The sequence below is a fragment of the Rattus norvegicus genome, chromosome 6 (assembly GCF_021556685.1).
Source record: "Rattus norvegicus strain SHRSP/BbbUtx chromosome 6, alternate assembly SHRSP_T2T, whole genome shotgun sequence".
Classification (NCBI taxonomy): Eukaryota; Metazoa; Chordata; class Mammalia; order Rodentia; family Muridae; genus Rattus; species Rattus norvegicus.
Window position 1 is genome coordinate 42,208,107 of NC_141539.1, and position 576,716 is coordinate 42,784,822.

Below are 576,716 nucleotides of genomic sequence, written 5' to 3' on the forward strand. Positions count from 1 at the left end.
TCTGGGAACAGCAATGCTCCCGTCCTGGCTCACGGGGAGTTTTTAGACCGACCGTCATGTCTCAGTCCTGCCCCTGTTCTTTTCATAGGGCTCTTTAATTAGGTTCAGAAACATGTTTATGATCCTGAGAACCAGCCCGTGTTATATTAGGCAAGTTCAAAGCTTCGTTTCTCCCAATAACTCTTAGAACATTTCAGTAAACTCGGATGCCTGGGACACAGCCATCTCTGAACAAAATCAGACCGTGAGCAAATAGTATCCTGCCCTGGGCAGCTTTGGGATGAAGGGTGGGGTTGGGACTTGTGCAGACCAGGGTTCTATTTGGGCCCCACCCACTGCTGGCCCCATGACCTCCAGCACATTCGCTTCTCTCATCTTTAGAGCACAGGGTGAGAATGGTGGCTCTCATAGTTATAAAGACTCAATGATAGATAAATTTAGTTCCCTTCAAATTATGAGCACAGGCATGAGGAAAGGTTGGGAGAGAACTGAATTAGTTAAAGGCGTACTTAACACACAAGCAGAAGCACCTGAATTTTAATCCTTAGCACCCAGGAACAGTAGCACATAATCGCCATCCGAAGGCTGGGGAAACAAAGACAGGTGGATGATCGGAGCTCCCTGGTCATCTGTATTGCCCATTCCATTCAGTGAGAGACTCAGCCTCAAAACACAGGTGAACAACAAGAGGAAGGCATGCAGCATTAACATCTGGCCTCTTGCACCTGCACACATAAACCTGCATACAAAAGAAGACATCACACACACACACACACACACACACACACACACACACACACACACACAGTCCCCCCAAACACATGCAGACACACAGACACAGACAGAGCTACAGAGAACAAGACAAAGAGGAGGGGAGAGAAAGGACATTTAAAGAACAGTTCTAAGCACCACAAGATGCAGTGGCTTACATTTTGTAATCCTAATGTTTAGAAGATAGAAGTAGGAGGATCCAGAGTTCAAGACCAACCTCAGCTATGTTGTGAGTTGAGCAGCCTGTGATAAATGAGAATTTGTCTCAAAAAAAAAACCAAAACAAAACAAAGAAACAAAAAGATTTGCACATTAGTTTAATGTTCATCAATGAAGACATCTAACATTTGAACTCAGGAAAGTTGCCACTTAGCTAATGTGGGGTGAAAACTCTGTGATGGAAGCCTTTGCTTCTGGCCTCATGATAACCTGTGTGTCCATTGCTGACACACTGTTTTACACAAGTTACTTGCCATTGGTTTTACATCCTCTGCTGAGTGATTTTTTTGTTTGTGTGTATGTGCACTTAAAGTAATGAAGCTGGGTTTTAGTGCTGAAGTCAATGATGGAGTTGGGTCCTTAGGGCTGAGATCAGTCAAAGGATAACTTAGTATGGGTGTTGGTGTTAGTGGAATCTGTGTGATACAGGTGATTTATATGCAGTGCCTATATGCACGAGGTTTCAGCAAGTCACACCACATGTCCCTGGCCCCAAGTGGCAGCAAAAAGAAAGCAGATCACACTGCCTTCTGGGACTCTGTCTCTACTTTGCAATAAGTATATTGCACCAGGGGCAATTTCTTGGGGCTCCTTCTTCCAAGCTGCTCCTGCACAAAGGGTCTCTCTCTCTCTCTCTCTCTCTCTCTCTCTCTCTCTCTCTCTCTCTCTGTAAAAACTTAGAATATGATTCACTTGTCAATTATGTTCAGTAGGTTTTAGCATATCTATAAAGTCACACAAGCCACCCCAGCAAATTTATGAAGTTGTATCTGTCGAGACATGATTCACACATCATTTGTTGCATCCAGTGAGTTTTACTACAGCTGGAAATGCACACAGCCAGCCCTGTAGTGAAACTTCCCATCTTGTCAGCCCCAAGGCTAGAAGTCCTCCCTACCCCCTCCCCTGGACAAGCACCAATCTACTTCTTGCCCTGAATTCTCCTATTCTGGAATTTCCTATCAAGGGGATCCCTCACTCTGTGTTCTGGGAACCTGGCTTCTCTCACTTAGCATAATGGTTCAGGGCTCACCCACGCTGCAGCCTATATCTGTGCCTGTGCGCTTCCTGTCTGTCCTCTTCTGGCCTCACCCTGCCTGCTTGGTGGCCACTGGCTCACCTCTTTTTGAGGTTTCCCTAGCATCAGGCCCACCCCTCTGGAATGCTCCCTACACTGAGCAGTTGCCTGCACAGGCAATCCCAGAGGTGCACAACCCCCTCAGCCCACTGCCTCCTGCCCCAGGAAGCACATTTCTCAGCCCTTTCCACAATTTGAAAGGTTTTAAGACAAACTGACCTGCCGCTGACAGCACTAATTCCTTTCTTCCTCTCCAATGCTCCTGTCTCTTCTCTTTCTCTCTCTCTCTCTCTCTTTCTTTTTTTTTTCCTAAAGGAATTTTCTTAGATGTGTGTATGGGTTTTTTCCCTGCCTCTAGCTGTCACTTTGGGGATTGATGTTAAGTAGTACTTACTCTCTCCGGCTCTGTTCCACTGACTTTATATACACAAGAGCTCCTTCTCTCTCCTCAGGGTGGTCATTATTATGTTCCTTCTGTAATAATGACCCTGAGATTCAAGGAAGGCTGGGATTCACCTCAAGCCTCTCCCACGAGATAGAGAACTTGAACCCTTGTCTCTTTGGCTTGTACTACTGACCCAGAGACCAAAATCAGAGAACACCTGGTAGTCGTTCTAGCAATTTCTTCCAGAGCCTTAGACGTGACTGAGCCTGCTGCAGGCTACAGACTCCTGCAGTGCAGCTGCAGGTCAGAGAGGGCCAACCCAGTGTTCTCTCTGACCTTTGTAACTCAGAGACCCCCAAGAGCAAGCTTTACTTGTACAAATCAGCTCAGAGGGAGAAATTAAGGATCTGAGTTCTAGCACAACATGACATTCATGGGCTAAACTGTGAATATACCATGATTTATTTTCCTATACTTCCGGCTCTGATGCCTTTGATGGCTCTCTGCTCACCTAATCTTCCTCCATTTGGCACAGAAGGCCGTTCCCTGGCCCAAGATTTCTACACTGCCCTCTGTAGTGCATGTTTCCCACTGCTCAGAATCTTCCAGTAGCAAGATGATAGGGAAAACATTCTAGCAGAGATTAAGCACATGGATGTGCAAGAGGAGGCTGGGTGACAAGACTTTTCCAAAGGAAAAGAACTAATCCCCATCTCCCGGGACATATGAGAGCCACAGAGGGATTTTAGATCTCTCAGCATGGCTACCATACATCCTCGTCAGATCTGAAGGTCTATATTTGCTCAGAAACCAGTGAATGAGCCAGGCCCGCTGGTGGCCTCTGCTCTACCTGAGAAGCTGCAGGTAAAAATAGTTCTAGGAAAGGACAGCAAGGACAAAGCAACGAGAGAATGGGGGTAAGGGTGGAGAAGGCAGCTATAGTAGATGCTGGAGTAGATATGGTAGATGCCGCCTGTCTATGGGACTGTCCACCATGGTATCCATCTCCTGGGTGGTGAGAGGAGTAGTGGGACTTTCCCTAAATGTAGTTCTTGGCAGCCCTAGAAAGTCATCAGAAACAGGGAATGCTGGGAGGGGAGAAGGATGATTAAGAATTGGCATTGGCAGTAAAATGTCTAAAGGAGTGAGAGAGAGCCTAAGAAAGGTAAATTTCTAGTTCCAGGAAGATAGGATCCAAGGGTCCTAGTATCTACTAGGACACTTGTTACCTAACAGAGCATCTCAGAATTTGGCTGCTCAAAACAGCATAGATACCCATGTGTAGTCTCCTTCAGTTTCTGAAGATAGGGATTTGAAGGTAAGTCCTTTTCTCCTGAGGTGCATGGTTGGAATATGCTTGGCCCAAGAAGTGGCACCATTTGGAGGGGTGGCCTTGTTGGAGTAGGTGTGGCCTTGTTGAAGGAAGCATGCCACTGTGAGTGTGGGCTTTGAGAGCTTCCTCCAAGCTGCCTTTGGATGCCAGTCTTCTCCTAGCTGCCTTCGGAACAAGAGGTAGAACTCAGTCCCTCCAGTGCTGTGCCTGCCTGGATGCTGCCAGGCTTCCCACCACAATGATAATGGACTGAACCTCTGAACACGCAAGCCAGCCCCAATTAAATTTTGTCCTTATAAGAGTTGCTGTGGTCATAGTGTCCCTTCATGGCAATGAAACCCTGAGTAAGACATGGGTTACACTCAACTATTGCTTGAGTTCTCATTGCCCGAAGGTCCGAATAAAGCTGGAAGATGCTCTCCCAAGACTGTCAGTCACACGGAGCCCTGGGTTGCAGTTGTACTCAGTTACATGTGGGTCTACCTACTCATGAAAGCTTCCTTACAGCATGGAGTGTCTTTCCTCAAACTTAGTGATCAAATAGATTGTAATAAGCCCTGTGGTAATGTTATAACCTGGTGCAGACCACAGGCCATGGCTTTTATTCCATCAGTACTGATTCCCTCCAACAGGAAACCATCAGGATCATCAATGTCCAGGTAAGTGGATCACCAGGAGGCCACCTCTCAGGCTAAAGCACGATAGTAGCCCTTCTGGTTTAATTTCTTTTCCTGTTGCTGTGATAACATACAAGAATAACTTAAGGGGGAAGTTTGTTCTGGCCCATATTTCAAGGTGAGGAAGTTAATGAGTCAAGAGCTTGAAGCAACTGGTCACATCACATCCACAATGAGGAAGCACTGAGTACAAACTGCTGCTCAGCTCCCTTTCTCCAAATATAGCCCAGAACCCTCTGCCTAGGGAATAGCTGTGCACACAATCAGGGTGCATCTTCCTACTTTACTATTGTAACTAAGATGGTTCCTCACTGACATTCTCAGAGACTAAACTTAATGTAGATAATTCCCCTCTGTTTGGCCAGAGACTCATCTCTCAGATGACTCTAGATTCTTTCAAATTGGTATCGGTAAGTACCACACCCACTGCCCCTAGAACAGACCCTGAAAGCGTCATAGCACGGAATCTCTACTGTGCGGCAGAAAAGGAAAATGTGACTGGTTAAAAGGCCTGTTATCCATCATCTCGTGAACTCCTCAGACTCTGTAGCTCCATCAGCACTTACACAGAACACTGACTTAGCAAAAAAAAAAAATATTGACTAAGGCAAGCATCTTAGAAAACTATGCTGTAATCCATGCCTCTCTACATGCCAGGTTACTTTGGAATGAAGGAAGCAACTGAGGCCTAAGGTTGCTAAGCGGTCAAAGTCACGCACTGAGAAGGAGCTGGTGAAATTCAGGCATCAAGACCAGGTGTAGTAGGGGTCTTATAGGACCCCAGAATTCAATCAGTACTAAGTGTCCCTTGGTGGCTCTTTTTCAGAACTGAGGTCTGAGGTCTAGCATGGTGCATTACATCTTTAATCCCAGGCAGAGGCAGGTAGATCTCTTTGAGATTCCAGACAGCCTGGTCTACATACCAAGTTCCAGGACAGCGCCAGAACTACATAAAGAGAGGAGAGGGTGCGGGGGAGGGGATAGCTGGTATCTAAAGGCCAATAGTGTCATATATTTACATGATTGTTAGCCCTACCTCTGCCTTTTACTTCCTGTACACAGCTCTTGGCAGACAATTCCTGACTTTCCTCCCTTAGGAACTTCCGGTTGCAGAGCCAGAGGTTCCTTCGGGGTCAGGGAGGAAGTTTAGGACTCAGGGGACTGTCCCAGTCCACTCCTTTCCAGTGGAGACTGGAAATCCCCACTTCCTGCTGTGTCCCTTGGCAAACTCCCCCGCAGGGCCTTCCAGGCCACACTTCCTACTGCTCCTGAGAGGTCCAACCTTGTCTTCACCTGGGTCTTTCAGCTTTCCTCTTGGTTCAATATCCCTCCCTTCCTTATGAAAATCAGAGCTAGGGCAAGGGTCAGCTTGGTTGAGCTCCAGTCCCAATTCTGTCACTTGAGTTCTTACTTACAAAACACAATTGTCTAACATTTCCAAAGAAGACATAGGAAGAGCCAACAGGTACACGAAAAGAGTCTTAGTATCCCTGGGTGCCAGGGAAGAACATATCAACCCCCCAGTGAGAGATCAGCTCACACTTACTAGGTTGGCTATTACTTTAATAGATTAAAAACAAACAGGTGTCAGAGATGCGGTGGAACTGGAATTCTTGTGCACGCTTGCTGGGAATGCAAAATGTCATAGCAGCTGTGGAGAACAATGTAAATGCTACTTACAAATTAATCCCACTTCTTGGTCTCTATCCAAAATATTTGAGATCAGATTCCCAAATATATATATGCACTCCCGTGTTCATTGAGATACTATTCACAATAGCTCAAATGTGGAAACAACCTAAATTTCCACTCCCATTCCTGAGTGAATGATTAGAGAAAATGTAGTGTGGTACACATATATAGAGATTATTCGGCCATAAAAATAAAGGAAATCCTGAAATATGCGACAGTGTGGATGAACCAGGAAGACATTATATTAACCGAGATAAGCCATCCACCAAAGGGCAAACTGTGAATTTCCACATCTGGGAGGGATCGAAAACAGCTGTACAAGCTGGAGCAGTAGATAGAGGGCTTGCCCAGCATAGACAAAGCCCTGGGTTTGATCCACACCGATGCAATAAATTATTCATGGTGACATACACCTGTTATTCCAGCACCTGGGAAGTAGAGGCAGGATGATTAAAAGTTCAAGGTCATCCTTGGCCAACTATCCAGTTTGAGTCTAACTTGGACTTTAAAAAAAAAAGTGACATGCACAAGCACAAAGAGGACAGACAATCTGGCTTTCCTGGACAGAGGGTCCGAGAAGAAGGAAGTGGTTAATGATATGACCTTCCAAACATGCTACCTAAATAACATGTGTAGATCCACTGTATAGCATGTATTTATATTTAACAACACAGTATCAAATACTGAAATGAAAGTATTGGAGAGTTTTGCTTTTGGCTTTTTGAGACAGGGTCTCACTCTGAGGCTGACCTGACTGGATTCACTGTGTCCTTAACCTCAAAATCCCCCTGCCTTAGGTTTTTGAGTCTTGGGATTACAGGTGTTCATTAATATGTTTTGTGTCTGTGGTGAATTTGTGGTAAGTTTTCTTATGGCACAGGAACAGCCCAGAAGGTATGAAGGACCACGAGTAGAGTTCAGTGTGTTTTCAATGGCTCAATTGCAATGGCTGGTATCATAGGTACTTGCCCCATCCAAACTCATTTTGGATTAAATATCTATAGTGGTTTTTTTATTAATGATACCCCTCGAAGCTGGTTCTAAAGCTAGCCTATGGAAAGTATAAAAATGGGGCTAGAGAGATAGTTCAGCCAATAAACTGCTTGCCTTGAAAACATGAGGACCTGAGTTCAAGCCTCCAGTTTAATCCCCCAGTGCCCACCTTAAATGACAGGCATGCACCCACAGAGACAGGTGGACCCCTGAAGCTTGAGGGTCAGCCCGTCTATACTAATCAGTGACAATAAGAAGAGACTGTTCAAAAAGACATGTGGAGAGCTGTGAGGTGATACAGTGGGTAAAGGTGTTGGCCTCCAAATCCCATGGCGTGAGTTCAATTCCCAACCTACAAGTTGTCCCCACATACATGTATGCATATATACACACAGATAAATAATTATAATTTTCTTTGAACTTGATGAACAAAAGAAGTGGACAGTGTATCAGAGGAGTTTGGTTTGTGGTTGTCCTCTGGCCTCTACTGATTCTACAGGCATCCATGCAAGTATGAACACACACACACACACACACACACACACACACACACACACACACACACACTACATAAACACTGGTATGGGCAGTCCAGTCCCTTTACCTTCCCTGTAGAGCTCTGTCCACCTCTCATTCTCTGTCCCTCACAGTCTAGATGTACCACTCAGACTCCTAGATTATCACCTGGAAATCTATTATATATATATATATATATATATATATATATATATATATATATATATATATATATATATATATATAATAGCAACTGATATCCTTGAGAGACAGGACAAGTTCCAAGATTCACATTTTGCCAAGAGGTTTTGTGCCATTTGATGCCCGCTAAGGACCCTAGTGGATTTAGGACACCAGTGTTTACTGAGTGAATGGATAAGTGAACACAGACACCTTCAAGACCAAGGGATGCTGAAGGTGTGTGTGCTGACTGAGGAGAGTGGGCAACTTTATTTTGTCTCCTTTGTCCCTTTGTCCCCACTTTCCCCTCCCCCACACTACCCCCCCCCCCTTTCCATGTTCTCATTTATACTCCCAGTTGTTTCCTAGTGTGCAGGGCAGATCATGTGAACCACCCCCACCCCACCCCCACCCCCAGCACAGCAGACAGTGCAGTCCTCCTGTGCCCAGGTAGATCTGCAGCCCAGGGCTGCTCAGAAGACCTCCCACTCCCTTTACCTTGTTAAATGAAGCAACGTTTCCAAGTAATGCTCTAATGCTGCTTAAGACAGAATAAAACACACTCTCTCTCTCTCTCTCTCTCTCTCTCTCTCTCTCTCTCTCTCTCTCTCTCTCCCCCCCTTCTGGATTGGAATTTGCTCCCACCCTGATTAGATTCTCCCAGCAAAGCAAGCTAACCCAAGGACAGTCATTAACTTGTTATTCTAAGTAATCCTCTGCTGAAAGCTGTGAGTAGCCTGTCGTGGACAAGAGCAGGGCTTTCCAGCACACACACACACACACACACACACACACACACACACACACACACACACACACACACACACCAATATGCTGGACTTGCCAGCTCCAATGAAGACAGACGGTTTCTAAGGAGGAGGCAGGGCCTCTGAAGGGCCTCTGTGGCTGGCTGGCTGGCTCCGGACAGCACAGATGCAGCAGCGCAGAGCAAGCCTCATTCAGCCAGCTGTGTCGGCTTCTGTCACACGTGGGGATGATTGCATCTGCCCACCATTCACTAATGTTTCCCATCTTTGTGGTCAACAGAAGAGACTGCCCTACTTACCACATCAGTTTGACAATGGAAGTGGCCCTAGGGTTTCTGAAGCACACATCTTATTATATGCCCTGCACCAGATAAAATCCCCAACAGCAGACCAGCTCCTGTGGGGTCCCTCCTACTTATCTCTTTCCTCCCAGTTCTCCATCCACATCTTCTTATCATCCCTTAATCCTATTAGGCTCTCAACTGTCAAATTTGTGTTTGTATAGTCTATTCCTTATGCGCAGGGCAGCCTTCTCCATTTTTCCCTACAAGGAATTCACACCAGCTTTCAAGGCAGCTCACATTCACCAGCCAGGATACAGTGCTTCCAAACTGGCATCTGGCTGGCGTGTAGCTCAGTGGCAGAGCCCTGGCCTAGCATGACCCTGGCACCCCACTCCAGCACCGAAAAGGCAAACACCCACCTCCAACACTGCATTTAGCATACTGTTCAGTCTCTTGGTTGGCTTGTGAGACCTGACACAAGGCTACACCCTCCCCCAAGATCATCTAAAAACTGACCCCAAGACCCTCAGTGAGTCAAAAAAGTTTGTCTTCTCTTACTTCTAAAGTGGTGAGATCCTGGCAACAGCAAACTTCCTGGGGAAAGAATCTTTCTTAACGTTTGACTTTGGCAGTCTGTTTTTGTTTGTTTGTTTTGTTTTGTTTCTAAGAATATATTGTATGCCTTTTCTAGTCTGTCACGCCCACACATTCATCTCTTCTCTACAACTTCAAGGGTCCCAACGTGCAGCTCTTGACAGACAAATCCATACACAGCTACAGCCTCAGAGACCTGAAACGTGGAGGCCTCCACTGCTTGCCTGTTTCTCTTCTTAAAATGTCTGAAAAGGCTTCCAGAAGGAGGCAGGGGCTGTCCTAGCCTAATGAAGACTGGAGTTTTTTCGGGTAGTGGGAGAAAGTGCAGACCATGACCACCAAGCTTTTATACCCTGTCTATTAACCAGTAAACTAGGTCCTGGAAACTATGACGGCCCTGACTTTGGCAGACCTGTGGGTCTTTTGCAGGCAAAGACATGTTCCTTACAGGCTTGGAATCTGAGCCCTCCACCGCCCAAAAGTAACAAACATAAAATTAGGTACAACTTTTTTTTTCTTATTGCCTACCAAGTGCCCAGCACTGTTCACAGAGGTTGATAGGAACATTTTAACCAAATGATTACCCCAGCTCCTGAATCTACCCTGCCCCCCCCCCCCCCCCCCCCCCGTGTCTGGGTGAAGCAATTGGTACTTCCTTTAGCTATGCTGTAAATAAACAACACACAGTGGGTGCCTGGTCCGGGAAACAACAGTCACTGGGGAAATCATTCACCCAATAAGCACCTGCTGCTAGAAGCACTTAGCTCTGGTGTCTATTATCACTAGCTCAACCGTGAAACAACCAGCCAGCCCTGACCCAGGAAATGCAAGCCCAGGGGCTCATAGGAAACTTTCCCATGCTTACCTTGCCTTCTCCAAGGGCTGAAACTGCTCAGGGATGGACTTTGTCTTGTTCTTCTGCTCTCTAGGAAGAAGACACAGCATGACTTTCTCTCCAAAGCCTCCAGAGAATGGGCAGGCGGAAGTCAATCTACTGTTGAATGCTGCACTAAGCCATATGCTATCGTGAGCACCCAACACCCTAAGGATCCTTTGTGCGTCTTGCTCATTGCAGCATTCAGCCACCCAGTCAACATTTGCTGAACGGATGAATGAATGAGGTAAGAATCTTGACTACAAACAGCCAGCGGGCAGAGCTGGCTTATGTGCTGAGGTATGCCAAGAGCAGCTCCTAGCAGGACTGCATAGACACATGTGATGGGGCCAAGCCTGGAGAACAGAGCATGAATCTCTTAGCTTCGGGACAAGTGTCTGGAGTCTAGTGACAAAGCCATTAACCAACAAGTTCATGATAACCCCAGCCTTGGCTCTGTCTCTGCCGTGCCTGGCATTGGTAGTTGAATAGGACATTTCTGTAGGAGCTTCGTTTTACCCACTTGTGGTTCACAGCGCTTGCCCATTCGCACAATGAGAGGCAAGTGAGACAAAGTATGCCAACGTGCTTCAGATATAGCAAAGGTGAGCTGTATATAGTTATCCCATCTTCCCTGAGGCTTGCTTTTCCTGTGCCCACCATCACTGGACTGTATATACTTCAGCTCTCCAGTGAGTCAATGATTCCTTCACTTCCAGTCTATTCAAACTCTCCCACCTCCACCCAGGAATTGTCAGTGCCCAGCATGCACAACTATAAACATAGGGACCTCTAGAGAAGGCATACGTTTGGTACGAAAGATTGGGAGGGCAAAAAGACACGCAAAGCTTTGCCTGCACAGTTGAGGGCATATATGAGTTTACCGAGAACAGGACTGAGGAGATCTCTCTGGGTTCCCTCATGCTTCCCGGACAACCATCTAACGGAAGAGGGGTGTGAGGGAAGGGACATATTACTGAACCAGGAAACCAAGCTTGGGGGCTATAGAGAATACCTCCTTGTCTAAACTTGGAACTTGGCCTTTGGTCCCTTCCTGGGCAGGGTTGAAGAGAGGGGTCAAGGGAAGTTGCTTTCAGATCCCTGCTCATCCTTGGGGCTCCTCGTGCTAATGCCCAGGAAGCTAAACACAGAGTGCATGAGCACAGAGGACCACCAAACTAAGACAAGAACACTCCTAAGACCTTTCTTCAGTGTAAAACCTGAATGTCATCTGTTATGGACTGGCATGTGTCTACTGTCCCACAACATATTATCATAACCACTGGACTTCCAGAATGCCAGGGAAAGAAATTACAGCTTTTGCTAAAACATCAGCACATCACAGTTAGAGAGATGCTTCTATTGGCCCACAGGCAGGATGTTTGGGAGTTGGATAAAGACCTGGAAGCTCTATTTACTGTATCTCTGGTCATATCACAGTTCACTTTGGAGACCTCAGCTGTGGAAATCCAAGACCCCAACTATGGTTGATCTTACACCAAGAAGACACTTGGTGCTTGACATACATGTCTCTACATGACCTCTGTGACTATCTACCTACTTCTATATCATCCTGGGAGGTACCCTGCCAGCCTGGGCCAGGTCCCTTCTGTCAGGTGCAAACCTTAACGCTGAGTGGGGGTGGTTGTAACCTCCCTCTTGCCTTGCCCACACCCCCCAGGGCTGGCACAACATCAAGGTTAGTTAAAAGGGGCCTCCAAAGCTCTTGCATGTGGCCTAGGGTCCAAGCGACTCATTAGGCGGTGGCGGCTCTCACACACAGCCTTTAATGTGGAGCGATGGTATTTTTCAGGATTCTTTTCAGAAGGAAAAAGTTAATAATGTGAAGGCTTTATTAGCTCTCTCTTCCCCCCTCTGAGACGTGCCCTTTGGTAGTGCAATGCCGGGGCTAGTTAAGGCCGAGGCCCGGGGATTTCCTCCTCTCTGGGAAAGACTGTAATTATACACACACAAGGGCCAAGGCAGTGAAGTGGTAACACACCAAGGTCTTAACCTCAGAGGCGGAAGGGGAGCTAGGTGTGAGCCGTCGTGGCCGGGTCTAAAAAGCAGAACCATATGGGAAATGCATTACCTGCTCTACAAAGGCGGCCTTGCTAATAAACGTATTTACTGGGTTAAATAAATACGCGCAGGGTTGTTAAAAGCCTGGCCCTGTGACTTCAAGTCACCAACATTTTTCACTTGTCAGAAAGAGCCTTTTGGAAGCTTTCAAGCAGCCTGCCTTCCTGCCCATGTTTATGCATTCACTGTGCCCCTGCCCATAGAGAAAGAAAGGTTCTTTGTCTAGTACCGCGGAGACCCTACAGGTAGTCAAGGGCATACACAGGCTGTGTGTTCCAGGCCTCAGGAGTGAAGGTTGCTGCTCAGAGCTGGTGTGAGGAAACTCATCTCCACACAGCTGTGTCCAAGGGGAGGGAGGGCTCTGCTCAGACTGCATCGTAGAATCTTCTTGACTCTAATTCCTCGTGTATTTTTCGCTGTCAGATATGTGAAATATGAACTCACCATTTCAACCATTTTCAAGTGTACAGTTCAGTGTGTCTAGAATATTTGTTGCTGCTGAACTCTACTTCAGAACATTTTCATGATCCCCATGGAAACACCCTCCTCCATGAAGCCGAAAGGCTTGATTCCTCTCCCCTCTCAGCCCCTGGCCACCTTTCTCCAGCCTACTGTCCTATGAGTACAATTACTCCAGACATGGGGAGGGGGGGTCTTTGGTGTCCTCAAAATTCAGTAGGCAGTTTTCATTTCGTTCGTGTTACAGGTTATATCCATACTTCCTTTACTCTTTGTTATAGCTAAATAGTATTCCATTATATGATCAGATCATATATTTTTATATGTCTTCCAACTTGATGGGTATCTGGATTGTTTCCTCTTTTGGTTACTGCAAACAGTGCTATGGTAGACATTCTTACACGGTGTTTTTGAACACCTGTTTGGGGTTGGGGAATTTACTTAGGAGTGGAAATTCTGAGGAACTTTCTATTAAAAAAAATGGTGGCCAACCTATGTCCTTTTGCAGTTCATAGAAAAAAAATCAAGGAACAGAAATACATTTTTCCCCTTATAAAACTCTAATTCTCATAGCTCTGTCCCAGTGTTGGAAATACTCTCTTCATCTTGAAGACAAATATGAAAACCAAGGGAAGCTTGGTTTTCCAAATATGGAAGCCTGGGACTTGAAAGCTGGTCCTTCTGATCATGAGATGCACGGTCTACCTTCATGCCAGCACCCCACTAGGTGGAAGTTTCACAGGAAATAGTGTGCACTTCCAGAGCTTCAAGAAGCTCTGGAAACTTTCTCAGGAAAGTCTTAAGTGGCCTTCTCTAAATGACATCACGTGGCACATGAGCTCAGGGGCCCCCAAAACACAGGGCTTCTCACATCACACCCTCAAGACACCAACAGGCACTGGGGTAAGTGTGGAGAGGGGCAGCTCATTTGTTCCCAACCAGAAGGGCTTATCTCTCTCCAACATTACCATGGTGTTAGCTGGTTTGTGAAAACAGTGTGTGATGCCTTTTGCATGACTGTGTGTGTGTGTGTGTGTGTCTCCTATTCCATGAGCACAGTACCCCAAGAATTGATGATAAGAAAAAAAATCTGCCCCTTCACTTCCTACTCTGTCCTTTATTTCACTATCATGAGAATCTTATTGTTTATTACCTGGGTTATTCTGCTATATTGTCCAAGCTAAATTTTTGTTTCTCTTTAATCCTTCAAATTCTTGTATGTCAGACATCACACACACACACACACACACACACACACACACACACACACACACACACAGAGCCCTACCTGCCTGTACTGCTGGTTACTATATGTCATCTCAACCACTAGTCATTTCCTCTGCACTGTAAAATATAGTCCAGGCAGTATAAAAAGCCTCTGACACCAATAAAGGGGGGCTTAAGACTCAACTGCAAGTTCTCCATCACTGTGTTCAAGCAACACAGAAAGCCTCTCTGAGACTGCGTTCTTGCCTGTAATTACAACATAAGTCATACAAGACTGTAGTGTGTGTATGTGTCCGTGTGTTTGTGTGTCCATGTGTTTATGTGTGTTTCACATGTGTGAGTGTACAGGTAGGTGGGAAAGGTGCACAAGAATGTGTATGTACATGTGTGCACATGTGTGTGGAAGTCAGAGGTTGCCATCTGGTGTCCTCTTCAACTCTCTAAACCTTATATGGATTGAGACAGGGTCTCTCATTTTGTCTAGATTTGGCATTCCAGGTGCTAGGACTATAGGCAGGCTACTATGCCCATCTGGCATTTTATGTGGGTGATGGGGACTCTGGTCCTCATGTTTGTATAACAAACACTTAACATGGTGAACCACCTCTGCAACTTCCTGTGGTGATGCTCAATGAAATAATGCGTGTTTCAAGATCCCAATATCCACCCCAGGCTTTGGCTTGGGACACATCAACAATCTTGCTTTGTTCCCTTAGTGATAGTGGGAAGCTTTGGAGAGGGCAATGAAGAACAAATCAATATGCTTCAAATGAAGTCATTCTACGAAACATGCGACATGGTTCTTCTCTATGTATATCACTGAGACCACTTATTACAAATTATAATTCTGAAGCAATGGTACACACTTCTAATACCAGCACTCTGAAGGCAGAAGGCAGGCTGATCTCTGAGTTTAAGACCAGCCTGATTTAGGAAGTCCCAGGAGAGCTGGGGTTATACAGAGAAACCTTATCTTGAAAAAGCAAAATATACAAAGATATTACAATTCCATTTTGACAATTCTATTGCACTTCAGATTCTATTGGAAACAGTTGAGGGTTTAGTCAAGCTGCATAGAGTGAGGGTCACAGAATCGAGTGAGCCTCCTCCTAGTCACCCGGCCCATGGAGGTAGAAAAGAAACTTTTGAGATGGAAACGACCTTTTCCGGCTGTATCTGGCCCTTCTTCCATTCTTGGTGTGTAACTATCAAGTTTTCTGAAGTCAGTGGCTCCCTTTGGGAACAGGGAAGGGAGGGGGAACAGAAAAAGTGTCTTCAGATAATGAGCAGAAGTTTGCCATCAACTTGATGCATGTCAGATTCTCAAAAGATGAGTTATGTGTGGCAACCTCGCTTTCTTTCAAGTCTTGTTTATGGTTGGTTAAATAAGCAACTGGGTGATCTGTCACTTTGGCTCTCAGCTGGTGAGCACAGAGAGCAACAAGCTAATCTGATGTGAAATGATTTGGACAGTAAATAAATAAATCCCACCTTGATAAGCCGGACTCCTCGGGAGCTCTCCCACGGGTCCTAAACATTCTGATTAAGAGTTGATGAGGGCTTCCCAGGGAGAAGCCAGAGACATCTTCCCTGGAGGTCCTTGCGAGCAGAGCCACATTCCATCTGTTGGGGAGAGGGGGGCAGTTTAGGTAGAAGGAGGGCAAGTGGGTGAAGGGGTGAACCAGGTGACCTTTCATCCACCAAAAAGGCTCTGAAACTTATCTCGAGGCAACTGACAGATTTGGAACATGCACCCAGTATAAGATCCACACAGAATTTCAGCTCAGTCAGTAGGGACAACTGGAGGCACACATGAAAGGGGAAAGGGAGGGTGGAACGGGGAGGGGGTTGCTTAAGTAATCTTCATAAATCTTGTAAAGAAGCAACTACTCTCTGAAAGGCAGTTTAGCTGCACAGGACATCTAAACTCAAGGTCACCATACTGCTGGAAAAGGGCTGTTATTCCAACTTACATACTCGTGTGTTCTTGTGAAAGTTTTTTCCCCCCCGTTAGCATCTTTTTTTCAGTGTGAGGTGGAAATATTTATTTATGTGCACCATTTTCTGGTTATACCCATTCTACTTGCTAACCATTAAAAAAAAACAAACAAAAACATTGCTAAAAAATGCTTGCTTTAGGAGACTTTCAGGGCAAGAGCTTCTCTTGGTTAAGCTTCTCTGCCTCTTCAGTGTAGCCTTTGCTTCAAAACTGGGTGCTTCCCCCTTGGTGAGGTATTTACAGATGTAGGCTGTACTCTGCATTTGAGTCTTGGCTCTCCTACTTTCCTGTTGTTGGTTAGGTTAGTGACCTGTCTGTGCCTCAGTTTCCTTGTCTGTGCAGTAGATGTCAACGTTGTTCTAGAGCATCAAGGAGCCAAATGGCCAAGATTATTCACCATTGAAAATTTCAACAAAGCTTGTTTTAAAAAAAATGAGAATTACAGCTACCTCTCTCTCACAGGGTGGACCCTGCAGAGCTGACTCAGTGTTACTCGGTCTTGCTGTTCTTCCAAAAAACTAAGAAGCTGATGAGCCAGTGTTAGCCATTCTTGCTGCACTTCCTTTTCTGTTTGAATTTTCTTTCTCTCTCTGTCTCTCTCTCTGTCTCTGTCTCTCTGTCTTTCTCTGTCTCTGTCTCTTTCTTTGTCTCTCTGTTTCTTTCTCTGTCTCTCTCTGTCTTTCTCTGTCTCTCTCTGTCTCTCTGTCTCTCTCTGTCTCTCTCTGTCTCTCTCTCTCTCTGTGTGTGTGTGTGTGTGTGTGTGTGTGTATTGTTGTTGTTGTTTGGGTTTTTTTGAGACAAGGTTTCTCTTTGCAGTCCTGGCTGTTGTGAAACAAGCTTTGTAGACCAGGCTGGCCTCCAACAGAGAGATCAGCTTGCCTCTGCCTGTGCCTCTGCCTGTGCCTGTGCCTGTGCCTGTGCCTGTGCCTCTGCCTGTGCCTGTGCCTCTGCCTGTGCCTGTGCCTGTGCCTGTGCCTGTGCCTGTGCCTGTGCCTCTGCCTCTGCCTCTGCCTCTGCCTCTGCCTCTGCCTCTGCCTCTGCCTCTGCCTGTGCCTGTGCCTCTGCCTGTGCCTGTGCCTGTGCCTGTGCCTGTGCCTGTGCCTCTGCCTGTGCCTCTGCCTGTGCCTGTGCCTGTGCCTGTGCCTCTGCCTGTGCCTCTGCCTGTGCCTCTGCCTCTGCCTCTGCCTCTGCCTGTGCCTCTGCCTGTGCCTCTGCGTGTGCCTGTGCCTGTGCCTGTGCCTGTGCCTGTGCCTCTGCGTGTGCCTGTGCCTCTGCGTGTGCCTGTGCCTGTGCCTGTGCCTCTGCCTGTGCCTCTGCCTCTGCCTCTGCCTCTGCCTCTGCCTCTGCCTCTGCCTCTGCCTCTGCCTCTGCCTCTGCCTCTGCCTCCAAAGTGCTGGGATTAACGGTGTGTGCCACTACTGCCTGGCACTCTTCTTTTCTAATAATAAGATTTCTCTTGGTTTTTCTTTTAGAAAAATAGTGTTTACATTTTCCTATACTATAATAGTAACTCACTTGTGTGGAGTTGGAAATAGGTTTAAAAAAAAAGCACTAAAAGGAAAAGGAAGAGAAAGGAAGGATGGAAGGAAGGAAAAGAAAAAATATAAGTAATTAGAATTTCTATGAAGTGGTGACAATTGTTATTTTTGGAATGTTTCCAACATGTTTTTCTCTTGTGTGTATGGTAAAGGTCTGTATATTATTTTTTCTTATTAGTGATTTTGGTGGAGGTGGTTTATGCAACGTGCTCCACACATTTTGTTCATTATCTTTTAACCACTCTGGGAGCACATTATGGACATGACTCTCAAATAGGAGGGGCATTTTGGTAGTGGCAATAACTATTTCCTAATTGCCAATTATGTGCCAGATGCTGGCTGCTCGCGGCACTCTGAAAATCACTTCATTCGTTTTCATAAGTCCTGATGAGATGGCTGTTAGGTTCTTCTGCACATTAAAAACTGGGTCTCAGAGGGAATAAATGATATGCCTAAGTCGCACAAGTCAGAAAAAGATAAAACCAAAATTGAAAACCAGGTCTGAAGCCAGAGGTGGCTCAGCATGTAAAAGCATTAGCTGCCCAATGATGCTAGCCTGAAAACATGGATTTGGTCCCCAGAAGCCAAGTAAAGGTGGAAGGAGAGAACCAGATTTGCAGAGTTGCCCCGTGACCCCCACACACTGTGGTATATGTGTTCCCACACACATACCAATGGCAATAATAAACACAATTCAAAGAAAAATAAAAACCAGATCTGGCCTATCCCATAGTGTAGCTATTCCATTCATTCAGTGATTTGTATACAAGTGAGGCTAGAGAGCTTCAGCGAGCACAGAGGTGTAACCATTCTCAACATAAAGCCTACAAGTTTACTCGGCAAGGTGGATGCTTGCCCATTTATCATACAAACAGCTATGGCATTGCAGAGAGCTCGAAAGCAAAAAGACCCCGGAAATTCTGAGAAACTGAACCGAGGAGCAGTTGATACAGAGCTTGTGAAACACTCCTTTGAGGAAGTCACACTTTATTGAAGCACAAGAAGTGAGTGAGTTTAACTGGCCAGGGAGTAGGGAATGATTAAAGAAGAAGAAACAGCAGAGAGTTTATGGGAAACGGGAGCACAAGGTGTCGAGAAATTGACAGGTGCTAGAGAGGGAAAAAGACATGGAGAGAGAGAGAGAGAGAGAGAGAGAGAGAGAGAGAGAGAGAGAGAGCAGAGAGAGAGAGAGCAGAGAGAGAGAGAGAGAGAGAGAGCAGAGAGCAGAGACTGAGAGGGGTAGGAGATGGAAGGTTTAGAAGTTAATGAAAGAACCTTGATTTCCTCATAAGAGCAATGGAAGGTATTAAAGAACTGAAAGCTGTAAGAAGCAGCTAGATTTCACTTGAGGGACAACAATGACCTCCACAGTGGTGCTATATACTGGGAGAGGTAGAGGCAAACACCTTCTGTCAGCATCTGACACATCCATACAGCAGTAGCCAAGAGGAATAATAGCTGCAACTTGGGCCAAGGTATCAGTGGATATGGAGATAAGTGGATAACTGAGTAGAGTCTAGGAGCATCCTGGAAAGTAACCTCTACAGACCTTGGCGATGAATCACCAATGAGAAGAGAGGGCATGGAACAAACCCAGGACTTTGGGTTTTTCTATCTATAGTGGTACTCTTTCTGGATAGGTTAAATGTGAGGGACTTTGGGAGGTGGGGGGTGGTGGATCATCTATTCAGTTTTTTAATACATTAGGCTTGCAATGCTATAGAGGGCAAGGTTGTCATGTGGAGGTCTGACACCTGGTTCCTCTTTTACAATGAACCACAGTGACAAATAACTGCATTTGGAGAATAGCGCTCGAACCTAGCAAATGACAGGTGAAAGCCCATAGACTTGGGTTGTCAGTGGCATAGAGTGGAATAAAGTGTACTGGAAGCTGTGATCCTGGTTCCCCACATAAGGAAGCCACCCATGGAAGAAGAAATGCTGACTTTGACAATTCCAGAATTATGAGTATCTGACCATAGTCACTGACAAGTCTTGCAACAGGACAGACTGGAGGCCAGTTAGGGAAGTCTGCCCCTCAACTCCCAGATCTCAGGCTGTTGTAGCGGGGCTGTAATACTATCAGCCACCAGACACTTTGTGTACCTAGCCAGCTTAAGCCACACCTGAACTGCTAGAGTATTCCTTCCCTGTGTGGTCCCCTTGAGACCAAAGGTTTCTCTTCACTGCTCATAGACCCATAGATTCCAGCATGAGAAGCTGTGCGAAGACTAAGTTATGGTGTCCAGTTGGAACCAAAGCCAGCATAGCTTTGAGCTATTACTTTAGGCCATAGCTTTAGAGTTAAGCACGACAAGTGCCACCTTTGTAGTGGTGGGGGTGATTTGTTCAGCAGCTGTGCAACGCTCAGTGGAAGGTGACAAGAAACCCAGAAAAACAAGGTAACATGAGACCTGTGAACAACACAATAACTCTCCAGCAATAGACTCCCAGGATAACAAAATATCTGTCAAGGAATTCAGAAGAGTGCGTGTAAGGCAACAGTGAGATTCAAGAGAACACAAAAACAAAACTCAACAAAGCCAGGAAACCAAATCATGACACATGAGAAAGGCAGCACAGGGGGCTGAAAAAGGTTTGATGTCGCAACATGTCAAAACCAGAATGCAACATGACTAGCTCGAGAAGGAAAAAAAAATCAAACTCGAAAGCATCCATTTTAAAATATTGAAAAAGGAAAATGAAAGCACAAAGCAGCATTTGAGATACAGTAAATACACAAACAGAAGCACCTAATGGAAGGAACCAAGGCACACATAAAGAAAACCTTTCGATGAAGCCATAGCTAAAAGATTTCCCTAACCTTGGTAAAGACAAAAGACACCAATGCACAAGATGTGTATAAGGCTACAACTAGATTTGACCAGAAAACATCTTCATTGTGGCTTACCATAATCAAATTATCAAAAGTACAAGACAGTGAGAAAGTGATAAGAATCTGAAAAGAGATTGCCAAGTCACATTTAAATTTGCAATTAGAGTAAGATCAGATTTCTCATCAGAAAACATATCTGCCATGAAGAACTGGGACATATTCCAAGTCCTAGAAAGAAGTAACTGCCAATCATGACTACTATACCCAGCCAAGATATCCTTCAGAAATTATGGAGAAATAAAGATATTTCCAAGCAGGCAAAAAATGGAGGTAATCCATCACTGCTCTGACAACCTTTCAATCATGCTTATGGACGTCTACAATCAGATGTGAAGGGCAGGACTGATGAAAACCCATGAGAGCATAAAACCCACTAGAAAAAAATACACAAAAGAGAAATTAAAAATAATCGAAATGTATCAATACAGTAAATATACCTCCACTTGCTTAAGTTCATGTTTACAAACACACACACACACACACACACACACACACACACACACACATCTTTCAGATCAAGATTGTTTCTTCTAGGACTACTTCAATCCTGTACACATTTTTGGCTTGACACTGAACAGCCCCCCTCCCCTCCAATATAAAGATGAACAACAAGGTAGGGGGACAAAAATCAACAAAAATCAAGATTTTAGCAAACATTAGTAGATTAAGAAAATGACATGTGTAAATTGCTAGCCTTCTACTTCAGCCCAGCCCAATAGCCAGATGTTTACACTTCACTAGGGAATATGCAATTTTCAGACTAAAAGTCAGAGATGTCTTTAATAATATTTACTCAACAAAAGGTGAACTTACAATGAATGCTGGGACAGAATTATCTGTTTCCATCACCTATATATGAAAGCCAGTGGACATTTGTCATTCTTCTAGGCTACACCACAACTGAACCCCTTTCTCATGATTGGGGGAACACTTTGTCTGATGAAGCCGTGATGCATTGTATATGCTCAGCCCAGGGACTGGCACTATTAGAAGGTGTGGCCCTGTTGGAGTAGGTGTGTCACTGTGGGTGTGAGCTTTATGACTCATCCTAGCTGACTGGAAGTGAGTATTCTGCTAGCTGCCTTCAGATAAAGATGTCAGCTCCTCCTGCACTTTGCTTGCCTGCCTGGATGCTATCACGTTCCCGCCTTAGTGATAATGGACTGAACCTCCAGAGAAACCTGTAAACCAGTCCTAATTAAATGTTGTCCTTATAAGACTTGCCTTGGTCATGGTGTCTGTTCACAACAGTAAAACACTAAGAATGGGCCAAGGCCATTTCTGACTGTCAAAGCTAAAACATCAGCTTTCAAGGTAACCTGCAATACTTTAGAGCTAGTTGATAGTCACATGCATATCTCACACACACACACACACACACACACACACACACACACACACACACACACACACATTAAAGCAAGAATTGTGTCTTCTTGGACTTCTTCAATCCCACGCATTTTGCCTTGGCACTAAACAGCTCCCCTTCCTAAGTAAACAGAGGCTGGAGGGTTACCTGCTGAAAAGAGCAAGCTACACTGTTAGAAGTCAGCCATGTGGCTTGGCTCATCCCTTTCTGACCTCTAACTATTTGTCCAGGAGTGAAGAGAGGTCCAGACCTTACTCTACTGCCCCTTAAAAAACTTTGACACGTGCATGTCCTTCACAGCTGGAGCAATTACCTGGTTAATTCAGACAGAGCAATTACCTAACAGAATGAGAAAGCAGATTTTCTTTTCTGGTCTTAAATAATGAGGATTGTTCATCCTCAAAGCTGTAAATACATTGCCCAAAATAGCATAGAGCTGAGAGAAACCAAAGCCTATCAGCAGATTTAAAATTAAGTTTCCTTCTTTCCCATTGACAATAGGATTTCTTTTTGGTGTATATTTTTGCTGTGAACTTCACTTCATTTTGCTTAATTAGATGGATGAAATAACTCATACCCAAGGGAGGTACAGCTACTGATAATGAGGATGCAACAGAAACAATTTGGACCCTGAGAGGTTATGCCTGACTAAGAGACCTGCACTGTCCATGAACTTTGTGTGTGATGAAAATATTATGTCTTGCATATATAACTGAGTCATTCATATCTTTGTGCATACTCAGTCATTGTATGGCTTTAGAGCCCTTGAAATGAGGTTAAAGAACAAAATGTTGGAGACTGGAGAAATGGCTCAATGGTTACAGCACTGGCTGCTCTTCCTGAAGACCCTAATTCAATTCCCAGTACCCATATTGCAGCTCACAATTGTCCATAATTCCAGTTCTGGGGGCTCCAACACCCTCATGCAGACATACATGCACTCAAAACAGCAATGCACATAAAATAAAAATAATTGTTATTTTAAAAACTCCAAAATGTTAAGTTTAATTATAAACTTACAAGTAAGTTGACACATATGACTAGTAACTGTAGTATTAGATGGGACAGGGGATGTTTGTGACCAGATCTCTCTTAATATGACCTCAATGAGAAGTCTCAAAGTAAATCAAGATTTCCCAAAGTTAATCATTTGGATGGAGCTTGTTTGGAGACAAAAGTTCAGGAGCAGAAGTCCCCCTTTCCCAGTACTGTGTGTATATGTGGGTGGGGGTGGTTATTAATTGTCTACACAATTGCTTTTGTAAAGGATCTACTGCTCTGAGCCCAGAATGAGGAGCTCTGAATTTGAAGCCGTTTATTAGGCTTAAATTTATGTGGTGTGAAATCTGTTAGATCATTTGCTCATCAGTAGGTTGTCTAGAAGAAAGGCCCATCTACAAAGGGTTTGGGGGGTGAGGGTCACTGGTGTAATCAGAAACATACCAAGCCTGCCCTGCAGCTAAAGGGTCTGTGCTTTCAAGTAAATCTTGAGTTAGAGAAGTGGCCTTTTGAAGACCTTCCTATTGCTAACATTTCCTTTCTTATTGAAAAAAAGAAGAAGAAGAAACTAAAGTAATTATTTTTCACAATTGTCCAACTTAAAAACTGAAAGGTAGAAGCCCCTAGAGGTTCACATCTAAAACCATAGAGCACACAGGGCTGCCACAATGGAAGGAAACCTTCAAACCTAATAGGCAGGTGTTGGGATTTAAGAAGGCTTGAGTAGGATTTGGACAGAACGGTAATAGGACGAACCTACCAACCCCAATCATCAGAGGCACGCAAAAAAACTTCAGTATTCAAGAGGAAATTGTCACTGTTGGTTTAGAGGTCAGCTCATTCATCCAATATATGCCAGCCATGGGCCACACAGTCCCTGAGCTGCAGTCTGGGGAAATGATGAAAATATAGCTAATGCTTGGAGGTTCACAATTCTAGGATAACCCAATGGGAACCTGCAATATGTCATCACTGGGAACAGTGTGGCTCCAAGTCAGCTGATAGAATCATCTGTTTGCTCCATAGCACTGCACAAACTAGACATGTTGGCCCACACTTATAATCCCATGTTCAGAAAGTACAGGGAGGGAGTAATAGCATAAAGTGTTCTGAGAAGCCTGGACTAGAGATACTATCTCAAAAGAAATAGATAAAATTAACTTTAAAAAAATGAATGGATCATCTGAGTAGCAGTTTGAAAAGCTGATCTTTTTTGTTTCTCTCTGGAATATTCTCACTTCAAAGTTCTGAGGCAACCCATGAGAATGATTATGAGTCATTTGGCCTTTTTATTTTTGTTCGTTCGTTCGTTCATTTGTTTGTTTGTTTTGAAAGGACAGGTTTCAGCATTTAGCCAGGGTCGCTTCCAGAGTCATGATCCTTTGCTTGAGCCTCTCAAGTGCCAGCATTGCAGGTGTGTGTCACTGTGACCACCAATGAGAAGGATAGAGCGTTCAGGGATAAGAAGGTCTTAGGAGAGTCTTGGTATGAGACAACTTGGAAAGAGCAAAGGCATCATTTCTCAGTCCTCATCACTGCAGTTGCTTCAGCAAGACCTCTTGAACACCCACATTGCCAAGCCCAGAAATGTTATGCCCCTTGCCCCATTCCTTGAATCCTTCCTTCAGCACACTTCACATGAAGTCTACTGTTATACTCCTCTCTTGTCTCTATTTTGTTGTAGAGCCATCTTGGAGCTCTCATGACTTCCCCACACACGATATTAAATGAGCTTAGGTATTACTCATTCTACAGCCCTGATTCTTGAGGAGCAAGCTACTGTGTGCTGGCTCTGTGCTCTGGACAGACCCTTCTGTGGCCCCTTCTTTGTGTGTTTAACAAGAGAATGAGTCTCCCTCTTTCTGAACCCACCAAAGGCCATCACCAATGCATGATCCCTGTGAAGTCCCTCTGCATCCCTGAACACCCTCCTACCTCTGGTGGTACATCTGCCTATCAGGTTTGAATGTTTCATTGCATTGTGAGAATATCCCAGCAATTGGACCAGGTGGTCAGAACATAAGTCATAGGGACAGTCCCACCCGGACATGTCAGACACATAGAGCAAATTTGAGTCACAAAGAATGTTAAAAACAGGCTGCAGAGTTGGTCTCATTCTGTAGAAATTGGAAAGAAGTAGACAGAGAAGAACTCACTTGAAGAGGGGAGTAGACAGCCCCAGACAGTCCTCTGGCTATTGTCCAATGAGTCTTCCTACTATAGGTTTTGAGAAATGTCAGAAATATCCCAAAGTAGACCAAATATTATAGGAAACTTCACCATGAATGAAGGGTGAAGCATTCAACTTGTTCATGGGACATGGAGCCTCAAGTATGTGTGTATTGGAATCCTTGTTGATGCCCAGGCCCTTCCCTTCCCGCCAGGTCTATTTGTGACTTATACTCCCCCAACCCCTGCCAGACTCCCATTCTACCTAGCAAGGGCACCCCATGGAGAATGAAGTAGTACATCCAGTTTGGGGAGGGGTCATCATCTATGACATCTAGCCTCTCTGACACCCTCTCTTCCTTCCTCAATGGTCACTTAGTGTGGGAAGTTTAAGAAGAATTTTATACTGAGAACATTAAAATAGTGGCCATTTCTGTGAAGCTGGAGAAGGGAGGAAGAGGTGAAATCCAGATGCCAAGCAAGGTATCTTAGAGGCTATGGATAGACTGTCCAGAATGGGCTGAGATCAGCAAGATTTTCTGGGTACAGGTGACTTAAGAATCGAAGTCACATCAGTCCTATGAAGCAGGCAAATGGGGGCATGGTAGATCCACACCAAGAGCCCCAAGGCTCTGTTGGTGAATGGCTTAAGTTTGGCAGTCAGCTAGCAGTAGCACTTATAGTCAACCCTCCAGAGTCAAGCCCTTGCCCCCCACAGCCTTTCTATTAATGCTAACCACCTGGTACCTGCCATTTGGTGGCCTGATGTTGGCCAGACCTCCTCAGGCAACTTTCATGTGACATTCCTCTCTCCTCAGCTTTCACAGGACTCGGGGTTACTGCCTGAAGTGCTGGGAGATGAGAAGCAGGCCTCAGGGGTGAGGAGGCATCTATGGTGATGCCCCAGGCCTCCCTGAGGGCAATGTTAGTAACTCTGGTTCCCACAGAGCTGGGTTTCAGAACTGCTGGGACAGTGACAGGAGGTGTGAAGTCCAGAGAGGGCCCAGGGCTTATCTGCCATGAGACCTCAGTGCAGGGAGCCAAAGGAGGCTGCTGTTCCCCACAGCCCGAACTGTAACCCCTGACATGTCACCAATGAGACAGGAAAAGGGCTTCTCCCACCACATTGGCAGAGGAACCCAGGGCAGGCATTGAGTGGTCACTGGCTATCAAGACACTGTTCCTTTCCAAGGATGTGCTTTTATCTCTACATAGCATATAATGCAAAATTGTCTGCTCTCTAGAGTCTCCAGATAGCTTGGGGCTCTATGAGGTATAGTTGTTAATGATGTTCCTGGTGGGAAACAGACTCGGAGGTTATTAACAATCTTAAGCAAAGATCTCTTAGAGCCAATGCAACTCAGGAAGTAGGCGGAGAGGCCCCTCGTGGATCAGGCAGAGCTGGCCCAAAATCTCAGCTTAGCGTGGGATCTCTGTAATTCCTCTAAGGAGGGAGATAATACCTATTCTGCCAAAAGTTCTTCAGTTTAAATAGATAATGTGGAAAAAATTCAAAGTATCTTGTGATGAGCTGGAGCAGGGACAGAGCTAGTGTTTTCTGTCACGTGTTACATGAGTACTACTAAGCTAGGTCTTCATGGCCACCCCTTTATTACTGATGAACAAAATAGATAGTTTTCACCTATGTCCAATCTATCCCACCCAATCTTGTAAACGACGTGCACGTGTCGGTCCTATAGAGACAGATCCTGGTCTGAGATTTGGCTGAGAAAGACACTTCAATGGGACAAGTAGGCCTGTGAAACCTCTGGGCAGATGGGTTCCCAGGGTGTGCTCAGCCCCCACTTGTGGGATAACAGGGAGGCTCGGAGTGTGGTGTAGGGTGTCCATGGGAATCTATGTTTGTTGGTCATTTGGAACTGTTTGTCTCTGAGGGTGATTTACTCCTTGTCCTGCTGGCTGTTTGATCTCCAGCCCGAAGGCTGAACACATTAACGTGTCCATTCCACCCGGACCTCATGGGGCCCCTATCACCAGCCTTGGATGGTGTGGCTGGCATGGTCTGAGGGCAATGCATGTCTGCTCAGGCCTGACTTATAGCTGCTGTAGACAAGTCACAGAGCTTGCAGGAGGGATGCCTATCAGTGTTCTTCCAGTAAGGCAGGGTGGTGCATTGGAAAGCCAGAGCACTCTGGGTCAGGGACATCAAGGTGACAATCCTGTGCCCGGGCTGTTTTCCAGACTCTGAGCCATTGCGTAACTTGTCTGAGCCTTCATTTCCTTGTTTGTAAAGCGAAGGCAGTACAGACAGCCTCCTTGAGGACATCTGGGGAGGCAATAAAGATAGATAATGGGTCCAGAACCCTTGGTTTAGAAAAGGCACTCATAAAAATCCCTATAAATTCTGTTGTTATTTAGTTGGGGGAAAAACTGACCCCTGTCACAAAGACAGGGTCCCTCAACATCGGCCTATGTGTCAGGCTCCTACTAGTCACCAAAAAGGATGTGGCAGGGGGCGCTTTCTTCTTTCCAGATGGACCATAGGGGTCTCACTGCTGAGAACAACAGCAGGCTAAGGAGGATGAGAACTGAGGAGATGGGCAGGACATAGGGAAAGCAGGAGGTGGGGGAATGGAGGCTCCAAGTGTCACTTTTGTTCTGTGTCTTAACTGTCTGTACCCAGCCACAGTAGAGGCAGGGAGGTTGGACCAGGAAGATGAAGCTCTGCTGAACACAGGGTGCAGAGATGTTCCCTACCTGGAATCACTAGCAGACCCTGTGAGACCCTGCATTACTGCCGTTTATCCCTCACGGACACAGTGATTTCTAGGAGTATAGCTGGGCATGGTGGTGAGCCTGTAGTCCTGACACTTGGGAGCTGAGATAAGAGAATCTTATGAGTCCAGGAGTTCAAGAACAGACCAGCCAACTTAGAGAAATGTCAGAATGACCTAAGAAACGACAGGTGCAGAGAAATTTTGCAAGCAAGGCTGGGAGAACTGGCAGGGACACCAGCTGGGAAATTAGCCTTTGTTTTTAAAAGGAAGAAAAACAACGGCTTAATGGAGTAGGCAAAGCAGGTATTACAAAACCACAATCTACCTGACCAGAGCTATACCCCTAGGAGAGAGATGCCTCTTCTCAATCTGGTGAACATCAGACCCTGCACCCCCATCTCCCTCTTCCCATACACAGTAATAGAAGGCATTTGCTGTGATTTGTCACCTCCTCTCCCAAGTGAGGGTCCACCAGTCCTAAGGGTCCCTGTTCTATACTTCATGTCAAGACCTGAGCCTGCCCTTTGTTCTCTGAGGACCTCCTAAGAGGTGTCATGAAAGTCCTTGCAAATTGCTTCAGCTTTCCGTGATTTCAGATGAGATCCTCACACAGACATGAGTTATGGAAGAGAAAAACCACCCTGTCTTCGATAGTGGGTGAGTAAATACAAGGATAGTGTTTGGTCACTGAGCTAGGAGAAACAGAGATTAACTATGGAGGAGAAGGGAATAGGGAGGATGGAGGAGGGGAGGAGGGAGGAGGAGGAGGCAAGAGGGAGAACAGAGGAGGGGAGGAGGGAGAAAGAGAAAGTGCCAAGTATGAATGAGAGCAAAAAGAGTAGGTAAGAGAGAAAACAGATAATCCCTATCTTATAGAGGAATAAGGTAACCCAGGCTGTAAGACCTGTTGGTCATGTCACTAGAAATCCCACTTCGAGCCTCAGACCCTGATCTCATTCCAGCTGCTAGGGGAGGCTCTCAACATAGCATAGCCCCCCATTCTGGGGCTACGAACTACTGGTGATCTTCGGGACGATGAAGTGTTACACTGAAAGTCAGATGATCAGAAATTGGGAGATGACCATCACTTTTTATTCCAGCCTTTCACATGATTTTATTTTTCTCCCTCCAAACATCGTAATGTGATTTTTGTCTTATCTGGCAGGTCTGTAAACACAGGCTTATCTCTCCTACTTTCAGGCAAGACAAATGGTGCTTTGTGAAGTGGTCCCACCATGGACCCCTCTGGTCATCCAACCCTAGTCATCCTTTGCCTGGCTTTATCTTCATTGAATTCTGTAGCCACGTCAACAAGTCCTGTCTAAGACTTTTGGCGTTTCCATGGTTTCCATGATTTTGCCATATTTTTCTCATAGAATATGCCTGACATTTATACTGCCTCGCTTCCACCATTGGGACCCTGAGCTTCTTGGCAACACAGCTCTGAGATGCTACATCTTCTTTCCCCTGTTTCTATAACCACTTTCCCCCTTGGGTGAATCTTCTTATCTTGCTGTTGAACTCTCAGTCATAACTGTCATCCCTTGCGAGCTCGAAGCCAAACACTAGAAAGAACAAGAATTTAGTTTCTACTAGAGTTTTGCAGCTGTTAAGATCTCAGAATCCCCATCCTTCAAAGGTAATAGAAGTCAGATGTCCATGTCTGGGCAGATGAGGACCCCACTTTATTCCATATCTGCCAGGCCCAACTTGGGTTACTGACTTGAGTATGGTCCCTATCCTTGATTATTTTGACCCAAGAAAAGATCTTGAATGAAGTCACATTAATGAGGCAGAATTCAAAGGACTGCTCACTGATGGTTTGGGGTGGAAAAGAGGAAATCCAGAAAGTGGGGTTGTTGGAGGGTTTTGTGAAGTGCTGAGAAACTCTCTGGTCTGAAGGAACAGAGAGTGAGAAGCAGAGAGAACAGGAATTGTTAGTGTGAGCACTGACCTGCCCATGGAATCAGGCCTATACTAACCAGGCCTGTGGAAATGTAGCCCTACAAGCCTGCACAATGACTTTGCTTTTGGAACGGCTAGAGAGGTATGTTCTGTATAAGGTCGGAGGCCAAGCCCTTCTTTTCACCCCATGATGTTGACATTCTGTGTGCCCTGAGATCTTCGCTGGAAAGAATCTTCACATTTCTATCCTGGCTATGCTTGTCCAAGTGCAGAAGTGTGGTCCAAGTATCCCCAAGTCCAATGCAATCCGTGCAGCTGTTATGTGCAGGGTGTGGCTGCCACCAGAGGTGATGTCACTGTGAAAGCATGAACATCATGCCCCACACCTTTCCAGGTCACTGGGCTGTTCCTGTAGCAGGAAGACAAGTTTCCTGACTCTGGTCTCCTCTCAGGGGTCCCCAGTCCCAATATCCTGTCTCTGAGCTGTCAGGGCATCCTGTGCTGGTCCCAAGGCCTGCTGGATACTTGCAAGGGCTGCCTTGGCTGAGGCTTGGTGTCAGTCACATGAGAATATGGTGCTTAGGTTAGCTAGGTTGGGGGAATTGAAGCAGCCTCCCCATGAGGACCACCTAAGGTGTGGCACTTCCCGAGGAAGCAGGACCACAGCAGTGTCCACAAGGCAGAGCCAGCCAGATCTGCCAGGCCTGACACAGAGTGGGGTGATAGCAAAGGTGGTCCCTTTGCCCTTCAGTCACTGCCTCTGTTCCTCCTCAGCTGATTCTCTCAGAAAATCTCCTTTCCGATGTTCTCAACATCCCCAGGAAAACTGTTCCCATTACCTTCCATGGGCTGAACTACACATAACCGTTGTGAAGTCCCAACAGAGCGAGCTGGGATGCAGGCTCCAACAATGTCACTCTGAACTTTGTCTCAGGTAATACTCTGGCCCTCAGTCCTGGGGCCAGAGAAGGGGCAATCATCTCCTCAGAATGAGACTGGATGAAGGCTAGAGTGTCGCTCAGTGATAGAGCACTTGCCGAGGCCACGGACAAGGCCCTGGATTCCATCCCTAGCTCTGCCACAGGAAGTTGGAGAGGAGGAGGTACCGGGGCAGCAACAGAGAGTGGACTGAGCTGGGAGGCTCTGTTGTGTGCCAGGCCTGTCCCTAAGACACCTATGACCTGTGAGCTCTGAGATAAGAGCAGTCAGACCTTAGGATTGAAGATGTACCACGGGGTTTCCCAGACCGGGATGGTGGAGGTGTGGACAGACAGACAGGCGCGGATGTGCACGCACACATACACACAGACACACACACACACAGACAGACAGACACACAGACACACAGATGGACAAATGGACAGATCAAAAGAGAGAGAAAGAAACAGATGGAGAAACATGGACAGGTAGGAAATGTTTAGGTCATTTTGTTTCAGGGGAGAAGCTAAGGCCTTAGTCAAGCTAACTTCAGAATCTCCAGCCCCTGTGGGCTAAGGTTACCACCCTTCCACTCCCGCCCTAATCCCATCCTGCTTACACAGAGACCTAGAGTCACCCTTCCCTGAAGTATGGTTTTACTCATGCTGGGGGTCACAGTACTTGCTTTCCCACTTCCCTTCATCGCTGAGCCCTGGGATGTCCCAAGAAGAACAACCACTCCGTAGGAATGTGGTGAAAAGAAAAAGAAAAACAGTGCCAAAGCCCAGGGGATGCAGTGTGCTGGCCCAGCATCCTATGCACAAGGCTCATTTCCATAACCGCTTTGCTGAGTTGTAAAGCACATGCCCTGTGTTTCACCCTTACCGGGTGACAACTCAATGTCTTTTAATAAATTCACAGATACTTGTAACCATCCCTGCTGCAGTTAGAGAGTACCCATTCTGATGGATCTTTGGGAGTTTGTTTGAAACTGTCATTTCATTTTGAGTATTTTTTTAAAAAGGTCATTTTTCCCCCATTTTAAAAATGTATAAGCAGGGGGCTCTAGATCCATCTGCTACACCGGCCAGTGATCTCCATTCTCTGCCTCCAAGCTTTTTCTCTCCCAAGCAACTCTCCCACTCTTCTCTCTCCATGGCCCTAATAATCTCTATCCTAGTTTCTACCACTGGAAATTTGGCACCTGAAGGCACAGCATATATGTGGAACCCCATCCTATTTGACCTTTTGTGTCTGGCTTATTTCACTTAGCACAAGATCCTCTGAAAAGGTTGTTGCATGAATTTCCTGTCAATGAATAAATATCTGATTACACACACACACACACACACACACACACACACACACACACACACAGTGTTATTATGAATAGTGCTCTTTAGGTACACTGGTGTACGAATGTCCGAGTTCCTATTTTCAGTGTGCTTGGTTGGTTATAGGCATAGACGTGGAATTGCCGAACATGTAGCCTTTAGAAAGTACTCAAAAGACAAGCCTATCAGCAGTGACTGAGTGAATAGGTCAACAAGATTTTGACCACCCAGGACCTTGAGTATTACATGAAACTGGGACATGGATGGCCATTAGAGTAAGGGTGCCTCTTTTCTCACTGCATATTGTAATGAGGACAGCCACACCTCCTAAAGGCTGAAGCACAAGAGATAGAAATGCATGAACGTTTTGAGAGATATCTCCCCACCAGCACCCACCATGATCTGGCTGAGAAGTGCTGAGACTAGAGATGGCTTTAGCAGTTAAGAAAACTGGCTCATCTTCCAGAGGATCCAAGTGAAGTTCCCAGCACTCACGGGGAGACTCACAACAGCATGTAACTCCAGTTCCAGGAGATCTGATGCTCCCTTCTGACCTTTGCAAGAACTGCATGCATGCATATGGTACACAGGCAAACATGTGAATATTGTCTTAGTCAGGATTATTTTTATTGTGACGACACACATCATGACCTAAAGCAACTGGGGGTGGGGTGGGATATTTGGCTTACTATTCCACATCATAGTCCACCACTGAAGGAAGTCAGGGCAGGAACAAAAACAGGGCAGGAACCTGTAGACCTTAGCTGATGCAGTGGCCCTGGAGGAGTGGGGCTTCCTGGCTTGCTTTGCATGGCTAGCTCAGCCCGCTTTCTTATAAGCACCTGCCCAGGGATGGTCCCACCCACAACGGGCTGCCACCCCACCCCCATCAATCACTAAGAAAATGTCCTACAGTCTGATCTTATGGAAGCATTTTCTCAGTTGCTGGTCTTTCTTCTCCAGTGACTCTCTAGCTTGTGTCAAGTTGACATGAAACTAGCCAGCGCAACTGACCCCATTTCAAGTTGGCACACAAACACATTACTATTAAGCCACAACCCTTTCTTTCTTATTCATCCCGAAGATCTCACAATAAAGACGCAAATAATTTTTAAAGTCTCATAGTCTTCCTATACTCAAACAAATTAAAAAGTTCAGTTTCTTTAAAAATCCAAAATCTTTTAGAAGTTCAAAATCTCTCAATTGTGAGCTCTGTAAAAAAGAATAAATTAATTAATTAAATACTTTCTTACTTCAAGAGGGAAGAAAAAGGGCACAGTCACAATCTGAACAAAGCAAAACACAACTGTAATGTAAGTAATTGTTGTCCTGTGTCTGGAATTCACTCTTCATTTTCTGGGCATCTCCAAAGTGCTTGGGTCACCTCACCCTTGGCAGCACACACAGCTTGTCTCCTAGGCTCCAGCTGGCTTCATACCACTGCTGCTGCTGTTCTTGGTGATCATCCCATGGTACTTGAATCTTCAGAATACTGGGGTCTTCTGCTGGGGCTGGGCTGCACTTTCATCAATAGCTTCTCCTGAGATCTTTTCAGGTTCTCTGCCCCCCTGTCATACAGTGCCAAGCCTCAACTGTTCTCCATGACCCCTTCATGCCTTCAAAATCAATTCCACCTGGATGATTCTTACACTACCAAGTTCAGTCACCAGCAGGAGGTATAACCTTGGTCACTTCTAGAACACAGTTTCTTTGGGCTGATTCCTAGGAAACACCTCCTAGAAGGTTTCACCTCAATAATACAGGTCTCTTCTTAATCACAGCCAATTCTTTGGCCCCAGCTAACGAGCATCCACTGTCTCGGTAAGACAAAGGTTTCACTTTAGTGGTTTTGGCCCTTGTTAAGCACAGCTGATTCTTCAGCTCTGGCTAACCAGAATCACAGATTCTTCACATAAATAGTCTGGTAGAGTCTTACCTTTGAAACTTCACAATCCAGGCCCCCAGCACCTGTGCTGGTCTCAACATTATCTTCTGAGCTCCTACAGAACTTCCCACTGAACGCTCAACATTTAATAGCTTTTCTAGCCCCAAGTTCCAAAGTCCTTCCACAATCCTCCCCAAAACAATATGGTTAGATCTGTCACCATAACACACCACTATCCTGGTACCAATTTCTGCTCTAGTTAGGGTCACTGTGATGAAACACCATGACCAAAAGTAAGTTGTGGAGGAAAAGGTTTATTTGGCTTACACTTTCATTTCACTGTTCAGCACCAAAGAAAGTCAGGACAGGAACTCAAACAAGACAGGAACCCGGAGGCAGGAGCTGATGCAGAGGCCATGGAGGGGTGCTGCTCACTGGCTTCCTCCCATGCTTTTCTATAGAATCCAGGAGTGCCTGCCCAGGGATGGCCCTGCTCACAATGGGCTAGGTCCTCCCCACTAATCAAGAAAATGTCCTACAGCCTAATATTATGGAGGCATTTTCTCAACAGATACTCTCTTCTAGTGATTCTAGCTCATGTCGTTGAGTAAAACTAATCAGTCCACACACAAAATTTTAAGATAAGTAAGTCTTAAAGAAATAAAAGACAGACTACAGAGGATAACTTGGGAATGTTGAGCGTTAAGTAGAACCTCTCTCTCTCTCTCTCTCTCTCACAAACACACACACACACACACACACACACACACACACACACACACCCCTCAGGAAACATAAAAGAGGGGACACAAAGATTATAAGCGACAGATGTATTCTGGATATGTCATGGCCTTTGCACTGATGAACTCATTCTCATTGAACAAGATCAAACCATTCTAGCAGGGATAGGAAAAAAAGGCATGTTAATCCCCACCCCTACCTGTGGAGTTTTGGCAGTTAGAAGCTGCTAGTATCCCGAGACATGTTTTTTTTCAGGAAGTGGCCTGTGTGCCCGTCGATGGTCTTACACCTGTGCACATACAGTCAGCGCTGATTGGACTCGGTGGTTATGAAAAGAGAACATGAAATTGGTACAAGGGCGTGGTGAGAGGTTTGGGAGGACTTCCAGGGGAAGGATGGGTAGTATTTGATCAAAATACATTGTATCCATGTGTGAAATTGCCAGAGAATTAATAAAAAGAATGAACTCGGAAAGGTGAAATGTCATTACTGACAGTTTCGAGTGCTCAGCGACAACCATTGTTCTTAACAAGCTTTAGTCTCCCGTCTCTTTTGTAACCTCACAGAGGCTACAAAAACCATGATAAACTTGTGATTTTCAACTCTGCAGCCCACTGGGCAGCATCCAGCACAGATCAAGGCAAGAATCATTATTTATTCATTTTAAAGTGATGTGTTGAGTGTCTATATCATGCCAGGAGTTAGTTACCTGTGGTTGCCCTGGCAATAACTTCAGTTGAACCTAAGCAGGATCTGCAAGCACCAAGCCAAGAAGCTAAGTAGAACCCAGGGCAGGGTAATGCCAGCAGCCGTGGTTAAACAAAAGAACACAAGCTTTGCAGTTAGAGAAATCAGTGCTCAGAGCATAGCTTGTCAATCCCGGCTGTGCGTAGCTAGCTTATCCTATAACCTTATTGTTATCAGGGTCCTGACAGCAATCCCTTCCACCCCTGCTAAAACTTGCCTTATTCATCTGTTGTCTTCGCAACCCTCATCTTCTAATCACCACTCTTCAAGTCCTACTGTGAATGAGACTCAATTTCCAACAGGGACTCCATTTCAAGGGAGGTTGTAAGCACACGACCTAGTCTCACCAATCATTACCAAATCCCCTGTCTTAAGTGTCACCGCGGGATCTAAAATCTAACTGACTCGATTGAATTGTCATACTGTATCCTGGATCTTGTTCAAAAGCAGCTTTGTTTCTGCTGGACCCAAGGACCACAAGCCTGGGACTGACCAGCATAAAAGTGTAAATAAAGCCACCCAGAGACAAGGAATTCAGAAACCACATCCCATTGCCGTCTCATGCATCCCTTGGACAGGTTCTTTCTAAGGCCACTCTCGTTGGGGTTTCCCTCAGTTGTGAGCTCACCCATTCTCTTTTGTGGTTAAGTCAGTATTTCTACCTCTCACCCTTTCTCTGAACCCCTGGGGTGGGCTCTTCTGGGATACCAGCTTCCCTGAGTCTGTGTCACTCCTGCCACCCTCACACTTGTCATTCTCTCTTGTACCTTTTCTCTCCCTGTCCACCTCCTACAGCCTGGAAGGAAGGCACTGTCCATTGCTGTCATAGAGGTCAACATTAGCATCCTCCTCCATCGCTCACTCACTCTCCATTGTAATTTTTGAGATGGAGTCTCCACAGAGCCTGGAGCTCTCAGGTTCTGCTGCACTGTCGGGCCAGAGAATTATGGGGATTCTCCTGTTTCTGCCTCCCTCAGTGCTCGGCTTACAGCATTGTAATGTGTGCCTCTGAGTCCAGCTTTTTACCCGAAGGCTGGGGCTCTGACCCCAGGTCCTCACACTTGCATAGGCAGCATTTTGCCTGCCTGAGCCATCTCCCTCAGTCCTAAAGTAGCTTCTTTGAGGAAGGCATGAGCTTCGACATTAAGTACGACAGAACAGAAAGCCAGAATGAACCTGGAGAGTCAATGACAGAATGTCAACTTTATCAGCTTCAAACTAACGGATGCCTCTATACCTCTTTTCAAGAGGACGTACAATGAGTCCTTTGTGCCTGAGCTCCTGTTGAGAATCCTGTGGTATGTGATGGCACCGAACACTGATGAATTTACTAGTCACATCAGTATTCATGGGTTCCGTTGTCTTTCTTTTCATTCTCATCATAAAATGAACCAAATCCACGCTCAACATTTTGAGCAATGGGTGGGAGCCAGATACTGAGGTAGCACTCTAGAAGACAGCCATTTTATAATTGATCGAATACAAGTGCCTTTTTGTCACGTTCTCAGAGGCAAAAGGTGGAATTTTTTTCTAATTTATAGTATAGAAATTTGAGATTATTAATTTCAAAACAGAATTAAAGCTCCTATTAACAAAACATTAAAGACCTTCTCCCCATCCCACAATGGCAGGTGGGAAGGTTTCGGGGATCAGGGCCATTGCCCTGCACCTTCCTGTCCAGAGCCCCAGTGGATCAAAAGGCCGAGAGAATGGGAGGCTATGCTTCTGCAGAAAGGCCTCTGGCTCTTGAAATGAATGACCAACTTCTTTAACAGACTTCTCCCTCCCAGCTCACATTCCCCATGGTTGGTGAGGCAGAAAATTCACAAGAACAAAGCTCTTGCCCTAAAAAGATCTTTTCAACTTAGGGTCAATTCCACATCTGAAGCTTCCACAGGAGTCACCTTTAAATTGAGAAAAGGGGGGCGGGAGCAGCTGCTGCGTTTGTGCCCGGGAGAACCACACACGAACGTGCATTGGTGTCTGCCTGCCCCCCACACATATCCTTCCTGGGAAATTCACAAATGCAGAGGCCTGAGGAGGTGGGGGAGTGTCCAGAGGACATGGCTGTCCAAATCCCTGGATTCCTTGTCCTACCATGGGGAGTTCAGAGTAACTTCCTGAAGCCTTAGCTTGCACTAGGCTCCCCTCACAGCCCCTACTCAGCCAAGGAGATATTTGTGAAGACCATGCCATCTTCCGTGGACCTGGAACAGGTTGCGCTTCAGTCCAGTTTGAGCATGTGGCAACATCTACCCCACTGAATATTATCTGGGCTTCCTTCTCCTCCAGCCTCCCAGGACCCAGCAGTTCATTAAGATCAATCAATATTGCTCACATTTTAACTCATAGGAAATCGCAGAAGTCTAGGTTCTACATGGAGCTGGGACCTTGAACTCTGTTCCTAATCTATCACTCTGGGGGGAAAAGGTTGGATCTGGGGGCTCCCGTGGATCAGATCCACCTGAGGAGGGGCCATTGGTGGCTATAAGCAGTACTCATCTCCCTGGGAGTCCAGAATGGGGACAGGGCAGATGAATTCCCACCTGGTACCCAGGGCCAGGTCAAGGTGATCAAGTTTCTCTCCAGCCAGAAACATCATCCCTTTGGCTCCAGGGTAATAAAGTCGGTGTCAGGGCTTGAGCTGTAACCCGGTTCATTTCTGGGCCAAATCTCTGAAGCCGAAGGGTTTATTTTTAAGGACTAGCAGTTTGCTGTTTCCAGCTTCCCTCATCAGAAATTGTGCGATTCAGCTTGATCTGCATTGGAAGCATAATTTATCATTGTACACAGATGGTGGCTAAGGACGGGGAGGAGTGTGCTTTTCATTTTAGTTCAGCAAACATTTCCGGAGTCTTTCTTGTGTGCCAGGCGCAGAGTAAAAGCACTAGGGATGTGCAAATGAGTGACAGGAGTCCCTGGGCCTTGACACTTACAGGCTAAGCAGTGAGATAGAGCTGCAGTCTGAACCCTGACACTGACTGCCTTCCTTCAGAATCTTCATTCTGACTTTCCCTATTGGAGTCACCTTGGGAAAAAGACCTCATCTCTTTCTAAACAAAGCTCTGCCGGCTTTGTTAATCTTTCTGAAACAAGACTCTCTGGTTCCATTGATTTTCTTCTGTTGTTTCCATTTTTTATTAACATCTGCTCTAATCTTTACTGTTCCCTCCCGTCTGCATGCTTTGGGACTTGCTTCTCTCTTTCTTCCCCCTAGTACCTTAAGATGGGGATTTAACATGAGATTCTTTTTATATCATTTTTTAAAAAGTTATGCATGTATGTGTACCATGTGCATGACTAGTGTCCTCTGAAGCCCAAAGCGGGCATCAGATCCCCTAGGGTGGAGTCATGAGTGGCTTCTGGGAACCAAGCTCACACCCTCTGTAAGAACAGCAGGTGCATCTCCTACCTCCCCTCTTTCCCCCCTTTAATGCAATGATTCCCGGCTATAAATTTCCCTCTAAGCACCACTTCAGCTTTCACCTTTCTCAGAGCAGTTTCTAACTCCTCTCAGGAGGTCTTCTTTGACGCGTTGGCTCCATTTCTTCCCTGTGCTTGCTACTATGTCCATGCTTTCTGTTCTTGACTTCCAAGTTCATTTCAGTGTGTTTGGTGCCTGTGTGGCTCTAGTTCTTGTAAGCACACTGAGGCTTGTTTATGGACTACCGCATCCTGGGGGATGCTCTCTGCGCACTAGAGGGATGTGTATTCTGCTGTTGGGGCCTCTAAAGATTGAGTCTTCTCAGCTTATATTCCTTTACAATTAAGTCTTTCTGATTCCTGTTGAAAACCAGGTATTGGAGTATCTAAATAGTATTCTTGAGTGGTTACCTTTGTTACTTTAAACCACGGTTTCCTTAAAGGACAATAACTATTCCTGCTTCACAAAGGGGTAAAGAATTAAAAAATACTCTGGGTGGTAGTGCATGCCTTTAATTCTAGCACTGGGTAGGTAGTGGCGAACAGATCTGTGAGTTCAAGGCCAGTCTGGTCTACAGAACAAGTTCCAGGATAGCGATAGATAGATAGATAGATAGATAGATAGATAGATAGATAGATAGGTAGGTAGATAGATAGATAGACAGACAGATGAATGGGTTGGTGGATGGACAGACAGATAGGCAGGCAGGCAGAAAACCAAGACACAGCCTGCACAGTGAGCACTGCTGCAGTGCCTCTGGATGACTGGCAGTGCACAGTGGTGGGAAGAAAGATTTCCTCCCAGTAGCTGGTTCTGCAGGGTAGCTGGCTGGTTTTGAGTTCCATCAACACGGCTTTAGTCTGAGGGAAATAGTCGAGGCTCAGCCCTGTATTCGCTACAGACTAATTTCCAAGATATGCCTATCTCCCGTCTTAAAAAAACAAAACAAAACAAAACAAAACAAGCTAACAGATTCTAACTTCTCATCCTAACTGTGCTAGCTGGTTCTCATGGGAGGGTCTTGTCACTTACCTACTCCCCTCTCCTCCCTTTCTTTTCCCAGTTTAACAAATGCCTGCTAGTCAGACTGTGTCATGGGTCCAGAGGATCCTGAAAGCAGGCCTGCTTTAAACACCCTTCTCTCTGCAGCAAGAGGCACTATGTCTAAGCAGGTAAATAAAATGCAGGAAATGTACACTCTAGGAACAGAAGGAACAAAAGGTTTGGAGCACACATAAAGGCAGAGGTGACTTGCCTAGTAGGGAGGGGATTGAGGAGAAGCAGAAAGCGTAGTTCCCAACAAAGCATTAACAAAAGCTGACAAGAAGTGCGGTCCTCGATAGATAGCAGCTTGGGTTTCATAACCCTCCCTGCCCCTGCCAGCCCTCTTAGGTGGGAGGGGCCCAGGGGAGGAAAACAAGAGGATGTAACACTAAGTGAGTCATCCAGCCTCAAATAACCGAGAGCTGCTAAAGCAGAAAGTTCTCAACTTGGAAGTGTGCCAGCTTCAGCGCTGCAAAAATAGCCATGATGAATTCACATATTTCTTGCGAGTGTGTCGGTCCATCGTACCAGTGAAATCTCAGCCATAGCAAATTGGAATTTGGGGCCCATATGCTCAAAATCATGCTCAGATTTTGGTCAAAGGTTTTCTTGAGAAAGCTAAAAAAGCTGTATTTTTCTACTGAAAGTGGTCTATTCTCTCATTCTGTTGGGGTTATTAAGACTGTGGGATATTGTTTCCTGCTTGGAGTGAAAGGCCTCTTGGTGTTTTTCTGTTGGAGGTCTCCGTGTCTATCACCTCAGCAGAAGAGTCCCGTCAGTTGGAAAATGCCCCATAACGTGAGGATGTCTGCACACTGTAGAGAGGTAGTGTAGCTCAGAGGCCTTTCGCTCGAGCATGGGTCTCAGCTTCCCTGATGCTGCAACTTTTTAATACAGTTCCTGATGCTGTGGTGACCCCCCAACTATAAAATCATTTCGTTGCTACTTCAGAACTGTAGTGTTGCTTCTGTTACGAACTGTAATATAAATGTCTGATATGCGATCCCTTTAGTGACCCACAGGTTGAGAACCACTGCACTAGGAGCACCTTGATCCTCCTGGAATAGGTGTGTGCCAGTTTTAGGGAGTTTTGAGTTAACTTATAATGTGTAGGGGAGACAAAGAGATGAGCAGAGGTTTTCCTGGAGGGGCCCAGCAGGAAAACCTACCTTCCAGGGCTTGAGAAACTCAACATCCACGACTCTTGGGCCTCAGGCTCCTTACCTGACAAAAGGATAGCCTGGCTCTTACACGAGTCAGAATACAAAACATCTGGCTTCTAGGTGGCACTCCAGGGCTGACTTTGCACTCAAGGGGGTGGATAGGATGACTCAGGGCTCCGACACTGGGTAAGATCTTGACAGTCAAGAAGGTGGGAAGCTCTCCCAGCAGGCAGCCGAACAAGAATAAAGGCAGTCACAGTGCCATTACTAATAGCTACCCTCTCGGTGCTTAGGCTTCCTCGCCTTTAGGAGGGAAAGGTGTAGGTAACCTAGCTTCTGGGTTTTAGGACTGAACCAGAATGGGCACGTAGAATGCTGCTAAGTTCACAGTATAGACCAATAAGTGTTACCAGTTGCTTTTACATGGGGTGGGGGTGAGAAGACCAGGTGGCTGGTATGAACTGAGAGGATTTAAGGAGGAAGGTTTGGAAATAAATTGTAGAGGACTTTGAGTGCCCATCTTAGGTTGGATTTAATTAGTAGAGGCCTATCTCATTTTCTTGGGTGGGTTTGACACAGATTGATAAGCATACAACAGTAAGTGTAAGTTTAACCATGCATTCAATCGTAGAAACCAAATGGATTCCTGTCACAGATTTAAATGGCCCCAGCAGAGGATGCTCTTGAGTTGGTGACTCGGTTCTGCTTCCAGCACCTAAGCAGGTATTCACTGATAGCAGAAGCTATAACAGCTAGTGAGACGGCTCAGCACTTCAGAGCAGTTGTTGCTCTTGCAAAGGACCTGGGTTTGGTTCCAGCACTCATATGTTGGCTCATTTGTAAATCCAGTTCCAGGGGATACAACGTCATCCTGAGAGCTCCACAGGTACCAGGCTCGTAAAATATGTACATACATCAAGTAAAGTTAAAAAAAAAGGAAGGAAACTAGACGTCACTTGCTGAGAAGGGAGATTCTGAAAGATTCTCAATGTTTTGAGCGGTCAACTGAGTCCTCATGAGCTGCCATCTCAAGTGACTAAGCTCATTGTCTGTGCTGTGCAAGCCCACACATCCTGCCCTTGTCCTCACCCATACCCACCCAGAGGCAGGCAAGTCCACTAGGGCCATTCCACAAATTTCTAGCATGCTCTCAAGGGGCAGTGGCGTAGTTCCTAGGATCAGCTGTGAAGGAGGCAGGAGGCCGGTGGGTGTCAGCAATTAGTTATCGTGATGCCCACACCCTTCATTCAGAGCTGGCCTTTCAGAGACTAGCTGAATCAAAGGAAATGACTGAGAAAAAGCACTCCAAGTTCTGGAGATGTTAATGAGCGCAGCAATTAGCATAAGCAGGATCCTGACACGTATGGAAATTCTTTATACAGAGAAGTCTCCAATGGTGGGTGGGCCCAAGAGAAGGCTGGGGTGGTGGTCCACCCTACTGTGACAGGAGGAACCACCCAGGCACTAACCATGTGGGGCCAATTTGTTGAGGAAAAAAAAATCCCAATTCACACTTCTTGGCCTTCAAGATCTAGGTTTAAAAAAAAAAAAAAAAAAGACCACAGCCTCTGACAAATGTAATGAGGAAATAATTCCTTGGAATCTGTGAATTTGCTTAGATGGGAAAGAGGCAAGTCAGGTAATCCTTAAGTGACCCCAAGTGGTAAAAATACACCAGCACATGTGTTCAGGCCTCTGTGGGTATTCATGGCGTGACACTAGCACCACCTAGTGTACTCGGCTGGAAACGAGCCACAGACCCACAGACCTGACCCTGGTTGTCTCCACTATCATGTCTGTCTTACTCGGCAGGGCTTTCCCGGTGCTGAGTTGTGAGTCAATAGCAGTGGGGAAATGAGTAACAATTTATGGATGGACATACATTACAAGATTTGTTATTACAGCCTACAGCACTAATACCAATATTTTAAGTAAATAGTATGTAATGATACGGATATGATCCAATTTCTCCAAATTGCCTGGCTTTTAAGTGCCAAACAAAATATCTCAAACTGTAGTCTGAGACTGTAAGGCGGTTCTCGCTCAATCACATCTAAGAGTTCTTTAGCAAGCTCTTGTAAATCTGACTGTGGCTAAGCGTGCCATTTCATGAACTTTAAATGGCTTCTACAGAGCTTTGTTGCTTGCCCCCTTTGCAATAATTCCCTCCCAGTACAGGACTCGAGCTGGTTCCTTCCACTCCAGCACCACTTTGGCTAAACACAGAATTTTCCCTTTTATACCCAGTCATACTTTAAGTAGCTAACATTTGAGAGGATCCAGGAAGTCACAATATCCATGGAGTCCATCAGTCATGATGGATATCCTACTCCAATCACTTTCCTTTTCTAATCAGTTGTCTATCCCAGATTCTCTTCTACAAAACCCTGAAAACACACGCACGCACGCACGCACGCACGCACGCACGCACGCACAGGCACACGTACACACATGCATGCATAGAGGATAAATCAGGCTCCACTTTAAGCAGATTGCTAACATCACCTGGGACACCCAAGGCCTATTCCTCCCAGAGCAGTCAAAGCAGAGTTCCTGGATTCGGGGTACAGACCCTGCACTCATTTAAGGAATCTGGCTGTCATGGCCTTTGAGTCATCTTAGGGCAAAAATCTGCCATGAGAATGAATGCTGTGAGCTACTTCTGTGTTTCTCCAATGGTCCCTTGGCAATCTCAGTTGGCTAAAATGCAGATATTGTGGGTCCCCCCCTTGAGCTAACAGACAGACTCTGATGTGAGTGAGCTAAAGAGAAGTCTGTGTCTATTACTGGGTTGAGATGCCGATCTCCTAGATTCCAAAACCTTCGGATTTCTCTCAATAGTTTAACCAGAAGTGGAATATCAGAAGAAAAAAAAAAAGTAACTACAACTTTAAAGGATATTAAACGAATCTAAAACAACTGAACAGAAATTGACAGGAAAAATATTCCATCTTTTCCTCTCCTATAGGAACCAGCCCCTTATAGTGCCCTATCTCCCCCCAACCCCAAGAAGGACCCTATAAATCCCATCCTCTCCTCCCGCCTGAAGGAACCCCCTGTAGTTCCCTCATCTCTTCCTCCCTTGAAAGGCATCCTCCACAACAGCAAAATAGTATCCCTCCCTTTCCTTCCTGTACCATTACATTTCTGTTCGACTATTCCTTCCTCCCCTCCCACAAAAACAGACCATGTCGGGACTGCTACTAGTCCTCTGGAAAATGCCGTCATCTACAGTCAAATGATAAGACTGCTGTGAGGGATCTACCCTGGGTTTCCTTGTGTGTTTACCTACATTTTTTTTTCTTTTCATTTCATGTATCTTATTCAAATGGCAAGGAAGCACATATCCTCTCTGTAAGTCAAAACAAGGCAAGGAATGTGACTAAACGGTTTTGCCCATTTCCAATTGGCCAAGAACCAATTCTCTTCTTTCTTTTCAAAACTGGGGCAGGCTGAGTCATTGCCACATAGTTCTACCTTGAAAAGGAAAAAAAGAAAAAAGACCAACTTCAAGCTTAGATCTTAGTTTACATTTATCTTATAACCCATAATATGGCGGCAGGGGGTAGATGGTGCTGGTGGCAGCCACAGGGAGAGAGCAAAGTAAAGAGTCAAGTAGGAAGCACCTCCTGTCTGCTTCTCACTAGCACTGATCTACACTCAAGGTTTAGGTACAATTTCTACTTTAGTTCATAAAATACATTCCACGGGGCTCTTCCTGGGCTGTGAATGTGAATGTCGATCAGCCCAACCCTTTCAGAAAGTAATCTGGCACCGGCAGGCCTGAAAAATATCCACAATGTTCAGTCCTCGATTCAGTGTTTAGACACCATTCTAAGAATACACACACCACAGTACTGTAGGTAATGCAAAAACGATGAAAATAGTGTAAGTAACAAGAAATACTGTAAGAGGACATCTCACCTACTCAACTTTTGCTGAGCGCCCAATAGGCCGCAGACTGATGCAAATTATTCTTGTTTTCATGAAGAACTCTCAGCTTAGAGAAGCTAGCGAGCTTGCCCTCCGCTATACTGAAAGCATGGGTTCACACAGATCCCATCCGGGTCTACTGTGAAGCTCACGTGCTTTAACTTCCCAGTAGTACCCGCCCATCAGCAGTGGGAGCGTTCTCACATAAACCATCACTGGATCTCGATGGACTGCTACAAGCTTATTAAGAGTGGAAATACACCCCAACTCCCCAAGCACAAACCCACTCCAGTCACTATGCAGGGGTGGCCCAAAGATGGTGGCTAAGGCCACACCCATGGCGCACTGAAATGGAGTGAGCCATAGCGTTTGTTTAGAGAAGAATGACCCGGGCCTCTGAGCAGCACAGACAATAAGGAAGCTGAGTCAGAAACACTACCATTTACAAGTTAATATTTAACATGGTCTAGCCTCTCCAGGGTCTCTGGTGCTCTGAGGCAGATGCCAAAGTTCTGTGACCAAGATCTGACCATGCAGCAGCTCAGATAAGATCCAGTTACTCTACCCAACAATCCAGAGAGTGGCCAACTATTTCCTAGGGTCAGCCTGGCCTTCTCAGGTCTCCCTGCCATTTCCCAAGTTATCACACTGAACTAATGTATCTGCTAGCTCACTAAGTACTGCGTCGATGGCCAGGCCGAGTGAGGGGAAGGACAGAAGGAGGCACAGAAGTGCTACTCACACCCACTGATGGAAGGCTGGGAAGGACCTACAAAGACTCTGGAGCTCTTATATGTCTAATAGGGAAAAGCATGTGGCAGCATTTCTCAGGTCAGTCGTCTGTGGCAAGCAGGCTTAGTGCACGACTCACAGGCTTATCACGGGCACGAACACTAGGAGAGCATGAGTGGGGAGGCGAGAAAAGACAGCAGGTCAGGTCAGGTCTCCAAACAGCACACTACACACACGTACATCACCACCCCACCCCTCCCGTTTACATGAAGCTTTCTCCTGCAACAGCTCAAGATTAGACAGCAACCTGAACCAGTCCTCAGCTGTCACTCAGCTCGTCAGCATTGCTCTTAGCTGCCCAGGGAATGTCCCTCTCGTGTTCAAAGGTGCTTCAGAGAGCAAATAAAGAAACCAAGAAATTCCAGTTGTTTGCAGTCCTAGCAACCAGCGTCTCACTGAGTCGGTTCTTACTCCTATAAAACAAGTCTGTAACAAGAGGATCAGGTAGATTCTTTCTGGCTTTTAGTGTTTAACCAACACTAAGTTCAGTATTGAACTTCAGTGCTATGTTTGCTACTATGCATGCAAACATCCATTTCTACCTACAAAGAGCAGTTCTCACATGGCCATGAGATGTGACAGCAGTTCTAGGACACCTCTAAAGAAACTGGTCTAGAAATTAACAGCAGGCATTGTCAAATCACTTTGTACGAAGCCTGGAAGGGAAGCATCAGTGGTGGCGTTCCTACTAGTGCATGTCTGTTTCTACACCAAATTTCCCTTGAGGTTTTGCTGGACGATTTCATTGCTAAGCTGTTGAAAACCATCACGTGCTCTTGGGGACTCTCTAGGTAGAGAGCACCTCTACCCTTGAACTACTTGCTCACCTAAGAGTCCAAAGGCACGAAAGAGCAATTCAACTATGTATCTTGAAATTTCTCCTTGAGGTATTTTAATCAAAAGACAGAAATGAACTGATTTTAGAACACAGACACAGCAAAGTCATTTTGTCCTTCTGTGAATCAACTGCAAAGAAAGGTTCTTGGAAAAAAACTCAGAGACTCCTTCACTGTCACCAGCATTAGTCACCAATCCATATTGAATTTCCAAGCACCCTCCTAGTTTCTAAATTAGCCAAAAGCCCTTTTGCCTTAGGGTCTTTGGCTTTTCCTTTGTTTTATAGCTTTCCTTCAGCTTCATAATGTAGCTAGACAGCCTGAAATATCTGAAAATCACTTCAACCTAGCATCACTTCTGTGAAAATTTTCACTCAAAGGTTATTTGATCTCGGGTTCACATGGGTCCTGGGTCACATTCGTACATCTATAAACTGTATTTCACAAGCCCACAGTGTTCTTAAAAGAAAAAAAAATAACTTTAAAAGAAGACACAAGCCTTCATGAAAATATAGTTGTCCAATTTATTTTCATTAGGCGGCCATTTTATGAAGAACTCCTAAGATTTGTGTTTGCCGACATGCAGAGTTAGCAGTAATAGTTCAGCTACTGTAAACACTGTGCTCAGAAGCACCACCACGTTAAGTTAAGACTACAGACGCGATTACTCCAATCCTTCTCCATCTACATGAAATCAGAAGGTTCTGAACAGCTGGTTGGGAAGGTAGCCAAGGTGTAGGAAAGATGTCTGTGCTTCCTTTTCAAGGGCAGCCAACTCTTGAACGGTAGGTGCCAGGATGTCCACATGGCCTTTATAGTTCCCACCTGCACGAACATACAAACCATGAGCAATGTAAGCAACATGCTTGAAGCACTTGTCAGGAAGCTGTGAGCTCAATTCCACAATTCAAATGCTGTTTCTAGCAGTAGAAGTTTATGACCAGACAAACTCACTTTAAATTTCTAAATCACGATGCCCACATCTATCACTCCCTTAGTATATATACCTTGAGTCAAAAGCATTCAGTAACATTCTGGGCAAAGAGAACGGTAACGGAGGATGCCACTTACTGACTCTTTGTTCCAAATCATCTATAGTACTCATTTCCCAATAACTCACTAAAAGTTCAAGTACTCTTGATGTGAATACTTCAAGTCTAATCTGCTGTTCCTCATTCACATACAGATCACACAATAAAATGCTGGAAGTCAAATAATAATAAAACACTGGAGAGTAATTAGTAAAGAATAATCAATATGCTAATAATATATTGTTAGCACAATGGAACAAAATCATGGTCTTCACAAACAGACATGCAAAGAGGCAAATTTAGCTGTATTCTGGTGGATGCCTACAATTCTAGCACTCAGAAGGCTGAGGCAGGAGGATCTTCAGTTTGAGGCCAGTCTGGGACACGAAACACTGGGTGCAGTGTGAGGAGGAAGGGAGGGAGGGGGACAGAACAACACACATCTGAAAACTTACCGCCAGCAGCTCTTTTCTGACCATATGTAACTTTCCCATCAAACTCATCCACTGGAACCTTTATATCTGGCTCAACCTGGGAAATGGTACAGTTCAGGTGTTCTTCTATCTCAGAAAGTAGCTAAAGGAAGTGAGAAAATTAAAGTATTTTGGATGAAAATTTCACTTTGATAGTTTCAGTTAATAATAGCAGTTAAAAGAACTAGGCCAGCTGAATGCTTAATGTAGATGGACGCTAGAGCCCTGGAAGCGGCTCCCATGTCACAGCTTACAGACAAAGTTATTAGCCAATTATCCTTCTCTCATCACTGACAAATAGAGTGGAGCTGTAACTTTTCTAGATGAATGCAGTCTGTTTATCACTTTCAATAGTACTGGCAAAGTCTCACCTGCATTTCATTGTACCAGATAGTACAGCCGCCATCTTCCTTGAGTCTAGTGTTATAGCATCCCTTCCCACGGTTGCTGCATACGTGATACCAAACCTACATCACAGGGAGAGGAAACATGACCATGTATAGAGATGGAAATTAAATACTGTGCTCCACAGTTTTTTTCTAACATTTTATTTCCTTAAATCACAAGAAAAAAGATTATGTATTTTATTCAATGGCTATCACTTGATGGCTCATTGAATAGATCTGGGTTATTCTGGAAATAATACAAAAGGATGTTGAGTTAAAGAAAGAAACTCCCAAACCAAACAAGTCCATAAACCGACAGCACAGCCTGATGTTGGAAGAGGGGCATGGAGCCAGGTGTGGTGGTGCCTGTAAACCCGGCACTCAGCTACGGCAAGGAGGACCGAGCTGGCGGCCAGCCTGGTTTACAAAAAGGTGGGTGAGGAGAGAGGATACATTTTGGAGAATGTTGTATCAAAATTAATATTTAAAAAAGTCTGCTTATATTCAAAGAAAAATAAAGCACATAAAGAAAGTATGCACATAAATTTGAGAAAAAATGCATAGGAGACCTTATAAAAGTTTTTCTAAAAATCATAGTTGTATATATTTAAAAAACTATGTCACCCTCTAAGTATCCTACAGTATCATAGTACAGTATTTAAATAGTTTTTATTGACAAAACTATATTAAGGCTATTAGGAATATTGATATTTTGCTTCTTTTTTTGTAAACCACATGTTATTATTTGCCCACTCAATCCATACAGAAGGAAGAAATCCTATAAAATGTTCACTTCCATTTGTGACTGATGCCAATTTCAATAAGGAAATCAAACTGCTTTTACTTCCCACATCAAAATGTAACTCACAATGACTAACAGAGACCACAAAGATTACCTTTTCTTTCTCTGTTGCCACCAGGGAAATAGCCAGGCCCATCCTGAAAGATTTCAAAGCCAGTATTAGACCTTATTTCTGAAACATAGAAGCTAAAAGGGGAAGAACTTGAGCAGTACCTTTCAGCTCGCCCCACTCTGCCAATCCGGTGCACATAATTCTGCTTTTCATCAGGCAGGGTGACATTAATAACTGCAAATGAAGACAATGGTTAACAGTGTTACTTGTTGTAAGTAAGCTGTTGTGTTCAGTAGAAAGTTTCTTACCATAAGGAACACCGTGGATGTCAATTCCTCTGGCAGCTACGTCTGTGCAAATCAGGAATCTTACGTCTCCTTTCTAAGAGGACCAAGACAAGGAGGTGTCTGTCAGTAACGCATAAAACCCAAAACAAATACTCCACTAAGAAAGTTAAATGGTACTTTCAGATTACCTGTTTGAACATAATAAACTACTGGGGCAAATCCTGAAGTTTTACTCTATGATCTGCTGAGACATATTAATGGTTGTATTGTTTTTCTTATACCGGTGTATTAAGGCACCTAAACTTGGGCTTCATCTTTAGGAATTTCTTTGGAACACCAAAAATATATAGCAGAACAGAACACAGAAACATAGGTGTTGTCTTTATTCTTATAATAAATAAACCTAGGGAATGGGGAGATGGTTCATTTCCCATGGGAGTGGTTAAGAGTACTGACTGTTCTTCCAGAGGATCTGGGTTCCATTCCAAATACCTATATAACACTAACAATCTGTAATGTCAGTTCAGAGGATTCAACACCCTCTTCTGACTTTTGTGGGCACTGAACACACATGGTGCAGGCAACATACCTATAAGCATTAAATTAAAGAAGAGGGAGTGGGAAATAAGCCCCCAGTGCTTACAAAGGAAACACAACTTAGCCCTTTGGATGCTTTTGTGCAGAAGAAAGTTAAGATTTGGAGATGAGAGCTGCATCTTGACTCTGGGTAGTGAACTTGATGAAATAAAGCCAGAGAACATCAGAGAAACAGCATGGACGCATACACTAATATAAGTCCTGCATGTCCCACTTTTTTCCAAATGATGAAAAAACCCACCTAGCCTGTACACGGCAGTAAACACTCTGGAATATTGGTGGGAAGAAACTGCCGATATTCAGTTCTAACGGCTAAGACCTCCTCCACACACCAAGGACTCGGAAGGCCTTCAGAACGCAAGCACCTGGAATAGCGCATTCCAAACAACCATAAAACCAGGCATATTTGTGTCCACACCACCAAACTCCAATGATCATCTTCATTTCATAACCAAGTAAACTTTCTACAAGTATTTGCGCACTTTTCAGAAAGACTCATAGACATGCTTTACCTAATCTCATACTTCTACCCGACAAAATTATGTATGTATGTATGAATATATGTATATATGTCAGTCAAAGAATACTTTATTGAGCATACCACGAGGGAGTAGTGGACTACCTGATAGGGTACATGAAATGTGTTGTTATCTGACTGTCAAAGAAGACTAATCCCTGCCACAATGTATGGATAAGGGTAAAACGCCTTAAGTCTTTGGGACAAGAACTGTTTTAATGCTACTAAGTGGCATAAGGAACACTGTAATCAGCCCCTTTAAATAAAAAGGATATGCAGGTAACTAGGCACATTGTACCTTAAATCGTTCCAAGTTCTGCTTTCTCTCGTGAGGCTTTCTGTCACCATGAAGACATACACATGAGAATTGGTGTCCTTTTTTATCAGGTCCTAGAGAAAAGCATATTTAACATCTGACCTTGAAATGCATTATGCCAAAGACTATAAAAACACATGTCTATAAAAATCTATACTGCAACTTGGCAAAAACAAAGGCAACAAACTTTCTGAAACAGGCAAAATGGCATTAAAATAAATTCCATGAAAGGCTGGGGAGATTCTTCAGGTGGTAAAGTGTAAGGATGGAGATATGAACTCAGATTCTCAGCACCCACATAGCAGCTGGGCACATCGTCGCCAGCATCTGCTGTCACCTAAGGTTTTGATCTTAGCCATTCTGACTGGTGTGAGGTGAAATCTCAGGGCTGTTTTGATTTGCATTTCCCTGATGACTAAGAATGTTGAACATTTCTTTAGGTGCTTCTCAGCCATTTGATATTCCTCAGTTGAGAATTCTTTGTTTAGCTCTGCACCCCATGATTCTCTGGAGTCTAACTTCTTGAATTCTTTGTATACATTAGATATTAGCCCTCTATCAGATTTAGCATTGGTAAAGATCTTTTCCCAATCTGTTGGTTGCCATTTTGTCCTATTGACAGCATCCTTTGCCTTACAGAAGCTTTGCAGTTTTATGAGATCCCATTTTTTGATTCTTGATCTTAGAGCATAAGTCATTGGCGTTTCTGCTCAGGAAATTTTCCCTTGTGCCCAAGTGTTCAAGCTGAGGATGTGGAGAAAGAGGAACACTCCTCCATTGTTGGTGGATTGCAAGCTGTACAACCACTCTGGAAATCAGTCTGGTAGTTCCTCAGAAAATTGGACATAGTACTACCTGAGGACCCAACCTATACCACTCCTGGGCATATACCAACATATAACAAAGACACTATGTTCATAGCAGCTTTATTTATAATAGCCGGAAGCTAGAAAGAACCCATATGTCCTTCAATGAAGGAATGAACACAGGAAATGTGGAACATCTACACAATGGAGCAACCACTCAGCTATTAAAAACAATGACTTCATGAAATTCTTAGGTAAATGTAATGAACTAGAAAATATCATCCTGAGTGAGGTAACCTAGTCACTAAAGAACACACATGTATGCACTAGGTGATAAGTGGATATTAGCCCAAAGGGTCGGAATACCCAAGATACAATTTACAGACTACATGAAGCTCAAGAAGAAGGAAGACCAAAGTGTGGATGCTTCAGTCCTTCTTAGAAGGGGAAACAAAATACTCACAGGAGGAAATATGGACAAAATGTGAGTGAAGGAAAGGTCATTCAGAGTCCACCCCATCTGGGGATTCATCTCATATACAGCCACCAAACCCAGACACTACTGGGAGGCCAAGAAGGGCATGCTGACAGGAGCCTGATATAGCTGTCACCTGAGAGGCTCTGCCATTGCCTGACAAATACAGAGGTGGATGCTTCCAGCCAACTACTGGACTGAGAACAGGTTGCCCAATGGAGGAGTTAGAGAAAGGACTATAGGAGCTGAAGGGATTTGCAACCCCATATGAAGAACAATATCAACCAACCAGACACCCCAGAGCTCCCGGGACTAAACCACCATCCCAAGAGAACACAAGGATGGACCCATGGCTCCAGCTGCATATGCAGCAGAGGGTGGCCTTGTTGGGCATCAATGGGAGGAGAAGCCCTTGGTCCTGCCTAGGCTTGATGCCCCAGCGTAAAGGAATGCCAGGGTGGGGAGGTGGGAAGGGATGGGTAGTTAGGTTGGTGAACATCCCCATAGACACAGGGGGAGGGAGGACAGGATGGGGGTTGCCGGAGGGGAAACCGAGAAAGGGGATAACATTTAAAACGTAAATAAAATATTCAATAAAAGAAGGGGGGTCTGGGCACAGTGCTGGCATCTTTAACCCCAGCATTTGGTTCTGTCAATGTTGGGAGTGACAGGTGGACCCTAGACCTCACTGGCTAGCAAGACTAGCTGAATCTATTAGCTCCAGGTTCTGAGAGTGTCTCAGAAAGTAAAGTGGAAAGTAATCAAGGAAGACAGCTCTGATTGCCACAGGCATATGTACACATCCTCACAGACACACACACAAACTCCATAAAGCATTAACATTGATTTGTTTTGAAGAGAATTCTAAATTCTATCAAATTTCTGTATTAACTTTCCAAGGAGCTGGGATTAGAGGAACGCCCCACCATGCCCATCTTACTGTCCAACTTTATAGAAGACTGTATAGCCCATCAACTGAGATCATTTTCATGCTTAATATTCTCAACAACAAATTAGAGTACTTAGGTATAATCCACAGCCTTACCAAACTTGGCGTTTCATTTTTGAATACAAAGTAAGCATTTCTATACTGATTAAGTATATTTCCGTATTTGGTAAGAAACATAAAGTCACCTAAACATAAAAAACATCTAATGTGAAATTATATCATTTCTATTCTAATGTATATTCTACCTGTACAGACTTGTATAGACCTTGGGTCAAATTAATTTTAGAGTGGAATGTTTCATTTACTTGCAAAATTTGGGTCATTATATTTTCACCACAGTAGTGCCCCTTCATTTCTACTAATACTTTTGTTTAAGGTCTACTTCATCCATTATTAGAACTTTAAATTAGCATTTCAACATATGTGTTTATATGTGTGCTAATCTTAACATTAAAGTTCCAAGTATCATCACTAACATAATAGAATGTATATCTTGCAAACCAGCAAATGTTTTAAGATCGTAAATGGGGTTTTGGTATGTTGTTTTCAACAGCATATACCTAACACTCATCTAGATGAATACTCTAAGTGACCTTAGCAGAAGACTTCGGTCCACTGACACTCAAATATTCAGGTTTTTTTACAATAATGATCTTATTCTGTGATTCCTAAGATGTATTTTTCCTCTAGGACTAGAAATTGAAGCAGGAGTCTTACTTATAAGCAGGTAAGTTCTACCACTGAGCTAGATCCTCAGCTCCTAGGTTTTTGAGATCCTACCTCATTATGCAGCTTAGGCTGACTGAAACTTGTTATGTGACTTAGTGACCTCACCATGCTCCAACCTCTGCCTCCCAAGTGCTGAGACTACAGATGTCTACCACAATGCCTGGCTTCTTTCTTCCTTTATTTATTTAGGGTTTTCCCTTTATTCCCTTTCTTCTATTTTCCAGTTTTGAAAATACACATTCTAATATTTCAGTCATTACACTTTAGATTTTAGTATTAATCAGTAATCTAGATCTATGGCATTAGAGTCCTGTGATCCAGGTTCATGTTACTGACAATTATAGCCCTGTGGAAGAAGTTCTCATGTTTATCCCAGGGCTTATCCATAGAAAAGTACTGGACAGACACAGATAGGTTACAGTATGCCCTCTGTTTTAAACTCTGTGCACACACTCTAGCTTTATCAACATGAGGGTAATAATCTGTGAAATGAGAGATAAGTGGGACAAATTTACCTCCTCCTTGCTGCATAAAGTACTGCTCCAAGTTGTCACAGTCAATTTTCGTTCTACAGAAGATAATTGCTTGATCCATCTTGTGCTCCTTGATTGCTCGGACAGCATACTCCCCCTTCAGTATTTTAATAGCTTCAGACCACATCTCTTGATTACCATAGCAACAGAAAAAGCAACAGAATGTCAATTTGAAGCTGCATGAGTACACAGTATCAGTTAGACATATTGCTTAACTCTAAAAATCCCCACTATACTTCAGACAAGGCACAGTATGAGGTGAATTCATTGCTTCATTTATTTTGGCTTTAGCAATGTCTTATACTCTGTTTTTGGGTCTCGGTCTCTCCCCTTCTCTCTCATACACACACACGCGCACGCACGCATGCTGCACACAGGCACGCAGACCTACAACTGTAACCTTTTAAGAAGAAAAACAAATATATAAACATACTAACAAAAGAGCCATGTATACCAAGACTTGGTACTTTCCTCTCAAGCACTAGTTATAACCTGTCCTGCATCAACTTCCCTTTATGCTCTATGCTTTATATCTTAACCCTTCTTAAGGAAGTTAATGTAAGTCTAACCAACCTAACATCACTCCACAGAATGAAAACCTGGTTAGCTTTTCAATCCTGCTCCTCGAATCTCTTTCCTGGGAAGTAGTGTTATTGTTGTTACTCCTCTGTGCTGAGAAATGCTTTTAACCCAACCTATTTCTAAAGGTTCTCTGGCTGTCTCCAACTGGAGCGCACAGTAAGCAAAAGCTTTACAAAAACATAAAAGCTGGCATTTTATAAAGTGCACTCCCAAACCTAGCCGTTTGTGCTTAACTAGCAGTTTGTCTACTTTAACAGGAAAGATAGGTGAGTATGGATCGTGTCAATCTGGTGTTACACATAAAACTAATTTCTAAGGAACTCAAGACAGTATTTCAGTCAATCCACCTTTCAGACATGTCAAACTGCTCAGTGAATTCAACCAAAAAGTAAAAGCACTCTGACCTCTTCTAAGGACCCACTCAAGACATCTGACGTCAGACATGCAATCTAATCAGTTTAAGATCCACCCACTTAGGTTTTAGCACCTTGCAAACGTTTCTGAAATGTTATGGAGAAGAAAGAAGCTGTCTTAGGCTATCTTCAGTGCACTGAGACTAATGTTAGGCTTTTCCAGAACTGATCAATGAGCATACAGTTTCTGTTTGAGAACACGAAGTGCTGCGGACAGAACTAAGGTTGAACAATATAAATATGTTTAATGTCCTGAATCATACACTAAAAAAGTTAAAACAGCCATAAAAATAATTAAATCCACACACTGTCGTTTACCATTTAATAAAGGTGTCCTGCAATCCCCAGCATCCCTCATCTTTATTTTACTGGAATTTCAGGGTCAATATAAATTTGTCTCTAGCCAAATTTGCTGGTTTTCTATGATCTACAATCAATAATCCAGAAGACTTATGATCTTGAGGTGACACAACTTACATCTAAGTTGAGTGATCAACAAACACTGCTCCTCTAAGCTAAGTGGTATTGGCTTGCCCCATTTCGTGATTATTCTTATTACTTCTGTTTCTCCCATTCTAACTTTGTAGGTCATATCTCACATCTTTCAAGAGAACATTTGTCACAGAAACGACACACTCATTTCCGAGACCCACTGCACATTCTACTCATTCCTTCACCCTACCTGGACTGTTGGCACCAGGTCTTGTGTTATCCTTTGCATGGACATCATCGGTCTGTTGAAGGAAGAGATAACAAAGGGTGAGGGAGGCTAAGGAATGACTCAGCCTGAGGAGACTTGCTACCAGTGTTCACCTCACAGCACTTACTCGAATGTGGTTCTTCCCCAGCCTTTCCCAGAGCCTGTCAGTTTTTGGGTTCACAGGAACAACGACATGATGCACAGTATCAGGAACAGAATCTTCTCCTTTCAAATCCACCCACGTGGGAAAATGCATTATCTTCTCAGATAGTTTCTTTACATCAAAAGAATGCAGAGTAGCAGAGCAAACAATCACCTAGAAACAGGAGAACTCACATTCAGATCAACTGTTATAAAGTCAGCATTTTAGCACACTAGTTTTTAAAAATTATTTGTTCTGTTTTGAGAATCACACTAATAATGGATGATAAGAGAACACAGAATAGTAGTCAGGGAACTTAACACACATCTAATACCTGCTGCCTCCATGTAGTAACTAACATAACAGTGTGACACTGTCACACAGAAACCATGCTATCTCTTCCTCTAGGAAGTTCTTTGTTTGTTTGTTTTTGTTCTGAATCAAAGGCCACAAATTGTTATTCATCCCCTTCTCTCAAAAGTCTCTCCCTCTCAAATGCTTCCTATGGAAGGATGAGACAAGAGTAATGTTTTCAGAAATAATTACTATGAAGGTGACTGACTGTCAATAGCCGAAGCTACGTCCCCTTCGCACAAGAAGCAGCAATGACATCTAGACTAAGCACTCAGGGCTCTGCAGAAAGAGCTGCTGAGAATATCTCAGGGTTATCTGTAACACTCAGAAATTACCCTTATTTCTAAAGCAGCCCCCTTCCCTTTTTCCTGAAACAGAGCCCTGGCTGTCTTGAACTCACTTTGTAGACCAGGATGGCCTCAAACTCACAAAAAGAATCGCTTGCCTCAGTCTCCCAAGGGCTGGGATTAAAGGTGTGCTGTGCACTACCATGACCAGCCCTACAAACAGCTTTTAAGACTATCAGTGTGTGTGTGTGCTTGTGTGTGTTTGAGTAACAAGATGATAACAAAGAAAATATGGACAATGAATTTAATCATAATGCCTTAAAGCAAAAGTCTTTGATCCTTTAACCCTGAGTAACAACTGTCTACATGTATTTTTGAGCTGCTTGGTCATTTGATACCTGAAGTCTTTTCCCATCAGAAGTAATCTGAGGAATCTGGTTGTGCATCCTGTTAATAAAGTCAGAATAACCTTGAGAGAGAAGCCCATCCTGCAGAAAGAGTTCATAATTAGTATTAAAATCTTTTAATTTCAAATTTAAAATACAAGATTAAAAATGAACATATATACATATCCCTAAATCTACAAAATAATTATATTCTGCTGGATTCTTAAAGTCAAGTTGTAAATTCAACCTTAGATTCCTTGTGACTAAAATATGAAAAAGTATAATAAATAAACCTAAACCACACTCCAGTATTCTAGCATGAATACAACAGTTTATAACACATGTCCTTAAGGTAATGATTTTAATTTGAAAATTGAAAAAGATCCTGTGCTGGGAAATTAACCCAACCATCTTGAGAATAATTGGAAAGAGTAAACACATTTATGTCCTTCCAGATGGTCCACAATTTGCATCTCTAGCATAAAAAAATAATTTGTTATATAAAAAATAATGTATGCACAGTTATTTGGAATAAAAAGGCAAGATACCTATGTCACTAGGCAGAGAGTTAATTAAAGAAACCATGATATATCCATGTCCATGTAACAGATCATTAAACAGCCTTCAAAGAAAAAACACAAATAATGAGGTGCAATATTTAAAATATAATTTTTTTTATAAAGGTTTACCTAAATTCCTTAAAGTCTGAATTCAACTCCCTAAAATAATTCAGTGTCAGGACCTCTGCTAGATCCATCCCTAAATTCAGAAGCTCAAGTCCTTGGTGCAAAGCTATACATACTCTTCATCTACAAATCACGCTTAGAGCTGTCATACCTCTGTGCAATGTAAATGCTGTGTACATAGTTGTCAAACTGTACTATTTAGGACAAATAATAAAACTACATGTTCAATATAAATGAAATTTTTTCAAGTATTTTTTTATTCGGGATTGACTTAATATGCAGATAAAAGTGTATCAATATATAGCAAATGAAAATGTGCTTAACTGTGATATTTAGGTAGTGAGAGTAAGGCAGAATTGTGGTTTTTTTTTGTTTTGTTTTGTTTTTTTTGCTTTATAGGTCTTAACAAAAGCATCTTCTCTAAAGAAAATATGAAAGTTTTTCAACCTACTGCTTCATCCAGGACCAGGAATCTAACTTGAGACAAGTTGAGCTTTCCAGTTGACACCAAATCATCTAATCTTCCTGGAGTACCGACGACAATATCAACCTGAAGACATAAGCAACACCCGGGGCAAACTAAAACATTAATATAATTACTTTAAAACAGCAAAGTGCCATTTTCTACTTCAAACAAACATGTGAACACTGAAATAGTGCCAGTCAATGCAAAGGATATTTAAAGTCATTATGGAGAGATAACGCTAACCATCACATGCTGACTTTGGCAGCTGACTTGGGATATCCTTAACTTTTAAACATAATCTAATATACAAAATTTCTATTTCATAAGAAAAAAAATAACAGGTGAGTTTACATGAATTCTGGAATTAAACAGGAACTCCAATCTTAGCTCCACTATTATCCCACCGTGGGATATCATCCAGCATCAATTTTCTCATTTCGAACAGGGGAATATCTTTATTTTACAAGGTAGTTTTGATAATTCAGAGAAATCACACAGAGCTCTGAATGCCTGATATGCTGAGTGCTCACTGTATTTGATTATAGCTCATTAGTAATTGCTTGGACTGGCCAGGAAGTCATTATAGTATTTATGAGATACTCAGAGTGAATAGATACAATGCTAAATGTCTTCAAGGTTTCATTTCCTATGACTACTAAAGCAAACGCAACTATTATTACTATTTTTAAATCAGCAGATTAAAGTGTAGACTTACACTAAAATCATAGCATTTAGATACAGCACTAGTAAGTACCCACACTGAGATCCAACCTCTGAGTCTACACTAAGAAGAGGTCTATGGGGCTGGATAGTTAGCTCAAGTTAAGAGCACTTGTTGCATTTGGAGAGCACTTGACTTGGTTTCCAGCATCCATGTAGCAATCAACCTCTATTGTAACTCCTGTTCCAGAGGACAGAATGCCCTCTTCTGACTTCCACATATACTAGCCGTGTACATGGTACACATACATACATGGAATTAAAACACTTTATACAAATAAAATAAATCTAAAAATCAAAAATTTTAAGGGTCAATTAAAGTAATAAAAAACTTAACTTTGTATCGTAAAAAATTTCAAGTACAAAATGAATACACTTCTCATTCTCCTTCATATGTCTTGAAGCCAATTCTACAGGGCAAGTTGATCAGGAACAACTTTCAACCTTTACAGTCAAGTTCTACCTGTAACTTTTTCATCCTTTGGCCAGTTATGAAATATTTGATGCATGCCCAGTCCCTAATATGTAAAAATAGGGATGAATATCATGTACAGTTCCTGTAATATGACTTAGAAAATGTATGCATGGGCTATAGCGGTATAGCACCTGCAAGGATGGACACGAAGAACTCAAGCAAGAAAGCCACACAGACCCCTTCTTAAGTTTAAACTCAGGGAGGGAGATTGATAACTACAAACAGGCTTCAAGCTACAGAATACCTGTGAAATGTGAAAGGAAAACCTGTTCAATGAATTAGGACTCTATTATATATGTCAATCACAGGGACAAAATTCCACTCTGACCTGTGTGTAACATCTCTTTGGTTTACGATGCTATCTAGATATGTTTATTTCCTCCTGAGTGGCAGGAGGCAAAGGGGCATAAAAACAGATCAAGGTTATCACAGGCTTGAAAAGCTGCTAGACAAGTTTGTGAAGGTATTTATATGCCATGTACAGTAGCACATGGTACATAATGCAGCACCCTTGGAAGCTACAAGCTAAAATAACTCTACTCCCTACCTCCAAAGCTAACCTGGACTCTAGCATAAACAGCGTGATGGGTGACCTGAAGGATGTAGAAGTGACAGTGGAGAATGCAGGGCAGAAAGATGCACAAAGAGAGCACAGGTGCTCCATTCAGGACAGAACAGAATTCTGTCGAGAAAACGATGAAATAATATTGCCTTTCCTTTGCCATTGACCTCAGTGAGCATCGTGTGTGTGTGTGCACACATGCATGGGCGACCAGAGATTGACATCGGGTGTCTTCCTCAATTGTTTCCTACCTTAATTTTTAGACAAGGTCTCTTACTGAGTAAGCCTGGCTGGCTGGCCACAGGGCCTCACGGGTCTTCTTTTTCTAGTACAGGGATTATAAATTCAAGACCCCATGTCTGACTTTGTCCAAGATACTTTTCCCCATTTCCCAAGTGCTAGGACTACAGGTGTGTGCCTCCATGCAATGCTGAGTACTGGACCCAGGCTTCATGCGTACTACCCAAGCGCTCTACCAACAGAACCTCACTTCCAGCCTCACTCCTGGCTTTTATATTGAGGCTGGGGAATAGAGCTTAGATCTCATGCTTATATAGCAAACACTCCTGACCGAGCCACCACCCTACTCTACAAACTATGAGATGTGATTGACGAAAGTAGATCTAATTCTCTAACACTCCACAGCTAGAAAACATAAGCTGAAATACTGGTATACTACAGGAAAACTGATTTGAAGTCAAAAACTAAAGGTCTTGAATGAGCCTATCAAATTTACTAACCACTAAAAGAAAATAAAAAACCAGTAAGAGCCACAGTAAGAACATAAAGAGTAAAAGTATCCATTTTAAAATAGCATTAGCAAGTGCATTATTATGATTGCTTGCTCTTCACATACTAGGCCAAGTCAAAATTACAGTCAATTTAACATTAGATTTAGTTTGACAGAGATAGAGATGGAGGAAACCTGACTTAGTAAAAAACTGGTCTAGATTTCACAATTAAATATTACAGAGGGGGATCTGTAACAAGTTCATTTCAGATATATATATATATATATATATGTATATGTATGTATGTATATGTATGTATGTATGTATGTATGTATGTATGTATATATGTGTGTGTATGAACTTCATGAAGACCCAAATAGCAGTGCCCAGAGTGTCCAGGTTTGGTTCTGCACACTGCATATCTCAGCAGTGTGGAAGATTCCCCTCACATGTGTCCGAGCTCAGAGACTGTCTCAATATTGCTTTTCATTTCCAAGTGCTGCAGACACTTCTACTTTCACCAAAAGTTACTTTATCTCCATACTTATACTCAGCATTGGTTCATTTTTTAATCAAAAATAAATGTATGCATATATACAGTGACTTTAAATCAAAAAGCCTAGAAGAAAATTCTCTGGAAGCCAAAGGGTAAACAAACAACGCAGACTTTCAGATGAAGAATTTAAAAAGGACTACTGCTCTCTAGCCCTGGTTAGAGAGGAGGTATGCCCACGTGGCATCTCCCAGCAAATGTACTCTTCTGGTCTGTTGCTAATTTTACCCTCTTTTGACTTTTATTAGCAAAACAGAATTTATTCCCAAGTTAAAAATACAACTTACCCCATTATCCAGAACGGAGAGCTGATCCCGAGCTGCAACGCCACCAATTATGAGAAGCTCCCTGAAATCAATGGCAGCATGATAATGAGAAAGTTTAGTCTGTTCTACAGTTTGATGCACAGCATTCTTTTCATGTGGAAACGTCACTGAGAAGAGTCACAGGACAGTGAGTACACAGAAGGTGGGAAGTAAAGCTCTTTATCTCCATAGCCAGAGACGGCGCTGAGGTGAATGAGAGCTTAGAGTGAGGAAAAACGTCAGTCCTCATCTACTCAGCCCACTCCACAGTCCACCTTTTAAAATATATTGGTTTGTATATGAAGAATATTTCTAGATGAATGGGTGCAAATCAGGATCAAAAAGGGTTGTCTTCAAGAAGGATAACCAGAAAAATCAAGATAAAAGTATTTTATTTAGTGTTATTCACAGTTCACTAAAGAGAAAAAAATTATTTTGAAAAAAATATAACGTTTATTTTACATGCATGAGTGTTTTGCCTACACACATACTATATGTGCACTACCTACATGCCCGCGGCCTATGGATGGGGTGTTTCAGATCTGCTGGAACTGTGTTACAGATGGTTGTGAGGCACCACGTGGGTGCTGCACATTGAACCTAAGTCCTCTGGAAGAGCAGTCAATGCTTTTGACCGACCACTGAGGCATCTCTCCAGCTGCTCCCCCACTCCCTTTTTTTGAAACAGGATCTCATTATGTAGTCATTGCTGGCCTCAAACTCACTGTGTAGAATAGCTAAGTTTGTCTCAACGACAGACTAGGGCTTCTAAGTAAGGTAAGAACTTAGATGTATTAAATACTAAATTAGCAACCATGACTTTACCATCTTCACCAGTAAACCATTTTTATCATCCATCTCCCCTTGCAGCCTCTGTCTGCAGCACACTAGTTTTAATAGATAACGACAGCAATGAATCAAGCCACACAAGCATTTTGCCTGTTTCCAAAACCACTCCTCTGAAGATCTCAGACTCTTATACTAAGCAGGGACTCTGTCATCGCTCCTTTTTCTCAAGATCAAGTCACTTCTCACAGTAGTTTTCCTATCTCTCCCCCTTCCACACTATCCCACCATTCCATAATGAATTCCGTGAAAGGGAGGGTAACTGTCACTGCTGGAGCCCAGTCTCGATCCAGGCCTAGACTTTACAAGACAGGGTATTTAGTATCTGTCAAATGAGTAACACGCAACAATCCACTCAAAACAATTAAGGATTATTTTGCATACTGTAATTTATATCTAAATCAGTTTGCTAAACTTGTGAGGCCACTATTATCACCAGAACCTCAAACTTTCTAGCATTAAAGAAGGTGGGAACAGTCACATAATATTGTATACATACTAAATACAACCTAAATGTACATTTCTAAGAAGTGAATTTTATTGCCCAAATTGCTCCAATAAAAAAATTAATTAAAAGTAACAAAAAAAAAATCAAGCATGAAATCCACAAAATAGTCTACTTGCAGAATCTGGCTTTTCACAAATTAAAAGTGATTCCTAGCTAAACGTGGTGGCATACACTCATAATCTCAGTACTCAGGAGGCAGGAAGATGGTGAATCTGAGGTCAGTAAAATCCTATCTCACAAAAGAAATAAAGGAACAGAAAAAGTCTACTCAGAACTCATGATTTCCCTCCACGGAATGCTCAAGATGGAGAGGATGACCCCTGTGGGAGTCTTATAGTCAACTCTCAGGTTAGGTTAGCCAATACCCTACACAGAGCTGCACGTTTTCCATGCAGTGAAGAAATTAATTTTATGCTGAATTAAATCAAGCTCTGCCCAAAGAGAGAAAGTTAGAATGGAAACACTGTTACTACACAGTTCAAGTTTTATGTATTACACCAACTCCTCCTTTCTCCCTGTCGCATTCTTCCAGAACACTTTAAACTTACAGACAATACACATTTGCGCACAGAAGGCAGGCTTACCGCAATTTAGGATTATCGATGTACTTCTTAAACTGTTTCACATTGTTCAAGGTTTGCTCAGCTAACTCTCTGGAGGGTTCCACAATAAGAGCTTTTGGAGCATTAGGGAGAAATTTTGTTTGTGACACCTGTGCATTACCTTAAGTGAACAGAAAAGATTACAGGTCATGGAAAACACACTTGAAAATGCCATCAGTTGTAAACATAAGTGCTAATGTTCCAGAACCTAATAATTGTAAAATACAGAAGACAATCTAACAAAATAAAGATGAAATTCCTAAAATAACTTGTGATTCTTTAAGACTAGTTGGGATGAGTATATTACAGCTGTAATAATAATTGACTTCCTTTGTGACAAGCCAAAAGAATGTACTTCAGCTGGGTGAACTAACTATACCAGGCAAGAATATAGAAAACGGTGTAAGCCTTCAAGTCAGGCTTTGAACTGGATCTAAATTCAGTTCTACCTGGTATCTGTTTTGCCAAATTACTTCAGATCCTGATTTTAGTGAGAATTCCGGAATTTTAGTTTCTTTAAAAAACACAGAAATTTTATAATAATGTGCTTTCATTTTAATCCCAGGTGTAGGAATGTGGGGCTGCTTTGGACTGTTCTCAGTGGCTATGATTTGCTTTGTGCTCTAGCAGAGGCATGGTTTTACCAGCTGCAGATAATTCCTGTGATCATGTGACATTTGGAATTCTAGGAACTTTTCAGAGGGTACATAGAGTGCCCCAAGAGGTTGGGTGGGTACGTAGGTGGTTACTGATCCTCGAGGAAATTAGATTCAGTGATCTCTCTCTCCCCTCTATCCTTCTTTTATTCATATCTAGTGTTAAGGGGAAAACGGGTGGGGTGTATAAAGAATGGAAAAAAGAAGACCCTACAAGTAGCAAAGACCCGGCACGTCTTATTCCTTAGGTCTCAGAACGAAGAGTTCTCCCTGAGAGTGCTGTGTAAAGACTAAACCATCCAGGGAGCACTTAGCATGCAGCTATGGCATTTCACAAGCACAGATCTAAGCATATCACTGCCATCAAGACTGACGTAGCTTACGTGCCTTAACAGACACAAAAATAGTTCGTCAATTAAGTTTTCAAACTGAAGTTTATTAATCTGTTAAAACAATGAGGTTGAGTAAAGCAGAACGGGAGCAAACAGGACTCACTAAGAGAAGTTATATGCACTAGGTTACCTCCAGGCCCTATTCCAGTCACCCCTACCCTCTCTGCTGCAATAAGTACCTGTGTGCTGCGATTTGACGACGTAACTATCAGGGGCCTTGGAAAGAGCAACAAAACCATCTTTTGGTGGAAACTTAAATTCTTCTTCACCAAAGTTAAATTTCAATTCAGCATTCTAGCATTGAATAAAAGAAAAAAAAAAGTTTAACCTAATGGCAAAACTGCCCAGTAAAATGAAAATAATGAAAAGTCAAACAGTTTAGATTACAGCAAAACTTCTAATTACCTTCAAAACACAGGCAGGGAAGAGGGCTTGGTTTTTTATGTGTGCAGGTATTTCAAATGCCAGACCAAGGTCTTTTCCTTTAAAACAAATAAACAAAACCAAAGAAATTAAAATGAAGATTTTTCCATATATACAACAAAATCTCTCAACCTGCCTTGCTTTCTCACCCTCTTCCCTAAGAAACCCAAGGATAAAGTGGTCTGCCTAGAGCCAACCCAGTTACGGTCTGACTTCACTAAGGGCTCCCTCCTCCTGTCTACGTGTCTTATTCCTCTATCTACAAGACCTCTGCTTCTAGAGACCTCATGGATCACACACTCCCACATTACAGCCACACATAATCCTCCCTTGATTCAACAGCTCCATTCATTACCTTGCATTTTTCCTCTCCCTAATGAAGTACAATCCCCAGTTGTCATTTTTAGTTGTCCTTCTTTCTCCTCATCTGGTTGTCTACAGGTCTGACTCATGCTCACCCACCATCTTGGATTATCAAAACAGCCATAGGATACCAAATCCTATAGTGAAATGTCATTCCTGCTCTCTTGACAATCTCTGTAGTAGTACTGGGCACACACTGACTTCTCCCTCCTCTGGATAGCCAGAGTCCATGCACCCCTGTTCTCTCCTTCCCTTTTCTCTCTGCTGGATTCTCCTTAGCTAGCTAGATTTGAGCGAGAGGAAACCAGACCTTGGATCTTTACTATTATTTATGTACCCATACTCCATAGGTGATGTCAACTTCCTACCTCCTAGTGTTTTCAACACTGCTGGCCTGAGGCGGTTAGAGACATGCCACCACTCACCTCAGAGCCCCAGAGTGTTTCCATCTTACGCAGAATAAAAAGCAAAGCTCGCACTACAGCCTACCTTAGTAAGCTAACACTTCAGTCCCTCCCTCTAGCTCAGGAGGGCACACGTCAAATGTATCTCCTCCCATTACTAAGGCAGTGCAACATTTCCATCCCGAATTTCCACTTTGCTCCTCCCTCTGCCTGAAATGCCCTCCAGTTCTCAGCACAAGCTAACAATGACTCCACTGTAATGTCGTCTCTTCAGTAGAGCCCTCTCTGAGCACCGGTTGGAAAGCACATATCTGCACTGCAGTTCACTCCACGCCTTGCTTCCCTTTCCTTCACACTTACGACCTCCTCCTTTTTATTTGTAAATACTGTGCCTGCCTCTACTCACCAGCAGGAAAGCAGCAGAGCTAACCTTTGCCCACTCCATCTGCACGTGTGCTTTCATCACTTCCTAGTGCACACGGTACACAGCAAATCCACAACCAAACTACAGGAATGAAAGACGCTGGATAGGGGAGAGGACTGAAGAGAAGGAGAGAACTTAAGAACGAATCAGATTTTTTTTTTGATGATACGATCCAGAGGCTTACCATTCTTAGAGAACTTCACGTGCCCTTTATCGATGTCTAAGTAACATCCAATGGTGTCATGCATAGTGAATTCCTAAAAACCCAGAGAGTGAAATGTCATTTACAGAAAGTGAGATCAGAAATGAAGTTAACAACGCACAGACAGCACAATCAAAAGCAGACACTGGGATTTCCAAAGCACTTCTCTAAATGGCAGACAGGCATCAAAAATGACTATCACAGGCGGACATAGTGGCTGCCTCCTGGAATCCCAGCACGGGGGAGGCTGAGGCAGAAGGATCACCAGGCACCTAGTTTTCACGGTAAGATCTTGCCTTAAAAAATACACTATCGGGGTTGGGGATTTAGCTCAATGGTAGAGGCTTGCCTAGCAAGGGCAACACCCTGGGTTCGGTCCTCAGGAAAAAAAAAAAAATACACCACCAAAAATTTACGAGCATACATCATGCCTAACAGATATATCTGAAAGGCTTCTCAGAATCAACATGATAGTAAGGACTGTTGCTATGGAAGTGGGCTCAGAGTAACTCAAATAATCCAAATTAAAAAACAAGAACAACACAGATGTAAGATCCAAAATCAGAATGAGGTAAAGAGAATTTAATGTACTTTAGAAGGGTTAATAAAAATTTTAACTACTATCTATTTAGCCTTAAAATATGTTTTTCAAGTCCAAATCAGAACTATCTTTGGAAATACGTGTCTTTAAGAAGCGCACACATTTTCCGTCACATCGTAAGTAAGAATGCAAGAAGACGTACAAGTGCTGCTTAAACAAACAGCGCCACGCTTACCTCTCCATAATTATCAAATTGTTTATTATGAGATTTCTTTCCTGTTCCACCGAAGCCAAATCCAAACTTGTCAGTACCTAAATTTTAAAAGTACTTTACTAAAGGTCTGAACTTACTAAAATAATTGAAAGAATTGCAGTGTGGGAGGCCACAAGAGATAAGTCCCCTTGTGGTTCCTAGGTCTGCATTATCTGGGCATTTTCAACCTATGCCAAATATACAATAGCATGGACACAAGTGACACTGCCTCACTCTTGATCACTAACAACCTCAACGATTTGTATCATCTATGCAGTAGTGTATGTTTCAAACATGCTAATTTTAGTCTAATCTTCATTCATAATCTCATTCTCCCTATGTGGTGGTTTGATCAGGAATGGCCCCCATAGACTCACGTGTCTGAATGCTTGGTCCCTATAGAGTGGTACTATTAGGAGATGTGGTCTAGTTGAAGAGGTGTGACCTTGTTGGAGGAAGTGTGTCATGGTGGGGAAGGGCTTTAAGGTCTCCTATGCTTTAGCTACCCCAAAGGAGGCACACAGTCTCCTTCTGCTGTGTGCACATTGAGATCTACAACCTGCACCACGTTTGCCCGCATGCTGCTCTGTTTCTCTCAATAATGATAATGGACTCTGACACAGCAGCCAGTCCCAATCAAATGTTCTCATCATACGAACTGCCATAACTGGGAGGTGGTGGTCCACACCTTTAATCCCAGCACTGGGAAGCATAGGCAGGCATATGAGTTTGAGGCCAGCTTGATATTCCAGGACAGTACACAAAGAAACCCTGTCCCGGGGGTAAAAAAGAGCTGCCATGCTCACGGTATCTCTTCATAGAAATAAAATCCAAACATCCGGATTTCACATTGTCAGAACATTGGGTTATGATGCTAACAGGAAGCAATCAGTAACTCATTTCAAGTCTTTTCTGGAACCAGGTGAGGTACAGATAAATGCTTTTTGTGTTCATAAAATTACAGTGAAGCCTATTAGTTTGTCTCCAAAATAATATGCTAACATCCTGTAAACATAAAACCGCTCAGTTACTTTAGAAACACTTACCCAGGTCTAAGGAAGCCTGCATGGTGGACCACCCAACTCTGCACAGCCCTTGGTCATGACAGGATACTTCGTAGTAGTGCTTCCCTGTAAGGTACAATTCCATAACATTTACACAGACTGCATTAGATAACTCATGTCCCAACTTCCCACTGTTCCTGAGTTACATTTGTATGTGACAGAAGAATGTGGATCTTTCTGTGTCATTAAGACTGTCATTTAAAGCTCCTGTGGGAAACCCACAGTGACAGTTTCAACTTGTAAACAGACATGAACGCTGGCCAAGTACCTCTCAGCAGTCCTCTAGTCGCTCTGCACCCATGCCACTCCTTCACCTCTCTGCTCTGACAACACAGACCATCTGACCCAATTGCTGCATTGGAGAACAAGCACACGAAAACAGACATCAGTACAGGTTTGACCACCATCCACTGTGAAACAAAAGCCATTTAGTCTAATAATGTCATTACTCATTAGAATGTTCCAAAGTTTAAGACTTGCTGACTCCAAGATGACAACAGTTCTTCTTCTTCTTTTTTTTTCTTTTTTTTTCGGAGCTGGGGACCGAACCCAGGGCCTTGCGCTTGCTAGGCAAGCGCTCTACCACTGAGCTAAATCCCCAACCCAACAGTTCTTCTTCTTTATCCCTCTATCTCCTTGGCTATGCTGGCAACCAGGGTCTATACTATCACCATTAGGACAAGAATTCATACCAACAAATCCTGGAACCTACAGAGCAGAGACCCTACAGGGTTTTGCTTGAATACGAGCCTCATGGCCAACACTAGTGTAGAAGGCCATGCTCCAGTGCTGTGAACAAGGGAACTAAGGGATGACATGGGACCTAATCATCACCCCGTAAGTTGTCCTGACTAGGGAGAAGCAAACAAATAACCAGTGTGCGCTATGGCTAGTGTCAGGGCTCTAAGTCACGGAAGTTTTACATTACACAGCAGTCAGTAAGACACTTATGTAAATAAAAGTGTAGCTTTTGTCTATGTTGGGAGAAATCGTATACTCTGCTCCACTCATGCTTCCAAGTCATACTCAGTACTTGGTCAAGAAGAAATTTGTAAAATACCTCTTCATCCAACAGCTCCGTTCATTTTTCAAAAATTTTAAGTTCTTACTCATGTGATAATGAATAATATAAAACTTTGAAAAAGGTTCTCAAGGGAGCTACCTGCAAGCCCAGCACTTGGAAAATACTGACGCAGGAGAATCAAGAGTTCAAGAAGGGGATCACAAGAAGAAAGGGTGATGAATGCATATAATTAGAACACAATGTCTGCACACATGGAACTCCCACAGTGAATTGTACTAGTTTATACAATTAATGTGTTAATTAAAATAATAAAACAGTAACAAAAATAAACACTCTGTCTTTTCTTTTCTAATTTCTATATCTTCTATTTGGGTTAGAAAAGTTTTTCTTTTACTAAATTATGCTTGCTAATCATACATATACATCTACACTTAAATTTTTATATATTATATATGCACAGACACACATGGAAAACTTAAATCTCAAGTACATGTGAAACTTATTTCTAGTTATTATATATTGAAGCCAACTTTTTGTTGCTCCAGATGGATCTTCAATGGTGCCAGTCTTTTACTGAATAAATCTTCCTTTTCTCCACTGAAATAATTTACATGTGCACATTAACTTATCACATACTAGGAATTATTTCCATTATACTCTACTGTCTACTTCTAGTTCAGTACTGTTTATCTTCAGTAACTATATTCTAATTAAATCACGCATAATACTCAGTCATAAATTTCTTGGTATGTGCATGCATTTTTTTAAGTTTCTGAGTTATCAATGAATAGATCAAATTATTATCTACTTACCAAAAGCAGACCCTCTATCATATGGGTTCATCTGCCACTTGTTGAGCACTGAACAAATTAATATAAGAAAAGAGAGACATAACCATATGCAATATACAGCTTTATAGAAACAGAAAATTTTTATTTTATATCTTAATTCCTTTGCTTTGACAAGACTTTGTGAATTTTGTAATACACATATATATAGAGAGAGCTGGTTTAGTAAAGTCAAAACTAACCTGAAAATCAAAAGGTGTCAATGATAGCCACTAACCCATTTGGGAGTAAGACCTAGCCCCTTCCCTGCTTCAGAGCACTTTGTATATAGGACACTGATCTTTGTCACTGATAACACTTAGGGGAACTAATCATAAGGGAAATAAATGACCTCATCACCCAGTCCTCTATATGAAATTCTCAAGTCACATGTTTCTCTTCTTGTTTTTATGGGATTAGCATTTTTCCTTTTCTCAAATATCTTAATAGTCCATGAATAATAAAAATTTACAGTAACTGCGGGCATTTTATCCCATTTTCCTGTCCAAGGCAAAAGTCCTTTCTAGATCATGCATGATGAAGAGCTATCTACTCAGTTTAAATATGAAGAATGGAGAAATACGTTCCTTAGGATTCTCCCTTCTTAGCTCATACAAAACATTAGCAAATCCTGAAGTTACGAAACCCTGCAGATTATGTGTAAACTGTGTCCTGCTCCCCACATTTCTTTGGTCACCAGCTATCCCTATTCTTTAGGTTTATCAATCTAGCTTCTGTGTTCTCATCAGACATGACTTTTAGACCTATCCTCCTCCTCCTTAGCTATCATCTCAGAAGCATTCTTTTCTAGCATCATTTCTCATCAATGATGGCATATAGCTATCGAAAGTTCCTAAACTCTCTGAAACTAGGCCAACAACATTCTTTGTCCATCAACCACTTACTAAGTTAGTCTATCCTGTGTCACTATTACTTTCATATAGGAAAAAACATTGATACAGCAAATTCATGCAACTGAAACCTGCTATTTTATCTCAATTCTGCTTTGTAATAAAACAAGTTATTTCAAAACACATAATACATTTTATTAGAAGTGTGACAGAAACAAAGATGATGAATAAAATTCAGAAACCGAGTAAGGAAAAAAATCATAGCTTAAAGATAAGGAATGAATGAGAGCTTATTCATAATAATGGTTATTATGGATTATTAGGATCAGAGCCCAATAAAAAGAGACCTCCATGTAAGGAAGGCAAATCCCACTTTTGCACGATGTACCAATTCATCCTTAGTTATGTATGCTTAAGGCACAGAAACAACTATAGGTCAATTCCAATCATACTTTTTCTCATGAGAAGCATTATTTGTATTTTAGGGTGGACAGTTCATTAATTCCAATGTCACTTGTTTTCTGTGTTTCAGGACACAATGCTATACTGCTGTGCTGCATACCTGGGCAAGAAAATGCATACCCCAAACTCAAACTTGCAAACCAAGACAATGACTAATTTATAAAAAGAAAATATCAATATAAATATTACCAGAAGCACCAGTTTTAATAGTTGCTTTCCCTTTCTTTCCTTCCTGTTGGTCTTTCAGAGTCTCATACACTATCTGGATAACTGGAATACTAAATGCCTGTCAAAGGAACATTTCCTGTGTTAGTCATCAGAGAGTGATATTAGGCAGGATAAGGCTAACGCTATGCATGCACATTATAAATTATCCAGATAGTTGCTCCCATTTCATTTACCTAAACCTAAATAATAATCATATAGTCCAGAGTTGACAGAAGCCAGCTGGAATGTAAACAATGAGGACCTTCAAAATGAACACAAAGCAGGAAATACTACAAGTCAGACTACCTCAAGGCTAGGCCAAAAGTGGATGCATCTTCTAGGTGCAATCTTTTTATTTTAGGAGGATTCTGAAATGCCTGTAAACATTACAGAATGTGGCTCCTCTTGTAAGATCTCTTAAAACAATATTCCTAAAAGCATACTCTTTATAAACCTTCACAGTTTGCCAACAAGAGATCTATACTCTCAATGGTTGTGCTGGCTAGTTTTATGTCAACTTGAAATAAGCTGAAGTCACTGAGGGGAGGGAACAGATAGGGCATTTTTTAGTGTTATGAGAGGGCCCAGCCCATTGTACCACCCAAGCTGATGGTCCTGGGTGCTGTTAATAAAAAAAGAAAAGCAGTCTGTGAAAGCCACAGGGAGGAAGCCTGCATGCAATACTCTGTGACCTCTGTATCACCTCCTGCCTCCAGGATCCCACCAGTTTGAGTTCCTACACTGGCTTCCCTCAGTGGACAGCGATTTAGGACATGTCTTTCCTTTTCCTTCCCAAGTTGCTTTTGGTCATGATGTTTCATTACAATAGTAACCCTAACTAGATAATGGTAAACTACCATTTCTTACATAGTAGAGGAGAATGTTTTAATTATTTCAAAATAAAAGCTACTGTTCAAATATACTTTAAAATTCAGATTTTAATAAAATTTAAATATATTACTTACACCAGTTTTTCCACTTCCCGTTTCTGCAGCCTAAATAGGAGGGAAATTAATTATAGTTCAAATTGTGAATTAAAGAGATCAAAGTTAGCATAATGCTTGTAGAAATCTTTTAATACTTGACTAGCTAACTTTCAAGATAGCTCACAGGTCTATCTTGTCACGTCTCCCAATTCAGGAAGCACGTATCCTCCTTTTCTTTCCCATTACTACTGCCCAAGTGAAGCCCTCATCATTTTAATCTAATTATTAGTGTGTCTTAAAAGTATCTAACTCGGCTCTCATGATCTCCACGGCCATTTACTTATCACCCACAATTCCTCTTCTTTCTGTCTCCTCCAGCTGAGCAAGATGCACAAAGGAAAGAAAGCCAAGGGGAAGAAGGTGGCCCCAGCCCCTGCCATCAACAAGAAACAGGAGGCCAAAAAGATGGTCAATCCTTTGTTTGAAAAAAGGCCCAAGAACTTTGGCATTAGGCAGGACATCCAGCCCAGAAGAGAACTAACATGCTTTGTCAAATGGCCCCACTACATCAGGCTGCAGCGGCAAAGAGCCATCCTCTATAAGCGGCTCACAGTACCTCCTGCCATTAGCCAGTTCCCCCAGGCCGTGGACAGGCAGACAGCGACTCAGCTGCTTAAGCTTGCCCACAAGTACAGGCCAGAGACAAAGCAGGAGAAGAAGCAAAGGCTGCTGGCCTGTGCTGAATAGAAAGCTGCTGGCAAAGAGGACATCCCAACTAAGAGACCGCCTGTCCTCCGAGCAGGGATCAATGCAGTCACCACCTTGGTGGAGAACAAGAAAGCTCAACTGGTGGTGATTACCCATGATGTAGACCTCACTGAGCTGGTGGTTTTCTTGCCTACCCTTTGTCGAAAGATGGGGATGCCCTACTGCATCATCAAGGGAAAGGCTAGGCTGGGGTGCTGGTCCACAGGAAGACATGCACCACTGTTGCCTTCACACAGGTTAACTTGCAGAAGACAAAGGTGCTCTGGCTAAGCTGGTGGAAGCTATTAGGACAAATTATGACAGATATGATAAGATTTGGGGAGGCAACATCCTAGGTCCTAAGTCTGTGGCTCGCATTGCCAAGCTGGAAAAGGCAAAGGCTAAAGAACTCGCCACTAAACTGGGTTAAATATACACTAAGTTTTCTATATAATTACAAAATTAAAAAAAAAAGTATCTAACTCTACACGAACCATACTACAATTGGCTATACAATTGGTATTCGTAAAACCATAATTCTAACCTTTATCTACCTAATAACCTTCCATATCTACCACTGCCAGCAAATGCACAAACTATCTGAGAAAGAATCCAATCTGATTCAATGTATTTTTCCCATTGTACAGCAGGTTATCCCACCATCCCAGGTATATATACTTTATGCTATCACCCACCATTCTCCTGCAGTAAAAACTAAAAAGTCACTCCAAGTCTATCCCCACAGCTTCTACAGAATATACTGACCATAGTGCATGTGCTATCAAAGCTAATGAATGAATGAAATTAATTTGTTAAAACAATTCCATTCTTAAGCGTCACACACAGCTCCAGAACATGTTTTCCCCAACCACATATTAAATGTAAACGTACCATAAGTACATCACCTCCTCCTAGGATCAATGGGATAGATTCTGCCTGGATATCAGTGGGTAGACTAAAAGAATCACATGTGAAAAACTATAGTTAGTTAAAAATAGAAAATCATCTAGACTAATTATAAAACAAGCTAAAACAAAACAAACCGTATGCGGCAATACAACCTTTTTCTTCCAGCTAGAAATAAAAGTTCAAAGGAAACAATCTATGATCTAAAGAATCAGCATGAACCGAATTTCATTTCCTAAGCCAGACAGAAATATATTGGATAAAAATTACCATTCACGTTAGGAAAGATATTTTCACAATTGCACTTGAGTTCTCTATACTTACAGCCAATCCATCTCCTCCACGGCTTGTGCAATCTCGGGCATAACACCCATTTCTGGAAAAAAAAAGTCATTTTAATAATCAAACCTATTAATAAATCATATTCTCTGAAAGCTGCTTTCATAGAACTGGGGAAACGTTTTGAAGTTTTGCTCTTATATTGTACTAATGGAGTGCTGACTTTTGGAAACAGATTTAAGTTCACTCCAAGGTTTTGTTTATAGAAGACCTTGGGACAAAACTATCTGTTTTCTTTGCAGAAAATGGGACTTGTCACACCTACCTGTGGGGGTACAGGAAAAGGGGAGGTAATACAGTGGCACTCCTGGCACAGTGTTATAAGCACATGGTAGCCACTGCTGCTCGTTTAGCTCTTAAAGAACGGAGCAAAAATCTGACAGTTGGGTTCCTAGACCTGCATCCCCACTGTTTTCTGGGTGATAATGTAGCAGTTCTATATCCTGGCTAGTCTATAGCCTCTAGGATCTGAGGGAAACACACAGCCCACACAGTTATAGCAGCCATAAATAAACTTTTGCTAATAAGTCACTGTATGTCTCAGACTATTCGAGAGGTTTTTACATTTCCTCACTAGAGAGATAAGTTTAAGGCAATGACCATGATATTTACCCTAAATTGACTATCATGAAGCACACTTGAGGCCCAAAGATTCATACTGTACACCGTAACTATACACAAATACTATATTTCAATAAAAAACTAAAAAAGCTTAAATAAATCAGAAACTTCCAAATATAGGAAATAGATAACTTCCGGCCATGTGCTTCCGAATCGATTACTATACTCAACCTTGACATTGGGTTTTTCTTGCTAAGCTCATACAGCCGCTCGGCCTTCTCTGCTTTGCATAGCCCAAGGAGTGTGAAGTGTTTTCACAGTAACAGACATTGTTTTAAGGAAGAATTTGTTTCTCTAAGGTTGAGAAATAGTTTTTATTTTTAACATTAAAAACAAATTCTAGTTAACTGAATTGGGGGAGGGTGGTTTCGTGCCAGTATAGAAAACCTGAACAATAAAAATTGTCAGGTGAAGATTTGCTATGTCCTTTTGGTGTCTGTCTGTCTGTCTGTCTGTCTGTCTCTCTGTCTCTCTCTGTCTCTCTCTCTCTCTCTCTCTCTCTCTTTCTTTTTCAGACAGGGTTTCCCCTGGCTGGAAATTCGATCTGGAATTCGATCTGTAGGCCAGGCTGCCTCAAACTCAGAGATCTGAGTGCTGGGATTAAAGGCATGAGCCACACTATTTATTTAAACCATTTTGCATAAAGGCTAGTTATAAACGGACAGCATAGGAAGTGCCTGAGTGTTTTGTCATTTTATCATTCAAGTGAACTCAGTCATAAGTAGATACTAAACCTTCCCTTCCACAGATAAACTAATTAAGCCATAAAGATGAACAACAAGATTGACTGGCCTAAGTACTACACCTGTTAAGTAGTTATAGTCTGTCTCCTAGAATGAAAACTACTGGAAAAAGGGGGAGCAATGGGCCAGGCTCAGTGGCTCTGGGGCACTTGCCACCAAACCTGAAGACCCACCAAGTCCCTGGTCCCACGAGGTAGGAGAGGACTAACTCCATCAAGTTAACCTGATCTCTGCTTAGAAAGACCCCTGTCCCCCTGACACAGAAATATAGATAGAAATGTTTAAAAAAAAAAAGATGGTCTTAACTATGCAACACACAGAATATTGCAAGCTGCTTACAAGACTGTTACAAATAGCAACCAGGGATTGCTTGGCAAAGTTTAGGCTATGTCCTGGTCATGTGCTAGGTATATTTTCTACAGAAAACTTGTCTTTCAAAGTTTAACAGTTAACCTTTTTTTTTTTTTTTTTTCCTTGTCAACAGCCTTTATTGCAGGACACCTTCATTGCTGATACGGGGACCAACAGTTAACCTTTTTAAGGGGAAATAGATACATGTTCAAATTCTTTAACTCTACTTTTGTTCACATCAGAATATTGTCTTGTCCTGACATTTGGGCATTTCTCCCAAAAAAACATGTGCCTATAAAACAATGACCTACAATCTCCTGACAGATCCTGGGGCTAAAATTGTGTTAAGTGAGAGAATTCCTCTTAGAAGCAACTTTAACAGAAATGGTTTCTCCTTTAGCATGAGATTTGGAATTCCTGATATTCTTATAGGAGAAAAAGGAAACAGTCAACAATAATATAATATTGTTGTTTAAATAGATAACAAGATGAAAAGATAATATATCTAATCTGTTTATTTATACATATGTACACGTGTACATATGTATGTACATATACACATATATGCATATGTTTGTATATATTGAGAGGTAAGTCATATTTAGTATATTCAAGGCTGATTGGAACTTTCCAAATTGTGGATGCATAAAGAGGTTAATTGAGAAAACGAGAACTATCAACTGGTAGGTTCAGTACCCCATCCCAAATTCTATTTGGTATCACAAAGCCAGTAACTAATTCTCAAAAATGATTGTTCATGAGGAAAAAATTATTTAATTTTTTAGCTTTGACATTCAATATTAACTCTTGAAGTGTACAGCTTAACGAATGATGACCATTTTTATTAGTGGTGGCTTTATTGTTTGGAAAGGCCTGGGGGGATAAATCCAAACAGGACAATATCATCTTTGCCCCAAATGTCCCCTTCCCCCACGCTCAGCGGCTGCTCATCCTGGCCAGGATCAGAGGCAGAGAAGGGTTCTCAAATAGCCACTGCCACGTCAAAGAGGCAGAAGACCGGACTCCGCGAGTGCAGATGCCACGGGTGAGTCGTGCAGGTGAGTATGCACAGTGGAAAAGACGAAGGCAAAAAGGTGGAAGGAAAAGCTGCTTAGCGAAGATTCCCGGGCAAGCCCGCGGGAAAAAGCCCGGCCTAAACCGGCCGCCCCTGCCCCACAGCACAGATTCCCGGAGGGCGATAGCTCTTCGGTCGCCCGCCACCCCACCGAACCCACTGACACAACAGAACATTCCACCCGCTCCCCGTGGGTCGAGGCGAGTTGCTCGTAACCCTTCAGCTTCCCACCACGCACCGGAGAAGGCCGCCATCTTCCCGCACTCCTCCGCTGCCGGCCCGGTCGATCCCTCCTTCCAGACACGCCGGGGCCACGGAGACGCGCGCTTCCGGCCCGTGGCCTTCGGTTTTCCAATTCCGGGCGGGGATGCAGAACCAGTAGAAAGGTTCCGAGGACGAAAAGATCCTGCGGGTTGTTCACTCAGTGTCAGTGGACTTTGCTTTCTTTAATAGCCAGGCCTGGTCATTATTAGCCATCTTCAGAGTTAGGATGTACCCAGGAGGAAGTCGTGTGCTACTGAGATCATTTTTCCTCATGAGGAAGCCATGATTCTCAAACAATGGGCCAGGCTGTCCTGAGAATAAAACTGTGTCTTCTGACTTCAATCTTACAAGGATGAACAGAGCCAAGCAGTTTGGAAATGACTTAAGAATATACTGAATTTATTGCCAAGCCAACCTAGAGAGTGCCTGTAACCCATAGGACCTGTTAAATATTTTTATTGGAAAAGTTAGTGGTGTATGTTTCCTTTCCTTCAACCATGTTTAACGTAGCATGGAAATTTCAGGAGTGACGTGCAAGCTATTTTAAGTACCTCCTCCTTTTAGAGAGCTGGGTCAGTACAGAAATTATGGTTCTTCTCCATACCATGTAAGGGGTGTGTTGGAGTCATCAGATGTACATCTAAGATTTGGGTATGTTAATAAATCTAATGTAATGCCATAGATACTTAATGACAATCTGGGATCTATCTAACTCCGGGGACCATTCTGTGCTCTCTGAAGCCTGTCCCAGAAATTGGGGAGAAACAGGAAACCTTTAGGCAACTTAGGGATAGAAGCACAAATTTGAGAGTCAGATATCATGAGTTTGAATTCTAGCCCTGCCCCAGGCTAGTTATGGGATCTTAAAATCATAGAACTTCTCTGAGCCCGAGTTCATTCATCTTGGGAATACAGCCAGAAGCATCTGGAAAAGTCCAGAGCAGGGAGAGAAAAGGGGATCTAAAGAACCAAGAATACCAAGACAGCAAAAGAGACCAAGAGAACCATGAGAACTAAGAGAGGAAGAAGAACCAGGAGAGCATATAGCTAAAATGGCAGAAAATTGAAGCTGGAGGAAGGGAAGAAAAGTCCCTGGACTGGAAAGGTTTGGGGTAAGAGGTGGGAGGGTAGGGGGTTGAGAATATCAGAGAGGAGACGCAGGTGCTAAGTGAGCCTAGAGGTAATTTCGAGATTTGATAGGCTAGCAGGCACCACAATTAGCCATTTGTCCCAGGTTTTGTTGGGACCTGACACAAAGCTTTTAGAAGCTCTTATATTTACTGTTCTATTACACAGAGCAACAATGGATACGTTGTTCTAATTATCATTATTACATGTAACAGTGTTCACTTGAAGCTCCAAAGGAAAAGGATAATCCATATAGGCCTGCAGCTTCCCACTGTTGGGACTAAGCAAAAGAAACTTATTTTAAGTACTACCATTTCACCTTTAGACTCTATTTAATCATAGAGAGAAATTAAATTCAAGGTCCTAGGCCCAAGGCAAGCTGGGGACTTCCCAATAGCTGCACATCTTCTATTACAAGGAAATAGTTATCTGCCTCCAGACACCTCAAGGAACCTGTGAGAACCTGACATCTCAAGAACAACTTCTCTATCTTTCTAGCAGGGTCAGACTAAGTTCATGTTCCCAGACTTAGAAACCTACTTCTGATTGGCAGAAACTCTCTTGCTCAACCCCTTATGTCAAAATGTAATTGGACAATGCTATAGCCCACCCTGCCCTCCTTTGCTTCTTGTTTTCATCCTTTAAATATGCTATACAGGGGTTTTTCAGGGTCATAGTTCAGCTCCTGAGTCTGTTCTACAGCCCTGACCAATGATAATCTTGAGAGTTATATAGTACAGCAGTTGTGAGCATACACCATGATTCAAAGTACCTAATCACACATTGTGCCATTTGCCGAAGTAGAATCTCAACCTTGGCATTTGCGCTAGCTACCACTCACCGTATATCCACAAAAGTATTAAGAGGTGTGGTGGTATGGATGAGATATATGCCCACTGGTGAGGGTGTTTGGACATGTCGTTTCCAGTTGGTGGCACTGCCTGGGCGGCATTCAGGTGCTATACCTTCCTGAGCATATGGTATTGAGATTAAAAGCGTTGTACAGCTTGCCCTTCTTTCTGCTTTCTGCTTGCAGTTCAAGATGGGAGCTCTCCACTGCCTGTTCTTGCTGCCATGCCTGCCGCTTGCTGCTATGCCTCCACCCCTCTATCATGGACTCTTAGCCATCTGGACACAAGCCAAAAACAACTCTCTCTTCCTTAAGTTGTCTTAACAGAAAAGTACTGTCATAGGCACATGAAAATATTTTTCTAAAACCGAGTTGTTGATATCCTGTTGTGATGTCTCTCTCGAAGGAAAAGGCGATACCTAGGGGTCCATTCAGAGAAACATTGATCTCAGAGTCTTGCAGTAGGACCAAAGGGAAGAGAAGGCTGCTGGGACAAACTGCATTCCTGATGACTGTGGAAGAAACATGAATTTTCCCAACAGAGGCCAATTGAGCCCCTGGGAAGCAAACATCAAGGGAATGGTTTCAATGAATTCCCCACAGAGGCTGAGTGATTCATCAGATAAACCCTCAAAAAGCCAGAGGAGAGTTCACTAGTGAAGAGTCACACTTGTAGAACAGCAGTGGAAGATTTGCCGAGATTTGCTCTTTGAGGGAAAGAATCAGCCTTTGTTATCAAAGTTGTTAGAGGAGTTTGGCAGCCCTAACCAGCTAGTATTGGCCACTGGTCCTCAGTAAGGGCAATCAAACATACAAGTAATATGAAAGGTGAAAAGAAAGGCAAGGTTCAATATGGGCACATTGGGAAGAACAATAAAGTAGTCTTACGATGTTCTCTTCAAAGCCATCTTTGGTGTCCTCACATGAGATCCCTGTTCAAATAGAGGGCCATATAGAACTAAGCAGTTCTTACCAAGGTCTGGTCTTGCTCTCACCGTTGTTTCAGCTCCAGTTTCTCTAGCTAGATAGTCTGACAAGTCTTCAGAACTGGCTGACTGAAATCTGTTTCTGGGATATGCGTTCTTCCTCTGCAGGCACCAGGGCCTCAGGATTTTTCTCCTTTATCCATAAGACTCCAGGTGACATTGCGGTTTCTATGCATGCCTGTTTAATCAGTCTCATTCCAAAGACAGAGACACCCTCTGTCTCATCAGAGTGTTTCTATTCCAGGCACCTTAAGCAGGACTGAATAAGAACAGTCTAGCCAAGTCAGCGGTCTCTTAGTTCAAATGAAGACCTTATATTTCCTCCTCCTCCCCTCCTCCTCCTCCTCCTCCTCCTCTTCCTCTTCCTCCTCCTCCTCCTCCTCTTCCTCACCACCGCCACCACCACCACCACCATCATCATCTTGGAAGAGATAGAGGAAAACACCTGACATCCGCCTCTAGTCTCTACATGAATATTTGTGGACCAGTGAGGATGCAAAAGCAATCTATTGTGAATCCAAGGAGAAGCTGAAATGTAGCTTGAGCTGTGAAATGATCCTTAAATATTTGGTCCGTTCTTTATAACTAAAATAAAAAGCAAGACCAAAAACAAAAACAAACAAACAAAAAAACCAAAAAGGAAATGTGTCACATCTTATGGGAGCTGTGACTCCGAACCCAGCCTGGGAAGTATGAACCAAGACGGTGTTTCCTTTTAAAATTTATTAATTTTCTCACCAACTCCTATTCTCAGCTCTTTCTTGGAATTGAAAACAATCTGCCAAGATCCTGAAGATTTAGGCAAGAAGGAAACAGCAAGAGAAGATAGTGTTTTAACCTAAAACAAACCCAGCAGAAAATGTCTCCCGTACACACTCCCCTAGTCCCTATTCACAGTACCTGATACAAACCCACCTGTCATTTCACAAGAGTAATCTTCTCCTCCTTAAACTCTGCCCACGAAAATGGCCCTCAGACACATGTGTTAGTCCTTTCTCTTCATATTGAACCTTGACCTTCCCTCAGCCTTCTCCCCTTCATACAGGTCTTGATAGATGAGGCTCTTGAGTCTATGTGTGTGAGATTGGCATACAGCAGACCTTCCACTTCTAGCCTCTTCCTGACTTATGACCTGCCACTGACTTCCATAAATTTTACTTTTCGGCCCATCAGACTGTGCAGAATCCATTGCACACAACAGATTGTCTTGTAGCACTGTATATTTTCCTATGCACGCCATTCCCCACACCTAGAATAGCCTTTGTTTCTAGTTCTTGATGTCTAAACAGTGTTACAACCACCCAAAACTTAATGGCTTCATATAACAACCAGTTTCTTAGATAACAATTCTCTAGGTCAAAATGGGGGAGGGCTTTGGCTGTGTATTTCTTCTCTTCTATGCAACATTCCTCAGACCCTTCATGCAGTTGCCTTTCGATGGTTCCTTGGTATCCTGGGAGGTATAAGAGGACCATTCTTGTGGACCGTACCTCAACATGATATTTTGTAGCCTTTGTTCTGTGAATGTGGCTAGCTGGGACCCTCTTTCCACAGGATTAATACCATAGATGAAAGGCTTACTACTTCCTAACTGGGTTCCACCAACATTTGTTACTGCAACACAGGGTGCATATCTATTGAGCCTATATAATGTCACTTCTAACAAATTCTACTGGTCATACAACCAACCTTTATTCTTGGAGCAGGGACATAAATATATTTTTTACCTCTCTTTGTAATAGCAAAGAGTCTATAGCCACTTACAGTAAAATTATCTTCCATAACTCGCTGACATATTAATAAATATCTTCCCATTATAACACCCATTTGCTTGGCATTCTCTTAATTGTCCTTCAGATTCAACTAAGATATCTCCTTGCAAAGAATCTGTTGCTCCAATGTTTATTTCTTATTTCTCTATAATTTGGACTTTTATCTATAAGCAAGCCTACCCACAATAAAGACTGCTTTTTCAGCCCACTACTTCCAGTACCTAGACATGGCCATATTCATCTAGAATAGATGTATAACAGCAGTGATGTCTAAACAGTAGCGTCGTGTGAGAGTTCTGGAAAATACCATTAAGGAAGGTGACACATGATTCTTCCTTCTTGTTAGCTGGAAATAGGATACGATGGCTACATTGCACCATGTCAAGGGAGCCTTGCGTGAAGTATTCACTACAATAGGAGAGACATAGTCTGAGTTCCAGGTACCATGGAGCATCATGCTAGCCCAAAATTATGACTGTATAGTCTCTCATACAAGAGAATGAGCACCTCTTTTCATTTTGGTGTTTCTGTCCCACAGAATCCAAGCTACGTTTTACCTTATGGACCTCCACTAGTTATTTATTGCCTCAAAACAAATCGTCTCTGAATAGAGTCACTTAAAACAATATGTGTCTGTCATTGCTCAGTCTCTGTGGGACAGGGAATCAGGACCAGCTTCGTTGGACAGTTCTGCTTCGATCCTGCTCTCAGGGACTGTCACTGGTGAGGATCACAATCATCCATCCAATGGCCTGACTGGACCTGGAGATCAACTTTAAAGAGGCATTCAGTCACATGACTGTGCTGCTTGTTTGCAGAAGTCCTTGTGTGACGTCATTCTAGGAGTGTTGTCACCTTTCCCTGCCTCCGCACCAAAGCAGTCCTCCCTAGATAGCAAAGCTGAGTGGTATCTTTTGTGGCAAAGGTGCCACAGTTGCACGCGGTCAATCTTGCAATCTCTTATTTGGTCCACAGGCTTGTTTAGTGTGGAAGGAGACTATGCAAACAATTGGTATAATTGCCAAATAAAAACTCCTCCTGGGCCTTCACAAACACCTACTTCCCTGGCAGACTCCTTGCTGTGCTCCATTGCAAGCAGTAATCCTTCCATCTTGGAAAGAGTCCTATTCAGGACATCCTCTGGAGTAAATCTTGCTGCTTCTGCTGTCATTAAATCTGTTGGCTCACCTTTCCATGCTCTTCATACTTCTCCTGACTCAGCAAGGTGGATATGGAGTAGGCTGCATTTAAACCTTCTCTTTCTTTTTCCTTTCTTTAAAAAAAAAAAACCTTCCGTATTTTCTGCAGCTTCCGAGCTGAGCAACAATCATTGAATTTTATGCTTTTGTCAAAATAAGCTGTCAGAAACTGGCCCAGATCTATTAGAATGCAACATTATTCTCCCTGCCCCGGCATTCACCTCATGGTACAGGGACCAGAGGGGGCCTGGCAAACACTCATAAATCCAGAGATGTATAACTCTGTATCCCCTGAAGAAGTGGCCATAAAGTCCTTCACTCCAGATATATGGAGGGAGGGAGACAAAGGGCAGCCTGGAGCTGTTGCAGAGGGACTGTAAAGCAGAAAAAAAGAGATCTCACTAACTGTCCATCTCATAAGTGAGCCTGGCAGGACTATTATTTATGAGTCGGTGCTGACTGGCAGGCAGGGAGAACTTCGGCTCTCTCTCCTCTATGCCTGTGGCCTGCCTAGCTGGCCCGCCATCCTTCAGGCTCATCAGCCCCTATGGGTGGTGCTGATGACTCCAGGGGAAGTGTGCTCCACTTGGAGTCTGAGCAGGAGAACATGGCCTGGAGGCTCTGGGTACTTAAGAACAGAATGTGTACCTGACAAACATCTTAAGTCCTAGCACCCCCAGAATCTGCCCACATCTCCCTTTTCTTGTAGAGAAAAGCCATTTTATACCAGCCCACAGAAACTGCCTTGCTTTCTCCATCCTCAAAGCCTTGTCCCCTGCACCTTCTATGTACCCGTGACTGTGATCACATTACCTGTGTGTTGTTAGCTTGTGGTCACTTAGCAGACCGAAATAAGACAACTTGCTTATATTTAAAATGGGGGGAGGATATATAATAGATAGGACGGTCACCAATACTTCAAAATATCTAGCAGGAATAATTCTGAATATAGAAATCCACATTGCTGTATCCCTATGCTGCAACAGTAAGAATGGGATTTGCAAGGGCCGATGCAAGTGCAGCCCTAAGTAGCAATGTTCCAGTTACTACGGCTGCATCGTAAATGACCCAGCCTGGCTTAACACATTTATTTTTTTGTGCATGGACTCTGTGGGTGAAGAAGGCAGTCAGGAATAACATGGCTGTGTCACCTTTGTTCCACAATGTCTAGCAGCTCTACTGAAAGACTCCAAGCCTGGGCTAGACTCACGACAAGACTCAGCCAATACATCCCATAGCTGGTGTTCACGTTCATGTTCATGAACTCCTGCTGGGGCTGTGGTTCATTGTAGCATTGCACTCGGACCAGGCTTTTGTTCCCAAAGTAGATGATGCAAATGTATCCACCACGTGGCCTTTTGAACTGAACTTTAGAAGTTAAGTAGAGGCAATCCCCCATGATCGTGTTAATCATGACAATTATTACGGTCAACCCAGCCCAGTTTCAAGGGGATGATCTTAATTCCATCTCAGAACATTAGTCCTATTTCCGCTTGGTAGTCAGGAAAAATCACTAACCAGCGCACAGTAACTCCTTTCTTTGCCTATGGGTTCGAAAGCATAACTCTCCGGAAGTGGCCATATGGTTACATTAACGTCCTATTTGCTAGACTCAAGTTAGCCATAATTATACATGATTATACAATTTGTTCAAGGTATACTTTCAGGTTTAGCATATAGAGATTAAAAAGCTACTCTGGGCTAAAAGTAGTGCACTGCTTTAATCCCAGCACTTGGGAAGCAGAGGCATGCAGAGTTCCGTGAGTTACAGGCCAACCTGGTCTATGTAATGAGTTCCAGGCAAGCAAGGGCTACATCATAAGACCTTGCCTTAAACAGCAAAACAAACCATCCAACCCACAAAAAATGCTACTTGCTTTTATAATTGCCCTTTGAATTTCTGAGTTTCTGGTGTGTGTGTGTGTGTGTGTGTGTGTGTGTGTGTTGTTTTTTTTTGTTTTTGTCTCCCTAGGTATCCCCACATGTGTGGACGCAACTGACAGCCCTTGTAATGGGAAGCGCTGTCATTTCACTGACTCTGTACCCTGTTGGGGACATGGGACACTCTGTCATTCATAAAATCCCCTATCAAGTGCTTCCGGGGAGCTTTAGAGTGGCTGGTGCATACTGACAAGTTCATTCCTTTTGGATTCTGTCAACCATCTTCTTTTGGAGTCACTGTTAGTTTGTTTGGTCTGTGTCTGGGAGCTGTATAGATGTTTGTGGTAAAGCTTGAGAAGCCAGCTGTTTTTCTCTGCTAGGTTTAGTGAGTCTCCTTTCCTGCAAGCTGTCTGACAGTACATTTTAAAACATTGCCACAAATAGCTAGAGTAGAAACTAAAATACAGAAATGAAACTGGAACTTTAAAAATGAATGAATGAGCAGGTAGACTTGTTCTGCAACAGTGTAGAAGCCCTGCTTATCAAGAAATAAAGGAAGGAAGGAAGGAAGGAAGGAAGGAAGGAAGGAAGGAAGGGAGAAAGGAAGGAAGGAAGGAAGGAAGGAAGGAAGAAAAAAAGACCTCTTCCAAGAATCTGCTTACAGTCAGCACCAGATCTGTTGGCAAAAGGAAAGTCAGTTTACTCCAGTGGTGCCTCAGTGGTTATATGACCCACACACGCACTCCAAGAGAGCCTTGTAGGTGATTAAAAGAAAATGAACTCTGTTGGTTGTGGGCTTTTAGTTTTGCCATTGTGTGTGTTTGTGTTATTTTTTGCATATTTATTTTGAGTTTTGAAAGTTTTGTTTGTTTTTGAGAGATTGCAAGCTTAAAGATTTAATGCTCTCTGTCAAAATTCCAAAAGATGTTTTACTTTATCTCTCTTTATATTAGTGCCTTCTGTCACAGCCTGATAAAATCGATACACTTTCTTCTTTTTTTTTCTTTTATGGGATTTTAAAAAATTTACATTTTAAATGTTATTGCCTTTCCTGGGTTCCCTTCCAGAAACCCTCCATCCCATCCTCCACCCCCTGACTCCATGAGGGGTGCTCCCTCACCCACCCACGCACTCCCTCCCACCTCCCTGCCCTCACATTCCCCTACACTGGGGTGTCAAGCCTTGTGAGGGCCAAAGGCCTCTCCTCCTAGACAAGGCCATCCTCTGCTACAAAGGCAGCTGGAACCATAGGTCCATTACTGTGTCCTCTTGGGATGGTGGTTTAGTCTGTTGGGTGTTCTGGGGGTTCTGGTTGGTTGATATTGTTGTTCTTCTTGTGGGGTTGCAAACCCCTTCTGCTTCTTTAGTCCTTTCTCTAACTCCTGTATTGGGGACTCTTTTCTCAGTCCAATGATTGGCTGTGAGTATCCGTCTCTGTATTTGTCAGGCTCTGGCAGAGCCTCTCAGGGGACAGCTACATCAGGCTCCTGTTAGCAAGCACTTCTTGGCAATTCGCAGTAATGTCTAGGTTTGGTGACTGCGTGTGGGATGGATCCCCCAGGTGGGGCAGTGTCTGGATGTCCTTTCCTTCAGTCTCTGCTCCACATTTTGTCTCCATGTTTCCGTCTGTGAGTCTTTTTGTTATTTCCAATATTCCGGTTCATGTTTTGGGGGGCATGTATGCTTTATTTTTTTCTTTTGTAGCAAATAAATGATTGCCTTTTTGTTTTTTCTTTCTTTTCTTAATTTAAATTTATTTTCTTATTTATTTACTTTGTATCCCGCTCACTGCCTCTCACAATCCTTCCCCCTCACCCCAATTCCTTCTCCTCTGAGCCGGTGGACTTTTGTTTTGTTTTGTCTTGGCAATTCTGACCAGTGTAAGAATGAACCTCATAGTTGTTTTGATTTGCATTTCCCTCAGCCATTTGAGATTCCTCTGTTCAGGATCCTCTGTTTAGCTCTGTACCCCATTTTTAATTGCTTTTTTGGGGGGGTTGTTGGTGTCTAACTTCTTGAGTTCTTTGTAAAATTTGTATACTAGCCCTCGGTTATATGAATGGCTGGTGATGTTCCTTTCTCAATCTGTGAGCTGCCAATTTGTCCTATTGATAGTGTCCTTTGCCTTTCAAAAGGTTTGCTGTTACAGGAGGTCCCATTTATCAATTATTGTTCAAACAGCCCGAGCCACTGGTATTCTGTACAGGTATTGGTACACCAGTACCAATGCTTTCAAGGGTATTTCCCACTTTCTTTTCTATTAGATTCAGTGTATCTGGTTTTACAGTGAGGTCCTTGATTCAGTTGAACTTGAGTTTTGTTCAGGGTGATAAGCATGGATCTATTTTCATTCTTCTACAAGGTCCAGTTAGACCAGAGCTATTTGTTGAGGATGATTTCATTTTTCCATTGTATGTTTTTTTGGCTTTATCAAAAATCAAATGTCCACAGGTGTGTGGGATTATTTCTGGGTCTCCTATTCCACTCCATTGATCAACCTGCCTGTCTCTGTACCAATACCATGTAGTTTTTAATCAATATTGCTCTGTAGTGTAGCTTGAAGTCAGGGATGGTGATTCTTCCTGATGTTTTCTTATTGTTCAGGATTGTTTTGTCTTTCCTGTTTTTTTTTTTTTGGTCTTTCTATATAAAGTCAAAAATTGCTCTTTCAAGGCCTATAAAATTGTGTTAGAATTTCGATGGGGATTGTATTGAATTTGTAGATTGCTTTTGGTAAGATAGACATTTTTACTATGTTAATCCTACCTTTCCATGAGGTATTTTATATTATTTGAGGCTATTGTGAAGGGTGTTGTTTTCCTAATTTCTTTCTCAGCCCGTTTATTGTTTCTATAAAGGAGGACTACTTATTTCTTTGAGTTAATTTTGTATCCAGCCACTCTGATGATGTTTATCAGGTGTAGGAGTTCTCTGGTAGACTTTTTTGGGTTGCTTATGTATATTATCATATCATCCACAAACATCAATACTTTGACTTCTTCCTTTTCAATTAGTTTTCCCCTTGATCTCCTTTTATCATTCTGGCTAGAACTTCAAGTGCTATAGATAGACAGTGGGCAGCCTTGTCTTGTCCCTGATTTTAGTGGAAATGCTTTAAGTTTCTCTCCTTTTACGTTGAAGTTGTCTATTGTCTTACTGTATATTGCTTTGATTATATTTAGGTATGTGCCCTGTATCTCTGATTTCTCTTATCCCTTTAACATAAGGGGTGTTGGATTTTATCAAAGGTTTTTCAGCATCTAAGAAGATAATCATGTGATTTTTTTCTTTGAGTTTTTTTCCCTGACCCCCTCTTTGAGATTTTTCTTTATGGTGAATTGGATTTTTATATGCTGAACCAGCCCTGCATCCCTGGGATGAAGCCTACTTGCTCTTGATGGATGACGTCTTTAATGTGTTCCTGGATTCGTTTTTCAAGTATTTTATTGAATATTTTTGCATCAATGGTCAAAAGAGAAATAGGTCTGAAATTCTCTTCCTTTGTTGAGTCTTTATGTGGTTTAGGAATTAGGGTCACTGTGGCCTCATAGAATGAATTTTGCAGTATTCCTTCTGTTTCTATTTTGTGGAATAGTTTGAGGAGTATCAAAATTAGCTCTTCTTTGAAAATCTGGTAGAACCATCTGGGGTTTTTTTGTTTTGTTTTGTTCTGGAGACTTTTAATGACTGCTTTTTTGAATTAAGACCTAATGATTCTTTGAATTTTTTTCAGTGTCTGTCGTTATGTCTCCTTGTTCATTATTGGTTTTGTTTATTTTGGATATTATCTCTCTGTCTCATGGTTAATTTGGGTAAGGGGTTTTCTATCATGTTGATTTTCTCAAAAGATCTGCTTTTGGTTTCCTCAATTCTTTGTATTGTTTTCTTTGTTTCTATCTGTTTCTATCTGCCTCGATTTTGATTATTTCCTTCTACTCCTCTTTGGTGTGCTTTATTAGTCTTTTTTTAGAGCTTTCAGGTGTACTTTTAAATGGTTGATATGAGAACTTTCTAATTTTTTTATGAAGGCAGTTAGTGCTATGAATTTTCCTCTTGGTCCGCTTTCATTGTGTTGCATAAATTTGGGTATGATATGTCTTCCTTTTCATTGAATTCTAGAAAGTCCTTAATTTCTTTATTTCTTCTCTGACCCGGAGGTCATTGAGTAGAATTGAAATTGAGTTCAATTTCCATGAGGATTTAGGCTTTCCAGTGTTTCTGTTGTTGAAGTCCATCTTTAATCCATGGTGGTCTGGTAAGATACAAGGCGTTATTTCAGTTTCCTTGTATCTTTGAGGCTTGCTTTGTGACTGACTATATGGTCAATTTTGGAGAAGGTACCATGAGGTGTTAAGAAGAGGGTATATTCTTATCTGAAGTCAGACACAGTATCCATTGCATCACTGGCCCACCTAGAAGGTATAATCTTTTGTGTTTGGGTGAAATATTCTACAAATGTTTGTTAGGTTCATTTGATCCATAATGTCTGTTAATTTCGTTATTTTTCTGTTTCATTTTTGTCTGGATATCCTGTCAATTGGCGAGAGTTGGGTGATAAAGTCTCCTACTATTATTGTGTGGGTTTTGATATGTGATTTAAGGCTTAGCAATGTTTCTTTTATAAATGTGGGTGCCCTTGTGTTTGTGGCACACATGTTCAAACTTGAGATATCATCTCAGTAGATTTTTCCTTTGATGAGTAGGAAATGTCTTTCCTTATCTCTTTTGATTAATTCTGGTTGAAAGTCTAATTTTTATTAGATATTAGAATGGCTGTTCCATCTTATTTTTTGGGTCTGTTTGCTTGGAAAGCTTTTTTTCTAGCCCTTTACTCTGAGGTTATATCTATCTTTATGGCTGAGGTGTGTTTCTTGTATGCAGCAGGTTAATGAATCCTCTTTTCACATCCATTCTGTTAGCCTGTGTCTTTTCATTGGAGAATTGAGTCCATTGATTTTGAAAAATATTAATGGCCAGTGATTGTTTTTTCTTCTTATTTTGATGTTGCTGGTGTTAGTGTGTGTGTGTGTGTGTGTGTGTGTCTGCGCATGCATGTGTGCATGTGTTTGCTTTCCTTGTTTTGCTAGTATGGAGTTACTTATTGCCTGTGTTTTCTTGGGTTTAGTTATCCTCCCTGTGCTGGAGTTTTCCTTATAGTATTTTCTGTAGAGTTAGATTTATGGATAGATATTGTTTGAATTTGGATTTGTCTTGAAATATCTTGTTTACTTCATCTATGTGATTGATAGTTTTACTGGGTATAATAGTCTAAGTTGGCACCTGTTGTTTTTTTTTTTTAGAAGTTTTAGGATATCTGTCCAGGCCCTTCTAGCTTTTAGAGTCTCTGTTGAGAATTTAGGCATAATTCTGATAGGTCTGTCTTTTTATGTTACCTGGACTTTTTCTTTTGCTGCTTTTAGATTTTTCTTTCTTTGTTCTGTTGATTTTGTGTTTTGATTATTATGTGCCAGGAGGATTTTCTTCTCTAGTACAGTCTAATTGGCATTCTATAAGCTTCTTGTATGTTTATAGGCATCTCTTTATTTAGGTTAGGAAAAGTTTCTCCCATGGTTTTGCTGAGAATATTTTCTGGGCACTCTTCTTCTTCTATTCCTATTATTCTTAGGTTAGGTCTCTTCATGTTATCCCAGATTTCTTGCATGTTTTACGTCAGAAATTTTTTAGCTTTAACATTTTCTTTAACTAATTGTTGGGATCAGTGCCCTTGAAACCCTCCATTATTAATGTTATAATTGTGGTTAGAATTAAGTATGACTGGGTTCATGGAAAATCCCCAGCCAGCTGCAGAAGACTAATACAAATCTGGTGGTCAAAATGAATAATAATATGATACGTCAAGATACCCAATGTGATGACCTGTAACCTTTCTGAAAAGCCAACATCCTCCTGACTAATAGATATGACAAACCTGTGACCTTTCTGGCATACTGTCAACATCAGTCATTCCCTGACCACACCAATACTGTGTCCTTGGCCTGCGTAAATGTTTCATACTTCCCCCCTCCCTCTGTTACCCATGTTATGGTATAAATTCAGCCTTGGGGAAAAATAAAATTGTCGCCTTGATCAGACTCTTTTCTTGGCGTCCTTCTTCATGTCTCTTGTCCCCCATTCTCTTCCAGGTACACCCAACACCCTTCACTTACAACTAATGTGTCATTTTTTTTTCTATTATGTCTTTTTTGCCTGAGATTCCTTCTTCCAACTCTTGGGCTCTGTTGATGATGCTTGCATCGTTGTTCCTGTTCTCTTCCCTAGGTTTTCCATCTCCAGGATTTTCTCAGTTTGTGTTTTCTTTATTGCTTCTATTTACACGTTCAAGTTTTGCACAGTTTTATTTACTTCCTTTGCCTGTTTAATTGTGTTTTCCTGTATGTCTTTAAGGGATTTATTTGTTTCCTCTCTCATCTTTATAATAGTGGATTTAAGGCCATTTTCTTGTGTTTCTGTTGTGTTGGGATATCCAGTGCTTGCTGTGGTGGGGTAGCTGTGCCTTGGAGGTGTCATTTTGCCCTGCCTCTTGTTGATTGTGTTTTTTTCCAAGGGCCTTTAACCCTTGATTTTGGTCCCTGGATATTCTCATTGGAGTATGTATTGGGAGGGGGTGAACCTTGATAGTCCTGATATGGCAGGCCTCTGACAGGTATTTTTAGTCTGTATCATTCTGGATCTGCAGTTCTGTATGATTTAAGAGTCTTAGCTTCAGCGAAGGTGGGTAGAGAGGTGGCAGGAGAATGGAGGTCCTCCTGGGATGGCAGGTTGTTCAGGACAGCTTTGTTTGGTTCAGAGGGCTCAGAGAGCAAGGAAGATGGGTGAGGGAAAAGAAGCTTACTTGTATGATCAGGAGTCTGATGGAGGTGGAGGAGAGGCAGCAAGAGAGTGGAGGCCCCCCCTTGGGATGACTGTTAATTTTTTCATCAGATATGGTTACTTAATACCTGTAACATCCCTTTAGGCCCAAGAAGACCATTATACTAGCCATTCAGCAGACTCATCCTCCCTTCATTATATATATATATATATACTCATATATATCAAAGTTGAAAGAGTTTTATGATGGACACTCATATTCACACCAAGATCATATCTTTAATATTTCACACACTTTTGTATACATACATACACACACACACACACATCCTTCCATTCCTTTGTCCTTCATTGTAGCCACTAACACATTTTGAGACACTTCATTTGCCTTTGTTCTGAAACAGAATTGTAAAAAGCTGTTTCCATTTATACATCAACAGCTGTTATTTTACATATACATTTTATGTCTGCTTTTTTACACTTACATCTGGCAATCCATAATGGTACATTCCATCTCTCCACCATGTGAGCACAAGTTTAGTAAGTTTTACTGTGCATTCTCTGTGATGTGCCAGCCCACAATTAAAAAAAAAAAACACCAAAAACCGAAACAACCCCCCCCCACACACCTGGAGAACCATGTGTGGGTTTTGCTCTGTTGTGATCTTGGAATTCTATCTGCGTTGATTTCCACATCTGTGAGTGTACTACCAAGTGTCAGTCTGTCCATCCCAGCAGAGACTTCAAGAGTGAGATAATTCTTTAAAGCACGTCTAACTACCTATGTACGTATAGCCAATGACAGCCACCAGTCAGTGTGGAAGCATCATTGACCAGCCCAGGTTAATGGATGCCCCTGTCATTGCATGTAGCTCTGGGAGGGCCTATTCTCCAATGGTCATTCCATTTAATTTCTGAGTGACAGAAATGGAGGAAGAAATGACCTGTTTGACAGCATATTGGATTAGAGTAAACAAGCTTCTAGTAAGTGGTTGGGGATTTCTTCTTGGCTCAAATTATGCCTGAACTTTATGATATTATTTTGGCTGCCAAGAGATTTTATGGCACTCTTATAATATCTATGGAGGGATTGACTGCGATCTTTAGGCCTTTGGGAAAAAAAAGAATGTCTTGGATGACTCTCAGCATGCTTTTATTATGATGATTAAAATTTATATTCTTCATAAACCACTTGTGCACCACCCAACCAGGTAGAAATGCATGGCACCTATGATAGGCAAGATTTAAACACCTTAATTCAGTTTTATTACATGATTTCAAATTTAAAATGGAAGGCACTGCATGTGACAAACCAATCTCTTTGGTCTCTAACAATCAGAAGCATAAATGGGTTAAATGCTGACTCATTAATGCTTTTAACTTAATGGGCCTTTTAGCTGATAGGGACTAAAGGCTGAGTTCATACGAAACGAATCTATCACTTAATGATAGCTTGACGTGAAAGAATTAAGAGATGAAAATTATTCATTTCCTGAGACATTGTTAAGCAATTTCTGTCTGATTATAAGGTGTAAATGTGTATGGCCATTAGCAAAGTAAATTCTAATCACATTTCAGTTGATTTGAGATACTTGATATGTGGTTAGGATAGAAGGATGTGGGTAAACATTCCTATTCCTATCTCATTTTACCTCCTTTCCCCCATCAAAAGCTTATGTAAGGGTAAGATCACTGCTCTTCAAATGAGCATGCCACTGTGCCTTCTCGATAATTTGTGCCATTGCCAGTGTATGAGTTTGGTTGGATCACATGGATGCAGAGCTTCTCCCTGTGTATCTGTGTACCAGCATGGAGTGGAGCAGGGGCAGGGGCAGAAGCAGGGGCAGGAGCAGAAGGAGTAGGAGCAGGAGGAGGAGAAGGAGGATCAGGAGCAGGAGCAGGAACAGGAACAGGAGCAGGGGAGCAGGGGAGCAGGGGAGCAGGGGAGCAGGGGAGCAGGGGAGCAGGGGAGCAGGGGAGCAGGGGAGCAGGGGAGCAGGGGAGCAGGAGCAGGAGCAGCAGCAGGAGCAGGGGAGCAGGAGCAGGAGCAGCAGCAGGAGCAGGAGGAGCAGCAGGAGCAGGAGCAGGAGCAGGAGCAGGAGCTGGAGCAGGGGAGCAGGAGCAGGGGCAGGAGCAGGAGGAGGAGGAGGAGGAGGAGCAGGAGGAGGAGCAGGAGGAGGAGGAGCAGGAGCAGGGGCAGGGGCAGGGGCAGGGGCAGGGGCAGGAGCAGGAGCAGGAGCAGGAGCAGGAGGAGGAGCTGGAGCAGGAGCAGGGGCAGGAGCAGGAGGAGGAGGAACAGAAGGAGGAGCAGGAGCAGGAGGAGGAGCTGGAGCAGGAGCAGGAGCAGGAGCAGGGGCAGGAGGAGGAGCAGGAGCAGGAGCAGGAGCAGGGGCAGGGGCAGGAGCAGGAGCAGGGGCAGGGGCAGGAGCAGGAGGAGGAGCAGGAGGAGGAGGAGGAGCAGGAGCAGGAGCAGGGGCAGGAGGAGCAGGAGGAGGAAGAGGAAGAGGAGGAGGAAGGGCAGGGGCAGGGGCAGGGGCAGGAGAGCAGGAGGAGCAGACATACCCAACTGCAATTGTGACGATGATGCCTATTGTGTAACTGTCTTAGTTTCTCTTATTTCCTCAAGTTTTTCACAGTTACAATTCATGTTTAGTATCTGCAATAATCTTTCTTTTAAAATGATTTATTTATGACTTAAAGTGTCTCTGAGTTATAGGGATACCCTTTGGTCTCTTGGGCTGCTTCAATAAAAATTTCTAAAACTGACTATTTTCTAAACAAGAGAAATTAATTACTGACTGTTCTTGAAGCTAAGAAATTCAACATCCCAAGATCAAAGCACAAAATTTGGCATATAATGAGAAGTCTATTCCACATAAATTGCACTTTCTTCCTGTGTCCTTACATAGTAGAAAGGATGAAAAATTCTGTCAATTGTTTTGTATGTTTGTTCTGTGTGTGTGTGGGGTGTGTGTGTGTGTGTGTGTGTGTGTGTGTGTGTGTGTGTGTGTGATACATACACATGGAGGCAGAGGGCCACGCTTGATGTCTTACTATGTAACTCTCTGCCTTATTCTCTTAAGGCAGAATTTCTCTATGAAGCTAGACCTACGGTAGCAGGCAGTAAATCCCAGCCAGCTCCTCATCTCTGTCTTCTGTGCAACCATTTCCTGCTTTGTATTTTATGTTTGTTCTGAGACAGGTCCTTAAGCTTGTCCCACAAACACTTTCTCTATTGAGCCTCTCTCTACCTTAATCCTCTTTCCTGAACCTTACATCTTTATAACACTCCATTTCAGAATGTTTTAACGTATGAGTTTGGAGAGAAGACCTATTTGGACCATAGAAGGTGGACTTTCCGCTGCACAATGATATAGATTAGATGGCTGCAGAAGCACACAGCAATCAAACTCTTACATATCACATTTTTCTTCCTCCAACAGAGTAGGCTGATAGCAATACAATTCTACATGTCAGTACGGTACAGTACTCCTGGTCATTCCCAAGTGTTCATTTACTCCTTCAACCATGGGAATGCTTTACTTACAGCATTTAATTTTCCATCCAAATCTCTGCCCTATGAGGAGAAGAAGAGATGGATCTTAGGAACCATGTTCGTTTGTTGTTTAAAGACTCTCTATCTAGCTCAGGCTGGTTTTGAACTTAGGGGCATCCTCCTGTCTCAGTCTCCCAAGTGCTAGGATCACAGGTATGAGCCACTCTATCTGGATCAAACACTGGATACATTTTGGCTTGTTGTGATGGAATTTTGTAAGTTTAAGGTTTCCATCTGTGACTGGAGATTCACCTCTCAAGCTCAAGAAAACATTCTTCATTCTCTGTAGCAGTATGATCGGATGACAGGGAAAGCAATGGAAGGAGCGGAAGCAACCCCCATGTTTGTCGAAAGGAAAGACAGGGAAGAGATTGGACAAAGAAAGTTGGTTTCTAGTTGAAGGTGGGTGCTGTTCTGAGGCACTGTATAACCTCAGTGGGAACCCTACCATTTCCCCTACCCAGTATTCCTACCTCTTTGTAGCCTATGGTGTGCCAGGTGAGAGATGCTCTTTGCATCTCTGTGACTTGTTACACTGTGTGAAGTAGGAAGAGGAAATGCTGGGGTTTGCAGTTGGAAGCTTGATGAAAAGACATTGCTGCTGTGAAAGAAAGACTCCCAGGGTGTAGAAATAAATGATTTGAAAAATCTTTGTGTAGTGAGAACTACTCAAAAGACAGATGCAAGAGGTTTGCTTGTAACCAGGAGTTTTAAGCTTGCAGGAGCAACACACCAAGTTTGTTTGAAACACTGCTTTTGAAAATTCTTTATTTGTTCAACACACAATGCACATTATTTTTATGTGTATTGGTGTTTACCTGTACATATGTCTGTATGAGGGTGTCAGATCCAGGAGTTACAGACAGGCGTGAGCTGCCACGTGGGTGGTGGGAATTGAATCATGGTTGTGGTGGTTTGACAGCCACTCATCATGCTTGGATCAGGAAGTAGCACTATTAGAAGGCGTGGCCTTGTTGGAGTAGGTGTGGCCTTGTTGGAGTAGGTGTGGTCCTGTTGGAAGAAGTTTGTCACTGTGGGTGTAGTCTTTAAGACCATCCTCCTAGCTGTCTGGAAGCCGGTCTTCTAGCAGCCTTCAGATGAAGATGTAGCACTCTTATCTCTTCCTGCACCATGCCTGTCTGGATGCTGCCATGCTCCTGCCTTCATGATAATGGACTGAACCTCTGATACTGTAATCCAGCCCCAGTTAAATGTTATCCTTATAAGGGTTGTCTTGGTCCTGGTGTCTGTTCACAGCAGTAAAACCCTAACTAAGACAGTGGTTCTCAGGAAGGATAGTCAGTGCTCTTAAAGGCCAAGCCATCTCTCTAGCCTTTCAGAAGTATACATTTTGTCTCCTGCTCTGTTCTCGGTATTGTCATAAACACTGGGGACTCAGTGCAGCTGTGAAATGAATCTATTATACAAAACTCTTCTGAGCTAGAGTTTACATCTTGGAGGATGAGGACAGACTGTACATAAGTAAAGTAAATTATACATCACAAAGCATACCCAATGATGACAAATGTTGTGTTAAACAAACAAACAGACAACCCCGAGGGGGCATGGCAAGGGCTGGGAAGCTGGAGAGGAAAAAAGTGATTGCAAACTTAGATGTGAGCAAACAGGGTGGAGTTTGGCAGGAAGGTGGCATTTAAACAAAACCTTGAAGGAGGTGAGAGAGCACAGCAGAGCCACATCCACATTGGGTAGAGCCTGGGTACAAAGAACATACGTGTCACACTTCCCGATGTTTATGTGTGTCTGTTGTCTTAGAAACAGCAAGGTCGAATGGTGTGTGTGTGTGTGTGTGTGTGTGTGTGTGTGTGTGTGTGTACAAAGTTTACCTGTGAGAGTACAAGGTGAAGATACACATGGAGAGACATGGGAACCATTGGACACTCTCTAGTTGTGCCTTTTGATTATACCATTGCCTAATGCACTGAGATCGTTATTCTACAGGATAATTTATGAAAGGTGTCTTGTGAAATTGTGTTTCTTCTCAATCCAACAATGTGGTCATGCAGGCCATAATTGCCTCTGCTTACAGTAAAGGGCCTTCCAAAAACAGGCATATGTTGAATGAATGATTGAACGAGCAAGCAAATGAGGTAAGTTTCCCCTCTAGGGAATCCTCAAGCTGTCCTATCTTTATTGTCCTCCACACCTGTCCTCCTTTTGACCTCTCTCTAGTCACCCTGTCTGTTATTGCAACGTAATCTTTCTGTGTCTTCGTGCACCACATTCCTTTCTAACCGGAACATTCTCTCCTGACCTCCAGTGGACCCAGTTTGTACCTATAGTTGAAGGCCCACGTCTGGGCCCGATGGCACATACCTGTTCTCTGGGCATTGGGGAGGACTGGGTCCGAGGATAGTCCATGTTTTTAGGGATTTTTAGGCATCCTCTCTTACACAGCTGACAAGCTCTACCTTCTACAGGAAGTCTCCATCAGACACTGTGGCCCTCATTGTTTTTTCTAGGTGCTTAAAACACCCCTCCTATGATATTCAACCATTAGCTTAATCTGTTGAATTGGATAATCCCACACTGTCTGAACATTTTCAGATAGTTTAGGGGAAGGATATGTACATGGTCACCAGCACTCTAGGAGGTCTTGCACCTTAACTTTGTAGAAGCTGTCTGGGTAACAAAAGTTTAGTGGCCTGACTCATTTCAGGCACAAATGAGCAAAGAATGGACCAGGGTCCAAAACGAATATCAGACAGGACACGGTCATTCTTATAACCACAGAATTAACTGTCAAGTTTAGCATTCCCTTTCAGCAGTCAATTAATTTCACTCTCTGTTAGTCACCAGCGTCCGCGTTCAGCAAAGTTTGATCCGCGCGAGGTGCCGTAGTGCCCCTCCCTCCACCACTCTGTTTCAGGCCAACATGGCGGCCCCCGAGTCGGCGCCGGCTTTGAGTCCGGGCTCTGCAGACGAGGAGGAGACGATTCTCTATGACTTGCTAGTCAACACCGAGTGGCCACCCGAGACAGAAGTGCAGGTGAGCCTGGCTCTCTTTTAAGACTGTAGGCATGGCGCGGGCCCGGGCGCGGGCGCGAGGCGAGTAGAGCCACGTCGCGGTGCCACGCAGTGCCAGCGGAGCGGGGATGGCAGCTGTGCTGTCTCCTGGCAACGACCGGGGTGCTGGGTCTGGGGCTCGCTGAAGGGTGTCTGTGTAGTCAGCCTTGGCCCCGAATTCGGCTGTGTATCCCCACTCAGGCTGTCACACTCTCGGCAGGTCAGTGTCACTTTTCTTCGTTAAAGGGAAGAAGTCCTGGTCATATTCGGACTTTCCTTGTAATCTTGTTACCTGTGGCGGGAGGATTTCGCCTGACTCTACTGTCTCTTAAAAATCTCAGTAATAGGCATTTACTAGTGTGTGTGTATCTGTCTCTGTCTCTCTCTGTGTCTCTGTCTCTCAGTCTGTCTGTCTTTCTCTGTCTCTCTGTGTGTTTCTGTGTCTCTGAGTCTCTCTCTCTCTCTCTTTCTATCGTGTGTGTGTGTGTGTGTGTGTGTGTGTGTGTGTGTGTGTGTGTGTACACCCTGGCCCCAGAAATGGTACAGGCTGCTGGGCATTGAGAGACGAGTGTTTTTATGGAACTTACAGTGTAGAGGAGAGACAACCAGTCCAGTGAACGTTTCTCATTTCCAAGTTGGAAGTGCTGTCTGAATAAAATGCCAAGGGAATGAAGAGAAAGAAGCTGCTGTTCTCCTGTTCTGCTGGAAACAAAGTTAGGGTGTTTGCCAACTTACGGACCCTGGAGTTACTAGTTTCCTAGGGAGAGCTTTTGAGTCAGTCATAGGGTGAAAACCAGGAGTCTCAGGGCCGTTTGGTTGACATACTCTGAACCAAGTGCCTGGCCTGCCAGTGTATTATGGGAAGCAGCACGGTTAAAAAGGACCTTTATTAAAGATTCCTGAATCTGCCTCATTGAGCTCCTTTACTATCTTTTTTTCGGTATTCTGCTTGCCTTGAATTAGGTCTTGTAAAGGAAGAAATCTGTGTATGTTGTTATTGGTTTCGGTTTCTAGTGAGTGATAAGGACATTTTGTAGATTATGAAATTAAGAGGCTGTTGCTGCTGCCTTTAAGCTGGGTAAAGATATCTAACATTTCTGAAATGTCTGTAATAATGTCTCAGAATGTGGTAAAGATATCTAACATTTCTGAAATGTCTGTAATAATGTCTCAGAATGTGGTAAAGATATCTAACATTTCTGAAATGTCTGTAATAATGTCTCAGAATGTGGTAAAAATATCTAACATTTCTGAAATGTCTGTAATAATGTTTCAGAATGCTTAGCACTGTACAGTGGCTTAAAAACCATGAAAGCTCATTGTACTTTGCCTTTTCTCATCTCTCTTCATTATTGATCTCTGCATCCGTTTCCTACGCCTGTTGACCTATAAGCTCTGCCTCTGACTCACTTTTATATCCCTCTACTGTGCCAGATTGTTCCCTGACGATCCCTTCATGTTTGTTAAGTGAGCTTAGGGAATAACGCATCTGTTCTTACTGATGTCTTTATTCATTTTATTTTTGGTAGTACTTTAAAGCATCTTATATATGAAATATTTGTTATTCTTTATTCTACAGACAGTGGCATTCAGTTTATGTTTATGGAATCAAATTAATTAATGTAGTAGTTACATATCTGTGTTTCATTTGTAACACTGTCTCCCTGGATACACAATAGATACACTTCTGAGTGATATCTGTTTTAGGTTTCTGGGACCTATGGAAATAGATTGAATCGAGTGGGCATTTAGTAGTCTTTGTTCAAACCCAGGCTCCTGAACATCACAGGCAACTTCTCTACCATTTAGACACAGCTCAGCCCTGTCCCTGTGTTTCCTTGTCTTTTTATTATTAGTGTTTTGATTTGGAAACAGTTTCTAACCTCACCTTGGGGTTCTTTATGTATCTATAAACATAATTCTCACCCTTACTGCTTCTACACACAGTCCAGGTGATGTTATTTCAACCTGTAAGAAGTTTTTTTTTTTTTAATTGGATTTATTTCATTATTTACATTTCAAATGTTATTCCCTTTCCCGGTTTCCTGTCCATAAGCCCCCTATTCCCCTCCCCCATAAGGATGTTCCCCCCATCCATCGCCCCTTTACAACCCCCATGACATTCCCCTGCACTGGGTGTCCAACCTTGGCAGGACCAAGGGCTTCCCCTTCCACTGGTGCCCTTACTAGTCTATTCTCTGCTACATACGCAGTTGGAGCCCAGGGTCAGTCCATGTATAGACTTTGGGTAGTGGCTTAGTCCTGGAAGCTCTGGTTGGTTGGCATTGTTGTTTTTATGGGGTTGCAAGCCCCTTCATCTCTTTCAATCCTTTCTCTAATTCCTCCAACAGGGCTCCCGTTCTCAGTTCAGTGGTTTGCTGCTAGCGTTTTCCTGTGTATTTGACATGCTCTGGTTGTGTCTCTCAGGAGAGATCCAGCCCCTTTCAGCATGCACTTTTTAGCTTCATCAATCTTATCTAGTTTTGGTGGCTGTATATATATATATATGGGCCACATATGGGGCAGGCTCTGAATGGCCATTCCTTCAGTCTCTGCTCTAAACTTTGTCTCCATATCCCCTCCTATGGATATTTTTGTCCCCCCCCTTCTTTTCCCCCGGAGCTGAGGACCGAACCCAGGGCCTTGCGCTTTCTAGGCAAACGCTCTACCACTGAGCTAAATCCCCAAACCCCCCCCCCCCCTTTTTTTTGAGCATGGCAGCATTCAGACAGGCATTGTTCCCCCTTTTAAGGAATGGAAGCATCCACATTTTGGTCATCCTTCTTGAGCTTCATGTGGTCTGTGGATTGCATCTTGGGTAATTTGAGCTTTTGGGCTAATATCCACTTATCAATGAGTGCATACCATGTGTGTTTTTGTGTGACTAGGTTACTTCACTCAGGATAATTTTTTCTAGTTCATTCCATTTGCCTATGAATTTCATGAAGTCATTGTTTTTGATAGCTGAGTAATATTCCATTGTGTAGATATACCACATTTTCTGAATCCATTCGTCTGTTGAAGGGCATCTGGGTTCTCTCCAGCTTCTGGCTATTATAAATAAGGCTGCTATGAACATAATGGAGCATGTTTCTTTGTTGTATGTTGGAGCATCATTTGGGTATATGCCCAGAAGAGGTATAGCTGGGTCCTGAGGTATACTATGTTCAATTTTCTGAGGAACTGCCAGACAGATTTCCAGAGTGTTTGTACCAGCTTGCAATCCCACCAACAATGGAGGAATGTTCCTCTTTCTCCACATCCTTGCCAGCATCTGCTGTCACCTGAGGTTTTTTTTTTATCTTAGCCATTCTGACTGGTGTGAGGTGGAATCTCAGAGTTGTTTTGATTTGCATTTCCCTGATGAGTAAGGATGTTGAACATTTCTTTAGGTGCTTCTCAGCCATTTGGCATTCCTCAGCTGATAACTCTTTGTTTAGCTCTGTACCCCATTTTTTTAATAGGGTTCTGTAAGAAGTTTTAAAATACTGGTACTGGAATTCAATTCTCTGGATATAAGTAGAAAAGTGTAAATTTAAATGTTTCAAGTATTATAAAATTCTCAACTGTAAGGTTTTTCTTTTTTTGATTTTAGCCCAGAGGCAACCGAAAGCATGGTGCATCATTCATCATCACAAAAGCAATCAAAGGTAAAGATGCTTTGTGTTTTATGTATTATACTTAGTTAGTGGACAGGTTTTTCTCCTTTCACAACTATTCAGTTTTGGCCTAGAGACTTAAAAGTGTGCTCCTTAGTATTATGGTAAAGAACCTGATGAAGAGAGCTAGCATGCATGCTGTTTGAATTTAATTTCATATGTACTTATTTCTATAGATGTATGTATGTATATATGAATGTATATATATTCTCATTCTCACCTATCTTTAGTTCAGCCTGGAGCTAAACTCTAGCCTAGGCATAGCCATTAAAGATGTGTTGTTGTACATGGGATGGTGATGTGTAAGCCTGGTGTAAGCCTTTTTGAGCCATGAGTGCTTTATAATATTAATTAACAGATTAATATAGTTCTAGGCTGACAAGTCATGTTGTTTTATATTTATTTATTACATTTTCTATGTGTGTGCCTGAGTATATGCGTGTGTACCAAGTGTGTGTAGGAACCCATGGAGGTGTGAAAAGATGCAGAGCCCCCTGGAGCTGGAGTTAGCAGGTGGTGGTGACCACTGTGTGTGCTGGGAACTGAACCCAGGTCCTCTGCAAGAGCAGCGTAAGCACTGAGGCCTCTCTTCCGCCCTCACGTGTAATGTTTATATGTGGAGACTTGTTCACAGTATTCTTTGGATATGTGACTGCCTGCCTTTCTGGCCTGAAATTTCATCCTCATGTTGCATCTGAGTTCCTTATGAAGAGAAAAGAAAATTCAATTTAAAGAAGTAGAAAACTTGTGACTAGCTATTATTTTATGTAAGTTGTAATATATTAGTTTTCATAATCATAAATGAAATCTTGGATTATTTAGAAAAATATAATGAATCAAAATAATTGTAGAAAAAATCGGAAAGTAAAAATGTTCATGCACTATAATAGAATTTTCTTTGTTTTACAACCTAGAGGTGATGTTCTTCAGACTTTTCTCCCTTACTGTATGCCTAGCTGTGTGCACAGGAGTGTGAGGGTATGTGTGTGTGTGTGTGTGTGTGTGTGTGTGTGAGAGAGAGAGAGAGAGAGAGAGAGAGAAGAGGAGGAGGAGGAAGAGGAGGAGGAGGAAGAGGAGGAGGAGGAGGAGGAGAGTGTGTGAGAGAGTGATAGTATAAAACAGTTTTAAATCTGTTTTAAATTTTGCTTTTCACAGACTTCTCCCGTTATCGCTTATATAGTTGCTACAATGTTCAAATTAATATCTTGATTCATATATTTTTTTTTTTACAAATAGTATTGTTTTAAAAAGCATTTTACTATGACTTCTAGTTTCTAGTAATGGCTTGATTAAACATCTAAAACATTTTAAAATTTTGTAGTTGCGAAATTGAAAAATGTTTCAAAACAACATAAGCTTGGATTTTAATATAAATAATTATATGATCTTGTAAAAGTTATAGTCTATATTAAGTTGGTCTTATTTTACAAGTCGTTTACAAGTAACTGTTAAAGGACAAGTGTTTCTTTTTATTCCAGATCATCTGTTATTTTTGCGTCAGTACATCTGGTACAGGTGAGCCTTCTCAGTTCTTACAAAGATTACTATCTTCTGAGACTTAAGGCTTTGAATATCCAGTTCCTGTAGGGATGTTGACATTCAGGCAAACCTGGTTTTTAGATAAGCATTTCAAAGATTTCATGCAAGCTGGTCATAGATACCTCAGTAAGCTTGATAGTTCCTGTCCCCTTCGTACTGACCATCTCCTGATGACCCCTGATTCCTCTGATGTGTGTTTGCCTGCCTAGGAAATGCCCCTATATTGGATCCTTGTGTTGTATATGCTAAGGAGCATTTTCGTTTTCACTGTTACATCAGCACTGGTCAGTAGTTGCGTTACTGTGTTAGGTCTTCAGATTTGACTTGGTGCATGCTTTTTAATTCTTTGAGTGTCGTTATGTCAGCTATAGTGTTGATTTTCAGCTCTAAAAAGAGTGATGATATGAAACAGTTTTAAACCTGTTTTAAGCTTTGCTTTTCAGACTTCTCCAGTTATTGCTTATATGGTTTCTGCAATGTTCAAATTAATATCCTGATTTATATTTTGTACAAATAGTTTTATTTGTACAGGAACATAAGCAATTCAATAAAATGATAGAATTCTGCATTTAACAATGTTTGTAGTGGCTTCTCCTAACCTTAAATCTAATAAATCCAGAGATGAGATAATCCTAATGTAGGGACCTTTGCTCTCCTATAGAGCTACTTGCTCAGTGGTTTTTTTCCTTTTTTTTTTTTTTTTTTTTAGTTTTTAGTTTAGTTATTTTAGTCTGTGTGTGTGCACATATGTGTATGTATGTGTATGTGTGCACACGTGTGAGTATGTATGTGTGGGATGTTTGTTGTGATTTCTGAATATGTAGGGTTTAGTAGGGAAGGGACAAGTGAGGAAATTGGCTATGTTGGTATGTTGGTTATTGTATAGGCTGTTAGTACACCATGGGGTGTTGTCCAAATACCTTATTAAGATTTCAATTATCAAATTAGTGGTTTTTGGATTTAGGTTTACTAATATTCAAAATTTATATCCTAATATCAAACGCTTTATAGGTACAGTTATTACTTACTAATATATGATTTTCATAGCTCAGTTTTAAGCTAGATGATTTGTTGTGGTTTCAGCCCTGCCCCGTTTTTGCTTCCTGACGGACTGGTTCGCTTGGTCAATAAACAGATAAACTGGCATTTGGTACTCGCAAAGTAAGTATGTGTAAAATCCACTTAACACTCTTCTAACTGCATTTTTGTTTAAATCTCAACATAGACACGAATTTTGGGATTCCTTGTAGCTTTCATTCTTGATTTTTATTAAATTCCCTTTGTTAGATATGGCCTTTGTTTGAACATAGAAATTTAAGCTATATTAAGTCATTTCTATGATTTTATACCTGCATATTAATTTAATTGTCTAGTCAAAAGGTAGATAATAAAAGCAAAACTTTAAAGAACCGATTGGGAAGTATTTCCATCCAAGCTGACGACTCTTTCCCTTGTCTTCCATTCAGCAATGGTAAACTTCTGGCTGCTGTTCAAGATCAGTGTGTGGAGATCAGGTAATGGTTACTATGTCCATATGGAAGATGTCTTTTCACAAAAAAGACCATTACTTAAACATAAGAAAGAAGATTTAAAATAATTTTCCAAGGTGGTATATTTGAAGGAATTTTTATATTGAATTAATTTTGTGAAGTGTTGATCACTAACTTAGAAATGATATTCCCTTAGAGTAGTGTCTTAGTCAGGGTTCCTATTCCTGCACAAACACCATGACCAAGAAGCAAGTTGTGGAGGAAAGGGTTTATTCAGCTTGCACTTCCACACTGCTGTTCATCACCAAAGGAAGTCAGGACTGGAACTCAAGCAGGGCAGGAAGCAGGAGCTGATGCAGAGGCCATGGAGGGATGTTACTTACTGACTTGCTTCCCCTGGCTGGCTCGGCTTGCTTTCTTATAGAACCCAGGACTACCAGCCCAGGGATGGCACCACCACAATGGGCGGGGCCCTCCACCTTTGGTCACTAATTGAGAAAATGCCTTACAGTTGGTTCTCCTGGAGGCATTTTTTCAAGGGAAGCTCTTTTCTCTGTGATAACTCCAGCTCGTGTCAAGTTGACACACAAAACCAGCCAGTTCAAGTATTTTGCTTATCTTTGTGCTTTTCCTTTTACTCTGCTTATTCCTGAGTAATGGTTTTTTTTTAAGTAAATGAAGATAATATTCCAGAAGTCTGGAAGAAACTTGTTTGAGTAGTTACTGGTGGGCCAGCGTTTAGAGCATTGTAAGATGTCTCGAGATGTAAAGCAAAGCTGGACAGCTTTGCTATGATAGCACAGATGTGTTGACCGGATGTAGGTCTGTAAAGGACCAAGGTGGCATGAGTACTGGACGCCTGTCTGGTGTCTGTCAAGACATTCAGTGATGCTATGTTCTCATCTAAAATACACCTCTAAGGGCTGGACACATGAATCAGTGCTTACTACAGAGGACCTGGGTTCTTTTCCCAGGACCTGCTTGGTGGCTTACTGCTTCCTGTAACTTCAGTTCCAGGGACTCTGATTCCCCCTCTGACCTCTGTCTGTCTGTATGCACATTGTGCACATAAATTTACTCCAGCACACACGTAAATAAAAAACAAAACTCAGAAGTAGTTGCTATGTTGTGAAATTTGCATCAATACATTAAATATATACCATTTCTAATACTGAGAGCCTCCCTTTTCTTAGGCAAAGTCTTACTATTGGTTGTCAAAATGTAAGTGGAGGGGCTTGGGTGATGGCTGAGCAGATAAATAGCTTGCTGTGCAATCTAGAGGAGTGGAGTTTGGATTCCTGGAACCCATGTGAAAAAAATGAATAGTCATAGACTTCTGCCTGGAATCCCAGTTCCTGTAGTAGGCAGAAATGGCATCTCCACAGCAAACTGGTTAACCATATCATCTGAAAATGCAAGCTCTGGTTTGAACAAGAGCCCCTTGTGCAACATATAAGGTAGAGACTGATAAGGAAGATACTTGTCAGTTGTGGATCTCCACATGCACATGTATACACCTAAACATATGTGGATATGGATGCATACAGGCATGTATACCATATACAAACAAGAGGAAAGTTAAGGGCAAGAGATTTAAAGATTCTTAGATACTAATGGAAATGTTTTTCCGCTGCTCCATTGTTCTTGACTATAACAGTACCAGTGCCCACTCAGTTGCTATCATATTGGTCTTAGTTTTCTGGTGGTCATTGATTAGTTTTTCTTCCCATGTATTTAAGCAGGACTGGATTATCTCAGCCTTTGGAGGAATAGGAAGGTCTTTTCTCTGTCAGGCACTGGCTTCACGTGGGGAGGCTTTCTGAGTCCTTCCAAGCCACCAAGGAAATGATGGTAGTCTTTCCATGCTAAGTAATTTAACCTGATGTGGCATTATGGATCCTTCTGTGTTAGTGTTGTTTTTAACAGCATCTTGAAGCATCCTATTTTGGCAGTGTTTGTATTGTTCACAGGGATTGAGAGAACTCATTTGTTGCAGTTTTGTGAAGTGTGCTTTGAGAAACAACCTTACTTATACACAGCAGTCCGAAGATAACATTCATTTTTCCCAGGAAAAGAGAAGATGGGTGAAGTGATTTTTGGTATATCAGTCAGGGCATGATGTGTGATCAAGATATTGAGGTATGAGATGGAGAGCTTGACCAAAGATTCATGAAACTTTTTGCTGAAAGGATGATTTGCAAACTTTGTGTAGATAAACTTCGGTGTGAAAATAGTTCCACCAGGAAGCCTTTGAGAGTACACTGTGTGGAACTCCTCAAACCACAACACAGGTAACGAGCCCTCTTACTGTTACTCTTGGTAAGTTAATGTCACTGCTGGTGTTGTAAGTACTCTGTTAACTCACAGAGTCCTGGCACATCTAAGGGGTTGTGTAGATTTTCCTGGACTTTAAAAATGAGGAGCTGGCACAAGAATTCAGGATCTGTTCTTGTCCCCTCAGGTTTTGTGTTGTGTTTCAGCTGGGCTGTGGTTTGGTAGAGATGCAGCTTGCCCCCTCATTGTCTTTAGCTTCTCTGTTTTCTCCAACTCCATCATGTGCCATCATCTACCAGGAGTGCAGTGTGAATGAGACAGAGAGTCTGCAGCTTGGATTGTGTTGTGTTTTCTTTATAATTAACCATAGTCTGTAAATATTGGGCTGGTGATGTAGCTCAATCAGCTCCCCTCAAAGGACATCACTTCCCACTTGCCTGTTGCCATGAACTAAAGAATTAGTGTCTATATGTGATGGATAAATGTGGGCTTTCCCTGAGGAATATGAAGAACAGATGGTAAGAGGGAGTTATGGGGGTGCGCATTGCTCAGAGCTGGTGTTCAGTTGTGTTTGTTGAATGAATATAAGCACGTGTATTGACTTTGCAGTAACCAAAAAGGAAATGTTTTCCAGTAAGTGAGGAGTAGTCAGCAATAGTGAGTGTCCTGGAAGTTTTGTTTGACGTAGGCTCTCCAGCTGGTCTAGAACTTGTAATCCTTATGCTTGGGTTATAGATGCGTGCCACCATATTGGAGTTCTTGAATTTTAAAGACTGTGGCTCCTTTTGTTCCACTTCATTCTGTCTACAATAGTGAAGAGCGTTTGTGTCTTAATTACGTTAACCATCGCTGAGACAGATGACCTAATGGGACAAACTTAGGTTCACAGAGTTTATTCTGGCTTAGAGTTCCAAGGACTGCATCTCAGTCTATCATAGCGGGAAAGGCATGATGGAAGGAGCGTGGGGCTAGCTGGTCTTATGACATCAACAGTGAGGAATCAGGGAGAGAACAGGAAGTGGGGCTGGGCTGTATAGCGTCCAGACCTTCCTTCAGTGACTAACTTCCTTTAGCAAATGTCCACCTCCTAAAGGTTCCACAACTTTTTCAAACACAGGCACCAGCTGGGGACTAAATGGTAAAGCACATGGGCCTCTGGGGTACAGTGTGAGATTGTCTCGTGGTAATCGTAGTAACACTGAGTGGGTGTGTCAAGTGTGGGAGTTGTTTCTAGTATCATAGATCATTATTTGTTGTTAGGAAGCAGTTAAAATGGGGACGGGTTGCTGAGAAAAGAGACTTGAAAAGCTGAAGCAGTTGAGTTTTTAAGAGGTAGGCCTCCTTTTTTGCAATAATACTTGGGTGGTTATTTTCCAGTGTTGTGTTAAATGTTGTCAATCACTTAGGATGCTTGCTGTCCTTAACTTGCCTGTACTAGGGCAGACTTTGCATAAAATAACAATGTGTGAATTACTCTTTCATTTGTAATTTGCCAGCAGCTACAAATTATAATTGGTCAATATGTGCTCCTTATTTCTTAAATAGTGAAGTAATAATTCCATATGGCTATGAGTTGTTTATATGGGGACTAATTGGAAACTGTGAAAGAACCCAGCAAAGATGCGAAGAAACTCTTAGGAAGGCATGTGTAAATATTCCCACCCCAGAGTTTGCTTAACTAGAGGGAATGATCGATGATGTTTTAGCAAAACCATCATGTCCAGCTAGCTTTTCTCTTCCATAGCAAAACAGCAGCAGTCCTGTACCTCACCGTAAGGATGAAAGTAGTGCTCCTCCCTCCCTCCTCCCTCCTCCCTCCCTCCCCCCTCCTCCCCCCTCCCTCCTCCCTCCCCCTCCTCCCTCCCTCCCTCCCTCCCCCCTTCCTCCCTTCCTTCCTTCAGTGTTTTCTCTGACCTGTGTGAGGCGCTGTCATCCCGTTTTATTTAAAGAAGGGAAACACTAATCCTTTGTCTCAGTCACAGAGACTGAGCTGGAGTCAGGACACTTTCATTTTAGAGTGAGTTCTTTCTGCCTCATTCCATTTCGGGGCTGAGCAGTATGTTGTCTTAGATTTTTATTTCTGTATTTATGTTTGGAGCCATAACAACATTTGAAAAATAGTTAAAATATTAAAAGCTTTGTAAATTATTGTAAATGCAATGCTTAGTAGATCCTTTAGAAATAATAGAAAATACAGTTTAATAGAAAGAAAGAACTAGAAATTAATTTGTTTGACTCCTCAACTATTTTACTATTAATCTTTTGACATAACTTCTTTAGTACTTTGTGTGTGTGTGTGTGTGTGTGTGTGTGTGTGATTAGTGGGTAATATTGTTTATTCTATTTGATACCAATTTCTGAATCACTCTTGTGATTTATAAATTTAATTTACATTTTAAAATGTATGTTACTTTTTTCCTGAGTAACCTTTGAAATTAATCTAATATAAAATCATTCCATGTCAGGTATAGTAATTGCATAATATTTCATTGGATACGCACAGCAAACTTTAACTAATTTCTTTATACTTGATGTATTTTTCTTCTTTATAAATTAGATTGTATTGGTTTCCTTGATAACTATATAAATCTGTAATCATTTTCTGGGAATAACTTTGTAGAAGTGAAATTACTAGGTCAAATCCTATAGACATTACAGTTTTAGGTAATTGATATTAAATTATGTTCTAGAAAGTTCACCAGCTTTTATTTTGAATGCAGTCTGTACTAATTATAATTATACTACTAAGTTATGTATTTCAAGATTACAGATTGTAAACAGGTCTCTGGTTCATGTATTATAACCTATTTATGTTATGTGATTTTTAAAGTAGACATCATATACCTCTCTTTTTCTATGTGATAGACTTTGAAATATGGTATGGATTAGTGGTTCTTAACTGGTATCAATGTGTGGGGCTTTAACCAATAATCTTACTTGGGCCCATTCTCAATTGACTCAGAATCTTGAGCCTGTGGTACAAACATTCCTGCTGTATCATAAGACAGTGCTTAAGCACTCTTCTGTTGGAGCTCTGTGCTCCTGTTCTAGCACCATTTGTGTAACCAAAAGATTGTTATTAATGAGAGAATCCAGTTCAGACACTAACCACCACCTATGTGACAGAGGATGGCTTACTGTTATATATAGGCACGTGTAGACCACAGTATCTCAGTTGTTTTATAGGGTTACATATTGGTGTCCCTAGGGTAAAACTATTGTTTTTATTTCTCATATATTTGTAGGTCTGCAAAAGATGATTTTACATCAATTATTGGGAAATGTCAAGGTAAGAGTTTCCAAAATTTTGAAATATAAAAAAATTCAATTAGTAATGGTTTACAGCGTTCCTGTAAAGTGTGAATAGTATTCCAAAAGGGTTTACTAGAATTATTTTTATGGCTGTATTAAACTTATTTAAATTATTCAATTTTTAATCTTTAAATATTTTGCTTTCACACACACACACACACACACATATATGTTTTAGGACTTTGAAACAAACTGTGTTTTAAAATACTCAAGGCTATTTTTTGTTTTGAAAAAGTAATTTATAAGTGTAATCTTCTATTTTGGAATCAGTACAGGGATAAACATTTATTTATAAATTCAGAGTTTTTCAACAAAAACTAGTAAAAGTATGTGATTTGATCTTTCTTACTAATACTTATAAGCTTAAGATTAGATATTTTATTTCATTGCCAGAAAGCTAGCAGAGTCTCTGGCCTCATTTGTATTATTGCTAGTATGCAAATGTAAAATATTAAATTATAGAGAGATTATATGAATTGATTGTGTACACCTTTACACAGTGATGCATGATGGCTACTTAGAACATGTAAAACAGTGACTATTAGGAACTCAACTCTACCTAAAACTTCTCAGTTGATTATTCCTGATTCCACAACTGAGTTCTTATTTTGTAACTCAGGATTCAGGACCATCTTAGCCTACTCATCTGTCTTAGTCACGGTTCTTAAGTTATGCACCACCATGATGAGAGCAAGCTGGGAGGAAAGGTTTTACACACCATTGTTCATTATCAAAGGAAGTCAGTCAGGAACTCAGGTGGGGTAAGAACCTGGAGTCAGGAGCTGATGCAGAGGCCATGGAGGGGTGCTGCTTACTGGCTTGCTTCCCACTGCTTGCTCAGCCTGCTTTCTTATAGGGCCCAGGACCACCAGCCCAGGGATGGCTCCACATATGGGCTGGACCCTTCCCCATCAATCACTAATTAGAAAAACGCTGCAGGCTTACTCCAGCCTGATCTAATGGAAGCATTTCTTAATTAAGGTTGACTTTAAGTCATGCCTTCTTCCCTTGATATAGTTCCTTCTTTGTGAGGTCAAGTGAGCTCTTTCTGCAGACCGTTCCTCTGTGCTCTCTTCCCTACCATTTGTGAATGTCTACGATTCTCTGTTACTTGTCACTGCCTGTATCACAACACTTAACCCTGGTTTTCCTTTCTTAATAGTTGGCTTTTCTGATTCCCAATTTAGATTGTGTTAATTTCTAAATTGTATGACAAAATATTTGACCAAAAGTACTTAAGGAAGACAGGATTTATTCTGGCTGACATAGGTTTTACAGTCCGTCATGGAAGCAGGACTGTGTGATTGGCTAAATATTCAGTTGGGAAGCACAGAAGAGATGGGGAATGGGGTGGGGTCATAAAAACTCAAGGCCCACCCCTCACCAATCCACTTCTCTTAGCAAACTCCACTTTGAAAACATATTCAACTTCTCAAATAGTACTGCCACCTGGAGACCAAATGCTCAAAGATAAGAGTGTGTGGGGGGATACTTCACACTTAACCACAGAGATTGTAAATTCTTTGAAGGCAGGGCTCCTCTAGTGTAGTCACATACCTGTCTAGTGCCCAACATTCTTCCCACACATGGTTTTCACACAGGTTTTGACTCTGTTAGGTTGATAATGATGTGTGGGAGCTAATGAAATGATTTTTATGAACAAGTATGTATTTGTCTATTGGCTAATTTTGGAAACTTTTGAGAGTAAATGTTTATTTTATTTGTTTTGTTTGTTTGTTTTTTTTTCTTTTTTTTTTCTTTTTTTTTCAGAGCTGGGGACCGAACCCAGGGCCTTGCGCTTGCTAGGCAAGCGCTCTACCACTGAGCTAAATCCCCAACCCCATTTTATTTGTTTTGTATACTATAGTACATATATACATTTTGAATAATTGTCAGTCCTGCTTCGTATTCCTGTTGTGTACTGTGTATACAAACCACAGTAGGACCTTGTGCGTTGATAAGCCTTTTCTGTGGAGTCGCCTTTCCAAGATAATAAGGCAAAACAGTGTTTAAATGTGAACTATCAAGTTGAGTCTCAGGTATTCCCTGCATTTACTTCATGTAGTATTTTTAACATAGTTGCTGTGTTAGGTCAGATATTAGGTCAAGAAGCCTACAGAAGAGTCTTGTGGGCTTTTCACTTGCATGTTCTCCAGTGCAGCCTTCTTGCCTGCTGAAGGTGTAGGAAGTCTGAGATAGACTTCTGAGCATGCTCAGTGTTGGAGTGATCCTGACATAGGGAGAATCCTTTGGAGTAGTGGCCTTAGGTACCTATTCTTACCTCGTAAGCAAACTGAAAAGCCACAAGATAACATGAAAATGGGAAGTTTAACTATTCTGTATTTCATACAAATTCTATTTATTGAGTTTTTTAGTGTGTACTGTTAATGTGGCAGCCTAGATGAGCTAATGTGGTGAGAACTAATGCTGTATTTTGTTGGCTTCTGGATGTGGGAATTTATGACCTTAATGCTGCATTAATGGCTTCTCTCTATTTTGTATAATGTGAGGCAATGATCATTTGCTTATTATTTGATTCATCTTTATGGGAATTACTCCCATATGCCAAATGATATTTCATGTGTGTGCCTGGAGAGGAAGAGCCAGCTTGTTGTTAATGCATTTTTAAGACTATGTATTGCAGAGTCTGCAAACTGAAATAGGAGCTATTTGGTTCCACTTTGATATTTTTCAATTATTGTTTTATAAAAGATAGGCCATTTGAGAATGTCTGAAATGTGGGTTGGAAGTTGTTTGGCTCTGCTTGCTAGACCATTAATTCAGTCATTGTCTCTTCCTCCTCCCCCCTCTTCTTCTTCCTCCTTCTCCTCTTCCTCCTTTTCCTCTTCTTCCTTCTCCTCTTTTTCTCTTAAAAATAGAAGATGGATTAAACTTTTGAAGAGCTTTTGTGTTGAGTTTTTCATTTTTTTGCTAATTGTAAGAATGCTGAGAGAGAACCCATTGGCCTTCAAGTTCAGGATGTGCAGGCTGACAGCTGCTGGTTGCCTCTGACTTCCCAAATCCTTATCAGCTTACTGTTAGATGCCATTTAAGAATGAGTTTAAATGTATTTCTTGATCTGAAAAGTAACAGAAAACATAAACTATTTGAAATGCCCAGATTTTGAAATGAAAAACCCAGTTTTCAAAGTGTGAGTCTAATGTCTCAGATTATCAACATCCCTTCTCTCCTTTTTTTTTGAATTTTTAGTGAAAGTATTTTTTTTTTTGTAAGTATAATGCACATTCTTAGTAGCAACCAAGGATGAACAAAAGTTGACATAAAGACCCATCGCAGTCAGGAGATGAGTGTTGGTCATTTTCAGAAGATTTTCTCTAATACCTATAGCAGAGTGTGTTTTACAAAAATAAACTGTTATGTAATCTGCTTTCTCTGCTGAGTGTTGGCTGCGAAGTCTTTTAGGTTGACGTTTAAGGCAAACTTCCTCAAGTTGCCTTCTTAATCTATTTTTCATGGTAGATAACTTTCAGGGTATTTAGACTCAGGTCTTAAAATTACCAAGACAGCCCTAAACATCCCTATAAAATTGAGCCAAGTAGCAAACAGCTCGATATTGTATTTGACTCTTTCCAAGGCCATTATTAACAACACTTTGTGTAGACATGAGCATCCGCATGTTTACCTCTCCATGAGGGACACAGGAATGTAGACTGTTTTCATTTCTTTCTTACTTGAGTGAGCAGTGTTCCTGTTTTATTCTCTGAACAGTTTGTATAGAATTTGATACCATGCTGTAAAGACGAGTTGGCATTTCCAGCTTTACTTGTGCTTTTATAAACAAAACACCTTTAGTTCTATCCATATTCGTGTACTGTCTCCTTGATGAAATGGCTCCTTATGCTACTCTGTCCCTCGTTATCTCCTGGCGCTCCTGGCTGGGCTCAGTGTTAGCATAGATGGTTTGGGAGTAATTACTATTATTGCATGGCATTGTTTTCCTTTCCTGTCCTAGTAGGGTTGTTTGTTTATTTGATTATTTATTTGAGGCAGGGTTTGCTACTTAGGCCAGGCTGACCTGGAGCTCACACGCCCCTGTGCCACCATTCCCAGCTCATACCCTGACTGCTTTATTTAGTATATGTGCCTTGCAGGGCGCATTGATTGGACTTGCCTTTTTCATACTCTTAATATTTCTGTCATTTAATTGGAGTATTTAGAACATTTATATTTAACACAGTTAATGATTTGATTAGGAGTAAATATATCTACTTTGTTTTTCTGTTTGTTCAGTTTGAGATGGGCAGTCTAGCTTGAAACTTTTTATTTAGTAGTAAATGTGATAACAGTTTTAATGAATTAACTTAATATGGGGAAGCAGAAAAAGTAATACCTTTTATTTTAATTTGTATTCTTCCTATGTATTTAAATTAATAACCTTTCATAATCTTGTATACACATGGATTGACTTTTTAAAAAATAGGGTAGGATCAGTTGATTAACACACTTTCTATTTCTTGTTGTAAATAATAGCATAAAGAACCCAGTAGCATAGATGTTTTTTAAACACACTGATCTCATTTGCTTTGGAAATCATTATGAGTGAGATTTCTGGGTCATATGGAAGTTTTATTTGTAATTTTAAAATTGATTTGCATATGGTTTTATTAGAAGTATTATGGTCTATATTATCAAAATCTTAAATGTTATCAGGAGTAGTTCTTGATTCATCTACCTCAAAATATTTCCTTCTTTAATTTTTAGGTTGTATAATCTTGGTATATACACTGTCAATACTTAAAGGATCGCAGTTGTACTTGTGATATTTTGCATTTTTAGAGGAGCTGAACTCAGTGATTAGAATAATTACTATTTTACCCACTCTCTAGGCTGATGCTACTTAAGCTTTTTCTACACGTGACCCCTGTTTGTCTGAGGAATTTTTACATGAACCCAGATATATAGGTATACATACTAGGTCTGCAAATAGAGCATTTATTGATTTACTATGTATAATTTTCATTTTTATTGAAGAGGAAAACAAACCTTCACACTCTTGAGATAGATGTGCCTGCCTATGTGCTACTATGTGTCAAGCATGTTTAGTGTTTTGCAGAGTTTGACCCACAGTCTGATTTTATAGTCATCAATGCCGAAATTGTGCTTCACATAAATACACAGCGTAACGTGGCAGAAGTGTGCTTAAGACCATTTAGAAATTGTGGGACGTTGTGTCCTAATTCTCAACTAAAATTCTTTGAGGAAGTTCTTAAGCCATCAATTCAAATAGCAACTTTAAAACCAAACATTCTAACATATTACAGTCCAAATATTTGGTACATGCTGAGGGATGAGGGTAGGAAAATACTAAAAGTCTTTGTTTTCTGTAAATCAAATTATATTTCTATAAGAGCAGAACATTTTGTATGTATAGTAGAGAGATTATGGTTCACTATATACAGTCATTTTTGATTCTGAGGGAAGATTATGGCAGTCTCCTTGGTGTTGTATGGTGTCACATGTAAAGCGTATGTGTTGTATGTCCAGAGCCTATGGTTCAGCTTGATAGCACGGTGTGGGTGAAGGCTGCCAGATTCAGTATGTGTTTGATTTTGAATCAAGTTTTGGTCACTGTGTTTTCAAAGTCTTTTCATCATTGTCAACTTTTCTCAATTCTCCTAGTTAGATTTGCAGACCCCTATGGCACCTCCCGGTTTAAGAACCTGGGCTCCGTGCTTTGGCTTATTCTTAATTTCATAAGGACTTTGAGTAACTTATTCCTGAGCTCTGGCTAGTCTCGGGCATGTTCAGCATCCATCCGTGCTCTAGCAGCAGTTCACTGCTGTGCTTATAAAGTAATGGAGCCAGCCTGCCATGGTTTGTGTCTTGAAGGAGGTTTCTGGGAACTGTTGCTGACTGAAGCATTAGATCACTTTAGGAGAGGAGGCACCTACTGCATGCTTACATTAGTTGTAGTCATTAAAACTGCTAGCTGGCTTTATTATATATTGTTTAAAACACTTCTCTTTTTTTTTATTATAGTTCCAAAAGACCCGAAGCCCCAGTGGAGACGAGTGGCATGGAGTTACGACTGCACACTGCTGGCCTATGCTGAGAGCACAGGGACTGTAAGGGTGTTTGATCTCATGGGCAGCGAGCTCTTTGTCATTGCCCCGGTATGTGTGGACTTTGAATAATCAATCTCAGTCTCTCTCTCTCTCTCTCTCTCTCTCTCTCTCTCTCTCTCTCTCCTATATATAATGTTGCAATGAATGAGTGTGAAGAGGTGAAATACAAGTATAAATGAGAATAATAAACTATGTTCTTAAATATTTGGCATCTAGTTAGGTAATTGTAGTTATATAGTATTTATTTATTTATTTATTTATTTATTTATTTATTTATTTATTTTTTGGTTCTTTTTTCGGAGCTGGGGACCGAACCCAGGACCTTGTGCTTCCTAGGCAAGCGCTCTACCACTGAGCTAAATCCCCAACCCCGTATTTATTTATTTTTATATTTGAAGTACACTCAGTAAGTGTAATCCATTTTATGACAAGAAATGAATAAAAATGATTAAACTTTTAAGATCAAGGGGTGTCTGGAATAAAAGTGTTTATTGAGTCATGATAAAGACTAGCCAGAAAAATAAAGGATCAGGACCTGGCAAAATTTCTCCTGTGTTTAGGAGCAAGGCTAGGTACCAGTTAGAAACTGTCTCCTGGACTTAGAGTGAAGAGCCCTTATAGACTAAGGAGAAGGCTGGCACGGCTCACAGTGGCTCTACATTGCTGTAGAACAGCTGGGTGGGAGTGCGAAGCGGGGAAGCTTAGGAGGTGAGGACCATCTGTTAGGAGAGGCAGTCAATTGCTTATAGATTGGCCGGCTGAACAGTCAAGCAGCGTGACATGTGGGCCTGCGGTTGGTCCTGATGGGGTTTAAGTCATGGTTTTAGTATGGACTGTGTGTTGGTTCCATGCTTTGCCTTCTACTGCTTTTTCTCCATCTTCTGACCCCCATAATTACATTTAGGATTTACCAGTTTTTCTTTAATCATAGGATGGATTGTTGACAGGTTATAGTGAGAGAAGAAATCAGTGGGCCATTGCAACAGAAACTACTTACAAGAAACTGGACTTTTACCTTAAAAAGGACAGAAACTAAAAGGGAGAGGAGAGGAAAGCTAATGGGACCAATCTAAGACGTGAATGTTGAAAATCAATGATACGGAAAATGATTTTCCTAAGAAATAGCAAGTGGAAACATTGGAAAGAATGCCTCATATTGTAGGAGCTCCACAAAACCAAGCTAAGGTTCAAATCACCATTTAACAGGCCAGCGCTGTTCAGTGGGACGATAATGAGAGTTTATCTTTGTGGTTAAGTATACTTTTACATTTTCAAGTAGTTTTAGTGAGGAGCAGGTGAAATTTATGGGTGATGTATTTTATTTAATTTAGTATACCCACCACATGATCATTTAAGCATGTAATTATTAAATGTTGTGAGATGTTTTGCAGTTTTGCCTTGGTACTAATTGTGAAATTTGGCATGCGTTTTGATATTTTCATCTTTGTAGACTCTCTTAGGTTGGATTAGGCCTTTATTGAATATTTATTGAATAGTTCCAGATTATGAAGATATATTTAGAATATTGGAGAGAAGCCTGTTTTCTCTCTGTGTTTCTCAATTTCTGTGCCCCTGTAAATTAATTTGACAAGAGATGGGTTAATATAATAAAAGGCAGACAATGATAATTGATAGTAATATCTTTGCATTCATGGAGCTTAATTGAAAAGTGAAGACCCAAGGAAGCAATCTGAGTCAGGAGCTTGTGCACTGTTTTAGCTGAGGCTTATGTAGGAGACGTGACCGCACAGGGAAATGGAGTGGGCTGCGTGGTGTGCACTGTGGGAAAGTGACGTCGGAACATATAAAGCCTGACTGATTTCAGAGGCTCACAGACTGACTTGGGTGTGCCTCTCTCTCCTCTGCCTGCTGCAGAGGGACACTATCATTGAAAGACATTTGTGCCTCATTTTTAAGTAAGTAAGGAGAGACTAGAGAACCTTGCCTGTCTGCTGATTCTCATTTGTCTTTAGCCTAAAATGTTCTTGATTCTGGTCGTATTCTTGGTGAACTACTGTCAGTTTTCCTCCAAAGGTGCTTAGACTTTCAGATCTCCACCTACATGGTCATATGTGCAGTTGCTTGATGGGAAGAAAGGCTGACATTGTGTGCTGTACTTTTCCCTTCAGGTCGTTGAGTAGGCACAGGGAAAGTACCTGATATCTTTTTAGCATAGGCTGTTGCAGAGGAGGTTAATATTTGAAAGCATTGTTTTTGAAAGAGCAGTATGGTGCCATTTCTTGTTTTTCACTTTTCCTCTTTATTTACAGAGAAATTGAATAGAAAAGTGCTTATCTAGCTGAGCGGTTAGGAGCCTGGCCTAAACTTGGTGTCAGAGCTGGTATCTGGGATATTGTCCAATTAAGCATGTGCTAAATTATCTGCTACCTCTGTAGTGACTTAATTTTCTCCTGTTTCAGGCGTCTGTCTTTGCTGGGGACTTAAGCTACGCCATTGCTGGGTTGGTATTTTTAGAATACAAAGCAAGTGCACAGTGGTCTGCAGAGCTCTTGGTCATCAATTACCGAGGAGAACTTAGAAGTTACCTTGTCAGGTAAAAATGCATTGGAAAGCATCTTGATGTAATGTTTATTTTTCTGATTTAGTGTCAGATACTGATTTTTTATCAATTTATAAGTAATTGCAAATACATTAGGCATGTTGAAAGACATCAAAACATCAAATCCCTGAGAGTATATATCACTGAGTTCATTATTTGATCATAGCTTTTTTTCTGAGATGAAATCTGCATATAGTGGGATTCTCAGGTCTTAGTTTTAGCTCCCCATTAGTTTGATAGGTGCTGTGGTTTGTACCATTCAGATCTCTGTGAAGAAACTGAACATTACCATTATGCTAGAGAGCTCCCTCCTCCCTATCTGCTCCATATCTACCTCATAACAACTACCATTTTCGTTATTTTTGGTGTTTTTTTTTTTTTTTGGAGCTGAGGACTGAACCCAGGGCCTTGCGCTTGCTAGGCAAGTGCTCTACTACTGAGCTAAATCCCCAACCCCAAAAAGGGCATCAGATCCCATTACAGATGGTTGTGAGCCACCGTGTCGTTGCTGGGAACTGAACTCAGGACCTCTGGAAGAGCAGTCAGTGCTCTTAACCGCTGAGCCATCTCTCCAGCCCTTACCATTTTCAAAAGTTTTGATTTTTAATCATAAATTAGCTTTTCCCATTGAAATAGTTCACATCAATGGAATCGTGATATAGTCTTTTGCCAAGTGAATCTCATTGATTTAGCATATTTTGAAATTTATCAGTTTTTGGCATATCATTACTTTATTCCATTTTACCAATGATTCATCTTTCATAAATTGTATAAAATGTATTTACATATCGATACATAGATAGATAATGGTTTGTTTGTTCATTTGTTTATAGATAGACTTGTATGCAAACTGGATCATTTGTGACATTGGATCACAGCACAGATTGTACTGTGGCCATTCTGGCATTAGTCTTTATGGTTAAATATTCTTATTCCTCCTGGGTCATTACCTTCCTTTGGAATTGTTGGGCCATAGGATGGTGTAGTTTATTTTTATATGAAACTACAGACTCTTAAACAATATGATTATATCAGTCATAGCCATACTGTATGCACCTGTTTTTTTAAAATGTCCTCAAGAGTGTTTAATGTTGTCTGTCTTTAAAGTGTAGCTGCTACAGCATCTGCTGGTGTCCATGTGGTTTAATGGTACTTCGTTCTGTTGTGCTTTGTATAACTTAGTGTTGGGACAAATCAGAGCTACCAAGAGAGTCACAGTTTCAGCTTTGCTGATCATTATCCGCATGGAGTAAATACCGCTATTTACCACCCTGGTCATAGGTAAGCAGTCATTGTTTTCCTATGTATTTGACTATTGGGTGCATATAGGAATCTTGCCTTCATCATTCTGTCCTCCTGTGTAAAATTATGTCTAATATTCGTAATCCACACGCTGATCCTTCTGCCTCTGGTCTGGCTTGGAAAACTTCTTTGAAGGAGACAAGACACTGGAAATTTCTTTGGGAAATTTGTCGTGTTCTATCAGACTTTTGGACCTTTCTCTTATTTGTAGATGGTACCTGTCTCAGTGTTACTGGGAGGGCTGAAGGACTGTGCGTGCAGTGCCTTTCAAGGAAAAGGCCTCAGTAGACATCACCTTTCCCCTTCAGAGTCAGGCTGATTGCTTGTTATTTATGCAGCTCCTCTCAATACCTTCTCTCTGTTCTTCAGATCTTCTCTGCTATTTGCATGTATTTTGTAAGTTTTCTAAGTTACCTGTCTAGTTCTTTACGTGGAAGGAGTGTCAGGTTTTGAGTCAGATGCGTGTAACGTGAGTTCTGAACTTTTAGTTTGGTGTATGTCTACTGGTGACTCTTACACTCTGTGCCGTTGTTCTTCAGTCTCTAAGAATGTGCACAAGTTTTGTATGCCATTCATGTACAAGTCTATAGCTCTTTGCTTAGAATTTGAAGAAATTTATATATGGTAAAAGACCTTGCATACATATAGTCATGGACATACAGACACAGAGACAAATGTGGAGACACAGATACACACTGCCACACACAGACACACACAGATACTCACATTACAGACACAGATATACACACAGATACACACATGAACACACACAGGCACACATACAGAGGGACACACACATGAATACACATGGACACACATACACACACATACACACACACATACACACACACACACACACACACACACACACACACACAGAGAAAACTCTGCCTTTCACCATGACTCTAGTTCCCTTTCCTCCTTTACAGTGTGATCACTTCTTCGTATTCAGCTCTACTATTTTGTTTCACATGAATGGAATCACACAGAAGGTTTAAATCTTGCCTTTTGATTTACACTGCTCTTCTAGTTCGTTTATTTCTTAACTACTAGTAGGATATTTCATTTTATCAATAGTGTGCAGCACAATCTCCTAGAAATGAAAGTTGGATTTTTTCAGGGTGTTTTAAAAGTTGTGAAAATCATATTGTGCTACTAATCATCATGCGTTCCTCTGGCACAAATGTTCATAAGTATCTGTAGGATGCAGAACCAGGACCTGACTGAGTGAATTGTTAGGAACATACATCTCCAAGTTTATCAGATAAAGCCAAACATTTTTCATGGTAGTGGTATCAGTTTACCATCAACATGTGACCTTTTCTATTCGTCTACAGTTTTTGGTTGTTGCTATGCTTTCTTCCCTTTTATTCAAAATACAATTTTTTTCATACTATATGTTGTGATACCAGCTCCCTCCTTTCTGTTTCTCTCAGTTTCTCCCCATTTCCCCTTCCATGAGCATTCCCTCTCTTTGTGTTTCTTCCTTAGAAAACTAACAGACATCTAAATAATGATGATGATGATGATGATGGTGATGATGATGATGATGATAAAACAACAGCAAACAAATTGGAATCTGACAAAACAAGAAAGCAAGAAAAAGAGCCCCCCAAAAAAAAACCCGCAGAAGAAACATATAGATGCACACACACACACACACACACACACACACACACACACACACACATTTATGCACACAGGAATCCCATAAACATCCAAAACTAGAAGTTATAATATATACCTAAAGGCTCTATAAGGTTAAAAAATAATTCCCTGACAACATTCTGATACTAAGAACCTCTAAAGTTGTCATTGAACTTGCTTTGTGTGACCATCTGCTTTCATGGGACCTACCCTTAAGAATGGCTTACTTTCATAGCAAGACTCCTTTGGAGAAAATTATTTTTCCATTTGCAAGTGGTTATCAATTGAAGATTGTGTCTGGATTGGGAATGTGGGCATGTGTCCTCTTCTCCTTTCAGCTCTAGGACTCCATCTGGTGTAGACCTATGTAGGCCCTGTGCATGCTGCCTCAGTCTCTGTGAGTCTCTCCATTCATTGATTATGTCAATTTGGAGGGCCTTGTTTCCTTGGTGTCCTCCATCCCCTCTGACTCTAACACTTTTGCCTCCTCTTCCAAAGGCTTCCTCAAATGGAGGAATTTGATGAAAGAATCACATTTAGGGCTAACTGTTCAAGGTCTCTTCCTGTCTCTGCATTTGTTTGGCTGTGGCCCTCTGTATCTGTTCCCATCTGCAGCAGGAGGAACAGTTCTCTGATGGTGTCTGAGCAAGGCACTGGTCACAGGATATCGTTAGGAGTCACTGTGTTGCTATGTTCTCTCAGTAGTACAGTAGTATTGCATCCCCCCTAGCTCCCTGGGCTGTCTAGTCTCAGGTTCTTGGTCACTTGGGCTGTGTTGGAGATGGATAAACCTTAAGTTCAATCCCATGTTGGTCGGCTTCTCTCACAGGAGTGTGCCACTATCATACAAGTGTATTGTGCAGGTAGGTCATATTGGCAGAGCGAAGGATTTGTAGGTGATGTTTGCCTTTCTCATTTGTTAGTGTGCACAATACAATCCTCCAGTACCAAAAACCGTACTCCAAAGAGAGAAGTGCTCTAGGTGGGCAGTAGCTCCATGATCAGTGAATTGTGTAGGCGTTGTCTTCAGCAATAGAGCCTTACAGTCAGTGTGTGGAGAGCTGCAAAATAGCCTTGGGAATTGGTACTCCTGGTGGTGGGATTAGTATCAGATTGAATGTCTATTGTGAAAGAATATCTCAGGGATGGAACAGGTGCAGCTCAGGGGTACATGTATGTGGTCTTCAGTTCCTCCTTATACATTGCAAAAACTTAATAATGAAAAAGCAAAAATCTTATTGTAGTTCTAATTTGTATTTCTTTGGCTACTAATGATGTTGGACAGCTCTTTGTATGTTAACTGGCTGCTCCTGTTTACTCACTATGGAATGCTTATCATAGGGTTTTTTATTAGGTATTTTGGTCCTCACATTTAGTATAACCTGTATAATCTGCATGTTCATTCTGTATGAATGAGATTCATGGTGAATACTTCTCAAGATGCCACTTGTCTTTACAGTTTTTATTTCTTTTACCTTTTATATTTGTGAATGATGTTTGAATATAATTTCTAGTCCTGAAATAATACCGTGCTCCAGATTCTTGTTTTCTACATGCATACATTGTTTTTAAGATTGAAGTAAAATGCTTACATTGTTATTTTTTTTTTGTTTCAAATTTTACATGTTATATATTGACTCCTCTTTGTGGACAGTGGTATTTATTTTTCTCACCCACTTGCTAGGTTTGTGCAATGCTTTGCTTTTGTCCTTTACTGCTCATACCATAGTTTTACGGGTGAGTACTCCTGTTATACACCTGTTAGTGCAGGTGCAGCTAGAATGCTCTCAGCATTTCATTAGTACATTTCCATTCTTATTAAGTCCGTGAGCATTGGTATCTCCTGTCTGCAGCTCTGCTAGACCAAGTAGAACTTACTGTAGAGCGGTCTACAGGCAACAAATAATGGCATGATGTATGTGAGGAGTGATAAGGGCTAGTGAAAAAGTGATCAGAAGTGGAGAGTAAAGTGCAGATAACAGCTCGCAGTGGTTCTCAACCTGTGGGTCATCACCCTTTTGGGGGTCAAATGACCCTTTCACAGTAGTTTCATATCAGATACTCAGCATTTCAGATATCCTACATATCAGATATTTACATTATAAGTCATAACAATATCAAAATTATGGTTATGAAGTAGTAACAAACAATTTTATGGTTGGGTGTTACCACAACATGAGATACTTTATTAAAGGGTAACAGCATTAGGAAGCATTAGGAAGGTTGAGAATCACTGGTCTACTAGTCTAGCTGTTGAGATGACTGGGCAGGCAAAGCTGCTTGTCATGAAACTTGATGACTTGAGTTAAGGAGATTAAGGGACTGAAAAGGAGAAAAACAGCTTCTACAAATTGTCCTCCACATCACACACACACACACACACACACACACACACACACACACACATTTAAAATATCATGTAGGTTAAAGACAGGCAAGAAGGTGAGGATGGTTGTTTTTTGTTAGGGTTCCTGCAGACAGAATAGCTAGCTGTTCAGTTGGAAATGTCCTTGTGTTGTCTAGGAATAGCAGGGAGGGAGGCTGCTTTGGAAGGAGCCAGTCGACAAGTATATTAGTTATCTTAGGTCAAAAGGAGAATGCTGAGTGTTGAATCACATAGAGCTTTGTAGGCAATACATGTGACACGTGTTCCTTTAAAACCTACTCTCTGGCTAGTTAAAGATTTCTGTTAATTACCAGCCTAGGAATGCCAGTACATGCCTGTAATCCCAGCCTGCGAGAATCTAAGCATCCCACGGCATGTTTCATAGCGGGAATGGTCTATTTAATGAGTGGTAGAAAGGTGTACTCTTAACTAAAGGAGGCGCTCCCGTTGCTTCTGCAGTCATGGAACTCGATAGCGTCGGCTTGGAGATGGCTGACACTTACGTTTCTTGTTGAGCGTTGCTGTCATGCAGGGGTGGATGCAAATGTCCCACTGGGAAGGAGAAAACATTTGCTTTGCAGTTTATATTTTCACTGGGTGGTCTTTTTTTTAAATGAAAGAAGATAAAATATTTATCACTTTTCTGTTTCTCTAGAATATAAGCATGTGATATTCTTCTCATTCATTCACTATCTACAAGGATGTTATAAGTACACAATAAATCAGCCATAGTAGAGTTTGGATAAATTGATAATACACAAACTCATGGTTTTTATGCAATGCATTGTGTTGTCTTGTGCTGCAAGCCTTGTTCAAGAAGAGAAATTGAGAATTGTGTAACATGAAACAGAAATTGATTGGGCAGCTTGGGATTCGGCTCTGTGCACATGCTTGGTTATTTCCCCTCCGGATCTGTCAGCCCCAGACGTGCACTTTACCCTCCTTAAACTCTCAAACTATGCCCTGCCCCCTGCTTCCTCTAGTAGTCTGCCACCATTGTCTTCCTTTTCTTTTCTTTGATCTGCTGGCTTTATTTTTGTTTGTACTGTGGTCCTGGCTGAGCCCCTTACCTCTACTGCATTCTCAGAGGAAAAATTACTGAATTTAAAATTGTTTTTAAAGATATATTTATTTTATGTATATGAATATTTTGTATGAATGTATGTGTGTGTACCATGTGTGTGCTCAGTGTCCCCAGAGGTCAGAAGAGAGTGGAACTTGAGTTACACATGGTTGTGAGCCACTCTATGGATGCTGGGTTTTGAACCCAGGTACTCTGCATGAGCAGCAAGTGCTTTAAACCAGTGCACATTTCTCCAGCTTTGACACTGCACATTTATTACATGGTGGGTGGAATGCTTGCCAGAGGAGATCTGGAGTGCTCCCTGAACATCAGGAGTGTATAGTCAATCTTGGTGGTCATATGCTCACAAATAATGTTGTTTAATATGACTTAATACAAGATGTGTATACATTTTAAATGACACTACTTTTAACAGTGCATAGTATTTTTAGTCTTTGTTCTTAATTCAATTGTAAATATTTATAAGCAAAATTTATTCTGCTTTGAATTTCCATCAGGTCTTTGATAATTACACAATTACCGTTTAGTATTAGCCACTTTAGATTATTTCTCAACAATTTTGAAAGGCAGAGAAAATACCTCCTCTTTTGGCAGGGGAGGAAGTGTCCTTTTGAAAAGATACTCATGCTTACAATTCTTGGTGACACTGGCCAACAGTTTCAGTACAACTTTGTGATCTCATTAAATAGGTAACATGATGCAGCTGCTATTAAGTGTGATTTGCTACCTATTACTCTTCAAGATCTATTATGTCATGGTATATGTCACACTTCAAAGTAGCTGTTTTTGTTAGTCTGTTTGTTCTTGCTATCAGGAGATATTAGAGGCTTGGTTTTATTTTTTTTCTCCCTTTTTTGTTAAGACAAGTTTATTCTGACTTATAGTTCTGAAGTTCTCAGTTCTGTGGCATTATCTGGAGGGTAGCCTTCATGCTGGCAGAGAATCCTGTGGCTTTTCAGATAATCACATGGAAAGAGAGGGGGTGATGGAGGGAGAGAGCAAGGGGGAAGAGAGGTCCCAGCCCCCATCTAGTCTCTCCACCACTGAGTTTAATCATGGGGGTTCCTCCTATTTGTTTTCCCTAGTACTTATAAAGGCTTCCATCTCTTAGCGCTGCAGTTGGGTTAATTTTGTATACTCTTAGTACTTTACAATGGGGATCAAACTTCAACACATGGAGCCAGAGCCTTGAGGTTACATGCAAACCACACCCAAGCCATAGCACTATTGTATAAATAATTGAATAAATGAGAAAGAACAAGAGGCCCTCTCTAGCCTTCATTTGGACAATTTAACACTCGTGGTTCATACAGTCAGTGGGAATAATTCAAGTCATAACTGCGCAGAGGGAGATTTCAAGTATTTGGAGGATTGAAAGAAACTGTTCTGGAAGAGAACTTTCTCTTAAGCCAAACTTGCGACATTTACAGAGAATGATAGCTGGGCCATCAGGTTGCCTCTCAGTGAGTGGTTGGCAGCTGCGGTGAACTGTGTTGCTGAGGATGGTTAGGTCGAGACTATCTTCCACACACACGAAGTGGGGCCATAGCTGTCCTGGGAGGCTCTGGAGATGGAAGAGGACACAGTCTCTAGGGAATTGGGACTACTTTGAAGTAACGGAACGCTGAGGAGCTGCTGTCTGAATGCTGATTGGGTCATTCCAGGTGGGTTATTACTTCCAACCCTCTTTGTTTTGTAAACTGGAAGGGATTTCATACCACTAGATGGCAGATTCTCCCAACAACTACTTTATTTAAGACACTTAATGAACCATTTTAGTTCTTGAAATGCATTTTCAGTGTGACTCAGTTTCATCAGCATTACATAAGGTAAGTGCTGAGGGCCTTGTACTGCCTGTCTGTCCTTTCCTCAGGCAGGCAGCGGTGACTGCCTCACTTGCTTTATTCCTGCTCGAGTTAACGCAGCAGGCTGCTCTTATTTTCTGGCACCCATGTTCCTGCTTTGCCTTTTACAGTGCCAGTGTTCCAGCTGGAACAGTTTTCATCTGCCATTGGCTAAACTCATTTTTCAGGTAGGAGAGCTGAAGCTTAGAGGTTAAGCCAAGGACAAAGACTGTTCTCTTTGTGCAGCTACAGTTCCTTACGTACTCCCTACATAGGTGTTTCTTGAGGGAAACTCTCTGGGTCAGGGCTGTAAAGAATCAAAGATGAAGCATTCAGCCCGCCAAGTGCTGGAGTCATGACTCGATTTCAACAGTTGCACGTCACAGTGACTTGTGCTAAGTGCTAAGGACCGAGCGTGATTAAGTATTTGTGACGGTAACAGCCACCTGCACTTCCTCTCCTGCTTCTTGCTTGCTCTTTAGAGGCTGCAGGTACTCACTGCATTTCTTACGGTTGCTACAGCGGTGACAGCCTCAGCTGTGCTCTTGTGCAGCATGCTCCCTTGGTTTGCGTGTCTGGGAGCCTTTCAGAGGCTGCTTCCTTGGGAAGCCCTTGCTGAGGTCTTCCTCCATGCATTTCATGTCCCTGTGATGCCTGCTGTTTTGTACCAAGCTCTAAGGTTGCTGCAGTAGTCAGTGGTTCCTGGTGGTTCCTAATAATATCATCTACAGTGGATTGGTCCACGCTCATTTCTATGTAGGAGTATGCATCAAAACTGTGGACATAGGCAATGTACAGACAGGAATGGGAGCCTGCCAAGTAGGCCATGCACATTATATTCATTAACTATAAAGTGGGAGAGTTCAGGTACTCATCAGTGTCAAGAGAGTTAGAAATGGCTTTGTCTGATAGTCCTTCAATTGCTTACTGAATACTTTGTGTGCACTATTCATGAGAAAGACACGTCTACAGAGCACACACTTTTCTGCAAAGGTGTTTCAGCTTTATGCACCAACTCCCCAGACCATGATAGTTCCTGCTAATTCCCACAGAAGTTCACAGTGAGCATTATTAAGATGGAATGTCTTTTCTCCCTTTTGGTTTTGTAAAGGAAACCGCATGGCCTTGCCATGTCTGGAGATCACTGTTTCGTAGCATCCTTCACTACGATGAAGTGATGTCTTCCTTTCATCTTTCTGCTTCCTTTGATGATCTCTGAGCCCTGGGGAGAGGGAGTGTGATACAGATGTCCGCTTAAGACCGGACACTCTAGAGTCTCTTATGTTCTGTACTTTGACCAGTTGTGATTCTGTGTCTTTTTTTTTTTTTTTTTATTAACTTGAGTATTTCTTATATACATTTCGAGTGTTATTCCCTTTCCCAGTTTCCGGGCAAACATCCCCCTCCCCCCTCCCCTTCCTTATGGGTGTTCCCCTCCCAACCCTCCCCCCATTGCCGCCCTCCCCCCATAGTCTAGTTCACTGGGGGTTCAGTCTTAGCAGGACCCAGGGCTTCCCCTTCCACTGGTGCTCTTACTAGGATATTCATTGCTACCTATGAGGTCAGAGTCCAGGGTCAGTCCATGTATAGTCTTTAGGTAGTGGCTTAGTCCCTGGAAGCTCTGGTTGCTTGACATTGTTGTACTTTTGGGGTCTCGAGCCCCTTCAAGCTCTTCCAGTTCTTTCTCTGATTCCTTCAACGGGGGTCCTATTCTCAGTTCAGTGGTTTGCTGCTGGCATTCGCATCTGTATTTGCTGTATTCTGGCTGTGTCTCTCAGGAGCGATCTACATCCGGCTCCTGTCGGTCTGCACTTCTTTGCTTCATCCATCTTGTCTAATTGGGTGGCTGTATATGTATGGGCCACATGTGGGGCAGGCTCTGAATGGGTGTTCCTTCAGTCTCTGTTTTAATCTTTGCCTCTCCCTTCCCTGCCAAGGGTATTCTTTTTCCTCATTTAAAGAAGGAGTAAAGCATTCACATTTTGATCATCCGTCTTGAGTTTCGTTTGTTCTAGGGATCTAGGGTAATTCAAGCATTTGGGCTAATAGCCACTTATCAATGAGTGCATACCATGTATGTCTTTCTGTGATTGGGTTACCTCACTCAGGATGATATTTTCCAGTTCCAACCATTTGCCTACGAATTTCATAAAGTCGTTGTTTTTGATAGCTGAGTAATATTCCATTGTGTAGATGTACCACATTTTCTGTATCCATTCCTCTGTTGAAGGGCATCTGGGTTCTTTCCAGCTTCTGGCTATTATAAATAAGGCTGCGATGAACATAGTGGAGCACGTGTCTCTTTTATATGTTGAGGCATCTTTTGGGTATATGCCCAAGAGAGGTATAGCTGGATCCTCAGGCAGTTCAATGTCCAATTTTCTGAGGAACCTCCAGACTGATTTCCAGAATGGTTTTACCAGTCTGCAATCCCACCAACAATGGAGGAGTGTTCCTCTTTCTCCACATCCTCGCCAGCATCTGCTGTCACCTGAGTTTTTGATCTTAGCCAATCGCACTGGTGTGAGGTGAAATCTCAGGGTTGTTTTGATTTGCATTTCCCTTATGACTAAAGATGTTGAACATTTCTTTAGGTGTTTCTCAGCCATTCGGCATTCCTCAGCTGTGAATTCTTTGTTTAGCTCTGAACCCCATTTTTTAATAGGGTTATTTGTTTCCCTGCGGTCTAACTTCTTGAGTTCTTTGTATATTTTGGATATAAGGCCTCTATCTGTTGTAGGATTGGTAAAGATCTTTTCCCAATCTGTTGGTTGCCGTTTTGTCCTAACCACAGTGTCCTTTGCCTTACAGAAGCTTTGCAGTTTTATGAGATCCCATTTGTCGATTCTTGATCTTAGGGCATAAGCCATTGGTGTTTTGTTCAGGAAATTTTTTCCAGTGCCCATGTGTTCCAGATGTTTCCCTAGTTTTTCTTCTATTAGTTTGAGTGTGTCTGGTTTGATGTGGAGGTCCTTGATCCACTTGGACTTAAGCTTTGTACAGGGTGATAAGCATGGATCGATCTGCATTCTTCTACATGTTGCCCTCCAGTTGAACCAGCACCATTTGCTGAAAATGCTATCTTTTTTCCATTGGATGGTTTTGGCTCCTTTGTCAAAAATCAAGTGACCATAGGTGTGTGGGTTCATTTCTGGGTCTTCAATTCTATTCCATTGGTCTATCTGTCTGTCCCTGTACCAATACCATGCAGTTTTTATCTCTATTGCTCTGTAATACTGCTTGAGTTCAGGGATAGTGATTCCCCCTGAAGTCCTTTTATTGTTGAGGATAGCTTTAGCTATCCTGGGTTTTTTGTTATTCCAGATGAATTTGCAAATTGTTCTGTCTAACTCTTTGAAGAATTGGATTGGTATTTTGATGGGGATTGCATTGAATCTGTAGATTGCTTTTGGTAAAATGGCCATTTTTACTATATTAATCCTGCCAATCCATGAGCATGGGAGATCTTTCCATCTTCTGAGGTCTTCTTCAATTTCTTTCCTCAGTGTCTTGAAGTTCTTATTGTACAGATCTTTTACTTGCTTGGTTAAAGTCACACCGAGGTACTTTATATTATTTGGGTCTATTATGAAGGGTGTCGTTTCCCTAATTTCTTTCTCGGCTTGTTTCTCTTTTGTATAGAGGAAGGCAACTGATTTATTTGAGTTAATTTTATACCCAGCCACTTTGCTGAAGTTGTTTATCAGCTTTAGTAGTTCTCTGGTGGAACTTTTGGGATCACTTAAATATACTATCATATCATCTGCAAATAGTGATATTTTGACTTCTTCTTTTCCGATCTGTATCCCCTTGACCTCCTTTTGTTGTCTGATTGCTCTGGCTAGAACTTCAAGAACTATATTGAATAAGTAGGGAGAGAGTGGGCAGCCTTGTCTAGTCCCTGATTTTAGTGGGATTGCTTCAAGTTTCTCTCCATTTAGTTTAATGTTAGCAACTGGTTTGCTGTATATGGCTTTTACTATGTTTAGGTATGGGCCTTGAATTCCTATTCTTTCCAGGACTTTTATCATGAAGGGGTGTTGAATTTTGTCAAATGCTTTCTCAGCGTCTAATGAAATGATCATGTGGTTCTGTTCTTTCAGTTTGTTTATATAATGGATCACGTTGATGGTTTTCCGTATATTAAACCATCCCTGCATGCCTGGGATGAAGCCTACTTGATCATGGTGGATGATTGTTTTGATGTGCTCTTGAATTCGGTTTGCCAGAATTTTATTGAGTATTTTTGCGTCGATATTCATAAGGGAAATTGGTCTGAAGTTCTCTTTCTTTGTTGTGTCTTTGTGTGGTTTAGGTATAAGAGTAATTGTGGCTTCGTAGAAGGAATTCGGTAGGGCTCCATCTGTTTCAATTTTGTGGAATAGTTTGGATAATATTGGTATGAGGTCTTCTATGAAGGTTTGATAGAATTCTGCACTAAACCCGTCTGGACCTGGGCTCTTTTTGGTTGGGAGACCTTTAATGACTGCTTCTATTTCCTTAGGAGTTATGGGGTTGTTTAACTGGTTTATCTGTTCCTGATTTAACTTCGATACCTGGTATCTGTCTAGGAAATTGTCCATTTCCTGAAGATTTTCAAATTTTGTTGAATATAGGTTTTTATAGTAAGATCTGATGATTTTTTGAATTTCCTCTGAATCTGTAGTTATGTCTCCCTTTTCATTTCTGATTTTGTTAATTTGGACGCACTCTCTGTGTCCTCTCGTTAGTCTGGCTAAGGGTTTATCTATCTTGTTGATTTTCTCAAAGAACCAACTTTTGGTTCTGTTGATTCTTTCTATGGTCCTTTTTGTTTCTACTTGGTTGATTTCAGCTCTGAGTTTGATTATTTCCTGCCTTCTACTCCTCCTGGGTGTATTTGCTTCTTTTTGTTCTAGAGCTTTTAGGTGTGCTGTCAAGCTGCTGACATATGCTCTTTCCTGTTTCTTTCTGCAGGCACTCAGCGCTATGAGTTTTCCTCTTAGCACAGCTTTCATTGTGTCCCATGAGTTTGGGTATGTTGTACCTTCATTTTCATTAAATTCTAAAAAGTTTTTAATTTCTTTCTTTATTTCTTCCTTGACCAGGTTATCATTGAGTAGAGCACTGTTCAATTTCCACGTATATGTGGGCATTCTTCCCTTATTGTTATTGAAGACCAGTTTTAGGCCGTGGTGGTCCGATAGCACGCATGGGATTATTTCTATCTTTCTGTACCTGTTGAGGCCCGTTTTTTGACCAATTATATGGTCAATTTTGGAGAAAGTACCATGAGGAGCTGAGAAGAAGGTATATCCTTTTGCTTTAGGATAGAATGTTCTATAAATATCCGTTAAGTCCATTTGGCTCACGACTTCTCTTAGTCTGTCGACATCACTGTTTAATTTCTGTTTCCATGATCTGTCCATTGATGAGAGTGGGGTGTTGAAATCTCCCACTATTATTGTGTGAGGTGCAATGTGTGTTTTGAGCTTTAGTAAGGTTTCTTTTACGTATGTAGGTGCCCTTGTATTTGGGGCATAGATATTTAGGATTGAGAGTTCATCTTGGTTGATTTTTCCTTTGATGAATATGAAGTGTCCTTCCTTATCTTTTTTGATGACTTTTAGTTGGAAATTGATTTTATTTGATATTAGAATGGCTACTCCAGCTTGCTTCTTCTGACCATTTGCTTGGAAAGTTGTTTTCCAGCCTTTCACTCTGAGGTAGTGTCTGTCTTTGTCTCTGAGGTGTGTTTCCTGTAGGCAGCAGAATGCAGGGTCCTCGTTGCGTATCCAGTTTGTTAATCTCTTTGTTTTGTTGCCAAGACGATTAGTTTCTTGCTTCTTCTAGGGTATAGCTTGCCTCCTTATGTTGGGCTTTACCATTTATTATCCTTTGTAGTGCTGGATTTGTAGAAAGATATTGTGTAAATTTGGTTTTGTCATGGAATATCTTGGTTTCTCCATCAATGTTAATTGAGAGTTTTGCTGGATACAGTAACCTGGGCTGGCATTTGTGTTCTCTTAGGGTCTGTATAACATCAGTCCAGGATCTTCTGGCCTTCATAGTTTCTGGCGAGAAGTCTGGTGTGATTCTGATAGGTCTGCCTTTATATGTTACTTGACCTTTTTCCCTTACTGCTTTTAATATTCTTTCTTTATTTTGTGCGTTTGGTGTTTTGACAATTATGTGACGGGAGGTGTTTCTTTTCTGGTCCAATCTATTTGGAGTTCTGTAGGCTTCTTGTATGTCTATGGGTATCTCTTTTTTTTAGGTTAGGGAAGTTTTCTTCTATGATTTTGTTGAAGATATTTACTGGTCCTTTGAGCTGGGAGTCTTCACTCTCCTCTATACCTATCATCCCTAGGTTTGATCTTCTCATTGAGTCCTGGATTTCCTGTATGTTTTGGACCAGTAGCCTCCTCCACTTTACATTATCTTTGACAGTTGAGTCAATGATTTCTATGGAATCTTCTGCTCCTGAGATTCTCTCTTCCATCTCTTGTATTCTGTTGGTGAAGTTTGTATCCACAGCTCCCCGTCTCCTCTCTTGGTTTTCTATATCCAGGGTTGTTTCCATGTGTTCTTTCTCGATTGCCTCTATTTCCATTTTTAATTCCTTCAACTGTTTGATTGTGTTTTCCTGGAATTCTTTCAGGGATTTTTGCGATTCCTCTCTGTAGGCTTTTACTTGTTTATTAATGTTTTCCTGTGCTTCCCTAAGTGTGTTCATGTCTTTCCTGAAGTCCTCCAGCATCATGATCAAATATGATTTTGAAACTAGATCTTGCTTTTCTGGTGTGCCTGGATATTCCATGTCTGTTTTGGTGGGAGAATTGGGCTCCGATGATGGCATGTAGTCTTGGTTTCTGTTGCTTGGGTTCCTGCGCCTGCCTCTCGCCATCAGACCATCTCCAGTGTTACTTTGTTCTGCTATTTCTGACAGTGGCTAGACTGTCCTACAAGCCTGTGTGTCAGGAGTGCTGCAGACCTGTTCTCCTCTCCCTCAGTCAGCTATGGGGACAGAGTGCTCTGCTTTCGGGCGTGCAGTCCCTCCTCTCCACAGGTCTTCAGCCGTTCCCGTGGGCTCGTGTCTTGAGCTCACCAGGCAGCCTTCCTGTGGTCCCGAGGCTCAGGTTCGCTCGTGGGGTGCTGCCCAGGGGCTCTCTGCAGCGGCAGCAACCAGGAAGACCTGTGCCGCCCCTTCCGGGAGCTTCAGTGCACCAGGGTTCCAGATGGTCTTTGGCTTTTTCCTCTGGCGTCCGAGATGTGTGTGCAGGGAGCAGTCTCTTCTGGTTTCCCAGGCTTGTCTGCCTCTCTGAAGGTTTAGCTCTCCCTCCCACGGGATTTGGGTGCAGAGAACTGTTTATCCGGTCTGTTTCCTTCAGGGTCCGGCGGTGTCTCTGGCAGGGGTCCTGCCGCTCCTGGGCCCTCCCCCACGGGAGCCCAGAGGCCTTATACAGTTTCCTCTTGGGCCAGGGATGTGGGCAGGGGTGAACAGTGTTGGTGGTCTCTTCCGCTCTGCAGCCTCAGGAGTGCCCACCTGACCAGGCGGTTGGGTCTCTCTCTCACCGGGTCTGGGAGCAGAGAGCTGCTGCAGGCCGGGATCCCGTGATTCTGTGTCTTAATTATTAACTTCACTAATGAAGATCGAGAGCTGTACTAATGTATGGGTGTAAAGATAAAGTTAGGATCCGTTTAATAACCTGTCCATTTAGCTGAATAATAGTAGATTTTTCCCCTAGCGCTTATGACCGCAGCATGTTTTCTTGACCCAGTGAACAGTGTTAGATGTGTTTCTCACAGCAGCCGTGACTGTATGTACAAGACTAAATCAGCTACAATTCCAGGACGGAGGAAGGAAGGGTTCATAGAGTCCTACCCATAGCTGAAGAGCTGTTGGCTATTGATGACTGCTGGGGGATGGAGAGTCAGATTAATTTGAAAGTGGGCCATGATAGGCTGTCCACTTTCTAGTGGGTGGCCTTAACCCAAGCTCACACAGTATTACACTTACTCAGTTGACTAAATAAAAAAGTACATGAATTTGGGAGGGAAAAGTGATGAGGTATGGGAGGAGTTGGAGAAGAGTGAGGATAGAATTGTTTAAAACATGTTGTAGTTGTGCATGAAATTCTCAAGCAGTGAAAATACCACCACCACCACCACCACCACCACCACCACCACCACCACCAACAACAACAACAACAACAAAAAAACCTAAAAATAAATCTACTTAAAACAAGGCAAAGGAAAAAAATCAGCATTGTGAATCATGTGATTTAGAGAGTTTTATTTATAATTAAAACTTTAACCATATATCTTTATATAATTAAAGGTTATATAAATATCTTTATATGATAATATAGTTGTTCTTTATTTGATAGTATTAAATGTGACTTTGAACTTAAACCCTTAGCCCAGTACCTTCTGCCCACGCCCTGCATCTGAGTATTCTTCATGAAGGAATTTAATGAAACAGAAAATTAACATTATTACTATAAATTATTTTCTACCATATTTCCTGTTTGTAGACTTAATTTCTATAAAAATCTAGCAGCTATTTTAGTGGTAAGGTTGAGAATGCTCAAACTTAACTATTAACTTCCTGCCTCATTCCTATATTTAACCCTTTAAGAAGTAGCTTTTATGATTTTATTTAAATTTTAAAAATTTTATTTTATGTATGTGTGTGTCTTACCTGCATCTGTGCCTATGTGCCATGTGTATACTGTGCCAATGGAGTCTAGAAGAGGGTTTTGGATCCTTTTGGACTGGAGTTGTGAACTTCATGTGGACACTGGGAATCGAACCAGCATCCTCAGAAAGATAGCCAGTGCTCTGAGCCAGCCTAGCTTTCATGATTTTAGTTTGTGACTTTTCATTATATTTAAAAAATATTTCACACTGTACATTGTAAATGCAGCCACACTAATAATGGTGATAGATTCATGTCCTTAAACATTCTTACCATCCCTAAACATTTGAACTGTAAATATAATCTCACCAGTTCATAAGAATTGTTATGTCCCCAAACTTTTGAGGAGGTGTCTTAGTTAAGGTTTCTATTGTTACAACAAAACACCACGACTAAAAGGAAGTTGGGAGGAAAGGGTTTATTCAGTTTATACTTCTGCATTGCTGCTCATTATAGTAGGAAGTCAGGACAGGAACTCAAGCAGGGCAGGAACCTGGAGGCAGGAGCTGATGCAGATGCAGTGATGCAGTGGAGGGGTGATGCTGCTTACTGGCTTACTTTCCACGACTTGTTCAGCCTGCTTTCTTATGGGACCAGTGTGTGTGTGTGTGTGTGTGTGTGTGTGTGTGTGTGTGTGTGTGTGATTGATTTTTGCATGTGTCTTGAAGAAATCTGTCCATTTTTTTCTGTATCTCCAATATCTAGATTTTGTTGATTATATCTTTGTGTTATCATTTAAAGTATTTTTTAATCTATATTTTTTCCAAATTGGTTGTTAGATTTAGAGATATAATGAAACCTTTATCTATAAATATTGGGGAAATAGTTATTGCATGCAGTCATTTGCACTGAGTGAGTCTGGGCAGGTGCTTGTGCTGCTATTGTGACTGGAGAGCAGTCTCTCTTTGGCCTGGGTGAATACACTCAATTGTCTGTTAGCTCTGAGGAGCTGCCTGGAGTAGAATAGTCCAAATATGTTGCTTCGAGCCATCTCTCCAACAGTTTGCTCTCCATTTCCGCTGTGAACTAGTTAGCCCCACCTGGAAAAGCAGCGGGAGGAAGGACTGAGAGCTGAAGCTGTGCTTCTCCCAGTGAGCTGCTTAGTGGGGATTGAGTTGGGGTAAGCCCTCCGCTGAGACACTGGAAGATTTTTATTCGGTTTTGAAGTTCTTAGATCTCTCCCCTCCCCTTTTCCTCCAGTTGTTGCAGGCTCAGTTAAGAAACACAGTAGGAAGCCCTTGCTGGATGAGAAGCACTGGAATCGGGGTCTGATAAGCTGTCTGCATTTTAGGATTGGAGATGAAACATGGCGTGCTTTAATTTTCTCTTTTTAACATTTTATTTATTTATTTTTTTATTAACTTGAGTATTTCTTATTTACATTTCGAATGTTGTTCCCTTTCCCGGTTTCCGGGCAAACATCCCCCTAATCCCCCCTCCCCTTCTTTATGGGTGTTCCCCTCCCCACCCTCCCCCCATTGCCGCCCTCCCCCCAACAATCACGTTCACTGGGGGTTCAGTCTTGTGCTTTAATTTTCTAAGGCTGCTCTAACACACCACCACGAACTGGATGGCGTAGATACATTGATCTCAGCTTCAGGAGGTCAGAGGTTGAAATGAGCATTAGTGGGCTAGTCAAGTTGCCCTGCCTCTCTTCAAAGCTGGCCTAGTCCAGTTGAGTCCTTCCCAGATTGCTTCATTCTGAGCCTGACACTCAGCTTTTAAGGTCCTTGTGATTACCTAGACCCACCTGGGAAAGCCAGGACAATTTCTCCGTGAGGGAGTTATTGGCAACTTTACTTCTGTCTGCTGCCTAGCACGGAAGGTGTGGAGGAGGACTGGAAGACAGCTGTCATTTTTTCAGTAGTGTAGTTCTTTTTGACAGTCCTTGGACTTATACTGGTCTCAGGTGAAATACTGAGTGGTCTTCGTGTGATGTCATGTGGTACATGGTGGTACACACCTGTAACCACGGCGTTTGTGAGGCAAGGCAGGAGGAGTGTGAGTTTGAGGTCAGCCTTGGCTCTATAGTAAGACTGTGTCTCAAAGGTGGGGGGGGCAAAGTATGGTTAATATGGTTATATAATTTGCTCTTTTGATATGTCAGGTGTAAGGAGCCTTAGAAGGGGTTCTGTTTTTTCTAAAAAAGAAAAAAATTCTTAAAAATAAAAAATTAAATGTTTCACGTTCTGTATACGTGATTAAAGTGCATCCTCTTCTCAACAAGATGGAAACTTTGTGGTGATGAAAAGGATTTGACACAGTGTCCTGTCACTTGAAACAGGGGTAGATGGTGTGACTACAGCACCATGTGAGCAGAGGTCCAGGGAACCTCTGCTGGGAAGTCTGTCACTCTCTTAGGTGGTGGCAATGAAACTCTATTATTATTATTATTATTATTATTATTATTATTATTATTATTGTTGTTGTTGTTGTTGTTGTTATTATTAATCATTAAGAGGTACAAATATTCTTTTTCCTATTATTTCTGTTGTCCGTTGCCATTGACAATAACCTGTTGACAGTGGATGTTTTCCTGTCAATGTATCAAAATTTACCTTTAGTTTTTTAATTATTACTTACTAATTATTATTCGTGTGTGTGTGTGTGTGTGTGTGTGTGTGTGTGTGTGTTCATGTGCAAGTGCATATATGTGCCATGGCAAGTGTGTGGAAGTCAGGGGACAACTTTGTGAAGTCACTTCTCTTCTCCTACCTTTACCTGGCTTCTGGGGCCCGAACTCAGTCAAGTACCTTGATCTGCCCTCCCCCTACCCCCCCCCCCCCCCCCTTAAGCAGAAGTGATTGTGAGGTTCCTGTGTAGAACCCTGCCAGATGTGAAGAACCTAATATAACTTGCAGGAAATGGCTGCTTGGATTCCATGATTAACCAGCTTAGTTTTGCAGAAGCTGCCTAGTAACATCTTTTGCTGTCCTGTGTTTAGTGGGCTGTTTGCCCTCTTAGTAACTGGCCTGTAGATGGCTAATGGAGCATGTCAGACAGAAGCGAACCATTAATCACTGCTATTCACCTCGTCTTACTCGGAGAAGCTACTGCTGTATGTCCTTTCCCACTGAGCACACCCAGCTGCCGCCATGCCTTTCTGAGGTTGCAGCTGGGCCACATTGCATCAGGTATGGAGTTGGTATTTCTGTGTTCGTATCTGGTTGAAGCTGTTCAACTGTTGTTAATGCTTCTTAGGGCAAACTTTTAAAGCCAGTGTGTGCAAACCACAAGTGCAAGTTCAAGACAGTTTTCTTTCTTTCTTTTTTGTTTTTTTTTTTTGTTTTTTAATTTTATTTTTTCAATTGTTCACTTTATATTCTGCTCACTGCCCCCTTCTGGTTACCCCTTCCTACCCATCTTCCCTTCTCCACTGAGCAGATGGTGGCTTTCCTGGGCATCCCCCCTACCCTGGCATTTCAAGTCTCTATGAGGCTAGGTGCTTCCTCTCCCACTGATGACAGGGCAGCCCAGCTGGAAGAACATAGCCCACATACAGGCAACATCTTTTGGGGTAGCCCTCGTGTCAGTTGTTCAGGACCCTCATGAAGACCAAGCTGCACATCTGCTACATATGTGCAGGGAGGCCTAGGTTCAGCCCGTGTATGTTCTTTGGTTGGTGGTTCAGATTCTGAGAGCCCTAAGGATCCAGGTTTGTTGACTCTGTTGGTCTTTTGTGGAGTTTCTGTCCCCCTCAGGACCCTCAGTCCTTCCTCTTATTCTTAAATAGAAATAGCTCCATCCCACTCCATCCACTGTTTGGCTGTAGGTGCAAGACAGCTTTCTTAATTCCTAAATTTCTGTGTGAGTTTAGGTACCTACATATTTACCCGTTGCTTCTCTACCAGTGAAGGTGAAATGCTAATAGAGAGACCATTAGGTTTTCTTTCTATAATACGAATCATCTAGGTGTAATGACAGCAATGTTAGCTTTCTATGTAAAGGCAGTTGTTTCTGTATTCTTTGTTTTCCTATTATCTTGTTCATCCTTGTAATTTATTAATTCTTTTCATTTTTAGGCTTTTACTGGTTGGTGGATGTGAAACTGCTGAACTGGGCATTTCTAAAGCTTCTAGCTGTGGCCTTTCTGCATGGAGAGTCCTCTCAGGCTCACCGTATTATAAGCAAGTTACTAATGGTGGAGACAGGGTCACCGAGGTATGAATTACTACAATCCGCTCAACTATTATCTAATTGGTATTAAACAAAGAAACCCTTTGTAACCAGAAAAGTTTGTATCAAAAAGGGACATAAAGCAATGGTATTATAATTTTAGTATTTTATTACATATTAAATATTGTATAGTATATTGAACTTAATTCAGCTTCCCGTTTAGTAATGGTATTGTCAGATATTAGAAAAGCAGCCTAGGTCTAAGGCGGTTCAGCAGGTACACGCTTGCCTGAAAGACTGGCAGCCGCAGTCCCACATCCCAAGCCCACTCAGAGGTGGAGGTGAGAACTCATTGTACACCCGGCTCGTATACCCTGCTGTGCACACACACAAATAACATACAAAATGGAAACAAAAACAATCTACTCTAGCTATTGCTGTATTACTTGTGTTTTCTCATTTAGATATTAACATTTAACAAGCTGTTTTTTTGTTGGTGACTATTCTGAGTGCTTTTACTCTGAGCTAGCTTACCTCAGTGCCCCTATGGTAGGTGCTCTGATTAACCCAAGTTAGCAAGTGGGGGGAAGAAAGTACTCTGGTCTGGGCTGCATAGCCAGCCAGTGAAGGTTTTGAGTCCCAGTTCACAGAAATTCCCAGCTCACGTTCCCAACTAACATGGTATGCGTGTTTCCATGTTTATATGAACTGTTCATCTGCCTCTGTATCCACTCTTTTTCATGTCTGGACTTTTATTTTGTGTCACACACCTCTTCTATCAGCATTTTACCACTGACATAAATAACTAAGTTCCTTCTAGCTAGTAGCTGTAGAGATTTCAGCTCATGGTGGCTTGGTTCTGCATGATAGTGGCTCATGATGGGATCAGATGGTGTAAAAGAAAACATGAACTTGATATGAGTGTTTACCAGGGTCCCTATGTCTCTTTGGGTGGTGTGCTTCAGTGTTTTGCCTTCCTAATGTCCTTCCAAACACTATTTCCTAGAGTTTGCCCCACCTCCTGATAGCGCCCCTGCTGATAACCAGCCTTTAGCACATGGACCCAGGAGCCGTCTTGATCCAAAGCATAGCACTCTGTTGGTCTGTAGTGTAGTGTAGGCTAGACTGTGAAAAATCAGACAATCACATAAGCATTCGGGAACACCTAACGTGTCTGTGGCTTGCCACATCAAAATCCCTGGCCAAGCCTGCTGTGTCTTTTCTAGGTAGCTCATTGTAATCCATGATTAAAGAATCCATAGAAGATGTCTTCTTGAGGCCCAGTGTCTCAACTGCTGGCTTTTGGAAGGCAGAAAGGAATTAAAGGTGGAACTTTTCACAGACTTATCCCAGAAAGTGACATCATTTTTGTTCAATCCTCAAACTAACTCCATGACCCTCCTAGCTTGAAAGAAGACTGTAAATAGTTTTTGGGGTGTCTATGGATATGAAGTCATTTAAGGCTGGTGAGTGCTAATTCTGCCCACCACATTGACTGCAGGCTAGTAATACGTGGGGGGGAAATTGTACAGCACTAACTAACAGTTGGTCAAGGCTATAGACCCTGCACTTTGTATCCACTTATGTGGTGAGCAGTTGTGTATGTTTATAATGAAGAGTGAACAAGGAAACTAAAGCACAGTGTAAGGGCGTATATTAGGTTGCTTGTTTTTATATGATTTTATTTGGTTTGTTATTTTTCTAAAAATATATTGATCTAAAAGTAATCTTCTAAAGCAGTGAATGGCTTGGTGTTGAAATGATTTCCAAGGAAGTGCTTTTGAAAGGAAGTCTTAGGCAGTTATAGTAGTTTTCCTTTAGTATTATTAGAATTGACCTGTATTGAAATATGTAATTATGATTTAATCCATCAAAGTAATACTTCTAAAAAATACCGATTTACTGTTTTATGTGGCACCCAACCTTAATTCAGCTGACATTTGCAGTTCACTTTATGGAGTACTGTGTTTTTCTCCCATTTATGATCCATGTACATGCTTCCCCATCTGGCTCTTTTCTCTTCAGAACCCAGGGAGAAGGTAGGTTACATTATCACCCCCATTTCTCAGCCCTGGGTTGTGAGGTGCAATGGAAGAGACAGGCCTTGGATCGGATCCCCTAGGTTCCTTATAGCTACTCCCCTCCCTTATACTAGGTGATCTGCATATCTGGTTGACAGTGTGACTGTTATCTTTATCTGAATCAGACAAGAATGAGGTAGGGAGTCATTGTACATAGTGGACATTTTATTTTTATTTTTGTAGGAATAGACACATTATTTCATGTTTGTAAGAATTTATTACCTTTTTTTTGACTTTTGTAACTTTTTAGTTTTATGTGAGTTAAATCAAGCAGATCTTGGGAAAAAAAAATCACTCAAATTTGCCTAAAACAAGTATGATGTTCATGGATTATTTTCAGATGGTTTAAGTTATAAATTTTTAAAAAAGCATTTGCATATTCAGAAAAGCAAACCCATGTAGTACAGTGTCAGTCACCTTGTCTTTTCTGTAGCTTGGAGAAAGGGACAGAACTATGTGGGCGTGGAGGATACAAGGAAAGAGCAAGTGGGCGCTGAGTCTTTCCCATCTGGCAGCGCTGAAGGGCTCTGTTCAGAGAAGCTGTGCAGAGGGCAGTTCTCTGAGTGCTGCTTCACGGCAGTGGACCTTACCCTAGGTTCCTTCCCTTCTCACGGGCTTCTTTCTGAATGCAGTATTGGAAAGCCCTTCGCTGTGTACACTCCTCCTTTCTCAAGCCCAAGGGGCTTTGATATTTGCTTCTCTTAGGGGAAAATTGCTTGTCCACTGACAAAGTAAGTGAGGAAAAATATTGAGTTGCAGATTGAATGCCCTTCTGTATGATTGACTTTTTGAAATGTTGCAAATGTATTTTGATCCCATTAGTAGCTTTTAAATGTGTCTTGCAGCTAATCTTACACTCCTTCTATAGAGCCTTTCTCACCTCAGAGTAATTTGAGGTTTGTGTCTTTCATCAGGTGCTGGATGCTGCACTTAGAGCTTCCTCTCTTAGTGCTTGTTGGAGGTTGCTAATGTGTTAGGCAGGCATTGATTGGAAAAATTCTGATCACATGTATATTCCAGTCTCCCACAAGCTGACAGTTGTAAAGAGACGATGCAAAATTTAATATATATGTATATACACTAATCAATATCTCCAGATGTATGGTAGTGTCCTATATGTGACATCCCTTTACTTATTCATAGCTCAATACTGAGTTGTTGCTCCCAGTGTTAGGAATATAAAGATACTAATGTAGCCAGCTCCACAAATGAGTACAGCAAACTCTAACAGTGCCCAGTTAGAAGTCAGTAAGCAGAGAACAGGTATGGGCTCTGGAGTCAAAAGTCTGAAATTCCAGCCCCCGTCCCCGACTTTGCCACTTGTGTATTCAGGCTTTTGCCAGGATCCAATGAGGCAATCCGTGTGAAGGCAGTTGATCAAACTTTTAGCACAATATAGGTAGGTTTAGTGTGGGGTCCTTTGTTTGTTCCATCCCAGGGCTCAGGCCACTCCTGGAGGCAGGACACAGAAGTTTGACCGGGCTTACCCCACGCCTCTGCCTGGGTGCTGGGCTGTGGGAAGCTGCGGGTACCGCTCCGGGGGTGGGGAAGCGCAGTCTGGGAGCAGGACACAGCTGGAGCTCGGCCTGCAAGGAAGCCTGGCTGTCTGGCTCTCAGGATCTTGGGCATCCAGGCGCCACTAGGATGCCACGGAAGAACAGAACAGAATGGGGGCTTAGCCCGGCACCGAAGGGGAAAGAGGGGGAGCTCTGGCTGATGGTCCCCGCTGGCAGGAGTCTTTGTCTGGAAGCAGTAGGCTTGAACTTTGAAGGCCTTCTCTGTGGTTCCCCACAGTGCTCCCGATGAAAAGAGATGGTCCATGGTTTCAAGGTGTTTATTGTTATGGCGGAAGGTGGATAAATAAAACCGTACCGGTTCTTGGAGTGGGCCTGAGATTAGATAGCTTTGGCAGGGAAATTCATTGGCTAAGCCTCTAGGCCTTTAGGGTACATCATTATAATGGAGATCTGTCTTGAGCATATGTGACCTGTGGTCATGTCCTCTAACCTGTAAAGGGGCTTGGAGCTTTGCCCTTACGTGACTGATGGCCACAAATCTATGGAGGGCTGCAGGCTAGTGACGGGCCTAGTTTTCTAGGAGTCCGGCAAAACGCATACTGTCCCTTTCAGGGTCTCTGGGGTTTAAGCCTCCTCAACCAGGAACCAGGGTGCCTTTCACTGACCTACAGTATACATGATAGTTATTGTTGTCTCCTGGGAGTTTTACGATCAGAATTTAGATAAAGAAATGGAAAAGTGAATAAAAGTCCACTAAAGTTTTGTTAGGGATCATGGTCCTTTCACTAATTCATATTCTGTGGATATGGGTGTTTTGAGCATTTTGTTTCTCTGAGAAATCTCTCTTTACTGAAAAGATGGCAGCAAGGAATACTTCCGTGAGGTTCTCCTGGCCAGAACTGTCCATGTGTGGATCTTCCCTTGCTGCCACTGCCCAGCACTGTGCCTGTGCGCCTGGGCTCTTGCTGCTGCTGGCCAGCGCCCGCCGTCTGTCTCTTCTGTCCTTTCCATTTCCCCTCGGCCGGTTTTCCTTTCCGTTCCTGTCAGCAGCTCACACATTTCATCATCCTGCCTCTTCCTCCAGGCACCAGAATTACAGACAAGCTGATGCTCTGCTTGTCTTTCCTTAAACATTTTTTTTGGGCCAAGTTTCTTTTTAGTTACTGTGCTTTAAATTTTAAGGCCATTAAAAATGTTTCCTATGTCCTTAAATTCTTGTTTAAGCACATTAAGTTCTACTTAAAGCATTATTTTTAGTTTCCTTACATTTCTTGGTTGTTTTCCCAGGGGTGAGCTACCCTTGTTTGTATGTGAATTTTTGTCTCTTGATTTTCTTTTCCCTTAACTTTATGGAATTGTTGAGTTTTGTGTGTGCCTCTGGTTTTCTACAAGATATTTATGAGTCTTCCTCCAGTTCGTTGTAATGATATTAGAACGTTTTCCAAAATTCTGAGCCTGGTGTTGTTAGTGGAGTGAACTCCAGCTCTCTGTAGATGCTTTTGGTGGCAAGGCTCTGGGCTGTGCACACAGGGCTTCTCACTTGCCTTGCAGTGGGCCATGCTCCCTTCTCTTCCACCCTTAACACTTCTGATGGCGAGATGTACTTCTTCCCTTTACATCGCCTTCCTGAGGAAGCCTCGTGTTTGTCAGACTGCCCCTGCAAAGCACAGTGACACTTCTGTCCTTTCTCTGTCGCCATGGCTCACTGACACGGGTGCTCTTCAGTGTTTTCAGACATTAAGTAGACTTGATATTTTGGTTTGTATTTAGATAGACTTTTGCCTTCTTTGCTAGTGTCCCTTGCTGTCTGTCCTTCTTGGACCCTGCAGAACTTTCCCCATTTCCTTTCCTCATCCCCAAGCAGGAGCCATGGACACGAGAAACTGGCATTCAAGTGTTTCTCTTTTTATATAAAATTATTTTGAAAATTAATATTAATAGTATTAGTATTCCAGCCAAACTGGTTGTGTGGTTCTCAATTACATTGTTTTCTTCCTCCTGTGTTCTATTGTTTTTGAAGGAAATATTAGGAGGTTTGTAGATAGGCCGTCACTGATATCTTCAGCTCTTTAAAAGCTCTGGTAGCCTCATTGTTAACTTTACTGCACAGGAAGCCCTTTTGCTCTTAGGTGATTTGTATATATGTATGTGCGTCTGTCTGTCTGTGTCAGTTTATATCCATCATGTATAAGTATGTGCAGTGCCTGTGGAGGCCAGGAGAGGGCATTATAACCCCTGGAACTGGAGCTACTTTGATTGTGAGCTACTGTGTGGATGCTGGAAACTGAGGCTGGGTTCCCTGCAACAGTAGTAAACACTTTTTAAGTATGGAGCCATTTTTCTAACTCCATTGCCTTGTTTTGAGCTTTTGAGACATGGCGTCTTACTTAGCTTAGGCTAGCATGGTACTTGCTATGTAGGGCAGGGTGGCATCAAACCCATGATAGTCCTCTGTAGTCCCGAGAATGATGGTGATGAGCCTCCAAATTTAGCTTCCATTTTGCTTATTACAGAATTGGGGTCAAATTCTTACAGTGCAAAATCTGTTGTTTTAAAGCGTGCAGTTTAGTGACCTAGGAAAGAATTGCTAGGCCATATGATAATTTTGTTTCAGTTTTAAAGATCTAAACTTTCCCACAGTGACTGTACTATTTTATAATTCCCAAATCAGAGCAAGTTCTTGACATTTTCAATAACACCTTTTCCCTTCCAAAAATTATAGTCACCTCTTTTCTTGTTTTAAATATTGGTTTCTCAGTGTCATTTTTCCCTTTGGATTTTGAAAGAATAGGTTCAGTTCCAAATGAATGATTTTCCTATGGGAACTTTTGGATTTCTTCATGGTGGGAGTTAAGTGTCAACCTTAGCCTCAGTTGACAACATGTAGTGATTCTGGTTTACCTAAGCTGGGTTAGGCCTGTTATTTGCCTACCGATAGAAGCATCTGATGGTGCTTATTTTGTAAGCCCTTACCACTCGGTAGATTCTCCTGCCTCATCAGAATATCAACAAGACCCTCCGCACCTGTGGGTTTTACTCATTTGTTTAACTTTTGAGATGGAGTCTCACAGAGATCCTCCTGCTTCTCTCCTGAGTGCCAGAATTACAGACTGACTATCTGTCTATCTATCTATCGATCTATCTATTATTAATTATTAATATTAATAATTATTATTTTACTTGAAGATGCTTGAATTTGTACCGTGTTGAAACTGTATGCACTTTCTATAATATTGTATGTGTAAGAGGTTGGCCTCACACATACAGCGCTCATGTCCTCACTGAACCCCATCTTTAGCCCCATTGGTGCTCCTCTTACCTAGTATTAAAAATACTTGATTTACTGTGCTTTTAATTTCTTGATAAAAGGATTTTAGATAATGAAAAACATTCCATTAATCTTTTTGTATATGATGCATCTTAATTTTATAGGTGCCAAAGACACTGGGATTATTAAAGCTGTTAAGTGTCAAGTTTTACACTCGGCAGGGACAAGAACAGGTAATGTAAATTTTTAATGTTAAATTTTTTACCTTTGCTTTGCAAACTCTTTCAGAGGAGTTCTTCAGGGATAAAACAAAGTGAGTGATATCAGACACACTACAGGGGCAGACAAGCTCATGGATTCAGAAGTAAATCAGGGTAAAGGGAGCTTGCAGAGCATGATGGTTCACTCAGGGCAGCTGGGGGACAGGTGGAGGAGCTCATTTCACAGTGAGGAAGGGCAGAATCAGAAAGAGGTACAGTGTGCTTCCTCCAGCCACACCTCACCTTCTGTAGTTCCACTTCTAATTCTGAAACTGAAGCTATCTATAGATTAGACCATTTAATAAGTTGGAGCCTCTGTGAGCTAATCCTGTCTGGAATAGCCTTGTACTTCTTTATCTGATCAAAGGGACATTCAAGGCAACCAACATAAACCTTGAATGATTTCTAGATCTCCACCTGGGTATATGTAATAGTAAGTATTTATAGAGAAATTTCCTGAAAAATTTGTGAATTTTAACATGTATTACTCCTAAAACATCAGAATATAAGTGGTTCTCTTGGAGGATGAATATCTAGACTGAAAAAATCCTTGTCCTAGACACAATCTATCTCTATGGATCTCTTACTTCAAAAATTGAATGAAGATTTTATTTAGTCTCATCCATAGAGATCTGTGGGTGTCATAAAATTAAGAAATTTCTTCTCCGGTGTGAGGTTATTTCTTGCCCAGGAGCAAACAAGCCATGCTGATCTTCGTTGGTAGAAGTGTGGCCGTAGGACAGAGGCCTTGGCAGTGCCACTGAATGTATATAGGTGGTCCACACAGCAGCTGCCACTCTGTAATTGTGAAATGCAGAGAGAAGCAAGCAATTGATTTCATTGTATTTTGATCCTGCATTGTGACAGTGTCCCCAAGTCTTTAACATGTCTGGGCTTTGAAAAAACACATTTGAATTTAGTATTCTAAACCTATTGCTTTCCAGAAGATGTCTGAATGTTATTTGTGTTATCTTATTTGTATCTAGACATTTCTATTTGTAGCCTGTAGATTTTTAGTGTTGTAATTTTAGAGCTGTTGGGACTTAGGGAGAACCTAAGGATTTCTTCCTATTGAGAACAAAGTTTAACTAGCAGGTAATTTCATATGATCTCACAGAAAGTCCTGTGACTGACATGATAATGTCTGTTTTCTTGATTAAAAAGTTGAAGCCTCAAGACAAGTGGCCTTCCCAGCACACTTAGGTAGACATGGCAGATTCTGTCTGTTCTTAGAAGAACTTTGATGGGTGGTGATTTTGACTTGTTTAGCTTTGGAGGGAAGCTGGACAGGCGAAGAAATAGAAGCAAGGTGTGTTGTTCTCAAGAGGAGCCAAGATCACAGGTTACATTGTGCTGTGGAGAGACGATCTACTCTTCCCTTCCATAAAATAACTGTTATAGATAAGACAACTGTTTGACAGCGTTATATTTTCTTTTAAGATGTATTGTGAGGCAAGAGGATTGTTAAGTGTTCTAGCCCCATCTTGGCCTAGAGTGTAAGACCTGTCTCACAAATGAAAAATAAGTGAAACCTTTCTTTTAGCTATAAATGTTTTAAAATGAGCTGCCCTGTTCTGTGTAACCATCCAACTACCATTTGGTTCATTTTTTTCATGTTTGCTTGTCAGACTTCAAATCAGTGGCTGTCACATTGTAGATACTCAGTTGATTTGTGATGGTGGCTCTTTTTTTTTTTTTTTCTTTTTTTCGGAGCTGGGGACCAAACCCAGGGCCTTGCACTTGCTAGGCAAGCGCTCTACTGCTGAGCTAAATCCCCAATCCTGTGATGGTGGGTCTTAATTTCTTTGTGTTAACAATAGGACCAATAATTAGCAGCTGGGTTTCAATTTGTTTTGTTGGTATGTACAATGTATGTATATGATGTGCACCTGTATGTGCACATGTTCGTGAGCTTGTTCCATGCACATATGTGGAGGTCAGAGGACAGCAGTGGGTGTCCTTGTCTTCTGCCTTGTTTTACGAAAAGATCTCATTGTTACTCACCACTGTGTAAGTTATCTGGCCCAAGAGCTTCAGAGGCTCTGGTCTCTGCCTCTACGCTTGCTGCAGGAGTCTGGGATTGCAGACGCATTCTCCCATGCCTGGTTTGTAGGTGGGTTCTGGTGTTCAGACTCAGATCCTTAATCTTGTGTGGTAAGCACCTTACTCCACTGAGTCATTTCCCCAGACTTCTACATTTATTTAAAAAACCATGGTTTAATGTGCTTATATCTCATATGGCTCTAAATGACTAGCTTTGTTTGTGCTGTATGTGCCCTAATACTGTAATAACTAGAACTAGTCATATTTTTGAGTGGAACTAGCTTGGAAATTTTTTTTCTCAAGACTTTTTTCTTCTTCATACTTTTATTGAGGATGGCTGTCACTCAGTTTGAAAGATTCCTTTCTCTCTCTCTCTCCCTCCCTCCCCCCTCCATTCTATATTCTTTATTCTAAATTACATTAGACTAAAATATATAAACTTAAAAGAACAACCACTTGGAGTCAAATTAGGGTCTCATAGATGCTCGCTAGGGATTGGATCCTTAACATCTGGCAAGCTTCCTGAGGGCAGGGATTTGTGTTTTGTTTACTGCTGCCATCAGAGTGTAAAAACAGAACCTGGTGTGCAGTATTTATTGTTTAATACGTAAAATTCAGTAAGTAGTTGTGAAATGTTAGAGGACCTTCACTTAGAAAATTATATTTTATTGATTTGACATTTCTTTCTTTAAGAATATGTAGAGATTCAGAACATTTTTTAATGCATTCACTGGTACTCAGTACTTTTAATTTTACTATTGCTTGTACAGTTGAAGGGTGTAGGTAATGGAGAATACTCATTTATAATGTTCCATATAGGTGGTAAGCAACTGAAGAAAGTGGGCTATTTTAAACTAATCTCAGTACAACACTCTATTTAATATTACAACAGTCCCTTGTCTTAAGGAGGATTGAAATTTTATTACAGTATTTGAATGAAGGTACAAGTCCTACTTCAAATATTGATGCCAGTAGCAGAAGCCTTTAATTAGTGCCTATAACTAAGAAAAGAACCAATGGGCATTTGAGCGAGTACTTTAATGTAAGTGGGAAGGTACATGAAATTGTGTTGAGCCAACTGTGGATTAATAACTTTGTGAAATAGCTTTATTGAAATCTTATAGTCACCTTTTAGTGATTTTCTGGTTCTTATTATAGTCACAGAATTGTTCAACCATCTCAGTCCCAATTTTTCAAGTTTTCACCTTAAAAAAACCACATACCCCTTAACCATTACTCCCAAGTATCGGTGTGTATTTCCAAGAACTCATAATCCTTTAACACAGGACTATAAAATTGGGAAATCTTGGTGATTGGGCTGGGAATACATTTCTGGTGCTTGCACATGTGGGTCTGGAGTAGATGTAAACAGTAACACTGTGAAGTTGGCAAGGGACTTGCCAAAGCAAAAGTGCTGTCTGTCATGTTATGGAGCAGTGATCGAGGTGTGATGTTGGCAGTCCTCTGCTGCTCGTGATGATGTGTAACATGCAGGCTTGCCAAGCACTGTTTTAATTCTGAAAGCTTTTTCTATCCACAAGTCTTTGGTGTTTACTGTACACACTGTTCCTGTATAGGATGGAATCTTCAAGATGAGCCTTTCTCCTGACGGGAGCCTCCTTGCGGCAATTCACTTCTCAGGGAAGTTGAGCATCTGGGCTATTCCGTCTCTGAAGCAGCAAGGCGTCTGGCGGCAAGATGAGCAGGTGCGTCTGCTGGTGGAGTCACGGCTGAGGTCGTGGAGTGGCAGTAGTAATTTCATATTGTTGATGTTTTTCTGAACCACACAGCCATTTATCCTCATCTTTCCAAACCCATCACAGTCCTAAGTCAAATTATAATATCAGCTGATAACAACAAGAAAGAGCTTCTATGTGACAATTCCAACTTGTCACATTGTATACTCTGCACACCATGTAGGTTCTAAGGCACTCTTTGTCCTTTAATGCTAAAAATAAAAGTAGAATGGAGATTATAACATTTCAACAACAACAACAACCCCAAACCATAAAAACACCCCTCAAAACAAAACAAACCAACCAAACCAAAAAAAAAAAAAAAACAAACAAAAAAACAAACCAAAAAAACAAAACAAAACAAAACAAAACACTTTTTTCCCCCCGGAGCTGAGGACCGAACCTGCTAGACAAGCGCTCTACCACTGAGCTAAACCCCCAACCCCAGCAAACAGGTTTTTAACAATCATTTGGATATAAATGCTAAAAGGATTACTTTTCTTCCCAGAGTCTGGTAGCTCCTGTAAGTGTAGCTATACTTGTTTAGGGTTTGTCCCTACAAGGGACATGGAGAAAGATGGGACATTTTTATCTTTTAATGTCTTGAGATAACAAGTTCAAGATCAGCTGATTTTGTTCTTTAGTAACAGGTAGACTCAACCATTTCAATTTATATTCATAACGGAATTATAAAATAGTTTAATTTAATATATAAAGGAAAAGTGGGGAGCCATGAATTATGACAGAGTAGAGATTTATTACTATTGTTTTTAAAATGTAGTCATGTTCTTTGGATGTATTCATTTTCTTTTATGCATATGAACACTTTTTAGCTGCTTATATGGATATGCACTGTGTGCATGCTTGGTGATCACAGAGGGTGAGCGGGGGCATTTGGGGTTCCTGAAGCTGGAATTAAGGATGGGTATGAACCACCATGTGGAGGCTGGGCACCCAGGCCGCTATGAGAGTAACACGTGCTCTGAAGACAGCTGAGCCACCTGTGCAGTCCCTAGTAGTTTGCGTTTTTGTCATAGGGCTTTCCTGTGTATTCCTGGTTGGCCTGGTACATACTGGGCAGACCAGGCTGAATGCGAACCTTAGTGATGGCTTTGGCTGATTCCTGAAGACATAAGCCGTCTTGTTAACTATTTATTCCTTATTATTTTATCGTTTTGCAACTCTAAGGTTTCCCACCACTCCTACTGACCATCCCTTCAGTTTACTGTGGAGTCCACATGCCTACCACTCCCTCACGCCATGCGCAGAGATGCTCCTGAGCATAGAGCCCAGGAGATGTGTTACTAGGGCACAGTTTTCTTCTGTTCTGACACCATAGCTAAGTAGAGTGATTGCTCTTTACAGGGGCTCCATGCTTTAGTTGTGTGTGTTAGACACAGAGTCTCCATTAGGCTGCTGCGAACTGACAGGTGGTGGGGTATGGCTTAATCTGATTAGCACATATGACCTGTGGTTTCTCTTTCCTGAGGCAAAATACCAAGTTTGTCTTTGCATTATTTAGATAGTGTCCAAGTGCAGCATGTTTCCCCCGCCGTACGTGGTAGTAAAGGGCTCACTTTCTTTCACTTGGGAGGCTCAAGATCTCTCCATATTTGGAAGTGTCTTTTCAAATGGTGAGGTTTAAACAGTGAGGTTCCTCAGCTTTCTGTTCCCTTATCTTATATCCTGTCAGGTAATAGAAATATTGACCAAGGTCTGAAGTACCCTTAATATTCCATCAACAATCTCAAATATATAGTGCGTTCACTATTCATGGTAAAATTGATCAGTGTGCTTTTGATGTTTGTCAAGATTCTGAGGGACCTCCTTTGCTTCTTGAACTCTCTATGACATGTGTTCACCATTATTTGTGAGTAAAAGCCATTATGATTAATTACTCTTTAATATTATTTAGTAATTAAGCTTTTTAAAAAATTGGAAATAGTTTTTCTTTTTTTTTTTTTTTTTTTTTTGGAGCTGGGGACCGAACCCAGGTAAGCACTCTACCACTGAGCTAAATCCCCAGCCCCAGTTTTTCTTTTTTATATAGTATATTCTGATGATAGTTTTCCCTCCTTCAACTCCTCCCAGATCCTAGTTAGCTTTTAATAGTGAGTTTACTAAAACTTAAAATTTGCTTAAAAACCTTAAAATCTGGGAATGAGTAAATGCATTTATCGTTGTAACTTTAAATATGTAGTCAAGTAAAATAATGGGACAGGAAGGACGAGTTTTCCGAAGTGGAAGAAATATACGTAAGAGAGGAGTAGAAGCAGGCAGTTTTCGTCCAGCAAGTGAGTCTGTAGACCACAGATACCCTCAACGTCAGTGAGGGAGTTGGGCAGCTGCTGCCACACCCCAGCTGCTAGACATTTGCCCCTATGGCTCCAACTCTGTGCTCCCCACACAATCCTTAGGTTGAGCATGAGTCTGAGTCAGACAGAGACCCCCTTACTCTTGGAGGTAATGCTTCTATCAGTAAGGGTTCTCATGTTTACATACCTGTTCTTGTCATGTGTGTTGTGTGTTCTGTTTCCTGTTTAGTTACATGCTAGTTCACCTTATGTGTGTTGTATCTGTTATTAACAGCTTGCATGTTTAATACATGCTACTTTCTTTTGCCTCGGTTGGCATGGTTTCCATTGAATACCTAAGTAAGCAAGAAGTATAAGGTCTTTGTTCACACAGCTGACAAACAAGACCTATTTGCTGTCACAGTGGGCTTTGTGCAGGTTGTAATGTCCTTTGCTGAGGGAGTAGGGCTTAGCCATAGTTACCAAGCCTAACCCTGCATCAGTTGCCATCCTTTTGATGCCCACATCCTCCCTTAGAAATGTAGTGCTCGGCCTGCTGAGAAGTTTGCTACAGCCATCCACTCCACCCCTGAGACTCTCATTGCCTTTAGCTTCAAAAGAAATTTTGGTTCAAATTTGGAAACAATGAAAAATGTCTATTTATTTTCTATAAAATTCTATTGTCAAAATGCAAAAGTCCTCTGCTTTTCTGTCATTGAGTTGAGTCTGGTCAGTCTACACGTTTGCTCCTTGGGCTCTTGTCTGCCTGCTTTTATCTAATCCTTTGTACTGTGTCTTCTAGAGTGTCGTTCTACCACAGATATTCACATGAGGCTTCAGCTCTTCACACACTGGACTTTCAGTATATTTGTCTAGGACGAGTAGGGCCTGGGAGCATGAAGGGCCTGGGTATAGTGTTCTGAAACATCTGTAAGATTTACTCACTGATACCTGGTGAGCACTTAACTTTGTGGTACTTTATACACCAGGTCAGCAGTAGGGATGACATTGGGGTCTGTCTCTCTCTTTAGCCAGCATACCCAGCATACTTCTGAGTTTATATTATTTATCCTCTTCTTACTTTGGGGACATTCTGTTATTTGAAAGGTCAGATTTCTGTGTGACAGGTTAAGAAGACCCAAGTCATCCTTCCGGGTTGTGCTATTTTATATTAGGTCATCATCTGACAATCTTTAAATGCTTGGAGACGAGTCTTGATTCCTTCTGGATTGAACACTGATTTCATTACTGCCCCTGAGATGTGCTTTACTCTTGAACTGCTAGTTGGTGTATATGTGCCAGGTAGCACAGTAAATAATTATTTAGCTGTGTTACAGAAATCTGGAGGACTTGTGACACTGCTTAGAACAAGGTGAAGGAGATAATTTTTTTATGAAATGTGAACAGATAACCAAGTCAGAGTCACCTATGTCCTGGGAAGTGGTCACACTGCCTGTGTATTTTATATTGGGACTTTAGCTTATGTAGCAACAAAATCTGCTGCACGGTAGAGAGTGGGACAAGGCTTAGCTTTAACTGATCTGTAAAATGGAATAGCTTGTCCTGTAACCATGGTAACATCATCATAAAATCATGATGTTGAATCTCTGCTTAGCTCTGCAGTAAGAAATATGGTAGGTGTCAGTCTGTACCCTTAAGATATTTATATTCTTGCCAAGACAATTATACAGAAAAAGGTAACATTTTAATATTAAAAGGAAAAGCTTAGGGAGAGCGAGGCTTGTAATTGTAGTGTTGGAGAGAATTCTTGGAAATAAATTTGCACATTGAGATTTGGCTTCTTACAGAGCAGTTTGGCTTAAAACAACTCTATTTAGTAAAAAGTAATTTTATTCCCTTTTTAATACATGTAAAATAGTGCAAAAAGAAAGTAACATGAAATCACTATGTGTTGGAATCAAGATTCCAGTTTTTTTCAGAATAGTGACTAACAGTGTTTGCATTTAGAAATACTGACATGTGTTTGAGCAAATGAGGTGCTAGCGTCTGAGACTAATGTGCTCAAGAGAGGGATAGCACCTTGTAGTCTGGCCGGGTGGCACATGATTATGTACAGCTCATTATGCAGACACTTAAAAAATGTGCAAATGCAGTAGCCATCAGGGAGGGGCATAATACTGTCATTTACCAGATATATGAGCAGTGCATGCAAAAATCACTGGACTTCTTCAAAGAGGAATCCCATGTTCTGACACATGCCTGGGCAGATGTAGTTTTCTCATTTCTCTAGCAGGCATCAAGTGAGCCTGTCCAACAGGCAGCACAGAACTTTGCCTCCCTCTGTGGCTATGCTAGGGAAGGAAAGGAGGGATGGATGAATGAATTAATAATTGTTATATGGCTGAATGTAATATAGCCAGCTTATAGTGCTTATAGTTGTCTGAGAAGAAAACAATGTTACTTCTGTCCTGCACTCCTTTATAGTCCTTTACCAAAATTGGGCACTCAGCTCACTTGGGGCTCTCTTTATGCAATTTGCCGCTTTATTAGTTTTTATAATGTACTTTGTGTGATTGAGTATTTTCTCTGTGAAGACTAATGATTAGAGATAGTCATGGGAGTGCCTAGTCTGATTTACTTTGTATCCAGTTTTAAGTTGATTAAATACTTTTGCTTTCATTGTCAGTGTGAAGCATCCATCTGGCTGGAAATCTGTGTGTTGAATTTGTTCATGTCTAGAAGAGAGTAAAATTGTTTCAATAATTTTCATTTCAAACATTTCCCATATGTTATGTTTATATCTTTACATCTTGTTTTTGGCCTTAATTTTTCTTTGAAGTTTTATTACTTTCTGACCCATACTTCTGTGTGGGTGTAGAAAGTGAAATAGAAGCTTATCTTTTCCATTTTAATTTTATTTCTCTCTGGTACAGAGTAGGTGTTAGATTAATTTTGTTAAATGGTGAATCAATGAAGGACAAGTGGGAGGATGGTAGCTTATGTGACTAGTCTTGGTAGACCCACAGCTGTTTTCACAGCTCCACCAAACTGGACTTGTGGACACATAGTACTGGGTGGACAACACTTGGAGCTCTACCATGTGCTTTGCATAGTGAACACTAGTAAATAGTTGTACACTGAATGCACATTGGAAATATTGCTCCTGTTCCATGGGAGGCTGAGCCTGATTCTAGTGGTTAAAAAAGGTCAAGAAATATTTATTTATTTATGTATTCATTTATTTATATCCCAAATGCTAAATGCCCCACCCTCCTCGTAGGAGGGGAATTCTGGTTCTTTTTTTTTTTTTTAAATTATTTATTTTATGTATAGGAGTACATTGTAGCTGTGTTCAGACACATCAGAAGAAGGTATCAGATCCCATTACAGATGGTTGGGAATTCTGGTTCTTATGACTCATTTTTGGGGAGAATAAGAAGCTGGGGATAAGAGGGCAGGAGAAGGTTGGAGAAACATTGGTTTCTATCATTTCAAAGTTACCAGCCTAAGGCGATATGTTTTGAGCTCCTACAGAGAGGAAAGGAAGAGACAGGAAGGGTCTCTTAGACTATATTTGTGTGGTTCTAAGGCCTGGGTATACTCCATTGTAAGTCATGCGCATCTTACGGGCTGCTCCTCTCAGTGTATGTACATAGTGGACAAGCAGCTTGGAGTATACCCAGGCCAGTGTTTGCTTACAGCAAAACAGACACTACTCTGTAATGTGGGGTATGGATATAGAAGAAACAGGGTGGCTAGCTTTCATTTGTGTTATCAACTTTGTATCCTGTCTTTTGTGTACATATTGAGTCTTAGTTCCTGTCTGTGACTATTAAGTCCAGTGTCATTTGTTTCCCCAAATGCTAATGCTGAGGAAGCCTTGGATTGGAATAGAGATCAAGGGAAAGCATCATTTCTGTATTTTTTTTAATTGTAAAAATTTCATAGGTCTTGGTGAGTTTTTCATAGTTTTCTTAACATGTTTGACTCATAAAATTATGTACATATCTTTGTATTTAGCCAGGCTATGATGAGCTTAATCCTGATTGGACATTGTCTCCTGAGAAGAGAAAGAAAGTAAAAGGTGAGTAGGGTATAAGAAATATGATTATTACAGCTTTACAGGGGTCCTCTTATTGCTCAAGTGGTCTTTAAATATAAAAAGGTTCTAAAATCTCTTGTTTCACTCTGGAACAACCATGGAATCTTAGCAAGGCAGCAGAACGAATGCTTTGTTTTGTTTTATTTTTCCTTTTATGGTTTTTGTTTGTTTGATAGTGTTATAGGTCTTTCTCTTTAAAATCTTTATGCATTTCTATATTTAAAATAATTTGTTTTTTTTTAAAGATAAGCAGATATTTCTTTTGGGGAATGAGGAATGGGGGAAATCAAGATTTACTGTTAAGTGAAAGTAGTTGTTTAAAATAGTAGATTAAAACATTAAAAAATGAGAGATCTTTTGTTTTGTTTTTTGTTTTTTTTTTTTTTTTTTTTTTGGCCTTAGATATACTGTCTTTTTCATGTGCTATTAAATTTGGTTTCCAAGTACTTTATTAAGAACTTAAAGAAAAGAACTTAAGTTTATAGTTTTCTCTCTTGTTGATCTTTCTTGTAGCTTTTTATTAGGCTAATCCTGGCATGATGAGACATGTCTGTTCCTGTGTTCTCCTTTCAGTCTTATGCACTGTTTGGGGAATGCTGACGTTTAAGGTCTGGTGAAGTTTGACAGGGATTTGTTCTGTCCTGGGTTGGTGTGTTTGATGTTCTCCGACTCTACTGCTTCGGTCTTCTCGTGCAGCAGGTCTGCTGCAAATGCCTCCATCCTCTCAATTTAATATTAGCAGGTCATATGAGTTTAGGAATTTACCCCATTGCTTCTCAGCCTTCCACTTTAGTGCAGTACAGGTTTTCGACATTCCGTCATAATCTTCTGGATTTTGGTGGTGCTGTCTTAATGCCCATCCCATTAGCTCTCATGTTATTGCTTGGGTCTTTTTCCTTCTTTGGTTAATTTGGCTAAGGGTTTGTCAATTTCATCTTTTCAAGGAACCAATTCTTGTTTCTTCTATTCTTGTATTGTACTTTTAGTCTGAACTTCATTAATTCCACATCGTTAACTCTTAGTCTGCTGATTTTGCGTTTGGCTTCTCCCACAACCCCCAACCCCCGGCACTGATTTACTGCATTGTTTACTTGAGATCACTCTGAGTTTTAAATGTAAAGGCCCTTAGCTATAAACTTTCCTTTTAATAAACCCATCTGTGCTGGGTCCCAATGGTTCTGAAAAGTTGTACTTTCATTTTTATGTGATTCTAGGAATTAAAAAAAATTCCTTTCTGATGTCTTTAATGACATGCCTATCTTTCAAGAATGTTCAGTTTCTGTGGATTTTGTAGTTTCTCTCTTGGTATTAAATTTTACTTTTACTGTACTATGATCCAATACAACCAAGAGATGATTGTTATTTTTTTGTTTTATTTTTGGTAACATTTGCTTTATGGCCTAAGAAGTAATCTATTTCTAAGAGTGCCCCATGGGCTACTATGAAAAATGCATGTTCCAAAGCTCTTAGATAGAACACTCTGGATGTCCATTTGGTCCATTTGATATGGTGAAGTTTGGCTCTCAAGTTTGTGTGGTAGTTGTTTTGAAGGGGTGTGTGTGGATGATCCGTCTGTGCAGTAGAGGAAGGTGTTAAGGTGGTAGTGTTGACTCTCAGACTGTCTCTTCTGTTTACTGTCTAGCAGTTTATGAAATTGTGTTTGCTAATGTTCACTTTATGTACTTATAATTGTTATATATTCTGCATGATTGTTCCCTTTGTTAATATGTAGTAGCCTTTTAAAAATCTCTTTGACTGATTTTGGCTTTATCAGATATAGGTGTAGTTACTGTTGCTTGTCTTAGATTATATTAGCTTTCAACCTTTTAATATTAGTCTGTGTGGATGTGCCAATGAGATGTGTCTTGTAGATAACCCAATGATGCCTCTTGATTTTTAGTCCAATCGGCTACTGGCTTTTTAATTGGAAACGTAAGACCGTTTATCTTTAGTGTTGTTACAGTAGGGTGTGCTGACTCGTGTAATTTTGTTGCTTGTTTACCTGGTTGGTTCAGTTAATGTTGTTTTCTTTCAGTCCTTGTTCGTTTCAGGGGTTTACTTAGACATGGTTGGTCTTTTCTCTTTTGTTCTTCTCTTCCTCATAAAATTTATTGTTTCCTATGCTCTTAGAATTAAGACTGCACACATGTGTGGGTTTCTGTTAAGTACCTTCTGCAATGCTGGCTTGGTAGCTAGGATGTTTTTCAGTTGACACTTCAGCTTGAAGCACCTTCGCTCCTTTATTGATTTTTTTAAAAGATGACTTTATTGCCGTCATAGTTGGCAGTGACTTACCTCAGGGCCTCACATGCCCTGTTATTCCATTCTTTCTGTTGCCTTCTGCTGGGAGGTTGGACATGAATTTTGTGTTTTGACTTTGAGAGTAGAGTTTTTCCTCTTGGAACGTTTAACAGTGCGGGCTGGTTTTCGATTCATTTTTATTGTGGCTTCTCACTGTGTCTGATCTTGTACTCATTTCCCCTGTATTTAGAGCGCTTTCTGCTGTACTTTGGTGGATGAGCCTTTCTCTCCCTTTACTTTCTGCCTCAGGGATGTTTATGTTTTGTTGCTTCCTTGTTTCCTAGAGTTTGTGGATGTTGTCATCATGCTTGCTTCTTTCCCGTTTCCTGTTTCTTCTTTACTGATGGTCGCATTTGTTCCTTCCAGCTGCTGGGAACATACCCAGATGCAGGCATACATCTAGGAACTCCGAATTTAACAAATGGCCCAAGGTTTCTAGCCAAAGAAATCTGTTAGGGTTTCTTGTTTTTGATTGTAATAATGAGTTGTTTTCAGTCTGGCTAACTAATTTAACCTTCTTCTTTTTGAGTTTGCATGTGCCTTCAATTCTGTGACTCACTGTGACAGGCATCACTAAGCTGTATCATATCCACAGTGGAGTAACCACTGCTTAAGAAAAAGTACACTGAAATTATAACAAAATACCATGACATTTCTCTTTAAATCCCTCAGGTTGATGAACCATGATTACTTTTAGCTTCAAAATTCTTTGTTCTTGAATTTTTTCCTCTGTTAAATGTTTAGGAGCATATCAGCCCTGGAAGCTGTTATTTTTTTTAAATATTATATATTTTTAATTACTAAATAAGTGTCTGAAAATGATCTAGGACATTTTCTAAGAGCTTTTATAATGTATATGTGAAATTTATTCACATTTACTTTTCAGTTTAAGATCACGAACCTTGTTACGTATCTCTTTCTTGGGTATATAATTATATTTTTGTTTTCAATGTTTATTTTTTATTTTATGTGCATTGCTGTTTTGTCTGCACATATGTCTGTGTGAGGTGTCAGAAGCCCTGGACTGGAGTTACATGCAGATGTACGATGCCATGTATGTGCTGGGCATTGGGGGTCCTCAGGAAGAGCGCACACTGCTCTCAACTGCCGAGGCATCTCCCCACCTGTCAGTAAGCTTCCTCCGCTTTGGGTCCAAACACATAGTTTTACAAATGCTAAGCAAGAGCTCCCACAGTGACCTTGTTTTGAGGAAGAGGACCTTAATTTACTTACTCTTTCCTTTCATAGATTTGGCTGATTGTGGCTACTTAGGCAGACTTTGAATTGCTGTACCTTTTCTATCTTTACCTGAGTAAGAATTTGAATGATGGATTTAGTTTTATTTTTTCCCCATTTTTAAAGCATCTTTGAGGACCTCCAAATATGAAATAACTTGGATTTTAAAATATTACATTAAATATTTGCTTTTAAATCACTTCTAATGTGTTTGAATTTTCTTTTCCTATTAGATAAAGAGTCCTTTTATCCGTTGATTGATGTCAATTGGTGGGCAGATGGCGCAGTGACCTTGGCTCGATGCTCTGGTGCATTAACTGTTTCATCATCCAAAAGTTTGAAGAATTTACTAGGAAAATCCTGTGAATGGTTTGAGCCATCCCCACAGGTCACTGCAACCCATGATGGGGGATTCTTAAGTTTGGAGGTGAGGTTTCTCCCTGTGACAGTAAATGCACATTGCGTTAGAAATCTGTCTATTTGCCTTGTTATTTGTGTATGTCATGTAGTTCTGTGTTTAACCATAAGTCTTACTGAAATAAAATATCCTGTCAACCATGAATTAAATGTATTATATTGCTAAGAGAATAAAAACATTTATAGCTATTTTGTTTCCTTAAAACATTTCCTCCTCGCTGGACTTAATCATTTTCTCTTTCTTTTGTTTTTTCTTCTAGATGAGCCATTTGAAAATGTAGAATGCTGTCAATGCTTGGTTAGGAATTACTTAATGTTTATATTAGTATTTAGTGAAAGGATGGTGACCTAATTTTTTTTCTTCTTTCAGGAAAAACTTTTATCACCATGAAAGAGTTGAGAGTAGAGGCCATTTCTTTTTAGTTGTGTTTGGTCATTAGAGTTCTTATTATGTCTTCCAAGAGCACAGTCCTGTGTAGCTTTACTTCTGCAGGGTACAGTGACAGGTATCCGTTTGTCTGAAGTCTGTCTTCCAGTCAGAGATCTCCCTTATAGAAAACGGCAATTTAAACTCCAAGCCAATTCTGTTAAGTCTGAATGAAAGTTATCTTTGGAAGCCAGGCGCTCAGCCTCGCTTGGCATTTGTGGAGCTGGTGGACTGCATAAAATGGACATCAGAAGCCTTTTCCTGGCAAGGGAAATAAATACCTTCATGTTGTTTTCTAAATTGTCTTCTTGTTTTTTTACAGTAACTGCAGGTATATTAGTAGTTAAAGAAATTCACACTGTCAGCCTTTATATTCTGTCAGATAATGCAAATATTATTAATGGCCTTTGGCTTTAGAAGGTTGAAAGCCACATGGACGTGGATATCTTAGGGCTTTGATTTGCTTTGTTTCCTTTGGATCCATTGTGAATGACATGTAATGAATCAACCCAGAGTATAATTAAAATATATTTTCATTAGCTCTTAAAAAATTTGTCTCTAGTTTCTTATCATTAATTTTACATCTCCCTTTTCAATTTAGTGTGAAATTAAACTTGCCCCCAAACGGTCTCGAGTGGAGATGAGGGCTGGAGAAGAGGATGAAGGCGACGTGGATTCTGACTGGGATCATGAAACCTCTGCCAAGGCTCGCTATTTCGGGTACATCAAGCAAGGCCTTTACTTAGTGACGGAGATGGAGAGGTTCGCACCTCCTCGGAAACGGCCTCGAACTATCACGAAGAACTACCGCCTTGTGAGTCTGCGCTCCACAACCCCAGAGGAGCTTTATCAGAGGAAGGTGAGCAGTCCTGCTGCACCCTGCTTTTGTAGCACAGTTGCTACTATTTCACTGAGGAGAGAAATTAAAGGAGGACATGTTGGCTCCCTGACATGTTAAAATATCAGCTTCATAAGCTTTTAGAATAATGTCCTCTTTCTAACTGAGTAATTACAAGGCAGTGATAGAAAATTCTGGGGCTGCAAGAGAGCCTGAGGATAAAGCAGAGCCAGAAGTCAGAGGCTAGTATCCAGCTGAATGCCCGGTGGGCCTGTAGCCCTGCGGTAGCTCCTCTATTCTGGAGGCAGAGACTGGAATCCCCAAAGTGAGCTCTGGGTTTAAGTGTGTGACCTTGCCTTGTTGTAAAAGGTAGAAGGCAATTGAAGATGTTTATCCAGCTTCGACCTATACCTTACATGTGTGTGTGCATATGTGTGTGTGTGTGTGTGTGTGTGTGTGTGTGTGTGTGTGTGTGTGTGTTTTAGTATGTTCCATAGTGCTTGCTTGCAGGCCAGAGGGAAACTTGCAGGAGTTAGTTCTCTCCTATTATGTGGTTATTTCTTTCTATCAGTGATGAAATTCAGGCCATTTGGCTTGGTATCAAGGACCTTTACCCACTGAACCATCTTGTTGCTCTTAGTCTGAGGTATTGGCTCCCTGCTGTGTGCCTTCCGCTGTTCCTCTTCGGTGTACTTAAGTCCAGATCTCTACTAGACTACAGGTGGTGAGGGAAGATGTTAGCATCTGCCTTCCAAGCCTGTGTGGCCAGCACAGCCGCTTACCGGGCTATTTGCTGTGCTCTGTAATATTTTGAATGAGCACTGACGTGGGCTAGACTGCAACCTGCCTCTAGTCTCAGGTTTTGCCGTCGTCTGAAATATAAATGAGAGCTTTTCTTCATATTTGCTAAAGTGCTAAAGGAATTCTTGATCTAGCTGCTTCTCAGAATGTCTGTGAGCTTCTGATGACACTCTGCATGTGTGTTCATAACCTGTTGCACAGGCCAGGTGAGTGTCTTGATTCTTCCTCTCATCAGAATGGGCTCATGGGTAATTCATCACTCATGTCTGTTTCCTTGACAAAGATTGAAAGTGAAGAGTATGAAGAAGCCTTGTCTTTGGCTCACACTTACGGCCTGGATACTGACCTTGTCTATCAGAGGCAATGGAGGAAGTCAGCTGTCAACATTGCTTCAATTCAGAATTACTTGGTATGTATAAATAGTTATGGTAACATGATAACATTTATATCCATGGATTATCTTTTGTTTCTAGAGAACTTCCCACACTAATATTTGTGTAGGTAAAGAAGTGCTTTCTTAGAATAAACTGTCAGAATCTCTTGCTTCTGCATAAGATTTGATGGTGAAGATATCGAATATACATTCTCTGATAATCTAGCCATTTCCCTGATTATTTCCATTATTGTCCCTCTCTGCATCCACATTGGTTAAGGCCTACCTACTGAAGAACCACTAGCAGAGTTTCAGTGAGGAGATTCGTGTTTCTGGCAACCAGAGATTATGAATAAAGGGATTAAGAGAACTTGAAGGAATACCTTCAGACCAACAGACTGCACTTACGCTCTTCTTCTCTTCTTTCTCTCACTCCTCCCCCTTATCTCCTTCTCCCATTAAAACCTCTCCATGTGGAAAAAAAAAAAGAGACTGCATTTAGAAGCAGACCCTTCTACTGGGATGTACATTGTTGAAGAAAGAGTAGTTGGGACAAATTGCATAGAAGGGAACTTCTAGTATTGTTTTGGATCAGAGCTGGTCTCTAGTTGTCTTGGTATGATATGGAAAGAGTAGCTGGATGTCTCCTGTTCAGGTACCAGTGAGCTGAGAAGGTCATTAAGGCCAGGTGCTAACAATAACAAGCAGGACACTTCCCAGAAGCAGCACACAAATCAGGGTTGGTAAGTAATAAGAACCATACTAGGACTAGCAAGAAAAACTTTCTACTCCTATGTGGAGATGCTTCCCACCCACATAGATGCAAGAGAGATTGGGTATGAAGAATCTACTCACAGGAGTGCCTCTGATATCCAGTGTTAAGATGTCCTAACAGTAGGACAACATTAGTACCACCTGGCTTGTCTCCTTCCCCCAACACTCTCAGACCTGAGGACCAAGGGAAGAGGCCCTAAGTGCTTGTGAACTGGAGAGCAGTATCTTGTCCTTTGCAGTGGCTGTCAGAGCTGTCTGTAATGCTGCTGCTGCTCACTCCGTCAACGATAAGATGTGCTGTCAGTACACCAGCTTGGAGAGGAAACTCGGAGTAAATGGACAACTGACATATAAACTTGTCAAATATAGTGTGTTTGGCTTAAACCCCACAGTTGGATCCTTATTGCAGGCCTCCATGTTATAATTAGTATGCACCTTAGTAGTAAGTTTGGGTTGCTATAGCACAAATATGCACTCAGCATCTTGAGCAAGAAAAAGTTAGGCTTGGAAATTCACGATTAACATGCCAGCCAATTGGTTCCTAGTGATACCACCACTCACCTTGGTTTGCGGATGGATCCCTTTTTGCTGTATCCTTGAATGTCAGAGGACACTGACAGAAGAGACAGGTCTTGCTAGTCTTTTGGGCACTAATCCATTACCTTGTGGATAGTATTTTGTCTTACTGTCTGTTTGTCTGTATTGAGACAGAATGTCACTGTATTAACTCTGACTGGCCTGAAATGTGCTGTGTAGGCCAGGCTAGGCTGAAACTCATGAAGGTCTACTCAGCTCTGCCTGCAGTGTTGGGATTAAGGACGTGTGCTCTTACTCTGGTGGGGTGGTTTCTCAACATATAATGTCTGGGTACAAGCCTGTGTGTTTTGACCCTTGACATCTCTGCCAGGAAGTAGTTAGACTCATGGGATGAGGTTAAAGGTTTGGAGCTTTTGATCTCATATTTAGAGAGAAAAACATTTTTGCCTTTAGGAAGATTCTAGAAAGTGCTGGGAAAATTTCATGGTAATTTTTTTTGTCTAAATGTTCACATATGTGAATAATTAAATCAAAACTGTGGTCTGAAAGTGTTTGTAAGGCATTGGTATTTCAACCAAATAGTATGATTAACTGTTAGTCTTTATACTGGCTGCCAGTGGAGAGTGAGCGTCAGGGCCAACAGCAGAAGGGAGAAGGCGGAGTTGTTTGCCGTGGGCTTAGAAATGCACCATTCCCATCCTTATCATCTTTCATCGTGTGGTTAGGATGGGAGCTCTGGGGTGCAGGTAAAGCAAGCAAAGTTTGTGTTTGTGTTTGTTTGGAAAATATTTGGTTCAGTGAAATACAGGATTTCCACAAACTCTTGGCTAGCTTGGGCATGGAGCAATTGCCAAGCCATCCAAAATCGGGTAGGATCCGGTGCCAAAAATGAGAGGATAGAGGTGTAACTAGGTGTGCAGGCAGTCTCTGCTGTTACGGAGCTCATAGAGAGGAGGAGGGCCTCATACTTAGCATGTGCATAGCCACACCAGAAGAATGCTCACAAACCTGTAGCACAGTGGCAGCTGTGATCACTGAAGACCCAGGGATTATAAAGGAAGGCTCTCTGTAATAAAAGTTCAAAATCAGCCTTTGTGAGTCAGAAGAGGGGATATTGTCGAGTGTACAAGCAGAAGGAGCAAATTAAGACTGTGACATGGCTCATTTGGGTGACAGCTAAATCTATCTCAGTCATTATTGTTTGTCCTCATGTCCACGTCAGTGCCTGAAGCATAGTAGACACCCACTAAGCATTTCATGGAGAGCCGAGGTTTATTAAGTGAGTCAGTGGTGAGTAATGGTAGTGCACACTGGACACAGGAGCGAAGAGTGTTGATTTGCCTTTGGATGGATGATGAAAGCTTGTGATCACTTGGCTTTGATTTAGGGTAGTATAAGCAGTGATGGATTTATGATGGATTTGTGTAGAGCAAGACTGGAGTAAGAGGAAAGGTGTGTAAGGAAGCAGGCTGGGGTCAAGGGAATCCTACAGTGTTCCTGCCATCGTGTTTTGATGATGTAGACAAGCCTTAGGTGATTTAGACTTACTTGATGGTAGAATGTATAGAGAAATGTAGGGTGTGAATTATCGGGTAACTAAGATGTGTCTAGGAAGAGGGCAAATCAGAGATCTTGGAGATGGAAGGAGCAGTTGGAAGGGTAGCACTGGTCTTCTGTCCTTCTGACGAACAGCAGACCGTGACTTAGTGTGAGTGAGTCGGCTTCACACTGTGTGATAGATTTTACTGTCAATAAAGGTGTAACTGTGGTGTGTGCATCTGTTTTGAAGCTAAATATGCTTACTACTTTAGGGGGCAAAATTTTACTTCTCTGTTTTATATTCTTTCTTTTATATTCAAGACACAAATTATAGGTATCTACAAAAGATCTTTTTTATACGTGTAGAAAAGAATACTATGGCTTTGTGTTTCATTGTGGCTCATTAGAGTTAAAAAGGATGCTGTTGAAATTTGTCTCTTAGTATGGACATGGCTGCTTAGTGCTTTCCCCACCCTTTGAGTCTTTTCTTCCTGCCCTCCTTCACTGCTCTGTGCTCCTAACCCACAAAGCTTCTTGTTACCCGGCATCGACAGCAGCAAGCCTGGCTGGGATTCAGACTCGGGTCCTGTGGAAGAGGAGAAGGAAAGATTATAAGATGAAGACTAAGGGTTCTTCCAGACGCCACAGAAGTGATTCACCTATGAACTCACAGATCGCTGTGTCAGTGTGTGCACGCCCTGCACAGATGGGGTCTTAGCACTGAGCAGGGGAAGTAGACACAAAGTCCCACCCCTAACCAAGAAGCTCTTTTCAACTGATACCTGCTGGGAGATGGAGAATCAGGTTTTTCCAGTGGAGTGTCACAGACTGTCACCCACACTCTAGGGCAGGTTCCATGGCCAGGAGTAGTTGGCCAACACATAAAGAACTACATGCCGCCCGCCCCCTTCCCCTTTCCTTTTTGCACGTATTGTTTCATTTTGGTGGTTTTTGTTCTATTGATCCTAAACCACCCCTTCCCTTTGCAAGAGAGGAAGAAAGAGCATGAAGTTGGTTCAGTAGGGATGTGAGGAACATCCGGGAGGAGCTGGGGATGGGGAAAGAATATGATCAAAGCATATTTATGAAAATGTAAACAAACAGACAAAACCTGAAAACAAAATCCTGCGGAATCACAGCTCCCGATCCAGTTGCTGTGAACAAATGTGAAGTGAACTAGCAGTTTGTAAGGCGTTACCTAGGACCAAGTTCTCTAATGCCGCTAATTCCTTCTGTGGAGTTGTAATTCTAGAAAGTAAGCATCAGGTTTTATAAGGTGCAGTGTGTTCTTAAATGCCTCTGTTTACTTGTCTTTGTGTGTAGAGTAAAATCAAGAAGCGGTCTTGGGTTCTCCATGAGTGTCTGGAGAGAGTTCCTGAGAATGTGGACGCTGCCAAGGAACTGCTGCAGTATGGCTTGAAAGGCACAGACCTGGAGGCTCTCGTCGCTATAGGAAAGGGCGTGGATGATGGCAGGTTGGTTTTGGAGGTCTGCACTCAGTGCAGAGGTGACTTGGAGAAAGCTCAGGCTGCACATTGGGCAGAGAGGTGTTGAGCACATTGTTGAAGCTTTGCAGTGACTGGCGCTGCCTTCTCTTCCAGTTAAACGTATTTGTAGGCAGTGGCTTGATGCTGTGTCACACCGGGTCTTCTCAGGCTTCTTAGATGCTGGGGCTCCATGGCACTAACCACCTGTAGGGACACACTCAGTACCTTCCTGGTTTACATGACTTAGGAAAGTCCCACAGCGGTTAACACTGGCCAAATGTCAGTCAGTAATATGGTAATGGCTTTAAATTGTTGTCAAGCTGTTGCCTGCCAGACATTTGGGACTTTGATGAGACATAAATGATAGTATATACTTGATAATTAACTAATTTAAATGAGATTAGCATTTATACTATGTTAAGTTATAAATAATATAATATCTAGTTCTATGAAATGCAAATCGAAACCACAGCAACTTATTTAAATCCAGTTACAATGGCTGTTATAAAACAAGATAATAAATAATAAATGTTATTGAGGTCACAGATTAGGAGAAATTCTTTTTTTTATTGGTTATTTTATTTATTTACATTTCAAATGTTATTACCCTACCCTGTTTCCTCTCTGCAAACTCCTTATCCCATTTCCCCTCCCCCTGCTTCTATGAGAGTTCCCCCCCCCCCCCCCCACTTCTCCCTCCTTCCTCACCATCCTAGCATTTCCCTCTGCTGGGGCATCCAGCCTTCACATGGGCCTCCCCTTCCATTGTTGCCAGATAAAGCTGTCCTCTGCTGCATACTCAGCTGGAGCCATGGGTCCCTCCATGGGTCCTTGGGAGCTCTGGGGGTTCTGGGTTGGTTGGTATTGTTGTTCTTCCTACGGGGTTGCAAACCCCTTCAGCTCCTTCAGCCCTTCCCCTAACTCCTCCATTGGGGTCCCCGTGCTCAGTCAGATGTTTTGCTGCAAGCATCCGCATCTGTATAGTCAGGCTCGCAGAGCCTCTCAGGAAACAGCTGTATCAGGCTCCTGTCAGCAAGCATCCCCACTAGTGTCTGGGTTTGGTGACTGAATATGGGATGGATCCCCAGGTGGGGCAGTCTCTGGATGGCCTTTGAAAGAGAAATTCTTACACAATTTTAGTGAGACTGTAAATTCATATAACCATCATGGAAAATAAAATGTATATTCCTCAAGATATTAAAAAGAGAAATACCATGTGATTCAGGGATTCTGTTAATGTATATTTGTTAAGAAGGAAATGAAGGCATTTTATTAAGGAGATAAATGTATACCCCTATTTAAAACAGCTAAGACACAGAAGTTAAGACAGAATCAGCTAAGGTGTCCATCAACAGATACGCAGATAAACAATGCAGCCCGTTTACACAGTTGACTAATAGGGTCACCTTTGCCATAAAACCACAACGCTGGGCCTAGACAATGGCTCAGGGTTTAAAAGCACTTGTTGCTGTTTCAGAGGCCCCGAGTTTGGTTGCCAGCATCCACACTGTGCACCTCACAACTGCTTTTAGTCTAGTTCCAGGGGATCCAGTTTTCATGTACATTTGTGTGCGCACACATACATAAAGTAAGTAAATCTTTAAACAAACAAACAAATGAAGTATTTACTGCTGTTGTAGAGGTTCTAGGTTTGGTTCCCAGCTCCACGGGGGCTTACAACTGCCTGTAACTTCAATCCTAGTGATCTGATGCAGTCTTTTGGCCTCTGTGGGTACCACTTGTGATCATGGTGCACACGCATTGATGCAGGCACTTATGTATACACGTAAAATAAAAGCAATCAATCTTGAAAAATAGGGACAAAGGCTTACCCTTTGCAGCCATATTAATGGAAGTGAATGTCGGTAACAAGACATAGCAAAGTAAATGAAGTCATATGTGGACTTACTTCATATGTGCAATCTGAAAAAGCTGATGTCTATTAGCCAGTGAGCCTGGCTCTGGGTATGAGAGCCTGAGGAAGGGCAAGGAGAGGCAGATGAGAGGTTGTTTGAGACGGACAGAATCCCAGCCAGGTTTACAGAATGAATGTTGTGATCATACTGTACTGTATAGGTCAGAAGAACTACGTGTTGAATATTCCCATCACAAATATGAAAATGTGTCCCATGATTAGCAGTACATGGTATAGAAAAGCATTCTAAAATGAAGTTCCCTAAATGGCTGTACCTGTGTTGAGAGTTCTGCACAGTAACCAAGTAGAACTTCCTGTGACTGTGGAAGGTAGAATAGTGCAGATCAGAAAACAACATTATCTTGGCCTATCTTTAGTCCCCATGAAAGTCATTCATCACTCGCCTCTGTATGTTCTGTAACATCCTTTGACTATCAGCTCAAACTTTAGTGATGCATTAAATTAATCATTCGCTTCCACCAAAAACAGAGGATTAAAGATAGATTATAGACAGAAGTGATTCAAATTATTATACCCATTTTATATTGGGTGAATGTCCCCTCATCTGATCATATGCATTGTTTCCCCAGGTCGATGTCCTTTCCTTGTTTTAAATGTCTTGTGGTCACTGTTTAGCCTCATTTCTTGTCCCATGGAAATAGTGAATGAACTGTGCTGCTTGGCAGAATTTTAAAGAGATATTTTTCTGATTGGTAAAAATTAACTTAATTGAATAAATATTCACAGTAGGGTAAAGCAACGTTTCATTACATGAAGAAAGAAAGAAACAAAATCAACTTAATAGAAATCAGATGAGTTCTCTTCTCTTTGCAGATTTACCTTACCTGGTGACGTAGACCTTGATGGCATCACCTATGAGGAACTTTCCCCACCACACAAAGAGCCTGCCCAGAGCAAACGGCAGAAGGAGCTCAAGAAGAGACATGAACTGCTCAAATTAGTGAACTTTTCAAAGTAAGTCCGTCATTCATTACTGCTCACTGGGAAATAAGGTCTGGTCATTGCCCTATACTCTTTATAGTCCGAGTCGCTAGGCTACTTCAGCAATGTGAATGCATTACTTTTGTTTAGCCCTCATGATTTTACATATCGTTATAAGAACTATAGGCTAAAGGGAACACGGGTTATTTTCATGCATTTTTACCTCAGGCAGACAGCATGTGTCAGTGAACAGAGGCTTTTGTCTATAAATGTAAGCAGCTCAATCGAGTTCTTCCTCATAGGTTGACCCTGGAACAAAAGGAGCTGTGCCGTTGTAGACTCAAGTTACTAACCTTCTTAGATCGGCTTGCAACCTATGAGGTAAGGGGTGCCCTTAGCTGCCATTGTGCGCACCATCTGTTCTTACACACGCCATCCCTGCCCTAGTGTCTCCTATTTTGGTTTTCCAGGTTACTTAGAAGGGAAAATTCATTTACTGAAAAGTCAAGTTCTTTATTGGAAGGGTTTTGGTAAAAACTGAAAGTTGTAAAAGTCCAAAAGTTGTTTTGTCAGAGTAGAGAATAAAAAGGCTTTACCTATTTCTGTGTACATATGCTCTTTAAGTTTATAAGTGTTTTAATTTAATATTTGTTTATTTCTGGGTAATGGCACAGAGTTGGTTCTAGTGTGTGATTTCAGGACACACCGAGTTCGATATTTATACAATAAATATTCTTACCCATTTGATGATTTGCTACTTGATTAGATTTAGATGGTTGATCTTTGATCTTTATTAGAGCCACTTTTGAATTTAATAGCAATTTACTTCTTGGCTCTTTGGGAACTGAACACACTTATGCCTCCATGTTGGACGTTTTATGATCATTGTGTTGTATCAGTTTAGATAGTGTTAAACATGGAAGAAACATGATTGTAATGGTAGAAAGCTGTTGGAAGCTGAGGCAGAGGAACTGTGTTGAATTTGAGAGCAGCCTGGGCTGTATAGTGATACCTTAAGACAAAAATCATCAAAAAAAAAATCAGAAAACAAAAACAAAACAACCCTAAATGAAAATGAGACACCTTTCAATGGCTGTGAATGGTTTAGTAAGTTAGTTTGTTTGCTTGCTTTTCACACGACCCATTCAGGTTTTTAGTTTTCCTATCTGGGGAGACTCAAGAGTCACATTTGTGCTAGGCAAGTCTTGTCCTGCTGAGCAAGGTACCTGTGCTTTCAGGTTTTTACAACGAGATACTGACCTGAAGTCTGGCCTCAGAGATTATTTCCACGTTCAGTCCATTGGGCCTCTCTTGTATGGCTGCATGCTCTTGGCCTGTGGCATAAGTAGCCCTAGAATGCTGAAGGTATTTAATACTTCCGAGCATCCATGTAAACTCAGAAGTCTTGGATTCCCCACCTCTGGAAATGTTATCAAACAAAACTCAAAAGGAAAAGCTGGTGATTCCAAATGGAGATCACACATAGAAGAATGAAATTAGATCCCTATCCTTGCTCACCAAGCATAAAAACAACCACCACCAACAAACCAGGCATGTTGGCACATGCTAAGCTCCTAGGAAGCAGAGGCAGATGCATATCTGTGAGTGTGAGGCCAGCCTGGGCTACATAGTAAGTTCCAGGACAGCCAGCGCTGCATAGTGAGACCTTGTTTCAAAAAAAAAAAAAAAAAAAAAGGAAGAGGAGAGGAGGTACAGAGGAGGAGAAGAAAACACTAAAACTACTAAAACAGTTCTTTCTGTGGCTGTTAAGAAGGAGCATATATCTGATATGAGAAAGCTAAGGAGAGTTCCTGATGAGCTCATTGGTTACAGCTGGCTTGTTGTTGGACAGTCATAGTTCTTTAAAGCTTATTCTTTTCATTTTAGTTCTGTGACATTTTAAGATGATATTAAGAATAAACATATTTGGAACTGCCTATGTCTGTGCAGTGTGGTTCACTGCTTTCATAGTTCATTTTCACTTTATTAGATGATAATATCTTGGAAAAAAATACTTGCAATGTTGAGTTTGTGTACTTACTTTTCTGTCATTATTCCTTGGCTATTGAATTGCTATCCTCTATATGGCATTAGCAAGTGTATTGTTATATATTATGATACTGACCTTTAAAATACTTCTGAGACCACTCTTTTTTGGAAATTAACCTTTTAGAAAGTAGATGGTTTGGATGAACTCGGCTATTAAAACTCTGTAATGAGAATGTTTGGCCGTCATGCTTGGTAGGTGCATCGTGGTAGAGATAGGTTTGCAATTCAAAGTCATCATCACGCATGGCTAATTTTATTAACTGCATGTAAATAAGATGAAGGTGAATTCATTCGCAGCTCACCTCGGTGCTTCCCGCATGCCAGCTATGATATGGTGCTGTTGCTGGGTGGAGGGAGACATGAGCAGCGATTTTCATGGAATCCTCAGCATACAGACTTTAAGTGAAGGGAGCAGTCTGAAGAATTGATGAAGCAGAGGAGAGAACTATATTGAACTCTCCCTGGAGATGCCCAAGGGGCCTATGTAAGGAAGTTACCACCAACTAGTTGGTATAAACAACTTATTGATAAGACACAGGAGGGTAGAGTTTTGTCTTCTTTGTTTTTGTGACTTTGAACTCAACATGGTATCTGACTCACTGTAGACCTTGTAAATTCTTGTTGAAAGTTTGTACAGAGAGTTTCTTCACAGTCTGTCATCCACTGCCCCATGTACTTAGTCCAGACAGTTTGGTAATTTTCTAGCAGCACTTTGAGGCCATCACCACTTTCTTATTTTGTGATTATGAAAACTTAGAGAGGCACATAGCTTGTTGAGATAAGTAGGAAGCATAAGCAGAAATAAGGAGGGCATGTTCTTGAGAATGTGTGCGTGCTTGGTGTGTTTATAGCAAAGGGAGGAAGGGACATTGTTCTTATGTTAATGGGAACCAGCCAGTAGGAGAAATTCATCCAGTGAAAGTGTCTTAGCTAGGGTTTCTATTGCTGTGACAAAACACCATGTTCAAAGAACCAGTTGCAGAGGACAGGGTTTATTTGGTTTATGCTTCTAGGACTGTTCATCGTTGAGAGAGTCAGGACAGAAACCCAAACAGGGCAGGATAAATGGAGGCAAGAGCTGATGCAGAGGCCATGGAGGGATGGTGCTTACTGGTTTGCTTTCCATGGCTTGCTTAGCCTGCTTCCTTATAGAACCCAGGGCCACCAGCCTAGGGATAGAACCACTCACAGTTGGCTGCTCCCTAAACCCCCATCAATCACTAATAAAGAAAATGCCTTACAGTGAGATCTTATGGAGGCATTTTCTCAATTAAGTTTCCTTCCTTTCAGATAACTCTACCTTGTATAAGTTGACACACAAAACAAGCCACTACCAGTAGCAAAAAAAAGGCTTACTTTCATGATGATCGAAGAGTCGAAATGGGGTTCAGAGTACAGAGTATGGGTGCAGCTTTGAGACATGGAAGGTGGAGAGGTGTGTTTGTTTTGTCACCACTGAAGGAAGGAGGGTCATACTGGGGCAGACACAGGCAGACTTGGAGTTGTGGGTTGGGTACCTAGGTTCCATCAAATAGTGTCAGCTCAAACTGAATGTTTTCAGCAAAGAGTGGTGGCTGAGGAAGATGTGGGAGGTTTAGAAAACCTGTAAAAGTTTGTAATTGACTAGGAAAGAACAGCTCATGTAAGTAGTACCCACTGTCCATTTGGGCACTTTCATTTTAAGTTTGTTGGATGGTTTTGTTAGCCTTTTATAACAAAAAATTCAACCTTGAAGAGATTCATAGAGGATAGCATGATGAACCCAGAGGTACTCTTTCATAGCCTCAGTCATTTCCAACATGTGTCAACCTTACAGCTTTCTGCTTTTATTTCCCCGCATCTGCCTTTTCTTTTAATTCAATATTTTCATGAAAATCCCAGAAATCTTATCTTTTTAGTCCATGTGTCTATATCTCTAATTAATATGGACTTTAAAAAAAGAACAATGACATTATTTCTAACATAATTCACAGCAATTTCCTCATATCATGTGATACCTACTTCATGCTCAGAGGTCTCTGGTGCTGCACAAATGCTTTCAAAGAAGATACACTTGGCTCATGTCTTACTAGGATGTGAGGCAAAGGCAGGGGAATTGTCCTGTTGGCTGTATCTCCAGTGCTTCTCGCAGTGCCCCTAGGACGTGGTGGGCCCTGAGTCCATTTGTGTTTCCCAAGGGAATGGAAGGCTCGCTTGCAGTTACCATCATTCCCTGCAAGGACTCAAACTCATCTGGTGTTTTTATGTAGACGTGGTAGGCACCCTTAGTAGTAACCAGTAGTAGTCTTGCTTATTTGTGTTTTCAGGTGCTTTGCGTCGTCCTACAGAGATCTATTCAATTTTTACCATTTCATCTAGTTACAGATCTAGCATGTTAATAACACTTATAACAAATATAGCCCCTAAAAAGATAAAGCGCTTTAGTTAACAGTTGATAATTGAAATCAACTATTTTGGGTATTATTTATTTCAGCAGGCAGAGGTATAAGGGAGTAATATTTTCTTGTCACCGTATTTGGAAGTCTATTTATTGTCCCTGTTTCCCTTAGGAAATCCTAGGGGCGCCGCATGCATCTGAACAGAGATATGATGCTGAATTTTTTAAGAAGTTCAGAAGTCAGAATATTGTTCTCTCAGCAAGAACGTATGCTCGGGTAATTGCTTTTCGCAAATAGAGTAATTATGGTTATTAACACTAAATCTTTGAACTGTGTAGTTAATGTTAGTGCATGCATACACTGTTACACTCTCTTTTCTGTTATAATATTAACAGCTGTACAGAAAATGGAATTATATTTTAAAATATCACCATCAGAGTTTTAAAATAAATAAGTTTATAGTGTTAGATTGAGAAATATAAAAATAAGGAAAAACGAAGTGTATTTCAAAATAACTCATCAAAACTGTATGCAAAGTTTTAAATGTTGTCATATACATCAGTCCTTTATATCTAAGGTTTGTAGTAGACATTTGTGCCTTGTATTTCCTGTAGGAGAGTAATGTACAAGCTCTGGAAATCCTGCTGACATACCATGGCTCTGATCTGCTACCTCATCGCCTTGCTATCCTCTCCAACTTTCCAGAAACCACCTCTCCCCACGAATACGCTGTTCTGTTGCCGGAGGCTTGGTATGCCACTGTGTTTTTCGATTATGGTTTGTGTATGTGTGTGTGTACATGGGTGTGTATGTGTGTGTATATTTAATGTAGACACCTTACATTTCAAAAAATAATCTTTTAAAATGTAGTTAAAATGAGCAAAAATATATTTATGAAGATAGGGTCATCTTCACATGACTTGTTTTCTGACTGAGAGCAATGCCTGGGCTAAGTGTGTGCTTGGACTAGTTATCTCTTTCAGAAACTGAACTGAGGTTCTGACAAGACAGGGGACACTGCCACGTCTGCATCCTGTGCTAGTGCACAGCCCTTTCCCTGACAGACATCACAGAGAGGAAGGGGGATTCCGAGGACTTTAGTTGGACTAGTGCTCTTTATGTCACATCAAGGATGTTTGATAAATGGTCATAGCAGGGCATCTGCTCCCTAAGCCTGTGTAGACATCAGGTCCCAGAATTACCACCTTTTCTCCATGTATTTAACTATTCACTTTGCCTCTCCATTACTGTCCCATTGCCCTCCTTCCTCCCCTACACAGTCCCTTCCCTCCCCTTCTTTTCTGAGAGTGTAAGCCCTCCCTGGATATCCCCAACCCTGGCACAGCAGGTCTCTGCAGGACTTGTCTCACCTGCTCCCTGAGGCCAGACTAGACAGCCGGGTTACAGGAAAAGATCCACAGACAGGAAACAGTTTTAGAGACAGTTCCCACTCCAGTTGTTGGGGGACTCACATACCACTTATGATCTCCTGGAGATTAATATTTCTTTTTATTTCTTTTATTTTTACTTTTAGTTTGGTTTTTGAGATAAGAGTCTCACTAAGGAGCTCTTGCTTGCCTGGAACTCACCTTGACAGCCTCCAGGACAGCCTTCAGTCTGCAATGACTCCTGCCCCTAAGGCTCCTGAGTACTGGGATTATAGGCCAGCGCGACACAGGGCACACTGGCTCTCCTTAAAGACAACACCAGGGGCACTGTGTAAAGCCGGTCCTTCCACTGAAATAAGAGGCTTAGGTGTGCTTAGGGGAGTGGAGGAAGCTCTGTGTGCGTGAAAGAGACTGTGGCTTGTAGTGATTTCTCAGTTATGGAGTGTCGGAATGAAAAGAGAATCAGTTAAGGATGACTAGGGATTAGTGTGAAACAGAGGTAAAACAGGAGAGAGACAAGCGAGTGAGGGGAGAGCAGGAAGAACAGGTGAGGGCAGCTCCAGCTCTCGAGAGTGGAAGCAGAAGGAACACTGGAGAGCAGCACACTCCCAGAGCCCAGCCAGTGCAGCACTGAGGGCGCAGACGGGGCTGCATCCCCGTGCTAGCCTGTGCCCTTTGGGAAGTCAGTCTTAGCAGACGGTGACTGAGGGGTGGAAACAGAGAAGAACAAAGCAGTGCAGCAAGCAGCATTATTGTCTGAGACCTTGCCTGAATGTAGGTCCTGCGTGCCCATGCTGCCCCTTAACGGGCTCTTGGGCTGGCGTTTCCTGATCGTCTCTGTGTATAAGGCTTCTCATGTCGATTTTTGTCTTTTGATGAGAGTGGGTGGTTAGTGGGTCAGACAGCGGGTACTCTGTTAATCTGGGATTTAATTTGAACAAATTGAATATATTGTTATTCTTTCCCAGAAAGTGTCCTAGAAAAGTTGTCAGTATTCATTTGAAGGGTTTTGAGTACGATGCACAGTTTGCTTGCCAGGTCTGGTAGAATGGCCCTTGCCTGTAACATCTGTTTGTCTGTCCCACGAGCCTGCTCTGTCCCTCTTCAACCAGACTGCTCTTCGTGAGGTAACTGGGAGGGCTCAGGAGAGGTGCTAAAGTGACCATCGCTGCTCATCAACAGTGGGATTGTGCACCCCAGTACAATCTTACCTCTGGAGTAGACATTGCACTGGCCAAGCTGGCATGGTTCTAATTAGCCAGTGGTTTTGTAAAGAATTACTTTCCATTTCAGTTATGTAGGGATGTGTGTTTGTGTGTGGGGGTGTGCTTGCAGATGTTTCTGGAGGCCGAATGTGTCTGATCCCTTGGAACTGGAGTTACAGGCAGTGATGAGGGTCCTGACATGGGTGCTGAAGCTGCATAGAGGTCCTGTGTAAGAGCAGCGAGTACTCTAAACCACTGAGCTCTCTAGTCCCTCATTAGCCAGTTCTGATTGATCAACTTTTATCAGGCTTGTGGTTGCAAAGCAGCTTATTTTGTGTTGTATATTGTCACTCTTAAATCCTCAGGTGTCTATGACATTAATGAAGTGTCACTAAAGTAAGGCTTTGAAATATATTCTTCTTTGTCACAGGTGGTGTATCAGTTTATTAGCTACCTATTTTATGTCATTTTTGTAAAAATATTTGCATTTTATATTTTGATTGGCTGTTTTAAAGTCCCAAAGTGACTTTTCTTAGTCTTTGTTAAGATCTTTGTTTGCTTAATAATAGAGATACTCATTACATTTAATTTTTCATAATTTTAAGTATCTATAGAACATTTAAGAAATTATTTTGTTTTCTTAGTCTAGATTTTTTTTTATTTTTTGTTTTCCCACCCTTTCTTACTGTGACATCTTTTCACAGTGATGACGGCTGACAGTGTAACTGGGTGACTTAGATGTCTGCGGAAGTAATGCAGCTGAGGGTGCCTAAACCTCAGGATCTGGGTTACCTTCTTAGTGGCACTTCCGTCTTCTCTCTTATAAATGACGTGATTATAGCACTTTGTCCTTCCTGTTGTGAGAATGAAGAAAGGGAAGACTGTGCTAGCCTAGCATTTTTATTGTTGTGATAAAAACCACAAATAAATGTAGCTTGGGAAAAAAGGGTTTATTTCCTCTTACAATTTGTAGTCAATTGTCCAAGGAAGTCAGGGCAGGAGCTTTGAGGCAGGAACTGAAGCACAAACCTCGTGGAATTCTGCTTGCTGGGTTGCTCAGCCTGCGTTCTTACGCACTGAAGGCCCACTTGCCCTTCCCCATGTATGGTGGTACTGCTGTGGCCTGAGCTCTTCTGCATTCTTTATCAGGTATCCAGGAAATGTTCCACCACCTTGCCACAGCCCAGTCTGATGGCAGTGTTCTCAAGTGAGCTTCCCTCTTCTCAGATGACTCCAGCTTATATCCAGTTGACAGAACTTTCCAGACACGTGCATGAAGCAGCCACCTAGACCAGTGCTCCAGTGCCTGCTGTTAGCAGCTATTAACAGAGTTAGTTCTCTACTAAGGCTTTGGCCTTTTGTACTTCCAAGACACTGTATAACATTTACTGGCTTAGATTTCCTATTGGATTAAGTTTATATTCAGAAACATTGGGAAAAAAAAAGAGAATTCCTGTGTTCTGTTAGTCTGGATTTCCATGTCCATATGTATTAATGATACATATAGAGCACACATTCCAGAATAAGAAATTAGTGAGTTATTATTTCTGGTGTATTGGGGAACATGCATTACTAAAAACTTTTGCATCGTGCAGATCATTCAAAGAAACTGTAGCAACTTCAGGATGTGTTAGGGAAATGAAGTAAGTGGCATTGGTGCAGTGATGGAAAGGAAGCAGCTAATCAAGCTCCTAGCATGGTTTGATATGTGTGAGCTGACACGCACAACACATAGTACCAAACCGTGGCACTGGCAGGACAGAGAAAGAGCTTCCATTCAGAGGCCAGAACCAAGACACTTGCAGGCTGTGAGTTTTAGACCGTAGAAAAAGGAGGTGACAGAAACCTGATGGAAACTGGAAATTCCAGGAATGGTTGGAATGGCATCTGATATTCTGATTGGAAGAGGAAGCTGGTTGCCTTTGAGGAGTATTCATGGATGTGGGGAACAATATGTCTGATTGGCTGACTGTTGTTTTGTGTTTAGTGCCTCAAGGATAGCTGTGACTACAACCATATAAAATTGCCAACTTATGCTTAAAACACTGTAAGATTCTCTTGGTGGGGGGTTATAAACTGAAAGTATAGTTCTCTAGCATGGACTTTGTAGATGGTAGCATTTTGCCTCACTGTCAAAAGGCTTGACATGGCTGAAGCATCCTGCAGAGATCAGTATCACAGAATGGTTATCTGTATGTTGTTTGCTAGTGTATCAACTTATGGGGATACATTTACATTTGAAGCCATTGTAGCCAATCATTATACAATACAGTGAAGTAGTTACAGATTTATTCATCTAGTGTTTTACTAGTATCTCCTTTTTGTTGGAAGAGACCTTCCAAGACTAGTACATTGTAGACAGACCTCATTCACTTGAATTTTAAAAAATTATTTTGACATTTTTAATGTACAAATGTACAAGTATTTTGTCTGTATGTATGCATATATACACACACACATATATACACAAATACACACATATATTAAAATACACATATACACAGATACACACACAGACACACACACACATACAAACACACACAGACACACACAGACACACACACACACACACACACACACACACACACCCCACTGGAATGCCTGGTGCCTATGGAGACCATACCCTCAGAACCGGAGTTACAAATGGTTGTGAGTTGTCAGGTGGGTATTGGGAGTTTAACCCAGGTCTGGTGCAAAAGCAGCAGGTTCTCTTAACTATTGAGTCATTCATTTCTCCAGCCCCTTCCTGACCTTTTAACACATGGAAGTAAGTTTTTTACTTAAATATATGAACAATTTTAACATGTTTACTAATTAATAAAATATTCATTATGATATATTCCTCAATAACCACAAGAATAGACAATATTTATTTTGTATTATTATTGCAAAGTATTTATAGTGTGAGTTTTGGGATTTTGTTCATGGAGTAGGATGTCTGCTGCACTTTCTTCTTATAATCCAGGAAACTGACTGAGGCAGCTGGGAAGGGTATGTGTCTATGGAGATTTAGTGAGATCACTTGGCACTTGAAGGTTTGATTCTGAAAAGGGTGCTGTCCCATGCAGAAGGACTGTGAATGGCCACGGTTTTGCAGGTGTTTCCCTTTTGTTTTCCCTTTTGCTTTACTGGTTTTTTTTTTTTTTTTTTTTTTTTTGGTTCTTTTTTTGGGAGCTGGGGACCGAACCCAGGGCCTTGCACTTCCTAGGCAAGCGCTCTACCACTGAGCTAAATCCCCAACCCCGCTTTACTGGTTTTTTATTAATGATGTATTCCCACATTTCTGATTTCTATTTATGGTTAGTTCCTCAATAATTCATATGCCCATATTACCAAGGCTAAGTGTAAACATGACTAAGTGAGCAGTTTTAGGACAGGTTTGATTATATTAAATTGATTAACTCTATATTTTAAATTATTAGTACAGATTTTGATGGGGAGAGTTGAGACAAAGTCTTGCCATGTAGTCTGTGCTGGCCTTGAATTCACTGGGTGGCTCAGGCTAGCCTGACTTGTGCTCCTCCTGCCTTAGCCTCCTCCCTCAGTGCTGGGCATGTACCAAAAAGCCCGACTCCAACTCATTTATACAACTTTTATCGCTGTAGCATCAATAGCAATCTGCAGGTCTCTGAAATGCAGCAGTTGAAACATGTTCAATGAAGTCAGCTTTGACGCTAGGCAAATTTCATCAGAATGCAAAACACTATTTTTATTTTCCTTAAAAAGCAACAGGAGATCTTTTCACATTTCATACTTCATACTTATTTCATACTTATTTCAACTGTCCTTTTTCTACTCAGACTTTCCAAAATCACACACTGGATTTTCAAGGCTCAGATTCAAACTTTGGTGTCTGTGGATGTAATTTTATAGTTTTATAAATATTCTGGAAGGTTGTTTGTTATAAAGAATATATTAATGGTATCTTGTGCAGGAGTTTTTGATTTAGTTTTCAGTTTTAATCTTTTTTCATTGAAACTTATAACTAGTCATGAGTATATATGAGTACATATGAGTATATATGAGTACATATGAGTATATATGGCTATATGTGAGTATATATGACTCACTTAAAAGCTAAGATCGTTCTAAATTATTTTATTTCCTTTGAAAAGACAGCTTAAAGAATACTTGAATTACATAAAACTTTGTGTTTTTCAGTAGAAGTTTTAGCTAGGTTTTTTTGTGTGTGTGTGTGTGTTTTATAAATAGACATTTTATTAGCTTTGCTAGGTAGCTAGAAATATGAATACCATATATTCTTCTCCAGATAAATTATAATCTAGTAGAGAAGGCCAGCCTAACAATCTGTAAGATGAGCGTGTGGAGTGAGCCAAAGGCTCTGTGGGGAACGGCCCTCGTCAGGCCTGATGACCGACATGGCGGAAGGAGAGAATTGACTCCACATGTTGTCCTTTGACCCCTACAGTGGAGTCATACCCCAATACATACACATACATGTATAAATAATAATACAATACAATACAAATTTAAATGATTCTTCCACACCAGGAATACAGATAAGGTTAGAGATAGGAGAGACTGTTTTTCACTGCAAAGGAATCAGGAAAAGAATTTCTTGAGGGTCAGAAAAAGTTTCTTGGAAAGGGCAAGGTTTGGATCTAAGCCTTGAAAATCCAGTGTTGTGTGATTTTGGAAAGTCTGAGTAGAAAAGAGACAGCTGGAATAAGCATTTAATCTGAGACTGCTCATGTACCCAGCAGTGTTCTGTCACTGATTGACAAGGTGCTACTAATGTCCTCAAATAAATGCCTAGTTGAGAATGAATCAGCAACAGGCTTAGTGGTTTATAATTTCAGCCCTTGATAGCACAGTGAATGGAAAGTGCATAGCCTGGGTTACAATGAGGGGAAAAAAATGTAATTTCCAAGAAAGAAGTACGAAATCTTAGTTTTCTTATGTTTTATGTAGCCTAGTGTTTCCACTATTAATGTTTTGTCCTGAACTTCTCAAAAGATTTTTGTGTCCTCCTAGTTTATTGTATCTGTCTTCTCAGTGTCTTCATTGTTTTAATAAAATAGAAGATCACATTACATTTTACTTTTCTTTTTCTTTTTTGATTCTCAAGAAAAACATAAGGGGGTTGGGGATTTAGCTCAGTGGTAGAGCACTTGCCTAGCAAGCGCAAGGCCCTGGGTTCAGTCCCCAGCTCTGAAAAAAAAAAAAGAAAAACATAGAAATATTGTTTCCTTTAAGAGGAAACTTTGATCAGTTATCTCCTAATTGCATACTCTCTTGTATAGATTGTCCCTCTATTGCTGTGAGCAGAGAGTAAAGTGGCTGTGTTTTGGGTGTGTCTTAAGCAGTGGCCTCTGAGGCAAAAGTCAGTAGAGAGGAGCAGTCTCTATAAATGGACTGTGCTAGCCATTCTGAATCTAAGATATAGATCATCTTGGCTGTGGGTCTGGCTGGAGGATTGTTGGCTTGCCCATATCTTGTTATGATGGGTACTTGAGACGTTGGCTGGATTCATTTTTGTCCTCCTATTATTTAAAGGGAAAATGAGTTTGGGGCACTTTCTCTGAGTAAGAAGATAAAAACCAATATTTCAAAGTAAATGTTGCAGCATGAGCTTGTCAGTATTGCTGATGTCAGCTGTCTGGGATGCTGGTAATTACTTAAAAAATTAGGGCTGGGGATTTAGCTCAGTGGTAGAGCGCTTACCTAGGAAGCGCAAGGCCCTGGGTTCGGTCCCCAGCTCCGGAAAAAAAAGAACCAAAAAAAAAAAAATTAATGTGTGGTAACTAATTTATTTTCTCTTACCAAATATCTCAAGATTGAGGTTAGAACATTTGTTTGTATTTTGTATTCTTATTATGCATATACAGTTTTCATGGCATACTCCTAAAATAAGCAGGAAGGGGATTATTATCAGACATTTCTGGGGCAGTCATGACTCTGGCTTGGAAACTGGAATTAAGAGATCTGTTTGCATTACTGCTTTAGAGTAACTAGGAAGAAGCTTCTGTTTTCTTTTGAAGCTGAGGTTGTTTGAGAAGCACCTGCACCTTGCTGGTTTGTTTTTAAGCTTATGCTTTCCCCTAAAAAGATGGATTAGTAGGCCTAGTGCTATTGATTGCTACAAAATTAGACTTTTCATGGAGATAACACTTTTCTTTCCCTATTCATTTTCTTATAAACTTGGGTGACTTTACCAATGGCTTTAGAACGTGTGACCCTCAGAAAGAGTAGAACATACTCTGAATGGCTGAATCACCTCGGCAAAATGGTTCCTATAATTCTTTTTGATCACACAATGTCTTTGCTAGTCACGATTTTATTAATATGTAAATACTTGTCAGTAACAGCAGTTTGTCTTTATCCTACTATATTTAATTAACATATAAATAACCCTGAGAAACACTTTCTTCAACTTTTGATATAGGGAAGTCCGTTTAAACATTGTATTTGTAATAAGAAAAATGCTATTAGGAATCAAATTCATATTTGGTAATAGAATACATTAAGGTGTTTTGCTTGCTTTGTGTAAGATTAAATAATTATTCTTAAAAACTTGGATTAAAAACTATGCATGTGCATAAAAACTATGGAAAATTCCATGGCACGTATGGACTGGGCCCATGACTTGGTGAGTGATGTGGAAAGACGGTGGGTTGCTGGAGTGCAAATTGGAGAGCGTCCTAGTTCAGAGATCGGTGGGCTGATCCTGGCCACTCAGGCTACTTTCGGAAACCCTAAATCCAAGCACTTTTTGTGGATGGTGACAGTGCTCACAGTCAGGGCGAAGTATGCCCAGTGAGGCTGTTGGTCACAGCAGACACTGAAGTTCTCCCAGTGAGGCTGAGGAATTCATAGGGAAGCAGTTGCACACAGTGAAGATGAGGAGCTCACAGTAAGGCCGAGGAACAGACAGTGAGGTTAGAGAGCTCACACTGAGGCTGGGGAGCCCACAGTGAGGCTGAGGAGTGCACAGTGAGGCTGGAGAACTCACAGTGAGGCTGAGGTTCACACAGTGAGTGGGAGGTGCTCCTGGTGATGCTGAGGAACGCACAGAGAGGTGAGGTGCTCATAGTGAGACTGAGGTGCTCCCAGTGAGGAGTTGATCAGAGCAGAGGCTGAGGAGCTCTTTTTAAAAATTAGGGCTAGAGTTGGTAATGGTGGAAGATACCAGTTTTATTTTAGTGATATCTCTACTCTTTTGCTGTTCCTTGTTTTGTTGATATTAATCATCTTATATAGAACACTCTTAATTATATGACTGATTTTTTTTTTTTTGGGAAGTTTTGTGGTAGATATCCAATTGGACTTTGTGCCATTTCCTTGAACTTTAAAAATAATTTTTTTTCCAAATTAGTACTTTGAAATATTCAAATCATTTCAAAATTAAAACTTCATTTTTATACATGGTTTTAAGCATTGGTTAGGGAGACCAGGCCTTTTTGGAAATTATCAATATGGTATTAGAGCTTATGATTCAGTAGATCTTGTAGTGTTAACTAAAATCATATGTATCTTATATTTACTATTTAGGAAAAACCTTGCTGGTGAGAAAAATAACAATATGTTGATAAAGATTAGTACTGAACATTTACTGCGTGCTGGGAGTCATTTAGGAACTTTTTAAGTACTAATTTAATTTTCTGCAGGCTTGGACTCAGAGTGATGCCTTTGTGCAGGCCTTTTCTGTCTTGCTGCTATGCGTGGTAACAGGCTTTGTGATGTTTTCCCACCAGGTGTATGATCAACTGGACTTTAGTGAAGATAACCCCAATGGAGTTACACATGTGGTCCCGAATTACCATTACTTTGGAGGGTTTATTTACTAGAACATTTTCTTCTTTGCTAAATGATAGAAAGAAACACAAGTCCACATCTTAAAACCAGTGCCTAAGAGGTAGCAATTAGTAGCAATACACTGTCTACCCAGCCTTTGTTTCTGAGGCATATAACATAGACAAAAGAACTTTTGGAAGTCTGTTTTTTATACAGTTTGCTCGAAATAAAACATTTATATTTAGTGCACGAAGTATTTGGTGAGAGGATTATTGACTATAATAGAACTTATTATAGTCCTTGCCTTCCTGCTGACAGATAAATGCTACCTTCAAATGAAACCAGCATAGTTAATTATTCAGAAACAACATAGGAACAAGGCTTTAATACAAAGAATCCTAAAGTCAAGCAAAAGCAGGCATTGCTTTGTAAAGAGAAAATTTCAGTTACTAGTGTTGTGTACACTCACACACACACACACACACACACACAATTTTAAGTAGCAATGATGCATTTAAATTTTGGACTTCAAATAGAGTATGAGAAAGAGTAAGATGAACAAAGAAGGCATATGAATGTGCAACTTTGTGTTCTAGAGCTTGCCTTAAAGGCATCACGGTTAGCTGACCTTTTACAGCTCTAGGTAACAGCAGTAGGATTTCTCGTGGTTTTTGAACTCTTAATTTCACATAATTCATTGGCGAGTGTCTTCCATGGTTAGAAGTGTAGAGGAAAGCAAAACGAATGAAAGTTTTCTCTAAAGTCCCCTAATCTCATCCTGTTTACCTTGTGCATAAGTGTGTTGTTTTGAGTTGTGAAGAGTGGCTGGAATGTTGCTTTCCTCATCACAGTGACAGAAGCTTGATGCTGCACAGAGGGAAGATTTAGTCTGGCTTATAGTCCATCATGGCAGGAGGGGATGAATGCAGTAGCTGGGTTTATCATCGTGGAGAAGAGGAAGGGGACAGACATAGAAAAAGACAGAGATGACCACCCACTTTTTTTCCAGCAGACCCTACCTCCTAAAGGGTTCTGTGTTTCCCCAAGCTGTTGCTATTAACTGGGGACCAAATGTCCCAGTGCATGAGCCTGTGGGTCATTTTCATCTGCACGGTAGCTGTGAGCTTTAGACATGAATCTATTCTGTCCTCCCCTCCCCATGTAACATGCAGAGAGATACCCACCTGCCTTTAAAACCAACACAAACATACATTCCAAGCACTTACATTCCCAGGCATTGTGAACCAGCTGTGTAGCTTTGCCTTCCATCAGTATAGGGTTAGGATGCCATTCCTTACCTCACTCTGATGTGTAAGTCTATCCTGTATAAGTCTCTGACATGTCTTTTATTACGAATAGAGCATTCTTTCTGTCGCCTTATTATAGTTCTCACTTTTTATATTTTCCATGAGAACGCTTTTAAAATTCTTTGTTGCTCTGGTAATTATTTAACTCAGTAACCGCAGATTGTTTAGAGTCTGCTAAATACCAGGCACTGTTTGCTTTCTAAGGATATAGCAGTAGACAAAATAAATAAAGACCGTGCCGTCGCAGTTACTTTTTGAGTTGCTGTGATAACATACTCTGAGAAAAGCAAACTAAGGGAGGAATGGTTTATTTGGCTCTTAATTGGTAGATACAACCCATCGTGGCCAAGAAGTCAAGGCTGCAGGAGCTTGAAGCAACTGGTCACGTTGACTCCACAGTCAGGAAGCAGAAAGTGGTTGATTAATGCTTGTGCTCAATTCACCCCTCTTTTTCATGAGATCTAGTATACTAGCCTAGGGTATGGGGCCACATGTGGTGTCTGGGTCGCCTAGAATGTACTCTGTGTTCAGTGTTTTCAGTTCAAGAGTCTCCTGCCTGAGGCTTCTAAGGGATGGGCCTGTAGCCATTCGTGGCTTTTGTTTTTTATTATGTAAACACTGGTAATCAGATATGAAATTAAATCATGTTTTGTCAAAATTGATTTCTTAGACTAGACATGTGTGTGTGTGTATAAATATATATGTGTGTGTATATGTACACATATACATGTATAATTATGGGAAGGTAAAGAAAATAATATAGCTGGGACTGAGTGGAGGCCTTGCACATGAATTAAAATCATTGTGTACTGCCATCGTGAGTGCTCAGTAAATGCTCCTGCCCATCGCAGCAGTGCTGAGGAGCGGGGCTGCTTTTGCTTGGATAGTATAGTAAAGCATATGATTACTAACAGGGCTCTCCAGGTCTACCTTTCAGTTTGGGCCACTGTGCAGAACTTATTTTTATTGTTTTAATGGGTTTCCTAGCCACCTTATTCAAAAAAGACCCATACAAGTGTCTGACAATTTTCTACAGTACATTGTGCATTAATCTCGCCTGGCTGACGGCCTGCCCTTACTAATCATTGTAGTAAGAACTCTTGGGTCTAATCTATTCTCTGTGTGGAAAATATAAATAGCAGCTTGTGATACATTTCTTTTCTGAAATTCTTTGTGAAAACGTTTTGTGTAGCGTAGGGAATCGTGTCCGCCTTGATTGGAAAGTTATAATAGCTGCCGAGATGTACTCTTCCTCCTTGTTTTCGAGTCATTGCACTAATTTGTTGTTAACGTGGCAGAGTAGACATTATCGTCATCTCCATCCAAAATGTTATCTTTCTCACTTTTCATTGCAGCATTTTGCAATAAAATATTTCTGACATGTAAGGAAATAAAATAGTCTATTTGGTGACAAATGGATAATACCTATGGCTTTTGCCCTGGGTCAGCATCTGAATCTTTCCAAAATTTAAAAATCTGAGCATAAATACGTTCACAGTATGTCTTTGACACTTGGTTTACTAGTCTAGTCTATTATGTATCCACTGAAAAGCTGTACTTGTAGCATAGCATCTGCCCAGCTTGTGTAAGAGTTGGAGGACCCAGACTCTGGCTAATTTGTTCTGGCAGCACCCGATGGCACGAGGCTGTGATGAACCATTATTGCTCCTTCCCTGAGCTCATCAGATCTGCCTCCCGCTGAACCCTCCATGCTCTCCTGTTCCTTTCCATATGAAGACCAGTCTCTTTACTCGTGTCATTCCCCAGCTTGTGGAGTGGTTCTGCATGACTTAACGGAAGGGCATTCGGTTCTTTCTCTGGGACTGTGTTACATTTAAGGAAAGTGCTGGAATTGTTAGTCTGAAGTGTAAGAAAGTGTATTTCAGAACCAAAACCAAACCCAAGCATTTCACCGAACAGCATAACCAGGCTATTCAAAGTTCTTTTTAAAAGTTTTATATTTATTCTTTTTTTTTTCTTTTCTTTTTTTCAGAGCTGGGGACCGAACCCAGGGCCTTGTGCTTGCTAGGCAAGCGCTCTACCACTGAGCTAAATCCCCAACCCTTATCTTTATTCTTAATTGAGCGTGTTTCTATCTCGTACACAGATCTGTGGCTGTTGGAGTTCAAGGGGACTCCACAGACAATGGGTAAAGCCCTGCACTGCTTCAGTTTTCTCTGACTGCTGATTCAGAGCAAACTGCTCTCTGTGTTACTATGTTGTGCTCACTCACTCTGTTTTCACTTAGACTGGTTTTTTTAAACATATCATTTGTGCATGTGTGTGCACAAGGTACATATGGAAACTAGAGGGCAATTGTGAGGTGTGAGTTCTCTCTTTCCCATGGATTCCCATGGGAATTGGTGATAGGATCCAGTTGTATGTGGCTGTTTAAATTGACTTTCATAATAGTAAGTAAAGTTAAAATTAACTTTCTTAGTATCTGTTGTCTTAATTTAGAGGTTAGTGTATGTCCATGGAACTAGTGAGCTGCTGTACTAGGATGACACACACAGACTGTTTCCATAGTTACTGGAATCTCAGATTACTTCGATAGATGGCTGTGTGTATGCAGAAGACCGGGCTGAAAGGAAACATACAGTGCAGGCTTTGATCATTCTTTAGACATGAGTGAATACACGCTCATCGTATCCTTTAACTCATCAATGCATTTTTTTTTGGCATTTTCCTTTTAAATAGTTTAAGGATTAAAAAAAAGAGCAATGTCCTTAAAAAAAAAAACCTCACATACTGTTTCTACTCTGTCATGTACCATGTAAAATACCACGAACAATGATCCTCATGGCTGTACCTCTTATGTATTTCTAGTCCTATGCCTTATGAAGCTAAATAGTTTGTATTTTAAAAGCTAAGGTGTTTTGTTTTGTTTTGTTTTTTAATTTTAGCTGGAACAATGACTCCTTGATGATCATCCCTTGGGCTGAGCAGAAACACCGAGCTGAAGACTGGTGTGAGGAACTGGAGTGCAGGCTAGTATGGGCCAGCACAAGGTGGCTTATTTCTTTGTAGCATAGCTCATAGGTGGCCCTGTGAAAATCTATGACACATGCAGTCCTACGTGGGGATGGTGTCTAGTCCAGAGTATTTTAAAGGAGTTTAAAATAACAGTAATGACTTGGGATACACTAAAATTTTCAATGAGAAAATACCAGTCATTAAAAGGGAACTGTTTAAGCAATGATCTTATTACAACTCTTTACTTTCAGATGTATTCTTAGTTAAATTTTAGTTCTCATATTTCAAAGACTGTACTTAGGAAACCCTTAGCCTATGGAGGTGTCAAGTGCATACAAGGTGGGGGGAGTTGCAATAGTGAGGTGTGGGGATACTGTCAGTATGAGGCACATTTGAATCCCTGTAGTCTCCTCTTATCAGAAATGGGGGTGGGCCCTTTACTGTTCCTTCTCCTTTGCCTCCACTCCACGAGACAAGGTGCTTATCCTCTGGGCCTGCAGCCTGCTAGTTGAGTTCCCAGTCCTCCATTTTGCTGGATGTCAGGCAGAGCATCCGGAAGATGTCTGGAGAGGGGATGATGAAGTAGTGCTCCAAAGATCCAGCCTCGTAGAGATTGTACACCGCTGGCCTCCCCTTCATGTAGAAGTTTATAGATTTTTTTTTCTTTTCTTTTTGGAGAAATGAAGTACCTTCTAGATCCTGAGGTATGGTCCTCAACGGTTTGGGCTCTAACTGGACACAGTGGAGCTAACAAACGGATAGGACCTGTCACATCCATTGAGGTTTCTTTACATCTGAGGATAGAGTCTGCTGGATGAAACAAAGTGAGGAGGAAAACATACAGATAGCGGAACAGCGACAATAAAGAGGAGCTATTCTGCAGAAAGTAGAAAATTCCAAAAGTTATGACTAATGTAATCCAGGAGGCAAGTTGCTGTGATTTGTACAAATAAAATAAATGAATAAAAATCATAGCCAGCATGTTCTAGTGGACAACCCACTGCATGGCCACATGATGGCCCTCGTTATCTCAGTCACCACAGAAGGACTTTACAGTGGGAGGGAGAGAGGGATGGACTGACCATAATGCATTGCAGATGCAGATAAAGTTGTCAAGAAAAAGAACAGAATCTTAAAACAGCCTAAGTCAATAACATAGGATTGTATAAAATAGGTACAGGACTAAGAGAACTTGCTCGGGGAGTTCAGAAATAGAACAGTATGCAAAAACTTGACAGGAGTCTAAGGCAGACTCAGAATCAAGGTGAAACAATCAATTAGAAACTAGAATAAATATACAGAGCTAGAATATAATGTCAAATATGTAATAAGACAAGTCTACTATTCAATTAATAGACACTGAAAAGACACAGATGATAGAGGAGACAAATTTAAGAATAATTAGAATTGGAAGGCTTTGAATTTTCAGATTGAAATATTCTTTAAAGCACTTCACCCTGAGATTCTAGGTTATCAACAATATGTTCTTTTAAAGAGAGTGACCCCGTTTCATGAAAGGAATTCAAAATCAGAGTGACCTGGAATATGGATGGAATGTGGTTGGAGGGCACGAGAGAAAGTACCTGTTCCTACAGACACCCCATGTCTTTAACTTGCTCCTTCTCATCCCAGGGTCTCATTTTCTGCAGCACTCCAGTTGTTAATTGTTCCCGTCATGCTTTGCAGAATGGTGGTGGAGCCGGGCCTGCAGGATGACAGTGAGTTCCTGTACGCTGCGCAGCCCGAGCTTCTGCAGTACAGGACACCCCAGCTTACCGTGGAGAAGGCGATGGCCTGGTATCGGAGCCGAGCACAGGACATAGAGCACCACGCCGGGCAGGTGAGAGGACGGAGCGCTGTTCTCAGTGGGGCCGGTGGTTCCAGCGCCTAAATCTCAGGAGTAATGTTTAAGGGTGAAGGGAATATTCCTTAGTGCTTTTATAACTTTTAGACTTTTAAAATACATGCAAGAAAAGATGATCAAAATCATCCTTTAAAATGTGAACTGCAGACTATGTGATGTATTGTTTCTGACTTTCTTGGTAGCTAGTGGATGTATTACTATCTTAGTTTAAGGGACTGTATCAGCATAGAAAGAAAAGTTTGGTTAGTCCCAGGTACAGTGCACAATCACAGGTGGTTGTGATTGTGCCTTTTCAGGAATTCTGTCCCAAGTGCCTTCTGTTTCTTTAGGCTTCTGCCTTCTCAACTCTGCACTCTTCTCAGCTGTGGCTTTCTGTCGTGGTCTCCATCTGTTGCAGAGACAAGTCTCCTTGATGAGACTGAGGACTCCACTTATATATGGTGGGAGGGCAACTTGTTATTGTTTGGGATTATACTGGTTTAGAAAAGTGCAGGTTCTAGGCTCTCCTTCAAGGTCTACAACGTCCCTAGGTTTCCAATATTAAGTATGATTTCCCTCTTGTTGAGGGAGTCTTCATTCTAGTTAGAAGCTCTGCTTACTTCCAAAGTACGTGTGTCACTACTGTGCCCTTAGGGTTATTGTGTCATGCTGGTCATTGGAAGCTTGCATGGTGCCTTCTGCTGCTGTGAAGGCCGGTCCTCCAGGAAGAGGCTTTTAGGTCAGTTCTAGCATAGGAGCTGGTAGGTCCTGTATTTGAAGTGTGTGGTGTCTTCAGTTGTAGGGACTTACTGCCTTCCTCTGTGGGGCATGGGTTTTACCAGTTAATGTGGAAACTGTTCTGCCTAGTTTTACTATGAGTCTGAAGCTGCTCCGTTAAGAGAAAGGACTCCTTAGACATCGTCAGTTCCCTTGAAATATTAATGATCAGGCAAAGGGGCTTGGCGAAGTTGTATTTAGTTGTCTTAAGTCCTGTTGTGTCTTTTCATTTTTAAAAACACTCATAATGGTTTTTGTTTTTTGGCTTCATGAAAGTTACTGATATTTCATGCCTGTGATGCAATTAAAGTGATATCTGCTGACATCGATTTTATCGTCTTCATTTTTAGAGGTTTAATTGATGTGGGACTTCTTTTCCTTAGTGCCTATAAATGCCTTCAGCAAAACCAGCCTTTTGGTGTAGGAAATGTTTATGGTGGTGACTTTTACCCCGTGAGCTCCAGCTTGTTGAATGTTCCTCTTACTTTCACTGCTGTCTACTTGACATTCACATTTTGTAGCTTGACTTTAAATGTTTACGTTAGTAAATATCTGGGAAGATGGCAACACAAATGGCTGATGCTCTTGTTTTTAGTTGTTATCAAGATAGAAATGCACTTTCAGTTGTGAATTGTTTGCTTCCAGTGTTTTTGAATACGGGCAGGTCCTGGTTTTGCTGGTGCTCTGCCCGCTCAGACCCTCTTCCTTTGATGTGTTTATAGAGGTCTCCATGGAGCTCACTCCTTGCCTCTCCTCAGCTGTCTGCCAGTCCAGCCCTGTGGGGCTTTGAGGGCCTTTTTTGTTGCTGTGTTTGTCCTTCTTCTCTACCTTCCTCTTACCTTGTCATTCCCCTTACTACTCTGAGAAAAAGGTTTTGCTTTGTGTCCTGTTTGAGATTCTGAGAACTTCCTTCCATCAGGGCCTTTCTGGCTTTCCCCGAGGAAGGGCCTCTCACTGAGTTTATAGACACTGGTTTCTTCCCTGTGCTACACTTCCACACTTCTGTATTTAGGCCATTTCTTCTCCCCATACCTTAACTTCTTTACTGGGTCTGCTGTTCTCCTTCCTTCCTACTCCCTTTTGGGACAGGAAGCTCAGTTCCTTCATGTGTATGCATGTAACATGTAGAACTTGTCTGCATGTAACATGTAGAATGTGTATTCATGTAACATGTAGAGTGGAACTGTCCTCTTCAAGGCTTTTGTTACACTTTCTGTTTCCCTGGTAGCTGGCACAGGGTTAGTTACTGCCACTGGAGTCAGGGTCTCAGGTTTTGCTTCCTCCTTATTTCTCCGTCTGGATGTTTCTGGCACTGTCTGGAAGCTATGCTCAGTGAAGCGGGTGGCCCCCTTTGTCCTGTTCCAGTGGTACTGTTCACTATTTCTTGCAGGCATTTCTTCCTCCTGGGCTCTGACCTAGCTCAGGCTTTTCTTGCCTTGTCATGACTGTTCACGTTAGTGTGCTCATGTGGCCCTGTTTGTTGCTGTTGCCCGGGCTGCTGTTGTAGACACTTAATCTTGTCCATGCTCGTGGCCCATTTAGATCTTCTCAGATATTGCCCCATGATGTTTGTTCCCAAGTGTCCATGGAGGCCGTGCACATTGCTCTGATGGTAGGTGTTGGTTTCTTGCATTTAGACCTTCATCTGGGCTTCTTGCACAAGACATTGCATGAGCTATACAGGCTGCTTTACATGCATGTGCAGTGCAGAATTGACTTATTTCTTTCGAGTCTTCTCTTGCTCCAGACTTCTCCCTGAGAGGAGAAGCCAGGAGATCATTCTAGAATCCTCCTTACACATGCTACTCATGTGTTCCTACCGAATTCCATGTCTTGTAATGATCTGCTGTGTTCATTGTCTCATATGTCTTTAGTTACACTGCCATTTTACTTTTATCCAACACACAGGGAGTGTCCAGCAAATATTTACTCACTGCGAACAAGCGAACACACCAGCAAGTGAACGAGCAGGGCATTTCTGGCAGGGTTCCTTGTCCCCAAGAGCCGCAGCTCTCCTGAATGCTCAGTCTATTCTCAGTCTGTTTTTGGTCTGTCATTCTTAGTAATCCACTCTTCAGTCAGTATTGCTGGTGCTGAGTTTATGACATGCTTCTGGGGAACTCTGTCATTTGGGTATGGCATGGTTACTGCCACTCTCAAATGAGAGCTGATATAGTTCTCTATATGAGATGTGGACCCACTCACATTTCCTTGTGGATGAGGAGACTTCCTCCTGGCCCAGCCCTTCAATGGTATTATATAATGTACAGACAGTTCCACATGAGCTAGAAACAGGAGGCACTTTGCTGTAGTTGCTCTAAATGACCTATTTTCCTGTAAGGGGCTCCAGTTAAAATCAGTGGTTTGCTAAGCTTGGCACAGGTAGAATTCTTCTGTGTTTCTCTCATCAGTGCCTGCCTCGGCTGACTGGATGCTTGTTCTGTTTCCCTGGGAAAAGTCACACAGCACATGCTTCAGTGGAAACTTTAGTCAGGTGTCAGTCCCTTTATCCTCACTGTTTGATGACAGAGACGTCATCTGCCCGTTCTTTGTATTCTTACACCTATGTTGGCGTCATCTCCTTCTGGGCCCCTTGTGTATTGTAGACTAGGAACAGGAGACGAAGGGCAGTGTGGCTACAGCTGCTGATTTCCCTTCAACTGGAGGATGATAGTTTGTAAATTTGGTCAGGGAATAGAAGATAAATGTCAGTCTACTGCGCAGGCTAAGGAAGTGTTGTTCTTTGTTTTAGCTAAGAAATAAATATTTATTGAGTGGCTGCAGATGGCTTGGCACTGATCAGGAAAGCCTGTGGAGCAAAGCTTTATTTTGGAAGCACAGTGCTGTAGAGAAAGTAGCAACTAATTAGGCGTTCTCACTGCTGTGCACACCCCATTTCCCTCTGCTTTTGGTATGCTGGTGTTTTGTTGTAAGAATTAAGACAACTCTCTTTCCCTTCATATCTGAACCATCAGGACGTCTTGCTGACTGATACATTTTAAAGCAGTTTGATGTTGACATGTTTGATAAAGAACTCTAGTACTGTGTAGTAAGAGGCACCCTGACTTGGAATCGCACAGATGGGTATATATTTGATTCTTCACTGGGGGCTTTCACCTTGACCAAGTTGGGAGCTTACTGTGCCTTTCCAATTTCAGGTGGACTGCGCCTTGTCACTCGTTCGCCTTGGAATGGAGCGCCATATTCCTGGCTTGCTGACTCTCTGTGACGATTTGGTGACACTGGAAACACTGGTTTATGAAGCAGGCTGTGACTTCACCCTCACTCTGAAAGACCTGCAACAGATGAAAGACTTTGAGAAGCTGAGATTACTGATGGAGCGTGTGAGTGTCACCTGAATCGCCTGTGCGTGCTGCGGGCATCTAGCGCTGTGTCACGAGCCAACTAGGAAATGGCTGCCAATCATGGGAGTGTAGTAAAGAGGGGGTAGTGTCTCAGTTTTCAAAGTAACATGTCTGGGTAAATTACAGCAGGAATGCAGAACTGTTGGCTGTTTTTGTACCTTGCTTTTTCTTTATCTCTGACTCAGCTTTCCCCTTTCTTTCCCTTTTTTTTGCCTCTCTGTGTATCACCTCATTTCCATCTGCCATATTGTCCTTTTTCTCAATACTTTCATTTTTCTTAGCAGCCATTCACTGAGACTTGGTTTGTGTTGTATGACACCCTTGTTAAGAGTGGTAGATTTTGGAGCAGCACTTTGGAAATCCCGCGGACCTGTATCTTGTTTCAACAGTGTTTGGACGGAACAGACCCGGGGACTCCCACTTTATTAACTTTCAGCCGCCTTACAAGTCTCTCCAGTTGCAGCCTCTGGTACCATCTCCTTGCCGCCTTCGGCTCCTAGGACCAGCCAGTACGGTCTTTGCGGTTAGCTCCATACTATGGATCAGCCATGACCTCTCAGATTCGTCAGAATTATTCCACCGAAGTGGAAGCTGCCGTGACCCGCCTGGTCAACTTGCACCTGCGGGCCTCCTACACCTACCTCTCTCTGGGCTTCTTTTTCGATCAGGACGACGTGGCTTTGGAGGGCGTAGGCCACTTCTTCCGAGAATTGGCCGAGGAGAAGCACAAGGGCGCCGATCGTTTCCTCAAGTTGCAGAACGAACTCGGGGGCCGTGCACTATTCCAGGATGTGCAGAAGCCATCTCAAGACGAATGGGGTAAAACCCTGGAGGCCATGGAAGCTGCCTTGGCCCTGGAGAAGAACCTGAACCAGGCCCTCTTGGATCTGCATGCCCTGGGTTCTGCCTGTACAGACCCTCACGTCTATGACTTCTTGAAAGCCACTTCCTGGATAAGGAGTTGAAGCTCATCAAGAAGATGGGCCACCACCTGACCAACCTCAGTAGAGTGGCAGGACCACAACCAGCGCAGACTGGCATGATCCAGCCATCTCTGGGCGAGTATCTCCTTGAGTGCCTCACTCTCAAGCATGACTAGGCCTCTGCGCCTTCCAAGGGGCTCCCTCCTCTGCTCTGCACCAGCCACCTCGGCCTCTCTACCCGAGTGAACCTCTGAAGCCACTAGGCAGCTTTGTAACAGTCCTGGAGCCTCTCCCAAGTTTTGGACCAAGTAAAAATAAAGCTTTTTGAAACAGCAAAAAAAAAAAAAAAAAAAGTGTTGTATATTTTATGTCACGTGTACTTAAGCAGGCCTTTAATCCCAGCACTGCGGAGAGAGAGGAATGTAGCTCTCTGTGAGTTTGAGGGCACCCTGGCCTACATAGAAAGTTCCACCAGCATGGTAGCTATGTAGAAAGACCATATCTCAAAAATAGCTAGCTAGCTAGAAAGAAAGAAGTTGTGGGTCCACATTCTAGGGTAATTATGAGAAGTGATGCTGTAATTTTAGAAGTGATGAATAAAATAATGTATAAAGGGGAAATGTCATAAAGGGGAAACAAGGAAAAAGAAGCGGATCATTTTCCGTAAAATTAGTGATGTGAAAAAGGAGGAGGAGGAGCAGCTTCGGCAGAAGAATGAGGTGACTCTGAGCATCCCCGTGGACCACCCAGTAAGGAAACTCTTGGGTGGAGCTGAGGAACCAGGGCTCAGTGCAGAGCGACCCTGAGAGGAGCCAGCCTCAGGTAGAGAGCTGCCCTTTGCAGAACGGAGCCTCCATCACAGGTACCAGTGTGGTCACTGTGTCACAGATTAACCCCATCCAGACATCGCTGGCCTACATGAAAACCAGCGAGTCTCTTAAGCAGAACAACCGTGATGCCGTGGAATTGAAGTCCAATGGTGGTGCTGAACCCAAATTTCTCAAGGTCAACAGCCCCATCAGAATGAAAAACGGAAATGGGAAGGGGTGGCTGAGACTGAAGAACAACATGGGGCTCACGAGGAGAAAAAGGAAGAGTGGAATAATGTCACCAAAGCCGAGTCCATGGGGCTGTTGTCAGAGGACCCCAAGGGCAGTGACTCAGAGAACAGTGTGACCAAGAACCCCTAAGGAAAACAGATTCTGGTGACAGTGGGATTACAAAAAAGTGACCTTTGTTTGGATAAAGCTGGTGAGGCCAGAAGTCCTCTAGAACACAGTCCCAGCCAGGCTGATGCCAAACATCCTTCTACCCCATTCCCGAGCAGGCCTTACAAACCACACTGCAGGAGGTAAACCATGAACTCAAAGAGGACATCTAGCTGCTGAGCTGCAGAATGACTGCCCTGAAAAAGCAGGTGGCAGAGATTTTATTTATTTATTTATTTATTTATTTTTATTTTTTTATTAACTTGAGTATTTCTTATATACATTTCGAGTGTTATTCCCTTTCCTGGTTTCCAGGCAAACATCCCCCTCCCCCCTCCCCTTCCTTATGGGTGTTTCCCTCCCAACCCTCCCCACATTGCCGCCCTCCCCCCCATAGTCTAGTTCACTGGGGGTTCAGTCTTAGCAGGACCCAGGGCTTCCCCTTCCACTGGTGCTCTTACTAGGATATTCATTGCTACCTATGGGGTCAGAGTCCAGGGTCAGTCCATGTATAGTCTTTAGGTAGTGGCTTAGTCCCTGAAAGCTCTGGTTGCTTGACATTGTTGTACTTTTGGGGTCTCGAGCCCCTTCAAGCTCTTCCAGTTCTTTCTCTGATTCCTTCAACGGGGGACCTATTCTCAGTTCAGTGGTTTGCTGCTGGCATTCGCCTCTGTATTTGCTGTATTCTGGCTGTGTCTCTCAGGAGAGATCTACATCCGGCTCCTGTCGGTCTGCACTTCTTTGCTTCATCCATCTTGTCTAATTGGGTGGCTGTATATGTATGGGCCACATGTGGGGCAGGCTCTGAATGGGTGTTCCTTCAGTCTCTGTTTTAATCTTTGCCTCTCCCTTCCCTGCCAAGGGTATTCTTTTTCCTCATTTAAAGAAGGAGTGAAGCATTCACATTTTGATCATCCGTCTTGAGTTTCGTTTGTTCTAGGCATCTAGGGTAATTCAAGCATTTGGGCTAATAGCCACTTATCAATGAGTGCATACCATGTATGTCTTTCTGTGATTGGGTTAGCTCACTCAGGATGATATTTTCCAGTTCCAACCATTTGCCTACGAATTTCATAAACTCGTTGTTTTTGATAGCTGAGTAATATTCCATTGTGTAGATGTACCACATTTTCTGTATCCATTCCTCTGTTGAAGGGCATCTGGGTTCTTTCCAGCTTCTGGCTATTATAAATAAGGCTGCGATGAACATAGTGGAGCACGTGTCTCTTTTATATGTTGAGGCATCTTTTGGGTATATGCCCAAGAGAGGTATAGCTGGATCCTCAGGCAGTTCAATGTCCAATTTTCTGAGGAACCTCCAGACTGATTTCCAGAATGGTTTTACCAGTCTGCAACCCCACCAACAATGGAGGAGTGTTCCTCTTTCTCCACATCTTCGCCAGCATCTGCTGTCACCTGAGTTTTTGATCTTAGCCATTCTCACTGGTGTGAGGTGAAATCTCAGGGTTGTTTTGATTTGCATTTCCCTTATGACTAAAGATGTTGAACATTTCTTTAGGTGTTTCTCAGCCATTCGGCATTCCTCAGCTGTGAATTCTTTGTTTAGCTCTGAACCCCATTTTTTAATAGGGTTATTTGTTTCCCTGCGGTCTAACTTCTTGAGTTCTTTGTATATTTTGGATATAAGGCCTCTATCTGTTGTAGGATTGGTAAAGATCTTTTCCCAATCTGTTGGTTGCCGTTTTGTCCTAACCACAGTGTCCTTTGCCTTACAGAAGCTTTGCAGTTTTATGAGATCCCATTTGTCGATTCTTGATCTTAGAGCATAAGCCATTGGTGTTTTGTTCAGGAAATTTTTTCCAGTGCCCATGTGTTCCGGATGCTTCCCTAGTTTTTCTTCTATTAGTTTGAGTGTGTCTGGTTTGATGTGGAGGTCCTTGATCCACTTGGACTTAAGCTTTGTACAGGGTGATAAGGATGGATCGATCTGCATTCTTCTACATGTTGCCCTCCAGTTGAACCAGCACCATTTGCTGAAAATGCTATCTTTTTTCCATTGGATGGTTTTGGCTCCTTTGTCAAAAATCAAGTGACCATAGGTGTGTGGGTTCATTTCTGGGTCTTCAATTCTATTCCATTGGTCTATCTGTCTGTCCCTGTACCAATACCATGCAGTTTTTATCACTATTGCTCTGTAATACTGCTTGAGTTCAGGGATAGTGATTCCCCCTGAAGTCCTTTTATTGTTGAGGATAGCTTTAGCTATCCTGGGTTTTTTGTTATTCCAGATGAATTTGCAAATTGTTCTGTCTAACTCTTTGAAGAATTGGATTGGTATTTTGATGGGGATTGCATTGAATCTGTAGATTGCTTTTGGTAAAATGGCCATTTTTACTATATTAATCCTGCCAATCCATGAGCATGGGAGATCTTTCCATCTTCTGAGGTCTTCTTCAATTTCTTTCCTCAGTGTCTTGAAGTTCTTATTGTACAGATCTTTTACTTGCTTGGTTAAAGTCACACCGAGGTACTTTATATTATTTGGGTCTATTATGAAGGGTGTCGTTTCCCTAATTTCTTTCTCGGCTTGTTTCTCTTTTGTATAGAGGAAGGCAACTGATTTATTTGAGTTAATTTTATACCCAGCCACTTTGCTGAAGTTGTTTATCAGCTTTAGTAGTTCTCTGGTGGAACTTTTGGGATCACTTAAGTATACTATCATATCATCTGCAAATAGTGATATTTTGACTTCTTCTTTTCCGATCTGTATCCCCTTGACCTCCTTTTGTTGTCTGATTGCTCTGGCTAGAACTTCAAGAACTATATTGAATAAGTAGGGAGAGAGTGGGCAGCCTTGTCTAGTCCCTGATTTTAGTGGGATTGCTTCAAGTTTCTCTCCATTTAGTTTAATGTTAGCAACTGGTTTGCTGTATATGGCTTTTACTATGTTTAGGTATGGGCCTTGAATTCCTATTCTTTCCAGGACTTTTATCATGAAGGGGTGTTGAATTTTGTCAAATGCTTTCTCAGCGTCTAATGAAATGATCATGTGGTTCTGTTCTTTCAGTTTGTTTCATGTGTTCTTTCTTGATTGCTTCTATTTCCATTTTTAATTCCTTCAACTGTTTGATTGTGTTTTCCTGGAATTCTTTCAGGGATTTTTGCGATTCTTTCAGGGATTTTTGCGATTCTTTCAGGGATTTTTGCGATTCTTCTCTGTAGGCTTCTATTTGTTTATTAATGTTTTCCTGTGTTTCCCTAAGGGAGTTCTTCACGTCTTTCTTGAAGTCCTCCAGCATCATGATCAAATATGATTTTGAAACTAGATCTTGCTTTTCTGGTGTGTTTGGATATTCCATGTTTGTTTTGGTGGGAGAATTGGGCTCTGATGATGCCATGTAGTCTTGGTTTCTGTTGCTTGGGTTCCTGCGCTTGCCTCTCACCATCAGATTATCTCTAGTGTTACTTTGTTCTGCTATTTCTGACAGTGGGTAGACTGTCCTATAAGCCTGTGTGTCAGGAGTGCTGTAGACCTGTTTTCCTCTCTTTCAGTCAGTTATGGGGACAGAGTGTTCTGCTTTCGGGCGTGTAGTTTTTCCTCTCTACAGGTCTTCAGCTGTTCCTGTGGGCCTGTGTCTTGAGTTCACCAAGCAGCTTTCTTGCAGCAGAAAATTTGGTCTTACCTGTGGTCCCGAGGCTCAAGTTCGCTTTTGGGGTGCTGCCCACGGGCTCTCTGCAGCGGCAGCAACCAGGAAGATATGCGCCGCCTCTTCCGGGAGCTTCAGTGCACCAGTTTTCCAGATGGCCTTTGGCGTTTTCCTCTGGCGTCCGAGATGTGTGTGCAGAGAGCAGTCTCTTCTGGTTTCCCAGGCTTGTCTGCCTCTCTGAAGGTTTAGCTCTCCCTCCCACGGGATTTGGGTGCAGAGAACTGTTTATCCGGTCTGTTTCCTTCAGGGTCCGGCGGTGTTTCAGGCAGGGGTCCTGCCGCTCCTGGGCCCTCCCCCACGGGAGCCCAGAGGCCTTGTACAGATTCCTCTTGGGCCAGGGATGTGGGCAGGAGTGGGCAGTGTTGGTGGTCTCTTCCGCTCTGTAGCCTCAGGAGTGCCCACCTGACCAGGCGGTTGGGTCTCTCTCTCACAGGGTCTGGCAGAGATTTTAAAACTACTCTCAGAGAAAAGTGTGCCCCAGAAATCTTCTAAACCCCAAATTCTACTCCAAGTACCTCCCCAAATACCATGTCAGGATATTTTTAGTGTCTCCAGGCCTGAGTCACCAGAATCTGACAAAGACAAAATCAACATTTAATATATTAGTTAATATATTTAAAACAGTATATAAATCTATATACATAAGTATATATTTAGTATATACATATATATTTTCACTTGCTTTCATATGATGAACACAATATGGATTTTGATATGCACATATTGCATGTCTAGCTGGATTCTGGCCTGCCCAAGACAATTATTCAAAACATAGATATTGCTTGTACATTGCTGTTGACTGCATGCACACTTTACATTTATTTGTACTCTCTATTCTGTAATAAAAAAGTACTAATTTTGTTTTAAAAAAAAGAAAAGCTTGGAGACTTTATTAGCGAGGTGGTATTCCCAGTGGCTCTTCTCTCTGGCCTGTCTACTCATCTGCCTCAGCATCTACGTGCTGTCATCCCTTAATCCTTTTTCCCTTGGTCTCAAATGTCTCTCTCAGCTCTTCACATGCTCTTGTTTTGGCTTTCTCTGCATAAAAACTGTCTGCAATGGAGGGCCTTTGGCGGAGTAGTAGCCATAATGTGAATGTCTGCTTGAGGTGGGTCTAAGCCTATGGGGACCCTAAGCCAGTTCCAGTCTGCAGAGATGGGTGCAGACTTGTGGCTACTGTAGTCTACCAACCCTAGGAGAAGGTAACACACTCTCCTGCTAGCAATTAGGCCTAAAGTGAGTAAGGGAGCTGCCATGCTTTAAAAAGGATGGGGCTGACTTGCCTGTTACCGTACCATATTGAATTTCCGTGGTTAATTATGCTTACAGTGTTCTGAGGACAACTACGTGACCAGTGCCTACCAGTGGATGGTTCCTTTTCTCCACCGCTGTGAGAAACAGTCTGCTGGTGCGGCCAACGAGCTACTAAGAGAATATCTAGTAACTTTAGCTAAGGGAGACTTGAAACTTCCCTTGAAGATATTTCAGCATTCTAAACCAGATGTAAGTAGCATATCCTCTTCACTTCTTTCTTTAGTCTGAACATTTGCTTTAGTTATACATTTTTATAATTAGCTTCACAGAGAAAGCCCTGCAAGTAGAAAATAATTGCCATTTCACATTTAAAAAGTTTGAACATTGTTGATGTACGTTTTCTCAAAAGTTTACATAATTGGGGCTATTTTGACTCATTCATTCCACACTTCTAGTGTGTTCGTACTAAAGCCTGTAGTTGGCAGTCTAGAACGCTAGCTGAAGGTATTTCACTGAAGTTGACTTGCTCAGTTTCTTTAGTAAGTGTAGGAAGGGGAGGGGGCTTTGTACCACTGTAAAATGTCCATGAGATTGCCTAGGTCTTCCAAGTGTGCACTGTGTTCTTACCCAGCATATTTACGCTGTCACCAATAAGCAAAAGTCTCTTCTCTCAGGGACATCTGAAAAGTTTATGAAGGTCTCTAAGTTCTCCTAATAATATCCTCAGTCACCCCAGTGCTTCCTATAGCAGCAGAAAACTGCATGTTGAAACTCGGTTTCTGTATTGTTTGGAATTGGTTGAAGGAAAGCCATTTTGTTAGGTGCAAATACTTTTGCATTGTGGAAATCTCTTAAACTTGTTACAGATAAAATATACTATTTCAGGCAATGTAGTGATTCCCATTTCACTGGAGTTGGACTTTAAACAAGGTGCCACAGTCCCTGGGGCACTGTCATGAGACTAAGCCAAAGGCACTTCAGACTTCTTCCAGTTGTTAGTTACGACTGAGCCTGCTTCTTCGTCCTGGCCTCCATTAGCACCTCTCTACAGTAAACAGTCATGTCTTTGAGTAACCCAAACATGAAGGAAAAGCATTGCTGGGTTTATGAGAGGGTCACTTGTCTGCAGTGCCTCTGCTTATTCAATATTTAAAGATTTCCATCTTCTCATGATCAACCAGTGCCTGGTTTGGCATTTGGGGTGAGCCTTGGTGGGCACTTAGGGCAGTGCAATACTGTACTCCGTGCTGGGTGGGTTGACCATGAATGTTTTATAAGGGAAGAAGAGTTGACTTTAAGTTCTTCCTGCAGTCTTGTTTGTGATAGTTCTTTCATATGGGATCTTGTAAATCCTTTGTGTGTAGTCAGCTTTTTGTTGTTTTTACCTGGACCTTTAACATGTGTTTTTGAATAAAATATGTTGCCATTTGCCTTTCTTCAAACACATGGGTACTGGGCAGGTAACAGGGATGCTAGGATCTTTTTTTCCAGGACCGCCTCCGTATATCTCAGTGTTACCTCTCTGCCACACAGGGTTTACGGTGTCATAGTCTATGGACATGTTCTGAGTGGCTTGTGATTGTGTGCTGGCCAGCATTGGAGTGGCTTGGGATGGGTCTTTGTTTCCAGTCTGCTTCTTCATCCCTGTGTCTCTTCAGAACACATGAGGCCATTCACCGGGAACTTAACTCTTTACCTCACCAGGACTCTATTTTGGCTTTCTGTGATAGTGGACTAATTTCTTCATGAACAAGTGACTATCCCTACTTCTCATTTACTTGATAAGTAACTGCTCCCTTTAGGTCCTATTTCTTAAGATATTCTCAGAAATCGCCCGTGACTTCTCCATGCTTTGACAGATTTTTTGTACCTGCTTCTCTTATTATGTCTTTACTTACTCGCTATCATGTGAAGTTTTACTTTTAATTTCCGCGTCATCATAGTCATCAGCCAGATACTGTTGTTTTGAGTCATGTTGATAAGTATTTTCCCACTTAACATTTACAGTAAACTTTTCCTTCCCTTTCTTTTTATAGATTTATTCTTTTTAATCAAAATTCCTAATATATTTGGCATTTGTTCTTTTATGTAGTGTGAGTTATAGATATGTTTTTATACTGTCTTAAATAGCTACTAAGCAAAATTTATTAAGCGGTTTATTTTTATCCTAGCGACCTGAGGTGTCACCATTGTTATACAATTATATTTTCAGTATTCTGTTTCTGTCATAGAGTTTTCTCTACCTTCATTTCCTTCAACTATTTTGTATTTGTGTTTATAAAAACTTGAGTTTCTACGTTAATTTTTATATCCTATTATTTCATGTTTCTCTTGGTTGATTCTTTGATGCTCTCTAAATGTTTTATCAGATTATTTTTTCTAGTTGTTCATAGTGTGTAAATTTTTTTGAAGATTTATTTATTTTATGTATGTGAGTACACTGTCGCTGTCTTCACACACAGGAAGAGGGCATCAGATTCCATTGCAGATGGTTTTGAGACACCATGCAGTTGCTGGGAACTCGAGACCTCGACCTCTGGAAGAGCAGCCAATGCTCTTAACTGCTGATCCATGTCTCCAGCCCCCATAGTGTGTAATTTTAGGAATTTATTTCTCTAAGTTCTGATTCTGTTAGGTTTGATTGCTGCTGTACAGCACAGTGGATAGCCTGCTGTTGATTGTGGGAGTTTCAGTTCATTGACTTTTTAGTACTTCTGGGTGGATGTTCTTTTGGTTTGAGAGAAAAGAGTGATGGTTGAGTGGCTACTAAAATGATACCAAGGAAGGAATGATGAGAGCAAGAAAATGTGTCTCCTAGGCTGTAAGTTGACACATCATGTAGGGGTCTTCACACACAAGAGCCAACAGTATCTTCTGAGTGCTGTGATTTTTGTATATAATATCTTGTTTTAAGAAAGATGTGCATACTGGTTTGAGAGGAAAATATCACAGTCAAACAGAGATACCCAGATAAATAGGATCTTTCTTAAAGTAGTAAACCAGTTCTCACTAGGCTAGTCTGTGCAAGATACGCATCAGGAACCATAGCACCTAGGAATTTCCTATTGAAATTAGATCTGAGCAGACTGAGTCCTTGAGATCATATCCTGGGTGAAATATGGATAATACAAGGAGACATCATCAGCCTTACAACATGCTAGGGGAGAAATATAATGTGACCTCTGTACTGCAGATTTTTGTCCTTTGTATTAACTGACTGGATTTAGCTAGGCTTGGATCACAGATGGTTGAAGAAAATCTTTATATTTACTAAACATGTAAAATTTCTCTTTTGGATTTATTCCGGTATAACATCCACATTTTACTGTTACATGTAGTCATAGATGAAATAAAATCTGGACCAGGGTATATGTATTTATATTTTATATGTAAAGTTGATAATCATTCTATATAAAAGACTTGTACATCTGCAGTTTTGTTATCTACCTGACCTTGGAACAAACTTACTATAGATAGCAAGTAGTAACTAGTTTGAATATGGCTAATCTGTACGGCAGCTGGTTCAGTTCATGATAGAAGAATAGGTATGGCATGGTGGCACCACCTGGGTTCCCAGTCACTTGGGATGCACAGACAGAGACATTGCTTGAACCTAGGAATTAGAAAATAGCTAGGTGTACAGTGAGATTCTTTGACTTAAAACAAACAATTGTGGCTTGATATGAGGTAGAAATGAGATTGAGTGGAAAGCAAAAGACTTTTCTGTTACTCTTCATGCAGAAAGACTTTCAGTTCTGAGTATAGATGACTAAATACAATTTCTACATCATTGATATTAGAAGTGGCTCTTTAGTGTCAGGGAGGGGAGAATAAGAGGCAGTGGGTCAGATGAGATATCAAGGCTTGGCTTCTGCTTCAGATGCTTGCCCAGGCTGCTCTTATCTGGGGTCTGTGTCGAGCTTTCACATACTGGGTTTCTTCCCTTATAAGCTATTGGCTACCATGTCTTGCCTCAGTTCCCTGGGTCTTCCTGCATGTGCACACACTTCCAGGACCTCCAGAGCTCATGCGCCTGATTTAGGCCTTGCAGCCAGGGGCCCAGATTGTAGTCCTGGCCTCATGACTTTCTAGCTCTACCACCATGAGCAAGTCACGTGAATCCCCAGTGACTCAGATTCTTCATTATGCAAAATAGGAATAATACTGGAATTAGTCTTGCAGGGTTCTTAGGAGGACTTAGAAATTAATGCAGAAAGGTAGTTAGGAATGGCACCCTGTTCAAAATAAGAAACTAGAAAGGCTAGCTACTTTTGTCATTTTCTAACTCTATTGATAATTTGTTTTACTCCATATATGCTTATTTTATCAGTCACTTTATAACCTTGAGTAAATCTTTGTCAGTTTGTCAGTTCCAAATTAATGATAGTATTTTTCATATTATTTTGAAGATGTTTATATATGTCCTTTACCTCCTCTGCTTTAGAAAAACTATTTCTCTGAACTGTCACTGATTTTTTTTAACTCATTAATGTAATTCTTTTACTAAGAAAGTGCCTGTGTGACAGCTTCTCTCCCTCACTTTACATCGTGTGTGTGGTGTGTGTGTGTATGTGGTGTGTGTGTCTGTGTGTGTGTGTGTGTGTGTATGTGGTGTGTGTGTCTGTGTGTGTGTATGTGTGTGTATGTATGTGTGTGTGTGTGTCTGTGTGTGTGTGTATGTAAGTGTGTGTGTGTGTGTTGTGTGTGTGTGTGTGTGTACAGTAGATGCTGAAATTCTACAGTGTAATCAGAATCTCCTAAACTACTTAGCTACAGAAGGCTTTTAATCGGGCTGGGCTTTCACTCCAGGGTAGAATTCTTGCCTATTCAAGACCGTGAGCTCTATCTCCACGGAGCCCCAGGATCTTGTTTCATATTTTCCCTTCTGTGTCTCTGTTGTTGTTGTTGTCGTTTTGTTTTTTTTTTTCTGTATGTTTTTACTCCACATAAACTTCCGTCCTAGTTTTTGTGGTGAGGTAACATAAGCTTTCCGTGTAGAGCAATGGCTTTACTCTTTTCCTGTACCCACATTGAAGGGTGCAGTAATATCTTATCTTGTAGATGAGAAAAATAAGGCGCCATTTGCTTATTTGTGTGTGTGTGTGTGTGTGTGTGTGTGTGTGTGTGTGTGTGTTTCATAAATACTCCAAGAAGAGCAGTCTGTGGTTTAAAGTAGCAAACAAATGTCCTATATGGAAAGAGGCCTGAGGTGGTCATCTTGTGCTCCAGAACTGCAGTGTGCTCGGTGGTTGTGCCACTGCATGGCGGTTCCCCAACAGAGCGGGACAGCGGTGCAGAGTAGGTAATGACTGACATGAAATGTATACGGGAAACGTAGGCTCTACAGTGTCTGATAACACTTCAGGAATTTCATATATTTTTGTAATTGAAACACAGAATTCAGATGTGGGGGTTAGAAATGTTATTTTTAATGTCACTGCCTTTATAATTTACTGTGTTATTTGCATCTGCTTTATCTGGAATGGGTCATAAATTTAGGAGTCTGATTTTAGTAGATGAAGCTTGTGGGTTACAAATGATCTTTTCCAGCTGATTCTGTAATTAAAGTGTGATTTCATCTAGAATTATTAAATACCTCAAAAGTCTGCAAGCTACAGAAAATTCAAGGTTTGTTTCTTTGGCTGATTAATGGCGCTATTTAATATTCTATTGACAGTGGAGTCGGATGTGGAGATACTGACTTGAGTCCAACATGCTTTGTTTTCCCTAGCTGCAGCAAAAAATTATTCCTGACGAGGACCAGCTGATGGCAATCGCACTCGAATGCATCTATAACTGCGAGCGGAGTGACCAGCTCTCACTCTGCTATGACATCTTAGAATGCCTCCCACAAAGGGGATGTGGGTAAGGAGCCCCAGGAATCCAATCTCTTCTCAGTCTACTATTTATAACAAAGGCACTGCTTTTCTAAATGTTTATCAACAGAAAACTTTGAGCCTGTCAGAAAGATAAGCGTCTGGGAGATAGCTCAATGGTGGGGTGCATGCTCAGTATTCACACGGCCTCGAGTCCATCCCAGCCCTGCAGAACATAAACCATAGAGAGATGAAATTAAAATTGTCTGTCATCTTGGTGTCTGGAGCTAGCCTTCATTTTTCTGTTGCTATATGGGAGTTCCACTGTAATTATAATTTCTGATCTTCTGTTCAATGTGATCATTATACACTGAAAAGTAAGAAATAAGAATCCTCTGAAGGTCTATAGCACTGACTTCATGGTTCTTAAATTGGGCTTTAGTTTTCTTTCTTTTCTTTTTTATCTTTGTATTTATGGACTACTTTGTTTGTTCTGTGAATTCTTCCTCCTTATTCTGTAGTCAGTAGTTCTCTCCTTCGACGTCAGGTAGCTGTCATTCCTTCTTCCTTTGCAGTCTAGTTCCTAAGTGTCCCACAGGGATGCTCAATACCAGGCAGCACCCGTATCTTTATGCCTTTGGTACATCAGCCAAGGCGCTCCCCTTCGCTTGTCTTCAGCTTCTTCAGTAAAATTGAATATTTAGTCAGGGAGCCTTCCTTGTTGTGGGTTTCTTCTGTCCTTGTGTTCTCTATCCCTCATCTTATGTCAGGGAACTGTTGGTTTTTACTAGATGCGTTATAGCTCTCACCACGTGTTCAATCTACCCTGCAACACTTGTTGCATAGACTTGGATACAGGAAAAGATGAATGGAAGACGATTTTGCACAGTAGCAGAGTATTATCCCGGAATCTGACCTTTTGATTTTCACGATGAAGGTTGTTTTCACAAAGTAGTGGATTGGCTGCCATCATACTGATCCAGCTACCATAGGAGCATCACTAATGGTTGTCCTCCTTGTCTAATGAACCAACAGCATCCCTTATGAAAAAGGCGTCTTGTTCAAGCTGTTTAACCCAAATCCCAGCAGTCCCTTAGGCTGAACTTACGGCTCACAGCTAATGCAGGTGCTTCATACCTGCAATAGTGAGTTTTCCCTCAAGAGATGTGAGTAAATGCTTTTCCCAGGTACGGTGCCAGCGGTTGACCAGAGGACAATCTTAATTCAGCGTTGTGAACTGAAGAGGTTATTGGTCTTACTTATGTGGCATGGGTGCCAGATGCGTAGATGACCCCAGAACAGCCAGACTACTCTAAAGGCTGAAGTGGGTGGTGACTTCTGTATAGACGGCGTATGGCCTTTAGCTAACTGTTCACAGTTTTATGTACTGTAATACCCCCTAAACTCCAGACACGTGCAACTGGGGCAGAATCACATACAGTTGGTGTGGAAGAGGTGGCTGAAACCTCACGCTAGGTCTGTTGACCTTCTCCGCTCCTTCCTTCCTTGACAGGCTGTCAACAGGCCCAGTCTCAGGTTTGCTCCTGATTCATCACGGCTTCTCCAGATGAAAGTGGTGATAGATACCATGCTCATAGGATAGTGTTCAACAACAGTGCAGAAGGAGACAGATGTGACACCTTAGGAAAGCAGTCTCCAGCGCACAGAATCTCACACCATTTATGGGGCAACTGGTCTTCTCACTGTGAAAAGTTAGTCATTTAGAAAAACACATTGTTAAGAGAGGCCACATTGTACTATAAGGAGCTGATGGGGACACAGTCCTCTCCTCATTTGCAAGTATCAAGTAATGTATGAACATAGTTGAAATGAAGATTTTTAAGACAATAACTAGATAGCTATTTGGCGCTTACTTTCCCAATATTTGGTTCCACTAATCTAATCTTAATTTATTGAATTGATTCAGTGAAATAGGCATATTTGACTTTACCATATGCTTTTGGGTGTGACCAGAGATGGGTCTGATAGTCACATTGTGCTATCAGTACCTCAGGGAAATAGTGCAGGACCCTGGAGGTCTTTGGATGGTATGTAGGAAATAAGCCTCAAATTTTAGTTGAACAGTGTAATATTATCATGTATAAGAGAAGCACCCTTTTCTCCTCCATATAATTGTTTTATATTTTATTAAAAACTCACTTCTAAACCTAATTTTTATGTTTTATTTTTAGGCTCAATACAAAGGTAACCTCATCTCTTCATGACATGGTAGACCAACTGGAGAAAATTCTCAGGTGAATACAAAACACAAGTCTTCTTGTCCCATGCTTGCTCAGCTGCACCCATGGCCTGCCTGTCATTTATGCCTGGTTTGAACATGTAGTCCCTTGACTCTCTTGAACATTTTCTCAACGATGTGTGCACTGTCTTACTCTAGCAGAGTGCTGGGATATGAATCTGATAAGCTCGAGTGTGCATGCACATGTGCTGTGCTCCCAACGCCAATACTTCTACTCCCTGGTGTAGTCTTTGCTGGGAGCTAGAACTCACTAGTGTAGACCAGTGTGCATCGAACTCATAGGTAATCCTCCTGCCCCTAATACTCACTCCTGTACTGTTATGTACAGGTGTGTGCTTCTTTGTTTGTTTGTGGGATTTATAAAAAACATTTTGCCATGTAGCTCAGGCTAGTTCTAAACACATAGTGATCCGCTTCAGCCTTCCAGAGTAGGGTTAATAGGTATGAGATGCCATGCCCAGATAAGCTTATATTCAAGTCCAAACATTTCTACTCACTAGCTGTGTGACCTTTGAACCTATGGCTTTCTTAAGTATAGTAGGTATTTCATTACATGGTGAAAGTGCTATTAGATTAAGAAGCCAAGGTCCCTCACATGTTCTAGACACACAAGAAATGTTCATTTATACAGCACAGCAATAGTTGCATCAGTCAGCAAACAGTGCCTATTGCATTGGTAAGATTTGGAGCATAGTAGTCTGTGTGACTTACTGTTGGGGTAATATCAAGCTGTGTTTGAACTTTAATGTGTGTTTTTTTTTTTTTGGATATTCTTAAATTTACAATGAAATGTTGCATTTGAGCTGTCTTTCTCTGAGACTGAAATATTCTTAAAGTGCCCTTTAGGGAGTTTGGTATTATTTACTAGGATTCATTTTTATGTGTTATACATATTGTAATTTTTAAGTATTATGTTATAAAATTATACTTTAATCTTATACTTTAAAAGTGAAAATTTTATACCATAAAACGTGTCTAGGTATTATATATGAAATTGAATAAACACTGGGTGCTGTGAATGAACCTCAGTTGGAGTGCTCGTTCAGTGTGCACAAAGCTTTGATTCTCAGTCTCTCTCCTAAAATGTCCATGTGCTGGTCTGTTTGGGTCATCCCAGCACTTGGAGGTGGAGGTAGGAGGATCAGAAGTTGAGTATCATTCTCAGGTGTGTTGCAAGACCATGGCCAGTCTGGAATATGAGACCTTGCATCAAAGTGAAAAAACAAACAAATGCACAAGGAAAGGAAGGAAGGAAAAAAGGAGGCAAAATAACAAAACAAATTATTCTTTTAATATGTAATTACTGATGATATAATTTTATTAAGTGTTTATGTAGAAACACATCATTATTTGGAGACCATCAGTCTTTTTTTTTTTTCCCACTCAAACTAGAGATGGTAGTGTAAAAATATTTTAAGTTGCATTTAGGGGAACAGAATGCCCCATGCACCATATTGCTTGCATACTGCCAAGCCCTGACAGTACTAAAGTCACACATTTGCCTCATTACTATGCATGCTTTCTGAGTGGTGGCAGATTGCCAAAGACATTTTGAATTCTAGATTTCATCTTTTGAAGATCATTTATTCTAGGTATAGTCTAAAAAAAGCCAATGAGAACCATGTTGTTTATCTCTAAGGATAATCTAAATTCTTAAGACATTAATCGCTTGGTTTGACCAATGTTAAACATTTCTTCTTTCACTTATAGTGTGTCTGAGCTTTTGAAAAACCATGGACTGGAGAAACCAGTTTCGTTTGTGAAGAATACCCAGTCCAGCTCTGAAGAGGCTCGCAGCCTAATGGTTCGACTGACCAGGCGCACTGGGCGGAAGTAAGTGATGATCACGATTGATTGATGCTTGTGGTTGCCTGTTTTATTATTTATGTTGTTTTATTTTTTGACAACCAGCCAGTTATCTAACTGTTCCATAACATACTGAAGATATAGAGCATATACTTTGATAAGATACCCATGCATATACCCATGATCCATGCCATCATGGTAGTCACAATGATGACCACGTAGGCAGGGACCTTACAAGTTGCTTCTTCACAGTGCCTTTCCTCCTTCTCATGAAGTTCTCACCCACTCTCCGAGCTGCTACTCTTCATTTTTCTGTCCTTTTCCATATTCTTCTCTGTCTGTCTCTTTTACTTAGCATCATTTATTATGTGGTTTATCCATGTTGCACTGTTACTCGGTAGATTATACTGTTTCATTTACTGAATAGTATTCATGTGTTAGAGTCACTGTGCAATCTGCAGATGCTTGCCTACTAGTGGATATTACAGTTGTTTTGAGTTTTGAATTTTACAAACACAGCTTTTAAAATTATTAATTTTTCAAGTGAATATATTTAATTTCTTTTTTATCAATACATAATGGTAGATAGCAGGATTATATGCTGAATGAAGAAGATGATGCTAAAAGAAACCCTCCAAATACTCTGTTCGGAATCCATACAGTTGGCTTTGACAACAGCCAATCAACCTTGAGCCTTTCATTCCACGGGGCAGCATGTCTTCTGACCTATTCAGTGTTTTCATGTTTTCAGTATACATATGTTGTAATTGCATGGAAAACTGATTCCTAGGTATATGTGATGGTGATTTGAATTAAATCCTTTTCAAGTTGTTCATTCTTAATGTAGCAGTGTGCAAATATGTGTGTGTATACTTGTGAGTTGGAATTTTCCTCCATAGCTCTGACTGGCTGCAAACTCATAATTCTCTTAAATCTTATGCCCTGTCTTCAAAATTCGAGGGTCACAGGTATACATCACCAGAACTGATCAATGAATCGTGTATATATTGATCTTGTGTATTCCAGTCTTGTTGGATTTACTTTATATTGTTGATTGTATAACTTAATTTTTATTCTTGTTGCATAACATAGCTCTACCAGATTTTAGATACTCGTATTTTCAAATGAATAGGTAGATAAAGGATAGTAATCTTAACAATTTTAAAAATAGAGTATTTGTGTTTAGCAATTTTTAGCCTTTCTATGTCATCATTAAAGTAGTACATTTATTCTGATGGAGCTATGAATTTTGTTATATCTCTTTGGGAATTTATTTAGCTGCAAGAGAACTAGCAAAACCGAATTTATTAGTTAATAACTGCATTTCTTGTGCCCCCATACTTAGTAGTCACATTTCTTAGTTCATTTATTTATAAAGTTTTATTCATGATATTTTTGAATATTTTTTTAATATTCACATTTCTTAATCATGAATATGTGAAATTTCCATTCATCTTATCATATGAATATTTTGTTCTTGTCAATTTTGTGACAGTTTAATGCTTTAATATCAGCCCATGTAAAAGCAAGAAATATTGTACCTTCTGGGTCTGTCTAATGTATGCAATCAAATGTGAGGGAGAAATAGATTGTCTTGTAGAAAAATTGGCACAACATTTCAAAGATATTTCCAACTATGTGAGAGCCAAATGGCCCATAAGCACACTGAGAAACGTTCGGCCCGTTCTACTAGGTGTCTGAGTGAACCCACAGCAAAGCCTCAGTGGGAGGACCTGTGACTTAGCAAAGCCTCAGTGGGAGGACCTGTGACTTAGCAAAGCCTCAGTGGGAGGACCTGTGACTGGCCCTGACTGTGGGACAGTAGGTGGAGAGTGTGGCATGGAGAGGATGACATAAAGGTAAATGTTTAGGATGGGGGACCCTGAGATAGAGTCAGAGCTTGGACGTGCTCCCTATGTGTGTATGAGGGAGTTACCTTCAGAATCCGTCACGCTGGGAAGGAATAAAAGTGTAGGGAAGCCTGGAGGGTAATCTTAAATCCTGGTGGAACGGGGAACAAACTTGCTGTCAATAGGATTAAATAATGAATTGTTAGAGATATAGTTGAGTTTGATAAGAGAAGAAATAAAATTCCAATACTAATAAGATAGTAAAGATACTTAGCTTACATTCCAAGTACAGTCAAATTCTTTGTGTCTGGAATATCCTAGCGTTTTGTGCCTTTCTTTACTCACTGTCCCTGTCTCTCGTATAGTGTTTATTAACAAATGTATGTGCCTTAGGTTTTCTTGTAGGTTGTAAGTTACAGCCAATGGGATTTAAATGAGAAGGAATGTATACTCTATGGTCCTGTGAATTCCTGGCTGACTGGTCCAGTCTAAAGACAACTTAGAAAGGGTCAGTGTTCCCAGAGTGATGCTGTGTAACTCTAGGACCTGTGCCCCCACAGTTGGAGAGCCTTGTTCTTGCTGTTGAGTTCCTTATTTGCTTCTGATGTGCCCAGTGTGAGGTTCTATCCGTGGTGATCTGCTCACAGTGAATGTTTAGGAGAACATGCTCTCACTTTGAAAATTGTCAGCTTGCTATCTGTCTTAATACATGAGCATGCCTACACCTTCAACACCTCTAAAACAGTCTGATGTATATCATAAATGATGGTAGAGCCATCCAGTTCATCATGAGTCTAGATTTTACCATCATGAGTGTGGTGCATCTATACCTAGGTTGGGGGTAGTCTATCTCAAATACAGACTTGTAACTAATACTCTATACTGGGGCATCTTATTAGCTTGCTACACTCTCGTTTCTTAAAATCACTTTTGATTCTTATTTATGGGATATATTCTGGAAAGGGCCATTGTAAATGATGTGTTATAATTTATTTTAATTAGGATCTCTACTTATGGCTAGCCATGTGTGAGGGAGCATTTATACCATCTGTCCTAGTGCTGATAGCTTCCAGAGGAACAGCTGGGCTGTGAGACTTGTGTTCAGCCTGACAAGACCAGGGTCTGCTTTTGTTGGGCTAATAAGGTGGACAGGAACTTCAGACATTTTGTTACTTCACTGCCTTTAAACCAAATCTGAAAGGAGTCCCACAATATTTTTGAAGTCTATCAAAAAAGTTCAAGGAACAAGAGAAAATACTGATATGCTTACTATATAGGTTATTCTGGAATACTTATAGAAGCAGCAATGTGTTAGATGTTTGTGTGCCAGAGAAGTATGCATCCTCATGTGTTTCACGGTACATGAAACAAAAAGAATTGCCCATGTCATGTACCGTGAAACTATCATGATAGCGAGGCATGTGCTCATTCAGTTTTTATCACGAGGACCAGGGCAATTGCTGTTTCAGTTCCTTGTGGGGGGAAGGGGGGGAATGGTGGGTGAGCTGGGGGCAGAGGCAGAAGAACTGCTCCAACCCAGGCCTCGTGGCCAGCCTGAGCCACACAGTGAGACTCAGCTCCGAAAGCACAAGTGTGCAGGAAAAAGGTTTTTAGGTCACTAAAATGCTCAACACCTATCTCGTCCTTTTATGCACATAACAGATAGAAATGGTGGGTGGCCCAGTGGAAGGGGAAGCCCTGGGTCCTGCTAAGACTGAACCCACAGTGAACTAGTCTATGGGGGGAGGGCGGCAATGGGGGGAGGGTTGGGAGGGGAACACCCATAAGGAAGGGGAAGGGGGTGGGGGATGTTTGCCCGGAAACCGGGAAAGGGAATAACACTCGAAATGTATATAAGAAATACTCAAGTTAATAAAAAAAAAAAAAAGATAAAAAAAAAAAAAAAAAAAAAGAAATGGTGGGTGGCATAGCATCTCTCTTTGTAAATCTAGCTGTCTTGGAATTATGATGCCCCTGCCTCAGCCTCTTGAATGCTGGGATAATAAGTTCATACCACAGCCCCTGGTAACAGTGATGATTTTAAATGATAATATATTGAGATAAACAAGACAAAAGATTCATGTAAAAGAAACTGTTTTATACTTGTCAAACCCAAAAAGCATCTACCATTTTCAAATGTCGATTTCTGTTATTGTCTGGGACTTCATAATTAGAGGTAAACACAGTGATTCCATGCTCAGGTACGTTCAAGTCAGATGGAATGAGAGAGAAGCAAAGAAACTTACAGATACTCCCCTTCCTGTTGTTTTAGAACATACTTAAAACAAAATGTCTTTAAGACCTAAAATCCACCCATTTGTTCACATTTCTCAAATGCTTTATCAGGAAACTCACGTGCCTTTTCTTTACTGGACATTAAGTTACCAAGAAGGGAGCCTAGAAGTCAAATGAAAACCCTGAACTCCATGCAGGTTACTGAGCCCATTTGTATGTTAGGAGCATCTCGCAAGTCTGCAGCTACCCAAAGTTTATCTTACCCATTCCTCATGATTTCCTGAATTGGGCTTTGAGTAAGGACCATCTAATTCAGCAGTATCATGCGTCCATACCACAAATTCATGACCGTGGGTGAAACTGTTAGCGAACCCCCCTTCCCTGCTGTAGGAGAATCTGCAGCTTGGGAAACAGACAAGATGGTTTTTCATCATGGGATTGGGAAACCCTCCCTGGCCCCGCAGAACTGCTGAGGTTGATAAATGGCCTCTGTGTATACTGTAGAATGCTGTGCTCTGAGCACGATAGCCATCACCTCCTTCAGAGCAGCTATGATTCTTAGCCTGTGGACTGTTGATGTTCCCTTACAGAAAGGAGGGAAGAGGAGAGTCATCGTCCTACGCTTTCCAGTCAGCTGTATATAATTTTGCCCTGATTTCATGTGGACTCCTGGTCTGGGGAGGCACTAGAGTTTATATACCATGGAAGGTTAATAGATTCCTCTGACTCCCTTTTTTTTTTTTTTCCCCCAATCTGGGGGAAAGTGAGCCTTTCCCATGGTCTGGCTGCTTTGGGTCACCTATGTGCCTGTGAATAACGCCCATAAATTTCTCAGAGAAACTCTTTAGGGAGGGAAGTATGTTTATGGCTCACCATGGAGAGAGTTTTCACAACATTGGATGGAGATGGCAGGACTTAACAGAACCAACGGTAAGTTTGGGAAGAGCGGTGGCTTTTCCTTGTTATGGGCTTTAGACAGCTGAAGCTATGCTCCGTGAAGGAAGATCATCTGCAGCAGACATTAGAATGAATCTCCCCATATGGTGTGGAATGTAGGTCAGTCTCTTTGCTGCTGTCGTCACTAGAGGGTTGCTGTTTTGCATAAGACATGGGACTGAGGCCCGAGTGACTGCACAGAGTAACCTGCAAGTGTAAAGAAGAAACTACAGTAGGATGAGCAGCTAGAGTCCTTCACTCTACAAACTACAGTAGGACGTGCAGCTAGAGTCCTTCACTCTACAAACTACAGTAGGACAAGCAGCTAGAGTCCTTCACTCTACAAACTACAGTAGGACGTGCAGCTAGAGTCCTTCACTCTAGAGTCCTTTTTCCAAAGGAAACTGGAAAAAGAAAAAAAAAACCCAAGGGGAGGATAAAATAGAGATGTTGACTTGCACTTCTTAAACCTAGAGGACACTCAGAGGTTGAAGAGAATACAGGTCACCATCCAAGGAGACCTCCTGGAGTCTAAAAATGTGGGACTCACGGGATCTTCATGGTAGTAAAGAAGAAAAGCACAAGGTAGAAATGGTCATTCACCAGGTAGGACAGGGCTGTGTTCCCACAGTTGAGAAGGCTCATTTGGTTTGATGAGCCCTCTTGTACAACCATTTTTGATGATGCAGGAATAGCTAGGCAGAATTTGACTAGTATAGACCAGGGAGTAAACTGAAGTAGTTGGTAAAGTGCATAAACCATTCAAGAAGGTTTAGAAAATGGATGGAAAATGGTGCCTGTCTTGGTCTCTGTCAGCAAATAGAGAAAAATCTATGTTGAATTTATCTTCCTGGGGCGGGGTAGGGTTGAGGGAAAGCCTTCTGAAGACTTTAAAATCTTAATTAACTGTTGAATAAGGGTGGACTGTTAGGAGCCAGTGAATCCCACAGTACCTGCCACTGTGGAGGAAGAGGCTCTTAAGGGGTAGAATCCACAACAGCCTTCACCTCCCCTAATCAGCAAGCCATGTGGCTGCAGGTAAGGGCTGTGCAGGGATTTGCAAGTCCCACACTGACCTGTGTGTTCACTCATCTTATATTTCAGAACATCGCAGGGTTAATGCACAGGGTTTATTATCTTGTATTGCAGAATAATGGGGTGGGGGATGTTGGAACTAGGTATACACTCATTCTGTCAGTTCCAGGACCGTGAACATTAACTGATAAGTATGGTGATAACAGGGTGCAGACAGAAGCTTGGTCTAGGGATCAGTAATGACATTTCTCTCTCATGGTACATTGTTTGCCCAGCCAGCATGGCCTCTTAAGGCCTGTGTGTGTAAAGGAGGCCCTGGCTGTCTGCAGCTGCTATACAGTGCCAGCCAAGATTCTGTCAAGCCCAAGGGATCAGGAGTGGGGATGAGTACAGTCCACTCAACAGCCTGGATGAACTAAACCAAACACTATCTGGATTGGAGCTGAATGCTTTGGTCTGCTCACTGGCCTCCCCTTTGAGGGGAATCTTGACAATTATGTCCTAGGAATTATTGTAAAAGACTACTGTCCTTTTTGGAGTCTGACGCTTCTTCCTAAAGCAGATGGCAATGCAGTAATCAGTGTGAGGCCAATTGTCCCTGGCCTGCCACCTGAGAGGGCAACTCCTGAAGGTCACTGTTTTCATTGCTTCTGAACTTTGCTGTCAGAATTCCAAGTAAAGCAATGGTTCCCAACCTGTGGGTCTCAACTATTTCAGAAGTTGTATATCAGATATCTTGCATATCATATGTTTACATTATGATTCATAATAGTAGCAAAATTATAGTTATGAAATAGCGACAAAATTATGGTTGGGATCACTACAACATGAAGAGCTATATTAAAGATTCGCAATATTAGGAAGGTAGACCCATGGACAGACTCATGGCTCCAGCTGCACATGGAGCAGAGGATGGCCTTGTTGGACACCAATGGGAAGAGAAGCCCTTGGTCCTACCAAGGCTGGATTCCCCCAGTGTGGGGGAATGTCAGGACAGGGGGTGGGGTGGGGTGGTTGGGTCGGGGGACACCTTCATAGACGAAGGGGGAGGGAGGATGTGATAGGGGCTTTATGGGCAGGAAACTGGGAAGGGGGATAAAATTTGAAATGTAAATAAAAAAATCCAATAAAAAATTTATAGAGAGCCACCAGCCTCCAGCCACAGTGCTGGTTGGTGGTTTACTGTTCTTGTGTGCCAAACCTGATTTAACAGTGGTTTAAGGTTGCTTCCTGTGTCTTAATGTTCATGTAAATTTCAGAAGACTTTGGGTAGCTGGGCCTGGTGGCTCCTGTCTATAATCCCTACATGCTAGAGTGTAGGGTAGGAGAATCAAGAGCTCTATGTGGATTCAAGGCCAGTTCAGTGGAGCTATGACGGGACAGTGTCCCAAAGAAAAATTACCAAACTAAACAGAAATGCTTAAATAACCAAAAGAAGACCTGTGTAGAGTGCAGTGAAGAAGAAGAAGAAGAAGAAGGAGAAGGAGGAGAAGGAGGAGGAGGAGGAAGAGGAAGAGGAAGAGGAGGAGGAGGAGGAGGAAGAGGAGGAGGAGGAGGAGGAGGAGGAGGAAGAAGAAGAAGAAGAAGAAGAAGAAGAAGAAGAAGAAGAAGAAGAAGAAGAAGAAGAAGAAGAAGAAGACGAAGACGACGACGACGACGACGACAGAGGAGGAAGAGGAGGAGGAGGACGAGGAGGTGGTGGTGGTGATGATGATGGAATTTGAAACTCGCACATGTCTCTGTTTTTCTACTTCATTTTGCTGTTTTTTTTTTCTCTATAGGAACTCTGTTTACCTTTTTTTGTAAATTCAAATGAAATTTAGCCCTATGGACTATTTGAAAATCAGAGTGTGCAGGATGGTAGTCCCTGGAGGGCTCTGGGGTCAGCTTTCATGTTTTGTTCCTTTCTTTACCCAGGCAGCCTTCCGTTGGGGAGTCACACTGGAGAATGCTACTGCAGGACATGTTGACCATGCAGCAGCACGTGTACACGTGCCTCGATTCCAGTGCTTGCTATGAGGTAACTCAGGCTGTAGAATACTTCCTTTTCATTTTGGTTGTTGTGTTTTGCTGCAATGGGGAGACTGTAAGATTTACCGTATGCAGTAGATTAACAACTAGTGATGGGTTAGCTAGCCATCCTGCCTCCCTCACTCTGCTGATGGTAGCAGGCTTCTCCTCGATTCCTGCGTTCATATCTACTGCTTTACATTTATTCACAGACACGATGGTCTCCTGCATACAACCATTGCTTGTTCCAGATCACTCTGTAGCTACCAGGTCCTGTAGGGAAAGCCGCAGCAGCCCGAGCCTCCCTGATCATTCCTTCCTTGGTCACTCTCTAGTGTTCTCCATGTTGCAGTTGCTCCCTCAAATAGGATGCATGTCTACCCTTGCTGTGACGGTGTGCACACCGGTGCCTCTGCCTGGAATACAGTCTCTTCTCTTACTTGGAAAATTCCTGATAAATCTTCATGGCTAGGCTGACTACCTGCTAGGACCTCATATAAGTTGCCTCCACTGTAGCCTTTCTTTAATATAGAGCTGTGTACACATGGGTTCCTTTGGTTTTGACCTTGAGTTTCTAGGTGGACATTTTACTATCCTGTCTTTGAATATCTCTCCATTGAGAAAACATTAGAAAGCATTTTTAAGTCCTGAGAAGGTTCTACAAGATAGTAATATAGACTTGACAAAACTAAAGCCTTAATATCAACCTTTAACATATACTGTATCATCTGATTTTGGCTGTTAAATATTGTTGTCTTTGGAAAATAATTTGAAAGCACAGTGACATAACGTAGAATATGGTGAACAAAGACTGACTTGCAGCCTATTGAATAAAATGCAAATTGCTCATTTTGGCAGGACTGTACAGTTCACGGTGAGCAACTGCAGTTCTTTTTCAATCTTGGCCCTGGTGCTCTATGGCTTTCTTGAAGGGATCATTGAAAGTTCATTTAGCTTGTTCTCAGGTGTGCCAGTTTCACCTGGCAGACACTAGTGAGTAGGGCTGCCCATTCGTTCTGTGCCTTGGGTCACAGCCTGTATTAAATGCACTCTTGTTCTATGAAGTGAGCTCTCTTAGCAGACATCACAATAAGGCTTGTGTAATGTTACACCTTCCCAGGAGAGTGAATAGTGAGGTAATGCTACAGAAGCTGGGTGCTCTGACATGGAACAAGAAACAGGTCCTCTCAATAGTGCTGTTCTTATCACAGTCTTCATCCTCCCATGAATGCACGGAGAGAATGTATGTCACATCAGCAGTGTAGGCTTAGGGGTCACATTAGTATTTTCCTGGCATAAGTAATCTTAAGGAATTAATTTTAAGGGAATCAGTGACATTAGTATAACAAATTCTTCAAGGTACCTTCCATCAGTGTTTTTAATTTCATTAAAATACATCTTAATAGACAAGTTGGAAAGCCTTCAGTGCTCCACGATAGAGTTTTAATGTTTATGGTAAATTTGTGTTTATAGTCTGACTCTTTCCTAAGTATGGATTCAGGTGAGGCTGAGGAAGCAGCTTAGTAAGACAATACTTGCCCACTGTACACATACTTTGATTTGACTCTGCTCCCCATGGGTGAAAAAGACTATAAATTCCTGTGCTATAAGCAATTGCGAATGCCGTGCATCAGAGATGGTAGTCAAACATCTGTTAGAGTAGGCAGAATAGGTCCACTTGAGAGCAGGGCAGCATGTCTGATAGTTGACTAGTGGATTTTCTTTATTGATTATTTACTTTACTTATGGGCAATATATGTAGTCCAGGCTAGCCTAGGGCTCAGTTATCCTGGTTGAATCTTTCAAATACTGGGATTACCGGTGTGTGCCATCACACCCAGTTTCAATTTCACTTTCAAATGAATGAACTATGTAAACTTAAATCTTTATTGTACTGCTTTCAATAGCACGATTTATTTGTTTCATCCAGTGAAATAAATGTCTATATAAGGTGAAATTTCTTTTATTGAGGTGGAATTCATAGAACAACTACTTCAACATAGACAGTGCATGCTTACTTAATACATACATGATGTCATGCAACCCCTAGTTCGAGGGTAGGTACTGTTTTGATTTATTTCGTTTGGAGTTCTTCTTTTCTTGAACTGAGCCTCCCTCCTTATCAGGACTCTGGGTTTTTCTTTTTCTCAGATATTTACAGAAAGCCTTCTTTGCTCCAGTCGCCTGGAAAACATCCATCTAGCAGGGCAGATGATGCAATGCAGTGCCTGTTCGGATAATCTTCCAGCTGGTGTGGTCCATAAAGGAAAACCCCAGTACAGGGTCAGCTATGAGAGAAGTATTGACTTGGTTTTGGCTGCCAGTAGAGAGTACTTCAACTCTTCCACCAGCCTCACTGACAGCTGCATGGATCTGGCCAGGTAGGACGTCTGTGTTCTGTGAGTGCTGGTGCAGGTCCAGTGCAGATGTCTCAGTTGCATGTTAGGTACACTGCATGGGGTGATGTCATGCTGAGCTAGCTGCTAGAGGGATGCAAGCAATGAATTATGAAATTCCTGAGTTCTTCCCCTTCCCCCTTACTGGCATTCTTTTGACTGAGTCATTTTGCTCATTATCTATAAGCCGTTTCCACTTTTGTTAGAAGATGTTCAGAGGTTCATCAATGAATTTAAGTTCTGAAATTTCAGTATTGTGGGCAGTGTTTATCTCCTTTGCATAGACCTATTCCAAAGTCAGTTCCAGGTAGAAATTTCTAGATTTTTAAATTTGGTTCTTCTTTTGGCCTATAATTAGTTCATTCCCCCTACCTAACATGAGAAACAAGGTATATTTCTGAATTTTTGTTATCCAGAAAACATTGCACCAATCTTGGGAGAAATTTATGAATTGTAATATTTCAAAGGTAGATTTTTTTAAAACACAGAGTCCAATAAAACTCATCCCCAAAGATATATTACCTCTGAGTGTTAAGTACTTCAGAAAAGTCTTTTGTATTAGTCCTTTATTATTCTATTGCTATAAAAACATCCTGAGGTTTGCCTTCAAGCTTTGTAGGTGGTTTGAGAACAGAACGTCACAGAAGAGGACCTTCCTCCTATGGCGAGATATGAAGCCAGCAGGAAGCGTCAGTGTTAAGAGTTATAGGCTCTGTCTCTTAGTGGTCAGTGGTTCCCAGTCCACCTTCCTAATGCTGCAATCATTTAATACAGTTCCTCACACTGTGGTAACCCCCAACCTTAACTTTATTTTGTTGCTACTTCATGCTGTAATTTTGCTACTGTTACGAATTGTAATATAAATATCTGATATGCAACCTCGGCATAACGTTCCTTTGACTCTCAAAAACACACACACACACACACACACACACACACACACACACACACACACACAAAACAAAAAAACAAAAAAAAAAAATCCCAAAAAAACCCCACAGCTCACAGGTTGAAACCCGCTGGTTTAGATAGGACCTTCCTGGGAGCAAGCTCCTAAGTCATGAACCATAGAGAGAAATGCGCACCAACTGAAGCAATAAGGGCACAAGGTTCACTCTTTGTAACAGTGCCTTAGGTGTGCCTCTCTGTGCACGTCTTGGCCTTGACTGTCACTGTAACTCTGCTGAGCATCCTCTAGGTCACACTTTGGAAGTCCCAGTCTGCTCTGATTTTCTTGGAATTCTCCCTTTTACACCATACTGAGCTTCTTTTCCTCTGTTCTAGAAACACTTTTTAAAGCTTGCTTCCCATAATGAGGGCAATTGGCAGTATTTCTGACAAGCATTTCTTACATCTGAGGTATTGTTTCTTGGTCAAAAAGCTGAGGAAAGCTGAGAACCTCCTTAGTATCTTGTGACCCTAACCTTCCAACTCTGTACCCCAATTTTACCCCAACAATCTGTAAGAAATTTCTGCACTTTGTTTCATTAAATTATTCATTTCTTATTTTAAGAAGATAAGATACTTCAAGCTTACTCATTTGAATATTTCTTACTTTGTAAATCATATGTAATTTTATAAAATTAACACATTATACATTTCTGTTATGACTTTTTTATGTTAATGCATACAAGTATGTGAACAGAAGCATTACTGTGTGCCTCACAGCATTGAGCGATTACCCTTGATTTGTTCATCCTCCTTCTGTCTGAATTGAGTTGGTTTCAGTTCCCCTCTTCTCAGTGCTGAGCGCTAATAAAGCGTGAGGGTAATAGTCTTCCGGATCCAGACGCCCGAGTGTCCACCCCACCCCAGCAAGTCCATAGCCTTGTAACATTTGCTTCTTTTAGAGGTAGCCTTGAGAGCCGTGGTGAGTCTCTGCATGTGCCTTTGTACGTGAATGAAGATGCAGCTGTCTATTTTCATGTGCAGCCAAAGGAGAATGTTTTTCTCTAGTCTTTCACTAGATAGTCTTTCACTGAACCTAGGGCTGGACAGTTTTTGGCAATACTGACAACAGCCAGCAGGTCCCAGGGAATTTCATGCTGATTACCTCTAGTGCCCGGTCTCCTCCAGCACTAGGGTCACAGTGTCATGTACCCATGCATGGCTTTTCAGGTGAATGCTGGGGACCAAGTTCTTATGCCTGTGCAACAACACTCATAACGAGGGAGCCAGCTCCCCTTTATCCCTGAGGATCCCTTTTCTCTATTGAGATCTAAGTGTGTTTGTAAGGACTCAGAACTGTGGCTGTTCTGTAGACAGTATAGAGTAATTGGTAGGCAACAGGTAAGCACTTTATGAAAGTTAATGGTACCAGATGGTTTGAGTTTGTTTCCTGTTAGCACATTAGACACTGAAGTGTCCTTTTAGTAAGCATAATAGGCACTACTTGGATGTGTTTCGAAACCTATTGCTAGCCCTAAATTTAACTTTTTATTGTTGGTAGTGGTGTTCATTTTTTTTATAGTTGATTCTCAGGGATATTTTTTGTTTTTATAAAAGGAGTTTAGGAGTTTGGGAGATTGTCAGTTAAAGACCTGAGTTTCAATCCCTAGTATCTATGCAAAGAAACACACAGGGGCATGGATCTGTATCACTCTTTGTGGGGTAGGATGGGATGGGAGGGACCACACAGGCAGATCTCTGGTACTCTGTGGCCAGCCACTTCAGATTCAATGAGAAAATCTGTCTCAAAATTACTGTGGTAAAGAACAGCTGAGACAGATAGTTGATGTCAGCCTCTGGCCTCTGTGTTAATATACACACACATGAACAGCAGACACATGAACAGCAGACACATGAACAGCAGACACATGAACAGCAGACACATGAACAGCACACACACACAGTCCTCTCTAGGACACAGGAACATTGGGTTTGCCTGTTTTGTTTAACCTCATTGCCCAGGTTTTCAGCTGTCACTTCTCTTATCATTTTCTCTATTTTAGAGAGAGTGTATATGTGAACATGCATATGGATGGATGCTCATGGAGGGCAGAAGTGGTTGTCTGACCCACTAGGTCTGTGATGGACCATTGTGAGCCTCCTGACATGGGTACTTGAAACTGAACTCCAGTTTTCTTGGAGGAACTGTGAGAGCTTTTAACTGCAGAGCCAACTCACCAGCTCGCTCTGTCTGTCTGTCTGTCTGTCTGTCCATGCAACCAATTTTATGCTATCTTTTGAAAGACTAATTGTCATAATAATAAAAATTCTCATATAATTTGATGCTTTTCATTTAATCTTCAAGCTCATTTGTAAGTGGTTTTAGTTGTGATAGCTGTCTAGGTTCACTTTCCCTGTAAGTTTTGCTAGTTGTTTCAACTCTAGCAAAGGTAAAAAGCAACACTTTTCCCTAGTGCTATCTTATGTTAGAATTAGTTTTTTTCCCCTTTCTTTTTTCTTCACACTGTTATTGAACTTGACAGAGTTCTTTAAAGTAGTTAGCAAATCTTTTTCCTTCTCTCTGGGGATACTATTTTTATTTCAAATGCTAGACATGTCAAATAGAATAGCCTTTGAAATCCAGGTTGTGTTTGACCTACAGCTTTTAGGCAGGTGTTTTGTATAAAATCCTCTGTGCCTTCACTGCCTCTCTTTCTATCACAGAAGGATCTACTTTGACTTTAAATGATCCCATGTTGTACTGGATCCTATGTCTATATAATGTTTATATAATTGTGGCCTGTGAGTCCCAAAACATATGTGTGTACCATGATATTGTGTATATAGAAAACATCTCTTCCATTCCTATTAACTAGCTTTTCCTTAGTGATTCAAAAGATGTCTGTGCTGGATAGTTTTATATCAACTTGACACAAGCTTGAATCACTAGAGACAAGGGAGCCTCAATTAAGAAAATTCCTCCATAAGAGCAGACTATAAGCAAACCTGTAGGACATTTTCTTAGTAATTGATGTATGGTGGTGCCGTCCCTAGACTATTGGTCCTGGGTTCTATGAATAGGCAGGCTGATCAAGCCATGGGGAACAAGCCAGTAAGCAGCACCCCTCCATTGCCTTTGTATCAGCTCCTGCCGCAAGGTTCTCACACAGTCCTGGAGTCCTTCAATGGTGGACTATGATATGGAAGTATAAGCCAATAAACCCTTTCCTCGCCAAGGTGCTTTTTGGTCATGGGGCTTTATCACAGCAATAGAGACCTTAGCTAAGATAATATCCAACGGAGGTAGATTGTTAGTTTGCTTAACTTTACTCCTCATTTGTTTATAAAGTTAACGTCCTCTGTGTCTTCAAAATGGATAATTGTTATCTTCTACTTTTAAAAATAATGACTCATTGCTGTGTACACATAATTCTTATGCCTTGCTTTTTTGCTTGTATTCTGTATTGAAAATCTTTTTATCTGGCAATATGCACATTAGCTTCAATAGTTTTATTTTTTGAGTGTTTCTTTATTTTATAATTTGAAAATTTAATTTTTTTCTGAATAATAATATATATTGTTTTCTAAAGTTATATACAGTGTATCCAAATCACATAGGTTCAAACAGTTGCCATTTAATGCTTTATTATATTTCTACTAATAATGCAAATAAAAATAATATAACCATTGTAACAATTTTGATGTATGATATGGAATATCTAATATTTTATATATAAAAATGTATATAAATTATGATATAATTTAAGATAGTTGGTGGCATTTGCCCTATAAATGAAATTAAATTATATGATAGAATAATATTTTATAATGAAAAAAATTTCAGATTGCTATTTTGATTTTACATTTTAAAGTAAAGTGAATCTGTTTCAGTAAATTATACAGTGGTGTCCTTCATTTGCTTCACAGTCCAGTGGGATCCACTGAGGACAATGTAAAGAAAGGACCCAATGGAAAAGTAGACTCCTATGTGGTTATCACTAACTATGTAGATCCAGAAGGCCTTCAAAGAGGCATCATTTGGCTCCTGTGTTCATAACACTAGTACTCAATATGGACTCCCAGGAAATTGTGAGCTCTGTGCAGCTTCTGTTGCAAAATATTGTGTTCACAAAGGGACAAATGGCAACTGAAACAGAAAGGCTTATGATCAACTAATGATCATTTTTTCGCTTATCTTTCACAGCAGTGTACCTCCATAATCTTTTTTTTTTTTTTTGTTCTTTTTTTCGGAGCTGGGGACCGAACCCAGGGCCTTGCGCTTCCTAGGCAAGCGCTCTACCACTGAGCTAAATCCCCAACCCCTATAATCTTAATAGGCATCTATGAGCCACCATACCAATCATTTCCCAGACTGAAACCACATCATATATGTGTGTGTGTGCATGTGTGTGTGTACGTATGTATGCATGCATACACACACACACATATATATATCTGTGGATATATATGTGTGTATGTATATGTGTGCATGTATATATATATTCATAAATGTGTAATATATGTTAAATGTCCATTTTCTCTCCCCATTTCATTAAAATAGATTCTTTTCTCACATAGTGAATTCTGATTACAGTTTTTCCTCCCTCTGCTCCTCCTCTCTACTTCCCCTCCCTTCCAGATCTACTGTCTTTCTGTCTTTCATTGGAAAAGAACAGGCTTATATGAGATAACAGTAAAACATAACAAAATAAAACATACTAAGATAAAACAAAAACCATTACATAAAGTTGGGCAAGGCAAGCCAACAGAAGAGAAAGTGCCCCATCTGAAGATAGAAGAATCAGAGACCCAGTTGTTCACTTGCTCAAGAGTCCCATAAAAATATTCAACAGAAAGTTATTATGTATGCTCAGAGGACCTGCTGCAGACCTGCATACGTCCCGTTCTTGCAGCTTCAGTTCTGTCAGTTTATATGCACTGTGCTTAGTTGATTCGGAGGACCTTGTTCTTATGCTGTCCTTCATCCTGTTTGGCTAATGCACTTCTGCTTCCTCTTCAGTGGTGTTCCTTGAGCTCAGAGGGGAGGGATTTGAGTGAGATATCCCATGTAGAGCTATGTGCTTCAAGGTCTCTCTCTTCATGATGTCTGGCTGTGAGTCTATTCTCATTGTTGCAGCGGGAAGCTTCTCTAGTGCTGGATGAATAAAATACTGATCTGTGAGTAAAGAGGATGTCATAGGAGTCATTTTAATGTTTCTTCTTGTTCTTCTTGTTCTTGTCCTTCTTCTTGTTCTTGTCCTTCTTCCTCTTCCTCTTCCTTTTCTTCTTCCTCTTCCTCTTCCTCTTCCTCCCCTTCTTCATTTTGTTCCTCCTCCCCATCCTTCTTCTTCCTCTTTCTTCTTTCTTCTTGTTCTTCTAACTTCTTTTTTCTTCCTCCTTCTTCCCTTGATTCCTCCTCCTCACCAGTAGAATTTAGTTTTATCCTAGGTTTCTGGTTTCTCTAGTCTCTGGTTCTTGGTTATATCTCACGGGATGTTCCTTAAGTCCAATTAGATGTTGGTTGGTTACTTCCACAAACTTTGTGCCACCCTTGCCCTAGCATATTTTGTTGGCAGGACAGACTGTACATCTTAAAGGTTTTGTGGCTGGGTTGTTTCTGTTTCTGTTTTGTTTCTGTTTCTCTACCTATGAGGGTAAAGGATCTATGTAGGCACCAATATGACCTCCATGGTCACTGAATTGTGTAGGTGTTGTCTTCATCAATGTGGCCTTGCTGTCATTTTTTCACAGAGCAATGTGTTGTCTTGGAAATAGCCTGGGTTGTTAGGGAATTTCTACTGTATGTTTTCGCCAACAACTCAATTAGATATAACCCAGTTTCTGTACTGGAAGTTCTTTTTGATGATGAGAGATGGCCAGTGGGTTCCATCTTCCTCATTATTTGAAGACTTCATTAGGATCACCTTTATATATTTTAGGAAGTTTTCAATACACTTGGTTTTTATTACCCACCTCAAATGCCCCTTAGTTCTCGCTGTTTCTCCTCACATCATGTCCTCTCTCCCTTTCCTTCAGCTTCTCCTGCTCCCTTCTCTAAAACCCTTCTACACACCTTTTATGTTGATAGCCTATGGGGTGGGCTATTAATAAGGGGCTCATTTCTGGGAGAGGCTCATTCTCCTCCCAGCAGTCAGTAGTTGCCTATAATTCTCTGTTCAGTTATGGAACCTCATGAGAATTGTGCTCTCATAGCTAGCACGTTCATGAATATTGTTATTGCTCTGCTCTTGTCTATGCAGCTGTTCCTAGGAGAGGCTTATTCACAGCAGCTATTCTGGTATTCTGCCTCTTACAATTCTTCTCTTCCCTCTTCTCTGATGTCTTCTGAGCTACAGGGTCAGGAGCTGCGATGTCTATGTATTTGTTGGGGCTCAGCTCCCAATGATCTGTTGGTCTCTATTTGTTTAACTGTGATTTTCTGTAATGTTCTCCATTTGCTGTAAACAAAGGCTTCTTTAATAAGGGTGCACTTACCTGTAGTATAAGGATAAGATTTAAAATGTAGAAAATAATTGTTAGAATCAGTGCCAGGCATGATTTCTGTCTTGTTAAGTGGTCCCTAAGTCCAGTAACAATATTGTTGGTTGTCACCAACATGATACTGCCACCTTTTACACCTTTGTGCATATTTTGCAATGCTAATAATGGTCATAGAATTATATCTGAAGTGGCTTGTTTACTTGTATCCCTCCCTTGTTGGCTTGCATAGTATTTTCTGGAACCATAAAAGCTAGACCCCAGGAAACAGGCTTTCAAATGAGAGCCAGCTATTGGGTGTCTCTCAGGTGTTGAAGGTGAACCAACTATTGCTGACACACTTAGGACACATGGCTCATGTGACGAAGGCTAGATAAGTCCTTTATCTCTGACAGAATTTACTTGGCTTCTACTTTCCTCTTAAACAAGTGAAGGCTCCAGCAGTCTGAACATGGGGCTAGGCTAGCTTCCCGCTTGGGGACATTCCAGTCTGGAAGCCGTGGATTCAAGGGTAAGTGCATGTAAAGTGCTGTAAAAATCAGAGTCTGACGTCCTCACATTAGAATTAACAGAATGTGTGAATGCCTCAGATTTAATCCTACATCTGTGCAAGGCCAGGCTTAGCCCGTATTTGCCCTTGAGTCCTACCTGTGTCCTACTGGTACCGCCATACTTTTAGCTGGAGCTGCTCTCAGCATGTAACAGCCCTTGTTTGCTAAATGTTCTTAAAGTTACAAAAACATGTCCAGTCATTAAGGAAAGCATTTTAAAGGGTATTTATATATTTTTTTATCTTTATTAACTTGAGTATTTCTTACATTTCAATTGTTATTCCCTTTCCTGGTTTCCGGGCCAACATCCCCCCTAACCCCTCTCTCTCCCCTTCTATATGGGTGTTCCCCTCCCTGTCCTCCCCCTATTACCGCCCTCCCCCCAACAATCACGTTCACTGGGGGTTCAGCCTTAGCAGGACCCAGGGCTTCTCCTTCCACTGGTGCTCTTACTAGGATATTCATTGCTACCTATGAGGTCAGAGTCCAGGGTCAGTCCATGTATAGTCTTTGGGTAGTGGCTTAGTCCCTGGAAGCTCTGGTTGCTTGGCATTGTTGTACATATGGGGTCTCGAGCCCCTTCAAGATCTTCCAGTTCTTTCTCTGATTCCTTCAATGGGGGACCTATTCTCAGTTCAGTGGTTTGCTGCTGGCATTCGCCTCTGTATTTGCTGTATTCTGGCTGTGTCTCTCAGGAGCGATCTACATCCGGCTCCTGTCGGTCTGCACTTCTTTGCTTCATCCATCTTGTCTAATTGGGTGGCTGTATATGTATGGGCCACATGTGGGGCAGGCTCTGAATGGGTGTTCCTTCAGTCTCTGTTTTAATCTTTGCCTCTCCCTTCCCTGCCAAGGGTATTCTTGTTCCCCTTTTAGAGAAGGAGTGAAGCATTCACATTTTGATCATCCGTCAGTGGCTATTAGCCCAAATGCTTGAATTACCCTAGATGCCTAGAACAAATGACACTCAAGACGGATGACCTGGCTTTTCTAGGTGCTGCTTACAGCTCATAACGGACAGGCCGGCCGCCATTCAGGAGGAATTAGACCTCATCCAAGCCCTGGGGTATCTTGAAGAATTTGGGGTGAAGATCCTTCCTTTGCAAGGTACACCTTATGTTTGGAATTATGCTATTTATGACAAGCAGTATTCCTTCTTATTTTCTTAAAGTGAAAGACTAAGTTTGATAATCTAAATTCACTAGTAATAGAGTCTATTGTCTTTTTTTTTGAACTGAAATCTCAAGTAAAATCATTTTGCTATGAATTACAAAAATCTTGTTTATAACCTTTAAAGAAATATTAAGAACAATGCACAGAAATGGAATTTTCCTTAGATTCTCAGAGGACTTCCTATTTGCATATTAAATAGGCATTTGAACTCAAGTGTCTAAATTATATGGCAGAAAAAGAGCCATGAAATATATCATTAAAAATCATTCATGTGTATTAAACATTTATAGTCATCGAAATGTATTCACCAAAGTCCGATGTGACGACGAAGAGGTGCAGAGATCGATTTATGAGGCATCTCTAAGTTCAAAAGCTGGAATGGCGATACTGAGAAGATTGTGGTAAAAGACTAGAAAAGGAACTCAGGAAGCTATGAGGATTTGGTGAAGAGGCAGACAGTGTGTTGTCCAGCAGGCAGAAGTAATGGCTATAGCAAATAGGACAGAGATCAAGTCAGATCTCTCTCTCTCTCTCTCTCTCTCTCTCTCTCTCTCTCTCTCCACACACACACACACACACACACACACACATACACACACACACACACACACACACACAGACTCACACACACATGATGTCATTGAATTTATAGTGAAGTAAGACTCTGACAGCCTCCATGGGGGAATCACACATCTTTGTGCATTATACTCAGAAATAAGTCTGCTTGTTAGGATTGATATTTATTTTCTTTCTTTTTTTTTTTTTCTTGGTTCTTTTTTTTTTGGAGCTGGGTACCGAACCCAGGGCCTTGTGCTTCCTAGGCAAGCGCTCTACCACTGAGCTAAATCCCCAACCCCTTAGGATTGATATTTAATATTATGAATATAAGAGTTGAAATAAAGTAACTCTCTAGTTATTAAGATAATAATCATACAGATGAAAAATATTTTTCAGAAGTTTTATTTAGCTACTAAATAAAAATTAATTCTAAGTGAAAAAAAAGAAATAACAATAACAGAGCAACTGAGCAGTGAGGCCAGTGGCTAAAACCAAAACTAGATACTTGGAATTTTATTGACAACAGATGACGATTTATTTCAGTTTTGGCAAAAAAAAACTTACTCCTGTATTTTAATTTCATAAATTATTAACTAGCTGCCCCATCCCCAAAGCTTGACTCAAAAGTTACAAGAGAAAATTCTTAGAACTTAATGACTACTGATGTCTTCATGCTGCTCAAGTTCTTATGCCTAAATGTAATGTTGGAACTATCCATCCAGGCGCTGGCCACACAGTTGTCCTGAGTTACTCCAGTGTGAGACTGTTGTGTTGCAGCGCTCTACACCATTGCTTCTCAGCCCTCCCAAGGCTGCCACCCTTCAGTACAGGTCCTCATGTGTGTTGATCCCAACCTAAGGTTACTTCCGTTGCTACTGCCCAACTGTAATTTTGCTACTGTTATGAACCCTGATGTACCTATCTGATATTTCGGATGGTTTAAAGGGGTGGTGAGCTACAGATTGAGAACCACTGATATGAGTATTGCTTACATATCTTTCTCAAGTACTGTCCACTGTGAGGGTGGTGTATTACAACATTCCAGAATTTAGCTGACTGTAGCTGCTAAGTGGGTTTTGGATTCTCAGTTTCTTCCCATGCGGGACTCTGGGCCCCTGAATGAAGAAAGTGGTTGCCTGAGGAGCAGAGATACTGAGCTGGCTGCTGTCTTCTTTACTACTGTCCTTAACTCTAGAAGTGGTTGGGAAATATAACTGACTTAATTTTATCTGTGATTTTTGATATGTTTCCACCTTAGTTTCCTTTCCCCTTTTAAAAAGAAAAAAAAAAAAAACCATAGGATCAGAAGCCTCAGTTTTTTGAGGAACTAGTGGCCTAGTTCCTTGTGTCTTTGTCCCCTTATTCTTAGCACTGAATGAACTATATTGGAATTTACAATGGACTTGGGAATAAAGATGAAAGTCACAGACAAAATTTAAGAAAATGAGGTAAATTCAGGACCTATGTCTTTTTCATTGATCTTTGTTTAAGCTCTCTGTACCCCAGTTTCTTCCCTTTGGGATAGTAGCCTACTTATAAGCATTGGCTTGGTATGGTAGTTACATATAAGTCTGTGCCTGAGACATAGTTCTTCTCTATTTTATGTACCTGCTGTTGCAGTTGTCATAGTTACTGCAAGCCAGCTGCCTAGGCAATGCCATCTTCCTTTGACATCACTACTGTGAAGAAGAACCACTTACCCCAGGGGTACACTTGATGTCCTTTGACCTTTACACCTTTAAATTTTCTTTGTTCTGTGATATGAAGTGCTCAATTGGGGGTTTCATTTTCCTGAATGCTAGTTTAAGTGGGGGCATAGGAGAATTAGAACACGGTGCCCTTGGGAACCTCCTGCTCACCATCGTCGGGTGAGGTTAAGTTAAAATGTGGCTTTTTGAAGCCAAACTTAATGGCACATGCGTATAAACTCAGCACTCAGGAGGCAGGCAGGGAGGTTCTTACATAACCAGGCAATCAGAGCTACTTAGTGAGAGCCTGTCTACACACACAGACACACACACACACACACACACACACACACACACACACACACACAATTTTGAATGTAGACTGGCCTTGGGGAGATGAGTCCATATAGTAGAGTCCAGGCTGTACTCAGATATATGATCCTCCTGCCTTAGCAGCAGCCATGATGGGTAACAAGGATATGTCACTGTGCCCAGTCTCAGAATAAGGATTTCATTTTGTCCCTTTTACATAGGAACATTCATGACAACTCTTTTGTGTCTTCATAAAGTTCTTCAATGTCTATTTTATAGTACGGTTGTGTTCTGACCGAATCAGCCTCATCAAGGAGTGTGTTTCCCAGTCCCCCACATGCTACAAACAGTCAGCCAAACTTCTAGGCCTTGCTGAGTTGCTGAGAGTTGCAGGTAAGTCTTTTGAAAGCTAACCTCCTGTGCCATTTTGCACATCAGCCTATGTGAGCATCAGGACATGTTTAATGGTGCCAGAAGAACCTCATTTTGACCAAGAAGTAATAATTGTCTAAAATGCTTGGCATGTTATAAAAGTGTGTGTGTATGCTGAAGTTTTGGGTAGACCAGCTTCCCTTGAAATGAAAAGAACCTACTCAGGGTTTGTACCTCAGCAGATGTCTTCAGAGGAGAGAGCCAGCTCCAGCGTGGGCCAGCAGTTCCAGACAGTTACAGTCTACACTTAGTTTGGTAGTTCTGAAAAACTTGTTAGAGCATTTTATGCACTTACTGTTTGGCAAAATATCCATACATTTTTATCTCATTCACTTTTCTCCTGAGTAATCACAATGGTGATCATCTTTCCAATTTATAAAAGAACTTCAGGAGTTAGACATGTTACTTACTAGTATGAAATAGGAGCTTTATTTTTAAGGAAAATCCTTGACTCTGCATTTCATGCTCTATTAACCATAGTGGTCATAGGTGCCAAAATATCTTAGTGCTAGATTGATATGTATCAGCTTCTATGAGAATAATTATTGGGTATTTTGTTTCATAAAAAATGATTTGAATTTGTTGTAGTTGGCACTAAGGGAAGGTTTCAAAATTAAAGGGAATTTATATTTATTTCTAGCCATTACGAATTCATTATATTTGGTAGACACATAGGATATTTTGAGCTCCCAATAGATAGAACTGTCAATACCTCTACTTCTAGGAAATGAGTGTCACTTTTCAACTTAAAAAGAAAAAAGCATATATCAATGTTACAGATTTGCAAAATCCTTTGTGCCACACATCATTGCAAACCACATTGCCTTTGGGCTACTTGGAAGACACTTAAGTGTTGACTCAAAAAAATGGTTTGATCCAGATATCCTGCTTATGTATGTGTGTGTGTGTCCGTGTGTGTGTGTGCGCACGCGTGCACATGCACATGCATGCTATACATTTGTAAGCTTTGTCCAGTTATCATTACAGCTAGGAGACAGGAAAGCTATTTCCTTTTGTTATCCACAGTCTAATAGTAAGAACAGCCCCAACTGGGCGCATGCCCAGAAAAGCTCTTTGAACATGAATGGTGCAATTCATTGAGGACTCAGCTTTTACAGGTGCCCCTATTAATATCAGTGGCTTGTTTTGTTTTGATGTGTAACTGAGTGGACCTGGCAACCTTCATTCGGTTTTCCTAGGAGAACATCCTTCCCGAGGACATAGTAACAGCATGTAGGGATGACGGTACATGAATTCCCTTCATTATTGGAGCAACTTTTGTTCTAAAAGTTTGTCTCAACTTAGCTACACCCTTCCCAAACTTTCATGGAGTATCTATTTGATATTACAGCTTGGAGCGGTATCATTGAGACATACGGAATATATATATGTGTATGTGTATGTATATATATATTTTGTTGTTGAACATCTTTATACCGTGACCGTGAGCGTTTACATAGAGTAGCTAGCAGGTATCTAATTTAGTGATAGCTCCATCTTACTCAAGCACGTATCCCTGTTGCCATAGCCTTTGCATTTGAGGCGTGATGGAAAAGTGGTGTGGTAAAGGTATGGCTCATGTCGTGACTACAGTCTTACAAGCAATGTTAATGTCCATCATGCTGTTGAAACCTGCATGCAATCAAAACTCATAAATTGCTCATTTCCGGAATGTCTTACTGGATAGTTTTAGATTTTCCCTAACTATAGGTAACTTGAAACTCCTTAAAAAACTGCATATGTAGCAGAAAATGGCCTTGATGGGGCACCAGTGGAAGGGAAAGCCCTTGGTCCTGCCAAGGTTGGACCCCCAGTGCAGAGGAATATGGGGGGCAGTAAGCGGGATGTATAGGGGGAATACCCATATGGTGGAAGGGTGAGGGAATGGGGGCTTATGGACAGGAAACCGGGAAGGGGGATAAATAACATTTGGAATGTAAGTAAAGAAATATATCTAATAAAAAATTAAAAAAAAACCAAAAAACCCAAAAAACTGTGTAGGAGACAGGTATCCTAAGTAACAAAGACCAATTCAGACATGTTACATTGTGCTTGAGTCCTCACATCTGCCTGTTGCAGTACCACTCAAGTTCTTTAGACAAACCGTCTGAATGGACAGTCTTGTTATACACCCCATGCTATGCTCTCATTCAGATCCTCCTTCCTCAGCCTACCAAATGCTGAAGGACACACGAGCGGCACACTCAGCTATGAATTGTTTTCTTAGCTCCCCATCAGCCCCACATTCTCGTCTATTCTTCTGAAGAACTGACTTGCTTCATCATATTTTCTAAGCATCAGTCCTTGAAGGCCTGCTCTTGACTCTGGAGTTTTGAATTACCTGTTCAGGGTTTACTTTCAACTAAATTCTCTGAACCCCATGATTGCTATTTGACCCTTCTTCACATAAAACTTATTAGCAACAATTATTTCAATTTTAATCTTTAATATTTATCCCTGATTCTTTTTACTATGTGCCTTAGAGGTAGTGAGGAGAATCTCTCTTAGCTGGGTTTTAACTGGGTACTTTACTTGCTACCTCTCCTTCCTTCTTCTTTAGTCTTGTGTTTCTTCTCTTTTTGATGTTGTGTGATGACACTCAGTGGCTTCTGTGTATTCTGACCCATTCACAACACTTTCACAGGTACAGCTGTTCTCAAAGAAGCCACCCAGTATGGGGTTTGTTGATTTTATATTAGCGAAGGGAAATCAATGCATAAAGGTTTGGAATATGTAAAGGCATTGGAACATCAGGGAGGCTCAGACTAGAGGATTGTGAGTTGAGGTCCAGTTTTACATACATAGTAAATCTCTTGTCTGCTTTTAAAAAGGGTATAAAGAAGAGAGAGACTAGGCAAGATCCCTTGCTTTCTTTATTACTCATGCTTCTATGAAAGTCAAAGCAAGTATAACCTGAGAGACAGCAGCTCCCTGTACTGGGCCAGCTTCTGCTGCCATGAGGTGTGTTAGTTGAGTCTGAAATTAGCATGGCAGGCCGAGGCAGTTAGGAGCTTGTGGTTCCACACATGTAGCCTAAGACTCCCGTGCACAGGAACTTTTCAGCCCTTTACCCCCCACCACTCCCATGTGTGTGTCCTTCTCTGGAACTCCATCAGCATCTCAAGATTATTCAGGGTTAGCCTGTTCACTTAGCTTTTAGGGTCTTGCACATTGTCTTCAAGAATCAGATTAGTGTTTGGAGCCTGGCCAAGACACAAGAGAAAAAATACACAGGCTCTTTTGCTTTTGTGTATATTGCGTATAAATGCAAATATTTCAGTAGTATTGGGCAGTGTGATGGTTTGCATATGCTTGGCCCAGGGAGTGGCATTATTAGAAAGTGTGGCCTTGTTGGAGGAAGTGTGTCACTGTGGGGGTGGGCTTGGAGACCTTCCTCCTAGCTGCTTGAGGATGCTCAGTCTGTTCCTGGCTTCCTTTGGGTGAAGATGTAGAACTCAGCTCCTCCTGCACTATGCCTGTCTAGATGCTGCCATGCTCCCTCCTTGATGATAATGGACTGAACCTCTGAACCTGCAAGCCAGCCCCAATTAAATGTTGTCCTTTATAAAACTTACATCGGTCATGGTGTCTGTTCATAGCAATAAAACCCTAAGGCAGGTAGGAAATGGGTTTTATATTAAATGTCCTATGTGCATTGACTCATGTATGTAGGCGTCATTAGTCATGACGTAGGTTTCAGAAAAGCAAAACGGATTACATTCCAGCTCAGCAAAGTTCTTCTGGGGCTGGGCTTCAAGGTGCAAGTGTGGCAGGGTCTCTGTGTCAATGGACTGGGTATTTCCCAGATGCTGCTTTGTTCACTTGTTAGGGCTCTCCCATGCAAATTGTTAAATTCACACTTATTTTCTTTTAGTTAAAGTGTCTTTTTACAGGGATTTGTCCCAAAGAAGAATTATTAAAAGTAGAGGGAAGATTGTGTTTTCTTTTCTAAATGTAATAGAGCATGAAATTATTTAGTATAAGTTAAAACATTAATTTATAGTGTGTTAAAATACATGATGTTATTTAGTACCAAAATAAGTTTGTGTAAATTTATAGTGTGCTAAAAATACATGATATTATCCAGTGCCAAACTGAGTTTCTGTTAATTCATAATATATTTAAAGTCAGACATTAAATTGCTTTTTGTTGATCTATACTTTCTTTTATGCTACTACCTTTCAGGAAAACAGACAAAAATGTCATGTAATTTAGCTGGCTCTTCTAGGGGTGGGGTGGGGTGGGGTGAAACTATATCATAACAATGCTTTTGACACTTGTAAGTAGCTTAACACTTTTTTTTATTCAGTGGAGTATATAATTGAGGTTTTCATAATGACTCTGGCTTGGACCATACTAACTTCCTGCTTATGATTACAGTTATAGTGTTTGCAGTTGAACTGAGCATAAGATTTTTAAAATAATAGAAAGTTTTTATTAAGATAATAGAAAAAATTTCCTTGCCATTCTTGATACACCTATGTCTGCATTACTGAGATTTTTTTTGAGATAGTAATTTTAAAAAGGTTTTAATTTTTACCGAAATGTTGATGGCGAGTACGCCAAAGTGTGGCTGTAGGTTTGGGGTGACTAACTGTACTGAGGTTTTTGTTGTAGGAGGTTAATGGACTTCTTAAAAGCTAAATGGACATGCATTAAGACTCCAATAACTTGATTTCAGCAGATAGCATCATGAATCAGGCAGAATCAAACCTGGATTGATTCATGTTCTGCAGAATAAAAGAGGAAAACTTTTGTAAGGTGTGTAAGAAAATAGACAAAAATAGAAAAAAAATATTGGTTGAAGTGGAAATATCCTACTAGGATGTTAATTGGCAGTGCTTATTTCTGGCCTTGATTGGTAGAGTCCTAGACCAGAGACACCGCTCTGGCCGCCTGTCCCAGGTCAAATTCAGTAATGCTAAAGAGAAGTGGAATGGAACTTTAATCTCTATAGCTACCCTGCTGCTGCCCGGAGGACTGATCGTGTTAGTGCTGCATCCCAGGGAAACATCCAGAGCCTCTAGGGTATACAAAGGCAGAGTTACCCGGACAGGAAGCATGTGCTCGGTCCTGTCAGGCTCTGGCCTGGGTGCTCCTTATGTTCTGATGGATCAGAGGGGCTTTATCTCCACACTGCACGCACTGCTGCTTGGGGATAGATCAACTTCCTCCCACCAGCGGCCTATCCATTAGACCTGTTGTTTCTGAGGTGACTGAAAGACAAAATGACCTCAGATGAAGGAGATGGATGTAAAAAGGAGGCGGGGAAGCCAACATTTATTACTCTTTTAGGTACTTATTGAACATTTACAGCCCATGAAAAGTTAGTGCTTTTAGCAAAAACCTGTCTCTAGGGCTGGAGAGATGGCTCAGTGGTTAAGAGCACTGACTGCTCTTCCAGAGGTCCTGAGTTCAATTCCCAGCAACCACGTGGTGGCTCACAACCATCTGTAATGGTGAGGAATTCTGTATTTATTAAGGCACAGAATGCCACAAAGGCCACACACATTTTTGAGGTAGTAATGGACATATACACTTTGTATGCCTTTCCTGAATTTGAAGTATCCCAATAGTCACAATTACCTTGACAGTGAAACTAAATGGTTTTCTTTAGCTCTGTGGCGTTTTACCGCTTCCATTGGGGTGGATTTCTGTTTGCTTGTGTAGGAAGTCAAGTGTTGGAGTATGATTTTCGTGTGTGTGTGTGTGTGTGTGTGTGTGTGTGTGTGTGTGTGTGACAGTGAAATATGGAAGACAAGGACAGAGATGTGATTTCAAGACAGTATCTCTTGATGGCTTTAAATTCACTGTACTGCTCAGGCTAACTTCAAAACTGAAGGCCTCTTATGGCAGCCTGCAGGGCTAGGATTCCAGGCTGTGCCACGACATCTGCCTTACTAGTTGAAATTTAAGACAACAACAACCCACAAAGAAGAAAAACAAAAACAAAGAAAAAAAAAACAACCAAACCAAACAACCCCCCCAACCAAAACAACAAAAACAAAACTCTAACTTCATTTATTTCCCCCCAATTAGTATTTCCTCAGCAATTTTAGACATGCTTTGTTTGGGTTTTACATTTTATTTATTGCGTGTGGCATGAGAGTAGAGGTCAAGAAACAGCATGAGTGACTGAGTTTGTTCCCTCCATCATGTGGATCCTGGTGAGGGAACGTAGGTTATCACTGCCTTTACCAGACCTCATTGTATTCCTGAAATACAGACTTCCTCTCTTAGTCAAGGAAAGAACAAGTCCTTTGTAGGGCTTCACATTATTCTGGATTTTTTTCTTTTTTGGTTATTTTGAGGACTGATATTAATTTATGATCTCTTCTGAGAGTCCAGAATGGTCAAACGTTACCAGAGGAGATATGAACAGATGAGATGAGACAATAAGATATGCCTGTAGCAGGGGGTTATGACCAAACTGATTGTGGAAGACAAGGACAGAGATGTGCCTAAGCAGGGTTCACAGTTTATTTGAAGACTTGATTGAGATAGACTAGGACTTCCATGCTTAATAAGTAGATTACAAACTCAAAATTATTGTAACCTTTATCCTCCAGTCATTTAGAATCAGCCTATCTGTTTTACTTGTAGATTTGAGGCTTTCTGTTAATGATGTTGATCAGTGGAGGCTTTTCTAATCATCGAGTCATCTGTCTGTGTGTACAGGTGAAGACCCGGAAGAAAGGCATGGGCAGGTTCTGATCCTGTTAGTGGAGCAAGCGCTCAATGTCCATGACTACAAAGCAGCTAGTACGTATTGTCAGGAGCTGATGGCCGCAGGTGAGTAGACAGCGTAAAGCTCTTCTGAAATCAGCCAGTCTGACTGGCAAACCAGGCACAGTTTGCTTAAGATATATTTTGTTAGTAGTAAGCGTTGTGCTGTGTGTTTATGTACTAATAGCAATATTTTAACAGATTCAGGTGCTATAGTTTATCTCTATGATTTTGGTTACTTTGATAGCCTGTGTAAAACATGTTCGTGGTTTTAGGAACAACAGTACCTGAAACATTTTAATGCTGTTTTATGTATTATAAAAAATAAAATTTGGCAGAATACTTACAAATTGTGGTAGTCAATATTTCTATATTTTAGAATTGGAAAAAAGAACAGCGTTGAAAAATTGGGCAGGAGTTTGGCCTAAATATTTTCTATATTGAATTTAAAGTTTCTGTCTTAAAAGAATTAACAGAGTTTATGGTAGAAAAAGAATTTGCATCTGCATTCCTTAGTGGAAGAAATCACAGTACCATTTTATCATGGGCCCTGCATAGGAAAACCTGTGTATTCCATAGGGAGCAGTTAATTCAGTGTGCTTCAGTGCTTAACTCCTGCCCAGCTCACTCGGAACCCCTGCACGCACTTGTTACTGGGGATTGGACCTAGGGCTTTCTGCCTCTAGTAAACTCTGTTACTACTAGGCTCTATCTCCAGCACCATGCATGGAATCTTTGTTTCTTTGTTTGCTTTTTCTGATTGTCTACCATTAATGGGAAAAATGGTTCCTGTTATGCAGTGTCAAACTCCTAGTATTCAGAATCCAACATGAGTTCAGTTAATAATTTGAATTCATTTTTATTGATTCTGATTCTGTCAAAAACACTTGTCTGGAGTATCCCTGAATTATGTGGATAATGAATCGATCAGATCTTTCTTTTTTAGCTTGGATTCTCGAGCCTTTTTTACACTGTCATTAACGACTGCAGTTCTGCCTTGCTACCACAGACCTGGCTAGGACTCACTGTCATTCTCATTATTCTTTTCCTTTCTGCAAATCACTGTTCCTTTCTTCTTTTTTTCCCTCTTTGTCAAAATTGCAGGATATCCAGACAGTTGGGATGTTTGCAGCCAGCTGGGCCAAGCAGAAGGTTTCCGGGACCTGGCCACTCGTCAGGAGCTCATGGCTTTCGCTTTGACACATTGTCCTCCCAGCAGCATTGAGCTTCTTTTGGCAGCTAGCAGCTCTCTTCAAACAGAGGTCAGTGATCAAAAGTACAGTACGCAGGGGCTGGGGATTTAGCACAGTGGTAGAGCGCTTACCTAGGAAGCGCAAGGCCCTGGGTTCGGTCCCCAGCTCTGGAAAAAAAAAAAAAGAACCAAAAAAAAAAAAAAAAAAAAAGTACAGTACGTCTTGACATGTACGAAGGTCATTTTGTTGGACGTATGTATCTGAGACATGGGGTCAATTTCTGTTTTTGTAGTATGCTGATGTTCTAGAAGAAACATGGTAGTATCCAAAGAGGAATTTGAAAACCTGAGGATATTAAAGTGTTGTTGGCTTATTACAGTAAGGAAGAAAGGGTGTAAGAAGCTTGAGTAAAACTGCAAGTATGTTAGGACATAAATGATTGCCTATATGAGGGCAGTGCAGCATTGTGAAGAAGAAAATAGGTGGGAACTAGGCATGTAAGTTCTATCTGAAACCACATTAGTTAGGGCAAGTGTTAGCATATACCTTTTGAGAAATTATGAGTAGGACTCGGCCTCGGAGAGATGCTGAGTTAGAGGGAGAGCCTCCTACATGAGAAAAAGAGCTGACAAAGGGAGGCTACTATGAACCTGATATTTCACACTATGAGCATCCATGGCATTCTGTGACAGGCTTTTCCTAGACAGCTCCCTCTCCTGAATTGGTCACTTCCTTGTGAAACTGTTTCTGGAGTTCTGATGTATGTTTGTTGGTCAAAATTGTTCATTATAAAATAGCATTTTCCTCAAAGGGAGAACTGAATACTTCTCAAATTTCAAGCCTATAATGTGAGAGAAAGGAAATTTTAAAAATATAACCTTTTTTGTTTCAGATTCTTTATCAAAGAGTAAATTTTGAGATCCATCCTGAAGGAGAAAATATTAATGTTGTCTCACCCTTAACTGGTAAAGTTTTACAAGAGGTATGTATGCTAGAAAGTGTGGAGGGAAGGAGTTGGAAAGATATTGTGGGTGGAATGCAATGGGACCAATCACCCAATGCCAAAATGGGCAGTTCGTGTGCGTATATAGGTCTTTTTGTGTGGTTTTGTGTGTGTGTGTGTGTGTGTGTGTGTGTGTGTGTGTGTGTGTGTGTGTGTGTAGAATACTTCTCAGTTTGTGTTGTGTGAAATACAGTGTTCACATGGAAAAGGACTGAAAAGTGCTTGCTCACAAATCACAAAGAAAACAGCTCAAACCCCTCTGCAGATGAACCAAAAGCACATGACCAGTTTACTACAGCTCTCTCACAACTTCTGTCCTGTAGTTTGCTCTCAGAGATCATCCTGAGGAGTCCTAATAACTCATTCTTGCACAGACTATTAATTATCTGGTTTGCCATCCCGAGAAGTTCTGTGTTTTTTCCAGAGGTTAAGTAGCTCTAATAGGAGCCAGTGGTCACTCAACCTGTGTATAGTAGGAGTCATCTTTCTGGTCTAGTTGAAGACTTAAGGTCTTAATAAGGCTTGCCTCTGTTAATTGTCCACCATCTTCCTGTCTGACTTGCTTAGGCACATCTCCTCTGGTGATATCTGTATTGTTGTCTCTAGTTGGTGCTTTTTAAACTGTGAGTTATGGCACCCATCATGCTCCTCTGAGTAGTTTCTGTCATGCCTGGGACCAGGTAATTTCTTATCCACCCTTCCTAACTGTCTTAGTTAGGGTTTCTATTGCTATGGAGAAACACCATGACCAAGGCAACTTTTATAAAGGACAATGTTTAATTGGGGCTGGCTTACAATTTTAGAGGTTCAGTTCATTATCATCATGGCAGGAAACTAACTTGACAGCATCCAGGCAGACATGGTGCTGGAGAAGGAGCTGAGGGTTCTGCATCTTCATCTTGACTCAGCCAGGAGAGACTGTCTCATGGGCAGCTAGGAGGAGCGTTTCAAAGAACACACACCGTGACACACTTCCTTCAACAAGGTTACACTTACTCCAACAATCCCTCCTAAGAGTGCCACTCACTGGGCCAAACATATTCAAACCACCCCTTCTTGTTTATGCCCTAAATGTGACATGAGCCTTTTCTTAAATATTTTCTTTCTAGTACTTTTCTTGACACTCTCTTCTGTGTTCCCTGAGTATTCTCACAGTTTTGCTTCTGTTACTACTTCACAGTTGTGGCATTGTGGGTGGTGAGTGAAGGCAATGTTATTTATCTTTACACCTTTTTGATGATATGCATTAGTAAATGCCTAATGTTTGCTAGAGCTCAGTTAGCAACATCTGCTGCTTAATGATTAGTTCATGGCTAACAGAAACCAGGAAGCAAATGAAGACATAAAGTCTAAACAGTTTCCAGCATAGTTCCTCTGCATGGCGTGCGGTGGTTACTCAGGTCTTGTTATGTTTTGTCTGGTGTGAGAGGGGTATTGTTTTTCTATTTAGTATAGAATCAGACCACATTTCTTCTGAGCTCAGCTCCATGGATTTGTTCTGAATCTCCATCCTTCTTTGAAACAGTTCATGCAAGGCATTTTGTGGCTTTTCGGTTTCCTGTTTTCTGCCATTACAATGAATTAGTGAGTTTTGGTCTGGCCCTGTGGTTTCTTCTTTGGATTAAGCCAAGCTGTGTTGCCACCAGTGTGCACATACTGTCTCATTAGACTCTTGCCAGCAATGAATACGGCTACAGCTGTCCTCTGTGTCCACTTAACAAGCAAGAGCATGCTTCTAAAGTCATTAGTTTTTCCTTAAATTCTTTTCTTTCTTTTTCCTCTTTAAGCCATTTGTAATAGGATCTAGATTTCAGGAGTGTTAATCCAAGCCCTCATATAGCTTTGATGAATGAAGCACATTTCAGAATATTTTAGCTACTATTATCAGAATATAATGTAGTATTTAACTATAAGCTGCCATGCATTGCCCATTAACAGTAGAAGTAATAACTATGTTAAATTATAACTCATAAATTAAGGCTAATTTCAATATAACCTGTTTCATATTTAATATTTCTATTACTTCACTATGAAAATTATTTTTATTATATATTTAGACAAAGATATTGATATACAATGACATCCACATGAATAGTGTAGATACTATACATATAAAGATGCTGCATTTGTTACTGTGTAGAAAAAATGTTTATAATAGAATAAGATGCATACTCTGTGAATAATTGCAAGATTATAGATTTCCTGTTCTTCTTGATGTTAGTTATGAGGCTTTTTAGATTGAACACTCTTATACCTTTATAGAATATTAACATTTTGCTTAGCTGGTATCACATAGCTGGTGCTATTTTCCCTAGATAAATCTGATTAGAAATAGTAATGGGTTGTATACAGGGTTCTCATTTAAAAAATCATTTCATTGTGGGAAAATTGTTTATGAACATTTTACAAGCCGATAACTTATATGGCTGGACTATTTAATGTTTAGAGTACAAGCATGTTCTCAGCATATTGCTATTTTCAATTTATAGAAGGACTGTTTAGAAATACTTGAATAAAGGCAAGCATAATGGCAGTTAGTGTCAATATTATGGTAAGTATTTTCTTTCTTCACTGGTTGAATGATGGGTCCTTGAATTGTTTCCACTTCTTAGTTATTTTGAATAAAGCTTCTGTGAAAATTAGTATTCAAGTGTTTGTGTGGATGTGTTTGTCCCTCTCATACATTGACACCCTGGAATAGAACTGCTCTGTGCTGTGTTCTTGATTTGAATATGCTGTCTACTTGTTCCAGAGACTGCACATTTGTCTTAGCCTGTCATTGTTGTGATGAGATTTCTAATTAAAGACAACTAAAAGAAGAACAGTGTTGACATGTGTTTTCAGAAGTTTCAAGTTTTGGGCACTTTGTTTTGTTGATTCTGGGCTAATGCGTAGGAGGCAGAATAGGTTTATATAGTGGAGGAAAATAGCTCACATGTGGTACAGAGAAGGTAGGGAATGCCCAAGGAAGAGGCCTGGAACAGGCTACAATCACCAAGAATACATCCTTGGTAATCTGCTTCCCCTTAGTAGATCTCATCTCTGTTTGTTTCCACCAACTGCAGTTATGCCATCTGCCAAGGACCAGTATTGGCTTAGGAAGGAGATACTGAGAAATATGTGATTGAGAGTGATGGAAAAAACAACTCAAAATCAATGATGGGGTGCAGTCTGACAACTCTGTAGTCTGCTTGACATAGCTCTCCAAACAGTTCTGTAGATAGTTCTTGGCTCTGTACTCTACTTGAAATAGCTCTCTGCTCAAGACAGCTCTTGGGTTTTACATCCAAAGTCATAAAACCTGCTAGAAAAAAAAAATTAAAAGCTCTCTGGATAGCCTATGGGTTTCTTAAGCGAAGTTGGAAATTCCACTAGAAAAAATTCTACAAGAGCTATGTTATTTCTCTAAGCAGTTCTCTCTAGGTAGCACTCTCTCCATCTCTGAATATCGCTCTATGTGAGACAGATCTCTGCTCAGCATAGCTCTTGGGTTTTCCGACCAAAGCCAGGAAACTTGCTAGAAAAAAATACATAATATTTCCATTACTTTATTCCATTACTTGAGTCAAAAACCCTCCAGACAAATTTCAAAAAGAGCTATAGTCGCTCTCTAGACAGCTCATTTCTTGCAGACCAAAGCCCAGTCTTTTATTTGCATATTGATTCAGTCATAAACTACAGCTTCTCTTTTGTTTATTCCCCAAATCCAAATTTTATGGCCTTAGCCCCTTGATTGTTAGAAAAAGATAGCAAGTATGTTTTTTTTTTTTAACCTAGTAAGTGAATTCAGAGATCTACCTGCTTTTGTAAGCATAAGCACTAAGCTAGCTGTGTGGGATCCCACTCTGAGATCACCATTCCCACCACTGCTGCACCTAAATTTGCTGTGTCCCAGGCTGACCTTGAACTCAGAAATCTGCCTGCCTTTGTAAGCTCAAATGAGCTTAGCTGCATAGAATCTTGCCCTGAGATAACCACTCCCTAAATCTTTTTCTCCTTCCTTAATATCTTTCTGACAATTTGACTCATTAATGCAGCTGCTTCTGTTCTTTTAGTTCTCTGAAGCCCTCATACAATTCATATTGCGTCCTTCTATTTTGCATAATTGAGATAGTCTGTAAGGACAACTTTTACACTGATTTATGTATTCTTTTTTTAATTGGATTTTTTATATACATTTCAATTGTTATCCCAGTTTCCCATCCATAAACCCCATATCCCATCCCCCCTCTACCTTCTTCTGTGAGGGTGTTCTCCCACCCACCTATCCACCCCTTCTCGCCTTCTTGAACTCATGATTTCAGAGTTCTTTCCTACAGCCTTAAGGGCTGTCCAGAAGGTCACAGCATTTATCAGTTTGCCAAGGAACAGCAGACACATCCTTGCCTCCTAGATTCATGTTGTTTCTAATTATAATGGAGTCATTAACCTTGGCAGCAAGAGGGTTTCCTGAAAGAGGAATGTAAAATAAAATATATACATTATTATACAAAAAAAGCTTTATGCCTAGCAACTGTCAGCACCCATAGAGGCCCAGAATCTGCTTCGTTTGCTCCAGGGGTGAGAACCCTGTCACACCATCTCTTCTGTGGCCATGCAGGACCCAGCAGTTATCAAATTATGAGTATGCCATTGGATCAGTTCATTGAAGAAAGCAAAGCCCTGTGGTCTAGTTGTGTCTCAGTATCTATTGTCAGAATAGCACAGGACCAACCCTTTTAAAAATTAATTTTGTTGTTTGAAATTATAATCTAATTACATCATTTCTCCTTTTTTCTCTCATATACCCTCCATGTTCACTTTCAAATTCATGGACTTTTTTATTAATTTATTGTTTTATATGCATATATGCATAAGCATATTTATATGTATTACTAAGTACAAGCTTGTCAGTTGTATAATTTTACTTATATATTATTTAATGCCCCACCATTTGCTGTTGGATCATCAGTTTGTATATTCTTCCCTGGTAAAGAGTATTTCTTCCACTTTGAGCATTCCTTACTTTACTGTAGTTATCTGTTTAGTGTTGAGGCTCTTATGGTCTTTCTTTTTTTCTGTTCAGTTTAGGATGTCTATTGGTGTTGTCCTTAATCAGCTCATTTTTTGGCAGTCGGGTTGGTGAGACTTTTTGTGTGTAACTTGTCATTACTAAGAGACACAGTTCCACAGCATACTCTTTGGTTCTCTGTATCTTATGTTCTTTCTGCTCCATCTCCTTCAATGTTCCATGAACCTTAGATATGGAGTGTTTTGTAGATGTATCCATTGAGACTGGGCTCTAGACTCTACATTTTGATTGGTTGTAGTTTTATGTAATGGTTTCTGTCTGTTGCAAAGATAATTTCCTTGATGAGAGAATAGGACTACACTTAATTGCCAGTATAAGGACACATATTTAGTAAAATGTACTTAGGGGTTATGCTGGTTTAGTAAAGTGATGGTTGTAGGTTCTCCTCCAAGATCATGGCTTCACTAGCTCTGAGTAGTTGATAAGATTTCTAGTACCAGAGATGAATTTTTTCTGCTTGAGTAGGGCTTAAGCAGTAGAGAGTTGTTGGTTACTGCTGAGGTATGTGAGCCAATACTGTAGCCGTAGGGTTATTGTGTTATGTTGATCATTGTGGTTGATTGGTATCATAGCTAGGTAGGATGGTTGGTTGCTTCCTTTCTTTGGACCTACATATGACCTAATATGAAGTCTAGTCCTCCAGGAGGAGCCATTCTGGGCAGTTCCTGCTCAGGGGCCTTTGGATCCTGCACAAAGACCAAAACTTTAATACCTAACCCTTTGGAGTGCCAATTAGTAATGCAAATCACATCAACATTTTTACATTCCCATCAGAAATACATTAAAGTTTCTATTTCTCCACCGGATTTTTATTTGATATGTGTGCTATTTTACTATGCCTTTGATGTACTGGGAACATAATTTTATCCTATGCAATGAATAGTTATGAGTACACTTTCATATGCTAATTGTCACATTGAAAGGTCTATTCGCTAATTTGCTCATTTTGTTTTCCTACTTGATTGTTTATCTTGTGATTGAGCTGGAAATAAATTTTTCATTAATATTCTGGATTCTAGATACAAGTATTTTATCTAGATTCTTTTCACACTTGTAATTTGTGAGCATTTTCTGTGAATGTGTGACATTTTTTATTTTTTAGTGGTTTCTTTTGATGAATAGATGTTTTAACTGTTTCCTAAGGCATGTTTATAGCATTTCCTTCTATTGATTATTCTTTTTTGGTGTACCTAAGAAATCTGTGTCTGACTCATGTTTCTGAAAATCTACTTTTATGCTCTTTTGTAAGAGTTTCTACTTCTTAAATTTATTGCTCAATAAATAGTTAAAATATATAAAATATCTTATCCCACTTAGGAAATTAATTGGGAAGCTTATTTGGTTAGCTTTCTTTTTTGCCATCTAATCACTGTTCTTTGTCATTAGACTTCTGATCGTTTTTAATTTCTTACAGTAAAAAAAAAATAGATATGGACTAATTATGTTAAAACTGGCATTTATTAACTTTTAGTAAGTGTCACAGGAATGCACCTTGTATCTTCTATATCCTTCTTAATATAAAATATATGTAACCAAGAAGAATATGTTCAACCATTAAATGAATTAAAGGTCTTTCTTTCCGTCTCTTTCTGCCTACATGTCCGTGAGTCTTGCTGCCCAGACAGAAACACTAACTGTATGTGTTCCTCCATGTTGTTTGCTAACACAGCGTCTCTGCATCCCTGGATGTCTTAGCCCCTGCAATCACTGTCATGAGTGTTCGATGCCCCAGGGTATGCCAGTGACTGTTCCACCAAACACAGCCTCTCCTCCCACACTCTCCAGCATGTGTGCAGAGGTTCTGTGTATTTCTCTTCAGTCATGAGGGTTTTTCTTGCTGAAGCTTTAATATGTATGCACACACATTTTTAATATTATATTTGCAGCTTGGATTTTCTTGTACTGGTTTGTTTGGAGATAGAGTTGTAGTCTTAACACTCCAAATTGGGATGAAAAGTGCTCCGGTTACTACTTGAAGGAAAGTGTTATGTGCATAAAAATGTTTTGGATTATTTAAGGATAGTTTGGAGAACAGATACTGATTGAGCCCTGCCTGATTTGTTGATATTCTTTAAGTAGCTGGCACGTACTATGCATATATTTGAGGTCCACCACTTTCTCTGAAATTCATCTTTCTTAACTGACACTAGGGAAGCCACTCTTTGCATCATTATAGCACTGGACCACAGAGAGTTGTTACTGTAAGCCATACTGGATATGTAATGGTAATAGTTTTTTGTTGTAACATTAGAATGATGCCATTACTGCTTTTTATCCCTTGAAATATGTAGCATGCTTAATATTTATGAGATTTAATGTTAAATTTTATGTTGGCAATTGTTGATCTGGTTTTAGGGTCTAATCTATTTCTGTTATTACACAATCTAAATTAATTAGCCGTGCATCACTATGTATATGAAAATTGTCATTTCAGGAGTAAAAACTTGAACTCCCATAAAAGTATTTCTTAGGGGCTTTTTTCTAGCCTCCCTTGTCTCTGAATAACTTCAGATTAGCCCATTTTAACTCTGAAACAAATGACACAGAGATCTGTTATTTGTGTTAACAAGCTGCAAGCACTAAGCTGAGCACGTTCTGAGCTATTCTAACCTGGCTAGGCTGCCTCTTACCCAGCCACATGTCCTGTAACTTGCCACCTGGTCTTTCCCTGGATAACTTTGGTCTACATGTGTCCTCATGGCTGCAAATCTTCCTGGTCCAACCACATGGTTTCTCCACATCTTCCTTCTTTGCCCCCTTTTCCCCCCTTTGGTCTCTTTCTGGGACCCCTTGACTGGAATCAGAAGTCCTGCCCTATTCTCTTCTGCCTGGCTAATTGGCTGATCAGCTTTTTATTAACCAACCAGAGGTGTTGGATAACAATGAGATCCGGGATGCTTGACCCTGCCAATGTCAGGACTGCAACCAGATGTCTGGACATAGAAATCAGTACCTGGATACACAGTGTGCAAAACTATCTCCCAACAAATCCCATTCTGTTTTTCACAGTGTGTGAAACTGACAGAAAACTGTTTTCCTCGTTAATGACTTTGGTTGCACTAACATTGTAGTAGACCAACCTAGTTGGTAAATTTTTCCACCCTCCTACTTTATGATGCTTAAATACTAATTCTGTGGTTTAACTTGACTTTTAAAATTTTTAATGACATTAATTTTGTGAATGCACACCAAGTGCCATGATGAACATGTGGTGGCAACTTAGAGGACTACATTTCTCTCTTTTTTCCTGCGTGGGTGCTGAGGGTTGAGTTCAGGTCATCAACTTGTCTAATAATTATCTTTGCATTTTCATCAGCCTTACTTTCTCTTTGATGTTTTCCCTAGAAGAAGAATTTACAGGAAATTCTTTACCACATACATTTCTCAACCTGTAAATTTATCTTTGATAATAGTCTTTTTATTCCATAAATCTTGAATTCATATCTTGAATTAGCCCATGTATCCATAGAAACAAATAAAAATTTATGCTTGTATTATTTAACAGAATACTGGTTTTATGCCTTTCACATTTTGGCATCTTTCAGTTTTTTTCCTTATGAGGACCTCCATATGAGGACAGTATTTCTCAGTTTGTTTATAGTTTTAGTTCTATTCTTACATTAGTTAATGACATTCAAATCATTTGATACACCCTCTTAATTAAGAAGATTCTCAAGATGAACAGGAATTTGAAATGTGATGTGATATTCTAGTTGAGAAATACTTGTTTTAGAACCATCTTGAAAACATACCTCAAATGTTGAAATGATGCAGTAAATCTAGATGTTATCTATAGCTGCAAATTGTGGAGATTCTCACACAGAGAATGAACAGGGTTCTTGCTCTTGAAAAACTTCCCCTCCAGTAAATGAAAAATCATACCAGTATATTTAATGCAGTAATTAAACATATAATGCTATGAGTGCATAGGAGATAGTAGTCTTACTAATGCCACTTAAACCTAAAAGAGAAAATACCTTATGTGTTAAGATGAATTGAGGATGAGAGACCTAGTCCATTCCGTGCTTTGTGGTGTCACAGGCAACGAAAAGATGCCCTTCTACGCTTGAAGCTGGAGAGCTGGCCCTGTCCCTCCATGGCTGCAGCTCATGTCTCTGCACCTTACCTGGGCACCACTGTAGAGTTGGCTCTGGTGGCAAAGGCAAGGATGAGCTGGCCCCAGGGCTTGAGAGCGAGAGAGCTTGCCTGCCTTTTCCAGCTGTGGCATTGGATGAGCTAGCTGAGGCAGCGCTGGAGAGCCTGCCCTGGTGGTGTGGGTGTGAGGGACCTGGTGGGCTGACAGACTCAGCTACCTACCACACAAGTCTGGATCCAAATGGCACTGCAACATCTACCCCATCTAAGAACTGCTGGAGCATGTGAAGGGGCTAGTCATACAGATCCAAAGCTGCAGCATCTCCATGACACAGGGCCAAAGACAATATCCAAGAGGAGTACTGGTGAGGATCCATTATTGATTATGTAGAAGAAGCTAGAGGCCTTGAACCAGACCAATGACTCATTGTAGTAAATATTTGCAAGTAAAAATGGGTGGATAAAAGTATATACCATGAACACACTGTAGATACACTATAGCTTCCACAAAGAGATTCTTTATTTTTCTTTTCTTTTATTGGATATTTTCTTTATTTGCATTTCAAATGCTATTCCCTTTTCTAGTTTTCCTCCAGAAACTCCCATCACATGCCCCCATGCCCTGCCTCTATGGGGGTGCTCCCCCACCCATCTACTCTCTCCCACCTTCCTGCCCTGACATTCCCCTACACTGGGGCATTGAGCCTTCACAGGACCAAGAACCTCTCCTCCCATTGATGCCCAGCAAGGCCCATCGTCTGCTACATATGTGGCCATGGGTCACTCCATGTGTACTCTTTGGTTGGTGGTTTAGTCCCTGGGAGCTCTGAGGTGTTTGGTTGGTTGATATTGTTGTTCTTTCTATGGGGTTGCAAACCCCCTCAGTTAACTCAGTCCTTTCTCTAACTCCTTCATTGGAGATCGTGTTCTCAGGACAATGTTTGGTTTTGAGCATCCGCCTCTGTATTTGTCACACTCTGACCAGAGCCTCTCACAAGACAGCTGTATCAGGCTCCTGTCAGCATGCACCTTTTGGCATCCTCACTAGTTACTGGGTTTGGTGACTACATGTGGGATGGATCCCTACGTGTGGCAGTCTCTGGATGGCCTTTCCTTCAATCTCTGCTCCACATTTTGCATTTCCTCCTATGTGTACTTTGTTCCCGCTTCAAAGAAGGACTGAAGCATCCACACTTTTGTCTTTCTTCTTCTTGAGCTTCATGTGGTGTGTAAATTGTATCTTGGGTATTCTGAGCTTTTGGGCTAATATCCACTTATCAGTGAGTGCATGTCATGTGTGTTCTTTTGTGATTGGGTTACTTCACTCAGGATGATATTTTCCAGTTCCATTCATTTGCCTACGAATTTCATGAAGTCATTGTTTTTAATACCTGGGTAATACTCCATTGTGTAGATGTACCACATTTTCTGTATCAGTTCCTTTGTTTAAGGACATCTGGGTTCTTTCCAGCCTCTGGCTATTATAAATAAGGCTGCTATGAACATAGTGGAGCATGTGTCCTTGTTATATGTTGGTGTATGCCCAGGAGTGGTATAGCTGAGTCCTCAGGTAGTACTATGTCCAATTTTCTGAGGAACTGCCAGACTGATTTCCAGAGTTGTTGTATAGCTTGCAATCCCATCAACAATGGAGGAGTGTTCCTCTTTCTCTATATCCCTGGCCATCACCTGCGGTCACCTGAGACAGCATCTGTCCTCTGACTGGTATGAGATGGAATCTCAGGGTTGTTTTGATTTGCATTTCCCTGATGACTAAGGATGTAGATAGAACACTTCTTAGGTGCTTCATGATCATTTAATATTCCTCAGTTGAGAATTCTTTGTTTAGCTCTGTACCCCATTTTTAATGGGGTTATTTGATTCTCTGGAGTCTAACTTCTTGAGTTCTTTGTATATTTTGGTTATTATCCCCCTATCTGATGTAGGCTTGGTAAAGATCTTTTCCCAATCTGTTGGTTTCTGTTTTGTCCTATTGACAGTGTTGTTTGTCTTACAGAAGCTTTGCAATTTTATGAGGTCCTATTAATAGATTTTTGATCATAGAACATAAGCCATTGGTGTTCTGTTAGGGAATTTTTCCCCTGTGCCCATGTGCTTGAGGCTCTTCCCCACTTTCTCTTCTATTAGTTTGAGTGTATCTGGTACTTGATCCACTTGGACGTGAGCTTTGTATAGGCACTAAGAATGGATCAACTTGCATTCTTCTATATGCTGACCTCCTGTTGAGCCAGCACCATTTGTTGAAAATGCTGTCTTTTTTCCATTGGATGGTTTTATCTCTTTTGTCAAAGATCAAATGGCCATTGGTGTGTAGATTCATTTCTGGGTCTGCAATTCTTTTTTTAAAGATTTATTTATTTATTATATATAAATACACTGTAGCTATCTTCACGCACACCAGAAGAGGGCATCAGATCCCATTGCAGATGGTTGTGAGCCACAATGTGGTTGCTGGGGTTTGAACTCAGGACCTCTGGAACAGCAGTCAGTGCTCTTAACCTCTGAGCCATCTCTCCAGCCTGCCTAGGGTCTGCAATTCTATTCCACTGATCTATCTGCCTATCTCTGTACCAATACCATACAGTTTTTAATCACTATTGTTCTGTAATACAGCTTGAAGTCAGGGATGGTGATTCCCCCAGAAGTTCTTTTATTATTGACGATAGTTTTCGTTATTCTGCTTGTTTTTTTTTTTTTTTTGTTATTCCAGTGAATTTACAAATTGCTCTTTCTAACTGTATGAAGAATTGAGTTGGAATTTTGATGGGGATTGCATTGAATCTGTAGATTGCTTTTGGCAAGATGACCATTTTTATAATACTAATCCTGTTAACCCATGAGCATGGGGGTTCTTTCCATCTTCTATGATCTTTGATATCTTTCTGCAGAGACTTGAAGTTTTTGTCATTCAGATCTTTCTCTTGCTCAGTTGATTATAGTCACACCAAGGTATTTTACTTTATTTGTGACTATTGTGAAGGGTGTCCTTTCCCTAATTTCTTTCTCAGCCTGTTTATTCTTTGAGTAGAGGAAGGCTACTCATTTGAATTATTTATTTTTATTTTTATTTTCTTTTTTGTGGAGTTTGCAAGGGTGCAGGGCAGGTACAAAGGAATGGAGGAATGAGTGACATTGCGTGCATCATATGAAATTCACAAAGAATCAATAAAAAGTACAAAAAAATAAACTGAGGATAGCATTTTTGTGACCTTAGAGTAAGCAAAGGCTCCTCGGTTATAAAATATGAACTTAAAGCAAAAATATATTAATATCAGTTATTACTGTTATCTTTGTTATCTTTTTTTTTTTTTTTTTTTTTGGAGGCAGGGTTTCTTTTGCACTCTTGCCTGTCTTGGAACTCACTTTGTAGACTGGGCTGACCTCAACCTCATAGATCTGCTTGCCTTTGCCTCCCAAGTGCTCCTAAGTGCTGGGAGTAGAGACATTCACCATCACCACCTGGTTTAATTTTTATCATAAGACATTATAAGAAAGTAGAATAATTCACGTGGAATTATAAATCTTATTGTTTGCATATGTAGTATGGTCTATGACCCCAAAACATGTATGAGTTCAACCTGAGTAAGAAGATGGACAACCTATTGAATAAGTGACACTCTAGAAGATATATTTCCCAGTATACAGTATAGAGATGACTAAAAAGATAATATGTACTTACAAGAGCTGCTTAAATTAAAATACCATGATATATCATATGTTAATAGTGGAGCGAGTAGGACTCTGGCTATGTCTGAGTATAGAATAGATTGCTATAGCCAATAGAGAGAGTGCTTGGCTCTGTGTGCAGAATCCAGACTTAATGTATATTCTATGCTTCAGTGATTGATTCCACTACTAGCTGTATATCCCAGAAGTCAGAGATGTTGTAAATGCTCTTCTACAGAAAGAGTTTAAGTAGCGGGACCTAGTGGTTCAGACCTCAAATCCCAGCTATTTCCCATACAGAGGCAAGAAGTTTGCAAGTTCAAAGCCTGTGTGAGCCACAGAGCAAGTTCAAGATCATCCTGGACAATGTAGAGGTTGTCACAAAATAACAAATAAAACCTGTGGTAGAGCTCAATTGTGGTACAGCACTTGACTAGCATGTCAAGACCCTAGATCAGTCACTAGTACCCACACATAAAGGGTTCTATATCGACATGCAAATCATACCATGACAGTGCCCAGCAATGTGAAAATGGGCCAAGTTAGCATGCATTCAGTGTGGTGCAGTATTGTGTGGAAGCCTATTTGGAAAGTTTTCTGGAATTTGCATATGTTTCTTGGCACAGGGTTATTCCAGTTTTAAAGCTGACCTACTGTGAATTTATTATTTATATGCATACATCTTGAATGTTTTCTGAAACTTTTAATAGTACTTTTTAAAGACAGTGTCTTACTGTCTTGCTCAGGCTTGCTATGAACTTACTGTGAGCCTAGACTAGCTTTGAACTACCTCCCAGTGTTGTTGATACAGCTATCCTCCAGTAAGTCCCCCATAAAACAACTCCTTGTGTGTTTGTTACCTTTTACTGTTTACACAAAGTATATATGTAACTCACTTTTTAAAGTCTTGGCACAGAGCAGGGATTAAAACCAACCACCATTTCTACTGCTGTCTAGTGCCCTCCTCTGTCCTCCATAGGTACGTGTACTTTGTACACACACACACACACACACACACACACACACACACACACACACACACACTTTTGTAAAAATCGTAAACCAAACAAGTAAACCCAGCACGCATTTTTCCTCATCAGTCCAGAACAGCCATATGTTGTGTACTGAAAAGCCCCATAGACCAGTAGCCATGGTGATGGAGGTCAGAGCGCCAGGACAGGATGTATGTGTTTCTATTAACTTTCTTACTGGAGCTCTGACAGTGGCGATGCTCTTTATTTTAATTGTAGTCTCCTGCTGAATGAAGACAGCATTTCTTATCTCCTGGCCTCTGTGTTCCCAGGTTGTTATCACGTTTTTTCAATTAAGTCAAGTCAAGTCATAGATCATAGAAAACGTTCTAGCCATTATTATTGGAGATGAGTTACTAAATGGCTTAGAAAATGTTTTCAGAACTGAAGTCATGGGTATTGCTAATACTTAACTCTTGTTGCAGGACATGTTTCAGAGCTTCCTTTCTACCTGGGTACATCCTACCCAGGGAGCCAGAAGATGAGTTTTCATGCTAGGCTAGCTCCACAAAGGTGGGAGCTGGCAGGTTGGAAGTTCATGGTTTCCCTCTAGGCCCCTCTTTTACTTTGGCCATGAGGTTATTGGCACAGTTTTATAGATGTTTATATACAGTTTATGTTACTCATATGTGTATATATTTCTTGCCAGTTGAAGAATCATTGAACTGGTAAACCTCTACAATAGCTTCGCCTCCTAGATTTCATGCAGTGTGTCTGAAATGTGGAGAAAGTGAGTCATTTTTGCAACACAGTTACAGGCCCATTTAAGACGTGTGCTCTTTAGCTTTGAAACTCACAGCAAGAACATTTTGTAAGGAGGTCTGATCGCAGTACGTCAGCAAAGCCGGGCTGTTGGCCCAAACTGAAGCTGAGAGGAACACTAATTTTATGGCTACCTAACCGTCAGTTGTATCTCAGTGATTAGCTTTATAATACACAGTCAGTGTAGCATGTCTTGATCTTTACTGCCGTGGCATCGTTTTCTCTTTCCATAATTAACCTTTAATCTCTAATGTTGCCTTCAGTTCATGGATACATGTTTTCTAATGTCAAAACTGCAGTAAAGCATGTAGAGAGTGTTTTAGAAGAAATGGTCTCAGGCACTGGGATTAGGGAAATTCTGGGCTTTGATTAGTGTAGCTCAAAGGCTTCTTTTGATTTTTCCTAATTGAAAGTAAACACAAGTTTACTTGTCCTAATGTTGATCCTTTCCTTTGCTCTCACCACAACTCCACAGCTCTTAGAAAAGCTCAATATTTTATGGTTCTCATAAGATGGGAATTTTGCAGGCTGTGGCAGAGAATCTTTTACTCTTCTTCATGTTGTTGGCCAAACTCTATTCCTTGTGCTTGTAGACTGAGGTCCCATTCTCTTATTGGACACACAGGACAGTTTCTGTCGAGTGTCTGAAATATTCTACAATTCATTTTATCTCCGTGATCATCCTCTGATTGGAAGGTTAGCCACTGTGGGTTTAGGATCTTTATGTTTCAAATCTTTTACCTCTACCCCTTGGCTTCTCCTTTGCAAACTTTTTTGGCCGTAGCTATGGTAAGTTTTCTGCTTTGTGGCTTTACATACTTATATTGGGCAAGTGAGTTATTTCGCCTTAATCTTTCTGCTTCTAAGGCTGTGTTAGAAGCATTGTCTATAACGGGTTTTTCCTTTTTTTTCTTTTTTCTTGGATTTTTTTATTTATTTACATTTCAAATGTTATCCCCTTTCCCATTCATAAATCCCCTGACTCATCCTCCCTCTCCCTTATTCTATGAGGATGTTCCCTCACCCATCCACCTACCCCTTCATGCCTCCCGACTGACATTACCCTACACTGGAGGGTCCAGCCTTGGCAGGACCAAGGGCTTCTTCTCCCATTGGTACCCAACAAGGCCATCCTCTGCTACATATGCAGCTGGAGCCATGGGTCTGTCCATGTGTATGTACTCTTCGGGTGTGGGTTAGTCCTGGAGCTCTGGTTGGTTGGTGTTGTTGTTCTTATGAGGGGTCTGTCCATGTGTACTCTTCGGGTGTGGTTTAGTCCTGGGGCTCTGGTTGGTTGGTGTTGTTGTTCTTATGAGGATGCAAATGCTTTCAGCTCCTTCAGTCCTTTCTCTGTCTCCTCCATTGGGGACCCTGTTCTCAGTTCTATGGATGGCTGCGAGTGTCCACCTCTATATGTGTCATGCTCTGGCAGAGCCTCTCCGGAGACAGCTATATCAGGCTCCTGTCAGCATGCACTTCTTGGCATCAGCAATATTGTCTGGGTTTGTATGTATATGGGCTGGATCCCCAGGTGGGGCAGTCTCGGGATGGCCTTTCCTTCAGTCTCTGCTCCAAACTATGTCTCTGTATTTCCTCCTATGAATATTTTTGTTCACCCTTCTAAGAAGGACTGCAGTATCTGCACTTTGGTCGTCCTTCTGTTTGAGCTTCATTTGGTCTATTGATTGTATCTTGGGTAATCTGAGCCTTTGGGCTAATATCCACTTATCAGTGAGTGCATACCATGTGTGCTCTTTTGTGACTGGGTTGCCTCATTCAGGATGATATTTTCTAGTTCCATGCATTTGCCTATGAGTTTCATGAAGTCATTGTTTTTGATAGTTGTATAGTACTCCATTGTGTACATGTACCATCATTTTCTGTTGAGGGACATCTGGGTTCTTTCCAGCTTCTGGCTATTATAAATGGGGTTGCTATGAACATAGTGGAACATATGTCCTTGTTATATGTTGGGGCATCTTTTGAGTATATGCCCATGAGAAGTATAGTTGGGTCCTCAGGTAGTACTGTGTCCAATTTTGTGAGGAATCGTTCAGGTTTTTAAAGGGATAAGTAGCATTTTTGCTGAATTGCTCAAGATTGGCAGGAGGTTAGATCTTTTAAGTAATATTATTCATCTCCTTGGTTGGATGAAAAGTTATTCCTTTTATATTGATAAGTAGCTTATTGAAATTGTCTACTTTGTTAGGGTCTTAGAACATTGATCAATTAAATGATTTACTTCTTAATTTAATGACTAATTAAAAAGTGTGGTTATTAGCTTGGTAAAAATAAAGAGCACATCACTCCTTTGCAGGTCTAGTGAAAATGAGTGTTGACTTGATGCATTGATATTCTTTCTGTTGTCCTTTGTGAGCTTAGTGGTGAACAATGAACTATTAGTATTTCTTTCACTTCTGTTTAGTTACTGACTAACATGGATTTTCAATTTGTTTATTTTGGTGTTTAATGAGTCTAATTATTGCCCACAGCTTTGTCTGTGCTCAGTCTTAGCAATGGCCGTTTTACACTGCCCATTGTCTTTTCAATGTAGGATGATACTTCTTTGGGCAGCAGTTCAGCAGACCTGTTACAGTGGACCACTGCAACCACCATGAGAGTCTTGTCCAATACCACGACTACTACCAGGGCTGTGCTGCAAGCTGTCAGCGATGGGCAGTGGTGGAAGAAGTCCTTGGCATACCTGCGGCCCCTCCAGGTAAGCAAGGCTCCTTTATGATCTAAACGAGTTCATCATCATTGCTACTAGTTGTCACAATAAAATCTCTGATTGTCAAATATTTTAAGAAATCTGGTCCTCCCATCTGGTAAGGCATGAGCAATCCATTTCATGAATGTAATGCTGCTCCATGCAGTGCTTGTAAGGACACTGAGATTCGTTTGGGTAGCATCTGGTTTATTCTCAGGATTAAAATTCAGGGAGACAAAAGAAGAGAATGGGTCTGAGTACTCAGTTGCTTCTGCTGTATTTCTGTTTGATTGCAGTTGAGGATAGGTGATGTCAGCTTGGGGACAGGTTTACAGACTTCTGTTTCTGCCCTGGAGTTACAGGCTTGAGGCTGTTTTGGTGATATTTTTAATCTTCTACCCTTATTGCCTTCTCTACTTTGCCACACTGCAGTTGTTTTTACTGTAATGAAAATAAAGCATGAAGAAATGTGGGTTCAGCACCAGTGCATCCCCAGTACTCATGAAATTGACACTCATGTGTTTACTCACCATCTACCCATTCATTCATTTAGCATATATGTACAAGTCACTTTCTTTGGCTCACGTACAGGTATAAATGCTGGGAATAGAATGAGAGAAGACTTTAATGTAATTTCATTGTCAGCAATGGTAGAGGAGATGAAACATTTGCATAATAGAGAAATGGTACTGTGATGTAAAGATAACTCCAATACCTCTGATACCCAAAACGTTTTTGAGCTAATGAGTAAATAGTTCAAGAGGCATTGTAACACTTGACATAGACGCGTATTACAGAAATGTGATAATAAAAACAACATGTTAGTGATCTCCAAACAGACACGGTCTACTGTCCAATGGACTTGGGTAGAAAATTTAGAAAGTAGGCCATCCTTCTAAAACCACCTAACTCTTAATTATTGCACCAGAATGATATAGAAGGGGAAAATTAGCCTCTTTAACAAGAGGTCCTGGGAAACCTGAATATCTACAGACACAAGAGTGAAACTGGATCCCTCTTGATGCCATGCTGAGTCCTTAATCCAAGACCTGAAACTTAGGATACTATAGGACAACCTAGGTAGGGTTCTAGGCAGTAACTTTCTGAATTGGACTCCAGTTGGTCAGGAAATGACAAACAGGACTGTATCAAACTAGAAAAGTTCTGCAGAGCCAAAGGAAGGGTCAGCATTCTGATGGAGAAATTCTTGCTGAATAGTCAGTTGTTGGACAAAGATTTACTATTTAGAATACATAAGGAACTCCAATATTTAAATAATTAGAGTAAAAATGATCAAATTGATAGATGGACAGGCAGACATTTGTAAGGAAGTACAAATGGATAGTGAATACCTGAAAAAATGTTCAACATTTTTATCTACTAGATAAATGAAAATCAAAACTATGGTAATTATCTGTTTAAAACCAGAATGGCAATTATCACCAAGGAATAACGAACACTGGCAAGGCTTTGGGGAAGAAAGAAGCCTATTCCTGCTGGGGGAGTATAAATCATTCGAGCCAATATGGAAATGGCTACAGAGGTTTCTCAAATGCAAACAGAACTTCCATTCTGTGACCCACTCACAGCACTTCAGGTTATGTGTCCAGAAGAGTCAGTTCGATGACTGCAGCTTTACACTTGTGTTCCTGTGACACCATTCATGTTGCTAAACTATGGACTCACTCTAGATGCCTGTCAACAAAGAAAAGATAAATGAAAAACTGTGGTTTGTATTCAGAATGGAGTTTTGCTCAGTTATGAAGAGCAAAACGGATATTCTCAGAAAAAAATGGTAGAACTGGCAATGATCATGTTAATTGAAATAAGCCAAGCTTAGAAAATCAAGGTCCCATTTTCTGTCTTGTTTGAAAACTTGAGTGGGACCTGAACTCAAAAGTGGATATGTAGAAAGGAGATGGAGGTATAAGTATTAAGGTGTGTGTGGTCAAGGCCCATCACTCACACAATGACCGCCCGTGTGTAGTCAGTAGGAACGACAAATGCAAAAGTTACATCTGAAGAAAACCAGTAAGAATGAATACAAAAGAGCTTGAACATTTAAATGAATCATGACTTTATTGAGACAGTAAAGTTTTGATTTAGAGGGAAGTTAGATTTTTTTTTCATTAAATAATCATTTCATGCAGAAGTGTGATTGAACCACATAGGCAGATCCAAAGCCCTTCTTAGAGCATACAGGACGGAGTGGCTTTTAGTGGGGAGTTCAGTGTGAAAGCCTAGTGCAGGCTGTGACATATCTGCAGGAAATGGAAAGCTGTTGGAGTCTGTCTCCTGCAGTTTTTCTTAGTGAGATCGTGTAAGTCCCCTGTAGAAAGGCAGTGATCTTAGCTGGAGGCAGAGACAGGCCTCTAGTTAGCTCTTTAGGTGGGGGATACCAGTCCTTTCAAACACGTAATCATGAAGGATGTGGAAGCAGCTTGGATGGTCTGCTTGGTTGGTAATGGAGTTACTGAGGTACTGAAGTACTGGCCTTGTCATGTTGCCATGGGGGCGGATTTTTCTTTTACCTTTTTTTTTTTGAAGGTTTATGTGTAAAGTGTGCAACACTATTATTAATATATGATTTTATTAAACAGTTTCATTGTTTCCTGGACTGTACCTGCCAAAAAGTCTGCAGTAGTCTTTGCAAGAATATCTTTTCCTTAACTTTCCCCATGAGGGGGTTTTCTATCTATTGGAGGAGAACACAGAAGTCTAATGACTGTGGCAGGGCAATAGGTGTTTACAATCAGGAATGGTGATAACGCCCACGCATGCTTGGGTGAGGAGTGATAGTGAAGGATTCCAGCTAGTGAAGCGGGCACCATCACGGTTTGGAAGGACTCGAGCACATGGGCATGAGGCAGGCCTGGAGAAATAATCCGACCTCAGCAAGCAGCCAGCCTTGGGGGGACCCTTTCAATGGGAGGGAGGTACATAGGCCTGTAAGTGGCATGTTGGTGTTCACATTTAATGCGCTGAGGATCATTCTGTGTTGCTGCTGCTCACCTTGAAGAAGAGAGCCTCTGAAGAGAGCCACTGCGAGTGACATCTTAGGATGGTTGTTCTAACTGTGGTATAGAAAACTCAGTTTATGTAGCACTGATGGCCCCACTATTTCTGATTTATTGATATCAACAAGGTCTTGGGGTACATTGAAGTGCTGCCCATATGCTGTAGCTACTGTTCTTAAATTTGCTACTGGGCATTGGTGTCACTCTGTCCTAGATGTACAAGACACACTGATTACCTTCTCCTGGAATCAGCATCCGCACTTCCTATCCTTCCTCTTCTCCCTTCTGCCTGTCCTTGATCTCTCTTTTAATCCAGTTTTCTTCACGTTCTTCTTAGGGGCAGGACTTTGGTGGAGCATATCGAATTGGAACTGTAGCCAATGATGATCTAGAAAGACAAGGATGCCACCCTTTTTACGAGTCAGTCATTGCTAATCCCTTTGTCACTGAGGTAAGGACAATGTGCATGAGAAGATAGGCTTAACTGCACAAGGAGAAGTGAAGCTTTTCTTCGGCTTCACTCTTCCGATGTTGGTTTTAGGATTTGTTTCTTGTTCATCATATGATATAGTGTAATATGAAAATCCACTAAAATCCTAAATAAAACAATGTACATTAGTGAAAACCAGTTATTCGGTTCACTAGAAGCCATAGAACTCGGCAATCATGTTTTCTAAGAGAAAGTGCTACTTCTGTGTCATCTGAAGTGACCTGTGCCACCCATCAGCAGGTCCCTGTGGAAAGTCTTGCCGAAGTGTTGCTGAGAACTGGAAAGCTGGCAGAGGCCAAGGCACAAGTGTTCCCGACCACAGAAGGTCAGTCATGCTGTGATCGATCTCTCAGATCTCTCAGCAGGCATAGGTCCTGTTCCAAGAGCAACGAGTGTGTGAATGTGTGGAGAGTTTGGAGAAATATAATGTCAGTGCTTTTGAATTATCTAATGGCATCTATCCATTTGTCACAAGTATTTATCAAATTCTTACCGTTTTCTGGATACACATTTAAAAGGGTGAATAACATACAGTTCCTGTCTTCATGTTGCTGATTGTCATAGTGAATGGTGTCCCCTCTCAGTGTTTATTTGTTCTTTGAAAGGAGGGCTGTGGTTGACCTAACAGAGTTTCTCCATAGTGACATATATTTTCAGGTAGAATTTTTTAGAAAAGAAAGAGATGTGCAAGTTTACTAAAGACAGCTTACTTGTCTTTATCTTCCACTTCTTTTTAGGTTCATATTTCTTTTGGAATTTCTCAGCATTTAAAAATTATTTTAAATTACATTTGTGTGTGTGTGTGCATGTGCGTGTGTGTGTGTGTGTGCATGTGTGTGTGTGCATGTGTGTGCATGTGTGTGTGTGCGTGTGTGTGTGCATGTGTGTGTGTGTGTGCGTGTGTGCGTGTGTGTGTGTGCATGCGTGTATGTGTGTCTGTGTGAAAGGACAACTTGAGAGTCAGTTCTTCTTCCCACCCAGTGAGTTCATGAGGTGGGCCGGCACCTCCACTTCTGAGCATCTCACCTGCCTCGGGTGTTTGTTCAGTAACCTCTGCTCTCCTTCCCTTTGTGATCAGTTTCCTGGGATTCATCATGGAGTGCTTTGGAGAGGTGTGACTATCGATTTTGGATATATAACTTCTTTGGGATATATAACCAGATATATAAACATCTGGTTTGCATCTGGTTTGCAGACTAACATTGCAAATTAAATTCATATACATTGCTAAAATAGGGCAGTTTAAAAAAATACATATATGTTAAATTATGTTGTAAAGTTCCTGTGACTCATTTTCTTCAGCTACCATGGAATTTCGTGAGTTCCTTTATCAGCTTGTTTATTCTCTCTGCTGATACTGGTTCTGTGTTGATTCCGGGGCTGGAATGCGTCTTTTGTGCTATGCTTGGCTGGCTCTTCCCAGCAATCTTTGATTCCCAGTGAGAGCTGTAAGAAGGTTTTGATGAGCAGGGTGCCATAAGGCACGATGCCCTCATTTCAGTCCTATCAGTTTACCATAGTGGCTGGTCTGGTAGAAGAGGCCCTGGGCTATGGTGATATGATTAATGAGTTATGATCTTATGTGGAAGAAAAATGTTATGCGATACTAGCAGCAGTGTAGTCGTTAGGGAAGAGATGTGATCTTTTCTACTTGGGCTTGTAATGGCAGTGGTTTCTAGACATCCGTGGTAATTGTAGTAGTAAAGTACCTGAGTGGTTGTGAGCCTAGCTGCCTGAGTGCTTGGGCACTGGACTTACATAACTGTTCTAGAAAGAAACTTCTGTGGAGATTAGGTAACAACACTGAGATTGAACATGTGACATTTATTTGTAAGCAAAGACTTTTCCCTCCAAAATTTTATTAAAATATTTACTACGCATAATAAAATTAAAAAAAAAAACTTCACCAAGTAGCCCCATTGCCTTCTGCCTAGAGTTGACATTTATCTTTTACTATGCATTCTGTAGTTTTATTTCTTTACCCTTCTACCACCACTTATGTCAAGGTAAGTTGCAGACACTACAACACTTCTATCCTCAACATTGAACTGTGGAGATTTTAATATAAGTTAATATTTATTGCTTCTCTAAAAGATAAAGATATACAGTGAAACAGAACAATAGTGCCAGTGCCTTTATGACCCTCTACCCCGTTAAGAAACAGACGTACTGTCACCCCAGAGCTGTCACTTCCTGCTCAGTGTACTTCCCACCCCACTAGAAGACCCTCATGTTCTTACTTTACCACTGTACACACTCTCTGATAGCTGTATATGCGTGTAGTAGAATAATCTGGTGTTCACTCTCCTTATGTAAAGCCTGATTTGAGAGTGTTTGAGATCTGTCCGTGGGCACGACCTTTAGTACACTGTCTTTGTTCTCTGCTATTGAGCATTGCTGTGTTGAATGACTATGAAACAGAGCGTTTATTTTCTTCTGAAGACATGGCAGATTCTGACTGTGGCCGTTATAAAAAGATGCTATGGGCTTCCTCATGCAAGTGTCGTGGATACATGTTTTTATTTCAGTTAAGCAAATTTTGAATTTGGCATAGCTGGATTAAAGACTATGCATTTGATTCCTTCTGAAAATGCCAGACTTCTTTTAGCGTTTAAAGTGGTGGGTTTTATGGGTTCAAGTTCTTCAGCCTTGCAGGTTCTGACGAGTACAGCATGTTGGCATACCTTCCATAATACTCCACTCTGAAGACGATGATCCCCATGCCATCTGTTCTGTTAAGTGGCAGCACTTCCAGAGTCTGTCGTTTGGTGCTTCCCAGTACCTATGTCAGTGTTGGTGGGAGATGTCAAAGCACCGACAGTTCCTTTTTAGGAAGCCTCACTTGGGGGAAGCCAGCTCCTTATGAAGACTCAACAAAGACTCCCAGGAAGGAGAAAGAAACAGAATTGGGATTTATGAAAGAAGATCAGTTAGCATACACCCAAGGCTAGGTGGGGCCGTCTCAGGAGAGTCATGTGTCTGACAAATGTTGTGTGTATGATTTTGTGAACTGTAAGATTATGGCAATGAAAGGATATAATCTGAAGGTAGGTTTAATCTTTAAGGTAGTATAGTTAATTGTTAAACAATTTCCCTCTGTAAAGGTGCCTGTAATGTGGCTTACATGGTGCCCTGTTGGGTTAAGATAAGAAAGAAGTGCTGATTAGGCTGAACTCAGTTTACACAGAAATTGGCCTTATGCCTGGCTTATTAGCCATTTTAATTCTTGACTCCATAGGCCTTTGCAGCCATTTTGATCCCCACACATTCTGCCCAAATAGGAAAATTTAACTTTCATTGTTTAAACATTGGGTGGATCTTGAAAAGGTTTTATTGTTTTTGTGATCTGGAGAGGGACACAGATACATGTGCTTGATTAATCTTACAGTAGGACCTCTGTATGAAGAAGGATCTGGAAGGAGAGAGACTGAAGGGACTAGGTAGAGAGGAGATGGAAGGATGTTACAAGTCATGATTTTAAAGGACAAAAAACTATTCAGGAATCTGTGGACTGAGATAAAAGGTATGTGTGTGAAAGCCTTTGGTGGCGATTCCTTAGTAGTTTTGATAACTTCTTGCTTCTTGAGAGCATAGAAGAGACTAAGGTCCTTGATGCCTCTAGAGTTTTAAGTCTGGTATACAAGGAGAAGAGTGAAAGACTTCAGAAATACTAAAAACATTGGGTAAAGATTAAGTTGGGGCAAAATTTATGTGCCATGTTCAACTGATATTTGGTAATATATGTTTTCTGAGATGGTTAAGTGAAAAGGGAAATAGACTAGAGAATCTGTTGACATGAAAGTTTATTCCAGGGGATAAACTGTAAAATGGGACTAAGATAAAGAAATGACAGCCACCTTCACCCAACACTCAAGGAAGAAGAGGTAGAAGATTATTTGGGGACAGGTAAAGGAAAATTCATGCTGTTGAACCCTACAAACAAAATTATCTATTGTTGTACAGCACCATTGTAAGAGTTGAAAAAATTCTCACAGCCTATGGTTTCATATCAGTTGGGACACAGCAATGCAGAACCCAGAGAATAGACAGCAAGGACGTGACTACCATGTGCAGAACCACTTCTGAAGATGAACAGTGAAAAGGAGGGATGTTGTTGAGGTGTTAGAATGGCTAGATTGCCTTTATGCCCATGGCTTGTGTGTTGGCAGAAGGCCCACAGGAAAAGAAGGACGTACTGGGACTCTGAAATCTCCTTTGCAGATGAGCAGAAAGCATTGCCATCTTCCACAGGGAAGCTGAGGGACAACTGGCTCATCTGACTGTTGAGTGCTGTAGGAGTGAGAGACAACAGCAAACACAGCCTGGGTGCACACATTCCCTTAATCAGGGATGGCTGTTTGAGTGTATACTTCCTTCAGAGTGAAATCCGTCTTCATCCTTAAATGCAATTACTAATTCATTAATTATGATTATATCAAATGGAAGTAATAGCCTCCTTTACCACTGTAGTATTTATTACAGAAAGGACTTCCTATCCTTCAGTATTCAGGGGAAAATCAAAACAAGTCCCAACTGAAAAAAAGCACCTCAAGCCAACCACTGACAGAGGAAGGGCGCGACTGAGTGCTCTGTGTGCTGGAGACCTGCTTTGCTTCACTTGCTCTTCACTTAAGAGGCCAACATGCTCAGACCCCAAATCCAAGATGCTCTGAAAACCAAAGGGCTTTTTAAAAGTAACTCGTTGACATGTAAGCCTGAACTAAGCTGGCACGAGGCTATTACGGTCTCTGCTTATCCTCTGCAGTGAGACTGTGGAATGCTCTGCAGCACATTCATTAATGTCTTTGCTTACTGGCCGGTCCCAGACTGTGCTGAAGGTGTCCTCCATAACATACAGCAGAACTCCTAGAGTCTGAAGCTGTCTCTGTGCTGAAACTCAAATCAGCAGTATTTCCAGGGCTGTCTAACTTTAAAGAGGGCTCCCTTCCTGTTCTGTCATTTCACGATACAGTTCTGCATCCTGCCTAGTCGTTCTGAATCATACCTGGGGTTTCAGGTTCTTCAGGAGTACAGACACATGGGTATGTAAATGGCAGTCACGAAGGAAGTGGTTGCTACAGGCCCTAAAACAAGGGTTAAAAAAAAGGTAGTCAGCAGTGTCCAGAGGATCAGGAAAAGCACATATAAAGGCCTTTATGTTTTCATAAACGGTTAACTGTGGGTAACATGCATAGCCTGAGACTCTTGACTTAGACTGTCATGTGTAGTAGCAGGCCCTGGAGTGATTAAAACGGGGAAGTATTAGACAGTATATAACAGCCATGTCAGAGAAATTGGTTCAGAGTTTGGAGTCTGGGTTTGGTCAAAGCTATGCTCACAGGCAAGTTGGTCACCATTTCCAGCATCAGCTGACTCTGGGAGGACAGCCTCTCTGGGGTAAGTAAGGACTCCACAATGTCAAAGCTTTGTACACACAGACAACAGACTGTATCATCAGCCTGCCTGTGTATCTGGTGTCTGTAGATGCTGTTGCTTTGGAGCAAACAGTTGTGTCCACAGTGATGACTCTCATTGCTGGGCAATAACAGCCCTTAGAGAAACTTCCAAGTATGATTTTTGTGTGAGAAATTATCCTATTTTCTATTCTTTTTTTGGTATGAACTGTGTATGTGTTATACAATGCATGCATGCATGCATACATACATTTATACACACATACACATACGCACACACAAGTTTAGGATGTTAGTAACAGTTTGGGACTTGTATCTGAGATACAAGTATAGCTCTTTTTAAAATAAGCCTTCTGGAATTCCTGAATCCAGTGAAGGTTTTCCCTTCAGAGATGCTTGCGGGAGGCTGTCTATTCTCACTGCCTTCATTTCTCTTCAGCTTACCTTATTTGTTTGCTGTGGAGAATCTTCTACATTGTAAGCATAGTCTCAGGAACATCCCCCGTGGTAGCAAACTTTCATGCCTCAGTGGAACTTCATTTTGTGGAAACAGCAAAATGCACAGTAAATCAAGGAAAAGTTGAGTTGATGTTACAATAAAGATGTGATGAGAAGATTGTCAGTAGTGGGACTTAATTTCCCAGGTGAGCTTGGTCCAGCCACAGTTCTGGGAAATAAAGGTCCTGCACTCGTTGGAGCAAAGCCATACACATGAGGTTGATGCTCCCGAGGGATCTCCAGGATGAGATGAGTGGGTTTAGATAAAGACGTAAGATGATCTGAAAAAAAAAAAAGTGGAGTAGTAATGGAAATAAGCTAGGTCAAGTTTCAATTAAAAGTCATATTTGGAAAAAAAAACTTCAGGAAATAACATTAGCTGGGAACAGTTCTCAGTGTGTGAGGGAGTGGGCTGTTCACTCCTTTAAGATAAGCTTCCCCAAGGACTGGTAGACAGATACCGAATGGTAGACATTGTGAGACAGATGGGGTCAGAACGTGAGCGCTCCTCCGAGAGTTCCTGGGAAGTTCAGTCCCATGACTGACGACTGCGTGTGGGCGTTTGTCATGCGCAGTTGCGTTTTCCTTAAGTAGTCCAGAGTCTTGAGCAGCTACCCCTCACATGCTTTCTTCTGTAGCTTTCAAGCGTCTGCAGTGGACAGCTTGTGCCGTGGTTCATCTTTAAGCTTGAAGTCGTCAGGGACACGTTAATTGTCTGGTACTTCTGTTTTGTTCCTATAGTTGTTGATGAAAAGGTGATTTTGGCTTCTTATATTGTACTTTTAAATCATTTCTTCAGAGGAAAATATATTGTTTTCTCTTGTCCTAATTCATTGATTTCTGAATGTCAAAGACTTTGCTTCTTATTTTAGGGAATGTCTAGTTAGAGAAAGTTTCTCTTGATTCTGATTGAGGGACTGAGGTTGGAAATGGGTTTTGAAGTGAATATCTATTGGTTAGAAACCATTTTTAGAAGTATATGATTTCTCTGGAGGCCTGAATGTGGTTCCTTTTGTTCCTAAGGGTTGGAGAAAACATTGGGGGTGGAACTCTTCTTTACAGAAACACAACATTTTTCCAGAGGCACAGTGGAGAAAACTCAGTATTTTCTTCTATGAATCACCACAGGAAAATTTAAATTCTAGGGCACCTTTTGCACTTACAGGTTGTACCTCATTATTCTAGCCATCAGTTAAGCTTAGATTATAATAATAACTTAAATATTTGTCCAAGTAGAGCAAGCCTCCTGTGGGAATCTCGCAAAATATTTCTAGAGTCAAATTTTATTTCCTTTGGATTATTCACATAGAATTCTCTTTCGTTTTAGTATGTTTTTATTTAAAAAACTTTCTTTAAAAATTTTGTATGCACACGCATGCGTACACACAGACACAGACACAGACACAGACACACACACACACACACACACACACACACACACACACACACACACCTCATATGCACTGAAATTAACAAGGTCCAAAAGCTTCTAGAGTTCACTGAGCTTTTATCCAGTTAGTTACCATTTTGCACAGAGGCTCTAGACCCTCTCACTGGGTTTTTACTTTCGACATGGAATAGATGTCCATGCAATTTTGCACCACTCACCACAGAAAATGTGTGACAGCTCGCAAAAGGCAGCTTTGCGTCTTCCTTCATAACTCATGTTCATTGCTTACATTTCAGTCCATCCTCATCCCCTAGAAGTTGGCTATTCTTCTCTTCCTGTCATACAGTATTCACATGTACATTTTTACATATGTGCATATGTAATATTCTAGATTCCACAAATGAAAGAGAACATGCAGATTTTTCTATGTGTGCTATTGCTTAATATCATACTTTCTAAATCTTCCATTTTCCTTCAAGCCTCATGATTTTATTTTTCTTTACTGCTGGATAGTATTCCATCACACACACACACACACACACACACACACACACACACACACACACACACACACACACCAAATTCTCATTCCCCATTCACCTGTTGTTGGACAGCGAGATTGATTCCAATTGAGTGCTGTAGTAGATAAAGCAACAATTGTGGGGTGCTCAATGGTGGGACTGAGTACAACTTTTAATAATACTGTTTTTTAAAGAACAATTAATTCAAGTGTATATGATTACAAGAAATTTGACTAAGGCCACAAATAAGTAGACTGCATCCGTATCAAGACAAATTGTGTGTAAACCTAGAACTGATTGACCATGGACTGGCTTATTAAGGTCATGATTTTGGAGGTTGTTGCTTATAATAATTTTTGTGGAAGACTGGCTAATGGCTAGAGAATTTTAACACATGAGTAAAGCCAATGACTGGCTTTCTTTTTGTGGATCATGAGCTAGAGTGTTGTTCTTGGAAAGAACAAAATCATCTTTGTTGTAGTAACTGGGACTCTTCCTAAATTATGAACTTAGGTTTTTAATTTTATTTTCTACTTAATTAATTAATATCCCAAATGCTGCTCCCTCATAGTTCCCCCTCACAGAGTCCCCCCTTTTCTCCTCTATCCTCTTTGCCTCTGAGAGAGTGGGTCCCCACTGGGTATCCTTCCACCCTGGTGCATCAGGTCTCTGCAGGATTATGCACGTCCTTCCCACTGAGGTGGGACAAGGCAGCCCTCTGCTACATATGTGCCAGGGGGCCTCGGTTGAACCCATACTTATTAGTTGGTGGCTCTGTCTCTGAGAGCTCCCAGGGGTGCAGGTTTGTTGACACTATTGGTCTTCCTGTGTGGTTCCTATCCTCTTAGGGCCTTTAATCCTTCTAACTCTTCCATAAGCATCCCCAACATCTATCCCATTCTTGGCATCTGTCTCAGTCAGCTGCTGTGTAGAGCCTCTGAGAGGACAATTAAGTTTCTATCTGTAAGCACAGCAGTGTATCAGTAGTGTCAGGGATTGGTGCTTGCCCATGGGATGTATCTAAGGTTTGGGCGATTATTGGTTGGCCATTCCTTCAGTCTTTGCTTCAAGGTTGTCCCTACATTTCTTTTAGACAGGACAAAGTTTGGGTTGAATTTGTGGGTAGTTTGGTGTCCTTATCCGTTCACTGGGGGTCCTGCCTGGCTACAAGGGGTGGCCTATTTAGGTTCCATGTCCCACTGTTAGGCATTTCAGCTAAGGTCACCCACATTGATTCCTGTTAGTTTCCCCCATCCTAGTTCTCTGGGACTTTCTAGAGAACCCCCAGCCCCCAGCAACTGCAGATTTCTATTCATTCTCCCGGCCTTCGAGCCTCTTTCCTGTCTCTCCCCATACCTTATCCTGCCACTTATATCCCTCCTGTTCCCCTCTCCCACCCGGGCCCCTCCTTCCCCTGCCTCTCATGACATGCCCAGGAGTGGTATAGTCAGGTCTTCAAGTACAACTATTTCCAGTTTTCTGAGGAACTGCCAGATTGATTTCCAGAGTGGTTGTACAAGTTTGCAATTCCACACTGTATGTTTTTTATTTTTAAATTGTATTTTATATGTATTGGTGTTTTGTGTGTGTACATGTATGTCTGTTTACCATGTATGTGCCTGTTGCTTACAGAGACCAGAAGAAGGCTTTGGATCTCCTGCAACTGACATTATGAGTGGTTGTGTTAGCATGTAGGTTCTGGGAATCGAACCTGGGTTCTGTTGAAGAGCAGCCACCATTGAACCATCCCTGCAGCTCCTTATAAAGCTGTTCCACTGTACCAGTCTTAGCATATTCATGTAATCACCTCAGTTAGCCACTCTTAAAACACATGATTTTGCAGCATGGCCCAAGTCTTTAAAAAGACTGTTCTGAGGACATCATGGTTGTCTTTATGCTTGAGCTTTGCAAGAACTTCTCTGAACAGGTTGCCTCAAGTGTTAGTAAAACACACTTCAAACTTGCTTGGTTATGGGTAGGTTATTGTTAACAGTTTTATCTGATGTATGTCAAGTCAGTGTCAAGTAGATTTTCAGGAACAGTTAAAGCATCTGAAGCTATTTGTCCATTGAAATTGTATAATGCTGAAAGCACGATACTTTTAACAGAGAATGCCCTGTAAGTTTTAAAGATTTTTAAGAGTATCATACATGTGTACAATAACCTATTTCCATCTCAGTTTCCCACATAGCTCTCTGAACAGGCCTCCTCCAAGTTCTACATCTTTATTTTTTTTCTTTTGTACTCCACTAAGTCTAGTAAGGGTTTCCTTTGGGTAATGGTTGTAAGCCATTCTCCGGAGGAACATGGGAAATGCTAATGATACCCACTGTTTTCAAGCAAGAGTGATTCCCTTCCCCCAGCAACTATCAGCCTCAGAAGGCAGTGTTTCTCAGGACTGCTCTTCCTCTCCTGGCTATGAGATTCTTCTCTTCCTGGTGGTCCCTGCACATGTCAGGTAGGGGTGGGGGAGGTTGTTGTAGATGTCTCCTGCCCAGCCGAGCATTCATCTCCCATTCTCAGTCCCATGCATCTGTCCATTCAATGCTGTCCTCTGCAGAATACAGCCTGTGAGAAAGACTGAGAACAGCTCAGGTTCATGTGTACAAACATAAATATTTAGAAATAATTTTAATAGCATAGCTACTTAACAAGATAATAATAGCAAATTCTTCCCTGAGTAATAGTTTTTGTTTTTATCCCCTCTACATTCAGTTCTCTTGCAACTAGCAAGTGATGCTTTGCCGAATGACATGACATTGGCTCTTGCTTATCTCCTTGCCTTGCCTCAGGTAAGCTTACCTTACCAACTAAGAACATAAATAAGCATATTTCTCTCCTGTGAGTCATTGTCAGTGAAATTGTATATTATATGTGATGCTTTTGCTTATAATTTCTAAGGGCCTAGACTATAAAATCTGCTTTTATATAGTAAAGTCTACCTTACTTCCAAGCTCTCCTATTGCATGTTATGACAGACTCAAGTTGATGTGATAGAAGTGTGGTCTGTAGTCCTAGGCCAGTCACCATGTGATCAAGTCTAAGGTCTCACCATGTGCCTCAGCTCAGTCAATCTGTGGTACTTCTTCCTAGGTGTTGGACGCTAACAAGTGCTTCGAGAAGCAGGCTCATTCGGCACTGTCTCTCCAGCTGGCAGCGTACTACTACAGCCTGCAGATCTATGCCCGGTTGGCTCCATGTTTCAGGGACAAGTGCCATCCTCTTTACAGGGTGAGTCCTTATAGTTTCTACTCTACTAGTGAGTCAAGCTACAGCTTGTCTGTGGTGGTTAAAGTAACCCTTTTCCTTGTGCGTGAATGCTTCCTAGAAGACAGCTCTGGACTTTTCTGTGAGACTTGGTTGCTTCCCAGGTAGTGTGAAGAGGCAGATTGTCTAATACGGATGGTGAAGCCTGATTCTCTCTCCTTTTCCTTTCAAAAGATGATTGTACTAAGTTCTTGGTTAGGAAAGACTAAAAGGTAGAATTAGTTTTTTGGTTTTTTTTAAGTGACATCCCTAATGAATGGGTTCTCTAAATTAGCAAAGTAGATGTCTTACTTTCTTTTCCTATTCTTGTGATAAAATATGGACTTAAGGGATAAAAAGTTTATCTTTAGCTCACAGCTCAAGGTGGGGGCAAGCCATCATGGCAGAAATATCAAGGCAGCAGGAGCTTGCAGCAGCAAATCATATGCACTTAGAGATAAAAATGCATACATGCTGTTAGTTCCCTTTATTTTTATATCCAGGGTCATGATCCTTGGAAGTGGTTCCTCTGTGGTAGTCTTCCCTTCTTAACTGATATAGTCAAGGTAATGAATCCCCATAGGGATGGATGCCCAGAGGCCCATCTCCCAAATGACTCTGGATTCTGTCAAGATGTAAGCTAATGGTAACTGTCACCACAGGCAGTATGATTCCATGAATGACACATACCTTTCTTGTTGATCTCAAGACAAGAAGGCAGTAAGTGCATGCATGTAATCATGTCTACATTTTCCACAACCTCAGATGTTCCTGTATTGCTACGCTCTGAGTAAAAGCACTAACTACAGTCCTGTTATAGACCCAAAGACCTGATATCACTGCTAGCAAATCCTCCAGGTTTACTTGTGTGAATCACTTGTAATGACCGTATTGGGAAATGATCTATTTTTTGTACTGAATTGTTTTAAGAAAACTTCAGTTTCATAAGTAAATAGATCAACCATCTATAGGTATAATATATACAGATTTAATGTCCAAATTTTACTGAAGCAAGATTCTCCTCCCCTGGGCCAAAGCAGACCCTAAAGAAATAATTTCACAGTTGTGTCAAAATTCTAGCTGTCAGAATCATTTTAAACCAACCAGACTCTTAAAGTATGTGAGAAACATTGTGCTTGTGGTGATCATTGCTCTCATCTTCAATTTTTATTTAAATGGAAAGGGTGTCCCATCCAAAGCACAGGGTCATTTTCCTAGGACATAGCTGTTACGGGGCGTGAATTGCTCCTGGGCCTGCTCTGGCTATCTCAGTACTGCTTGGCTAAGAAGTAGCATTGTGTTCTTATACCTACTAAATTCGAGGTACTTATTTGAAGACTTTAACTTTGTATCTTCATTGTCACTTCTACTGTCTACAATTATGGTCACTACTTTTACATAAAGTTACTCTAATTTTGTATTAAAACCTCAGATATTTTTATGTGAGGCAAATAGCACCAGGGATTGTACCAAAGGTAAAATGTGCAAGTCCCTAGATTCAGCTCCCAAGGACGTGAGAAAAATTAAAATAAATGCATGTCAGTGAGTTGTGGTACGGATGGGGAATGAAGTACTAGAATAGAAGGAATATAATGCCTTCATGTGACACAGTCCCACATGTTGACATTTGACTCTCAGGAACTGACACTGGTTTGGAAGACCTCGGAACCTTTGGAACTGACTGATATAGCAAAAGGGGCCAACTGGGCAAGGCCTGACAGAAATACCTCCTTCTCCTTATGGCCCAAGTTCCTCATTTTTTATCTTTCTAGGTGGGAATAAATTACTCTGCAACCCACAGCCCCACATCCAGAGCAGTTCCAGCCAGCACACCTCCTCCCTGCTGTGCTAGATGGGATCCTTTGAAACCATATACCAGAGCAAATCTTTCCTCCCTTGAGTTGCTTTGGGTAGATATTAGTTTCTTTTCTCTTGTGATCAAAGGCAACTTGTCAAAGAAAATGTGTAATCCGGCTTATGGCCCCAGAGGATTGGAACCCTGATGGCAGAGCGAAGGTGTGGCAGCAGGAACAGCTGAGTGCTCACTTCTCAAACTGCAAGCAGGAGGCACTGAGGATGGATGGCATGAGTCCTCAAAGCCCACCTGAGTGACATCCCTGCATGGACAAGGCCACACTTCCTACTTCTTTCTAAATAGTTCCACCAAATGGGGACCAAGTGTCCAAACATATGAGTCCGTGAGGCCATTGTCATTCAAACCAGTTTGTCCTGGAGATTAATTAATAACTAAATAGGACCATGTGCTGAGTTTATTTTGTGCTTATTTTCGTTAGTGTATTATTATACACAAAGGAAACAAGTAATTTGCTTCAAGATACCAATTTCTTGAAATACAGTAAAGTTTTACTTTACCAAATGCATTGTACATTGTTATAAACTTGAGTATTTCCTCAGAAGATCAATTGAAATCTCGGAGCATGTTTGACTGAATCCTCTGCCGGGATGTCTTGACATTCAGTGCATGTGCTGGAAAGAGAATCTTCTCTTCCATTTCAGTCTATGTCACTGCGGTCATTAGCTTTTGGTCATGGCTACAATCACCCAAGAGAAACAATTCTAAAAGAAAAGAGGTTTTTGCTGCTGTTGTTCGTAGCTCCAAGGTTTGAGTTCATATCTGGTTGACCCCATTGCTGGAAGGAGGCATCCCCCATCATCATAATAGGAACATTAGCAGAAGTTGCAGAGAAAGTAGGGAGAATATTACAACTTTCTCCTACCCCTTTTATTCCATTTTGTCTCTTAGACTATGGGATTTACGTACTTCTTATCAATGTGACACCCAGATATATTTCATTTAATCACAACCTTCTAGCCTTGACCCCCAAGTAGCTTACATTTACTGTATAATGTTGAGTGCATTCAGTCCAGCACCACAAGTCTCCATAGTCTTAATAGTGCTTACATTATTCAAGGTGCCAACTTCCAAGTGTCTCCCTGATACTCAAGGAAATTCATATCTCTAGGCCCCCATAAAAACAAAAGAAGGTGCACACTTGCTTTGCTCCATTGCACAAAAGCAAATATGCCTGTCCCAGATGTGAATGGAAGATGAGCAAGGGGAGACCATTGTATACAAACTGATTCCAGAGGCGTCACAGTCATGGTGAACCCAGGTCACAGCCACAGACTGACTTTTCTGATGCCATCTCTGTGTCACTTGTTGTGACTAACCCAACACAACAACTTATGGCTAGAAATGACCTTTGCTCACAGTTTTGCATCTGGGTCCAGGGTTGATTTGTTTGGGGTGTAAAGTAACCAAAATGTCAAGGTGGTATGAGTGTGTGGCAGAGGCTGCTCCCCTCATGGCAGTGGGGAAGAAGAGAAATGAGGGTGTGGCCATGATATAGAATTCCCTTTTTCCCCTCTTTATTTAACTTGGCCTTCTGACCTATGGCACAATACCAGCAACATTCAGGGCAGGCCACTCAGTTAATGCCTATTGTAAACACAGATACGCTCAGAGGAACGATTTACTCGTTTCCTGAGAACTTCCGCTTCACCTTTAATCAGGATGACATCACAACCCTAGCAACATCCTACTACATGCACAGCTCTGTACTGTGCTCTCCTTGAATTCCCAGGAGTGCAGAGCTCTCAGCCCGTTTATCACTAACTGTACCTGTTGCACCTCTCCCTCTGTCCTTTCCCACTGGGTTGAAACAAGGAAGATGCCTGACGTCAATGAGCTTAAGAGGGTTGTACCAGGTAGCCGAAAGGACAGCCCAGGGGTTAAGAGCATGTACTGTTTTTGCCGAGGACCTGAGTTTGGTTCCTAACATCTGTATCTGGTAGCTCACAACTACTTGTAACTCCAGTTGTAACAGATCCAGTGGCTTCTTTTGGTATCTGTAGGCACCAGTAGTCCTGCATACATCCCTGTGTGTAGAGACACATGTATACATAATTTAAAAATAAAAATAAATCACTAAAGAGGGAAAAGAGAGGGTATGTTATATGACCTGTGGTATGTAGGGGCGGGAAGATTGTGTGCAGGGCTGTGAAACACCATTCTCTCGTCTCAATACAGCCACTGTAATCAGTAGCTCCCATCAACAGTAGTTATGTGCACTGGGTACATACAAGACCAGTTCTGTCAACAGTCAGGAAAGGGGGAGGAACTCTTGGGGCCCTTAACTTTTACCTCTGAAAGATCATTTATCAGTAGATTCTAGAAGAGAGTCATTGTCCTTAATTGTGTACATTATGCTGACCCTCCATGCTTCAACTCCAAAGCCACTGTCAGCCAGATGATCTTGGGTCCAAATCAAACCTCATGACTTGTAAGAGAGATCATGCGGAAAGAGAAATGTTGATGTAGGAGGCACAGAGGTCAGAGTGGTCAGTATGCAAAGCACACATCTATATAACTGTAGAAAGTGAAAATAAAACTGTTCACAGGATGCTTACATGAGGTGTGGATCAGAGTAGTAAATGCAGCAGGTGAGAGAACCAAGGGCAGATCCAGTATATTCTCTAAGTTACAGCTTGAGAAAGCCAGACATCTTGCAACAGAGCCACACTGTCTTCTGTTCTTAGCTTCAAAAAACCTCTAATGAATTCTTTGGAGGGAAATCGTGATAAAAAGTTATTGGTATCATTTCCCCTACCCTGAAAGCTGAACGTTGTAAGCAAGCAGAGTCCCTGAAGGGGTGACTAAGTGTAGGAAGCTGTCAGGTTCCTTTGCCCCCACTTTCATATCTGTCCCCACTGTCAGCGTCCTCAGAACTGCTCAGCAGATGCTGAACAGTGTCCTGTAGCACTGCCCGTCTGTGCAGCCCTTCTCACACAGTTACCCTGGGCTTGCCTCTTCATGCTGTGCACACTCTAGTTTTTAGAGTTTATACTTTTTACTTACTAGGTAATGAGGTATTTGAGGGCACGGTCTATTGTGTTTATGAGATTTCCAGTGCTTACAGCCAGGCCAGGGACATGAAGACGTAATAAAGAAATAACTGTTTCTTGGGAATATGGTTGAAAACTCATAATTCTGCACTATCCCTTGGAAGACTGAGCTATGTGTGTTTTTAGTGACTGTCTCAGATCTGACTATTCTGAGGCAGGCAGTGTTCTGGAGGAACCAAGAGTGAGCACAGCTTATAAAGCACCTCCCCACTTAGGACCTGCACTCTCCTGGGAAATGGGTCTGTGCTGGCTACATTTTCCTGTTTCAGTAAAGCACCATGATCAAAAGCTCCTTGTGAAAGAATTAATTTTTGCGTTGGATTCCAGAGGGAGTGTCCATTATGGTAGAGGAGGCAGGGCAGCAAGAGACCTGAGCAGGAAGCTGAGGGATTGTATCTTCCACATGAACACAAAGCAGGGTGAAGTAGAAGTAGGGTGAGGCTATAAACTGCAGTCCCCAGTGAGGCACTTCCTCTAGCAAGGTTGTACCTCATGAACATTCCATAACCTCCTCAAAAAGTGCCACCACCAGAGGACCAAGTGTTCAAACATGTGCTTATGGGAGACCTTTCTCACTGAAACTACCACATAATGCTATGAGCAAAATGTAAAGGTAAATAGTAGGAAGTAGAGCTGTGTGTGTGTGTGTGTGTGTGTGTGTGTGTGTGTGTGTGTGTGTGTGTGTGTGTGTTCGTGCCTGCCTGAGTAGTACTCAGCTGTCTCAGGAGAGGCGTCAGTTGAGAAAAGTTAACCTTGAGTAAGCGTGAGCATCACTGTGCAGCTATGATAGGAAGAATACTCTGGAGAGGAAACAGCAACACCAATGTCGTCCCAGCAGTGTTATCATTCTGCCATATGCACTGCGGTATTTTATCAGAAGGTATTTGAGTAGCGGGAGCAGAGGAGAGGGGAGGAACTGTGTCCAGATGCAGGCGGTTTTAGCTGGTGGAAGGAGCGTCAGGAAGGGGTGTAAGGACAGTTAGCTCAGCACCTTGTTCACAGGGCCTGCCATAGTAACATGTAAAGTGAGCCTTCCAGCTACTTGTCTGCTTTAAAAATTCTGTCACAGCCATCCTCCACTTGGTCCTTTGAGCAGCTCCATTGTGCAGGGGACAACTCTTTGCAGAAAACACTCAAAGGACCGTGGTGAGTTGCTCAAGGTTACTTCAGTAGAAAGCGACATCCTGTCAGAGCTTTCTCTGCTCATTACGTGGGCATGCTGGCATTCTGGCTTTTTTGCAAAAGAAGGAGTGTCACTTTTTTTGGACCTGAGTGATCTTTCTGGCATACAAATCTAATGGAAATTCCCAGCAGGATATTTTCATGTGCTACTTCGTTTATAATATGAAATCTAAACTCTCGTGCATGACAGATAAAACCCCCAGTGAACTGTCTCTTCCTGTTTCTCTAGGCTCATTTCCCGACATTGCCTCTTTCAGAGATTATATTCTAGCTCTTCTGAAATTAGAATCTTGTCGTGTACCTCTGTGGATATGTGGACTTAGTCCTTTCCTCTCCACTATCTGCTTGCCACGATGGACAGGTGACTCTGAGCCAGGGTACCTTCCCTCATCCCTTTTTGCCTCCTCCACAGAGAGTGGCCTCTCTCTCATCTCCCCTATTTCTTGTATGTATACTCAGGGAAAAGCTCTTTAATGATATTATAGGCAATGCCCATGTGTCTCTTCTCAATTCAATGACTGTGTTCAAGGGCAAAAATCCCATTGCTTCCTGTATCCTCGGGACCTAATTCCCTGTACATACTCAGTGACTGTGAACTGGCGTGTAAATAAATTCAGTGAATCGTATCTACTACTTGTAGTGGGATGTGCATTAGGACGCTGGGAGCTTCAGATGTACAGGCGTGAGGTCCAACCTGTATGGACTTGAAGGAAGAGGGGAGGCAGGCATGAGCTGGATGTGCCGAGTACAGAGCGATGCTCCACAGACTAATGACTGATGATTTGAATCTTTCCAGCATCTTCCTCTGCATCAAACAGCACCGCTGAGTTCAGAATTAAGTATGACAAACTCCTGATGAATCATCCTGGAAATGGAAATCCAAGTGGTTTCAATTTGCTGCCTCCACATATTAACACCCAGGGAGGCACAGCTTTCATTCACTTGTCCCGAGCTTGGCTCTGGGTTCTCAGGCTTTTCACATCTCCTACTCCCTGTGGCTAAGCATACAGGCAGGCCGCTGTAGGTGGATGGATAGACTTTCCTGCCTATGCCTAATGAAGGGCAGGGTTGTCCTGAGCCAGTCAGCAGGGGCTGGCACTCTCCAGGTTTTTTAGGTGGAATTTGGAGCAGCCTTTCTCACCTCTTTTCAATTTTATATAATGATTGACAAATGGGTATTAGAAAATTGTCCACTCTTCTAACATTTGTCCTAATTTTATTTCATTTTTAATGTGTAATTTATAATCCACACATGGTCAAAAAGAGCAGGTGGAGAAGATGGTATACAGTGAAATCTGTTTCCTTATCCTGCCTGTCCAGCAGTATTTCACAAATACTCATATCTCTTTGAGTGCATTTCAGACAGCTTGTGCTGTGTCTTGTTTTTCACTCATATCTGACCTTCATGGTTGTGTAAAGGTGTCCACAAGCGTGGTCTTGCTGTCATTTTGAACTTCTGAGAAGGTATCCGTTAGATGGAGACGTGTCCGTAGCTTCAGAGGCTAGAGAGACACATGCAACAGGGGTGAAATCCCAGCGCCGTGGAAGACTTTGCTAAAGTGTGTACATGTTTTAAAGCTACTAAATGGTTGGAACTGGAAAACATCATCCTGAGTGAGCTAACCCAATCACAGAAAGACATACATGGTATGCACTCATTGATAAGTGGCTATTAGCCCAAATGCTTGAATTACCCTAGATGCCTAGAGCAAATGAAACTCAAGACGGATGATCAAAATGTGAATGCTTCACTCCTTCTTTAAAAGGGGAACAAGAATACCCTTGGCAGGGAAGAGAGAGGCAAAGATTAAAACAGAGACTGAAGGAACACCCATTCAGAGTCTGCCCCACATGTGGCCCATACATATATAGCCACCTAATTAGACAAGATGGATGAAGCAAAGAAGTGCAGACCGACAGGAGCCGGATGTAGATCTCTCCTGAGAGACACAGCCAGAATACAGCAAATACAGAGGCGAATGCCAGCAGCAAACCACTGAACTGAGAATAGGACCCCCGTTGAAGGAATCAGAGAAAGAACTGGAAGAGCTTGAAGGGGCTCGAGACTCCATATGTACAATAATGCCAAGCAACCAGAGCTTCCAGGGACTAAGCCACTACCTAAAGACTATACATGGACTCACCCTGGACTCTGACCTCATAGGTAGCAATGCATATCCTAGTAAGAGCACCAGTGGAAGGGGAAGCCCTGGGTCCTGCTAGGACTGAACCCCCAGTGAACTTGACTGGTGGGGGGAGGGCGGCAAGGGGGGGAGGGTTGGGAGGGGAACACCCATAAGGAAGGGGAGGGGGGAGGGGGATGTTTGCCCGGATACCGGGAAAGGGAATAACACTTGTTGAAATGTATATAAGAAATACTCAAGTTAATTAAAAAAAAAAAAGAGAGGAATGTAGGAATTGGAAGAAGGGAGGGAAGATATAAATACAGTACATATATATGGATTCGGGGGGAGTTGAGTCAAGGTCTCTCTACATAGCCCTAGCTGTCTTGGATCTCATGTGGAATGGGATGGCCTCAAACTCACTAAGATCCATCTGCTTCTGCCTCCTGCTTAAAGGATTAAAAGTGTGTACCACCACACCCAGCTATATATAGAAACTTGAAAGAAAGGAGTGGAGAGAAGGGAGGAAGAAGAGAGGAAGGGAAGAAGGGAAGGAAAGAAAGAGAAGGAAGGAAGGAAGGAAGGAGGGAGGGAGGGCATAACATCCTACATATAATTTTTCTTTTACCTAAATAAAACCAAATCTTGAAAAAAAAAAGCTACTAAATGAAAATACTAAGTAGAAAATCATTTCAAAATAATAACTCTAAAGGGGACACCATACTACTTGTTTCCAACTTTACAAACAGGATTACCTAGAAATAGAAGCCGTCAAATACAACAGCGTTACCCTTCTTCTAGTGCACAGTAGTAGTGGTGAGCAGACTTCTTTTGTAAATACTCATACATTCCTTGGCTTCTTAGTGGCTTGACTACATTCTTTAAAGTAACCATATTTCATTCACCCCTTGAAAAAATGTTACTGTTTCCAAGATAAATAGAAGGGTTCTTCACACTTTGACTCTGGGACTTTTGGTTAGGTTTTTCAGCCTCGGTGGTACTTTGCAGTATTACTTTGAATATTGAATGTGGAAGATTCCAAAGCTCCCTGTGATGGCTTTTGTCTTCTGAGAGGCTGACTGCTTTCACACTCACAAATCATGTCTTTACGCTTCAGCAAGAGCAGGGTGGGGCAGGGAGACAAGAGAAGTGGATGTTGAAAATACTCTAAACAACAAAATACCCAAATAATGTTAGGTGCAAGTGTGGTTATGGAAGGCTGGGAGATGCATAAGTGGTGTAAGGACAGCCTGTGGGAGGCCATGTGGTTTGAATTTCCTTCCCAGCTCCAGACTGCAGCCACTGGCCCCAGAAATACAAGCAGGCATCTGCAAGACAGGAGCAGCTTGCCTGTCCCCCCATGGCTGGGTTGACATGAAGTTCAAGTGAAAACACTTTAGAAAGTTTAAAAATTTTGCATTTGTAGAGATGATTAATTGTGTATCAAATTCAACACCAGAGTGATTCAGAATTCATTTGGAATATTTTGAGAAAAGCCATGAGCTCATGGGGCAATTATTTAAGTTGAATTTTGGAATAATAGCCAGTCAAGTCCCCTAAGAAAGAGATAGAAAAAATAGTGTCAGTAAGCCAATAATCCACATAGGCAGCTATAGGGTACAACATACTCATCCACCTTCTCTCATTTAATCTTTAAGAGGCGTATACAGAAGAAATTGCTTCAAGTTTAAAAGCATGCAACTTGATGATTGAGAGGAAATACCAGGAATCCAGGCTTCTGGGGCCAATTCATTTGTTTCTCCTGCAGAAGTAATTTTGCTTTTTCTTTGAAGGCTTAGTAAAATGTTGTTTCTTTTTCTTACATTTTCCACAATTATTTGAAATATGAAAAAGGACATGTCTCTAAACAACAGCTATTTTGATAGTTCATACATGTGCCATTCTGATAAATCTGCTATCAAGCAATTAATAGAATACCACAATTCATCATTCTATTAAGGAGTAAGTTCCAAAAGAGGTGTTCTCAAGGACCTGAGCAGGGAATGCTGTTAGAGAAGGAAAGACTGGCTGGGAAATAGCTCAAATCAGATAGCTAGTCCTAAATTTTCTAACTCATTTATACATGTGGGTATGAAAGCAACTTCCCTCTTAAAATAGAATGGCAGTACTGTGACACTGGTAAAAGGATTCCAGTGGTTAGTCTCATATATGTGCAGTGGGCACCAAGTATGGCCGGTCCTAAAGCTTTAAGAGAATACCTTTCCTGGATACCAAATGTAAAAGATGTTTCCTTCTTGAAGGCCTTGTGCATGGGAATCAGACACTTGCATTGTGGGTCACCAGTTTGGCAGCCTCTTAGAGAGTTCATAGCACCCACCTTAAGACAGAGATGGTCTTAAGAAACGCCTTGCCTGGGGTTGGGGATTTAGCTCAGTGGTAGAGCGCTTGCCTAGCAAGCAGAAGGCCCTGGGTTCGGTCCTCAGCTCCAGGAAAAAAAAAAAAAAAAGAAATGCCTCACCTCACATCATAGTTGAGAGTGTATGAGAGCACAGGTGCATGAGTTCTCAGATTTTCTATCCTGAAGACTTAAATATAAGATATTTGTTCATAAATATTTCAGTAATATAGTGAATAAATACGATGTAGGAATTCATGAAATAAAAATGATTAATATAGGGCTACTTTCTCAGTAAAGAAGAGATTACATTGTTTAAACTATATGGGACTCTATTAGCTATAATTTGTTGGTCTGAAAATTATGTTTTACAAAGAATTCAATTCTGAATATTTAGGAGAATCATACAGGGAAGATATATAACCCCATTTCCACACTGGAGGGACTTGTAAGGATTTATTTTATTTTAATGATTGAATTCCTGTATACTCAGAGGATGTTACTCTTATGAAGATGATCATCTGGTGAAGTCTTGTCTTTCAACTTTGTAGAAACTGAGTGCCAAAAGCATCAAGAAATGAAGTCAGTTTCTCTCTCCACAGAGTTCTTAGGCCTGGTAGCCTCTGTTTCTGAAATGAACTTCCATTCAGATGCATCCTGTACCCTGTTTTTTCTACCTCTTTGCCAACCACTAATATTTTAAATTCTTGAGAGTAAGCTCTGGGCGTTACTAGGTTTCATAACATAGTTCAGAAAGAGGTGCTTTATCAGATAAGCTTCTGTTTGCAGTAGATGACAACCAGCACAGACACCCACAACTGTGAGTGTGCACAGAGTAAGACTGAAGCACGTTCAGCCCCCTCTTCCCTAACAAAACATGTGTTCCAGAGTCTGTCTTCTAAAGGCTTGGGATCATTGGGAGAGAGGTTGGAAAGAGTGTAAGAGCTGGAGGCAGCAGATGATTGTGAGGCGAGCATTCATGACCTGAGTGTAGAGCTGTGAGGAGAGCATTCATGACCTTTAGGAGCCCAATCCAGACCAATTCCTAGTGTTGAGATTAGAGTTAGCCGTGAACTTCATCCCCTAGCCAAGGACTTACTGTCAACTGTCTATTTTCTCTAAGTGCATAGCCCTTGATGCATTAACAGAGCTCTAAAAGAACACCACATATCTGTGACTATTTGGGTAGCAAAATTAGCATAGAAAGCATGTAAAACTGGACACAAATTAACATAGAAAGCATGCACAAAATAGAACGGGGTTAGATTGAGAAAGACTTGTGGAAGAAAGACTATATATGATCAAAACTTGTTATACAAAATTCTGACAGAACTAATAAAAAATTAAAAACACCTCATTTGTGCTTTCCAATAAACTGAGGATGTTGTTCATCAACAGTCTTTTCTTGTGGAAAAACAGGGCATGAACTCCAAATTGGCCCAAACCAAGTGCAAAACTAAAATATAAACTGGGACTAGTGACTTAAAGCTCAGAAGAGTTTACTATGCATCTTATTTTTGTAGAGGATTCTATTGTGTTCTGAAAAAGATGGATTTATGAATGTTCATGGTCTCCTTCCTCCAGAAGCTATGCTATAATGAGAGAAGGGAAACATAAATTATATACTTCAGGAGCAATTGCAGTAAGAGTTTTGAAAATCTTTCAGCAAAGTCTACATTCCTCTTGTTTATTTGTTTGTCTGGTTGGTATGTTTTGTTTCTTCCTTTTCTTTGTTTTATCTTTGTTTTTCCTAGCTCTCTTGCTTCATTCCATACTCAGTTTGCATATTTCTCTGAGGCCTCTCACAGGCAGGAAGCTGTTTTATCATTGCTTCCAGTTTACAAATAGGATACTGAAGTTCTGAGTGAACCAGCAGTCACAGGGTCACCCAGCTGCTAACTTCTGGATGTCTGCTTATATCAGGGTGACATGTGATTGTATTGATTGACGAAAGAAGATCAATTAGTTCTTTTGCCTTATGTGAACATGAAGATTATATCTGGAGTTGAAACTTTCTGCAGGATAGAAAGGATATATGGATGGATATATATATATATATATATATATATATATATACATATATATATATATATATATATATATAGTTATTTTTCTTGTTGCTGTGACAAAAGACCTGATAGGTATGATTTGAGCAAGGGAAGGTTTATGTTGGCTCAGAGCTTGAAGGTACCATCCCATGACTGGGAATGCATGTTGGTAACTTGTTACTTTCAGCCACAGTCAGGAAGTGAGACAGGAATGCTGGCAACGAGCTCATTTTTGTCATGTATTTGGGATGTGACTTCCAGTCCATGGGCTGGTGCAGCTCACGTTTAGGGTAGGTCTTCAACCCTTAATCAACTCAAGTTAGAAACTTTCTCATAGACTTGCCCAGAGGTGTTTCAGGACTCCATAAAGTTGACAATATTAACCACCCCGTAGCTGATTCCCACAATTCAGTGAGTTGATATATGCTTTCTGTCTGTCTTTATAATTCTAGCCCCTAGAATGTACTTATCTAACCTTTGCTGGAGTCTGTCTTCATATTCCTTGGGGCCTTTCTAGTGCTAGTGTCTGCATAGTTAGGCTGGATATTAAGTCTTCCAAGAAGACTTCTTTGACAAGTTGTCTCCCTGTAGCGCCCCAAGCTCATCGTGCCTGGCCATCTTACCTCTGCTTGCTTTGCTGTCTGTCTTAGTAGATTTCATCTCTAGAGTAGACAGACACGTTCTTGTAGTGCATTGCTTAGCATATAAGTGTACAAATTCTCCTTCCCCCCTTTTGGTTTAAGAACATAGGAGCAAAGGTTTTGCATCCTAGGTGAGCTTTAATTGTGACGGCAGCTGGGTTTAAGCATTGGAGATGCTTCAGATTATTCCTTAAGCATTTAAGTGAGGGAGAGATTTATTTGACCATGAAGTAACTAACCAAAGAACGTTCAGGGAAATAATCACTAGCATTGAATGCTTTCAATTGATAAACTAAGACTAACTTGACTGTGGTGATAAAACTTAAGGAGCAGCACAGAAGCATTGTATCTTTTTAAAAATGCACCTTGAATGAATTTAAAATGGCCCTGTGACTTCCTGTGGTAGAATTTAGTGTTGTTTTTTTCTGAGATTATGACCAAATATGTATGTGTGTAGAGAAAAATCTGTTAGGTTGACTTTTACTTAGTCTACCTGTTGGAATCCAGCATTTCTCTAATTGGCTTTTATCTATGCCTCCGGATTGTTTCATAACAGGATGAAGAGAGAGACTGACTGGCAGGGCAGGTTTGCTTGAATAGACTCAACACTGACAAATTTCCTATGTTGCTCAGAATAATGGGTTTTCATGTTAAAAATGCTGACAGCCTATCATCATTAGGAATGGAGTTCTGAGAACCTAATATAGAGTGTGGGTTTTTCCTCTCTAACTTACTTACTTTAAAATAGGTAGTGTGCCTCTGAGAAATCAGGACGGGCTGAGTTCATGCCATTATTCTTTATGACTTGTAATTCCAAAATCATGGCTAAGCCTCTGTCTTGTCTTATTGACTTTCAGACCAACTTATATATATTTATAATATAAATATGACCACTTAACCACTCATTTCCATGCTCTGTCATCTGTTGGATTCCCTGTTTTCTTATATTTGAATAATTTTATTGCCTTTCAAGAAGCTGCCAAGAACCATTGGCCCTATGTACCTTCAAGCCCCAAATAAAGCAGTTATAAAAAAAAAGTTGACCTTTGAATGCTTTCTTAGAAGCCTATTAGTGTCTTTGACTTTGCAAGCTAAAGTCAGTTTTTATTCTTGCTTTCCTAACCTATCCCAAAAGAAAACATTCTTTTCCTCTGCTGTCTGGCCTTGAATAGTAAAGTTACTAGACTGTACCTTTCTTACTCAGACTTCATTGTGGTGGGCCACAAGAATGAATTCAGAGGCAATGAAGATCAGTATGTCTTCCCAGAGGGAATTATTAAAAATGACAAGCAGATTAGGACAAAATGTGATATAGGTATACGATAGTTCAAAATGTAAAAGTATTAATTTTAAGTTGTTTATAAGCTTTTACAATGGAAAACAAATTGAAGTAGGAGCTCAGAAAGACTGTTTGTAGGTTCGGCTCTGTGTCCTTTCTTTGAGGTGTGCAATGTGCTCCCTTTGACTTAGCTTTTAGGTGGCTATGATTAAATGCACCAAGCAGTGGAAAGTGGCATTCAGATTTCTAGGAACTATGTTTTTCTCTTCTTAAGTGGTTGTTTATATATGTATACTGTACATAAAATACATTTTCTATGACGTTCACAGGTTGATCCCAAGGAATTAATCAAGATGGTGACCAGGCACGTGGCTCAGCATGGGCACGAAGCCTGGCCCGAGGACCTCTTGTCACTGACCAGGCAGCTGCACTACTACAATGAACGCCTTCTGGACTTCACCCAGGCTCAGCTCCTCCAGGGCCTGCGGAAGGGCGTGGACGTGCAGAGGTTTACCGCTGATGACCAGTACAAAAGAGAAACCATCCTGGGCCTTGCAGAGTAAGAGTCACATTATCTCCCAAGGGTGGATTCAAAATGCAAAAGGATGAATTGGATTCATAGATTAGTGGGAACAGTTACCATCACGGGAGTGTCCTTGAGCTCTCCCAGCGCTATGAGGAGTAGATGGTACAGAAATCTGTGGACACAGACGTAAGAATCTGTTAATCGAGGTAGGAGCCCTGGGTGGTGATGAGGTGGTGTTGTTGTTGTTGGCTTCTCATGTCTCTGGTAATCAAAGTATATAGAGTCGATATTCCTCAGTGTGTTTATAGCTTCAGTGCCCTCACTCTAGAAGGTACAGTGTTGAAGGTACAGGTGCCTACATCCTGGATTCTAACGAAACAAGCCATTTCCTACCCAGGCACCTCACAGAGAAGGGACAAGTGCCATTTGCCTTTGTGAGTGAACAGCATGCCCTGTGTAAGAAGGTGACACAACTAACCCCTTTTGCAAGAGTGGATCTCTAGGAGTGGAAGAAGGAGCTCCCTTGGGTTTCACTGTTGCTGTGCTGGGTTTTAGTAGTGTAGATGAAGTGAGTAGTATTTACTGTGCAGAGGATGGCAGGTGTGCGGTTACCATTCAGTTCCTCAATGGAAATTGTCTCTAACACTTTCACTCCACCACTGAGTATGTATCATGGAGCACCCCCAAAGTTCTGTGTGTGGGGCTCTGCAGGCTTCATCTGAAGCCTTTCATCACCACAGCTCTATGATTTAAAGTATTCTTGTCTGCATTTAGTAAATGAAAAAAATGCTACTTAGAGACAGTCGGTGGCCCAAGTTGCATGGGTGGTACAGGCTACAAGTTTCACCTTAATCTGCCTCTTGTTGCATTTGAAGAACATCTCATCTTTGTCACAACATGGTGTGCCTTCTTGTACACTGCTTCTATTGTCAGTGAAGCACTCATGTGCCATGAAGTTTAGAATTGTAGTATTGAAACCGTGGCTGAATTCTGCATACATTGACTGGGTAGCTACTCATGTCTCCTGAGAAATTACTTTGAAATACCAAAAAAGGTTTGGATTGTGGTAGTGGTATGCTGTTATTCATATTATCCTTAAATCCTTATGAAAATGGCAAAGGAACATTGCCATTCTCTGATAACTATATCAGACTGTGTCTCTTTTCTCTTAGAGGTGTCTGGATTCCCTCTGAGGTAAGGCAGGGCATGGGGGAGTCGAAGAAAAAATAGTGTGCAAGCCTGTGCCAGTCTCAATTAAAAAGTGGCTTTCTCTTCTCATCATTTCTTCCAAAAACTCAGCTTCTGAGTCATTTTAAAACCTGAATGTATGGTGGCCTAAGACAGCTTCCTTGCTTCTGGAAGAAGAATCTGAGAAACTGGGTTTTAAGGAGTTGTCCCAGGCCTCACAGCCAGGAAGGACTTGAGTCTGGGTTTCTTACTCTGTTACAGTGTACTTTCCTTTGCCATTTGTAATCCTCACCGCCATGTTGATGGTTTCTTATGAGAGGGTTGTTATGCAGAATACAGTGCTGTGAGGGATGGAGTGCCTTATTTTATTAGTTACATTTTGCTGGAGTTTTGTCTAAGTATGCAGCTGGCATATGCTATGTGAAATATGTCCTCAAGGACAAATATATGTTTTTGATAAGTATATAATAGTGTCTTCTATATTCGGTTGTTTAGAAAAATACACTGCAGTCTTTGGATGGCTTGTTTGAAATACCTCACAGTTTCAGTGGGGGTTTGAGCTTTGCCACTTCTCATTTGGTGAATATTCCAAAATCTCAGGCAATACTGAAAAAAAGTCTCCTGGTTCTTGCCACTCTTATTTCCACTTATGCACAGGCTGACTCTTCTTCTTATACTCTGAATTTCATAAGTCTTTTATATATGTCTTGTATTGTCTGCATGTCTTTGTGAAAACATTCTCAGAGCCAGGCAGTGTAGTTTTAAAGAGGGTATAAAATAATTCTTCTACTCATCTTCACGAAGTGATAAAGATGCTAACGCACGACTGGAGTGATAGCTTAGTTGGCAGGTGCTTGCCTTTTATGCAAGAGGACCTGCATCGGATGCCCTAGAACATGTGGAAGAGGCCAGACAGATTGGTGACAGTTTCTTACAATCCCAGCAATGGGGAAATGGTAAATAGAGACAAACATATCCCTGAAAGCTTATGGACAGCTACCCTTAGCTCTGTGGCAAAGATGCAGGCCAGTGAGAGACCTTGACTCAAAAGATGGAGTCACCTGGAGACTGACCTCTGAGATTGTCCTCAGATGTCCACATCTATACCATGTATGACAACACTCTCTTCTCCTCACACAAATGTGTACACACACACACACACACACACACACACACACACGACAATCCAAATGTAACATGTTCCTCTGTTAAGTTGTCATAACTGAGAGGGCTCCTTGGTGATGTTCCCTAGTGGTCTCGTTTTATCACATCGGGTCTGCACTTCATTAGAATCATACCCACTGACAGTAGCACACTGCATGGGTTAACACACTTAATGAGAATCATACCCACTGACAACAGCACAGCACACTGCATAGGTTAACACACTTAATGAGAATCATACCCACTGACAACAGCACAGCACACTGCATGGGTTAACACACATAATGAGAATCATACCCACTGACAGTAGCACACTGCATGGGTTAACACACTTAATGAGAATCATACCCACTGACAGTAACACACTGCATGGATTAACACACTTAATGAGAATCATACCCACTGACAGCAGCACAGCACACTGCATAGGTTAACACACTTAATGAGAATCATACCCACTGACAGCAGCACACTACATGGGTTAACACACTTCATTAGAATCATACCCACTGACAGTAGCACACTACATGGGTTAACACACTTTTGCAGCACGTTATTTCCTTCTGCACTTCTTCACTTCCTGGAATAGCGTCCTTCTTTTAAAGGTTTATAGAAAAACAAATAAGAATCCCAGAAGAATGCAAAAGAAGATGGGCACAGACACCATACAGCAGCAAAGCCAAAGGACTTAGGAGGGACCTGTTCAGGAAGCTTTTGCAAACCCCTGGGTAAAGAAACACAGAAGCACTGTGGCTCATTTAGCTAGAGATTTAGCTGGCCGTCCGCACAACAGAGTCCATGGCTGCTGTGCTCGCACCAAGGCCCTTCTAGCTGAGGCTAATTCCATTTCTTACTTTTTTGCCTTCGGAGAGAAAGTAGGATTCCTGCAGTAACCACAATGTTACTTCTCTGGACTCTTTTCCTGGTATTGTTTATGGACCCCCCTATCCCCACACTCACCCTTACCCCCACTCCCACATACACACCCTGTGATATGCTTTCCTGTCTTAAACCTCCCTCCAGATCTTTGTTGGCTACAAAGAGTGCTATAGGTTTTGAGGATCGTGTACTTTTCCTGATGATCAGTTTGCTCCGTTTATCAGAAGTCGGTTAGACTGGCCTGCTGACATTTGTGCTTAGTTAATTTTCATTTGTTCATCTGTCAGTTCAAATTGATTACTCTTTTTTTTTTTGGTTCTTTTTTTCGGAGCTGGGGACCGAACCCAGGGCTTTGCGCTTCCTAGGCAAGCGCTCTACCACTGAGCTAAATCCCCAGCCAAATTGATTACTCTTATCCAAATTCTTACAGTATTTTGGAATTAAAGAAAACCTTCCCCTGCTGTATTTAATCACTATTTTATGTCCCATTTCCTATTAGACTGCGTGTACCAGAAACATCTTACTTATTTTTATGACTGAAACAACACAACACCTGATAATTCAGAAAACAACATTTTTATTTTATAGTTTACTTCCATGCTTTTCAAATATCATCTGGGGGCTCTAGAATCTAAATCAGAATTCTTAATATTTTCTTTCCTCAGCAATATTGCTATTTGACTGGGTAATTCTCTCTGGGAGAAGGCCAACCTATCCTCTATAGGATATTAAGAATCGTACCTGGCTTCTGACCACAAATCCCACCCTATTTGTGACAATTAGAATGTTTCTTCACATCTCCAGGTGGCTGGTAGGGTCAGAATTACCTTGCCTAGGGAGCCACTGGCAAACAAGTCCCTGTAACCTGCCTGGCAGCACTGTGAATGGGAGCTGGGTAGTCCTTCCAGTGGCTTCTTGAGAGCTCACCTAGGAGGACTGTGCTGCCATCCCCGACACAGCTGTTTGTCTGGAAGAGAATTTTCTTTGCTGGTTCAGGTCATTTGTTTTTCTTTTCTTTCTCTGTTCTTGGTGACCACACCTGAAGAACCCTTGAGGAAAATGTCTACAGCATTGCTCTTTCCCTGGCACAGCGGTACAGTATCTCACAGTGGGAAGTCTTCATGACCCATTTGGAGTTCCTGTTCAGTGATAGTGGGTAAGTATAGTTGGCATGCGTGTTAATGTCCATGTCTGTCTCTTCAGGCTCTAGTTTAGAACAGTCTTAATACCGTGCAATGCCAATGTACCTCTTAGCTGTAGTCCAGGATGTCTTGGCACAGGCTTTCCTTCTCTAATAAGCTCATAAGTTTTATTTTTCATCAGATTTCTGAATTAGACACTTACAATGCATTTATATGTTTATTGAGAATCTGTTGGCAGTGGTGTTTCAGTAGTGGAGAATATGGGTGGGTATCTTGGTACCTTCAGACTTAGGGTCTGCACTAGGCATTAAATGACAGTTGAATAATGGCCCAGGGTAGTATCAAAATAAACCTTTTATCCTGTATGTAAGAAAGTCCAGTAAGGAAGGTAGAACGGTTAGTGGAGGCTTTCCCAACAGTGTACCCTTTGAGGAAGGTAGAACGGTTAGTGGAGGCTTTCCCAACAGTGTACCCTTTGAGGAAGGTAGAACGGTTAGTGGAGGCTTTCCCAACAGTGTACCCTTTGAGGAAGGTAGAACGGTTAGTGGAGGCTTTCACAACAGTGTACCCTTTGAGGAAGGTAGAACGGTTAGTGGAGGCTTTCCCAACAGTGTACCCTTTGAGGAAGGTAGAACGGTTAGTGGAGGCTTTCCCAACAGTGTACCCTTTGAGGAAGGTAGAATGGTTAGTGGAGGCATTCCCAACAGTGTACCCTTTGAGGAAGGTAGAATGGTTAGTGGAGGCTTTCACAACAGTGTGCCCTTTGAGGTGTGCTGTGCTTTGGGTATGGTTTGAGTAGCTCCCAAGTATTTACTTTCTGAGTTTAATTGCACTGGAAGACAATAAAGGGGTAGTAGTGTAACCCTGTTATGATGATATTTAGATCACAACTATGGAGTCTAGGGATTAGATAAAGTAGTCAGAATAGAGCTTCTCCATTTGGAGTAGAGACTGTATTAGAGGAGACAAGACAGTGTAGACAGTATGTGCTGCTTTCCCTTCACCTAGCAATATTTTGTGCAGACTTAGAGACTCAACCAGGAAGAATATTTTTAGCTTCTAGGCCTGTGATCTAAGTAAACTTTATATTATGGTGCCTTCTTTTCTGAGTATTTATTAGGGCAATTCAGCATGAACTTTTACAAGCTGAGATCTCAATATTGAGTTAAGTTCAACTGTACTGGAAAGGGTAGGAAGCCATTTTGTGGCAGATGATTTAGTGAGCGTAGAGGTCCTTTGACTAGGACTTGATGAGTCTGAGGGCCTGGCAAAGAAGCTGTGTGAATGAGGCCAGAAGTGGGGGATTGCATGTGTGTAAGACGTAGGAAGTAGACCATGCTGTGCTTATGATATGGCATCTTACATGTTTATTAATCACAGAAATGTTAACATCTATATTTTAAGCATTTATCAAATTGTACTGTGATGATGCTATTATAGATGGTAAATGCAGCATTTTCCAGGCTCTAGAGAGGACCATTGACATCTCTCTAGGAACCAGAGGCTAGTTAAGCATTTGAGTGAAAGAAAAGGTGAAAATGGAGAATGATCAAATTTTGAGTTTATAAGAACTCTTTGGTTTGTATGGAAGAAAGCTCTGTAAGGAGCTGTTACAGGTGATGCCAGCTTGGAGTCAGATTTTGAAAGTATAGAAGAGGCAAGAATACGTTTTAGAAACACTTGAAAACAAAATAGCTGTACTTAGCATATTGGTTAGTAAGGGTGATGTAGACACAGGAGCAGTAAGGGGAAGGTCTATGGGCCAACCTGTTGCAGAGCAGCACCCAGGGTGAATCATGGAACTCTACAAAGATCTAGCAGGATGGAGAAGTGACTTGTAGCTGAAGGCTGGGCTTGAGGACAGGCAGAACAAACCACAAGAGGCAGGCTGGAGGCCTCCTTCATGGCCTCTGCATCAGCTCCTGAATCCAGTGCCAGCCCTGCTTGAGTTTCTGCCCTCATTGCATTTGACAATCAACTGTTATGTGGATCTGTGAGTGAAATAATCCCTTTCCTCCCCAGGAAAGTGTTTGGTCACAGTGTTTCATGACAGCAATAGGAACTTTAACTAAGACAGACAGAGAAGGAGGGTCTTCCATGTGTCTTGGTAGAGAATAAGTATCTAGCAAAAGGTACAAGAGGAGGAGGAATGAGGCATGAAAACATGTTCTTGTTGTTAGGAAGCCCCTTCTACAGTGTTCCAGGAAGGGAAGGGAGAGCTGAGGGGTCAAATCTTGTTTAAGGGGACAAAAGGTCTTTAGGACCTAGTACGTTTAATTTTTCTTAATCATTGCAGTGATTAAGAGAAATGAAACGTCTTCATTTACACTTTGATCAGAGTGTCCCATGATGATGGTGTTATGGAGAATAAATATTGTCCTGAATTCACAAATTCTCAGGCACAGCAATATGTTCAAGTAAATACTTTCTATGATTTGTCTGGTGTTTAAAAATATACCATAGCATTTTTAGTATGTGTCTTCTATTTCATTGAATGATACATAAGGGATGTTGTCTGTGTAAACAGGATGAGTCTTTGGTCTCTGAATATATTACAAATTATCAGGCAACTGAGGAGCATGCACGGCTGTTCCTGGTGTATTATTATACCTGAGAGCAGTGTGATTATGCAGATGCACAGCAATTACAAAGCAGGAAATCGTTACCTCCTGGCCTCGCTACTTGTGAGTGGTAAGGCACTTAATATTGATTTACTAAGTGCTGTTTGGGACTTTGTTTCTTGCTTAGAAGGCAGCACTTTGCCTGACTGCTTAATCAAACATACTAACTGGTTATTGGAAATCAGCCTTGTAAATACTGTCAGAATTGCCCAACATTTTAACAGTAAAGCCAGTGACATTGGGATGTTAACCACTGGAATAACAGAAATGCTGTTCTTTGCTTCAGGGTATTTATTGTCTTAGTATTCCTTAGGTAGTATCCCTTGTTCACCATGAAGTTCATTTCTCCCTTGATCCTTTTCCCTCCTCTGGCCTATTTTAACCTGCAGCACCACCTTGATAGGCATCTTTAGGTGGCAGATGTTTTCCTCAAGTCTAGATCGCTGGACCAGCTCTCTGTGTGCAATGCTATCTGTGTGGTTTTGAACCAGCTGATCCTCTTCTCTGGAGCTTGTTCTTGACAACTCTAAGCAAAGAATAGTATAACACTGTTGCTATAAAATTAAATAAAAAATGTTGTCTTTCATCCCTCACTAGGTCCAGCACTGTAGTGCCCCATGACATCTGTTGGATGTCTTCATCTCAGTCAGTAAAGTCTCTCACTCACTTTGCTCTATCCCATATCATACTGCCAATGGCTACTCTCTGAACCTGGCAACAATCTCTCTACCCATCTTGTTCCCAAGACAGGTTGCCACCATGCCAAACATACACATCCCAATTCCGTGGCAGCCCAGTGTCTCCAGCCACCACATACTCTCTTGAATTCAATTAAATCACCACATGAAAGAACACACAACACAATAACTTCTGATCCAACTGATAGGATATAATTGCCCACCTAGACATACAAAGGCCCTGTACACATCCATCCCTTAAGAATATTTATAACAACCTGTAAATGTGGAGTGAGGAATCTTAACATCTGCCTGCATGTTCTCTCGGCTGCTAACCCCCTCTCTGGTTCCAGTCTTCTCCTCCTCTCTAAAACTTTTCTCCCGTCCATCCTTCCTCCTCATACGATGACAGGCCTCATTTTATCTTGTACCTGCCTTCACCTGTATAATGACATCATCCTACGTAACAGGTGATTAAGTGGTAAGAAGCTAACCTGCTCTGCGTGATGCTTGACCACTCCCTAACGCATTTCTGTGGCTGACCCTCTAAGCACCCACACTTCAGTCTCCTTCCTCCTTATATCTCCCTTCTTTCTTTTTTTTTTTCTTCCTCTTACTAGTTTTAAAGAAAACTAAAAAAGAAAAATGGATTTTTGCCTATTACAAGTACATAGACTCACCACCACCCCTGGGTAGACATTGGTTTTCTCAGCCACTTAGTTCTGCTGTGGTATCCCTAAAACCTGCAGGATTGTGAGTCTTAAGGGACAGAACTGTGAGGCCCAAACAGCCTGTTTACTATCAGGGCCATTCCTCCAGTTTCTTCCCTGGAAAGTTACCTATGCAGTTTTTAAATGCCATGAAATTAGAAATTTATACAGAGTATCTGTCTTCTAGAGAGTATTTTTTTTTTTTTTTCCGGAGCTGGGGACCGAACCCAGGGCCTTGCGCTTCCTAGGTAAGCGCTCTACCACTGAGCTAAATCCCCAGCCCGAGAGTATTTTTAAACATGCCTGTTAACTGTTGGTTTTTATTCCACATTCTCCTAATTCATCTGATGACCACTGCAGTATATCTGACCAATTACTCTTCAAGTCAGTATGGTTATCAGCTATTGCCATGAGGGTAATGATGGTACAGTATATGGTAACTATCTAATAGATGATGCCTGTTACTGTATCTATGCTATGGTATTTCTGTAATATTGTTGAAGATGCAAATAGTATGTAGTTGAATAAACCTGTCAAAATTGACCTTTCCTGGTCAAAAACTTAAAGAGACAGGGTTGTCCTTGGGAAGAAGATAAAATTTATCCATGGGCTTCAAGATTGACACTGTATTTACATAATAAAATGCCTAGTGAAGGAACTCACTGAGTACCTTTGCTACTAAAATAGACACTCAACTCTTTCACTATCTTGGTAATGTAGAAAAATTAGTCAACTTAGCAGTGTCTTCCCTGAGGCATTCTTGTGCTAGATAACTTAGCTTAACCCCCTTCCCAGGTGTGCCTGTCATTCAGAGGGTGCATGTGTCATTTCCTAGTTGCCAGTGCTGAGCCACTGAGTACTTATTGGGATTCACAACTCTTCATGCTTTGGGGAATAGTCTCTGTGGAAAATGCATAGTCACTGTGTCTCAACTGTGCCCAACACAGTTCTCTGAAGGATACTTTAATTTACCTCTGGAAGATCTAACTGTGGAACTGCTCCTCCCACTTTCCAGTTAGCCTAGTGGTTTCTGTAAGGAAATAGGAACCAGAGCATCTGCAGAGAGTAGATGTCAACCAGAGTACTGCTGGGTTACCTGTAAGTCATGTCCCCCCTGATCCCCTTCCTTTCCCCTCTGTGCGCTCCTTCGAGCTTCTCCAAGAGCCTTCTTTGTGTCCATCATTTTCTTTCCTCCTTTCTCTCCTCCTTTTGTACTCTTTTTAGTCAACTAATGGAATTGTATTATCACGCAGTCTCAGACTGAATAAAGAAAAATGTATTTAGATAAATTTGTTTTCTTGTACAAATAAAAGTCCCTTTAACACATGGTGTTTTGAATCATTTTAGGTTATTGACAACTTGAAGGCATGATAGAACACCTTAATCATAGGATTAGTTATAATAATTTATTCCTTGAACAGTAAGTACAACCAGTGCCTTCCAGTAGTTAGCCCTTGAAAGTTAAATAGGCAGCACATGGAATATGAGCTACACCCCAGTCCAAGAAAGAAGCACTGAAACCATTTCCAAGGTAATTATTAGTTAGATGAGAAAAGTCTCCGAAGGGTTTACAGCATTTTGTTGGCTTCCCTGAGTGAGGTTCTTTAGAATTGTTTTCTAAGCAAAGATTTAATTTCTTGTTCCAAAGAGGATAAGTTTGTTTCAATGAAAGCTATTAAAATAGGCTATTGATTACTGGCATCTACGAAGATCTTAGCACATTGTAATTTTCTGGAGAGTGGTGCTTGGGTCTTTATTGTGTATCAGTAAAGGTATTTCAGGATCTGTCTTGACAAGATAATTAGCTGAAATTGTACATTAGACAAACTGAATTGTCAGTACAGAATTTGAGTGGGTGAGGCGAAGTCATGTTGAGAAGGACTAGATTCAGAACTAAGTCAAATAGAAGCTAAGTAAACCATTATGGAGCCATTGTCCATTTTGTGGATGGCTTTACCCTGAGCACTGTTTATTGGAGTGCCAGGGGTGTGATGTAACAGGAGGACTCTCAGGATATTGCTGCTAGGAGGAAGAACTGTTAAAGATGGGCTGCTGCTTGTGAGACCATTGTTACTATGGGTGCTGGCCTTCTTGACAGCACAGTTGTTCTGTGAGATAGTGAGCAAACACAGAGGCTAGATGGGTCATCTCACCCACTTCTTGATAATTGCCCAACTATAAGTTATTAGCATAGGAACCAACATGATGAGTACCAAGTTCTTCCTTCCTGACCTCTGTACACCTTCAGTGTGCACACCTGTCAGTGAGGATCATCTGAGTGGGGTCACACAGTTTACTATTTTCTTCCTCACTGAATCATTCTCAGATCTCATCTCCTCCCTTTTAAGTTAATTATTTTATTTATTTACATCAAATGTTGTAGAGTTGTTTCCCCATTCCCTGTTACCTTTGCTTCTGAGAGGGTTCCCCCTCAAATATCCCCCACAACCCTGGAACATCAAGTCTCCACAGGATTAGGCTCATCCTCTCCCACTAAGGTCAGACAAGGCAACCCACTGCTACATATGTTCCAGGAGCCTCAGACCAACCTGTGTATGGTTGGTGACTCAGTCTCTGGGAGCTATAAGGGGTCTGGGTTAGTTGACACTATTGTTCTTCCAATGGTGTTGTTATCTCTTTTCAGCTCTTTCGGTCCTTCCCCTAACTCTTCCATATAGGTCCCCGGCCTCAGTCCTAAAGTTGACTGTAAGTATCTGCATCTGTTTAAGTTAGCTGCTTCTAAAGCCTCTAATAAGCCATGCTAGGCTCCTATCCATAAGTACATCATATCATCAGTAATAGTGATCACATGGTGGGCATTTCGGCTAAGGTCACCCACACTGAGTCCCGGAAGTCTCCCTCATCCTGGGTCTCTCAAACTTTCTAGAGGTCTCCCTAACCCCGAACCCTGACAGCTATGTATTTCCATTTATTCTCTTAGCCCTCTGGGCCTCTCTCCTGTGTCTTTCCAAACCAAATCCCCCCCTGGCCCCCCCGCCCCATTTATTTCCCTCTCCCCTTTCCCATTCAGGTCTCTGCCTCCCTCTCTGTCCCATGACTATTTTGCTTCCCCTTCTAAGTGGGATTAAAGCATCCTCATTTGGGTCTTCCTTCTTGTTTAACTTCTTTAGGTCTGTATATCAAGGTTATTCTGTACTTTATGGTTAATATCCACTTACCAGTGAGTATAGACCATGCATGTCCTTTGGGGTCTAGGTTACTTCACTCAGGATGATATTTGCTAGTTTCATCCATTTGCCTGCAAAATTCATGATGACTTTTTAATAGTTGAGTAGTATTACATTGTGTACATGAACCACATTTTCTGAAATCATTCTTCAGTTGAGGGACATCTCGGTTGCTTCCAGTTTCTGCCTAGTAACTATAAGGCTGCCATGTACGTAGTAAAGCACATGACCTTGTGGTATTATGGAGCATCTTTTGGGTATGTGCCCATGAGCAGTATAGCTAGGCCTTCAGGTAGAATTATTTCTAACTTTCTGAGAAGCTGTCAGATTGATTTCCAGAGTGATTGTACAAGTTTGCCATCCCACCAGCCATGGAGGAGTGTTCCTCTTTCTCCACATCCTTACCAGCAGTGCTGTCACTTGAGTTTTTGATCTTAGCCATTCTGAGTGGTGGAAGGTGGGATCGGATTCACTTTTCACATTATGAATAAACATGAGAAATTTGCCTTACTTTCCTACATGACTACTCACATTTTTCCCCAAGTATTTTTGGGAGTCCTGGAAACAGCATTTCTGTTGGTATAGTGAGCTGCCTAGAGAACCTCACCAGTGGAGATGGTGTCTTGCCCTGTCTATGGCCCTGGGATTGTATAAGACCTGAGGCTTCTGTCTAGGGAAAAAACAAAAGATCAAAAGATCAAATAAAGCTGCCTTCTCTCTCCAGTTAAATAAAACTCAGAGAAGCCAATCAGGCAAACAAAATACCATGAACTTTTTTTTCTCAGCATATTAGCCTTAAATAACTCCCTTTAAAATTTATATTAGAATTTGAGTTAGTATGAAAAGATACTTAAATTAGTATGAAATTAAATATTAAGATGCATCTTTTATTCAATAAGCAGTACTATAGACAGTATTGAAAACATAATTATTTCCTTCCTGTATTAATCTTACTTGAATCTGGCATAAAGTTTATTTTTACTGAATATTAATTCAACACTCTTGGGTATAAGATATGCCTAGATGATGTGGTTTTATTCTTCCCCTTCAATTTCTTCCTTTCTTTTAAATTTGCTTTTTTATTTACTTGTATATTTTATTTGTGTTCCTATACATGTGTGTGGAGATCACAAATGCTTTAGAATAAATGCCTGATGTTTTATGGCCTGTCAAGAAATGGTGGTTCTGGAACTACAGGAATGCCTCTTTCTTAGGCCTGCTGTAGTTCTGCCTCTGGTGACTGTGAAAGCCACACAGTAGGAGGGCATCCTGCTTCTTTGTTTCTCTTATGTACACTGCCTAAGTCTTGTGGCTGCTTAGAAAAGACTCATTAGAAATGTCCTGTCTTGGCCAGCAAGATAGCTCAGCATGAACACAACACTATTCATAACCGTATCCCAGGACACATACTGAAGGAAAGAACTGACTTCCAAAAGGCTGTCCCCTGACCTCCACATGCTCATGTCACCTCCACATGTCACCTCCACATCACACACACACACACACACACACACACACACACACACACACACAGACACACACACACAGACACACACACACACACACACACACACACACACACACACACACACACACACGAATAAGCCTTTCTGCCAGGGCTTAAAGATAATGTTATTTAAAGAGCAATATTGTAATGTAGACTGTTTGGTTTTTTATTTCAGTTTGTCCACAGGAGAAATTGAAAAGCGAGCCCAAGCTCTTCATCTCTTTGACACTTTGAAGACAGATCCTGAGTCCTTTCATAAACACATGGTCAAGTATATCTACCCCACCATCGAGGGTCTTGATCATGAAAGGCTGCTGTATTATTTCACTCTCTTGGAAAGCTGTGGTTGTGCGGACTTTGAAACAGCTGCTATCAAACCAGAAATCCATATCCGCCTCCTGAAGAAATTTAAAGTTGTTGCATCAGGTAGGACACCATGTTCTTGCTGGCTGACCTTTCTTCTAAATGAAATCTAGGGATTAGTTTTCTGCACACAGCCAGCTGTGCTCATATACTGTCATTGACATATTAAGACCACAGATTTCTGAAGGTGATTGACTTTAGGTTGAATCCTCCAGCTCCTTTTCCTGCAGTGGGAGAATTCAGCATTAGGAAAGAACAAAAATCTTCTGAAATTCCCAATAGACTTCAGGTCAATCTGTTGCAGATAGCCCTCTTTTGTCCTCTTCTGTGTTTAAAATGTGATATGATTGGGCCTCTGTTCTTAGACGGCTTGGCAAACTTTCCCTTCAGTAGAACTCATTCATTTAAAATAGTCATGGGGCTTGTGGGGCTGGCAGGCAGCTCAGCAGTCAGCAGCACTTGCCACTCTTGCTGAAGTCCTAGGTTGGTTCCCAGCACCCTAATATGGCAGTTCACAATTCCATGGAACTCTAGTTCCAGGAGATCTGACACCCTCCTCTGACCTCCTACACACATGTAGTGCACAGAAGATATAGGTGCAGGTACTCACGAATATAAATAAAATAAAGTATTAAATATACATTTTACATTTGCATATGATCATGGGACATGTAAAAGAAGAGGCTTTACATCTTGGTGAATTTTAGGAATGTTTAAAGTGGTATTCTTGTGCTTATACCTAGGAAATTAAATGTGGTAATAGTCTTTAAGTCTCTTTGTGGTGCCTCAGATTTTATATGGCCCTTTGTTCTATGTTCATCTTTTCATGGCAACTGTAAGAGTGCCCTTGAGGTCATGAGATGTTCCGAGAGCTGCCTTCAAGTGGCTGGTGACAAATGAGCAGTTTGGCGACTCTACTGATAGTCAGTGTGGGTGCCGCAGGGCATGCGCTGCCGACACTAGGAGACAGTGACTCATGAGGGTATGGAGAAGGACGCTGAGAGCTTCCTGAGTCAAATGATGTGGGATTGCACAGCTCACGTCCTGCCTGGGCCTCGACCTCCGTTTCTGGTCTTCTCTTGAAAGCCTAAAGCTCTCAGTATAAACTACTGTCTTCTCCTCCAGTGTCTCACAAGGCTTGTGTGGGTTTGAGGTGCCTGTGTATTCCCATTACAGTCAGTCTCTTCCTTCCTTTCTCTTCCTCCCAATAGGTCTTAATTATAAGAAGCTGACTGATAAAAGCGAGGATGCACTGGAAGCACTGGAGCCTGTGCTCACGAGTCAGAATATCTTATCTATTTCCAAACTTGCTCCCAGAATCCCTGAGAAGGAGGGGCAGATGCTGTCTCCCAGCTCTCTGTACACTGTCTGGTTGCAGAAATTGTTCTGGACTGGAGATCCTCACCTCATCAAGCAGGCTCCGGAGTCTTCCGCAGAGTGGCTTCATGCCTATGACGTCTGCCTGAAGTACTTTGATCGACTCGGTCCTCATGACCTCATCACTGTTGTGGATGCAATTACATTTTCTCCAAAAGCTGTGTCCAAGGTAACTAAGCAAGTACCTCAAGTTAGAGTGAGAGGACTTTGAAAAGAAATGAAAATGGTGCTGCCATTCCAAAGATTTGATTTTATTTTCTTTCTTCAATTAAAAAAAAAATTCTAAGTTTTTCTAAAGCTTTAGGCTTTCATGAGAAGACTTGGCTTTTGTTTTTTGCTGAACTTAATTGAGAAATCACTTTCTCCTATTACATATAAAGAAATAATAGAAACCAGAGATGCCCAGTCTACTTTATATGTATATTTTAACCTGTTATAGTTCTCATTGGTATGCCTTAGTAAATGCATCATCCTTTATTTTAAATTGTCAAAACTAAGGGAGATCATCGTCCATCCCTGATATAATTTTATTCAGAACCCAGCCTGACACCTTCCCTGAGTCTGGTTGAGCTCTTAGGATTTTTTACATGACTGTGACATAGAGTAGAACATGGCAGTAGGATGTCTCTGGGATTGCATGCCGTAGTTCCCAGGTATCTGTGTTTAGATCTGAGCCATTTGACCTCATTCCAAGACCTGCTCTCCACACCTCATCAATAGGCACCTGACATCAAAGTATGTGGTAGGGTCTTCTCTCCTTTTTGCCCCCTGACCCAGATAATCCTGCTGGGCAAATGTTGTATGCTCACTGCTCGGGGCCCAGGGCATTGTGTCTCTTAGGGTAACTCTCAGCATCTGCCTTTGGAATTACTGTTTTCCTCTTGTCTGTCATAGCTGCTGCTGTCTTTTTCTTCCTCCAAGACAGCCAGTGTATGCAGTGCCTTCCCCAGAATCATTTATTGTAACTATTATGCTGCTATTACAGAAGCGTTGTAAAGTCTTGCAAAGCTTTCATTTGGAGTTTGGCACAGGTGACTTCTAGATTTTATTCACTCACTAGACTCTTAAGTTGTGGGAAACCAAGAACCTTTTCATTTTTGGTTAATACAGTCCAATTAATTTGAATGATAACTTGATTTTTAAGTTTACATCCACTGTTTTAAAATGGAGAGAATTCAGTTTTTTAAGGAAGGAAATAATGGTGATTTTTAAAAAAAGCTAGCAAGATGATTTTAAGAACGGCCTATGTTTGGGCTCATATATATCTGGTGTGTCACTTTTCAGCTGTGAGAATCCATTAGCCATTGCCTCTTGAGACTTTGAGGAAGATGTTATTGTTACCAGAAGCAGAGTAGAGCTGGTAACGAGGAGCCACAGTGTGAGCTGAAGGAAGCCACACGTGTCCTTTCCTGTCCACTCTACTCTACTACCTGTAGGAAGTCTTAGGAACAGGTCAGTGGACCCAGTCCAAAATCAAGGAGCACTGGGACCAGAGTGCCTGAGGAGAGCAGCCCTAAACAGCCTGTGATGGGTCATGGCCACAGCAGGGCTGAGTTCAAATGAGGTGGGTGGTGACTGTAATGTGTAGGAAGGAACCAATCCACCCAGGAGTCTAAAGAAAAAGCCTCATGAGTCGTAACTGAGCACTGCTGAAGGAGCAGGCAAAGACTAAGCAAGAACAGAGAAGGACCTTCCTGTCGATGCGGTTTCCTGGCCTGTCCTCAGCCCCAGGCTGTTTTGAGTAGTTGCTGGGCGTCCACTGTGGTGTGTGCTAAGTGGGAGCATGCTTGTGGAGGTTGGACCAGGCAGGCAGTGCTGGACCTTCCTCAGCTGTGATCTGTTCATGTGGAAACTTGAGCTACATCTAGACCTCACTTGGAGTTTTAGCTCCTGTGATATCTTAAGCTTCAGGATTTAAAATTAATACCGTATTGTTTATCATCGAAACCAATCTTAGTCCTAAGCTTTCAAGACACCTGTGAACCCATGAGGGGTGTGTGTGTGTGTGTGTGTGTGTGGGGGGGGGGTTTATGACTGCTGTGAAGATTCAGTCAGTTTCTGGGTTGTTCCTTTAGCTCAGCTGGTATTGACCAGGCACAGCATTTCCTTTTTCATGGAATGTTCTTCAGAGTTTAGTTTTCTAGTGCACCAGGAGAACTGTAAAAGTAAAATAATTACCTTTAAGACTCTGTTTTAAAACTTTAAATTGTTCCCCCATTTTATTGTTTAGCTTTTCATTTTCTGGTTAGATGAAAGCAGAAATGTATTACATTTAGATAAAAATGCATATTTGAAACCATTCAGTACTGAGAGAGGGGAGGGGATGAATTATGAGACACAAGTCCCACATGTTCGAGAACACATTTGGAAGAGAGAATACAACTGGATTTGCTCAAATTTTCAAAACACCAGATGTTCCCACAGCTTGTACATGATGCTGAAAATGTAAAGTGAGTATGCGTTATTCATACACAGTGTGCGGTGTTCAGGAGTGAGCCCACATTTAATTCAGAACTAAATTTTTAGAAAGAATGCGTAAGCTTTTTCTAGAGTGCCTAGCAAAACAGTCAGCAATTGTTCAGATACTAAAATTCAGACAGGAATTTCCTGAAGTCTGCATCATGTGCTGAATCCACAGTGAACATGCCAGTGATGGCTGTCTGTACTTGTACTGACAGTTGTTTAATTAACATTTACATTAGCAGAATTCTTAGGCATTCTGGGGAAAATGTTCACCAAATAGCATTGTCATTTTCAGCGGCTAATCTTTGCTGACATTGGAGGTGATGGCTATGCCGAAGGAAAAAGGGATAGAAATGTGTATCTGCTGCATCCTACGTTGCTGAGGTGATAATAGGCAGGGTAGAGTGGCCACTACCCTGTTAATTTCATCAATTAAAAAGGCAGCAAGCGAGGGTGGGTAACACTGTTCTGAGGAAACATGAGCAAACTCTCCCCAGATAGGAAATGAAACCATCAACAGCAATTAAGCTTATCTCAAAAGCCTAACTTCGTAATCCATTGAGTTTATTAGGGCTCCTTACAGAACTGTAGATGAGTGGGCAGTTAGAAGAGTGGGGTCGAAGGGTCATTTACAGTAGTGTGAGTGAGAGAGTCACAAGAGCATGACTCAAATGTGACTTAATCCACATAAGCTCCCCCACAGCTGCCCACAGTCTGGATTGAGGAGCTCAGGGTCGCACAGACTGGACAGCTGCAGAGGGCTGTTTCAGGCAGCTAGACAGCCTCAGCTTCTGCATTTACTGTTGCTCTGACTGCGGTACATAAAGAAAAGCCAGCCTCACACGGATGGGAGGAGGGAAGACGATGTTGCAGTAGCTGCTACTTTGGAAAGTATTTTGACACTACATTTCAGCATAAAATGTTCTAAATATTAGCTCCAGTGAGGACTCTAAAAACATTTAATTGCATTATGCATGTAGAAATATCGGTACACTGGATATACAAGTTATTCAAATGTTGAAACATTGCATTGTTTCATGTCAGAAAGTTGCATGTACTAGTATGAGCACCAGTCTTTCATCAAAGAAATCTTGATTTTTTTTTCCCCAAATGCTGTCAGGCTAAGAGTGGTAGATGCAGGTTTCCTTTTAAAACATTAAACTTTATCATTGAAAACAAATATTATGTACATTTTCCTTGAAGTGGCGTGCTGTTTCAGTTTATAGAAAATACCGACCAGATGCTCAGGTCTGAATAGATCTGTAGTTTGTCCGTTGCTCTTTTAAGCAAGAGTTTTACCAGAAAAGCTCAGGCTCTCTCTGCTCACCGTTCACAGGATTGCGCAGATCCCCTGTCCTGATGCAGTGTGTGCAGTGTGTGTGCATTGTATGTGCATAGCTCACTTCTTCACACGGAATATTGCTGTGCACGCAGCGATTGCTGTTCAGCAAAGTTAATTGTTTCCATTCTGTCATGTAGAACAACCTCACATGCGTTATCAGATGTAGAACTTTTGGTGCAGTTTACTTTGTGTTAAGTCCTCACAGCTTTACCCATGATTGCATTTCCATTCAGAGTACAAATGTCAACGAATTGGAAATGGGTAAACAATGCTTTTCTGTCATTATAAAAATGATATTTATGCAGCTCTTTGCTCCCAGACCCGGTGACAGAGAGAGACCCAACCGCCTGGTCAGGTGGGCACTCCTGAGGCTGCAGAGCAGAAGAGACCACCAACACTGCTCACCCCTGCCCACATCCCTGGCCCAAGAGGAAACTGTATAAGGCCTCTGGGCTCCCGTGGGGGAGGGCCCGGGAGCGGCAGGACCCCTGCCTGAGACACCACCGGAACCTGAAAGAAACAGACCGGATAAACAGTTCTCTGCACCCAAATCCCGTGGGAGGGAGAGCTAAACCTTCAGAGAGGCAGACAAGCCTGGGAAACCAGAAGAGACTGCTCCCTGCACACACATCTCGGACGCCAGAGGAAAAAGCCAAAGACCATCTGGAACCCTGGTGCACTGAAGCTCCCGGAAGGGGCGGCACAGGTCTTCCTGGTTGCTGCCGCTGCAGAGAGCCCCTGGGCAGCACCCCACGAGCGAACCTGAGCCTCGGGACCACAGGTAAGACCAAATTTTCTGCTGCAAGAAAGCTGCCTGGTGAACTCAAGACACAGGCCCACAGGAACAGCTGAAGACCTGTAGAGAGGAAAAACTACACGCCTGAAAGCAGAACACTCTGTCCCCATAACTGACTGAAAGAGAGGAAAACAGGTCTACAGCACTCCTGACACACAGGCTTATAGGACAGTCTAGCCACTGTCAGAAATAGCAGAACAAAGTAACACTAGAGATAATCTGATGGCGAGAGGCAAGCGCAGGAACCCAAGCAACAGAAACCAAGACTACATGGCATCATCGGAGCCCAATTCTCCCACCAAAGCAAACACGGAATATCCAAACACACCAGAAAAGCAAGATCTAGTTTCAAAATCATATTTGATCATGATGCTGGAGGACTTCAAGAAAGACATGAAGAACTCCCTTAGAGAACAAGTAGAAGCCTACAGAGAGGAATCGCAAAAATGCCTGAAAGAATCGCAAAAATCCCTGAAAGAATTCCAGGAAAACATAAATAAACAAGTAGAAGCCCATAGAGAGGAGACACAAAAAATCCCTGAAAGAATTCCAGGAAAACACAATCAAACAGTTGAAGGAATTAAAAATGGAAATAGAAGCAATCAAGAAAGAACACATGGAAACAACCCTGGATATAGAAAACCAAAAGAAGAGACAAGGAGCTGTAGATACAAGCTTCACCAACAGAATACAAGAGATGGAAGAGAGAATCTCAGGAGCAGAAGATTCCATAGAAATCATTGACTCAACTGTCAAAGATAATGTAAAGCGGAAAAAGCTACTGGTCCAAAACATACAGGAAATCCAGGACTCAATGAGAAGATCAAACCTAAGGATAATAGGTATAGAAGAGAGTGAAGACTCCCAGCTCAAAGGACCAGTAAATATCTTCAACAAAATCATAGAAGAAAACTTCCCTAACCTAAAGAGATACGCATAGACATACAAGAAGCCTACAGAACTCCAAATAGATTGGACCAGAAAAGAAACACCTCCCGTCACATAATTGTCAAAACACCAAACGCACAAAATAAAGAAAGAATATTAAAAGCGGTAAGGGAAAAAGGTCAAGTAACATATAAAGGGAGACCTATCAGAATCACACCAGACTTCTCGCCAGAAACTATGAAGGCCAGAAGATCCTGGACTGATGTCATACAGACCCTAAGAGAACACAAATGCCAGCCCAGGTTACTGTATCCAGCAAAACTCTCAATTAACATTGATGGAGAAACCAAGATATTCCATGACAAAACCAAATTTACACAATATCTTTCTACAAATCCAGCACTACAAAGGATAATAAATGGTAAAGCCTAACATAAGGAGGCAAGCTATACCCTAGAAGAAGCAAAAAACTAATCGTCTTGGCAACAAAACAAAGAGAATGAAAGCACACAAACATAACCTCACATCCAAATATGAATATAAAGGGAAGCAATAATCACTATTCCTTAATGTCTCTCAATATCAATGGCCTCAACTCCCCAATAAAAAGACATAGATTAACAAACTGGATACGCAACGAGGACCCTGCATTCTGCTGCCTACAGGAAACACACCTCAGAGACAAAGACAGACATTACCTCAGAGTGAAAGGCTGGAAAACAACTTTCCAAGCAAATGGTCAGAAGAAGCAAGCTGGAGTAGCCATTCTAATATCAAATAAAATCAATTTCCAACTAAAAGTCATCAAAAAAGATAAGGAAGGACACTTCATATTCATCAAAGGAAAAATCCACCAAGATGAACTCTCAATCCTAAATATCTATGCCCCAAATACAAGGGCACCTACATACGTAAAAGAAACCTTACTAAAGCTCAAAACACACATTGCACCTCACACAATAATAGTGGGAGATTTCAACACCCCACTCTCATCAATGGACAGATCATGGAAACAGAAATTAAACAGTGATGTCGACAGACTAAGAGAAGTCATGAGCCAAATGGACTTAACGGATATTTATAGAACATTCTATCCTAAAGCAAAAGGATATACCTTCTTCTCAGCTCCTCATGGTACTTTCTCCAAAATTGACCATATAATTGGTCAAAAAACGGGCCTCAACAGGTACAGAAAGATAGAAATAATCCCATGCGTGCTATCGGACCACCACGGCCTAAAACTGGTCTTCAATAACAGTAAGGGAAGAATGCCCACATATACGTGGAAATTGAACAATGCTCTACTCAATGATAACCTGGTCAAGGAAGAAATAAAGAAAGAAATTAAAAACTTTTAAGAATTTAATGAAAATGAAGATACAACATACTCAAACTTATGGGACACAATGAAAGCTGTGCTAAGAGGAAAACTCATAGCGCTGAGTGCCTGCAGAAAGAAACAGGAAAGAGCATATGTCAGCAGCTTGACAGCACACCTAAAAGCTCTAGAACAAAAAGAAGCAAATACACCCAGGAGGAGTAGAAGGCAGGAAATAATCAAACTCAGAGCTGAAATCAACCAAGTAGAAACAAAAAGGACCATAGAAAGAATCAACAGAACCAAAAGTTGGTTCTTTGAGAAAATCAACAAGATAAACCCTTAGCCAGACTAACGAGAGGACACAGAGAGTGCGTCCAAATTAAGAAAATCAGAAATGAAAACGGAGACATAACTACAGATTCAGAGGAAATTAAAAAAATCAGATCTTACTATAAAAACCTATATTCAACAAAATTTGAAAATCTTCAGGAAATGGACAATTTCCTAGACAGATACCAGGTATCGAAGTTAAATCAGGAACAGATAAACCAGTTAAACAACCCCATAACTCCTAAGGAAATAGAAGCAGTCATTAAAGGTCTCCCAACCAAAAAGAGCCCAGGTCCAGACGGGTTTAGTGCAGAATTCTATCAAACCTTCATAGAAGACCTCATACCAATATTATCCAAACTATTCCACAAAATTGAAACAGATGGAGCACTACCGAATTCCTTCTACGAAGCCACAATTACTCTTATACCTAAACCACACAAAGACACAACAAAGAAAGAGAACTTCAGACCAATTTCCCTTATGAATATCGACGCAAAAATACTCAATAAAATTCTGGCAAACCGAATTCAAGAGCACATCAAAACAATCATCCACCATGATCAAGTAGGCTTCATCCCAGGCATGCAGGGATGGTTTAATATACGGAAAACCATCAACGTGATCCATTATATAAACAAACTGAAAGAACAGAACCACATGATCATTTCATTAGATGCTGAGAAAGCATTTGACAAAATTCAACACCCCTTCATGATAAAAGTCCTGGAAAGAATAGGAATTCAAGGCCCATACCTAAACATAGTAAAAGCCATATACAGCAAACCAGTTGCTAACATTAAACTAAATGGAGAGAAACTTGAAGCAATCCCACTAAAATCAGGGACTAGACAAGGCTGCCCACTCTCTCCCTACTTATTCAATATAGTTCTTGAAGTTCTAGCCAGAGCAATCAGACAACAAAAGGAGATCAAGGGGATACAGATCGGAAAAGAAGAGGTCAAAATATCACTATTTGCAGATGACATGATAGTATATTTAAGTGATCCCAAAAGTTCCACCAGAGAACTACTAAAGCTGATAAACAACTTCAGCAAAGTGGCTGGGTATAAAATTAACTCAAATAAATCAGTTGCCTTCCTCTATACAAAAGAGAAACAAGCCGAGAAAGAAATTAGGGAAACGACACCCTTCATAATAGACCCAAATAATATAAAGTACCTCGGTGTGACTTTAACCAAGCAAGTAAAAGATCTGTACAATAAGAACTTCAAGACACTGAGGAAAGAAATTGAAGAAGACCTCAGAAGATGGAAAGATCTCCCATGCTCATGGATTGGCAGGATTAATATAGTAAAAATGGCCATTTTACCAAAAGCAATCTACAGATTCAATGCAATCCCCATCAAAATACCAATCCAATTCTTCAAAGAGTTAGACAGAACAATTTGCAAATTCATCTGGAATAACAAAAAACCCAGGATAGCTAAAGCTATCCTCAACAATAAAAGGACTTCAGGGGGAATCACTATCCCTGAACTCAAGCAGTATTACAGAGCAATAGTGATAAAAACTGCATGGTATTGGTACAGAGACAGACAGATAGACCAATGGAATAGAATTGAAGACCCAGAAATGAACCCACACACCTATGGTCACTTGATTTTTGACAAAGGAGCCAAAACCATCCAATGGAAAAAAGATAGCATTTTCAGCAAATGGTGCTGGTTCAACTGGAGGGCAACATGTAGAAGAATGCAGATCGATCCATGCTTATCACCCTGTACAAAGCTTAAGTCCGAGTGGATCAAGGACCTCCACATCAAACCAGACACAGTCAAACTAATAGAAGAAAAACTAGGGAAGCACCTGGAACACATAGGCACTGGAAAAAATTTCCTGAACAAAACACCAATGGCTTATGCTCACGGACCGGAAGCTCCCATAGCATACATAGTGGTGATCCAGAGACCCTGTCTCAAACAAGGTAGAAGATAAAGATTCACATTAAAAGTTGCCTTCTAGAACACCAGTGGAAGGGGAAGCCCTGGGTCCTGCTAAGACTGAACCCCCAGTGAACTAGACTGTTGGGGTGAGTGCGGCAATGGGGGGAGGGTTGGGAGGGGAACACCCATAAGGAAGGGGAGGGGGGAGGGGGATGTTTGCCCGGAGACCGGGAAAGGGAATAACACTCGAAATGTATATAAGAAATATTCAAGTTAATAAAAAAAAAGAGCCAAAAAAATGATATTTATTTTTAAAGCTGTGTGAAATAATTTTAGGATTCCTTATCGTTTATAAACCACACTATGAAGTAATCTTGGGACTCCTTGTGGTTTATGGACTTTACTAAAAGTCATCATCTTTAACAAGTGTAACTGTCACAGTTTTGTTTTGATGCTTACATGAAACACAGTTTCAAATTTCTAAGATCACTGTTTTTATGCATGTGTTCAGTCACGTGTGTTTATATGCACCACATGAGTGCAAAAGCATAAATGGATGAAAATAGTTTAGTCAAAATTTCAGCATTGTTATTGGTAAAACCGGAGAGGAGAATGTGGCTTATTTCTCATGTCCACCCTCGTTATCCTGAGTTGGATCTTCACCTAACCCTGCCAGACACACAGGCTGGCTTGCCACTCACTCATGCTGGTGGGAAGGCACACTTCCTTCCTATGCTCAGATACCAGAGAGTCAAGTCCTAGTCAGTGCTTTAGAGTAGATCTCTCATGTGACTCATATGGAGTCTCAAGTATAACATAAGTGACGCTGTCCTGTATATTATCATCTCAACAGGTTACCCGTGTAAGATATTAATGTGAATTTGCATTCACTTTTTAACTAAATTTGTAAAGATATGGTATGTATTTACTCTGTAAGTCCATTCAGACAAGTTACTTCCAAATGGCCAGTAACCACATGAGCATGTTAGAAGCATGTTAGACATGCTCTGAAGCCTACGTGTGGCCCTGGACCAAATACAGCTGCCGATGAAAGGCACAGTTAATGGTACAATACGTTCTAGCAACAGCCAGGTAAGCCTGTAGCAGAAAAGGCAGGACTAGGTGTGAGCATCAGTATCTTTCCCCCTTGTCATATACTGGCTGTCACTCCTTTTCTGAGAAGGAGGAGCAGAAAGACTGAAGCGGCATCTACTTTCTCTGGACCCATAAGGGAAAGTTCCTGCTTTATAGGACAGAAAAAACTGAAGGAAGAGGAAGCTGCTTCCTACAGACCTATATCCAGAGGAATGTCATGCTGACACTACATGAGACTGTAGAGCTCATCTGTCCTATGTGATGCATGACTAGTGTCTACCATTTACGGCCCACGTACTGTGTATCAGGCACAGTATCTCCAGTAGATTCCACAAGTCTTTCAATGTGAGTGTTATGATCTCAAGTCGGCTCAAGCTCAGAGGTTAGGTAATTTCTTCAAGGTCAGAAGGCAGTTGGTAGCTTAGACAGAGTTCCACGTATTACCCCTCTGCTCTTAGATGTCTTCAGCGGATGACCATCTTTCCCCTAGACAGGAGCCAATGGTTTTTGAGGCAGTGTATTCATTCCTTGGCTGTGTCGTTACTCACTTTATATGGAGCTGAGGTTGTTGTTTCTATGTCATAGAAACACTGCTACTACCTCCTCACTGTGGCAAGTCTTTACTGGAATGGAAAATCATCCCCAGGAGTTCCTGTATTTATTTCTTTTTTTATTTTTCAGATAATCAGCATCATGTGTGTCCTAATTTTAATCACTTTCATTGTACTTTGTGTTCCCCCTGAAGAAGTATTATTTTATTTATCATGAATCTGTATTGTCTGTACCAGCATAGGTTTGCTGTAAGGCTGGAGTTTCACTGTGCTAAAATCAGGGAGGAAGCAAAATGACATTGCTTTCTGGGGGCTCTAGGGGAATCCATCTTTGCCTTTTCTATTGTGTGATGACTTCTCTTATTCCTGCCTCAAAGTTCCTCTTTTACATCTTCAGAGACAGGAAAAACTGGCCCTCTGGCCCTTCTGCTGTGTTTCTTTTTTTCTGTTCAAAGCCAAGAGGTTCCATTTTGAAGCCTCGAGTCCTTACACAGACCCAGGATGGTCTCCCCTCTCGGAACCCATGCAGTTCCAAGCCTTGTCTCCAGTGATGAAGAATAGGGATGTTTTGGAGAGCCTTAATTATCCTTTCCTGTGGGTTTACATCTATATGCAGGTGAAGACTTAGACCCAGTCCTATAACTGCTACTATTAACTGATCTGAGATGATTAAGCATATGAGTTAAGGGCCAGATAGCAAATTTATAACTCTGAGTTTACTGTTAGGGTACTTTCAAGATAATTTGTTAGAAATAGCTAAGAGTAGTTAATGGACAACAGTCCAGATTACTTTATATAGATAGATAGTTTTCCAAATCACCAGAAATCCACAATGACATTTAATGTTATTTATTCTTTTGTTGTTAAGACATATCTGCTCCTAGCAGCTTCTCTTTTGTGGATTCAAAGAAGAAATTGAACATCTGTCCTTCCAGGTGAGGTATTACATTGTGGCCAGGTAGCCTCTGGGCAGAAATTGCCTATTTCATCTACAGACAAATTGCTGTCCAGCAAAGTACACACTATGCAGAATAGTTGACTGATAATCTCTCCCTCCCAAGTCAGAATAATCAGTTCTTCAAAATTCTGTGTCTGTCAGATGATCCTGGGCCAGAAGGCTGAAGACTGATGCTCTTATGTATTGCTGACAGGTCTCTAAAACTTGTCTCAGCTCCACAAGCCGTGTGAGGGTGCCTGTATTTTCAGATAATATTGGTCATTCTCAGATTTCTGACAGGGTTGAAGACTAATTATAGTCTCATAGCCCACCCAGGCTATTTAACATTGAGAATACATATTTGATAGTTTTCAGATAGTATACAAGCTAGCCAAGATATGACACATAGATTTTAAGCCTTTCTTAAGCTAGGATAGATACCAATATATACGATTTAATTGATAAAAATAATGGACTGGGTGTTAGGTGTATTTTATACTTTATAGATTACAGAGTGGTAATAGCTGTGCTCAGCTTCCATTTGAGAGAAACGTTCATTTTTTTTTAAAATTAAACAGAAAGGGTGAAATGTGGATCATTGTCTATATGCAGGTGAGGCAGGCACAAGATAAGGCAAGGCCTGTGATTGGGCAGTGAAAAAAAAAGGTGGGGACAGAATTTTTGTAAGCCAGAAAGATGAGAAGCTAGAGGGAGAAACAAAGATGGAGGAAGAGAAGGATTATCATCCCTGCGTGGCTTTAAATGGCCACAGGTCGATATGGATACTATGTAAGGGATGGTTACTAAAGGACAGTTTGTCTTATCTAGGTGGGCAGTTTATATCAATATCAATTGGCTCTGTGTTTATTGGGTGGACGTTTTGTGGGATGAGAATTTACTGATATAAATCTGGTTGATAAATTACAAGCCTATTGAGTTTTGATTTTAATGGGTTACTGGGGGTAACTGTGACTATAACCACAGGGGGTGGATGCTAGGACTATGAACAAGGTTCACAGCAGAGAGTCGCAAGAGGGCAGCTGCTGCTGGGGCCAGAGAGTAGCAGGAGGTAGCATGGCATGGTGCCTGGTGTCATTTTCTATCATTTACTGCAACACTTCCCATATCTCTACATGAAAAAACGGTTTTTATAAAATTTATAGGTGCAGGCAAGCCTTCTAAAAGGGTTAAAGTTGAGACTAAAATGCTAACACTCAGTTGAAATGTGCTTTTATATCTAACACAACCCTTGTGTTTTAGCAAATAAACTATAGTTTGAGATTCGTTTAATTTCAAGCCAGATAAGCTAGAATAGTAGACATTACTTTGAAGTCTTCTGATATTCATAATTCATAGAACACAATTGCCTTAAAGCCATTAAGTTGTGAAGCTGGCAATAGTACCTAGAAGACTGCATGCTTGATGGCTGCTCCCTCAAATGTTAATTCTGAACCCAGACGTGGAGTGCGGTAAATTGTCTTTTGTTAATCTTTAAAGAATGTCCTTTGCCCATTGATTTCTACTTTTGTTGGATCCCATGACTTCTGAATGAAAGTGTCATTCCAGATACTTCTGGGGAATCTGGTTGGAGGACCTCTTCATTGCCATTCTTCTTGGTATTGTGAGCAAATGATCTTTGTCTTCTTTGCCTTTCAGCAGTTCATGGCTTATTGAGTCCTCTTTGTGCACGAGCAACCAACAAAGTAGGTTTAAATAGAATGGTAGTTCTGGTTTCTATCGGAGAAGAGAAGAGAAAACCTTGATTAAGTGCTTCCTACGTGGCAGATATGTATTTGTTGATTCTGCTTCCTCAAAATGACTATTTTAGAATTGTGAGTATGTTGGCTATACTGACCTAATCTGACCTTCATGTAGTTTCTATATTATAGGCATAAACATTGTTGTTTCATTCTTATTGACGGTTTATGCTTTTGTGGAACAAATTCTCTTATTCAAGATGAAAATTTAGTTCAATAAGCGTCTTCTATCTGGACAGAACTACAGATAGCCATCAGCTTAGGAGATACACAAGAAAAACAAATCTGAACAGGAATTCTTTCCAAATATAACCATCAACACCAAGGAAATAGATAGGAATAAGAACGCTTGAGGAATAAATAATAGTTATAACTGTGCAAGAGAACTAAGTACTCTCTGATACTAGATAGCTGAACTTTGTGTGTGCACACATCTGTATATGGGGGGGGTGGGAGGGCGATACATGCACACTTGCTGCGCTGCATATGTATAGGTCATATGACAACTTGGTTGTTCATGGTTCGTTTTCTTCTCTATTCTCTGAGTTCCAGGATCAAACATAGCAATCAGACTTGGTGGTGAGTACCCTCATTCACTTAGCTATCCTTCTGATCCAGAATTAAGCTCAATTAAATATTAACAGCCCCAAGGAAGAAGAATTACTTGCTAGGACCATTTAGAGTGGGACATCCTTCTAGGAAAGGTTTCACATGGTATTCCCTACACCTCAGAAGTTGATTTTATCAGGCTTCCCCTTTATTCATCTGCTGAAAGTAAAATCATCATCATCATCATCATCATCATCATCATCATCATCATCATCATCATCATCATCATAATCTGTAGGTTCCTAGAGATGTCAGTCTGATTTTCCATTTGTCTTAGCCTTTTCTTTTTTCAGGTATGTATTAATGCTCAATTTGTTCATTCATTGAACAAATTACTTAGCAATACTATGTGTTAAATCTCAGGCATTGTGTGTGGTGGGCAAGGTCCTGAGGCCTCTTAGCTCTATCCCTAGCTTTCAACAGTGGATTGTTGAATGGGAACTTCTAAGATGACTCTCTGCTTATTGTTTACTAGAATTCAAGCCACTGGATAATTCCTACTTCTAGAAAGTGGGTTGGACTTGATGATGCTCCTCAAACAAATAGAGTGGACGTGCCAGGGTTAGAGGAGTTGCTATAAAGTCAGTCTAGACAGAGACTGGGTAGCCTACTCATGTTGCTGCCATGTTTGAGCAGCATGGAGAAGAGGCCCCATAACTAGAGAGCAGAGATCCCAGCAACCATGTGAGTAAGCATGGGGTCAGGTTTCTTCTCTATATCAATCAAGTAGGCAGATGAAAGTTAATTTGAGACATTTCCAGATTCATGACTCACAGAAGCTCTCATGTAATAGGGACTTTAAGCTTCAAAATTTGGATAATTTGTTGTGAACTAATAAATTATATCCACTGTATATCAGGGTATATATTCATACAGTGGTATATATCACTGAACAGAATTGACATCTCTAGAATTAGGAAGTATACTCTAGGGGATATGGAAACTAAGCTAAAACTGTAAATGTTTATGTTTATGAACCAATGAAATAATAATGGATACAGGCAAAGAATAACCTGGGGAGAGATTTGGAAGTGCAAGGCAGCATGACTGCTGTCAAGTAAGAAGTCCAGAGAAGACTTCACTGTGACAGTACCATTTGAGCAAAGACTTTGGTGAAGTAAGACTGCAGGGTGGTATTTAGTGAATACATGCTGGAGTTATTTGAGGGAAAAGAGGCCAGCGTATTAATGTGGGATAAGAAAAGAGTAATGGGATATGAGGTGAGGTCAAAGAAGGATAAGATGTTACCAGCCTAAATAGAGGCTGGAGTGAATGCGAAGACACTGGAGTGTTGATTCAAGCTGATGTTTTACCAGAATCTCGCGGCCTCTATGTGGGAGGTGTTATAAGTAACTGACTTACGAGGCAAATTCAGTTATAAGTGCGGTAGGGAGCAGTGAGGTTGCCCATCACTGCAGAGCTTATGGAACGCTATACAATTCTGTCTTTTTCATGTGTGTATATCTCTGATAGTTTAACGTATAAGCTAGGTGTATCAATATATTAATGATAACTAATAATGAACAGGACAATTAAAACTTCTATAATGAAAGATTTAAATATTAAATAAATGTATACTAAGTTACTCCTGAACTCTTATGGAACATTCCATGTAATATTTCCAGACCCTGGATGACCACGTGTAACTGAAACCTAAGGAAAGGAAACCTTGGCTAATGGGAAACTACTGTGGGGGTGAGGTCAGTGTGGATCAGGGTAGTAGCAAAGAAAATGGCGAGGAGTGGTCAGTTTCCATTGAGCTGGGGAAGATTTGATTTGCTAATGGCTTGGATGTAGGCTGTGAGGGGTGTGGTCACTAATCCAGTGTCTGCCTGAGCAGCTATAAAGATGCGAACTGCTCTTTACCAAAGCTCTCTTCTACCTCTGCTATCTCCTGACAAGTGCCTATTTCTATACTTATTTCCAGAATTACCTGTTCATTAAAATATGCTAGAACCTTTATCTTTCAATCTAGACCTTTCTAGATTATGGAGCATATATATATTATATTATATTATATTATATTATATTATATTATATTAGGATCCTTTACCAAAGTGGCTTGATATTAAGGTTGTAATTTGACAAGTATGAGTCACATAAGTAGCAAATCAGATGTTTGCTACTGTTTGGTCATGTTATTGTTTTGCTTTTTTTAAATCAATTAACAATATTGTTGCTAGTGCTGCTTTTTGTTCTTAGGAACCTGTTCTAATTACCTGGAGCAAAGACAGAGGAATTTTGAGACATGTTCATTGCTGTCAGACAAACACACACAGTCTAGGACTACAAGAAGATAGCACTCGAAAATCAGTATAGAGTATAAGTTAGCACTGAAATGAACATCGGATTTAAACATTTAATTTCACATATACTAGATCACTTGACATTTACAGATATGTAAATGACCTTTAAGCAAGTATTATCATTTCTAGTCTTCAGTAACATTGCTGGAAAGTGGTTGCTCAAAGCTTGCCTGCTTTGATTTGTTTTATCTATCTATCTATCTATCTATCTATCTATCTATCTAGCTAGCTAGCTAGCTAGCTAGCTAGCTAGCTAGCTAGCTAGCTAGCTTCTCCTTCAGTTCTAGGGCTTGAAGCAGTTAGCCTTCTGTGCAGTTACTCCTCAGGTTCTCTACTCCTGAACTCTATATCCAGATTTTTGTTTTTTACCTTTTTTTTTTTCATTCAGGATTTTGCTAAGTAACCTTGCATACTGACCTTGAACTCATGCTAGCCTTGACAACTTTGAGATACTGGTTCTTCTGTCTCAGTAAGAGCAAATACCTGAATTACAGGTCAGCATCACCTTGGAAAGCCAGGTTTGTCTGGTCCAAGTAGACCATGCATTATGGAAATGCCTCAAAAGGCTAGCAGAGTAATCTGATGAGGTGTGGAGAGGAACCAGGAACCAGGAACCAGGTGCACATGTAAGGATGATAGACTGAATTAGGGAAAGGATGATCTAGAAGTGAGGCAGAGGGTAAACTTTGAGTTTCTTGGATGTGCTAGTGCATTATGTAACTTGCCTCATAAACCCTCATTGGCAGGTATGTTGACTAGAAGACCTGACATCTGTCTAATGGACGGAGAAATTTAGGCTCAAAGATGTTAAGGGAGTTTGTCCTGCATGATCACACATCCTGGAAAGCCTACACTTGACCTTATGTCAGTTGTATGGTCTGAAATATGTGCTGTATACAAAGATGCACTGTCTCTCTGCAAACTCATTTAGATTCTCCCTCGTTCACTCACTGCATTTTCAGTAATCTGACTTAACACTGATGGTGCTGTGCATGTTGTGGGGACTCCCAAGGCTGCCTAAGAATAGTAGTGAGAAGCATAGATCTGAGGCGGAACTGCCCCTAGCATTGGCTACGTGCGTGAAGCTTTTGCAGGGACCAATAAAAGAACTGTGAGAAGCGCTGTATAGACCTGCTTTGGAATAGCCACACAACACAATATACTCTGTTGACAAGTGGGAGCAGTCACACTTCCACCAGAGCATGCCACCCAGAAGAATTACATCAAAATCTGTCTCATTAAAGCTGTAAGGAACCTAATTTACTCTACCATCGGCAACCTAGTTATGCTGCTGATAGGACATTTTTACTGAAGGTGTGTCCACACTGAGAGTGTGAGTGAAAGAAAGCAGTCTCAATGTACTCACAGTACATGACAAGCAGGAGTGCTTACTCTGGCCCTGCCCACAACTGGTCACATTAAAATTTCCCAAGACCCATGATTTGGTTGTATGTCTCTTACGGTAGACTCAGGCAGGACATAGCCCTTGTAACCAACTACCTCATAGGGCACATGTCTCATTGGAATGATGGATTTTTGCCACGTGCCATGCAACCTGTGGTCACATTGGGAGGATCTGTATTGCTATACAGGTGACTTGCTTGTTCCATTCTGCTCCTGCCTCCTTCCTCTAAAGCAAATTATGGGTATTGCATTCATTCTGAGTATTGTGACCTCTTTGTAGAAGGCAGCCAGGAAGTAGCCTTCATAGCATGCACAAAGCCCATGCACATCTGCACCCAGTGGGGTCCTAGAGCTGCAAGGAGATATGGACACATGCCCGTCCCTAACCCAGAAGCTATCTCCAATCGATTACCACTTGCAAATGAAAAATTACCTCTTGCCAAGGGAGTTTCATGGGAGAAGCAGTTCTGAGGGTAGACTGCATCTACTGTATGCACTGGCTGGCCAGCGTGTTGAAAACAAGCTCAGTGGCACCTTTGAAATTTCCCCACCTCCCAGTTTGTCTCATAATGTCATGTCAAGGATTTTTTATTTTTTTGTTTTTATTTATATTATTTTTCTCTTTTACCTTATAGGTTCTTTGCATATATATTATGGCTCCTAGCTAGTGTTTTTATGAGCTTTCTGAGTGTGTGAATGTGTGGGTCTCTAGGTTTGAACCTGCTTTATGTGTCTTTTTCTTGGACTCTTTGTCTTGTTGACCTATTCCAGTATGTTAGTTTTTCTTTCCTCTTATTAGAGTTTATGTTCTTATTCCTCACAAGCCTGCTTGTTTTCTAGTGAGACACAGAGAGGAGCTAGATCTGGATAAGAGGGGAACTGGGGAGGGACTGAGAAGAACAGAGGAGAGGGAAATTGTATTGTATGAGGAAAAAGCTATTTTCAGTAGAGGAACCCCCTAAAAAAGGAAGTGACCTCCCAAGTGTGTGACTGTAACAAGAGGAGCAGTGCCCCTAGCTATGCAAGCTGCCCCATAATAGTGGAGAGAAGTGTCCCTCCATTCCCTGCAGGGCCAGGTGCTATAAGACCAGGGAGAGGATGCTGTAGATGTTCCCTGCATCTTACCAGGCAAGAAAGAGAAGTCCAGAACAGTTAGCTAACTTGTAGATGTGACACATGAGGACTTAGGCTCATGTCTACCTCAAAGTCTTGCATGGCATTCTTCCTTTTGTCTGCCTATTTGGCTGCAAAACTGCATCTGGGGTGATCATAATTACTGGCCTGACTAGCAAGCTGGAAACTCATTTTCTTCTTTTGCTTGGGAAATTATTTCAAGTTGACTAAGGTGATAATTGAGTAAGAAATTGAAATTTGGTTAGCGATCATGTGCACCATACAGTCATGAATGACAATGCCTCCTACCCCCAAAGCAGGCCAGGAGGGATGCCAGGACTGGTGGTGTTTCTGTAGCCCAGCCTTCTCTTCATTAATAAGCTGGGAAGGAACAGCATCCCTCTTCTCAGGAAGCTTAGAGGCTTTATATTCATAGGGGTGTAAATCCTTGAGAGGACAGAGGAATAAATAAACCTTCTCAGAATAATGCACAGCTGGTATTAAAGCATATTTAACATGAAAAGGAGCAGTGAGGGACAAAAGGTTTGGAAAGAGCCTCCTCCCAAATCGTGCCTTTCCTTGGCAGGCTTCATCATTCTTCAGCACTGAATGTTCAGTGCTGTGCCTCTCGCTGCTCCACTCTTTGTTTACCCTACACTTAACTGCCTTTCAGACTTACAGCCAGATTTATCTTCTAATTGCTGCTTATGAACAGCCTGGGCAGTGAAGGAATTTGTCATAAGAAGCTGTGCTCTGTCCTTCCAGATAATAGGGGTGACTTTCTCAGGTTATGAGCAAGAGTTGTCATAATTGCAACTCTGAGGATTTCCCTTGTTCTTACCTATCTGCTGCTCGTGCACATCTCCTCATAGATGGAGATGCTCTGTGAATCGAAAGTGTGGCATCCGGAAAGTCAGAGTGGATAGTCCGTGAGTCGGTGGGGGCGGAGCAATATCCAGGAATGGCACCGGTGTAGAAGAAGCATTGCTCCTGAGTCTGTCCGTGAATGTACTTGTCATGAGCCCTGACGCAAGGGAGACTTCAACAGGAAGTGTATTCCAGATACATCTAGCAAAAGCTGACAGGTACACTACAGGTAGAAGCAGAGGGCATGTCCTAGACATGGATTGGCTACACATGAGCCTTGAGGCAGACATTACTGGATTCTCACTTGGAATAACACTCTGATGATTGGAGAATGGAACAAATGGCACCAGTCTGGAGGCCAGGACACTTTCATTGTGAAGGCTGTCACAGTATTTGGTGGTACAAGTGGGAGGGTCTCAACATCTGTGGTTGTGACTCTGGTCCAGTGTGCGATGACTTTGTGTTGTATTTCTAGAAACTACCCTTTGAGAACTGCTACTGTCTAGTTAACCTTGGCTGCATCACTGAGCAAGGCTCCTTAACCACAATGCAGCCACTTAGGGCCAGTTTGCTGATGAGAGGTTTTCCATGCCATATTTAAGGAGAACCCTAAAGGATCAGTGCATTTTCATGGCAGGCTTTATACATTTTCCCAAGGACAGAGCAAATCAGTTTAAATCTCTGTGGACCCAGATATACCTACGAAGTTTCATAGTTAACATTGTAGCCCTACATTCTGGTGAACTGAACTGAACTGATTGGATAGGTGTGAGATATGCCATGGTTCTCAGTAGCACAATAGGGAATTAATGTCAGAAGCAGCTGACCTTAATTCTCGTCTGTGTTCAACTTTGGAACAATTCTACTGAGATAAATTTCTCTCTTGTATGTAATGGGGCCTCATCACTACTATGTTAATGCATGTCACTTTTAGAATGCTTTCACATATAAGTAAACATTCAGTTCAGATTAGCCTCTAAGGGATGAGAAAAGTTAGAGATGTGACCAGTGATGAGGAAGACTGCATGGTTGGCTATCTCAGCAGCATGTGCTGCCACAGAGGCTCACACCTTTCTGCTGCTGTTGTGATGCTAACTTCATCATAAGGCATTTTGCTGGTAATAGTCCAGGATGCTATTTCCCAGCAGTGAGTTAGACTGCTTTCTAATTCATATCACTATAGAGATATAGTGCGAGAATCAACACACACACACACACACACACACACACACACACACACACACACACACACACACACACAGAGCAATCAGGTTTCCACTATGCTGACTGTTGCCCTTGACCATGTCCTCCATTCCCTGGCTGGCCATGTGCTCATTATCTTGAGTCTGAATTGCCTGAGCCAATCTACTACCAGTGATAGCATGGAGTCAGCTCACACTACTCCAGGGGAAGCTTAGAGGGGCACTGTGTGTGTGTGTGTGTGTGTGTGTGTGTGTGTGTGTGTGTGTGTGTATGTGTGTGCACGCGCGCGCGTGGGTGTGTGTAAAATTTAAGATCAGTGCCTAAACTTGCTGTACCGAGCATGGACTCTCACTTCGGAACCTATGTGGATGGCCTGCAGTTCTGTGGCTAAAGCCACATGTAGTATTTGGTAGCAGCACGCAGAGAGATGAGGTGTTTGACTTGGTACAGAACAGGAAGTGATTACGAGTCAAGCCAGTTAAAGACAGCGGAGTTGACTTCTGGCTCCTTTGTAGCCCCAGTTTTGCTGGCTCCTATTAAGTTATTCTAACATCAGAACCAGGTTACAGGTATTTTAAAATTATGCATAGTAATGTATTGGTGGATCTTGTAATTAAGTTAGGGCATTGTAGTAAGCATTGTAAAGAGACTGGAGATTAGAACAAGAGTTATCAGATTGTATCTCATCTTATTAGGGGTTGTATGCTTCATCAAAGTTTTATTTGCTTTGAATATATGCATGTGTTTCTGAATATATGTAGACTCTCTAATTGAATTTTGATATACAGTCTTTCTTGTTCTGGGTATTGAACAAAATATTTGAAGCTGCTGACTTAATGGGCAGCTGGATGAGGTTCAAAACATTCCCCAGGAGTTAGCATAAGGTATCCTTCAGTTCTTTTGCATATACCATTTCAAGTCCAGCCTCCCTTCTTTGTTCAGCCCCATCCATGCCATCTAGACTTTCCTCAGGTCACAGAATGACCCCACCCATCTCCCACACTAGCCATTGGTGAATCACTTGAGTCATTGAGAGACTTTTGTTCCCAGAGCTTCTCATAGTGGTTCACACACTTCCATTACTAATAAAATTATCCTGGAGAAGCTCATGCAAATATAGGGTTTCTTTCAACTTTGCCAATGTCTTTCTCACTCAGGCATAACACTCAGCGAGCCCAGGAACAGCTGTTTCTGAAGTCAGGCTTAGCTGATTTCAACACGAAGTAACAACCCATAAAAGCAGTGTAACCATGAACCCTGTGTTCTGTGGACCTAAGAGATCCTAAGACATCTTGCTTACCTCTCATGTAGTGAATGTTTAATTTTTTATTTTCAATAGAACTGCTTGCAAAGAAGGGCAAAATTTCAGCAGATTATAATTAATTCTTCTCCACTGAAACTATTGTACAGTATAGCAAACAAAATTTGGGATCTCCCTTTCCCTTTAAAGAACAAGAACAAATTCCCCTTTGGTGGTCAGGGCGCACAGAGAGCCCTTCCTCTTCTTAAAATGTCTGATTCCTCAAAGTGAAATGATGTTGGAAGGTGGGTAAAGGGGGAAAGATAGATTCCTACTTGGTAGTTACTAACAAGAGGGGAGAGTGCAGAGTAAATTGAACCCCTGACAACAGGTGGAAGAGTTTTCAAACACTGCTCTTGGCTGAAGGAGAGGTACTGACAGATATTGGACAAAGGGTGCTCTTTGGGTTTGCCAGTTGGAAACAAACTTTTTGTGTTTTTGACAGAAGTGCGGGCAGCAACATCAAACCATTCCTCTTTCCCTAAGAACTACCAGTGAGTGAGAGCTGCTTCCTTGCATGTTTCAGAGAAGCAACATGTTCCTGGGAAGGTTCTGGGTACAAGAACACTTGCACTGCAGGGCGGGCAGGGGCTCTAACTGCACAATCTAAGGAAGTGCTCTTGAGAGTTGAGGGCTCCATGAGCCTATCACAAGGTTCTGGCAGACAATAAATTGTCCTGGAAGCTTTGAGCTTGTCATTGGACCTTTTTAAGGGCCCTCCTTGGGAAAGATGGCCTTCAACTTCAGAAGCCATGCTAGGGTTTGGTCTATTAGATAGTCATTTTGTGCTAAGAGTTTTGCAGTTTTCATTTCTATATGGCTTAATCATGATACAGCATGTTGATACCTAAAAGTCTACTTGCTAAAAGAAGAAATGACTCTGTCAACCAAAATTAACTTGTAAAAATTCCTAAGAGATCCTAAGAGATCTTTGACTTCTAATATCGTGTTTAAGATCTGTGTTGTTATTATTTTAGTGTATTTATTTGATAAGAAATAAGCAAAATTTGTGATGTTAAATAACATGAAAATAAATTGATACTCCAAGTGTATATCTTAGATGAGTGGGAATTGAATATTAGTTTGTGAGTCCTTGGGTGATTATTACTTAGTGCTAGATTATAGTATCAAATCATTTATAACTATGGCATAAATGTGTGTGCTAAGAGTACATGTTTGATGGTTTGAAGACCATTAACCTAAGAGGAAGCATTTCCTGTGTGCTAGCTTTAGCCATCCCTTGAATCTATTCCATTGGCTAAACACACACACACACACACACACACACACACACACACGTACACACACACACACACACACGTACACACACACACACACACACACACACGTACACACACATGCATACATATTTTATAATGTCGAGAGCTTTTCCAGGATGGTAACTTTGAGGATCAGACTTTGGAATATTTTGATATTTTTCATAACCCATTCCCCCATTTTCCTCGAATGCGCTGCCAGCTGCTGCTCGTGTGCGTTTCTGCACCCAGGTGTCTCCTTCAGTGAGCCACTATTGAGAGTGTATTATATCCCTGAGGTGTTTTAGAGCCCAGTGAAAGATAGGAGTTAGGACCATAGAGCATTCTCTTTTACACTAGCCTTTGTTTAATTTTTAAAGCCACTTCTTTACCCCAAAGTCAATCCCCCACCTTTGCTCCCTTGGTCTCTGTCAGGTCGAAGGTCAGCAGTTGCCGCCTTTTCATGGACTTCAGTTTTCCTAAGGCAGACTTTTTCCTTTACTATCTACACACTTCATTTATATTCCAGAACATTTTCTAAATATTTAATTTTATCTTGGTTTTTCATTAGCATGCATGTCCATCAAAGGTAAATGTCTTAGACTGTACTTGCAGCCCCGTGTGCCAAAGCCAGGCCTAGTACACAGTCACTGTTAGTGTTGAACATGAAAATGGAGGAAGGAGAGAGGGAAAGAGGAGGGTCAGCTCTTAAGTGGAAGCATAAAAAGAAAGACTGTCTATCCAGTGGTAGTTAAATAAATTGTAAGTAGTTAAACTCAATTTTAAGTTTATTGATGCTGAGAATATATGAGTAAAATACATTTTTTTCCTGTTGACTTTGCTAATATTTTAGCAGTGGGAACCACAGAACCTGGTTTTCCACTCATAGGGAACAATTGGGTTTTCTTAAGTCACTTCCAATTCTCTAATGTCAGCTTTATGTGCAAAGTCCAGCCATACTCACCTTTAAAGTATGTCGTCTTGGAGGGCTTTCTTAGTCGTAAGGCTCCTGTCCTTGTCAATTTTGGACCAAAGCATTTCCTGAAAACTCCAGTACAGATTGTGTCATTTTCCTGTCAGAGCTTCTTTCTCCCCTTCCCGGGAATTAAAGATCTAAGTGCAGTGTTTTTAGTCTGATACTGGGGCTCTGGCAGTGTCCCTCCTGTCTCTCTCCTCCCCTCTCTGGCATGTCTTTGTTGCACCCTGTATTCCAGCCAAGGTACTGAATTTGCTGCCTCCTGCCTGCTGCTGACTTGTGGCTTCCTTAGACTCTCCTTTACTGCATGAATTCCCTTACCCATCAACCTCTCCTTAGGAATCTCTCTCCGCAGCTCTTTCCTGAACTTGCCTGTGCCTGCTTGCATTCTAACAGAGTGCCCTTCTAAAGCCTCCTGTAGCTGCCCTAGTTAGGTAGTGGCCATGCTTCTTTATAGTGTCTTTTACTTCTTCATGTTTTCAACCAGACTGTGACATAGCCAGGGGCAAGGGCTTGATCTAATTTTGTGTTTCACCAGCACCTTGTCTGAGACAAAGGCACACTGTATCTTGGAAAATGTCTAGCCAATGAATAAATGGAAGGTTGCCAGTTTGCTGTCCTTGTACCCCTGGTCCCTCTGGCCTGTTACTGTCCCTGTGGCATATTTTTTAGCCCAGTTTGTATTATCATGTCCCATCCTTTAGGTTGTTCTTTTGTAGTCCTTGTCTCTTTGGAGTCTGAGAGAAATGGGGTACCGTGCGGGGACTTGGCAATTGTAACCTTTTGAGCATTCTGCACCATGAGTATTTAGGGAGGTGTTGGCAGCATGGTGTGTCATTGCATCTCTTAGAGGTCCTTCGTTCTCCTGCTTGTTTACCATAGCTGTTGAGCAGTTTCACTGTACTTCTTGTCTTCCCACTGTGTGGGGATACACTTAAAGTTAAATAGTTATGGTGTTGCTTAATTGCAGTAAATACTTGGTGCCAATGGACTTGCAGGGACTATGACATAGATGGGGTTGGTGAGCTTGGGGTTGATGTCATGAGTCAGGAAGAGTCCTAGAGCTGAGTTTCTGAACTGATTGTGGAGGGACAAGGAAGGAGGTCAGAGAGTGACTGAAGTTTGTTTTCTCTGATAACTAGAGTTTCTCATTTTGTTCTAAATAAGTTTCTCCTATGTTGTTTGTTTACATGGAAATGTAATAGGACAATAGGACATTTTCATGTGATTACGTCTGGCTTGGTGAGCCAGTTCTTCAGCGAGCTTGGCTTTGGAAGTTGTTTGACTTTGTTCTCAGTTTATCATTCCAGCCATAGCTCTTTAGTGTTGTAAGTTTAAGGTTCACAAACCTTGCCCCTTGCAACCAGCTTAGTCCATGGGTGGGTTTTATATAGACTCTTAGTTAAAACTAGATTTTTATATCTCTTTAGACATTTGAAAAACCAAACAAACAATATCTATGGCCTCTGTGGCCAAGGTCACTGCTTGGCCGTTTGCTCTCCCCGTCTCAACGTAGGCAATTGAAGGTTTGCACACCCAGCTTTAGTTTTCTCTTGCTGCAGCTGCAGCTGTGATAGCCAATACATAATCAGCAGCCAAATAAGTTATTTTAACAAAAAGATAATTCAGAGAGAAAAGAAAGGAGGAGAGAATGTTGTTGCAGACTGGTTGTGGAAAGCTACCTGATGAGGCGACATTTCTGTCAAGCTGTGAGGATTCCCAAGACAGCATTTCAACAGCCAGAAGATAGATTGGAGAGAACTAGTAAGGTGCACGAGGCAGGTCCTGATTTGTTCTTAGAGAATTGGAGGTTATTAAGTAGATATGGACAACGGTGACATTATCAGGTTTGTGTTTTTCAAATATCACTACTCTAGGGCTGGGGAGATGGATCACTTAGAATGTGCTTTCCTGCATGGATGTGAGGACCCAAGTGTTGAGGGCACAAGGTCCTCTTGCTCACAGATTAGGGAAACCAGAAATGTTAAACACATGGACTTTTCTCTTTAACACAAGGAATTAACACTTGTTTCTTTTTAGAACATTGAGATTGGATGTAGTTAATGACCTGGTAATCTTTTGCTATTGTAGAACCAGGCCTCACTGGAACTGCCCAGACTATTATGTTTGTTCTAGATTCTTCCCAAACTCCCGAGCATTGTTTCTCAGTCAGCAGAACCCATTCTTGTGGAAGAGGACAAAGGGACATTACAAAAGACGTGAACTGTGCAAAGCAGTTTCAGTGTAGTCCTCCTTAAGCTTTGTTGTAATAATTGTCACGAGGAAACTTTCCTTGAAACGTTGTACTGTGTTTAAAATATGTCAAAAACTGCTCAAAGTCAGACTCTACAAGTGGGACACAACAGCAGGTAAAATAAGTAGTGTTGAAATAGATTTCCTTTTTTCCTCATTCAGATCATTACTCTACCGGCCATAGCATTTGCAGGGATCCCACGCCTGAGTACCATCCCCTCAAAGTCTGGTGAACTGGTGCACACTTGTAGTACCAGCGCCAGAGAGGTAGAGAAGGGCGCTCCCTGGCACACACGGGTAAGCCAGTCTACTTGAATCAGTGAATGAGCGCCAGGTTTAGTGACAATCCCTGTCTTAAAAACTAAGGTGGAGAATAACAGAAAGACACTTGGTTTTTACCTCTCTTTACCACACAGATGTGTTTATGTGCTTGCTTATGTACACAAGTGCATACCCAGACAGGTGACTGCTCTGTGGGAAATGTCGGAGTCATAGATGAACCCCAAGATCACAAGAGCCCAACCAAACAAGTTTTCCTCAGTTACACAAAGACTTATTTTCCTCAGACACCTTGCAAGGAGAAGAAGGGTCATGAAAATTCGGTGAATTATTTTAGCCCACAGTTGCATGATCTTTCTCTCCTGTTTGATGGGCCTGCCTCACTCCAGGGGTGTGACAAGCAGGAGGGCTTTCTCCAGACAGTCTTCTTCCTGCTACCCATGGTTCTCCAACCCCCAGCCACCCCATGGAGTTCAAAGTCAACTCATTTTCCACCGGGCCACATTTCCTACCCTGTCTGAACTGGACCAGAAACTAAGTGGCAAAACCTCTGCCATGTTACACCATCCCTGACCTGAGCACAGCTATTAGAAGCTGCTTGGCTGTTTGACATTTTGGCCTGTGGGGGTTGGAGGCTCCCTATTTGAAGTTGGTTGTAGTCCTAAATTAATCTGGATCGGCTTTCTGGGAACCACCTTCTTCATTGACTCTGTGACCCCAATCCTTCCACTTCTTCAGTGAGGCCTTCCCATCTCACTCCACAGTTCCCTGTAGCGTGCTGTGGGAGGCCTGAGTCCTAGAAAGCATGCCCAGCTGCCTCAGTCTGTTGGAGAAGGTCAAAGCCTCAAGTGTTAATTCAGACATTCACAGGCATCTAAGTTGGGGCTGTGCCATGTACTACATTTTCAGAAACTTAGCCGAAATCGGGTACATTTGATATCTGTTAGCAACATGTGCACATAACTGCACCCTTGGCATCTTTTGTTTGCTTATTTGTCTTGAGACATTTTCTGATTATAGGTCTTTGATGTATTACTCCCATCTGTTGTCTCTCTCAATTTAAAAAGAGCTGCCTTAAAGCTATCAGGTTTTTGTGGAGGTCCACATCATTAATTGGATCTCTGCCCTGAGTCATTTTATCCAATTGAGAGAATTTACAGGAGTCACACCCTTGCTTTATCTTTCCCTGAAGCATTTTAATCTTCTGAGGGTTTTACCTGGCATTTGCTATCTGTGCATTTCTCAATGTTCCCTTTTACGACTGGTGTGTAAATAGCAATTGTTCAACCATATAAATCCCAGAATTTCTATGTTATTTCTCTACCCTATTTGGTTCCTAAATAAAATCCAGATAATAGTTTGGTAAACTAATCTCTTATATTGTTTGACCATAATATCCTATAACATTCAGCACATACTACTAACGTGATATTATAGCCTCTATATCTTCACGTTGATCAGTATGTGATATGCTATATCAATAAATGTCTTATGTTATACTAAATGAATATGATATATTGATATATGCAATATCTATATAAATATATGTTATATAATATACTATATAGATAAATGCTATATGATATGGATAATCAGTGTGTTATATGGAAATTGTGTATGATATACTATGTGGATGTATTATATTTGATATAATATATAGATATATGGTTATACTATATATGGATAAATAGTATATTGTATGCTATATGGATAAATGGTTTGTGATATGATACATATTGTCTTAGTTAGGGTTTTACTGCTGTGAGCAGACACCATGACCAAGGCAACTCTTCTAAGGACAACATTTAATTGGACTGGCTTACAGGTTCAGAGGTTCAGTCCATTATCATTAAGGAAGGGACATGGTGGCATTCAGGCAGGCATATTACAGCTGGAGCTGAGAGTTCTACATCTTCATCTGAAGGCTGTTAGCAGAATACTGACTTCCAGGTAGCTAGGATAAGGGTCTTAAAGCTCATGCCCACAGTGACACACCAACTCCAACAAGGCCACATTTCCTAATAGTTCCACTTCCTGGGCCAGGCATATACAAACCATGATATATACTATATAAATATATGGTATAAGACATACTATATTGATATATGGTATAAGATATGTTATATGGATAAGTAGTATAAGATACACTATATGGGTAAATGGTATGTGATATACTATATGGATAAATGCTATATTATATATGGTATCTGATATATAATATGAATATAGTGTGTATATATATATGACATAGGACATGCTATATGTATATATAGTATATGGTCCCCAAGTTAGAACCACCAACAGTGTGTAAGTATTTCATTACAGATTAAGGTTGATAATTTTGCAGTGTCTGATTTGATAACCAAAAATACCTATGGTAGTCTCTTAACACCTGTTGTTTGTCAGAAATGGCTAAGGTTCATGGTGGTTTAACTGTGCAAAAGATTAATGGTCTCCCATAGTCCAAATGGAATAAGAGATCTATACTACAAATCACTTAGGACCTGTGCTGGTGGAACCCTACAATTTTGTATCAGTACCACATGAACTCCACATGTTCCTAAACTGCTGTGGGTGAGATGGAAAAGGACGGATCCATGAGGGCTTTCCTTGCTTCCTTCAAAATGGCACATGCCACTTCTAGTCAGATCTCATTGGCTAGAATGTGGTTGATCCCTCCTACAAGGAAGCTGACAAGTGGGGTATGGTAGAGGGGGTGCTGGTGTCATGCCACCTGTCATATTAGGGGGCAAGTTATTACCGTGGCAACACTCTCCAGGAGAGGCAACGGTGATGAGAACAGAGAAGATGGTGTATTTTGAAGGTAGATCCAGAGTACTGTGCTGCTGCCATGACACTTGAACTTTTGCTCCTCCACACATCCTGGTCATACATGTTTTCTTTATGAGCCTGGTTCATGCTTTTATCTCATTTTTCTGAAGTACCTAGAAATTAGATGGTCCATATCTCTTTTTCAATAATAGAAAAATTCAGCCATTTACCTTTAAAAAGTTTTTACATTTGTTGTGTGTACTGAGGTCAGAGGACAGCAGATGGAGCTCACTCTGTCCCTTCTGCCATGTGAGTTCTAGATACTGAATGCTGCTTAGCAACAGGCACCCTCCCTCCCTTGAGCCATCTCACCTGTCCTAACTACTGTCCTAATCTCACAAAATCCACATTATTTTAGTAACAGTTATTGGAACAAAGAATAGTAAGAAAAAGTGATGTATTGATGGCATGTTAATAGAACTCAAAAGTAATTTTAAAAATGAACATGTCATGTGACCACCAGGTAGAGTAAAAAAGTTGCTATTTCTTACTCTGGTGCTTTTTATTTCTCCTCTTTATTCCTATACCCTTGATCATAGTGAAGCTGTTTCTTTTTTAAATTATGTCTAAATTTGATTTAGTGATGCACTTGAATTTCCTGACCATGCTCTGCAGTTTTCCATGGTAAGCTTGTTTGTCTGAAGTAAAATGGTAAAAAGCATTAAGTTGAGTCAAATTCTGGCTCAGATAAAAGCCTTCTTTTGTCATAATTTCTTCCTCTTCTTACTGTCATAGCTGACTCAGAAAATTAACTTCCGGTTATTTATTCATACTAAGTATGGGGCTATTTAGTTCTTTTCCATAGTCACTTTGAAGAATCCGTTAAAGTAGGAAAAAGAAAATGTCTTTTGTGATAATGGTGTGGTATAAAGATCAGAGTTTAAACTGTTGCCAACCACTGGGGTGATCAGCACATACTGGATGAGAATCCATAGTACAGAGAGGCCAGTCTGGGCGGTGCTGGGAAGCCAAGTCAGTGTACACTTGAGAAGTTAGGTCATGCACACTTGGTTGCTGGAGCAGAGGACTTCCGGACTGAAGGTGGGAGCTCAAGAACTACCTAGATCTGGATTGATTCCATTAATTTGCTATTGAGCCTGAATAGAGATTTCTTTTGCCATAAAAGGGCAAGTAGACGCCCCACTGAGGCAGAGGTGAGTCCTGGGAGTTACAGACTGTTTGTGTGGCTGGAGTCTAGGATGTAGGTCAGCTTATAGCTAGCTGGAGTTTCATGCTATGCAGTTTGATGAGTTTATTTTGAAGAAGGACATTATAAAAGAATCCCATGAGTAATTCCCTAGGAATATGCTTTCTGTACACCTACCTTATTCCCCTTTTCTGTTCTCTAGTTAGTTTACTCTCAGAACTTCTCTACACCACACAGTAGGGCAGGAAGAGTATTAGGCAACCTGACCTATTCAAATAATTGCCCCAAATTAAAATTTTGCCCCCAAATAGAAATGAGTTGCAGGAAAAGATTCCCAGCACTGTGATTCAGCCTTGATGTTGTCAGAGCACTCAGCCATTGTGCACTCGGTGCATGTGTCAGGATGCAGAAGATAGCCGGGAAGTTGTATGGTATGTGTTAGGATGAACTCTCTGGGTACCACTCCATGATGTGGACCAGGCATCTGTTTTGTGTTTTTCTCTTGAGACAGAGTCTTACCATGGAGGCCAGGTTGGCCAAGTTTTCAGCCTTCCTACTTTAGTCTCTTGAATGTGCTGCTTTCATGCAATGGATTTCATTTCATTCCCCTTGACCCTCCCAGACTTTGCATGTGCAGGGCGGCCGAGGGGAAAGTCTGTTGAGCATGCGTGGGTATAGCTGTAGCATCTGGTATTTCTGAGCCACAGAGATGAAGGAGTCGCTATTACCTGAGAGGAAGAGCCAACACTGCAATGAACCTTGTCTGGTTAGAGCAGTGGTTCTCACTCTTCCTGGTTCTGTGACCCTTTAACCTCACGTTCACCCTCATGTTGTGGTGAACCCAACCATAGATCTATTTGAGTTGTTACTTTATAATGGCACTTTTGCTACTCTTATGACTCATAATGTAAAGATTTTAGGAGATAGAGGCTTGCCGAGGGCATCTCGACACACAGGCTGAGAACCACTGAGTTCGAGGCTTCTGATTCTTTTGTACCATCTTCATAGTAACAAGACCCAGGAAGAAATGAGGCCACAGAATATACTACAAAACGGCCTCACAAAGCAAAACTTTAGTTCAGTGAAAACAGTACCTCACCATGGTAACTTTAATCAATATTTATATAGAATCGAAATGTCAGCTATCAACATTCAAACTAACTATCTGAAGTAACTTGGAGTCACGGTTGGGGAACACGTACTTTCTAGTGTAGTCACTGATACTTTGCATTCTAGATTCCATCTTTTAGAAATTTATCAGTCACTAATTCTAAGAAATAATAGGAAATTTAAGATGTTGTTAAAGACCATTTATTTTATTTAAAGCAATACTCAGTCCTTTTGAGGATATAGCAAAAATGGGCTTGAGTAGTCAACAGGAGACAGTCTGGGGTTACTGACAGGCACTAGCACACCCAGCAGTTCATGTGTCTTGATTTTTACTTTATAGTAAATAAATGTTCAGAATTGGCCATTTTGATTCTAAATAGGTCCCTGGCTTTGCACTTGGCCAACACTCAGTGGGAAGTCTAGTTTCATTCTGTTGAACATTACCTTCTTTGACTGCTGTCATTGTTCAAAGTCTGGCTTAACAACTGACTAGACTACTTGGTATTACACTCTTTTCTTCAAAGGAGGAAAAACAACAACAAAACTTTAAAGTGCCAATCACTGATTGGCATCTGTTAAGATTTCACTTTTATTCTACCCACTAATACCTTATTAATATGTCAAACATAAGAAACACCTCTTTGTTTTCCTGACTTTGTTTAATGTCTTTTTTAAAGCTATCAGTAGAAGCACGTGAAGAGATGACCAGAAAGGCCATTAAGACAGTCAAGCATTTCATAGAAAAACCAAGGAAAAGAAATTCAGAAGAAGACCCCCAAGAAGGTAGTGGTTCTCAGGCCACCTATGCAGATGCCTTGGCTCATCTGGAGACGTCACTTGCCCACCTGGAAACCCTCAGCCACAGCTTCATCCTCAGTCTGAAGAATAGTGAGCAGGTATGAAGTAGACACCCGGGAAAGACTGGCTTAGATAGTATCGCCATATTCATTCCCTTTCCCTCAAAGCCACATTGTAACTGTGTAAGCTCTTGGCTGTTGTAGAGATACTTAAAATGATGTTTTTAATGGAGCGAATGTATTTATGCTGTACTTTGCAAAGTTTCAGTCTGGGACAGTTGGGCTTTGTTGTACAGCCGGTGATAGCTATGATGGACTAAAACTTCTCACACCATCCATAAGAAATGAGGCAGAAACAGGATCTGCTGACCTCTCACTAGATCCTGTCTCTTAAAGCTCCTACCACTCTGCAACCTTAAAGATAGAGAATTTGTGGGTGGTGAAGAACTCAACCAGATCAGAGGTGTTGATGGAATGGTGGATGTGAAAAGTGGTCCTTCTAGCCTCTTACCACTCAGTTATTTATTGCTTTCATTTCTCTTTCTAAATGAATTTGGGCCAAAGTTGATATCTGAAAGAGGGAAAGGTAGGTAGGTGTAGGGTGTTGGCGTGTTATTGCAGGAACTGAGGGAGCACAGGGTTGGTGCCCAGGTGAGAAGGGATTTCTAAAGTTGAGACATGCTGAATGTGGGTCTCATCCCTGGGAGCTACTGGATGTTTTCATTTCTAAGTGAATCACAATAGAGGCTCCAACCCATTTTTCTTAAATTTTTAAAGAATTTCAGAAATGCTAATTTCCAATGCACACTTCATAATATTTTAAAAATATGCATACATTCCAACCTGTTTTTCTGATATATTCTTCCAATATACCTTTATTACTGATGGAAATTTCTGGCTGGTCAAATTGTTCCTATTAGATTTTTAACTAAGCCTCTTAAATATCCCAAAAAACCGCCATGAGGCTTAGGAGTCCTTGCCCATTGTGAGGTCTAATGACCTGTGTATTAGGAATCTATTAAAAATCCAGAAATCATATGAGGTCCTTAGAAACTTTGTTCTTTTTAATTTTTAGAAATATTCCTGAATGCCCCATGTATTTATCTGTTTATTTTATGGGTATGGGTATTGTGTTTGCATGTGTGTCTGTGAGCCATGTGTGTGCAGTGCCCATGGAGGCTAGAAAAGGGTGGTGAGTTCCCTGGGACTGGAGTATTAGTTGGTTGTGATTTGCTAGGTGGATGCCAGGAGGCACCTGATCCCTGGAATGGCAGCCAGTTGCTCTTAACCACTGAGCCATCTATTCAGCCTCTGCTCCTTTTAACTTAGCATATAAGACATTAGGCGTTTCATTATGACATCTTTAGTTTTTAAAAGTTCACTCATTTAGAATTATTTACATATTTTATGTATATGAATAGGCTATAGTTGTCTTCAGATGTACCAGAAGAGGACATCTGAACCCGTTACAGATGATTGTGAACCACCATGTGGTTGCTGGGAATTGAACTCAGGACCTCTGGAAGAGCAGTCAGTGCTCTTAACCACTGAGCCATCTCTCTAACCCTATTATGGCATTTTTAAATGGAGTATGTTTTTATAAACTTTCTCCCCCAGCAGCTCTGCTTTACAGAACCCCCACTTCCATGTACCAGCTTCCTTTCTTTTTTGTTTCTTTTCTGCTTGTGTGTGTACTTCTCTGTGTGTGTATAGTGCGTGTGTGTGTGTGCTGTGTGCATGTATGTGGTGTATGCACTTGTATGTGTATGTGTGTGTATGTGTGTACACGTAGTGTATCTGTGTGCATACATATATGTGTGTGGTGTCTATGCTCTGAGACAGGATATCACTGTATGGCCCAGGGTGACCTGGAACTTACAATCACTCTACTCAATGTCCTGACAGTTGAGATGATAGGTTTCTACCACCATGGCCAACTTCATTTTATTTTAACAGTTGTGGGACTTTAGAGTATTCTTTTCCATAGTTGAGAGGGTGACAGATCATTACATAAATGGCTTTTGTATGAGGCAAATGCTGTTTAAATACAAAAATAATACTCTACCTGCCCTATAATGCCATTGCAAATGGGTCTTAGAAAACTGATAACCTTTTTGTTTTCCTAAATTGTAGGCAGTCACTAAATCTTAAGCTCAGGTTGGTGAGAAATGGGCGTTGGTTTGCCTATCAGTGTAAACCTCTCATTTAATAGATAGTGGGACCCAGGGAGCTGGCTCAGCAGCTAAGGATGCTTGCTGCGGGGCCCAGTGAGGTGAGTTCGATCCTCTCCCTGGGACTCACATGTAGAAGGAGAGAATGGAGTCCTGCAGGTTGTTCTCTGACTTTCACGTGTACACCAGGGCATACATATACATAGAGAAAAACATTCTAGAAAAATTTTCTAAAAATTGCTGGTGAGCTGAATTCAAAAGTGGACCTGATTTACCTTATGTTTCCTGTCAGTTAGGCTGTCTAATGGACACCACTAAATAATGGTATGAACAGCAGATAAGCTACTGTGGCTTTCAATGTTCCTTCTTTCCCAACATTTATTATACCAGAATTTATAGTTATAAGATCTGGGGTAAAATTTGAATCTTCAAGTAAAAGTGATTAGTATAAAAATTTATATATTCTTGTTGGCTTTTCAATTGTATATATTATGTTAAGGATCATAAAATTGGCATTTTTCTCTTGGTAGCAAATGCCCTTCAGCAGCTAGCATGGTGTAGATAAGGGGGCTGTTAATGAAGATACCTGCTCATTTCACCTTAGCATTTAAAGTGCCATCTTGTTCTTTGTAGTGCCCTTCAGTCTTACCAGCTCCTGTGGGAGACTCTGTGGTCCCTGAATTGACCAATAGTTGATTTGATTTCTTAAGATACTTTGAGCCAGGTTTAGTTGCACATGCCTTTTAATCTCAGCACTTGCTTGACTCAGTTTGAGTCAAGCAGATTTCTGAGTTCAGGGCTGGTCTGGTCTGCATAAGGAGTCTCAGGACAGCTAGAGCTACAGAGTAAGACTGTGTAAAAATATCCCCCAAGCTCCCAAAAGAGAAAAAGGCTGAAATAACATTCACCCTGTAAATCTGCCCCATTAATTTCATACTTAGATTTTAACCCTCCAAATCTAACGTGAATTACGTGAACAGCTTTCACCTCTTCCACACGTTCAGTTTCATATGGAAGTTGTTTTTTTAAATGAGGCATTGTTTGGGGTTACCACGGAAACAGCAGATAGAAAGCAGTGTTGTTATCTAGTGGCTGCCTGTGGTTATGTGTGGCCTCTGTGACATGCTGGGAACCACAGCTATGGCAGACTTCCTCAGTTATTTCGTATAGTGTTGGGTCTTATACATTTACAGCGAAGCAATATAACATGGATGGAGAATGATTCCAGGTCCTACTCTCAGCTCCTGTCCTTGGTGGCAGTGTGACTTTTAGGCATGTTATTAGGGTCTTGGAACCTCAGTTTACTTTTTGATAAGATGGGACTAATTAAAAGTACTTATCAGATTATTGTTGCAAATATTTAATTAAATACCACATACATAATGCCTGGGATTGCATAAGTGTTGTTTAAAAGATTATGATGGTGATTATGCTTTAGAAACAGTTCAGTTCATACTCTTGTTCTGTACCTGATTTTTATGTCATCCCTGATAGTGTTCACAGTGCCCTTTGATCACAAGACCCTCTTGTCCTCACTGTCATTTTACGGAGGCTGAAATTTCCAATCACGACAGCCCACTGTACTAATAAGTGGTAAAGCTAGTAGTCACAGTCAGTCTTGGTGGAGTTTGAGTCCAGGGCCTTGGGAGCCAATTCATATCCCTTGGTGTGCTGTTCATGATAGGAATATATGGAGTTTGTGGCCCCTCTAAATATGTTCTCTGTGTAGAGATGCATTTAATTTCCTGGTCAAATTTTGGTGTTGATTATTTTTTCTCTTCAGGAAGTACTGCAGAAATACAGTTATCTCTATGATCTGTCCCGAGCAGAAAAAGGGAAGCTTAATGACCAAGCTGTGGCCATGTGTTTAGATGGCCAGCCTCTAAGGATGATTCAGCAGCTGCTAGAAGTGGCCATTGGTCCTGTCAACATCTCACCCAAGGATGTAGTGCACACTGCAATCACTCAAATAATTTCTTCATTGAGGTAAGCTATGAAGTACCCGTTACAGAACACCTAAGGGTAATACTTTTCCAACAATTGTACCCAATGTGTAGAATGTCCCAGGCATGTAGAAGTATGTCATATTTTCAAATAGTGTACAGACCTGAGAGATGGCCTTTGGAGTTTCTTGAGACTGGAGAACATGAGTATGTGTCCTCATTAGTACTATGTTTATAACATGCTATAAAGCCAATCCCTGGTGGGGCTCCTTCACTTGTGCACATTGCCAAGAAGCAGGAGACGGGCAAATGACATGGGAAGCAGGAGGCCGAGAGCCACGTTGCCGTGCGCCGTCAGTGTGGTGCTGAGCTTCCGCCTCTTCTAATTCCCACTCTTGGAGGCAGTGAGAAATGGGGCCCAAGCAAGTCATGACTGGAAGATAGACTGTCCTGGGGTGTTTACATTAGGACGTGAGTGGGGGAAGCTTGGCAGTAGAGAAGGTCTTGCTTCCTGTCGCACATGGGCACATTGGAGCACCTGGAGCAAGACGTTTGGGAAGGAGAAAGCGAGGCTAAGGGAATAATGAGGCCTCTTGCACTTTCTGTGAATAATGTAATTAGGCTAAGAGACTTAGTTGTATTTAATTTATTCTCCTTTTAAGCATTCTTTGTAATTCTGTATTGCTCTTGAGGAACTTTTTGATTAAATGCATGTCAGTTTCTGAAGCTAAACTGAATCAAATGAGCCTTTATCAGTTTAATTACCCCAGCCTCGTACAGCTCTCACATTCATGCTCTGAGGTACCTAGCAATTTTATGCAGAGACAGACAAAATACCGCAGCACTTCATTTTAGAAATAAAAATTCCACATTAATAAAGCTTTGTTCTATTAGTCTGTTATGATTTCTCTGCTGTTGCCTATGAGAACCCCTCATTTTCAAATGATAACAGATATTTATTTGCCATTTTTGTACCGTTTTGTTTACAATTACCATTTCTTAGCCAGATAAAGCTCACAAAATAAACATTAGAAACACTATTACCTTTGTGGCATTTCTGCTACTGGAGACTTGGTTCTGATCAAGTCTGAAAGAACAGACTGATTCTAAAGGCAGGATACTGAAGACGTTTGACCAATGTCAATGTAAAACTTGCAGCTATAGACGGCTCTGGAGCATGGTGAGGTAAACTTTGGCTCTCAGGGCTAAGCACACTGTTGGGCATGGGCTTTGAGTGTATCTCTTAAGTTTAGTAGGCAAAGGAAGAAAATGGCAAAGGCCTAAAAGTGAATCTAGCAGGTGGTTTAAATCTGAAAATATTCTGAAAATATGTAAAGTCTCTTTTTCCTGTGTTGTACTTTGGGAATTTGCTAGAGTTCTAGAGAGTAAGTAAATAGTTTGTTAAGAGCATCAAGCTGCAATTATTACACATTTAATGTTTAGATGTTTTAATTTTCAATTACTTTTGAATGACAAAATAGGTTGTGTTAATATCCTGGTAGAAATGAATGCATGAATTAGACCATAAGCTCCTAAGGGAAGCAAAGTTTCCCATGCTTAGCACTTCACCCCCAGAACACAGAGTTGTGAGCGAGTACCTCACCATGCCGTATTCCAACTGGGCTCACCTGAGTGTGTCAATAGAAACTGCATTTCTGAGGCTTGACCGACCTCTTCTGACTCTGTTATCCTCTTTCTTATCACAGTGGCACTGGTGCTGATCTTTGTGGGTCACGTGACCCCCTCCAGGTCCTGGAAGGTGTTGTTGGGGCAGTTCGCACCAGTGTGGACAATGGGTAAGCAGGACATTTAGTCCATCTACACTGAATAGCTCTCCTTGTGTTTAGTTGCTTTGCTACTGCTGTGAAGAGGCACCGTGACCAAGGCAGCTTATAAAGGAAAGCATTTAATAGCTTACAGTATTAGAGGGTGAATCCATGACATTATAACAAGGAGTATGGCACCAGGCAGGCAAACAGGCATGTTGCTAGAGCAGTGATTGAGAGTTTATATTTCATTTGTAAGTCAGAGGAAAAGAATAAGCTCGACTGGGCTTGGTACTGTGTTTTGAAACCTTAAATCCATGTCCAGTGATGTACTTTTGACCAACAAGGCTAAATCTTTCCCAAAACAGTTTAACCAACTGAGAACCAACAATTCAATTATATCAGCCTATGGAGGCCATTTAAACCACTATATTCTACTCCCTTGCACCCATAGTGTTTTGGCTATATCATAATGCAAAGTGCATTCAGTCCAACTTAAAAAGTACCCATTATCTTTCAACACTATTTAAAACTCTCTTCTGAGACCCAAGGCATGAGGTTTTGAAACCTCAAAACCTATCCTGGTGACACACCTCCTCAACAAGGCCACACCTTCTAATGCTTCCCAAACAGTTCCACCATTTGGGAACAAAGCATTTGAATATGAAGCTATGAGGAGAGGTTCCACCACAGCCACTTAACAGGTTTGCAAGTCATTGGCTTTAGAGCTTTATTCCAGCTGATATCCATGTCAGTCCAGTCTGGACTTTCTACAGCTAGCCAGTTTCCATTGAAAATAAAGTAAGGAGGGGTTTCAGAAACTCCTCACTTAGTACTGAGCAAGAAAGTGCCTTTTTCCCTATTACTCTTCAGGTGCGCATATTATTGTATATAGTTTCGATAGAGATACATAGGCACGTGTGTTTTCTACCGTATTGACCCATTGTAACACTTCCAACTTCTTCGTAAATTTAATTCTTAGTGTGGTTATTCTGTGCATGTGCTCTCGCTGCCTTCAGGATATTAAAGTTCACCACTTGTCCAGGGCCATAGAATTCGGCTCTGCTTACTGTGGCTCCTGGCTTAGCATGCAGATGCTGTCTATCTTCATGAGATATAGTGTATCTTACAGATAACAGTGTGTATCTTCCTAAGCTCCATTCTGCCCCAGGTTTGAGAGCACACAGGATAAGCTACTGATGAGTATGAGGAATTATTGTAAGCAGATCCTCTGCCTCATACTTTGTATAGCTTCTAAAGCCCCTTTGCACATGTTCTCAAATAAGAACATAAGTGCAGCAGTGCCTAATTCCAGTCCCTTCTTCTAAAGAGAGATGTGTTTCTTCTGTGTGATTACTGTGTGTCCTGCTCTAGTAAGTCATCAGTGGGTAAGAAGTAACTTCTCAGCCCAGGGACCTCAGTTTTGCAGAGAAGACAAGCTTGCACATAGCTCTAGTAACTGCTGTAGAGCGAGCAGTAGCCTGCTGGAAGGACGAGTAGAGGACAAGGGAGAGCAGAGGGGAAGTGCAGTGCGTCACAGGGCTTTGCCTCTGAACCGAATCTGCAGGGGCAGGGGCTGTTGGTGCATCATGTGGTGGAGCAGGTGGAGGTGCTGCCTGCCGTACCCTGCAGAGCCTTCCAGTGTTCCACACAGCAGCTGCCATCCCTGCCCCAGTCTCCAGTTTCTGTCAAGTGGACTTGGCACTGGATCCTGGCCTGTCGAGGCTCTCTCTGCTACTGCATAGGCCACTTCCGGTAACTCCAGAGTCTTGTGCACCTGGGGCCATCTCACAGTTAGAAGACAGTGTTTTTCCCTATGAATTTCTAGCCAGATACAAAAAAGAATCTACCCTGAGTCTTTGGAATACACGCTATTTATATTTCAAACTTCAAGAAAGACTTTAGGGAGTGCAAAAGCAGAACAAGATATTCCCTTTCATTCCAGAGACAGAATAACAAAGGATTCTTGGGAAAGGCTTCAGTGGATTTTTCTCTTCTTGGAAAAAGCCAGAGAAGAATAAAGATCATATAGTAACGTCTGTTCCCAACAGGCATTCTTGAGTTGGTATAGCTACTATTGGCTTGGTTTTCCATTCCCCAGCTACCTGACTGAGTCCCGTAGTGACCTCAGAGTTTATGTTCAAATAGCTGCAGCCAGAGTCCCTGCAGGCACACTGGACACCTGCCCTCCTAAAGCTTTGCTCTGGGGTCACTCAGTTCTCTATCTGACTTGTATGCTGCCTGCCTAGGTGTTGTGCCAGGCCCTCTCTGCCCTTCCTCTTCCTCCTGTCATGCGAGCATCCATGAGTCCCAACAGTGTAAGTCTAATGTCCACTATCCTGAGCATGCACAGTGAATAACCCTGCACATGCGCATTGCCAGCCGTCGCACACATGCAGGGATACCCACCTGCACACACAGTTATGTGTCATATGCTTCTTGATATGCATGTATACTATCCCTGTAGTTCTGGTAGGGAAACATCGGAGATGATTAAGATTTGAAGTATGAATGAAGTAGCCACCACATGTTTGGTTGTATGGCCATTATTTTTCAGGTGTTTTGCTTTGTTTTGTTTTCTTGAGACAGATTACAGGTTTCCCAGGATGGCCTCAACCTCACTACACCCCTAGGATGACCTGGAACTTTTTTCTGTTTCTCATGCTTGTAGTTTCCAAGTGCTAGGATGACAGGTCTGCTCTACCATGCCTGTGGAACTAAGAACATGTGGCTGTTCTCAGTACACAGCCCATGCTGTACCAGCGTGAACCCTTGTAGCTTATGCTAGAACAAGTGTCATTTGCTTTGTATCTGCAGTATGCCTCTCCTGAGCATGTATTTCTTTGGGGGCTGATTTCAAATCCAATGAAAATATGGCACTCAAACAGGATTAATGGAGCCTTAACCACCTAACCAGATACACCAATCGTATCACAGAGGGAAACACTGGTGAGAGTGGCTTATAGCTGAGAGCGCATGAGTGTGAGCAGGAAGCGGAGATCAAGTAGGAGGCAGAACCAGATTATGAATGCCTGCCCTGAGTCACATTCCTCCACTGAGGCTCCATCTCCACATGTTCCATAACGTCCAACGGCATTCAGGTATACTGGAGAGGAGAGGCGCTCACGAGCAGTTGTCAGACATTAAGGTCTAGAATTAGATTGTATACACCCACTACTACCTTCCTAAGAGCTTTTTTAATATACCTGAATTGTGATGTTTGTTAATTTACACTGCTTGTATTACTACAGGGCCACTAGTACAGTATGCATTCATACATGTTCTAAATGTCTCTTACTCCTTGCCAGTTATTATGGTAAATATAAGGCATTCTCCTGGAAAATGCCCATTCAGTGTGGTGCAGGAAGTATACCATGTATGTCCCCATCCATCATCGAGACACAGGACCCTTTAGAGTGTGAGCAATTAAGTCCCGCCCTGGCATCTCCTTGCTCACATGAACTTGCTCCTTTCTCCTTCCTCTGCTGGCATCAATATATGAGCTTGCTAGGAAGCACAGAATTGGCAGCAGTTGCCTTGATGCATTCTTGGAAGTCAACAAGCAACCCTTAGGATTTTAGGATTGACTTACATTTCAAGATGTACTTGAAGAGCTGTCACACACACACAATACAGAGTTGTATTGGTGTCATCCAATCTTTAAAACTTTTAAAATATTGTTAATGAAAATATAATTTTATCATTTCTCCCCTTCCCTTTCCATTCTCCAACTGCTCTCATGGCATCCTTGGTCCCTCTCAAATTCAGGGCTTCTTTTTATTTTATTGTTACTATTATTTATCTAAATGTATACATGGATAAATACAGTATGCTGAAACTTTAGTGTTGCTTGTGTGTCTGATTAAAGAGCCAACCACTAAATATTACATGACCAGTTAGGGGCCTCATCCCTGAGGAGGACAAGACTAATGAGCAGTCATTAGTTGCCTCTATTCTTTGCTGAGGGGTGAGACCCCATGAGGTATCCCACCTCCCCGTTAGCATGTCTTGTCATTGTCCAGGTCCTGTTTAGGCACACTGTTAATGCAGCCATATTGTTGTAGTGTCCTGAGTATACTTCCCTGTCATTTCTAGGAGACACAGTCATAGAAGACTTCGTATTCCTCTGGCTCTTAGAATCTTTCACTTCCCACCTTCTGATATTCCTTGACCCGTAGGTGTAATGGTTATGTTGTAGCTGGATACATCAGCTCTCTGTATTTTAAGTAGCTCTGGTTTTCTGTGATGGCCTCTATCTGCTGCAAAGGGAAGCTTCTTTGATGCCGGGTGAGAACTATACTCTTCTGTGGATGTAAAGATAAGTACTTAGTATATAGTTAAGAATTACACTGTATAGTAAAGGACTACTTCATACACACACACAAATACTCTTTTTGAACTACCTAACCTCTTTAATCTGCCCTCTTATATACAAATCATTTACTCCCTTTACTCCAGTAAAGTCTTTTGCGACTTTTCTGAGTTAAACCAGGGCTGCCTTTATGATCATGGATTTGGAACTAGCCACTGGAGCCTGGGAGTCTCATCAGTGGAAACAGAAGAAAATGCCTTCCCCTCATCCAGAATCCATCAGTAGTCAGTAGTAGAATAGGGCCCCATGAGTCCCTCCCTGATCCATGACTTACCGTTGGTAGGTCCATTATAAGCAGCCATAGCCGCTGTGAGATCATGATGTTGGTTCACTCATTCCCAGAAGGTAGCATTTGAGCCCTTCTCTCCTTCTTTGGCTCTTCCTTTCTTTCCTACTTCTCTTTGTTGATACACTGCCAGCCTTAAAGGGAATTGTATAAATATCCTAACTAGGGCAGGACACTAAATCGTCATTCTAACTCAACACCTTGAATTGCCATGCATCTGTGAATTCATCATCTTTTATTGCACAGATAAGCTCCTCTGGTCAAGGCTGTGAATTGCATCTGTCCATGGATATATGACAAATATGCATGTATTTAGAAGGCACCTTGATACCAGGACAAGCTAAACAACATAGTTAAGTTCTCCTAGAGACCAAGACCTCTTCAGCCATGGGTTGCCAATAAAGTTCCTATTACCATAAACCTAAAACTGCTAGAGAAAACAGTAGGGGGTATTCTTTAAGACACAGCTATGGGTGAGGGCTTTTTAAACAGTTTCCATCTCAGGAAACTAGGCCAGCAACTGACAAAAGGACCTCATGAAACTAAAAAGCTTCTGTACAGCATATGAAACTGCTGACTGAGTGAAGGGGCAGAGGACAGAATGGGAGAAAAGCTTCACAGGTCCTACCTCTGACTGCAGATTAACATCTAAGTTACACAAAGATCTCCCAAACAAAACAAGAAAACAACCCAATCAAAAAATGTGCTACAGAGAATCCTCAAAAGTAATTTGAATAGTGACCCTTAAGAATATCAATTTAAACCTCTTTGGGATCCCATCTCACCTTCATCAAGAAATCAATTGACAATAAGTGCTAATGAGGAAGTAAGGAAAGGGACACCTTTGAGTCACTATTAATGGGGTGTTGACTGTTGCGGCCTCTTTGGAATTTCGCAGATCCCCCAAGAAGCTAAAAGTAGAACCTATCAGGAAGTCTGGTTGGCCGCTCTGGAGCATATGTTCCATGGACTCCATGAGATACATACTTGTCCACGCTTCTTGCCACTGTACTCACAGTAGCTAGGAAGTAAAAAGGTCTACATGTCTAGTGGCGGATGAATGGATAATGAAAATACTATACAAATGTGAAGTGGAATTTTATTCAGCTGTAAAAAGTGAAATTATGAAATTTTCAGATAAGTGGATGAAACTGAAAAATATGGTGAGTGAGGCTACATAGGCACAGGTACTGCATGTATGGGATACATACTTAGGAGTTTTGATAAGGGAAGCCCCAGAAGATCTCAAATAACATAAGCTACTGTCATGCCTCTTGTTCCCAAGACAGAACTAGTTAATGAGACCTATTCCTACCATCCCACAACCTTAATTGTAAGTCAGATAAATTGAGCTGGAACCAAACTGGGACCTTCCTCTGTACTGCCTAGTTTTCAGGATGCCGAAAGGTACTGTGCAAGTTATTAGGGAAGAAAGGGTTTTACTAAGCTGTGTAACTCACAACCTATTATCTTACTAAGCAAGGTGTGCCCTTTGATCCAATAATGGCTTGACTGTTATGGGGTAACCAATTGCACTCTGGATATGAGTGCCACCCAGGTTTTAAAGACAATGCTGAAAGTGACTATTCGTGTGTGTGTGTGTGTGTGTGTGTGTGTGTGTGTGTGTGTGTGTGTGAATTTTATTTGGAAATGTTGGAATGTGAGCTAATCCTACAATTTTGTTGCCCATTGGCCTTCAGAATAAAGGATTGGGGAAAGCAACTTTAGTTGTCTTCAGTAGTTCAAATTGTATGCCATTTACATTTATAAGAAGTATGAAAGGTCTTATATTTTACATATTTGAACGCAGTTTTCTTTTCTCCAACCTCAAATAAGAATAACTGTTTGGATTATTATATCATTTAAAAATATTTTGATACATCTTTCAGTATATTTTATTTAAATTTAGGCATGGCTAATTTTGATGTATACATTGTACTGGATAATTTTATGTCAACTTGACACAATCTAAAATCATTGGACAGGAGGAAACCTCAATTTAAAAATGTCTCTATAAGACTGGACTGTAGGCAGGCCTGTAGGACACTTTCTTAATTAGTGATTGATGTGGAAGGTCCTAGCCCATTGTGGGTGGTATCATTACTGGACTGGTGGACCTGGTCTATGAGAGAGCAGGCTGAGCAAGCCACAGAGAGCAAGCCAGTAAGCAGCACTCCTTTCTGGCCTCTGTATCAGCTCTGACCTTCAGGTTCTTGACCTATTTGAGTTCCTGCCCTGACTCCCTTCAGTGGTGGGAATATAAGCCAAATAAACCCTTTCTCTCCTAAGTTTCTTTTGGACATGGAGTTTCATCACAGCAAAGATGACCCTAACTATGATATGTGCCATAAAGAATCTGAAAACTATTTTACCAAAGAGTATGTCTTTTGTATTACAAAACATCTTGTCTTAATTCAGTGGCATTTTGCTTGCTATCCCCTTCCATTCTTTCTACTTGCATGGGTGTCTTCCCGTTCTTCAGGAGCTATAGAGAAAGCGGGGAGCACCCTGCCCTGGGGTCGCACCCTCACGTAATTGCCTCTCTGCTGCTGCTCTTTCCTGTCAGTGGATGGATGCACTGATGACTCCTCTTCTGCTGAGCCGCAGCGGAGTGTGAGTGTGAGTGTGAGTGTGAGTGTGAGTGTGAATGCGTCATTATTAGCTTGACTGTGTTAAATAAAGTACCAGATCGACTCTGCAGTGTAGCATCGCCTGCCTCCATCCTTATTATAGGCAGCGAGTAGAAGCAACTGCCTTTGTTTATAGTGAAACTATAGAGACTTTCCTTTAGCTATTTAAAAACTTTTACTAATCATTTTTATAATGAGGCAAATGTGTTTTGAAATTATTTGCTCTTTATTATTTTTCTCATTAAACCTCCTTTCTTTTGTCAAAGACTACAGAAATAGAATCACTTCTCTCCTTCTCACTCTAGACCTCTGTATTACTGACATCACGCTTTGTATCCCCCTGTTCTGACCCCTTTACCCCACCTATTTATATTGGTAGTGTTTCAACCCACAGACAAAGAGAAAGGAATAAGAAACTCACCTGTTTTCTTTTACCATTGTTTGGCTGTGTGTGTGTGTGTGTGTGTGTGTGTGTGTGTGTGTGTGTGTGTGTGTGTGTGTGTACACATCTATACTTTCTATATTTTGAGGCTATCTGGCTCATTCCTCAGTATTGCTTGTTAAGAGTCCTTTTCTTTTGCGTGTTTGTTCTGAATCCTGTGTTCAGGTCGATGAACAGTAAAGCTTGTTCAGGACATGGTGCCTTTAGAAGAGTGTTTTCCTTTTAGGAAGGAGTTCTCATAATTTGATTATGTATTTGAAACATCACCTAAAAATTAGAACATGTTTCTCCAAAATGTCAGATCTTAGTAACTGTATTATTTACTCAAGGAATAAGAGTCCAACTCAGTTTTTTGGGAGGCGTTATGATGATCTTTCTGGGTCTCATCAGTAACTGGAGTTGCTACCAAATTGTTCTGTAACATGCTTCAGAATGACTCAGTGATGTTACACAGAAATTGGCAAGGCAAGGAACAGATAGTCCAAGATAGTAAGATAGACTGGGCTTCACGCCTACTGTGTGATCTTGGGTGACTGCTTTCTTGTCTAGATTTTAGGATGGTGACAGCATGCATGACGAGGGTTGTTGTGATAGTGACCGTTCATAGAAATCCTGCACAAGTTATCATCGGATTCTTACTGTTGACCAGAGTCAAATGGCTTACTGGTCCTCTGGCTTCCATTTGGGCTTCCGGACTCCACCTATAACAGCACTCGTCCTCATTCTCTGACTCGTCCATTCTTCCACCCATTTCCTGATGTTCCCTGAGCCTCGTAAGGGTTGAGATCACTGTTTCTTTTCTTCCAGATTTATACTTAGACCACTGAAAATCTCCACTTGAGGCCGCCCAGCCTACACATCTTCTCTAATCTTTAAAGTGGCATTGAAGGCGTTCTGCTTCAAAGTTCCATCACCTTTCCTATTCTATGCCCTCCGAAAGCTTTAATGCCGATGGTTGCCATTATTGAATTATTTAGGACTGTGCTGAGTGTGTTACATACATTCATTGACTACTTTTTTTCTACTTACGTCTAAACAACCCCGTGAGGAAGGCCCTGCTATCCACGTCTGTTGACAGTTAAGGAAACTGAACCTTGAGAGCCTGCACTTTCAGAGGGCTCAGCCATACTGCCTTTGCAGGCTGTGTTCATGGGTTCCAGAAGTTCACTTCACACTGGGCCTTATCTCTCCCTGGACTCCCATGCCCTTTGACATCTTTGCCTTTTCCCTGCTCCCATTGGCGGAGTTATATTTTCCTACATTTGTACTTATACACATCCTGCATATCCTCGATCCTATTTAGATGCCACACTCTTCCTCCAAATGGTTGCTCAGTTCTATCACATTAATAATACAGACAAAGGCCAACTCATACATCTTCCTTTGCCATTGTATTAGTTCTTTCAGGGCAGGTGCCGTGTAAAATTTTAATATCTGTGCCATCAAGCACAAACTCTAGTGCTTTGACAGCAGGAATACTTCTGAAGAAGACTCTGATGGGGGTAGTAGCTATTAAGTCCTTCCTCGGTGCCACACACTGCACAAGGTGCTTTGCATGTGTTGTCTTGGTTACCGAGGTTCCAGCAGATACTTTCTTGAGGCCTTTACTTATAGTGGGAGTGATGACATTCACGGTGTAGGTTTAAAATGTTAGGAAATGATGGGGCTGAGAACCAGTGAGGTCTGAAAATGATCTTGCTGGCACTGCTTTAAAGACCAAAAGTATTCAGGAAATAGCTATGCATTCTATCATTCTGCATAAACATTTTTCTACCACATGCACATAGTTTAAGTATATCTAATCTTGTGTGTACAAGTGTGCATACATGTGTGTGCAGATGCACATATGTGGAGGCTAAACTTTTTTTTCAGGTGTCCTTCTCTGTCACTCTGCTCCTTAACATTATTTGTGTGCTATGCATGCAGTGCCTGCAGAGGCCCCAAGAGGGCATCAGATACCCCAACCTCCAACCCCCACCTCTGCTCCCTTGTCCCTCCACCTTAGTCTGTGAAGCAGACTCTTACTAAACCCAGAGCTGGCCAACTTGGCTAGATGAACTAGCCAGCAGAGCCCTGGAATCCTGCCTGCCACCTTGCCTGGCTTTTCTGTGTGGCTCCTGGGGATTGAAACCAGCCCTTCATGCTTGTTGGCAAGCACGTCACTCACTGAGCCCCCTCCACATCCCAAGTTTTTTCATTTCTGTTGAGCACTGAGAAGGAAGGGTGTCTACTGGTAAGACTAGCAAATGATTTATAAATTAGAAATGTTTAAGCTAGTTCTTCACATTTTATAACTTTCTATTTCCGTAAGGATTAATAATGAATTCTATTTTCAATGTAAGTTATCATAAAACAGCAGTGGTCAGGTAGGTATACTGTGGTAGATACAGAGAGACACGCTCAGTGGCAATACAGGACTTAACTTCAGGAGGTTTTTGATTTTATAATATGCTATGGACTTGTTAGAGCAGGATTTGGCATGATGTTTCATTCGGTCTGAGACTCAGTTTAAGTGATTCATGCTAAGAGCTTTGTAAGGATGTGGTTGTACAAGCACCTGCATAATTCAGGTCCTCGGGGAAGGGGCTCTGCCATGGGCTGAAGTTTAGCAGTGGCCACTGACATTGGGGAGTCAGTGAGTTTACTGAGGTTGCTCTTCTTGGATTACAGGAAGGCAGATCATCAGAGTGGGTGGAGAGATGTGCAGAACGTCCTCTTCACGGTATCTTGTAGACTCTACAGTCTGACAGTAGCCTAGCACTCATATTTTATCTTTCCAAGATATTTAGTGGTTTTATAGCCACGTGCAGAAATTGTGATCACAGTGGGGAGTCATAAAGAGGTGTGGGCAATGGGGTCAAAGTGCTGTATTTGACATGGGGGTTATACTACCTTCCCGAAGCCAATTCTGTCCTAGCAAATATAATTTATGATGTCTTGTTTGCATAGTTGTTGCCAACCACTGATTGAGTATATAAAATGACTAACTAGTAAGTGACACTGTTAGTATGAGCATAGTAGTTAGCGGTTGCCTTTGTCATCTGTATGTTGCTCTGTTTAATAAAATCTGCCTCAGGATTACATTTATTTTACATAGTTTTAAGATCACCAATATGGTTTGTTGTAAGTCACTTAAAAGCTTAATCTTTCCTTTTAAGAAACAACATTGTCTATAGAGTCTTTAGGTCAGTGGTGGCATTTGATTACTAGAAGGGACACAAAAAGCCTCAGGAGCTTGTCTTTCTGCTTTGTGCACTCTGCAGGGAGGAGCTAGTGTCTGCTGAAGACCTGCTGCAGTGGCTGCGGCCTTTCTGTGCTGAAGACTCTTGTCCCGTGAGGCCTCGAATCCAGGTGCTCCAGCTCTTGGGGCAGTCCTTCCACCTGAGTGAGGAGGACAACAAGCTCCTGGTGTTCTTTCGAACAGAAGCCATTCTCAGAGCAGCATGGCCTCAGAGACAGGTAAGCAGCATCTGCAGGCCAGTCTTTCCTCAAATCATTGGTACTAACAATAGCTGCCCTCAGTCATGCAGACTTTGGGGATGGTCACTGTGCCAGCTGCTTAGTGGTTGAGTATGGACAATAAAGTCTTTGCTGATTTTCCTGCTAGGTTGAACATGACTGAGCTTACTAAACACATGTCCATCATGCTCACATGCCTGTCTTTACAACTGCTGACAGGATTGATTGACTGGGGGCTCACCCTTTCCAGGAGAAATACCTCTGTGGATGGAATGCAGGTGGCTTCAGCCAGTTCTTGCTCTCCTGCTCTGCCTGTGCACTTTGACTGCCCTTCCTTTTCCTGTTCCACCAGGGATAAAAGAAACAAAAGGTCTCAGTTTCTCTAGACCTTTCCAGATTCCCGCAGACCTCCCCTCTGGAACCTTCTCTGATCACTGCAAATTTTACTGAACTTTAAATTCTCAAAGTTAAAACTTCTTTAATTATCTTCCTCCCTCTTCTTTCCTTCCTTCTTCCCTCCCTCTGTCTCTTCCCTCCCTCCCTCTTCCTCCCTCCCTCCGTCCCTCTTCCTTCCTTCCTTCCTTCCTTCCTTCCTTCCTTCCTTCCTTCCTTCCTTCCTTCCTTCCTTCCTTCCTAAACCTTGTCTTAATAGTATTGTGAAACCTCTGGAAGATACAGGTCCTACTTAGCTTTAGCTCTCTACACAACCTAAAATCGTCTGAGGAAGCTCAGCTGAGGGATTGTCAGGGTTAGTGGTTGATGTGGGAGGTCACAGGTCACTCTGGGCAGCACTGTGCCTAGGCAGGTAGATCTGTGCTGTGTAAGAGAGTGGGCTAGAAAGCAGGCCAGGATCCAGTGTTTCTCTGTGGTTTCTTCTTGAAGCTTCTGTCTTGGCTTCTATCAACAGACATAAACCTCCTTTCTAAGAGGCTATGCTATGACTGTAACCTGTTTGCTCTCATTCTTGAAGTCCACGTATAACTGCTTTATCGGAATATTTGCTCTGCGAAGTCACAAATGTCCAGGCTCTCTGGAAATCTGTCCGAGGAGTCTCAGAGTGACAAAGGAAAGTGACCCCATGTCTCATTCACCATCCTAGTTTCTCCCCGTGTCTACTTTACGCTTAGGTAAGAGCAGTTTCCCTGTTCTTGTCAGTTAGGTTGCTTAAATATTTGGTAGTAGAAATGAGCACACTCATTCTGGCATTTCTGCGCTTCTGTCCTAAGGATTCTCTGAGAAACGCTGTGCTGTGTCTCCTCCATGGCTGCCCGGCAGTGGGGATTCAGGTCTTTGGGGAGGACAGGGGAATTTGATGGGAAATTTTCACTTCTAAGTGAAGCAACGTTTTGGTCCTTAGGAAATGAAGCAGTAGTTTCAGGATGGAAACACTGGAATGTTGTGTTAACTATACCTGTGGTTCAGATCATCTTTTCAATTCCTGTTTTTCAAAGATTGTGTGGTATTTCTCTAGAACAGTGGAAAGACTGGGGCACTTGTGGACATTGAATGTCTCTGTCAGCCTTCTACTGCTAGGTCTGTAACTCTGGGGAAGTCTGAGGTCTTGGACACTATGTGTGTAAAATGGAACCTTCGAGGTTCAACTCAGGTGGACAGTGGTCTGCTCAACTTGTCTGCCATTCGGTCCTCGCCATCCCTGTGACCCGGAGGGACAGAGTGTTTCCCCTGTTGTCTACAGTTTCCTTACCACCTCTTTCTTCCTCAGACGTATTTCAGTACCATTGCTGATAGAGACACATTCTTACAGACTCAAGATAAGACTATATGATGATATTGCAGTGTTCAGTTACAGAAAGAAAATGTGGGTGCCACATTCACTGTGCTGGTAATCCTCTTAGGCAGACTTTGCATACATCAAAGAAGGGCTTAATATTTAATTATTCTTAAAGTGCCCAAAGTAGTGGCCCTACAAATCACTGTGTTGCTGGAAACCCAGCCAGCACATGGAAGATTCAACATGTCTGTGACGCCTGCCCCTCACTGTGTCACAGAGAGGCAGCAATTTCTACATTTTCTAATGATAAGTTAACAGAATTAAAAATTCAGAGACCCTCATTTTTTCAGCAGTTTGAGAGGCTTTAATTTACTTCCAAGAAATGTGCCCCTTCATGGTATGAGTGGGGTGCAATGGAGAGGGAGGGGATGGTGTCTTACATTAATCCCTGTGGTGCAGTTTATCAGAGGTTTTCAGCTTTTGTAATTTTCTAGTTAACTGGTGCATGAAAAATGTGGGTCAAAATACTAATGTTTCTTTTGAAAACTTCCATAGCTCAGCACCTTAGATTTTCCCATATTTTTATGTACAAGGAGATGTATAGCTTGAGAGTTTTGCCTTTTGTTTTCCAGCACGTCCAGCATTTGGTATGCAAGGCAACACTGGAGAGATATAGCTTAAGATATCACCCAATCTTGTTAAGACGTCATACGACTGCCTAGTTTGAAACAGTGCAAGTCCATGCTAACCCTTCTGTTAGGGATCAACTGGCCTTCATTTGCCAAAATATTAGCAAAATATGTACTTTTCCTCTCAGATGGAGCTAAAGAAATTCAATATGCAAAGCTATATGTAGTTCCTTGAAAAAACTTCTCGTTGCACTAGTGTCTTCACACCCAAGAGTCCACATGTGACCAGCTTAGTCAAATACAGATAAGGTGTGATGTAGGGTCTGTGAGTGTATGCAGAGACAATGTGTCTCTAATACCGTGATGTCCTGCCGTCCTGGAGCTGCCAGACGCCTTCTTTACTTTCTGCTCAGTAGCTGTTTTGTAGGAAATCTGGACATCAAGACTGAGGAGTCACTTCAGTTTTATTTAGTGCAGATGTGACCTTTCTAAAATGACTCCACAGCCCGGTACAATCTGCTTCATCTCTGTCGTAACTCTAATTCACTTACCGCTATTTGAAAACTCCCTTCTCCCCATCTCTGCCTGTTTGTTATGTGATGTCTTTTTTCTTCCATTAGAATATAAATTCTATGAGAGCAGGGATCTGAAAGACACTCTGTGCATATTTGTTGAATAGATGAATACTAAGTCCTTAAGAACCTGTGCAAGGCCATGCTCAGGTGGCAAGGAGGAACTGCGACTCTGCGTGCACTGCTTTGGGCTCTGCTGTGCTCCTTATCTACACCAGGAGATTGACTGAGGCTGATGGGAAGATGTCCTTACGGTGGCCTGCAGCGTTGATGTGGCTTTGTTAGTTCGCCACACTTTCCTCACGGTGACTTCTGATTAGTTTGCTGCTTTTCATGTAGAAGCAAGGCACAGCCTTTTTATTTGGCCATAAGCAGGAGAACCGGAATTCCTCAAGAGAAGTCTATGATCGATTTTCCCACAATGATTCAAGTCAGGAGAGCATCCACGGTAATTGTTTAGAGATCTCTGGAGGCTCTGTGAACATTTTAGTTCTTGTCCTATAGATATTGTCCCCTCGCTGCTAGGGAGTCATTTGCAGAAGAGGAGGAGACGGAGTTGTGAGCCATGTGTACATTAGAACTGTCCTAGAGAGGTCAGCACCCTGCTTGATTTAGCTGAGAGGTCATGACTGCCTTGTGAGTGATGAGGCAGGCACTTCAGTTCAGTTCTGTCCTAGAGTCTGAGTTCTTGGCTATGTACTACAAAGCTCCATTTGCTGGGGACACGCAGACTCAGCAGCAGCACCTGGTCATGTGGCACTACATGCAGTGTTCTCCGGAAAGCCTCTCCTCCTTCCATGGATTGGGTTTTAGTAGATGAACGAAATCAGGAATTGCTACCCTTTGAAGGACAACAAAGCATTTGTCATTTCATGATGTCTCAAAGCAGTGTGGTGTTGATATTCAAATGAAATGTTGGGAAATCTCATGCCTGTTAAAGATTGTAATACATGTGAAATTTTCTTCAGCTATTCTTCAGGCATACAGTATATGCCATGAACTGCAAGCACTCTGGATACAAAAATGGATAAGATACTTTTTTCTGGAGTCTGTGAGTTTTCACACACAGAAATCTGAATTCAAACTTAGTTTTCACCGCCCACTAGCTGTGAACTGGGAAAAGTTAGTAATTCTCTCATCTATAAAAGGAAATAATATAGTCATTGTGAAGCTTAAATTCCATAAATCCTATAATATTCTCACTTCAGACAAGGAAACAGGCCTTGTTGGTGTGGGATTTTATAGCAGAGAGCATGGTTGTGCCAGTAATCAGTAGAATTTAGGCATCAAGACATAAGCTGACACATGGCACAAATCTCATGGATCACATAGAGCCATGCATCAATGCAGTGAGAAAAGACTCCTTTGCTAGTTCTTCAGAGCCAGTGTGTTGTGTGAAAATAGGAAGGCGTCACTGGACGAAGATGGCATGGAATGGGCACACTGGGGAGACAGCTGTGTTCTGATCAGGGAACGAGATGCCAGGGAGGTACATGAGCAGATTGCTGTTCTGAAAACAGTCTGTCCATAGAAGGGAGGACTGAGGCAGGAGTCTGGTTTCTGAACTTGGCTGAAGCAGAAGACATAGCAGCGTAGAAAAGAGAGCTTAAGATGTGTTCAGATATGGGGAGGTGAACAGGGAGTTTGCTGCTCTGACTAGAGGGGAAGTGTGGTACTCAACTTGCTCGACAGTGCTGGAGGAAAAGCTGTGCTCTGGGTTCTGGCAAGTCATTGATGTGCTTTAATCAAGTCATCAATTTGTTTTATTTAATCTTACACAGCATTTTCTAGCATGCTGGAGCAGTAGTGAGGCAGGGAGACTCTTGTGTCTTCATGTAGGCAAAATGTTTGTAGGCTTCATGTGTCTTAGTAATGGCTGCTTTCCAGAAATAGACTTAAAATTATCAAATGTTACCAGATGCCATTCTCTGGCTCCCTCAATCTGCAAACTCAGTTGTCTATAGTAGATGACTATATTAGGGTACCTTTTAAAATGTTGTCACTGTGTTCATTGTCCTTAGTGAGACCTTCATTAGGACCCGCTCACACATTGATGCGAGGTTTGGTCTTACCCTCCCATTGCCTCCTGTTTCTTTCCCCATTCTCACTAGTACCTTTCTCTTTCTAATGGTCTTGTGTTCATTTTTACATCTGGGTCTACATATGAGAAACAAGACATAATGTTTGTCTTTCTGGGTCTGGCTTATTGTGTTTAACCTGTAGATCTCCATTTCTAACTTTTCTCAGTTCGTTCTCCTTTTATAGCTTCGTGAGCCTCCACATTTCCATTCTCTCCACCTTGATGTGTGGGTAGGCTTCTCCCATGTACTTATTTAGCATGAATTAATGCTTGCTGCAGGAGATTAGTATGATTATGATGGGATTTGTTTCTGCTACTTTTCCACCTAAATATATTTATTTAATTGCTTATTTATTTCACTGTGGTTATAAAGGTTTTTGTTTTGTTCCATGGTTCTAATCTATCATAATGGTTTTGTTTTGTTTAAGTTGTCCAAAGATGGTCATTGTGATTTCTTTTTAAGTTTTCTTCTTTTCCACAGTGCCCACCATTTCTGGAGCACTTCCCCATGTCTGGTACTCATGCGTCAGAGTCCTGTCTGTACATTCTGTGACTAGCTCTTGACTTGGTCATTGATTTCAGAAAGCCTTGTTTCCTTTTGTTGGAAATGCTGTCTAAGAGCCAAACTGCTGCCAGGGGTGTGCACAGTTGGGCTTCTAGGAGAAAGAGCCTGAAGATGAGTAACCGCATGGATATTAAAAGTCTACATCTGCTCTATTCCGATCACTAAAAGTCAGGTTTGTATTGATACCCTCCTTTCTGTCTGTGATAGAGTCCATTCTGCCTTCATTGGTAAGCTCTCCTCTGCAGAGACTCAGCTCTCACCCAGAATTTACTTTCAAATTTGCTCTGTCCTAGAATAGATAATTTCAAAATTACTCTCTCATTTGCTCAGCAGATTTTATTTTTATAGAGCCTTTCTCTTCAGCCGTAGGTTAATAGTACTAGTAATACTTTTTTTCCTAATGCTACTTGATTTTTCTTTTCTTCCCTCCTTTCTCCACATACACGAAGACACATCACCATTAGACTGCTTGCCTTAGTCATGTCTACCATTCAGTTCATTGTTTTGCCTATTTGTGTAATTTGGCCAATCTCGTTGGTTTCAATTGTTTGTTTTTAGTATGTGAGTCACTAACAATGTAATGTGTAAAGTAGAAAGTGGAATTTACTATTGTTTTTACTTCTGATATTTTGGAGTTCAGACATTCTCAGCCTTTAATTATATTGGATATATGTAACTTTTAAAAATCTTTGTTTTGACCCATTTTTGAGAACAGGTAGGCAGATACATATATCATCTTCCTCTGTTACCCAGGAGTATCTTTGGGTAGCTTCTAGCTAAATGAAAGCATCAGAGTCTAAAACCACCGAAGCTTTGGTGTAGACATGTTCTCACAAGCTGAGGATCAGCCTATGTTGTGGTTGAAGATCCAGTTTATTTCAATGCTTTTGACAGCCTCCCATGGACAGGATGTCAGACTTCCTGTGTCATACTTCAGTGGCACAGTTCTCTTCATCCCATGCATCCCACAGGGAAGCAGGGTAAGGCTGCTTAAGACAGGCATGTATCTCAGTACCAAACTATGTCATACATACATGGTAAAGAACTAAGAAACTCTAGCAGCTAGGGCTCTGTTGGATGCCTGCAGATTCTGTGTGTGTGTGTGTATGTGTGTGTGTGTGTGTGTGTGTGTGTGTGTGTGTGTGTGTGTGTGTGTCTGTCTGTTGCACACTGATCTGTTGCCTTATACATTATAATCTCTGAATAGTATATCGGGTTTGATATTCGATACAGTTGTCTTTTTTAGCCTATGGATACCTTAAGGCATTGCCTTTGTCCGTGGGCTCACAGCTATGAGAAAGCCAGCATTTAGTTTCTCATTCTTTTATCCCTGGCTGCTTCCTGCTGATAATAGAACTTCTCACTTTAACTCAGGATATAGAGGGTGCTAGAATATAGGTTCTCTTACTATGCTTGCAGTCACGTATTTGTGACATCCATTCAATATCTGCATCTATGTTTTAGTTCTTTGAAAATGTGAAAATCTACCCCCAAAAGTATCTTTTAATGTTTAAAAACATTATTTAATTAAATATTTTCATAATTTTTATTTAGTTTTAATAAAATCCATAACTCAGAAATGAAAAATGGCCATTGAATATCTATCTTTTCTTGTCTAATAGTGGTGGTTCTGTAGTTGATTACAGTATGGAACAACAGTGACAGTGCTACTGTGAGTCCCCTTGTGTGCCAGGACTAGTTCACAAGTCCCTTAGACCAGTGAAGGAGATTAATAGTCAACCTTTGGTGACAGCTTTTTTGTTTGTTTGTTTGTTTTTGTTTTCATCTTCTCAACATTTCATTTTCAGAGAAACTGTGTCCTATCCAGTGGACACAGGAGGACACATTGCCCAACTTCAAGTCTAGTTTTACTTAGAGCTCAACTCTGTTAACCTTTTGTGCCTCTATTTTTCTACCGAGCCTGCAGATTTTTGTTTGTTTCTAATTTGAAACCTTGTATGTGAGCATTACAGTATGACATCATTATGTTTGTGGAAGGAATTGCATAGCTACTTTTCATCTTTACATTAACTATAACTCTGCTATCTGTTAGGAGCCACAGAGCAGAAGTTAATGGCACTGTTGCCGATAGGAACAAAGGTTTGTAGCAGTTCCACTCTGAGAGTACTTCATGTTCACTGTAGCATGTTCACTTGTATCTGTATCTGCAGAGGCAGTGAGCTCCTGTCAGTGCCTGGAGGAAGATAAATAGTCAGCTGCAGTGTCCCAACTTATGGTGTCTGGGTTCACTAACAGCAGCACAAGAAAGTTTAAGGTAAAAAATGGCTCCCACTGAGAACAGTGTGTTAGTTCTTCTGTTTCAAGGACAGTGACTCTGGTCTGATAAGGACCTGCAACAACTTGACAAATGGACTTTAGGAAGGAAGGAAGGAAGAAGTTCCCTAATTCTGCATGGAAGAAAAAAGCAGCATTTAGAGACAAAAACAATACTCTCATGCTTGAGTCACATTTGTATTTTGCTCTTTGAATTTTGTTTAATTAGTTTAATAGCAATTAATGTTTAATTTTAATGTTTAATTAATATCAATAGCAAATAGTCAGTAGATGTGCAGGTATTTGTATAATATTTTCTCAGATCCTCCTTGGACTAGGAAGGAAGGAGTGGTAGACAAAGCGTAAGTTGCTACTTGTTCCCTATTGGCGACAACTTCATGCTCCTGAATAGCTTCCTGGGTTAAACTCGTGTCCCGCAAGCATGAGGCCAGAGTCAGATCTTCAGAACTTGTGTAAATGCCAGGCGGTTGTGGCAGCTGGCCTATAATTCTAACAATAAAAAGGAAGACTAAGCCTGGGGACGGACTAGCTTATATCAAAGATCTCTATGTTCAGTTGAGAAACCCTGCCTCAGTAAGTTGAACTGTATCATATGCTGAACGATGGAGGCTCTAATTCTTGTGTAGATCCCCGTCCAGACTGAACCAGAGCCTTGATTTTAGGTATTTTAGGGATAGAAGTTCTCAAGGTGCTCACACAAAATACATGCCCTCACAATTTTGGAATCCTGTCATACCCACTTGGTTGAACATTTGTGAGCTCAAGAAAATGTTTGCTCCACCAGGGGAAGGGGAAGCCATGGGTCCTGCTAAGACTGAACCCCCAGTGAACTAGACTGTTGGGGGGAGGGCGGCAATGGGGGGAGGGTGGGGAGGGGAACACCCATAAGGAAGGGGAGGGGGGAGGGGAATGTTTGCCCGGAAACTGGGAAAGGGAATAACACTCGAAATGTATATAAGAAATACTCAAGGGGTTGGGGATTTAGCTCAGTGGTAGAGCGCTTGCCTAGCAAGCGCAAGGCCCTGGGTTCGGTCCCCAGCTCCGAAAAAAAAAAAAAAAAAAAAGAAAGAAAGAAAGAAATACTCAAGTTAATAATAAAAAAAAAGAAAAAAAAAAGAAAATGTTTGCTCCTTAATTTTTTCCCCATTAACTTGTCAGTTTTATGAAATAATGATTTTATTTTCAACTTAAAGTTAGTTAATTTTTCTTATTCTTTATGGTCAACATTCCTAAATATAGTATGAATATATATTGAGCCAAAACTGTCTTCTAGAAAGGTATCAGTATTTTGATTGTGCTGTGTACACACACACACACACACACCTAACAAAAATAAAACAAAACAGTATATATTGATCATATGATAGTGTGGTGGTTTAAATATTCTTGGCCAAGGAGTGGCTTTATTAGGAGGTGTGCCCTTGTTAAAGTAGGTATGGCCTTGTTGAAGGAAGTGTGTCACTGTGGGGGTAGGCTTTGAGATCCTCCTAGTTTCCTTAAGTCAGTCTTCTCCTGGCTGCCTTTGGATCAAGATGTAGAATTTGCCTCTCCTTCTCTAGCACCATGTCTGCCTGGACCCTGCCATGCTTCCCACCATGATGATCATGGACTGGACTTCTGAACCTGTAAGCCAGCCCCAGTTAAGTGTTGTCTTTGTAAGAGTTGCCTTGGTCATTGTGTTTCTTCACAGCAGTAAAACCCTAACTAAGACAGATATTTAATTTTTCTCTGCTGACTACTCAGTTTGATTATAGGTAAAAAATTTTACCACTGAAGACTAGGAGACCTGTTCATGATAATACAGAACTTGGTAGTGTGGTGAGAATGTTTTAGCATTGTTCTTAACCAGGAAAGGAACAAATGCAGCCTATAAGCTTTTGAAAACCAAAATTACCATTAATTACTTGTATGGTTCTCTAATTTCTAGAATTACAAAAGAAAATACTAAATGGGATTAGACTTAAAAAAGAATATGTAAGGGTACTGACATGAGTTTGAACAATATGTGTTAATATATATATATATATAAACAACTTATAAGTCTCTATCATGTGGGCTCATGAGTCTAATACAGAAATGTACCTTTTCAAACTCAATGTTTTATCTTTACCTCAAATATTAGGGTAAAAACTGCTCTTTAAAAGCTGGTTAGCACTTAGACCTTGAAAGTTGTATTTAATGACCGTCATTTGATGCTCTTTACTAAAGAGTTTTACAGTCTTGATTGGGTTGAGAAGGCTGCTCAGGCATGACCTGTAATGTGGAAAGGAGGTCTCCAGAACAAGCTGGCCAGACTAGTCCTGTGGGTAAGCTCTGCATTTGTCCAGGGCACTCTGGCATGAGGAATCAGGTAGGAACGTGGTAAAGGAGTCTCTGCATGTACTTTGGACTTCATACCTGTACTCACAAGCATGGATATACATCAATGAAAAGTAGAATAAAAAAGTAGAAGACAGTTTTAGGGTACTTTCTCAACATAATAATTACAGAAATTTCAAAAAGTTATTGCTAAATAGTTTTCTTCAGATCTTTCACATTTTAGGAAGCCTCAGAAGAAGAACTAACTAGCTTTGTTCAGGATTCTTTTTGAGGGCATGTTTTCACAGAAGGCCATGGAGGATGAAGAGCTCCCACGGAGCAGGGCACATAGACTTGTGTTCATTCTAACAGATTCATAGTCTTCACGTGTGGGGCTCTTCACAACCACTTCGTGTGTGTATCACTTTCCTAAGTGCTGCTTTTGACCAGCAGAACCGAAGTACTCCCTATATGACCCAAGGAATCAACAGTTTGGCAGATGGTTTCAGTGTGAAGGCAAAGCCACACAGAGACTGGGAACAGTGATAGGAAATGTGGTGGGGAACCCTGTCCTTGCTTTCTCTCATTTACTCTTTCCAGTACCTTGTGAAAGGGCTTGCTTCTTGTTTCTAGAGCTCCGCCATCAGGGTCTGGCTCTGGGTTTGGTTACCTGTCCATATTAAAAGAACAAATTAAGATAAAATACATAGGGCTGGAGAGATGGCTCAGCGGTTAAGAGCACTGGCTGCTCTTCCAGAGGTCCTGAGTTCAAATCCCAGCACCCACATGGTGGCTCACAACCATCTGTAATGGGATCTGATGCCCTCTTCTGGTGTGTCTGAAGACAGCTACAGTGTATTCACATACATTAAATAAATAAATTTTTAAAAAAAGATAAGATACATAAAATGGAAAGTGGTTTTCCTTCAAACTTTGTCCAAAGCTGGAGGGAGCAGTTCTCAGTTCACTGCTCTTCCATTAATTGCATCAGTTTAGAGAAAGAACAGAAGCTCACACAAATTCAGCTGTGAAACCAGGGAATGATGCTGGGAAATAATCATAAAACCCATAATTCCTACTTCTTGGGTTCTTTTGCACATCCTGGGGCTAGAGGCCAAGGTTTGTGATGAGTGGTAGCTGATTCCACTCTTAAGACACAGGAAGCTGGGGCCAGAAACTTAAAACCAAAGTCCTATTTCCGGGGAGCTGTTATGCCTTCTCTCTACCATTCTGTTGGGAATAGCAGCTCAAATCTGGGTAGTCTCTCAGTGTAGTTGAGTCCCTGAGTCACAACTTCATCCTCTCTGTATGTCACAAAGGAATACGACTGTGTTTGTATATGTTCTTCTCTGAAAACTATCAATTACAGAGTTATAAGGGATTTTTATAGTCCTCGTCTCCAGCGTTTCACCTGCACTTCCACCATTTCAAATTCCAGCAGTCAGCCATCATATGTCCTTAGACATTTACCAAGTGAGTGCTGCAGTCTTCTCTGCCTCTACTCAGCCAACTTATTAAATATCTTTTGATTTTCATACAGTATCTTCCTGTTTCATTACATGTTGTGTGTTATACAAATATCTAGGAGGAATAGGGTATCCCCTGGATTTGTTAAGTTTTGTTTCCTCCTATTAAATCCACTCTCTGTTATGTCTGTTTCCTCCAGACTAGACCGTCTCTGTCTGTGTTCAGCATATGCAGTACAGTGTTAAGCTTGGTGTTCTTGAAGAAAAACTGATCCCAAACAGATACGCAGGTGTAGAGGGAGGAGGTGCGTCAGTAACTCTTCGGATGAATGTTGATGCCGTTCTTTGGTGCTACAGCAAGTCTATAGGCAGTGTTTACCTTGCAGCACAAACTTTTGTTCATGTAAACTCTTACACAGAAACTAGATTACAGAGCAGGAAGAGATCAGTCATTGACTGACCCCTCTCCCCAGTGCAGACATCAAGCAGTACTCTCATTACCTGAGACTTCTGCTGTTTAGGAAGCCCATTTTCCAGTAATGAAGATGAGGCCCAGAGCCAGGCTTTCCTGAAGTCTGGTGGTGAACATAATGCCAGCAAACCTGCCTGTCTCCAGTCTTCTGCCATCAATGACAAAACCAACAAAGACTTTATGACAAGTCCAGGAGAATTTAATATTATTGGTGCTAAATTGTCTTATGAGTGATAAATTGTCACTTATTTGTAAGCTTGCCCACTCAGTTCATTTATTCCGGATGTACTCATTGCACATCTTGTAGTTTGAGTACTAAGGACGGTGAGACGAGAGGATGTGGATTTTAGGTATGCCTTACAACTCAGGCAGGTAAGCAGGGCCTTCACTGGGAAGGAAACAGGGCTCTAAGTCCTCCAGTATCTGGAGGAAGAACATGCCAGGGCAAAGAAATGGTTCCTGGTAGCTGATGCAGAATGTGTGTAATTGTGAGCAAGACATGTCAGGAGGCCTAGAGGCTGGAGACAGAGTGAAGTACTGAGATTGGTTAATGATGACTGAAAGTCTTGAATTTGTGTTTCTTAGAGACATTTGCCTGCTCCCAGCTAGAAGCCTTGCTTAAATAATGTTGAGCTTATCTTGTGTTGGCTCCTCTTTTCAGAACATGCTACTCAGATTATCTTTTGGCTGTCACTTGAGAGCTCCATTACCAGGACAGTTGAGCCAATGTCTGCATGTCCCAGGAGGTTGCTAACCCAAGTGTCCCCCACACAGAGCTGTGGTAGGGATCAACTGACTTGCTATACCATGAAATTATTTCAAAACTGTAAAGTGCTATGGGCCTATTTATTCCACTGATGGACGGCCTGAGGCTCAGAGGTGGGGGTCGGAGGTTCTGGCAGATCACTGTGGGAGCCAGGCTTCCCACAGTAATTACTGATAATTTCATAGTTCATATGACCATTTGCAACACTGCAAAATTCATGGTATGACTCCTCAGATGGTGTGTTAGATCAGCACCATCATGGCCATTAAATAAATGTTTTGGAAACCTGCATTAGTCCAGACAATTTAGCAAGTGTGTAAGTAAAATCCATTCTCATTATCCTTTCAAGGTGTGATGATCTGAACCCTGTGAATACATATCACCATGCCTTTACCATTGCGATTGTCTGTGTCCCTAACCGCCGAGAGCCTGTGAAGAGAAACTAGGAAGGGGGATGAACTGACTGGCTTGTATATCAAAACCACTTTTTGACTTAAAATAACTGACACTTTTCCCCAGAGCCATCCTGCACGTGTAACTTGTTTTATAATTGCCCTGGTTAGAAGAGAAGCCATTTGGTTATCTAGTGGGAAGGGGTGGATGCTGTGAGACTGACAGGGCCTCTCCCGTAGTAGAGACAGACTGGCAATGAATACTGTGTTTGACTTGCATGGTGTGTGTCGCCAAAGCATCATATGACAAGGGAACATGCATAAAATCTTTAGTCAAATTAGAGTAATTTCTAGGCACATGTTGGCAAATGGCTTTCTGATGAACATTAGGAGTCAATTTTGGACAGTTTAAACTTCCAAAATTCATTTAATGTTAAGTATGCTGAAATAATTGCTTTCAACTGTAAAAGCAATCTGCATTTTAACATGTTAGTAAATTTCTGTTCTGGCTTGGTTTTAGACAATATTTAATTTTTATTCAGTAAATTGCAAAGTTTTTCAAAGTTCTTTTCTCAGTCACATACAGTCTTCTGTGACCCAGCTCAGCATTGCCAGTTTCGGATGTGTACTGCTTCTTTCAGGTGGATGTAGCTGACACTGAGAGTGAAGAAAGCCGGCACTCTCTATTCATGGAGCTCCTGGAATCCAGTCACCATGAGGTCGAGTTTCAGCACTTGATTTTACTCCTGCAAGCGTGGCCACCCATGAAAAGTGAATGTGTGTAAGTGTTAAGATAGTCGACAGCCGGGGGCTGGGGATTTAGCTCAGTGGTAGAGCGCTTACCTAAGATAGTCGACAGCCTCTGTCTGAATGTCAGTTTTAAAAATGCAATGTCCTCAGCAGAGCCAGTGACACCCCCTTACATTAAGGAATACGTTCCAAGCACTCGGAACTGGTGAAGGGTACCAAATGCAGCTCTCCACCATGCTTTCCCATGAGATTCCCTATTCCCGTCTGTACAGATTGAATGTTTACATCCAAGCTAAGCACTTGTTATATGCTGTAGTGGTGAGTTTCTTTCTTTCTATCATTTTAATTTTATTTTTTTCTTTTTGAGAATCTCTTACATGTATATAGTAAAATATGATCTATCCCCCATTTTCCCCTCAAGCTGCCCTCATATCTCACTAACATGCCTCCTCCCAAAGCCAAGTCTTTTTTTTTTTATTACCCACCAAGTCCAGTTATTGCTGCCCATATGTTCATGGGTGAGGCACTGCCCACTGCAGCATGGGAGTAACCAGTAACCAGAGCCTCAGTAACAAAACAAAAACAAAAGGACATTTGTCATCCCCAGACACTGTCCACTGCCACTAGCCTGGGAGCATCTTCCTGCCTACGCTTGGATTTTGGCTGGCTTGATCTTATGGGTTTAAAAAGGTATTTATGTGTGAGAGAGATCACTATTTGACTTTGAAGACAATTTAAGTTGTTTCTGAAATATTGGAAATATTGGAAGACAGCATTTCCTACTCCCCCTACTTTTTCACAATATTCTCTGAGCCTCGACGGTGTTCAGTTAACATAAATGTCCCATTGAAGGGTAGCCATGCAGTCCCTTATTTTCCGCACTTTGACCAGCTCGGTCTCTTGCCATTGACTGCTGTCCCCAAAAAGAAACTCCTCTGGCCAAGATTGGGAGCAACCTAAGTCAATGGGGACATGCATACATATTTAAAGGACAGTATTTAAATATGATGACAGGATGGTCATTTAGCAAAATAACAATCGAAAATTCTACTCTGGATTCTGTGACTTGCCCATGCATGGGCTTTTGACCAAATTACAGCACCACGATTAAATTTTATGTTTGATAATTTTGATTTTTTTTTAAAAGTGTGGTATTGGTGTATGTGTATGTGTGTTATTGGGTTAGGTAGGTTTATGCATTCCTAAATGGAGGCCAGAGCATGACCTAAGGTATATCTCCCTCTCCTGTTGTCCGGGACAGACTGACCAGAAGCTCACTGCCTCTGCTGGGCTCTCAGCACCTTCCACTCTCCAGCCCCAATGCTGGGCTACAGACACACACCTGGTTTCCTGTGTGGATACTGGTGATGTGACCTTCTGTTTGCAGACAAAGCACTGTTAGCCACTAAACCATCTCCTTAGTCCCCTATAACTGTGATTTTGGTGTTCTAAGTACAGCAGATCTCTGGTTGAATTTCTTCTTGTTCTTGGCAGTTTCACAGAGGGGGGATTGTTTTTATCATGGGTCTTGGCAATGTCAACATACATTTTTTTCCATACGGTTGACAACTTTGTAATTTTCACTTAAAAGGAGGCCCTCTATGATTTCCCTTTCGCAAGTCTGAGCTGCATCCCACTACTCTTCCTATTTGAGGAGGACACTACTGAATAAATAAGGGTTAGTTAGGTGGGGCACTGTGGTACTCTTGACAGTCGGTTTATTAACATAAATGACTACTAAATGACACAGAAAGGAACAACATTCAGTGTAGAGCCACTGGAATTTTTCTTTTTGTGAATTGTGTTTTTTATGGATAATTGAAAACACACACACACACACACAAAATTATGGGTTTAAAAAGGTATTTATGTGTGAGAGAGATCACTATTTGACTTTGAAGACAATTTAAATTGTTTTTGAAATATTGGATAACCTTTCTATTTCCCTGTACCTAAACCCAAATGTTTTCTTCAGAAGTACCATAACCATGTCTGATTTAAGATATGAGCACAATAATTTTGTTCTGGTATTTCACAAGGAAATTTCTTGCCTGATTTATTTTAAACAAAGCTTATAGTGCTGCCTTGAGATTTCATATGGAACAAGTAATTCCCATTTATTAAGTGCTCACAATATTGAGCATGTAATTTACATACATTACCAATCATCCACACAACAAACATGCATAGATAGTGTAACCTAGTTATACAGATGGAAGAATTGCGTCTCAAAAGTTAAGTAACTTGAGACTGCACACAGCTAACAAGTGAAGGAGACAGAATTCTAAGGAGGAATGGCCCCACAGCAGGCTTGGGTTGTTTCCTCTCTGTCCTGCCTAGCTTGCAGCTGCCACTCAGTGTTAACTGAGGTGCTTGTCTTGTCCTTGTACTATTGGACATGTGACTCACCCTTTCCTTTGGGAGAAGTGGCCAGGTTTCCTTTGAGCAGATCACCTGTCTGAAGCTGTTTCCACTGGCAAGGATGTGTCTCTATACTCCTGCTCAGGCCTATTGGCTCCAAGGCTGATATTTTTTAGTACCCAGCAAGTGATTCTGTCCTAGGCCAGTGAAGCCTCCATATCTTGGTATGGGAGGAAGGAAGCTTACCTGGAAATGATTTATCCTAAAGCAGTTTCAGAGCAGTAAAACACTCTTCACTTGAGCCCCAGGGTGGCACTGTTAGGAATTCCTGATGCACACAGAGGAGGGCTATGTCTTTTTGTTTTTTCTAAGCAGATTCCTTTAGAAGGGAAAGAAGGTGTAGCTTAAGTCTCTGTCTTCTGTGACATTGATGGCATCCTGACTCATGTGCTACAGAGTGGGATTTTACTTGAAATGTTTAGTTTGAGGTTTGTTATTGTTCAACACAGAATCTGGTTATGTAGCCCAGGCTGTCCTTGAACTAGTGACCTTCAGTTTCCTGTGTCCTACCATGCCAGGCTATCACACCTCTTCTGTTCACAACCTTCATTGTCATAGTGAAGTGCTTCCCTGTGATCTTGCTAAGACTACTCAGGGCTGCAAGAACTTGTGAAGTGTAGGTTCCTGGGTACTAGGCTTCTCTTAAAAATCTCCAGAACAAAATAGAAACAGAAGAAACAATACCCAATTCATTTTTTGAAGGCACAATTACATTTATACCTAAAACACACAAAGACACTACAAAGAAAGAGAACTTCAGACCAATTTCCCTCATGAATATTGATTCAAAAAATTCAATAAAATCTCACAAGCCAAATCCAAGAAGACATCAAAACGATCATTCACCATGATCAAGTAGGCTTCATCCCAGGGATGCAGGGATGGTTCAATATATGGAAATCCATCAACAAAATCCACTATATAAACAAACTCAGAGGAAAAAAAAAACTAAACACATGATCATCTCATTAGAAGCCAAGAAAGCATTTGACAAAGTTCAACACCCCTTCATGATAAGAGTCTTGGAAAGATCAGGAATCCAAGGCTCATACCTAAACATACTAAAAGTAATATACAGAAACCAGGAGCCAACATCAAACTAAATAAAGAGAAACTTGAAGCAATCCCCCTAAAATCAGGGACTACACAAGGCTATGTACTTTCTCCCTATCTATTCAATATAGTACTTAAAATCCTAGCCAGAGCAATTAGACAACAAAAAGAGTCAAAGGGATACAAATTGAAAAGGAAGAAGTCAAAATATCACTATTTGTAGATGATATGATAGTATACTTAAGTGACCCCCAAAATTCCACCAGAGAACAGCTGATAAACAACTTCAGCAAAGTGGCTGGGTATAAAATTAAATCAAACAAATCAGTAACCTTCCTCTACTCAAAGGATAAACAGACTGAAAAAGAAATTAAGGAAATAACACCCTTCACAATAGTCACAAAAAATATAAAGTCCTTTGGTGTGACTCTAACCAAGCAAGTGAAAGATCTGTATGATAAGAACTTCAAGACTCTGAAGAAAGAAATAGAAGAAAATCTCAGAAATGGAAAGACCTCCCATGATCATGGACTGGCAGGATTAATATTGTAAAAATGACCATCTTGCTGAAAGCCATCTACAGATTCAATGCAATCTCCATCAAAATTCCAACTCAATTCTTCATAGAGTTAGAAGGAGCAATTTGCAAATTCATTTGGAATAACAAACAGGATAGCAAAAACTATTCTCAACAATAAAAGAACTTCTGAGGGAATCGCCATTCCTGACCTCAATCTGTATTACAGAGCAATAGTGATAAAAACTGCATGGTATTGGTACAGAGACAGGCAGGTGGACCAATGGGATAGAATTGAGGACCCAGAAATGAACCCACACAGCTATGGTCATTTGATCTTTGACAAAGGAGTTAAAACTGTCCAATGGAAAAAAGACATCATTTTCAACAAATGGTGCTGGTTCAACTGGAGGACAGCATGTAGAAGAATGCAAATGTACCCATTCTTATCTCCTTGTACAAAGTTCAAAGTCTAAGCAGATCAAAGACCTCCACATAAAACCAGATACACTGAAACTAACAGAAGAGAAAGTGCGGAAGAGCCTCGAACACATACGCACAGGGGAAAATTACGTGAACAGAGTACCAATGACTTACACTCTAAAATCTAGAATCCACAAATGGGACCTCATAAAATTGCAAAGCTTCTGTAAGGCAAAGGACACTGTCATTAGGACAAAATGGCAATTAACAGATTGGGAAAAGATCTTTACCAATCCTACATCTGATAGAGGACTAATATCCAAAATATACAAAGAACTCAAGAAGGTTGAATCCAGAGAGCCAAATAATACTATTAAAAATGGGGTGCAGAGCTAAACAAAGAATTCTCAGCTGAGGAATATTGAATGGCTGAGAGGCACCTAAAGAAATGTTCAACATCTTTAGTCATCAGGGAAATGCAAATCAAAACAACCCTGAGATTTCACCTCACACCAGTGAGAATGGCTAAGATCAAAAACTCAGGTGACAGCAGATGCTGGCGAGGATGTGGAGAAAGAGGAACACTCCTCCATTGTTGGTGGGATTGCAGACTGGTACAACCATTCTGGAAATCAGTCTGGAGGTTCCTCAGAAAATTGGACATAGTACTGCCTGAGGACCCATCTATACCATTCCTGGGCATATACCCAAAAGATGCCTCAACATATAAAAGAGACACGTGCTCCACTATGTTCATCGCAGCCTTATTTATAATAGCCAGAAGCTGGAAAGAACCCAGATGTTTTTCAACAGAGGAATGGATACAGAAAATGTGGTACATCTACACAATGGAATATTACTCAGATTTTAAAAACAATGATTTCATGAACTTCGTAGGCAAATGGATGGAACTAGAAAATACCATCCTGAGTGAGCTAACCCAATCACAAAAGTACACACATGTTATGCACTCACTAAGTGGATATTAGCTCAAAAACTCAGAATACCCAAGAAATAATTCACAGACCATATGAAGGTCAAAAAGAAGGTAGACCAAAATGTGGATGCTTCATTCCTTCTTAGAAGGGGGATCAAAATACCCATGGGAGGAAATACAAGGACAAAGTGGAGCAGAGACTGAAAGGAAGGCCATCCAGAGACTTTCCCACCTGGGGATCCACCCCATATTCAGCCACCAAACCCATTCACTATTGCTGATGCTAAGAAGTGCTTGCTGACAGGAGCCTGATATGGATGCCTCCTGAGAGGCTCTGCTAGTGCCTTACTGATGAGGATGCTTGCAGCTAACCATTGGACTGAGCATGGGGAACCCAATGGATGAGATAAAGGACTGAAGGAGTTGAAGGGGTTTGCATTGTCATAGGAAGAACAACAATACCAACCAACCAGACTTCCCAGAGCTCCTAGGGACTAAACTATCAAGCAAAGAGTATACACGGAGGGACCCATGGCTCCAGTCGCATATGTAGCAGAGGATGGCATTGTCTGGCATCAATAGGAGGAGAAGTCCTTGGTCTTGTAAAGCTCGTTTCCCCAAAGTAGGGGACTGCCAGGTTGTTGAAGTGGGAGTGGGAGTATCTTCATAGAAGTAGGTTGAGGGGGGATGGGAAAGGGGATAACATTTGAAATGTAAACACATTAAATATCCAATAAAAAAATCACCAGAGTGGAGGGTGAGAATGCAGATTCTACTATTGGCAGTGCTGCCATGAGGTCAGTACATGAGACTGGGTCTGTAGCTTGAGTCTGAGTTCTCTGGGCACCTACTGTCCCAGTGTTGCCTCTACATACTACAGTGGCTCGTGAGGATAGCCTAAAGAAACATTACGTATACGAATGTTAGCCACCAAAAGCACTTTATGTCAGAAATTAGGATACTTTTTTTTAATTTATCTCAATGTTGAGAGCTTTAATCACACCCAATGTTTTACATATTTCTCTGAGGAGCAGCATAGCCAACAACCTGTGGGTGAGGCTGGTGACTGTGATGCTGACCAGATGTACAACAGAGAACAAGCAGAGACTTGGAGACGAGGTGTTGAAGATCTGCCGCTCCCTCTACAACAGCGGACAGATGCTGCCTGTGCAGGTGAGTGGATGCTGCAAGTGACTTTCCTGGGGATGTCTTTTCTTTTCTCACAGCCCGCTGTTCTGAGCAGTTATAGTAACTGTACTTGAACACTTAGCTCAAACAATTCTGTTAAAGGCCAAGAATTTGTAGTGGATCAAATGAAAACTAGCAATAGTGAATGGGTGCCTGGAAGGTGCCTTCTTTTTGCCAGTGCTCTAAAGCAGTTTTACAAATCTCAGGGCAGAGACCAGTGCTAAGGCCAGTCCAAGCTGACATACTTGGAACCCGGTAGCTCAGTTGTACTGGTAACCAAGCAACCACTCTGATCCTTACATACTGCTTTCTCCTCTAAGGAACTAGGATAGCCCCAGAAGTTACTCTAGCATACAACAGAAATTCAGTCACTGCCATCTTGACCTTTCTATTTGATCCCATGATTTAAGTGTCTTAAAAGTATTTGTAATATGTATAGCATAGAAACATTTTATGTTCTGTTAATTGCGGGAGCCTGCTTGTATGTCCACACAAGAGTATACTATCTGAGCAACTTCTGTGTATCTAAGAATTTGGATAATGGCATTAAACTAATTCATTGGTTTTGAGTTCCCACCCAATAAGAAATAACTTAAAACCAAAATTATAAATAGGATCCTCTAAATCTTGTGATCGCTCAGGAAAACTAATCTTAGTATGAATGAATGTACAGTGAATTGTTTTCCAAGTCTGGGACTGAGAAAATGTTTTGATTGACTTTTTAAAGACTTATTTGTGTAAAGAAGGTGCTCTATAGCACACAGTGGAGTGTGTGTTTGCAGCTGTGTGTCACAGTCCTCTGGAATCAACCACTTGCTTACATATGGTCTTGAGCTGCTGGGTCACAGAGCGATCTCATCACGGGGACAAGATTCAGACCACAGAGCAAGCTCCACATGGTTTCTGATTTGCACCAAAGTGACTGTATACACATGCTTTTGCCTTCATCTGAACGAAAATGGAGCGTTGTCCAATAAGACCAAATGTCAGAATTGACCTATAACTGTTCTGCTGACGTGAATGCTGATCAGAAACCTTCTGGTTAGGCTCTTTTGCTAGCTCTGTTACTAGCTGGCAGTTCTAGCTCTTCCACTGTGTCTCCAGCTCTCATGGGGCTGGACCGAAGTTTCCTGTGCGCTACTAATCGCCATCACTCTTAGGTCTAGAATTCTCATGGAGCTGGGGAAGGAGTAGGCTGATCAGAGGAGGTCATTATGGTTTCTCTGTGTAACTTGATGAAACGAAAGGTAATTACTAAAGGAGTACCATTGCCTCTGTGACTTACTTAGTGGCTTTATAGGCTCAATTTCTTTCCTTAACTTGGGCCTGAGTAAAAAGAGTGTTTCCTATGTGTCATGATTACAGGAGATTAGCAAATGATAGGCATTACTTTTATTATTAAATGTGCTCAATAAAAAATTTAAAGTGTTACTAAAGAGAGAACATAATTATTACAAAATAGAAATGTCTTAAATTTATTTTACCACACTTCAGAGTTGCTCAGTTTAATCTCAGAGTTCCATAATAATTTCCTTCACCATGGTGCTAAAATTATCCAATGCTCAGTCACTTTTATTCTACCCTTAGCTAATGACATGTGTGCCCGTTATGACAGGGATTGAGGCGAACCCACTTCTTCCCTTGTCCCTATTTCTCAGACCCCAAAAAGCTCCATAATTACAGTTTTTCTTTCCCTAATGATTCTCATGTGCCTTTTGTGATTCCAGAGTATTCCTCATCTGCTTCCTTAACGACCATGATGGTTTTTCTCATGGAAAATATTACCAGCAAATTGAAATCACTGCTTTTTATAAGTCATGTACCCCAAAGTTTTGCAAGTTGTAGTGGCTGCTTCTCAGCCTATGTCCATGGCAGTCTGAGAGGTCTCCTCAAGCAGAGAAGTGGTCAACCTTCCTCATAGCTGAGGCACTTTTGAGACTCCCATGACATCCAAGCTGTCTCCCTTTCTGCCCGATTCTTCCTCCCCCTCATCTCATTAATGGGGCTAAGAACCATCCTTGAAGCAAATGACATGGTGTGTACTAATGCCTGGCAAGCATAGCAGGTGGGTAGTTCACACGAGAGCTCTGTAGGCGGAGGCACGTCCAGCAGCCTAGAAGTCAGGGCTGACACGAATAGCTCTGCTCTGGAGAACAGAAGACTACAGATCTCTCCCTGCCCAGCACAGCTCTTCCTCTGCCTGTATGAGTACCACATACCTGCTCACACTCCCTCAGCAGGCTCGCTGACATCTGCTGACAGTGATGCACTGAGTCCCCACAGGTTATGTAAATTCAAAGACAGTGTTGGTGGACTGGTCTGACTTCCCTGCAATCAGACTACAGAGAGCACTGCCCAGCTCCTCACCATAAACCACAGCCCGCAGGGAGTGCAAACTCCAGGCTGAGGCTGGTGTTTACACTCAGGGAGCTTACCTGTTCCCTTTCAAGGCCTCTCTCTCATGTGCTATCTGAACCATGAAGTTGTCAATGGATTGTTTTGCAGTTCTCTCTGCTGCTTGAACTTATGGCAGTCCCTGTGTGTCTCAGTCAGGGTTTCCATTGCTGTGAACAGACAGACACCATGGCCAAGGCAACTCTTCTAAGGACAGCATTTAATTGGGGCTGGCTTACAGTTCAGAGGTTCAGTTCATTATCATCAAGGCAGGAACATGGCAGCATCCAGGCAGGCATGGTGCAGAAGGAGCTGAGAGTGCTACATCTTCATCTGAAGGCTGCCAGCAGAATACTGACCTCCAGACAGCTAGGGTGAGGGTCTTAAAGCCACTCCAACAGGGCCACACCTTCTAATAGTGCCACTCCCTGGGTAGAACATATATAAACCATCATGCCATGTAATCCTCTTACACTTCTCTTACAATGTAAGCACCAGAGAAGGTTTGGCATGAGATGTCTGAATATTTGGCCAATAACATAGCCAGGAGACTATACAATCCTCAGGGATCACATGAACTGGCATGTTCTATCCTCAGAGCCTTTGCCTTGGCCATGTGCCATTTGTCCTGCTTATGTTTTTATCACAAGGTAGAGGACTCTTAATTGAGGGAAACTCCCCCATCAGATTTCCTGTAGGCAAATGTGTGGAACGCTGTCATTTTTTTTTTCATACTTGTTTGCACTTTTATTTCAGTCTTCTAGGCTTTAGAAATGTGAGATAATAAACCTCTAAATCACTGAATATATGGCAAAATTTTACAGCGGCCTCAGAAAACTAGTGTAATAGTTTATGTAACCATACATCCCTACACAAGTTTCATGGACTTGTTTCTTGCTACACAGTATGTACCCTCAAGAGGAAATAAAAGTGGTACATGGGAATAAGACCCCAAGTAATGCTGGTTAGCTGGGACACAGATTTATTCAGCAAGTAATCTCCTACCCTGCATCACTCCTAAATTACAACTTCCATCCCTTCCTAGTCCAGCATCAATGAGGCAAGGCCAATCTCTGGACAGTGGGCACAGCATCTGTGAGTCACTCAGTGTCCTCTTTTCTGGGAGGAAGTTACTTTGACCATAGCCTATCAGTGCTAGCTTTTTTTTGTTTTTAACTTTGCTTTCTAAATAAAATAGATGGCGCTACAGTCTGTCCTTTGTGTGTCTCACTCATTCCTAAGCGCAATGTGCTGAAGTAGAGTCTGATGTGCACTCTACTGAGAAAAGTTTGAAATTCAGATTCCAGTCAACTGTCTCTTGAAATAGTCCATGTGGTTTGTATTGTTAAATTTTTATAAGCCTCTGCCTTTTCGCTTCGTTGTAACATGGCTTGGAATCTCTGTGCTATTCCTATCTCTCCCCACTATTTCCTTGATTATTTTGAATAGGCACTTCACCTATCTATGTTAGTTACTTTTTTTTTTATTTTATTTTATTTTTTTTTATTATCTTGAGTATTTCTTATATACATTTCAAGTGTTATTCCCTTTCCCGGTTTCCGGACAGACATCACCCTCCCCCCTCCCCTTCCTTGTGGGTGTTCCCCTCCCAAACCTCTCCCCATTGCCACCCTCCCCGCATAGTCTAGTTCACTGGGGGTTCAGTCTTAGCAGGACCCAGGGCTTCCCCTTCCACTGGTGCTCTTACTAGGATATTCATTGCTACCTATGGGGACAGAGTCCAGGGTCAGTCCATGTATAGTCTTTAGGTAGTGGCTTAGTCCCTGGAAGCTCTGGTTGCTTGACATTGTTGTACTTTTGGGGTCTCGAGCACCTTCAAGCTCTTCCAGTTCTTTCTCTGATTCCTTCAACGGGGGACCTATTCTCAGTTCAGTGGTTTGCTGCTGGCATTCGCCTCTGTATTTGCTGTATTCTGGCTGTGTCTCTCAGGAGCGATCTACATCCGGCTCCTGTCGGTCTGCACTTCTTTGCTTCATCCATCTTGTCTAATTGGGTGGCTGTATATGTATGGGCCACCTGTGGGGCAGGCTCTGAATGGGTGTTCCTCCAGTCTCTGTTTTAATCTTTGCCTCTCCCTTCCCTGCCAAGGGTATTCTTTTTCCTCATTTAAAGAAGGAGTGAAGCATTCACATTTTGATCATCCGTCTTGAGTTTCCTTTGTTCTAGGGATCTAGGGTAATTCAAGCATTTGGGCTAATAGCCACTTATCAATGAGTGCATACCATGTATGTCTTTCTGTGAGTGGGTTAGCTCACTCAGGATGATATTTTCCAGTTCCAACCATTTGCCTACGAATTTCATAAACTCGTTGTTTTTGATAGCTGAGTAATATTCCATTGTGTAGATGTACCACATTTTCTGTATCCATTCCTCTGTTGAAGGGCATCTGGGTTCTTTCCATTTTCTGGCTATTATAAATAAGGCTGCGATGAACATAGTGGAGCACGTGTCTCTTTTATATGTTGAGGCATCTTTTGGGTATATGCCCAAGAGAGGTATGGCTGGATCCTCAGGCAGTTCAATGTCCAATTTTCTGAGGAACCTCCAGACTGATTTCCAGAATGGTTTTACCAGTCTGCAATCCCACCAACAATGGAGGAGTGTTCCTCTTTCTCCACATCCTCGCCAGCATCTGCTGTCACCTGAGTTTTTGATCTTAGCCATTCTCACTGGTGTGAGGTGAAATCTCAGGGTTGTTTTGATTTGCATTTCCCTTATGACTAAAGATGTTGAACATTTCTTTAGGTGTTTCTCAGCCATTCGGCATTCCTCAGCTGTGAATTCTTTGTTCAGCTCTGAACCCCATTTTTTAATAGGGTTATTTGTTTCCCTGTGGTCTAACTTCTTGAGTTCTTTGTATATTTTGGATATAAGGCCTCTATCTGTTCTAGGATTGGTAAAGATCTTTTCCCAATCTGTTGGTTGTCGTTTTGTCCTAACCACAGTGTCCTTTGCCTTACAGAAGCTTTGCAGTTTTATGAGATCCCATTTGTCGATTCTTGATCTTAGAGCATAAGCCATTGGTGTTTTGTTCAGGAAATTTTTTCCAGTGCCCATGTGTTCCAGATGCTTCCCTAGTTTTTCTTCTATTAGTTTGAGTGTGTCTGGTTTGATGTGGAGGTCCTTGATCCACTTGGACTTAAGCTTTGTACAGGGTGATAAGCATGGATCGATCTGCATTCTTCTACATGTTGCCCTCCAGTTGAACCAGCACCATTTGCTGAAAATGCTATCTTTTTTCCATTGGATGGTTTTGGCTCCTTTGTCAAAAATCAAGTGACCATAGGTGTGTGGGTTCATTTCTGGGTCTTCAATTCTATTCCATTGGTCTATCTGTCTGTCTCTGTACCAATACCATGCAGTTTTTATCACTATTGCTCTGTAATACTGCTTGAGTTCAGGGATAGTGATTCCCCCTGAAGTCCTCTTATTGTTGAGGATAGCTTTAGCTATCCTGGGTTTTTTGTTATTCCAGATGAATTTGCAAATTGTTCTGTCTAACTCTTTGAAGAATTGGATTGGTATTTTGATGGGGATTGCATTGAATCTGTAGATTGCTTTTGGTAAAATGGCCATTTTTACTATATTAATCCTGCCAATCCATGAGCATGGGAGATCTTTCCATCTTCTGAGGTCTTCTTCAATTTCTTTCCTCAGTGTCTTGAAGTTCTTATTGTACAGATCTTTTACTTGCTTGGTTAAAGTCACACCGAGGTACTTTATATTATTTGGGTCTATTATGAAGGGTGTCGTTTCCCTAATTTCTTTCTCGGCTTGTTTCTCTTTTGTATAGAGGAAGGCAACTGATTTATTTGAGATAATTTTATACCCAGCCACTTTGCTGAAGTTGTTTATCAGCTTTAGTAGTTCTCTGGTGGAACTTTTGGGATCACTTAAATATACTATCATGTCGTCTGCAAATAGTGATATTTTGACCTCTTCTTTTCCGATCTGTATCCCCTTGATCTCCTTTTGTTGTCTGATTGCTCTGGCTAGAACTTCAAGAACTATATTGAATAAGTAGGGAGAGAGTGGGCAGCCTTGTCTAGTCCCTGATTTTAGTGGGATTGCTTCAAGTTTCTCTCCATTTAGTTTAATGTTAGCAACTGGTTTGCTGTATATGGCTTTTACTATGTTTAGGTATGGGCCTTGAATACCTATTCTTTCCAGGACTTTTATCATGAAGGGGTGTTGAATTTTGTCAAATGCTTTCTCAGCATCTAATGAAATGATCATGTGGTTCTGTTCTTTCAGTTTGTTTATATGATGGATCACGTTGATGGTTTTCCTTATATTAAACCATCCCTGCATGCCTGGGATGAAGCCTACTTGATCATGGTGGATGATTGTTTTGATGTGCTCTTGAATTCGGTTTGCCAGAATTTTATTGAGTATTTTTGCGTCGATATTCATAAGGGAAATTGGTCTGAAGTTCTCTTTCTTTGTTGGGTCTTTGTGTGGTTTAGGTATAAGAGTAATTGTGGCTTCATAGAAGGAATTCGGTAGGGCTCCATCTGTTTCAATTTTGTGGAATAGTTTGGATAATATTGGTATAAGGTCTTCTATGAAGATTTGATAGAATTCTGCACTAAACCCGTCTGGACCTGGGCTCTTTTTGGTTGGGAGACCTTTAATGACTGCTTCTATTTCCTTAGGAGTTATGGGGTTGTTTAACTGGTTTATCTGTTCCTGATTTAACTTCGATACCTGGTATCTGTCTAGGAAATTGTCCATTTTCTGAAGATTTTCAAGTTTTGTTGAATATAGGTTTTTATAGTAAGATCTGATGATTTTTTGAATTTCCTCTGAATCTGTAGTTATGTCTCCCTTTTCATTTCTGATTTTGTTAATTTGGACGCACTCTCTGTGTCCTCTCGTTAGTCTGGCTAAGGGTTTATCTATCTTGTTGATTTTCTCAAAGAACCAACTTTTGGTTCTGTTGATTCTTTCTATGGTCCTTTTTGTTTCTACTTGGTTGATTTCAGCTCTGAGTTTGATTATTTCCTGCCTTCTACTCCTCCTGGGTGTATTTGCTTCTTTTTGTTCTAGAGCTTTTAGGTGTGCTGTCAAGCTGCTGACATATGCTCTTTCCTGTTTCTTTCTGCAGGCACTCAGCGCTATGAGTTTTCCTCTTAGCACAGCTTTCATTGTGTCCCATAAGTTTGGGTATGTTGTACCTTCATTTTCATTAAATTCTAAAAAGTTTTTAATTTCTTTCTTTATTTCTTCCTTGACCAGGTTATCATTGAGTAGAGCATTGTTCAATTTCCACGTATATGTGGGCATTCTTCCCTTATTGTTATTAAAGACCAGTTTTAGGCCGTGGTGGTCCGATAGCACGCATGGGATTATTTCTATCTTTCTGTACCTGTTGAGGCCCGTTTTTTGACCAATTATATGGTCAATTTTGGAGAAAGTACCATGAGGAGCTGAGAAGAAGGTATATCCTTTTGCTTTAGGATAGAATGTTCTATAAATATCCGTTAAGTCCATTTGGCTCATGACTTCTCTTAGTCTGTCTACCTCTCTGTTTAATTTCTGTTTCCATGATCTGTCCATTGATGAGAGTGGGGTGTTGAAATCTCCCAATGTGTGTTTTGAGCTTTAGTAAGGTTTCTTTTACATATGTAGGTGCCCTTGTATTTGGGGCATAGATATTTAGGATTGAAAGTTCATCTTGGTGGATTTTTCCTTTGATGAATATGAAGTGTCCTTCCTTATCTTTTTTGATGACTTTTAGTTGAAAATTGATTTTATTTGATATTAGAATGGCTACTCCAGCTTGCTTCTTCTGACCATTTGCTTGGAAAATTGTTTTCCAGCCTTTCACTCTGAGGTAATGTCTGTCTTTGTCTCTGAGGTGTGTTTCCTGTAGGCAGCAGAATGCAGGGTCCTCGTTGCGTATCCAGTTTGTTAATCTATGTCTTTTTATTGGGGAGTTGAGGCCATTGATATTGAGAGATATTAAGGAATAGTGATTATTGCTTCCCGTTATATTCATATTTGGAAGTGAGGTTATGTTTGTGTGCTTTCATTCTCTTTGTTTTGTTGCCAAGATGATTAGTTTCTTGCTTCTAGGGTATAGCTTGCCTCCTTATGTTGGGCTTTACCCTTTATTATCCTTTGTAGTGCTGGACTTGTAGAAAGATATTGTATAAATTTGGTTTTGTCATGGAATATCTTGGTTTCTCCATCAATGTTAATTGAGAGTTTTGCAGGATACAGTAACCTGGGCTGGCATTTGTGTTCTCTTAGGGTCTGTATGACATCTGTCCAGGATCTTCTGGCCTTCATAGTTTCTGGCGAAAAGTCTGGTGTGATTCTGATAGGTCTGCCTTTATATGTTACTTGACCTTTTTCCCTTACTGCTTTTAATATTCTTTCTTTATTTTGTGCGTTTGGTGTTTTGACTATTATGTGACGGGAGGTGTTTCTTTTCTGGTCCAATCTATTTGGAGTTCTGTAGGCTTCTTGTATGCCTATGGGTATCTCTTTTTTTAGGTTAGGGAAGTTTTCTTCTATGATTTTGTTGAAGATATTTACTGGTCCTTTGAGCTGGGAGTCTTCACTCTCTTCTATACCTATTATCCTTAGGTTTGATCTTCTCATTGAGTCCTGGATTTCCTGTATGTTTTGGACCAGTAGCTTTTTCTGCTTTACATTATCTTTGACAGTTGAGTCAATGATTTCTATGGAATCTTCTGCTCCCGAGATTCTCTCTTCCATCTCTTGAATTCTGTTGGTGAAGCTTGTATCTACAGCTCCTTGTCTTTTCTTTTGATTTTCTATGTCCAGGGTTGTTTCCATGTGTTCTTTCTTGATTGCTTCTATTTCCATTTTTAATTCCTTCAACTGTTTGATTGTGTTTTCCTGGAATTCTTTCAGGGATTTTTGCGATTCCTCTCTGTAGGCTTCTACTTGTTCTCTAAGGGAGTTCTTTATGTCTTTCTTGAAGTCCTCCAGCATCATGATCAAATATGATTTTGAAACTAGGTCTTGCTTTTCTGGTGTGTTTGGATATTCCGTGTTTGCTTTGGTGGGAGAATTGGGCTCCGATGATGCCATGTAGTCTTGGTTTCTGTTGCTTGGGTTCCTGCGCTTGCCTCTCGCCATCAGATTATCTCTAGTGTTACTTTGTTCTGCTATTTCTGACAGTGGCTAGACTGTCCTATAACCTGTGTGTCAGGAGTGCTGTAGACCTGTTTTCCAGTTTTCTTTCAGCCAGTTATGGGGACAGAGTGTTCTGCTTTCGGGCGTGTAGTTTTTCCTCTCTACAGGTCTTCAGCTGTTCCTGTGGGCCTGTGTCTTGAGTTCACCAGGCAGGTTTCTTGCAGGGGAAAAGTTGGTCCTACCTGTGGTTCCAAGGCTCAAGTTTGCTCGTGGGGTACTGCCCAAGTCCTCTCCGCTGTGGCAGCAACCGGGAAAATCTGTGCCGCTCCTTCCGGGAGCCTCCGTGCACCAGGGTTTCAGATGACGTTTGGTGTTTTCCTCTGGCGCCTGGATGTGCACAGAGTGCAGTCTCTTCTGGTTTCCCAGGCGTGTCCGCCTGTCTGAAGGTTCAGCTCTCCCTCCCACGGGATTTGGTTGCAGAGAACTGTTTATCCGGTCTGTTTCCTTCAGGCTCCAGCAGTGTCTCAGGCGCAGGGGTCCTGCCGCTCCCGGGCCCTCCCCTATGGGAACCCAGAGGCCTTATACAGTTGCCTCTTGGGCCAGGGATGTGGGCAGGGGTGGGCAGTGTTGGTGGTCTCCTCCGCTCTGCAGCCTCAGGAGTGCCCACCTGATCAGGCGGTGAGGTCTCTCTCCCACGGGGTTTGGGAGCAGAGAGCTGCTGCGGTCCGGGATCCGCTGGTGTGGGACTTCCGGTAAACACAGGAAGTGCCCGGCTTTAGAGGAATTTTGCCTCTGTGTGTCCCGAGTTCACCAGGCAGGTTTCCTGCAGGGGAAAAGTTGGTCCTACCTGCAGTTCCAAGGCTCAAGTTTGCTCGTGGGGTACTGCCCAAGTCCTCTCCGCTGTGGCAGCAACCGGGAAGATCTGCGCCGCTCTTTCCAGGAGCCTCCGTGCACCAGGGTTCCAGATGGCGTTTGGTGTTTTCCTCTGGCGCCTGGATGTGCACAGAGTGCAGTCTCTTCTGGTTTCCCAGGCGTGTCCGCCTCTCTGAAGGTTCAGCTCTCCCTCCCACGGGATTTGGGTGCAGAGAACTGTTTATCCGGTCTGTTTCCTTCAGGTTCTGGCAGTGTCTCAGGCGCAGGGGTCCTGCCGCTCCCGGGCCCTCCCCTACGGGAACCCAGAGGCCTTATACCCATTTTTTTTTTTGATTAATCATTGATTGAGGGTACCAGCCCTGAGCAGGTGGTCCTGAGGAGGATAAGAAAGCAAACTGAGCAAGCCACAGAAAGCAAGGCAGTAGACAACACTCCTCCATGGTCTCTGCTTCAGTTCCTGCTCCAGATTCCTGCCCTGGCTTCCCTTCATGACAGACTGTAATCCTTAAGATATAATAAACTATTCCTCAAGCTGCCTTGGTTCCAGTTTTATCACAGCAGTAGAAAGCAGACTATCTACTGTCTTTTTAGATGCTATCTACTAGTTTATAAAATTTGTCATTTAAAGCTACAATCAACATGAAATGCTGAGGTTCCTTGTCAGTTATTGATGACGTATTGAATGAAGAGCAGACATGAGTGCTGAGAGAAGCTCCTATACCAATACTGCTGTTGAGTCTGCTGTGGACCACGTGACTTTGGAGTATAAGACACATTGCTCACCCTTAAAGAGGGACATTTGTGTGAATACAGAACTATAGGACAGAAGTAATGTCTGAAGCAAAGAGTACAGTGGGGATGTAGAATTGAGACTAAGCTTGGTTAGTCAGGGGAGCTGGTCTGGTGTGTGTCACTATTCTTTGGGAGATGTGAACCATTATCTACTTATCCCAGATAGGGAACTATCAAGAGCCCAGTGTAAGCATACCACTGATATCCAACATGGTGAACCACTGAGTTTCATTAGGGGTGCTTACAGAAGTTTTGAGTAAGGAGTTCCTTATAGGAGCAGACATGAGTCAAAGACAGCTGTAACTCTAATTGCCCACCCCAGTCAATGACAGGTATGAAAGCGGGAATCCTAGCGCTGTCTGCTCAAGGGGCAGGCAGCTCAGCGTTTGGAAAGTGTCTCACCCAGTCTGTCATTTTCATCATCTCATCATGGAGTGATGCTCCGGGATGCTCGGGGTGCCCAGCATTTGGATTTTCTTTCCTGTGCCACTGCTGTGGAGTAGCACAACAGGGCAATCAGCCCCATGCAGGACTGCAATCGTTCATTCTTCTCCAGACTAGTTTGGCTTTAATATATAGGGCCGCATTCATCATCTGCTCTTTGGTGGAGTGTTCAGTTCTTCGTGTCATAGTACAGTCAGGACAGTTGAAGCAGCCAGCTCAGCGGGTGAGCTCAGTTCATCAAGTAGAATAAAACCTGAGAATGAAATTCAGGTAGGCCTGGGGAGAGCCACACGTGTTCGTTGTTTTGAACCACAGATAGTTTTCATGAGGATGGAATATCTTAAATATATCAAGAATTCTATTTACCTTAATACTAGAATTTTGAACATGTTTAAAAACATTGTCTTTGCTGATGTCCTTTGTCTCTCAGTAGATAAAAACTAGATATTGACATCATGAATAGTTGATAACAGCTGCCATGGAGTCTCTACTGTATGCTCAGCACTATATATTTACATTAATTCTCAAGATACACAACCAGAGCTGCAGAGCTGCAGAGCAGATACAGAGATGTCCATTTTACTTACAGGGAAAACAAGGCTCTGAGAATTAGAGTAAGTTATACCACTAGATCTGCATACTGAATACATCCTACCACTCAAACTAACTAACATCACACACTCACACACACTCACACACACACTCACACACACTCTCACACACACACACACACACACACACACACACACGATGATACATCTAGAAGAGGCAGCACAGGGTTACACTGTGCTTGCATGAGTGGAACTCACCTCACCCATGTGGTTTCAGGGTGTGAAGGAGCTGTGCCTGCTGCTGCTGCACCAGTCCCTCCTGCTCCCATCCCTGAAGCTTCTTCTGGAGAGTGGAGATGAAACTCTACAGGCCATGGCCCTGGAGCAAATCTCAGCTGTCACTAAGGTATGTCCAGTTGAATTTATTGCTGTTCTGGTTTCCAAAAAGGTGAGTACAAAAACCATGATTAATTCTTGGCCACTCTCTAATCTCTGACTGTAGTAGCGACTTCATTCACTCAGGCACACACTTGGTTTCATAGACATTTACTGAGCCTCTTCCATAAACCAGGCTCTCTTTGGGTGCTGACAGCACAGATATGTATAGTAAAACACTTCCCCAGAGAAGCAGGCTCCTTGCCACTCGGGATTCGGGTCTGGGGAGCTGAGTCCCACTTGAGGTTGGCTCTGTCTCCAGCTGCACCTGGTGGCTGCTCACAGGCAAATGTTTTCCAGCAGCACTCAACTACAGTTATCTGAAGTCTAGAGCTGCTGTTCTCTGGAACCTGAGCCTCACAGAAGCAGTGTTTGGGCTTGAAGACAGATGTGCTCACGTCACATTTGCAGATTGCAAACATGTTTCCAGACATGCACAAGGCTGGCTATTTTGTTGTGATGACCCAGGAAAGCAGTGGTCTCTTTTCTTTTAAAGACATATAGTCTCCAGTTAGATAGTTCAGCGTTCTGTTTTATCAAGTTGACATTGAATGATCCTTCCCCAGAGCCTTCTATAGAGACATCCTTGTTTCATGTAAGTAGTGTGTGTGCATTCATATACACACATATACAGATGTAAGCACACTTCGGTATAATTCCTCTCTCTCTCTCTCTCTCTCTCTCTCTCTCTCTCTCTTCTGGGAATCAGAGAGAAAGGGAATTCTAGAGCAAAGGTCTATGCTGGCTGCAGAAAAGAGCTAAGAAATAGATGTAAAGATATCATTGATAAAGCATTTTATTAATGACAGAGATATCAAATGTTACATTTGGCCACAGTCATTGAAAATCTGTTGCCTTTCACCAATGTATACTGAGTACTACAAGACTGTCTGCAGAGACTGTGGAAGGGCCACAGTTGCCTGGCAGGACCTTTTGGGATCCAGACTAAAGTCGATCTGTTGATGTCTTCCTGTCTCCCTGCTGATGTGAATGCTTCATGGTTTTGTAACTTCATAAGAATTGAAAATTATATTGAGCTTTTTTCTTAGCCTGTTTTTTATTGTAAGTCAAGGAATGAGGAATAAGAGTGAGCTGAACAGAACCAGACTCTGATTCTCTTGCACGTTCTCGGTCCTCTACTTAATCTTAGTTGCTGTTTAGTCTCTGTGAGTACTTGGGACTCTTGGGGAACAAGACAGTGATGTCTCACACCCCTCGTTAGGAATCCATAGGTGAGTGTTATTCTGTCACACCCCTGGTTAGGATTTCATAGGTGAGTGTCACCTCTCCTTGTAAAAATCTTTTTATGTCCATGCATGTGTCAGAACTGCAAATAGAGCAGGAACCACAAACTATTAGCCCATCCACTGCCCCTGCAAGCACTGTGAAAACCAAGCAGCAAGGGAGAACTAAATGCACCAGTGACCTCCATAAGACGGTCCCCCTGAGCTTGTGGAGTGCTGCGCCATTGACATTGACATTGAATTAAGTCAAGTTAAGACTCTGAACTTAAAACTGTTGTGTACACTGTGGCTGTGAGCCTGGGGCCGTGAGGCTAGGGCCAGCCAGCTTTGCCCATCAGCTTGAAGCTGAAAGCCACACATCTAAATTGCTTACACATTTCACTCAGTATGTGCAGACCCTCAAGTTTAGAAATTCAGTGATGAGAGTCTACCCTAAGGGGAGAGTGAGTGTTTGTGTTGGGAGAGCCTGCCTGTGACCCTACCCTCACCAAGGGCTTAATATCCTCCAACAAGCTAAAATCCAATAGACTTTATCAGTTTGAACTTTTAAAGGTTTTTTGGGGGGTGGGGGTAATTTAACTTGTACATTCAGTGTGCAGGAACTAAACAGTAATGTCTCTGATGCTTGTCACCCCGTTTCCCGAGGGAAAGTGTAGTACAGCTGCAGTACTCCTGGCCAGGACTGTGAGCGCTGGAGTGGCCTGCTGACCTTGTTTCATAGTTCACAAGTTTTCCCCTTCTGTGTGTCTGCTTCTGCAGAGTTGGGGCAGGTAGATCTGTGAGAAGAGCTACAAACTCAAACCATGAAGTCTCTATGACAAGAGGACTCATTCTGCTCTCTGTGTCCTCAGAGTGACAACACTCATCTAGTCTTCATCTCTGTAGATTTGTCATTTCAAGCGGATGAGATTAATGCATATGCAATTACCATAGTCTGTCGTTGCTCTCTAACACTGGGAAAGGGCCATGCCATCCATTCCCCAGAGAAGAGCTCAGGAGGGGGGCTCTGCTGTGTCTCCTGGCTGGCTGTTTTTAAATAATCCATGGCTTTTTAATGAAAACTGGAAAACCTGTGCTGCTTTTCGCGGGGGGGGGGGGGTTCCCTCCTTTTGATGCTTTCTCTGTCCATTAGGAAGGGCTAAGGTTCATCAATAACTTTAGTTTTTCCCTTATTGGTTGTTGATACTAGTTCCTGTTGACGTTAAAATAACATCTGGCAAAGGTATCCTCTGGTAGCAATTGGTCTACACAGTGTGCAGGTCTGAGAGGAGAAACACCACACTGGCTCACTGGCAGCGTGCGTTATTTTGCTGTGCATTATCAGATGCTGACAGCCTTACAGCTGCTTGCAGTTAAAGGGATACACTTAAGTGCTGCTGTGGAGATGGCTGCTGCTTTTCCCTTAACATCATAACCTACTGCTCCCTCTTAGCTTCTGGAATGCCACTGGTCTTTAGCACATGACCTTATACACATGGCCAAAAGTCTCTCCCCCAGGCAGGAAACAGAAAGTCTTTCCTGCCATCATACTGTAGGTGAATAGTGAAAGGCCGTCATGCTAGTCTGCTGGGTGATGTCTCCATCAATCTCGGTGAAATTGAAAGCTTGCTCACACTGTGGCCCTCACCAAGAATGCTCTTCCTTGGCATGCTTGAAGATCATTTCTATGTTCTCCTCTGTTCAGGTCAAAATCTCCAAACTCATTTCAACAAAGTTAACAAAGATGTATTTTACTCTTCTTGAGAACTGAAATCATCTTTGTTTACTGTTCAACATGCCTGGTGACTCCTGTTTCTTCCTGTGTCCCCCTTGCTGCTCCCCTGTCCCTCTCTCCCCAGCCCATATCCCAGACTCCTAGTGTAAAGAATAAACCATGTTTCTGACCTTACCAAGGGCCCTTTGCTGTTGACCCTAATATCAGTTGGTTCTTTTTCAAACTGGTGTATTCAAACCAGTTTAGGTTAGAATGGTCCAGTGATGAAAGTACCTGAGGGAGCCCCTTCCTCCCTGGGATTAAACAGTGTTGCTGGCCATGCTCATCCAACACGTTTGGCGAAGCTGTTTTTACTCAGAAATGTGGACATCCATGTCAGCTTGAAGGTCATAGCACTGTTCCTTCCCCACTGTCATCCGTTCTCTCCTGTGTAGCTGTCTGATGATACAAAGTCTTCAGCAGCACCTCAAGAGGCCTTGCTGCCCCTCCCATGCCACAGAGCTGCCATTCCCCTTTATTTGAACCTGTTTGACTTCTGAGCAACCAGTTCTGAATAGTGTTGTTGTAAACAGCTGTAACAGAGGTTGTTGTAAGCAGACATACTAAGCACCTATGTGCTCAACCCAATGCTGTGTGAAGAGTGAAGACATTTGCAGGATGTCTGTAACGATGAAATATGTCATCATCACTCTGTGTTTACAAACAGCCTCTCTAGGACAGAATGATTCTGAAACAACAGTCAACTGGAGCCCAAAGTCTAGCACCCAAGTGTGTTCGCAGCCATGACCAGGCTGGATTTTTCAAAGGTCCTCTCCCTGTTTTGTTAGATCATAAGCCATGGCTTGGACAAAGTGATTAGCTGCTCTGCCCAAAGTAGAACCCAGGGTCTGCTGAGAAATTGGAATCGGGGTGTCATGTTCAAGCAGAGTACAGACAGGGTCTTGTGTGGGTGTTTGTGTTTGAGGTTTGTGTTTGCATTTGTGCTGCTTGCCTTTTACAATTGTACATTAATGTTTTAAATAACGTATAAAGTCTTGGTGTATGTGAAAAAGAGGCACATGTCCCCCTGAAGTAAACAGTGGAATATTAACAATCTGTAAAGTCACTGACATGAAATCCCATACGCATTATGCTGTAGAATGCAGTTTACTTCCTTCCTGTAATTACTCTTAGCTTGATGGAGAGCCATAAAACAGAGGCTTTAACTCAGAGAAGGCTCGTTACACATTGTTGAAAGAGGAACTAAGCGGATAACATTTTAATAGTTGGAAGATAGAAATATTCTGGGTCTACATCTATACATTTCTCTCTCGAGATCTTCAGAGTTTTAGGTAATGTCAAAAACTTTTCACAAGATAAGCACACAGAAGAGACATGCTTCTCCTCATGTGGTAAATATTTAGTTTTTCTCTTTTTTAGAAAAATTGTTATTCCCATTTGTCTGCTGTAATAACTGCAGCTGAACTTCACAGCAGGCATTATACAGGTGGAAGCTTGGTGACTGTCAGCCCTCACCCAGAATGCTCTTCTGTTGTGAGAGTGGAGTTCAGAGAAGAATGCCCTTGCCAGGCCACACGGATGTTCAGTAACAGATCCAGGCTAGAGATCTGTCTCTAACTGGCTCCTGTTTATACCACCAGACTATCTCTCACCCTAATTCATTTGTTTAGTGGAAAATCAACCAACCCTTCTGGATTTGGCTCATGACAAATGAAACCCAGAAAAGCAGATTGTTTCTCTTTACCCTTTACCATACCAATCCATCCATTGGGAAAAGTACGTGACTTTCTAAGGCCGAATACCAAAGTCAAGGTCGATTGAAGAACTCAGAGCTCATATGAAACATATTTTAAAAGTCTGAAAATTACACAGGAACACTTTTTTGAGAATTTAGCTGGGTGGTGATGGTGCACACCTTTAATCCAGGCACTAGGGAAGCAGAGCCAGGTGGATCGCTATGAGCTGAAGGTCAGCCTGGTCTACAGAGAGAGCTCCAGAACAGCCAGGGCTATACTAGGAAACCCAGTCTTGGGGGCAGGGGGAAGAACACTTAGAATTGAAATTTTAAAGCAGCTGAAGGAATTATAATACAAAATGTCCATTACAGTGAAACCGGGGTTGGCATGTAAGTCACACAAAGAACCCCTTTAGCCTTTTCACCTCCTGAAAGGCCTGGTCTCTACCTAAACCTAGTGATGGTCTCCCTGCCTGCAGTCCCCAAGTGGAGAGTTGGTGTGCTGCAAGCTTGGAAGGACACAGCATAGTCCAGCTCATCACGACTCAATATCATCTCTCCTAGAAATTTATACTATATAAAAAAAATTCAATAAAAGAAAATATGTGCATGAAAAGCATTCATTGTAGTGTTTCAATAATCTCAATTTAAAACAGCTGAATATTTATAGTAGAAGTTAAATAATGGTGACATCTTTTCAACAGGCTAGTTTGCAGCCATTAAAAATTTTAAGTATAGAAACCATAAAAACATTCTTAGAATTCCTAGTATTATGAAAGGATGGACAGTTCACAGCTCCTGGAAGGGGCATGCAGCATAGACACGCTGTCATGTGATCCAGGCTTGGAGGGCTGATTTCTTCCCCCAAAGTGTTTCATTTCCTTTTTACTTTCTAATTTCAGGGAAAGGAAATGGTTAGGACATGTAGCATGGAGAAGTAGGAACTGCCCACTGTAGTCGGCAGCATTGGATCATTAATACCTCTAGCTGGAATTATAGAAAAAACAAACCACGGAAGATGAGAATCTGAGGCCTGACAGGTTGGTGAAGTGTGGGTAGAATGTCTGTGCCTAGAGCGCTGCAGGCCGTGTGGAGGGGCCTCAGAGCACTGGTGACGACACATGGTGTGTGGAGAGGCTCCACCCAAGGCTGCGGCCGTTCATCTCCTCTCTGGCGGCCACACTTCTTTTTAAAGTAGTTATTGGGACGGATCAGACAGAAGCTCTTTCTGTCTTTGATCTTACTGTTATATTTGCTAGGAAACATACACCACAGCACAGGATGGAGGTCAGAGTGTAACTCTTGGGAATCAACCAGGGATGGGGCTGAGGTCATCAGGCTTGAGAAGCAAATCATCACATGCTGAGATGAGCCATCTCACATCACCCTCCTTTGTCTGTCTGTCTTTCCCAGCATGCATGTCTGTGCGAGGGTGTGGGATCTCCAGGAACAGGGGTTGCAGACACTTTTGAGCTGCCGTGGTGGTTGCTGGGAATTGAACCCAGGTCCTCTGGAAGAGCAGCCAGTGCTCTTAACTACAGAGCCATCTCATCGCCCCTTGTTCTCTACTTTTAAATATGGCCTTGAACTTACCGTGAAGCCCAGACTTTGAGCATCTGATGTTTCTGCCTCACAGGAGCTAGAATTACAGACTTGAGCGACCAAGCTCAGCTTTTGATTACTTTTTCATTCTGTATTTTGTTCCAGATGTGCACAGAATAATTATCTCCACCGTAATTCCTTTGCAAATCACAATTTTGAAACTATTCCTTGCATCTACTAAAAGGCAGGCAGGAGTCACAGGAGGAAATGAAATGAAGCAGTCCCTACCATTTCCTCGCACCCAGTCTTGAAGTGCAAGAGCAGAATTCCCCCCAAGCCTTTCCCTACTCTCTGCTCGAGATTGGTAAAACTCTTGACTCTACCTTTTCCTGGGGGTATCTCCTCCTGCCTGCTCCCTGTCGGTTTTGGGGGCAGCTCCTGGAAAGGCTGGGCCCCACACTGCAGCAACAGATGTGATAGATGTGAGGCTTGAAGGAGCAATGAGAGGGAGCAGCCTTGGCAGAGGAACTGTCTCTTCCTTTAGCTGAAACTGTCTAGACTCCCCAGCCTGACGCTTACTCAGGACAGCTCACTTGGCAGTGCCTGGACTCAACCTTTTATCTAGAATTTTATCAAACACTTGACAGGGGCCTGGCTGTGCTCCTGGAGAATGAGGTAGAAAGCCTGTTTGAAGAGTAAACCAGAAAAACTTATGTCAAGTGACCCAGAGACCATGTGATTGCACATGGTCACAAATAACAGTGTACGGCGAAACAGACGTAGGCCTCCGGGGTGATTCAGTTATTCACGTCGTATTTCACAAGTCTGTGGTGCTACCGTCCTCCAGCCACTCTGAGCATGGGGGCTACATGAGAAACATTCAGTGTGGATCTCCACCTTATCAGTCCCACCATGGAGCTCCCACACAGTGCTCATCTGTTACGTGAGGATAGAAGGGCCACAGCAGAGCCCTGTGGAAGCGGAGAGCATGTGCATTGGACGGGATGCAGGAGTTGTGCGGGGCTACGGTTGTGAAAAGCAGGGTTGGCACTGGGCAGGGCAGGATGGAGTGGGATAGGGAAACTATTCGGAGTTTATGGGCACATAAAGAGCCCTGTGACGGCATGAAAGGGCACTTGCCCTCATAAAGCAGCAGAGTCAGTCTCCTCCACTAGTTGCTTCTCCTATATAGCATCTACAAACAACATAAGCCCAAAGGCCAGTGGGAACTAACTAAATATTTTTCTAGGTCAAAGGGGTATGTATAAGAATTTGGGACATGAGACAGCTCTCTGCTCCCAAACCCCGTGGGAGAGAGACCTCACCGCCTGATCAGGTGGGCACTCCTGAGGCTGCAGAGCGGAGGAGACCACCGACACTGCCCACCCCTGCCCACATCCCTGGCCCAAGAGGCAACTGTATAAGGCCTCTGGGTTCCCGTAGGGGAGGGCCCAGGAGCGGCAGGACCCCTGCCTGAGACACCGCCGGAACCTGAAGGAAACAGACCGGATAAACAGTTCTCTGCACCCAAATCCCGTGGGAGGGAGAGCTGAACCTTCAGAGAGGCAGACACGCCTGGGAAACCAGAAGAGACTGCACTCTGTGCACATCCAGACGCCAGAGGAAAACACCAAACGTCATCTGGAACCCTGGTGCACGGAGACTCCCGGAAAGAGCGGCGCAGATCTTCCCGGTTGCTGCCGCCGAGGACAGGACTTAGGCAGTACCCCACAAGCAAACTTGAGCCTTGGAACCACAGGTAGGACCAACTTTTCCCCTGCAAGAAACCTGCCTGGTGAACTCAAGACACAGGCCCACAGGAACAGCTGAAGACCTGTAGAGAGGAAAAACTACACGCCCGAAAGCAGAACACTCTGTCCCCATAACTGGCTGAAAGAAAACAGGAAAACAGGTCTACAGCACTCCTGACACACAGGCTTATAGGACAGTCTAGCCACGGTCAGAAATAGCAGAACAAAGTAACACTAGAGATAATCTGATGGCGAGAGGCAAGCGCAGGAACCCAAGCAACAGAAACCAAGACTACATGGCATCATCAGAGCCCAATTCTCCCACCAAAGCAAACACGGAATATCCAAACACACCAGAAAAGCAAGATCTAGTTTCAAAATCGTATTTGATCATGATGCTGGAGGACTTCAAGAAAGACGTGGAGAACTCCCTTAGAGAACAAGTAGAAGCCTACAGAGAGGAATCGCAAAAATGCCTGAAAGAATTCCAGGAAAACATAAATAAACAAGTAGAAACCCATAGAGAGGAGACACAAAAATCCCTGAAAGAATTCCAGGAAAACACAATCAAACAGTTGAAGGAATTAAAAATGGAAATAGAAGCAATCAAGAAAGAACACATGGAAACAACCCTGGACATAGAAAATCAAAAGAAAAGACAAGGAGCTGTAGATACAAGCTTCACCAACAGAATACAAGAGATGGAAGAGAGAATCTCGGGAGCAGAAGATTCCATAGAAATCATTGACTCAACTGTCAAAGATAATGTAAAGCAGAAAAAGCTACTGGTCCAAAACATACAGGAAATCCAGGACTCAATGAGAAGATCAAACCTAAGGATAATAGGTATAGAAGAGAGTGAAGACTCCCAGCTCAAAGGACCAGTAAATATCTTCAACAAAATCATAGAAGAAAACTTCCCTAACCTAAAAAAAGATACCCATAGGCATACAAGAAGCCTACAGAACTCCAAATAGATTGGACCAGAAAAGAAACACCTCCCGTCACATAATTGTCAAAACACCAAATGCACAAAATAAAGAAAGAATATTAAAAGCAGTAAGGGAAAAAGGTCAAGTAACATATAAAGGCAGACCTATCAGAATCACACCAGACTTCTCGCCAGAAACTATGAAGGCCAGAAGATCCTGGACTGATGTCATACAGACCCTAAGACAACACAAATGCCAGCCCAGGTTACTGTATCTTGCAAAACTCTCAATTAACATAGATGGAGAAACCAAGATATTCCATGACAAAACCAAATTTACACAATATCTTTCTACAAGTCCAGCACTACAAAGGATAATAAAGGGTAAAGCCCAACATAAGGAGGCAAGCTATACCCTAGAAGAAGCAAGAAACTAATCATCTTGGCAACAAAACAAAGAGAAGAAAAGCACACAAACATAACCTCACATCCAAATATGAATATAACAGGAAGCAATAATCATTATTCCTTAATATCTCTCAACATCAATGGCCTCAACTCCCCAATAAAAAGACATAGATTAACAAACTGGATACGCAACGAGGACCCTGCATTCTGCTGCCTACAGGAAACACACCTCAGAGACAAAGACAGACACTACCTCAGAGTGAAAGGCTGGAAAACAACTTTCCAAGCAAATGGTCAGAAGAAGCAAGGTGGAGTAGCCATTCTAATATCAAATAAAATCAATTTTCAATTAAAAGTCATCAAAAAAGATAAGGAAGGACACTTCATATTCATCAAAGGAAAAATCCACCAAGATGAACTCTCAATCCTCATCTTCGGTTGGTTTATATACAAGTGTGCAATTTCTAGGCTTGAAAGTAAAATGATGCTATGTGGTGCTGGATAGAGGAGCCTTATTTTTTATTATGGCAGCTTGCTATTCTTGTAACATGGTGATTTGGTTGAACACAATAAAGTACAGTAGTAACTGATCTCCCCTTCTTCCTGGATGAGTGAGGAGATGATTAAATGTTGATGTCAGCATCCTTGAGCATATTCAGATGAGCTTCTGCTTCTGTTGAAAAGGATGCTGTGTTTGATTGTGGTCCGAAGCTTTGAAGCACTACTTGGCATCTCCTTCCTTGGAGGTCTCACTGTTTAAACATAACAGATTTGATAGCTTGTTGGTAAGGTGAGGTCCAGCTTGTCTCCACTAGGTCATCTTCATGTGAATCCGGTGGTTATACGGTTTTGTTCTAGGGATATTTCATTTTTTTAATAACGGTTTTAGCTGACATTCATGGAGAGAATGAATCCTTAGAACTGTGCCACTAGTGAAAGGAAATCCTGTCTAGAGTATGTTTCTTTACAAAGCTGTGTCACACCATCCTTTGGGCCCTCTGCTGGAAAAGTAGAATCAAGTCTCAAATAATGCCTTTTAAATTGTATCCTCTAGTATTATAGATGTAGGACAGTACTGTATCATACCTCTGTGGATGTAAAATAGCTTGTACCTGCTTTATGACATGTAGTAGTGACCGTGCCTTATCAGAGCTGTTCTTAATGATGTTGCTCAGAATGTTTTCTTTCCAGATGATGATTGAGAAGCTAATTTAAAAAAAAAAAATGGTGCCAGGTACCACAAGAGTAACAGAACTGTGCTGTTTTCTCGGGTTTTGTTTTTTTACTTTTTTTTTTTTTTTAATGGAGTGTGCTGGATGTCTCTACAGTTTTGTTCAGATGACTGCAGAACCTGGAAAAGCTGTTGCTGCTGTTGATGCATAACACACTGCTATTATTGGTCTTTTTATATAAATATAAATATATATATACAGATATATAATTTGAATTTTTTGAAACTTTAGCTGTGCTGTCAACTTTGGAAAAAAGTATCCCCGTTTACTGTGTTGAGTTGGCACTGTACAGAAATTAACAGCCATATTGGTCTAGAAATGTTGAACTTAAGTTTTTTCCATTTGTACAGGGGTAACACACTGTATTAAATATGTAAGGTCTTATCTACGTGGGTTTGATTACAAAAACTAATAAAGTATTCTCTAAATTAAAAAAAAAGAGAGAGAGAAGTCAGGGGCTGGAGAGGTGGTTCAGCAGTTAGAGCACTGATTGCTCTTCCAGAGGTCCTGAGTTCAATTCCTAGCAACCACAGGATAGCTCACAGGCATCTGTAATGGGCATCTCATGCCCTTTTCTGGTGTGTCTGAAGACAGCAATAGCGTGCCCACATACAAGAGATAAATAAATAAATCTTCTTTTTTTAATTGTGTAAAGAGAAAAAAAAAAGAATTTGGGACATGAAAGTCACGTGTGCTACCTATAAACCCAGCCCCCAGAAGGCTGAGACAGGAGGATTGCTGCCAGTTCCAGTTTTAGGTCAGCTTGAACTACATGTAAAGACTCTGCATCAAAACAAGTGCATGAGATAAGAAGGCAGAGAAAAGAATCCTGAGAATGCAGAAGTGCCTGGATAGCAGCACCCAGTGCCCTGGGGGTCAGCAATCTATTCACACATTTGTGCAGTTTATAAAACTGAGACAAGGTTTGCTGATATCATCTCAGTTGCCCACTTAGTCAACCAATGTTGATAGCACTGGGTACTGAAACATAAAAACTGTAAAACCCTTGTGCCCCTCCCTCCCCTCCAACCCCACCATCAGGAGAGGCAGACAAACTATCATAGCATAGCATGGAGAGACCTGGCCAGGTGTGTAGGGAACCTGGAGGGAGGAGCAATGAGCCTTTCTAATAGCTCTAGGAAGGTCACCAAGGACGTGCCACTGGAGCTACAGATAGGGGAGGTTGTGAACAATCCCGGAGCACTGCTGAAGGGAGCAGTGCCTTATACCTATGCTTCTGGCTTTTGTTCCTCCCGCCAGAGACAGTGTCCTCGTCATAGTCACAACCTACTCTTCTTCATAACAGTCAGGCAGGGAGAACATACTGCATGACGTTGTGATATTGTTGTTCTAAGTAATTAGTTCATTGACTTTGAAATGCCACATCATTTTTGAGGTCTATACAACCACACTTAAAGCATGCTGTGAAAGCAATTAGAAACTTCCATGCAGCTGTCTCATGATGCTGGGTGGCAATGATGATTTCCAATATGCTGTCCACCTAAACTTGATTTCTTACAAGAGGAATGATAATCCAAACCAGAGGAAGGAAGGAAGGAAGGAAGGAAGGAAGGAAGGAAGGAAGGAAGGAAGGAAGGAAGGAAGGAAGGAAGGAAGGGAGCAAAGCTATAGAGAGCCATGTGTAAACTTGGAAGATGAGACTTGCGCCCCCACGGGCTTCAACAAAAACAGCTGCAGCCCACTTTTCTGTTCATGTTCTGCTTACTCTCAACAGGCAAGGAAGAAAGGCTTTCAGACACTGAAAAGTTTTTTTCACGTGGCTCTGCATCCCAGAGAGAATTGGGTATAAAACCCACAGATGAAAAGACAGTTGAAATGGTAATGGGATTGTCAGGAGCTCAGACTTTGAAATCAAGACTAACCTAAATCCAGACTGTGGCTCCGTGACTTACTACAACATTAAGCAAAATTTCTTACACCTTAATTTTCTTATCATGAGACTGAGACATGGACCTGCCAGTTTTCCAGGCTGAACTAGAAAGGGCTCTGTAAATTGCTACTTCTGCAACATTGAACACTGGATGTGTGCAGGCAGGGGCCTGGTATACTGTCTCCTTGCTGAGAGGAAGCCATGTCTGTTGTCCCATCTCTGACCTCCACGATGAGGCCTCAGATCTTCCTCGCACTGTTCGAGGCATGTGGCACGTTGTCTTAAGGCCACACAGATTTGCGTGCTATGGGAAGCCAGCAGGCTGCACCTGACAGCTCTGTAGAAAGCTTAGGAATTAGAAGAAAGAATGCAAAGCCCACTCACGGCTGGCTTTCTTATTTCTTGAAGGTGAATGACTCTAATTGTGACCAGGAGCTGCTTTCCCTGCTCGTGGATGCCAGGCTGCTGGTGAAATGTGTCTCCACACCCTTCTACCCACATATCATTGCTCACCTTGTGGCCAACAACCAGCAGGGGCGCTGGAACGCAGAGGAGCTGGCTAGACACCTGCAGGAGGCCGGACATGAAGCTGAAGCTGGCTCACTCCTCCTGGCTGTCCAGGGGACTCATCGGGTGTTCAGAACTTTCAGCACTGCCCTCAGTGCACTGAGGCAGTGGGTGTGAGCACAGCCACCCATGACCTTGCTCCTGGCAGGAGAGAGCATCAGACCCCAAAGCCATGCCCGAAGCAGCATTTGTAGCAATTAATTGTTCTCAGCATTTCTAATAAGTCATGAATAAAGGTATATGTATATATATAAATGGCAACCAATGCCCTTCAAGTACTTTCTCATACTGATGGGTTAGCATACTCTGTTATTATCGTGGATTTTTTTTGCCTTTTTAAATTTTTCTTTTCTGAGTAGAACCCAGTTAATTGAATGGGAAACTATACTTAAGAAAATTGAGAATGGTGGTGCACTGTATGAGAGAGTATGGTATATTAAATGGCTTGGATGAAAGGTCCTGTGTTCAAGGCTCAGAACAGTTCTTGTGGCCTTAAGTCAAGTAGTCTCCCTCCCTAAATCTTAGACCACTCATGAAAATCAGTGTTAAAATATGTAGCTAACAAAGTAATGGAGTATTGTATGAGGATGTGTGCGCAGCTCCATCGGGTACATAGGAAAGGCTTAAGAATTCTCATTGTCCTGCTTGTCAGCTGTTAGAATATATGAATGCTGCTTGTCAAATGCAGCTAAATGATCAGTAACAACATATGGGGCTTTGAATCAGTTAGTGTGATTGTCAACATAAGCATATTAAAGCTGAGACATCCACATGTACCTAAAGCCACAGAAGGGATGTTGCCCATGGTAAGAGATAAGAACCCACAAAGTAATACACTGGTGCTTGTTTCTCCTCCCCAGACATGTAGTCAAGGACAGAGCCTGTAACCCAGTGCTCTGCCGGTGGCTTTCAAGAGAGTCTCACTTAAGCCTCACAGCCTAGATCATGGAATGGAGAACATTCATACCATTGACATTGGCATCACTGTACTATGGCTTAAAGCTCCTCTACCCTGCCACCAAGAAATAATTTGGAATGGAGGGAGGGCAGTGTGGCTGATAATCAATAGGTATAATCTATGTGTGAAAGTGATGACATTCTACAGATATTTTATCATGAAGAAATATATAATATATAAATATATAATACATATTTTATGTATTAAATATATAAATAAAATATATAAAATATTTTCTATTTTGAAACTGCCCTTGTCCAGTTTCTATATCCTGTCAAAGCCAGCAGTATGCCTTGTAGCATACTGGAGTAGAGTGGTCTTCAAACCCATGTACTCCCCCTCAGCTGGGCACACCAGCTCTAAGGATATTGGCACTTCACTGATGGTCTACGTCACCACTGGTGTCCCCTTGCTCCTTACTCCTCTACAAGCAGCTGTGCTGTCTAAACAGAAAACTTCAGTCCCTTCAGATACTTTCTGCTAAGTGCAGTTTCTCAACCTGTGACCTTTGAATTCTTCTTCCTTGGCAACACCAAAATTTGAAGAAGGTTGGCACAAGTCTCATGTCCTTGGGTAGAAAGGGATAAACTCTGCTTTGACTCAATAACATGTTTATCTGAAGCCACATTTAAAGGGACTCTGGCCAGCTTAAATGTGGCCAGTGTGCCACTGACAGGCCTTGCCCTTTCTCCCATTTCCTCTGCCTTGCTATAAAACAAAGTAATTACACTCCTAAAGCTAGCCACCAACATGTATTCCCACTTCCTCCTCCTGGGGCTGACTACCAAAGCCCAGCTATCGAAGTACTGAAGTCCAGCAATCAAAAGCTCCCTTTGGCTCACCTGATTAACATGTCCAATACAATTAAACACCTCATCCTCACACGGGCCTTTCCCTTGTTTCTTTATGAACTGACATTTTCCTATGGGCCACATCTGTCTCCTCTCTATCCAGTGGTAGTCATTTGTCCCATTCCAAGACAAATTCCCCCTCCCCCTCTCCCTTATTCCCTTTCCCTTATCTCTTGTCCTCTATCTCCTGTCTTTGTCTCTTATTCCCGGTCCTCTGTAACCCTGGGGCAAGTAAATCTCCCGCTGAGAATTTGGTCTTAGGAGTCCTGAGCCCATACCATTCCTCACAAGATCTGAAAGGTTTAAGCAGTTCCTGCAGATGTGGGGACAAGAACAAAATGTAACAAATTCACTACAGAAGGATAGCAAGCAGTTACAGTCAGTCCAGAGTAGTAGTGTTGGTCTCTCTGCTGGTGTTCGGAACATCTGTCATAAATGCCAAGCATTCGAGTGGCCTTGAAGATAAAATAGCCTAGGGGTGAACACCGAGACCTTATAATAACAGACTGCTTGTTGGTGAGCCTGAGTTTTCCCCTCTGTAAACAGTATTAATTGTATCTCCTCTGTTTACTAAATTGTTTCAATCATTAGGGAACCATGATGAAAATCAGGGGTTGACTCAAGAACAAACCTTGGCTACAGTGCTATGTTCACTTTATCATGAAGTATCTTAGTCCCTCTGTTGAGCAACCTGCATACATTTTGGGGGGATATTTAAATGGCATACTCCTCTAGTCTCCATTCCTTTCTTCTGTTCTGATGAGACCAAGCCTGGACTCTATTGACCCCATCTCAAAACAATAATGAATTGATAGACATTCCCATCTCTTACTTATCACTGAGGAGCCTCCACATAAAGCTTCCCTAGTGGTCCAACTTTCTCCTAGCAGTTGTTTGTGATGTCTGACCACACTAACATTCTCTGTAGACAACTGTTACTCTGCTATCACTTAACTGACTGACTCAAGGGCAGATCAAGGACTTTTGAAGTGTTAACAGCCACTTTTGAAGGCCACCTGGGCCAGATGTTGTGATAGACTAGACTAACTCAATCACCCCAGAGGAATTGAAATACTGATGCCAAACCCTGGAGTCTTTCACCCCACACTCTGAACTAACAAATGGAGTCAGAGCTCCTAGGGTGGCCCTGTAGAGATTCCCAACCACAGGAAGTAGAGAGTTGAATTCTATCCCTGGCTTCCCAACCCATGTTGGTCTCCTTTTAGTCACTTGCCTTCCTTCATTCAGAAGCAAATAGAAAGCTCACTCCCAGAACAAGTTGTCATTGTGTTAAGCGTGCCCCAAAACTGATTGGTTAAACTTTAGTAGATATGGAGAGTGTTGCAGGTCCAGAGTCAAATTATCTTGGGCTTTCTTCAGTTCCCTAAGTAGCCATTTATTGCCCATACCCCTGTCTATGACCTAGTGCCTATCAGCCATAATACACCCACAAAGAGTGTTTTATGCTTATGCGTGTTCGACTGCATGTATTTCTGTGTATGATGTGTATGCCTGATGCCCACAGATACAGAAAAGTAAATCAGATCCTCTTGGACTGGAGTCACAGATAGTTGTGAGTTGCCCTGTTGTGCTGGGAATTGAGCCCAGAACCACTGAGCCCTCTTTTCAGATACTCTGCCCCCAATCCTTCTCTCTCTCTCTCTCTCCCTCTCCCTTCTCCTCTCTCTCTCTCTCTCTCTCTCTCTCTCTCTCTCTCTCTCTCTCCTTCTCCTCCTCCTCTTTCTCCTCCTCCTCCTCCTCTTCCTTCTCTTTCTTCTCTCTCTCTCTCTCTCTCTCTCTCTCTCTCTCTCTCTCTCTTTCTCTCTCTCTCATTTGTTTATTTAGGAGTATGCAAACTCTTACCTCCCACAACCCAATCTCTAAGAATGTCACCATATAACATCTGAAGCCTATTGCCAAGACTTCCCAGCCTTGTTGATGCTTCTACCAATGTTTTTGAAAGTGTTAAAAAGCTTCATGAAATAGCTACTATGTTGAAACATGGAATTTGGGGTAAGTGCACTCATTGCTCATATATGGATCCAGGATAAACTTTATTATGCCTTTGAAATAAGAGATGTGTTTTCTGTATCATAGAGAAGGATGCTAATCTGGCCTGTTTTTTCCTACCAGTCCCACTTTAGGAGGACTACTGGAATGTCCTAGTTCCATTTTGGTTGCTGTGATAAAATACCTTGACAGAGGCAAGTATGGTGGTCTGATTAAGAATAGCCCCCAGAAGCTCATATATTTGAATGCTTAGTTATCAGGGAGTGGCACTACTTGAGAAGTATTAGGAACTGTGGCCTGGTTAGAGTTAGGGATAGCTTTATTGGAAGAAGTGTGTCACTGGAGGTGTGCTTTGAATTTTCAGAAGCCTAAGGCCAGGATATTCATACTCTCTCTTTCTGTCTGTCTGTCTGTCTGTCTCTCTCTCTCTCTCTCTCTCTCTCTCTCTCTCTCTCTCTCTCTCACCTGCAGCCTGCTAATACAGGTGTAGAATTCTCAGCTACTTCTTCGGCATCATGTCTGCCTGTGTACTGCCATGCTCCCTGACATGCTGATGATGGACTAAATCTTTGAAACTGTAAGCAAGCTCTAGCTAAGTGCTTTCTTTTATAAGAGGTGCCATGGTTATGGTGTCTCTTCACAGCAGTAGAACACTGACTAAGTGCCTGGTCCAGCCTGGCCTTGGTAGGGGTGGAATGACATGGCTTCCTGCCCCAGGAACAAGGCCAACAGGGCATGGGTCTTTACAAGTGTCAATGGCTGCTATAGTTGTAAGGCTTGTTTGTATAATAATGCACATATTTTCACATTTCTCCTTCAAGGAATGGTCTCTCTCTTACTGGTAATGAGTTCATAATAATCAGAGACAACATGAGTCTGGGAAGTGAAGGTGCGGCTAATGTCTCAGCAAAATCATAAATGTTGGGACCTTCAGGACAGCCCTTAAGGCTGTGGGAAAGAACTCTGAAAACATGAGTTCAAAAATATATAATTTCTCAACTATGCAAAATATAAGAATACAATATGAATTGTAGAAGAGACTTCACAAATCTAAGGATGAAAAGCAGCTGCACTATGAGCCACCTTGTCAGAAAAACACTAAGAAAGGAGATTAAGAGAGGGGGTGCTGATCACAGGAGATCCCACCCAGCTATGTTTTTTGTTTATGCTTATAAAGACAGACAGATTTCTGAGTTCAAGGTCAGCCTGGGACAGAAAGAATTTAGGTCTAGGTCCAGGCATGGTAAAAATGCTAATTTCAGAGCAGGGTCTCACAGAGCTAGTTTATGGTCTGTGCTTAACTAAGGCAGACAGAGCTTTAAATTCTTTTACAATGTTAAAAAAAAAAAAAGCATGCTTGCTGTCTCCTAAGAATCAAGAGGCTGGAGTCATGGGATACTGATTCATGGGAAAATCAAAAGGGAACCTGGAATAATGATATGTAAATAAAAAACTGGGTTCTCAATCTGCAAGAGATGAACTACCCAGAGAATTTTTAGAATAGCAAGAGAGAACTGCTTCGAGAAGTGTCTTGAACAAAACAGAGAGAGAGAGAGAGAGAGAGAGAGAGAGAGAGAGAGAGAACGAGAGAACAATATGAAAAGCTGTCTAGAGCAGAACATAGGCTGCCAGCTTGGACCCCTGATTTGACTTCAAGTCATTTGTTTCACTGGTCTCAAACACCTCCTCTCACCCCTCTCCAAGCCGAGGCTGGTTCTTGACCACTACTACAGGAAGAAAGGTTTATTTTAGCTCACAGTTCCAGATAGACAGTCCATTATTGTGAAGCTGCTAGTCTCATCCACAGTCAAGAGCAGAGGGAGAATGAATAAATACAGGCTAGTATTCTCTTTTTCTCAACTTTAGATCCCAAACCTAGGGAATGGTGTTACTCATAGTGGACTGGGTCATCGCTTCTCGGCCTTTTGGCTAAGATCAAGTATAGTGGGCTGGGTCTTCCCATATCAATCAATATAATCCAGAGATAGTCCATCACAGGCCAATCTGAATTAGACAACTTTACCAGGACTCTCTTCTGGGTGATTCTAGGTTGTGTCAAGTTGACAATTAGAAGTAACCATCACAAATAGCTGGTGCCTTTGTTGATTCGAACCATGTCCTACATCCAGTTTGCTCTCTGGTTTTCAAGGGAAAGTATGTGGTAACTGGCTTGAAAAAGAAGGGATGTAATATTTGAAAGTTCTGTGGCTTATTCAACCCAAAGTCAAATTTGGGTTGGGAGATAAGATTGCTTGTGTTAGGGTTTGGTTAATTGGTTGGTTGGTTTTAATCAGCTGCCTTTGGTCCCTGGGTCTGAATAGCAGCATCCCTAGAGAAAAAGGATGAGTTAAGTTCTCCATCACTTTGAAATTTAGGTCTTACCTTTTTGCAGAGAAAACTCATTACGATAAACCTAGCAGGAACATATTCAAAGGCAAGCTTGCCCTATCCTGTGGAGTGAGCTGTGGTTTCTATAGTTAACTCTAAATGCTGCAGCTCCACACTCATTTCGCTCCCGCAGCTGGGGATTCAGTCACTTTCCTTAATAACTCAGAGTCCTTTAAAACTGAAGATGGCTTATACAATGGGAAATAGACTTAGGCCTGTCCTGGAGCTTGGCAGGAAGAAAAGGAGCTTCTATTTTCAAGTTCCTGTGTTGTGGAGCTGACAGGCTGGTTTTCCGATCTGATGAATCCAGCACTCTAAGGAATGAGACCAGCCAGGCATACTCAAGAGCACTAGAGTGTTACCTGCACACAGCAGCAAACCCAGGATCACATACTTCTAACAGCTGCAGCTGAAATGGGTGCTGGTGTTGGACTCCTGGACATGAGCACTCCCAAGCTGTGGAAGGCTGCCTGCAAACACACAGATTTATTGCAGAAACCAGAGGCTTCATAATGTAAGCAGGGAAGAGAAGACAGAGCTGTGTGATTTGATGCTTGTAAGTTCTGGAAATAGAATTAACCTAATGCTAAAGAGAACAGAGGAAAGAACCAATGGAAACTCTCAAACCGTGCTCTAGCCAATCCTATGCTGTTGGTATAGAAACTGGCACTAATTTTGCAAACAGCAGCAGGTTGCTGAGAGCACACACTACACTATTCAGGCCTGGGGATCTGAAGACAATTTAGCTAATTTATGACCTTGGATACCTTCTCTAATTGAGTTTCTCGGTATCTGGTATCTACCACACCTCCTCATTGTAAGCCACAAGTTCATTTGCAGGGAAAAGGGAGAAAGAGGGTGGGAAGGAAGAAGAACCTCTAGAAGAGAGGGAGCCACAGGAAGGTAGACCCAGGCCCTGCCCTTGCTCAGCTCACATGGGGAGGCCAGAAGGAAACTAAAGTCCTCAGGAAGCACCCTGATTCCTCCCTGTCTTGAATCATGAACCTCTCCACACCTGAACTGAGTTGAAGCAACAGTCAGAATCCTGCCTTCTAGAAGACAGACATTCATTCAGTTTGTAAACCAGGAGACTTAAGGCAGCTTCCTACCATGTCAAATTCTGCTGTCTTCTGGGTAAGCTGCAAGCCAGAGTTGGATAGCACAGGTCCTATGTGTGCTCCACACACTCAGCTTCTCTCTTGGGAAAGGGATTGAGCTACCCTGGATTCTTGATGTTTCTATTCATACTCAGCTGCATCTGTAAGAGCCTCATTTCCTACGGCTCCTTTTGTCATTAGTCCTACTGTTTGCAACTTACCTGTGCCAGGAAATGGGGAGGGCTGTGCTCCTGGCACTCAATAAACTTGCTTGAATTCATTTCTTTTATAATACCTTGTCTAGAAAACTGTCCTAGCAAAGTATGATATCTTCATTCCCCACATGTGTGTGCAGGTTCTCTTTAAAATTTGTGTGTGTGTGTGTGTGTGTGTGTGTGTGTGTGTGTAAACCACAGTCAGGAGACAAGTTGAAGAAGTTATTTTTCCTTCCATCATGGGAGTCCTAAGGATTGAATTCACATTGGATGATATACACAGTTACTTGTTAAGCCATCTTGCTGGCCCCATGTGCATAGTCTCTTCTATCAGTTATTAGCCACAAGCCACTCCTGAAAGGAAAGACACTCCGCCCCTCGACTCTGTATGAGAACACTAACACAGGAGTTATTAACTTGCCCCAGACTTCCTCAAGATGAAGGTAGGATTTGAATGGGTGTCAGTCTGCCTCTACAACCTTGCTTTTACACAACTCCATGCTCCTTGAGAATTCTAGCTTCAATGTGCCTAGGTAGGAATCTCCAAAGCTATGTACTTTGAGAAAGGGAGATACCACAGCCAATGACACAACCAGCATTCCCTTGCCAAAATATCAACAGATCTACTAGGCAAAAGTTAAGCTCTCTGACTCCATTCACATCCACTTCTTGTGAAAGTAGAAGTTTTCTCATCCTCTGTAGAAAAGAGGACCTTCCCACTTAGGGGAAAAAAGGTATTCAAAATCCATGTGACCTTACACAGCTGGTCATCATTGTGCCACAGTTTAACCTTCTCAAACTCTGGAGAGAAGATGGGAGGATCTGGGTTTCCCTGTTGGGAAGGAGACCTGTGCAGTGAAGGACATTTCAAGGTCACCTGGCCCACCATCCTGCCCTCCTCTGCCAAGACTCCTTCCCATGGGGTTCTCTGATGAACATTGTCTCAGAGCAGCTTCTTCCTGAGGCAGAGCTGCTTTAAGATTCCTTCCATGTTCTTGTGTGCTCCCATCCTGTCCCCTGTGCCTCAATGTCACAGATCCCTTTCCTCTCACCTTGCTTGCCACCCACTCAATATTGTGCTATGTCTGCTCTCCAAGGATGCTCCTCCTACCTCCCTTGCATGTGCTACAAATGGTGGCTCCCACGTCTACCTGAATCCCACTCTTTCCTGCCTAGCTGCCTCACCACCCATCCAGGTGCCTCTCTTCATACCCACATGATGTGGGTGTCTTTATTGTAGACATCTTCCTTGACATTCTTCAATTTGAAGGTCTCTTGTCCAGTGTTCAGTAGCACAGTGGTAAAAGCATTCCCCATGCTTGGGTTGGGAGCTGGTCCATACAACGTGAAAATCCTATCTAGGTAATCCTCATAGTAATCCTCTTATGGGTTATTTTTCATATATTATATGATGCATTGTGAGAGTCATGGAGATCAAACAATGCATCTGAATCGTAGTCATGAATCAGCAGAACTGAATCAGTAGCATCTTGTCTTCTAATGCTCTTTCTTCTATAGTTTCATGTTCCAAGTAGTGTGTGTGTACTCGTGTGTGTGTGTGTGTGTGTGTGTGTGTTTCAACATCTTAACCACTTTAAGCATATAGTGCAGTAAGTTAAAGTCTGTTTACTTTGTGCAACTCATCAGAATGGTCCTGCCTTGCAGAACTGAACCGATCTACCCATTAAACAGCTTCCTGTTTCATCCACCCCGATTTGAGGTGACCACCCCTCTACCTTGAGTCTCTTGATTTAGCCTATACTGACCTGTTATGTAAGTGAACACATATATAGTATTTGTCTATTTTTTTTAGCTTCAGTTAATTCAGTGCCCTCAAGGTTCATAATGTTGTAGCTTGAGTCAGAATTTTCTTCCCTTTTAAAACTGACTGTTATTCTACTAGGCCTTTATTTCAGCATCAATGGGCAAGGTCATAACACCTTGCTCTTTCCCATCTTTGTTATTCCACAGCACAAGTTTGTTTCAAGGGTAGGCTCTGCAAGGAGAGTATTGTACTGGCCACCAATGTTGGGGTTTAAATCTTGGCTCGCATCTGAACAAAGCACATGAAGCCAACACGGTTCCACATGGAAAGGTTTAATGAGAGGAGAAGAGGAGAGCAGTAAAGGCTAGCCATTAGCACATGGGTGGGGGGGGTGATGAGGAGAGAAGGGACAAAGAGAAGAGGGCAAGAGAAGAGCAAAGAGCAAGAGAGCAAGGAGGGGCCAAGCAACCTCTTATATAATGTCAGGCATAGCTGGCTGTTACCAGGCAACTGTGGGGCATACCTGGCTGTTGCCAGGTAGCCATGGGGGTGGAGCTTAGACAGAATACCAACAGAGAGAGCTTCTGGGCTCTAGATAATAGGTCTACCATTGAAGCTATGATAGATCTTGGGAGAGAGCTAGGCTGATGACCTCTCAGGGCAGCAACAGTATTGTATGTGTTCCCACTTTGAACCAGAATCCCCGCGTGCAGGAATCTCCCACCTGGCAGCTGCTCTAGTTGAAATACCCTTCACAGAATTTTCAAAGCAGCCCAGTACTGCAAGACTCGGTTGGAAAAACCCAGCCCTGATCCACAGGCCCATTCCAAGCTGGGGACAAAGGGAAGGCTTAGGAAGGAGTGGGATGGACTGGTGCAAGCAGACAAGTGAAGAAACTGGGCCGGCTGGGATGTGAGTGCCAAGCTGGCACCCTCTCTGCCATTGTGAGCCCACCAAGACGATGCCTATTGCCTCTACGGGACATTTGGTATTGGCCCCACCACAAGAAGAGAAATCTATTTTCAGAAGGAGGCTATTGTAATTTTTGTTTAAATCAGAGATGATTGTAATTACAATTAGGAACATGTTAGTTTTCTTCTTGAGGATGAATTATTAAAAACTCCCCTACTAGTATGAATATACCTCACCATCTCAAATTTTTACATTTCTCAAATAAGTTGTAGGAGGCTTTAAGTACAGTACCGAATACAGCCATGAGGTTTTATTTAAAAGTCTTACATGTTTTCATGACAACTAAGACTGTCGTAGAGTAACTGCGCATATCTCTTTGGGTTCTGGGGTTTTAGGTTCGCCGAGTCTACCTTCTAATGTCAAAAGCATTTTCCAGTGCCTTGAATTAGCTCATCTACTGAGAATATTCCCTAAAGAAAACTGAAAGAACCATTTCCAACCTAGATGCCATATCCTTTTGGAGTGAAATCTTTGATAATGTTCTCACTTGATTTCATGGTGATGGCTATGCATAATTTTTTTTTTACCTTTTTCAAAGTGTTTTTTAATTTGTGTGTGTGTGTGTGTGTGTGTGTGTGCGTGTGTGCACGCTCGTGCTTGTGTGCGTGTATGTTTGTGTGTATATGTTTGTGGGCTTGTGCAAATGGCAGTAGTGCCCTTAGGGTCTGGAAGATGGCATCAGGGATTTCCTGGAGCTAGAATTATAGGAGGTTGTGAATCACACAATGTAGGACCCAGGAACTGCTTTCAGGTCCTCTACAAAAGCAGCACGCAGCCTTAAACACTGATCTGTCTCTCCAGAATTAATTTACTGATTCTTTACTTAACTGGGACAATCCATAGTTTGCTTAAAAACCACCCACTTCTTATAGTTAAAAAAAAGTATTGAATCACAAAACGGTCTTTGTTCACCTTCATGCTTTATATGTGAGGAATTGTTTGCTACTTTTTCTGTTGCTGATGAGGTATAGGAGGAACAAGGAAGAGTTTGTTTTGGTTTATAGTTCCATGATGCAGTCCATCAGGGGGAGTATCTTAGGGTTTTATTGCAGTAAAGAGACACCATGACCACAGCAACTCTTATAAAGAAAAACATTTACTTGGGGCTGGCTATAGTTCAGAGGCTTAGAGTCCATTATCATCATGGCAGGAAGCATGGCAGTGTGCAGGCAGGCATGCTGGAGAAGGAGCTGACAGTTCCACAACTAGATCCCCAGGCAGCCGGGAAAGACTGTGAGCCACTGACCTAGCATCTGGGACCTCAAATCCCACCCCCACAGTTCCTTCAACAAGGCCACACCTACTTCAGCCAGGCCACACCTCCTAATAGTGCCACACCCTATGAGCGTGGGGAGAGGGGGAATTTTCTTTCCAACCACCACAGAGGGGAAGGCTTGGAGATGGACAGAGGGAAGTCTGCCACACTGTAACCACAGTCAGGAAGCAGCTACAGAGTGTTTGTGTGCCTTTCTCCTTTTCATTAAGCTGCCTAGTCTTTCATATTGTACTACCCGGCCCCCATTTAGAGTGGGTCTCCTCCCTCAACTAACTGAGAAAACCCTCCACAGTCATGTCCACAGACTCACTTTCTATGTAATTTTAGGTCCAGGCAAGCTAACAATCAATGTTAACCATCACAATTGCATATATTTCTGATGCTAATTTTGTGTATTTTGGGCAAACCGAGAGGTCTGTCACCTGGTTTTTGTTTGTTTGTTAGTTCGTTGTTATTGGCAGTCAAAAGGTCACCTCCCTGTTGTTCAATGCTTTGATTTCTCAGCATTCTGTTCTTACTCATCTCTAACCCCGCAGCTGCAGGCTTAGTGAAAATTTCAATAGGGGTTTACTTTCGGGATAGACTTCCATTCTGTTATCAGCCTCTGTTTCTGATGTTTTCCTGTGCGTCTGGGAAAGCTTTCTTACTCTGCAGATCTAATATCACTAAAGGATGCTTTCACCTCCAGCCCTGTTTTTCAGAATCAAAAAAGCACAGTATTCTTCTGCCACAATGTTTGACAGCATCCTGGAGGATGCCCAGTCTTCGGTACAGCCTGAAGTCTGGTTTCATCTGCTCTAGAAGAGAACCATAGTCATCAAAACCTGTGAGAGGTGCTCTCCCTGCTTTAGGCTGTGAGAGAAGCTCATTGTCCTAGTTTTATCACCAAGAAAGAAGGGGTGCCTTTATGCTACCTCAGAGGACCTCAGGCCAGTTTTAGATGTAACAGTCTCACATTGTAACTTTGGAAGAAAGAGGAGAGAAGTAAGGGACCAGGATCTTAAGGATGGAAATCTCCTTAGGATAATGGCAGAGAACCAGGCAAGTAGAAGTCCAGGGCAGAGGCCGTGGAAGGTGTGTGCAGAAAAGACAGTTTCTCCAAGAGGTCTGATGTTTGCTGAGTGGCAGCCAGTGTAGAGTGATGGGCTGGTGAGGGAGTGTGCCAAAGGTGGCACTTAGCACGTGTGTAACCCAGGCAGGACCTGTGTGCTTGCTAGCATTAGGAGACCCTTACTGGAGACCATTCTTGCTTTCAGACTTCTTGAAGGGAAGGGAAATAGCAACTAAGCCCTTGGCCTTGTCATTCCTTCTGGGAACCCTTGCAAGAGGTTGCCATGGCAACACCCTGCTTTTTCTGAGCCCAGTGTCTGGCTGGTAGTTAACCCTGGTAGGTACTGTGAGTCTTAGGGCCAGAGGGCTTCTGAGAGAGGGGGGACCACTGCACACACCAGGCTTCTGGCCAGTGGAGGCTTTGAGCTGGGTCATTCCCAGATCACTTGGATCTCTGTTGCTCAAAGCCCTCCACTTAAGAGAATTGCTTTGGAGAGTGACTAAAAATGAGGTCCAGATAGTCCCAAGCTTGCTGAGCCACTGTTCTCTCTCTTTTTTTTCTTTTCTTTTTTTTTTTTTTTAAGATTTATTTATTTATTATATATAAGCACACTGCAGTTGTCTTCAGATGCACCAGAAGAGGGCATCAGATCTCATTAAGATGGTTGTGAGCCACCATGTGGCTGCTGGGAATTGAACTCAGGACCTCTGGAAGAGCAGTCAATGCTCTTAACCACTGAGCCATCTCTCCAGCCCCGCCACTGTTCTCTTAAGTCCTTGCCATGCCAAGTAGCTGGGATGCAGGACAAAAAAAAAAAAAAAAAAAACAACAACAAACCAGAGCCATTCCCATCCATTGTGTCAATGCCTTGCACAGTCTGCAAGGTGCTGCCTCGATGCCTCAACCTGGGATTTACACAAAACCTTCCTCATTCCTCAGGTGAGGGCACAGAGACAGGAGGGGTGGAGGGACACAGCTAGGATCCCCACTCATATGTGGCAAAGCTGGGAATGGAGCACCTCTGCATTCTCCATCTCAGTGCTCCATGGTCCTCCCCTGGACCCCTGCTAACCCTGCCTGCTAGGACTTGGGCTTTTTCAAGTGATTCTTGCTAGAGCTTTCCTCTCTAAAGCAGAAACCTGGACTTAATGCAGCTTCCTGTGAAATATTCAAATATTGTAATGCGGATATAAAAGACAATCCCTCGTGTGTGTGTGTGTGTGTGTGTGTGTGTGTGTATGTGTGTGTGACAGTACAAGGGAGAGATTAGAAGGCAACTTTTTTTTTGAAATTCTTAATTTTTTAATTGGATTTTTTTTTTATTAACTTGAGTATTTCTTATATACATTTCGAGTGTTATTCCCTTTCCCGGTTTCCGGGCAAACATCCCCCTCCTCCGTCCTCCCCTTCCTTATGGGTGTTCCCCTCCCAACCCTCCCCCCATTGCCGCCCTCCCCCCAACAGTCTAGTTCACTGGGGGTTCAGTCTTAGCAGGACCCAGGGCTTCCCCTTCCACTGGTGCTCTAGAAGGCAACTTTTAATGTGAATCTTTATCTTCTACCTTGTTTGAGACAGGGTCTCTGGATCACCACTATGTATGCTATGGGAGCTTCCGGTCCGTGAGCTTCTCGGGGATTCTCTTGTGTCTACCTCTCATGTGCGGTTAGGGGTACTAAGACTGCAGATGTTTGCTACCTATCTGGCTTTCCATGTGTTCTGGGATCCAAACTCAGCTTTGGATGGGAGGGAATTCTGGATGGTGATGGTATATGGTCTAGTAAGTGGGTCATGATGTGCAGATAGCCTTGGGCACATAGTAGAGGTTACACAGCCAGGTAGATATATGCTCCTGAGGATTCTGCTCTGGAGACTCCAGGTTGAGGCATCCTCATAAGGTGCGTCGTTGTTCTGTACTCTGCTCTGAAGGCAGAATGAGTGCATCAGTTCCCCAGTGCACCGAGGGACATGAGGACCTTGCATTGGTCTCTCATCAATAAGAAGTGGGTTTGTGGCTGTGGAAGGGAGCACAGTAAAGGTTAGTATTGACAGTCAAGCTGATAGAATCTAAAATCACTGAAAAGACACACCTCTTGGCATGCGTGTCTGTGAGGAAGGTTCCACAGTGACTTAATTGAGATAGGAAGACTTCCCCTAGATGTTGAGGTAACATCATTACAGCAGCGGGTTGCTGAGCGGAATGAAAACCAGAAAGAAGGAGGGAGTGAGTAGGCTGAGCGTTGTTTACTCTTCTTCAGCTGCTGCTTTTTAAAAACGTTTGCTTGCTTGCTTGCTTATTTATTTATTTATTTATTTATTTATTTATTTATTTTCCCAACTGAAGTTCCCTCTCCCTCTTCTCCTCCCTCCCTCCCCTCCCTCCCCATCCACTCCTCCTCCCTTTCTCTGCAGAAGAGCGGAAGAATCTATCAGGGTAACCCTAGCTAAGACTCCTAGCAGTGGGGGATATGGAGCCTGCACTAGGCATCTCCTGTAACCAGGCAAGACTTACAATGGAGGGATTGGGTCAACAACCCAGCCACAAAACCTTCAACCTACAGTGTGTCCTGCCTACAAGAAGTGCAAGGGTTAAGATGGAGCAGAAAGTAAGGGAGTAGCCAACCAATGGCTGGTCAAGCTTGAGACCCATGCCACGAGAGGGGGCCCACTCCTGACACTGTTAATGATAGTCTGGTTGCTTTGCAGACAGGAACCTAGCGTAATTATCATCAGAGAGGCTTCACTCAGAAACTGATGGAAACATGCACACAGCCAAACATTAAACAAAGCTTAGGGGATCCTGTTGACGATGGGGAGGAAGGACTGAAGGGGCCAGAGAGGTCAAAAAGCCTACAGAATCAACTAACATGGGCCCACAGGGGCTCACAGAGACTGAACTATCAACCAGGGAGCATGCGTAGGACTGGCCTAGGCCCTTTGTACATATGACAGTTGTGAAGGTTGGTTTTCACATCCTAACAGTGGTCTTCACTCCTAACAGTGGGAGCAGGACTGTCTCTCACTCTGTTGCCTGCTTTGGGGAACCTTTCCCCCTCCTGGGCTGCCTTGTGTCACTTCAACAGATGTTCCTAGTCTTACTGCAACTTGATGTGCCAAGGCTGGTTGGTATCCACTCTTCTGCTTCTTCACAATGGATAGAGTGTGACTAGCACTTGGAGCTCCTGACCCCATGCCTGCCCTCCTATATGACAGGCTGCACCCTGGAGCTGCCATAACAGGGACCCAAATCAACCCTTGAGTCACCTCTGCCGGGGACCTTGTCAACAAGCAGTGTGCTATGGTTTTATCCCTAGCAGCTTACAGGGACAAACACGGAGTTCCCAGCTTGGACACAAATCAGAGCAAGATTATTGGGGGTGGGGGGAGTCTACTGGCATCTCTGCGCAGTGTGCACGAATGGATTTCAGAAAGTTCAAGAAACGTGGGGTTAATCAGTGTACATGTGTGCATATGGAAGGCACAGAGGCAGAGAGCCCCAGAGATACGAACAGATGATGTGGTAAATTGGTAAAAGTTGAGGAGGAAGGGGGTGGAGGAGAAGGAGATTTGGGGTATGGTGGTACGCATCTTTAATCTCGGAGGCACAGGCAGTCACATCTCTGTGAGTTCAAGGCCAGCCTGATCTCCATAGTTCCAGGACATCCAGAGCTACATAATGAGACCCTGACTCAAAGAAAGAAAGAAAGAAAGAAAGAAAGAAAGAAAGAAAGAAAGAAAGAAAGAAAGAAAGAAAGAAAGGAAGAAAGAAAGAAAGAAAGAGAGAGAGAAAGAAAGGAAGGAAGAAAGAAAGAAATAAAGAAAGGAAGAAAGAAAGAAAGAAAAGACAGGAAGCAAGGAAGGAAGGAGGAAAGAAGGCAAGAAAGATGGAAAGTAAGAGTAGGCGAGAGACAGAAGCAGAAGAGGGAGAAAGTTAAAAGAAAAAGAGAGGGAGGGAGGGAGGGAGGGAGAGAGAGAGAGAGAGAGAGAGAGAGAGAGAGAGAGAGAGAGAGAGAGACCACACACATGGGGTGGGAAGGGAGAAAAATATTTTTTGAAAAAACCGAGGGCTTCGAGAGGTGACTAGGTTATGAGAGGAGAGCTCCCTAGTGGGATTAGCATCCATCTAAGGAGAGACCTGAGAGAACTTGTGGGTCCCCTCCCAAGTGAGAATACAGTCAGTCTATGAAGAATGGATCCTCACCAAACTTCAAAACCATACACACTGAATTCTGATGTATGGAAATCTGTAAGTCACTCATCCTGTGTATTACTGAATCGACTGAACAGACATAGTATATTTACTATGTTGACAGAAATGCGCTTTGTGAATTGCCCTGCCCTTTTAGGTGAGGTGGATGTGCCTTTCTTCTTCACTGCAGGCCTTTAGAAAGTGTCTTTAGGTCGGGGAGCCAGGGTCCCCACAGAGCTACTCTGGGGGCAGCACAAACAATGACATTTCTCAACAAAATGCCCTGCTGTGGAGAGCAGCCTTGCCTACCTAGACAAACTCAGTTCTGGGAAACAAAAACATTTGGGGGGGAGGGGCGGCAGGGAACTATTGCTTTTAATGCCTTTCAAGCGTCTGGTGAGATTCAGAATAAAGCCTACTACAGAGAAAGAAAGTAGGAAATAAAAGGAGTTTTTATTATCCTGGGTTCTGCCTTGTTCCAGATACCTACCTTTCCATTGTGAACCATAGACCTTCTGTGTGTCTTGGCACGATGAGTTGCCGGTGATTTCCTCCCGCAGACCATCTGGGTGCCAGAGCCATCTTTATAGGAATGCTTACTCAGTGGAAAGGGAGTTGAGGAGCAACCTGGAACTCTTTTCAGCAGGCTGTTTTATGCATGTGAGGCAATTACTTCTGCAGGAAGCGTGAGGAAGATTTACAGCATCTACGATTGCAGGGCCCTGTTAATATTGCATCATAAAACCCAGTGTCCAGAACACGACTCTGGCGGAAGGCAGTGGCAGGGCTCTCTAGAGCCCTTGCTGGACACGACACAGTCTACTTCCCAGACCTGAGGCAGGATCTGCCCACTGCTCCTCTGCACAAGGGGAATGACACCTGCCTCAGGGAGATGAGGCCTAGGTGTAGGACCTGAATGTCTTGGGCTGCCAGAGGGAAGGGGCAGCTTGGAAACGTCCCTAAAGTTGGGTTAAATGGCAATCAGAATCTTTCTGCCTTCACTTGAATTATTTGTACTCTGTTTGGTCTTTCTACAAATGGGTCCTCACTATCTTAGAAAAAAAATAGAAATCCTCATCAGAGACATAGGGGAAGTTTTGTTATATCCTTACTGCCTTAGTTAGGTTTCAGTTGCTGTAAGGAAACACTATGACCAAGGCAATTCTTATAAGAGACAACATTTAATTGGGGCTGGCTTACAGGTTCAGAGGTATCATCAAGGCCAGAGTATGGCAGCATCCAGGAACATATGACATAGGAAGAACAGAGTTCGACATCTTATTCTGAAAGCAAACAGGAGAAGACTGGATCCCATGTGACTAGAAGGGTCTCAAAGCCCACAGCCACAGAAACACACTTCCACTAACAAGGCTATGCCCACTCCAACAAGGCCACACCTCCTAATATTGCTACTTCCTGATCCAAGCACATTCAAACCACCACACCTACTATGCGCCAACCAAGTTTAGCATACTTTAGTTCCCACTAGTATTTGAATTTGGGTTCAGGAAGATTTCTATCCCCATTTATAGAATATAGAGAATCAGAGATACCAAGTACTTGGCCAAGGACATTCTGCTAATTAAGGGGTTTCTTAAGGTTTTAGTGCTATGGAGAGACACCATAACCACAGCAACTCTTAAGAGGAAAATATTTAATTGGAGCTGAGTTACAGTTTTAGAGATTTAGTCCAGACATGGTGCAGAAGAGGTAGCTGAGAGTTCCCCATCTGCATCAGCAGGCAGAAGGAAGTGAATGCCCCCTGGAGATGGCTTGGGATCTGAGACCTCAAAGCATGCCCCCCTTCCCACCCTGTGACATACTTTCTCCACCTAGGCCACACCTTCTAATAGTGCCACTCCCTATGAACAAGCATTCAAACAGGAGTCTGTGGGGGCCATTCCTATTCAAACCACCGCAAGGGACAATGACACAATGACCCAAAGCTGGTACTTTTCTGAAGTAGTATAATACTTGCCAGGTTTTAATACAGTGAGTGGCCTGGGGAAGTACTTAGGAGCCTTCTGTTTCAGCTGTCCTTTAAGGAGAGAATTCTGCTTCTAGGTTACCTCAGCTTTACCTCTACAGAGGAGCGTTTCTTAAGAAATTCATCTTTTGCCCTATGTCAACTTCTACCCTGTCCCTTTCATGTCCCATCACATGAAGATGTGGTAGAAAAGGCAAGATTTATGACCAGTGGGCCTTCCCCGGGAAGTGCAATGCTGCCACCTTGATCTTGGACTTCCAACTCCTAGGACGATGTCCATGAGTATCAGACTAAAGGGCTAAGAGTAATGAAGTTTGTCTTAGGGACTTAGCATTGATATGTTTCCTGCTATGTAGTACAAGACTAGACTCAGCTTTTGTTCACAGTGCAGACAAAGGACTGCTTCCCAGATTAGTCATTCCAAAAATTCTTGCTCGACTGAATTGTGCAAGAATGTAGAAGCAGAACTATAGAGATGTGTCATCAGGTAAAATGCTTGCCTTGACAGCACAAGGAGCCTAGTTTGATTCCCAGAAACTATGCGGGGCAAAGCTGGGCATGGTGGTGTATATTTGTAACCCTAACCCTGGGGAAATGGAAACAGGTAAAGCCCTGGTTCACTGGCCAGCCAGCCCAACCTGTTTGGCAGGTTCCAGACCAGTGAGATCCTCTTTCTCAAATACACACACACACACACACACACACACACACACACACACACACACACACACACACACACCAGGATGACAGATGACAGTGAATGAAATGAATTTGTGCTCACAGACACTCAGAAGTGCTGTTCCAGCTTAAGCCTTAGACAGAACAATGAGGCAGCAGAACCAGATGCCACAGCAAAGAGACAGACCTCAGAAAACACCCGTGACTTCTGCACAGTTTCTAAGAGGAGCAAACAGAAAGACACTCTGGTTCACTGTGGCACCATGCTCTACACTTGGACTCTGAATGAGCAGAGGGGGCCCTGAATGACAGCCTGAGCATCTCTGCTTCCTGCCCAGTGAGGAGCTTGGGATAGAACAGAATGAAATGCCTTTCTCTCTACTACTGTCTTTAATTAGGAAGGGAATTCCAACAACTCTCTGTGGACCTGGGAAGTAGCCACTATATTATTTTTCAAAATGTGGAATAAGCCAAAATAAAACCATGGCAACTTCTAAGTAGATACCCAGGTCCAGCCTTGGTGCATTAAAATAATCGTTGGAACTGGATGGGAAGCCTGAGAATTCTCTGTGCCCTGCACATCATGGTTGGCATCCAGAACCAGCTTGCAATATGGTAACCCATACCAAGTGCTATCAGCCTCAAGGGCCTTTTATTTCCAAGCTCTTAAAATCTTAATGACAATCCACATGAATATGACAGTTTTTAGTTTATAAAATGTGTTGGTAGTGAGCATTTTCTCATTGAATGTATGAGTTACAATGTTTCTATAATTTACAACTTTCCGATAAAGTCTCCTCTTCATTTTGTGTCAAAGGATGGCCGCTGAGTTTAGGACAGAGGATCAAGATTATGAATGTGGTGGTTTAAACAAAATGACCTTCATAGGCTCAGAGGGGGTGGCACTAGTAAGAGGTGTGGCCTTGTTGGATGTCACCAGGGGTGGGTTTTCAGGTTTTAGAAGTTCAACCTAGGCCCAGTGGTTCATAGTCTTTTCCTGCTGCCTGAGAATCCAGATGTAGAACTCTCAGCTCCTCTCCAGCACCGTGTCTGCCTGACACCATGGTTCCTTCTCTGACAATAATGGACTAAACCTCCGACCTTTAAGCCAGCCCCAAGTAAATACTTTCTGTTATAAGAAGTGCCGTGGTTGTCGTGACTCTTCATAGCAGTAGAAACCCTAAGGCAATGAAGGCGGTAAGCTGCTCAGGAGGTCCTTCCCTGCCTTTGGGTCTTCTCACTACACCTTTCTGCTAGATGGCCCAGGACTGACAGCATAAAGGATTGTTCATAGCACAATAAGCCTATAGCCTGCTAGGTGGGATATTACAGTTCTAAAATGTTAAACTGGAAGGAACTGGGCCACCTTACTTTGTAACACAATCCACTTCCAGAGCAATGCTGGTCAGGTTTAACACTGGTCACATCATGATTGTTTGAAAATGGAGGCAAAAATCTACCTTTTGAGCCTCAGTACTCAGGCCCGGTCCCCTACAGTAGCCCGCAGAGAGCATCTGCTCTTTCACATCACCTGTAGAGGTCAGCATTTCCTGTGTGTTTCTGGCCAGCCCATCTTTTACATGTGTTCCATTGCAGACTCTTATCTGTCACACACATGTTCATGAAGAGAGTTGGAGCACTAATGTCACTGACTGTTCCCAGGGAGGGTCTTGGAAAATATGAATGCAGTGACATCAAGCTAATTGGGCTGGGGAGGTTGATTTTATTTTTTATTTGTCCCTTTTTGGAAATCTCTCTCTGGTTTTCATACCTGAAATGATTCTATAAACTCTGGGAGTTTCTCTCAGCCTCATGGTATATTAGTAACTTTAGTAACCTGTATAGTTCATATTTTCCTCCTCCTCCTATTCCCTCTCTCTCTCCCTCTCCATCTCCCTCTCCTTCTTCTCTCCTCTCCCTCTCCTCCTCTCCTCCTCCCTCTTTGTTCTGACCTCACATATGCTGGGAGGTGCTCTACCACTGAACTGTAGATCCCAGCCTCCTCCCCCACCCCCTCTTACTTTGTATTGTTTTGTGACAGGATCTCAGTAATTGCTCAGGCTGACCTTCAATTCTCACTGTAGCCCAAGCAGGCTTTGACCTCGATGTATTCCTACCTACCCTTTTGAGAATCTGAGAATGCCAAGCCTGCTGCTTCGTAGTCTTGAGTAAACCTTCACCTCCACCCACTTCCGCTCTCTTTGAACATCACTCTTTGTTTTATTCTCAGAGCCCAGCAAAGGTGCCCAGTTTGTTCTGATCAGAGCCTGCTGTCTTATTATGTAAACTGGACAGGAACCCAGAGAAATCATTCGCTTGGTCCTAAGTTACTCATGGAGAGATGAGATAATTATACCTCACTGACCACAAGCCACAGGTTTTCCCTGCTGCCTGGATGCTCGTCTGAGACAAGGTGGGCCTTATGCTGTTGTTTCCATGAAGCAGAGAAGGCTGATTTCTTTAATACATTTAGCCAGAAGGATCAGCCAAAGTCCAGGGTTCAAAACCTGAGAAGCTCTCTGAGAGAAAGCCCATCAGCACTCTGGGGAACCTGGACAGGGAACAGACTATAACAGCCTCCAATCCCAGACATGTTCTACTTTTCTACAGTGTGAGCCTTTCCTCCAGCTGTGCCCTCATGCTGTGCACAGGAGTTCTGGTTTCCCAAGTCAAGGTCCTAAATGCTCATTCCACAGAAAGTGCTATGGAGAGCTTGGAGTGGGGTCCGCTTCCTTCTGACCATCCCTGTCCTAGAAAGGATGGCCTGGAGGAACATCCAGCTCTTTTGAGTAAGTAGGATCTTCCTTTGACAGATGCCACAGAGTCCTGTTCTGGGGTACCAAGACAGTGGCTCACAGCTTTGGTTCATGTCCTCACCCTCTAGCCCTACAGACTACCGAGAACAACAGGAGCATCTATCCTGGGATTCCCTGTTGGACTTGATCCAGGAAGCAGGGCCCCATACCCAGCCATCTTCTCTGCTACCTGGCCCTCCTCTGAAGAGTGTACTGGATCCATCCTCACCATTGCTTCAGATCTGCATCCTTGATGGGTGTTCCAGCAACAGTTGTAACTTCTCATCAAGCAGGTTAGGGTCCTTCTCTAGTCAACTGTTGTCCCCACTGTCAGTTCTAAGATTCTGAACATTTCTCATCCTCTTAGGTCTTACTTTCCTGTTGCTGTGGCAAAACAGTCTGACAAACACACCTTAAGGGGGTAAGAAGCTGCTTTGGCTTACAGTTGCAGAGGCATAGAGTCTACCAGGGTTGGAAGACAGGGCAGAAGGCAGGGAAGACATGGTGTCAGGATGCTGGCTGGTCGTACAGCATCCATACTCAGCAAGCAGAGAGCAAACGGGAAATGAGGCCCACCCCCAGTGACCCACTTCCTCCAGTGCGGCTCTACTACCTGAAGATTCTCAAACTGGAGACCAAGTTTCAGAAATAGGGGCCTTGGAGGGACATTTCATGCTCTAATATAACAGTGTAAGATTGGATGTGTTAGATTTTTGTTTCATTATCTTTAAATACACGTGTGTCTGAAGTATGTCTCCTGAAGTTCAGTATTGCAAAGAGCTTCCCTGGTATTGTATAAGGCATAGAAGACATTTTATTTTCAACTCAGGTTTAACTCAAGATGACATACTTTGAGATCTATTTAGCTGACACTGACCTAATCTTTATGACAACCCTATAAAGTGGGAACCATTGTCACCCTATGGGGAAACCAAGGCACTGACATCTAAACAGCTTGAGGCTGAATAGCTGGGAAGGAGTCAGTCAATATTCAGACCAGGCAGTTGGCTCCTGAGTTTAGGATCTTAAATCTTGACTTCCTTCTGATCCAAGGAATGCTCTTCTGCTTTCCTTGGTCCTAGGAATTTAGAACCACATCTTGCTCATCAGAGATACTCAATAAATACTCCCCAACTAAGTAGATGTAAACATTGAATAGATGAACAAGTCCTTAACTCAGGAAGTCTCCAAGAAAGTCCTCACTGTATACTTCAGTGTATGACAGATTCCCTCAGAGAACTTACCACATCTCAGACAGCTGAGTCCTACCACAGGATTCCAGATTCGGGGTGTTAAGCATTTTCTTTCTAAAGGGACTTCAGAGGCCCCTGCTCAAGGTACTGTGGCCTGAGAAATGCTCATTTGAAGTAAAATCACATGACACCTTCTCAGCAGGCACAGTGGGTAGTGGGAACTGGAGACACAGTGGGGGCACCAGTACTCAGTGCCCAGGGGTCTATTCTGTCTACACAGAAGGGAGCTCAGAGCTCACACACTCCTATTTATCTATAGACTTGTCTAAAACTCAAATGGCTATGGCAATGGCCAAGTCTCAACTGGAAAGCCAGGTGCAGAGCAAAGATGCAACCATAACCAAAGCTTCCATTTTCAAATCACCTACCACACACGAGGCTTGGAGATGAGTGCATGGGTTTATACAATGTGTTTTTGCTATAACACTATATGTGTGATCCTAAAAACCCCAGTGTTCTTCAAAATTGCATACTAAACATCACAGTGCTTAGAGGGAAAAAAAAAAAAGAAGAATCGAAGACAGCATTAAAAAACCCAGGAACAAGAATGCTGATACGACCAATAAGAATTAGTAATGGCAAGGCTAGCTGAGTGCTTCCATGTAACCTCCCTGGCATTTGTCTTGTGCAAAGAAACAACAACCAGTTTGTTCTTTGCTACCCTAAACCCTGGAGCGGGTGTAGCCTCCTTTGAGATTAGTGTCTAGAAAGGTATTTTCCCTTTTAATCCAGATCTAAGATCTGGTACAGGGTGTGACTTCCTTCACTAATTCATTTCTCTAAGGCAACAGAAAGTAGGAGTGCCCCTCTCACAGCAGGATCCATTGGCACACCCTGGTTGAACATGTCACGGTTTGAGTGTCTCTGGGACAGCCACTCTACAGGAAGGAAAGGCACATCTACAGATTGTCAGCTTTTACCTAAGTCTGTCCTGTCTATCATGGCCTACTTTCCATTGTGAGAAGGCTGCCTCCAGGCCCCCAAATGTTCATGTAAAAGGCTCTCTCCTAAACTAAAGTGACTCCCAGTTTGGAACACACACAAAATAGTTTCCTAGTTGGCATAGTTCAGATGTGAATGCTGAGTCTATACACTTTGTTTTATTCTGATGTCTTGTGAGTATGAGTGTGCAAAAGCAAAGCAAATAGGTGTGTGTTCTGGTGCTGTGTTGGATAAGAGTTACCAAATCTGACAGACACCTATATTTACATCCCCAGGGAGAGAGTCTGTGACAAGAGGATTAACATTGGGATTTATAATGTCTTGCTTTCTTTTCCATTGCTTTGACAATACATCATGACCAAGGCAAATTATAAGAGAAAGCATTCAACTGGGGTTTATAGTCCCAAAGGGTTAAAGACCATGACTATCATGGCAGGGAGCATGGCAGCAGGCAAGCATGGCACTGGAGCAGTCGTTGAGAGCTTCCGTCTGATTCACGGGCACAAGGCAAAGAAAGAGGCAGAAAAAGCTAGCTGGGAATGGCATTTGAAACCTCGGAGCCCACCACCTATGAAATACCTCTAACATGGCCACACCTCTTAATCCTTCCCAAATAGTTCCACCAGCTGGAGACTAAGCGTAATTATGAGCCTATGGGGCCATTCTCATTCAAAACACTACATATAGTAAGTTCAAGGCCAACCTGAACTACATAATGAAACTCCTGTCTTAAAATAAAAATAAAATACTAAGAATGGCCAATAGCACTGATATTCTGATATTCAGATATGCTTCTGCTTGTGTGGCAACAGTTTGGTGGTGAAGCCTGTGAAGTGGCTCTAGCCTACTTTTCAGAATTTAGAGTATCCCATGTTACCAATACTTAGGGAGTGTTTTATGATGCATGGACTTATACTGAGTCAATAGTCAACAAGGGCACCATTCCTCTGGTAAACGGATGTTTTTTCTTAATAGGTTTAAGGATTGGTGAGTGGAGGGCAGTGACTTTTTTGACACTTTGGTCTGCTATAAGCCTTCTGGCATGAGCTCTGGAAACAGCCCTAATATCAAGAGCTCAGAGTGGTTTCACAGAAGCAGTAAATGATGGGAATAAGGCTTCTGAAGTCAAAAACACTAAATAACATGTGTGTTGTCTTATGATACATGTGTATGGGGAGGGAGGATGAGTGATTCTTGAGGGAGGAGTGTGGGAGGTGCTGACAAGGGTGAGTGGAGAGATGACATCACTGTGGGCAACCCCCTGACAGGAGATTCAAGGGCAGGACAAGCCTCATGGGCAGGGTGTGGCTCCAGGACCCCAGCTCACAGCCATACCATTGTTCTTAAATTCTTTATATTTGTTCCCATTTTCACACAAAATTGGAAACTATATGCATCTCAGTATAAAACCAATAAGTCAGTAAAACTGATCAATATGCTGTTCTAGTACTCACTGAAGAGTCAAAGCCATGAACTTCAGAGTCAAAGTTTAGGCAGGGCCCAGTTCTTAAAACGCTTCCTGTAGGACTATGAGAGTCTCTGCTACTGTAACAAAACAGCAGATAAAAAACTTAAGTGAAAAATAAAAAGACTTATTTCAGATCTTGGTTTCAGAGGTTCCAGTCCATGGCAACTTTGGGTCCAAGATGAGGTTAAAGCTCATGGCAGGACTAAGTATTGATGGGAGCAGGATTGTTCAACTTAAGACACAACCTTTTCAGACACATTCCCAGGTTCTAATTCCTCCAACCAGTGCTACCTCTTCAAGTGTTCCCCACTTCCCAACAATGCTATGAGAGGTGTAGACCCCTCAATGGAGTAATATTACCCAGATGAGGCCAGAACCATCCAAATCTAATCATCTCCCACTTCTGAACACAACTACACTTCAGTACATGAAGTCTGGGAGGACACTTCAATTCCAAACCATAGTGAGGACCAGTGAGCTCACCAAGTCTCAGATTTCTTATTTGTAAAGTAAGAACCCTAGTTGATTTCACAACAATGTTAAATAAAATGATTTCAGCAGAGGACAGTGGGAGCTGATCCATTCCATGGGAGACATATATAGCAGCAAACGCAGCTTGCTTCCAGAAGCTTCTATACTATTTGAGGTGATAAAACACATTTTGAAGTAAAAAAATAATCATGGACATATTTCAGAATGCTGATTTTGTAGTTCAGTGAACACTCTTGGCTGAGTTTGTTTCTCACGAAAACACATTTAACAATCACTTGGTGAGGGGAGGGTGGATAGTTAGGCACCAGTTTCTCCACATCTCATCATAAAATCCATTAGCAATATGGACAAGTGTTTCTTCTAAAGTCTTAGCATCTTCTTTGTTCTCATCTGACTGCCATGTGGAGCTTCAAAAGTTAACCAAAGATGCTGTCTGGAGAGACCTAGACAATGGATTTTCACTTCTACCAGGGAAATTTCTCCGATTCCCCCTCCTTATGGTCCTCAGAGACTTGGGTTGGGAGGAAAGGAAGGAAGCTTTTCTCTGCAGGCATCCTTGGGAACAGCCCTCTAGAGAATGGTATGCAAGCTGCAAGAGTAAACTTGTACTTGAGAGTTTTTTAGCAAGGCCGGGAAGATGACTAACTCAGGAAGGGTGCCAATCAACAGTGCTGGCAGATGTCTCTTCACAATGGTAGGTGGCCAGTGAAGCATTCCCTCAAATATTTGCCTGTCAGCCCCTTGAAGGAGAGCCGTTTCAGCTCTTCAATAGATTGTTTCTTTGTGGCTGCCGCAGCTAAGCAAAACTGACATCCTCCTACAGGGGGGCCTTGTGGAGTTGAAATGAGGAAGCATTTCAAGCTGAGAACTACACAAACCTCATCCCAGATGTGCCATTCGATTTGCTGAGCTCAGCCCACATACCTTTCCCTTGTGACAAAGCCAAGTCTGTCTATCCCATGTAGCTGCTGAGGCAGGACAAGGGTAGCTGCTCTCCACTGCTCTGTCCTCCCTGCTGCTGTGCCTCTGGGTACCCTGAGTTTCACACATCTGCAGTGTCTAAGACTTCTTCAGTGCTGGGAGATGGTGACCTGTGGTGCAAATATCGCTCAGCATTTTCTGAACACTGCTGTTTAAGAAGCAAGTGTCCCCAGCACATGGCTGGAGATGAATGGAGTTGCATAGTCGGTGACCGTAGGTGATTCCAGATTTATTCTCTACATGAATTTGGTGGTTGTAAATATCATAGGCTCACAACCATTTTTAAATATGTTGATGGCCTTAGAGTCAATGGGATTTGAATTTCAAGTTCACCTTTTCTGGAAGGGAATCTGGTGGGTTTGCATGGTGGGTTTACATGGTGACTGGAGTTGCTGGTATTACCTCAGAACTCTTCCTTGATGATCTCTTTTGGAAGATCTTTTTGGAGGAAGACATATTTTTGGCAAAGTAAGCATGTTTCTTTGCTTTGCTTGGCTACACTAATATCCCTACTATGCAAAAAAAATTCCAATTTTGCTTAAAATTAACAAGATGATAACCTTATTCATAAAATAATCTTGCTTCTATCACACGAGTGTAGCCTTTATAAAACTATAAAAATCGAGTGCTGATTCAGTTTGAAGAGCTAATTGACATGATTTGAAATTGAATAACATCATCTCATGATTCCAGAACTGAGTAGAAACAAATGAAGGGAAAATAGCCCACCCCACGCCCCCAGCAAGAATCGTGTGGAGGGGTCATGAATGAGGAGGTCAGGTTCTCTGCTTGGAAAATAGGGGGTTTAGTGGGTACCACTCTAGGTGTTTCAGGTTCTTGCATACCACAACAAGAAGTTGGCAAGAAAAGTGGGGTCAGTTTACTAGAAATAGAAGCAGCAGAGTGCAGAGGGAGAAAATGTAAAAAGTCAATGGTACCTGCTATACAGAGTGGGGCTTTATGTCACATAGTGGGGGCTTTCTGACTCACTTGCCCAGCATGTGCTTTTGGGTCATTTTCATCCTGTATACTTTCTTGTGCACATTCGTTTCCATGTAGTTCTTCATAAACCTGCATGTTTCATTGCTCTCATAATCATCTTAAATCTCCATCCAGGGGTGTGCATTTAAGTATTATAATGAGCCACAGGTCAGCTTTCCCTGGAGCATCTCTCTGTGTTAGTCACTTCAGCCAGTTCCTAATCAGCCCATACAGTGAGGTAGGGTGGGGAGGCTTGTATAGTAATTTGCAGCCTTTGCACGTGGCCTCTGGTCCTCACTCTGTCCTGCTCTCCTCACTGGCACATGCTGGGTAAGGCCAAGCACCGCTCATCTATCAGAAGGGCCCATTGCTTGTTACCTCCTTAGATTTTCACCAGGAAAGAGAGAGAGAGAGAGAGAGAGAGAGAGAGAGAGAGAGAGAGAGAGAGAGAGAGAGAGAGACAGAGACAGAGACAGAGAGAGACAGAGAGAGACAGACAGAGAGACAGAGAGAGAGAGACAGAGAGACACACAGAGAGACACACAGAGAGGCACAGAGTGTGAGAGAGACAGAGACACAGACAAAGCCAGAGTAACAGAGAGAGGCAGAGGCAGAGAGGCATAGACAGAAATAGAGGCAGAGACAGAGTCAGGCCTGTGTCTGAGCTCAGGGAATGCATTGCATCCATAAGCACTGGCCAAGCTGAACAGAAGACCTCACAGTAAAGATTTAAACCAGCTCAGAACTCTAAGGTCTTTGAAGGCAGAGTGGTAAAGGGAGGCAGGAAGTGGGAAGATAGAGGCGGAGTCAGGCAGTGATAGGTGGAGATGTAGAGACAGAGGTATATTTGGGTAGAGGCAGAGACAGGGGTAGGAGAGACCTAACACATTCTCAAACTCCTAGAGATAGCCTTTAACCCAGAGCCATAATCGGCAACAAAGTAAGGCACATTTGGATCACCCCAGTATTTGGAGCTCCCATTTCTTTCTTGCTCACTTACTGAAATGCTCTGCGCATGCCCCTCGGGAAACATTTCCCAGTTTTCTCCATGGGGTGGGGACAAGCCTGACTTGCAATTAAGAACAGAGGAATTCCCCAAGAAACGTTGCACATTCAACCCCAATAAGAATATATTGTACCATTTAATGTTCCAAGTGGCCCATTTGGTTGGAGTATGAAGCTGAATGAATTTCACATACGTCTTCATTTCTTCCTGGATTTCTCCTGGATATCAGAACTATGTCACAGTTAGAGCAACAGAGCCTCACCCAGGGGTCTGACTGAACGCCCTCACCTGGGGGCTGGTAGGATTCTTGATTGGATGCAAGAAGACTTTTCTGGAAATTTAAAAATAAACTGCCTTGAATAGTCTTTCTTTGTGCTTATGAAGTGTTTCTTTGCACATGCTTTTCTATGATCCTGGACAAAACTCCACGTGCAGATTATTAATCTCATTTGTTAAAGAAGAACCTGAGGATCATAGATATTAAATGTTTCGTTCAAGTTTGCCAGATGGAGACCCAGGGATCTGAACTAAAGTTTTCCAGTTTGCCATTCTCTTTCCCTACCAACCACTGGGAACTGAGCATTGACAAACTACACCTCTTGTGTCCGGGGTCCATAAAACTGGGTGTTTCTAAAGGGACCTGTTGCTGCTCTGTGCTGTATGGAGTCTCTCTGCAATGCTGAGAAGGCTAAAGCCCCTGGTGCTAGAAAGAGAAGTGGTCTCACGGTTGAAGCTGATATCCCTCTGTGGACTACAGATCAGAACCTTTGAGCATGACTGATCCATGGCTCCTTGGCTTCCTAACACTGCTGTGGCTGGGTTCCAAGAGTAGACTCCACCGGCGAGCCAGGAGGTAGGAATTACCGTATGCTCTGGCCTCAGAAGTTGTACTGTAATCACATATGCCTGTACTCATGGGGAGAGACAGAGTTTCCTTTTTTACTGTCAAAGTCACCCAGGACAAAGAACAGGTGCAAAGAAAGATGTTACTGTGTAAAATATGGTCTGTCACTAACTGCTGTATAGCCTTCTGGAAGAATTGATGTGAGTATAAACACATGCATGCGTGCAAGCACGCACCAGAGATCTAAATTTAAATATGGTGGCAGAAAAATCTAAAGAAATAACCTAAATCAAAATCACACTTACTATTTTAGACTCGTACAGTGACTGAACGGTAGCTTAAAACGTCAGCCGCTCTTTCCAAACAAACAAAACAAAGCCCCCCCCCATCAAATTAATCAAGCAAGCAACCAACAAAAACCAAACAAACAAACCCACCAGTGATGCTCAAAAGTTGAGCTTATGTTCTTTACACGTCTTCATTTTCTGTTGATTCTCAGAGTCTTTAATAGCAGCAGTCTGCCCTTAGCTTCCTTGTACTTTCAAAGATATATATGGGTTGTTTTTTGTTTGTTTGTTTGGTTGGTTGGTTGGTTTTTTTTTAGATAGAAGTCTCTGTTAGTGACATTTCAGAGGAGAACGGAACATTGGAGAAGAGCAGTTTGACTCACTGTCTTTGTGGTTGAAGCTCCCCACGGTTCAATGCTTTTCATTGTCCCCCAGCTCCACCAGAAAAATCCCAGCTGGGGCACTTGAGTAGGTGGGGACCCTTCTTTCCTCCTGCCCTCCAAGAACAAACAAAGAATCAGGAGGAAAATGAAGATGTGAAAAGTAAGTTTGACATCTCAAAGGCAAATGGGGGAAGAAAAAAAAAGCCAGAGATTACCTTCTCTTTCTCTTCCTTTTAAGACAAAGGTGACTTCTTCGAGCTGACTTCTTTGTTTCCCACTGAGCTTGCTAATGTGTCTTAATTATCCCACTCTTTATTCCTCACAGCATCCAACTTCTCTTTATTATTTGATCAAGTCCATTTCATCAGCCGCTCAAAAGTAGTGCGTTCTGAGACAGAAGAAATTAGCCATGAAAAGAGCATCTCCTAAATATTGGTTATAAGACCCCTGTTTCTTTCTTTCTTTGTTTATTATCTATTTATTTATTGAAGCCTCATTCTGAAGGCTCTATCCTGAGGTCTAAATGTCGAGGGGATCTAGGAGGCTGGGGTACAGTGGCAGGCGCGTGGTCAGTGTCAGCCCCCAGCCTCCTTCTTCATCATTCTGCCAGCATGCTCCTGAGAATAAATGAGGTGGCTTGTCAGAAGTCAAGAGCACGGTCCTGGAGCACAGGAAAATGCATCCTGAATTCTAACCATTCTGTCTCCATTCGGCAAATCTGCTTCTATTATTTTTCTGTTTAAAATGCTCCACGCATCTCTGCTGAGGATCAACCCCGGCCTGGACCACCTGGACTCTGCCTGTGGGTCCTGCTTCTCCCTTTCTGGGCTCCTCCTCCCAGCCCCAGCAGCCCGCTTTCGTCTTTTAGAAGACTGTGGGGTTTATGTGCTGGGGGAGAGGCAACAAAGCCATTTTTCATGATTGCATTTCTCTCTTCCTGGGTCTTCCTTCCCCTTCCTTCCTCCATCTCTGCTGTAGCCTAAAGCCCTCTCTGCCCAGAGCAGGCCCGGTCTCTGCTATACACCAAACCACAGGTCCCGGTTACACGCTGTGCCTTTCTTGGGTTTCCTGGGGGATGTATAGGAGCAGCAGCGATATGGCCATTGTAAATGGTTGAAATGAGCAGGAGCCAGAAATCCTGCTCCTGGAGACCATGAGTACATTTTCCTCACTCAGAGCCAGAGAACTGAGTGTCCCTGAACAGTCCTGAGGCTTCTGTTATGAGACATCTCTGAAGAAGCTCTTTAGTTCAACAAATGTGAGGCTAAGACCACCTTCCACTCATGCTTTTTTTCAAGATCTGAACCTACCGTGACATTTCTAGTTATCTGTTCTGACCTTATATATGTCATGATGCGTCCATGGGTCCTGCCCTTACAAGGGCCTTGGTACTTCCACAGGGGATGCTCATTCACAGGACCACGATGCTTCTGTGGTCCTGTCCTTATGTGAGCCATGACATTTCTACAGGGACTATATTTTTGTACAGCCACCGTGCACCATCATTTTTGCCTTTTCTCCAGTTGCCCTCTCTCATCTCTCCACAGCCTTTGGTCTAGCCCTCTACTTCTCTCTCCTCTATAATGAAGACACCCTCCTGATGAACCTTGGGTATAACATCTGTGTCACTATAAAATGACTAGGTGCCACCAACCATCCTCCTCCTACCCAAGGCTGTGTGGGTAGATACCCAGAGACACCCAGCCTAGCTTCCTGTTGAAGTTCATAGGTGATAGCAATTTTTATTAATTCCAAACTCTACTCCCTTTCTTAGGAAGAGATCAGCAGGATGTGAGCAACTAGAAGCTCTCTTCATGAAAAGGCAGATCTCATCCACCTTCTGAGCCCTACTAAGGGAGCCAACCTAGCGGTCCCCTCCTTGGCTTAAAAATGTCATCTTAAGTCTAGCCTCAGTCCATGGTGATCTGATTCTTATACCCAACCAGTGAACTGAAGTTGGGGGCCCCTATGGTTGAATTAGGCAAAGGCTGAAAGAAGCTGAGAAGGAGGGCAACCTCATAGGAAGACCAGCAGTCTCAACTAACCCAGAACCTCCAGATCTCTCAGACACTGAGCCACCAACCAGGCAGGACACAAGATGGTCCGAGCCCCTGAGACATGACAGCAGAGGACTGCTGGTCTGGCCTCAGTGGGAGAAGATGCTCCTAACTGTCCAGAGACTTGAGGCCCTGGGAGTGGGAAGACCTTGGGGGGGGGGAGGGGTGCACCATCTTGAAGACAGGGGAGAGGAGGAATGGGATGAGGAACTGTGGGAGGGTAGACCAGGATGGGGATAATGACTGGACTGTAAAAAAAAAAAAAGGGGTAAACAAACAAACAAACCACCACCACCAAAACACCCAAACCAAAACCCGTAAATTAGAAATTTTGAACAATAAAATGTCGTGGTTTACTACCAAAAAAAAAAAAAAAAAAAAGTCACCTTAAGAAGTGGATTGCATAAGAGCCCCCAGTGGAGAAATCTTTTATGATTGTATTTTGTGCTGACAACAGCTCTAAATTAGAGGGTGCAGCTGACTGGAATGAGCTTAATTCTCCATACAAATGTGGGTTCTCAGAAAGAAATCGCTTTTTTCAGGTCTAAAATCTATTTTATCTCCCCCCTAATTAGGAGAATATGTAAAGCAAGAGTAAGGGATGGCGTTCAATTTGCCATAAAAAGCAAACCCAGTAGTTTATAAGATCACACTTCCCAAACAAGCTCCGGCCCATTAGAGGAGATCATACATAATTCAGGACTCACTTGTTACTGCGTGTATCATGCAAATTTGCTCAAATTACATTTGGGAAAAAAATGAGGTTCATCTTCCAGCCTTAAGTAGACTATTAGAAAAGGGAAAAGCCTCAAAGAGTCAAAGGATTTCAGTGACTCCTGCGTGAACGTGGACTGTGAGACCTCAGGTGACAGAGTGGAAAGCACAGGATGGTTAAGTCCTCACAGAGCAGGGACCCAGCAGGCAGCACCTGTCTCCATTTATCACTCATGTCTGCGTTTGCACAAACATCACTCAGCATCCGTCGCAGGGCAGACCCTTCTACTCTGGACACCTTTTGTTGCTGACATTGTGTGAATGCTGTCCTTCTGGAAGACGTTGCTTGGGATACTATAAATAATCATGACATGGTGGGCTTGTAACTACACACGTGTATATGTCAAGGATCTGGAGGCTAGAAGTCTAAGTAAGATGAGAGGGTTCTCTGGGACAGGTCACTTCTGGGTGGCAGACCATGACTGCCTGCTTTTTTTTTTTTTTCTTTTGCCCGGTGGACTACGGTGAGGGAAACTCTCTGGGGTCCTTATAAGGATGCTAATCTCATCACGAGGGTTCCATCCCCATGACTACATTGCCTCCTCCAAAAGTCCTAAAGTCATCACATTGAACTATTTATTCATTATTTATTTATTGAAGTCTCATTCTGAAGGCACTCTCCTGAGGTCTAAGCAGGAGGGGCATCTAGGAGGCTGGGGGTTCACATGCTTGGTCAACTTGTCAGTCCTCAGTTTCTCGGCTTCTCATCTTTCTGCTTGTCAACTCCTGAGACTGAGTGAGGTGGTTTGAGAGTTCATTGACACCAGGCATGGGGCTTTCAACATTATAAATTCAGGGGACGGACAAGAACTTTGCCTCCAAATGAAGGTATACACAGAGATATCTCAGGATTAAGGGAGATCAGAGAAAGAGCCAGTGGGAGAGGAGAAGCCAGTGTGTATGTAGAAGGTAGAAGGTAACGGGTGAAGGGCTGGGAAATCTGAACAATCCCGGGAGGGCTTTTCAAACTGAACACAGATCTTATCTGCTACATCTGACAGCTAGATAATCTCTTCTCGCCTATTATTCATAATCTTAGAGAAAAAAATCTATCAAATAGGAAGTAAAATAATTACTTGTGAAAGTAATATATGCATACTAAAAATCTGTAGCCTGCATTAAAAATTATGTTATTTCTATCAAACAAACTTGAAGAAGACCACACTCACATCCATGCTGACACAGCCTGCATGCACACAGCACACCCTCACACAGCATGCACATCCACACCTACTGTCACACATAGGCATCCTGCTCAGCACAAACGTGACCACCCCACCCATCTCTTCAAATCCTCCTCCAGTGGTTCCCCTTTGACAGAGACATAACAACTCCTCTGGTTCACCCACTTCACAAGGTAGATCAGAACACATCTGCATCTTATCTCTCGCAGTTAACTGGATATAAACAGTCCAGTCCAGCTGTGTTCTTAGACACCCTCCCCCGTGTTACAGTATTCATATACCTGCATTGTTATAGTGTGCATATACCTGCATGACCCCATCCATTCAACCCACACTGTACCACTCAGATGGGTTTCTCTCTGTGACTTGGCATCCAAGTGAATGCCAAGCATGAGCAGATTTCTCAGGTTCTACTGTTAGACTGTGATCTTCTCAGGGCACAGTACTTCTGCTTATCCCTTTGAATGCTGAAAGCACCAAGGCTTCTGTGTCATGGGCCTTACATTTCTGTTGTCTTGATCAACAAAACACACCTGAACCTAAATTTGTACTGCAAAACACAAGGTACATACATTGCATTTTTCAGAAAAGGAAGTTGACTTTAAAAAAAATAATGCTGTATTTCTTACTTGGAATAATTATGTGATTTCTTATTGTGCATGGCTTTAAAGTATTACAATCTATAAAATAGTAATTTTTGAAGTTCTAGAACCCTTGCACATAGAGGCCTTTGTAGCTAAGTTTGTTAACTGCCTGTCAATGCTGTGTGTGTGTGTGTGTGTGTGTGTGTGTGTGTGTGTGTGAGAGAGAGAGAGGGGGGGGGGGAGGGAGAGAGAGGGTGTGAGAGAGAGTCTGTTTGTGATTGAGAGCACATATGTGCTGTGTATGTATGTGAGTATGTGTGTATACTGTGTGACTATAGGTATGAATGTGTGTGCTGTATGAATATGCATTGTGTGAGTGTGTGTTGTATGAGTATGTGTGTGAGTATATGGTGAGTGTGTGTGAGTGTATATGTGTATGTGTGTAAGCATATATATATGTTAGCATATGTGTGTGTGTATAGGTGGGTGAGTGTATATATGCTCTGGATTTCTATCTTCTAAAAACCATGGAGGAGCTCAGTCTTTCTCTTCATTCTTCTCCCTTTAGCTTTAGGGATAAAGCACAGGAGCCTTGCACATTCTGAGGAAGTGATCTACCACTGAGCTTCATCTCCAGCCCTCATGACTTCCAATTGTCAGGCGTTCTGCAGAGTTGAAGACTTAAAACATGTAACTTTCCAGAGCAATTTGGATTTCCCAGCAAAACTCAGAGAAGGCGCAGGTGCTTCTCATCCCCCTTTTCCTCTCCCACATCTCTGCTGGAGATGGTTCTCAGCCACGTGCTCTCCCATTCTCAGGTACAGATAATTCCCACACACATCCCCAAATTCTCCTCTTACCAACATCCTCACCTGAGTGGTCCATTTATCACACCTGGAAACTCCTACATATCATTGCCACCTATCGATCACTTGACATCAGTGCTCACTCGTGGCAGTGTACACTCTGGGTTTTTACAATTGCAAGAATGGCATCTCCCTCTGGTTCCAGTGTCATGCAAAGCCGTGCATTTGCCATAAGAATCCACTGTTGACCAAATGTACCACTCACTCGTTTTTCTCACTGAACCCTTCCATGTTCAGCAAACGCATTTTAAAACTGTTTCCATAGTTTGGCCTTCTCTAAAATATCATATAATTAAGTCCTGTAGAATGCAGTCTTATTAGAGAAATGTCAGTTAGTAACAACTATATACAGTGCTTTCCTGTCTTCTGACCGGGATAACATGTTTCTCTTTAGTGTTGAATGATATGGAATTGCTTACCAATCTAAGCTTAGTTAACCTTCTGTCTACTGTAGGCATCCTGGTGTTTTCAACACTTCTTCATCTTGAAACAGAGCTGTTACAAGCATGTGAAGGACTTTGAGGGACATACATTTTCACCTCTGTTGGATAAATTCCAAGGAATTGCTGGTTCTTAGATATTAATTTTTTTGCCATGTACTTACAAGTTAAAGAAGAAAATATTATCCATGCATTCATATGGTATATTTTAAATATCTCTTCCTTGATTGTTCCTTTCTCTCTAGCCTGCTCTCTTTCAGAGACAAGATCTTACTTTTTCACTGCATAACCCAGGTTAGCCTGACACAAGATCTACCTGCATCAACCTTTTAAATGTTGTGATTATAGGAGTGAGATAGAACACTTGTGATGGTTTGTATATGTTTGGCCCAGGGTTTGTCACTATTAGGAGGTGTGGCCTTGTTGGAGTAGGTGTGTCACTGTGAGTGTGGGCTTTAAGACCCTCATCCTAGTTGCCTGGAAGTGAGTGTTCTGCTAGCAGCCTTCAGATGAAGATGTAGAATTCTTAGCCCCTCCTGCACCATGCCTCCTGGATGCTGCCATGTTCCCATCTTGATGACACTGGACTGAACCTCTGAACCTGTAAGCCAGCCCCCAATTAAATGTTGTCCTTTATAAGACTTGCCTTGGTCATGGTGTCTGTTCACAGCAGTAAAACCCTAACCGAAACACTCAACCTTGTTTTTTTTTTTTTTTTTATGATATATATCTTATTTTAGTATATGTTTGTGGTTGTATCTGTTCATGTGTGGCGCACATATGTATGAGTACGTGTGCACATGTTTGCATTTGGAGGCCAGCAGACAATGTCAGGTGCCCCTTTCAATTGATTTTCACCTTGTGCCTTTGAGGCAGGGTATTTACTTGAACCATGGACTCACCAGTTGCTGTGGACTAGCTGGCAAGTACGCCTTGCAGCTCCCCCTGTCCCTGCTGAGATTACAGGTGTGTGCCTCTGCTCCTGGCTTTTTATGTGGCTGCTAGAGATCCAGATGTGGATCGTTGGGCTTACGCAGGTGACATTTTCAGCTGAGCCGTCTCTCTAGCCCATATGAAGCAGCCAGCATGAGCACACTGATGCTCAGGGGACGGAACAGGGGCATGCGACAAGGATTATTTCATCTATCTGGGCTCCCACGGTGGAGGGTCCTGCAGGAAGTGAGCTGCTGTCTAATATGGTTTTCCGAACTGATGAGCCTGTTCAGAGATTTCCACGACAAGAAGCTGCACACATACAGTCTGGAAAGGTCCTTGGAAACTACTTTTTCAAAAATTAAATAAAACAGCCTCCCCCCCCCCCCCCCCCCCAGAAAACAAAGCAAGAACAAACACACACATGTAGAGAGCGGCGCGGCGAAACAAAGATGGCGCCGACATCCAGCCTTGTCTGGATGTCGACAACTTACTGCGCACGTGCAGGCTTGTCCCCTTGCTAGGGCGGCCATACGATAATGAGATGTAGGGCGCCCTCCAGTGGTGAACAACGGTACTGCACATGTGCGGTTTTTGCACCAGGTGTCAGTTGACCGTTAATATGCTAATGAGGGGTGGTACCATGCTAATGGGGTGATTCATTCTCCGCCAATCCCTGGAGGACAAGTAGTGGGGTGATAGTGGGGTGATCCATGCCCCACCAATCCCTGAGAGATAATTAGCATACTGTTGTGTATATAAGGCGAGCGACTTTGCGGCTCGGGGTCCCTGTTCAAGAGAGCTGTAACACAGTAAAGGCTTGTTCGCAGAAGAATCCTGTTACCCCGCGTTGTTCTTGCTGGCGGGACATTGGGCGCGCGACACACACAGAAAGCTATATACTAATGACCTGAAAAAACCCCTACTGCTCAGATAGTGTATATCTGATCCTGCACCAGATTGTGAATCAAGGCTGATTAGTTCAGAGTTCAAGTGTTTATTTGAAAACTCTCCTATGGTGTACAATCTGTAGCAGTGGTTTCAACCTGTGGGTCAAGAATTCTTTGGGGGTCAAATGGCCCTTTCACAGAGGTCACCCAAGACTATTGCAAAACACAGCGATTTATATTGCAATTCATAACAGTAACAAAATTACAGTTATGAAGTAGCAACAAAATAATTTTGTGTTTATGGTCACCACGACATGAGGAGCTGTACTTAAAGGTTGCAGCTTAGGAAGGTCAAGAACGACTGCATAGAGGATGCTCTTCGTGGACATTCCTGACCACAACCAGAAACAAATGTTCATAATGAGAAGGTGGAGTCCGACCCTAGGGAGCCATCGATTGGTGAATTAACGAAATGTACTATACCAATACAATTGATATATTGGTGGCTGGAATATTATTCTGCCACAGAAATGACAGAATACTAATTTATGCTACCGTATGTTGATAACATTTACCCACATGAAAGAATCCAGATAAAGGCGACATGCTACATGCTGCATGGTGGCATTCATCAGAAATATCCAGAATTGACAGGTCCTTACAGACAGAAAGCAGACAGGTGCTTGGCAGGGAGTGAGGACAGAGGAGAGGGGAGAGGGGAGAGGGGAGAACAGAGAGTAACTTCTCAATGGGTATGGATTTTTCTTGTAGAAAGATGGACACGTTCTAGAACTTGATGTAGATGATTATAGCATTGTAAAGGAGCAATATGCTACTAATCATGAATTTTATGCTGCATGTTTTTATCATAAAAGTAGAAAGCAATGTTGGGGTGTACTGATGGGGGGAGGTGTCACAAGGGCATAGCATCTTTTTTTTTCCTTTTCTTTTTTTCGGAGCAGGGACCGAACCCAGGGCCTTGCACTTGCTAGGCAAACGCTCTACCACCGAGCCAAATCCCCAACCCCATAGCATCTTTTGCTCTTAGGAACTGACCCTTACTAGCCAACCACCAAGGCCAAATGTGACTGCAGGCAAAGAAAGGGTGAGGTTACAGACAAGGGAGAGTGCAAAGGAGGCCTGGCCTCTTCTATGACCTGCAGGAGTCTGTCTCTCTCTGTTGTTTCGGGTCCTAGACAATAATACAGGGGGAGCACAGTGGCCTTGGAATTTCCTCTGAGGCAAGACTTTTCAGCTACTCCGGCTGTCAGTTCCCAGCCAAAAGCTTGGTGCTCGAGTGATCAATAAAACAAACAAGGCCATGTGCAACTGGGGAGTTTAAAGGAGATAATTAAACAAACTTCTCATGCAAGCACCCTTACGGGGATTAATTGAGATTTAAATAATTAAGCCTCTTTGGGTATGCTAGAAGAGAAATACAAATGAGGAAGGGCTATGATGGTACCGAGGCCAGGCCCATGCGGGAGATGCCGCATGGGTACCAGTTTTACCTCCTATAATTCAATCTCCCCCCATTCTCCTAACTCTTTTTTGTACATCCATTGTCTTTGAGTGCAAAGTCATGCCTCGACATTCCGCTCCACCATTTCTCCCCGGATTCTGCTGTGTCTCCTGGCCAATCCCCTTCATGGGCTTCCAGCTTTGCCAGAATTTACCATTTTAAAGCTCAGCCCTATCTCCCCATCTCTCTTTGCTTCTCTTGGCCTGCTGGTCCTCTGACCCCAGTGACTTTCCAACTTTCTCTCCTATTCTCTGCTGCTATAAAGAGGCCTTTGATCTTGTATTTCTCCTTCAGCTTCCTGCTACTGAGCCCTGTCTATCCAATGGAATTCTGCTCCATACAAGATTACAATTCTTCACTGGGGTGCCTCCCCATCTCCTCCTCCAAAGACGGACATTTATGTGCAAAGCTTGTCTCTTCTCCGATTCCCAGCTTCTCCCATGGGCAGCTAGCTAGGTATGGGTTCACATCATGAACTGAGTGTCTTCTAACTTGTGTTAAGAGAAGGGAAGGCCCAAACTCCGAGGTGCAGATGTGCTTTGGAAAGCAGAACGTTTCTGTTTAGGAAAGGTAGAATGGTGTGTCCACTTTGTACCATGTAACAACAGCAGGTAGTCTGTGCCAGGTGCAGCATCCACAGATGGGCTGCAGACACAGGAACAGTCAGTGACATCTGAAGGCAGAAGTGAAATGATGTTTACTTCAGCCCAGTTCAGATCAGGCTTTGACCCGCAGACTGCAAAGAACTCAGCTTTCAGTTTGCATCTGGGTACTGAGGATCCTGTACAACCCCAGACCCCCTCAAGCAGTCCTGGTTTCCTCTCAGGGATGCAGCTAGAGAGAGCTGAGCTCATCACTATACTTTTTTTCAAAGAAAATAAAAAAAGAACATCACCAACTCAGCTTTCATCCAATCGATCTATCTATAAGCAGAGAAGCTCCCAATGAATAGAGGATTACAACAGCAAACATGTCTGTTGAGTTTTGGTGGCTACAAACAGTCTTCTGTGAGGCCATTGCACATTGCTTCTGTATGCATCAAGGCTGGAGGCAGGAGCTAGGGGAGGGGGAGCTCCTGGGGAGAGAGGATCCCCGAAGCTTCAGTATGTCACTTGAGCCCAGTCTCAAGGGTACCTATCTTCAAGATGTTCTGATCATTACTTGGTCTCTGGCTCCCTTTCAGTGCCATATTTACAATACTTTCGATAATCCCGCCATTGGACTTGAAAGAGCAAGGCAGCCTGGCAAGGTTAGATAAAAACGGTAGATTTGAGTGATTAAAGGAAAGAAAGTACAAGTCCCTGGGTGAGGACAGTAGAGATGCTGATTCAGTTTTCAAAAGAAGAACAACCTTAATATCGAGGGATCCTTGCTGGGCCCAGGTAACCTGGATACCATCTCTCAATGAAAGTTATAGATTTGTTTCCAAGCTGGATCTCAGTGGCTTTCAAATCACAGCTTCTCAGATTTATTGCAGGTCATTAACCACGGTGCTGTGACACAGGGAAGAAGTGAGAAGATTAAAGTAACAGCTAGGGCCTTTGAGAAAGAATTTGGCCAGTCTCTGCTGCCTGGAGTACACTGTTAAATCATTATCACTTGTTAATTCTCAGTATAACGTTAGGGAGGACAATTATTATCCAAGTGGCAGGGAGTTTTCAATTAATTCCACAGAGCCAGTCACATGTTAACTGGCTACATCCGAGCTGGGGATGAGTTTCTTGGAATTAGAATATGGATGGGCAAGGCTCCCTGAGTCAGGACTGATGTGAAATCTATAGCCCAATGCGGAGCGAATGTCAATGAGTGACAACAGCTTAGGGAAGAAAGCGCCTTTTATTTTGGCTCACATTTTGAGAGCACAGCCCACTGTTCTTGGAAGGCACGGTTGCAGGAGTAAGAGGCTGGTCATATTGTAGTCAAGAGCCAGAAGTCAATGAATGTTGGTACTCAGCTCTCTTCTAATTCGTTCGGAACCCTAGCCCATTGCCCACATTCAAAGTGCGTTGTCCCTTCTCAGTTAAACCTTTCTGATAGCACCCGTCATAGATACATCCTGAGATGTGTTTCCATGGTAATTTTAAAGTCAATCATGTTGACAACTAGTATTAACTACCTTACTCTTATTTCCAAATTAGTCGTGTTTCGTGACAGTGGGGTTGCAGAGCCTTAAGCCCAGCATGAGATCCTTCTGAGAACGGGGCTGTATGATTGCAAACTCATATGCCTGTGAAGTGGGCTCTGCTCCACGGCGTTCTGAGTTGTTAGAGGAAATGCCGTGCAATAAAGCAATAGCAGCAGCAGCAACACCACCACCATAAAACAGCTGTATTATGAATGGTGCTGCTCGTGTGATGAAGAAATAGCTTGTATGTTTTTCTTTGTGACCTTCAGCTAAGATGCAGGTCTCATAAGATACTGTAGAAGTGAAGCATAATCTGCAGAGGGCCTCACTAAGCCTGTGGTTTCTAGTAAGGATTCAGTGAATGTCCATTCGTGAGCACCCTTGTTGGTATCCTGCCACATCCTCTCACATCCCTCCCCCACTACTTATCAGCTGATTTTCCAATGTCAGCATCCGTATCAGCTATGTCTGGAAAGGAGCGTGAAGGCAGTCTGTTAGGATCTACTATGACTTGGACAGAGAGGGCATGAGTATCACTCACTGGTTCCAATGACTCAATACACTGATCATCCTACTGATCCCTACTTTTCCTCAGTGGGGACACCTCAACATTGTCGGGGAGAGGAGTCAGGGGGACTCCACTTTCCTGTGGGGATACTAAGTGTGTTTCAAACATCAAGGGTCTTACCACCTGGGACAGAGCTTGTCATCTCTCATGAGGAGAGACTATATCTGGGGTCTGGTATTTTTTCCCCTGGCTCCTTGTCTTCAGCAGGTCCACACGGAGGCTGTTCTACAAATACCTGGGCCATACAGACACGGGATGTTTGAACCCCCATGTGAGGTCACTTCAGTGTTGCTTGCCTTTGTTGTGAGGGGAGTTTTAGGACTTGTTTTGAGCTTCTTTGGCTTAAACTTAGGTTTCACTTAGTGTTAGTTTGTATGTTCTTGGAATTGGTTTGGAAACTGCAGATCTCTGTCTCTCTGTCTCTGTCTCTCTGTCTCTGTCTCTCTATCTCCGTCTCCCTCTGTCTATCTCTCTGTCTTACTCTCTTTCCTCTCTACTTTCTTTCTCCTTCCTCTGGTCAGAATGGTGTATAAAGAACCTCAGGCTTCCCCCAATCTCCCCCAGAGCAAAAGATCATAAAGAATGGTGCGCCTGGGCCCCTCTGCTAGTCTGATATAATCTAGGGATGTCATCTCAGAATATATAATTAAAATGACAAAGCATAGTTAATAATGTCTTACTCTGTTGATATTTTATAAAACCCCAATTTATGGCCTAACGCTCTCTGTGGGTTCTGATAACGAATTAAAAACAAGATCAAATATGAATGTAACCTTAATAAACTGAAAGTACTAATGTGCATAAATAATAGTTTTTATATACTAGCAACTATCATAAGATGATGTAAACATGTCTGTTGGTCATAAAAATTCCAGAATTATTAATACTAGCCTGGTTTCCTTTCATAATGGAGGGGAAAAGCTACATTTCAGTTAGAGATGAATAACAATAAATATGTAATTGCTTCCTATTCATGATTTGGTTTGGATTGACCACACCTTGTGGCCTTTGTTGAAAGTGTATTTTAGACTTTTATGAGCAAGCTGAATCTTCGCCTACTTTTTCCATCTTTCATAGCCTCGGTGACAGCTTTCTCACTCCCCAGTGAGGCAGGCAAGCATAGGGACTAACTTTGGAGCCTAGGACTCCACTTGGCTTGGGCTATATACATACCTGTCTTCTAATAATGCACTTGTCTACCTAGAGTCTCACCTGCATGTTTAAGGCTCACACATCCGACTTTGAGCAGTTGCCCTAGCAACCTGTATGGCAAACTAGGAACCCCACCCCCTGCATCAAGCTGCATACACACCCCATTCTGAGCGATGAAATAAGTCTTCCCCTTAATAACCATTAGATTCGGACAATTTCTACTCAAACATTGTCCTAATATATCTAGAATGAGGGCAGGAGTCCAATTCAGTCTAAACTACTTTAGGGTGCACCTATCAGAAGTTCCCAAATTATGTCCCGAAAGTGAACTTTTAGGGAAAACTTCTGTTTACCATCTTCTACCTATGAATAATTTGGCATGCATATAACTAAAATCAGGCACATTGTAGGAAGGGACATTTGTAGTGAGCAAACGGCTGCCTAAGCCCAGTTTGTCAATCAAGATACAGAACCATCCAAAACTATGCCCTTCATAACCAAACTCCTTCTCTTGAACTCCATTAATGGAAGCCACGGGTGTGGGGGGGGTCCTCCTTCTCCCCTCATATAGCCTGCTGTCAGCCCTGACAGTCCTTTTTCATCTGCATGTCTCTATGCTGTCTTGCAACGCATAACTGATTTATTTAATTTTTAAATAAGAGGGCAAGAACCTGGAGACACCTGGCTCACCCTTAGACCACCAGTAACTCCAACAGAATTAGGGCTGAGTGGAGTTGGGGACAGGTTTGTTTCACCACTGTCACCTGCGGACACACTTGATCATGGCAGTAGCATTGGCCTTGATCCTCAGTGTATTAGTTAAATGTAGAAATACATCAAGTTTGTACTTTGGGATGTCGAGCTAGGCTTGTTCGTAAATGTAATTTTACTAAGCCCCACAACTGCCCATGGGGAAAACCCAGCTTCATGCTGGTGGACATATGGGCTGCTTAGAAATTGACAGATAATTGCATCCCACCCCCATTTGGCTTGCCTTCAAGAGAAAAGATGAATTAGATATTGAACGAAATTATTGGCTGAGTGAAAGAAATAGATGTTCGTGAGCCAAAAAAGAATAAAAGAGGTGGAGAAAAGCTGAGAATAGGCCACTAGAGAGTGACAAAGGCATCCAGTGGTGGAGAAAGGTCATATGCAGAAAGAAACATTCAGTCTCAGAGACCAAGGTGTGGAAACAATACTTTCCCAGGGTGCCCCTGGCAGCTCCTCAGCGTGTGGTGGTGGGAAAGGCTGCTGTGCTCCTGCCCATGCTTTCTCATGCACCTTTTAATACTATTCTGGCTGGAATCCCTCTGTTCTTCCCCCTCTTGGGCACACAGCTGCTCATTTCATGCCTTTATGATGAATGACTCTGGCAACAGGCAGAATACCTGGTCTTAAAGGGACAAGAAGAAAGGAAACAATATGGGTTCAAATTCTAAGTCTTTCTTTGTATCCAGGGGCTTCAGGGAAGTGCTTGTCCTTGCAGTTCTTACCTGAGAAATGCAAAAGACAAACAAGGGGGCACTGAGGGGTCAGCGTCCAGACAGAATCGATGAGGGGTGTGAAAATGCACTGAGTCCCAGAAAGAAACACTAGCCTTCTCAGACCTGGGAAGACGTAAGGACTATCTCCTGTCTCCAAGATGAATAAAGATTTTCTGCACCCAGGATGATGGATACCACCCCTGGAGTACTGGGCTTATTAGTGCCCAGTAACCTATGAAGTGGGATGATGGTCTCACCAATGAGAGATGGAGGAAGTTATCATGATTCTGAAAATGTTCTTGTGAGAGACACTGCATACTGGCTTTATTCTGCTTGTTTTGAGAGCTTGTCAGTTCTCTGTGCCCAGCATCCCCCAAGCCTTGGCTTTTCCTACTGTGGTTCCCCTCAGTTTTCCCAAACATAGGAGACCTACCTATGAATCTCTTCTAGCTCAACCCTCAGTTTAGGTCACAAACTCTCAGGCATTCTTTACCAAAAGGACAGTTCTTTTGGTGACTGAGAGTGTGTCTCCGTATTCACAACAGTCCTGACCTGACAGCATGCCTGTCTCAAGATATGATTCTTCAGTTTTCTTTGACTTCAGCCTATACTCCATGCACTATATATCACTCCAACTTTTGTGCTTCTTAGTAATCTGGACCCTAATATAGTGGCAGATCATGGTAGGCTATTGCTACTCATAATTCTTGTGGGTCATTGTCTTATTTAGGGTTTTACTGTGTGAAGAGACACCATGACTAAGGCAGCTCTTATAAAGGACAACATTTAATTGGGGCTGGCTTACAGGTTCAGAGGTTTAGTTCATTATCATCATGGCATGAAACATGTCAGGATTCAGGTAGGCATGGCACTGGAGGAGCTGAGAGTTCTACATCTTGTACAGAAGGCAAACAGAAGAGTGGCTCCCTTATGGCTAGGAGGAGAATTTCCAAACCCACTCTCACAGTGATGCACTTCTTCCAACAGGACCACACCCACACCAACAAGGCCAACACCTCCTAATTGTTTGGCCATTCCCTAGGAGAAACATATTCAAATCAACACAGTCATTAATGATCCAGGACAACATTTCAGTTTGGACATGAAACATCCCTTACACGATCAAATGTGGAGCACTTGATCCTCAGCTGGAAGACGTATGTCACTGGGGCCATGCATTTGAAGGTTATTTCTGACTCATTCTTTTCTTTTCTCCACTTTCTATTCACAATGAAGCAAACAATATCTGTACACACTCCCACTGCCATTATATTCCATTCATTATGGGCTCAGAATCAATGGAACCAAGGACTACAAACTGAGGTCCCTGAGGACCACAATAAAGAGTTCCTTTCTTGAAGCTGTTTTCTTTTAGACATTTGGATAGAGCCATTATAAAACTAACGTGGCACCATGAAAGGGCACCGTTACTTTTCTCACTACTGTAACAAAACATCTGACAAAAGCCACTTAAGGCAGGGCGGGTTTGTTTTGGCTCATTGAAGATACAACCTATTGGTGTGAGGAAGGCAAGGCAGCATATGCATGAGGTGACTGGTCACTTTCTGTCTATAGTTAAGTAGCAGAGAGACATGAATGCTAGTACACATTCAAGCTTTCTCCTTTTATCAAGTCTAGGATCTCAGGCTATGGGATGGTACTGCCCACATTCAAGGTTAATGCTTTCCCTTCTCAGTAAACCTCTGATGAAACACTATCAGAGACACATCCAGAGGTATGTCTTCTAAATCTAATCAACCTGACAATCAAGCTTAAACATCACACATGGAGATTGCTCTTCACCATTGTGTGTTATAGCTGAAACTGGGGTCCCCCCCCCCGGCAACTTCTCTTGTCTTCTCTCTTGGCTAGAATGATTATAAATCTGGGCTCATTTGAAATGCAAAGTCTAGTTAGTGTCACGTGGTGTCTCTACACATGCTTGTCAACTTTCTTCTGCTGCACAGTGATCAGACCGCTGGTGAAAACCAGTTATAGCGCAGCTCAATCCTAACATTCAGGGGAAGGCTCTAACCCCAAGTGTTTGTATAGGGCATGCAGTCACTGGGGCCATCTTTAGAGACCCACCACAGTTACATTCTTTCATGGTCACAGCGATCAAAAACAAATCTTGCATGCCTTTGTTTAACTTATGAAGAACTTTCTGAAGTGTTACCACAATGAGCATGATTGACAAACATGATTAATGACTATGACAGTCAGGGGCAGCCATAATGGAAGAAACCATGGATGATCAATGACCTCTGAGATGCTGTAAGGCCTGTTGGAGATATCTCTTCCCAGGGACAGAGTGACAAAGGCCTTTTGGAAGAAAGGAGCAGGAAGTGGAGAATGTCTAAGGTGAGATTAAAACAAATTCTTTCTTTTCTCCTATTAATAAAGCCTATTCCTGATAAACCTAGAAGATGTGTGATAACAGCTTGGTTGTCTGCTTTACCATATCACAGCCCCAACTCTGGCTGCCCAAAGGGTCTTCTATAACAAAATGTTGAAACCCAGTGAAAGAAGAGGAGCCTGGTGATATGAAGGGAGCTTGAGCAAAATTTGGATAGGCTGATCATGTGACTTGCTCACAAGAGCAGGAGGCAGGTATGTGTCACCCTGTCTCCCCACTACTTTAGTTCCCAGACCATGTACCTTATGCTACCAGATTCAGATTATGTAAAGAAGTATTCTTCCATGAAAGGGGTTTGGTGAACAACAAGTTCAGAAAAAGTATACATTCCAAAGAAGCTTTCTTGAACGAGCAGCACACCAGAGTGTGTGTGTGTGTGTGTGTGTGTGTGTGTGTGTGTGTGTGTGTGTTGGTGGTGGTGGGGTTTATTCAGTTATACTTAGCTCAATCACAGAAATGACAAGTTTTATAAAAGTCAAAAGATTTACATCTGAGACAAACACCCTAAGTTAGCTTTAATAATCACCTTGACACAATTTAGAGTCTTCTGAGAGTCTCAACCAAGGATTTGGCCTGTGGACATATTGGTTGGTAGTTGTCTTGTTTGTTAATTCACTTAGGAGTTCTTGCCTTCTCTCAACTTATGACCTGGAAGTGTAAATGTAAATAACTCAATTCCTTTCTTAAATTGCTTTTTTAGAGAGTTTTGTCACAGCAAGTACAACAACCAAACGTGGAGACAGGAAAGCAGGTCTCACAATTGCCTTTATGGAAATTTATGTGATAATAAGACAGGGTGGTCGAAGGTATAGAAAAATATGACTGCACATAGAAGTATAGTAGCTACTGGTATTGCATGCAGACTCAAACTCCAAATCCCTTGATAGGACGCCACTTTGTGGATCCCATTCTATACTTCCTACTTTACTGGGGTTCTTAAAATAGAACTCAGATCATTACTCTTGCACAGCAAGCGCCCTTACCCACTGAACCATCTCACTTGCCCTTGACTTGCTTTTCAACCACCACAAATGACTAAGAGTAGATTAGGATCCTTCAATACCCATGAGTGGATTGTAAGGTGGTTAAATGGGTTTGGCTACAGTCCCCTCTATGGTTATCATAAAGATTATTCACAGAAACCTTAGCTTGATAGTTGAAGTAGTAATAATTATAAATAAAATATCAAACACTTTTCATCTTATTTTATTAAATGTAATCAGATCTTGCCCTGTAACCCTCAGTGTGAAGTAGATCTACCTAAATAATCAAGCAGACGTGCCATATCTAAAGTATTGTGTATTTTAGCATCTTACTTCCTACTTACATCCTCCCAGGTTACACATGCTTTATTTTTTCAGAAATTAAGACCATTTTCCCTAGGGCTACAAAGGCAGGCACAGCTTGAGATACCTAATCTCTCTAATTCTGGTGTGAAATCAAGTGCTTTCCCACAAGGAGCTCCTCTCTGGTTATCTGTGCTATAATTCTAGAACCAACCAGGACACTGGAACCATGGCATTCACGAGGATACAACTGAGTAGAACTGGACATTTTTTTAAATTAAAATATTTTTACATATGCCATGTTTATATTACAGGCATTGCACACACATATAAGTGAAATGGGGAACCTGAATAAACCTTGCATACATCCCTGGTTATATTCACTGTCAGTTAATTACTTCTAGTTGATTTAAATAAAAAGTCACTGACTGGCCTGTGGTTCGCCTTTCCTGTATACCTGTAGATATCACCCCTCATTGAAAATGCTTCTCTTTACAGCAAATGGAGACCTTTAAAGAAAACCATCACTGAATACAATGCAGAGATCAATGAGTCACGAGGAGTACAGCCCCACGGATACATCTATATCACAGGCTCATGGAACATTGCAGAAAAGTGGGTGGAAATAGAATAAGAGCAAGAACACCAGTGAGGTCGCTGTGAAACCGTCTCTCCTAGGAAGGGCTGCATAAACAACACTGGAAATAATAGCAATATCAAAGGGCATGTTAACACGGAAGGCTGAAATTTCACGTGGTCCTTCTCCTAGACAAAGTACTACAGGTAAGTACTGACTGCTGGAGAAAGAGAATTAACCTCTCCCAGGGATGATCCCTCTCTTAGGGTTTCTATTCCTGCACAAACACCATGACCAAGAAGCAAGTTGGGGAGGAAAGGGTTTATTCAGCTTACACTTCCACATTGCTGTTCATCACCAAAGGAAGTCAGGACTGGAACTCAAGCAGGTCAGGAAGCAGAGGCTGATGCAGAGGCCATGGAGGGATGTTACTTACTGGCTTGCTTCCCCTGGCTGGCTCAGCTTACTTTCTTGTAGAACCCAAGACCACCAGTCCAGGGATGGCACCATCTGCAGTGGGCTGGGCCCTCCCCCCTGATCACTAGTTGAGAAAATGCATTATGGCTGGTTCTCATGTAGGCATTTCTTCAATTGGACTCCCTTCTCTGTGATAATTCCAGCTTGTGTCAAGTTGATACATAAAACCAGCCAGTACAATCCTCCTTAGTGGTTGCTCAATGCAGAGTAATCAGCCTTGAAGCTATATATACAAAAACAACAGAAACAGGCTCAATGTGTGTGTGTGTGTGTGTGTGTGTGTGTGTGTGTGTGCATGCGAGCACACACATATGTAACAAATGTAATAAGAGAAAAAGAGATTAATAACTTGAAAGTGGGCATAGGAGGGGTTCCAGAGAAGGTATATGACAGGAGCTAGAGGGAAGGATGAGAGGGGTAAACAGATGTAATTCTATTTCAGTTAAAAATAAAAATAAATCAACAACTTTAGATGGGTAGTGCGGCTCACATTAACTTTGCTGTAATCCCTTAGTTTGTGAGGCATGGCAGAGGAGTAATCTAGTGCTCCTTTAGAGACACAGGGACATCTGTGGTCTAGTTCAAACTTGTTGAATCCATGTGGTTGGATCTCATGATCCTTGGGTCTTTTTTGATATCAGAACACCCCCTGCCATCCCTGCTTTTCTGAACAAGCTTGCTACACAGAGCTGTGAGGTTTGATTACACATGCGCAGACCACCAGATTCTGAACTTTATTCTACACTCAGTCACTCTTCCCATGCTCCTCCCCACTTATTTAACTCATGTGTCCCTAAACCTTACCTTTGTAGAAATACATAGAGACTTTCCTGACCTCTTGCTAGGCTGCTTTCTTTTGCCAAACTTGCCATTTCAGTATTATGGCAAAACAGGCTTGGTTCAGTATTAGTTCCAGACTTTGCTCCTATCAAAGCAACTACTTCTAACCTGTTCAGATATTCTTCAGGTGCTTATCATCATGCTTTAATAAAGATGCTCATCCCTCTCTGCACCACACAGTACCTCAAACAAACATAGATTACAAGCTACAAGAAGGGGAAACCCTTGCGACTCACTGCCCTTGTCAGGAGGAAGAGGCTAAAGTCACCTTAGATGCCTTTACCGACCACTCCCTGTCTCTACTAGAGAACAGGTGACCATTCAAGAACTAACCTCTGCTTACTGTTAACACTTCACTTCCACTTACTGTTGTCTATGGTGGGTTTTGTCCCACATGCTGCAATGAAACCAAGAAACAATTCTGCTTGTTCCAGAACTGCAGCTCAGTGAAATTTAAGTGCCTTTCTTATTGACAGATACTAAAGACTATGATATACAGAGGGGACCCTGCTTCGTATGAGTGGAGGTATCTGGTGGACTGTAGAAATGTAAACATGGCCTTCCTAATGCGGTTTTAATGGCCTTCATTTCTGGACATTAACCAGAGTTTTCATTGTGAGTACTAAAAGATTTGCTCTCCAGGCCAATTCTTCCCTTTAGAATTCCGCTAAAGATTTGACCTCAACCCCTACGGTTCCTTTATTTTCTTGTTCCAGTGAATTGATTCTCTAGTTTGTGAGTTCTGGAGTCCGTATGGAGTGGTATTTACCACATTTTAATTGATTAGATTGCCTTGGTCAGCATTAGGGTTGATTTTATATGAGATCCTAACCTCACCTGAATGCCTGGATGCTAAGACTTAAAGCTCTTCTCAGATAATGATGGAAGGACATGGCTCCTTCTCTTCTCTGTGTTCATTATGAACTGGCTGCATTTTTGAGCCTGACAGGAGGCAATTGATTACAGCTTCCAAAAAGCACACACTCCACACTGGTGGGTATAAGTCCTTTCCTTTCAATAGCTTTTCTGGTAAATAGTGATTGTTTCCTGCCTTGGTCCAGATAAGGCCTCTATTCCCTGGGGTTCCACCTCTCTATTTTTTCACTAGTCTTTCTGGGACTATGTAATTGTAAAGACTAGAAGTCTAGAAGAAACTCCACATTTCCTTGGGTTCAATATCAAGTCTTCATTGGGAAGTCAATAAAGAGGGCAGATAATGTGATAGAAAGAACTAGCATCAGGGTGAGAAAATTTGTGTGTCTGTAGAGTGATCTTCTTATTGCCACGTGAATGTAAACAAGTCATTTCCCTCTATGAACTTCACAGTTGGCCAAATTAATAATGTTAATTAATAAAAATAATAATTTTATGACTGTTGTGTAGTCAATAGAATTAAATAAAGTAAATTAAAAATGTGTGGCATGAGCAGAGGTAGTGGCTCCATGGGTAAGAATTCATGAATACCTGAATTCAAATCCCCAGTACCCATATGACTGTGCATGATCAACTATAACCACAGCATCATGGGGTGTGGGCAAAGACAGAAGAATTACTGGAGTCTGCCAGCTGTGAACTCTGCTCCAGGTCCAATGAGAGACCCTGTCTCAAGACAATGAGTTAGAGAGTGATGGAGCATGACGTCTTATGTCTTTCTTTGGTCTGTACACGTGTGTGGGTGAATGCATTAGCGCACACATACCAAACATACAATACATAAATTTAAATGATTAATTATAACATTTAAAATACCTGTCACATGGTTTCACATGAAATTAAACATACATATGTCATACGACCTGTGGTTCAACTTTTTAGAAGTTACTCCTTATGAAGACAAACATTCACAAAAAACTTACACACAAATGCTGATGGCAGCTTTAATTAATAATAGCACCAACTTGAAGCATGCCCAGAGTCCATCAACAGGTCAATCAATAAGCAAATTATGGCATAGATGGTTCCCAACTTCTGATAGTTCAGCAATATTTTTAGGTTTATAGTGTAATATAAATTTGGTAGCATCCAGACTTTAAATTTTAATTACTTTTTGTTCTGGTCATGTGGAACACCATACAATGTCTGCAAGCCTTGAAGCTTGAGTATGACCACCTGCTCCTACATGGTGGAAAGAGTAGATATAATCCTGCAAATCATTCTCTTACCTACAGCTACACATGTACATTGTGGCACACATGCATCTGTACAAAGACACACTCACACACTGAATAAACAAGTATGTAGTAAATATAAACTAAAGTGTTATGCTCAGAGCAAGATGCCAAGTACAGAAAATTGTACTTTGTCTACTCTGTGATTCCACAGACATTCTAGGAAAGACAGATCTAATTAATACATCAGTGGTGACCTGGATCCAGCCAAGGGAGCTCATTAGGAGAGGGCCCAAGATACTGTGTGTTCGTGCACATGTGTGTGCATGCATGTTTTTGTGTGTGCATGTGTGCATGTGCATGCATCTGTGTGTATGTGTGTGTGCGCGCACACATGCATGTGTGTGTGTGTGTGTGTGTGTGTGCGCGCACTTGTGTGTGCGAGATGGGGCAGGGAGGGAATTCATTAGTATCTACTTGTATGTCTTGAGGCGGATTTGCAGTTCATCAGCTTGCATTGAGCTTTAAGAATTGAGTCTATCTGCCTTTCTCTCCTGAGTTACAGGAATGTTACGCTATCTCTGACTTTCATGTGAGTTCTGGGGATTTGAACTCAGATCCTCACACTTGTAGAGTAGGCACTTTACTATCTGAACCATCTCCCTGTTCCTCAAGAGAATCTTTGAATAATTATGATGGTGATTTTCTGGAAATGCATAGTGATCAGAATTTGTATATGTAGACTTCAAATGTATGTATTTTATTTTATGTAAATGATACACTAATAAAGCTGATTTAAGATATCTGGCCTAATGGTCAAGAGTACTTGTTCTTGCAGAGGACCCAGGTTCAGTTCCTATCATCCATATCAACCAGTTCGCACCTGTCTGCAACTCCACTCCTGTCTCCACTCCACCTGTCTCCACTCCTCTTTTGGCCTCCACAGGTACTTGCACACATATGATAGACTTACAGATAAGCAAGCATGTACACATAACACAATAAAAATAAGTAAACCTTTAAAAACCCTGGTAAAATATGGAATGTAGTAAGTTCTCAATAAACATTGCTTCCCTTCCAGTTGCATGGCGCTGGCTTGGGGCACATCACCTTACCTCTGTCTCATATCGAGACGTGAGCTGCACAGCTTGTGACCGAGCCAAGCCTGAGGTTTAAAGTGCCTCTCATACTTCTGACCTTCCTGTGCACTCTCAGTTAGCTTTCAACTTTTCATAAAAGTCTTACTTGCCTTAGTCAGCTTGGGCTGTCATACGAAATAACACCAGAATACTAAGGACTTAAATAGACACATTAGTGTCTCAGGCATCTGGAGGCTGGAAGACTATCCTTAGGGTACTAGCATGAGTGGTTCTATGAGGGCCACTTCATCTGGCTTGCAGTTGCTTTCTGGATCAGCCCACACACAGCCTTTTCATCCAGTATGTGTATGCAGCTTTATTACTCTTCTATGGCCACTAGTCCCCTGAGAAGAATATATCATCTTCATCTAACATCCATATCATCCTGCAATCTCAGTCTCTAAGGACAGTTGCCTGTGAGATCAGAGATCCACTGAAATTTGCGGAGACACTGGGGCTTGCTCGGCACCCATGCTGGTGTTGAACTAATAGTGTTCTTGCCTCACACTCCAGAGTTCTGGGATTATAGGTGTGTACTACCATGTCTTGCTCAAATTCACATTTGGGGTACTGGTATGTACTCCCAAGGTCCCTTGTATATTACCCAGGTGGTTCTATGGTTATGTTTGAAATCATTTCTCAAAGTGTGCCTCTGGGATCAAGTATTGTCACTGAATGAGTCTTTGGTGTCACTAGCCTTTCTTTTTGACCTTTATTCTTGCTTATTTATGCCATTCTCTCTTGAATCACTGGTTCAGGATATGGTTCAAGGAGAATCTAAACTAAGATATCTGATAGTGTCTTGCTAATTAATAGCAGTTCAAGTCAGAAAGGTGTGGTGGGGAGATCTAATGGATGCACACACCAATTGAGACAGCAGAAGGACCAACTAGAGGAGAGAAGGTTCTGGTATAATAATCTAAGACTGTTTATGGAAGGAGTAGAGTTTGAATACACATTGAGGGACACACGATAGAGACAAGTACAAAGGCAAGGCTAATTGAATGCAAAACATGGGAGGGAATATGAATATATGTTGGGTATACAACATGGATTGTTTGAAGTCAATCTTCTCAAGGATATTATGGTTTGACAGTTGAAGCCCTTGTAACCTGACTTCTCTGGTCTCCCTAAGAAGTCTCTCCATTGTACACAGGCTGGAGCCATCCCTCAGGGTGGATCTCAGGACATAGCTACAATGACAGGGGAGATGGAACTCCCAGAAAGCACTTCCCAACCTTGGTTCTAAAGTTCAGGGCCAAGCTCCCTGGTCTTGTTTTAATGGCTTATACTAAATTCGTGTTCACTGTCTGATTTAGATCTTATAGCGTTAATGTTTTGTATATTGGGCCAATTCTCTAGTGATTTTAATATTTCATTTGTCGACTGATTTAACTTTTAATAGTACCCAAAGCCATCTCATTACAGCACAGGGCTGAAAGAGTGCATTGTAATAGCTATCCTAGTGTTCAAGTAAATTCAATTTGGACAGGCGTAGCCCCAGGCAAAAGAGAATCATAATCTCTGGAATATTTTCAACTTTATGTTCTAAACAAGTATTAGGTTATCTGTGTGCCTGACTTGGGCACAATAGACAAATTTCCAAAGATCGTGGAGGATCAGCAGAAGAAGGTATCTGGACCAGGCTGATGGCTAAAGTCACATGACAATGTACCTGTGTGCTGAGTCCCCACTCTAACTATATTCAGGATGTTTATGAGAGATTGTTTTGTGCTGTTTAATCATCAAATCTACACTCTACAAGGCAGGGGATTATGAAATACGTTAATTAAATTGGACACGAACTTGCATTTCCTGGCCCAAGGCAAGCTCTGTCCTTGGTCCTGAACAGTTAAACTTTTCAATCAATGGCTTTGGCAGTTTCTTGGAGGAAATTTTGTGACTCGTAATGGTGGTAAACCAGGAGAAATCCTAAGTGCATAGGATAACAGGGCTAATATAAAAATGGTTTCTCTAAGGTATGGTGTCCTTGCTCTAATAGACACAGTAACAGTTGGGAACCTCTACACAAGAGTGCTCTTGGGAAATCATTACATCATTCTTTTCTGAATACTGGGCCCAGAAAACTCAGTGCAGACATCAAAGGTGGTTCTCAAATGAGTGCATAATTTCAATTCTATATTATGTCAAAAAGTCTGTTTCTCAAAAGTAATCAGTGGGGACCAGGATGTCTGCTGGGAGATTGCGTCTTTAATATATGACAAGGAAGCTGTTCTCAGGGCATCTCAACACAACGGTTGTCTAAACAAGACCTGGAAAATGACAACATCATTGGACATGCAGGCATATATGAAGGAATTCTCATAAGGCTCTATCCCTAGACGAAGAATTACGGGCAATTTATGGTTGCTGAAAGAGAGAGGGTCAGTCTTTTCCACAGTCAAGGCCCCTGTTGGTTATTCTAAAAAGTTGGCCTTAAACATGTATGAACAACATTAAATGAACTTAGCAGGTTCTATTTGCATATTTATACATGTATTTGTGTGTAAATGTTTATACAACTAAAGAATAAGAGGCCAAATGTTTGAGGAGTTGAGGAAGAAGAGGAGGAGTCGGAGGAGGAGAGAGAATTGAGGGTGAAATAAATACAGTATTCATACCTGATATTCTTAAAAAATAAATAAAATAGGTACTCAGTAGAAGAGGTAGAAAATATAGGACCGTATAAAATACTTCTATATACTATTTTTTAAGATTATTTGAGAATTTCATATAATGTGCTTTGATTTATTCACCTCTCCAGTTCTCCCCAGCTTCCTCTAAATCCTGCCCAACACCATATCCTGTTTAAAAAAAACCAAGTCTGTAGTTAATGATCAGTTCAGTAATAGCAGTCTTCAATCTTCACTGGAGGCTAATTTTAATTTTGATTGTTGGATGCCAATCAGCTTTGCAGACTGTGAAACTGACAACCCTGCTCTAATTTGATATCTGTTCCTCTGCCTTAGTCTTGGGATAAGTGTCAGCTGTTTGTATCAAACACTGGAATAAAAATCTCAGGTGCAGAAATACAGCCTCTCTGGGGATATAAAAATATTATAAAACATTGCAATATAAAATTATTTATTGAGATGTTTCTCTGTGTGAGGCATCTCTGGAGAGGCACTGGTAAAGCTTTAGGGAACTTTTTGAAAGGAAACAGAAGGTCTTGACACATGAGTAGTTGCAGAAAGAATGTTCTAGACTTAAGGGACAGCAGTCCAAAGTGCAAAGGGAAACTTAAGGGGACAGGCTTATGGCTTTGCTGAAAAATGCTATCATTCCCAGTTTATAGGGTGTTGGTGATGGAACCCAGGGCTTTCTATGTGCTAGTCAAATACTCTACCAAGTAAGCCACATCCTCTGCCCTTATATAAATCCCCTAATTTACACATATTAATATGCCAAACTTATATGTTATGATATATAAGATGTATTATGCATATGCATTATTTTATATACACAAATAGAAAACTTTTAAAAGTTCAATTAGAACACTGAAAGTGCCCTAAATTGCTTGAGTTAAAAATTCTCTTTCTGTGCCACTTACTTTGCTGATATTGAAGTTATTAATAATAGTGTACAGTAAGTATTAAGATAGAATATACTTCATTATTTATGAAATTTTAATGCCAGATATAGTGAGATATTGAAGTTCTAAGTTTAGTTTTAAAAATATTCTTAGTTTTAATAGCTGTCAGGGTTTAAAAGGATTTCTCCCAAAGAGATGTTGATCTCAGTGGAAGAAGGGCATTGGTGGCTGTATTTACTCAATCATGATTCTCATTTTTCAGTGCCACCCACCAATTATACAATGGCTTCTGTTGAAATTGGGCTAGTAAATTTCCATCTTCCTGATGTCAGACAGTTATTCTTGCAGACTAATTGGAAGATATTTCATCTTTACATCTTTAAACAAATGTGTCCCCAACCCATTGAAACTTCACTGAAGACTTTTAAGCTTGCTGGAGAGTTCGGTTTAAGTGTGCATATGTGAATACCATTATACTGACTGCTGGGCGCACTAACTGTACGATCCGAAAGCATTACATAGTGATAGGAATGGCTTTAAAAGTGCTCTTGAGCACACTTGATCTCTTCAGAGAAGGCAGTCACGTTTGTTCTCACTCTTAACCTTGAAGGGTCAGATTAAGTGTGTTTATTTGAAAAGAATCTCTTGCTGGCACATTGGGAGAGCTATTTGTCATTACAGAAAAAAAAAAAAACTCCCCAGATTTGACACCCTGTCTCGTTATAAGAAAAACATAATCCAGCTTCAAGCACAGTAACTATTTCAAGTACATAGCATGCTGCAGCAGAAGTTCATGGTCATGCCCTGGACCATTCTGTTCTGTTTGTGAAAATTCTCCCATTCAAATTTCATTTGTTTCCACTTTGTACTGTCCTATCAACGACACGGTGGGGCATATACACGTCTAGGTTATATTTTTTGTTGTAATAGCAAGACTATAAGTGACAATCTGGATTTTATTCGTGATGCTCTCTCTCTAGCATTCCTCTGGAGTATTTGTCAAATTCTAAAGGTTATACTTGTGTAGCGTTACTATGAAGCACTGGTTATTCCGGAGTGAATTATTGAGACTGTCTTCTCTACTGCAGCGTCAGGGTCAGTCACCACAGTGCTCATCAGACAATGTGAGAAACACATGTTAGATAAACAGCAACATGAATGATGCCTTCTCAGATTTTTCATTAAGTGAAAAGCTAAAATGCATTATTTAAGCGATACAACCTATGTTTTGTAATGTCTAAAAGATATAAAAAATCTTGCTTATTTTCTTTTTTGAGTTTCATAGATAGCCACATTTCACTTCAGATAGCAATGAATGCTCCTCCAGAGCCCTGTACTTTCTTTTTTAAAAACATATAGATGTTTTTATTTTCGTGAAAGCTATGTTTATTATAAATGTATGCAAAATTGAGAAAGTATGTTTATACAAAATTCAGATGTCAGAAATTATCATCAAAAATGTCAATATCCATCCCCAAACGTTTTAGACATTACAAAATATACCCAAGATCATAGTGTTAATATAATACAACTCAGACTTTCACTTAAAAAAGGGTTTCTGTACTTTTAGAAAAAGGTTTTTGATGGTTTGAGATAGTGCCTCACTAGCCCAGGCTAGCTTTGAACTCACTCTGCAGTCCAGGCTGATTTTGAACTTGAAATGACTCTTCTGTCTTAGGTTCCTGAGCATTGGGATTACATGTATAAGCCACCACACCTAGCTAGAGTTTGGAAAGTCTTGAATACACTGGCAATATTTGCTTAGTGCAGAGCATATACTGTTTTGGTGTCTCCTAGATCTGATCCTGGCTGTTTCCCATAACCAAAGGGGCATCTTTGGGTATGTGTTGCAGACTGACAGCATTAACTCATTCTTGTGAAGTAAGAGTGCAAGTATCTCCCTTTAGTGAATAAGTTTGCTAACACAGGGGCGGAACCTAAATGTGCTTCATTGTGCCAACACTGTCGTTTTGCAAGAGTCAGAAATTGTGACCTCTGGGGCTGCTCCTTAGTTTGTCAGTAAAGCTTTATTGGGACACAGCATTGCTCATTTGCTTATGTATTGTCTGTGGCTACTTTCACACATAAGCAGTGGTTGTGTTCTTTGGTCTTCAGAGACTGAAATACTACTGTTGGTCTATGGTGGACTGAGTATTTGCATAGCCCTTAAGTTCACACCCTACATCTCCAAAACTCAAGGTGATAGCATTAAGAGGTGGGGCCATGGGAGGAAAATGGGTGATGAACCAATGCTTTCATGAATGCTTGGTACAATAAAATCACCTAGGGAGCTCGTTCTTTTAGTGGTCTGTGGAGACACCATTGGGAAGATAGCTGGAAGAGAGTTATTGCCACAGCCTGGCTTACCAGCTCTCTCTAAAATGACAAACAACACATTTCTACTGCTTAAAAGCAAACCTCTTACTTTGTTAGAGCATCCCCAATGGACTAAGGCATTGGTCCTTAACTGGGTGAGTGGCTGCAGTCTCGGCACTGTGACAACTGAGGCAGGAGAATGGCAAGTTTAATGAAAGTCTTCTCTCCTCCCAAAACATTGACCTTAAGAAAAATATGTTGATCCCAATTAAAAAGCAGCACCACTATTAAAAGCTGGACCAGACGCCCCCCCAACACAAGCCTCCACAGTGGCTGGATGTTTGAATCAACCCCATCACATAAGGCTGACCTGTGTTCTGCACAATCTTATTCTACTTCCTACCTGGCAGCTGCCCTCTTCCAGGGACATCCTTAGCGATTCAGGTATTGCCGTTGTTTTAAATGACTTGCCCAGAGCTCTCAGTCAGTGACTGGTAAGAGATGTTAAGTGAATACCTTGCTCACTCCAAATCAACTAGCTCTTCCCTGGCTATCAGAGGTCCCTGGAATTAAACTATACCCGGTGTCTGGCACCGTACTCCCTTCCTTTCCTGTGGCTGCTGCCTGGTCTCTTTGGACCCCTGTTTTCCAGGACCCCTGTTATGGAAAGAGTGGGACCCACTTCTTTGTTTCAGGCCTTACACATGTTCTTTTTTTTTTTTTTATTAACTTGAGTATTTCTTATATACATTTCGAATGTTATTCCCTTACATGTTCTTGATAACATACTTATCACCATCTGTGTTAGGGTGGTGGTTGGCACACACTAATCAGTCACATCTTATCAAGGTAATGTTACTGATCACTTATGAGAGCCAGAAGTGGAGCAAGATTGAAATGCAACGCTTTCTGGAAATTTCCATCTATGTTACATAGTGTCCTGGCACCATCCTGTCTATGGCAGCATGGGGGCCTCTAGACCCAAATGCTGGAGATTACAGAAGGGAGGTGGTCTATGCCTATGCAACCCATGAGTGCCTACGAGGGGATGAGCTTATGTAACCCAAGATTGCTTCTAGCTTCTGGTGACACCAACGGTCTTGCTGTGATTCCTTGTTTTTTATTTATTCTGTAGAGATCTTTTCTTTAGCTCCCAGAGTGGCTTCATTGAGGGCCCTTGATGATGGCGTTATAAGCCCCCAGAGGTTGGGTCCAGATGCCAGCTGTAGCCTTGAGTCACAGCAGGAAGGGCAGATAATTACCTAATTTGTCTTTGTCTTGACTTAACCAGTTGGTAAATGGGGAAGCAATATTGCATCTCGCTTTAAAGAGACAGTCAGCTGGTCCTGAGCAAGCATAGAAATGAACGTGGGGCTTGGGAATGCTTGGGTTAAGGGCATCTGGTCTGGCTTCTGTCTGAGTTGAGCTGTTGGATGGAAACTAAGGCTGGCAGCAAAGACAGGAGTTATAGAGCTATTTCCTATGGATCGACACATTCCTTCCTGGAGGGAGGCTCCTAAGACTGAGGAAATAAATGAAATTTACAAGGTCCAAAAAGTAATCAAAACTTACAGGTCTCAGAGAGCTCCTGAAAACTTCAATGATTCACAAGGTCCCTATGAAGGGTGATATAAGTGGTCAAAATGGCTGGGCAGGGGAGACTGCAAATCATGCAGGGAGCTCCAGAAATGCATCTTTTCTCAGGTCCCCTAGGCTGGGTTGGGTTTTTGGTGAAACAGCTGCCTTTGAGTTACCTTTACTCCCTAAAGTAGCCTATCACCCACACCCCTGTTAAGTTCCATAAACTATACTTATGTAGAAGAGCTGATGTCAGCACCCTGCCTGATGTAAATAGATGTTGGTTCACGTCTTCCCTGGTAAGAGGTACCCACTAGCAGAGATGATAGAACTGAGCGGAGTTGAACCTGTGTTTACTGGCCTCTCGGCAGCCTGCCTTGTGCTCAAGCCCAAACTGAGCCATCTCCAATGTGCTCTCCATGTGCAGTTAAGCCAGGTGGTGAGTGTTCATTCTATCTCTAAAACAGATGTGATTGCTTTTATGGAAGACTTCAAGGATAAACCATGCAGTCTCTCTAATTGCCCTCTGGTCTGAGAACAGAAGCCACCTGGGAAAGCCGACCACTGACTGGACTTGCCATGCTTTCGAGGGGGACTGATGTGACAAGTCAGGTCCTAGAACCCCCCCCCCCCCAATTAAAAAAATGAGCCATGCACAGTGGAAGGGCTGGAGGTTTTGGGAACCCACAAGACCCGGTTCCTGAAGTCTGCTGCTATGTCATGGGTGATGGCAGCATGTGGCCATGGGAAGTAGAAGATGGGGCTTACCACTGCATGTCTGAGCTCTGGTGTAGCTCTTTAGAGGTCAGACTGCTGGGTAAGAGAAAGGGTGGCAGGCTATTAGCCCTGACCCAAGCCAGATTTGAGCCAGGAGATGCCAACTGAAAAATACTTGCGGCCATCTCTCCCTGTCAATTGTTTCTGCTTGTATAATTTGAGTCAGGCCCCTGTGAAACTCCTACATTTCTAGACCTTCCTGAGGCCTCCAGTTTTCCTATCTTGACCATTACATTTTTCATTTACTTCCTGAGTCTCAAGGAGCCCCCCTCCAGGAAAGAATGATTCAGTTCAAAGGGAATCGCTACATACAAACTACCTTCGCTGCATGCCTTGGCTTACAACACGACAGGTGAGCACAGACAGGACCCTGGCTAGTTGTCCTCAACCAAAGCATTCTCTAAGACCACATTCTATACTTTCCCAAGACCACCTGACTGGCTATTTAAAACATGGTGCAGCACTGTTTTCTCTTTAACCAGCTCTTAAATCTGCTCACTGTAGGAAGCTATGTGTGTATAGAAAAGTTAAAAGGCAAAGACTCACCCTATTCATCAAACCAGTGACAACTCTAAACTCTCGAGCATTGTCTTATGGCCATTGGAAAAGAAGTCTCGTTTGGAGAGAATATTGGAGGCAACACTGTAGGCAGCTCTTTGTGTTGCCACACCTTCTTTTTATATCACCTATGTTTGTTCATTTTTTACTAAAAGCCATTGTTAAAAAGATTCAGAAAAGAAAGCCATCATTTCCATTTTTGTATTTAATGAGCATCATCGCTCTATCTTCCTACGTCTTCATCCTTCTAGGAACCTGGTTTAGGTGATAAGCCCATGGGATGCCCGTTCTCTCTCTGTGCCTGTGGTTCAAGTACACCATGGCTATGGACGCAGAGAGTCTAAGGGAGTGTTTTGGAATTGTGGGCACCAGAGCTTAGGTGCCTGAGGGAAGCTGGGCAATGTCTTAAGCGTAAAAAGCCTCAGTCTGCCACGTTTGAACATAAGGCCAGAGGCTTGGCTTAACTTCCATTACAAATGTCTTGAGCCATCCAGGCTCTTAATAAGAAAATTGATTCAGCCCCAGGCTTAATCCCCGAGGTGCATTTTTTCTCTGTGACAGCAAGCTCAGGGCTGTGCCATATCTGATTTAGATGTTTTGAAAATGTATGCTTTGACAAGACTTAATTAAAGTGGATTGCACCTCCATGGGAACACCCCTACCATTTCCATAACAAATGCTATTATTACCAAGAGCAATTTTTTTTATTTATTTATTTTTTGTTCTATTGGTGTCTTTTATGGTGATATCATAAAAAGAAGATTATGACTCTTGTTATGAGGCAGATGGAGAAGAAGACACATTTTGATTACCGGAGAAGGGAATATGTTCTTTCCAAACGTTACCTTAACAGCCAGTGAGGGCTGGCCAAGACACGAATGGGAGGGCTAGGCAAATGACTTTTTTATGATCGCAGCTTCATTGCAGCTTCTCTTTGTATGTTTTAAAACGAGATCAGTCAAATGCGAAGCTGATTTCTCACGTTGGCCCAGAACCCAGGCCTCGAAAGCTGCCATATCTTTCCGAAACTATTAGTAATAATGGAACAAAACTTGACTAATGAGTTTCCCCATTTAGTAACTGGCAACTAGGCTTCCGTTTAAACTGTATTATAAAGAAGTAGCACTCTAAATATATAGTGTGTTGTGAGAATCATTCACTACAAATATGTTTTGAATGGGAAGAGCTGAATTTTTTTTTTCTTCACTGTCTCAAATTGGGGGGTGGGGAACCCAGACGTTTTAATCATGAAAGGCCAGTTGTCTCGCCTCCCATTGTGAGCACATTCTCCATATCTGATTGTCATTTTAAACACCATTTTAAGTAACTTTATATTACATTAATTTTGTGTTTATAATGTAACTGATTTAAACAGCTCTTTTTAAGTCAGGCATTTCCCTCCAAGTTTCCTATTTTGTAAATAACACAGACAAGCCTCCTAGCAGAGAAGTCTCTATTGGCTCTTGTTATGGTTTGAGCCTGCAATGTTGCCTACATGCTTATGTTAGGAATGCTGTTTGAAGGTTGTTTGGGCTTAGCAGGCGGGGGTGGTTACATCTGCCTCTGACTTAGGCTGTGGTCTCTGCTCCATTGTGTCCTGCCACGTGAACACCTGCCCTCCCCCACTCCCTCTGCATCTGTAAAGCTGCTGTTTCTGACTGTCTTCCCCATTGTCATGGCTAATGCTTACTGTCAACTTGATAACCTCCAGTCGGGGAGAGGGACTCTCAATTGAAGAATTATCTAGGTCAAATTGGACTCTGGTCAGTCTGGGTAACATTGTCTTGATTGCTGATTGGTATAGGAAGGCTCAGCCCTCTGTGGGCAGTACCATCCCTATTCAGTTAGATGGGATATAAGAAAGCCAGCTGAACGTGACCCAGTAAGCTAGCCAACAAGTCGCTTTCCTCCTTGGTTTCTGCTTCAGTTCCTGTCCTGAGTTCATTCAGTGATGGACTATGACCTGGAAATGTAAACAGAAGAAACCCTTTCCTCTCTCATGTTGTGTCTAAAGGGGTATTCTTTCAGAGTGATGCAAACACAACTAATGCAGAATCCCTGGTTAACCTCCTAGAATCAACTTAGAAAAGAATTACAGGGCTAAAGCATTTCAGCATATTGTCAATGAACTTTCCAGAAACTTTGTGCCAGTTTACACTGTATCAATGAACATATAGAGCATATGTTAAATTCTTGTCACTATCAACTAGGTAGGAATTCAATTGACCCTTATTTTAGTTCTGTGTCCTTAGTAAGAAATTACAGAGTTCTGGATTGCCTCTTGTGATGGGAACAGATACTTATTATTATTAATATGTGTGTGTGTATGTGTCTAGGTGTGTGCATGTGTGTAGACACATGTGCATGTCTATGGAGGCCTTGTGTTTATAAAGACTGTTTCTCTCTGGCCTAGAGCTCACTGCTAATACAAAAGTAGCTGGCCAGTGAGTCCCAGGAATTCTCCTGTCTCTACCTCCTGGTGCTGTAATTACAAATATGCCACCACACCCACCTTTTTATGTAAGTGCTGGGAGTTGAACCTGGAGCTTCATGTTTAAATGACAGACACTTTATTGACTGCTGGGTTTGGGTAAGCTTTTCGAATTATTCCATTTACATCCTGCACGTAGATAAACCACAGTGATATGCTGGTTGTTTTGCTCCTTCCTTCACAGTCAGAATTGCTAGTCACGACTGAACAGACGGAAAGGGAGGTTAGTCCTCAGAGAGTTCAATTTGAACCAAGAAAAAATCTTGCAATATGCAAATCCGAGAAGCCCAAGTTGACTTATTTTGGCCGGCCTGCCTGCCTTCCTTCCTTCCTTCCTTCCTTCCTTCCTTCCTTCCTTCCTTCCTTCCTTCCTTCCTTCTCTCCTTCCTTCCTTCCTTCCTTCCTTCCTTCTCTCCTTCCTTCCTTCCTTCCTTCTCTCCTTCCTTCCTTTCTTCCTTCTTTCTCTCCTTCCTTCCTTCCTTCCTTCCTTCCTTCCTTCCTTCCTTCCTTCCTTTCTTCCTTCCTTCCTTCTTTTCTTTTAAACACTGCCTTCATATAGAGTCAATTATCCTGAGCAGATTACATTTTTAGTTTGGACTAATTATCTGTAAATTGGACATACTGGAGGAAGCACTGACTGTGTCTGTAGATGGGAGAAACCATCCGGGGAGGGGAGCACATTACTTTAGAGAGCAGGGACTTCAAACCTGAAAAGCCCAGATGAGCACAAAGGCCTGTAATGTTATTTGCAGAATAAAATAGACAGGGAGGAGCAAAGTACCAGAGGCAATTAGTACATTTCTTTGGAAACTAATTCAGGAATCTTTACCATGAACTCTTAAGTTTTGTTCTTTGTTTCACACAGCTAATTAATTAGTACACGCGTTGTGTACTTTGCCAAGGGTGTGCAATTTATCATGCCTGGGACGCTGAAACCATCATAGGCATTTTTTTTTAAATGTATGGCACTGACTCCTATGGGAAGCATTGAAAGTGCCCTTTTCCTTACTCAAAGCTCTTTAAAGCTAAGGGGTAGATAGACATTTTCCTGACAGGCAGTTGCAATGGACACACAGTGTGCTCCATTTGAAGCATAGTATCTGAGCTCAGAGTCGCACTGAGTTACTGTGATTGGGACTTCCGCTTTCTCCAAAACCATTCCCTGCATGTGAGTTGGGGTAATTGAATTAGATGATCTTGGAGGGAGCTCAGTCACTAGGCCTAGGCCTCCAGAACAATGAAGAAGGTTCTGCTCTCATGGGCTCCTCTGGAATTTTCTAACTATAGGAATCTGAGAGACAGCTATTTTGTCTCTAGCATAATTTGTGTCTTGATGACACTTGTGGGTAAGGAAGGGATGAGCGCCATCATTTCTGTCCTTGCTCTGGGTCTTTAAAGCTGACCCACTGTCATCCTGAGGCTCTTAAGCAAGTCTCCTAAAGACTGTGAAGGCCCCATAAGGCTAGAGTGTGAAAACCATTTGAAATGCCTTTTATCTAATGCCACAGGGCTTTGAAATAAAGACCTCTTGCCTGCTGTGGCTCCTCCAAATATGTTGTGGGGATTTTGTGAAGTGTAGCTGTCAATGTGAATACACCTCTGGGTATCAGCCTTGGGAATGCCCTACACAGAGATTTCCCAGACTCGTACAGGTCCTCAGAGGAGGGGAAACACTTAGATGAGGATATCAGTGCCTGTTTTAACTGTTCTTCTATTTAGAACATTACTTCAAAGATGTCTTGTTGGTTTTCACCAGTGGCATGTCAGGAGTCAATGTAAAATGACATTGTCTTCCTTTTCTTTTGGGATTTTGTAGCTGGGTTGGACCTAGTTACATGTTGTAGCTTCTGCATTAGGAATATTTATCTGCTCTGGGACTATACTGAACTATGAATGTTGAGATCAGCCCCCTAGAATCTGTTATGGTTCTCACGCATGCCTTCGTGTGTGTGTGTGTGTGTGTGTGTGTGTGTGTGTGTGTGTGTGTGTACAGGCTCATGCTTGATGCTAGATGTCTTCTTTAATTGTTTCCCATTAGTTTTTAAAACAGGGGATCTCACAGGCACTTGTGTGATTGGCCAGCAAATCTTGGGTTCTCTGGTCTCTGCTTCAATGGCTCTAGAACTCAGGACATGTCTTGCCATCCTAAGCTACTTGTATAGGTGCCGACGACCCACGATCAGGACCTCATGCTTATGAAGCAAGCTGCTAATGGAGCTGCTTCTCTGACCCCAATGAGAATGTCTTATCAAGGTGACATATGTAAACGAAATCCAAAGTCAAGCTCATGTTATCACTTGGGTCTTCTATGCTCTCTCAGAGCTCCTGTGGTTTGATTCCCAGTTGTTGACAGTACTGAGAAGAGTGAGTCTTTTAGGAGGCGGTTGTTGTGTGGAAGGGACTGGGCCATTGCTGAGGTGTCACTGAAAGACATGACATATTGGGACTCTATTTTATTCCTTTACCCTGTTGTTTCTCGATCTCTACAAAGTGAGCTGTTTTTTGACCTAATACATGCTGTCTGACTTGTTGATCTGCCTTGCCACAGGCCAAAAGTGACAGGGCCAAGTAGCAATGAAATGAAATCTTTGAAATTTTTTACCAAAACCAGCCTTTTTATATGTTGAGCTTATATTCTTAGGCATTTAGTCATAGCTTTGAAAAGCTGACTAGCATATCTGAGGACAGCATTACCCACATTTTGGTGTGTGGGCCTCAAGGGACATTCTAGTCAAGCTCCTAGTGCACCTGTGGAAAACAGTGGAGTCCAAAATGTGTTTCTATCACCTATATCTGGGACTTAGGTGGGCATCTGACATGTACTCTTAGTTTGAACAAAGATTTTCAAGCTTAGATCATTTATCATACCAACCTTCTAAATGATGGTGATTTAACATAGAATTCTGATTTCTGATTTTTCTCTTGAAAAATTACCAACAACACTAAGCTTTTCCCAGTGCAATGGCCATGGAGCTGTGTGTGGGTTGCTCTCAGTACTATTCACTCTGGATCGAGTTTCCTTCTCTGCACTCTCCCACCTTTGCTTGTTATACACCATGACTATGGCTGTCATAGGTGGTGGCCCTGGCTCTAAACCAATGCTGTGGACACTAGTCTGGACAAGTCTTCTCCCCTTGGGTGTTCGTTCCCCAGAAGCAAAATGAGAAAATAACTGCAAATGGAGCCCCAATTTCAGACTCATGATTCTAGGCAGGTAAGAAATTTAAAAATATTTCATTCAGGTATATATTAGAAAGCAGTTACATTTCTCTATGCATACGGAATTCTAATATTTATGAAGTATTTACAAAGCCATTTGTAATGCCATGGCAGAGCTCAGACTCTCAGGGACTCATGGGATCTGGGATGGTGGTTTTGTGTGTGTGTGTGTGCGTGTGCGTGTGTGTGTGTGTGTGTGTGTGTGTGTGTGTGTGTCTGTGTGTGTGTCTGTGTGTGTGTGTGTGTGTGTGTGTCTGTGTGTGTTGGGTGGTGTTTACTGTGGATTCAGTCGCTAGGTTTTCTGCTGCCCTCGTGGTTTCAGAGACACCTGTGAGTTGTGTTTGCCTGGTATTGACTGAAAATCCAGCCCAGGTTCATAGATTCTTGTCTGTTTTGTGGACCTGATTTTGATCCCGAATTCTTATATGTTGTTTTGCATCCAAGTTAGGTTTGAGATGTGAGAAGAAACAGAACCTCGGTAGCCTTAGTCCTGCCTTGAATCTGTCATAGACTTGTTTTCTTGGTCCCATTTGTCCTGTTTCTAACTCAGTGTGTGGGGTAGGGGTATTTCTCCTGTTCCCAACATTCTGTGTTCTTAATGGTCATTTTATGTTCAAGGAAATTCCCAGAAGGGAAGCCAAGTCTCTTCCCACCCTCTAGCCCCACCCCACACCACGGTAGCTCTACAGTGTGTAGATAGGTCTGTGTTCTACACATATCCAACACGATTTGTAGGCAAGCTGTGTTAGCCAGCTTTCTGTTGCCGGAAATAAATTAACATCTGAAAACAAAATTCTAGACATTTCAGACTATCATCAGGTGATGCTGCTGTTTTTCAGCCAGTATCCAGGTGGCCTATCATGGCTGATAGTACAGATGGACCAAGCTGCTGATCTCACTGTGTCAGGAAGCAAAGAGACTGAAGAAAGAACAGCCAGTCCCCATAGTTCACTTTAAGAGCACACCCGTAAGCCTGGCAGTGGTCAGGAGGCAGAGGTAGGCACATCTCTGTGAATTTGAGGAGTTTGAGGCCAGCCTAGTCTACAAAACAAGTTCCAGGACAGCCAGGCATACACAAAGAAACACAGTCTCTAAATCAATCAATAAATAAATAGCACACTTGAAGTTGGAATTTCTAGTTGTGTCATGTGATACAGACTCACAGGGTATTTTGCTGAGGCAGACTCATGTGATGTTTTACTGAGGCAAGACCTGTGGGAGGACAAATGATGTTTGGAGAGAGTATAAATGAGACTCAACAGTCTCGAGTCTTCACTGATATTCACATAGTTGAGAGAGGCACAGCAGAGAACTCCTGGCATTATGGCTGATTCAGGTCATTCCCTTGACTCAGCAAATTCAGCAGAGGCCTGGTGGTTTCTGCTGCATCATGCTTGCCATTGCTCACATTTTTGAACTGGACTATTGGTATCCTGACACTACTTAACTGGACTGTTGGTATGGCAACAAACAGAGATTGGAATTACCCCCAAAGATCTACTTCTAAACAGGTCCAACATCCCCTTGTCTGATTTACCATCTTTCCTCCCCTACCTTTAGATAATAGTCTAGACATGGATCTCAAAGCGTTTGAGAACCCTTATTAAAGTAGGTTCTGCAAAAATCTAAGCCTACACACACCCACAGTAAACTGAAAACCTCCTTCCAGACCCCACATCTTAGTTTTTCTACCATCATTGGATTGCACCAAAGCTGGGGGCTAAGCCTGTAGCAAGTGGGTTTTTATATCTCTTGTTATATGGTGGCAAGTGGTAAGTTCATCCTTGACATCCTGGGCTCTGGCTAACTCTAGGTTGTGTGGGAATAGTCCACTTAAAGAATTAATTAAATGATTAACCAATAAGCCTTTTACATCATTTCTCTGATTATCAAGGTAAAATGCCATTGTTCAATGCTTCCTGTGTTCAAGTCAGGACACTACATATTTTATTTGTTATATTCAACCTACTCAGTATCTTTCTTTCTTGTAGACATTAAAACGATTGCTCAGAAGCAGAGAACGATTTCCAGGATGCAGAGTTGGTAAATCTAGTGCCCAAAACAACACTGACAGACATTACAGATCCAAATGAAATGCGCTCCAGTTGTAACTACATTTCATCAAGGTAAAGAGCACTCATATACTGGTATGGAAAAATTAGGGGATTGTCTTTGAGGGTGGCTCAGTTTTCCTGGCCTTGGGTGGGCCTTTGCTTCAGGAGTTGGGGAACTAGATGCTCACAGTCACACAGAGCTTTCACTGAGTCAGTGACCTTTAGAGTTTTGCCAATTTGAAGAATGAAAGTCATCAACCACAAAGGAGTTCAGAGGGAACTCTTTATAGATTCATAGGTGGGAGCCAAAGAGAGAGAAAGGGCAGCGCTCATGCATAGCAGGAGAGGTCCCAAAAATCAGGACATGGTAGAATGGCTAGTCTGGGGTCTTTTTCAGGGCATATGACAGAAACTGGGCTGAGTTATGGGGCTAAGGATGAGCTAGTCAGTCTAGCTGGCTCCAGGTGTCCAGGTGTCTCTGTTCAGTCTGTCAAGTCTTCCGGTACACCTTCCAGGTAAGGGTGAGAGATAACAAGAGAACATAACCCAGAACTCTCTCCTGCCATTCCTGGCCTCCACCAAGGACATTCTCAGAACTGCTGCCTTGGGCTCAGCATCCGACATGGACGGCTCCTACCTCCAGCCCTCATCGTAACCAAAGACTTCACCACAGAATTTCAAATTATTGTCTTTATTATCTCCACTTTACAGGGTCATTTGTGTTCCACACTTGTACCTTTGCAGAGAAAAACAATCAAAATGGGTGGAAAATAAAACCGATTAGGTCTGAGATGCATCGCTGTCAGATTGTTATTCCTGAACCTGTGCTCATTGCACTGGGCTCTCACTGAGCACTCACACACTTGCTGACTGGTAAGGACTTGCTCCTCACTCAGTGTCCATCTCTCGGATGCCAAGACAATTGACTTAGTCAGAGTTAGTGTTTTGATGCCCTGCCACAGAGGCTTTGGATGTAGCAAGGGCTCAGCAAATATTTGTAGAAAGAATAAAGAAAGAACTGAATGAAAGCCCAGATAAAAGAAACAAATGCTATCCAGGCCACAGGAGAACCCTGCCTGGTACTCTCCTGGCTTTGCAGTTTCCCATCAGCTAACCTTGCTTTTCTCTTCCTATCAGTGCAGTCCCTACCCCAGGGTATAGTCACACAGAGCTGTCTAGGATCCCTCGAGAATGAAGGGATCTAATTTTCAAGGTGTCGTTTCTTGCTGCATCAGAGGCTGAGCAGCTGATGAATTCTCCAAGAACATTTCCTATTTTCCTTCCTGAGTGCACTGGAGAGGTAAGCTGGGCTGGTCACTCTGTCTTCCTTATCTGTAATGGCGTGGTTAAACATCATTGGTCTGACCAGTTAAGGATGAAGGGCAGGCTGTGGAGAGAGAAAGCCTGATTCATGAAACACATCATTTATCTTCCCTAACTTCTCCTTACTAGGTGGTAGCAATGGTTCAGAGATTAGCAGCTATTTCCAAGATAAGTGCTGGTGGATGCCCCTCCTTAGGATTTACATTACCAGAAGGTGGAGGTTTCTGGGCTCTGCTGAGGTCCTTTAAAAGTAAAGTCATGATCCTCCGTCTCAAAAGAATAGACTCTAAATTCTACCTATGGCCCTGATAGTCTAAACTACTCAAAATGTTACACATTACTGGCTCCTTTAAGGAGAGTGGCTTTCAAACTTCCTAAGGCTGTGACCCTTTAATACAGGTCCTCATGTTGTGGTGACCCCCACACATAAAATTTTATGTTTGTTGCTTTATAACTGTGATTTTGCTACTGTTGTGAATCATAATGTAAAAGTAAATATCTGATATGCAGGATATCTGCTATGTGACCCCTGTGAGTTAAGAACCACTGTTTTAAAAGTTAATCCAATAATAGTGGGAGATTTCAACACCCCACTCTCATCAATGGACAGATCATGGAAACAGAAATTAAACAGTGATGTCGACAGACTAAGAGAAGTCATGAGCCAAATGGACTTAACGGATATTTATAGAACATTCTATCCTAAAGCAAAAGGATATACCTTCTTCTCAGCTCCTCATGGTACTTTCTCCAAAATTGACCATATAATTGGTCAAAAAACGGGCCTCAACAGGTACAGAAAGATAGAAATAATCCCATGCGTGCTATCGGACCACCACGGCCTAAAACTGGTCTTCAATAACAATAAGGGAAGAATGCCCACATATACGTGGAAATTGAACAATGCTCTACTCAATGATAACCTGGTCAAGGAAGAAATAAAGAAAGAAATTAAAAACTTTTTAGAATTTAATGAAAATGAAGATACAACATACTCAAACTTATGGGACACAATGAAAGCTGTGCTAAGAGGAAAACTCATAGCGCTGAGTGCCTGCAGAAAGAAACAGGAAAGAGCATATGTCAGCAGCTTGACAGCACACCTAAAAGCTCTAGAACAAAAAGAAGCAAATACACCCAGGAGGAGTAGAAGGCAGGAAATAATCAAACTCAGAGCTGAAATCAACCAAGTAGAAACAAAAAGGACCATAGAAAGAATCAACAGGACCAAAAGTTGGTTCTTTGAGAAAATCAACAAGATAGATAAACCCTTAGCCAGACTAACGAGAGGACACAGAGAGTGCGTCCAAATTAACAAAATCAGAAATGAAAAGGGAGACATAACTACAGATTCAGAGGAAATTCAAAAAATCATCAGATCTTACTATAAAAACCTATATTCAACAAAATTTGAAAATCTTCAGGAAATGGACAATTTCCTAGACAGATACCAGGTATCAAAGTTAAATCAGGAACAGATAAACCAGTTAAACAACCCCATAACTCCTAAGGAAATAGAAGCAGTCATTAAAGGTCTCCCAACCAAAAAGAGCCCAGGTCCAGATGGGTTTAGTGCAGAATTCTATCAAACCTTCATAGAAGACCTCATACCAATATTATCCAAACTATTCCACAAAATTGAAACAGATGGAGCCCTACCGAATTCCTTCTACGAATCTACAATTACTCTTATACCTAAACCACACAAAGACACAACAAAGAAAGAGAACTTCAGACCAATTTCCCTTATGAATATCGACGCAAAAATACTCAATAAAATTCTGGCAAACCGAATTCAAGAGCACATCAAAACAATCATCCACCATGATCAAGTAGGCTTCATCCCAGGCATGCAGGGATGGTTTAATATACGGAAAACCATCAACGTGATCCATTATATAAACAAACTGAAAGAACAGAACCACATGATCATTTCATTAGATGCTGAGAAAGCATTTGACAAAATTCAACACCCCTTCATGATAAAAGTCCTGGAAAGAATAGGAATTCAAGGCCCATACCTGAACATAGTAAAAGCCATATACAGCAAACCAGTTGCTAACATTAAACTAAATGGAGAGAAACTTGAAGCAATCCCACTAAAATCAGGGACTAGACAAGGCTGCCCACTCTCTCCCTACTTATTCAATATAGTTCTTGAAGTTCTAGCCAGAGCAATCAGACAACAAAAGGAGATCAAAGGGATACAGATCGGAAAAGAAGAGGTCAAAATATCACTATTTGCAGATGACATGATAGTATATTTAAGTGATCCCAAAAGTTCCACCAGAGAACTACTAAAGCTGATAAACAACTTCAGCAAAGTGGCTGGGTATAAAATTAACTCAAATAAATCAGTTGCCTTCCTCTATACAAAAGAGAAACAAGCCGAGAAAGAAATTAGGGAAACGACACCCTTCATAATAGACCCAAATAATATAAAGTACCTCGGTGTGACTTTAACCAAGCAAGTAAAAGATCTGTACAATAAGAACTTCAAGACACTGAAGAAAGAAATTGAAGAAGACCTCAGAAGATGGAAAGATCTCCCATGCTCATGGATTGGCAGGATTAATATAGTAAAAATGGCCATTTTACCAAAAGCAATCTACAGATTCAATGCAATCCCCATCAAAATACCAATCCAATTCTTCAAAGAGTTAGACAGAACAATTTGCAAATTCATCTGGAATAACAAAAAACCCAGGATAGCTAAAGCTATCCTCAACAATAAAAGGACTTCAGGGGGAATCACTATCCCTGAACTCAAGCAGTATTACAGAGCAATAGTGATAAAAACTGCATGGTATTGGTACAGAGACAGACAGATAGACCAATGGAATAGAATTGAAGACCCAGAAATGAACCCACACACCTATGGTCACTTGATTTTTGACAAAGGAGCCAAAACCATCCAATGGAAAAAAGATAGCATTTTCAGCAAATGGTGCTGGTTCAACTGGAGGGCAACATGTAGAAGAATGCAGATCGATCCATGCTTATCACCCTGTACAAAGCTTAAGTCGAAGTGGATCAAGGACCTCCACATCAAACCAGACACACTCAAACTAATAGAAGAAAAACTAGGGAAGCATCTGGAACACATGGGCACTGGAAAAAATTTCCTGAACAAAACACCAATGGCTTATGCTCTAAGATCAAGAATTGACAAATGGGATCTCATAAAACTGCAAAGCTTCTGTAAGGCAAAGGACACTGTGGTTAGGACAAAACGGCAACCAACAGATTGGGAAAAGATCTTTACCAACCCTACAACAGATAGAGGCCTTATATCCAAAATATACAAAGAACTCAAGAAGTTAGACCGCAGGGAAACAAATAACCCTATTAAAAAATGGGGTTCAGAGCTAAACAAAGAATTCACAGCTGAGGAATGCCGAATGGCTGAGAAACACCTAAAGAAATGTTCAACATCTTTAGTCATAAGGGAAATGCAAATCAAAACAACCCTGAGATTTCACCTCACACCAGTGCGATTGGCTAAGATCAAAAACTCAGGTGACAGCAGATGCTGGCGAGGTTGTGGAGAAAGAGGAACACTCCTCCATTGTTGGTGGGATTGCAGACTGGTAAAACCATTCTGGAAATCAGTCTGGAGGTTCCTCAGAAAATTGGACATTGAACTGCCTGAGGATCCAGCTATACCTCTCTTGGGCATATACCCAAAAGATGCCTCAACATATAAAAGAGACACGTGCTCCACTATGTTCATCGCAGCCTTATTTATAATAGCCAGAAACTGGAAAGAACCCAGATGCCCTTCAACAGAGGAATGGATACAGAAAATGTGGTACATCTAAACAATGGAATACTACTCAGCTATCAAAAACAACGAGTTTATGAAATTCGTAGGCAAATGGTTGGAACAGGAAAATATCATCCTGAGTGAACTAACCCAATCACAGAAAGACATACATGGTATGCACTCATTGATAAGTGGCTATTAGCCCAAATGCTTGAATTACCCTAGATCCCTAGAACAAACGAAACTCAAGACGGATGATCAAAATGTGAATGCTTCACTCCTTCTTTAAATGAGGAAAAAGAATACCCTTGGCAGGGAAGGGAAAGGCAAAGATTAAAACAGAGACTGAAGGAACACCCATTCAGAGCCTGTCCCACATTTGGCCCATACATATACAGCCACCCAATTGGACTAGATGGATGAAGCAAAGAAGTGCAGACCGACAGGAGCCGGATGTAGATCGCTCCTGAGAGACACAGCCAGAATACAGCAAATACAGAGGCGAATGCCAGCAGCAAACCACTGAACTGAGAATAGGTCCCCTATTGAAGGAATCAGAGAAAGAACTGGAAGAGCTTGAAGGGGCTCGAGACCCCAAAAGTACAACAATGCCAAGCAACCAGAGCTTCCAGGGACTAAGCCACTACCTAAAGACTATACATGGACTGACCCTGGACTCTGACCCCATAGGTAGCAATGAATATCCTAGTAAGAGCACCAGTGGAAGGGGAAGCCCTGGGTCCTGCTAAGACTGAACCCCCAGTGAACTAGTCTATGGGGGGAGGGCGGCAATGGTGGGAGGGTTGGGAGGGGAACACCCATAAGGAAGGGGAGGGGGGAGGGGGATGTTTGCCCGGAAACCGGGAAAGGGAATAACACTCGAAATGTATATAAGAAATACTCAAGTTAATAAAAAAAAAAAAAAAGTTAATCCAGCAGTGCTTATCAGTCACTTGGAGCCCAGCCTCCAGGAATGCTGGTTCCCTGAATAAGGAAGGAGTAACTATCCCCTTAATGTGATACTATACTTATCTACCCCAGTAGACAGTGGCTTAGACAGACAGTGGCTGTGTTTCCCTCAGGTAACACTGCAGAGTTTCTTCCCTCTGAGTCCCCAAACTGTCCCTTTTATTTTCTTCTTTTTTTTATCCCTACATCTTTCAGATTCTGGCCAAAAGTCTTTCCCTGGCATTCTGGTCGTCCTCTGAAGCCACCCCTCACCTTCCATCACAGCTGTTCGCCAACCTCCATTGCTCTTTTCTCCCTCCTCCAGGTTGCCACCTAGATTTATAGCTGTCCAGGTACACCCTTCTTCTTTAAATCTCTAATAAAATTCTCCTTGAGCTTTCTTTTGAGTGTGCCTTTAAGTGCTTTTATTGACAAGACTAAACCCAATAAGGAGATCTCAGTTTTCCTCATAACAGTAAAATAAAAATTTATTCCAGACATTTCACCTTAATCTACCAATGATTTTGCTGAGAAGAAACCATTTGAATGGTGACTTTATTGACTAATTAAAAAGCCTTTTATATTATTTTATTCTAATAAAAGTAAAAGCCATGTAGTATTCACTTGGGTCCAATTTTATGTTTTCTTATTTAGACTGAGCAGTAGAACTGATGTCTGTAATTCTCTCCTTTTTTTCATGTGTATGTGTATCTCTCTCTCTCTCTCTCTGTGGTGTGTGTGTGTGTGTGTGTGTGTGCTGACTGGTGTATGCACACATGGAGTCCAGAGGTTGACTTTAGGTATTATTTTCCTACATTGCTTTCCACATCCATGTTGCGACAAGGTTACTCTGAACTTGGTGCTCAGGATTTCAGCTAGACTGGCTGACCGGCAAGGCTTAGGAATCTGCTCATCACTGTTCCACAGCACTAATATGTATGGCCATGCCAACACATAGTCCTTTTCCATGGGTTATAGAGATCTGAACTCAGGTCCTCATACTTTCATAGGGAGTAATTTAAACACTGAGACAACTCCCTAGCTCCCTGTAGTCTCTTACAGATGTTATAACTGCGTCTCTGAGACATTAAGCCATCCCTTGAAGGTTACAGAACTCATATGTCCAGAGCTAAGAATGACCTGCTGGTCCCTTGACTTCAAACTCAAGTTCTCTTGTGTTTTCTGCTTGGAGGGAATACACTGATGGCTTATACAGGCTGCTCAGTCAGTCCCAGAAACTTAATGGAATCTCTCCCCTCCTCTGAATCTACCCACATGAGCTTGGAAAAGCTATGATTTTGTTGTGATGGATGAAAATGGTTTGATGATTCTGTATGCTATGTTGGTAAAAGCAGGCTCTACCTGCATCAAACATCTGTTCATTCCTCATCACAGTATTATTCTGAGACTGAATAAAAATGCAGAAGAGGGCAGACAATTTTAGACCACAACAATTTTCAATTTTAGAACACTTTTGCAAATGACGCTGAAAGAGGTACATATTCCATGTGGAATAGACTAGGACATTTTGTACCTACTGAAAAAAGTGGATAAAAGGAGAGCGAATCTAACTTTTGCTTTAGAAACATTAAAGGGTAGCTTATGTGCACTACTCAGTCATTAACTTTGGGCACCCTTGTACACAAGGCTAGACACTGCGGAATTAAAGAGGAAAAGAAGAAGGGTCCTGCCTGGCGTTAGTTGACTGTGTAAGCATAGTCCTTAAAAAAAAAAGAATTCTCTTCAAATCAGTTCAAGGTCTTTTCTCAGCTATGTCACAGGTGGCTGGTGTTTCAACATCAAGGCTCTCCATAATGTCACCTCTCTACACATCTTCAGCATTCTCTAGGTAGTACAACTCCAATTGGTTAACTAACATGACATTATGGGGAGATGTAGGCAATGCAAATGCTGTGAAGAATGCTCACCCCCAAAGGAGGGAACATTATTTATTAACTTTCTGTCTGGCTTTCCTCATGTGTATTCTCACGTCTTTAGTACTTACCTAATGTGTACCTGTGTCTGAATCCTGTCAGCTGAGCTTAGCTAACTTTTTTACCTTAGCTCTCTCTGTTCTAAAATGGAGACACTGACCCCCAATCCTGTACTGCCTGGTAGGAGCAAATGAAATATACATGAATTGCATGACGAGTTCTCAATCAATGGTGGTTGTTACAGTTTGTGGGAGGTCTGGCTTTGAATTGGTGACTTATTTTCCAGAGGGAGCTGCAAAAGAGGAGCAAGGGTGAGGAGGAGGAATAGACCTCAGGAGAAGTTCTGAGAGCTGAGGTGAGGCAGATACTGGGGATGTCACCAACAAGCAGGGCTCAGAGAAAGGAACTGGCTGAACATGAAGGGAGCTTCAGGATCCATTATGGTAAAGGCTTTCTTCTTGCTGCTATATTGTCAGGTTCTGACACGTGCATACTACATTATTGTGACTCAACAAACATTTTTCTGATAAGAAATTATTAGATAAATGACAGGGAGGTTCAAGGCCAGAACATGGAGCATTGTGAGAGTAAATGGAACTGAGGCAGTTGGAACTATGTGATATAGAGTTGTAGACATGACCAGATCATGGTATGACAAGGTTTAGGGTCATAGGCAGGTAAATTGATCAGATAATATCCCCAGCCCTAACACCATTGTCACTACCATCATCACTATGAGCGCCAATAACACCACTAGTACTAGCACTACCACCAACATCACCTTTATCATCACCTGTACCAACACCATTACCATCACAAAACCACCATCACCATCACTACCTCAACACCCTACTACCGTTATCACTAGCACTAACATAAGGCCACCACTATCAAAACACTACCTGCGCAGTCATTCCATGAATAGCTGGTATTTTTTTTTAAGAAAACATGTTCTATATTCATTTGCCCTGTTTTATCTAATTCTTACAGTTTTCCTGCTTTATTGCTGTCATTACCCTCACCTACTGGGAGTGGAAATGGACACTAAGAACTTAGTGACCTTTCTGAGGTCTACATGTCTAGTTACGTGGAAGAAATATGATTTAACTCTGATATGCCTGACTCCACACAATGTTGTTCCTATGATATCTGCCACATATATGGCCTCTGAGCTTCCCAGATGGCAGCGAAAGTCTCATTCAAATTGGGGTATGTGACACATCTTGTCAGAATCATACCAATCCACTTCCTGATGGTAGTCATCTATAGACAAAGGAGGATGGGTTTGGCTATAGATTCAAGATAGATGGCCCTTGCTATAACTATTCGAAGTACGCAGTAGGGAAAGAGTAGAGCCCCTGGGTCCACATCATAGTACTCTCCTACTGTAGCTTTATTGTGCCTAGTTACCTTAAGAATGGTGTTTGCAGGCTCTGCATTTGGAATATAAAGCACCAGGAAGCTGTGTGATGCTGGACGTGTTGACAGACAGTTCTTCTAAAGTCATGGCCAATATGTAGATAATCATATCCTAGAGGAGTTATCTACCACCTTATCCATCTCTCGCCCTTCCATCTATTGTCTATCAATTTAAAGAGAAGAAAGAATTAGAAAATAGAATACATTGCAAAAAGAACCCGAGCAGACCTATTACTGAACACCTCATTTTGGAAAAATATCTCTTGGGACTATTCCTTTAAAGCTCACAGAATTAACTGGAGAAGAACTAGAATGAAAAGTAAAGAGTCCCATATTCAATAGGTTAATGCAATAGTAAAAAGAACTGAAATTAATGTTGCATTATAAACTATAGGTCATTACATGTTTGGATCCTTTGGGCTCATAAGGAAGGTACTTTTTTTTTTTTGGCTTAGAGATAACTGATTGATCTAGGAGACATAGATTGAGATATAATAAGACCACCAAGAAACAAAAATATTTGGTGGTGGTGAAACAGCCACTTTTTCCTGACTTTTTTTTTTTATCTAGAAGATAATGGGTGGTGATGGGGTCTTTGACTGTCTTCTAGTCAAGAACTAAAATTTGCGTCCATCATCTGAATCCAGGTCAACTTTGTGAGTAATGAAATAGTGTTGAAGTATTATTCTTAATGACCCTAAGACATTGTGAGCTTGTATTTGCTGAGTCTTACAGATCTCTGAGATTTCATATGTGTAGAAGTCTGTCATGCTGAATGATCACAGGTAGACGAGTCTATCGGAGCCCAACCTTCTAACTACTTCCCCAATGTGGACAACACTAAAATAATGCCATCTGGTCTTTTGAACACATCTGTCTAGTAATTGATATTAAAAAATCCCAGTGTGGGGTTTCTACCCACCTTAGATCATTTATGTTCCTGGATGAAAGACACACACAGCCTTTAGTTCTTAAATATGCTTTAGGTAGCACAATAGCTGGGCAGCTGCCTACCCTGTGTGCTGTTAGAATCTACGTTCCCATCGATAAACCAAAGCATCACTCACTACTTGCTATAGGTCATCTGGACTGCTCTCAACTCTCTGAGCCACATTCTCTTAGCCCCCTAGCTCATTCTCTCTCTCTCTCTCTCTCTCTCTCTCTCTCTCTCTCTCTCTCTCATTCTCCTATCCAATAGCAGCTTCTCTTTTCCCTTCATCTGACTCAAGTTCTCAAAAACTCAACTCCACCTATCTCTCTTCTGTCCAATCTTTATTGGTCTGCTGTTTTCTTTATTCACCAATCAGAATTAACTTGGGGCAGGGTACCAGAGGCTAAGTGCAGACTCCAGGCCTTGGGGCCACATTTAGCGTTACAATAGACAGTAAAAGACAAAAACCTGAACACACCTGTTCCAAGCTCAAGTCCACTCTGCTGTTGATGGTACTGTATGTGGAGCAGAAGTCTAATTGAGCTGAGACTCACCAAAGTTCTTATGCCATGGAAAGAAAAAAAACCAACAAAAAACCAAAACAAAACCTGACTCTATCATTTCAAAACCATTTACTTTTAGAGTAATATGTGCTTTCAGCAATAGGTAACCATAACAACCTTCCTACATTTTGTGTGAATTTTGGAGAGTTTTAAGTGTTGAACAAGTGAGGACAGTGTTTCTGGACAGGGACAGAATGTTGAACTGGCGTACCGGAGTGGTAAGGGGCAGCTACACCTCCAAACATGAGATTCTGTAGAATGACACCTTATTCTGATCGGCTCAAACTTAACAAGTTATTCTAGCTGCAAGTGAGCCCTTCATGGCTTAAGGAGATAGAACTGAGTGATCTAGAACCTTAATGCACTGGAATTCTAGAGGAAAAAGAGCCATTCTTCATACATCTGTGCTTAAAGAGACAGCCCCATTTTCTTGTGTAGGTCTTGTCCGATGTGCTGGATGTGTGATGGGATTAGCTTCTTGGTCAGAGGGATTGGCTCATAGCATGGGAGTGGCTTTCCTCTCCTCAGCTTCATCATTAAGTAGGAATTCTTTGGTCTAGGGTAGGGGGAAATCTATTTTTTTTAAATTCTGTATCAAAATGAAACATTTTAAAAGAATTACTCCTTTGTCAAAATAATATCCAATATATTCAAAGAACTCTAAAAGTTAGACTTGAGAGAACCAAATAACCCTATTTAAAATGGGGTGCAGAACTAAACAAAGGGGTACAGAACTAAACAAAGAATTCTCAACTGAGGAATACCAAATGGCCGAGAAGCACCTAAAAAAATGTTCAACATCCTTAGCCATCAGGGAAATGCAAATCAAAACAATTCTGAGATTCCACCTCATACCAGTCAGAATGGCTAAGATCAAAAACTCAGGTAACAGCAGGTGAAGATGTGGAGAAAGAGGAACACTTTTCCATTGTTGTTGGGATTGCAAGCTGGTACAACTACTCTGGAAATCAGTCTGGAGGTTCCTCAGAAAATTGGGCATAGTGCTATCTGAGGACCCAGTTATATCACTCCTCAGCATATACCCAAAAGATGTTCCAACATATAACATGGACACATGCTCCACTATGTTCATAGCAGCCTTGTTTATAATAGCCAGAAGCTGGAAAGAAACTAGATGTCCTTCAACAGAGGAATGGCTACAGAGAATGTGGTACATTTACACAATGGACTATTATTCAGATATTAAAAACGATGACTTCATAAAATTCTTAGGCAAATGGATGGAACTAGAAAATATCATCCTGAGTGAGTTAACCCAGTCACAAAAGAACACAGGTATGCATTCACTGGTAAGTAGATATTAGCCCAAAAGCTCAGAATACCTAAGATATAATTCACAGACCATATGAAGCTCAAGAAGAAGGAAGAACAACGTTTGGATGCTTCAGTCCTTCTTTGAAGCGGGAGTAAAATACTCACGGGAGGTAGAGGGTAGGAGGGACTTGGAAGGAAGAGAGGGGGGGAGGGGGAAAAGGTGAGGCAGGATCATGTTTGGGAGGAGATGGTGATGATATACAGAGGGTTAGGAAAATGAAGAGGTATATAGCAATGGGGGGGTGAGGATCTGGGGGTAGCTGCCAGCAAGTCCCAGGTGCCAGGAAGTCAAGAGGCTCCCAGGACCTAACAGGGATTAGATAAGCTGAAATGCCTAAGAAAGGGGAGGGAGACCCTGTAGAGATCACAGTCAGAGGTTAGGCAATGCCCAGGTTGGGGAATGGGGACACCCACACGTCTCCAAATTTTTAACCCAGAATTGCTCCTGTCTAAAGGAAATACAGAGGCAAAATATGGAGCAGAGACTGAAAGAAAGGGCATCCAGAGGCTGCCCCACCTGGGGATCTGGACACCAAACCCAGACACAATTACAGATGCCAAGAAGTGCACACTGACAGGAGCCTGATGTAGCTGTCTCCTGAGAAGTTCTGCCAGAGCCTGACAAATACAGAGGTGGATGCTTGCAGCCAACCATTGAACTGAGAACAGGGTCCCCAATGGAGGAGTTAGAAAAAGGACTGAAGGACCTGAAGGGGTTTACAACCCCATAGGAAGAACAACAATATCAACCAACCAAACACCCCAAAGTTCTCAGGGACTAAACCACCATCCAAAGAGTACACAGGAATGGACCTATGGCTCCAACAACATATGTAGCAGAGGATGGCCTTGTCTGGCGTCAATGGGAGGAGAGGCCCTTCATCCTGTGAAGACTCAATGCCCCAGTGTAGGGGAATGCCTGGGCAGGGAGGCAGGTGTGGGTGGGTGGGTGGGGGAACACCCTCATTGAAGCATGGAGGAGGGAGGATGGGATAGGGAGGTTACAGAGGGAAAACCAAGAAAGGGAATAACATTTGAAATATAAATAAATAAAATATTCAATAAATAATCATCTGAACACATTCTAATGCCTTCTCTAACTATGTATTAGTTATTTACTTTGTGTCTTACATTTGGAGGCAGGGACTAAAAGACAACTCTATTCTGAAGAACTCATGGCCCTTTTGATTAAGGCTTGCAGGAGAACTGCAGTGTTGGCCATCGAGTACTCCACGTAGAACAATGGCAGGGGCTCTGGAAGGCAAGGGAAGACAGGAAAAACTGTTGGCAATGTGTGAAAGAGTCCAGACAATATGGCCTATCAGTCACTCCTCTTGTTGCTGAGATAAAAACCCCATTGGTCAAAGAGATGAAGGAAAGAAGAGTTTATTGGTGCTCACGATTTGAGGGGACAGTTCACCATGGTAGGTGCATAGCCAGTGCATTCACTATAGCCGGTGCATAGGCATCTGGCCACCTATTTGCAGTCAACAAGCAGAGTGAGGTGAAGGTTGGTGCTCTTCTTCCTCTCTGTGTCCTGTGGTCTTGGAATCTGGCCTGTGGCACGGTGCTGTCCATACTTACAGCAGGTCTGCCTTCCCACCTCGCTCACAGATGTGCCCTGAGGGTATCTCCTGGCTGCTTTCCAATGCCATCAAGGTGACTATTGACATTAACCATCGATATGTGAATGTGAACTCTGACAGTTACTATAGACCTTCAGATACTGAGTGTATGGTTTAGCCTTAGAGACTTCAGAGGTCACAGCAGTGGAGAGGGTGGGAAATTCAGTTTCTTTGTAAGCACAATGGGTGTCCTGTATCCCGGGGAATGTGTGTGCATGGAGGTGGTCCTGACAGATCCCACAAGCTGCCCCAGAAATGAGTGATGATTTCTGCTCCATTGCTTAGGGGCCTGGGAATGACAGGGATGTTGAAGAACAAGAGTAATTGGAAGGCTTACTGCCCAGTTGCAGCTCTTCAACAAACAAATTCTCAAATATCTATGAGGGGATTTAATTTTACAGAGGAAAGAACTGAGTCTTAATGTAGTTAAAGGTTTTATGAAAGCCAGTTCACTAGTTAGTGACTGAAGGAGTCACTTATTTTAGTCCAATCTAGTTCTAAATTCTCCTCCCCTCCCCTCCCCTCCCCTCCTCTCCCCTCCCCTCCCCTCCCCTCCCCTGTCCTCCCCTCCCCTCCCCTGTCCTCTCCTCTCCTCTCCTCTCCTCTCCTCTCCTCTCCTCTCCTCTCCTCTCCTCTCCTCTCCTCTCCTCTCCTCTCCTCAGAAGAACTAAAGATGGCCTGAACTGAAGCTCTGCGATTAATCTGGTAGTTTGACATTTTGCAGAGTTTTACAGTCAGCTAATCCAGGATTTAGAGGAGATTCCGAGGTCATCTCGCCCATAATTTAAAATGACCCTGCACTTTCCTTGTGTGAAAGGCAATTCACAAAGTGACAGGAGAGAAGCTGTTCACTCAACAGCAGCGAGCATTCAGATACCAGTTACCACCAAAAATTACAGTGCATTGTGCTTCACCATTCCCCACAAAGGGTGCACAGTCTCACATCTCCCGCCTCCCCCAGCGGGTCTGAAACTTACAGGGATCTCAAATGATATATTCCCTTTGATGCTGATTTTCTCATGTGGTCAAAAAGGCCAGAGGAACACACATTCACTGTTTAAAAGTCTTCACTTCTATGTTTTTAATGTCAATTTTTATGTTTTTTATATACATGTACTTGTACTTTAGATTTTCTTTTTATAATAAAAGGCCCATTGTTTGGAAATGTCGAATCTGGCAGTCCTTACCTCACGGCTACAAGCTCTGCCAGCTCAGGAGGTCCAGGGACATTCATACTCTTGGCAGAGAGTCGGCGAAATGGACAGAGATCAAAGCCCTCCTTCGTTGAAATTCACACAAACCAGGCTTGAAAGTATTTGTGAGCATCCAGTGGAAGTGAGATTTTCCTCACCCTATCTGTGAGCAATGCTGGAAAAGATTAAAGGGACAAAGTCTCCAAGTTTCTTTGAATTTCTTGGGAGGATGAACAGATGTGGGACACAGTGCTATTTGTTTTGAGCAGTAAATGACGGTGCTCCCAAAGAGACATGTGCTGTCCTGGGTTTATTGATATTCACCCGTTGTATATAATGGTGACACAACAATACTCTTTCCAGGCCAATTCTGGTGCCAACTGTCACAGGGAGAACGTACCTTTGACCCTATTAATGCCCTGCTGGAAAAGCCTTTCAAGGCTCCTGATTGCCTGCAGTGGAAAATTCATCCTGGGTTAAGGAACCCTGACTGTCCCCTGAATGAGTCTTCCCTGATCATTTCCAATATTTCCAGCTCTGTATTTGGGTTTGTACATGTCTGGCTGTATGCCCAAAATGTTTTCTGTCCTCTGCTATACATTGAAAAACTGGGAGCAACTTCTAAACTATCAGTCAGAAACCTCTTTAAAGCCTCAATGTGTCTTTTTGCACTCCATCCTCAAATGAATCCTGCTTCAGTAACACCGAACTACCTCCGGCTGCTCCCACTACTCTATGGAGCAAAGTAGGCTGTGTGCGAACAGTTGGTTCCTTTCTGTATTACAAACTGGATTCCCATCTCTTTGATGGAAAGGGTAGAGTCTTTTTCTCCTTGCGTTCTCAACAAATGACTGATACAGATTTGCACCCAGTAGGCCTTATTGGTAAACCGAACTGCTGAACTGAAATGTAGATAACCAGGAGGGTCCTAGAAGAGTATTACCGTGACACATGTTCAAGATCAAATACGTCATTGAGAGGAAAGAAAAAATTACTTGGTGCTATTAACAGTTTGGTTGCACAATAAACACAACCACTTTGTTCATTCGTGTTTGCTTGGATTCTGATACAATGAGCTCAGATATGACTATCGACAGCCCTGTATCGAGGTGGCTCATTCTGCTCTTTAATGAGGCAGAAAGTAAAAGGGTTGAGAAAGGTGTGAGCCACTGTGACTGGCCTTTTTCCTAGGAAAACTTCTGTTCCGTGTGTGTGTGTTTGTGTGTGTGTGTGTGTGTGTGTGTGTGTGTGTCCAGTCATCCAACTGTAGGCACAACTGATGCCTTTTCTTATAAGCACTGATGGGTGATGAGCTGTGTTCTGTTGTGTGAGAAGAGCAATTTGGAAGGAAGGTTTGTGGGATAACTTGACTGTGAACTTGGTCAAGAGTGAGTAATTGCCTCTGATAGGGAGGTGGCTTGAAATGGGAAGACTGCTTTACTGAATCCCAAGCACTAGCCTCTGGGGTCATCGGAATTAAATGTGGGTGTCTGATGTCATGTGTCAGCCTTTTCTCATCAAGTCCCATCGTTCTCATGGGGTAGATTCTGTGCAAAGTTCCTATCCAAGTCTAATCATAGGAAAGAAAGATGAAACCATTCTCCCTTCATTCTCTAAAGACCTTTATCTTCCAAACAAGCATGCACCAAATGGCATATTATCAGAGAAAGAACACTTTGCTTGCATAGTTCCCATGAGTTAGGGAAATCTGAGTTTCACTATCATGAAGGTAAAGTGTTGGAATTAGAGACATGAATTACTGTAATTGTCTGTTTTTCCAACTGCCAGTGCGTGCTTGCGTGCGTGCGTGCGTGCGTGCGTGCGTGCGTGTGTGTGTGTGTGTGTGTGTGTGTGTAAGAGACAGGGGAAGGGGTGAGGAATGGGGAGAGAGATGGATGGATATTGAGGCTAGGTTTACATGTATACTTAGAAAGTGATCTAATACAAAAATACATCCATAGCCCCATATTTCTTTTTCAGTCTTTCAAGTATCTTATGACTAGATTCTTAGGAGAAGTGAATACTCTCATCTTTTTGAGTTTGTTCTTGGCATGGAAAGGAATAGAGAAACTACCTGGCTCTAGGTTCCAAGAGTCATGTATCTAACAGTGGTATCAGGGGAGCGATTTCTAGAATAGCAGTATTCATTATGATGGAAATAAAGTGTTTAACACCATTCTACTTTAGATAATGGAGTACAGACGTAAGGCAGACTGACAGATTTCTTTTTTTTTTTATTAACTTGAGTATTTCTTATATACATTTCTTTTTTTTTTATTATTAACTTGAGTATTTCTTATATACATTTCGAGTGTTATTCCCTTTCCCGGTTTCCGGGCAAACATCACCCTCCCCCCGCCCCTTCCTTATGGGTGTTCCCTTCCTAACCCTCCCCCCATTGCCGCCCTCCCCCCATAGTCTAGTTCACTGGGGGTTCAGTCTTAGCAGGACCCAGGGCTTCCCCCTCCACTGGTGCTCCCACTAGGATATTCATTGCTACCTATGGGGTCAGAGTCCAGGGTCAGTCCATGTATAGTCTTTAGGTAGTGGCTTAGTCCCTGGAAGCTCTGGTTGCTTGACATTGTTGTACTTTTTGGGTCTCGAGCCCCTTCAAGCTCTTCCAGTTCTTTCTCTGATTCCTTCAACGGGGGTCCTATTCTCAGTTCAGTGGTTTGCTGCTGGCATTCGCCTCTGTATTTGCTGTATTCTGGCTGTGTCTCTCAGGAGCGATCTACATCCGGCTCTTGTCGGATGCACTTCTTTGCTTCATCCATCTTGTCTAATTGGGTGGCTGTATATGTATGGGCCACATGTGCGGCAGGCTCTGAATGGGTGTTCCTTCAGTCTCTGTTTTAATCTTTGCCTCTCCCTTCCCTGCCAAGGGTATTCTTTTTCCTCATTTAAAGAAGGAGTGAAGCATTCACATTTTGATCATCCGTCTTGAGTTTCGTTTGTTCTAGGGATCTAGGGTAATTCAAGCATTTGGGCTAATAGCCACTTATCAATGAGTGCATACCATGTATGTCTTTCTGTGATTGGGTTAGCTCACTCAGGATGATATTTTCCTGTTCCAACCATTTCCCTACGAATTTCATAAACTCGTTGTTTTTGATAGCTGAGTAATATTCCATTGTGTAGATGTACCACATTTTCTGTATCCATTCCTCTGTTGAAGGGCATCTGGGTTCTTTCCAGCTTCTGGCTATTATAAATAAGGCTGCGATGAACATAGTGGAGCACGTGTCTCTTTTATATGTTGAGGAATCTTTTGGGTATATGCCCAAGAGAGGTATAGCTGGATCCTCAGGCAGTTCAATGTCCAATTTTCTGAGGATCCTCCAGACTGATTTCCAGAATGGTTGTACCAGTCTGCAATCCCACCAACAATGGAGGAGTGTTCCTCTTTCTCCACAACCTCGCCAGCATCTGCTGTCACCTGAGTTTTTGATCTTAGCCATTCTCACTGGTGTGAGGTGAAATCTCAGGGTTGTTTTGATTTGCATTTCCCTTATGACTAAAGATGTTGAACATTTCTTTAGGTGTTTCTCAGCCATTCGGCATTCCTCAGCTGTGAATTCTTTGTTTAGCTCTGAACCCCATTTTTAATAGGGTTATTTGTTTCCCTGCGGTCTAACTTCTTGAGTTCTTTGTATATTTTGGATATAAGGCCTCTATCTGTTGTAGGATTGGTAAAGATCTTTTCCCAATCTGTTGGTTGCCGTTTTGTCCTAACCACAGTGTCCTTTGCCTTACAGAAGCTTTGCAGTTTTATGAGACCCATTTGTCGATTCTTGATCTTAGAGCATAAGCCGTTGGTGTTTTGTTCAGGAAATTTTTTCCAGTGCCCATGTGTTCCAGATGCTTCCCTAGTTTTTCTTCTATTAGTTTGAGTGTGTCTGGTTTGATGTGGAGGTCCTTGATCCACTTGGACTTAAGCTTTGTACAGGGTGATAAGCATGGATCGATCTGCATTCTTCTACATGTTGCCCTCCAGTTGAACCAGCACCATTTGCTGAAAATGCTATCTTTTTTCCATTGGATGGTTTTGGCTCCTTTGTCAAAAATCAAGTGACCATAGGTGTGTGGGTTCATTTCTGGGTCTTCAATTCTATTCCATTGGTCTATCTGTCTGTCTCTGTACCAATACCATGCAGTTTTTATCACTATTGCTCTGTAATACTGCTTGAGTTCAGGGATAGTGATTCCCCCTGAAGTCCTTTTATTGTTGAGGATAGCTTTAGCTATCCTGGGTTTTTTGTTATTCCAGATGAATTTGCAAATTGTTCTGTCTAACTCTTTGAAGAATTGGATTGGTATTTTGATGGGGATTGCATTGAATCTGTAGATTGCTTTTGGTAAAATGGCCATTTTTACTATATTAATCCTGCCAATCCATGAGCATGGGAGATCTTTCCATCTTCTGAGGTCTTCAATTTCCTTCTTCAGTGTCTTGAAGTTCTTATTGTACAGATCTTTTACTTGCTTTGTTAAAGTCACACCGAGGTACTTTATATTATTTGGGTCTATTATGAAGGGTGTCGTTTCCCTAATTTCTTTCTCGGCTTGTTTCTCTTTTGTATAGAGGAAGGCAAGTGATTTATTTGAGTTAATTTTATACCCAGCCACTTTGCTGAAGTTGTCTATCAGCTTTAGTAGTTCTCTGGTGGAACTTTTGGGATCACTTAAATATACTATCATGTCATCTGCAAATAGTGATATTTTGACTTCTTCTTTTCCGATCTGTATCCCCTTGACCTCCTTTTGTTGTCTGATTGCTCTGGCTAGAACTTCAAGAACTATATTGAATAAGTAGGGAGAGAGTGGGCAGCCTTGTCTAGTCCCTGATTTTAGTGGGATTGCTTCAAGTTTCTTTCCATTTAGTTTAATGTTAGCAACTGGTTTGCTGTATATGGCTTTTACTATGTTCAGGTATGGGACTTGAATCCTATTCTTTCCAGGACTTTTAACATGAAGGGGTGTTGAATTTTGTCAAATGCTTTCTCAGCGTCTAATGAAATGATCATGTGGTTTTGTTCTTTCAGTTTGTTTATATAATGGATCACGTTGATGCTTTTCCGTATATTAAACCATCCCTGCATGCCTGGGATGAAGCCTACTTGGTCATGGTGGATGATTGTTTTGATGTGCTCTTGGATTCGGTTTGCCAGAATTTTGTTGAGTATTTTTGCGTCGATATTCATAAGGGAAATTGGTCTGAAGTTCTCTTTCTTTGTTGTGTCTTTGTGTGGTTTAGGTATAAGAGTAATTGTGGCTTCATAGAAGGTATTCGGTAGTGATCCATCTGTTTCAATTTTGTGGAATAGTTTGGATAATATTGGTATTAGGTCTTCTATGAAGGCTTGATAGAATTCTGCACTAAACCCGTTTGGACCTGGGCTCTTTTTGGTTGGGAGACCTTTAATGACTGCTTCTATTTCCTTAGGAGTTATGGGGTTGTTTAACTGGTTTATCTGTTCCTGATTTAACTTCGATACCTGGTATCTGTCTAGGAAATTGTCCATTTCCTGAAGATTTTCAAGTTTTGTTGAATATAGGTTTTTATAGTAACATCTGATGATTTTTTGAATTTCCTCTGAATCTGTAGTTATGTCTCCCTTTTCATTTCTGATTTTGTTAATTTGGACGCACTCTCTGTGTCCTCTCGTTAGTCTGGCTAAGGGTTTATCTATCTTGTTGATTTTCTCAAAGAACCAACTTTTGGTCCTGTTGATTCTTTCTATGGTCCTTTTTGTTTCTACTTGGTTGATTTCAGCTCTGAGTTTGATTATTTCCTGCCTTCTACTCCTCCTGGGTGTATTTGCTTCTTTTTGTTCTAGAGCTTTTAGGTGTGCTGTCAAGCTGCTGACATATGCTCTTTCCTGTTTCTTTCTGCAGGCACTCAGTGCTATGAATTTTCCTCTTAGCACAGCTTTCATTGTGTCCCATAAGTTTGGGTATGTTGTACCTTCATTTTCATTAAATTCTAAAAAGTTTTTAATTTCTTTCTTTATTTCTTCCTTGACCAGGTTATCATTGAGTAGAGCATTGTTCAATTTCCACGTATATGTGGGCATTCTTCCCTTATTGTTATTGAAGACCAGTTTTAGGCCGTGGTGGTCCGATAGCACGCATGGGATTATTTCTATCTTTCTGTACCTGTTGAGGCCCGTTTTTTGACCAATTATATGGTCAATTTTGGAGAAAGTACCATGAGGAGCTGAGAAGAAGGTATATCCTTTTGCTTTAGGATAGAATGTTTTATAAATATCCGTTAAGTCCATTTGGCTCATGACTTCTCTTAGACTGTCTACGTCTCTGTTTAATTTCTGTTTCCATGATCTGTCCATTGATGAGAGTGGGGTGTTGTAATACCCTACTATTATTGTGTGAGGTACAATGTGTGTTTTGAGCTTTAGTAAGGTTTCTTTTACGTATGTAGGTGCCCTTGTATTTGGGGCATAGATATTTAGGATTGAGAGTTCATCTTGGTGGATTTTTCCTTTGATGAATATGAAGTGTCCTTCCTTATCTTTTTTGATGACTTTTAGTTGGAAATTGATTTTATTTGATATTAGAATGGCTACTCCGGCTTGCTTCTTCTGACCATTTGCTTGGAAAGTTGTTTTCCAGCCTTTCACTCTGAGGTAGTGTCTGTCTTTGTCTCTGAGGTATGTTTCCTGTAGGCAGCAGAATGCAGGGTCCTCGTTGCGTATCCAGTTTGTTAATCTATGTCTTTTTATTGGGGAGCCTCAAGCCATTGATATTGAGAGATATTAAGGAATAGTGATTATTGCTTCCCGTTATATTCATATTTGGATGTGAGGTTATGTTTGTGTGCTTTCATTCTCTTTGTTTTGTTGCCAAGATGATTAGTTTCTTGCTTCTTCTAGGGTATAGCTTGCCTCCTTATGTTGGGCTTTACCATTTATTATCCTTTGTAGTGCTGGATTTGTAGAAAGATATTGTGTAAATTTGGTTTTGTCATGGAATATCTTGGTTTCTCCATCAATGTTAATTGAGAGTTTTGCAGGATACAGTAACCTGGGCTGGCATTTGTGTTCTCTTAGGGTCTGTATGACATCAGTCCAGGATCTTCTGGCCTTCATAGTTTCTGGCGAGAAGTCTGGTGTGATTCTGATAGGTCTGCCTTTATATGTTACTTGACCTTTTTCCCTTACTGCTTTTAATATTCTTTCTTTATTTTGTGCGTTTGGTGTTTTGACAATTATGTGACGGGAGGTGTTTCTTTTCTGGTCCAATCTATTTGGAGTTTTGTAGGCTTCTTGTATGTCTATGGGTATCTCTTTTTTTAGGTTAGGGAAGTTTTCTTCTATGATTTTGTTGAAGATATTTACTGGTCCTTTGAGCTGGGAGTCTTCACTCTCTTCTATACCTATTATCCTTAGGTTTGATCTTCTCATTGAGTCCTGGATTTCCTGTATGTTTTGGACCAGTAGCTTTTTCCGTTTTACATTATCTTTGACAGTTGAGTCAATGATTTCTATGGAATCTTCTGCTCCTGAGATTCTCTCTTCCATCTCTTGTATTCTGTTGGTGAAGCTTGTATCTACAGCTCCTTGTCTCTTCTTTTGGTTTTCTATATCCAGGGTTGTTTCCATGTGTTCTTTCTTTTTTTTTTTTTCTTTTTTTTTTTATTAACTTGAGTATTTCTTATAAACATTTCGAGTGTTATTCCCTTTCCCGGTTTCCGGGCAAACATCCCCCTCCCCCCTCCCCTTCCTTATGGGTGTTCCCCTCACAACCCTCCCCCCATTGCCGCCCTCCCCCCATAGTCTAGTTCACTGGAAGTTCAGTCTTAGCAGGACCCAGGGCTTCCCCTTCCACTGGTGCTCTTACTAGGATATTCATTGCTACCTATGGGGTCAGAGTCCAGGGTCAGTCCATGTATAGTATTTAGGTAGTGGCTTAGTCCCTGGAAGCTCTGGTTGCTTGATATTGTTGTACTTTTGGGGTCTAGAGCCCCTTCAAGCTCTTCCAGTTCTTTCTCTGATTCCTTCAACGGGGGACCTATTCTCAGTTCAGTGGTTTGCTGCTGGCATTTGCCTCTGTATTTGCTCTATTCTGGCTGTGCCTCTCAGGAGCGATCTACATCCGGCTCCTGTCGGTCTGCACTTCTTTGCTTCATCCATCTTGTCCAATTGGGTGGCTGTATATGTATGGGCCACCTGTGGGGCAGGCTCTGAATGGGTGTTCCTTCAGTCTCTGTTTTAATCTTTGCCTCTCCCTTCCCAGCCAAGGGTATTCTTTTTCCTCATTTAAAGAAGGAGTGAAGCATTCACATTTTGATCATCCGTCTTGAGTTTCGTTTGTTCTAGGGATCTAGGGTAATTCAAGCATTTGGGCTAATAGCCACTTATCAATGAGTGCATACCATGTATGTCTTTCTGTGATTGGGTTAGCTCACTCAGGATGATATTTTCCTGTTCCAACCATTTCCCTACGAATTTCATAAACTCGTTGTTTTTGATAGCTGAGTAATATTCCATTGTGTAGATGTACCACATTTTCTGTATCCATTCCTCTGTTGAAGGGCATCTGGGTTCTTTCCAGCTTCTGGCTATTATAAATAAGGCTGCGATGAACATAGTGGAGCACGTGTCTCTTTTATATGTTGAGGTATCTTTTGGGTATATGCCCAAGAGAGGTATAGCTGGATCCTCAGGCAGTTCAATGTCCAATTTTCTGAGGAACCTCCAGACTGATTTCCAGAATGGTTTTACCAGTCTGCAATCCCACCAACAATGGAGGAGTGTTCCTCTTTCTCCACATCCTCGCCAGCATCTGCTGTCCCCTGAGTTTTTGATCTTAGCCATTCTCACTGGTGTGAGGTGAAATCCCAGGGTTGTTTTGATTTGCATTTCCCTTATGACTAAAGATGTTGAACATTTCTTTAGGTGTTTCTCAGCCATTCGGCATTCCTCAGCTGTGAATTCTTTGTTTAGCTCTGAACCCCATTTTTTTTTATTATTAACTTGAGTATTTCTTATATACATTTCGAGTGTTATTCCCTTTCCCAGTTTCCGGGCAAACATCCCCCTCCCACCTCCTCTTTCTTATCGGTGTTCCCCTCCACACCCTCCCCCCATTGTCCCCCTCCCCCCAACAGTCTAGTTCACTGGGGGTTCAGTCTTAGCAGGACCCAGGGCTTCCCCTTCCACTGGTGCTCTTACTAGGATATTCATTGCTACCTATGAGGTCAGAGTCCTGGGTCAGTCCATGTATAGTCTTTAGGTAGTGGCTTAGTCCCTGGAAGCTCTGGTTGCTTGGCATTGTTGTACATATGGGGTCTCGAGCCCCTTCAGGCTCTTCCAGTTCTTTCTCTGATTCCTTCAACGGGGGTCCTATTCTCAGTTCAGTGGTTTGCTGCTGGTATTCGCCTCTGTATTTGCTGTATTCTGGCTGTGTCTCTCAGGAGCGATCTACATCTGGCTCCTGTCGGTCTGCACTTCTTTGCTTCATCCATCTTGTCTAATTGGATGGCTGTATATGCATGGGCCACATGTGGGGCAGACTCTGAATGGGTGTTCCTTCAGTCTCTGTTTTAATCTTTGCCTCTCTCTTCCCTGCCAAGGGTATTCTTGTTCCCCTTTTAAAGAAGGAGTGAACCATTCACATTTTGATCATCTGTCTTGAGTTTCATTTGTTCTAGGCATTTAGGGTAATTCAAGCATTTGGGCTAATAGCCACTTATCAGTGAGTGCATACCATGTATGTCTTTCTGTGTTTGGGTTAGCTCACTCAGGATGATATTTTCCAGTTCCAACCTTTTGCCTACGAATTTCATAAAGTCGTTGTTTTTGATAGCTGAGTAATATTCCATTGTGTAGATGTACCACATTTTCTGTATCCATTCCTCTGTTGAAGGGCATCTGGGTTCTTTCCAGCTTCTGGCTATTATAAATAAGGCTGCAATGAACATAGTGGAGCACGTGTCTTTTTTATATGTTGGGGCATCTTTTGGGTATATCCCCAAGAGAGGTATAGCTGGATCCTCAGGCATTTCAATGTCCAATTTTCTGAGGATCCTCCAGACTGATTTCCAGAATGGTTGTACCAGTTTGCAATCCCACCAACAATGGAGGAGTGTTCCTCTTTCTCCACATCCTAGCCAGCATCTGTTGTCCCCTGAGTTTTTGATCTTAGCCATTCTCACTGGTGTGAGGTGAAATCTCAGGGTTGTTTTGATTTGCATTTCCCATATGACCAAAGATGTTGAACATTTCTTTAGGTGTTTCTCCGCCATTTGGCATTCCTCAGCTGTGAATTCTTTGTTTAGCTCTGAACCCCATTTTTTAATAGGGTTATTTGTTTCCCTGTGGTCTAACTTCTTGAGTTCTTTGTATATTTTGGATATAAGGCCTCTATCTGTTGTAGGATTGGTAAAGATCTTTTCCCAATCTGTTGGTTGCCGTTTTGTCCTAACCACAGTGTCCTTTGCCTTACAGAAGCTTTGCAGTTTTATGAGACCCATTTTTCGATTCTTGATCTTAAAGCATAAGCCATTGGTGTTTTGTTCAGGAAATTTTTTCCAGTGCCCATGTGTTCCAGATGCTTCCCTAGTTTTTCTTCTATTAGTTTGAGTGTGTCTGGTTTGATGTGGAGGTCCTTGATCCACTTGGACTTAAGCTTTGTACAGGGTGATAAGCATGGATCGATCTGCATTCTTCTACATGTTGCCCTCCAGTTGAACCAGCACCATTTGCTGAAAATGCTGTCTTTTTTCCATTGGATGGTTTTGGCTCCTTTGTCAAAAATCAAGTGACCATAGGTGTGTGGGTTCATTTCTGGGTCTTCAATTCTATTCCATTGGTCTATCTGTCTGTCTCTGTACCAATACCATGCAGTTTTTATCACTATTGCTCTGTAATACTGCCTGAGTTCAGGGATAGTGATTCCCCCTGAAGTCCTTTTATTGTTGAGGATAGCTTTAGCTATCCTGGGTTTTTTGTTATTCCAGATGAATTTGCAAATTGTTCTGTCTAACTCGTGAAGAATTGGATTGGTATTTTGATGGGGATTGCATTGAATCTGTAGATTGCTTTTGGTAAAATGGCCATTTTTACTATATTAATCCTGCCAATCCATGAGCATGGGAGATCTTTCCATCTTCTGAGGTCTTCTTCAATTTCTTTCCTCAGTGTCTTGAAGTTCTTATTGTACAGATCTTTTACTTGCTTGGTTAAAGTCACACCGAGGTACTTTATATTATTTGGGTCTATTATGAAGGGTGTCGTTTCCCTAATTTCTTTCTCGGCTTGTTTCTCTTTTGTATAGAGGAAGGCAAGTGATTTATTTGAGTTAATTTTATACCCAGGCACTTTGTTGAAGTTGTCTATCAGCTTTAATAGTTCTCTGGTGGAACTTTTGGGATCACTTAAATATACTATCATGTCATCTGCAAATAGTGATATTTTGACCTCTTCTTTTCCGATCTGTATCCCTTTGATCTCCTTTTGTTGTCTGATTGCTCTGGCTAGAACTTCAAGAACTATATTGAATAAGTAGGGAGAGAGTGGGCAGCCTTGTCTAGTCCCTGATTTTAGTGGGATTGCTTCAAGTTTCTCTCCATTTAGTTTAATGTTAGCAACTGGTTTGCTGTATATGGCTTTTACTATGTTTAGGTATGGGCCTTGAATTCCTATTCTTTCCAGGACTTTTATCATGAAGGGGTGTTGAATTTTGTCAAATGCTTTCTCAGCATCTAATGAAATGATCATGTGGTTCTGTTCTTTCAGTTTGTTTATATAATGGATCACGTTGATGGCTTTCCGTATATTAAACCATCCCTGCATGCCTGGGATGAAGCCTACTTGATCATGGTGGATGATTGTTTTGATGTGCTCTTGAATTCGGTTTGCCAGAATTTTCTTGAGTATGTTTGCATCGATATTTATAAGGGAATTTGGTCTGAAGTTCTCTTTCTTTGTTGTGTCTTTGTGTGGTTTAGGTATAAGAGTAATTGTGGCTTCATAGAAGGAATTCGGTAGTGCTCCATCTGTTTCAATTTTGTGGAATAGTTTGGATAATATTGGTATGAGGTCTTCTATGAAGGTTTGATAGAATTCTGCACTAAACCCGTCTGGACCTGGGCTCTTTTTGGTTGGGAGACCTTTAATGACTGCTTCTATTTCCTTAGGAGTTATGGGGTTGTTTAACTGGTTTATCTGTTCCTGATTTAACTTCGATACCTGGTATCTGTCTAGGAAATTGTCCATTTCCTGAAGATTTTCAAGTTTTTTTGAATATAGGATTTTATAGTAAGATCTGATGATTTTTTGAATTTCCTCTGAATCTGTAGTTATGTCTCCCTTTTCATTTCTGATTTTGTTAATTTGGACGCACTCTCTGTGTCCTCTCATTAGTCTGGCTAAGGGTTTATCTATCTTGTTGATTTTCTCAAAGAACCAACTTTTGGTTCTGTTGATTCTTTCTATGGTCCTTTTTGTTTCTACTTGGTTGATTTCAGCTCTGAGTTTGATTATTTCCTTCCTTCTACTCCTCCTGGGTGTATTTGCTTCTTTTTGTTCTAGAGCTTTTAGGTGTGCTGTCAAGCTGCTGACATATGCTCTTTCCTGTTTCTTTCTGCAGGCACTCAGCGCTATGAGTTTTCCTCTTAGCACAGCTTTCATTGTGTTCTATAAGTTTGGCTATGTTTTATTTTCATTTTCATTAAATTCTAAAAAGTTTTTAATTTCTTTCTTTATTTCTTCCTTGACCAGGTTATCATTGAGTAGAGCATTGTTCAATTTCCACGTATATGTGGGCATTCTTCCCTTATTGTTATTGAAGACCAGTTTTAGGCTGTGGTGGTCCGATAGCACGCATGGGATTATTTCTATCTTTCTGTACCTGTTGAGGCCCGTTTTTTGACCAATTATATGGTCAATCTTGGAGAAAGTACCATGAGGAGCTGAGAAGAAGGGATATCCTTTTGCTTTAGGATAGAATGTTCTATAAATATCCGTTAAGTCCATTTGGCTCATGACTTCTCTTAGTCTGTCGACATCACTGTTTAATTTCTGTTTCCATGATCTGTCCATTGATGAGAGTGGGGTGTTGAAATCTCCCACTATTATTGTGTGAGGTGCAATGTGTGCTTTGAGCTTTAGTAAGGTTTCTTTTACGTATGTAGGTGCCCTTGTAATTGGGGCATAGATATTTAGGATTGAGAGTTCATTTTGGTGGATTTTTCCTTTGATGAATATGAAGTGTCCTTCCTTATCTTTTTTGATGACTTTTAGTTGGAAATTGATTTTATTTGATATTAGAATGGCTACTCCAGCTTGCTTCTTCTGACCATTTGCTTGGAAAGTTGTTTTCCAGCCTTTCACTCTGAGGCAGTGTCTGTCTTTGTCTCTGAGGTGTGTTTCCTGTAGGCAGCAGAATGCACGGTCCTCGTTGTGTATCCAGTTTGTTAATCTATGTCTTTTTATTGGGGAGTTGAGGCCATTGATATTGAGAGATATTAAGGAATAGTGATTATTGCTTCCCGTTATATTCATATTTGGATGTGAGGTTATGTTTGTGTGCTTTCATTCTCTTTGTTTTGTTGCCAAGACGATTAGTTTCTTGCTTCTTCTAGGGTATAGCTTGCCTCCTTATGTTGGGCTTTACCATTTATTATCCTTTGTAGTGCTGGATTTGTGGAAAGATATTGTGTAAATTTGGTTTTGTCATGGAATATCTTGGTTTCTCCATCAATGTTAATTGAGAGTTTTGCTGGATACAGTAACCTGGGCTGGCATTTGTGTTCTCTTAGGGTCTGTATGACATCAGTCCAGGATCTTCTGGCCTTCATAGTTTCTGGCGAGAAGTCTGGTGTGATTCTGATAGGTCTGCCTTTATATGTTACTTGACCTTTTTCCCTTACTGCTTTTAATATTCTTTCTTTATTTTGTGCGTTTGGTGTTTTGACAATTATGTGACGGGAGGTGTTTCTTTTCTTGTCCAATCTATTTGGAGTTTTGTAGGCTTCTTGTATGTCTATGGGTATCTCTTTTTTTAGGTTAGGGAAGTTTTCTTCTATGATTTTGTTGAAGATATTTACTGGTCCTTTGAGCTGGGAGTCTTCACTCTCTTCTATACCTATTATCCTTAGGTTTGATCTTCTCATTGAGTCCTGGATTTCCTGTATGTTTTGGACCAGTAGCTTTTTCCGTTTTACATTATCTTTGACAGTTGAGTCAATGATTTCTATGGAATCTTCTGCTCCTGAGATTCTCTCTTCCATCTCTTGTATTCTGTTGGTGAAGCTTGTATCTACAGCTCCTTGTCTCTTCTTTTGGTTTTCTATATCCAGGGTTGTTTCCATGTGTTCTTTCTTGATTGCTTCTATTTCCATTTTTAATTCCTTCAACTGTTTGATTGTGTTTTCCTGTAATTCTTTCAGGGATTTTTGTGTCTCCTCTCTATGGGCTTCCAGTTGTTTATTTATGTTTTCCTGGAATTCTTTCAGGGATTTTTGTGTGTCCTCTCTATGGGCTTCTACTTGTTTATTTATGTTTTCCTGGAATTCTTTCAGGGATTTTTGCGATTCTTTCAGGCATTTTTGCGATTCCTTTCTGTAGGCTTCTACTTGTTCTCTAAGGGAGTTCTTCACGTCTTTCTTGAAGTCCTCCAGCATCATGATCAAAAATGATTTTGGAACTAGATCTTGCTTTTCTGGTGTGTTTGGATATTCCATGTTTGTTTTGATGGGAGAATTGGGCTCCGATGGTGCCATGTAGTCTTGGTTTCTGTTGCTTGGGTTCCTGCGCTTGCCTCTCGCCATCAGATTATCTCTAGTGTTACTTTGTTCTGCTATTTCTGACAGTGGCTAGACTGTCCTATAAGCCTGTGTGTCAGGAGTGCTGTAGACCTGTTTTCCTCTCTTTCAGTCAGTTATGGGGACAGAGTGTTCTGCTTTCGGGCGTGTAGTTTTTCCTCTCTACAGGTCTTCAGCTGTTCCTGTGGGCCTGTGTTTTGAGTTCACCAGGCAGCTTTCTTGCAGCAGAAAATTTGGTCTTACCTGTGGTCCCGAGGCTCAAGTTCGCTCGTGGGGTGCTGCCCACGGGCTCTCTGCAGCGGCAGCAACCAGGAAGACCTGTGCTGCCGTTTCCGGGAGCTTCAGTGCACCAGGGTTCCAGATGGTCTTTGGCTTTTTCCTCTGGCGTCCGAGATTTGTGTGCAGAGAGCAGTCTCTTCTGGTTTCCCAGGCTTGTCTGCCTCTCTGAAGGTTTAGCTCTCCCTCCCACGGGATTTGGGTGCAGAGAACTGTTTATCCGGTCTGTTTCCTTCAGGTTCCTGCGGTGTCTCAGGCAGGGGTCCTGTTGCTCCTGGGCCCTCCCCCACGGGCGCCCAGAGGCCTTATACAGTTTCCTATTGGGCCAGGGATGTGGGCAGGGGTGAGCAGTGTTGGTGGTCTCTTCTGCTCTGCAGTCTCAGGAGTGCCCACCTGACCAGGCGGTTGGGTCTCTCTCTCACGGGGTCTGGGAGCAGAGAGCTGCTGCGGGCCGGGATCGACTGACAGATTTCTAATTCTCTATTTTTCAATACACCCCTATATTTAAAGGGAAATACATGTTTGTTTGGTGGGAAAGACCTCAATTGGCATAAATCCATCAAAAGGAAAATATAAAACATATACTATTACTCTGGAATTCTTTGAATGAACTCCATCATTTAGAGTCATAAATTTTTGAGTCCTTCCAGGAATTTTGTGCATCCACATCCATAAATGGCACGACCATATTGATAGATATCAGTGTCACAACAGGAAACAAACGGCATTCTGGAATTAATATAGCATGAAGAGAGTGTAGCTAATTTCATCAGTATTATCTACAAAGGTATTAAGACAGATCAGACTGATTCAACATTTCTAAGGCTATGTAGTTAGTGGTTAGGAATCATTCCATATCTGAAGAATATAATTCCTTATGTCTTTACTGAGTAGCTTTTTTATTTTGTGTGTCTGTATATGCTGTATATATGTGCTCACATGAGCACGAATATGTCTGGGTGTGTGTGCATGTATAGGCCATAGCTTGACACACATATCTTTCTCCATTGCTTTAAATACACTTTTTTTTTGAGATAGGTGCTCTCACTAAATTGGGACATCACTGATTCTATCCTAAAGCAAAAGGATATACCTTCTTCTCAGCTCCTCATGGTACTTTCTCCAAAATTGACCATATAATTGGTCAAAAAACGGGCCTCAACAGGTACAGAAAGATAGAAATAATCCCATGCGTGCTATCGGACCACCACGGCCTAAAACTGGTCTTCAATAACAATAAGGGAAGAATGCCCACATATACGTGGAAATTGAACAATGCTCTACTCAATGATAACCTGGTCAAGGAAGAAATAAAGAAAGAAATTAAAAACGTTTTAGAATTTAATGAAAATGAAGATACAACATACTCAAACTTATGGGACACAATGAAAGCTGTGCTAAGAGGAAAACTCATAGCGCTGAGTGCCTGCAGAAAGAAACAGGAAAGAGCATATGTCAGCAGCTTGACAGCACACCTAAAAGCTCTAGAACAAAAAGAAGCAAATACACCCAGGAGGAGTAGAATGCAGGAAATAATCAAACTCAGAGCTGAAATCAACCAAGTAGAAACAAAAAGGACCATAGAAAGAATCAACAGAACCAAAAGTTGGTTCTTTGAGAAAATCAACAAGATAGATAAACCCTTAGCCAGACTAACGAGAGGACACAGAGAGTGCGTCCAAATTAACAAAATCAGAAATGAAAAGGGAGACATAACTACAGATTCGGAGGAAATTCAAAAAATCATCAGATCTTACTATAAAAACCTATATTCAACAAAATTTGAAAATCTTCAGGAAATGGACAATTTCCTAGACAGATACCAGGTATCGAAGTTAAATCACGAACAGATAAACCAGTTAAACAACCCCATAACTCCTAAGGAAATAGAAGCAGTCATTAAAGGTCTCCCAACCAAAAAGAGCCCAGGTCCAGATGGGTTTAGTGCAGAATTCTATCAAACCTTTATAGAAGACCTCATTCCAATATTATCCAAACTATTCCACAAAATTGAAACAGATGGAGCCCTACCGAATTCCTTCTAGGAAGCCACAATTACTCTTATACCTAAACCACACAAAGACACAACAAAGAAAGAGAACTTCAGACCAATTTCCCTTATGAATATCGACGCAAAAATACTCAATAAAATTCTGGCAAGCCGAATTCAAGAGCACATCAAAACAATCATCCACCATGATCAAGTAGGCTTCATCCCAGGCATGCAGGGATGGTTTAATATACGGAAAACCATCAACGTGATCCATTATATAAACAAACTGAAAGAACAGAACCACATGATCATTTCATTAGATGTTGAGAAAGCATTTGACAAAATTCAACACCCCTTCATGATAAAAGTCCTGGAAAGAATAGGAATTCAAGGCCCATACCTAAACATAGTAAAAGCCATATACAGCAAACCAGTTGCTAACATTAAACTAAATGGAGAGAAACTTGAAACAATCCCACTAAAATCAGGGACTAGACAAGGCTGCCCACTCTCTCCCTACTTATTCAATATAGTTCTTGAAGTTCTAGCCAGAGCAATCAGACAACAAAAGGAGATCAAGGGGATACAGATCGGAAAAGAAGAGGTCAAAATATCACTATTTGCAGATGACATGATAGTATATTTAAGTGATCCCAAAAGCTCCACCAGAGAACTACTAAAGCTGATAAACAACTTCAGCAAAGTGGCTGGGTATAAAATTAACTCAAATAAATCAGTTGCCTTCCTCTATACAAAAGAGAAACAAGCCGAGAAAGAAATTAGGGAAACGACACCCTTCATAATAGACCCAAATAATATAAAGTACCTCGGTGTGACTTTAACCAAGCAAGTAAAAGATCTGTACAATAAGAACTTCAAGACACTGAGGAAAGAAATTGAAGAAGACCTCAGAAGATGGAAAGATCTCCCATGCTCATGGATTGGCAGGATTAATATAGTAAAAATGGCCATTTTACCAAAAGCAATCTACAGATTCAATGCAATCCCCATCAAAATACCAATCCAATTCTTCACGAGTTAGACAGAACAATTTGCAAATTCATCTGGAATAACAAAAAACCCAGGATAGCTAAAGCTATCCTCAACAATAAAAGGACGTCAGGGGGAATCACTATCCCTGAACTCAAGCAGTATTGCAGAGCAATAGTGATAAAAACTGCATGGTATTGGTACAGAGACAGACAGATAGACCAATGGAATAGAATTGAAGACCCAGAAATGAACCCACACACCTATGGTCACTTGATTTTTGACAAAGGAGCCAAAACCATCCAATGGAAAAAAGACAGCATTTTCAGCAAATGGTGCTGGTTCAACTGGAGGGCAACATGTAGAAGAATGCAGATCGATCCATGCTTATCACCCTGTACAAAGCTTAAGTCCAAGTGGATCAAGGACCTCCACATCAAAGCAGACACACTCAAACTAATAGAAGAAAAACTAGGGAAGCATCTGGAACACATGGGCACTGGAAAAAATTTCCTGAACAAAACACCAATGGCTTATGCTCTAAGATCAAGAATCGACAAATGGGATCTCATAAAACTGCAAAGCTTCTGTAAGGCAAAGGACACGGTGGTTAGGACAAAACGGCAACCAACAGATTGGGAAAAGATCTTTACCAATCCTACAACAGATAGAGGCCTTATATCCAAAATATACAAAGAACTCAAGAAGTTAGACCGCAGGGAAACAAATAACCCTATTAAAAAATGGGGTTCAGAGCTAAACAAAGAATTCACAGCTGAGGAATGCCGAATGGCTGAGAAACACCTAAAGAAATGTTCAACATCTTTAGTCATAAGGGAAATGCAAATCAAAACAACCCTGAGATTTCACCTCACACCAATGCGATTGGCTAAGATCAAAAACTCAGGTGACAGCAGATGCTGGCGAGGTTGTGGAGAAAGAGGAACACTCCTCCATTGTTGGTGGGATTGCAGACTGGTAAAACCATTCTGGAAATCAGTCTGGAGGTTCCTCAGAAAATTGGACATTGAACTGCCTGAGGATCCAGCTATACCTCTCTTGGGCATATACCCAAAAGATGCCTCAACATATAAAAGAGACACGTGCTCCACTATGTTCATCGCAGCCTTACTTATAATAGCCAGAAAATGGAAAGAACCCAGATGCCCTTCAACAGAGGAATGGATACAGAAAATGTGGTACATCTACACAATGGAATATTACTCAGCTATCAAAAACAACGAGTTTATGAAATTCGTAGGCAAATGGTTGGAACTGGAAAATATCATCCTGAGTGAGCTAACCCAATCATAGAAAGACATACATGGTATGCACTCATTGATAAGTGGCTATTAGCCCAAATGCTTGAATTACCCTAGATCCCTAGAACAAACGAAACTCAAGACGGATGATCAAAATGTGAATGCTTCACTCCTTCTTTAAATGAGGAAAAAGAATACCCTTGGCAGGGAAGGGAGAGGCAAAGATTAAAACAGAGACTGAAGGAACACCCATTCAGAGCCTGCCCCACATGTGGCCCATACATATACAGCCACCCAATTAGACAAGATGGATGAAGCAAAGAAGTGCAGGCCAACAGGAGCCGGATGTAGATCGCTCCTGAGAGACACAGCCAGAATACAGCAAATACAGAGGCGAATGCCAGCAGCAAACCACTGAACTGAGAATAGGTCCCCTATTGAAGGAATCAGAGAAAGAACTGGAAGAGCTTGAAGGGGCTCGAGACCCCATTAGTACAACAATGCCAAGCAACCAGAGCTTCCAGGGACTAAGCCACTACCTAAAGACTATACATGGACTGACCCTGGACTCTGACCCCATAGGTAGCAATGAATATCCTAGTAAGAGCACCAGTGGAAGGGGAAGCCCTGGGTCCTGCTAAGACTGAACCCCCAGTGAACTAGTCTATGGGGGGAGGGCGGCAATGGGGGGAGGGTTGGGAGGGGAACACCCATAAGGAAGGGGAGGGGGGAGGGGGATGTTTGCCCGGAAACCGGGAAAGGGAATAACACTCGAAATGTATATAAGAAATACTCAAGTTAAAAAAAAAATATGTAGATCGCTCCTGAGAGACACAGCCAGAATACAGCAAATACAGAGGCGAATGCTAGCAGCAAACCACTGAACTGAGAATAGGACCCCCGTTGAAGGAATCAGAGAAAGAACTGGAAGATCTTGAAGGGGCTCGAAACCCCATATGTACAACAATGCTAAGCAACCAGAGCTTCCAGGGACTAAGCCACTACCTAAAGACTATACATGGACTGACCCTGGACTCTGACCTCATAGGTAGCAATGAATATCCTAGTAAGAGCACCAGTGGAAGGAGAATCCTGGGTCCTGCTAAGACTGAACCCCCAATGAACTTATCCTAGTAAGAGCACCAGTGGAAGGAGAAGTCCTGGGTCCTGCTAATACTGAACCCCCAGTGAACTAGACTGTTGGGGGGGAGGGCGGCAATGGGGGGAGGGTTGGGAGGGGAACACCCATAAGGAAGGGGAGGGGGGGATGTTTGCCCGGATACCGGGAAAGGGAATAACACTCGAAATGTATATAAGAAATACTCAAGTTAATAAAAAAAAATCAATTAAAAAATATCTCCTTTAATCTTGCGTGTGCCTTCAAATGTACTTGGATTTAATTTTGAGCTCTTTGAAATTTTCTGTTGCTCTCTCTATTCCTTAACCACTTACTTCTATTACCAAAAGTTTATAATGTATTTTTAGTATATGTGTTGCTGAAGTGAGCACTATAATGTATTTTGAACATTGGAGTCAGTGTTCCCTTTATTCATAAAAGATTTTTAAAGTTCTTCTTCCCTTTCTTTCTCCCCCTCTCTTCTTTCCTTCCTTCCTTCCTTCCTTCCTTCCTTCCTTCCTTCCTTCCTTCCTTCCTTTCTTCCTTCCTCCCTTCCTCCTTCCTCCCTCCCTCCCCCTCTCTTTCTTTCTTTCTTTCTTTCTTTCTTTCTTTCTTTCTTTCTTTCTTTCTTTCTTTCTTTCTGTTCATGTCTATGTGTGTGCACCTTCATGGTTTTATGTGAATCATGTACATGCATGTACCCATGGGTGCTGGATTCCTTGGAACTGGAGTTATAGGTAGTGATGAGCCTCCTGTTGTAGGTGCTAGAACAGAACTCAGTCCTCTGCAACAGCAGAAAGCACTCTCCACCACGGAGCCATCTCTCGAGCTCCTGAAACATCTCTGAGCTCCCTGATTTTTAAAAAATGTTTTAAATAAACTATAAGATTATTATGTCTCATATTAAAAACATCTTGTTGAAATTTTTATTAGCCCTTGCAAATTGTTTTGGAGACAAGTACAAAACATTGTGTATAAAGTTAAACAAATAAACAAACAAACAAAATCCTAAAGGGCTCCAACCATGGATATCGTTTAAAAAGATGATCTATTACAACATATTTAACAATTATATTATGGTATGTATCACCCAGGAGAGAAAGGATATGCTGGTCTAATCTGCCTTGCAGTGGAGGACTTTCCCCAAACAACACTGGGAGCAGAGGCAGGAGATTAGCTGTGGTCAGCTGATTGCCAACTTAACTTCCAGATTCAATGCCAGATCTGAATCAGTAGACAAGATGGAGAGTCACAGCACAGGGCAACTAATGTACTCCTTAGCCTCTGAGTGTAAGAAGAGACCCACCCCCCATACACACACCACATATGCATAACCCCCCACACCATGTGCACATAAGTCCCCCACAAGCATATAACCTCCCCTCATGCCACATGTACATAAACCCTCCACACACACAAAGCACAAGTATGTCACAGAGGATGACAATGTTGGATGTCTAATGTCTGTGTGTATGCAACCTGAAGAGGTATAATAGGACCTGTTTGAACAGGAAATGTGAACAGAAATGCATGAGAATGAAAAGGAAACAATTTAGGGTTGTACTTACTTTCAGTGACCAAGGGAAAGCGCATAGCTGACAGGCAGACACAGGCACTTTGCCCTCCGCGGAGACTGCTGTGTTTCGTAAAGATAAAAGAAAATGTGGAGCATTACATTCTGTAGATTCATCTGCTTGTCATTGATGCTGATAATTGTCTTTTAATTTAAAAAGTCGCTGAGTCCATAAATTATCCTCATATGGAAAAGAGCCTCATTCTCAGATGAGCAACGCTATATCATGTTTTGCATTCTCTGTGTCTCCTCATCAGGGATGGATGGTCATTTCCCTCAACACACTGTATCAAGACTTTAAATATTTATGTAATTATCAACTTGCAAAACTGCAAACATCATACCAGGGTTGAAATGGACAAACATTTGCCTAATTGTTTAAAGACAAGCGCCTTATCTATTGGCGAAATCACAGAGCATGAAATGGATTTGATTAGATAAGTTTAAAAGCAGTCTTAGTGTTAATAAAATGTGACAGAAAAATGACAGATGATAAAATAGAACAATAGATACAATACTATCGTAACAGATTTATTTGTGCAACTGTGCTAAGTGTATATAGATGTCTGCACCAACCAATAAAAAACAGTAACAAACAAACAACCTCTTCCCCCAAAACAACCCTAACACTCTAATGTACAATGAGGTCCTAAAAACTTGAATGGGAAATTACCTGAAGAATGAATACAGATAGCCATTCAGCAAACAAAACAAGCTTAATGTTATTAAAGTCATTGAAGATGAAGGAGTGAGTAGTTTAAGAACCTGGTGAATAGGGAAGATTAAAGGTGATGTAAAAATACTCCAAGAGCCTTAGCAGGCACTCTCGCGCACTGCTAAGTTAAAACTCTTGGAAGGCAATAGACAGTATCCGCAGCATTGTGAAACAAGTTATTTTCAAAGTAGTATTCCTTCTACAGTGTTAGGTTTCATGGATGCTAGTTTTCGTGGAAGTCCATCTGAGTTTTTATGATCATTTTCTCCACAAACTCAAGGACAATGATTTAATCAATACGCTCTCTTCTTGATAATGTTTCCGTTGCATCCTCGGTCATTACAGCTCCGCGGCTCTCGGCCGTGTCTTCCAGGTTATAGAGAGTGCAAGCAGATGCAATTTGCCATCATGAAACAGTACATAAGGCGAAGTTATGCTGCAAATCTCTGGAAGCTGCTGCCTGCCGTGCATGCTTTGCTGGTGACCAACTGTCCAGTTGTCCGTTCTTCTTTTAACCCTTTCGTCTTTTTCCATCTGGAAGGTGAAAATCTTGATCTTGGAGATTTTATGAAGTGTGCCAAGACAGGATAAAAACTGCCACAACGGAATGGGACTAGGGAGGACCATTCCCTTTTTTCATGCTAAGAATATTAGTTTCACATTTTGGTCTTTTAAGTATTGAGACAATGTGACCAAGTACATGTATTGTAAATACTCCAACAATCCCAGTTCTTCCTCACGTGAGAAGGGGTGGGATTTTCCATGGAATGCAGTTAGCCATAGGGTAGGAAACTTGATTGACATTTGGCCTGACGAGGACTAAAGAGCCTGGAGTGAGAGACCCTAGGGAGCCATAGAATCTTCTACTCTTGCTGGTGAACTGCTCCTGATATGTGGCAAGATGCCCCGAGTTAACCACTTCGGAATAACTGACTTCCTCAGGAATCACTTCAAATTCTAGCAGCATAGACAGCAGCTATGAAGTCCTGCAGCTTGACTGTGATGGATTTGATTTCATTTTGTATACAAAGAGAGCCAGGCTGGATAGACTCTATGATGCATAGAGAGCTGTGACCTATCCTTAAGGCTAGGTTAGGGGCTTCAACAGCAGATATCTGAGTTAAAAGCTATGCTGGTTTGGAGATGGAGCTGAGAAACACTGTATAGCTCATTTGACAGGCCCTTTGTATCCCAAAGAATGGAAACATTTCCAGAAACACTGGAGAGACATCCATGGGAAAAAGCATGTTGGGGGCACCTGGGCTCCTCTTCTAAGTATGATGATGAAAGGGTGTTGCCAGAGAGTCTGCATTGTGATGTGTAGATGAAGGGTTAAGCTTGAACATACTTTATATGCTTAAGGAGAGCTTCACTTCACCGAGCCCCTTGAGGACTCTTAGGTAGACTGGGTTAAGGTCTAAAGAACTCCATGTCTTCATGTGACTCCTGGATGCTGTATTCTAATGCTTTTCTCTCTTTCCCCACAGATATTCACAAACAAAGCCAAACACTGGCCTGCCTCCCTGCCCCACAGCAATACCTCGTGCAGTTTCCATCACAGATGAAAACCATCCTTGAAAAATGTCTTTCTTTCTCTACGCGACTGAAGGTATTAGAGAGCTATGGAACTGAGCAACATCCCAGGGCTTTTGGTCTCTTAAAATATGAAAACTAGTTTGAATGGTCGGTCGTCATCTTTGGTGTTACTGTTTTAGATTCACAGATTTTGCCCCATTCTCCCAGAGTCTTATGGAAAGCTCAATGAGATCCACACGTAGTTCCAGAGATGAGTCTGACTGGAGAACCGGGTGTTCTAAGAGCAGCAGGCCCTCCCTTGAAAGGGCTAGCCCAGAAGTAAATCACTCTGAGATGAGCATGAGCTTTTGTAATTTCTGAAGGACTCTCTTGTTTGGGCAATGTGACAGTGACAGTTTCCAAAGCTGCTTCCCTGCTGGGCACAGTAATCAGAAGCTATTTCAGGGAGCCTCTTGAGCATGGCACCCAAGGGCTTTGACAAATCAGATAGGAAAAGGCTGAAGATGTATGTCCTCACATTCTCTCTTCAGGTGGATAAGGAGATTGTATCTGGGATTTCCAAACGTCAGGAAAAGACATTCTTTCTCAAGTTTGGTCCCCAGTGGGGCTGCCAGGACAATTTAGAGTGTCATTTGGAAAAGCAAGTCAGTTGATAATAAATCCACTGCCTAGATATCTGCTAAAGACTGGTGTTACATGATCAAAGCATATCCAAATGGCTATGAACTAGTATGACAGGCCCCTAGAGAAACCACTGTGACCTTAGAACTCAGCACATATACCCTAATGCCTGCCAAAACGGTAACAAAGACCTAATCCATCAAACACCTAGTCAATAGCTCCAGGATCTGGCAAAGTTTCTATGTGGACTAACCATATAGAGTTCTGTAGTTCTGCTTCTTGCTAACTGCTCTTGCAGTGTCAAACAGGTTGTGTGTGTGTGTGTGTGTGTGTGTGTGTGTGTGTGTGTGTGTGTATAAAAGGCAAACACACTTTGAGGCTTGGGGTTATATGATTTGGACAAGTTCTATTGGCTTTAGGAGTTTGTGTAAGTAAGGACTACTTTGCAACATTAGTCCTTGGGAGTCAAAGATGAGAAGGAGGGAGGAATGGACTCAGCGCTTCTACTATTTCTCAGGGGTCCTAAACTGCATTTCTTCCCATAACGGGACAGCATGTAATATCCCTGCTGCTCACAGCAGTTTAGACTAACAGCAGATGGATGAGTAGATTTTCCAAATGGGAAACAAAGCAGAAAGCCAAGCTCAAGGATCTTAGCGAACTGGGCCTGTGCTCATAGTTCGTAATTTGAAGAGCACCCTAATCAATTTTAAGTCATTTAAGATATTATTAATATGCTTCTTAAATTTAGAGATTAATCATCCTCTCTCTCTCTCTCTCTCTCTCTCTCTCTCTCTCTCTCTCTCTCATTTTGATCTTCCAATTTCTGTATGTATGTATTGTTCTTCATTGACTTCAAGTTGGGTCTCAAGAACGTGTCCTTTTTGTTGTTTTATTTTTGTTTATTAAAGTTTTCTTTTAGGAGTGAGGCAGATGTCTCAGTGACTGTTTGCTATGCAAGCATGAGGCCCTGCGTCTAAATCTTCAGCATTCACGTCAGAAGCTAAACACTTCAGTACAGGCCTGAGATGCTTACAGTACAGGCCTGCGAGGCAGAGGCAAGAAGGTTCACCCCCAGGCCTTGCTCTTATGTTGAATCAGGGAGCTCCAGGTTCAGTGAGAGACTTCCTCTCAAAATATAAGTGGAATGTGGTGAAGGAAGGAAGGAAGGAAGGAAGGAAGGAAGGAAGGAAGGAAGACTTAAAATTGATCTCTGGTCTCCATCACCTGAGTACACACCCACCTACACCCCCCCCACACACACACAGAGTGAGTCAGTCTGGTCAGTCTGTCTCTGGATCCTGTTCTAATGGGTAAGTGCTTCAGATTTTCACTATAAGATATTAACTCTGGGCTTTTATATATGATTTACTTCACTTTTAATAACTCAGATTAAAAACAATTATATTATTTAAGGTATACAATGTGATGTTTTAATATATGTATACATTGTGAAGTGGTCATACTCAAACAATCAAGATATTTTGTATGGTCATTATTATGCTGTCTCAAGTCTTTAAACCCTAGTTTCCTAGCACTTTCCCGCAGTTGTTGGGATGGTTGTATGACGTTTACCCTTCATCTATTTGATGTGTTGTATCACCCTCCTTTATTGTTTCCCACTGAGCTGTCCTTTTGATCCCAGGAGTAAAATTCACTCTTGACTTTTGTGTCCCATTATTTTAATGTGCTGCCCAATTCAGTTTACAGAATTTAGTGGAAGAGTTTGGCATCTATGTTCCTTGGAGAGATGCCCTGTGTTCTTTGGTAATCTTTGCCTTTGATGCTGTTGGCATTTGGAAATGTTCTTTCCATTTTCAGTTGCTTAGCAGAGTTTATGAGAGATTGGTGGTAACTCTTCCTTAAATGCCCGTAGACTTCATCGGATACCCACTTGGCCCTGGCTTTGTTGGGTGGCCTTTGATTACCTCTTCGAATTCATTATTACTTTTATTATTATGTTTCAGCTTTCTCTCCATGATTCAGTGTGGGTAGGTTATATAATACTAGGAATTTATCCATTTCTTCTGGGTTATGCAATTTGTTGATATAAAATTGCTCATAATAGTTTTATGATTCCCTTTTCCCCATGGCATTGGATGGAAGTTTTCTTCTTTTACTTCTGGTTTTATTTATTTGAGTCTTTTTCCTTTTGTTTTTAGTTAATCTAGCTGAGGGGCTTGTCAAATTTATCTTTCCAGAAAACCAACGCTTGGTTTCATCGATTTTTTTTCCTATTGTCTTTCTATTTTCAACCTCAATTATTTCTGCTCTAATCTTTATTATTTCCTTCCTTCTGCTAACTTTGGGCTTAGTTTGTTGGAAACTTCAAATACCCCACTTTCAATAATGGATAGAGCATCCCGACAGAAAATCAATAGGGAGACAGCAGACTTACACAACACCACTGAGCAAACAAGCCTAATGGACACACACAACACTCTGTTTCCGTTTTTCTTCTGTCTCTCTGCTTCCTACTTAGCTGCTTAGAGGAGACCAGACAGACGAAAGGGGATTTTCCATGTCACAACTTATGTATTGGTTTGTTAGAGCTGCCATAACAAAATACCATGGCCCGGGTGAATGACTAACAGAAATACATTTTCTCACAATTCTGGAAGGGGGAAGTCTGAGATTAAGGCATTTCTCCCGCAGTCCCTTCTTTCTCTTCTCTCCACATCTCCACTCGGCCCTTTTCTCTTGCTCTCCGGTGCCTCTTCATTTTGCAAAGCTATCAGTAATATTGAATTAGAGCCCCACTTTTAAGACCTTATTTAACCATCATTACTCCTTAGAGGCCCTATCTTATAACACATGCACATTCTATGGATGCTAGTGTTTGGACTTGAACATGTACATTGTGGAGAGATCAAATTTAGCTCAAGGGCTAACATCCACTCTTCCAATCCCTAACGTGTTCCCAAGTTAAAAGCCTCTTTTTCTTTGTTTATTATTGTTCCATGTATGAACGTGTATGCACAAAGATGTATGCACACACAAAACACAGTAAGTTCGTTTTTGTTATTTGTGTGTAAATGGTTTCACAGCTGACCATTAGTTGGACAACCTGTAGAGGGGCTCATCCCTGGGAAAAGCTAATTCTCCTTCTCCTAGTGATTTATTAGATGTGTATTGTTATTAAAGGTGAACAGACACAAACACACATATGCACAGTTTTCCATTCCCTAGGAACTTAGACTATTCATGGAGACCCCCTAAAGAAAGGTAGGTGTGGTGGATCACAGGGTAGTGTTTGTTACAGGGGTCAAGGGAATCTTCTATGATGAATTGATATATAGAGGGAAAGATGCTTTTGTATTTCTAGAAATTCAAAGAAAAGATGACCCCCACACGCCAAATAGATGTGAGAAGTCAGTTCCTAATTTCATGGAGCCTCATAAATATTGTTCTGTGAGGCCCTGGGCTGATGAGTGAGAATGCAAGGTCTTGCCCTGAGTTTGGCTGTCATCCAGGAGAAGGGTGACAGAGTAAGTCAAGAACTGATACTGCGTTTGACAGATAGAGGAGTTCAAAACAAAACCAGACAGCTTCCATTGCCTTGTGGGAAGCTGGGTCTGGTAAAAACCTCACTCATGGCTCAATGCTAAGGACAGAGCTCTGCATGGACCTCTGCTGCATCTCCATCTCCAGTCTTCTGAAGCTTTCTTCACCCAAGTTCCCTTCCCAGACAGTCCTGTTGTAATGGAACTCTTTAGATTTTCCCTCTGCTCTTCAGTATACATAGTGTTCAGAATTTCAGGTCACTCTGGCAGGACCTTGTCTTTTATGCTTTCTTATTTGCAAAGTTCAGCCAGCATGTGTGATCCCCTTCATAAGCCATGAATGTTAAACAGTTTGGGCTTCAGCCACAACAGACTTTGACCTGATAATGTCCAAATCCTGACAGCTAGAATGCAAAACCATTGTCCCCAACAGTCTATCATTTCCACTAATTGCTCTAATATGCTGGCTCCTCTTTTTGATTGTGTGCCCTTTAGAAGAAAAAAACCATTGATACATTAATTATAGCTTTCATCTGGAGGTTCCAGCATTTCTAAACACTTATTTGGACTTCATGCCAAACTGGGGATAATTGCATATAAAAGGATCACACTGGGTTAGATACTGAGATGTGGTTTTCAGATATCCCACCTCTAGTACAAATAGTCCCATTGGCATCCCAGGCACATCATGGCTCTGTGCAGCTTGAACAAGTCCATTTTCTGCCCAGTGATAACATAGGCTAATAGATGATTATCTGAGAGGAGATAACCTTCAAGCTTGATGGTTAAGACAAGTGTTTTAAGTCCTGTGGTTCTTAACCTGTGGGTATGACCTCTTTTGCAGGGATGTGTGTGTGTGTGTGTGTGTGTGTGTGTGTGTGTGAATGATCCATATCAGATAGCTTGCATATAAGATATTTACATTATGATTCATAATAGTAACAGCATTATAGTTATAAAGTAGCAACAAAATAATTTTATGGCTGGGGGTCACCACAAAATGAGGAACTGTATTAAAGGATCACAGCATTAGGAAGGTTGAGAATCACTGCTCTATTTATTCTAAGAGTGCAGAAGGTGAGAGTGTAAAGTCCCATCTTAGAGATATGCTAGAGTATCCCAGCCACAGAGGCCAGGTATATGTGTTTGTTGTGCAGTGAATTCTAGAAAGATGTGTCTTGCTGGTATCGGATGATGGAATGTTGCCTAGATCAGAATAGCCCACTTTCCCCCCTGAAACTACTGACATAGAATTGCAAACCGAGCTTTTAGTGTTGTGCTAGAAAGGGAATGTGGTTAGCAAATGCTTCCATATCCATATTGTTTCCTTTGGAATGTCACTATCAACAGAGGAGCTGCTGCTGAAGGACCGTGCAAGAGCACTCTGATTAGAGTCCTGGGTATCATAGGTTGTTTGAGATATCTTTTCTGGACTGGAGTACAGTGTGAATTCCTGACCCAACTTCTATGACTCAAGTGAACTTGAGGATATCATCTGAATGGCCTTCATTTCTACTAACACACAATAGCATTAGAATGTTCCAACATTGGATCATTAATACATCTGGCTCCCATTCCAAAAGTACATTATGGAGTACCGTTATGAAATATAATGAGGTGAGGGGGTACCTGGTGGGCCCTTGCTGAGATTACACCATGCAATAGATCTGTTATAAGGGGGTGTTTGGGGGAAAGGGAGGGGAGTGAGGACCTGGAGAAGGCGTAGAGGCAGATGAGTGGACATGTAGATAGGTAGACAGACAGACGGGAGCAGAGCCATGCGGGCAGAGAAGCAGGGCAGACAGAGAAGGATAGCAAAGGGAGGAGAGAAACCGCAGGGAACACAGACCATGAGAACATGGGGGAAGGGGGGGGGGATGGTCTGGAGTGCACCTGAAGCACCTGGTAGAGGCAGAAGATGACTAAGCTGTTGCTAGGTCTTCCTGAAGAGCTTCGTGGAATCACCAGTTAGCTAACAAGCACTCAAGGTGTCCTCAGCATCGGATTAGGCATTTTACATAGATGAGTTAATTAAGTCTTCATGATGGCCTTGGAAATTAGTTAGGAGCATCAGAGAAAGTAGTTTGCCTAATATCATAACTTTACTAAGGAAGCCCCAACCTGAGCTCCTTTCTCTATTTCAAGGCATCGCTTAATTGACACATTCCACCCACAGAGTTTGACAGTGAGTGCAAAAATATGGCATGAGGGAGTGGGCATGTGTGTGTGTGTGTGTGTGTGTGTGTGTGTGCACACGCGCATGTACAGACACGCACACATCAGACTACTTTTGTGAATTTGTGCACACATTAAAAAAGGCTCATGTTTTGATGTCAAGGGAATGAGTTGCGTGTCTCTTTCCAAAGGGCCCAGGGTAGAGTTTCATTCTCCCGCCCTAAGTTCTGGACAAGTCTTCCTTAAAGGAAATTATTTAAATACTTTTCATTATCTTTGTTTTCTGTGTAAATGGGAACACTGAGATTCCTTTTTTTCAACCGTTACAGGATAATGGAGCCCATTTACCTGTCATTAATTATGCAGTTGATTTCTTAACCTTTTGAGACTTTGACTTAGCATTTGATGTTGTAATAGTTTTGATTAGTGGGAGCTGGGGTAGTGTGGTCCTGCCTTACTAATCTCCCTTCTCACCAAACTCTGCTCTTATTCTTGATTTCCCCCCCAGGATTTCTGATGGAAGAATTCCTATTATCTCTCGAACTTCATAGCTTGAAAATACCAAAGCTCAAATAAGCTACAGTGTTTGTTTCAGGGCACCCAGAAGCTTCCAGAACCAGTTTCTTTACTTGAAGTCCCCTCCCCCTCTGCTGCGGCAGCATATTGGATGGGCTTGCATACCTTGCTTCTTTGCTCTGTGTAAGGATGTGGGCCAAAGGCCCTGGTTGGCCTTGAGTGTGTTCAGCTGGTGGCCAATGACTTTCAGGATCAGAGAACGAGTGAACAGGCGCTCAGCAGGCCTGTGTTCTCTGGTGTTTCAATAAAACATGATCCTGCAGCCAGCCCAGCATAGTCCTAGGATTTAATTAAACCTACGGTACCTCTCAGGGTTGCCCTCAGCAGAAAGTTTCACTCTGCCCAGAAGGTGGCACCATGGAGACATGGGGTGAGGAGCTGCCTCAGATGCAAAATTGTTCCAGAAAAGTGGGAAGGTGGGTGGGCAGGTTCTCAGGCCACCCACACAGTCTCTGTCCCACTTACACTTTCTTAGTGAAAGCTTACAGGTGTCTTATCATCTCCCTTTCATTAAGGATGGCACAGAGCCCCAGGGATGTGAGGTGACAGCTCGCTGTCACTCAGCAAGTAGTGGCAGAGCATTAGACAGAGTGAGTCTACTTTACACAAGGTACTAGTTGATATGTTAAACGTCCAGACTTCTAAATGGAATTTTAATTCCATTTAAAGAGACCGCCCCTTTGTTTTCAGTTACTGCTAATTTATGATTCTTAATGTATTGCTTTGCCATTGACTCAGCCCTATGGTTGGTAAGCTCTCCTTACAGTGCTCCAGCATCTCCCCTCTCATCCTAATTCAGCCCAGAGAGCTTCTCAGAATACATTTGTGACCCAAGTACTCCTGTTAGGGTCAGCACCTTTGACTCGTTCAGGGTGCTCTTCTGAAGCCGGAGGCAGTGTAGTTCCAGCCCAGTTTCTTTCCTGTCCCTGGGATCCCAGATTCATGTGCCCCGTGAATTAAGATCAACTGCATGGGTGGAGTCTGATGAGGTCAGGGCACACAGAGATCTCTGTTGGGGCCCTAGTCTCCAGGAGAGGCAAACTCTGGGAAGGGCCATGCACATCACACATGGGTCCATTCCCAGGTAGTGCTTTCTGTAGCTTCTGGGGACATCTATCCATGGCAAAATTCTGGGAGAACAGACAAGATGTGTTTTCCTTCTTTCCTTTCTGCCCTGCCTCATGCCTCTGAGCTTCATCGTCAACAAGAAATATGTTCCAAATGCTAACATTGTACAAGGTGGAAACACAGTAATTGTTCTAATGACAATTTGCCACACAGTCAAGTCTACAGATTGTCTCCACACTCATTAGCTCCAAGTCCTGCAGGTGGAACAGTGGAATTGGCCTTGACCCACGTCTGGTGGCAGACTTTACCAAAGCCAGGGCTTAGTAAAAAATGGAAGATGCGGGAGACAGAGGACAAAGCGGAAAGGTTTTTGAGGCCTAGAATTCTAAGGTGAGTAGGACAGTGGAAGGACCTTAAAAGCAGACACCGAAGATGGTGTTTAAGCCAGGTCCTGGGGGAGAAGAATTTACAAAAAGTAAGAGCAAACTTTGGAGGGAAACAGAAGGGACAGATGCTGGGCTTCAGGGCCTTTCTCTGTGTTCGCTGGCCTGGGGTATGTAGGTCCACAGAATCAGCCAGTAACAGTTCACAGTCATTTGCCACAGTTTATAGAAGGGGAGAGGCAGAGGTACCAGAACAATTGTGAAAGTAATAAATACACTCTAAGTTAAATAGTGTCTCTTTGATCGCTTTCTCCACCCTCACGATTTGTCCTTACCTATCTTTCCAAACTGTACAAGGACCTGGAACACTACAAGCTGGATGTCTCTTGTGAACATTAAATTGTCATGGGGCTCTGGTAGAGAGTCATCAACTGAACATGTCTTCACTATGGGTTATCCCATAATGCCATTTACTGTTGGCTCAGTGGTGTGGTGTATATATATATATATATATATATATATATATATATATATATATATATATATATCCTAAAGCTGCTCTTTTGCCTCCTTCATTCTGACGAGTCTTTGGTGAATGTGTAACCTTAGATGCTTAGGAGGCCATCAAATGTACCTTCAGGTCCTTCATAATCACTAGATTCTGAAGAGGACCCAGGATCTTCAGGGAAAAGGACACCAGACTAATTTTGTCTCTGTCTTCTCTGGAGAATCCAGCCTGAGGGTTTGCTCTTGGGACTTTAACATCTATTGTTATAACTAAGATGGGAATGCTTCCTAGGAAATTGGGTGATGAAGTATTTTAAGATTAAAGAGTCCTACAAAACTTCCCATCCACATCTGTCTTTTCATGAATAAACTGAGATCCCAGGAGGAAGGATACTTCTTCAGGGTCACACAGTGACTTAGAGATAGTGCTGGGTCCCGAGTTCTGTCTTTCTTCATGTTAATTTCTTTGACTTTCTACCCCACGTGTAATATTGCCATTAGATTACCTGTGCTAGTTCAGATTTCACCAGATCATTGAGTATAAAACCTAGAAAAAGAAAGCCCAACACACCCTAAAGTAATTTTAAATTGGCAGACAAATGTAATCATGATGATTAATGACATGCAAATGTCATTTCTGCCTTATAGTTAATTACATGGAGTTACAGATGACTCACCCCTTAGTTTAATGTATATAAGATAAAAAACTTAGTTATATATCCACTATCACTATCAAAATGAATACATAAAGTACAACTGTACTGTATTGAGGGCAACGATGATGATGATGATGATGGTGGTGGTGGTGGTGATGATGATGATGATAAATGAAATAGAGGTGCTAGGAACTAAAATCAGGACTCTGTATAGACTAGGCTAGTGTTGTATCATTGAACCATATTTCTAGACCCATCAATGGACTATTTTTAAATAGCTGCAAATTTACATTAATATTTTTCCCACTGAGCTTAAATTTCCATTTCTCTTCCCTTTCAGAATTTAAATGAGCATAATATATTTTATATTTAAATGTCTTTTGTTAACTTCCCTGTCATACATCCTTGTATCAAAATATGCACATAATTTGAAGCATAGAAACCAATTTCCCCTGTCTATTAAGGCTCTTTCAATATTATCATTGTTTTTCCTGTATTGGATTACCACTACAATTATTTTTAATATGCAATTCATTAGAAAAATACACATACTGTGAATGAATATATCTATTAAATATAAAACACAATTGTGATTGGAACCTGTATCTCTGAAAGATGAGAGGGGGAAGGCTTTAAAATGCCAGGACTCAGAGACCTGTGAACACTCATGATTGGAAAGCTGGTCATGTGCTCTAGAGACAAGGCAACCTGGGGAGATTTGAGATGAGGAATCAGGCATGTCTTTGTTTTGTAGAGATGGGGAAGGACAGGCATAGAAGAGAATGTAGGAGATGACAGCTATATGATGCCATCTCTACCCTAGGACATGTTTGAGAAGAATTGCAAGAAGAGTTTTTATAAGTTCAGAATTAAGAAGTGGACATAATTAACTGTTCCCTGTGTCCTGGGTGCTCTGGGAATATCTGATGTGTTCCCAGTATTACCTTTAATTAACCAGTTATTATTAGTTTTATTTAAGTAGTATTATATAATTACCATTATATAAAGCAATACAGTAAGGGAGCACATGGGTGTGGTCCTTGCACATCATTGCTTTACTTAACAGAGAGGTACTGCATAGCCTGTGTTCATTGCCTGCTGTTTCCAACACTCTGTGGAGCACTCATGTCTGCTTTTCCTCACAAACCTTTTGAATCACTTAATTGATTAGAATGCTTTATGTATGAATGTCAGTACTGAGCACTACAGGCAAGAACAAAGAGCACATGGTCTCCTTTAATCCCCAAACTGCTAGTCAAAAATGGACATGGAACAAGTCCACCATCACTATCACAAGTATCTGAGACCTTACAGGAGCATAGCAGGAGAAAGGTATTGATAATCAAGGGACAAGAATGTTTTCGTGCTATAGATTCAGTTAAATTAGGAAAGGATACTTCTAGAAAAATAGACAAATGACAAAACCAATTTGGGTTACTCTTTAGTTGGTATCTGTGGATTACTGTTGATAGGCAGGTAGGGGCAGGTGAAATATAAGACTAGAGTCTGTCATTGGTACAAAAAGGTAGGTGGGGCTAAGTTTTTCAGAGAGACAGGACAGGGGACAGAGAGGGCAGAAGGACAGAGAAGATGGAGGAAGAGGATGAACCAGATCCATATGGCTTGAAATAGCCACAGGTAGTTATGAATATCATAGAAAGGATAGAATAATATAGGGCAATTTGTCCAATCTAGATGGGCAGCTTATGTCAATATCAATTGTCTCCGAGTTCATTGTGTGGGTATTTTGCGAGTTGAGAATTTACTGTTATAAATCCGACTGACAAATTACAAGACTCTAGAGTTTTGATTTTACAGGGTTAAGGGGATTTGTGACAGCTAGTTGCAGGGGGCAGATGGCTGAGAAGATACAGTGGTTCAGAGGCAGTATGAACCAAAATAGGGAAGACTGCAGCCTGCAGTTCCCAATGGGGGAGGGGAAACCACATTACTAGAGCATAGCCAGCGAAAGCATGAGTGGATTGATTTTGCATTTTTTAATAATTACCGCAACAAGTGTCCTCCATCTATTGGTCACTGGTGAAGACATATACCACAGTGATACTGAAGGTGCTACCAACAGATAGGTGATGATACAGATACAGGTGCTTTGATGGCAACCCATCAGCAAGATATGGAGGTCTGGGAGGGGAGCACCCTTTGTTTCACAGGGCAGTCGTGCAGGATGCAATGACAGTAAAGTCTTCCTTCGAGATGTTTATTTTGTATTTTTATCATGTACAGCCATCCTGAGAAGCAACTCCCTATAAAAGAAGCACTGGGGCCTTTGCACGACTCCATCTCTCATCCCAGGATCACAGCTACTGGGTGGGCGGAGCTGATTTCATAACTACACATGTCCACCAGGAATCCGTGACCCCAAGAACAGCTGTCACTCATGGACTCCTCCCCTATTTTATGTCTCTGAGAGTCAGTGTGCCCACAAGGTCTCTGTACTCTTTCTCTTGGAGGCTTCCTGAATATGGCTAAGGTCACTGTGTGTAGAGGTTTTTATGATGGTGGTGATGGCACAGACATTAATGCTTGGAGGATAGAGAACTAAACACCGATCAGGCTTCTGTCTTGGGCACATAGGATGTGTCCATTGCCCAGCCACACCAGTAATCATTAAGAGCACCCTCAACAATTATTTCAGTCATTCATTTATTCAGCAAGTATTTACTAAGGCTTTGGCATTTCCACGACTTTTCTAGGTGTGGGAGATATGAAGAGAAAAAGTCTAGTGTATACTCTGATAGCTCTTGCCTTAGTTACTGTTCTATTGCTGTGAAGAGTCACAATGATCATGACAGTGCTTATAAAAGAAAGTGTTTAACTGAGGCTTATAGTTTTAAAGGTGTAGTCTATGATTATCATGGTGGGGAGCATATTGGGGTGCTGGCAGATACGGTAGCTGAGAAGACTACATCCAGATCCTCAGGCAGCAGGAAGAGAGAGCTGACTTGGATTTTGACACTTCAAAGCCCAAGCCCAGTGACAGACTTCCTCCAGCACGGTCTAATCCTTGGGTTACTTCCTAAGCCTTAAGCATATGACCCTATGGGGGCCATTTTTATAGGGTTACTTCCTAAGCCTTAAGCATATGACCCTATGGGGGCCATTTTTATTAAAACTGCTCTTTGTTTCCATCCTTCTTCATCTTGTCCTCATTACTCTTTTCAATGTTGTGGTCATAACAAGACCCCTGGAAGACTGAGACGGGGTTACCAACTTTCCCAAGTTCAGAGGTCAAAGGTAGAAACCCCAAAGTAGCCAAGGCTGTGTACACTCAAGATGGCCTTATGTCTGTCTGTCACATTTCCCTCAGTCCCTGAGGCCTTGATGGATGTTATATGATATAGGTTATATGAGCCATGTTCTCTTCTAGTTTTATTTTTTATTGCTTTATGTGTATGTATGTTTGTATGCATGCATGTGTGTACATGTGTGCAGAGGTGAGAATCCAGCCTCAATATGTGATTCACCTTGGTTTTTAAAGGAGGCTCAGTCTTGTCTGGAGCCCAGTGAAACCCCTGGGATCCTCTTGTCTACCCATTGCAATACTAGTATTACAAGTGCACACTCCCACATGTGGCTTCATTATGTGGGTTCAGGGTACCAAAGTCATTTCCTTATGCTTGCGTGACATACACCTAACTGACTAAGCTATCCTCCCAGTCCCATTTCCTTTTAAAACAGGAAAAGGCCTGAATTTTCAAGCTCCTTGGGTTTTTGTATCAAAGACTATGGACCTGTAGCAGATACTGTTTGGTTAGAGGAAGTGAGGTTTTAAAGCACATATAACAGAGGGTGCAGTTAGGAGGAGGAGGACTGGGCTCTGGTTTGGTGGTCCCTTAAAATAGTTCTAGGATAGGGTTACTGAGCTGCAATGCATCCAAACCATAGACAGCATGAGTGGCACAAGAAAGCTGGATTTCTAGATAATTCACAGGTGATACCACCTAGACTCACACATTTGCCTGAAGTCACACATCTAGTTAGAACTGAAGACGGGCTAAAACTCATGTTATAAGGTTCCTGAGTCAGAGTCCCTAAGGTCTCCAGCTGTGCAGCTCTGGCTGATATAGGCTGCCTGGGACCACCAAGACACCCTCATGGAGAGCATGAGGGACACAGGCATACACACATGCACACACAGACAAAGCTATAATCTCTCTGTCTCGTCGCTGTCTCTCTGTCTCTCTATCTGTCTGTCTCTGTTTCCTCTCTCTCTCTCTCTCTCTCTCTCTCTCTCTCTCTCTCTGTGTGTGTGTGTGTGTGTGTGTGTGTGTGTGTGTGTGTCTCCCTTTGTCAGTTTCCTAGGTTCCTGCTGGGCTGTCCATTGCTGTTGGCAATGTGTTTACAAGCCCCTGCTCACTGTGTTCCTTTGACTCAGCTGTTGAAGGCACATGACTAGCCTGTAGTCCCCATGATGGAGGCAGCAGGCACACTGGTCTCTGTCACCTGACATCAGCCCCCAAAGTACTCATGGATCTGTCAGACTCTCCTGGCTGCTCCCCACCCCTACTGACTGGCAATTTGATGCCACTTGAGAGAAAAAAAAGAATAGCTGTGAGTTTTATTGTTTTAGCTGAATAAGTCTGTGGTGCTGACGTCCTAGGAGGAAGGTTGGTACCACATGCATTCCAACAAACCCCTTCTTTTCTTGTCTGTGCATAAAGGGGCCATATCTGGGCGAAGGCATTGGAGTGGGAAGCTACTGAGGACTGGTTGGGTCACAGAGAGTCTCTGGCTGCTGGAGATATAAGGGATCCCAGCAAGAAGGTGCCACGGAAAACAGTGACAAAGAATACAAGTAGTCTGTATAGGGGAGCCCAAGTATGGGAAAGACCGGGCAGGAGGGGGAAGCAGCAGTTCTGTAGGTGGTTGAACTTGGCAACAGGTAAGATTGAAGATCTTAGTAGGCTGATGGCATCCTGAGGGAGCTGTGGTGCATGTTACTTCCTTGATTTACCTGCAAAACCTCTGTACCTGGATGTCTTCCTCACTGAAGATTCTTCCCATTTCGTTTCTCAGTTGGACCTAGCTCCAGGGTTTGATCCTCTCCTCTGTGTCACCTAGGTTTACTGCTTTGTTTTGGTTTTTTTCCTGCCCCACTTTTACCAGTGTGTTGCATACTAACCTACCACTGATCCAGGCAGTGGGATCATAGGGAAGGTGAAATTACTTGTTCAACCAAGCCTTAATGGACAGCCAGTACGTAAGCACTGTGGGGCTGAGGTTCCCTGTGATTGGGAAATCTAATGAATGAGTAATGGGAACATGAGTCGTGTGTGTTAGCCAGCTGCACTGTGACCAAATATCTGAAGGAAACAGTTTAGAATGAGGAGAGGTTTATTCTGACACAGTATTTCAGTCATTGTTAGCTGGAATTATTGCTTCTGAGTCTTTGGTAAGGCAAAAAGTTATGGTGGAAGGGTGTGGCTAGAGCAAATCTGCTCACTTGTAGCTGGAAGCACACAGTCTGTCTGTCTGTCTGTACATATGCACACACACACACACACAGAGAGAGAGAGAGAGAGAGAGAGAGAGAGAGAGAGAGAGAGAGAGAGAGAGAGAGGGAGAGAGAGAGAGAGAGAGAGCACAACTCTCACATCCCCTACAAAGGTACACCCTCAGTATACTCTCAGTAATCTATCATCTAATTAGGACTCATTTTCTAAAGCTCGCTCTCCTGCCTTAACACCACTGGTAAATGAACAAGCCTTTAGTACATGACCTCTGGTCTTTGGGAGTCTTTCTTCCCTTATTCTCTTCTTTCTTTCTTTCTTTCTTTCTTTCTTTCTTTCTTTCTTTCTTTCTTTCTTCTTTCTTTCTTTCTTTCTTTCTTCTTTCTTTCTTTCTTCTTTCTTTCTTTCTTTCTTTCTTCTTTCTTTCTTCTTTCTTTCTTTCTTCTTTCTTTCTTCTTTCTTTCCTTCCTTCCTTCCTTCTGTCCCTCTCTCTCTCTGTCTCTGTCTCTGTCTCTCTCTGTCTCTCTCTCTCTCTCTCTCTCTCTCTCTCTCTCTCTTTCCCTGTCTCTCCTCTCTCTCCATCCTTCTAACCCTCTCTCCCCTCTTCTCCCTATTCATGTCTGCTTCCTCTTCCTCTTCTCTCTCCTCTTCTCTCCCCTCCATATTCCTTGCCTCTCACTCCTTCCTGTCTCCCCTCCCTTTCTCTTTTCTATTCTCCTTCAATTTTCCCCTGTCCTCCAGTGCCTTATCCACCCCTTCCACTCCTACTCTTCTGTGCTCTGTCCCTCTTTCATATCCTGCCTTCCCCCTGCTTTTCTGTCTTCTCTGCTCCAACTGTCCCTTCTGCTGTCTCCTCCTTTCCTCTCTCTTCTCCCCACTTCCTTCTCTCCTCAGGCTTATTTGACTTAAACAGCACACCCTCCGGCCAGAGCCCCCTTCGCTGTGTCACAGCAGGCTGAGGAGTAGAAAGCAGACCGACCACAAGCAGAACACACACCTGTTTGGAAGGATGCCGGAGAGAGTCTTCCGAGAATGCTAAAAATAGTTTCAAGCCACCCATTCTTATGGGAACTCATTTACACCCAGAGATCTGACTCACTCCTCTGGGAGACATTTCAGATCCAAACCAGAATAAGTCCCTTGGAGGAGGCTTGCCTCCGAAACGAGGAAATGGCCATCGTGTTGGAACACAATGGCAAGTCTGAAGAGGTCACAGCCTGGTCATTTGGTGACTGTACCTGGCTCATGAGCTGAATCACCCTTAGTCAGATCTGGGATGGAAAAGGAAGTTGTGATTGACTTGGGACCAAGGCTGCTGCTGGTTTTCAGCAATGAGAAGGGGAGCCAGTGCTGCACCAGCTCACTCCTAGTGCCATGGTGGAGTATTTCTATCCCTGCAGAGCATGTCTGGGGGACTGGTGGGGACACCTCAGTGCTCCAGTGCAGAGCTGGTCATTAGTCGGGCTCCGTCTTTCCACACTCCACACTGTAGTCAGCAGCAAGTTAGTGAGAAAATGACTTTCACCCTTGCCTGAGCTCACTCAGAGTCACTTCTGTACATCTAACTAAAATAAACCATGTTCCGTATTAAAGTGGGGAAAATAAGTGTAATAAAAATAGAATATCTTCCCATTTCCACATCACTTCTTGTGGCTCCAGAAGGGGATCTTTCTTTCTGTTTCCCTTCAAATTATCCTCATTATAAGTATTGCAGGAACCCAAAGAGTAAAGCTGTGCTTAGGATGTGTGGGACTTATATGACAGCCCCTTTAAATTCTATAACTATCCATAGACAGTGGTTAAGGCGTTTTGTGGTGTTAGATTATGATCTGACTTTTAAAAATAAGGTTTAGGATTTATGTGAATTTCATCAGGACATTTCAGTTGAGTTTTTAGCCCATTCAAATTAAGCTTCAAGATCTAAAATAGACATTAGCTGTAAAAATATTCTGAACTGAGCCTCATCAAGAATGCGGAAGGAGCAGAACCTCAATGATGAAAAAAGCTGGGCCTAGTTCAAATCCATGACTGTCTCTGAAGCCCTCATATTCTTCAGGAATAGGGACCAGAGGAAAATCCATGGAGAGACAGTTCCTGTTCACTCAGGGGTTCAGATAAGAAGGCCTAATAAACCGACGAAGCTTGAGTGTGGGATGAGGGGACAAGAAGAAGCCCCTAGAGTTGCTGAAAGGCTTTTGTACAGATTCCCTGAGTGCCACGGTGACAGACACGATGAGGAGACAGGAGTGGTTTTGAAAGACAAAATACTGCTACTCTACCTCCCATATCTCAGTCGCAGATCAGTGCAGATCTTCGAGGCTGTGTACTGGCATTTTCCCACACAGCACAGGTGAAGGTCCTCACTGTAGCTAGAGGAAGAGAGTGTTGTGGAATGTTGCTCCTGGAGGATGGGAGGATCTTACTCTGAGCCCAACAAAGCAGGTTAGTGGGTCCTGCGCTTGAATAGAGATGGACAGGAAGGATTCTAATCGTAATACAGTGTCTGACCTGATATAAGGAACCAGGTAAGGAGTTGGGGGAATAAAGCAGCTGAATTCAGAAAGCTTATCAACACCTGCTGAATTGTAGAAAAGACAGGACAGAAATGCCTTCTCACTGTGCCTCTGAGGGATACTTTTCATTCTCACAAGGAGCGATGTGTATACTGGGCTTAAGCAAATAAGCACCAGAGATGGCTAACTGTGGTTATTAACTTGACATAGCTTGGGAGAGGGAGTCTCAGTTGAAGTATTGCTTCCATCAGACTGGCCCATGGGCATGTCTGTGGGGACACTTTCTTGACTGCCAATTGATATAAGAGGACCCAGCTCACTGTGTTTGGTACACCCTTGTCTTAGGGTCTCTTTTGCTGTAATGAAACACGATGACCAAAAAAGCAAGTTAGGAAGGAAAGGATATATTCTGCTTACACTTCCACATCGCTGTTCAACACCAAAGGAAGTCAAGACAGGTTCTCAGCCTTCCTAATATACCCAATGTAACACTACCCCATGTTGTAGTGACCCTCAGCCATAAAATTATTTTGTTGCTACTTCATAACTGTGCTCTTGCTACTGTTTTGAACTACAATGTAAATATCTTATATACAGAGTATCTGATATAAAATCCCCAAAGGGGTCTAGATCTTCAGGTCAAGAACCACTGGCCTAGATGATAGCTTTAACAGGGCAGGGCAGGAACCTGGAGGCAGGAGCTGGTCCGGAGGCCATGGAGTGATGCAGCTCACTGGTTGCTTCCTCTGGCTCACTCAGCCTGTTTTCTTTCTTTTTTTTTTTTTTTTTCATCTGTGTCATTTGGCTTTATTATGAGATCTTTATCATTGTGCTTCACGGAACACTTTCTTTTTTTTTTTTTTAAACTTGAGTATTTCTTATTTACATTTCGAGTGTTATTCCCTTTCTCGGTTTACGGGCCAACGTCCCCCTAACCCCTCCCCCTTCCCTTCTTTATGGATGCTCCCCTCCCCATCCTCCCTCCATTGGTGCCCTCCCCCAACAATCACATTCACTGGGGGTTCAGTCTTAGCAGGACCCAGGGCTTCCCCTTACACTGATGATCTTACTAGGATATTCATTGCTACCTATGAGGTCAGAGTCCAGGGTCAGTCCATTTATAGTCTTTAGGTAGTGGCTTAGTCCCTGGAAGCTCTGGTTGGTTGGCATTGTTGTTCATAAGGGGTCTCGAGCCCCTTCAAGCTTTCCAGTTCTTTCTCTGATTCCTCCAACGGGGTCCCGTTCTCAGTTCAGTGGTTTGCTGCTGGCATTCGCCTCTGTATTTGCTGTATTCTGGCTGTGTCTCTCGGGAGAGATCTACATCCGGCTCCTGTCGGCCTGCACTTCTTTGCTTCATCCATCTTGTCTAATTGGGTTCAGCCTGCTTTCTTATAGAACTCAAGACCACCAGACCAGGGATGACGCCACCCACAGTAGGGTGGGAACTCCTCCACTTTTCACTAATTGAGAAAATGACTTACAGCTGAATCTTGTGGAGACATATCCTCAACTAAGGCTCCTTTCTCTCTTATGACTCTGGCTTGTGTCAAGTTGACACAAAAAACCAGCCTGTACACTCCCCTAAGCAGGTAGGCCTGGACTCCATAAAAAAGAAGGTAATAAATAAATGTGAGCCTGGAGGCAAGCAAGTCAGCCGTTCCTCTACGGCCTCTGCTTCAAGCTCCTGAGATCAGTGGTTCTCAGCTTTCCTAATATACCTCATGTAACAGTACCCCATGTGGTGGTGACCCCAGCCATAAAATCATTTTGTTGCTAGTTCATAACTGTGATCTTTCTACTGTTTTGAACTATAATGTAAATACCTTATATACAGGATATCTGATATAGAATCCCCAAAGGGTTGAGACCTTCAGGTTGAGAACCACTGGCCTAAATGATGACTTTTACCTGTAAGTCAAAAACAAGCCTGTTTTTCTCCCAAGTTGCTTTTGGTCAGTGTTTTGTTACAGCAAGAAAGATGCAAACTGGGATAGTACTCTTAAACTATAAGTCATGGGAGGAAGGTCTCTCTCTGCTAGAGAAAGAAGCCAGACAAGTGACAGGAGGTCGGAATGACACCTGTGTGCTAGATTGAACTAGGAAATTGTTTCTGTGTATTTCGATATGTGGCTATGCGTGTACATGTAAATGTCCCTGGGTACATAGACACAGAAATGTAGATACCTATAGTAAAGAAAATTGTTCTGGAACCCATTAAAATTGCAAGTAGACCCTAAAACTATTATAAATGGAAAATTATTAACGGGGATATAAACGGTATGTGTGTTCATACTGAACAGTTTTAACAAGGTTCATTGGATTTAAATGTCAGAATGGAGGCAGGAAAAGTGGATTAGACATTAAGACTGAGCTGGCTGGTGTCAAGTGTAGGGTAGCTTAGGCTGTGCTAAGGCTGGGAGCATAGTCTAGAAGAAGGCCCAGAGAAGTCTGGTTTGTATTTGCTTCAGGAGATTGTTTGTATATTGGAGACTTGGCAATAATCTTCGGTCAAGCAAAATAAGTCAGAAAGAGAAAGGCTAACAATACAATCTCACAAATACGATAGTAAACAAATTTCGGAATTTCCGGTTTCTATGGGCTGAGGTGTGAGTGGGTAGGAAAAGGCATATGTGGCTAAACACAAACTCTCAGTTATAGGATGGATACACTTTGGGGGTGTCAGTTATGGTGTAGTCATCATGAATACAATGCTGTTATTTTTTTTATGCCCTTGAAATTTACCAATTTATATCTTAAATGACACTCCTACCATGTGCACACAGAGATGACAGCTATGCTAACTAACATGATCATGGGAATGATTTCATCATGATGGGTATCTTAAAGATATTAATTTTTTATTTACAAATACCTTTATATAACCTCCACCTCCACTCCACTGGGGCTTCATTCTCATTTCTGTGTCACTGAACCTGCACCTCCCCTGAGAAGGGCTTGTGGCTTAAGCTACTACGGAGTTGCAAATACCTGGGCTTTGGGGTGGAGCATCTGGTTTTCTAGAGGAGCTGTGCTGGCAAAGCCATTTCTAAGCTTCAGGGCCTCTGCAACTGTATCAAAGTCACCTGGCTTAGAGTCTTTCCATGAGGATTCCCAGAGCTAAAGCAGATGATACAGTGAAAGTTGAAGTCAGCTTCAGAATAAATCTTCAAGAAATAGCCCATAGTTTTCCTGGTTAGTTTTTGTTTTTTGTTTTGTCAACCTGACATAAGTTAAACTCATCTGGGAAGAAGTTCAACTGAGAAAATGCCTCCATCACATTGGCCTGTAGGGAAAGTCTATAGGGGCATTTTCTCAATTAATGATTGATATCGAAAGTTCTTGTCCACTGTGGGCAGCGCCATCCCTGCGAAAGTGCTCCTGGGTTGTATAACAAAGCAGGCTGAGTAACAAATCAGTAAGAAGCATCCCTCCATGGCCTCTGCTTTGGTTCCTGCTTCCAGGTAGGTTCCTGCTTCAAGTTCTTTTCCTGACTATCCTTCCTGATGGACTGACAGGGACCTAGAAGGTGAAATGAACCCCTTCCTCTGCAAGTTGCTTTTGGTCATGAATATTACTACAATAGAAATCAGTCTAGGATATATCTTCTTGAAGGGATAGGAAAACCCATGGGTGCAAAGCAGATTCATGGAGTGGGGCATTGCATTCCAAGTTGGGAAAAGCATTTCTGGGTGGAGAGAAAGGTGAGGAAAGCAGCTGCCCATGGTTTCAGGCAACAAAGTAAAATATCTCCAGGCCAATCCAATTGTACCATGCCCAGTGTGGTAGTGGGGGGTTGGAAATTATGCACAAGTATTCAGAATGGCTGTTCTCTTTGCATCCTCAGCGCTGTGCCCAGATGTCAGAATTAGTGTCTCTCACACACTGTGAATGCTTTGTTTTCTCAATCACTGTTTGTTGGTCTCTGAGCTCAGGATCATAACATATGGTATTTTTAGCTCCCAACACAGTGCCCAACATAATGTTGGCAGTCAATCAGAACTCCCCGGATTGATTTGTCTAATTTGAATGCTCCAGGAATTTGGGAAAAATACATGATTGAGATTCTGATATTTACTTTGGGAGAAGATAATATTTAGAAATTGATCAGTCTTTGCTAATTGTGCAGCATAGGCCCTTTCCTTTGAAATCTGATTTCAATACACTGTCCCTCGGGGAGCTCCTATTAGCATATGACATTTCATTGCTATGTGTCAGCCTTTCCCCAATTATGCCTCGGTGCTAGCAAATCCATTTATGTTCCATTCCAAATAGAAGGCTCCATGCTCAAAGCATTGTTTCTGCATGGGGGAGATCAAACTATCCTCCAGTGAAAGGCGACTGCAAGATTGAACAAACGTGTGAAAGCTTTGTGCTGGCTAATTTCATGTTAATTCAATACAGGCTCCTCACGGAGGAGACAGTCCAGGATTAAGAAAACGCTTATATAAGATCAGGCTAAAGACAAGCCTGGAGAGCATTTTCTTAATCTGTGATTGGTTTGGGAAGGCCCAGCCCATTGTAGGTGGTGCCATCCCTGGGCTGATGGTCTTCGGTTCTATAAGAATGCAGGCTGAATGAGCCAGGTGGGGAGCAAGCCAGTAAGGAGCTCTCTGTGGCCTCTGGATCAGCTCCTGCCTCTAGGTTCCTACCCTACTTGAGTTTTTATCCTGACTTCCTTTAGTGATGGACAGTCCTGTGGAAGTATAAGCCGAATAAACCCTTTCTTCCCCAACTTGGTTTTGGTCATGGTGTTTCATCACAACAATAGAAACCCTAAGACAAGCATAGTGGGGTAATATTGTGACAGATTTGACCACGATTTTGGGAGGATTCTTGAAGGACTTTAGAAGTTTGGGCTAAAAGGACCATTAAGTGTTGAGACCTCAGTGGACTGATCTGTTGGAGCATAGAAGAAAAGAACACCGAGAGAGTGATGCAGATGATGGAGGCCTGGCTTGCGACATTTCAAAGGGAAGCAAAGGCTCTACCAGGCCAATTTGTGTGAAGAACTTATGTTGTTTGGTCAGCCAAAGCTGTCGAATCAGCTGTGATTAATGAGAGACCAGAATCACTAAAGTAAAACTTTTGTTTTTCTGGGACACTGGATGTTGATTAGCTGGTACTTAAGAGTTACCTGCGAATTATAAGAGACCAGTATCATTGAGGTGAAATCTTCTGGAAAGTACCCCTAAAGTCAACACATAGAAACTTCATTCAGTGGTAGCCAAGCTTGATCATTTGTAAGGGGCTCCCAGGTGGTACTGGTTTTGAAGGTATAATGGGGTCATGGCTCTATGAGAGACCAGGAGAAGCCATTGGTCAAGATGCAATTTCAGTAGCAATGGAAGCCCCAGGGATTAATGGGTTGTAGAGAAAAGTTGAGGCTTTGCACCATGAGGAGAGCCCAGGAAAGGCTATTGGTGAAAGTGCAGCCCAGTTGCAGCTAAAGACCCTAGTTTTTTGGAGATGGCAATACCGTGATGACCACAAAGACCATCAGCAGTTGTGGAGTGGAGCTGAGCCTAGAAGATGAGCTGTGGGTGCTGAGGAGGGCAGAGCCGGTGGAGTGACCCAAGGCCCTTGGCGGAGCTCAGGGGATGGTGAGTGAATCCCAGACATTGAACATTGAGTTATTTATATTGTTGGAGTGTGGTTTTTGCTGTGTTCAGTTTGTGACTATGCCCTGGTTCTCTCTTGAAGTAAGAAAGTATTTAACATATTTTTTGATTTTGTAGGAACCCATAGTTGAGAGATTAGATTTTTAAAAAGAGATTTTGGACTTTCACAGAGACATAACCTTTAAACTGCTTGGATTGGTCAAAACTGTGGGACTTCCAAGTTGTAATATGTTTTTTTTTTTGGTAATATTTATTAATCTGAGATCTTGGAGATGAATCAAGAAAAGGAAAGATTATGTCTTAAGTCAAATTGATGAAGGGTCAACTGTGCTGGCTAATTTTATATTAACTTGATCAGGGTAGAGTCATTTGAGAGGAGGGAACCCCAATTGAGAAAATACCTCCATAAGATTTGTTGTAGGCAAATCTGTGGCATTTTAAAAATTAGTGTTTGATGGGGAAGGGCCTATCCTATTATGAGTGGGGCCATCCCTGGACTGGCAGTCCTGGTTCTTTAAGAAAGCACAGCATGGTGAACAAGCCATGGGGGACCAAGACAGTAAGCAGCACCCTCCATGTCCTCTGTATCATCTCTTGCCTCCAGATGGCTGTCCTTTCTGAGTTCCTGCCCTGACTTTCTTCAGTGATAGACTATAGGTGCGAAAGCACAAGCCACGTAAACACTTTTCCTGCCCAAGATGCTTTTGCTCATGGTGTTTCATCACTGCAATGGTGACCTCAACTAAGAAATGGTATAGGGCATCATTAATTTACTATATTCATCTCATTAGACTTTCTCAGAACTCTGCAGTATGAAAGGCTATAGATGACTGTGTCCATTGTGCAGATGAGAAAACTGAGTCTTATGCAAGTGAAAGACTAACCGACCACTAAATTATAACAATCCTGAGAGTTCACCTGGGAGGTTCTTCCCATCTTGCCTGGTCACATTAGGAACTAATCCTGCTCTCCTAGGCATTTTTTTTTCACTTTGTGGAGCCCCTTGTCAGTACGCTTTGCTGTGGCTTGCCTTTATTTTTCTGACTCACAGGAATCCTCATTAATACAGCCTCGCTGTTTTTCTTCTGAATGTGCAATGTCAATAGGCTTGACTGTAGCTGAAATAATTGGACTGTGGGGGTTCTGGGCTGAGAGTTTATTGTTAAGTCAGCTGTCACCAGCTCTTCATCAACTGGAGGGAACTCAGCCATGCAAAATACTGTCCCTCCCCCTCCCCTTCTTCCTGCAGAGTCAGCATGTTAACAGGTGGTCTTGGGGAAAGCTGAGTCTGTCATCTGGAATCTAGATAATGAGAAAACTTCTTCCGGGTCAGCACAACCAGGGACCTGATTGATCTTTGTGTCATAGTCAAGACTTTTATTTTCTGCTCAGTCTAAGCCCTCTCTGAAAGTTAATCTTGACAGTCTATTTGACAGGGGTCTAGAATCTCCCAGGAGACAAACCTCTTGCTGTCTTGGTGAGGGATTTTCCAGATCAGCTTCCTTGAGATGGGAAGGCACATTGCGGTGGTTTGAAAAAGAAAATGATGGCCATAGGTTCATAGGGAGTGTCACTATTAGGAGGGGTGGCCTTGTTGGGAGAAGTGTATCACTGTGGGTAGGCTTTGAGGTCTCAAATGCTCAAGCCAGACCACTGTGGCTGACTTTCTCTTCCTGCTACCTGTGGATCCAGATGAAGACCTCTCAGCTACCCCTGCAGTACCATGTTATCCTGCAGGCCACCATACTTCCTACTATGATGATAATGGACTAAGCCTCTGTCCTTAAGCCAGCTCCAATTAAATGTTTTCCTTTATTAGAGTTTCCATGGTCATGGTGTCTTTTCACAGCAATAAAACCCTAACTAAGACACCCATCCTGTAGGTGGGTGACACAGAGGAGGTTCTGAACTGAATGCAAAGGACAAAGAGCTGCGCATCCATCTTTCTATGCGTCATGTTTTCAGCAGAATAGGCTGTCTCAAGCTCAATCTTTTGATCTGCACCTTGCCCGCCATGATAGACTGCACCCTCCAATGTTGAGAGCTCTCCAAACCCTTCCTTGTTTAAGTTGTTTTTATTATGTTTTTGTCATTAAAGTCAGAAAAATAGCTAATATTTATTTATTGTTAAAACCAAATTTCCAAAATTGTTACTGAAAAAAAAATTCTTTGGTTCATTTGTTCATTCATTCAGTCAATGATCCTCCATTGTCTCTTTGCTATATAGCAGCAACTAACCATTATTTGTGGGTAGAAAGGTGAATGAGGATGTCTGTCCATTAGGTAAAGTTTAAAGATAATACCCAAGGGCAGACACTACACTGTGAGCCTTTTTAAAAGCCAGGGAGTTCTGACAGACTAGAATAGGGTGGAGTCAGAAGGCATTCCCCAGCAGAGGATAATTGAGTTACATGTGAAAGGTCTGATTGGCCAGTAGAGGGCCATCAGGCCCTGGCAGAACCAGATTTGCAACCTAAGTTTTCATAGTTCTGGGGACTTTTTTCTAAGTGTTTTAAACCTTCCTTGAGGTCTAACAGAACTCCTGGTATGAATAAGGATTTGAGGAAGGGGTTTGGGTCTCAGGAAAAGACTTGTGTTTTCAGGTGTCTGCAGGCCCTGGGCAGATATTGTGGAGCATTTAGCAGAGTGTGACGAGGCAGAAATCTGAGTCTGCACAGCTGTGTAGCCATAGACAGAATTTTGAGTGGGGTCTAGACATTTATGTCCAAGGAAACATCCTAGGCAGGGAGAGTAGGACCAAGAACCAGATCACCAGATGTGCAGGAGCTCAAGACACAAGGATGTCTTACCTTGGGTTTTGCTGTTCACAGATTGTGTGGCTTTGGATACAACACTTGCTTTTTGGGAGCCTGGATTGTTTTTTTTTTTTAAAGCAAAGTAGCCTTGTAATTCCTTTTTTTTTTTTTTTTTTTTAGAAATCTTTCAGGATTGTTTATATTGCAGAGGTTCATTTCCTTTGGAAAATAAGTCTTTTTTTTTCCCATTTATTGGTATTAGTAGTTTTTATTTATTTATTTTTTTTTTAAACTTGAGTATTTCTTATTTACATTTCGAGTGTTATTCCCTTTCCCGGTTTCCGGGCCAACATCCCCCTAATCCCTCCCCCTCCCCTTCTTTATGGGTGTTCCCCTCCCCATCCTCCCCCCATTGCCGCCCTCCCCCAACAATCATGTTCACTGGGGGGTTCAGTCTTAGCAGGACCCAGGGCTTCCCCTTCCACTGTAATTCCTTTTTACTTGTTCTCACCTAGTACTAAGACGGACCAATGAGAAAATGATGATGGGAGATGTTTGACTAGCAGGACACTGCGAGGTAGGATTTGCTTTATTACCTAGAGTGGAGGTCAGCAGAGACTTGAGTCCAGAGACTAAAGGCAGCTGTGCCTGTTTTCATAAATCAACAACCACACTTCTTTGTTCAGGATGGTTCATAGTTTCCTTCCTCCTGCCCATACTCCTTTGTTCATGTGTGTCCCATAACTGCCTTCCTCCAACAGTGATGGGATTGATACGGCACCAGAGACTCTGCAGCCCTTCAAGTCTAAAATACTTGATATGCAGCCTTTTGTGGCTGAAGTTTACTCTCTGATTTAAGTCATGGATTATGCCAAGTTTAATTATTACTTGGTGGAGGAAGATTCCAGAATACCCTTATTAGGATCCACCCCTGCTATGCAGAAGATAGGATGCTCCTTGTGTATTTGGTTTCTCTTAGCCTTGGGTTGGAAGGTTCTCTCCTAAGTAAAGACCCAGTGACTTTATAATTCTGCCAAGCTCCTCTCCTGCACAGAATTCTCAGGGACTTCCAGTCTGGGTCTTACTTCCTCAGAAGGAATGCAAGCAGGCACATAGCCAAGGGGCTCACTTTGAAACACTCAGCCATTTCATTCCATTTTTTCCCTCCTTAGCTTGTAGTAATTTTAACCTCATTGTTGGTCATTTCAGTCATTTCCTGGAGTAATTTTGTTTCTCCCAGCAATTTTCTTCTCACTATTCCAATTAACAACCTGCGTAATAATAAATGGATATAAGCTAAATTATGGTTATTATTGCCCCAGCATTCATCTCCAGTCAGCATTGACATTGTCATTTCTTTGGTTCAAGTCTCTTGGCATTTTCTAGCCTCCAAGGATAGCAATTACACATTTATAGTCAGAAAGGAGCAGAGGGGAAGGCCACCGCCTCCCAGGTTTGCCTCTTACCCCTGTAGTTCCTTTTCCTACAAAGGAAACCAATTTGGACTAAGTTTTTATGTGAAGCCTCCAGCAGTCTTAAGCTCCAGAAATATCAGGAAGATTTAGAAGTGGTATATGCTATTAAATACTGTCTGTGTTTAAAGCAAACAGTGAAACGTGGAGCCTGGGCACAAATCACTTTCATTTCTCAGCTCCATTTTCCCTCACGAAAATAAAGCCTGCTCCAAAGCCAGTGGCAGAATGAACTCTCGGGCTGGAGAGATGGCTCAGTGGTTAAGAGCACTGACTGCTCTTCCAGAGGTCCTGAGTTCAAATCCCAGCAACCACATGGTGGCTCACAACCATCTGTAAAGAGATCTGATGCCCTCTTCTGGTGTGTCTGAAGACAGCTACAGTGTACTTATATATAAAATAAATGAATAAATCTTAAAAAAAAAAAAAGAATGAACTCTGGACCCTAAAGATGCCTTTGGTGTCCCAGGTCTGATTTCCATTAGGTATCAGAAGTGGGGGGGAAAGGAGCTTTGATGCTGGCAAAGCCCATGAAAGTGAGACTTTCTCTCTCTCTCTCTCTCTCTCTCTCTCTCTCTCTCTCTCTCTCTCTGTGTGTGTGTGTTGTTGTTGTTGTTGTTGTTGTTGTACACCAGCCCAGAAATACCTAACTGTTATTCCAGCTCCCCCTGAACAACTGGAGACATGGGGAGGAGTCAGTCCCCTTGTTCAGGGCTTATTTCTTTTGTCCTCTTCTGTGCCATCAGAGAACACTTAGCTGTGTCCTGAGCAAAGTACCAGCTGTGGGTATCCCTGCTGCACATGGTCAGCTAGGCTGTTTCAGTCTTGGACTGCCTTTCCCCACCGGGGTACACTAAACCTTCAGTCTGGATCTCTCCTCATTTGAACAGCTGCTGTCTCCCGAGGCATTGGCTACTTCCATGGCCTCCCACCGGCTCTATTGCTAGTTTTCTGTTGTAAAACCATGTTTGTGGGAAAAGCCAAGGCTGAAGGAATGAGTGTAACAGAGCCAAATGCTTCAGTGTCCCAGTCTTTGCCCAGAACTTTGTCCTGTTTATGGCATCTCTCCTTTATTCTCTCTGAAGATGGAGCCTAGATGTCTTCAATTATACCTGCTTATTTGTTAAGGTCTGAGAACCTCCCAACATGGAGACTCAACTCTCTCTCTCTCTCTCTCTCTCTCTCTCTCTCTCTCTCTCTCTCCTTCCCTCCCTCCCTCCCTCTCCCTCCCTCCCTCCCTCCCTCCCTCCCTCCCTCTCCCTCCCTCCCTCCCTCCCTCCCTCCCTCTCCCTCCCTCCCTCCCTCTCTCCCTCCCTCTCCTTTTGTCTCTCTCTCTCTCATTCTCTCCCTCCCTCCCTCCCTCCCTCTCCCTTTGTCTCTCTCTCTCTCTCTCCCCCCTCCTTCCCTCCATCCCCCTCTCTGTTTTTCATTCACATCTTTCTGTTTCTGATGTTAGCCTTGCCTAACCGTCCTTCAGGTGGGCCAGCGGTCCAACAGCATAGCTCAAACAGAGGGCTGAGAATTCTTGAATAAAGAGGCTGGCCCTATGCAAGGGGAAACTCATAGTAGAGACTTGTGGTAGGGCTGACACAGCAAGGTTTGGTCCATGTAATCTAAAAACATGGTGAAAGTTAGATTCCAGAGCCAATGAGAGCAAGTGGAGGAAGCAAACAAAGGCTCTGAGACATACAGGTATCAGCAAGTTTAGTCTTTCCAAGCCATAGGTACCACATAACCATCATGGGTTGCAGGGAAGGAGGCCTCTAATCACTGACAAAGGATAACTCAGGCAGCTATAAGAGTTCATAGATAAAACTTCCTTTAGGAAGCCAGGATGGGTTTCAGCAGGCCATTGGCTCACCAGCTGAGGCCAGTCTGATTGGTTGTCAGGAGCCTGGGCTTGCCAGTGCTAAACCTACTATCCCTTAATCCAGTTGTTCTCAGCCTTCCTAATGTTGTGACCCTCTAATACAGTTTCTCATGTTGTGGTGACCTCCCCCACCAGAAAATTATTTCCATTGCTGCTTCATAACTGTAATTTTGCTACTGTTACAAATTGTAATATAATTATCTGTGTTTTCTGATGGTCTTAGGTGACCTCTAAAAAGGATTATTTATATTCCAAAGGGGTTGTGACCCACAGATTGAGAACCCTTGGCTTAACCAGTAGTACAAGACCACCTGGGGGTGGTGGGGGTGGAGTTCCAGTCAGATTTTCTCAGCTTCCTTCACCAGAGATCTGGATGCTTGTCCCACATTCTCGGTGATTGTGATGAGTTGTGTACACCCAATTCTGAATGCTCATGGATAAAACTTCTGAAAGCCACATGGGAATCAGAGGTTCTCCCTACCCCCATTATGGAGGAAAAATCATTGTAACTTTCAAGCCTGTTTTCCACCTATACCACTGTGCCCTTGTTGGATGGTGATAAGAATCAGATGAGATGTGGTTCTTCATACTTCACAATAGCACAGTCCGTGCTGGCTGTGGGTGTGACATCACAGGATGGAGGCCGGGCAGTTGAGAGCAGGAGGGAGCTACTTTGCCGACTAGCAGCATCTTCCTTTTGGGACTTCAGGAAACACTTGAGCAGGGTCTATACAGGCTAATCCTTTCCTGACTCCACCCTTGCCTCAGCCTCCTCTCTTCCTGGATCTGCCTTTCCTTTCTGAGACAGAGAAGATGGATCGCCCTCTAGAAGACTCATCAGTCACATCTCCTCCTGCCTGACCTGTGACAAGATTTAAGCTGTCACCTAATTTGTTTCCCATTAAGAGCAGGCATCTTTTCACCTCTTCACCTTTGGCAGAGCTTGAGGTGAGAATGAGGAGAGAAGTCAGGTTCTGGGGGAATCCCCAGCCTCCAGGGATGCCCTGTGATCTCTCTGTACTTCCCCGGACTACGCAGTTATTCTCAACCTGCGGGCCGAGCCCCCCTTTCATTGCGGTTGCCTAAGAGAAACCACAGATATTTATATTATGATTCGTAATAATAGTAACATTAGTTATGAAGTAGCAACAAAAATAATTTTATAGTTGGGAAGGGGGCCCCTTGGCACCGCAACATAAGGAATTGTATTGAAGGGGCCGGGCTCTTCTGTTACTCACCACTCAGAAGAGGCCAGTGAGTTCGGATGACTGAAGAGAGTCTTCTGGGCTTCACTAGACCTATGGAAAACCAAGCTTCCTGGAAGTCTTTCTGTCTGGTTCTGTCTAAATGTTTATCTGAAAAATTCTGGCCTGTGTACAGACTACCACACAGTCTTCAACCCCCACCTGCTGGGCTCCTGGGATTGGATTTGAAGTAATCAGTCTTTGAATTTCCAGAAGCCCTAAATCCTCTTTGACCTGCACAGATTAGCCTGTGAAAAATCGCCTGTAACTGTTTCGTTCAGCTCTTCCTGGCTCGCTCCTGTAAGGATGTTGGACCACAGTTTCTGGGATGACCGCTCCTGAGAGATTGCTGGTATTGGCAGCAGAGGCCTGGCCTCAGTAGTTCCTTCTTCTGGTTTACTCAGCCCCACTTGCTGTGAGATAGGAAGACAGCATCCTTGAGATGGATGTAGCCTGAGAGGATTAGTACCATGATTTCCATTTGATAAATTAGGAAGCAAAAATTCTCCTTAAATTTTAAAACCTTATTTAATTTGATGTGTGCGTGTGAACACACACACACTTGGGGACAAGTGCCTCTATCTGCTTAGCCATCTCAGTATCCTGGGAAACTAAATCTCAAGCCTAAGTGACTTATGAAAAGGCACTGGCCCAATGCGAGTCGGGGGCTGTGAGCAAATTTAGGTCTTTTTGCTCCCATGATACCCATAGCCACAAGAGATTAACTGCTGTGACCGATGTGGACTTCTAGGATATTTCATGGAAACAGGGTTGTTTCTAGAGCCAGAGTATGGAGGTTTACCATGAGGTCAAAGAAGGTGAGGTACACAGTGAATCCTCAGCACTTGTCCATAGGACCTGGTCTTTCTGGTGATTTTGTCTGAATAAGCTTAAGCTCCTATTTGTATAACTGGTGAAGAATAGGGGTTCTTTCCAGTCTGACGTTCTCATACTCTTCTCGGGCCTGGAGTTAGAATAGTGTGGACCTTCTAAGATGAGCCAAAGGAGACTTCATGTGGAGATACTTGCGTGGTTGCAATGGGGTATTTCAGCATGGTCTTCACCAGTTTCAGGAGGGGGCTGTCATTCAGTTACTGCATGATGGTCTGGAGGTGAAAGAAGTTTTAGGAACTCTCTCTCTCTGGTGGTTTGAGTGAGACTGGCTCATACACACTCCTCATATATTTGAATGCTTGGTCTCTAGTTGGTAGAACCACTTGGGAAGGATTATGAGGTATGGCCTTGTTGGAGGAGGTGTGTCCCTGGAGGTAGGCTTTGAGGTTTCAAAAGCTCATGTCATTCCCAGGCTCTTTGTCTGCCTCTCTGTCTCTGTTTGTCTTTGCCTCTCTGTCTCTGTATCTCTCTGCGTGTCTCTGTCTCTGACACTCCCCCTGCCTCTGACCTGTGGTTGTGGATCAAGATGTAATTGCTCAGGTACTGATCCAGTGTCATGCAATGACACCATGACCATGGCTACTTATAGAATAAAAGGTTTATTGGGGGCTTTCATCTTGACTTTCAAGCACAAGGTAGTTAGGGAGAGAGAGCCAGAGAGAATGAAAGACACTGGAAATGGCGTGGGCTTTTAAAACATTGAAGCATGACCCCAGTGAAACACCTCTTCCAACAAGAATATACCGTCTAACCTTCCCAAACAGTTCCATCAGCCAGGGTCCAAGTATTCAAATGTATGAGGCTATGGGGGCCATTTTCATTCAAACCACCACAGACCCCAAGTGAAACGTTTTCTTTTATAGTTACCTTGGTCATGACAAACAAAAGATGCCCACTCACTGTTTATTGTGTTGACTCAAGTGGAGCTAGATCACCAAGGTAACTAGGAGTCACACATCACATAAGATTCTCAGAGCACCAGACATTGAGTCAATGAGTGGTGCCTAAGAGATGACTATGACAGGCACAGCACCAGAGCTAGCCTGTGTTGATGTCTTCCAGTCCTAAGCTATTCACAATTTAAGAGAGATACTTGCCTCTCGGCTGATAGACAAGTGGAATTCTCTTAAGAAAACAGCTAATGGCATTCACATACCACTCTAAACTGTTTGCTCTGAAACTGTGTGTCACACCTTTGTTGCTTCATGAGAACCAAATGAACTGGGAAGTTTCTGAAGTTTATATTTTGTGTGATATCCAAGTCAAAGTTGGGGCCACGCCACAGTTCATGGAAGGGCTGTTAGTCTAACACTTATACAATTTGTAAGTGCATCTAAGTACAGAGTCACGTGATTTCACCCTCACAAATGCCACTACTTAAAATCAAATTTTAATTAACCCTTAAAGAAGAAAGGCAGAATTAATTGTTGTTTGTTTATACATAAATAAGTCTAGCAAATCATTGTCATGTCAAAAGATGATCAAAGGACAGCCGCGAAGAGGAGAAGGAAGCTTATGGTGTTTCAAGTTGGTAATCATAGACAAGAGGGCTACATTATATTTTATAGATTTTGTGATATTTACTAAGTCTGTCTATTTTAGATATTTTGTCATGTAAGCTTTATTCCCAATCCTACGTAATTAATTTTGTCATTTTGCCTTCTTTTTCTAAGAGAAGTTTCCTTGAGAGGTAAAACTTTTAGGTTTTTAAAGTACCTATCTTTGGCCAGAAAGCCACTTCAGAAACTATCCAGTGCTCTGATTATGCTGTCAGGGATGGAGATGGGATGGCAATGGGAAGATACAAAGACTGAGAACTGAACCCCTCCTGCCTTCTGAGTGTTTTTAAATGAAAGACCAGGGCAGGGTCCAAGGACTGCTGTCTATTTATTTATTGGTACTAAGGCTTGAACCTAGGGCCTTGAGGATGCTAAGAAAGTGCCCCATGACTGAGTTATATCTCCAGTTCTCTTCTTCTTTACAAAGTTGCCTGTCTGATCTTGGACTCACTCTATAGCCAAGACATCCTTCCTCAGCCTCCCATGTCACTAAGATTACAAGTTTGTCTCCTCAGGCCTGGATAAGGACTTTAAGTTCGTTAGAGGAAGGAGAAGGATCATTGTCCAAATTTGCTCCCCTTTTGTGATGAAGTCCAGGACTGACAGCAACTCTGGTGGTGGTGGTGGGGGGTGGCAGTGGGTTTATTTCACTTTATTTCCACAGCACAGCCAATCATCTAACACAGTTGAGGTAGGACTGAAACAGTCATGAAGGAATGATGTTCACTTGTCTGGTCCCTATGATTTTCCCAGGCAACTTTCTTATGTCACCCAGGATCACCTGCTTAAGGGTGGTGCCACCCTCAGTAGGTTGGGCCTTCTCACATCAATCATTATTCAGGAAACTGTCCCCCAGCTTGCCTACAGGCCAATTTGATGGAAGCATTTTCTTGACTGAGGTTTCTTCCTCTCAGATGACTCCATCTTCTATCAAGTTGAGAGACCAAATATAAAAAATCTAGGCAGCCCAGTTCCTGTACTCAAGAACAATAGAAGAGAACATATCATAATGTCAGTTCTGTGGGAGGAGCACTCTGAGGTCAATTTGTCCTGAGTTAGAGTGGTACAGCATTCCTGGCAATTAGTGTTGATAGTTGGAGCATTAGATTGATTGTTGGTGCTTCTTCCCCATACCCCTTCCATGAGTCCATCCTACTCCCTACCCTAGTTGAATTGTCTTCCTTCCTTTTTCCTAGAATTCCAGAAGAATTCTAATTATTTTCATGCCCAGGCCTCCTCTTAGACAGTTGTCTGCTTCTATGTCCGCTGGCTGTGTGTTCTCATTTTGTTGATTACCAGTGACCTTGTGTCCCATTCATTCCTACATCCTTAAGTGTATAGTAGTGTCACTAAAATTAAGCAACTACCAAGTAATCTTTTATAAGAACTTCCAAATCTGATTGCAAGAACAGAGACATTTACTGATACTGCCAGGGGTATATTAGTCACATATTCATGACCTCAGTAATTCCTTCTGTGAATCAGGTTCGAAATTTCCAAGCCAAGGTGGACAGTGTTCACATAAACCTTGCCCTGTCTACCTAAAAAGCTGCCTTGAGTTCCTGCATGCCACAGAGGAGAAAGGGTTTGGTGAGCTGTATACGCAAATGTCACTTCGTTATCCTCTGTGCTTCGAGTCATCCCTTATCCCTTATGCCTGGAGTAGGTGTGATGTTAATGACTTTGAGACCTCCTGTGGCTCTGTGAATGGAGCACACATTCCATCAAAATGTAGGAGTGATTAAGTAAAATTGGACTCCATTTCTGGAGGCAGACCTGGGCTGCGATATTCTATTGTTCCATTGTCTATATGACCTTGAGGATTACTCAATCTTTCAGGGCTTCAGTCTTTCCATTTCAATACGGGAAGGAAAAATGAATGTTTTAGAAAGCAGTTGAAGAAATTACTGAGGTCATGAATATATGACTAATATACCCCCTGGCATTATCGCTCAGTAAATGTCTCTGTTCTTGCAATTGTATTAAGTTCTGATAAAAAAATTACTTGGTATTTGCATAATTTCAGTGACACTATTATGCACTTAGGGATGTAGGAATGAATGGGACTCAGGGTCACTGATAATAAAGGAAATGAGAATTAAAATAAGTTATTAAAATATAGCATATCAGAAAAATATCAATACTGTCATTTTGTCAGAATGGAGCTATTTTTTCTTACTGTTAGTGGAAACACAAATTGGATAATTGGAGGGAGAGTTCATAATTTCTTTCTTTTCTTTTTGGATTTTTGAGAAAGAGCTTTCTTAAGTGGCCCACACAGTTCTGAAGTCACCATCTTCCTGCCTCAGAGTCCTAAATGCTAGCATTACATATGTCACCCATAATTTCTACTTGAATTTAAAATGTGCATGCACTTTGAATCCAGCAATCCCACTCTCAGTATTTGCCCTGAGAAAAACATTTGCATATGCAAATTCTAAAACATTTACAGAAGTTTCCATTGCAGTATTGCTTATGAATAAAACACTGGAAAGATAAAACCCTAAATATTTATCAGCAAGCAAAGGCAGTACACGGCCCAATTATATTGTGAGAGGCTACAAATCTATTAAAAGGAAGGGATATCTGAGTTTGCCGACATGAGAAGAGCTCATAATAATAAGCATAGAAATAAAATATAGCATGTATCATTTGTGATCCCCCTGACAGGAAAAAAAAAAAGCTCAAAATCTTTTGGTTCTGGGTATCCAGATGAAACACAGGGAAAAGCTTATTTGATACTGTCAAACCGGCAAAGTGTTCCCCTGAAGGCTTGACTGGAACTGCAGAGGTGGTCAACTCAGCTTTTAAAATACTTTCTTAACATTGCCTTAATTTTTAACAAGTGCTTATATCCATATATTGTTTGAATAATAATAAAATAATGATAATACACACTTGGGATTCTGCAATAATTATCCATATTACTGGAACATAGATTTGCACATGGAAGCTCTTTTGACATTCGTTGCAGTGGGATTTTTTTTTTCTTCTTCACTTGTTATGGTTTGTGGAAGTTAAGCTGCTATGACAAAGCAGCACAGACTTAGTTTATAAACAACAGAAATTCAGCTCTCCAGGAGGCTGGAAGTTCAAGATTAAGGTACCAACATGCTTGGGTTCTCCTGAGAATTCTCTTTTAGGCTTCAGAATCAGAGTCATAGTGGGAGAGTAGAGAGAATGAAGTTTCTCTTGTTGCTTCCTATTGATGTACTAGTCACATTTTAGGACTTCTTTGTCACAAACTAATTAATGCCCAAGACTCTACATTGAAATATAATTATATTCAAGATTAGAAGTCAACATACATATATTCTTAGAAATACTTGGGGGTCACATACTTATTCAATTGCATCTTACTCCCAGCCCTCCAATTTTATGTCCTCCGTGTACCCAAAACATATTCATTCTATTCTAACAGTTCTGAAAAATCTTACCCTGTTCCTCTGTCAACTCTGAAATCTAAAGTTCAAATTCTTATCTAAATACAACCTTCATCAGTAATGGGTTAGACTCTAAAATTCAATCAATCCAGAGGCCAAATTGTTCTTTGCCTGTGAATCTGTGAGACGAAACTGGCGATGTGCTTCCCAAACACAACGGAGGGGGAGAGGTATCACAGACATGTTCAATCTGAAGTAGAAATAGACAAGAAAGTAGGAAGCAGTGATTGGCATCAAGTAAACCTAAACCTTAAGAGGCCAAAGGCATAAAATGTTGTGTCTTGGAAACAGTTATCTTCGAATTAAAATCTAACCATCAGGCCCATCAGAGCAATTCATCCCCCAAAACTCTGGCGACAGAAGTTCAATGCCTGGGACTTAGCTGGGCAGATTCAAGTCCCAGGACTTTGGGCAGCTTGGTATCAGTGACTCTGGTCAAAGACTGGCCTGTTACAAGTGGTATGATGGCTGTCTATCTCCTGTATATCAAGATGGCAGCTCTGTTGCCCTCTAAGTTGCCTCATACAATTCTTCCCACTTTGAAGAAGAGTATTTTTGGAGATGAAGGAATATCAGTGGACATGAAAACCTTTCCACACTCTTTTTTTCTTCAAACCCTTCAATCCAAACTAGAATGCTCCGATGGAGTATATAATGAAGGATGCAGTCCCACCCAAAAGAATCTCCTTGCCAAATGTTTTCCAAGCCACAGGCTTATCATTGCCCACCACACTTTAATTATATTTTGCTACAGGGATAAGCTGAGAATGTCTTCAAGCTATTTTTCTTGCATTTTACTATAAGCAATGAATCTATTACTTGGTATCTGAATATTACTAATATGCTAAGGATTCCTATTGCTCCGAGTTTCCATATTTCTTGTGTCTAGCACATTGGAGATTAGATTGGTGAGATGACTTTGTTTAATCACCTACATTGTCTCGGACAATCAAATTACAATGCTCACCTGGGACTAGGTTGCAGTAGGGCTGAGAAGCTGTTACTTCCCATTAGGAGAGATGTAAGTCATCAGGTAAACTCTCAGCCCACATACTCAGGGCACTGGGCTTAATCTTTGACACTGAGAGTAAAATGCTATCATTGGAAGCAACCAAAATTGATTCATAGGTGTAGAGGGCCACAATAACATTTACCACCACTAGATGGTGCTGGCTTCCACTGTGCCCCACGTGGAAGCCCAGGATAGCCTCTGCCATTACAAGATGGCACCAGCCTTCGCCGCGCCAGCCGGCTCCCTTTCAGGAAATTAACTGTGCGCATGTGCAAGAGTGCCTTCGTGCCAGGTCTTTGCCCACTCCAGGGCGTGCCTTATGAGATCATGGGTAAACAACCAATCAGGTGTGGATGCGCCGCACTAGGGTTTTATAAGTGCGCCATGTTGGCGCGGCGGGCGCTTCTCTTTAAGATTAAAATACAGTTTGGTCATAGCAAGGATTTCTAAATGTCCGCGTGCTTCTTGCTGGCGGAAAGTCGAGCGCGGGACATTTGGTGCCGAGAACTCGGGACAAAAAAGCCACATCATCGCCGGCGCTACGAAAAGCCTCCGTTTCACGGAAGAAATCAGAAGCTGTGAGTGGTGATAAGACTCTGAGATCATGTTTAGCCTTGATCTGTTCCAGCTCAGTCCTCTGCCGGACGCAGCAGGAGCCGCTATGGTTGCTCTGGCAGCCCTTGGGTTGTTTCTATTGACCTTTGAGTTTCTAGTTACCACCAAACGGCGTCAGAGGTCGCGTGGGAACTGCCCAGCTATAACAGCGAAGCGGAGAGTGTTGGGGGAAGGGCGAAGCGTGTCAGAAACAGAGGGTAGTGAAAAGTTGCAATGAGAAAAGGATCCTGATCGATCTCAAGCACCAGGCCCCCCTGCGGTCTTACCACCGCCAGAGGTGAAAGATTGGGGAAAGAATGCCCCGGGTGAGGAGAAGGGAGGAGATAAAAGGAACACAACATTTTGGGAGAAAATTTTTGTCTTTGTGCTTGTTAGAAGTGTGCTTAACCTCCGGCGCCGGCTCTGGGGACGCTGCGGCGTCCCTGCGCTGACGCGACAGCTTTACAGAGTCATACTGATCAGATTTGATAGAGGCAGACCGCCTGAAAATTTATTCAGGAGAATCAAACAAAAGGACATCTCAGTGCCCGTGCACAGCCTGATGGAGTTAATGTAAGTGGGTTGGGAGTAAAAATATTCAGGGCTGTGTTTCACTTCCATACCTTTGGTGAATGTCGGTCGTACTGCTCAGATAATACATCTCAGTATCTTACAGGAATTGGGTTTCAACACGTTGGTGGACTAGTCCAGAAATTGAGACAATCCATCGCCCATATCAACTCCACTCAAGAGGATAGTCGCGGTGAACACCATCTGTTTTTTTTCCCTCTTTGTCTATTGTCTGTCCCTGGTGCACCAGGCTGTCCATGTCTGTCAGTTTATGTCTGTGGTTTTTGTTTCTCATTGTTTAAATGTTTTATGTTTCGTGTTCAAAAGAAAAAATGGTAAAAACATTATCTGCCAGTCGTTCACACCTTGACTTGGTTTTAACTGGCTTCGAGAAGGGAACGATGAATAAAAAACAGTTTCACCCCCAGTGAACTAGTCTATGGGGGGAGGGCGGCAATGGGGGGAGGGTTGGGAGGGGAACACCCATAAGGAAGGGGAGGGGGGAGGGGGATGTTTGCCCGGAAACCGGGAAAGGGAATAACACTCGAAATGTATATAAGAAATACTCAAGTTAATAAAAAAAAAAAAAAAAAAAAAAAAAAAAAAACAGTTTCAATTGAGTTTTAGAGCCTACATCTGTAGCTAGAAGCCTAAGTCCTCTGGGCAAGCTCCCCAGGGGGTGGCTAAATGTTTATACTAGCCTATCCTAAAGGCACCAGGAGCTTCACAGCTTCTATGGTAATGAAACTGATGGCTGTTAATCTTAGAAAAATCTTTGACTGTGATTATTAGACTCAACAGGTGACAAGGTGCTTCTCTTAAAATCACAGCTAGAAAACTAAAAATGGTGCTTGGTGTAAATATTAAAGACATGTGTAGCCACTTCAATTTTGTTTCTGATTGGTTTTAAATGTATAAATAAGCTCTACATGCCTTGGTTATGTACTATTGGCTTTTCAGTTATTAGATATGGTTAAAAAGGTGTAACATTGGTAACAGAAAGTTGGCTTAAAATTGTAATTTGGATGAAGTCATTCTAGATAACATGTGACATGGGCCAACCTAGGGAGACAGGTCTAAATTGAGGTAATGTTTTTTTTTTTTTTTTTTATTAACTTGAGTATTTCTTATATACATTTCGAGTGTTATTCCCTTTCCCGGTTTCCGGGCAAACATCCCCCTCCCCCCTCCCCTTCCTTATGGGTGTTCCCCTCCCAACCCTCCCCCCATTGCCGCCCTCCCCCCATAGACTAGTTCACTGGGGGTTCAGTCTTAGCAGGACCCAGGGCTTCCCCTTCCACTGGTGCTCTTACTAGGATATTCATTGCTACCTATGGGGTCAGAGTCCAGGGTCAGTCCATGTATAGTCTTTAGGTAGTGGCTTAGTCCCTGGAAGCTCTGGTTGCTTGGCATTGTTGTACTTTTGGGGTCTCGAGCCCCTTCAAGCTCTTCCAGTTCTTTCTCTGATTCCTTCAATAGGGGACCTATTCTCAGTTCAGTGGTTTGCTGCTGGCATTCGCCTCTGTATTTGCTGTATTCTGGCTATGTCTCTCAGGAGCGATCTACATCCGGCTCCTGTCGGTCTGCACTTCTTTGCTTCATCCATCTAGTCCAATTGGGTGGCTGTATATGTATGGGCCACATGTGGGGCAGGCTCTGAATGGGTGTTCCTTCAGTCTCTGTTTTAATCTTTGCCTCTCCCTTCCCTGCCAAGGGTATTCTTTTTCCTCATTTAAAGAAGGAGTGAAGCATTCACATTTTGATCATCCGTCTTGAGTTTCGTTTGTTCTAGGGATCTAGGGTAATTCAAGCATTTGGGCTAATAGCCACTTATCAATGAGTGCATACCATGTATGTCTTTCTGTGATTGGGTTAGTTCACTCAGGATGATATTTTCCAGTTCCAACCATTTGCCTACGAATTTCATAAACTCGTTGTTTTTGATAGCTGAGTAGTATTCCATTGTGTAGATGTACCACATTTTCTGTATCCATTCCTCTGTTGAAGGGCATCTGGGTTCTTTCCAGTTTCTGGCTATTATAAATAAGGCTGCGATGAACATAGTGGAGCACGTGTCTCTTTTATATGTTGAGGCATCTTTTGGGTATATGCCCAAGAGAGGTATAGCTGGATCCTCAGGCAGTTCAATGTCCAATTTTCTGAGGAACCTCCAGACTGACTTCCAGAATGGTTTTACCAGTCTGCAATCCCACCAACAATGGAGGAGTGTTCCTCTTTCTCCACATCCTCGCCAGCATCTGCTGTCACCTGAGTTTTTGATCTTAGCCAATCGCATTGGTGTGAGGTGAAATCTCAGGGTTGTTTTGATTTGCATTTCCCTTATGACTAAAGATGTTGAACATTTCTTTAGGTGTTTCTCAGCCATTCGGCATTCCTCAGCTGTGAATTCTTTGTTTAGCTCTGACCCCCATTTTTTAATAGGGTTATTTGTTTCCCTGCGGTCTAACTTCTTGAGTTCTTTGTATATTTTGGATATAAGGCCTCTATCTGTTGTAGGGTTGGTAAAGATCTTTTCCCAATCTGTTGGTTGCCGTTTTGTCCTAACCACAGTGTCCTTTGCCTTACAGAAGCTTTGCAGTTTTATGAGATCCCATTTGTCAATTCTTGATCTTAGAGCATAAGCCATTGGTGTTTTGTTCAGGAAATTTTTTCCAGTGCCCATGTGTTCCAGATGCTTCCCTAGTTTTTCTTCTATTAGTTTGAGTGTGTCTGGTTTGATGTGGAGGTCCTTGATCCACTTCGACTTAAGCTTTGTACAGGGTGATAAGCATGGATCGATCTGCATTCTTCTACATGTTGACCTCCAGTTGAACCAGCACCATTTGCTGAAAATGCTATCTTTTTTCCATTGGATGGTTTTGGCTCCTTTGTCAAAAATCAAGTGACCATAGGTGTGTGGGTTCATTTCTTGGTCTTCAATTCTATTCCATTGGTCTATCTGTCTGTCTCTGTACCAATACCATGCAGTTTTTATCACTATTGCTCTGTAATACTGCTTGAGTTCAGGGATAGTGATTCCCCCTGAAGTCCTTTTATTGTTGAGGATAGCTTTAGCTATCCTGGGTTTTTTGTTATTCCAGATGAATTTGCAAATTGTTCTGTCTAACTCTTTGAAGAATTGGATTGGTATTTTGATGGGGATTGCATTGAATCTGTAGATTGCTTTTGGTAAAATGGCCATTTTTACTATATTAATCCTGCCAATCCATGAGCATGGGAGATCTTTCCATCTTCTAAGGTCTTCTTCAATTTCTTTCCTCAGTGTCTTGAAGTTCTTATTGTACAGATCTTTTACTTGCTTGGTTAAAGTCACACCGAGGTACTTTATATTATTTGGGTCTATTATGAAGGGTGTCGTTTCCCTAATTTCTTTCTCGGCTTGTTTCTCTTTTGTATAGAGGAAGGCAACTGATTTATTTGAGTTAATTTTATACCCAGCCACTTTGCTGAAGTTGTTTATCAGCTTTAGTAGTTCTCTGGTGGAACTTTTGGGATCACTTAAATATACTATCATATCATCTGCAAATAGTGATATTTTGACCTCTTCTTTTCCGATCTGTATCCCTTTGATCTCCTTTTGTTGCCTGATTGCTCTGGCTAGAACTTCAAGAACTATATTGAATAAGTAGGGAGAGAGTGGGCAGCCTTGTCTAGTCCCTGATTTTAGTGGGATTGCTTCAAGTTTCTCTCCATTTAGTTTAATGTTAGCAACTGGTTTGCTGTATATGGCTTTTACTATGTTTAGGTATGGGCCTTGAATTCCTATTCTTTCCAGGACTTTTATCATGAAGGGGTGTTGAATTTTGTCAAATGCTTTCTCAGCATCTAATGAAATGATCATGTGGTTCTGTTCTTTCAGTTTGTTTATATAATGGATCACGTTGATGGTTTTCCGTATATTAAACCATCCCTGCATGCCTGGGATGAAGCCTACTTGATCATGGTGGATGATTGTTTTGATGTGCTCTTGAATTCGGTTTGCCAGAATTTTATTGAGTATTTTTGCGTCGATATTCATAAGGGAAATTGGTCTGAAGTTCTCTTTCTTTGTTGTGTCTTTGTGTGGTTTAGGTATAAGAGTAATTGTAGATTCGTAGAAGGAATTCGGTAGGGCTCCATCTGTTTCAATTTTGTGGAATAGTTTGGATAATATTGGTATGAGGTCTTCTATGAAGGTTTGATAGAATTCTGCACTAAACCCATCTGGACCTAGGCTCTTTTTGGTTGGGAGACCTTTAATGACTGCTTCTATTTCCTTAGGAGTTATGGGGTTGTTTAACTGGTTTATCTGTTCCTGATTTAACTTTGATACCTGGTATCTGTCTAGGAAATTGTCCATTTCCTGAAGATTTTCAAATTTTGTTGAATATAGGTTTTTATAGTAAGATCTGATGATTTTTTGAATTTCCTCTGAATCTGTAGTTATGTCTCCCTTTTCATTTCTGATTTTGTTAATTTGGACGCACTCTCTGTGTCCTCTCGTTAGTCTGGCTAAGGGTTTATCTATCTTGTTGATTTTCTCAAAGAACCAACTTTTGGTCCTGTTGATTCTTTCTATGGTCCTTTTTGTTTCTACTTGGTTGATTTCAGCTCTGAGTTTGATTATTTCCTGCCTTCTACTCCTCCTGGGTGTATTTGCTTCTTTTTGTTCTAGAGCTTTTAGGTGTGCTGTCAAGCTGCTGACATATGCTCTTTCCTGTTTCTTTCTGCAGGCACTCAGCGCTATGAGTTTTCCTCTTAGCACAGCTTTCATTGTGTCCCATAAGTTTGAGTATGTTGTATCTTCATTTTCATTAAATTCTAAAAAGTTTTTAATTTCTTTCTTTATTTCTTCCTTGACCAGGTTATCATTGAGTAGAGCATTGTTCAATTTCCACGTATATGTGGGCATTCTTCCCTTATTGTTATTGAAGACCAGTTTTAGGCCGTGGTGGTCCGATAGCACGCATGGGATTATTTCTATCTTTCTGTACCTGTTGAGGCCCGTTTTTTGACCAATTATATGGTCAATTTTGGAGAAAGTACCATGAGGAGCTGAGAAGAAGGTATATCCTTTTGCTTTAGGATAGAATGTTCTATAAATATCCGTTAAGTCCATTTGGCTCATGACTTCTCTTAGTCTGTCGACATCACTGTTTAATTTCTGTTTCCATGATCTGTCCATTGATGAGAGTGGGGTGTTGAAATCTCCCACTATTATTGTGTGAGGTGCAATGTGTGTTTTTAGCTTTAGTAAGGTTTCTTTTACGTATGTAGGTGCCCTTGTATTTGGGGCATAGATATTTAGGATTGAGAGTTCATCTTGGTGGATTTTTCCTTTGATGAATATGAAGTGTCCTTCCTTATCTTTTTTGATGACTTTTAGTTGGAAATTGATTTTATTTGATATTAGAATGGCTACTCCAGCTTGCTTCTTCTGACCATTTGCTTGGAAAGTTGTTTTCCAGCCTTTCACTCTGAGGTAGTGTCTGTCTTTGTCTCTGAGGTGTGTTTCCTGTAGGCAGCAGAATGCAGGGTCCTCGTTGCGTATCCAGTTTGTTAATCTATGTCTTTTTATTGGGGAGTTGAGGCCATTGATATTGAGAGATATTAAGGAATAGTGATTATTTTTCCCTTTATATTCATATTTGGATGTGAGGTTATGTTTGTGTGCTTTCATTCTCTTTGTTTTGTTGCCAAGACGATTAGTTTCTTGCTTCTTCTAGGGTATAGCTTGCCTCCTTATGTTGGGCTTTACCATTTATTATCCTTTGTAGTGCTGGATTTGTAGAAAGATATTGTGTAAATTTGGTTTTGTCATGGAATATCTTGGTTTCTCCATCAATGTTAATTGAGAGTTTTGCTGGATACAGTAACCTGGGCTGGCATTTGTGTTCTCTTAGGGTCTGTATGACATCAGTCCAGGATCTTCTGGCCTTCATAGTTTCTGGCGAGAAGTCTGGTGTGATTCTGATAGGTCTCCCTTTATATGTTACTTGACCTTTTTCCCTTACTGCTTTTAATATTCTTTCTTTATTTTGTGCGTTTGGTGTTTTGACAATTATGTGACGGGAGGTGTTTCTTTTCTGGTCCAATCTATTTGGAGTTCTGTAGGCTTCTTGTATGCCTATGGGTATCTCTTTTTTTAGGTTAGGGAAGTTTTCTTCTATGATTTTGTTGAAGATATTTACTGGTCCTTTGAGCTGGGAGTCTTCACTCTCTTCTATACCTATTATCCTTAGGTTTGATCTTCTCATTGAGTCCTGGATTTCCTGTATGTTTTGGACCAGTAGCTTTTTCCGCTTTACATTATCTTTGACAGTTGAGTCAATGATTTCTATGGAATCTTCTGCTCCTGAGATTCTCTCTTCCATCTCTTGTATTCTGTTGGTGAAGCTTGTATCTACAGCTCCTTGTCTCTTCTTTTGGTTTTCTATATCCAGGGTTGTTTCCATGTGTTCTTTCTTGATTGCTTCTATTTCCATTTTTAATTCCTTCATCTGTTTGATTGTGTTTTCCTGGAATTCTTTCAGGGATTTTTGCCATTCCTCTCTGTAGGCCTCTACTTGTTTATTAATGATTTCCTGTGTTTCCCTAAGTGTGTTCATGTCTTTCTTGAAGTCCTCCAGCATCATGATCAAATATGATTTTGAAACTAGATCTTGCTTTTCTGGTGTGTTTGGATATTCCATGTTTGTTTTGGCGGGAGAATTGGGCTCCGATGATGGCATGCAGTCTTGGTTTCTGTTGCTTGGGTTCCTGCGCTTGCCTCTCGCCATCAGATTATCTCTAGTGTTACTTTGTTCTGCTATTTCTGACAGTGGCTAGACTGACCTATAAGCCTGTGTGTCAGGAGTGCTGTAGACCTGTTTTCCTCTCTTTCAGTCAGTTATGGGGACAGTGTGTTCTGCTTTCCGGCGTGTAGTTTTTCCTCTCTACAGGTCTTCAGCTGTTCCTGTGGGCCTGTGTCTTGAGTTCACCAGGCAGCTTTCTTGCAGCAGAAAATTTGGTCTTACCTGTGGTCCCGAGGCTCAGGTTCGCTCGTGGGGTGCTGCCCAGGGGCTCTCTGCAGCGGCAGCAACCAGGAAGACCTGTGCCGCCCGTTCCGGGAGCTTCAGTGCACCAGGGTTCCAGATGGTCTTTGGCTTTTTCCTCTGGCGTCCGAGATGTGTGTGCAGGGAGCAGTCTCTTCTGGTTTCCCAGGCTTGTCTGCCTCTCTGAAGGTTTAGCTCTCCCTCCCACGGGATTTGGGTGCAGAGAACTGTTTATCCGGTCTGTTTCTTTCAGGTTCCGGCGGTGTCTCAGGCGCAGAAGTCCTGCCGCTCCTGGGCCCTCCCCCACGGGAGCCCAGAGGCCTTATACAGTTTCCTCTTGGGCCAGGGATGTGGGCAGGGGTGAGCAGTGTTGGTGGTCTCTTCCGCTCTGCAGCCTCAGGAGTGCCCACCTGACCAGGCGGTTGGGTCTCTCTCTCACCGGGTCTGGGAGCAGAGAGCTCGAGGTAATGTTTTTATGGAATTCTTATTCTAGGAACCGGGCTTCTAAAAGAATTTAGGACATTGTCTCTTTGTTGAGGTATTGGAGACCGCACCATCGTGCGTTCATATATAAGAATTGGCAGTCAAACTTTGTATCTGTATTTTAATGCTAATTCCACTGCCCCAAGAACAGTCGCCTAGCGAGTTCTGCTTTCCAAAGTTGTGGTTTACCCTAAAGCTATTGGCATTTTTATGCTAATTTCCACTGCCCTAAGGACAGCTGCCTAGTCATGTACTCAGAACTCAGGTGACCTTGTGGCTGTGTTCTGGTGTTACAAAGAGAACTTAAAGATTGTGATTTAGGATTGCCAGTGTTACATTGACTAACTCAAACTTATTTTTAATTAAGGAAAAATCAAACAGGTAGAGATTGTTACAAGATTTACGAAGGATTGATGAGGTTTTGGAACTTGTGAGAACATTACAGCCAGTTTACTTACTCCAACTGCCATTTCAGGATAGATTTAGAGGATTGCTAATAGCCTCATATTAGGTAATTTTGTTGCTTCTTCAGTGTAAGAAGTTAGAATTTAAATCTTTCAATGTATATGGAAATTTTTACTACAAACCTTTGCTCTCAAAATGAGCTTTAATATTTGGGGAGTAGCTGTTACACTACTCCAGATAAGAATATTTGAAGCTAATTTTAAGCTTCTAAGGATATGTTAATTGGCCAAGTACCTCACCCTACTAGAGGACTTAGGTCTTTGTTATGCACATTGGAGATAAAGCTTCAGCTGTGTTGTTAGTACAGAGTTGTGGACTAAAGTCATGGAAGTATTTTGAAAAGAAACCTGGTAAAACATATCTTATTCCAAACAACAGTTAATTGGTTATTACAAAATACTGATATTTGGCCTATTGCATATACAAATTTTTCAGACAAAATTGATAATTTTACTCTTTACATGCTTTTGTACTTCCTGTATATTTGTGCATACAACCCATAGGAAATGCGCTTACTGTATTTATAGGTGGTTCATCTAATGAAAAGGCTACAGGTATGATTGGATCACTTGTTTATTCTCTTGAGTTTCTATTGCTTCAACACAGATTATTAAATTCCGTAGTTTAGCCACTGTTTTTAAATCAAACTTTCTATTCACATACTGATAGCCAATGTGTGGCTTGTGGTTTACAATTGATTTCAATTACTTAATGCTTTATTAGAGACAGGTTTTCTACTTAAAATCAGTGAGTGATTTCAGTGTAAATTGTCTGACAACTCACTGTCCTTTCAGTGCTCTGGCTCAGACAACTAAACAAAACCATAGACCCAGCTCTTTAAAAATGGTAATGGAGTTGATAACACACCCTCACGAAAAGAGGAAGACTCCATTTGCTTACTTTCAGCTCCCAGCCTCACCCTGCCAGCTCAGGGATTTCTAGTAAAACTGAATCTAGACAATATTTACAAGATTTGACATTTCTAATTAATGCTTATGTTTAGGTAAATAAAGTTTGTGAGGTGCTAGAAAAATGGCTTAGTGGTTAAGAGCACTAAATACTGTTCCTTTATAGGACATTTAAGAACTCAAACTGGATTGCCTGGGCTCTTTAGCAAGGGAGGACAAGATACCAGACAGATTATAGGCCTTACATAAGAACAATTAGTGAAAAAATCTCATTCTTTATATATCCAGTACAATAATGCTGGAGACAATAATTTGGTATACAAGTCAATTTATAAATATAAGTGCTCAGTGTCCTCAATTTAATCCTCGAGGACTTACCTTAATAAATAATATCTTTACTATATCTTAATAAATAAAAAGGGGGAGTTATCCCTGTATGCTAAATAATGCTCATTTTATTTCAATTTTAAAATTTTGGATGCCAAAGTTTATGGCACCCTACAACTAGGCATACTTCTGCCTAGGTGAAATAGAGAGATCCACTTATTGACATGTTCCTGTTCAGATATTTTATATGGGGAAGAGGGAATGTTTGTGTTTTTTTCTACAGGATGCTACAAGAGTGTGGCAGCTGCCTGAGTGGTTGCTGAGACTTGCTGATCCTGGTTGCATAAAGATTCAGCTCTCCTGGTTCGGGTCCCTGGAGTCATTCCTCTGCCCTGAGAGGAAGATAGAAGATTCCCCTTCATCCTTTGTCATCACAGAGATTTTGCCGTTGCTGCAGTCAGTGTTACTGCTGCGTGTGTCCCGTCCCACTATGGCCTGCTCTCTGACCCTCTGTACACTGCTGCTTGCTGGGGAAGACTGGACTCCAGCCGTTGCTGCCCCCTTCATTTTCCCTGGTGACTCTTGCTGCCTTAACTGGTCATTTTACAGACTGTAGCTTTACAGGAATGCTACCTGCGTAAAGCTACAGTAGACTGGGGAACTCTGTCCTGGTTATACAGATCTCAGAAATGGTTCCATTGTCTGCTGGTTGTTCCAGAGAAAAATGACTGATCCTGAACTGTCCTGGAAAAGACCTTGACACTTTCGCTGCTATTGTAGCAGCCATTACTGCTGCAGACATTGTGTCTGCAGTGTCTGGAGTTATCCTCCCCCAATCTATTGTTAGACAAGTACAATGGGTGAACTTTCTGGAGTAGTTACTAACAATTGGGAATTCTAAATTTTATTATAGGAGCGGCTTGACTACGGCCCTTGGTGGTAACAGCTGAGGAGGACCAAATGAGGTGCCCACTACTTATCGGGAGTGGCTCTGTCTGGTGCAGCCCTATGCTGTGGATCAGTGTTCATACTTGGTTGGTTTGCAAACTCAGATCTCAACAGAAACGTGACAAGGCTGTTATCACTCAAGCACTTGTGGCCATTGTACTAGGGGCCTCCCCTAGAATTTGGTTATCTTGCTCAGGAATTAGTCAGTATCTGAGTTCTCTGCTCCTGCACCCCATGGATCTGTGGATCCATTGCACTGAGAGGAGAGAGGCTCTCTCTGTATCTGAGTTCTCTGCTCTTACACCCCATGGATCTGTGGATCCATTGCACTGGGATGAGAGAGACTCAGTGATCCTTTGATCAGCCCTTGCACATCGCTGAGGTTTCCTCATTGCAAGCGATACGGTGATCATGATTTGTTATAAAATAATTGATTTGTTATAAAATAAATAAATAGGGGGAGATGTAGAGGGCCGCAATAACATTCGCCACCACTAGATGGTGCTGGCTTCCACTGTGCCCCCCCCCCCCCCCCCCCCCCCGTGGAAGCCCAGGATAGCCTCCGCCATTACAAGATGGCTCCAGCCTTCGCCGCGCCAGCCGGCTCCCTTTCAGGAAATTAACTGTGCATGTGCAAGAGTGCCTTCGTGCCAGGTCTTTGCCCACTCCAGGGCGTGCCTTATGAGATCTTGGGTAAACAACCAATCAGGTGTGGATGCGCCGCACTAGGGTTTTATAAGCGCGCCATGTTGGCGCGGCGGGCGCTTCTCTTTAAGATTAAAATACAGTTTGGTCATAGCAAGGATTTCTAAATGTCCGCGTGCTTCTTGCCGACGGAAAGTCGCGCGCGGGACACATAGGTCCCACAATGAAAGTATAGTGATAGCCAATCAAAAACGCTCTTTGAGGGCTGTAGGGAATCACTCATCCGTTAAGAACATTAGCTGCTCTTTCAGAGGTCCCTGGTTTAGTTTCCAGGACCCACTTGGTGGTTCACACTCATCTGTCACTACAGATTCAGGGGTCTGGAGCTGCCTTCTTCCTCTGAGGGTATCAGACACACATGTAGTGTATAGACGTACATAAAGGCAAAACAATAATACACAAAAGTAAAAAAGCACTCAACTCAATTTTAGGGGAAAATGAACCAGGACAGTATGGTGTGTACTAAGTAATCAGTTACTAAGGGAGAGAAATAAGGCCTGCAATCAGCATTAGAACAACAGAAATAAGTGAGAGGAGAGAAAAGGAATGGAATGTGCTTTACTCAGGTCTCTAGAGCAGTAGTTCTCAACTTGTGGGTCATGACTACTTTGGGGGTCAAATGACCCTTTCACAGGGGTTGCATAAGACCATCCTGTTGTGTTTTTAAAAAGATAAGGAGAGTGGGGATATGTTTGGTGGAGGTGTGGTAAGGTATGGGAGAAAGGGGTGCCTACAGCGCTTGCTAACACATTCCTTTCCCCTGGGGGACCAGACACATGACAGTGGTATAGTATAGAATACAGTTTATTCAGGGCATGGGGAGGAGAGTTGAGAGGTAGTAGAGACAGAGAAAGACAAAGAGAGGGAGAGATGGAGATGGGGGAGAGAGAGAGAGAGAGAGAGAGAGAGAGAGAGAGAAAAGAAGAAGAAGAAGAAGAAGAAGAAGAAGAAGAAGAAGAAGAAGGAGGAGGAGGAGGAGGAGGAGGAGGAGGAGGAGGAGGAAGCAAGCAGCAGCTGGCCATGAGCAGGTGGAGAGAGAGGGAGGAGGGAAATGGGAGAGTGGGGGAAGGGGTGGGAGAACAGAGTGAGAGCAAGAAGGCAAGAGAGCAAGAGAGAGAGAAAGGGGCAAGTAGCCCATTTTATAGTGAGTCAGGCATACCTGGCTATTGCCAGGTAATTGTGGGGCAGAGCCTAGACAAAATGCTAACACTTCCTGCATAAAATATATTTGCAGTACAATTCACATCAGTAGCAAAATTATAGTTATGAAGAAGCAATAAAATAATTTTATGGTTGGGGGTCACCACAACATGAAAAACTATATTAAAGGGTCATAGTATTAGTAAGGTGGAGAACTACTGATCTATGGAACAGAATCAAGAGAACAAATTATCTATCTATCTATCTATCTATCTATCTATCTATCTATCTATCTATCGGTGATCTACCTATCCATGATCTAACATCTACTTATCATCTGTCTATATCTATCATCTTTGTATCTATGTCTATTATCTGTCTATCATCTCTCTATTGACCATCTACCTAAATGTCATCGATCTGTCTGTTTAATCAATCTATTTCTATCTCTATTAAGAGTGGCTTAGTAAATAGGCTATGCAATGTGGTTCAAATAGTCCAGCAGTAGGTGCTGCTGTGTCTACCTGAGAAGCTGGCAATTCTGTACTTTCTCTGTCCTTGAGGCCAGATTCCTCAGTGGTCCCAATGTGTCATCTAAGGTCTGGAATGTTTCTGGAGAGCCACTGGTTCTCACTCCAGCATGGAAGACTGGAAGAGCAGGTTCCAATATCAGCAAAGGTGTCTCTATATTGAGCTGCCTTGTGGCTACAGAGAATTGAACCCTGATCCTCTGGAAGAGTAGCCGACGTTCTTAAACACTTATCTATCTCTCCATCCCTGAGAAATCATTTTTAATGAAAGGTTCCCAGTCTTTCATGGAGAAAGAAATTTCCCAGAATTGCCATATCTTCTACTAGTAAGGCTTCCCTTCTTTTTCCACCTCTCCCTGTCTGCTGTTTAAATCTTCTGTTCCCGAAAGTCCAGTGCTGTCTTGCTGAGACTTCCCTCTCTGCCTCAAGAATGATTCTGAGCCTTTGCACTTTCATTCACTGACACTGGGAGGAGAGCAATCCCTAGCTGGGACTGAGCCTCCAGAGTAGGCGGTTTCCAGTTTTCTCTCTTTTCCATGACTCTGAACTTGTGTTTCGATGTTGTCACCTGCCTCTGGATGGTGGCCCTCCAACAATACTTGAGCAGTCTATGCATGGTTGTCACCCTTCTGAAGAAATCCTATGTGCCTCTTAGAAAAAAACATGTGTTTAAAAAGATCAATTTCCACATTCTCACAGAGGATGGTTTTCTGGAGTCAAAAGACAGCTGCTTTAATTAATTAAGAGCAAAAACCGCACAAGGTTGAGTCCTTTCCCTGGTGGGCTGTGGAGTCCGGGAACTGAAATTATTTTTTTCCATGCTAAAAAGGAACCTTTTCAGAAGACTAAATTACTAACTTTGAAAAAGAATGGACCCTTTTGAGCAATGTCATCCCTGAACCCTTCAACTATCGACTGTGAGAACAGTGAAGAGTTTAGATTTGTGAGCCTGCATCATAGGCACATGATGCTCCCCATCTCCCTGCTACCTCTTACCTCTACCCTCTGTGGAATTTGTTTTGAGTTCTAACAGTGTTCTTCTTCAGATTACTTTTTCTCTGTCTCCAGAGTTTGCTGAAATTACTATATTTCATCCCATCCTCCTTTCTCTATTGGGCAGAACACAGTCTGCTGGGCAGTTTGTGACAGCTGGCCTGGAAGTCCCAATCCCTTAGATTCTTAGCTCAGTGTGGAGCTGGTAGCTTGCCGGTCCTCTCTTGTCTGACATGAACAAAACTCAGAGTGGAAACAGGGCAGCGGCTTATTCCCTCTACTCAGTGAGCCACCCTTCCTGAATGACTCCTCCATCATCCTTGTCCTGCTTTCTTACTGCCTCTATCCACTCCCCATTCCCCATAGCTCAGAGCTACGTTAGCTCGTGAGCCATTGCCAGAATGCATAGGGATATAAAGCTGGAATCATTTTCTCTCCGTCTCCAGTTTGCTGAAATTACTATAGTTCATCTTGTGCGTTTTCTCCCCCACTTACCCTCTTTCTTACATTCATCTTTCCTTCTGTTGTTGATGAGCTTTGTCTATATAAGCATAATGAAGGTGAGCCAGTCTGAAGGCAAAGGTCTAAACCAGGTGGCCATTTACAACTCACTGTGCTGAAGGATTTACCCTGGCTCTATGGGTGGTCATACCTTTAGTAGATCATGATTAGAATTTCCAACTCAGTGGAACAGGCTTCCTCCGGCCAGATGTACCCAGTCCTCAGCGTTCTCCACAATGTTTAAAAGAAATATTTTGGCCAATAGTTCTTTATTATGAGTACTTTGCTGAACTGAGAAAAGACCAACACACATTGATTTCCTTATTCAGGAGACGTGTCCTGAGCATGCATTTTATACCAGGTTCTGGGTGATGGATTCAAGCTAGACCACACTGAATCTCCCAGAAACCCAACTCATAAGGGAATCATTTCCCTCCATGCATCAGGTCCTGAGCTAATGCTGAGAATTTAGTGGTAAAGAAAGTGAGCTCCCTGCTGCTGCGCTGCTGTGCCTGTTACATTGTGGTCTAATGGTCAGAAATGAGCAAGGACCGAAAGTAAGAAAACATTAGGTACTGATAATGAAGGAACCCTAGTCATCTTGAGCATGGGAAACAGGGCTCGAGCAGGGCTTGCCCTTCTCTGGAATTCACTCTGTCTTGTTAAAAGACAAAACAAAGAATCAAAACAAACAAACACATTAGATTATTATAGCCCTAAAGCTAGCCTCCAAGGACTATTCCCGTATTTGGCCAATTCTTCCTGCTGTGGCTGACTACCAAGGTCTAGCTATTAAAATATTGAAGTCCAGCAGTCACCCTCTCCCAACTCATGCAATTAACATACCCAATTAAAATTAAACATCTCATCATAACATGGGGCTCCTCTGTTACATTTATAAACTGCCATTTTTCTATGGTCCATGTCTGTCTTCTCTCTATCCAGAGGCAGTCCTTTGTCTTCCTCTGGGACAAATAACCCCTCCCTTTCTTCCTTGTTCCTTTCCCCTTCTCCCTAGGGATGCTCTATCTCTTGTCATTGTCTCCTATCCCTGAGATTTGTCCCTCTGGGGCAAATTAATCTTTGTTGAGAACTTGATCTTGAGTATCTTGTGCAGAAATTGATCCCTTTTGATAAGGTCTGAAAATACTACTCAGTGACCCGGGCAATAGGAGAGCCACTCAGGTCTACCTTGGAGCACACCCCATCTCAAGGAAGGGAGTACAGGTGAGAAGAGCAGGGACCATAAAGTGGACCAAATTCATGTGATTAGGTCCCTAGAAACTGTGGCATAGAAAGATGACGTCAAGTGAACATGACACACTATATGTATTACGACGTATCAAACCTCTTGTGGGCTTGAGAAAGGAGTTTGGAGTTTAGTTGGGGTTTCAATGGATGGAAATAGCTCAAAAGTTTAAACAGAGAAATGATTTGAAAAAGCAAGAAAGCTCAGTTTTCCAGTTTCTTCAGATTTTGGTATTAAAGTTCTTCTGGCTTCACAAAATGAACTAGGAGCTCTGTAAACACTTTAGAACAATGGTCCTCAAATTGTATCAAGGGTCAGAATCACCTGGAAAGCTAGAGAACACTGAGACCCAGGCTCACAGGCTTGCGCTAGGGTGGGGCCTCTGTTCTCTTCTGTTTCGTCCCTCCGACTTTCCAGATGATTCTTATTCATAGCCAAGTTTGAAAATCACTGGGTCAGAAAGCAGTGCAATTATTTGCTATTTAAAGGTTGGATAAAATGCAGCTGTGAGCACTTCAGTTCCTGATGACTCTTCAGCGCTGGTCCTTTAATTATCTTTCTAGTGTCTTCTGTGGCAGTCGGTCTATTCAACACAACCAAAAAAAAATAACTGCATTCATGAATATAAAATGCAGAAGTGGCAAATATTAGTCAGCCTGTTCTAACAGTGCATCCCAAGGATAACATGTGATGATTGGTATAGAGAACGGAGGATGCCCTGGGAGACTGAAGTCCCGAGTACATGTGTATGGTTGACATTGGCACTGTCATGACTCTAAGGCCTTGGACTAATGGAGTTGGCAAAGCCAGTCCCCATTTGGGTCAGACTATGAAAAGCCAAGCTCTGTCCAGGCACCAGTATTTAATGATGATTGATAGGTGTGTACAAATCTAGCAACTGCAGCTTCCTTCTCCTCCCCCTGGATGATTATGACTATTGTTTACCTGTAGAGACCTCCTCCTGAGACTACCTAACTCTTTCCTCTTCCCTGTTCAATACCCACTAAACACACTCTGAGATTCCTAGTGGCAAGGGTGGATCCTGTGTGGATCCATCCAAGCATACACTCTAACTTTTCTTACGTGGCTGTCCTTCAATCCCTTGCCACTCCTATTTAGGGTTACTAGATCCAAGCTGCAGGAGCTGTAGCAGATATGGGAGTTGCTCACCAATACACCAAGGGATTGATGGCAGTTAAATACATAAACATCCATTTTGCTAACAAAACTGAGAGAAAACCCAAGTACTCCAACAAATGTTGAGGAACCTTTGTTCAACTCAGGGTCAGCCTCTAATAGCAATCTCCCCAATGGTCCTAAAAGATACCGAGGCTAAATTTAATAGTTAAGTGATATTAACAGCAGAAAGTCAATGGTTTTGGGGAACATGAACCCTCAAGGTCACAGAGAAGACCATAGAAATCCAGGATTTCTCAAAGGAAATAAAGTTTTATTTCTTTCCCAGGACTCAAGAAAACCCCTGGATAGTTTCTGTCCAGAGTTCTTGGAACTGATATTTCTAACTGCCTTGTATTGTCAGAAGCATTAGAGTGTGTACAGCAATCTGAAGCTGACTATGTCTCTCTCTGCCAGAGGGCTCAGATCTATTGCCTATATTTGTCCTGTCAGTTTTCAGCTGAGGAGGGTGACTGTTTAAATCAGCTCTAGGAGGGGTGTCCAATGGCTCTCCTAACCAGACTGGGGCCACATTCTACCTCTCCCTGAATGCAGGCTGTGCCTTTCATAGACTACCTGTCATATCCTCTCCAAAACCTTCTCTTGTGCAGAATCAATTAACTCAGTGAACAACATATACGAGTGCCAGTTCTCCTACACAGTGGCCTCTGGAGGTGTTCATCCCCTATTTTGTTCCTCCTTTGGAGCATACATCTGGGGTCATCCCTCGATCCCTCCCACTGGGCTGTACATCTCATATCCCAGAGTCACCCCTCTCAGAATTTCGCCTAACCCCCTGTATAGAGTAAGTGCTGGGTAAGTGGTAGTTGACTTTAATCTGTGGAAGACTAAACTCATTTTTTTTCTGCTTCAGAGTCCCACATTTCTACTAGCTGGCTTGCGATGCTCTCTCCCTGGCGTGTGTCAACTAGTTTTGTCTTAGATGTCTGAACATAAAGGAGACATCATCTAGCAGTTATTTTACTGATGAAAGCTGCTTCTCATCTCCTAGCTCTGAGGACTCGAAGCCAAAATGGCTGAATTCTTGCTATCTCTTTTGAACTTGCTCCTAAGAACAGAGTGCTCTCTTTGCTCTGCACTCCATCTCAGACTTTCTGATCCCTTACTTTTCTGTGTTCTTCTGCAATACCCTCTTATTCTCGTGACCAGCTAACCCTCAGGTCCTCCAAACTCTCCCTGGGTCCTTGCTTCATCCAAACTCTTCTCCTTTGCTTTCATCTTTCCTCCCACACAGAAGCGAGGATGCTGGGCTGCGCTACTCCTCCGTCTCCTGTTGCACACTAGTCAGAAGAGTTTGCTTCCCGTTATTTCTCATTTCATCCTTCATCTAGCAATAAGTTCCATTTGCTCCTGAACTCTATGCACCTGCTCCAAAAATATTACTGATAATTTTGTAACCCTCAAAACAAAAACAAGTCTTCCTTTATGGAAATCTGATAAACTTTCTATCTGTGGAAACTCTATTGCCTTGGGAACATCCCCAGTCTTGATGGGTTGAAGAGCATATTTGGGGGTGAGATGCAGGAAGGTCTTCCATTTAAGTGTCCTATAGTAACTGTTATGACACTGGCTGGCTTTCTTTCTTTCTTTTTTTTTTTATTAACTTGAGTATTTCTTATTTACATTTCGAATGTTATTCTCTTTCCCGGTTTCTGGGCAAACATCCCCCTAATCCCTCCCCCTCCCCTTCTTTATGGGAGTTCCCCTCCCCACCCTCCCCCCATTGCCGGCTGGCTTTCTTTTTAAGCCTTTATTTTCTCATCTGTAAAAGGCAGCGATAACAGTAAGGATGACATAGGATGTGTTGTATCTCAGAATGTTATTTCTAGGCAGCACAGACTCGGTGCTTTAGAATCAGCAGGCTTATTTCTCACAGTTCAGTGGATTGGAAGGCCCCATAGTAAACACCTTCAGGTAAGTCTCACTTCTAGGTCGGATTGTAGACTTCCTGAGTCCCTATATTGTGGAAAGATCATTAGTCTAGATGATTCTCTGATGCGTAGTTGCAGGGTGTGTACGTATGTATATGTATGTGAGTGTGTGTGTGTGTGTGTGTGTGTGTGTAAATGTATGTGTGTGTGTGCGCAGGTTATAGAGGCCAGAGTTGGCATTGGGTGTCTTGATCAATCATCCTCTACCTAATATTTTTTGAGATAATATCTGTAGTGAGAATTCCGGAAATTTGATTTCTTTACAAAGCACAGAAATATTATAAGACTATGTTTTGTCTTAATCCTAGGTGTGGAATATGGAGCTGTTTCACTGCAGATGGTTATTATTTGCCTCCTGTTCTACCAGAGCCATGGTTTTTCCAGTTGCAGATTTTTTTTTTTGAATTCTGTGAACTTTACAGAGGGTATGGGTATGTATGTGTATATATATATATACATATATATGTATATATATATGTGTGTGTGTATGTATGTGTGTGTATGTGTGTGTATGTGTGTGTATGTGAGTGTGTATGTGTGTATGTGTATGTGTGTGTATGTGTGGTATGTGTGTGTATGTGTATATGTGAGTGTGTATGTGTGTGTGTAAGTGTATGTGTATATATGTGTGTGTGTGTGTGTGTGTGTGTGTGTGTGTATGTGTGTGTGTGTGTGTGTGCTAGAGCCTGAATACGTGGGGTGTTCATTCAGGGGGTTAGTTTTTGTTTGTTCATAGTCATGCTCAAAGAAGAAACAATTATAAAGAAATTAGATTCAAGGACCTCTATTCTCTCTCTCCTGTCTATCCTTCCTTCTCTCATATCTAATGACGGGGGTCAAACTTGGGGAATAAAGAATGGGAAAAGAAGAACCCACAAAGAAGCAATGAGGAGCTACATCTGTCTATCACTGAACCTGCAGACCGGTTGGCTAGGGTGACTGGCCAGCTAGTCCCAGGAATCTGCCTATTTCTACATCCCCCATGTTGCAATTGCAGGCATGCACCACAATGCCCATCTTTTCACCAGAATCCTGGGGCTCCGAACTTTGAGCCTCATGCTTACCTAGTATGCACTTTACCGAAAGAACATTTTCCCAGCTCCAGTGGCCTCTTTTTATAAGAACTCTGTTCTCATAAACCAATCATGTCTCAAAGTCACTACCTCTAAATACTGTTATTTTACAGGTAAATGTGTGTGCAGTCTGTAGAGTATTCAGGTGTTTACCCCATAATAGACAGTCATAAGTTCAAAGTAAGATGATATACTAATTTGCCTGGTCAAAAGACCTGCCACACTATTGTCTCTTGAGTTCTGTACCCCTGATTTTCTTTCTCTCTTTGACTATAGCTCCTTTTCCTCTGGTCCTTTTCCTATCCAGCAAAGTGTATCCAAGGAACAATGTACAAAGTGATATGAAGAAAGGAGTTTGACCTTTACAATAAGAATCAGATTAGCAGTTGTGAATACAAAACATATGATGAATAATCTCATGAATTCTGTTTTAATTATTTACCTCATGAATAATTATGGCCACAAAAAAAGTGCTTCTAATATTTTAATATTATACCCCAATTCATGGCATTCTGCAACAATTTTTAATGATTTTGCAACAATATCTGTATCAGGACTCTGATTGTAGAGAACTCTCTAATCTGTTGCCAATTTGACTATTTACTTATTATGCATTCAGCGTAAATGTAAATTGTCTTATGTTCCTTGAGAGGAATTAGACATGGTTTGATACATTAATGAAATCATTACCATTTCATTAGACTGCGTGCTTTGAAGTGGACCATTCTGTAGCTTATTGATATGCAGAAAAAGCATTTCCTCATGTGCATAATCACATCTGATGGATAAATTTACAATATGCAAAAGCTGCAAGTTTTTTTTTGCATGAAATACCTACCTGGATGTGCATGAAATGCTGTGAAAAATGGCTAAGAGGAAGCCACTTTTAGCCTTTTATTTGATTAAAAGAATTATGGTATGGATCTTAGAAATCAGGTTTCTTTTATTTAATCCAAATAATTATTATACGTAGGAATAATTTTCAAACTTTCATCTATAGTTTAGGAATATTCTTACATAGAAATTGATAGTACCAGGTCATGGTTTAAGCCTTAAGTTAAAAAGAAGGGGAGAGTAATATATATATATATATATATATATATATATATATATATATATATTTATATATATATTACATATATAAAACTTGGTCCTTTTATTTTTATATTAAGGCAAATTCCTTAGCTTTTCCAAGACCAAAACTATGGTGTTATTTTTGGCAAAAATTGTTCTTTAGGAAATAATAACAACAACAATACATCAATGTTTTGGAAAATAATTATAACTGTCAATTAATGTTCTCAAGACCATTTGAAAGTCCAAAGACAAAGTAAAAAATTATTTACTATATTTTGGCATCTCATAGTCATACAGGCCAGGAAAGAGATGAAGTATCAATGCTACATCTGATCAAATGGAGAGAAGTTGCAAACAGAAGTAGGCTTAGATCATTTCCACAGGGCTCACTGTCCATGCATGTTCTCATTGTTACTGGTCCTTTTAGAATCGTGCTTTATTTCTTGTTTGAAACTGGGACAGTTTTAGTCCCAGATCGAGAGTTTCACAGCATTTTCATAAGTATTAAAGAATATGGTAGCTATGAATACAGTTATGATTTACCATAAAACATAAGGGAACATCTTTACTGAGAAATCAGGCTGAGCCAGACAGTGTTTTGACTTAGATCCTCTTGAGGGTCACAGGACTGACCACTCGGACTAGGCTGAAATGCTTTCATGCTTACTTTCCTATGAGTAGGCAGGTCTTGAGGTTGTAAGTAGGGCAGAGGAACAGCTACCTACTTTTCCCACTGTGGGATGTAAAGAAGTGGGTTCTTCTCAGGAGCTCATGAGTCAGAAGATTTCTAATCTGAGGGTATTCATTCACTTATTCATTCACAATTCATTCATTCATTCATTCATTTTTTTATTTGTTCTTTTATTAGATTTGAGAATTGAATTCATCACGTGGACTCACTGCTCTGGAGTCTTCTGTTCTCATTCGGTCTATTTCTTCCTCTTCCCTCCTTTAGTAATCTTTCAATTTAACCTGGTGAATCTTTTCCTAATGGGAATTTCTTCGTTTATTTTCCACAACTACAATAAAATATCTGACACAAGGTACTTAGAAAGTAAAGAAAGGGCTATTAGTTCTCTGCACCCAAATCCCGTGGGAGGGAGAGCTAAACCTTCAGAGAGGCAGACACGCCTGGGAAACCAGAAGAGACTGCACTCTGCACACATTACTGATTCCAGAGGAAAACACCGAACGCAATCTGGAAACCTGGTGCACTGAAGCTCCCGGAAACGGCGGCACAGATCTTCCTGGTTGCCGTGGCTGCGGAGAACTCATAAGCAACACCCCATGAGCAAACTTGAGCCTCGGGACAACAGGTAAGACAAACCTTCCTACTCCAAGTGACCTGCCTAGTGAACTCAGGACACAGGCCCACAGGAACAGCTGAAGACCTGTAGATAGGAAAAACTACATGCCCGAAAGCAGAACACTCTGTCCCCATAAATGGCTGAAAGAAAACAGGAAAAGAGGTCTACAGCACTCCTGAAACACAGGCTTATAGGACAGTCTACCCACTGTCAGAAATAGCAGAACAAAGTAACACTAGAGATAATCTGATGGCGAGAGGCAACCGCAGGAACACAAGCAACAGAAACAAAGACAACATGGCATCATCAGAGCCCAATTCTCCCACCAAAGCAAACATGGAATATCCAAACACACCAGAAAAGCAAGATCTAGTTTCAAAATCATATTTGATCATGATGCTGGAGGACTTCAAGAAAGACGTGACGAATTCCCGTAGAGAACAAGTAGAAGCCTACAGAGAGGAATCGTAAAAATCCCTGAAAGAATTCCAGGAAAACATAAATAAACAAGTAGAAGCCCATAGAGAGGAGTCACAAAAATCCCTGAAAGAATTCCAGGAAAACACGATCAAACAGTTGAAGGAATTAAAAATGGAAATAGAAGCAATCAAGAAAGAACACATGGAAACAACCCTGGATATAGAAAACCAAAAGAAGAGACAAGGAGCTGTAGATACGAGCTTCACCAACAGAATACAAGAGATGGAAGAGAGAATCTCAGGAGCAGAAGATTCCATAGAAATCATTGACTCAACTGTCAAAGATAATGTAAAGCGGAAAAAGCTACTGGTCCAAAACATACAGGAAATCCAGGACTCAATGAGAAGATCAAACCTAAGGATAATAGGTATAGAAGAGAGTGAAGACTCCCAGCTCAAAGGACCAGTAAATATCTTCAACAAAATCATAGAAGAAAACTTCCCTAACCTAAAGAAAGAGATACCCATAGACATACAAGAAGCCTACAGAACTCCAAATAGATTGGACCAGAAAAGAAACACCTCCCGTCACATAATTGTCAAAACACCAAACGCACAAAATAAAGAAAGAATATTAAAAGCAGTAAGGGAAAAGGTCAAGTAACATATAAAGGCAGACCTATCAGAATCACACCAGACTTTTCGCCAGAGACTATGAAAGCCAGAAGATGGTGGACAGATGGCATACAGACCCTAAGAGAACACAAATGCCAGCCCAGGTTACTGTATCCTGCAAAACTCTCAATTAACATAGATGGAGAAACCAAGATATTCCATGATAAAACCAAATTTAAACAATATCTTTCTACAAATCCAGCACTACAAAGGATCATAAATGGTAAAGCCCAACATGAGGAGGCAAGCTATATCCTAGAAGAAGCAAGAAACTAATCGTCTTGGCAACAAAACAAAGAGAAGAAAAGCACACAAACATAACCTCACATCCAAATATGAATATAACAGGAAGCAATAATCACTATTCCTTAATATCTCTCAACATCAATGGTCTCAACTCCCCAATAAAAAGACATAGATTAACAAACTGGATACGCAACGAGGATCCTGCATTCTGCTGCCTACAGGAAACACACCTCAGAGACAAAGACAGAAACTACCTCAGAGTGAAAGGCTGGAAAACAACTTTCCAAGCAAATGGTCGGATAAAGCAAGCTGGAGTAGCCATTCTAATATCAAATAAAATCAATTTCCAACTAAAAGTCATCAAAAAAGATAAGGAAGGACACTTCATATTCATCAAAGGAAAAATCCACCAAGATGAACTCTCAATCCGAAATATCTATGCCCCAAATACAAGGGCACCTACATACATAAAAGAAACCTTACTAAAGCTCAAAACACACATTGCACCTCACACAATAATAGTAGGAGATTTCAACACCCCACTCTCATCAATGGACAGATCATGGAAACAGAAATTAAACAGAGACGTAGACAGACTAAGAGAAGTCATGAGCCAAATGGATTTAACAGATATTTATAGGACATTCTATCCTAAAGCAAAAGGATATACCTTCTTCTCAGCTCCTCATGGTACATTCTCCAAAATTGACCATATAATTGGTCAAAAAACTGGCCTCAACAGGTACAGAAAGATAGAAATGATCCCATGCGTGCTATCAGACCACCGCGGCCTAAAGCTGGTCTTCAATAACAATAAGGGAAGAATGCCCAGATATACATGGAAATTGAACAATGCTCTACTCAATGATAACCTGGTCAAGGAAGAAATAAAGAAAGAAATTAAAGACTTTTTAGAATTTAATGAAAATGAAGGTACAACATACCCAAACTTATGGGACACAATGAAAGCTGTGCTAAGAGGAAAACTCATAGCGCTGAGTGCCTGCAGAAAGAAACAGGAAAGAGCATATGTCAGCAGCTTGACAGCACACCTAAAAGCTCTAGAACAAAAGAAGCAAATACACCCAGGAGGAGTAGAAGGCAGGAAATAATCAAACTCAGGACTGAAATCAACCAAGTAGAAACAAAAAGGACCATAGAAAGAATCAACAGAACCAAAAGTTGGTTCTTTGAGAAAATCAACAAGATAGATAAACCCTTAGCCAGACTAACGAGAGGACCCAGAGAGTGTGTCAAATTAACAAAATCAGAAATGAAAAGGGAGACATAACTACAGATTCAGAGGAAATTCAAAAAATCATCAGATCTTACTATAAAAGCCTATATTCAACAAAACTTGAAAATCTTCAGGAAATGGACAATTTCCTAGACAGATACCAGGTACCGAAGTTAAATCAGGAACAGATAATCCAGTTAAACAACCCCATAACTCCTAAGGAAATAGAAGCAGTCATTAAAGGTCTCCCAACCAAAAAGAGTCCAGGTCCAGACGGGTTTAGTGCAGAATTCTATCAGACTTTCATAGAAGACCTCGTACCAA

General features: G+C 41.9%; 2 protein-coding genes across 17 annotated transcripts; one reads left to right on the top strand and one right to left on the bottom strand.

The window, feature by feature from the left end:
• Positions 1-47,061: 47,061 nt before the first annotated feature.
• Ddx1 (DEAD-box helicase 1) lies at positions 47,062-77,933 on the bottom strand. The gene is made up of 26 exons (NM_053414.1): positions 77,872-77,933; positions 74,829-74,880; positions 74,490-74,553; positions 72,891-72,920; positions 71,908-72,004; positions 70,391-70,438; positions 68,823-68,906; positions 68,537-68,620; positions 67,473-67,549; positions 66,679-66,751; positions 65,286-65,362; positions 65,060-65,174; positions 63,815-63,953; positions 61,859-61,919; positions 58,516-58,614; positions 57,391-57,480; positions 56,337-56,525; positions 56,192-56,243; positions 54,497-54,643; positions 51,005-51,096; positions 49,614-49,686; positions 49,467-49,539; positions 49,348-49,390; positions 48,437-48,532; positions 48,048-48,168; positions 47,062-47,386 (listed from the first exon to the last, which is right to left on the bottom strand). Exons 1-26 carry the CDS (start codon positions 77,885-77,887, stop codon positions 47,256-47,258), a joined length of 2,223 nt encoding a protein of 740 aa, NP_445866.1. The 5' UTR covers positions 77,888-77,933; the 3' UTR covers positions 47,062-47,255.
• Positions 77,934-98,982: 21,049 nt separating this feature from the next.
• On the top strand, positions 98,983-440,757 carry Nbas (NBAS subunit of NRZ tethering complex). 16 transcript variants are annotated; one of them, XM_087554759.1, is made up of 53 exons: positions 98,984-99,110; positions 102,723-102,777; positions 104,265-104,301; positions 105,409-105,486; positions 105,792-105,839; positions 111,335-111,378; positions 117,402-117,535; positions 119,908-120,041; positions 121,230-121,328; positions 141,013-141,151; positions 148,137-148,205; positions 151,853-151,981; positions 158,287-158,350; positions 162,139-162,332; positions 163,351-163,608; positions 164,672-164,797; positions 168,935-169,086; positions 171,848-171,988; positions 172,258-172,336; positions 176,554-176,658; positions 176,997-177,133; positions 190,944-191,027; positions 192,700-192,853; positions 196,792-196,977; positions 204,127-204,300; positions 209,783-209,916; positions 212,060-212,122; positions 213,838-213,960; positions 221,907-222,009; positions 224,151-224,380; positions 233,327-233,439; positions 236,343-236,456; positions 243,174-243,287; positions 244,326-244,483; positions 245,307-245,396; positions 262,618-262,782; positions 266,128-266,241; positions 266,518-266,605; positions 276,819-276,895; positions 277,197-277,334; positions 292,234-292,463; positions 296,707-296,817; positions 305,682-305,932; positions 307,081-307,415; positions 339,966-340,184; positions 344,040-344,242; positions 345,906-345,995; positions 356,959-357,154; positions 366,587-366,652; positions 371,063-371,202; positions 377,551-377,695; positions 390,173-390,301; positions 439,379-440,757. In XM_087554759.1, exons 1-53 carry the CDS (start codon positions 98,997-98,999, stop codon positions 439,382-439,384), a joined length of 6,879 nt encoding a protein of 2,292 aa, XP_087410885.1. In that variant the 5' UTR covers positions 98,984-98,996; the 3' UTR covers positions 439,385-440,757. The 16 variants fall into 16 exon arrangements, with proteins under 16 accessions (NP_001414375.1, XP_087410885.1, XP_087410886.1 ...); XM_087554760.1 differs by having other exon boundaries at positions 377,557-377,695; XM_087554749.1 differs by lacking the exon at positions 439,379-440,757 and adding an exon at positions 403,187-403,606.
• Positions 440,758-576,716: the final 135,959 nt, after the last annotated feature.

Coding starts and splice junctions, on each gene's coding strand:
- Nbas (XM_087554749.1), top strand. CDS start 98,997: ATGGCGGCCCCCGAGTCGGCGCCGGCTTTGAGTCCGGGCTCTGCAGAC. Junction 191,028..192,699: donor TGTGAGGAACTGGAGTGCAG/GCTAGTATGGGC, acceptor CATGCTTTGCAG/AATGGTGGTGGAGCCGGGCC. Junction 212,123..213,837: donor CAACTGGAGAAAATTCTCAG/GTGAATACAAAA, acceptor TTTCACTTATAG/TGTGTCTGAGCTTTTGAAAA.
- Ddx1 (NM_053414.1), bottom strand. Junction 68,621..68,822: donor GACTAGAGGACTGCTGAGAG/GTACTTGGCCAG, acceptor TGTACCTTACAG/GGAAGCACTACTACGAAGTA. Junction 58,615..61,858: donor TCTCCGTTCTGGATAATGGG/GTAAGTTGTATT, acceptor TTATGTCTTCAG/GTTGATATTGTCGTCGGTAC.